We start from the raw sequence: 492,359 nt of genomic DNA on the forward strand, positions 1-492,359 counted from the left end.
GTGACTTGAAAGCTAGCCTGGCTGAAGATCAGCAGCCACGGTCCACATATCTTGCGAGTCTCAATAACCAAGGTTATTTTTAGTTTAAGGTGGGGGTCTTTAGTTTTTGTCCGTTTGTGTTTGCTCAACATTGCGCCTGCCTTCAGCTACCCCCTTACACATTCCGCTCTGTGATTGGCTAAAGGGGCAAACATTGACTTTTCAGCCCAGAAACGTCCCTCCTATGGCAAAACATAACAAAATGGCAAAATACAGGCTGGGGGTGGTGGTGGATGATGACAAAATCACCGCCACACACTAACAGAAACCCAGAGGTGTTGATTGAGAAGGATTTCACGTGTATACATCCAGTATTTATAAAGTAAAGTAAGAAGAAAAAAATAAAATTCAAAAAACTATTTTGTTAACGAAATAAAATAAAAATTAAAATGATTTTTAAAAAAACAAAAAAATGAAACTACATTTTAGGTTTACAAAACGAACTAATAAATATAGCAAAAAATGTCCTTCATTTTAGTCTTTAGTTTTTAACTCATCCACTGCCATTGACGGCTAAAGACGTCAAAAATTCATTTGAACTATTTATTGGTGTAACATATTTTTCCATTTTTGTTAAGAGTATGAAAACCCAGATTTTTGGGGGGATATTTAGAACAGATATAAATTGTGAGTTAACTAGTGAAGTCATGCAATTAATTACAATGACAAATTTTAATAGCCTGACACCCCTAATTTATAATAATATTTTATTTTTTAAATCTTTTTTTTTAAGAAGAAAAGATTATTAAAAATTTGGGGCGTCAGGTGATTAACATTTTTAATTGTAATGAATCGCATGACGACTAGTTAACTCACGATTAATAACAAATTGGATATCTGTTCTAAATGCAATATTTTTTTTCTAGGTTTTCATACTTTTGTTAACAGAAGTGGAATTTGTTTTCATCAATTAGTTAAAATTATTATTTTTACGTCTTTAGGCGTCAATGGCAGTGAACGATTTAATTTAATGCATGAGCCTTTAGGGAAGCGAACCCACGCCGCCTGCACCGAAGGCAATGATGGTCCCACTCTACCACCCAAAGCCCCACTTGCAGGCAAGACGAGAGCCAGCCTGCCATTTGACACAGAAGAAACCAGCCAAACACGCAGGTATGTAACGCCTCCTGCATGGTGAGATCCAGGCCGGCGATAGGGTTCGACACACGGGAGGCGACAAGCGACGGCGGCAGCAACAGACTTCGCTCTCTTGTTACAACAGAGTTGATTGTCTATTAAATTGGAGAGAATCTAAACGTTTTCATTGTAAACACAAAAGTTACACTACAGTACGTAATGCCAGTATGAAGATTATAATAATAATTATTATTATTAACTGTTACAAAAACGGTAAAGAAATGTTACCGAACAAATAAGCGGATTCGGAATCTCACCGCACGCCCGAAGAAGCCAATTTGGAGCGGCGTTTTATGATTATTATTATTATATAAAACCCGACAATATTTACAGTATTTACCTGTAATCCACATATATACATGCCAAAACATAGTTGCTGTAAATTGTACAGTATTTGACTGGAAATTACTGGACTTTGTTTTAACCCATAATGCGCTGTTTTACCCATAATGCATTGCAGTATACAGTTAAATACGGTTAGATTAAAAACAAAATATTGCAGGTTTTTTTTTTTTTACTGAAATTTGTTACAGTGTACGAAATGTAGACATACATCGGTGTTTCTCAAACGGGGGTACATGAAGGCACTTCATGAGATTTTACAATATATTTGAAGATTAACATCCGTGTGTTTGTTTACATGGTGATTGGAGGGCTGTGTTGTTTTTTCAATTAATTGTTTTTATTTCTGGCAAGGCACTTTGAGTTGCATTTGTCATGTATGAGAAGTGCAGTGCAAATAAAGTTTCCGACACTTCCTGCAGGCTGCCGATTGCTTTTGAACGTTGACCTCTTTTTGGAGCACAAAGAGTGACGTGTGCAAACGTGGCGTCTCCACATTTTGGAGGAGTACGGTCATGTGATCATCACCACCCAAAAGGGAGACTCGCGATGCACCTCCACCTCATGATAAAACAAATATTTTGTTTTTACTTGAACACATCTACTATTCCAGATAGGAACAGGATGTGGAGTAAAGTTATGATTATAAACCAGTTTCCAATACAACAAAACCTGCTGATGAAATTTTTTATAGTTTAACTTGCAATTTAGTAACACAAAAATCCCACCTTAAGAAAAAAAAGTATACCACCACATTCTTTAAATAATTTCAAGGGAATATAAAACCAAAAATGTTCCATATTCACCCACATTCATGGAACTCAGCATCCGTCCAAAGTAAAAGTCCTTGCTGACGTCACATCCGTAAACACGAAATTAGCTTTAGCTATGTGGCAACTAGCCGTACTCTCTTTCGTTTCATGTAAACACATCACTTAAGGTAAGCGCGTTTTGGGGTTGAACGGTCAATTGTAACATTGTATTTATCTTGGCTATGGGTTTAACATTGAATCTACTCGCCCGTTTAGTCGGCTAGCTTGTACGGTTAGCTTCAGTATTGAGAGGGAAGTACGATACTATGTGAAAATTATTTTCTAAAGGCTGGCATACAATTAGTGCCTCCCTACCCATCAATTGTGAAATTAAACGGGTAAATCTTACGTTATCTACTTATTTCTGAAAATGTGTCAGTGGGTAAGAAGTTCCGCACTTTCGTAACCATGGAGACAAAGAGCTGAAATGTGGCTGGCCAACCACAAAAAAAATTAAATAAAAAAGACTTGCAATGTGTTTAACTGTACAACAGAACGAATTAACTTACCTCAGGACAACAGCATGTTAGCTTATATAATTACCACTGCGAGTTCGAGTCCTCAAGGATACTCACAACCGTTGGTGCACCTTGAATTTCTTTATTGAACGAAAAATAATAGCATAAATAAACCCATTTAGACACAAGTTCTGCCCAGGGACTCAATGTGGAGACTTATCAACCTGATCTAACAACAATCAACTTCATTCACGTTCATTGGCACGACACAGGTGGCCTCAAGTGGTCAAAAATATCACCTGCACCATGCAATGCTCATTTTTTATTAATATGACGGAATTATTATTTGTTTTAATTTGAAATGAATTTCAGAATTGGCAAGTTAATTCTAGTGCAGCCTGATCTTAAATTAAAATACTTTTTTTTTTCTTTTTAAATGACTCTTGTGCAGATGTCTCAAGCGGCTCGCTCATGTGTCCAAAACTCTTCTGCCGATGCTCCAGCGGACAAGGACGAAAGTATCCCTGAGAGTGAAGCTGTCCACAAAGAGGCTACAGACGTTCAACGTGTTTTAAAGGAGGTGGGCTTCACCAGCGCCACCTTCATTGGTCCCGCCTTCCCTCCAAAGAAGAACATTGACGACTCGCTGAGCGACTTTTACAAAGAGATCCAAGCCATTGACGATCAAGCTGAGAAGGGACGGGACCCGCGTGTCCAACTGAAAACATCATCGATAAGGAGACGTCCAGGAACAACTCTCGCGGGGGACGACTTAAGCGAGCCTTCAGAAAAACGTCCGCCGTGGCCCCACTGGTACAAAAATGAGCCGTATTCCACTCACAGGCCTGACAACGTCAAATCATCTCCCAATCACCCGGATTATTATCCTCCGCCGGCATTCCGCCCGCCTCCGAATCACAGATCGTTCCGCAGATTTTGCCAGCCTTCTTTCCCACATCCGCACCATTTACCTCCGCGCCGCCGCGACCCGTATCCACCTGAATTTCCGCCGTTACCCGGCTTCTCGGCGTCCCCTCATTATAGCCATTACAACAGGTGCAATGACAACGGCGACGCTTACGACGCCGGCTGGTCCTGTGACGCGCCGCGATGTCATTCCGACGAACATGAAGCCGAGCAACAGCGTTGCTACGCGCGCTCGGACAAACCTTCGTTTTTGGTGCTCGTCCTCATGAGAGGCCTGCCAGGCTCGGGCAAAACAACAATGGCAAGGTACGTCTTACATACGCTGAATTTTAACTTCTTAAATATATAATATAATATCTGTGCACGTCACACCACAGCAGAACCACTCAGAATAATCTTTCAATCATCCAGTAATTATTTGGACCGATGCTGAATTTGATCGTAAAAAGTCGACAAATGCTCAAATTTGGACCGATTATTTTTGTGTGTACGCCACATCACAGGATGATCACTCAGAACAATCTTTCAGAGACATCCAATAATTGTGCGTATGCTGATGATTTGATTACAAAAACCTAAAATTCGACCCAATTATCGGAACGCGTGCATCCCACGCTGCATGATAGATAATCGGAACGGGTACAAAAATTGGGCTTGTTGAGTGGAAACCCGCTCAAGGTCATGACCTTGCTCCGAACAGGAATGCGTTGCGACGTAAATGACAACGGCGGCGTACGTCCAAATAAAGTTTCTACAAAATGTATTGAACTGGAAATGATTTGGGGGGAAAATGATGTCATGGTTATGTCAATAAACACCAAAGAAATCATATCGAGCAAACTTGTCATTACAGTCGGGGTTCCTTTTAAAGCTTATAACATTAAAGATGTGAATTACAGGCAAAACATTTGACTGTTTTAAAATACTTTTGTCCTTTAAGCTTTAACTTTATGTTTAGGTTCACAACAGGGGAGAAAAATCTGCCAAAATTGCCCCGCCCCAAAAAAAAGAAGAGTTTTTTTTTTTAGGGTTTGTGTGAATGTTATTATTTTCCCCTCATGTTCTAATAGGTTAATATATATAAAAATTGGGGAAAATATACCTATATTTTAAAGCGCAAATATTGTCCAATTTAATTGGCTGACCGATTAATCGGTTGGGCCCTAATCCGGACATCGTTTAGGATGATTTTTTTAGACATTTAGCTCACTCCCAGCAATTTTCACTGAAGCAACCCCCTTCTCTCCCGGCCGTTTGACTGGATTTTGACAAATTTTGCAAGGCCCACACAATATTGTGTTCTATTCCAATAAAACATGGAACCTACCTAAAGAAAGATTAGTCTCTTCTTTGATCAGGAAAAAAAAAGTATATTTCTATGTTTCTGTTTTGCAGCAATTAGCATAAGGATTTAGCCAAGTTTCATCATTATTCACAAATCTGTTTAGAACTGTGGCGAAATCATCTTGTTTTTAACATGGTCCTAATTGATCTCTTATACTCTGCTGCCACCTGCTGGTCGTTTTTTTTTTTTTTTTTGCAATAACTACCATTGCTTCAACCGTTCTGTGCAAGTTGAGAGGCTAGCATTAAAAAAAAAAACTTTGGGACACTTAAAACATTTAAAATGGAAGGTATTTATATACGTTTTTGGAGCCGATGAATTAATAATCATGTCTATACTGACTTTAATCGTGTGTGTAGCCGACACCGCTAGATAAGCTCTAAGCATATCTATTTCTTAAGAGAACGAAGAGGCGGCTTGGAAATGCGCACATTCGTCGGTTTGTTTACACTGCACTGAAATCCAACCCTCGAGACTTTCATATGTGTCGACTTTTTTTTATCAGGGACTTGCTGGCGATGGGTCGCAGCGGCCTGATCCTGAGCACGGACGACTACTTTGCCCAAAATGGCGGATACCGCTACGAGCCGAGCCTTCTCAGGGACGCGCACGAGTGGAACCATCGAAGAGGTGAGAAATGTTAGTTACCCCGTCCGTTCCGACGGGCCCCCATCGGTTCCTCGCATGCGCGCAACCCAGGGATTTATTTACATGCTGTGAATGGGTGAATCCGGAGGGCAGCCATCTTGCGCAGCCACTCGTACTGTTTTTTAGTGCCTGGTGGAAGTCAATCGTCAACATTTCTTGACAATAATATGTTGTATGTGACTTCACTCGTGTAAACATGACATTCTAATTAATATTACATTTGTGGAACGTGAGTTCTGAAGCCTCAATCTCAGGGGGGGGCGGCCATTTTGCCACTTGCTGCCGATTTTTTTTTTCCCATTAATGCGCTGGCTCGAGGGAAAACACGCGTTCCGTTTGGTTTGGATTTTGAGTGCAATTTAACGCGCCGGTCGTCGGCGCGTTGACTCTGTGGCACTTTAGTGCTCCACTCAAGCAGCCATTTTGGCGCCGGCCTGCCTTTCAGCTAGCGACGCCATGCATGACGGCCGCTCTCCCGTAATCATCGACAACACCAACCTGCAGGCCTGGGAGATGAAGCCTTACGTCCAAATGGTGGGTTGAGAATGACACGGCTTCATTTTTGGGAACGTGACCATCACCTCCTTTTTTTTTTTCTTTTTTTCTTTTTTTTCTCCTTCTTCTCACGCAGGCTTTACAGCGAGGATACCGAGTAGACTTTTGTGAACCAAACACCAGCTGGAAGTATGATCCCTATGAGCTGGAGAAGTAAGTTCAAAATTCTGGTCCGAATTGGCGCAGTAATTGCGATAGAAGGGCGGTCTTTTTTTGTGCCAATTACGTCCTTTCGTTTACGCACGGGATACGTCACCGCGATCACGTGACCAGGATTATGGCGGTCACTACGGTATGTTCTTATTTTGATACTTAATCGGTTTAAAAGAAAATTCAGGGAATAAGATGCCAGAGATATTTGCACTTTTATTCTTTACACACAATGCCTGTCTTGTATCGCTTTAAATATTATTGCACTCCCAAAGACGTATTTATACGTTTTTTTTGTTTTTTGATAGAGCATACATAAGGCTTTGGTGCAGCCTCTGAACTGAAGAGAATGGTTGAAGGAATGGTAGTTGTTACAACAACGGCCAGCAGGTGGCAGCAGAGTTTAAGAGATCAACCGGGGCCATGTTGCAAAAAGCTCTTTCCCCAACTGTTTTAATCAGACTTGTGAATAAGGATAATAAAACTTAGCTGGCCATATTCTAATGTTAACTGCTGCAAAATGGAAACTTTTTTTCCTGATGAAAAAAGAGACCATGTTTTTATAGCCATAGAACACATTATTCTGTGGGCCTTGCAAAATCAGTCAAAATCCAGTAAAACAGCCGGGGGAGCGAAGGGGGTTGCTTCAGGGAAAATGGCTGCCAGTGAATGAGTTCATATCGTGGCAGTTTGAATATCGCGCTATATCACAATATTGCCGTTAGCGTTACTTCCCTGATTCCAATGTTGGGCCACACGTTTTTTAACAAAGTGCTGTTTACAGGAGGAACAAGCACGGCGTGCCTCAGGAGAAGATTGCGCAGATGCTGGATGGCTTTTCTTACCCCATCTCCGTGGACCTGGTGTTGAGTTCTCAGGAGCCGCAACACGTCCACCAGAGGCGGCCAATGGAGCCGAGGAAAGATGGAGCGTCCTTCGAATAGCACATGCAGGATTTTACTGACAAGAACTTTTTAAGGACTCATTTTGGCTTCAAATGAAGTGTTTGTACAGCTTTTGTAATTTTGTTTTTTTAAAAACATTAATAATGTCTTGTATTTTTTCAAGGGAATGTGATTTCAGATATTTTTTCAACAACAAAAAAAATCAATATGTTCTCACTAGCTGGGTTTCCAATTTACTGAAAATGCGCAAAACGGACATGCGACTTGTACCCACGTCCATCCAGTTTTATTTTTGCATTTCTTGAAAATTCTAATAAAAATGGCTAATGGGGCTGGGAATCTTTGACTGTCTCTCGATTCGATTCCGATTTTTGGGGCTGCGATTTGATTCCGAATGATTTTTGATACAAAAAGAATTTGATTGACAACGATTTCTGCTTCAATTTACAGATGTGCAAACAATCGTCATGATCGACTCCAGTCTAATTCGCTAATGCTAATTAGCGCGCTACGCGAGTCACTTTTATCACTCAAAAGAACGGCTATTCGTACAAAAGGCTTCAGGAATGTATACAGAGAAGCGTCTTAACATTACTCACCAGCATATGCTCTTCCTACGCTGCAAAAAAAACTTTTACTGGAATAACTTGATTGTGACTTTTTCCTTCTATTCTCTAACGTGGCTACAACTTAACAGTGTATCTGAACGTGCGGAACCACACTGCCCCTAAGTGGCCTAATCGTGTACAACATGAACAGCGTTCCCAGTAAAGGCACACACAAACAAGGGCAAGACCGTATTTAATAGTTTAAATAAAGTTGATTTTGTGACATTCCAAATCGATTCTGAATCGCACTAAATGAAAATCGCGATTCTTATGAGAATCAAATTTTTTTGGGCACACCCCTAATGGAAACCCAGCTAGTGTTTTTTCATCTGTGGCTATTCTGTTTTATTTAAATATTTGTTCTTTCGAGTCATCCACACTTTTTCTTGAGGTCCATTTTTTTGCTGAGAATGTCGAGCTCAGCAGTCGTCACGAAAGGACTCTTATTGTTTACAAACATCATGAAATGGTCCATATAGGATGATTATTCTTTTTGCCCAGAGAAGCTCGACCAATCGGAGGCTGCCGAGTGTGTCCTTGAAAGATAATGCAGGGCGGCCGTTGGGCTGAAAAGATTTGATGAGCTGCAACGTGACACACGAGAGAGCCTCAACTGCGTCCAACATTCACGCACGTGATGATGATGATGATGGTGATGATGATGATGATGATGATGATGATGATGTGAGTGGGCTCTTTATGGCGGTGACGAAGCACCGACAACTAAATGGAAAAAGTGCTTTGATTTACTGTTTTATTTACTCTTTATTACATTTGATAGGAGTTTTTGAGATCGACATCAGCGATTCGACTTGAATTTCATTTCAAGTCTTGAAAACCAAATCGCTGCCCACATTTTTTATATTGTTATTTACATTACATGTTATACATATAAAAAGGAATGAACTACATGAATTAAATGTGTTCAGCTTTTGCTTTGGCTTTTTGCTTTTTCTGATGACACCCACAACGTTGAGGGAAAATGCATCGATGACGATTGACCCAGAAGTGGAACTTTTACGTCAGACAGCGTGTACGCAACGTTATCCTCTCGTCACAATCAATTGGAGACAGTTTGTCACACGGTGGCATGTTGCTAAGCAGACTTTATTGTGCTCAAACTTCACTTTCCCATAAGGGAAATTATTTTAACCACGTCGAACGCAATGCAAAGAACATCATGGGACTATTTCTGCACATGCAACTGAATCATGACTGTATTACATACACAATAGAAAACACTATTGTCTGTATGGTAGCTGTCATAATTATTATTTTTTTTAAAGATCGCGCGATTTGTCATACTTGGCAGCCGTTCATTATTTACTGGAAAACTTCTATTTCAGGGAGCGCGTGCTCGTTTGCGCGTGCGCGGGTAATGGCCAGCTCCATTGTTTAATAGTGTAGTAGTCACGTGACGCGGACAGCCAATCACACGCGAGCTTTGCCACCGCATCGCGTGTTTTTTTTTGTGTTTTTTTTTACACGAAAGAGCGCTCAACGAAGCCAAGTAAAGTTTTCGTTGTAAGAATCAACAACACTAACATGGGTCTTTCACAATAAAAGCACCGGTTTAGGATTGTTGGAACAATTTGCGATTTTGTTAGAAATGTATTTTTGTATACCGCACTGTCACTTCTTAAAGTACAAATAAAAAGCTCTATAGAAAGAAAATAAGCATTTACAGCAACCGAAGGTGAGCAAGAGATGGATTGATCAATAACAAAATCAAGCTTGAGCCTAATTTCTAAAGTCATCTTAAAATGTACGCAGGGAGCTAATTCGGCGATGGGAGGGTCGATCCCACCACCACCAAACGCCAAACTAACTTTAACTTGAGGTAGGACTTGACTACGGCGGCAGAGTCGTCTCTGTTGTACTTTATTGTCTCAGCCTGCCCGGAAGCTGCTTTTCGTCTTCCAACGGTCGCCTTGACAGGTGTTGGCCGCGTCAACGACAGACGTCGCCGCCGATGGCTCCCCAGCCGTCCGGCGGCTCGTTGACGGCGGCCGCTCAAGCACGGCAGTCACGCACGACGGCGACTCGTTTCTCCCACGCGTGTGGTGACGTGACGTAAGGTAACGTAACGTGGATTCAAGTACGCACGTGTTTAAATGATAAAAAAGAAAATGAAATGTGGCCGCCGTAGGCACAGCAGCAGCAGCAGCAGCAGCAGGTGCGTGGCCGCCGGCTGCCAATTAGCGAGGAGAAGCTCCAAGTTGACGGACGCCTCTCGACGCATTCATGCACGGTGAGGCATTTTCGTCAATCTCCAAACGAACGAACTGCGAGCCGCTGGCCGGTGCAGCGTGGCGATTAAATGACGTGATTTCATTCCAATTCAAACTTAGCCGTTTAAAGAAGAAAAAAAGAAGAGGTGTTAATATGACACAAGTTGGCGAAAATGCGGTGATTTTCTCGTTCAGTCGACTTCTAGACGGGACGCAAGAGTGACTTGAGAATGCTCCTCAGGTTTAATAGTCAAGCGGGGAGTCATGGCTGCAGGTTTTAATTTGACGGGTAAACCTGTTTGTCTGCGGTTGGAGAGGGACGTGCCGGCAACCTTGACTGCAAGCCCAGGTCGCTTCTCTGCTCCGTCGTCATCATCATCATCATCATCATCATCACCATCATCATCATCATCCATAGTCTTGAATGACCACTAATGCTGTTTAGTGACCCCTGGCTGCTCCAAGGGTAGGTTACGCTCCACTCCACAGTGCCCCGCTACAACATAGCTGGGATGCTACCCAGCCATTTACATTTTCAGTCTGAGGCTCTCTCCCTCTTGCTGATTGCATAATGAGTACCTCACTTTGGTGAGGCGGGAGGGGCGGGGGTGGGGGGACGCCGAAGGAGGGGACAGTGTTACATAATAAAGCATGTTTTCCTTCCATTTGGATGGGGATGATGCCAGCAGCTTTGCAAATGAGGCCCTTTGGAGGGCTTTTAAGGTGTCCATCAGCCATCAGGCGTTGTTTGCACGGCGGTTCGAGCGTTCAATGTTGCGGAGGGGCCCCAGGCCTCCCGTGACCTCGTCAGCCGAGTCCCTGGCAAGGAATCACGGCCGTGATCATTCAGACGACGGTGGAGCGCTTTTTGTTGGTTCACAATTGCCTTCCGTGCACAAGAGGATGCCAAGAAGCTATCAATAGACGGCGGCGGGTTCATTATGTTTGTAAACAATAGGTGGCAGGTGGCAGAAGTGGAGTGAAAATAATGAAAATGTCAGTGAGCCAACCCCCCTCAATGATCATGTTAAAAGATCTTAAGTTTTATTAGCGAGCTCGGAGCAGATGAAGAGAAGTCGTGACTTGCACGACAATGTTTAGGACCGAACAAAGCTCCAGAAAGCTTTGATTAAAAAAATAAAAATAAAAATAAATAAAAGACAGTTGCTTGCCTCACTGGTCCATTTGAATTGTTTCCTGTTGTGAGATGACGGCACACGGCGTGTGATGATGTCAAGCTCGGGCTGCTCGATTATGGGAGGAAAAAAAAAAATCACGATTATTTTGGTAATAATTGAAATCACGATTATTCAAACGGTTATTTATTTTTTGGTACAAAACAAGAACATGTTTAAACATTAAAAAAGTATGAAGACCAATTAAAAAAAATAAAAACACTATAATTATGTAAATATTTGTAATATCTATTTATAATAATAATAATAGTTTATTTATTTATTTATGTTGGCAAAAACTTGGAGTGCAGCATGTGCACTGTCCAGTAGGACGATCATTTATTTTTTGGTACAAAACAAGAAAATTATTGAATATAAAAAAATATGAATTTAAAACAAATTCTTTGAAACACTATAATTATGCAAGTTCCTTTTGGATGAAACAAAATGTATTAAAATAATTATTTTAAAATTTAAAATAGGTGCAAATGTATACATTTAAACCTGATTTTGTAATTGAAATTGAAATTCAATTTCTATTAATCTATCTCAAGCTGCAATAAAGTCAAGCACTTGTTTGTCTTGAGAGTAAATGAAAAATACAATTAAAAAAACATGTGTGCCTGTTAATTGAGCTGCTTCAGCTTCACTCCTGAAAGGCATTTGTATTCGCCAAACGTATCGGCAGAAAACGTGACGCCCGTCCGTCTCCTGCAGCGTTTCGGGACGAGTAGTTCAGGGATTCATGTAATAAACCTGCAATTCTACCGGCACGTGTTTCGTATCCCCCGCGGGAAGGCCGTGCGAGGCGAACGTGTCGGCCGAAATGTGAAGGTGACGCTAACGTGTCGCCGAATAGCGAACCCTCGAACAAGGTGGCGGCGGCGGCGACGGCGTAATACTCGCCGGATTTTATGTTGTGACCTTTTTTTTTTTTCCCTCTTTCCCGACAGCAGCTTCTCCGCTGCAGCGCCGCTACCTCCACGTAATGCGGCGAACACGCACTTTACCAGGCTGACATGAAACGTGGCTTGATTGTAAATGTGAAACATGAACGCGTACGCCACAAAGGCAGGGGAGGCGAGATTAGAAATGAAACGGCGTGGAAAAAAAAGAAGCCCTGCTATCTGTCGGGTTCGGGGACTGGGCAAAAAAATATGCGAGTAATTGACGCCCCCCCCCCCCAAAAGGGTTTGTAATTGCATATACAGTAAATGGCAGCAGCTGGTGGCGAAGAACTGCTAAACGAAACTCCTCAACTCACTTAAACATAATTCCTCGCCTCCAACATGTCACCAGATGGCCGGAGCGCAACGGCAGCAAATAATGGAGGATAAGTTCCACGAAATTCTGTCAATAGGTGAATGCCAAACTGCAAATATTAGTGGCAAGGAGCGACAATGGATGCCGGCCGGCTAGCATTAGCATTAGCATTAGTCAGCTTTCCCTCCAATTGTTTTGATTTTTTTTTTAAGCAAATTTAGTGAAAATGCGCAAAACGGACATGCGACTTAATGCCCGTTTCCATCAGTTCTTCTTTTGCGAATATTGAGAGGGTGACTCCGCCCCTGTAGGTGGCGCTATACACCATAGAGATGTGAGCCACCAGTAATTTAAAAGAAGAAGACCAGGAAGTGACTGCGGCGTGTGATGAGTTTGCTTTTGTAATTCTTGATGAACCGTAGCGTTTCTTTGATGGTTTCCATCTAAAATAGCATTAATGTTCGTTTCTTTAATTAATTCCGAAAAGATTTCTGATTCGTGCCCCCCCCCAAACATACCTTACTTTATCGTCCGACATTGCTTTGGGACTACAAACGTACGTGTGGTCAAAACATGCGACTAGTATCTGGTCTTGCCAGCGGTTATTCGCAAAAGCTGTTTCCATAACCCAAATTAGCATTTTTCCTTTTTTCGATACGCTTGAAAAAAAAAAGCGTAACAACCTTTTTGCGAATTTTGGGGCCCTTTTGCGAATTTCTAGCGTTTCCATTCAGTTTTATTCCCGCATTTCTAGAAAATTTGAATAAAAATGGGTAGATGGAAACCCAACTATTGAAGCCCCGACTTTCATCTCCCCAGCCACTTCAACCAGCTCCTCCGGCAGAATCCCAAGGCGCGTTGCCAGGCCCGCCGAGATACATCGTCTCTCCAGCGTGTCCCGTGTCGTCCCCGTTGGGACATGCCCGGAACGCCTCTCCGAACCAGATGCCCGAGCCACCTCAACTGGCTCCTCTCAATGTGGAGGAGCAGCGGCTCAACTATGCTAAGCCAATCAGGGGGGAGGGTTCGCCTCTCCGGTCCAGTGTCTTAAGTTTGCAAACAACTTTCAGGCTCGGACGGCGTCAGAGGCCAAAGGTGGAGTTGGGCTTTGTTGACTGATTGCTTAACAGTTGAATTAACGCTCGTTAGCCGGCTACATACAGTTTGTCACTTATGTTGCATTGCGTTGAAAACGCAAATTGGAAATGCAATTTTAACGCCTTGCGTCACATCGCAGTTGAAATCGCCGCCGATTCATGCACAGCTCGCTCTACTCATCGCCGCAACGCGCGGAATCGCGGTTCATGACTTTTCCGGTTTGTTCCCGTAGACGTGACGGCGCCAGGCGGTCGTTGATGATGGACGAGGCGGCCAGCCAGCTGGAGCGAGAGCACGTGCACGGCGTCTACGACAAGATCGCGCCCTACTTCAACGACAGCCGCTACAAGGCCTGGCCCAAGGTGCGGCAGTTCCTGCTGGACCAGCCGCCCGGCAGCATCGTCGTCGACGTCGGTGGGTGCCGCCGGCTTTTTTTTTTTTTTTTTTTTTGCACTTACACTGCCATCCAGTGGTCAACGTTTGTATGTCAAGACTACACTAGAGTGTCCACTGGAGTGGCTAATGGCCGACTGTGGCAAAAAGATTCATTTATATTGGAAAAAAAAACGTTTTAAGAGCTGCCCACTGCAGTAACCGCCATCTGTGAAAAGGGTTGTTATGAGAATGTAGTTTTGTTGTTGTTGTTGGGGCTTATGAATCGTAATCTTATGAGAGTACACGTGCATTTTTAAGATGAAGTCGTAATAGGATATTAAAGTAAAAGTTTAACAAACGATAACTTAAATAAAAAAAAAAAAAAAATGAAATGGCCATTTTTCACTTCCATTTTTCAGCAAATGAATGACGAGGACAAGTTTCACGAAATTCCGCTGCTTGGTCAATTCACGCCGGAAATCCGGGGACGCAGTTTGACAAGTGCTTTGTTCTGAAATGCCCTTTTTGTGCCCCCCCCCCCCCCGCAGGCTGCGGCAACGGCAAATACCTCGACATTAACGAGGGAGCGTTCAAGCTGGGCTGCGACGTCTGTCGCCCCCTGGTGGACTTTGCCGGCAGCCGAGGTCACGAGGTGCAGATGTGCGACGGCCTCCAGCTGCCTTACCGCGACGGCTGCTTCGATGCCGTGCTCTCCATCGCAGGTGACGCGCGCGCACCAGCGTGACCGTAACAAAAGGCCTGCATTCTGCTTTCAACTCAACTTTATTTATAAAGCGCTTGAAAACGAGCATTGCCGTATACAAAGTGCTGCGCATGGCACAGAAATCGGGCATGCGGTAAAGATAAGTAAAACAAGGAAAGTTAACATATTTTAAGTAAGTAACTTTATATCAATATATTAATAACAAGATGGAGGTAAATGAGTGAGTGAATAAGTAAACGAATACATTAATAAAATAAGCATCAATTTCGTAACACAGCACAAACACACCCACAAGTGTCACGGTGAGCCAAAAGCCGAACAATGCCGATTTTACCGGTTTTAAGACGGGTTTTAAAAGGAGCTGGAGAGAGAGATTGCCTAATATGGAGCGGACGGTGGTTCCAAAAGGGAGGGACCGGCAACTGCAAACGCTCGATCCCCTCTAAGCCTCCGCTTTGTCCTCCGTACTTCCAATTTTGTCTGGTCTGCTGACTCAAAATACCACCGAAATATATAGAATATATATATTTAATATTTAAAAATATATAGAATTATAACTAGACAAAAACACACGAATATGATAAAAAAAAATGCTACAGTGGAAAGTCGAACCTTTAGGCATACTTAAAATATTGCAAAAAAATGGGGAGAAAAATACACCATAATATATTGAAATTTGACCACCTAAAAAAAAAAAATGTCAGCAAAATATATTGCAGAATTACAATACAAAACTTAGACAAAAATCCTGTACAGTAATCAGATATTGGCCAAAGCATACCAAATGAGATAATACACAAATATGATCAAAAAGAAAAGTTTAATACAGTATTAGTAATAGAAAAAAATATTAGACAACAAAAAGAAAAAAATACAATATAAGACAAAAAATACACAAATCCGAGCTAAAGATATTTAATACCAAAACATTGGACAAGAATACACAAATATTAGTTGAAGAAATGGTATACAGTAATCTAATAACAATATTTCAAACAGTACAAAAATGGACAAACCATTATCATACAATTAGAATTTTTTTTTGACAAATACTGTTCACAAAACTTGGCCAAAACATTTTGCTTCACACAGTTTTGTTATTGCGTTAAATGAAATTTCAAAAGGTGCTCGGTATTGGCGAGTACTCAAAAAGTGAGTACTTGTATCGGCCTGAAAAAAGTCCTTTTGAACATCCTCAGTAAATAATAGACCAAAAAGAATATTTAGCAAAAATGCACAAATGTTGAAAAATATAAGAACGTCGACAACACAATTAGGAAAGAAATGAGATGCAAATACGAATGTTGTTCCCAAAAAAATGAAAGGGAAAAAAAATGTGACATTTGCTGACTTTGCCGGCAACAAGTAACGTTTGCGTGCGACGTTTGCGTTGCAGTCATCCATCATCTGTCCACCAAAGAACGTCGTATCCGAGCAATAAGGGAGATGGCGCGCACGCTGCGCGCGGGGGGCCGCGTCATGATCTACGTGTGGGCCATGGAGCAGAAGCGCCGCAGGTTCGACAAGCAGGACATCTTCGTCCCGTGGAACCCCAACCTCCGCTCGCCCGACGCCGACACGCCGCCGCGCCGGCCGGCGACCCAGAGCGCCGGCGACGCCGTCGACCAAGGTGACAAGCACAGGAAGGTCCGAAGCACGTCGTCGGTGGCCGACGCGGCCACGCCCGCGCCCGCGCCCGGCGCTCACAGACTCTGGTTCTTCTCCCGCTCCCTGGACTCGGTCTTCGACTTCGGGAGCCTGTCCGTCTCCCGCTCTTCGTCCCGGGAGCTCGACACTTTATCGCCCGCCAGCGGGCAGGGCGCAGCCTCGGGCCCGCGGGTTCGAGGGCGGGCTTTCATCCAGCACTTTTCCAGCTTCTTCTCCCCGCCGTCCACGGTCGGGTCCGAGGAGGACGTCTTCGGCTCCGGCGCCGATCTGCACGAGGAGCCTGGAGAGGAGCGCGGCGCCGGCGCCGGCGCGGCCCTGGCGCCCGAGTGCGGCGCCCTGGCTCTGCCCGACCTGGTCCCCTTCCAGGGGGAGCACTCGGGCCGGGAGAGCGCGGCGGCCGACGGTTCCTGCCTGAGGTACTATCACGTGTTCAGGGAGGGCGAGCTGGCCGAGCTCATCGGCAATCACGTGGCCCAACTCCGCGTCCGCCACACCTACTTCGACCACGCCAACTGGTGCGTGGTGGCCGAGAAGGTAGAGCCCGGGACAATCTGACCGGCTTTTTTTATTGTATTTTTATTTTTACTTCCTCTTCTAATTTATTTCACCGTTTTGATCGTCTGCCGATGAGTTTTTAGCACCGAGTCTCAGTTTTTACTTTCACTTGATGATTCCGAGCAATCTCAGTTTTTACTTGATGTTTTTAGCAGTTTACAGTCTTACAACACAAAAGCTGTTCGGTGGCTACAACGCACAACTGTTCTTAGTTTTGTTTTGTTTGTTTTTTGCACTTTTTACTTTATTCAACAAAGCAACATGTGGCAAATCCAGGTCCGGAAAGTAAAAACCCTGCCACTTTGGCTTTAGCCCCAGGTGCTAGCTAGTTAGCTAGCTAGCTGCCAGGTTTTACACCCAAACGGTGGCAAGGTTTTTACTTTTAGGTGCTAGCTAGGTCCCTAGCTAGCTCCCGTTGTGCTTGTTTAGCTTTTAGGGAGCTAGCTAGCTAGCTAGCATCAGGGGCTAAAGCCAAACTGGCAGGTTTTTACTTTTAGGTGCTAGCTAGGTCCCTAGCTAGCTCCTGTTGTGCTTGTTTAGCTTTTAGGGAGCTAGCTAGCATCAGGGGCTAAAGCCAAACTGTGGCAGGTTTTTTACTTTCCGGACCTGGATTTGCCACCTCTGCAAAGAAAGCAACACACACATTTGGCAAAACAAAGTAGTACTCTTGTATAAAATGGACAAGTTTTAAGAAAAATCTGTCATAATTGAAATTTTAAAATTGTAGCAGTAGATCTAAAATCTTAAGCTAAATAGGAGTGGCACAAGTCCAAACATTAGGCACACGTAAACGGCTAAAGCAATAATGCACATAAAGACCAAAATATCTGAAAACCTTCGCGATATTTGACAAAGCGCACAAATATGGAGGAAAGAAATTTATTTGGGGGGAGGGGGGGTGATACATTGTAGCACTGAATCTTTTTATTTTATTTTATTTTTATTTATTTTTTAATTGATGATTCCAGTATGTTTGAAGTCTTATAAACAAACGTTACTCCACGGCTGCAACACACGACTGTTTAGATTTGCTTTATTTTTAATTAGACAGATTGAACCAACTTTGTTTTTAAATACAGTATAAAATCAAACAAAAATAGTGGCAAACTTATTTTGTGATGCTAAAAAATTAATAAACGTATGTATGGATGGATGGAATAAATAAAAGTCCCATGGAAAAAAAAAAAAAACAATTATTGGAAAAATATTAAACAGAATTAAGAGTTTCATCACTGATTCTCAATTTTGAATGATTCCAGGAATCTCCGGCCTTAAAAACAAAAAGTTACTCTGTGCCTGCAACACATCACTGTTGATTTTATCATTATTATTATTATTTTGAAAAGTCTTCTTTCAGTGTTTGTCAGATAAATTCACTTTACTTTTTACATACCAATATGCACCATTGCCCCCCCCAAAAAAAACTCAAATTGGGCTTGCTTTGAACGGGGAAATAGTGCCACCTGGTGGACATATTGAAAATGTGAAATTCAGTAGTTCTTTTTTAATAAATTTTTTTTACAAGATAAATCGAAATGATCAGGGATTTATTAATTGCAGTTGCACAAGTCAAAATATTAGGCACACTGGCAGAGTACGCAATAATGCTCAATAGATCAGAAAAAAATATTGAAATAAAATTTAGACTGAATAAACCCACAATCTGGGAAAATATAAAAATGCATAACTTTTGAGATATTTAAAAAAACATTTTTTGTTGTTTGCGTGTAACTTTCAACAGCTCAGCTTTGTGTGTCTGTTTCCAGTCTTAAAGACTGAAGTTCCTCCGTGGCTGCAATGCACGACTGTTCCTTTTTATTAATCATTAAAAAAAAATAATATCTTCATATGGTCGTGTAGGAAATAATGCACGTGTTCGTTCCAGACGTGTTTTTAGTCCACACAGTAAACTCGATTTTTTTTCCCCCCTCCTGTTTTTGGGGGTTTTCTTTTTGTGACATCTCGCGGTTTTTCGGTGTGCTTTCTCGCCAGTCGTCGCATGCGCGAGCAGCTGAAGTCAAAAATGTGTCGCATGCGTCCTACGAGCGGAAAACGGCAATCGGCCGCCTCATACTGTGAATTCATGTTGCACTGTACGCCCATTGTGATTTACATGGAAACTTGAAACCTTGTGCCAAGGAGGTGTTTCGTGTTTGTGTCAATACGGTTGTCGTGTTTTTTTTGTTTTTTTCTCGATTAAAAAGTTTCGTGTTGATCGTAGTGAAGTCTCCGAGCCGTTTTTGACGAGCGTGTCGTCGCATGTTGTCATTCGTTTGACGGAAATGTGGAAATTACCGTTGCAAAATTTTGACGCAAGGATACTTTTTCAGGAAAAAAAAAAGGGGGTCGCCACCAAGTATGCAAGTTGAAAGTACTCTGAGACCAAAGTTCACATTTGAAACCTAAACTCTAGTTAAAGCCATAATTCGAAACCGTAACTCATTTGAAACCCTAACATTGGTTTAAAGCCTACTTTGACTAACTCTAGTTTAAAACCCTAATTGTTAAAGCCGAACTCAAGTTTAATAAACCTAATTTGTAATCCTAACTAAATTAAAACCTACTTTCAAACTCGGACTTAAAACCCATTTGAAACCGCAACCCTAGTTTAAAACCCTGCTTTGAACACAAATGCTATTTTTGAAACCCTACCCTATTTAAAAAACCCTACTTTGAAATCCTAACCCTAGTTTAAAGCCCTAATTCTTTAAGCCTAATTTGAAACCCCGATGCTAGTTTAAAACCCTACTTTGAAGCCCAGCGCTCGTTTTGAAACCCTTACCCTAGTTTAAAAAAAAAAAAAACATACTTTGAAACCCTAACCATAATTTGATACCCCAACTCGTTCAAACCCTACTTTGAAACCCTAACTGTGATTTTCCTGACTATTTCCTCCTTTCAAACCCAAATCAGGTCTTGACACCTTAACACCCCAACTTGAAGGTCACTCGACTCCGGACTGTCAGCAAGGCTCCAATTTAAAATTGCCTTTGGTTATTCTTCAGAACTCGTTTCAAATAACTTGACCTTTGACCCAAACAAACCCAGACTGCCACTCATCTCACGATCTGCTGCTGCGTCACACGACGTTCCAAGACGGGCGCTTGTTAGCAACAGATGTCTATAATTCGTCAGTCAAATGCCGGCAAAGCAAATGTGCACACCCCCCCCCCCCCCCCCCCCCCCCGCACCCCCCGGAAGGAATTCGCGGCTCGGTGGCGAGTTGCCGCACGCCGGCTTCTTGTTGTGATTGTGCTCGATTCGTTTGGTGCGCTCGGTGTGTGCGCGAGCGAGTGTGTTACTTTGTGTTTGTGTGCAGCATTCTTGTTGTACCTCGCACATGCAACTGAAATGCTCTCACACATATTACTGAAACATTCTCTGATTCGCACTCATGCACAACGCTGAAATATTGTCATTATTTTTTTTTTACTCGCGCTCTACAGAAACACTTGCACACGACACTCTCAAATGCTACTTAAATGATCTTACACTTCAATTTAACTCTCTCACACCCCTGAACTTTTTTTGCTCACACTCGACCAAAATACTCACACTACTGAAACACCCTCAACAAACATTCTTCATTCACGCACCACGGCAACACTTTCACCCTACTGATTTTTTTTGCTCACTTGCACGACTAAAATGCTCTGTCACAAGGCTGAAACACTCACGCACTACTGAAATGATCTCTCTCACACACACACACACTACTGAAACACTCTTATAAACACTACTGAAATTAAATATGCACTACATTAAAGACTTCATGCAATTTTTTTCGCTTTAACGCAAACAAAATACTCTCACACATTACTGAAACACTCATGTACTACTGATTCACACTCAACTGCAATACTGAAACATTTTCCTGTCACACACAATGCAACTACTGAAACATTCTTGGCTCACCTACACAACTAAAATCCTCTCATACGCACTACTGAAACACTCTCTCACACACAATACCGACTTTTCACTCACACACTCATGAAACACTCTTAAATGCGATAAGAAAACATAGACACTATAGATTTCTCTCACATTTGTTTTGTGTGTATGCATGTGTACTAATATACTCTCGTTCACACTACTGAAGTCCTTGTGCACATTATACTGAAACACACTAATTTACGGAAATATGTCTGAGAGCATTTCAGTAGTGTGCATGTTTGAACATAATTTCAGTAGTATTTATGAGAGCATTTGTGCAGTGCGTATGAGAGTCTAATTGGACAAATCAGCTTGTTTCAGTTATGTGCGAGATGACTTCATTGTAGTGTGCCAGGTGTTTTCAGTAGTTGTATATGAGAGAACTTTAGCAGTGCACATGAGCCAGAAAAAAAATCAGCAGTGTGTGTGTTTGAGAGTGTTTTAGCAATGCGCATGAGAATGTTATAGTAGTTTGTGTGAGAGTGTGTTTAGGAGTGTGTTTGTGCACGCGTGCGTGTGTGTGTGTGTGTGCGAGAGCTGAGATGAGAAGTCAGACTGCGGTATTGTCGGAATGTGGTGCCGTGCGCCTTCGCTGGTTCGTGTTGCATAACGGCTCCTCTCGCGTACATTTTTGCCGCCTCGCTGCAGCTGCGACGACGCCGGAGGGCGAAGATGAAAGGCCACGACGCGCGCGCCACGCGTCTCAGTGATGAGACGGCGATAGGACGGCGATCCGTGCATTTTGCACCTGGGCCGCCTCGTCGGCATAGTACCACTATGCCGAAGCAAACATGGCGAAGTAGCATTTTGCTGTTGTGCTGCACGCAAATGGAATAGATGCAATTTCATGGAATCGATATTTGGAAACTGCCACACACAGAAAAAGCCCCCACCTCGTCAAATCTCATCGACCCCGTTGACGCTGAATGCTCGACTGGCCCATGTGCTCCAGGTAGCCTGGGTCAAAGGTCACCCTCATTTTACGGGCCTTTTTTGGGAATTCTGTGAATGAGGTGGAAAAAGACTAAATTGAAGAAAATCCAAGTGTTTGATGAGCGACGATCCTGTCACCACGACAAGAATGCAAGGAATCAAACAGAATCCTAATTTGGAACATCATCCTCTCGAGAAATCCCCAAATTTGCTCAAAACCCTTGAAAACACACTTTGAATTAGGGATGTAACGATATCCAAACGTCGCAATGCGATATCACGATACGATAATTAGCACAATGTTGTGGGGAGCATGGCGATATAAAAAAGTAAAAAACTTTTTTTTTTTAGCTCATATGAAAAAAAACCCACAATATTGTGCTTTTGTACATAACAGCAATGCACATAAACATACAATCTCTAATAAGACTTAATATTGAGGCACTTACTTGCTAATGCATTGAGTTCCTCCACATATTGACTTGGTTCACAAGCATATTACGTTCCCCATCATATGACGAATATCGTGGGTTTTAAACATAGAAGGGCCCAAACATGCCATATGAAAATTAAACTGCACCAAAAAAAAAAGAAGCTAGCCACCAGAGGGTGCTAGCACGACACAAATGGAAATCAACTTGACATTTTGATCATCATCGTGACACGACGACAACGAAATTGTGGCCGTTTCAATATCGTGATATCGCGATATCGCCGTTATCGTTACATCCCGACTTTGAAACACAAATTTGAAAAACAAACATGAAGACTTTTAACCCTCATTTAAAATTCCAGTGTTGGCTTTAAACCAAATGTTGCTTGAGTTGAAACCCTGATGTTTTTTTCTTGAGGTTTTGTTCAATCCTAATTTAAAAATAAATAAATAAATAATCCTGTCTTGACCCCCCCCCCCAATCCTTTGAGAAGGACTGATTTAATGCTTTTACTTTCAGTTCTGCTTCAGTGTGAACACGATCGTGTGAGTAAATCACTCGCGCCTTTTCTCTTTTCTCTCTACTTGAAAGCATTCCTGCAGCGTCTGTTTTTCCCGAGAGGGGTGGCGGGTCGGTGTTCATCTTGTCCCTGCGAGGGCCCGCCGCCAACCCGCTTCACCTCGTCCCCTGCTCAGCCGCCAACTATCTCTCCTCCCTCTCCCTCTCTTTCCTTGTTGCTTCCTTTCTCCTCCCCCCTTCCCGTCCGTCTCCCTCACAAATAGACGTCGCCGCTCCCTCCGCGCTCATATTCCGAATGGTTCGGAGTGTTCGGCGAGACACCGGCACCGGGAGGCGGGAGGAGGACGGCGGCGGCGGCGAGCCCGCCTTCGAGTAACACGCGCGGTGGTGGAGGGACGCCGGGGGGCCCGTCTGGCACACGCGTCTCTTTTCTCCTCAACAGGTGAGTCGATTACTCTTCTACTACTTCTACTTCATCAAGTCAAAAAAATGTGCTTTTCAATTCTGTAATATGTTCTGTGCGGTAAACTCAACAGCATTCTGATCAATACTGCGTCTATTGAATTATGACTAAAGCAGTCAAACGATCCAATCTTTTTTTAAATCGATTATCCTATTGATTATGCCATTGAGTAATCGCCCCCCATAAAATGCTCACGCCACGGTGAAGGGAAGCTTTAAGGCGGAGTCACAAGTTGGGTTTCCATCCACCCATTTCTATTCGAATTTTCAAGAAATGCGAACTGAATGGAAACGATAGAAATTCGAAAAAGGGCACAAAATTTGCAAAAAAGTTTTTCCGCTTAGAGGGTGTGGATTATGAAGCGTATCGAAAAAAAGGAAAATGCACATTTTGGCGATGGAAACAGCTTTTGCGAATAACCGCTGGCAAGACCGGATACCTGTTGCATGTTTTGACCGGATATTACGTCATACGTACGTTTGTAGTTCCAAAGCAATGTCGGACGATAAAGTAAGGTATGTTTGGGGGGGGGGGCGACGAATCAGAAATCTTTTGGGAATTAATTAATGAAACTAACATTAATGCTATTTTAGATGGAAACCATCAAAGAAACGCTCTCGGTTCATCAAGAATTACAAAACAAACTCATACGGCGTCATCGCACGGCGCAGTCACTTCCTGGTCTTTTTCTTCCGCTTTTAAATTACTGATGGATCACATCTCTATGGCGTATAGCGCCACCTACAGCGGCGGAGTGCCCTCGCTATTCGTAAAAGCAGAACAGATGGAAACGGGCAGAAGTCGCATGTCCGTTTTGCGCATTTTCAGTAAATTTGCTTAAATAATTGGATGGAAACCCGACTAGAGTTAAAAAGCTTTAATAGTAACATTTGAAACCCCGCAAATTACAGATGATGCTTCATCAATAATAAACAACTGGAGCTCAATAACTTCCTGTCCACCGCGAAAGAAAGATGAAGCTCGGAGTCAGACATTTTTAGTCAACCGGTTTTTAACGTCAACTTATCCGACTTGGTCAACTTTTTCCCCCAGCACGGAAAAAAATATTATGATAATCATTTCTCCATCTCAGGGGGCGGCCATTTTGCCCCTTGCTGTCGAATGAAATTGACGCAGAGCTCTATTTCTATTTCAATTCTATTTAGAGTACATTTACAACTTTTGTTGACTTAAAAATGGCTACATTTGACCCAGATCAGGTAACAGGTGGATTATATATAACCCTTGTTAAGTATTCCTTCCGTTCGCATCCCTCAGCCTTCAATTACGTTTTATTTATTGTCTCCTGTTACGTTTGTTTCTCAGAACGACAATTTGACCCGTTATCCAAAAGCGTCAGGTACAGAAAAAAAAAAAAAAACACGACACCATTACACGGCATTTCAGTCAATATTTGTAATTGATTACACATATATAGTCTTTAAAAAAAAAAAAAAAACTCTTAAATTGATTGATTTGACCTGCAAAATATCCAAGATGTTAAATGCCAATCCAAAAGACGTCTGATCTCTGAACATCATCCGAAAACTTTTCCACTTTGTAAGACAACGGCATCAGATTGGCAGGAATGAAAAATATATATATATAAAAAATAATAATAATAATAAAAATAATAATAATAATAAAAGAGCAATGATGATGACATTTCCGAATGAACAATACTGAGCTCTTAAAAGAAAAAAGAAAAAACAAAAAGAAAAAGATTGGCAGGAATGACTTTTTTGGGTTTTATCCTTGTGCCCGAGGTCCGAAAAGCAAACGTGCGTAAACGTGGAGACGCGTTTGTGTCTCCGGGCTGTTGCCAACTGCAGCATTCTCACGTCTGTCGTAAGAATGTCAGATGAGATCATTTTGTCTTGGGGGGGGGGGTTAATGCGTCGCCTGACCAGCTGGGAGTTCCCCCGGCTCTCGAGGAAACCCAATTTGCGAGTTTCAGATGGAAAGCGGTGGAACCTCGGCCAGTCGCGAACCGCAGTTAAAGATGAATGGCGCGTTGCGGGCGGACCCAAATCACCCACCGCGAAGAAGAGCCGTCGGATTCCTCTGCGGAGTGACGTCACCGCCGTCAAGCGCGTGAAACAGATCCAGACATGACCGGCTCGCCCCCCCCCCCGATGCCAGATGTTCAAACCCGCGGCACACTACTACTGCAGGGATGACCAAAGAAGACACTCGCAATTTGAGTGGATTACAGGCAACTCCGATCTCAGGAATCAAAGAGGGCCCAGAACTCATCCCTGTCTCGCATCTGCTTATCTCCGTTTCAGGTGATCTCAATCACGCTGGAGGATCTTGGATGACGCCGCGGTCTCGTTTGCTGGCAGCTGATTTTAAAATCATGACAGATTGCAGACATTAAATAACAATGGCGTCCCCGCCTGCGGCGCGATTCGGGAGACGTCCATCCGCGCTCCTGGGATCGGAACGATTGGCCTTTTCAACGCAGGGTTCGTCGGCAGAACGCGATGCCGGCGGCTCACGCGACCTCAGAAGGGACCATCGCGTCTCGCGGTTGGAACCAGGACACAACGGACAAAAGGACAAAGCTGCTGGGTTTTTCCTCCATACGGAAACTGTTGAGGAATTTATCCGACTGGGGTGCGATCAAGATCTGAATTTGCTCAGCTCACCGCGTGATCACTCTTGTCCTAACCGGGACCTGAAAGGAGAAGATCTTCTCGCTGACGGTCCATGCCGCCCCCAGTTGGAACCAGTTCCGAAAGGACTAAAGGACAGTTCTGTTGATGTTGGCTTTAATAACACGGAAACTCTTGAGGAATTTGTCCTCCGAGGTCATGAACCGGACTTAAATGTACTCGGCTCAATGCAGGATCACTGCAGGGATGATCTTGGTGGAGGTCCATGCTGCTCCCGATTGGAACCGGTTCCGAAAGGACTAAAGGTCACTTCTGTTTGTGCCGGTCTTCGTAACGAGCAACTTGCAGAGGATTTACGAGGACAAGGAGAAGTACTAAAAGGCCGGAGTTTGCTGAACTCAATGAAGACCGACCATGGTCCACGTCCTGTCGAGGACCTGAAAGGGGGTGACGGTTTTCCTGTGGTGTCATCCTGCGACCAGTTTGAAGCAGGACACAACGTACTAAAGGACATTTTTGCTTGTGATGCTCTTAAGAAAGCAGAGTTTGAGGATTTGCGCTTTCAAGAGCCTGGACGAGAAGATCCGAGCGTACCCCGCGATCGATGTGGTTCACGTCCTGTCCAGGACCACAGAGCAGATCAGTTTTTCCCTGAGGGTTGCTTGGAATTGTTTCCGAAAGGACTCAAAGACATTTCTGTTTGTACCTTTTTGAAAAATGCCCAACCAATTGAGGTTTTGTGCTCACGGGAGCCTGGACAAGAACATATATCTCAAGACCTTACTTTTCTGGACTCACCTCCTGGGCAGTGTGGTCCAGGAGGGGCTGATGTTGGTCCTGAGGATCAGCGCTGCTCATGGTTGGAATCGGTTCCTAAAGGACTAAAGGACACCTCCGTTTGCGTCGGCTTTAACAACACAGATGCCGGAGTGGAGCAAGGACAAATGTCTGTGATTCTTGGAGATGCGCCTCAAGTCCTTGCTTTTCCGAGTCCATGTCCTGTCCAGGACCACAGAATAAGAATGGATCTTCTTCCTGAGCCTCAATGCTGCTCACAGTCGGAGCAAAGACGCAACAAACTAAAGAACGCGTCGGCCTGTGTCCGCCTCAGTCACCTTGAGGAGCATCAAGGTCAAGCGTCCGTCATAAACCGAGAGTTCACGCCTCGGAATTGCTCGGCTGACCGCGAGGACGTCGTCTCGAAGGAGCTCTCGAATAGCCCTCAGACGTCTGAGGATGATCACAACGGCTCCTCACCGACGCCTCATTGCCACGGAACCCGAGGACTGCCCCGCATTGTCAAACACAAGCAGAGTTCCATCGCCTTCTCGGACTACGCGGAAAATCGCGCCTATGGCGACGGCAGCTCGGAAGATGGCGAGGACGACGACTCCGGGCAGACCGACGAGGACGACGAGGACGACGTGTTCCTGGAGCTCCCGCCGAGCACCGAGCTCCTGGCCAATCAGAGGCGCAGGACGGAAAGCGGGAAGAGGCGGAGCTACTGCGTCAGAGGGCCCGCAGGATGCGTCGCGTGCGGTCGTGAAGCGGAGACAGAAAGCGGCAGGAAGGAGGTACGAAGATGTTCTTTTCTAGTTCACCTTTGGACGCCGGTGGCCGTTTATAGGAGGGTCCTCACAGCACACGTTTTTTTTTTTTTAACCCAATGCTGGACTTACAGCGAATGATTAAAAACTGAACGTCGGTAGCAAGTCTTAAGAGTTTTTTTTCACAGTGGGCTCGTGTCCATCGTTGGTGGTAATCGCGGCGCTTTTGGATCCGTCTTTTGCTCGTCTTGGCCTTGCAGGATTGATCGTTTCGTAGATGAAAAAAATGTCGTCACAATTTTTTTTTATTTTCAGAGGAAAATGAAACTAAAACTAAAATAGAAGCCAATTCATTGAGACGATGTTGATAACTAAAATTGACTGACAATTTCGTCAAAACGACTAAAACGAAAACAATCAGAAGAAGGAATGAAATGCGGGCAGAAACTGTTCACTGCACTTTATTTAACTCGTTTGCTCCCAAAAACGTATAAATATGTTCTATTTTAAATGTTTTAAGTGTCCCAAAGACGTATTTATGCATATTTTTTTTAAATGTATTTTTTTTATGCTAGAGCATACAGAAGGCTTTGATGCAACCTCTCAAAATGCAGAGAACGGTTGAAGAAATGTAGTTATTACACAAAACGGCCAGGTGGCAGCTGAGCAAAAGAGATCAACCAGGGCCATGCTGCAAAAAAATATATTCTATATTCTAATGATAATTGCTGCAAAACGGAAACAGATAGAAATATACTTTTTTTTTCCTGATGAAAGAAGAGACTCTAATCTTTCTTTTGGTAGGTTCCATATTTTTATAGCAATAGAACAGAATATTCTGTGGGCCTTGCGAAATCAGTCAAAATCCAGTAAAACAACTGGGAGCGAAGGGGATTGCTTCAGTGAAAATGGCTGCGAGTGAATGAGTGAACCTTAACTGCAATTGGATTAAAACTAAAATACAATCAGATGACTCAATTATGACTCAAACTTTCCTTAGTTTTTGCGTCAAAATTAACACCGGCTTGCAGCAATATCAAACCTGTTCGATAATATCACACGTCTTGCGGTCTGTGCGGGCGATGCGACAAGCAATTGGTGAGCCGTTGCAATAGATGACCAGTTCCATTTGAAGGACGGACATTGCCGTCCCCGTCCAATGTCCGCGTTCTGCGTCATCCTCTCTTCCTTGTTGGTGTTTTCAGCTTTTCGCTGCACAAACTGCCGCATGCGTGAGACTAAAGTCGCAATATTACTTCGTCTTTAAACGTGAGCAGGTGAGAGATGATAGTTTTCCGAAGGGTCTTTTCCAAATCTTCTCAAAAATGTCTTCTTTTTTTTTTTCTTTAAGAAAAAATGTCTTCTGATACGGGACGGCCTCGAGATTGCGGTTTTAGTATAACGCTGCTTTCGGACAATCTGCATTCTTATGTCAACCTGTAGGGTCGGTTGAAATAAGCTTTACCGGCGGTGTGAAGTTTTCCTTTTCCTTTTCCTTTTCTTTGTCTCATACACAAACTTCTTACACCGTAAGAGCTGGAAAATAAAACAAACATGACGGCGTCAATCAGACATATTCACATTTCCTCTTTAACGTCAGCCTAATTCAACTCAAAAGGTAAACACAAACATAAATCTATTGAAAGATAAATTTAATTCTTAAAATTGTGGATTGGTCATGCGCAAAAACTGTTTTTAACTCTTCAACCATTTCTCTCTCTTAATCAATTTGCCGCCCTACGTCATTCTCCCTTTTCTGCATTCCTTCAAAAATAAACTTCCGTCCAAAGAGGAAGTTAGAAAATAAGATTTTCAAATTGACAGGAATTTAGCAAATAAGCCCGTTGTTCTTTACACAACCCATAAAAGAAGGGAACAATAAAATTGAGCACCATCGCAAATGTATTTTCCCCCCCTAGCTGATAAAGTCATACTGCAGTAGCAGACGCTAACATTTGTTTTGTCATCAGAGGTGGCAACTCCAGGTCCAGAAAGTAAAAACGCTGCCACAGTTTGGCTTTAGCCCCTGATGCTAGCTAGCTAGCTCCTGTTGACATTGTTAACATTTTAACTGTTTTACACACGCATTTTGCTGTTAAGCTAGCTAGTGTTAGCTCCACCGCTAAAATGGTCAAAAGTAATCCTACTGATTATTCCATCAAATATAGTACACCCCCCCCCCCCCATAAAATAAAATTATTATTATTTTTATTTTTGTTAGCGGTTGAACATGAGTGGCTATAACTACTAATTATTTATTATCTGCTGTGCATGAGCACGATTATCAATTGGTGGTTAGCATAAGCGCGCTAGCGATTGCCATCACGGTAATCAAACACCATTTAGTTCACACATACATTATTACATCTACTAAAGTTGAATTGAGTTGATATATTAACTTAATATTCTGCGCATGAGCATTTTTAAAACACTCAGAAAATTTGCCTACGCTAAACAGTTAGCAATCGCGATTAGCATGAGCGCGCTAGCTCCTGTTGACATTGTTAACATTTTAACTGTTTTACTTTATATTTTAACCATTTGAATTTAGTTATAGCTGTGTAGATGTAGGTATAATTATGTTAACTCAGTATAGCTCAATGAATAGTATTGTCTATTGTATTCTTATCTGTCTCTCTCGCCTGAGAAAAGAAGGGCAACAAGTTTCTTTTTTTATATTATCTAAAAGGGAGTATAGCTAGTACCGGTCTCAGTCGGTCGAAGAGAGTCCAAGGACAGGCTGATGTATTATTGTTCAAGTCTAATCTGATTTGTATTCATGGGAACTTGATGCTTTTTTTGTGCTGAAGGGAGGGGAGAGGAGACTTTTTGTATTCACCCACTTTTCAATAAATAATGATGTGCGAGGGAAGGACGGACACACAATCTGAACGGAACACGGTTTGAGTGTCTTCATTTTGTGTGATCAGAAGCTTCTGATAAATTATAATACCTTTGCAAAGGGACTTCTTCACCAGAATCTCACCATTCAGTTAATTGAACACGCAAAGAGTAGAATACAAATATTGTCTACTCTAACACTCCCTAGCAGGTAAACGAGCACCATGGGAGCTAGCTAGCTAGCATCAGGGGCTAAAGCCAAACTGTGGCAGGGTTTGTACTTTCTGGACCTGAATTTGCCACCTCTGTTTGTCATTAAGGGGCTAAATAAGTGAGGGTATTGGACCAAGTAAGAGTTAAGCAGCTGACATGATTTTGGAAGCGCAGGATGCGTGGGCGTACGACATACGCAGTACGCCGACTTCACATTTATTGTGTCGGGGCAGAGATCCAGCAGGAATGCAAACATGCCCTGCGTTCGCTCCGTGGGCAACGGCACGTACACGTAGCGTCAAGCTTCACCTTTCCACACCGCCATTATCTCCACCTCTTTCCCGTTTATCGGCCCGTCAAAGCTTTTTCGCACGCTGGGCGGGCGCACGCGGGGCGCTTATCTCCAGCAAAGGCTATCAAATGGCGCGCGCGCGTCACGGCTGAAGATAACGCGCGGATGCCGAGAGACGCTCTTCGTCCGCCGCGACGCTTTTTTTTTTTTCCAATGGAGGAATGTGAGGAATCCGGGCGGTGAGTTGTAAATGTTATCAAAAGGCGCTCTTCTCGTACCTGCGCCGCTATTGACGCGCTCCAAGGGCCTCTGTAACCGTGACTTCAATGGCGGGCAGTTATGCTATTGATTTCACGCAGCTGGAAGCTACTCTTGGATAAATGTAAAAACGGCTAACATGCAGTCAGCCTGCTAATTCATATTCAGTGAGCCGGCCAGGGTGAGGTCAGAGGTCATTTTGGGCTAGCACATAAAGCTTAATGTGTTTACCAAAAAAGGCATTCATATTACTGCATCCACACATTAGAATTTTACTTTGGATACGTTAAACACGAATATTAGAAATATACGTGTAAACGCACCAAAAGCCGAATATGCTCTTATTCGGGTTTTTAACGAACCGAATAAATAATAATTTTGTTCTTTGTACACTCTAAAAAGACAATTGTCAGACCAATTTCAGATTAGAAATTGAATTGTCGACCAATTTAAAACGGCTTCAACTGGTAACACACGATTGAATTAAGTGAATGTATTAAGTTGAATGAACTCATAATTAATCAAACGTAATATATTCACTTTGGATTAACTTAATTCAATCTTGTGTTACCAATTGAAGTCATTTTTTAAAAATTGGTCAACAATTCAATTTGTAATCTTAAATTGGTTCAACAATTCTCTTTTTAGTGTGTTGGAACCACTCGCGAAATGGGCCTCGCTTGAACGCATCGATTTCATTGCTGCGTTTTCACGTTATTTTCGGTTTCTATGGTGAAAATGGCGTTTGTGTAAATACTGCACACACACACACACACATACACATATATATGAGTTTATAAGTACATAAGACATTTACCTTGTTTTCTCAATTGTTTTGCGATGGTCAAATAACATTAAATGTTTGTTGTTGTTGTTGTTGTTTTAAACATGTAGTGCTAGCAAAGTGGGCTCTTGCATACTGGAATCAACATTTGAGGCAAACGCCACACTTGCTATCTTTTTGTTGTCTTGACTGCTTACACATTTAAAACTTTTGTTTTGACCTACCGACAACATTGAAAGCATTGTATTTATTTATTTATTTCTCTCTCTTTTTTTTTTTTTTAGCAAACATTTTAGCACAGCTCGTGTCGCTAGCTAACTTTCCTCAGTCAATGTTATGGGCTGTAAACAAAGAGTGGCAAATGATACAGTTAAACATGCTAAAAATCATCATCTTTCAGTTAACTTGTCATCATCCACTGCTTTGAATCCATTTTATCAGTTGTCACGTACTTGATCCATACCGGGAAAAGGCAAATAGCTGAGTTTATCAGCCAATTACACAACACGTTCTACATTTTTTGGGCACTCCTTGAAATTGAAGAAATATTCTATTCTTGCATTTTTCATTTTATTTTATTTTATTTTATTTTATTTTATTTATTTATTTATTTATTTATTTATTATTATTACTTGGAGGTTAAGAGCCACAGGTACTCATTTGTGACATGCAGTTGTCAACTTAACCACATGGGGGCGCTGTGTGCATACTTTTCCAGAAGCTTCAGCTCTTGGCTTGAGTGCGTCTCAACACATTTCGGAGTGGAATGTCCTTTGCGACAGCTGTCCAGGTAGCCTTCAGCGCAGAGGCGGGCCTGGAGGGCCGGAGTCCTGCAGGTTTTGCATGTTGCCCACCTCTGCTTTCGCGCCATTGGTGGAGCGATTCCATGGCGATCCGCGGGCACTCTCGCTGGGTGGCTCAGTCGGACCTTCTCTCCTGCTCCTCATTTCCATGTGAAAGACGACAGTGTCGCCCCACACAATGCCGACAATTTGCACTGATGAACTTATAGTCGGACAGTCGGCACGATAACGCCGACTTGTGGCGGGTTTGGTTGCCATGGCGCCGGGACGGATGGATGGAGCGGAGCCAAAAGTGATTTATTTGATTGATTGATTTTGGTGTGCGGTGGGCCGGCCGGTGGCTCTGAATCAGACTCGCAAGCCTCCTTTTGGAACGCGTGTGATTATCATTGTGGGAGGTCACGTAGTTGGAATCCGGGGGCTTCATTAGCAGCTTTGCTCACAAGATCCTCAATTCCTGCTGAGCCACACACAACATTTCAATTCTCATCTCTTGACTTGAGGAGATTATTTTCATTTAATTTAATTTCTTTCTTTCTTTCTTTATTTTTTTTTTACAACTGTCTTAACCAGCCGTAAGTAATCAGAAATCACACATTTCAAGAATCTTTTTTCACAACATTTAGTGAAAAGCATCTCTTGCCATTCAACTCCTTAAAACTTAGTTGCACTTGCACAATCCAAAAAGATACAAAACCCCACCAGACAAATACAGAAAAAAAATCCTAATCATACAAGAATACTATTGAAAATATAGTTTAAATGAAGTCATCATTTTACAATATTAAAATCCGAATATGAAGAATAAAATTGCAATATTATGAGCATGTGTTTTCTTTGTTGCTTGTTGCTAGGCAGATTTAATTTGGCCTAAGCATGGTGGCTCATTTTTTGGGATAACATAAATATGTGATACATTAGATTTTACGAATAATTACTGCTCTGTACTAAATATATGGCGAGTTGTCACTCCTCACATGCACTGTATAGCCTACACAGTTTCATGTACTTGCATGTGACAGTGACAAGGGGGGGGGGGGGTCGGGGGGGCTGGAAAATGGAAATATGTCATCACATTTGTTTGACAGACACAAGATCACGCTGTCCAAACATGTCAAACTCGAGACGAGTCATCACCACACTTAACACTGAGAGGAAGCCGACCTTCGGTGACCTCTCAGGCCTGAGGAGGAAACGTGAGAGCGACGGGAGAGGGTGTGGCTTGGAAGGCCTCAACATTGGGACTGAGCGGGGAAAAATGTCCAGTCAGCTGACCTGTTGCGAGTCACCAGTCTTGAAATAAGTACCACCTTGTCAGCGCCTCGTTTTAAGTCACATTAGAATATTCCAAGAAGAAAAATTGGGAGGATTATTATTATTATTATTATTATTATAGCCATTTAGCGATTTATTCCGTGTGAGCTGCGATGATTGGTGGGAGGGGGGGGGGAGGGACCTTGCTTATTAGTAAGTGCACGGGTTCACCTGCGTTAGCACGTTTGCGTGTGTCTGGCCTTGATGATCTGGCGGAGCGAACGTGGGGTAGAAACGTTCTGTTGACTGCGCAAAAAAGGCGCAAAACTTGCAACCTTGGAATACAACAGTGAAGTGTAACCAGTCGATGTCACATCACGCTAATGGGGAGAAAAGAGCGGCACTTAATTATAAGGTAAACAAAGAAATCCTGCCTGTTTTGTTTTTTTCCTATGCTGTGAATTTGGCTCAATAAACGACATACAAGCAAATAGTTGGCGCGCGTCAGCAGTGTTCAACAATAATAATCCTAATTCCACAATGTGTGAAGTCATAATATGACCAAAAAAAAAAAAGGCGTAATTGACATGATTAAAATTTAGGGGGTCATTTTGTACAAACAAGCAAAAAAAAAAAAATGGTGTCACTTTGTAAGACAACACGCAACAATTGGAAGAAAGTTGGGTCAAATTAAGCCAATAGCGGGTTGGTCGAAATTGGGTTACAGTGTTTTTAATCCCAGTGTTTTGTGAGCGCAAATTGCAATAATAAAATAAAGGTGAATCTTTTTTTTTTTTTTTTTTTTTTTTTTTGTATGTGGGTGAGCTTCGGCCTTCTTGATGCCAGATGTTAAATATTCAAACGTCGTAAATGTAGGCTTACTGTATGATCTGCATGCCGGCTCAACACAAGATAACAATTGCAAATCACATGAGAATATATTGGGGGGGGGGGGGGGGACTGCAATCCATTAATTTCAATGGGGAATATTGATTTGCTATACTGTATTGATCTTGGTGACAGATAGGCATGGGATAACTGTGAGCAAATATATCACAGTATTAAAGTTACAGCCCTAAAATTACTTAAAAAAAAAAAATTGTGTAAAAAAAAAAAAAAACGTACCCACTAAACAAAATCAATTTTAGTTTTAAACAAAATATAAAGAAATGTGCATGATGTTAATTTAAAAGAAATAAATGTTAAAAATAGTAAGTCCCATCACTGGTGAGCTCTTTTTAGAACAGACCTGTGAGCTACTCATGGTGTCCTTGGGGCTAACTAGGTCATGCGGTCACTATTTTAAGTTTTTTTTCTATTTGTATTTTTTTATTTTTTTAAGGCTACACACTTTAATCACAGCAAAAAGGCGTCTGTCGTTGGGTTTCCACTAATTTTTCTTTCAAATTTTCACGAAATGCGAAAATACAACTGAACAGAAATGCTAGAAATTCGCAAAAGAGCCCGACTCACTTGGAGGAGATGGATTTTTGAAGCGTAATACAACTGACCAGACTGCCTGCCTGTGACAAGATGGCCGCCCCGTGTGGATGTTGGATTCTGCGCCGTTAAGACATCTGGTCTTTATACATATCAAGTCATTTACGGTAGATACAGACTTGACGGTACATTTTCCCCTGCGGTTGCATACTACATGTATCTCTAATCAGAATGAATACAAAGCTAGCTACCAAGCTAACAGTTATGCTAACAGCAACTACAATGATGGTCAGAGTAGTTTGATCCATTTAAATACTGACGAGTGAGGATTTTCACCTACGGCAGTTGAGCTTGGAACGCCGTCCTCCGCAAGAAACCGAGGTTCACTGTCGCTAAATGATTGATGTCGAGTTGATGATTGGCACCGAGTCTTCGGCGTTTGCTGTTTACGAACTCGTACATGATTCAAAGCAGAGAAGACAAATGGCGGACGTAAAAGCATCAACAAACGAAAGCGGTTGAGTTCATATGAAATTTATTTCCTTGACAATTTCTCGGCCCTTGCAAAGTACATTCTTGTGAAGCATGCGCCGCATTCCTGGTCATGCTGTCAATCGGGCCCAAATCCATTTTCTGCGCTCCTACAGTGTTTAGCAGAGGCGGAAAAAGTACACACACTCACACACGCATTTTGCTGTTAAGCTAGCTAGTGTTAGCTCCACCGCTAAAATGGTCAAAAGTAATCCTACTGATTATTCCATCAAATATAGTACATAGTATATAGTATTTTTTTGTGTGTGTGGGTGAGTATGTGTATGTGCGTGCGTGCGTGTGTGCGTGCGTGCGTGCGTGTATTTGGTAGCTCACCAAAAAACCTATTAGAAAAAATCTCATACCGTTCACCTAAACCGAACACCGCCGTCAGGAGACCCGAGGGGACCAAAGAAAACCAAGGAAACCTACTAATTATTTATTATCTGCTGTGCATGAGCACGATTATCAATTGGTGGTTAGCATGAGCGCGCTAGCGATTGCCATCACGGTAATCAAACACCATTTAGTTCACACATACATGACTCATGTAATCGTGTCTTAAAAGTCACTTCCAGACGATGTTTCTTAGCCCATGAGTAAACGAGTGGAGCTGCCTGATAGCGACAATGACTTTGCCTTTAAAGTCAACTTATCTTTTTTTTTCTCCATAAAAAAATAAAATAAAATAAATATTAAAAAAAAAAAAAAAATAGTCAACTTATCTTTTTTTTTCTCCATAAAAAAATAAAATAAAATAAATGTTTAAAAAAATTATAAAAAATAGTCAACTTATCTTTTTTTTTCTCCATAAAAAAATTAAATAAAAAAAATATAAAAAAACAAACAAAAAAATAGTCAACTTAAAAAAAAATTCTCCATAAAAAAAATAAAAATAAAAAATAAAAAAGTCAATTTATCTTTTTTTTTCTCCATTAAAAAAAAAATAAAAAAAATATTTAAAATAAATAAATAGTCAACTTATCTTTTTTTTTCTCCATAAAAAAATAAAATAAAATAAATGTTTAAAAAAATTATAAAAATAGTCAACTTATCTTTTTTTTTCTCCATAAAAAAATAAAATAAAAAATATATAAAAAAACAAACAAAAAAATAGTCAACTTGAAAAAAAAATTCTCCATAAAAAAATAAAAATAAAAAAAATAAAGTCAATTTATCTTTTTTTTTTCTCCATTAAAAAATAAATAAAAATAAATAAAATAAATTCAACTTATCTGACTTTGTCGACTTTTTCCCAGCCCTAGTATAGACGCAAACTTGTTTTTCCCCGGTGACAGAAGTCAGTCTCCTAGTCACGGAACTCAATATTTTGCAGGTTTTGAGAGATCTGTCAAAAGGCTCTAAGATCCTGTTTTGAAAACAGTTGGCAGCAGCGAGTCAAGTAAGGTTACAAATTTTTCAGGCATCAAGCGTGGGACTGAATTTCACTTGCGAGGCTCCCTCACAAGACTGTTGTCCCCTTCTTCCAAATAATCTGCCATCTTTGCCGCGCGTCCGTCTGACTTTTTGTTTTTCTTGATTTGGGCCCGCACGTCCTCGCCGCAACTCCGCCGCCGAGAACAGGCGGCCATTGTGCTCGTTTTGATGCTCGTTGCTTCGTAGGCCAGCAAGATAGAACTGAGGGCACAAAAGTCTTCTTTCGTGGGCCACAGAAGAGCTGTTGTATTTGCGCCATTGGGCTCTTTAGGGATGGTTCCGAGGGGCCGGCGAATGCCTGGCAGGCATCTGCAGAACCGGCCCCGGCATTCAGTGCTGCCGGCTTTTAAAAAGCCCTGACAGGCCAAGACGTCTTTACTGGGACGTTTGACAAGGTCATCGTCTCTGTCCTCTCAAAGGCGCATCCGCACATACAAGCTCCTTTGTGCGCTTTTTTTGTCGCCTCGAATGCTTTCCCCGCCGCAGACGCTGACCTCAACCTTTTTGTTTTGGTCCAGTGCCGGTCTGTCCTGGTCGAGGCAGACGGACAAACTTCCAGACGGACGGACGCTGAATGTTGCCGCGATGTCGTTTCAGCGCTCCGCGGCGAAGCAAAGCCCGAACGAGCGAGCCGAGCGAGGCGGATGTTCCGGCCAAAGCGGGTCTTGTGTTCCCCGCCGCGCCGCCGTGGGAACCCGAGAGGGAAGCAAGAAAGCGGTGAGCTTTTCTCGCTGGAACCCGCCCCATTGCCGGCGTGCGCCGTTCAATTCTTTTGTAGATGAGCGTTTTTTGTTGTGGGCAATGCTAATGAGCGTTGCAAAGTAGCATCCTGTTAGCATGGAGTCATTTCTCAGTACGACTTGTTTTGTTTCATATGAGCCACTTGTGTCGTGACGGACCGATGGATAGAAAAACAAGGAGACATATTTTAGGCTGGAGGACAATATTACGAGAAAATAATTTGCCACTTTATAAAAAAAAAAAAACGTTTAAACAGTTGATTCTCAGTTCGCTATTCATTGTGTTTTGATGAGGGCGCAAACTACGATTTGAAACCGTTTATTTGAACCGAGATGAAATTTGCTCATTAAAACTTAATCTGGATTTCATCCGGATTGGTAGTAATGTAGACAGAACATGGCAAAATCCCAATCGCGTTTGATGGCCATGTCATTTAAAGTTCAATTTCGCGGGATCTGGAACCCAAGTGAAGATTTTACAAGTAGCAAATGTGGAAGGTTTGCTTCTTCACGTGACGTTTGCGCTCTCAAAACGAGACGGCAGCTGTCACTTGAAACTGCGAAACGGCAACATTGCGGGTTCGAAACAGCTGAGAATGTTTCTTCGAGCAGACGGCCAGATTCCATCTTCTCTGTTTTTTTTGTTGAGCGGGAGCGTACGAAATGCAGTAAAAAAAAATGTTTTTCTTCTTACATAAGCGCTGCGTACGACAGCGGGGAGCGGCAACGCGATACAGATGGACTTTGCTCTCCAGCGAGATGTGCTTTAAGGAGGAATTTGGACATGTCTTTTGGCACCTGCCGACGGAGGCTCCCCTTTGCTCGGAATCGGAAAACAGAATGTGCCTCCGAGCTGCATCGTTGTGCAGCAAATCTCTTTCATTTACTTTTGGAAGATTGATGATCTCGAATGTTTGCTGAAGGAAAACGCGATGTTCTTTATGTCACGTCTTGACAATCCCCACCCAAAAATGTCTGTATTTTTTAAGATAACTTAGTCCTAACTAAATAAAGAGCGCATTATGGTGTTGCCTTGACGAACTAGTTTAATTCATTCCATGATCACGCTTGTTTTTTTATTTTTTATTTTTTATTTTTTATTTTTCTTAAGAGCTCAGTATTGTTCATTCGGAAATGTCATCATCATTGCTCTTTTTTTTTTCTTTTTTTTTTAAATATATATATATATATATATACACATATATATATATATACACATATATATATATATATATATATTTTTTTTTTTTGTGTGCGTGTGTGTGGGTGAGTATGTGTATGTGCGTGCGTGCGTGCGTGCGTGTATTTGTTAGCTCACCAGAAAACCTATTAGATGATGATGATCACGCTTGTAACTCAAAACATTTGTCTCAAATCATCTTTCCCCATTCAAATGAATGGAAACGCCGTTAATTCGTTCCAGCTCCCAATAAAGCGCCAAGAAAAATGTGTTTTTTTTAAAAAGAAAAATAGCGCTTCATGTTAAAACATGTTCAGATTTAAAGATGTTAAGTATGAAACAGTTCAGTGCATCACAATTCCGTTTTTTTAAAAACGTACGGCTCTTTCAGCTGTGCACACCTTGGCCACCAGGGGCACTGTAATACAAACATGCATACAACATTAAAGACAGTTACAAGTTAGCTGCAGAAAGTTTTTTTTGTTTTGCTGAGGATACATTGACCACATTTTAAGTATTATTTTTTATTATTTTCAATTAGCAACAAAGTGTAATTGATGAAATAGAACTGGTCAATAAACATTGCTAAACAAAATGTTATAAAACTAAATGTATTATTCATTATTTATGTTATGACAATTTTACACTAGTATGAGTTCAGTAATGTAATTAATTGCATTGGATAGGGCAGTCATTATTCATCAAAAACATGAAATACAAAATTCCCCCCCAAAATGGGAAAAATTCTCGTAAATTAAAATCAATTCCAGCACGCATTCCAATGGTATGCTATCGTCCTATTTCGTCTTTTTGAATGTTTGTATTAGCGCTCTCTGGTGAGATGATTGAAGCGTACCTAATGTTGTAAACGGGAACATTTCTCTTGTTGCTACCGAATGCGCCATGAAAATGATCCTTATCGTTGTTGACGGACCGTCAACACGCATCGTTTGCGCTCAAAGTGTGACCTTGACGCTTTGGTCAAGACGTAATTACATCCGCCATCAATCAATGTGGCAGCACCGTCTTGCTACTCCAGCAAGTCTCTTTTTTTTTTTTCCAGTTCTCCACACGTTGATCAATGCCAATGGCAAAAAACAATCACCTGTACTTTACAGCCTGTTGCCAAATAGAGACTAGCCTAATAATTGAGAAAAATATATATAATGTAGGGGTGTCAGGCGATTAATTTTTTTAAAATCGTAATTAATCGCATGACTTCAATGGTTAACTCACGATTAATCGCAAATTTTATATCTGTTCTAAATGCACAACAAAATGTACAATAAAATCTTTTTTTTCAAAATTGTTATACTCATGTTAACATAAAAGTAGAATTTTTTTAAATTAATAGAAATATGGCTGCATCTTTTAGTCACTGATACAGTAATTTCATAATAATTCAAAAAAAAAAAAAGATGTACTGTACTGTAAAAAAACGAGTGTGATATTGATTTGTGTTCAGGCCATTTTTCCTGCCACTAGATGGCATAATTGCATTTGTAAGACATTGGTGACAGCTCGGTGTATTTTTACTATGTAATTTTTAACATCAAGTGCACATTTTTAAAATTGTAAAAAAGTACAATAAAATACTCATGTTAACACTCATGTTAACATAAAAGTAGAACATTTTTAAACTAATAAAAATATGGCTGCATCTTTTAGTCACTGATACAGTAATTTCATAATAATTCATAATAAAAAAAAAAAGATGTACTGTACTGTAAAAAAACGAGTGTGATATTGATTTGTGTTCAGGCCATTTTTCCTGCCACTAGATGGCATAATTGCATTTGTAAGACATTGGTGACAGCTCGGTGTATTTTTACTATGTAATTTTTAACATCAAGTGCACATTTTTAAAATTGTAAAATACAACTTGACCCCGGTCTCCACGCATATAATATATACATAATATTCATGTAGCCCGTATCCAAAACCCGTTTCATTCCCAACTCCGAGCATGAATCGCAAGCCAATAACTTAAATCCAGTATCTTTAATGGAAACAAAGAGTGAAAATTGGAACGGCGAGCGCGCCACGCAAAGAGAAGGTCAGTGGGCGGTGGAAAGTGGCCGAGTCACCGCCAGGGGAAAATGTGGAAAGCAGGCGAGTGTAAATCAAAGCAGGCAGGAAAAATGGAGAGGAATGTTAACGTCGTCGTCTTCCAGGCTTCCACCGAGAGGCCCAGCTGACCAAAAATCTGACAAATTGGTTTGCATTTCAGCTGATCTCTCGGAAGCTCCTGATTGATTAGGACCGAAACCGTTGATCGAATGACCACATTGGCTCTTTTTGCTCTTCCAGGTTTTCAACACGATGACAAGTGAAGCAGGAGCAGGTAAGGTGACGACTCTTGAGTGGGAATTTTCAGGAACGCGTTTGTCGCTATGCTAACGCTACCCTCCAAAAATTGCCCATATGTGGTTCTATGGGTAGCATCACATTTCACCCTCCCTGGTTGAAGCCGACAATGGTGACGTCACAAAAACGTCAAATAAGGAAATCACTTCCTGGTGTGTGGGAATCTTTTGCAAGCGTTTGCCGCTTTGCTAGCGCTACATTCGCATAATGTCCATATCTGCTTCTATGGTTAGCGTCACATTTCTCCCTTTTGCTATTCATGTGGCGGCATCACAAAAAGCCACAAAATTCAAAGATGTGGGTCGTTTTACATGATTCGTTTAGTTTACAAAATATTTTCATTTTCATTTTTTATTTTTTTATTAGTTATTAATATTACAAGAAAAGTTTTCTAAAATTACTGGTAAGTAAAAATATGTGATTGACTAAAAGATCATTTTCAAGTTTTTTTCTAATTTTACATAGTCATAATTCTACAAGTAAATTTTTTATTTTATTTCAAAATAATACATTATGCAATCATTTGACAATATTTTGTAATGTATCAAGAAAAATGTGATTTTACAAGAAAAAAAAATACATTTAAAAAAAGTCCCAATAGTTTTTTTAATAAAGGTAACTTTACACTATACAATTTAAAGTTGTTAATCAAACACAATCCTTGATTGAATTGCAAAAATACGTATTTACAATAATACTTTTTTTTTTTTTTACCAAGATTGTGCTTTATTTTTATGCCATTTTACAAGAAAAACGTTGTCTATTTTTACATAAAAAAATGTGTAAACCTTAAGCATTTTTTGTAAATTCCCGTGACTTCGCTGGTCTTTTTTTTTTTTTTTTTTTAAATAGGTTATTACAAATCTGGCCTTGTTGTTTTTCTGCAGCACATCAGCTTTTCACAATACATTACTATTAGATATAATAACAAGAATGTAGTATGTAATGCAGCGATATATTTATTAATATTTACGTATGACTGCTTAGGTTCAGCAACAGGTGGATTTTTGCGGGGAATCGTCACAGCTATAAATGACAACGGTCGGTCACCTCCGTATTGTGCAAGCGTCGCAGCTTCATGGAACGTCTTCAGCCGCCGATGCGTTTGTAAATGCTTTCAGGTGTTGTGCTTTTGACCGCGTGACGCCCCATCGAGTGTTTTTTTATGAATGAGCTTCGCTATAGAATTAACATTGCTTTCCTTTTCCTTCCAAATCAAATTGCATCTCAAAAACCTGCTTTCAGCATTCGCACGCCATTTCTGCAGAAATTGCACATCGTCTGGTTCTATGTGTGATGCTGAGGGCTTGTCGGGTTTGTTACAAGCGGCGGGGGGGGGTGAGGGGGGTGGGGGGTTCCACAGCTGTGGGATTTGATCGGCAATCTCGGGTTGCGCTCTCGCGCATGACGGGACGGCGCAAGTGGACGTAAACATTTGGCCTCACTTTTATGCGAGCACTATGCGAAATATGTGGTGAAAATCTCAAGACCACCGTGAACGCCATCCGTGTGCATGGCTGAGAATTCAGAGCGATATTATTCTTATTTTCAATATTAGTGATATTGTGATCGACGCGTCGTCGTCGATCACCGTCGCTTCGAGTCGTCGTTCGACAGCAATGCGACGCGTGTAGTGTGCATAGGAAGTCTCATTTGAAGGCCTAACATTTTGTCTAAAACCTTAAGCACTGTTTGAACCCCCAACCCACCCAGACTCATTTGAGACCCGAACTTGAAACCCTCACTCTAATTTGAAACCTTACAGAAGGATCTTGCTCCATTTCGGTCCAGTTTGGGTGGCTTTTTGAAAGAGCAACATCGCACCTCCGCCCCCCCCCTTCTTTATTTCTTTTTTTTGTGTGCAAAATAACACCGTCACCTCGTGTGCTTATTTTGTGTGGGTGGAGTCCAACTGATTCAGATTCTGCCGTCGCTTCCCATTGGTCGCCAGATGGGTGACATCATGCGCTAAATTTACGAGCCCCCGGTCACGACTGCCGCTGGCGTGAAGACCGCATGAAAAATTCCACACATGGAAAGATGGAAAATGCGGTTTCCTGAGTGCGGAAAAAGGCCAGCAGGGAGGATAAAAAAAATAATAATCCCAAAAACTAATAATATATATATACAAAAAAAAAAGAAGAAAAAAGGTGGCTTTTCGTATTTGGGGACTTTTTCCTGAGCGTACGCTCGTTTGTCAACGTTGGGCAAGCAGAGCAGCAACTATTTTTGGCTGCCACAAAATATTTTCATTAGAGTTGGAAATGTTGCCTCAATGTCCCCGAAAGAAGTCAGTTAGTCTTAAAGATGACTTTGAAACCCGACTCCGGGCTTGAAAGCTTCATCTTGATTTCAAACCCGACTGCCTCATTCTCCCGTTTGTGCAACTTGTTATTAATTAGTTTCACATTTCCGGGTGATGTGTTTCCACTTCCTGCCAGTCTGTTCAGTCATGTCAATAATACATTTATTATTTTTAATAATCTTTTCTTTTTTAAATCTTTTTTTTTAAGAAGAAAAGATTATAAAAAAATTTGGGGTGTCAGGTGATTAAAAATTTGTATTTTAATTATTTGCATGATTTTATTAGTTAACTCACGATTAAAAAGATTATTGAAAATTAGGGGCGTCAGGTGATTACATTTTTTTATTGTAATTAATTGCATGACTTACTAGTTAACTTATGAATATTAATAATTTTTATATCTGTTCTGAATGTGCAATAAAAAAAAAATTCTCGGTTTTCATACTTTAACCATTAACAAAAGTGGATTTTTTTTTTAAATTAATTAGTCAAAATTATTTTTTTACGTCTATCGGTGCCAATGGCAGTGAATGAGTTGATATTACGTTTGTGAGTTATGCAGCAAAAATCCTGCCGTTTTTATCTATCTTAGGGGGCGGCCATTTTGCCACGTGCTGTCCACTGAAGATGACATCACAGTTGCTCAGGGCTCAGTCGAGGACCAATCGCAGCTCACCAGTTTTCTGAAGCTGTGGTTGGTTGTTACCTGAGCAACTGTGATGTCATCTTCAGTGGACAGCAAGTGGCAAAATGGCCGCCCCCTAAAATAGATAAAAACGGCAGGATTTTGCTGCACAACTCCTAATCCACTAACGCAATATTAACCAGAATGCCGTATTTAGACTAGTGAGGCTGCATAGAACATTTTATTGTCAACATCGCGACGACATTTAACATTTCCCTGAAAAAAAAGTGGACAAATGGATGTTAAAAAAAAAAAAAAAAAAAAAAAAAGTGAGCGATTGGTAAAGAAGTGTAACCCTGTAAGCTCTCAGCGGCTTAACCCAAACCAGGTGGCGGAGGTTGCGAAATGTTTTCCCAGGCAACTTCGTGGGCCGACGCCGCCTGAGCCGATTGGGGACCCGACAGCATTACATGCTTTGTCATTCAGGGGGGCAACGGCCACGTACGCTTGTCATCACGGCTTTCCCTTCTTCCTCGGGCCCCCGTCACACACACACACACACGCGCGCGCACGCACGCACGCACGTTCTCACCTCCACATCACTTTCACACTTTGGTCAACAAACTTGGCGGCTTCCCTCCCTCAGGTTTAAGTCACGAACATGCGCAAAAAGGGAAAACGACAACTAACAAGTCGGAGTTGAACTCTGGGAAAGCAATAAGCGCCAAGAAACCATGACGGAGGTCCTCAAAAAAAACAAGATTAGGGACCACTTTAATGGAGTCAGACCAATCACCCCCCCCCCACCCCCCCACACTGAAATCCATCCCAGCCGCCCGCCGTCCTAACGCCATAATCTAAAACCAGATATGCACCACATGTGTGGCTCCTCTGGAAAAATGAACTCGACTTGGGAATATATGGTCAGGAAATTTATAGCACATGCCTGGGACGAGCCCTCGGGGGGTTGGGGGTGGGGGGGGGGGGGGGGCAATGGGGGGCTCCACGCTCCCTGAGCCCATTTTCCATTAGAGCGCTCTCCCAGACTATTTAACGGGGCCTCGCCTAAGCGTGACCCAAGAATGAAGGAGAAATCACTTTTCCTCACATCTGGGATTTTTCTACTTCCTGTTGGTTTTCGTCAACTCCACTTACTTTGTGTTTTTTTTTTTTTTTTTTTTTTTTTTTTACTTGTCAGCTTGTTTGTCCATCTCAACGTTCTGTTTGTTTCACATTCTGTCACTTTGTCAACGTCATGTTTTATTTTATTTTTTTATTTTTTTATGTTATATTGTCAACTTTCTATTAACTTCCAGGTAGTTTGTTGTAACGTGACGATCGTGTGTGTGTGAACTTCCTGTCACTTTGTATAATCCTGCTAGTTTGTATCAATGCTTTATTGCGCCAACTTCCTCTTTTGTTCTTGTCAATTTCCTGGTAGTTTGTTTGAACTTATTGTTCGTGTTCACTTTCTGGTCGTTAGCGTAAACTTCCTGTGAGTTCATCTCAATTTCCTGGTAGTCTTGGTTTGTTTTATTTTGGTGATCGTGTGCGTTAACGTAGCCTTGTTGTCCCCTTCTTTTTCCTGACGCGTCCGTCATGCGACATGGGGGGGGGCACTTGTGGGAAAAATAATCGGAATTCTAGAGTCGGACGTACACTTTTGGTCCAAAACGAACCAAAGAGGACGTTGGACATGTTTCCTCGGGTCCCAATATGGCCGCACGTTGAGCAAACGCTCGTGCCCGTCCAATTCTCCCTCATCTCCTTCCTGTTTATCATATTGACACTTATTCGTTCGTTTTGATCGTTCGTCCAACACAATCCAAAACATAAGGGCAAACAAATATAACAAAAGATTGTTTGCTAAAAAAAGAAGCCGATGCAAACGAACATGAAATTTGAAGCACGGACTTACACAAAGTTTACGACGGACTAACAATTGGCAGCCATCTTGCGTTGTTAAATAACAGAAAATAACATCGAAAATAACATTGACGTTAAAAATAACGTCAAAACGCCACCGAGAAATCAATGCATTCAAGTTACGTACGCTTAGCAACCTAACAGGAAGTTGGAACACGCAGACAGGAAGCTCACCAAACTTGATGACAAATTCACTTGAAAGCGGACCCATTTAGAAAAATACCAAGTATCTTTTGAAAATGGATTTCAACTTGTGATCATTTCGCTTCGTGCTTGACGTTAGCCAAAAAAGGTCCTGACGCCGACCAAGCCTTCCGACCCGGTAGAAGTCCGAGGATCGGCCAAGAACGGATTCTCGGGACAAGTGTTGGGGTGCGCCGTCATCGATTCTGCCTTTGCTTTTCTGGCTCATTTGCGCTTTTAGCCCCGGGTCAGAACAAATGGCACTTAAAATAGCAACATGCCGGTCAACGCATTCCTAACTTTCACTCACACAGAACACACACACACACACACACACACACACACACACACACACACACACACACACACACACACACACACACACACACACACACACACACAACTAGCCACGAGATTACCTGCATAGGTAAAGACCAGGGTTATTATAATTTGGGAATTTTCACTTTAGTTATGTTTTTATTGTTATGTATTGTTTTAAAGTTCGGGTAGTTGTAATTAGTTTTCAGGGTGGTTCTGTTAGTTATTATTGGTTTTAGTTATTTATAAAATGCTTTGTTTAGTATATGTTTTTTTTTAATGTTTTTTTTTTATGTTTTTTTTTAATGTTTTTTTTAATGTTTTTTTTTAATGTTTTTTTTTAATGTTTTTTTTTAATGTTTTTTTTTAATGTTTTTTTTAAATGTTTTTTTTAAATGTTTAAAAAAAAAGTTTAATGTTTTTTTTAAATGTGTATTACATGTGCGCAATATTTAATAAACATCATGGTCAAATGAAAATAGCAACACATTTTTTACTAAGTGCTGCATTTCGGCTGAGTTAAATGAAAAAAAACAGGCGAGTCGAGCCGTTGGAGCCAAAAGTCAAGCAGGCAAACGTGTCGCCTTGGAGTGATGTCATCTGAAGGTGCTTTCCTATTGGCTGCTGCTTGATGACGTCACTTGCGCGTGACACACTTTCAAACGTCTTTAAAAATCATCCCCAAAGGCTCGTGTATTGAATTAATTACTAAAACGAAGAGCATTTTCGCTATAATTATAGTTAGTTACATTTTTCTAAACATAAAATGTAGTTTGTTAGTTTTCGTTTTTATTTAATTTTCCATCAATCCATCCATCCATTTTCTGTACCGCTTGTCCTCACAAGGGTCGCGGGGGTTGCTGGAGCCTATCCCAGCTGGCTTCGGGCAGTAGGCGGGGTACACCCTGAACTGGTTGCCAGCCAATCGCAGGGCACACAGAGACGAACAACCACACTCACAATCGCACCTATGGACAATTTGGAGTGTCCAATTCACCTGCCATGCATGTTTTTGGAATGTGGGAGGAAACCGGAGTACCCGGAGAAAACCCACGCAGGCACGGGGAGAACATGCAAACTCCACCCAGGAAGGCCGAAGCCCGGACTTGATCTCACAACCTTTGCACTGGGAGGCGGACGTGCTAACCAGTCAGCCACGGTGCCTTATTATTATTATTATTATTATTTAATTTTGTTAAGGAAATTTTTTTGGAATTTTTGTTTTTCCGTTAGTTTTGGTTAACTAAAATAACCTCGCTAAAGCTGCACTGTGGACTTTTTAGACAATCGATAGGGAAAAATGACATTACAGTGATGATGTCTCGAGTCCGTATCGACCGATCGTTGTTGACTACGCGCTGGCGTTCACACATATTCGTGACCACGGCGGCGGCGCGCGTGCGTGTGGGAAAAGCGCAATACGTAAGGGTGAGAGCATGAGCTGCCCCCGCCGCCGTGTGTCAAATTGGGCCCTCCAAGTAACATTAGCTCAGCTTCACGCAGAGAGGGCACGCCGAGTTCAGCGGAATATCGTTCGTCTCGCACGCGGCCCGAGTCTTCAGCTGCTCTCGTCGCGTCAACGCCGCGTTTGCGGAGAAATTAGACGCCTTTTAACAGCAACGCCGGGCCGTGACCGACAAATCCACAAGGCCCGTACGTGTATCTGCCGCCGTGGCGCCAGCTGAGGAATTCCGCAAATAATTCCCATATCAGCCGTTTGCCGTGGTGAACTTTGCTTGCGAGATTGTCCGCCTTGTTTTTGGGCCGCAAACTGTTGTGACAACGGAGCTAAATGATGCTGAAAGTGAAGTGTTTTTAAAATGTTGACCTTCTCTCGTCAACCTGGCACGAACCCGCTCAACTCTCAAAACCCAGATTCCCGGGAAATATGGCCTAATTGTCGTCCTACGTCATAAATAGCGCCGCATAGCGACTTTTCAGGTGACAATAGTACTCGCGCGCTGTACTTGCAACTTGATGCTACGTCACACCGGCTAGCTAGCGACGAGCTTCGGCTGACATTTTCCTGCCACTAGATGGCATAATAGCATTTGTGCTAGATGGCATAATAGCAAGTGCACATTTTGAAAATTGTAAAATACAACTTGACCCCAGTCTCCACTCATATAATATATACATAATATTCATGTAGCCCGTATCCAAAACCCGTTTCATTCCCAACTCCGAGCATAGCTAGCGACGAGCTACCAGTGCGGCTAAACTCGTTGCGGACTCACTCAGTCAGTCCACGGCGGCAAATAAACTGACAAACGTGACGAGGAGTAATCGGCAGAAGGCGGAGAAGCTATGCTAATTGCTAAGATAAGCTAAGACCGACGGGGTCGTGAAAGGCTGCAATTAAATGCTTGTGTCATCAAGTACACTTTTCGTGTTAAACTAGAGCATATCCGGCTTTGGACAAAATAGCAAAGTAATGTATTAATGCTGCATGTTCGGAAGTCGGACTTATCCGAGTTCAAACCAGGAAGTGAGTACGGGAACGCTGCCTTGAACTCGGAAATTCCCCTTGCGAAGTTGGAAACAAAAACGTTTCCCGAATTCACCGACGGACGACAATGTCACGTCACTCTGAATGGTATGACACAATTTACTCGAGTATAAAAATACATTCCTAAATATTTGACATAACTTCCCGTAACACAACGTACGTGACAGTATGCATAAAAATTATACGGTGAACTACTCAACTGTATGAAATAAGATAAAAACAAAAAAATGAAGCAAAATTGCGAGAAGGCAAGTTTGCTGGAGGTCAAAATGAGTTTTAGGACCAAAACAAAAAAAAATAAAAAATATCACTATCCGCCATTTTGGTTGTTTACTTTCACCTCGAACTCTTTCAGGTCGGAACTGTGGAAAAAAACAACTCTGATAAAGCCGACTTCCGACCATCCTCAAATGCAGCGTAAGTGTCCGGAGAGAAAATGATGCAAAATGCTACACACGTAGCTAAACAGGACCAGAAATGAATTCTGTTTAAGGGCATACGTCACTTGGGGGGAGTGGCCCAGAATATTAAAAGTCAATTCATATTTCATATTTATATTATGTTATGTGTTTGTTTTCAGCTGCTACAGTTTGGATTTCTACTTTTAAGATCTGGACTTTAATTTGTATCTGTTGAAAATTGCTCCACTGACATTTTATTTGAAAGAAAATACAATTTCTCCTATTCACAATGTGAGTTGACTTTTGTGCTTCAGTACATTTCAGATTCAGTGACTGTGCTTTGTTCCCCCTTTTATTATTTATTTATTTATTTAACAAGCACACGAGCTGAAACAATGCATTTTCTTTCCAGTATGTTGCAAAGTCCATTTTTTCCACATACGTTCATCCGTCATTGGGATATTTTGTCATCAGACACGTTTCAACTTTCACCTGTGTTAACACATTTCCCACAGTCAGTGAACGCATCACGACTTGAGGCTCTCGCCGCGCGTGTCTTTCCTCACATACGCACGCGCATCTGCTGGGAAGTGTGAAAGTCGTCCCCACAAATATTTCTTTACATTTCCTCCGCGTGATGATAACGTTTCAAATTTGACGTGGACTATTTTTTTCCCACCCCACGGACACGCGCCCCCGGACACGCGCCGCTGGAGAGGAGAAAACATTTGAAAGTTAACCGGGAAGAAAAAAAAAAAAATCGAAGTGGGATTTCTTCTCTTTTTCTGCATCAAGCGACTGGAGGATTTTCCGTGTTGATGATGTCCGAGTGGCGATGACGTCACCGCGGACGTCGGCCACGCTGAAGCTGCGGCGGTCCTTCAGCGAGCAGCTGCGGAGCTCCACGTCCAAAGCTTGGGACTTAATCTGGAGGAATGTCCGCGAGCGGCGGCTGGCAGGTCAGTGGCAAGGAAGCCTCGAGGAAAGCCCGTCTTCATGCGCTCCAATTCGGGAGGCTTGGCACGTCCTAAGGCTTATTCGCGTAACATTTAGGACGTCGCGGTGTGTACTATTAAGGACAGCCATTTTTTTTTTGAGGGGGGTGACGTAGACACACATGATTTGCATATGTCACGTTTGTATACAAAAGGAAAAAAGGACATGGAGACTAGTGGAACAATTTCTTGCCTTTGGCTCACTTGGAGGAAACGTTTGAGTGCAAGTGCGGGCCTGACGTGGCCACGCGGTGGCGCCAATGGGTTATCTTTGCATTGGAACGTTCCAGAAAGTATAAGATATTTTCATCATGTATAAGATTTAAGTGGGTGCCGGGGTTGCCTCACTGTCAAAAGGATTCGGGGTTTGAATATCTAGTCGAGCCTTTATACAGTTTTCACTGGGGGGTAAACGAAAGACTCCATATTGTCTATTTTGTGCGAATATGAGTGGTTATTAGCGTATCATTCAGGACGCAGCTCGGTTGGACTCCAGCTCACTTCTTGCCCCTAATGAGGGAAGTGAGCCACAACAAACGGATGGATTTTGGACGCGTCCACCATCTTGCAGTGTGACGCAATCGCCCGTGAACGCAAGTCTCGCGTCTTGCGTTCGCGTGGGAACTGCAAACGACGAGGAGATGAAGTCATGCTAATGCGGTCCAGATGTTGCACACACCATGATTCTCAAACTTGTTGGGCCCGGGGACCCTTTTACAGGGAGGTATTGGGTTTCGCGTGTATCTGAGAATTAGTTCTCAAACGTTTTGGCCTGGTTAAATAAAAAAAAAAATAAAAAAAGTATCTCTTTCATTAAAAAGTTGGCCATTTTTAGAAGAAAAAAAAAAGTCAGTTATGATAACAAATTGTTAAATTTTACAGAAAAAAAATATGCATAATGAAATATGACAATGCACAAATTCGGCCCAATTAATCGATATGTGTTTAGTCACAACACACAAGATAATTATTCAGCGAGTAAATGCTCAATTTTGGCCAGATTATTGTCGTATGTGGGATAATCGCTCAAAAATAATATTTCAGACACCTTCTGATAGTCTGGCCTTTGCTGGCTTTGGTTAAAAAAAAATTCACCCCAATTATCTGCATGTGTGCAAACCACAGGATAATCATTCAGCATAATGTATTACGCAAATCCAACAATCGAGCTTTTGCTGCGGGACTGAAATGCTCCGATTTGCTAATCATTAAAAAAAACTTAGTCGACTCATCGGTTGAACTGGCTTTTGCGGACTTGAATCATATGAAAGTGGGACAAACGATTCGTCTCAATTTTCATTGTGTGTGTGTACCGTTTTTCGCCAATCCATTGAATTCCCCCCCCCCCCCCCCCCCCCCCCCGAGCTGCCAGCTGTGGCGACGCAGCCGCGAGCGGAAGCACCTGCGGCTGGCACACGTTTGATTGTGCAAAAACCAGGTACCGCTGTCGTATCATTCCTTGAAATGTGTTATGACCTTTGAACCTTACCCATGACAACAAGTTAATTGTTTCCAAAAACGTAGTTCCTGCATATCGTTTGTCATCTGTTACGAGCTGGTGGTGGAATTCCGTAAGACGAGAGCAAAAAAACGCTGTGTTGGAATGCGTCCGTCTAGACGTCTAGCGAGGAAGTAAACACGGGAAGAGTCGAGTCTTTTGGGGGGGGGGGGGGGGGTGGGGGGGGGGTGTTAGTTTACACTCCATGCCAGCCAATGTGCTGCCACTCACTTATTTTTTTTTTCACCATGTGTAGTGGTTTTATGAATGAAGTCAGGTGTTTGCTGCCCCGCCCTATGAAATCACCCAAGTGGGGTGACGCCCGCCGCTGGAAAAAAAAGCACCTCCACCTGAGTGTGCGCGAGCGTGCCCGTTGGCGTGTGAGGGTTAATCCTCGGAGACGTTTATGAAAACCCCTCAAGTGTGCTGCTGAATTGTGCTCTTTGTGCGCTTAAGCTGGAGTGGGTTTGATGGCGGGGATGGCGAGTGGCGGTGTACAGACGGGCTTGTGTGTCTGACGCGGCGGACGGCGTGGCGCCACGCTGCTACTTGCGCAACGACACAGGCGGGGGACTGTGTAGCACAAACGTGGCCCTGGATCCTGAGGGGGGACTGGGTGGGTCCGGATGTGGACTTTAATCCAGGTGTGTGAGGAGGCTGCTGTTGTTCAGTCGTAAAAATGGAGGAATGGCACATGTTCTATTTATGGTCTGAGTGTGCGGTGCCAAGGCTGAACAGGGGTGGCAAATCCAGGTCCAGAAAGTAAAAACCCTGCCAGAGTTTGGCATTTTTGCCTTTAGCCCCAGGTGCTAGTTAGCTAGCTCCCATGGTGCTCGTGTACCATACTGTGGCAGGATTTTTACTTTCTGGACCTGGATTTGCCAGAGTTTGGCTTTAGGCCCTGATTCTAGCTAGCTAGCTAGCTAGCTCCCTAGCAGGTAAACAAGCACCATGGGAGCTAGCTATTCAGGCTAGCAAGCTAGCACCTGAAAGTAAAAACCCTGCCAGAGTTTGGCTTTTTTGCCTTTAGCCCCAGGTGCTAGTTAGCTAGCTCCCATGGTGCGCGTGTACCAAACTGTGGCAGGATATTTACTTTCTGGACCTGGATTTGCCAGAGTTTGGCTTTAGGCCCTGATGCTAGCTAGCTAGCTAGCTCCCTAGCAGGTAAACAAGCACCATGGGAGCTAGCTATTCAGGCTAGCAAGCTAGCACCTGAAAGTAAAAACCCTGCCAGAGTTTAGCTTTTTTGCCTTTAGCCCCAGGTGCTAGTTAGCTAGCTCCCTAGCTAGCTCCCATGGTGCTCATGTACCAAACTGTGGCAGGATTTTTACTTTCTGGACCTGGATTTGCCAGAGTTTGGCTTTAGGCCCTGATGCTAGCTAGCTATTCAGGCTAGCAAGCTAGCACCTGAAAGTAAAAACCCTGCCACAGTTTGGCTTTAGCCCCTGATGCTAGCTAGCTAACTCCTAAGTGTATTTTTTTTATTTTATTTTTTCCCCGTGATTACTGTTTTATTAACCAGTCATTGGTGGTTATTTCATACTTTTGTATTCGCATATAGTGGTTAAAAAAAGTGGGGATTGATGTTGTACAATGTTACCAGTTTGTTCATTATTTTCCAAAGTAAAAACAGATGTTTGCAAATGTCTTATTTTGATTAAACACAGAAGATATCTCATCTGTGAATCAGTGAACAATTACTGTTGATATGATATAATAAATCTGAGGATTTCGACCAATTTAAATAAAAAAAAAATGGCTCCAAACAATTACTCGATTATTAAAATAAGTTTTCGATTCATTTGGTATTCGATTACTTGTCAATTAATGGATTCATTTTGACAGCCCTATTCGCCACCCAGTACATTTTTTTTTTTTATTGCTGCTGTGTCACCGCGGTCTCTTGGGTCACTTCCTGGGCCCCGCCTGACTCCAGCCACACGAGACGAGTTGTTCTCGAGCAGGGTGGATTCTAAATACAAATCAAAAAAAGACCCAAAAAAACCCAACAACAACAACACAAGCGCTATTTTTACAAGTGCTCTCACACCCGACTCCTCCTTACTCACTCGGTCGGCATTCCAGCAGTATTTATATTTCCCTCCCGTGCTGACAGGCCTTCACACAGACCCTGAATTCAGCTCCGCTAGGTGGGCAGGACTCCCACAGCCTCGCCGCCATTGGCCTTCCCTCGGGTCACGTGACCGCTCATAACAACCCCCCCCTCAACCCCCCCCCGCCCTCTGTGCCGTCCCACTCGGCTCACTCTAGGATTTTTGCACCTCTGTGTGAAGAGCACCAGGCACTCTCCTTGGCTTGTTTTAGCCGGAGCTCAGTTTTTTGTTTTGTTCCCCCCCCCCGTGTTGGACATGTTTCGAGAACTCCCGGAGTCCTCGGGCAGCGAGTGTCTGGGCAGCATGACCCCGGAGAGCCGGGACATCTACCTGAGGATGGACCACCACCGTAGGCGCTCCGGCTACAGGCTGGGACGGATCATTGCCAGGCAGCAGCTTCTCAAGAGGATAGCTGGAGGTACGGCGGGGTGGGGGGGTTGGGGGGGGGGTGATAAAAGCCACACTGGAGGGAAAGCTGGGAATTGGCTAGTTGGGCTACTGTTTGACTATTGCCACTTTTTGTTTTTACTACACAAGAGAGTCGTTTGTGCCACAAAAGTCCCGGGTTGTATCGGTTTTCTGTCTTTTGGACAATTAAACATATTTTTTATAGTATTTTCAACTTCGGCCGTTGCTGTTCCACTTATGTCCTGTATGTGTCACTATCTTGCTTCCAAACCGACTGTCAAAACAAAACAAGAGAAATTTAGATGTCCGTGGACCAGGAATGCTTATGCTAAAAAATAAAAAAATTAAAAGCGCTTACAATCGATGGCAATTTGCCAAACCGTGTACTTTGAGTAATGCAACAGTTTGAGTACTTCGAGTACATATGAGTACTTTGGGTTTCAGTAGCGCTTTCAAACTGTTGCAAAGTCTGTGGAGTCGGAATGCTAACGCTAAACTAACGCTAACTTTCTTTATTTAAAGTCATTGCGGTTCTTCTAAAAGGGACAATATGTCGACATTTGAGATTTTTCAATGTTCTTTCATTTAAAAAAAAATAAATCACTATTACCGGTAATTTCACTACTTTGCAAAACATTATGTTCTATCACATCAACGTACATTTCTTTTAAATAATCTAGGGGTGTCAGGCGATTACAATTTTTAATCGTAATTAATCGCATGACTTCAAAAGTTAACACACGCAAGTTTTATATCTGTTCTAAATGTATAATACAATATTTTTTCCAAGTTTTCATACTCTTGTTAATATAAAAGGGGAGAAAAATGCTAAACTTATAGAAATATGGCTGAATTGTTTTAGTCATTGATACAGTAATTTCATAATAATAAAATTTAGTTTAAAAAAAACTACAGTAAAAAAAAAAAACAGTGTGATATTGATTTCTGTTGGAGGTCACTTTTCTGCCACTAGATGGCACAATTGCATTTGCAAGACATTAGTGACAGCTCAGTGCATTTTTATTTCAGATTAAGAGCTATCTAATCTTTAACATGAAGTCACTTGTGAAATTCTGCACATTTTTAAAATTGTAAAATTCAACTTGACCCCAGTCTGCACAAATATATGAATTATTATTGAATTTATTCCGGCTAAATGTTTGACGTGGACGTGTTCCCCCTGTACAGGCTTTCCAAGTAAGCGGTGGTCATTAATAGCACGTTAAAAAGAATTTGTGGCGTCATAGGAACTTTAAATTAACTCAAAATTAACGCACACATTTTGACACCGCTACTATAATCGTACGGCTGCGCGTGACAATCAGCTTGAAGATACCCGAAGGAGAAGAACTTTTTGAAAGTAGTAATTGGTGGTCGTGCCTGTGCTTCGAATGTACATTCTATTAGTTAACCACTAGATGGCACTAAATTCTAAACACTGTCACTTTAAGTTCTTTTCGTGGTGAGCTTTCAAACTTGGCGAATCACAAGGAAGGCATTTCTGGGCCGGCTGGACTCGGGTGCATGCTAATGCTAATGCTAAAAACAATGCTAGCGACGAATCAATGTGCTTCTCTTTGATGATATAACTTTGATTTGAATGACAACGCTGGATATACCAAAGTCATCGCTCTTTCGCTTCAGTTTTGCGGGAGTCAAACCCGCTCAAGAAGGCAAAAGTTTCTGCTGTGCTTGGAGCAGGAAAAGAACGTGGTCATGGATTGGAAAACTTTTCACTCGCTTTCCTTGGCAAAATAAATCAGGAAAATACTGTATTCCGAATTGGAAATTTCCACGTGAATGATGAGATGAGGATAATTGAATGATGACTACGGTGTCATATTCAACAGGCGCATGCAAATTCCTGCATTTGGGGGCAAAAAAAAAACGGCAATTACAGGAAAGTCATGTAAAGCATTTATTTTTGTCCACACAATCGGCACAGTTGCAGCATCAGATCAGTGAGGGGCACAATTGTCACCAGGACTAAAAAAAAATATGAGAACTACGACGGAGTACAAATATATATATTTTTTAGACGGCGGGGGCCATATTCTGAGAAAAAAAAGTCACAAATGTGCGACTTTACAAAGTGGCAAATTTGCGAGTTTATGAAGTGGTAGATTTGCAAGTTTATGAAGTGGCAGATTTGTGAGAAAAAAAACTCAGAAACTTACGAGAAATATACGTAGCGTACTACTCGGATGTTTGTGCCAATACTTTTCGGCCGGGTTTTCAAATAGGGAAATAGTAATTGCTTTAACAGAGATTAACCATATGATGTTAAGCATTCGCTCATTGAAGCGTTTTTGGTACGGCCAGCGACAAAGAGGCCTCACTGAGGATCAAGCATTTAAGTTCATTTGTTAAAATAAATATTTACTTGTATATTTATTTTTTCCAGAATGATTAATTACGCATTCATACATTTTTGTATTTTTTTGGTACAAGTAGCTAAGTTGATGTGTCAAAATCTGCTGCTCTTCGTCATTCACTTGCATTTACCTAAAGTACGCTAGCCTCTGATTGGTTACTGTTAGTCAGCTGATCAGGAAGTGTTGTCGCTCCAGCTGCCGTGTATTTTATAAACAGCGGCTGTGTCGGAATGTGCGCCCTACTCCCGATATGTTGCCCTACTTAGGGGTCACGCCATTTTGTAGTGGCGTCCGAATATCTCGGGAACGAAAATGCAGGGCATTCAAAATGACCCACAATGCACTCAACCGGAGTATGAAAAAAAAACAGGCCGCAAGCGCGGGAATCAAATCCGATGCATTAATATTCATACTACGAAAATAATGAATTTGTAAAAAAATAAATAAATAAATAAACTGCGATTGGCTGGCTACCCCGAAGCCAGCTGGGATAGGCTCCAACCCCCCCCCCCCCCCCGCGACCCTTGTGAGGACAAGCGGTTAAGAAAACGGGTGGATGGATGGATAAATAAAGAAATAATTAAATAAATACAAAAATACGTGGCCCACTGGCCCCGAATACGCCGCCGTCGTAGCAAACTGACAACTTTGAACAATGTCTGGAATTTGTGCCACCCGAGCCAGGAATGCTAATGCTAAAAACAATGCTAACAACAAGGGAATGAGCCTCAAAATGAGGCGCGAAACGAGCTCAATCCTTAATTGCGGCAGCGTTCGAGGGCTTGACAAGGGAGGCAGCGTGGGAAGGAACGAAGACGGAGCTTGTTGTGTTCCGTTCCGCACATCAGCTGATCGTCTCCGGCGAAAGGTCGCTTCCAGTTTTTGCGTGCTGGCTGGCGTGCGCGTGTGTGTGTTTACATGCCGACAAACTTGACCTTCAGCCAACAGCAGGGTGTTGCGGGTGCAGTAAATAATTCCTCTTGACTGACAATAGAGAGGCAGATAAGTCTGCGTTATGTAACCAGGTGGGAAGCCACTTGCGCGTAAACACCGATGAGATAGCGACGGACCCCTGACGGACTTTACGAGGATCCGACGCGGCTTTAATCTGCTTGCGTGATTCTTGGCATTGGCCCGGAGATTTACGGAGGTAAACGAAGCAAAGGTTTGCTTTTACTAATACAAGCCAAAGTTGCCTTTTTTTTGTCGCATCGCCTTCACTCGTGATCAAAAGAAATGTTTGACCGACTATATGGACACAAATATTGGGGCACTTACTCATACTCTTAATTTTTTATTTTTTTTTATATAAACCTTGCAGATTATTTTGTATTATTTGCAAACTGGCCAAACAAATGGCGAGAGGAGTGATTTGTTGTTCTAAAAAAAGTACATTGCGCGCCACCAACTGTCTATTGCAGTTTTTTTTCCTTTGGACTTTGTGGATTATTTCTGGCCGTTTTGCTCATTTCTATTGTGCAAGGTGTGGTGGTTGTCATAAATGACTGGAGAGAGGAGCAATTGCATCATGACACGTTCTGTACAGAGCCGTATCAATAATCATGACACACATTGTGTGCATGTGGTGAGCTATTTTTTGTGATTTATTTCCAGTCGTTCAGTTTATTTCTACTGTGCAAGTTGGCCGTTATGATAAAAAAAAAAAACTGGTGAGAGGAGTCACTGCATTAATTGTTTGATAGTGCGTTGTTTGTGAGTATGTGGTAGGGCTGTGCAATTAATGAAAATTCAATTACAATTTCAATTATTACACTGCACAATTATTAATACTAATTTTTGAGTTGTTTAAATGTATACATTTGCACCTTTTTATTTTTTATTTTAAAATAATTAATTTTATATTTTTTTTCATCCAAAAGGAACTTACATAATTATAGTGTTTCAAATTATATTTTTTTTTATTGGTCTTAATATTTTTTAAATGCTTAAATTTTTTTAAAAATAATCGTGGTTTCAATTATTGCCAAAATAATCATGATTATTATTATTTTCCTTATCAAGCAGCTGTTTCTAGTTATTGCGTTTATTTCCATTGGGCAAGGAATTGTGAAGAGCGTTTGCATTTCGCATGACGCATCAATTGACCGAGTGTGCTTATTTATGACTGTGGATTGTTTCTATGTGTGCTTTTTATTTCGACTGCGCGAGCCGAAGTTGATCACGAATACCCGGCGCGGGGACCAATCGCAGTAACCGTGACACTTAACTGTACTGTGTTTTTCCCCTTGCCATCGGGTTTATTTCTCTTGCGCAAGAAGGCCAGTTATCACGGCCTCAAACTGCTAACGGGACAAACAGACTCACATTTGTCTGACATTTCCACATCCTGTCAGTGGAATGCGTCCCAATACTTTCGTCCACACGGCAGCATTCTTTCCAGTCATGCTCAGCAGCTGCGGTTAGTCAGACGTGTCACGTGTTTCACCGCCGTATTGGACACGCCTTACTTTTTTGACGGGGAAAGGTTGCAATTTGACATGGCCGGGGGGGGGGGCATGTGCCGTCATGTAGACCCCCCCCAATGTGTGCTTTTACTTAAAATTAAAAGTCAGGTAGCCTTTTTCCATCTAAGGTTATTGTTAGATGTCAGTGAGCAAACAAAACAAAACATTTATGTTGATTTCATTTGTGCTGACGATTTCAAGATACAGGCGGACCTGGCGTGCCACCTGGTGCTAGCATCTGTGCTAATGTTAGCATTTAGAGTTACTGTATCCGCAGCGCTTATGTGTCCTCGATGTCCACATGTACGCGCACAGCAATCACATATCGCCTGCCGACGATATCGGTGGACCAGCTTAGGTCCACCTCTTGTGTTTTCCAGTGCTAGCATTTGTGCTAATGCTACTGTACAGAGTTTTGTATGGCGCTTAGGCAGTTGAAAGATTGACTATTCCTTAATGCGGCTTGTCACAACAACCAGACTCGCCTACTTTAGTCAACCTTCTCATATATGCTAGCATCTGTGCTAATTCTATGTGTGCCGTGTTTACATAGCATGATCTAGACAGACAGCCCCCGCATTTCCTAGTAATATCTTTTATCTTAACATATGACCGATTTCAAAATGGCGCAATACATGTTTTTAAGCAGAGGTGGCAAATCCAGGTCCAGAAAGTAAAAAAAAAACTGCCACAGTTTGGCTTTAGCCGCTAGTGCTAGCTAGATAGCTCCATAGCAGGTAACCGAACATCCGGGGAGCTAGCTAGGGAGCTCGCTAGCTAGCACCTGGGGTTAACGCCAAACTGTGGAATTTTTTTTTACTGGATTTGCCACCTCTGTCTTTAAGATAAAATAACCACGCCCCAAATGAAGGAACTCAATGTTCTGCTCTGTTGCTATGTTATTAACACCAAGCATAAGTCTGGCTGCCATTTCTTTATTTTTTGGAGTAAATGATTGCTTTACTGAGTGAGATTATGCCACATAATACGTAGCTAATTTAACTTTTTGCCAAGATTTTCCACCAATGTCTTCTTTTTGTCGTGTTTTTAATCAGTAGGCCTACTCTCAAGTCAAGTATTTAAACAATTGTCACCAATTCCCCCCCAAATAAGGAATCTTGCTATCCGTAATATTAGAATTTCAGCGTTTTGGCCTCATGCCAATCGTACCCTCAGCCCCTTTTGCTCATGCCTCACCTGGCATGATGAAATGCCAGAGATAACGGCGAGTATTTAGAGAGTGACTGCTGATCTGCATAAATAGCGGCGGCGGCGGCGGCGGTGACGACTCCTGCATTCCAGCCTCCTGTTGACACAGCAGGTTGAAAGTGAGTTAGTGGTGAGAAGGGCAGAAACCCCCCCCCCCCCCCAACCCCCAACCCCCCCACACCCCCCTCCCCAAAACAAAAATTCCAGGACAAGTCTAAGGTCTGCATTTCTGTGATCCAAAAAGAAAAACCACATTGTATGTAATCCAACATGCGCTTCTTTCTCCTCATGATGTTTTTCAAGCACCGCGATGTACAAAAGATGCAAATAATGAGAGGGCGGTTTGCTGGCGTGCGAAGGAATGTTTCCATGATTTTCATTTCCTGGAAATCTTCCACTGTCTGTTGTTGCGCACTTGAATAGTCCGAACGGGCCTCTGTATTACTTTGGAGTCTGACTGCCTTTCTAATTGCACAAAAAAAAACACGACTGTTTCAGTGGCTAATTGACCTGAAGGCACACCTGAACATATTGCTACATGAATACATTGCTGACAATGTCCCTCACCGATGAGTCCTTCTTGCGGCCTATTGGATCCCATTAGAATGAAGTGTCTCAATACGATGTTGCATAAGAAGGTTGCAACACTGGGTTTGCCTTCCTTTCTTTAGTCTTTCCTTTGGTCTCTTGAGGTCTCCCTAATTTGTTGGAATTTTTATGCTTCTGGGGTTGGTGAAAGATTCCGGTTGGTAACCCGGTGGGTAGTAGGTGGTGTCGGGTCGGTGCTGGATTTCACTTTTCTCTCTTTTCTTTGATCCTTCCTCGGGTCTCCTGACAACTTCACGACTCTAGCGGGATTCTGAAGTATTCGGTTCAGGTGAAGGGTTTGGGATTTTTAATAGGTTTCGGGTGAATTAATGAGTACAAACTCACATGCACAAAAAAAGAGAGAGAGCGAGCAATGATGATGACACGTTGAATCGGTAAGATTAGCTCTCTCAGATTAAGAAAAAGAAAAAGAAGGTTGCATTGGTCTAACTGCAATAATTCCCCGCATATTTGCAAATGACGTATTCACATATTTTCAAAGTGAAGCTCCGTCACTTCAACATCACGTCCCGGGGGGTCGCGACAGAATGTGTTCCTGTTTGGCCTTGGTGGAGGTCTACTCGCGCTCGACGGGACTCGGTGGCCGTTTAAAGCGCCATTTGGGTCCTTGGGCTGGGAAAGCGCTTAGGATGCTTTTGGTCTGCCTCTCGAACCCTCCTCAATGGTGCGCTGGCATGCCACACAAATACTGTAACACGGAACCCGGCGACGGGGCCGCATTGTTGTCGTTTGCTTGCCTCGCAAGAGCCCGTTTCATCTTTTATTCATGAGCGAGGGCTTTATGCGCTCATCGTTGTCATGCAGATTTTGATTTGCTCCCTTCAGAAGCGTAGTAAATAGTGACTGGGAATCAAATAGATCATCGGGACAATGTGATTAGCTTGTATTCATTCAGCTTACTATCCTTTTTTAAGGCTAATGTTTTTTTCATAGTTGTGGTATATTTACAGTTAAAACTATTAATGTAGTCAATTTTAAAAAAATAATTAGAGAGCCTGGATTATTTGCCATCTCCCTCAAATAGCAGTTTCGATAACAACGCCAAATTGAGGCGTCGTCAACGTGCCCTCGTGACACTTTATTAGGTACACACGTGACCCTATGTGATCACGTGTGTACCTAATAAAGTGCAATGGTGATATGAATACAAGCCTACATAAAAGCGCAGATAGTCTTGATTCATGGTTTTTGGCCACTAGGTGGCAGCCCGAGTTCAAACCTTTCCTGCAGCTTGTGCAGTTTGTTTGGTGACACTTCAACATGTGCAAAAGCCGCCTGGCTAATCATTGACTTGACGAGCACATTTTTGCAAATGTCCAGTCTACACTGTAACAGAAAGGCATGGTCACATATTAACTGGAACACACGGGGTGGGGGGGGGGGGGGTGGGTGCTTCCTCCATTCTGGATTTTGGCAAGATTACGAAATACCGTAGTTACTGACTAGTTATCTTGCTCAACATTGTTTTCCGCATGCAAATGTGTAGTTACTGCACTGAACTACATTTTTTTCAGGTATCTGTACTTTATTTGTTTGTTTTTTCTGATGACTTTTTACTTTTACTTCCTACATTTGAATCAGATACTTTACACAACTTTGTACTCCAAGTCAACATTGTCAAAATAGGCTAGTTACTTTTTTTTTTTTTTAAAGCCTCACAGCACAGATAACATGCTAGAATGCTATTTGTTTTTCACATGCAAAAAAATAAAAATAAAATTTCAATTGAGACTGCGATGAATTGTATTACCCCCCCCCCCAATTTTTTTTAAAAATTGAGACTGTAATATTTCCATTCATTTGATTCATTGAGATGCGAGTGATCATGGGACAATTTCAACTTGTAAGTCAAGGCACTGTGCTGACTCATTGAGCCATTTTAAGCAATGAAAAGTTAATATTTTGTCCAAAATTAATTAAATACATTCATTATTTTTCATGTACAACTAATACCTTTAAAAACAAATGTTTCCACTTGCTGTCGACTGATGATGACATCACCTGTGCTGAGGAAGCAGGTAATGACAAGAAAGATTCGTTTCTAAAGGTATCAATTGTACATTTAAAAAATTATGAAGTTCCCACATTAATTATAGACCAAATATTCACTTTTTACTGCTGAAAATGGCTCAATGAGTCAAGTATCTCTTTAAGAAAACAAAAAAACAAAAAAACAACAAGTATTTCTTTAAGCTTGGATGCCCCCTTGTGGCAGCGATGAACATTTGCACACGTAACAAGAATTCCTGTCGCGACGTTTCCTGTGGCAGCCTTGTGGCCGTTAATTAAGCGAGGGTGCGCTTTTATGTCGGAGGTTCCTGAGAGGGCTTTCTCACGGTGGGGGCTCTTGTTCCGATGTCGTCAACCACCCCCTCAATACCTCCGGCTCCCCTCTTGACTCTTCCCGAAAGAGGGCGGTAACCCCACGCTGTCCCCTCTGGGACTGGGTCCAAATGAGATGGACCTAATGGAGAGGAGATTCTTTCTTTTTTTTTTTGGAGTGTTTTTCCCCCACTTGTGTCTTGCTGTGCTGTTTGCAAGTGTCCAGCACTAAACGCTGAAGCTGTTTCCCACAAATCAGCTTACGCTCGTTCATGTTTTTCCACATGAATTCACAAGACCAAAACATTTATGCATAGTAAATCTGATATTATTTGCTGTAATATAGATTAATTTGGCGTCAATCAATTGGACGCGACCTTCAAAATAACTGCATATTAAATTGCAATTATAATATTGCGGGGAAACTAATACACAATCACATTATTTTTCTAAATTGTTCAGCCCTAACAATATTATACTGTATAAAACTACGAAAGTGTATTGCATTCACACTGAGGTTTTTTGTTTTTCGTGTATTTTATATATATATTTTTTTATTTTCTGTTTTTCAGATTTTTTATTTTTTTATGTTTTACTGATTATTTTTTTTAAATGGAAAAACAGGTGGAAAACATTGAGGAAAATTACACAGTAAAACTTGGGAAAAAATATTTTTAAAAAACAGGGGAAAAAATTATCCTGACCTGAAGAACAAAACACCAGCGCCTGTTTTTCTAAGTATTTTATTTTATTTTATTTATTTTTATACCTCTGAACTCCAAGTGACAACACTTTCCCGCATACCTCCAACGAACCTTCAACTTACTGGCTCAGTTAAGGTGATGCGTGTACCGTAATTAGTAACACACTCAGAATTGTGAATGTTTTATGCTTTATTACTGTATACTATCATTCGAATGAAGCTCGGTTTATCGTTTTATGGGGCATGCAAGTATACAAAAATGTCTTTCGATTGGCATGAGTAAGCTAGTAGCTAGTAAGCTAACAGTTAAGTTTCTACGGAAGCTTGGAAAGGAAAGTGTCTGCCATTAGCAAGTCTGCAACAAGTCACTTGGAGTTCAGAGGTCAAAACAAAAACAAAAATTACTAATAGATTTTTTTCAGTTAAAATAAAAAATGTTTTTCTTGTTTTTGGAATATTTATTTTTTTATGACAGAAAACCCCCCGATAAAACACAAAAAAACAAAACAAAGCTCCCCCCAAAAATTGTCTGAAAAACAGGAGTTTTTTTTCTTTCTCTGAAGTGAATGCAATGCGCTTCCATGCAAAACAAATGGTGGCTAGATGTTTTGAAGTTTTCTGCTGCCATCTAGTGGAGAGAAAAAAATGTTAAAGCAGAATCAGTATTTTTCATAGCCTCTGCTAAGCGCATGGCAGCGTGTGTACTTGACGGACGTGTTATGTCTCGGAAAAGCAAATGACAGCGTTTGTACGGGCTATCAGAGGGAGGGAGGAGAGCGCAGACGCAAGAGCGTGTCATTGCAGTGTTGGACGACAACGCCGGCTCGTCTCCTGTCGTTCTTTACAGTAAATAAGACCTGAAGGGACATCACGGTCGCATTTAAAAACTCCAGGATGTTGTTTGGCACAGACTCTCGCTGGGCTATTTTAAAAGCGCTCGAGCCCACTCGAGAGCTCAAGTCTTGCACGTCTGGCTCATGTGACGCGAGTGCTCCGAAGAGTCAAGGCCGGTGGTGGGAAGTAATAAGTAAAAAAAAAAAATAGTTACTGTCCTTAAATAGATTGACTTCCGATATGAAAAGACACACTTGCACTGTTCCTTTGTCAAAATAGACTTACTGTTTTCAACCACAGAGGTGGCAAATCCAAGTCCAGAAAGTAAAAACCCTGCCACAGTTTGGCTTTAGGCCCAGGTGCTAGCTAGCTAGCCTGAATAGCTAGCTCCCATGGTGCTCGTTTACCTGCTAAGGCTCTAGCTAGCTAGGTAGCTAGCATCAAGGGCTAAAGCCAAACTGTGGCAGGGTTTTTACTTTCAGGTGCTAGCTAGCTAGCTCCCTAGCTAGCTCCCAGGGTGCTCGTTTACTTGCTAGGGAGCTAGCTAGCTAGCATCAGGGGCTAAAGCCAAACTCTGGCAGGGTTTTTACTTTCTGGACCTGGATTTGCCACCTATGACTAACGACAAGACGTAAAATGTCAATAGAGATTGACGTCAACCGAAAGATCATTGAGATCTTGATTGATTGAGATGGTTTGAATTGCTTCTTGCCGGCTCCAAGAATGATAACATAAATGAATGTGCTCCCTCAAATTCATTATCTGATTTAGTATCATTTTGTTAGTTAGTTCGCAGTATTAGCAAAGCTATGGGAACACGTCCTTCGCTAGCATAAAGGCTAAGCTAATGCTTGCTAGCGCTAACGACATCTAATGTAATTTTTCTCTCTTCTGTTCATAAAAAGTTCATAAAAATTTTACTATTTTGTCTTAAGAGATTTTTTTTGTCGTGCCAGTTTATCAAACGGGTGTTGAATGTAATTGACAACACATTTTAGATTTTATATTGAAGTACATTTAGGTGGGGGGAATAACGCAAATAGGTGAATTAGTGACTGGCGAAGTGCAAATCGGGCGGGTGTCACATAAACGTTGTTCCGACATATGTGTGGGTTTAAAATTTGAAATTATGTAAGTAATGTGACGAGCAATTAGCCATTGGGATCAACAGGCACTCAATGTAAATCTGTTGAGGCATTTGGTTGCTAAAACACTTCAGTGCTTCCAAATTCATACTTTGACAGCGTCACTGAATGCACATTTTCAGATAGCAGCTTCACCGGAATGTTGCGTTTGACGCCATTTGCAGTAACTTAGCCCCCCCCCCCCCCCCCCCCCCCCCCCCCCGGAGGCTGAGGAATCTTTACAATGGACAAAAACACAGTGAACCACTGTCCAGCCCGCAGTACGTATTCCACCTACACCGAGTTATTTATTCATCTGTGGACAAAAGACAATAGCGGAAAGCGGCGATAAGGCCGCGAAGGTCAACAGCGGCTCGCTTGACTCCGCGCGGAGCGATCTCGAGCGGTTTGCGAAAAATCCCCACTTGCTGTGTTTATCACAAAAGGGAGCAAATCCTGCACAAAGATTTTCGAGAAGGCCATCAAAGCGCTTTGCGCTGCGTGGGAACGCGGCTGGCTGCAGAGTCGGAAAAAGCCTCCGCGTCATATCGCCGCGTTTGACCCAGCAAGTTGAAGTGGGGGGGGGATTTTTAGTTGGGATGTTGGATGCCACTTTTTTGGGACCGATACTCAAATCTTCAGTACTTGCCCGATACCAAGTGACGATACGTTAGCACTTATGATACATACAATTTCCATATATTTTTTAATGACATGTATATCCCAACGACAGCAAATTTCCTTAAAATTGATTGAAATGAATAGCAATGACATTTTGTCAATTTGCTCATGAAAGTCATTTTGCGTAAAGCACACAACAAAATGAATTTAGTTGAAATCAAAATATGTACTTGTACAAGTTAAACTTCTTTTTAAGGGATACAGTGAAGTGCAAAGAATTCAATTCAATTCAATAGGGCTTCAAGTCATTTAGTAATATCCACCATGTTAAGAATTCCTCAAGCTGTTTGGAAATCCATGCTTTTAATTTCATTCATTAAAAAAACACTCGTTTAGTTTCATTTGTTTAAGGAACACGTCACATTTGGTCCCCTTATTTAGTCTTCACGTACCACTACTTTATTTACAGCCACATAATGTTATTAATGTTATTAAATCCCCCAATATATATACTAAGTGTTCTTCAAGCTGTCTTGTGTGTGATGTTTAAATATCTTATTTTGAAATCTATGCTTTTCATTTGGAAGGCCGCTCCGTAGTTGTGTTTCCTGTTTCACGTCTCCGTTGGTCATTCAGCTCATGCGTTTCTATTTTCGCTTGTGACCGGGGAGATTCTTCTTCTCCAGACTCTTAGCGAGGTAAATAGCGCCAGCTACTGTGCAGGAGGGGCATAACAATTAGTAAGCGTCTGATTGATAAAAATGCTGGCAGGCTGCATTGCAAAAAAAAAACGATATGATATGATAATCATTTGGCGCCTGCGGGGTCCAATCCCACTTGAGCACTTATTGTGTTTTTATCCTCGGTGGTACCAGACTAAGTGATTGGAAGTTCTGATTGTGTTCAGAGGTTGAATTTTCTAGGAAATGGACGCCCGCTTGTTGTCAAGGTTTGGGTTTCAAAGGACAGTTTGGAGGCGGTTTTTCACATTCGGATTTTCAAATTGGCCTTCAAGTCCCAGTTTGAAATCCAGTTGTCCCGATGTGAAATCAGGACCGATGACGTGATTTTCAGCCGACGGGTATCGGCTGAGGATGAAAGGCCGTCCTCTCTGGGTGTCCTTCAGGAGGTGACCGAGACTGTTACCGCAGCTGTGCCGCTCTCGTTTGATTTCAATACGAGAGCCTGCTGGAAGGAAAACAGCGCCGGGGTGACCTTTGACCCGGCATGCTTTGACGACGGTCAACAACGGCGGCTCCCGAGCTCGCGTGCTCCTGTTATTTACCCTCAACAGTCAATAAGATCTTGCTGTGTGTGTGTCATCAAATATGTTAAGCTGCTTAAGCTTCACTCTTTATACCGAAGAGATGAATGGTGCGGATCCTTTGAAGGTGCGATCGCTCTTTTGGCAAAAAGACGTGACAAGGCGCAGGTGATTACGATTGGCAGCAAAATGGCGTTTCGCCCTTTTTGTCTTTTGCACAGCCAGCAAAGTGAGATGTTGCATTCAGCCCCCCCCCCCCCCCTGCGTAGTCGCCGCTCGCTTTTCACAAACGCAATCAGCGGCACGTCGCTGAAAAACGTGAACGCGCACGGCCAAACCCGAGCTTGCCGTAGCAAAACGGGACATGCCTGGGAATACAGTGGATATAAAAAGTCTACACACCCCTGTTCACTAGCCAGCTTTGTAGAATGGGGAAGTAAAAAAATAATAATAATCTGATGATGTGGTTGCACAAGTGTACACACCCTCTCATAACCGGGGATGTGGCTGTGTTCAGAATTAACCAAAACCAGCACACCCAAAATTATATTTTTTTATGTAAATGTTAAAAAATATATACATTTAAAACTATATATATATATATATATATATATATATTAGGGGTGTTTGGAAAAATCGATTCGGCAATATATCGCGATATTACAGCACACAATTCTCAAATCGATTCATTATGTGGCTGAATCGATTTTTAAACATACATTTTTTTATGGGAATATTCCACAAAACGTCTTACTTAGGGTTAGGATTCACACATTAAGCATGGAAGAATGTTCTATTCATGGAACATTAAGCCTTAATATTTTATTTCAGTGCTGTTCAAACAACCTGTTTGTTAAATGCAGTGGCTCAGTTACAAGCCTGAATTTTCAGATAAAGACATTTTCATACAAATCTTACAGTGTACATGTAAAAGTTTACTGATTAGTATTTTCAAAATTTGAGTTAAAAAAAAAATCGCAACAGTCAATTTATAGATTCGTATCGGGATTAATCAAATCGAATCGTGACCTATGAATCGTGATACGAATCGAATCGCCAGGTACTAGGCAATTCACACCCCTAATATATATATATATATAATCACTTTTTTTTAAATCAAGATTTTTACTTTTACAAATCCTGATGTGAGTTGACGAAATTCTCCATCCATCCATTTTCTGTACCGCTTGTCCTCACAAGGGTCGCGGGGGTTGCTGGAGCCTATCCCAGCTGGCTTCGGGCAGTGACGAAATTCTTTTTGCCGAAATTAACACTAGCCTAAATGTGCAAGGAAGAATTGAGAACTGAAGAAATGTCGCCGCGTCGTCCCGGCAACGTGGCCTCGGGCGGATCATTTTAAAACCAGTGCGGGGCTAACGACCGCCAACCCCCAACCCCCCCCCCTGTGGAATCGAATGAGGCATCAGGAAGTCTGCGGGTGATTCAAGGTGGGCTCCGTGTAATTTGCGGCCCGCCGTTGACTGCTCGTCACCTGGCTGGGGACGGACGATTGTGTTGTGTGTGTTTGTCGGCTCGACGAGGACGCATCAGCGTATTTGCTGGCGGAGAAGCTTCCTTTGTTGGAATTTCGCTAAATGAAAGCTGAAGTTATCGGGTTTGCAACACGGGGCAATTGATTCCTTTGAACTGATTTCACAAATAAACGGACTTTTATTTGAGCTTAGTACAGAAGAGCAACAGTTTTAGCTTCTCTGCTGTGACCAATCACAATCATGGAAATAAAGAACAAATACATAAGATTTAGAATTTCAGTTTCTACACATCTCAGTAAGATTTTGATTAGTTTTTTTGTGAAGCGCCACCTCGTCTGGACATGACAAGTGTGCCATTGTCACACGTGTTGGTGTCCCGCTGAGCAGTTAATTAAAAGCCACCCTCGGAAAGACGAATTTCCAACATTCCGACGCAACTATTTGGCTTCCGGGAGACGGAATCGATACAGACGTCATCTGTTCAACGATTAGACAAAAGAAAATGGGAGCTTCTTCTTGGCCGCTACGTGTCAGATGTTTTTTTTTTTTTTTTTACACTGTAGGCTGACTGCTCAGTGTGTCTGTGCGCAATTAGCATCATAAAGACGGAAGACAGGCGTCAGCTTCAGGCCCCCCGAGCGTGACGACACCTCTGCGCTAGCGAATCCTCTTTTTTTTTTTTATGAAAGCCCTCCAGGTGTTTTTGATACAGACACTCACAGGTCTATTTCCAAGCCTCGTCTGAGTGATTCACTCAGACGAGACGTCTCGCTGCAGGAGGGGAGGACATGTTTTCGAAGGGTCCACGTGGTGTAGCCTAGCATGTTTTTTATTATTGTATTTTTATTACTGAATATAAAAAATATTTTTATATTTATTTTATATTCAGTTTTTAATGTAAAAAAGACATCATGATTGTAATTATTTAAAAAAAAAAAGTTTTTTACAATTAATAATTATATTTTTAAATCCAGAGTTTTAGTATTTAAATTCCTGATTAATTTTCTAAAAAATAATTTAAAAAATGTCATGTGAACTTATTTTTAATCATGTTAATAAAAATATACATTTATATATATATATATCAAGATTTTTACTTTTAAAATTATCAATTTTATTTTCAAAATAATTTGTATTTAAATCGATCTTGATTTTGATATTATTGAGAAGTCATTATATTAGCAAAAAACTACCATTTCCATTACAAAAATCATTGTTTTTACTGTAAAATAATAATAATAATAATAATTATTATTATTATTATTATTGAAGCAAAAAACAACTAATCCAGATTTGTATTTATACCAAGAACGACTTTTAACTGTATGTAAAAATGTAATTACTTAATATTAAAATAATCTTATTTACATAATCATTGTATTTAATTTAAAAATAAATCATGGTTTTAATTATTTAAACTATTATTTACTGGATTTTTTAACTTCAGTGTTTAAAAAAAAATACATTTAAAAATAATCACAATCAATAATAATTTTTTTAAATCTTTTTTTTGTAGTATTTAAATTGCTTATTCATTTTATAAAAATGTATTATTATTTTTTAAATGTCATAGCTTATATAAAGTCATGTTAATAAAACAATCTTTTTCCAATAATAAAACTTTTTTATTACTATATATTTTAATCCCCTAATTTAAATCAACATTTTTACTTTTAAAAATCATCAATTGTATTTTCAAATAAATTGTATTGTTTAAATAAATCTTGATTTTGGTATTATTGAGAAATCATTATATAGTATTAGCACCAAAAAAAACCTACAATTTCCATTATTTAAAAAAAAATCGCCATTTTTACTGTCAAATATATTTTTGTATTATTATTATTGTTATTGATAAAGAAAAAAAACAGACTAATCCAGATTTGTATTTTTATGGTGTTTGCAAAGCTTTTTTTTGGGGGGGAGGGGGGGGGGCAGGTATATTTTCCATCCTCGTCTGGGTGATTCACTCAGGCGTCTAAGTGCGGGCGCGGGCGCGTGGATGGAGCCGACGCATTTTCCAAGCGTCGCGCGCAGTTAGCACGTATAAATCCGAGCGTTTTGTTTTAGAGTGCTTTTAAAGCGTGGAGTATTTATTTTGAAACGACGACTAAAGTGCAGCGCCTCCGTCATTCTGTCTGCACTCTGAGCTTTATAAGGCCGACTCCGGCTCCAGCTGTCGTTGTTTTACAAGACTGAAATGGCAGATACGCTCGGGTACGAGGTTTCAGGGCGACATCTGGAAAACGTTCTTACGTTACAGGAAACCGCGGAATGGACGAGGATGTCTTATATAATCGCATACTGTCCACATGTTGAAATCATTAATAGCTGACATCGCCTCGAAGCTATCGACACGCACTTGTGGCATTGTTTGTGAGGAGACATTTTTTGCTTCTGCAAGTTTGATCAAGCCAAATTGATTCTTTCAATTGAACCAAGCAATCGATTGGTTCTTTTTTGCAGGCAGCCGACGACATTTGTTTGGTTGATTGATTCACTAACGTTGGTTTTTCACTCAGTTTGTTTAAGCAGCTGCGTCCAAAATGACTCAAATCCATTTTGCCTCTGTCCAAAATTGCGAGATTATCAACGTTTTCAATCGTGGATGAATTTTCATATCTCGTGCGCCAAATACTTTTCGACCATGAAATCAAAGTGACAGACATTCAATCTGTAGTGCAAGATGTCATGGCCACTTTTGGTTTATGAGCAACATGTTGCTGCTGTTCTTAATTTCTGTATGCACGTATCTTGAAAATTTTCAAATAAAATCTGTCAATAAAATATTATATATATATATATATATAATATTATATATATATATATATATATATATATATATATATATATATATATATATATATATATATATATATATATATATATATATATATAATATTATACTTTTTGGAATGTGCTATTCGGGGTGTCAGGCAATTACATTTTTTTTAAATCATAATTAATCGCATGACTTCAATAGTTACAATTTTATATCTGTTCTAAATGTACAATAAAATAAGCTTTCATATTTTTGTTAACATAAAAGCGGGAAAAAAATAATTATGGCTATGAAATATGGCTGCATCTTTTAGTCATTGATAAGTAATTTCATAATAATTTATAAAAAAGAGATGTACTGTACTGTAAAAAAAATATATATTGATTTGTGTTGAGGTCATTTTTCTGCCACTAGATGGCATAAATGCATTTGTAAGACATTGGTGCCAGCTCGGTGCATTTTTCTTTTCATATTAAGAGCTATCTAATCTTTAACATGAAGTAACTTGTGAAATTTTGCACATTTGAAAAATTATACCCCAGTCTCCACAAATATATACATTATTATTACATTTATTCCTGCTAAATTTTGACATGGACGTGTCTGCTGCGTTGCGACTGGAATTCCCCCAGAACAGGTTTTCCAAGTTAAGGGGAGGTCATTAATCACGCGTTTGAAAAATGGCCGCTTAACTTTAAATGAACTCAAAATGAACGCACTCATTTTTTGACACTCCTCGTTACTACCCTGCTTTTCAACTGCACACTGCGCGTCCTTGTGTTCGAGGCCGCGCGCGATTTGTCACAAGAAAGTCGCGACGCTCTCAGATGACAGCAGATAAATCGCACCCTTTCATCGGTGGCCTCCGTCCAGACACTTTCGGGCAGACGGCGAAGTGTGACTCACAGCTGCTGACGCTTTTGATGTCATACTTTTTTCCCCTTCTCTTAGCCAAGCCAAGATTTGTTTTGGTTTTTTTTTCCCCCCGGAAGAACATCTGCGCTCTGCGAAAAAAAAACAACCCACAATTGGTTCCAATAAACATTCTCAAGAGACAAAGCTTTGATGATGTAATCGCCTTTGAAAAGATCCCGGAGGGGTCCAGGAATTCCGTGGCGATGGCAAAAACCCGGCGTGTGGGTTTGTACAAGAGTTGTCTTGGGCACCGTTGAGTAGGAGGCTCGGGCACATGGAGCAGAAAAGGGGGCGGGGTGGCAGTCGCACCACAGAAAAGGGGGGGGGGGGGTTGAAGGGAAGATTTAGGACCGGCCTTTAGTGGCGGCGGCGGCGGCGGAGGAGGGTTGAGACGGCAAGAGAAAAAAGGGGAAGGAGCCCAGTTGAAAGTCCAAGCTTGCGCCGAGAGCCGGCAGGAATGCGTGGGAATGAAAGATGCTCTGACTTTGGAATCGCGCGCGCCTCGACGGATGCATGAAGCGGCCCGACTAGATGATGAAAATTTCCCGTGAGTACGCGAACTTTTGCGAGCGCTTTACGACGATCCTTTCCTGTTTATGTCCGAGAAGTTCTTTTCCATTTATTGTAATTGGGACTCTAGCGCTGCGCTATGCTAGCATAGGCTAGTGACTAGCTTGTGCTGGTCTTCTTTACACCCCATTCAAAGCATGCAGCAACGTTTGGCATTTTCAACGGTTTCAACTCGGGTGTCAAAAATGAGTGCGTTCATTTTGAGTTCATTTCAAGTTAAACACTCATTTTTTTAAACACCATTAATTACCTCCCCTTACTTGGAAAACCTGTACTGGGGGAATTCCAGTCACAACACAGCAGACACGTTCCCACCTCAAAATGTCGCCGTAATAAATTCAATAATAATGCATATATTTGTCATGTTGTATTTTACAATTTTAAAAATGTGCAGAATTTTACAAGTTAAAGATGGGAGAGCTCCTAACATGAAAAGAAAAATGCATTGAGCTGTCACCAATGTCTTACAAATGCAATTATGCCATCTGCTGGCAGAAAAAATGACCAACACAAATCAATATCACACACGTTTTTTACAGTACAGCACATCTTTTTAATTTTAACTAAATTTTTTGAATTATTATTAAATTACTGTATCAATGACTAAAAGCATTGTTATAACATTGTTTTCCACTTAAAATTTGAAAAAAATATTTTATTGTACACTTTATTGTCAGGAGTTAATTATTGAAGTCCTGCGATTTTAATATGAATCGCCTGACAGCCCTTCTCAGTACTAAAATGTTACCCGTCACCATAAAATTAGAAAATGGTATGTATGGCATTGAATCAGTCACATGACTTGGTCAAGTCAGTTCACGAACCTTTGACTGTCTCACGATTCGATTTGGATTTTTGGGTATGCGATTCGATTCAGAATAAAATTTTGATTCAAAATAATTTGATTGACGATGATTTCTGCTTCAATTTATAGATGTGCAAAGAATCGTCATGAGTCGGACTCGCTAATGCTAATTAGCGCGCTACTCGCGGCACTTTTATCACTCAAAAGAACGGCTATTCATACCAAAACTTCATGAATGTATACAGACAAGCATCTTAACATTTACTCACCGGCATATGATCTTCCTACGCTGCAAAAAAACCCCCACAATTTTTATTGGAATAACTTGATCGCGACTTTTTCCTTCTACTCTCTAATGAGGCTACAACTTAACAGTGTATCAAAAGGCGTGGAACCACACTGCCCCCTAAGTGGCCAAACCGGGTACAACATGAACAGCGCTCCAGATAAAGGCACACACAAACAAGGGCAAGACAGTATAAAGTAATTGAAATAAAATCGATTTTGGGACATTTAAAATCGATTCTGAATTGTACTAAATGAGAATCGCGATTCTAATGAGAATCCTTTTTTTTTTTTTTTTTTTTTTGCACACCCCTAATAATCATGATGTTGCATACAAAAAGAAAAAAAAGACCAAAAAAAAAAAGAGTCACCCTCTCAGACAGTAGCAAACATCTCAGGACATTCTCTGCCATTGCGTCCCGTCCAAACGAGTCTGGCACCTTGTCCTTTGTGGACTTGTAACTCGAGACCGTAAACAGGTTGCGAGCGTAGCGGGTCGAGCAAAACGCGAGCTCTCATTCTTTGGCATCATGCCCGCCTTTTATCCATGGGAGATTTCCTCGGAGAGAGGATGAGAGGACAGAATGTCTCCGTGTCGCGTTACAGAATGCCAAACATGGAGGAATTCCCAGCTCGTGTTACTACTTTGGAGGAGGGGGGGGAGGGGGGGGGGGACACAAAAAGGACGGGACGGGTGGGATATTAAGCACCTGGGAGGGAGAAGAGGCTGAACAGAAGCTCTGGACATGTTGCAGGTGTGAACGCGGCAGATCGTAACAGACGTTGTTGACGGGGTCAACAGTGGATCTTTTTTTTTTTTCAAGTCTTCCAAGGACGGACCTGGACGTGGGGGGGGGGAACTGCTAATATTTATTCAGTTGTTGGTCAGGGCTGGAGAGCAAAGTCACTTTTCATTGATTTGTCCGTCGTCACACGCTTGTGAAGCAACGCAGGTGAGTCCCGGCCGGGGGTTGTTTTGGAGAGGCGGCTCGGGCGGGCGGGGGGGGGCGGGGCTTGGTGGGTATCGGGCAGGGCGATATTCCGCCACGAATGGTCGCGGCTCGAGTTACGGCCGTTGCGTGACAGCGGTGTGAAGCGTCAGAAGCGCGATACGCTGGTGGATGCGGGATTTTGCTTGGTTGCGATCTGAAGCCGCATCGGTCGGTAAGCAAACTGCTTAGAAATGAGCATCAAATTTCACTTCATTGGTCTCAAAATGTGCTTACTGCAACAAAAAAAAAATGAATTTTAGTTTGTCAGTGAAAGCCAGAACAATTCAATGTAGTCCACAAGAAGACAAAAGCTAACCTGTAATTGGACCGGAAATTATTATTTGCGATCTCTTTACTCAATTCCTGCAACTTAACATATTTCACACTGTGTAAGTCAATTCACGAGTCATCTGAGACAAGATTGTCGTTGTCTACAATTTGTTTGAGAAAATGCCTTGGATTAAAGAATTTCTAATTCTCTCTTCATTAAATGAGCTTAAATTTGAACAAGATGGGCAAAAACGAAATATGTGAAGTTCAAGTTTAAGAGTGATTTAATGAATTTTGTGGGTTGAAATATGCTCTTGCAGTGTGTCTATTTGAGGAAATTTGCTCAAAATTCAATGGAAACCAGGTTGCTAAATCAAAATCGATATCCGTTTGAATATATTATTGGCATTTTGTTATCCTTTTTTTGTTTTTCAACATGAAGCCTATTTAATTTAGTCTTGGGACACATTTATTCCCAAGGCTCCCTCTAGTGGTATGCAAAATAATTAAAGTTATAAACTTGACTCATTGTAAAAAAAGTGAATATTTTGTCCAGAATGAATTTGATAACTTCCTTATTTTTCATGTAGAATTAATACCTTAAAAAACGAATTTTTGCACTTGCTGTCTACTGAAGACGAGGAAGCAGCTAACGACCAATCGTGGCTCATTATGCTAACCAAACCCTGAGCACAGGTGAGCCACGATTGGTTGTTCACCTGCTTCCTCAGCACGGGTGATGTCATCTTCAATCGACAGCAAGTGGAAGAATTTGTTTTTTGAAAGGTATTAATTGCACATGAAATTCATTTTGGACCAAATATTCACTTTTTACTGCTGAAAATTGGCTCGATGCGAAATGTTGAAACTGTAATGGAACGGATTTTAATGTTGGTAATGATGGTGGTACTTGGCGAGTCCATTTTTTAAATTTATTTAGTTTTTTTTGAGGTGGCGTAAAAAAAAGAAAAAAAGTTACTCAGATGTTGTTGTTTTTCACGCATCTCTATTTTTATGATGTTTGTAATCCATTCCGCGAATGCGGAGTGTCCCGCAACACCGTTGTGTCAGCCAATGTTTCTCACCAGTGGCCGTCAATAAGCCCGTGTTCGCGTTAATGCGAAGGCGCCGACAGTTTGCTTCGTTGCCCCGTCGACGGCGTGTCAGCTCGATTGTCTTCATATTGTGCTTGTTTTTAATTGACTGTGCGTCGCTCGCGTGTTTTTCAAGCGAGCCGTCCTCGTGAGCGGCGGCGGCGTTCGTGAGACTTGTTTTACGCTAAGCAAAATGACCTTTGACCTCACCGAAAACATTTTGGGCAAGCCTTTGTGTGAAAGTGCGCATCGCTGAATTTGTGAATTTTATTCATTTGAATCCTCCAATATGCACTGAAACAGTCATGACATTTTAAAAGTACCATTTTTGAATATAAATAAGGTTTAAACCTTACACGGTGTGCTGGTAACACGCACCTGTTAATGTTGTATGTGTACACTCACTGGCCCCAGAATAATCAATAGCAAATGCCGAGGGGTCAAACCCAAGGCCCACTAAAGTAAATAGTGTGTCTATACTTTGCTTCTCGCCAAATTGGCAGGAAATCTGTGCTGGAATTGCAATTTCTCTTTTCACTGACTGGAGCCGCGAGGAATTATTTTCACGCAATTCTTTCCTAACATAAATTCAATTATAGCGGTATGCTAAGCTACGCGCTTGCCACTATTTTCTATGGGTTCTGATTTCAATGTCAATTTGTTTTGGAAAAACAGGCCATTGTGGTTTTCACATTTTAAAAAAAAATACATAAATGACATTTATAAGGCCATCCAATAAATCCAGCCCAGATATTAAGGCTCCTTTTTGATCACTTGAGCTCATTTGCGTGCATAACTTGAAAGCATGTAACTCAAAATATCTGGAGTTTTTTTTAGTTCTATTTTTAATCCTAAAAAGCCTGAACCATGAAATATATCAGAGAAATTTATGATTCTTTGTAAATTGAGTATTTATTGGTCCTTTTGAACAAACAAACACTTTTTTTTTTTCCATATATGACTTTTGATTTGTGTCATATTTGTTACATCCGGTCACAATGCTTCAAAGTTGTACATTTATAACTGTCAAAAATATAATAATAAACAGACCTATAAAACATATTAGTTTTTCCAAAAATCAGAAAAAAACATCTCCCACTCTTAATAAGTGTAGGTTTCTATTCTTTCTCGATTGGGGCGATCTTGCAAGGTCGCTGGAGAAAACCATCAGCTCTGTGATACTGCCCTCTAGTGGATTATCTGTGCAATGCATGTCAGATCATATACGGCAGGGTTTTAATGTTATACTCATGAAATAGAGGGCTACAAAATATCTTGTATTTAATATGATACGTTTGGCTTTATAGGGTAAAAAAAAAAAATCTTTTTTTTTTGTTTCATCATGTAAAAGAAAGAATACATTAACTGAATTGCATCACATTGAGAGTTATCTGTGGTCGTCAACACGGAAAATTCAACAAAGGATGATAATAACGATGCCGTGCACTGCAAACGCCGACCACAAAACTGGCCCTATGTTGGTAAAACTTGACTTTTGAATGCAGCTCTTGTGCAGGTACGAGCTCATTCTGGCGAGCAAGTGTATGGTTAGATTGATGGTTCGAATGAGTTAAAGGGGACACATGATGGAAAATGTACTTTTGAACTGCCAGGATCCAAATAATTGCGTCATTTTGCCAGATTGTGACATTACAATATATTTAATAATCCCTTCTGCCGCTGAAAAAGCAAAGCAGAGCTGCAACGTTGGAAGCACATATTAGCGTTAGCTTCTGAGAAACGGCACATCAAATGCTCATCTGTTGCTTCCTGTTCTTCTTCTTCTTCTTCTTTTAAAATGCGGGTGGATCACATCTCTATGGTGCAAACGGCCGAGTCCCATCTCAATATTCGCAAAAGAAGAACAGATGGAAACGGGCAGAAGTCGCATGTCCGTTTTGCGCATTTTCAGTCAATTTGCTGAAATAATTACAAACAATTGGATAGAAATTTGACTACTGTCCGCGACACGCGCCACATACACGGAATCGCACACAATCATTATCATCTTCTTCATCGACCATTTCCTCATTAAGGTGGAGTGACCGTAGAGATATAATGTTTCAAATAGAACATACTTCACAATACAAAATGTTGGCTTATTCAAGACAAAACTGTATCTCAAAACAGAAAAACAGAAAAAAGTGCGCCGTAATGTCGGGCGGTGCAATTAATCGAAATTCAATTACAATTTCAATTATTACACTCCACAATTGCAAAATCAGCAAATCGTAAAAAAAGAAGATTATTAATACTCATTTTGAATTTATACATTTCACCTTTTAAAAAATTTTAAATAACAAATGTAATACATTTTGTTTCATCCAAAAGGAACTTGCATAATTATGTTTCCATTTTTTTTTTTGTCTTAAACATTCTCTTGTTTTGTACCAAAAAAATAAATGATCGTCTTAATCGTGATTTCAATTATTACCAAAAATAATTGCGCTGAATATATTCTTCATAATCGAGCAGCTCGACTGTAATCCGTGATCATTGGGTTGTTTTGCTCTCAGCAAGTCACAGACACAAGACAAGAAAAAGAAAAAAGAAAAAAAAGCGAAATATGGATGAATGTGTCTTCAACGTACTGTTACGCTGTGTTTGCAGAAGTCGAGGCGAAGGAGGCGTGCGACTGGCTGCGGGCCGCCGGATTTCCTCAATACGCTCAGCTCTTTGAAGGTAAATGTGAAAAACTCATCGCGAAGTCAGGAAGGCTGCCGACCGGATTAAAGATAGACTTGAAGATCGTAAACACCAAAAAAAAAAAAAACACCACCAGCAGAGCTTTTTATTTGAGGCGGGTGTGAAACGAACCGCTGTTCACAAGCTTTTTTAGCACAAGCAGGCACAGAAGGTCGTCTCGTGGCTCAGGCCGCAATTCCACGCATTCATCGGCCGCGTGCTTAACGCAGCTCGTTGAAGTCCTCCGCGTGTTCCGCAGCCGACCGGATGAGACAAAACATGGCCAACATCTGCTCGGGTTTCAACATAAATATGAGAAATACGGGGTTCTCTCGCTACATTGCAATTTATCTGCTTTTTAACCCATTCACTTGCAGCCATTCTCGCTGAAGCAACCCCCTTCGCTCCCGGCTGTTTTGCTGGCTTTTGACAGATTTTGCAAGGCCCACAGAATATTGTGCTCTATTGCTATAAAAACATGGAACCGACCAAAAGAAAGATTAGTCTCTTGTTTCATCAGGAACGAAAAATGTATATTTCTACCTGTCTCCGTTTTGCAGCAATTAGCATTAGAATTTAGCTAAGTCTCATCATTATTCATGAATCTATTTAGAACTTGGAGTAAAAGAGCTTTTTTTCAACATGGCCCTGGTTGATCTCACAACTACAATTGCATCATGCATTTTGTTCAGTTTTCCCCCCAAAATTTTTAAACGTATAAGTACTGGATTTTGACTGATTTTGCAAGGCCCACAGAATATTGTGCTCTATTGCTATAAAAACATGGAACCTACCAAAAGAAAGATGAGAGTCTCTCCTTTCATCAGGAAAAAAAAGTATATTTCTATCTGTTTCTGTTTTGCAGCAATTAGCATAAGAATATAGCTAAGTTTCATCATTATTCACAAACCTGTTTAAAACACTAGGAAAAAGAGCTTTTTGCAACATGGCCCTGGTTGATCTCTTATACTCTGCTGCCACCTGCTGGCCCTTTTTTTTATAATAACTACCATTGTTTCAAGGATTCTCTTCAGTTCAGAGTCTGCATCAAAGCCTCCTGTTTGCTCTAGTATTTAAAAAAAATTTTTTTTTTAACTTTCGTTTTTGAGACCATGGTAATGTATAATAAAATAGAACGTATCGAACCCGTTTTGGGGAGCAAATGAGTTAAATGGATTTGTTTTACATTACTATGAGATGTATGAGAAAAGTTCCAGGATTTTGATGAACATGAATATTGTATGAAAAAAATTCCATTTTAACCTGACAGCCGTAGTTTTCCTGCCTGTCTTGGTCATGAGGCGATAGTGGGTCCGGCATACAACTCCAACAGCGCAGTTCACTGTTGCTTGAACCCGACCTCTTGTCTGGAGGCTGAGCCGAGACGGTCCTCGACAGGAAACCGTTGCGCAAATCAGCTCAGAGCGAGATTCTTTGTCGACGCGATCGGGTCTTACAAATCGCGCTGCAGACGAAATCCGTTATTAAGATGCAACGCCGCCGCCGCCGCCGCTTCAAAGCCAAAAAAGTCCCACGAACAGGCCGAGCCTTGTTTCGGTCCGAGCGGTCATCGCTTGCCTGCCGGCCCGCTTTTCATAAAAAAAGTTAATGACTTTACATGAATGCAGCGGAATGTCAGATTCAGAGATTCTGGAAGCGGTCCACCAAGTTATGTAAGGGAACACCCGTACCCGGGGAAACACGTGACCGACCCGCACAAGCAGGCAAACGCTGGCGCTTCTCATTAGCATGAAATACTACACAAGTGTCACAGTTGGCTTCTGGGAATTTGGACTTTTCCTCTTCTGATCTGATTGCTTTCTTCGCCTTCAAGATTCCCAGTTCCCGATTGACATCAGCCCTGTCAAACGAGACCATGACTTCCTGGACAAAGATCTTGTCGAGCCTCTTTGCAGGTAAATGCATCAAATGTGTCAATGTTTAAATGTGCTTGTGCTTGAAAAAACGAATCATTAACAGTCAGATTGGGTACGCTAAGAAAAATGGCGCTATATGAGACGAAATTAACTACACTCGCGAAATGTATACGGAAGAGGATTAGGACCGGTGAAGAGAAGAAAAAAAAGGTTGGCAGGATTGTTTAGTCAGAATTTCTCACTTTAAAGTCAGAATTTTGACTTTAAAGTTGTCATTGACTTTATTCTCAGAATTCTCACTTTATTCAGATTTTAATCTCAGAATTCTGATTTTAAATTCAGATTGTCAGAATTCTGACTTTAAAGTGAGAATTCTACATTTTTCTCAGAATTATCACTTTAAAATTAGAATTTAATCTGACTTTAATCTCAGAATTTGGACTATTCTGAGAATAAAGTCAGAATTCTGAGAATAAAGTCAGAATTCTCATTGACTTTATTCTCAGAATTCTCACTTTAAAATCACAATTGTGAGAATAAAGTCAATGAGAATTCTGACTTTAAAGTGAGAATTCAGAATTTTTCTCAGAATTCTCACTTTATTCTCAGAATTATCACATTAGTCAGAATTCTGACTTTAATCTCAGAATTTTGACTTTAAAGTGAGAATTCTACATTTTTCTCAGAATTATCACTTTAAAATTAGAATTTAATCTGACTTTAATCTCAGAATTCGGACTATTCTGCGAATAAAGTCAGAATTCTCATTGACTTTATTCTCAGAATTCTCACTTTAAAATCACAATTGTGAGAACAAAGCCAGAATCCTGCCAACCTTTTTTTTCTCTTCACCGGCCCTAATCCTCTTCCGTACATTTATTTATACGAGGGCTCATTGTGCTCAACAAACACGAGATGTGCGCTACTAGTCCATTTTAGACCTTTTTTTTTTTTTTAACAACGTCAAAGTGCATTAAGCCATAAAAAGTGTGGCTCAATATCACTCCATTATGTCAGAGGACAGAGCTTCTCTTCCAAGAAGACTAAAAAAAGAAAAAAGAAAAAAGGGCTTGTCGCCACGGTAACCATAGTGACAATGAAGAGAGGAAAAAGCTGGAGGAGTGCGAGGGCGCTTTGCACCGCACGACATTCTGTGACTCCGAACAGCCCTAAAGCAACTCATCTAAATTCCAAAGTGGCCACGGGGCCAAATGGAACACCAGTGGAAAGTGTTCCAACTGCAGTGCGATTCCAGCCTTCCACACCGTTGCTATGGCAACATTTGGAGTGAAGCAATTTCCGACCAGTCTTGCGGTACCAAAATAAATAACGGCGAAGCTGCCTTTTATTTCGGTTGATATTTCATGTATGCCCTGTGGGATGCCCTTTTGAAGAAGTCTCCAGTTTTAGCAGTCTCATTCAAAGCTCTTTGGGCCTTTTGGACTAAGGGGCAATCCTCCCTTTAGCCCCCCCGGGGTTTGGCCATCCACAGGAACAATCATGGGGACTTGTTTGGTTAACTCCCGATAGTTACTGTCAGTGACAAATGCATCAATCATATTGAAAATAAAGATAGTTTGTACAGCTCGTAAGCAGATGTGGCAAATCCAAGTCCAGAAAGTTAAAAACCCTGCCACAGTTTGGCTTTAGCCCCAGATGCTAGCTAGCAAGCTCCCTAGCTAGCTCCCATGGTGCTCGTTTACCTGCTAGGGAGCTAGCTAGCTAGGTAGCATCAGGGGTTAAAGCCAAACTGTGGCAGGGCTTTTACTTTTAGGCGCTAGCTAGCTAGCTAGCTCCCTGGATGCTCATTTACTTGCTAGGGAGCTAGCTAGCTAGCTAGCTAGCACAAGGGGCTAAAGCCAAACTGTGGCAGGGTTTTTACTTTTAGGCGCTCGCTAGCTAGCTCCCTGGATGCTCATTTACTTGCTAGGGTGCTAGCTAGCTAGCTAGCTAGCACAAGGGGCTAAAGCCAAACTGTGGCAGGGTTTTTACTTTTAGGCGCTCGCTAGCTAGCTCCCTGGATGCTCATTTACTTGCTAGGGTGCTAGCTAGCTAGCTAGCTAGCACAAGGGGCTAAAGCCAAACTGGCAGGGTTTTTACTTTTAGGCCGCTAGCTAGCTAGCTAGCTCCCTGGATGCTAATTTACTTGCTAGGGAGCTAGCTAGCTAGCTAGCACAAAGGGCTAAAGCCAAACTGTGGCAGGGTTTTTACTTTCGTCACCTGGATTTGCCACCTCTGCGAGTCGTAAGAATAAGTTCAGTTACCACAGTGCTGTTTTTTCTTTGTTTTTTTTAAATATTTACTGTAATTAGTCTGACCTTTCTCCTGCATTGCATCGCTTTCCGTGCAGAGACGACATTTTGCCAATTGTCAAACTAGATCATTAATTAGTATTGCTGAATAAAGTGCAATCCGAATGAGGATCATCACTGGAGTTCTCATGAAATGACAATTTATGTATTTATGTTGTGTGCTGATATATTTGTTCCCCTTTCAGGCGACTCAACACCTTAAATAAGTGTGCCTCCTTGAAACTTGATGTGAACCTCCCAAAAAAGAAAGTAAGTGTTCAATGGGATTATGCTTTTAATAATTCATAAGGATTTTGTTCTTCAAGGCGGATTTCATGTTTTTCAATCTTTCAATGTGTCAAAATGTCCATTCCTGTGATTAGATATTATTTATAGTCTTATTTAAATGAAGCAAAAAAAAAAAACAACACTTTGAAATACAGTCTATGATATTTTTATTAGCATGCTCTATTTTTGGCAATGTATTTTCAAAGGAGTAATGTTGCATCACTGTTTCCTGATTGTGTAATGTTATTAAGTCGGAGCAGACCTTCCTCCAGCGAGTCCCTGCATGTCACGCTCATTGTCCTTCCTGGTAATAATGATACACTGGCAGTAATCCGATACATGACAGCCTAACCTATTTACGCTGTAAATCGGTTTCTGACTGGCAATACAGAGGCCAAATGTGCTCGTACACAGAACATTTTGTAGAGTAAATTTTACTCTTACAGAGTCTATTTGGTCCCACTCTAAACTGTAAGAGAGTAAAATATTCAGAGTAATTTTACTCAAAGTATTTAAGTTAAATATTTAAATATTCAACTCATTTTTACTGCATACAACAGCGTTTGCCTAATTCATGAAGCAACTATTAGATATTTTTTACTCAGTAATTCTATGTACAATTTGCAAGGACAGATTCTGACTAAATTTTGCTAGTTTATTTATAAAAAAAAAACAATGTCACTCAAGGGTTGAGGAACAAACCCACAACTACAGGTTGGTAGCCTTGCCGCTCCTACTGTGTAAGTATATCACGAACAGGAACCTTCGTACCTCCAAGACCAAAAACTATGTTTATGGTCTCCTTTTGGATATTAGCATACAGTAGAAGTGGCATAGCTCAAGTGGTAGAGTGGCAAGAGTCTCAAGCTGAAGTTCATGAGTTTGTTACTCTTGTGTAATTTTGAAAAACAAAAAACTAATGAAACGTACTCAAAAAAATTATAATTCTAAAATTTACTTAGAATTTCTGAGTGAAAAAAACGTACTAGGTTTTTGTCACGGGATAGGCCAATTCTCTCGTACACAGTAAAACTACTTTGAGTAAAATGTATTTTACTCTCTTCCAACTGTACATTTTACTATGTTTAAAGTGTTACCAAATAGACTCTGTTTAGAGTAAAACTTACTCTACAAAATTTACTGTGTATGAAAGTTAGAAGTGGCAAAACCGGGTCCAGAAAGTAAAAACCCTGCTACGGTTTGGCTTTAGCCCCTGATGCTAACTAGCTAGCTAGCTTCCTAGCCGGTAAACGAGCACCATGGGAGCAAGCTAGCTAACACCTGAAAGTAAAAACCCTGCCACAGTTTAACTTTAACCCCTGATGCTACCTAGCTAGCTAGCTCCCTAGCAGATAAACGAGCACCATGGGAGCAAGCTAGCTAACACCTGAAAGTAAAAACCCTGCCACAGTTTAACTTTAACCCCTGATGCTACCCAGCTAGCTAGCTCCCTAGCAGGTAAACGAGCACCATGGGAGCAAGCTAGCTAACACCTGAAAGTAAAAACCCTGCCACAGTTTAGCTTTAACCCCTGATGCTACCTAGCTAGCTAGCTCCCTAGCAGGTAAACGAGCACCATGGGAGCAAGCTAGCTAACACCTGAAAGTAAAAACCCTGCCACAGTTTAGCTTTAACCCCTGATGCTACCTAGCTAGCTAGCTCCCTAGCAGGTAAACGAGCACCATGGGAGCTAACTAGTGAGTTAGCTAGCTAGCACCTGGGGGTAAAGCCAAACTGTGGCAGGGTTTTTACTTTCTGGACTTGTATTTGCCACCTCTAACCCTCATTAAAGTGCCGTCTCTATTCTTGACGGTCTTCAAATTGCACTGTTCCAACGTTGTGATTTTTCTGATCTATCTTTCACAAGAACGAAGACTCTGATGAGGAAGACCTGTTTGCCATTAGTGACAAATGGACGTTCGAATGGAGCAGCCGACGCTGGTCCAGGCTGCAGGACATTGACGGTCTTCTGGGAAACCAAGGACTAGATCCGTCCGCCGGGGACAACGTGCCTCTCCGAACCACGACCAGCAGCGAAAGTCTTGCAACAGACCTCAGTGAGCCGGAAGTTTCCTCAGTACACAGCGGAAGCAGCGGCGGCGGCGGGCGTCAGGGTCTCAGCACCGAGGACTCTGACGGTTCCAACCGCACCGGCTCGGATTCCGTAGCCATGCCGGACTTGACGTCGCTTGCAATGTCTCATCTCGCAAAAGACATCGGCCATTACGGCTCGCTGCCCCACAAGCGCGGCAAGACGAGCCGCACCCGCGCCAAAGACTTCTTGAGACGCATGGAGACGCTGCGCTCCCGAGGAGCGCTCGCCAGGGCCCGCAAGTCGCTGGTCATCAGTTCGCCGGCGCCGCGGCGGGAATCTCCCGCCCTCGAGACGCTGCCGCGCGCGGAGATCGTGAACGGAGACGGCGGGTCCGACCAGGTTCCGTCCCGGTCTGGCAGCGAAGGGAGCAGCCACTCCGGCGGAAGTGCGGGCAGCACGCCCAGCCCGAACGAGCGCAAGTCGCACCGGGCCGACCACAAGCGCAGCGGCATGTATCTCGAAGACGTCGACGTCTTCTCAGGCGAGCAAGTGGCCGAACAAAATCGCATCAATGAATTCTGCTCCTACGAGGACCTGGTGGTCCACATTCCCAATGACCACAAGCCGGGAACCTTCCCCAAAGCGCTGTCCATTGAAAGCTTATCGCCGACCACCGGGGCCTCGATGGACTGGCGCCCGGCCTCGCCGCTCATTTCGTGCCGACAGGAAGTCGCCAGGCCCGTCGCGCGGCGCTGTTCCCGAGGAAGCCGCGTCAGCGTTTACGACAACGTGCCCGGCTCGCATCTCTACGCCAGCACCGGGGACCTCATCGACCTGGAGAAAGAAGACCTGTTTCCTCACCTGGACGACATCCTGATGCACGTCAGCGGCTTGCAGCAGATCGTCGACCGCTGGTCCAAGAACGTGCTGCCGGGCGGGGGCGGGGTGCCGAGGGTTGGCGACGCGCTCGGCCTTCGGTCTTTAAGTCGGATCACGCTCGACTTTGAGGCGGAGTCCGCGACCGAGAGCCAGACGGCGCCGAGCGCCGGGGACGGGGTGTCTCTTTCGGACGTCGAAGCGGCAAGACTCGGGGAGAGAAGAGACTCGGGTGTGGGGGCTTCCCTCACGAGACCCAATCGGTAAGACTTCTGTTGAAATGATGATTATTATTATTATTATCGGAGGATGTTCTTCCTGACTTTGCTGTGTCTTTTTTGTTGCTCAAGGTTACGATGGCCCAGCTTTCAGATATCCAATCGCCTTAGCCACTCGGTGGCGTCGTTGCAGATAACGAACCAGTCGGCGGGCCAGCTGAGTTTGTTGCAGAAGTTCTCTCTGCTCCGTCTTACTGCCATCATGGAAAAATACTCCTTGTCAAACAAACATGGCTGGACCTGGTCGGCATCTTTTAATCACTTAAACAGTAAAATGTACAAGAAAATGTGATTTTTTTTTTTTTTTACAGCGTTTAAAAAACAGAACCCCTGAATCTGAATGTAACAATGTTGATGGTGGTGGAATGTGGGTGGGGGGGGGGGGGCTAGGTACACGTCGACCACCATTTTCCAGCAAAAAAAAAGTTCCTCGACTGTATTTTTCTCCAAAAAGGGAAGGAAAAAAAAAAGGGAAAAAAAAGTCAAAGTCTTGCCATTTTGACAACGATTCAACAAACATCCGACACAAAATGTCCCGAGACAAACACATAAATAAAGCTGTTAAAAGTGGCATTACTGTAGAGGGAAAAAAATCTTGACCATAATGTGTTCTAAACGTGACATTCTGATTAATATTACATTTGTGGAGTTATGCAACAAAATCCAGCCATTTTTATCCATCTCAGGGGGGGGGGCGGCCATTTTAACACTTGCTGTGGACTTAAGATGACATCGATGTTGCAACGGCCAATCACAGCTCACCAGTTTTCCGAAGCTGAGCTGTGATTGGCTGTTACCCTGAGGACTGAGCAGCTGCGATGTCATTTCCACTCAACAAGTGGCCGCTTTATGATTTTGCTGCTTTAACTCATATTTCACTAACGCAATATGAACCAGAATACCGTATTTAGACGAGTGGGGTTGCGTAGTATGGAGGACCAAAACTGCCAAAATTAAAAAATAAAAGACTAAATAAATAAATAAGTGGGGGGAAACGGAGGTAAAAAATTAAAATATTATTAAATTAATTAAAAATTAATTTAAAAATTAATTTTTAAATTAATTTAAAATTTATTTTTAAAAATTAATTTAAAAATTAATTTAAAAATTAATTAAAAAATTATAATTAAAAAAATAATTAAAAAATTAAATTAAAAATTAAATTAAAAAATTAAAAATGTAAAAAATTAAATAAAAATAATAATATATATATATTGCTTTTTTTTTTTGTATTTAGTTTTTCAATTATATTTTTTATACCCATTTTTATTTTCACTTGTATTAATTTTTTGACTTATTTAGTCATTTATTTATTTTTATTTTGGCCGTTTTGGTCCTCCATAGCGTAGAACATATTCTTGTCCAAGAATGTTTTTGTTTTCGATTGACTTGCCCTTTTAACAATAGGGTTGAAATCTGTAAATGTGTGTATGTGACTTGTCAAATGTGCTTTTTTTGTCCCTCCCCCCTAGGGCCGTACCAAAATTCATGAAGAGAATGAAGGTCCCGGACTACAAGGACAAGAACGTGTTTGGCGTCCCCCTTATAGTTCACGTGCAACGTTCTGGACAGCCGCTGCCCCTCGGCCTGCAGCAGGCCCTGCGCTACCTGAGGAGCCAGTGTCTTGACCAGGTGAGTCAGAGCGCACGCCCTCAGGTGGCATTTGTGATGTAACAAGTGATCGACGTTATCTAATGCACACAATGGGAGTGTATGGTTTCCCCGAACAACAATGGCGGCGGCTCTTCCGACAATACAAAAGATGCGTAGCGACAATGCGGACAATGGAAGTGCGTGACCTCGCTCTCACGTCACGCCGCCGCCCGCCGCCGCCGGCTGCCCCTCGTCTGATATCAGCGACGTGTTTGTTTGTTTCACCGCTAGGTGGGACTCTTTCGTAAATCGGGGGTCAAGTCCAGAATCCAAGCGCTCAGGCAGTTGAACGAAAGCTCCGCGGACAACGTCAAATACGACGACCAGTCGGCTTACGACGTGGCAGACATGGTCAAACAATTCTTCAGGGATCTGCCGGAGCCGCTGCTCACCAGCAAGCTGGGGGAAACCTTCCTCCATATTTACCAATGTAAGGACACGCCCACTTTATTAGGTCACAAAGATGATACAAAGAAATGTTTTGAAACACGCAGATGTACCCAAGGACCAAAGATTGCAGGCAGTCCAGGCCGCCATTATGTTGATGTCGGACGAAAACCGAGAGGTTCTGCAGACGCTGCTTTGTTTCCTGAGCGATGTGACGTCCTCGGTGGAGGAAAACCAGATGACGCCCATGAACATCGCGGTGTGCCTGGCGCCCTCCCTTTTCCACCTCAACATACTCAAGAAAGACAATCTTTCGCCGAGGTAAATGCTAACCAGGCGCCGTCGCCTTCTGTGGCTGCGATTCTAATTTCCTCAATCGATTCAATTTCGATTTTTCCTGATTCGATTGGCTTCAGTTCAATCCGATATGAACTCACTTGCTCCCAAACATGTATAAATACGTTCTATTTTAAAGACGTATTTATAAAAAAAATTTTTTATTCTTAACTGACCAAAATGAAGCAATGGTAGTTATGAGATCAACCAGGGCCATGTTGAAAAAAAGCTAATTTACTCAAAGTTCTAAGTAGATTCATGAATAATGATGAAACTTAGCTATATTCTTATGCTAATTGCTGCAAAACGAAAACAGATAGAAACATACTTTTTCATTCCTGATGAAAGAAGAGACTGTCATCTTTCTTTTGGTAGCTTCCATGTTTTTACAGCAATAGAACACAATATTCTGTGGGCCTTGCAAAATCAGTCCAAATCCAGTAAAATAGCCAGGAGCGAAGGGGGTTGCTTCAGTGAAAATGGCTGCGAATGAATCAGTTAATTATGGAACATCAATTATTTTTTAATATCAAGGACATGATTAAAAACTCCACAAACATTAAATTCCAAATGAAATTTTGCAGTAACGGGTTCAACGATTGAGCTTCATAATGAAAGTAAACACGTGTTACTTAAGTGTCACGACACAAACAATGATATCAGCAAGGATGAGATGAAAATATGTTCAGAATTCTAATTCAATAATTATAAATATCAATTTAAAAGTCTTAAAAGGCAGTAAGTCAGGTCTTTCATAAATGCAAGAAAATAAATCATGTGAACAGTAAATTTTAAGAAAACAGTAAGATACAAAATAAGCCTATAAAATTCAATATTCTTGAATTTGAATTGATGGGGAAAAAAAGTATTAAAATAATCGATTCATGGTTTTATGAATCGATATGTAGAAATAATATTTACATATAAAACAAACTGAAAAGAGAAAGATAATCATTGTTTTTGTATTTTTCTATTGTAAAAACAGTATTTGTTTTTTTCGCAGGCCTCTGAGCCGTTTTTTGGGGGGGAAATCATTATTTTCAGTACAAAACTTTAGGGAAATATTGATGTGCTTCGTTTTAAACTTAGCTTATCACATGCTGATGATCCTGGAAGATTTTTGTTATCATTTTTAAACAAAGATGTCAATTCTTTTCTTGATTGAATTTAAAATATATATATTTTTTACGCTTACATTTTCTCTTTTACAGCAAATGAATATCGACTTGAAATATCGGTTATTGGCCTCCTTGACTACTAATAATCTTGAAAAAAAAAAAAAAAAACTTCTCATTCATTATCTTCACCCGTGACTCCATAAACAGACTTAAACAAGGTGACAGAGTTTTCTGAGCCCGTCTTTGAAAAGGACGAGCGCTCCGTTTGAAGCGCCGCGCTTTATGACATCACGCTGTGTACGCACAAAGCAAGCTTTCTAATTGAGCGCAATGAAGTTGTTGCGCTGAAAGATGAAAAGAGGCGTCCTGCCAAGCGAAGGGGAAGCTTTATAACGTCTTGATGGGCCATCTTGCTTCTTTGGCCTCATGGAATTTCTGTTCCCGCAAACGCTCAGGGCGATGCAGAGGAAGTACGCGAGCGGAAGGCCCGACCAGAAGGACCTGAATGAAAATTTAGCTGCGACGCAAGGTCTCGCTCACATGATCACAGAGTGCAACCGTCTCTTTGAGGTACAACAGCCGCCCGGCGGGTTTTTTTGTCTTGTCTTCGAGCTCGGATGGTTTTTTTACGACCGCTCGCGTTTGCCAATTAGATCCCTCACGAGATGGTCACCCAGTCCCGCAATTCGTACGTGGAGGCCGACCTGCACGCGCCGACGTTCGACGAGCTCTTCAAGCAGCTGGAGGACGACGACGGCGACGGAACACACGAGAACCACGTCGAGGGGAGACTGGGGAACCTGCTCAAAGAGGCCCGCGAAAAATCCAAATACTGGGTGTCCTGCAGCAGCTCCGATAACACGGAGCTCTTCTACAAAAAGGTGCGCGTTCAATACTTGGATGGATGGATGGACGGATGGATGGATGGATGGACGGATGGATGGATGGACGGATGGATGGATGGACGGACGGATGGACGGACAGATGGATGGATGGATGGATGGACGGATGGATGGATGGACGGACGGACGGACAGATGGATGGATGGATGGACGGACGGATGGATGGACGGACGGACAGATGGATGGATGGACAAATGGATAGCGCTGGATGGATGGACGGACGGACAGATGGATGGATGGACATATGGATAGCGCTGGATGGATGGACGGATGGATGGATGGATGGACGGATGGATGGACGGATGGACGGACAGATGGACGGATGGATGGATGGACGGACAGATGGATGGATGGACAAATGGATAGCGCTGGATGGATGGATGGATGGACGGATGGATGGATGGACGGACGGACAGATGGATGGATGGACAAATGGATAGCGCTGGATGGATGGATGGACGGATGGATGGATGGACAAATGGATAGCGCTGGATGGATGGACGGACGGACGGATGGATGGATGGACAAATGGATAGCGCTGGATGGATGGATTGATGGATAAATATCGCTAGAGATAGCACTAGATTAATAGCGCTATTAGCTCGATCGTTAGCTTGTTAGCTCGCTACACAGCTAGCTCGATGATTTATCATATTAGTTACTGTGCGTCACATGAGTTTGTCTCATGTCCAGGTGGGTGACGGGAACCCGCTGAGACGCTGGAGGGTTTCCGTCGAGGTGGAAGCGCCGCCGTCCGTGGTGTTGAACCGCGTGCTGCGAGAGCGCCACCTGTGGGACGTTGACTTGCTGCAGTGGAAAGTGAGCGAGACGCTGGACAAGCAGACGGAGGTGTTTCAGTACGTCCTCAATCGGATGCCGCCTCACCCCAGCCGAGACTTTGTGGTTCTCAGGTACGTTTTGAAACATGACGCAATCATCAGAGATATTTTTTTTGTGTGTGTGTGTGTGGGGGGGGTGGGGGGGGGGGGGGGTGGGGGGGGGGGGGGGCAAATAAAAACTAATTTCTCGCGATAGTTATTAAACAGATTTATAAAAAAAATTAGGGCTGGGTTCGAAATATCGAATAATCGAATCGATTTTCCTTTTCAAAGCCTGACATCGATTCATAAAACCATGAATCATTTGTTTTTATTTCTCCTTTTCCCATAAATTCATAAGAAAATAAAATTTTAAAAGCCAATTAGTTTTTTTGCATCTTGGAATTTACTGTTCACATGGATTTAAAAGAATTTTCTTACGTTTATGAAAGACCTGACTTATTTGGCAATTATTAATGACTAATTGGCAATTATTATTATTATTATTACAATTTATATCAATTATTTGGCTTTCAAATTAGCCTACTAGATTGCGCAACTTCTTACCCCATTCAAAGCAGGTACCTTTTTTTTGGGGTTTGCTACCGAAATGATTGCTAACTTTGTCACAATTGTTTGGTAATGACGTGTATTTGAGCAAATGCAGCATTTCATTCTGACAACGATATTGTCACGCCCCCCCCCCCCCCCCCCCCCCAACACCCCATCCAAGGTCATGGAGGACAAACTTGCCCAAAGGCGCATGTTCCCTGGTTTCTGTATCAATCGAGCACGAGGGTTGTCCTCCCGTCGGAGCGGTACGAGCCATTGTCCTGGAGTCCAATTACCTGCTCGAACCCTGCGGCTCTGGGAAGTCCAGGCTGACTCACATTTGCAGAGTGGATCTGAAGTAAGTCGACGTACATTTTCAACCAGAGCCCGTCAGTAAAATCCAGCAAAGGAAAAGCACGACCAGTTCTGGGTCTTACGTTGGCGACGTAACCCCAAAGTTGTACGCAAGTCTTTAGCGCACTGTCGTCAATCGCTAACCAATAAAAAAAAAAAAGCAGTAGTAAAAGAGTCCGAATTGCAGGAATGACAAGAACCCCTTGGACTCGAATGCGTTAGCGACCTAAAGTGGCGTTTTGTCTTTCAGGGGAAGGACCCCGGAATGGTACAACAAAGCCTTTGGCCACCTTTGCGCCGCAGAAGCCGCTCGCATCCGCAACTCCTTCCAGCCGCTCGCCGCAGAAGGTCCCGAGACCAAAATCTAAAAACTCTTGAGCCTTTTTTCCCGCCGTTGTGAAGTCAAAGAGCAACGTTTAAACCCCCCAAAAACGAAGGCACAGTTGACTATCGTGTTTATATATATATTGTATTTGCGCAATAACAAATGAGAGCATCTTATAGATGTTGAGCGTATGTACTCATTGGGAAATTAATCATCCTGCCAAATTGTCAAATTTAATTGACTTTGATATCAAGAAAACCTCCATCGTTATAATGTTGTGTGTGTGTGTGTGTGTCTTATCTATTCATGTTAATTACTCTTGTAATATTCTGTACAATGTCCAGGACATTTAAGCTCTCATACGCTTCTGCGAAGCGTGTCGTGTACATAATAATAATTTTACGATTTAAAAGCTATAATTATTATTGTATGTGTATACAAATGTGTGAATATAGTGTACATGCAATGTATATATTGGATAATTGTGAAGGGATTGATAGTATGGTCATTTGCTACATAATGAGTCATTCTTAAAATGTAAACTGGTTTTACTTCTGTATAGAAATGAATGTGTTTTTTGTTCAACTTGGACCTCCAATGCTTGTGACTGACTTAAGGTTTGACTTGATCAAACCTGCTTATAGGGTGACAACAAAAGACGTGTGTTTGTTACGAAATAAAACTGTCAGAATAATAGTATTGTTGTGTTCCATACATGCAAACGCATGAGTCAGAGAATATACAAGATGTGCAGTTAGCGGAGTTCCAACTCGAGCACTTGCCTGATTAAGTAGAGAGCGACCTCTAGTGGCGAGTTGTAGATAACACTGCTTTATGGAAGCTGTCTCGAAATTGAAAGGAAAAATCACGAGATCATGTCACAATATTACAGATGAGTGTAACATTTTCAAGATAATATAATGCAAATCTTAGTTATTCAATAAACATATGCTTGAAAAATTCAGTCAGTTAAAAAAAAGATATAGACAAACTCCAACTAATGTCTATATATTGTTTATTTTGCCATCAATATTTTCCCACTTAGTGAAAATGAATATTGGCTCCAAATGTCGGATATCGGCCCTGAAAAAAAAACCCCATACCAGTCAGCTCCTCAGAATTTGACATTTATATTGACAATATTTACACTGAACACACGATGTGACCCCGCGACTCTTGTTAGGAATAAACAGTTTGGAAGACGAACATTGTGTGACAGGTTCCACATCACTGCTGATCACTTCGGATAGACCATGACTGCATTCGGCGCTGTTGACGTCACAAGACACCCCCCCCCCCCTTCCTCTCTTTGAGACAAATCATCTTAATGAGGTCATCAAATGCAGCCTGTCAGTCAGTCACAACAATGGACGGGAATATCACCACGCAATTGGTCACTGGCATTGGTAAGAGAAAAGGCAACATCATTTTACAGCACTTTTCAGTGGATCATCACTCTTGTCACGGTGTTTAAGCAACAAAAAAAAAAAAGGGGGGGGGGGCACTTTTAATGGTTCTGCGGTTAAATAACCTTGAATTCATTAGCCGGGGCACCATTACACTTTTAGCAGTTTAATTAACCTCAACGACCATTTAATATGTTTAAGCCTATTCAGACTTCATTTGAGGCTTAAGGTATGAAGGTATCATTTGTCTAAAATAAAGTCAATCTAATTAGCTTCTGGGGACCTGATATGAGAACAGACAAATGAAACTGACAGGATTATTTTTTTTTTCTCCCCCGCCTGCAAGAACCAAAGTGAAGACTTTTCTAAATCCAATTAAATCTCAGGCTTTAATGATGTGGACACACGTACATCTCACCGCTTTTACGCTACACCGATTTTTGATCAGTTTCGCTGCGTTTTCCTTGCATTTCTGTGTCGCATCACGTTTTATTACGCCCACCTGTGCTTGTCTTCTTTGTGTCAGCCAATCCGTTCCCTCAGCCACGTGTGTCTTGTCCAGGTGTCTCTAGTTGTCCAATGAGTGTGTATTTAGGCCCTGTTCACACCCCCCCCCCCCCCCCACTAAAAAAAATCTCGTTTACATTGTGTGTCCAAAAGAAGAAAGAAGACGCTGACGACGTTTAACAGCTGTAATGTATATGCCGAGTCTGGAGTGGCGCTGTAGTGCAGCCACAGGGAATAGAAGCGAAAAGTGTAGAAGAAGAATCAGCAAAAAAGACGAATTACTGATCTGAATAGGCCAAGACTTTTGAAGCCGCCATATTGCTCCTCCCAAGAAACGTTTCTCAGCATACGAAATTGGAGAACGTTTGAGACAGTACTTAGTAGAAACAGGATGATTTGTGATGTTTTAAATTTGTTAAACATAAACAAGAGGACATTTTACAACTTGCCTTAAATACATGTATAAATGATATGCTTAACTCATTCACTGCCATTGACGGCTATAGACGTCAAAAATTCATTTGAACTATTTCTATTAGTTTAACACTTTTTCCACTTTTGTTAATAAAAAAACCAATAAAAAATAATAATATTTAGAACTGATATAAAATTATTGATTAATCGTGAGTTAATTATTGAAGTCATGTGATTAATTACAATTTTAAAAAAATTAACCGTCTGATGCAATAAAAAAAAAGATTATTAAAAATCAGGCGATTAAAATTTTTAATGGAATTATTCGCATGACTTCACTAGTTAACTTACAATTAATCACAAATTTTATATCTGTTCTAAATGTTCAATAAAACAAATCTAGGTTTTCACACTCTAGTGAACAAAAGTGGAATTTTTTTAAACTAATAGAAATAGTTCAAATAAATTGTTGACGTCTATAGCCGTCAATGGCAGTGAATGAGTTAATGATGTTTACAGGAGGAAACTTGTATATTTTTTCATTAAAGAATTATAACTGTAATTCAACAAAATATGCCTCTGCTAAATCTAATATTGAAGTCTAAGAAACTGAGCCATAAAAGAAAAAGGGGGGCTTCAAAGCAGCACATACCGCCCAAATTTATTTATTTATTTTTTTTACTCGTTCAAAAATTGTGATCACTCGGCCCTATACTAAGAGCCTACGAGCTGTACAGTATATGTCTAATCTTGACATACACATATAGTTTAATCTGCTCGTGAGATGGGAGGAGAAAGATGGCTGCCCTTTCGCTTCAACGGCTTGCACGGGCGTGTACGGGTTTATCGGCTATCCAGTAAATATATACAGATCAGTGAGACGAACACAGGAGACGTGACAATGGCGGGTGATTCAAGTGCAACAACATCACACAAAATATTTGGAGGTTGCACAAAACGACTACGACACGGCAATCCGCCATTGTTGTTGACAGACTGGCGGTCTGCGCGCAGTCACGCAGAATTGGAGCACATGACATCGCGTTTTGAAATCTTTCCACTCTGGAGCCCGGTTACAAACGTGATCAGTTTCGGGCTCTGAAACAGCGCCGCCATGTGGACGAACTGCCCAAAACGGCAAGAAACCCGTGCGAATACATTGAAACGGGCTTTCGTGTTTTTGTTCAGTCTGTGTCTTTCGGTCCATTGTCGTTGTTGCCTCGTCAAGTGTCTTCTTGTTACTTTGCCCTTTGACTCTTTTGTTTGTTTGCAAGTACTTTGTTTAGTGTCTCGCTTTTTAATTAAAAATCCTTTTTGAGCAGCTTGACCTGGCTTAGCACCTTCCCCGTCTTGCTAATTTAGTCGTCCAATATGTTCAATTCCGACTGAGACGTACGCTCGCTACATGCCGGTCTTTTAGTGAGAGCAGCTTCTCCAAGCATTCTCATTTTAGGTTCAACTCCTCTGGAATGCGGAAATGACAGCGGCTATAGAAATGTTTAAATCTTGACTTAAGACTTTTTTGGTACACTCTCACTTTTAGTTCAACTATGCCTAGGATGCAAATTGCCTCTTGCCCTGCCGTACATCCTGTCATCTGGATTTTGGCCTGTTGCTGTGAGGATTCCACATCGACCAACCAGGAAAAAAAAGCACGTCCCTGAAGGCAACCGACGACCTCCGGTGCCTCATCTCATTAAATGGACCCTCATGCTAACTAATCTTCCTTGCCTGGCCGGCGGATTTTAAACGAGGGGATGCCATTTGATCTGTGGGCCCGTGAAGCTCTTTTGAGACTGTTTTGTGATTTAAGGGCTACGCTCAAACTTGACTTGACAAGCCACAGAACACGTGGCACCAGCATCGGCGACATGCAGAAGCAGCCATCGCCTAAGTCAAAATGGCTTCCTAAACACATCCTGATCAAAGGGTAAATGGTGGTATAAGTCAGGCAGCCATTTTGGTGTGATATGAAACTTACTGTATCTGTAGCACATTAACTATGTATTAGGGGTGGGAATCTTTGACTGTCTCACGATTCGATTCCAATTTTTTGTGTCTGCGATTTGATTTAGATTTAGATTTTCAATTCATAATCATTTGCTTGACAATGATTTCCGCTTCAATTTATAGATGTGCAAAGAATCGTCATGAGTCTGACTCCATCCATCCATCCATCCATTTTCTGTACCTCTTGTCCTCACAAGGGTCGCGGGGTTGCTGGAGCCTATCCCAGCTGGCTTCGGGCAGTAGGCGGGGTACACCCTGAATTGGTTGCCAGCCAATCGCAGGGCACACAGAGACGAACAACCATACTCACAATCATACCTATGGACAATTTGGACTCGCTAATGCTAATTAGCACACTACTCGCGCCACTTTTATCACTCAAAAGAACGGCTATTCAAACAAAACGCTTCATGAATGTATACAGAGAAGAATCTTAACATTACTCGCCAGCATGTGCTCTTATTGACATAACTTGATTGTGACTTTTTCCTTCTACTCTCTTAATGTGGCTGCAACATAACGGTGTATAAGAACATGTGGAACCACACTGCCCCTAAGTGGCTAAATTGTGTACAACATGAACAGCAGTCCCAATACAGGCACACACAAACAAGGGCAAGACAGTATAAAATAAATTAAATATAATCGATTTTGGGACCTTTAAAATCAATTCTGAAATGTACTAAATGAGAATGGCGATTCTTATGAGAATCTATTTATTTATTAATTTATTTGCACACCCCTACTATGTATGTACTCAATATGGCCTTTTCAAAATGATAGGAAAAAATAGCTCCTATCATCAGTTTCACCGATCGACACAACATAAATGCGTCCATTAAGAGAGCACACAAAAGTCTCAAGGACCCCAGGCCAAATTTGAAACAGGAAGTCTGACATTTTGGTTTGAGGCAGCCATTTCATGCAAATTCCTGGGCTCCTCCTATGAGAAACTCCTACTGGGAATTAGATTGCGCAAATGAACCCCAAATGGAAGCAAGTATTCAAGACGGTTGGGCAACACTAAATTGAAATATATATATATATATATATATATATATATATATATATATATATTGTTCTATGTCATCTAAAGCAGAAAATGCTTCGAGTCAAAGTTTGATTATTTCCAGGATTTGGAAAGTTGGGAGAAAAATTTGCCTCAACAGCAGTTTTCACTTTTCGACACCAAATTAAGTTTTGATCAACGAAAGCACCCATGCCTGAAATTGAACAGGAAGTCGCCCATTTTGGTTTGGAGCAGCCTTTTTTAGCCACATTGTACAAACCCCTACACGAGAATTCACCCAAATGGAAGCAAGTATTTATTTCAGACAGATTAATTGCAAAAGTGATGAGACGTATTGTGCCGTTAGTGTACATTGGAAAATATAAAGTAATGTATGAAGGCGTTAATCGTGTCACTGATGATGTGTGTCGCCTTGTTGGTTCTGGAATTGGTTCAACTGTTGACATAATTGAAATTATTATTTTTTTCATTCAACTGTTACGTTTTTGTCATGCTCCAATCCAGTTTTGGACATACAACCAAATTTGTTTATTATTTTTTTCTTCTCTGGAAACAAACTGGATTGCAGAAGTGCAGCGATACCTTGTAGAACTGAACAATATACATATTTGCAGAATGAAAGATCCTCCTCGAGCAATTTTGGGCCAGAATCATTTAGTTGATTAGTTGATACAAACATGCAATTTAGAGTGAATGTGCTATATGGGTCATGTTGTGAGAAAATAGCGCTATCCATTAAATATTCCAAGATTGGTGGGCAGCCAATATGTCAATTTGGTTATTTGTCCTCTCATTACACGAGGCGATACATACTACGTCACTTGTTCCGCATGACGTAGTCGCCCCCACCACCCACCGTCTCATTCTCCCACACGCCTCCTTAAACGGCTTCTTCGCGAGTTGCTGCTGTCAATCACAGCCAGACCACGCCCAACCCTCTCCCCATTCGCAACCCAACGGTCCTCCAGGAAACACGCCCTTTGAGCGCCGATTTCAAATTTTAGTTATCTTTTAAACAGCTCATTTAGGCGTCCGCACAAGTTGATCCACGTTCACAAAATAAACAAATAAACGAGAACAAAACAAGCCGGCTTCATTTTTTATCTTCTTCCGGTTCAAGCTGCTGAAGTCACATGACCTTGCGGTCTAAAAATTGCATTGTGCGGTACGCCATTGTCAATAGCTGACGTAAAGTTTTCGCTAACAACAGCTAACCTAGCACAATTTACCACAAAGAAAGGCAAAGCAACAACATTGTGCAGTAACAAATCGTTTGTTTAACCATTTCTTAGCCTGGCCATTTGTAGGACAGGCATTTCAAACGGACACCGGAAGACGGATACAGAGCGGAAGTTCACTTGGCTCCTAACATGGCTTCTTTCCGGCCTTCCTGCTGTGGCGCGGCAACATTTTCACCCCCCCAGTGTTCACAGTTCTGACTTTGACGTGTTTTTTTAATGCCGTGTTAACGCTCTTTTCAAGCACTTCAGAGTGGGACACTGCAACGGAGCTGCCGGCGGGCGGCGCTGAAAGCGACATTCAAGATGAGGGGAATGTGCGCACGCACGCACGCGCACGGTCGAGTGGAAGCGACGTGCGCGCGCACAGCTGAGCGGAATGGAACACAGTGCAGGTTAGACCGGCACCGGCTGGGACGCGACCGGGGTTGTGTTCTTGGGGTTTCTGCGCGCTCTCTCTCTCTCCTCGGTAGTACTCTTCGGACCTCGGCTGCGGCGGTTGGTTGTCTCACAAGCGGCGTCGGACACTCGGAGCTTGGGGCGGACGCCAGCAGCACCACCGCCAGCACCACCAGCACCAGCAGCAGCGAGGAAGAAGCGAGAGACACCGGCGGCGACCATGCCAGGCTCCATGCCCGGCTCCATGCCCATTTCGGACCGACCACCTGCGCCAGGTGACGGCGGACACCGCACGGCCGCCGGCGAGAAGACAGCGATGTCATCATGCGCGGGTTCCGTGCTGCTGCCGCCGGCCGGCATCATCTACCCGACGGTTCCCATCCGAGATATTAAAACCAAATTTGCGGTTCTCAGCGGACTGGTTCAAGCCGGAGAGGTCAGCAACCGGGATATAGTGGAAACTGTGCTTAATTTGGTGAGTAAACTCTCCCCCCCCCCCCCCCCCTGTTAATATCAATCGATATTTTTGCCCACTTACCGACGATAGTCTGTTGAGTTATGGGAAAACAACACACTGACATCTTAATCATTTATACGAAATGCCAAGAAAGAGAGAGTACATATTTGGAGTGAGATAGTTTCCAACTTTAACACAACTTTCTGTTTGCTGGCTAAAGAGGAAGATAAACACAATGTGGTCAAATACCACTTGCCCTTGAAATGAGTTATTGTGACGACCTCAAAAGACATTTTAGCGCAGTGATTACTCCCAACCTTTTATTTAGCCGAGACACTTGTTTTACTACAGTGGCACCTTGATACGTCAAATGTTTTGCTTTGAGTTGTGAGCACTCAGACCTGAGATACGAGTGCTGTATGGTGGTGGGTGACTCAACTCAATAACAAACAGCCGTTTGTCAGACATCATTTGTAAATATATAAAAAAAAAAAACGCAGCTTCATTTTAATTATGACCACTGACCTGAAGGTCAAAGTACACATAAAGCAGACAGCGATTAATGTCATTTCAGTTCATTTAAAGCTGATTTCTCCCGGCAAATCACAAAACAAAAAATGTGACAAAAAGTTTGTGAGCTATACCGAAAAAAAAAAAAAGATTGTCTAAATTTTTTCACAATTTCAAATTATTTATCCCGCAACCCTCGTGAGGATAAGCAGTTCAGATAATGGCTGGATTATTCCATCTCGTGGAAGACTATTTAATTGCTCTGCCTGTCATTATTGCTTGCATAAATAGATCAAACACACAAATTAATTATTTTGTATGAACATGACAAAAATTTCTTGCAGCACATCTGACAATCTCTCACGGTACAATGCCGTAGCCCGGTTGTTTGGGAATCCCTGGCATAGCAAAGGTTCTTTCCAATTTATGTCAACTGTAAAGAGTGGGACATACAAGTGATGTGAAAATTGGCCAATAACTTGCACACTGTTTTGACTTGAGCGCTAGCGACAGCGCTTACTTTCAGCGGTATCGTTTTTGATGGGCTCATTTCATTGATTTATCCCCTACACTGCACAAATTGCTCGGTGGTGCTTAGTGTTGCTGATAAGAAAGTCTCTAATGATTCTGAAATCTCTTGTTGCCATTATTTCATGAGCAAAGCGGGAAAAGAAAAAACACTGCTAGAAGTGAGATCCAGCATTTACAAATCATGCAGCCACAAATGAAGTTAAAACAATTACACTCCTGATTCCTGCTACGAATGGCATGTCGAATATATATATATATATATATATATATATATATATATAAGTGGCATATAAAGGTAATTGCGAGGCATATCAAAGCTTTGGGTGGTCTCACAACAACAGTTGTGTGGGACATTCCAGTCACATACTCGTGTATATGGTTTTGCTCGTGTAATTCCTATTTCAAATTCTATGGGGAAAATGATGTACATTTACTATTTTAGTGACATAAATTGGCAAAAAACAAACAAAACGGAACCTCTGCAATATAGGTGTAATTCCGCCATAGCTACCACATATGAATAAATAGGGCTGTGCAATTAATTAAAATTCAATTACTATTTCAATTATTACACTCCACAATTACAAAATCTGCATAATCGTAAAAAAAAGATTATTAATACAAATTTTTGAGTTATTTAAATTTATATATTTGCATAAAATTTATAATAACTAATTTAGTACATTTTGTTTCATCCACTTGCATAATTATAGTGTTTCAAATAATTTTATTTGTCTTAATTTTTTATAATTTTTTTTACCTTTAAACATTTTTTATTTATTATTATTATTTTTTTAACCAAAAAATAAAAGATTGTCTTACTGCTCTCCAACCTCAAGTTTTTGCCAACATACATAAATAAATAAATACATATTATTATCAATTCTTTTTGGACCAAAAAGGAACTTGCATAATTTTAGTATTTCTATTTTTTTTTTTTTAATTGTTCTTAATATTTGTAAATGCTTAACTCATTCACTTGCAGCTATTTTACACTGAAGCAATCCCGTTTGCTCCCGACTGTTTTACTGGATTTTAACTGATTTTGCAAGGCCCACAGAATATTGTGTTCTATTGTTATAAAAACATGGAACCTACCAAAAGAAAGATAAGAGTCTTTTCTTTTATGAGGAAAAAAAGTATATTTGTATCTGTTTCCGTTTTGCAGAAATTAGCAATAGAATACAGCTAAGTTTCATCAATATTCACATTCCTGGTGAAAACACTGACAAAAAGAGCTTGTTTGCAACATGGCCCTGGTTGATCTCTTTTAATACGCCACCTGCTGGCTGTTTTTTTGTAATAACTACCATTGCTTTAAGCCACCTCTTCATGTCAGAAGCTGCATGAAAGCCTTCTGTATGTTCTAGCATAAAAAAAAACATTAAAAACAAGTATAAATAAGTTTTTGGGACCATGGCAATATTGAAATTAGAATGTTTTTTATACGTTTTTGGGAGCAAATGATTTAATTAGTTATTGATTAATCATGGCACCATTACTACTTATTATTGTAGCATTAACTTGACTAATCGGATCAGATTTTCCAAATTAACTAATTAAATTAGGATATTTCCCGCCTCCAGTTTTTTAATCCATGCATTGATCATAAATGAGTCTCGTTTGGATGTGGTGCATTTACAAGCAGCAAGCCACCATTCTATTTATTTCCTCGTGGATTGTCGAGATGAAAGAATCTGCGAATGTATCCGCGAGGCTCTCATCTGATGTTTGAATTTTCAAGCGTGCTTGCCTTGCTCGACTGAGTGTGTTTCACCAATGTTGTCTCAGCCTCTCATCTTTCCCCTGCGTGTTTGCCTTCCCAAAGTCATTTCGGGAAGCTCTTTACTTTTACCCGACTTGTTTGCCTTGATCCCATTCGCGTCAAGTCATATGCATGCCCGAGATATAACGAGCCTGTAATCCAATTTACATGAGAAAAGGCACGAGTAATCATAAGGTAAGATAAGAAATAGCAATCCCGTGAAATGGCAACGCCACAAGATTTTACTCGGGTCGCTTTTGAAATTGTGACTGTCTTACTCAAACCGATCTGACGGGATCCAATTTGGCGTGTCATGGATGCATTTTTCTGCCTTGGAATATCTGTAATTGTAGTAGGAAAAAAATAAATAAAAAAAATAATAATAAAAAAATAATAATAATAATAAATAAAAGAAAAAACGGTGATATTAAGGCTTCATTTGCCTTTATCTTAAGATCCTGTAATCTATAATAAATAGTTTTGATATTGTTTATAATTAACTTTTTGTTGGGTAAAAAAATAATTGAAGCGGACCTTATAAAAATAATCGCATATATCGCAATATAATCGCAATTGGATTATTTTCCATAATCGTTCCGCCCTGGCTCAGATATTGCTTCACAAAGTGGATAAGTGCACGGAAGTAACGACAAATTTTCCAACAAACAAGTACTTTCACTCTTGTACTGCATTCTGACACTTGTGTATATCGCTCGTTTCCTAAAAGAACATATTTTATCGGTTACATTTGATTGACATATTTATCTCTTATTTTGTTTTATGCATTATTCGTTTTATTTGAGGATGGTTTGTGCTAATCTTTTTTGGGGATCATTTTGCCTTTCTTATGTTTCATTTGGAATATTTTCCTTGTAACTTGCACACAAGCACTTTTTACGTTTGCCATTTTGTTCCCTTGCTGTACCTAATGCGAATCTAACCGCAACCTTAAACTTGTGGTATGAGCTCAACTGTGATTTCTGCTGTTACTGTGACATCCCAAGTCAAAGGTCATCTGCGGGTTCATCTGCAGAACGCGAAGCAACTTACCGTATATCAAGTCACACACTCCCTTTTGCCTCATTTGTTTCCAAACACAATTAAGATGATTAACAATCAATACGACACAATTGATAGGATTCCAAACACAATGTGACAAATCAATTATGCTCTCGTCCCTGAGCCAACCTTTGACGTAGAACTTCTTTTGTGTGCTTTTAATCGGGGTGATTTATGGGCAAATCTGGTGTCCAGAGATAATGCGTAGGTGGATTTATTTTAAAGCGTTTGACGGCATCATCATATTATGACCAGTGACTAATTGGCCATTTGTCCAAATAGATTCCAGGGAAATTAACGAGTCACAATTACAACGGAAGTGAGGTGGTATGATTTATTGCTGAGCAATAATGACCACTTTCTCAAAACGGCCTCACTGTTTACAATTCAAAGCGGTAAAAACGACCTTTTCAAAGAGCTCTAATTAAGGAGTGTAATCTTCCTGCAGGTTCACGCACTTGTAATGAATGTTATTTGACCCGACGGTAATCACCATTTTTTAATTTTTTTTTATAATTCACATTACACCTTGCGCATCCCACACAAATCGTTCATGCCATCTGCGATGTCTGTAGTACGTATGTGAGATGTTTAGCCATTAGCATACGGTTGGTGTTTTTATCACCTCTTGTAAATGATGGCGTATAATGTTAAAACTAGTTTGTTTGCAGTCGATCACAAAGAACATGCTCACCCCGAGCTATCAATAATGTATTCTCATCTACCACAACCCTATGCGTCTTTCTGGGTATATATATTCTCTACGAGAGACGAGATTGTATGAACATTTTGAATCACAATAGTAATGACCAGTGGTGGCAAATCCTGTAAAGTAAAAACCCTACCACAGTTTGGCTTTAGCCCCTGATGCTAGCTAGCTAGCTTGCTAGCACCTGGGGCTAAATGCCACAGTTTGGCTTTAGCCCCCTGATGCTAGCTAGCTAGCAAGCTTGCTAGCACCTGGGGCTAAATGCCACAGTTTGGCTTTAGCCCCTGATGCTAGCTAGCTAGCTAGCAAGCTTGCTAGCACCTGGGGCTAAATGCCACAGTTTGGCTTTAGCCCCCTGATGCTAGCTATCTAGCTAGCAAGCTCCCTAGCAGGTAAATGAGCACCAATGGAGCTAGCTAGCTAGTGTTAGAGTAGGCAATATTAAGTATTGTACTCTTTGCGTGTTCAATTAACTGAATGGTGAGATCCTGGTGAAGAAGTCCCTTTGCAAAAGTAAATAATTATCAGAAGCTTCTGATGACAAAAGGCTGACGACGCTGAAGCCGTGTTCTATCAGGTTCTGTGACCGGCTCTCCGTCACATCCTTATTTATTAAAAAGTGGGCGAATACGAAATGTCTCCACCCATCAGCCCACAGTACATTTGGTTACAACTCAGTGAATACAAGAGAATCTGTTCCCATGGGTATAAATCAGATTAGAGAAAAACAATAATAATAAGCCTGTGACTCCCTTCTTCCGACCGGCAGAGACCGGCCCTCCCATTAAAGATAGCAAATGTACAAACCCGTTGCCCTTTCTCTCATGAAAGTAACACAGATAAGAATACAATTCTATTCATTGAGCCATACTGCTATAACTAAATCCAAAACGGCTAAAATATAAATTGAAACTAAAAAAAACAATGTTAATAACTCATCACTAGCTAGCTAGCACCTGTGGTTAAAGTCAAACTGTGGCAGGGTTTCTACTTTGTGGACCTGGATTTGCCACCTCTGGTAATGACCAACGTCATCGTGGTTATCAGTATAGATAGATAGTTACTGTAGTTAGGTACTGATAGATGCTTGTCTAAAAAATAGGATGTGCACCGTGGTCGACCGAAGGAAGACGGTCACAACTGCTCACGGAGCTGAAGTACTAGTATACTATTGCTGCAAACAAGAACTATAGTGGTGTTTCGTAGAGTATAACAAACATACGCCTGTCATGGGACAAATCTGTACTCATCCTATTTTTGCAGACTAACATTTTTATATTTAGACGGTGTTAGAGTAGACAATATTTGTATTCTACTCTTTGCGTGTTCAATTAACTGAATGGTGAGATTCTGGTGAAGAAGTCCCTTTGCAAAGGTATCATTATCAGAAGCTTCTGATCACACAAATGAAGTCACCCAAGCAGTGTTCTGTTCAAAAGTGTGTCTCCTCCTCCAGCACACAGTACATTTATTGAAAATCAGTGAATACAAGAAAATCCCTCTCTCCTCCCATCAGCAAGTTCCCATAGGTATAAATCAGATTAGAAATAAACAATAATACATCAGCCTGTCCTTGGACTCTCTTCGACCGGCTGAGACCGGTACTAGGCTATACTCCCTTTTAGATAATATAAAAAAGAAACTTGTTGCCCTTCTCTTCTCAGGCGAGAGAGACAGATAAGAATACAATAGACAATACTCTTCATTGAGCTATACTGAGTTAACATAACTATACCCACATCTACACAGCTATAACTAAATTCAAAATGGTTAAAATATAAAGTAAAACAGTAAAAATGTTAACAATGTCAACAACGGCAACATGGGCCTTTTCAGAAACCTCCAATTTGAGGCTCTTCATTTTTACCCTCCAAATGGTCATTTTTTCTCCAAATCATCAGCAAAATGGAAATGCTGCCTCGTAAAATCCCAGAGTGCAGGCACTGATAACAAGCATCCATTTTTTTTTAAAAATCCTTTCTTTCTTTAAGCCAGTTTTAAAAGCAGAGTAAAGGCCGGGGGTCCATTTCCTGTGTGTCAGCGAGGTCTAATTCTCCTCTTCCAGTGCCCGCCCGTCCGTCCTGTGCTTTTTGCCCTGGAGAGATGTTTATGGTGTGTTATAATAGCTTTTGGTGTACTTGGCGGGCAAATGTTTACGACTGGCGCAGCTGGGGATTTGCCGGTCTGCGGTTTACCAATAAACCGTGATTCCATTTCAGGTGGTTAGTAATACCGTTTCAAATTGTTATCATCTTTTATACCCAATTTTGTGTCTCTGAGCGTAACAGTAGCGTTTTGGCTTTTCCCATAAGTTGCTCGCACAACAGCAAACAATGTATTTCTTGTAACTTCCTAAATATTCAATTATTGTAATACTGTTCTAATAATTATATTTTGCATTACTTTGGTTTCTTGTAATTATTTGTACTTGTTTTATTTTTTATATTTATGTAGTTTACTTTTTATATTTGCATTTTATTTTTCCATTGTGTTCTACTTTTTCAATTTTGTTTTGTTCCTTTTTTTTCATTTGTTTATATTAGGGGTGTCAGGCAATTATATATTTTTTAATCATGATTAATCGCATGACTTCAACAGTTAACTCACTAATTATAATTAATCGAGCGTTAAAAAAAACGTAGTGGCGTTAAAGAAACTTTAACTCAAAATTAACGCACACATTTTGACACCTAATATATATAGAGGTGTATATATATATATATATATATATATATATATATATATATATATATATATATATATATATATATATATATATAAAATAAAAAAAAACTGGTAATGTTACCATTTTTTCCTATTTTTTTCCCCTAATATTTGTGTGTAATTATTTTGTATATGTTCAATTAAAAAAATATATTTTCAAGCCTTTGTGAATTTTATTGCTAATACTGTATTTGTTATATTCTTATTCCGTTGCTAGATTGTCTGTTTTTAGATTGTTTTGCTTGTTTTGTGCCAGTCCCAATCCCTGGTGTATTGCTTTAGCAATACCGTCATCGTAGTCGTAACCAAACTGATAACAAAGAAACTGAAGTAAAAAAAAAACATCTTTATTTTAATACAATTGTAAGTATTGCGTGCGTCTTGTTTCGCTCTCAGCCGTCGACTCAGGAGAGCCTCTTGATTGATGACCCACATGAACGCAATTTATCTCGCGGCTCTTATTTCCGGTCTAATTAGCACACGTTGTGTGGGTTTGTTGCAGTGATATTTCTTCCTGGTCCAGACCACATTTCTTCATTTCTTCTCGGGCCAGGTCGGCATCGCTCATCCCCCCCCCCCCCCCAAGTGACAGGGGAGGTTTTAGATCAGCGCCGCATCGTCCCTTCAGAGATTAGGCCGCGCAGCTGCCTGCGAGCGAGGCCACTCGCGCAAACGCTGTCAATATCAGAGGATGAAAAGAACATTCTAATTGAATTGTTTTCCATCCACTTGTGGCAAAATCACAAGTGTGGTTATTTTTTTGAGACACCCCCCCCAGCCAGCACTGGGAATAAGCAGGTCTCTTTTATGCACAGTAAAACAACAGACACCGAGACCCCTATAGATAGTATTCACGTGATGTCACCGAAATACGCCTATCGACCCGGCGACCCACATTGTGTGGCATTCGCAGGTGCGCGGAATGTCGAATGTGAACGAACAATGGAACTGAATGTCCGTAGGGCAAAAAAAAAAACCACATGGATTGCAAGGACAAATCGAAAACAGTCAGTTCTGACCATGTTGTTTAAAGACCTAATATGAGGTCATTTCATAAAGTGCCAAAAAGAGTCAGTCAAAAAGTGAAGTAATTAAACATTGTCCAAAAAATAAAGCGTGAAAAAATCATTTCGAGTTTGTATATTTGACAAAATAATCGTTTTCCCAAAGTTAGAGCCTGGCGACCGACAAACCCGGAAGTGATACGTCACATCGGGGACAACAATGGCAGAGCTCAATACAGAAAGTACACAAAGCCAGTCAAAAAATGGATTTAGAAAGTGATATGGCGAGATCCAAGTCGTCGAAGAGTTGGAGAAAGAGGAGCAGGTTGGAATTTCATATGTTGGACCGGACGACCTGACATTAAGTGGAGACGAGACCAATTGAGATGAGAAGAATTGGTCAATTACATACGCTGCGGTAATTAGCCGCGCTGTAACGTAGCACTGAGATTACCTACCGTATTTTCACGACCTTAAGGCATAAGGCGCGGTTAAACATACATAGCTTATGACATTTTCTTCTACTCTCTAATGTGGCTACAACTTAAATGTATCAGAACGCGCAGAACCACACTGCCCCCAAGTGGCCAAATTGAGTACAACATAAGGCGCACACACAAACAAGGGCAAGACGGTATAAAATAATTGAGATAAAATCGATTTTGAGACATTTAAAATCGATTCGTACTAAATGAGAATCGATTATTTTTTTTGGGGGGGGCACACCCCTAATACAAACATTTGTGGTTGGGCAGCCATGATGTTGGACGTGAGATGTTCTTGGAACTCTTTTTGTCATTGACTGAACTCTTGCCTCATTTACAGTCAGTGACAAGCAAGTTGAATTTGTTACTGGCAGTCAACCAAACTCTCAATTCAATTCATTGTCTTCATCTTTCCACGAGCCCCCCCCCCCCCCCCCCCCCCCCCGGCAAAAGGGAAAAGCCCAGCTCCATTTGTATGGAGATGAGCGGCATCTGTGATCAGGCCACCGCGGCGACATGGCAGCTCCAATGCAGCAAATGCGCAGAGCTGAGAGTAGAAATAAATAAAAGCTGATCAGCTTCCCCCGAAACCTCCCGCGTGTAGCTGTTGGTCAAAGAAGGCAAAATGATTCATCGGCTGCTCTTCAGCACGATTTGAAAGAATCGATACATCAGAGTTTACGCATAGAGTTGAAAAGAACACCAAACCAAAACGTGCACTATGATATTCTTAAGGCGTTGCGGTGCCTCAATCAGGAAGGCTGTTTGCTCGCAAGACCTTTTGCGCAGGCATCTTGTTAACTTGTCCTTGACTGCCCTTGAGCAAGGCAATCCCTCATCATGCTTTCAATATTCAGGACACAACATAAACAAGCTGCAGGGAATAAAACTATCCATACAAGCCAGCCCTGGCGTTTACAGAATGCATTTCAGATGTCATCCGCCTCGATGGACCCTTCAAACTTGACCACGCGCCGTTTGACCTTGAGGTTCGTTTGAATTCACAATTATTTTTACATATAAGAAATTAAATATATTGAAACTTTCACCATTGTAAAGCCTTTAAATCTTATTTTAAGGTTGCATCACCTCATTCTAATTCAAATGTTGCTTTCTTTTTTGGACCTAATTTTTATTTCAGGTCTAATTTGAATTTGTTAAACCATCCGCAGGTATGGTGAGTAACGTGAGGGGTGCAAACATTTTTAGTTTCAATTGTGTGTATTCCTATTTTTATTTATTTGACTGTCCTTTAGCTTTTGGCACCTTTTTTCTTTGTCTTTTATTTTTGTTGTCTTTTATTCTGTTGTCTTTTAGCGCCAGTGTTTCCTCATTGTTCTCTGCGCTGGGCAAGGTGGCTGGCTTTGTCATTTGGTCGTCCCACTCGGCCCATGGGTTGGGGGGGGGGGGGCTCTTCATTGTGTGGGGCCGACCCCAACCCGGGAGCTCTGGGGTGGCGGCGCTCCCGGTGGCCGTGGGCTGTCATCCTTGTCAGTGTGGAAGAGCTCCCCTTTGGGTGTTTTCCTCACATGGTTTCATTGTGCCCCGCCATGCCCTTTTTATTTAACTAGTTCTTCAGGGTTTTGTTTTTATGTCGTACCTCGGATGTTTTATTTTGCACAGCACTTTGAGTTGCATTTTTTATGTATAAAAAGTGCTACATAAACAAAGTTTGATTTGATCTTACGGATGTTAAGAACAATAAGTAAGTAATTGCATTTTTAAATGATAGCCTTTATTCTCAGAGGTGGCAACTCCAGGTTCAGAAAGTGAAAACCCTGCCACCGGTTGGCTTTAGCCCCTGATGCTAGCTATCTAGCTAGTTTGCTAGCTCCCTAGCAAGTAAATGAGCACCAATGGCGCTAGCTAGCTAGCGCCATTGGGGCTAAATGCTTCAGTTTGGCTTTAGCCCCTGATGCTAGCTAGCTAGCTCGCTCCCTAGCAGGTAAATTGGTACCAATAGAGCTAGCTAGCTAGCATCTGGGGTTAAAGTCAAACTGTGGCAGGGTTTCTACTTTCTGGACCTGGATTTGCCACCTCTGTTTACTCTTATCTATATCATATTTAATTTCCAATGAAAAACAGTACAACACCAAGTGAACAAGCCTTCTTGTGCTGCATGACTACGTGACCAGTTTGTTTGAATCGAATAGACATCTTCTACTTGTGTGCGATCAAAGTCTTCTCGCTTTTACGCACAATAGGGTGTTTGAAAAAAAAAGAAAAAAAAAAGCAATGTGTCTTATCTGTCAGGAGGACGCGTGTCGGGGAGAGAGAAACTCACTTTATTGGTGTAGCAGTAGATATCTGCTGTGCGTATTACAGCAAGTGGCGTATTCATAACGGAGCGATTTAATGACGTGCGCGCTGACTGCGGGTTTGTAGATTGCGGCGGACGTGGGTGTTTCCCAGTATCTTTTAATGCACACGTCATTTCCTTTTAAGGAGGTTAGGCGCCCGTCCTGTCGCCCTCCATCTCCGAAGGCTTACAGCTGAGTAATACATTCCCAGGATATTTCTACTTTGTAATGTTTCCATATCCTTCTGGTTGTGAGCCGGATGACACGCTGATTAATACCATGGGATCCGCTTGATGAGCAAATCCATTTTTTTTTTTTATGGCTCATTATCCTTTCTTCCACGTTTTAACTAGAGCTCTTAAGAATCAGCCATTTTGGACATACTCGGGGTGTTCAGTACTCCAGTTCCCCACCGAGATGAAGAAAATGTCATTATTACCACTTGATTGAACAACAATAGTCTCTAAAGATATCAGATTTAACGCAGTCGCGTTAGTGTTGGGCAGTCGCAACGTTGACGATGCTGCTTCTCATCAGCACATTTGATTGCTCATTAATATTGAATTGGATGTAAAATGTTGCGCAGCCTCTTTAAGAATTGGGAATTAGCAGGTGTTCCCTGACTTCAACCCTCGAGCAGCAGACAGAACTCGGTGGAGCGGCCGAAAGCCGTTGTCGTCGTTTCAGTTGACAAAAAAGTCAAACTAGAAGTTGAGACTTAAAGCTCTGTGAATATGATCTGCTCAAAATCATATATTTTGATCATGATAATGATTTGATATGTTTACATGTCTATTCATTGATAATCCATTTAAAAATACATTTTTGTGGGGTTTTACATGGACAACAATTCCCTTTGGCTCTTGCTATTTACATTTCTAATGCCAGAATTTACTTTGGGCAAAAGTCTGCGTAGATTCTCAGTCTTCAGGGTTTACTTAATAATTGTGTATATTCAAAAATAAACCTTGTTGCCATTTTTTTTGATGTGTGTATGTACAGCTGTGATTTTAGTTTTAGTTTTTGGGGATTACATAACTTTTAGTAATATTGTGATATTTCTGATTATCATGATCATTTTGATCCTGATAAACTTCTAAAATGTTCTTGCACTTTCATCTCTGGCAAATAGTGTACAGCACGCTTCGATTTAGCTGTTTTTTTATTGTGTTGAGAATTGGCCATTTCGCTCTGGGAACGCGTCCCGTCGCTTTGTGTGCGTACGGAGGCCAGATTTTATGCGGCTCGATGCTAAATCTGTGTCTCGGGCTAATGCTGTTAGTCGCACTGTTCTGAAAGGAACATCTGGCTTGGAGAGCCTCGCCGTGGCTCCCGAGTCGACAGCGGAGGGAGAATTAGAGGCTGCTGCGTTCTCTTGAAGATGATTCAGCATGGAATTAGTTGGCCTATATGGAACGCGGCTCGGGACGGCGTGGAATTGTCCCCGCCGTAAAAATGCACAGCGTTAGCAGAGATGAAAAGCTGCGGAGATTGTTAAAATCAGGCTTTTTGCCTCCGAGTGATAGTAAACGCTTTGAGCCCTCTTTGGAGAAATCTACAACGCAGATGCAGAATTTATTTGCTCCCTGTTATGCGGCGTTAGAACTGCCCAGGAAACACAGACGATGTCAGACCTCGTTTTCCACCCGTGTTGATGATAGTCTGAGCTTTTCATTTTTATTTCTTGGTACTAGTGAGAAAATATAATTTATTCCTAACTCAAAACTCGTATCAGCAAACCATCTTTCCTAATTGAAGTGAATGTGCAAATTCTGATGTGCGTACTTTGGCCACCAGCTGATTCCATAAGCTTCATTAATATTGGCCGTTTTTCAGAGCGTAACAAATATGCAGAAAAGCTTAACTTTTGTAAATTCTCTGGGAACAGATTTTGTTGCACTGTTTGTGTTGCTTAAATGGGGTATCATGCCACAAGTCAGTCAGCATTTTGCAATTTGTGCTAGCCTTAAGCTAGCAAATGTTCCTAAGCAGGGCCGTGCAGTGACTTTTAGAGGGGCAGGTGCTCAAAGCACAAAAAAAAAAAGGGCACATGATAACGTGCCTGCACTATCCACTAAGGGTTTTACAAAAATCGATTTGGCAATATATCTTTAGCATTCTTTGAATCGATTCAATATGTGGCCGAATCGATTTTTAAACATCACTTTTTGATGGAAATATTCAACAAAAATGTCTTACTTTGGGTTAGGGTTCCTTTATACGAGTGGTTCTTAAACCCTGTTGGAGGTACTGAACCCCAAAAGTCTCATTATTCACATTCACAAAATTGCTCTTCATTGAAAAATAGCTGTTTTGTTAAGATGGGAACCCACAGGTAGTAGATCCAATAAAAACAGCAGAGGCCCCAGAATTGAACCCTGTGGAACACCAAAAGTTCCGTTACACATATCAATTCATATTGCACATATTCTTTCGACCACTCTCTTTTTTTTTACTCAAAAACATCAGCCACAAGTCGACGAGTGAGCGCAACAAATTCCCTGCAGCACAGATAGGCCAAGCAATGTCGCGTAATCACCTGCAGCCAATGATGGCCAAGTGGGGCTTAGGGGTCATTAAGCATGGAAGAATGTTATATTAATGGAACATTAAGCCTTACTATTTTATTTCAGTGCTGTTCAAACATGAAACAGGCTGCAACCCGTTTGTTAAATACAGTGGCTTATATGCCTGAAGTTTCAGATAAATACATTTTCATACAAATCTTACATTGCACATGTACAATTTTCTAAATTTGAGTAAAAAAAACAAACAAACATATTCTGTGTACCTTAAACGCATCAGTAGTTGGAGCAGAAGCTCCATGCCGCGTCCCAACGGAAGAGGAACGTTAGTTTTACCGAAGATTTTTGACGCGGTGGAAGTGGATGGGAAGGATGTTCGTCTTCATGAAACTGAAGAGGGGACATCTTCCCCGCGTCCTCGGAGCCAACTGCGCCCAAATGTCAGACTTCCATCGTCGTTGCGAGGCTGATTACAACTTGTGTCGCTACGTTTCAATTGAAGCTAGGCTAGCACGCAGCATGCTATGCGATCATGTCGACAAGATCTATCGGATAAAAGGCGTTAGTTTTGCTTGAGTTTTCTGCATTCTATGACTTTGGCTTTTGTTTACTGGGAGCGAAACTACGTAAATGCAAACGGGTGCGACCAACTTTACCGACCGCAGGTGTAGTGGCGAGCGACCTGGCAGAATGGGGCGCGTCTCGTAGTGTGACGTCATCCAAGGATAACGTAATAATAATTCGTTTGATGTCAATTATGTTGCTGAATTTTAGTTTTTGAAAGGCAACAAAACTATTTTCACAAACTATTTAAAAAATATATAAAATAGATAAATAAATAAATAAATGCACAAAGGGGCACTTTGGGCATCAGTGTCAAAAGGGCATGTGCCCCGGCACCCATTGTTGCCAACCGTCATTCAGGATTTGCAGTATGACTTTTGTGGTTGACATCTTCTTTTGTTAGTGGCTTAGTGGACCGTACGCTCGTGTTCCTGCACATTGCCATGTGACAGGAAAGACAAGCCAAGTCTCTCTCCAGGCATTACCGATTAGTGTCTGCCGCACATGTGGTTCTTAGCTGTCCAACCGCGCGCGCCCGCTTCTTTTTTTGCCTGTTAAGGGCGCGGCTGGTATTCCGATCACACTCCAGTTGCGCTACTGCTCACTAAACATAATATGCGCTCGGCTATCGTTGGGCTCCATCCAGCCATCCAGTTATTATCTCGTATTTATCTTGTGCGGGGGGACCTGGAGCCCGTCACGGCTTACATAGGCCAACATGGTGGCGTCAGCCCCAACACATTGGCAGACATTTGCAGCTCTCACACATACGGACGGGTCAAATCGTTCACGGTCTCATTCACACCTTCTTTAGGCCAATCCAAACATGAGTGATTTTTTTTTAGGCTGTGTGAGAAAGTATCCACAAAAGCAAAAGGTTCAGCTGGTGCCGTTCTAACGCAGACACATTGTTTCCAAGGAAACTGTTATTTTACTTCGTTTCGCGCCATATGTTTCCACCAGGAAAAATAGCTATGGTTGAACAAATGACACATTAGTGAGGAACAGATGTGACCATCTCAAGATTAAACAGGGAAAAAAATTAAGTCTTTTGAAAATAATTCCCAGACATCATGCACCGAAATCTTAGCAATGTTATGAAATGAAACCGGCCAAACATTTTGGCTAAAGTTTGCGTGAAGAGAGGAAGCTGAGGGCAATGAAGCCGAATACATGGATCGTTTTATTGCAGCAGTAGAAAACCATTTGGTGCTTGATAAACCAAGAGCAGCATTTTCATACCAATTCTTCCAACAAACAGGAAGCTCGTGCAAACACCTCTACTGGAGTGATGTGATCCACTTTTTTGGGTTATTGGTGTAAAGTTTAAGAGGAAAACTTGTGGGACGCTCCGGAGATGTACGTAATCACGTCCGTGTACAGTATGAAGCGGTGGTTCTTTGCTTGGGTTTGAGCGAACCACAGGTGTTTGGTGAGTCAATCTCAGGGGTTTTTGATGGTGGTCAAGACACACCCCCCATTGACCATAATGACCCCTAAGCCCCACTTGGCCATCGTTGGCTGCAGGTGATTACGCGACATTGCTTGGCCTATCTGTGCTGCAGGGAATTTGTTGCGCTCACTCGTCGACTTGTGGCTGATGTTTTTGAGTAAAAAAAAAAGAGAGTGGTCGGACGAATATGTGCAATATGAATTGATATGTGTAACGGAACTTTTGGTGTTCCACAGGGTTCAATTCTGGGGCCTCTGCTGTTTTTATTGGATCTACTACCCGTGGGTTCCCATCTTAACAAAACTGCTATTTTTCAATGAAGAGCAATTTTGTGAATGTGAATAATGAAACTCTTGGGGTTCAGTACCTCCAACAGGGTTTAAGAACCACTCGTATAAAGGCTTGTCTCTCTGTTTCTTCAAGAGGTTTTCTCCTCCACAACACTTTTACAGCGAATTATTTCCAATTTTCATTATCGGAAAAAGGGCCTAGTTAGATATTGTTAAGTTATTAACATTGTTTTTCAGTTTTAATTTATATTTTAGCCGTTTTGGATTTAGTTATAGCTGTGTAGCTCAATGAATAGAATTGTATTCTTATCTGTCTCTTTCGCCTGAGAAGAAAAGGGGCAACAAGTTCTTCCACTGCTATCTTGAAGGGAGTTTAGTCTAGTACCGGTCTCAGCCGGTCGGAAGAGGGGAGGCACAGGCTTTGTATTATTGTTTTTCTCTAATCTGATTTATACCTATGGGAACAGAAGGGGGGGATTTTCTTGTATTCACTGAGTTGTAAACAAATGTACTGTGGGCTGATGGGAGGAGACTTTTCGTATTCACCCACTTTTCAATAAATAATGATGTGCCGGAGAAGAGGACACACAATCTGAACAGACCACTGTTTGAGTGAGTTCAATTGTTGTCATCAAAAGCTTTTGATACCTTTGCAAAGGGACTTCTTCACCAGAATCTCACCATTCAGTTAATTGAACACGCAAAGAGTAGAATACAAATATTGTCTACTCTAACAATATCTAAACAAATTCTGGAACAGATGGTGTTTGTTCTGTGCTTACAGTACGCCATGTCGATGCTGTCCTTTTGAGACTCAAATTAGACCCGCATATGGCAGGCAGAGGCAGCAGCTATTAGCGGACTTGTCAATAGTAAGGAAGTCATCCTTTTGTCAGCTCAAGCGTGTGCGCTCGTGGTCTTGTCTTTTTGCAGCCGCTGGGAGAATCAAATGATGTGGTCAGTTTGAATTTCGGCGGTTGGTCGTCTCGTCTTGTCCGTTGTTGCTCGCTCTCGTCTGATTTATTGCCGTCAAGCAAAGGAGTTGCATGATGGAGATCAAAGTCGAAAACGTTGACCCCCGCCCTTGTGCTTCGCTGATTGACTATTGTACCTTGAGGAGGGGGGGGGGGGGGCTTGTTTGTTTTCTCATAAAATTTAAACGACTCCTTTCACATTTGTTTGAATTTGGTAAATGAAAGCCACATGCTGGAACAATCTCGAATCTCCGCGCCACGCAGTTCTGCCAGCTTCATTATTTTTGGTGTGTCATTCCTAGTTTTATTTTTGGTTTGTTTGCTATTAAGATGCTTTTACCCCAAGCAATGAAGAAATCATTCCTGTCCTATTGTAGCAGCCATACAACCGGTTAGCTGGCTTGTGCCCCCGCAGTGTTGGTTTAGCAGCCTGCAACACCGTCTGGCGTAGGTGTGTGTGTGTGTGTGTGTGTGTGTGTGTGTGTGTGTGTGTGTGTGTGTGTGTGTGTGTGTGTGTGTGTGTGTGTGTGTGTGTTGGCGCGAGCGACACCGATTGCTTTGTTGACGTTTCGCCCGCTCTCAGCGAGCCGCATTCTGCGCGCGATGCTCGGCAGATTGAGGCCGACAGGTTGCGTTGATGCAAGTAATTACACAGTAGACCAAATAAGACAATAAGAGAGCCATCAGTCACCGTAGCGCACTCTTGTGCACACTCACGCACACACACACGCGCCGGGTGGCAGTTTGATGAAACGACCCGGGTCCACTCTGTGCCTCTGATACATTGGATGGCGTACCGCAGCTGTGTGGTTGTCATGTTCGCATCCCAGCCCGGATGGGTCTGAGGTTTCCGATTTGATTTTCAGTTACGGCTTTGCATGCGAGGCCCTGCTTGTCTACTTTTTTTTTTTTTTTTTTCATCTCCTTCAGAGGCTATGGACTTTCAGAGTACCACACAGTAAATTCTATAGAGTAAATTTGACTCTATTTAGAATGGGACCAAATAGACTCGGTTTTAGACTGTTTGAGACATATTTACACTTGGAAGAGAGTAAAAAAAAAAGAAAGAATTGAAAATAAATAAATAAATAAATAAAATTTACTTAAGGGTTGAGGAACAAACTCACGACCTTCAGCTTGGGAGACAGCCGATCTACTGTTATACAATATAATATGCAGAGCCACCACAATTTCTCGGGCCAACACCCGAAAAGGGTTAACGTAGAACACTGCATTATTTTCAGTTTTGGGACGATACGACTTGAGAAAAATGACCACATTTCTTATCAAAGGGTCGGGCTACCTGTAAAATTGTCGGGTTAGCTCAATTTCCCATGTTAGGAGCCCGGCTGGCTAAATCTCAGGCCTGGTAAAGTATGAGCCAAATAATTTTCCCGCTACTTCAATCAAAAATGGCTGATTTCCCGTTCATTCTTGTGCTTGGGTCCGCAGACTTTTCTAAGCGTTCTGTTATGATCGACATCTTTCTGCTTTTGGCTTATCGCTATTGAAAGGTTGCCGCGGTGAATCGTCGTGTTTCATCTGTCCTGAATCTGAATCCTCTTCAAATCTTCCTTCCCGGTGGCTCCATTTCCAGCATTCCTCTACCTACCGATATGTCCTCTCTCTCTCTCTCCCTCCTCTGCACGTCCGACCACCTCAATCGGACTTGTCAAGCTTGCTTTGTCTCCGAACCTTCCCGTCTGCGTTGTCACTCTTGATGAGCTCATTCTTGAGCCCGTCCTTCCTCATTCGTCCCGGAGAGATTCTCTGCAATTTCAACTCTGCCACCTCCAGCTCTGTCTCCTTTCTTCTGGTCATCCAAACCATAAGGAGATAGCTGGACTCGCTGTCGTCCTTTGAACCTTTCCTTTTCAATTGAGCTTGCGCTCTTTTATCACAGATCACCTCTGATGCTTTTCCTCCTCCACATGCAGCGTCTATTTTCTCTATTTCCAGTTTCATGTCTATCAAAAAATGGTGTCTGGAACTAAATAGTACAGTATGTTCTACGCACATACACATACTCACCCACACACACACACACAAAAAATAAATAAATAAATAAATAATAAAAAAAAAAAATATATATATATATATATATATATAAAAAAAAAAAAAAAAAAGAGCAATGATGATGACATTTCCGAATGAACAATACTGAGCTCTTAAAAAAAAAAGAAAAAAAAAAAAGATGGTGTCTGGAACTAAATAGTACAGTATGTTCTCCTTAGGACATACCCAGTTTGTCTTCTTTTGTCACTTGAAAAAGACGCTAAAAGCTGCCAACCGCTGCCAACTGTTAGCTGGTTTGAACGGGTTTGAAGAGCAAGTCTCATCTGGGCAGGGGCCACGGGTGCACGCCGCTGAAATTGAGAAAGCATTGAAACCATGTCTTATTTAATGTTGACATTTCAACATTGAAAAGCCAGCATCTATACAAATGCTAATTCAACAACATGTTTTTCAATTAATTGTAATTAAATGTTGAATTGATCAAAAATAACCATTTTCATCAAAAGTCTGCATTGAATCACTGTATTTTGCTATCTGCCCTGTCTGCTTTTGGGTCCAATTTCCGCATCTCACCTGACCGATGTTGGGTCTGAATCGATTTTGACCGATGCAATTCTTACATTTGATAACTCTAACCTACTCCAAGCAGCATCATTTATTTTTGCTTGCATCTGCCTTCAAGACATAATGTCTGTTTCTGGATAGCAGATATGATTTTTTTTTTCTTCCCATTGCTTTTAATGTCTGCTGAGCACGTGTCGCAAACCTTCCCCAGGCTGGCGGTGTTTCAATCATTCATTTTCTTTTTTTGCCGCCTTCACAGTGGCGAGCTGAGGCTCCAGTAAACAGACAAAAGATTCACAAGCCCTTCTTGTTCTTTTTCATTTCATACACTCTGATGAAGCCAATGAAGCAATTTGGTGGCTACATCGGTGGCTGAACACAACAATTGTTTGGCCACTTTCGCACTGCAGCCTCGCTCGACGTGACAACATTTCTTAATCAAATCATGCATTGGGCTGGCGTCGAAGCGGAATCCTCGCGCATCCAAAATCATCCATTTTTTTTTTTCGATCAACCATTCAAACATCGACAAAGACGGCAAGCAATTTTTGAGATTGGTCAGTCATTTGTAAAAAAAAAAAAAAATCAGACAAACGATCTCTTTTACCATCAGATGATGTGGACGTCTTGTTACACGAGCGCCACGCCTCCGCGACGGCGGCCATTGCCTCAGCGGCGGATTAATGGCGCTGATCCGATGCTAATTAGAATGTGCGCTAACAGCAGCACATTTGAGTATGGCGTGCAATGATGCGCGGAGAACCGAAGCACTGGTCATTTTAGAGCGAGCGATTCCCAGACACCAGTTGAATTTTTAGTCATCTTGCGGAGCTTATGTGTTGTGTGACCCAAATACAAAAATTTGCTGCGGACATTAGCATATGAATGAGGACAATTTGGCACGTTGATGATGTGCTTAAGAGTCGAGAGCTCTCTGCTGTCATTCCACCTTTCCATATTTTGACTCCCTTGCTGATTTTCACCATTTAAACGCCAATGTTTTTTGCACGTAGCGGGCATACCAAACCCACAGTTGGCAATCGAAAGCAGGTTACACACATTTGGACAATTGGGCCTAATTTAAAAAAAATATATAGGACGAGGTACGTTTTGATACCACTTTTTTCTCATTGGAATAATCACACTTTGAATACTCACTGATACCGAGTAACAGTTAAGTGAAGATAAATGTACACTGTAAAAAAATTTTTTTTTTTTTAAATGTTATTTTCCGGTAGCTGGGGCACCAGAAAATACTTTCAAAACATGGCTAATAACTGTTGAAAAACTAGATAATTGGGTTCAAAATTGCAAGAGTTGACTGTTAGGGTAATTCATTTCCTGTAGCGAGGTGTGGTGGAGGTGCGAGGCAAAGTAGATGTCAAGGTCACTGGGTTTAACAACTGTTGCCCCATATCTTTTGTAGCTAATTAGCTGGGAATGAAGAGGGGCTCGTTTTATTGCCTCTGCGTCCACAGATGGAGAGGAGAGCAAGATGTTTGCTTCCGTTGTTAGCATTATGGGATTAGATCGCAAGTCTTTTGCCTGCATTAACAAGGCTGAACGTCAGAGAGCGGCGGCCGCGGCGGCTTGCCGTTCCTGCCAAGGTGACTTGTCTGGATTGGAGCAAATTTATTAACAAGGAAGGAGAGCAGTAATGTAATATTCACCATCCAATACATTCTATTGCCGACAAAAATGGGTCCTTACGGGAGACGTGACACTTTTATCCCCGCGGTTTTCAGTTGTCTTATTTCATGTCTCTGTGGCATGTTTTGCTCAAAATACCCCAATGGTCAATGATTACAGTCCCCCCCCTCCACTGCGGGGTGTGCTGAGGTGATTACAGCTGCAGTACGTGTTGCCATGGCGACCAGGGGCAGCGCTCGAGAGTAGCTACGATTTGGGCTAAAGTTTTCAGACTTGCATACAAAGCGCTACCGAGACGGTAAAATTATCAGACAGTATTTTATGGAGGACTAAAACTGCCTAAATTAAAAATGAATAAATGACTAAATAAATAAATAAAATAAATAAATTAATTAATTAATTTATGAAAATGGATAGAAAAAATATAATTCCAAAATTAATAAACACACACACAAAAACTTTGTAATTTGGCCGGCTTGGTGACGAAGTGCAGCCTCCGCGAGTGAAAATACTATGAGGGAACAAAACTGCCAAAAAAAAAAAAAAAAAAAAGACTAAATAAAAACATAAACAAAAAAAAGTGAAAATAAAAACAACAATATATATATATATATATATATATATATATATATATATATATATATATATATATATATATATATATATATATATATATATATATATATATATATATATGTCAAAATGAATATGTAAATAGAATTAAATATCAATCACTAAATAAATAAATAAAAACGCTCTGCTCTCACATTTATTTATTTCATGATGCAGATGCCCTGTCAGGTTGAAATGCTATTCAAATGAGGGGGCGGTCCTAAGCGTGTCTTGAGTTGGGCTCCACTGTTTTTATTTACTTTGTTTGTATTTTTTTAATCTTGTTTTATTTTATTTTTTACTTGTAATTATTTATTCAGGGATATATATATATATATATATATATATATATATTTTTTTTTTTAATATTTTTTTTTTTTTACTTTTTTTTGTTTATGTATTTATCTCTTTATGTCTTTTTTTTTTTTTTGGGCAGTTTTGTTCCCCCATAGTATTTTCACTCGCGGAGGCTGCACTTCGTCACCAAGCCGGCCAAATTACAAAGTTTTTTTTCTTGCAGCCTGGGAGTTTCTTGTGAGAAAAGAAAATGGCAGATCTTCACTCAGCATAACTCATAAAAAATGTGCTTGGTTCTGGTCGTTTTCTTGCATCAGGAATTGCTGTACCGATGTGCCCTTCGGTCAAAACAGCCTCCATGAAAAAGTAGTTTTATTACTTAAGGAACTAATTTCTTTAGTTCTGTTTCCATGCCAAATGCTTTATAATGAAAACAAAATTGGCAACCTCAGCATGAGGTAAACGCTTGATCCATTTCTCCCGTACAGCATTCATCATGCCAAATTCCACTTTTGTTGCTTATTGAGGAAATTGTAATGCACTTCAACTCTGGGACTTTAATATTCGGGTGCATTTCTCTGCTCTTTCCGCGTGGCCTTTACACTCCACCTTTAATCGATTGTGCAAAGCTTTTTAGCATCACTTTGTTTTCCGCAGTGATTGAAATAATTGCAGCAACTTCCTCAGTTCAGGAAAAATGTTCCGATTGTGGAGATCAAGAAAGAAGTAAGGGCAAAATAAATGCAAGATGTAGTTTCTGTATTATATATATTTTATATTTCACAGCCAGCGCTGTATGTTGTTTCCATGTGCGTTTTTCATATATTGACGGATGGATCCTTACGTTGTAGGTACGAGTTCCTTTGACTCTCAGCCTTTAACAAAGGTCAAATGTCCTGTTTGAAAAAGCCTTACACTGTAGATCAAGGCATGATTCACATTTGAACAACTATTTTAGTCATCTGATTTTTTTTTTTCCACCTCAATCAGACTTCTTGGTTCAACAGTTATGATGATTAAAAATAATAATAATAATAAGCCAGTGTTGTTGAGCCTTTGATGAAATTAATGCCATGGTGCATGTGTGGTGTGAAGGGTTATACAAAATATATTAAAAAAAATATTGTATGAGTGAGGCCAATTCCTGAAAAAGGAGGATATAAGACAAGACACGTCAACAGTTCAGCATTTATTTGCAGTTAATTCTTGTTTCCCCCCCGCTGGACAGCTCTACGGTTTTCTTGTTGGTTACATCTCTAAAGTAGTCGAATTGTAGTCTTCACTTTTTAAAATTAGTTTAAGTTGGATCGGTAATCAACTCCGAAGATAGAACCTTTCGTTTGAACCGGCACATTTTTCACGTCGGCTGAAGTATTGGAGCATGTGACACATTTTTTTTCCCCAGGGAAACTGTATTTCTACTAGTTAGAGATGTAACTAGAGCTGCAGCTATTAAAGGGGATACTTGACTCATTGAGCCATTTTCAGCAGTAAAAAGTAAATGCATTTTATAACTTCATCATTCTTCATGTACAATGAAGATATTTAAAAACAAAAATTTTTTCCACTTGCTGTCGACTGAAGATGACATCACCTGTGCTGAGGAAGTAGGTAACGACCAATCGTGGCTGAGTTTGCTGACCAAACCCAGAAAACAGTTGAGCCATGATTGGTCGTTACCTACTTCCTCAACACAGGTGATGTCATCTTCAGTTGACAGCAAGTGGAAAAAATTGTTTTTTTAAAGGTATTGTACATGAAAAATAATAAAGTTATCAAATTAATTATGGATAAAATATTCACTTTTTACTGCTGGAAATGGCTCAATGAGTCAAGTATCCCTTTAATACATTTTAGATTCGACAGATTATCCTATTAATTAATCAAATTATCGGGTGAGAATTGGTTTCGCGTTATTAAAAAACAATTTCCAAAACATAATGGCATAAAGTTCGGTTTAGGTGAACGGTATGAGATTTTTTCTAATAGGTTTTCTGGTGAGCTAACAAATACACGCATGCACACACGCACACACGCACGCACATACACATACTCACCCACACACACACAAAAAAAAAAAAAATATATATATATATATATTAAAAATAAATAAATAAATAAAAAAAAAGAGCAATGATGATGACATTTCCGAATGAACAATACTGAGGTCTTAAAAAGAAAGAAAAAAAAAATGGCATAAAGTCCATTTGTGGTTATATTCATTATTTTTTACATTCTACGTTGTCAAGGATACGGAGTTCACAACAGAGTTCTGTTCGTACGACGTGGCGGCGAAGTAACACAATTTTGTTACGCAATTTGTAGCACGCTATATTCCTTCACAAAGCTCCGCTAACGCAGTCGTATTCTTGTTCACCGTGCTCCGTTCGCAATCTCCCAAACTTTGTAGGTCGAAAGCGTCGTTCTGTTTCGGAAAAACGCGGCGCGCTGGTTTCCATATCAAGCCGAAACCATGAAACTCACCTTGGCTCGACGATGAACGCAGTATTTACAACGGCAAAGTCTGGTGACTCTCCTGAGTTGTTAATCACGTTTTTATTTTTATTTTTTTCTTCTTGCCTCTGACATCATAACAAATGTGTTGCTTGAGTTGCCGCAAGGTGAACGCACGATAAAGACTCGCTGGAGCTCCCGCTCATCTGCCTCGGCTTTGTTGTGTTCTACAGAGATATCGTGCATTCCAATTTCAACTCCCCGCGGAATCGTAAAAGTCTTCGGCTGTGGCGTTTCCATTTGAGCACATTCATGACAGCAATTAATAGTGTTGCCTTGAGTTATGAGCGCCCCAACTCACAGGTTTTTAGTTGTTGTTGTTGTTGTTGTTGTTGCTTTGTTACAAGTCAACATTTGAGTGTATAAAGGCCATTGCTTGACTGAAGGAGTGCAACAGTCACCGATGAATGGGACGAATTGTTACACTCGCAAGGCCACACCCCTTAAAGGTACACATGCATAACGCAATATCGAGTAATTGGATGGAGAATGGATATTTGACGTCCTTAGCCGTCATTGGCAGTGAATGAGTTAAAAAAAAAAGAAGCAGTTTGTTCATCTTCTCTATACACTGCTATTTTCTTTATTAAATATACGTAATAATAAAAAAATATGGCGGCACGGTGGCTGACTGGTTAGCACGTCCGCCTCGCAGTGCAATGGTTGTGAGATCAAGTCCGGGCTTCGGCCTTCCTGGGTGGAGTTTGCATGTTCTCCCCGTGCCTGCGTGGGTTTTCTCCGGGTACTCCGGTTTCCTCCCACATTCCAAAAACATGCATGGCAGGTGAATTGGACACTCCAAATTGTCCATAGGTGCGATTGTGAGTATGGTTGTTCGTCTCTGTGTGCCCTGCGATTGGCTGGCAACCAGTTCAGGGTGTACCCCGCCTACTGCCCGAAGCCAGCTGGGATAGGCTCCAGCAACCCCCGCGACCCTTGTGAGGACAAGCGGTACAGAAAATGGATGGATGGATGGAATAAAAAAATGTATTTAATTCATTTCAATGGGGAAAACAATATCATGTTTTGCAATGTTCATGAAACAATTCAGATTTAGATGCCTTTTTTTTTTTTTGGTCAGGCAGCCTTTTGGATTTGTGACAAGTCTCCTATTATGAATTTAAAATGTTCAACGGGGAAACTCTTTCTGTGATACTTGAACTCATCCTGCTGGTTTCCCCAAATAAGACATCAGTCCTATTTATTTTCACTCAATTTGGTAACCTCCCCCGACCCGCGGCCTCGCTTGGGAAGCATCTCGAGTCCGAGCAATCGCAGCCCGTCGCCATGGCGACCGGTAACCTTCAGCCATGGCCTAATCTCGATCCTTGGAACCACAATGGAAATAAGCCTATTGCTGTATTGTGTTTTTTTTTTATCCCTTTGGCAGCAGTCGTGCGTTTGTTTGTTTGTAAACATGCTTTGTTTGTTGTCAATAAATATTTCAATCAATCAATTTCAATCAGAAGTGGTTTGCGACGGTTTGGTTTTCAGAGGAAGGCTAACCAGACTTCATTATTTGCAGTGGCCTTTTTGCCTTTTGGAGCATACTGTTGCATTGGCTTTGGGGGTGGATATGTATCTGTATTTGTTTTGGAAGGCTGGCCTTCTGCGAATTGCAAAATCTGCAAAGAATACCCCCCCCCTCCCCAAAGATTTATAATGTGCTGTAATTGCCATAGTTTCCACAAGATGGCTGTAAAGAGCTGTTTGTCTAAATGAAGCTCCTCAACTCACTCGATGACTCCAAAAGCAATACTGTAATACTGTTTGATTCCACGTTTGTTTGTTTTTAATGAACTCATTTGCTCCCAAGATTTTTTTATTTTAAATATTGCCATGGTCCCCAAAATGTATTTATAGATTTTTTTTTAAATGTTTTTTTTTTTTTTTACACTAGAGCATACAGAAGGATTTGATGCAGCCTCTGACCGGAAGAGGACGCTTAAACCAATGGTAGCTATTACAAAAGAAATGGCCAGCAGGTGGCAGTAGAGTATAAGACCAGTGCCATGTTGCAAAAAAAACTATTTTCCCCAGTGTTTTAAAAAGATTTGTGAATAATGATGAAACTTAGCTATATTCTAATACTAATTGCTGCAAAATGGAAACCGATAGAAATATATATTTTTTTTCCTGATGAAAGAAGAGACTCTAATCTTTGTTTTGGTAGGTTCCATGTTTTTATAGCAATAGAACACATTGTTCTGTGGGCCTTGCAGAATCAGTCAAAATCCAGTATAACAGCCGGGAGCGAAGGGGGTTGCTTCAGTGAAAATGGCTGGGAGTGAATGAGTTAACGCTGACACGACACACATTCCAATTGTGCCACAAAAATCTGAATTCCGCGCTGTCAATACAGCCTCGGTATTCTGTCATTCAGACAAGTAAGGCTGCCAATCAAGTGGCTCCGGCGTAACCGCAGGTCCGCCAGCGTGAGCCCAATTAAAGTCCCATTAGGTTCCAGCTGCCCAATCGAAAAAATATCCCCCCCCCGCTGTCTGCGCTCGGTTGCAAATCATTCTGCGCACGGCTCCATCGAGCTTTTGAGCACCTTTGGTAATCCGCTCCCGAGATGCTTAATTGAAATCCAATAAATTAGCCACAGGGCTTCCTCTCTCCTCGCCGCGCGGCCGCTCTTGGGACTGCAGAAATGCGCCTCGCACGGTTCTGCAAAATCTTTCAGCGAGCCACCAAGACTTTCTGGACGTATGTCATCGTGCCGGAAAATCGAGGGCATCCGAAAACGGAAGCGACGTCTGCACCTCTTTGATGTTGATGAGGCACGTTTGAAAGCTGCATGGTTCAGATTCTGATGGGCTTGTGTGTCTTCAAGATTTGGAAGCAAACCAATTTGACATTATGGTAATGACACATTGTTAAAATATGTCAAATGGTTGCTGTTTTTTTTTTAAGCAATAGTGTAAAATAGTTCATTCTGTTTTCATAATTTACTGATTTCATAATAAAGCCGCAGGGTTAGAGTTAACAAATGTGTTAGATAAATGTGTCAAATAGTTTACATTATTCAATGGCAGCCATTTTGACTGAAGCAACCCCCTTTGCTCCCGGCTGTTTTACTGGATTTGGACAGATTTTGAAAGGCCCACAGAATATTGTGTTCTATTGCTATAAAAACATGGAACCTACCAAAAGAAAGATTAGAGGGACTTCTTTTGTCGGAAAAAAAGTATACTTCTAACGTTTCCGTTTTGCAGCAATTAGCATTAGAATATAGCTAAGTTTCATCATTATTCACAAATCTGTTTAAAACTGTGGGGGGAAAGAGAAAGCTCTTTCATGGCCCTGGTTGATCTCTTATACTCTGCCCCCATCTGCTGGCTGTTTTTTGTAATAACTACCATTGCTTCAAGTATTCTCTTCAGTTCAGAAGCATGCATCAAAGCCTTCTGTATGCTCGGGCATAAACAAATGTATAAATACGTCCTTGGGAGCATGGTCATATTTAAAATAGAACATATTTTTACGTTTTTGGGGAGCAAATGAGTTGTTAATAAAATAATGAATCATTCAAAAAATCGAATTTGGTGGATTGGCCTGGTGAATTGATGACATTGTTGATCAACAAGTTGTCACCTCCGATTTGTCAAAGTAGTACTCGACGGTTGGCCCAGAAGTAGTGCAGACGAGCAGTGGACTGATTTGCATGAGATTGTATTCTGGAACTCGATTGGGCAACCGGCCTCAATCCTCGCAGCAGAATCGGCGAGCCAGTAGAAGCGAGCGTGGCTTTCCAGACACAAAAAAGATGAGAAGCCGCCATTTATTCCGGCGGGCTGTCTTGTCTGCATGCGAATACGCGAGCTGGAGTGGAGTGGCCACTTTTTTTTTTCTTCTTTTTTTTTTTTTTTTGCATGCATGCAGAACAGCGGCTTAGCCCCCGCTCTTGTTATTTCCCGCAGCAGTTAACTGGCTGACTCTGTTTGAGGATGGATTTGTCTCAGCTTCCTCTGTCCTATCGCCCCCCCCCCAACGCTTCCTCAATTGCAGCTCAGACATGCACATCGCCGCCACCTCATTAACTTGCCGTGTACGCTTTCTTCATTGTTTGAATGCAAATACAAACGACTTTCTTTATGTGCCTTCGGAATAAAGCGCCCCTCGTAAGCTTTCTTCTTCAAATAACGGTGGAAATAACAAATGATGTTGACGTTTTTTTGAATAATTGTGGAAAGGAACGGCAATTTCCCAAATAAAAAATCAAGCGAACCATCTTTTTTCTTCTATTTATTTCAAACCACTGAAATTAATTTTTTTATGCAGTTCAACTTCATTTTTAAGCTTTACTGCATATTTTTTTTAATGTGGTTAGAGAAGACCTCATTGATCATGGGTAGCCATCCATGTTATGCTAAACGTTTCAGGCAATTTAAAAAATACGGAAAATACACAAATATTAGAATATATTACACAAATGACGATACAATACAAAAATATTCTAAAAGAAATCTGAAATTTTAGAAAAAAAATACAAAAATATTAGACTAATCTAAAGCACAAAATTACACCGTACCAAGAAGTAAACGGATATTTCATGAAAAATACACAAATATTAGACAAGAAAGACGTATTGACTTTTTTTTTATTTTTATATTTGGGTAAGCGTTTCAGAAAATAGATGGATGGATTATCTACAGTAGACCAAATAATATATGTGCCATTGACGCATAAGGATTTTACCAGACCCAGCACAGCTAGTAATTTATTATAAAAAAAAAACCCTCATGAAAATATTTATTTTATTATTATTTGCTGTTATCTACAATTTTACTCTCATATATATCATCTATAATTTAGGGCATACATTTATCATGGAAAGCTTTCTACAATGGTCGCACCACATAATATTTTCAACTTAAATGCAATTTATGTAGCTGACAATTAGCCATCTAAACAAAACAAACCATAGCCGCACCAGTAAAATAAGAATGAAAATTGTTGGACAAAATTAAGATTATTTTTTTTTACAGGTCATACCATATGACGTCCAAATATGACCACTGCATTCCAGTTGCTAAAAGGGTAAAAATTATTATTATTATTATTATTGTTTTTATTTTTTTTAATACATGTTGAGACTGTTAGCTGCTTCAATGGGTTCTTGACTGTCTTGTGGATAACACACACAAGAAAAGTCCCAAATTGGTTCATTCTCTATTGGTCACACCAAAAATAATAATTCATAAAAGAGGATCGGATAAACGTATCCGTCAATTACTCACGTACACATACTAGAAAAACGAAGAAAAAATAGACGTGATAAAACTTCAAAATACACATATTTGACAGACATAAACGATAAAAAGATTAGGAAAAAACACGAATATAAAAAAAAAAAGAAGAAATGGACCAAAAATACACAAGTCTTAGCTGAAAACACAAATTGAGAAAATATTAAATGTTAAACAAATAGAGAGAATATGAAATCAAACAATTACCAAACCATTAGAAATTCTTTAAAAAAAATATTACACAAAAAAATATATAGATTACATATTTAAAAACATATTTGACACAAAAACATTGGACACAAATATTAGAAAATAAATGAATACAAATGAATCTAAAAATCCACAAATATTGCTTAGAATAAAAAATAAATATCTACTTTTTGTTAATAGGTTCGTTAGCATTTAGCACCGAAACTCACCCATGATGTCGTTCTCATCTTCGTTGTCTTTTTCTGTGGTTTACATCTTCATCATCTTCATCTTCTTCTGTTTGCCATTGCGGCAGCTCTCGAACGAATCGGGAAAAACACAATTGCTTCTCCCGGGAACTCTAAATATATTGTAGTACCGATAATTGCGTTTTAAAAGGGTAATACTTACCGTCTGAAAGGTGCACGGTTTATCGGTGAACCCGTTTCATCCTGCCTTGTGCTGTAACGAAATGGAATAGTTGGCGTGTAATGCTCAGCTTGTAGTCTCCTTGAACCCGTGTCCGTCCGCTGACGCTTTTTCATCCCACCTCTGCCATTCACTGTCAATCACCGTAATGTGCTCAGGCCCATTTTCCACCTCCACACTTTGATGCCCACCAATGTGTTGTTGTCAGGGCTCACTTTCTTGCACATGCTTCTTCGGCGAGGTTAATTTCATGCTTGTTGAACTTGGATGAACTGCCGTATTGATTTGTTGTTTTCAAATTTCTTGCCCATTATTTGTGACTAAAAAAGGGACGCGGCTGCCACTTTTCATTAAAGAAGAGGCGATTTCATGTTCACACAACTGTCAAATTGCGATCATGCGTTTGAGAAGGGAAAGCGATGACGACCCACCTCGCTTAAGGGAGATGGAATATACCGAATGCCGTGCTTTAATTAATGTGATTTATTAAATGCCTTACCTCAAATAGGTGACAAGTGTTTCTTCTTATCACCTTTTGAGACATTTTCACCTTCAAATGCAGTAGTTGTAGAAGGGGATAGACCGATTATCGGCTGAGCTGATATTCAGCATTTTGACGAATATCTGCATCGGCCAATTTGAAGAATCGTACGGCCGATAATGGAGCCATTTAAAAAAGGTGTCAACTTCAATGAACTCATTATTTCAATTTTCAGAGATGCGGCAGACCCTGGGAACTCTCTGCACCTTCTGTTTTCAAGTCATATGACATTTTATTTCAGATATTTTGACGTTTTGTAAAACTTTATTTACTGTAAAAACAACAACAGGGTGCTATTTACTAAGTTTTTATTTAAATTTTGAAGACATGCCCCTGGGAAATCCCTGAACTTTTTTTTTTATATTTTTTTTTAACTCCAATATTTTACAAACCCTAAAAGTTCTTTAATAAACATATGCTTAAAAATGTAAGTTTTTAAGAGCTTACATTTTTTCAATTTTTAATGTCAATATTTTCCCTGTGAAAATATCGGCTCCAAATATCGGTTATCGGCATCCTTGACTAATAATAATCGGTATCATATCGGCCCTGAAAAAAAATCCACATCGGTCTATCTCTAGTTGTAGAGCACACGTGGCCTCGCTATAGCTGACACTGACAATTCTGTTTTGTGTGCTTGAACGATGATTTTCGCCTTCTTTTCCACTGCCTGAGTTTGAATGTGCGAATTGTTGGTCAAAAAGATGTTACTTGAGGTCAATTGCTTGGGAGGGAGACTGAATGCTGGCCGTGCAGTGTTTACATTTGAACATTTCCAGGCTTTCCCCCATTGTTTTATTAGCCCACCAGACTTTCCTTGCCCACCCACTATAGCCCCCCCCCCCCCCCCCCAACTGTAATTTGATTCCTTTGAAGGGCATGTTTGCTTTCCTCGATTACACTTGTCAATTGCTCTCAAAAAAACAAAAATGTGCTTTGACCGACGAGGCTCTGCAGCTGCTGGAGCGATTCATTTTCAGCGGTGCTTTGGCTCGAAATCCAACGCCACTGAAAATGATGCAAGTGCGAGGAGGAGAGAAGAATTCTTAGTGTTGAGCCTTCTCGTTTGGCGGGTTGGGTGGCTGCCGCTGGCGAGGCCGGTTTGACGCTCACCTTTCTCTGACGTGCTTCTGGGAGGCTCCCCCGGCCAGCTCTCTGTGGAGACGGCCGTTTCTAGAAAGTAGGTTTTGATAATTGTGTGGAAGGTGTTTTGAAAAACTAGGTCGTCAAATATGTTCGATGTTTGCCCTCAACAATTCGTTCAAAATGAATGCAGTAGGGTTGGGGAATCTTTGACTGTCTCACGATTCGATTCCGATTTTTTGAGTCTGCGATTTGATTCAGAATCGATTTTTGATTCAAAATGATTTGAATTGATGATGATTTCTGCTTCAATTTATATATGTGCAAAGAATCGTCATGAGTCTGACTCGCTAATGCTAATTAGCGCGCTACTCGCGGCACTTTGATCACTCAAAAGAACGGCTATTCATACAAAACGCTTCAGGAATGTATACAGAGAAGCATCTTAACATTACTCGCCGGCATATGCTCTTCCTACGCTGCAAAAAAAAAAAACTTTTATTGGCATAACTTGACTGTGACTTTTTCCTTCTACTCTCTTAATGTGGCTACAGCTTAACAGTGTATTAGAACGAACTGAACCACACTGCCCCTAAGTGGCCAAATCTTGTACAACGTGAACATCACTCCCAATAAAGGCACACACAAACAAGGGTAAGACAGTATAAAGTAATTTAAATAAAATGGATTTTAGGACATTTAAAATCGATTCTTAATCGTACTAAATGAGAATAGCGATTCCTATTTAAATAGATTTTTTTTTTTTATGGTACACCCCTAGAATACAGCATTGAGAATATTTTCAAAAGTTAGTAATCTGGGTCATGGCACCAAGTTTAACCATGCTGCGAATAATGAAATATACTCTAGTAGTATAGTGGCCAAATTGTCATAATTTAGGAAATGTATCGTGTGGAAAAAAAAATCTATACCTGGTAGATTAAGTGATCTGATAACCTGGCAGGTTTGATGCAAGTTAGAAGCTCTCTTTTGACTTAATAATTGAAGTGAAAATTGTATCACATTGTCGCCCAATGAGAATCGGTAAGATAATTTTCAAGGAACCAGATTGATAAGAAGTAATGTTAATGGAACGGGAATGACAAAATTTAAAAATATATCATTGAATGTAAATGTTAGGACAAGCGGTTAACAAAATGGATGGATGGATGTAAATGTCAATCTTTTGCGCACCGATTGTTGACAAATGGTCCCATTGGTAAGCAATCGTTAGAACGCACGCGTCTCTCATCTCGCCCCGGCAGTTGGTGGCCGGCGACTTCGACTTGGAGACCAACTTCATCATTCAAGACGCGGACGGCATCGGCTGCCTGCCGGCGCTGCTGGAGCACTGCGACGTCACCTGCCAGGCGGAGATCTGGAGCATGCTGACCGCCGTGCTACGCAAGAGCGTGCGCAACCTGCAGATGAGCACCGCGGTGGGCCTCATCCGGCGGCTGCTGCTCCGGATGAGCTCGGTGGACGACATGATTGCAGGTGCAAACTGCCGGCGCTTTGCCGATGAGCAACGTACACCTGCACAATTCAGTCAGATATACCGCAGTGCAAAAAAAAAAAAAATGGACACATATATATATACAAATCCAAAATAGTCAAATGCAAATATAGCCAAAAATACAAAACCATTAAAGTATGACATTTTTAGAAATGCAATAACTAATCAAGCAGTAGATGACATTTTGATGAAAGCAGAGATGAAAATACACAATATTTACACGCAAACATTGGACTGAAAAATATTAGAAAATACTCAAATATGAAAAAAGAAAAAATACATAATTTGACAAAATAATACAAACGTATTTTCTCTGAAAAATAGGACCCTTGAAGGAAAATACTATTCTGGACAAAATATGAGACAAAAAAAATATACAGTATGTTTTCCATCGTCAATGAAGGCAAAGTTGTCCTTTTTTTCTCTCCTTTTTTTGAAAACACATATATTAGTCGAGAAATGCTGAAATGTTACATTCAATTGAACAACAAGTACTTAATGGAAAAAATACTGACTGACAAACACAAACATTTTAGATTTAAGAAAATACACTTATGACAAGATAACAATAATTTAAAAAAAAAGATAAAAATACTAACATTTCAGACGAAAATAATTACAGTATATTAGAAAAAAATATAGAAGGAAATACTATAAAAAAAAAATAAGATATCAAATCGCTAAAAAACAACAACACACATTTGAAAACTCACACATGCTCTGTCCTCCACAAGTATTGGCAAGTATTGTAAAACCAGTGAGCTTGTCTGATTAAAAAAAATAAAATAATAATAATAAAAAAAAAAATAGCAAATGCAAGAAAATGAAACCCAAAGATGATCTCTTGTCTGCTTTTCATCTTTTGACATCGCTTTGAGGAAACCTCATGCTTTGCTTGCCCTCGGTCTTGTCTGAACGTGTCGCTTGCTTGCCTTTTGAAGACTTGCTGGTGGACATGCTGGGCGTGCTGGCCAGCTACAGCATCACCGTGCAGGAGGTGAAGCTCCTCTTCGGCATGCTCCAAGGGGAAGGCGGCCTCTGGGTGAGTGAAGCCGAGCCGGCGGCGGCGGAGGCGGTGACGGCGGCGGCGGCGGCCCGTCAGAAGGCCGCAATATCCACCCACGTCTCCTTCCTCTCCGCAGCCCAGACATGCCGTCAAAATGTTGTCCGTCCTCAACCAGATGCCCCAGAGACACGGATCGGACGCATTTTTCAACTTCCCCGGTCGCAGTGCAGCGGTAAGTCGTCGCTCTTCTCTGAATCCTGAATCCAAAATGGTGGCCTTCCTCTCAGTTCTTTAGTTATCAGCAGTAGAAGAAACCGTGAAGCTGCGCAAACTTTCGTGGGGTTTCCATCCAATGGTTTAGAATTTTGTAAGCAAATTTTACGGTTTACGGATGCGCCACACTGAGAGGGGACTCCGCCGCTGTAGGTGGCGCTATACACTATTAAGAGATGTGAGCCACCAGTAATTTAACAGGAAGCGACTACGCCGTGCGACGACGTCGTATGAGTTTGCTTTTGTACTTCTTAAATTAATAACCCATAGCTTTTTGGTTGTTGCTGCTGTTTTCCATCTAAAATGGCGTTAATATTCGTTTCTTTAATTAATTCCCAAAAGATTTCTGTTTCGTTGCCCCCCCCCAAACATACCTTACTTTATCGTCTGCCATTGCTTTGGGACTACAAACGTACGTATTAAAACGTGTGGCGTCTTGTCAGCATTTTTTTCGCTCCACCTGTTTCCATAGCCAAAATGTGCATTTTCCTTTTTTTTTGACATGCTTCAAAATTCACTCCCGCGTAGCGTCAAACTTTTTTTGCGAATTTTGGGCCCTTTTTCGAATTTCCAGCTTTTGCATTCAGTTTTTAAAATGGGTGGATTGGAAACCCAACTCGTGACCGTTTTTGACGTGAGCTTTCATTGGGAAATGAACATTTGTTCATAAGTGGCCCCAAAAAACACACAAACTTCCTCTCTGTCTTTTTTTTTTTTTTTTTTTTAACACCATCTAAGAAAAGTCCCGTAAAAATATATCTCACGACATTTCCTAAATCAAATAAATCCCAGGTATCCATTATGCATCATTTTATCGGTCTGCAGTTGTTTGTTATATGAATAATAAATGAGCCGAGATGCACAAATGACGCCAGTAAGGGTGAGATTTATTTAAAAAAAGGCTGGCTGCTTAATACATATTTAGCAGGAGCTGAATTTATTGTAGTGACTAAGGTGTTATTTATTCCAGAAAATGAGCCGCAGGGTGGAAGATGAATGTTAATATGAGCTAAGCAAACATTTTGCACATTTGCATAGCTGTAAAACATTTTCCGCAGAGATAATAATTGCTTACTTTAAGGAAGTGTGAGTTTGCGCGCGTGCATTTACTTAGCGAAAATGACAATCCTGTGTCCATAACAATCATTTATCATCCCTTTTATGATGCTTCAAGGCTCCCGCGGAGAAGACGACGTTGACGTCTGACCGCGAGCTAAGCTATGCGGCGCTATGCGGTGCTATGCGGCAGTCACAGCCAGGGTTATTATAGTTTGGGAATTTTCATTTTTAGTTACTTTTTATTTCGTTTTGAGTTTATTTTTTAATTTTTTAAGTTAGTTAGTTTTAATTAATTTTCGGGGTGGTTCTGTTAGTTTTTATTCGTTTTAAAAAAAAAATGCTTGATTTTTGTTTAGTTTTAGTTAGTTTCAGAATTAGTAAAAAAAAAAAAAAAGTATATTACTTGTGTGCAATATTTAACTCATTTGCTCCCCAAAAACATATAAATATCTTCTATTTTAAATATTACCAGAGTCCCTAAAGACGTATTTATATGTTTTTTTAATGTTTATTTTTATGCTAGAGCATACAGAAGGCTTTGATGCAGCCTCTGGCCTGAAGAGGACGCTTAAAGCAATGGTAGTTATTACAAAAAACGGCCAGCAGATAGCAGCAGAGTATAAGAGACCAGCCAGGGCCATGTTGCAAAACGCTCTTGCCCCCTGCTGTTTTAATCAGATTTGGGAACAATGATGAAAAACTTAGCTATATTCTAATGCTAATTGCTGCAAAACGGAAACAGATACAAATATGCTTGTTTTCCTGATGAAAGAAGAGACGCTAATCTCTCTTTTGGTAGGCTCCATGTTTTTATAGCAATGGAACACAATATTCTGTGGACCTTGCAAAATCAGTCAAAATCCAGTAAGACAGCCGGGAGCGAAGGGGGTTGCTTCAGTGAAAGTGGCTGCAAGTGAATGAACTTATTTCTTATCCACCGTTGCATTTCAAATGAGTTTAATGAAAAAGCGGGTGAGCCGAGCCATTGGAGCCAAAGGTCAAAGCACGCATAATTGCCCCCGAGGAGTGACATCATCTGAAGGTCCTTTCTATTGGCTGCTACGAGATGATGTCACTTCTGTGTGACACACTTTCCAACATCCTTATTCCGGTTAATATTGAAATGAATCCACTTAACATCTGATTTAAAATCATCCCGATTTTCTTTATAATTATAGTTAGTTTGAGTTTTTTTTAAACATAAAATGCAGTTTTCAGTCAGTTTTCGTTTTTTTCCTTTTTATTTTATTTTGTTCATGAATTTTAGTGCCATTTTTTTCACTCGTTTTCTAAAATAACCTTGCTCGCATTGCCTTTGCGTCAGCGTAATCATGGACTCGTCTGCCGACAGGCCATCGCTTTGCCTCCCATCGCCAAGTGGCCTTACCAGAACGGCTTCACGTTCAACACCTGGTTCAGGATGGATCCCTTGAACAACATCAACGTGGACAAGGACAAGCCCTATCTCTACTGGTGAGCAAACGCGCAAACGTGAGGCGCTCTCACATACGAGTGAGCCCGCTTGACGTTCTTCCACATAGCGGCGGTTCTCTGGATGATTTTTTTGCTTTCCGCTTGCTAGCGTGAACTTGATACAAGTGGTGCCAATGAACTCTTTTTAACTCGCTTTAAAATAAGCAGCGATTTTGCAAATATGGAACAAGTCCTGAAAAAAGCGTATAAATATGTTCTATTTTAAGTGTCCCAAAGAAGTATTTATATGTTTTGATGCAGCCTCTCAACTGCAGAGAACGGTTGAAGAAATGGTACTTATTACACAAACGGCCAGCAGGTGGCAGCAGAGTATAAGAGATCAACCAGGGCCATGTTGCAAAAAAAAAAAAAACTCAATTATTTACAATTTTGAATAGATTTGTGAATAATAATGAAACTTAGCTATATTCTAATGCTAATTGCTGCAAAACGGAAACAGATTGATGAAAGAAGAGACTCTAATTTCCATGTTTTTATATCAATAGAACACAATATTCTGTGGGCCTTGCAAAATCTGACAAAATCCAGTAAAACAGCCGGGAGCGAAGGGGGTTGCGTCAGTATAAAATGGCTGCCAGTGAATGAGTTAATAGAGGAACGGGATAAATGAATAAAAACATGTTTTATTTCCCATCTGTATTTTCCTAAACAGAACATTATTTCTAGAAATCTAGAAATTAATTGAGACTACTTGTTTGGTGCGTAACATGTCAGAAAATCCGTGAAAATATCGATCATTGTTTTCCAAAGTAAAAGCAGATGTTTGCAAATATTTTACTTTGATTCAACACAAGTCTGCTTTCTTGGAGGACTACAGAAATTTGAGGATATTCACAGATGAGAGACATTGTGAGGATTTGGGCGATTTTAAATTGATTTGGTTAGTTGTCAATTGATCATTGCACCTCTACAGTTCATATAACAAAACTCACACGCATATGTTTGTTATTCTTTATGACCAATGACATCTTACTGAGTGACTTACAGTAGTAACAATAATACTATTCTTATTCTTCCACTGTAAAAAAAAACAAAAAAACTGTACTGTCCCCTTACATTGTTTAATTATTTTATTTGATTTCTCAGCTTTTATGAAGTATTATTTTTATTTTTCACATACGTCTTAATTCATTTGACTAAGAAAGATGATTTGAGATGCAAGTGTTTTAAAAGAACCAGGGTGGTCACAGAACAAATTCAACTTGTATCTCAAGGCAGCACTATCTATTCGTACAGCCAATCTTCTCCCAGCTGCACTTTTCAGCCCCCGCCCCCCCCCCCCCGCCCCCCCCCAACACACACATTATGCCAATTGCTTTAGCATCGCATTAGAGCTCGTTCCTGCTGCTCTCAGGAGACCTGCAAACACGGCAGCCTCAGTCACACGCTTCCTGTTTGAAAGCCCCCCTGACCTCACGTCCGAGTAGATTAGGAGAACACGCGGCGCTTCGTCAAGGTCGAAATGGTCTTTCTCTGGAAGTATAAAGCCCGCGCCGTGTTCGGGGGGGGGGGGGGGGAATATTAAAAGGCTTGCAATGTGCATTCTGTCATAGAATATTGGTCCTAGATAGCCATTAACTAGCGTCGACACTGGCCGCTCTCATCGCGGACGTTTCATTGAAAAGATTTTCATCCGAGAGGGCCTCGTTGCGGGTTTCGTGACATAGGAAGAAAAAAAGAAAAAAAATGTGAATGTTGCTTCCCCCGCTCTTATGTATTCAGGTGGCAACAGAGTGTGAGATATGTCAAGCTAATCTTCACAGCTTGGTGGCGGGCCGTGTCAACACCAAGAAAAGCGTGTTGACTTCAAAAAGCCAGCCTGCGGTTTTGCTTTTCACCCCCCATATGAGGCGTTCTCAGCGATACCTGTGCTGTAGGTGCAAGGGTGCGCATCAGCCGCGGCGTAAACAACACTTAAGGTTAAGGAAAAAAAACACACATGCTGAATGCTAATGCTTAGACTTGGCTTTTGATTAAATCGATACATACTCTTAAAAACAGTTGGGTCTAAAGTAACCCAACTGTGCATCAACAGATCTACTTTATGGGTCAGTTTGACCCAACTTTGAGTCCAAAAATAGCTATTTTAGTGTAAAACAACTCATAAATATTAGTCAGATCCTTTACTTTGGTCAAAAAAAATTGGGTCATTTTGTATAAGACAACCCAGAAAGTTGGGTCAAATTGACCCAAGTAGAGGATTGGTCCATTTTTTACCCATACGCTCTAAAAACAGTTGGGTTTAAAGTAACCCAACTGTGCATCAACAGATCCACTTTATGGGTCAATTTGACCCAACTTTGAGTCCAAAAATAGCTATTTTAGTGTAAAACAACTCATAAATATTAGCCAGATCCTTTACTTTGGTCAAAAAAATTGGGTCATTTTGTATAAGACAACCCAGAATGTTGGGTCAAATTGACCCAAGTAGAGGATTGGTCCATTTTTTACCCTTACGCTCTAAAAACAGTTGGGTCAAAAGTAACCCAACTGTGCATCAACAGATCCACTTTATGGGTCAATTTGACCCAACTTTGAGTCCAAAAATAGCTATTTTAGTGTAAAACAACTCATAAATATTAGCCAGATCCTTTACTTTGGTCAAAAAAAATTGGGTCATTTTGTATAAGACAACCCACAATGTTGGGTCAAATTGACCCAAGTAGAGGATTGGTCCATTTTTTACCCATACGCTCTAAAAACAGTTGGGTCAAAAGTAACCCAACTGTGGATCAACAGATCCACTTTATGGGTCAATGTGACCCAACTTTGAGTCCAAAAAATAGCTATTTTAGTGTAAAACAACTCATAAATATTAGTCAGATCCTTTACTTTGGTCAAAAAAAATTGGGTCATTTTGTATAAGACAACCCAGAATGTTGGGTCAAATTGACCCAAGTAGAGGATTGGTCCATTTTTTACCCATACGCTCTAAAAACAGTTGGGTCAAAAGTAACCCAACTGTGGATCAACAGATCTACTTTATGGGTCAGTTTGACCCAACTTTGAGTCCAAAAATAGCTATTTTAGTGTAAAACAACTCATAAATATTAGTCAGATCCTTTACTTTGGTCAAAAAAAATTGGGTCATTTTGTATAAGACAACCCAGAAAGTTGGGTCAAATTGACCCAAGTAGAGGATTGGTCCATTTTTTACCCATACGCTCTAAAAACAGTTGGGTTTAAAGTAACCCAACTGTGCATCAACAGATCCACTTTATGGGTCAATTTGACCCAACTTTGAGTCCAAAAATAGCTATTTTAGTGTAAAACAACTCATAAATATTAGCCAGATCCTTTACTTTGGTCAAAAAAATTGGGTCATTTTGTATAAGACAACCCAGAATGTTGGGTCAAATTGACCCAAGTAGAGGATTGGTCCATTTTTTACCCTTACGCTCTAAAAACAGTTGGGTCAAAAGTAACCCAACTGTGCATCAACAGATCCACTTTATGGGTCAATTTGACCCAACTTTGAGTCCAAAAATAGCTATTTTAGTGTAAAACAACTCATAAATATTAGCCAGATCCTTTACTTTGGTCAAAAAAAATTGGGTCATTTTGTATAAGACAACCCACAATGTTGGGTCAAATTGACCCAAGTAGAGGATTGGTCCATTTTTTACCCATACGCTCTAAAAACAGTTGGGTCAAAAGTAACCCAACTGTGGATCAACAGATCCACTTTATGGGTCAATGTGACCCAACTTTGAGTCCAAAAAATAGCTATTTTAGTGTAAAACAACTCATAAATATTAGTCAGATCCTTTACTTTGGTCAAAAAAAATTGGGTCATTTTGTATAAGACAACCCATAAAGTTGGGTCAAATTGACCCAAGTAGAGGATTGGTCCATTTTATACCCATACGCTCTAAAAACAGTTGGGTCAAAAGTAACCCAATTGTGGATCAAAAAGAGGTTAAATGACCGTCAATATCCACGAAGCTTCTTTCAGTCCTTTATTACGACGGCGTATTAGGGCCATGTATAAATATATATTTTTTAGAGCGTGGTGGCAATGAAAACTCGTAAATTTACCACTTCATAAAGTGGCAAATTTGCAACTTTATAAAGTGGCAAAAATGGACCGATCCACTTTATGGGTCAATTTGACCCAACTTTCTGAGATGTCTTATACAAAATGACCCTATTTTTTTGACCCAAGTAAAGGATCTGACCAATATTTATTTTGGTTGAGTTGTTTTACACTAAAAGACCGAATTCTTGACTCAAAGTTGAGTCAAATCGACCCAAGTCCATTTTTGCCACTTTATAAAGTCGCAAATTTGCCACTTTATGACGTGGTAAATTTACGAGTTTTCATTGACACCACGCTCTAAAAAATATATATTTATACATGGCCCTAATACGCGGTGGTAATAAAAAACTGAAAGAAGCTTCGTGCATATTGACGGTCATTTAACCTCTTTTCGAGGTATTTATCTGTTGCTCTTTTATTTACTCTGCGGATGCGTCTAATTTCTACTGTTTTGCTGCTTCAAAACGTCGTTCTCACGACGCGCGCAAGGCCGCGCACAGCGTCGGCACGGCGCGACCAAAGCAGATGTGCAAGCGATAAACGCCCGTTCCGAAAGAAGCGCCTGTGTCAGTGTTGTTGTGAAGAGAGCGACACCAACGACAAATCCGAAAAAGTGCTGACGGCTTCACGACTGTCCGAACCGCATCGGAAATAAATCGAATAAAAATCTTGACCTTTAGGCCACCTTGTATTTCGACGTTTCGAGTTCTAACCAGCGTGATGTACTTTCTTTCCCGTTGACGGAAACTACGAGAAAAATTGTAAACCGCACAGATTTGCAGCCTTGTTTGAAATATAACATTTGCTCCGCGGAAGAAATACGACAGTTATAAAACATAGACTTGTAATAATCCAACGCACATTTCTCCTTTTTCTCATTTTCGCCACTCTTGACTTATTGCTCGGACTTTTCACAATGGCCTCCTTTTGAAAAAGTAAAAACTTTGCCCAGTAAAGCACTGAAGTAGTAAGTCATTTTCTCTTATGTTTACCTGTGCAGGTATTTAAATGTACTGTAGTAGTAAAAAGGTTACTACAAGTTAAGACCACTTATTTCCATGCACAGTACGGTGGTATGTACGTATATTTGTTATGTGATATTTTTATTTTTTTTGTATGTTATTCAATTGCAATTTGTTCTACAGATGTTATTAAGTACAAAATATGATTGTTTTTTTTTTCTCTCTTCATGCCAACGTGTAATGAATGAGTTTGTATGCTAAAGAGCGATTCATGCAGATGTGCGTTTGCCGCCCTGTCCAGTGTCCTCAATATTAGTTATCATAACAAGAAGATGCGGGTCAAAAGGTTTATAGTACCAGGGGTGCTCAAGTTGGGTCCTCGAGAGCCCCCCTATCCAGCCTGTTTTCCATGTTTCCCTCCTGCAGCACAGCTGAATCTAATCGCTCAGCTAATCGGCAAGCTTTGCAGAAGCCTGATAACGATCCTAATCGTGAATCAGGTGTGTTAGTGGAGAGAAACACGGAAAACAGGAGGCTGGATAGGGGCTCTCGAGGACCCAACTTGAGCACCCCTGCTTTATACAGTCATGACCCTAACATTTATGCAGCCTGTCTATGATGGTGTGTCACTTGGTTATCATTAAGCTCTAGTGGGCTTTTTTTTTTTTTTTTGTAGTTAGCTTGTCATTATTACAATAAAGTTCAACTGTGAATGGAAATGAAACAGCTTGAAGGCAAGTGTGATTGAAAGAAAGAAAAAACAAAAGCAATAAAACGACGGGATAAATGGCTGGAATGCTGAGTTCTGCATGGACCACTATCAAAAAATGAGCTTGCTTTCAAGCAAGCCGTCCTTTTCAGTTCGTTTCGCTCCTTTTCAACATTTCTCAAAATAGTCTGTTGAGGTGCCGTTGACTGCATCGTTGCCCTTTTTGTGCATTCCAGCTTCCGCACCAGCAAAGGCGTGGGCTACTCCGCACATTTTGTGGGCAACTGTCTGATCGTCACGTCCCTCAAATCCAAAGGGAAAGGTTTCCAGCACTGCGTCAAATACGATTTCCAGCCCAGGAAGGTGAGCGCAATTTCCGCTCTTGCAAATGACGCCGATAATGCGTCACTTTTCGAAGTGTTATGTTCCTTATGTGACGCTTTGCTACAAATGGCATCTGTTATTCCTAAAGAACTAAACACACACTTGTGGCTGGTAAAGGGACATCTTTCTCTTTCTTCAGTGCTAATTTAATACCATCTTTGCAGCTAATTGACGTGTTTTCTTCTTGACTACAGTCGCAGACGGCTGTTTTTGCCTTCTTTTTCTTTTCGTTTTTTTTTTAACCAATATATATTTATTTTGGATAATCTATTATTTACAGTGTATCCGTTGCAGATCTCAGAACGAGGCAATCCCTTTTGGCTGTTTTTTTCTCTCTCTTTTTTTTGTTGTTGTGGGGTTCAAGTCTGGGGCTCTCTAGTGATGGGAAAATGAAGCTTCATGAAGCACTTGTGATATTTTTTGACTCCTCTAGATGGCACTCCTGATTGAAAGATGCAGTGGAAATGTAATCAATTTCCTTTGCACTCGCCTTCATATTTAAACCAAGAGCACCATCTAGGGGAGTCGAAAAATATCACAAGTGCTTCATGAAGCTTCGTTTTCCCATCACTAGGGCTCTCCACAAAGAAATGTGTTTGAGAAGTGACACATCAAAATGTTGGATTTCAATTTTACTCCATATTTTCATTTAGAAATTGGCAACACTATCTCAGACTTGGTGCATATCACCACCGTCGTAGTTTGAAAGAATTCTCTACAACTTCTCAATAGGGTTGCGGTCAGGGTTTGATATTGTTAAAGGGGACACAAAAAGAAAGGGTAAGAGACATCAATGGCAACTTAAGCAAGGGGGGGGGGGGGAACAGAAAACAAAGTGAGAAAACATGATTTTCAATCATAACAGAAGTCAAAACATATAAAAACTATTCAATGTTGTTCAAATGATGAAATCTGCGCCCGCGCTCTCGTTCTCCCTCAGTGGTACATGATCAGCATCGTCCACGTCTACAGCCGCTGGAGGAACAGCGAGATCCGTTGCTACGTCAACGGCCAACTGGTTTCTTATGGAGACATGGCCTGGCACGTCAACACAAATGATGCAAGTGCAATCTTGTTCTTTCCTTATAATATATTCTGGAAATAGCCTCATTTTTTTTGTGTGTGTGTGTTTTTTTTTTTTTTTTTTTTTTAAATCTGAAGAAACCCGTCTTCCATTTGGGTCCCGTGCTTTGAATATTCATATGCTAAACAGATGTGTTAGCGCAAAGTGGCTGAGGGATGCTGGCGCGCGCCGGCGGAGTGGGTGGCCCGGCGGGCACGATTTGCACTCGCCGCTCCATTTGCATGTTTCAATGACGAACAAACAGCTTCGCGTTGACACTCTCGGGCGCGGCAGGTCGCTTAAAGGGCCAGCGTGCTTTATGGGCTGCTCCTTCACATCAACTGCTGCCCTCACTAATGTGTGAAGAAAGAAAGAGTAATACTGATTTTTTTTTTTCTTTCTTTATTATGTTGCTTGGAAATGTGTGTTTCACAGATGTAGCAAATTAGCAGCGAGTCGATCTGTCTGCCTGTCTGTCTCTTCTTCTCTCTGTCTGTATGTCTGTCTGTCCCTGTCTCTGTCTCTGTCTTTCTCTCTCTCTGTCTGTCTTTCTGTTTGTCTGTCTGTCTCTCTCTCACTCTTTCTTTCTCTGTCTTTCTCTTTCTCTCTCTCTCTCTCTCTCTCTCTCTCTCTCTCTCTGTCTGTCTCTTTCTCTCTGTCTGTCTGTCTTTCTGTTTGTCTGTCTGTCTGTCTCTCTCTCTCTCACTCTTTCTTTCTCTGTCTTTCTCTTTCTCTGCCTCTCTCTGTCTCTCCTTCTCTCTGTCTGTATGTCTGTCTGTCCCTGTCTCTCTCTCTGTCTGTCACTCTCTCTGTCTGTCTGTCTGTCTCTCTCTCACTCTTTCTTTCTCTGTCTTTCTCTTTCTCTGCCTCTCTGCCTGTCTGTCTCTCCTTCTCTCTGTCTGTATGTCTGTCTGTCCCTGTCTCTCTCTTTCTCTGCCTCTCCGTCTCTCTATCTCTCCTTCTCTCTGTCTGTATGTCTGTCTGTCCCTGTCTCTCTCTCTGTCTGTCTCTTTTTCTGTCTCTGTCTGTCTGTCTCTCTCTCTCTCTCTCTCACTGTCTCTTTCTCTCTCTTTCCCTCTCCTTCGCTCTCTGTCTTTCTGTCTCTGTCTGTGTCTCTCTCTGCCTTCTCTCTCTCTCTCTCTCTCTCTCTCTCTCTCTCTCATCCCGTCTCAGATGTGATTGTGAGATTTTATCACATAAATCTGACATCCCAGAAAGTCTTTCTTTGTTCGAGAACTTTTTTTATAATTATAAAAATTGTCCTATATTTTTTTTCACTTGACAAAGTATAAAAATATATATTTTGTCTCACGTACAAAGTTGGCTTAGTCATCAGACTAGTAGCGGAACTCGTAAAATCTTTGCATCTTGGTGATGCAGTGAATATACAGTCGATGCATTTTACTTTCTTCACGGTGGTTTGTAATTCAGGCTGACTTTTTCAGACTCGGGTCTCAAAAAGTAGCTCTGCCCGCCGTTGTCATGGTGACAAAAGCTGCATTGACCCCACAGTAGATGGGTGCGCATCAGACAGTATCACACCCCCTCACAGCAGACTTCTCCAAACACCTGACTTTTTAAGACATCAGACAGTTTAAACATCCCTCATTTGCATAACACCGCCCCCTCAAAACAGGCAAATTATTGTAAAACAAGAAATAAAGTGTACTGTAGTTCTCGATCCTATTTCGATGGAAGCTTGCGACCGACACTGTCAAGAGACCTGGGAAGTGTCTTCAATTGCGACAAGAACCGCCTCAAGTAAAAAATAACTTTGAAATAAGGGAGAGGTCGTAATGGCAGCTGCTTTCATTGCGAATGAAATCACAGCGATATTCCCCACTTCCCAAACGTCTACAGCGAGTCCTAATTTGTCCAAATGGATTCTCATCCATTCGGGAATGGAGCTCAACGGCGAAACACTACGTTGATGATTTGCTAAGGTCAAAGTGTCGGCGGCCCTTTTGTCAGAATATGAGGGAAGAAAAAAAAAATAATAATAATAATTTTTTTTTTTTTTTTAATAAATAAATAAATAAAAGAATACGAGGGAAGAAATCGGAGGTGCTCAGGAGGGAAACGCATTCGAAAAGCGCGACTCCGTCATTGTTCAAAGTCCAAGTCCCGAACTTTGAAAGCACGTCTCCTTCCTGCGCTCGCTCTCCAGAGTTACGAGAAGTGCTTCCTGGGCTCCTCGGAGACGGCGGACGCTAACAGAGTCTTCTGCGGCCAGCTGGGAGCCGTCTACGTCTTCGGCGAGGCGCTGAATCCGGCGCAGGTCTTCGCCATCCATCAGCTCGGTCCGGGCTATAAGGTACGATGACCTTGAGGGCGGCTGAATTAGACCGCATTTTCTTTTTACTCGTTTGAGAGAGAGGAAAAAAAGAGGGAAAGATATAGTTGTTGTGCTGTAATGTGTGGCATTGCTTCCATCATGGCTTGGGTAAACAAGAAATGACCTTCTGGGAAAAACAACATCATACACAAATAACATCATGAGACGGAGACCCTGGGGGGAGAATTTTTATTACTCAGCTGGGGATGCAAAATGACCGTTTGCTTTGCATATTTTTGGGGATAATGTGTTCCTTCTTACAAGACAAAAATAGTCATTTGTCCTTTATTGCATTTTTGCTTCATGCTGGTTTTGCTTTTCAGATAGATCAACGTATTTAACATATTTGGAACATACAACATTCAATAAAAACCTGTCAAAAGCGGATTTTCATCTTTTGCGAAGACCTCTGAGACCCCCCGCGGTTGGGGGTGCGAGTGGTGGAACTGCTGGCCGCAAACTACCCCATTAATTCATTCACTGGCAGCCATTTTCACCGAAGCAACCCCCTTCGCCCCCGGTTGTTTTACTGGATTTTGACTGATTTTGCAAGGCCTACAGAATATTGTGTTCTATTGCTAAAAAAACATGAAACCTACCAAAAGAAAGATGAGAGTCTCTTCTTTCATCAGGAAAAAAGCATATTCGTATCTCTTTTCCGTTTTGCAGCAACTAGCATTGAGGCCGGAATGTGATGCAATTTATCATCTTGGATTCCTTCCGACTCCACCGATGATCTGAATGTTGTGGGTTGTTTTAGCCCCCCAATGACACCTTCTATTCAAGAGCTGCACAAGTGCAGCACTCAACAGGTATCAGAGCCCGTAAGGTGAATTGAAGGAGGACGGTCAAGTGGTTCAGCAGACGAGAGGCCTTTAATTGAGTACGTCAAGTACCTTCTTTTTTTTTTTTTTTTTTTTGTTGTTGTTGATCTCTTATACTCTACTGCCACCTGCTGGCTGCTTTTGTCATAACTACCATTGCTTTAAGCCACCTCTTCATTTCAGAGGCTGCATCAAAGCTTTCTGTATGTTCTAGCATAAAAAACAAGCAAGCAAATAAATACGTTTTTGGGAGCACGATAATATTTAAATTAGAATGTATTTATACGTTTTTGGGAGCAAATTAGTTAATAATGTACCGATTCATGTTTATGAATATAATCTCCCAAAAGGAATATGATTTGCTCAGTCCAAGCAGGCCTATATTGTATTGTAATATTCGCTTTTCTAACAGTGTTGATTGGTGTAGTTACAGTTCCATTTTGCTAAGTTGACCTTAAAAAATGCATCTAGAAATCTTAGAAATGTTCCCAAGCTTTCCGATAGGGATCGAGTTCTTCCTGAGAAAATGGCTAGTGATAGACCGATATGTTTTTTTCGAGGCCAATGCCGATACCGATTATTAGTAGTCTAGGAGATCGAAGTTCATTTGTAGTAAAAGAAAAAACAGTAGGGTCAAAATAAAAAAATAAAAAACTTTTTCTTCACATTTTTAAAATATAAAGAATTGACAACTTTGTTTAAAAATTCTAACAAAAATTGCACCGAGCTTCCAGGGTCATCAGCATGTGTTAAGCTTAATTAAAAACTAAGCTAGTAAATAGTTCCTGTAAATAAAGTTTTTCCAAATTTCAACATTATTTATTTTTCTTTTTTTTTTCATAAAAGATGTAGGGAGTTCTCAGTGTCAGCATACTTTTTTTATAAAGTGAAAATTTAAATAAATACACAAATGAAAAGTTTCCTGTATCTCACCGAGCCAAATGCAAATGTGGCTAACTTGGGCTTTTCGTCAGGGTTCATAAAAGCTTTTAAAAGATCTTCGCAGACAGTAAAAAAATGGTCTGAATCAGTTTGAAAGTAAGTAAAAACTGTGAACATCTTACAAATCCCTAAACTCGCTACGTTCGCAAGCATCTCTGTAAGATTCCAGCTTTATCGACCTTCAGCCGATATTTGTCAAAATGCTAAATATCGGCACCGATAATCGGTCTATGCCTAAAATGAACGTCCACTCGCAACAGGCACAAAATGGCGACGGTTGATTTTTTATTTTTTTATTGGCGATGGTGTTTTTTTTTCTTTTTTCTTTCCAAGTAGTCCAAGCTATGCCCCATTGAAATGAATCTCCTCCCATCACATCAACACAGTTCCTCGGCCCGTCTTCTTCTTCTTCTGCATAACGCAACAGTTTCTCCTGTCCACCGACGTCTCTGTGACTTGAAAGCTTCTCAGTCACACGGAGATCATATCAAGGGACGTCGCATTGACACCGACAGCAGCTCGCTGTCGTCTATCATCGGAGCTATTTTTAGCAGCGTAAGGCTTCGCAAGACGGCTCTGAAAATGGGGGCCTGCGGACAAAATGTGTATAGATTGCGCACACAGGACCAAGAATATTAACGGACATTCTGATTGGATTCAAAGAAAACCAAAAAAATCATCAAATGATCTCATGCTTACGTCCGATTGTACGTTTTCTCTTTCAAGGTTGGAACGGGTGATTTTGAAGTTGGGAGACGTTTGTTATTGCGCATTACATTGGCTCGTCAAAACAATTAAGAAGCATTACATTCCAGATCGTCTGGCGACACACTCGAGGGCTATTTCCGTCTTTGTTTTATGTCACCGCCGCCCACCGCAGACTCACTGATCGTTGAGTGGATGGCTGATCGTCTCTACGTGTGCGATGGATCCTGTCGAAAAAGATGATCACTTGGTCAGAAAAGAAATGGAAAAAAAACTGGAACTCATACAAACAGATGTGGAAGGCGATCTCTTATAAACGGGCACGTCTTGGATTGCGTGTGCCAAACGGGCAACATTTCCTCACAGCTCATTTTGCATGTTCAGAGAAATGAATGTAGCACACGCAAATTGGATCTCTCAAATTGGAGATGTCTGATTTTGCATCTTTAAATGCGGCGTCTGCGTAGCTGGCAAAATGAGAAGGGACTGAAAGAATTGATGGGTTCTGCGCGTGCAAACATTTCTGAAATCCCAGAACAAAAAAGGATCTCGACACATCGTCTATTCAGGAATGCCATTTTGGAGCTTTATTTTTACGACATCAGGTCAAGATTCTGTTGGGGTTCTTCTCCAATAAATTATCATGATTGGTTAATAGTACAGTTGTAAGGGTACATATTCCAAATTTGGGGGTAAGAAACATTTGGATTTCTCACATGGAACTTTGCGGACTCTATGTCACTCTGTTGTGGTAAAGAACAGACCGGTCGAGCTGTGAAGGACCAAAACTGCCCAAATTACAAATAAATGACTTGACTAAATAAATAAATAAATGAATAAAAGTGAAAATAAAAATCTATATACACAATATAAATCTAAAATTTATGAGTGAATAAAAATAAACCCCCCAAAATATACATCCGTAAATAAATAAATAAATAAAAGTAAAAAACAAACAAAAAAAACCGAGATTTCAAAATAATTTAATAAATATAAAAAATAAATGTTGAAATAAATACAAAAATTAATATATAGAAATATAATAATAATATATAGAAAAAAATGCTCTGCTCTCACATTTTAGTTAATCCTCCAGATGCTCTGTCAGGTCAAAATGTTCTTCAAATAAATGAGGGGGCGGCCCTAAGCATGTCTTGGTTTTTTATATATATATATATATATATATAAAACCCAAGACATGCTTAGGACCATCTCACACGTAGAGACCTCGACAATCCATGATGGCCTCTGGCAACAGGACACAAAGTGGCCCAACCCACTCTCGCTCCGGAGTCGTATTTATTTATTTATTTATTTATTTATTTACTTTACGACTCTATGGCCACTGGACTGACTGCTCCAATGCCTGTGGGTGTTTTTCAGCTTCAGCTTATGAGATCATTATTTTCACAGAGGGACGGCGTGTCGGCGCAGGCTGCCGGAGCTCGTCGCTCGTGTCCTCGTGTCGTCCCTGCGAGCCGAGATGTTTGAAAGGATGAGAGAGACTCCGCGATGCGCCGCGTGCCGCCTTCTATTCCATCTTGATCACAGCAGATGAGCACAATGCTTCTTTTTTTTTATGCTCTTTTATCAGCGGACTGGAAGACAAGGTTGAACGCGGTTCAACACTCCAGCTTGTGCTCCGTTCAGTTTTTGCGGTGGTTTCAGCAGCTGGGAAACGATTGTACTGATGAACTCAATTAGTTCCTAATGGGCATTTTTGTTGCGGATCAGCCGTTTTTATGTTCATGGGCTGTTTAGCTTGTCAAGTGTGTTATCAGAAAAATAGACTCAAATGAGATTTGTTTCTGCTACAAAAAAAAAAAAAAAAAAAAAAAGATTTATTTGTCAAATAGGATAGCAAATACAAATTTTATTAACCATAGCAGACAGACAGAAAGGTGAGCAGACAAACATGACTGGACAGGATGTGAGTAAACTGGTCGCCATGACTGGAAGGGATACGAGTAGACTGGTCGCCATGACTGTATAGGACGTGATTAGACTGGTCGCCTTTGACTGGACAGGATGTGATTGGACTTGGCTGGGGCTATGGCTTCTTGGCTGTGACGATGACGACTTGGTTAGCTGCGATGATGACTTGGCTGTGGCAGTGACGAAGGCTACTTGGCGGTGACAATGGCCACTTAGCTTTGACGAGGACGACTTGGTTAGCTGTGACGACGACTTGGTTAGCTGTGACTACTTGGTTAGCTGTGATGATGACTTGGCTGTGGCAGTGACGAAGGCTACTTGGCGGTGACAATGGCCACTTAGCTTTGACGAGGACGACTTGGTTAGCTGTGGCGACGACTTGGTTAGCTGTGACGACTTGGTTAGCTGTGATGATGACTTGGCTGTGGCAGTGACGAAGGCTACTTGGCGGTGACAATGGCTACTTAGCTTTGACGAGGACGACTTGGTCAGCCGCGACGACGATGACTTGATTAGCGGTGACGACTTGGTTAGCTGTGACGATGACTTGGCTGTGGCAGTGACAAAGACGTCTTGGCTGTGACGAAGACTTGATGGACTAACTTCCGCACATAATATAGGCAACGCACCCACACCGACTGGACAAACACAACAGACTAAGGCCCCGTCCGGACGGAAGCAAAGCCGGCTCGGTTCCTCAAACAAATCTCGTCCACACGGAAGCATTTCAAGACTCGCGTGTGTCCAAAAGACGACGCTGAGGACGTTTAACGGTTGTCATGTAGATGCCAAGTCTGGAGTGGCGCTGTAGCGCAGCCACAGAAAGTACGGAAAGCGTAGAAGAAGAATCAGCGAAGAAGACAAACACTTTTTTTTCTAACTTTATTGCAATATACAGAACAAACATAGCTTTGCATGTATCGAAACGACATGAAAAAGACGAACACAGGAGAAGTGACAATAGCGGGAGGTTCAAGTACAACACGGCGTGTTGAACGTGGGAATAAAGAAGCACAATATTTTGCGCAAATTGGCGCATACGTCATCAATCTGCTGACCATTATGTCATCACTGGAGGCGTATCCTGCATAAGGTGTCCAAACGGAAGAGTAACAGGCGCGTTTTGAAATCTTTCCACTCTGGAGCCCGCTTTCAAAAGTGATCGGTTTCAAGCTCCGTAACTGCGCCATTGTGTGGACGAACGGCTTAAACGGTAAGAAACTCGTGAGGAGACGTTGAAACTGGCTTTCGAGTGGACGGGGCCTGAATTCACCAACACTAATGAGACACACCTGGGGAAGAGAAGACACACACACACACAGCTGGATGTGGTTAGACATAACGAGACAAGGGAAGAAACCGGCAACACAAGACAAAAAACACCAACCGCAGACCAAAACAACAAGAACATCCATAACAAACAAAAAGCCAAACCCCACAGAACCGAAACAGGACAATTAAATATGGTTCATGAGTCCAACCTATGAATGTACACTTAACACATGCATATTTTCAGTTTTGGCATTTGCAAATTCTCCCATTTAAAAAGTTTTATTTTTTTTAACCTATCCTTTGTATTTGCTGTTTATTGTGTTTAGGCCGAAGTATGGCTCCCCTAAAGTAATAAAAGTACAGCGGTGCCTCAAGATAAAAAATTTAATTTGGTCTATTAACAAGCTTGGCTGCCATTTTGTTTATCATACCTCCTTTTGATGTCAGAGTACCCTCGGGCTCGCATTGTGAACGTCACGTGACCAGGCCCCACCTCACTGCCCGAGAGCTCTATGACATCGTTTAGGGAATTTGCCCAAATAGCAAATATCCTAGACAGATGGTCATTCAATTTGGTATGGCGTCAAAAGTTTAATGACCATTTTGATTATTTGCCATTAAAAAGTAGGTGCGAGTGCCCCTTCATCATTGCTTGCAGCTATATTAGAAAATAAATGCCCGTATTTTGTTTGCTTGCCAAAGTATTAAAGATTTCAAACATGTGCCGGAAATTGTATCCTATTTTTCCAATTTGTCAAAGGGTTGATGAGTCGCTACACACGAGGATGTCTGTTGGGTAAATTCTGTCACATACAAGCGTGCATTTCCAATGAAATCACGCCCCCATGAACGCGAGCATGTAATGAAAAGCGCAGATCCCAAAACCCTCATCTGTCTCTCTCCCCATATTTTAATTTCACCCTTGTTTGCTTTTCGTTTCTCCCCCCAGAGCACGTTCAAGTTCAAGTCGGAGAGCGACATCCACCTCGCCGAGCATCACAAGCAAGTCTTGTATGACGGCAAGCTGGCCGGCGCCATCGCCCTGGCGTACAACGCCAAGGCCACCGATGCGCAGCTCTGTCTGGAGTCTTCGCCCAAGGAGAACAACTCCATCTTTGTGCACTCGCCGCATGCGCTTATGCTTCAGGTCGGTCGCAAATGTCTGCGGGGCCTTTTCATAACGTTTGGAAACGATTGACGCCAGGGGACTTCCTCTTTTTTTTTGCTTTCTTTACGACTCCCGGGCTGAACAATTTTGCCAAATAATCCAACTGCCCTTTTACCCCCTCAATATTACCTTTGTGATTTAATATACGATGATTTTTTTCAAGCTCCTCCCTTTTATCATTGTTTTCCTAGCAAACAAAAGGGATTCGGGCCAGTGAAGAGAAAAAAAAAGGTTGGCAGGATTCTGACTTTATTTTCACAATTCTGACTTTAAAGTGAGAACTCTGAGATTTTGAAGTCAGAATTCTGACAATAAAGTCAGAATTCTCACTTCAAAGTCAGAATTCTGACAGATTTGTGAGAATAAAGTTAGAATCCTGCCAAACCGTTTTTTTTTCTAATTCTCTTTCGTACAATTGCAATAAATTAATATGTACGCAATAAACAATATCAGATACACACACGATTTAAATAAATACTACGTTTGTGTGTCAACCAATAAAACACATCATTTGGATGATGTCAACACTTCTGGTTCATGATTGGATCCGAGCTAACCAATCACAATCGCAAGTTGATTTGCATGATGTTCATGTTAATAATGTTGTGTATATAAGCTTGGTAAATTTACAACATGTTGCAGCCATGTTATCCTGGCGTCCACGATAACAAATAAAAAAAAACGAGATAACCCTCCAAAACATTTCCATGTTGTTCTTATGTGGGGAAAAAGTCAAAAACAGCACAAAAATAAATACATTTGGCCCAACTGAAAAAATGCGGGACTGGAGGGGATGAATAAAAATAGATAGCACGATTTTTGGAGAAATTGCATGTGAAGGCTGAGAGGCTGAATGAAAAATTGTGGAATGGTTGGATGACATGAAATTATATACAATGAGCTGAACGTGTTGAAGTTAGAATGGCTTGGACCCGTTGTGGAAACTGGAGGTGAATATGTAGAAATCCTGAATTACGGATAAGATTGAACAGTTTATAGTTGCAACGGCTTGAATCTATCGAAAATGTAGAAATTTGAGGAGAATAGCCCAAAAACTTTTTGGCAATTTTTAAAACAAATTGCAGTAGTAGGGATAAGGTGAGCAGTTTAAAGTTGAAACACAAATCAGTCAAAAAAATGTAGAAATTTAAAAGTGAACTCATTCACTCCCAGCTATTCACTGAAGCAACCCCCTTCGCCTCCTGGCTGTTTTACTGGCTTTTGACTGATTTTGCAAGGCCCACAGAATATTGTGTTCTATTGCTATAAAAACATGGAAGTTTCTATCTGTTTCCGTTTTGCTGCAATTAACATGAGAATTTAGCTAAATTTCCTCATTATTCACAAATCTGTTTCAAACCGTGGGAAAGAGAGTTTTTTTGCAACACGGCCCTGGTTGATATCTTATACTTTGCTTCCACCTGCTGGCCGTTTTTTGTAATAACTACCAATTCTTCTCTTCAGTTCAGAGGCTGCATCAAAGCCTTTTGTACGCTCTAGTCTAAAACAACTTAAAAAAAACGTATACATATGTCTTTGGGACACTTAGAACATTTACAATTATACTACAATGGTAGATAATTCATCCATCATCATTCAAGCCGTTCAACCAATTTTCTTCATCGCTCTGCCTTGGTCAAATGTCAGAAGTTGATTTATTTAATGGTGCCAATCGGAGCTCGGAAATCCGGCGTCGTGGTGAAAAGTACAAACGATTGTGTGATGTATCTTCGCAGGACGTAAAAGCCACAGTGACTCACTCCATCCACCGGGCCATCCACTCCATCGGAGGCATCCAGGTTCTCTTCCCGCTGTTCGCTCAGCTGGACTACCATCAGTTGAATGAAAGCCAAGTGGAGACAACCGTATGGTGAGAACGCGCTGCGTCCACAAGTGAAAATACCATCAAAGCTTTATGGGGGGGGGGGGGGGGTGCATTAGAGTTGCTTGAAGGCTCTGCAACGCCACACAATGTTGCTCGCAGTTATTATTAACCCTCCTGTTTTGTTGCGGGTCAGATTGACCCAATGTAACATTTTAAATTTTTAATCATTGTACGCCGTAATTTCCTTGAAGCGGGTTAAATAAATCTCTGTGCATGTGCATACAAGCGTACCAATGATTTTGTTTTTAGCGAAACGTTACAAAAGTAGTCACATTTAGATATGTAGCGGGTCAGATTGACCCGTCACAAAATATTTTCTGAAGTAGTAAGTGCAGTGACTGAACAAACAGCTGTTATTTTTTCATTTAGATCCCCCCCCCCCCCCCCCCATCGCCTCCATAACCGACGGGTCAAATTGACGCTGGGCATCAGTTCTCACAAACTAACAAAAGAGGAGGGTTTTATAACAGTGGCTAAATCTTTTTTTTTATTTTATTTTTATTTTTTATATATATTTTTTATTTTTTTATTTTTATTTTTTAATTATTATTATTATTATTATATATATATATATTTTTATTATTTTTTTTTTTTTTGTGGCTAGATCTAGCGACAAGGTTGCTAAGTTGACAGCAATGTTGCAATGCTAGCGCCGCCCCGGGAATCGATCCTTCGAATTTGCTTGAGGCCGAACTGTCCTCCGCAAACCGGCGGATTTCAATGCTAACTGTGGTGAGTTATTCCTTCATATGACTCAAGAATGTCAGACACCTGGGAATACCTGGCTAATTGTTTGTAGCTGAAAGCATCGTAGCTAGCTGCTTGCCGACACGGATTACTTAGATTATAACTGTATAACTTCAAACATCAAATTGGTCTTTTGCCCTTTGGATGTTCTGCTCTCGGTCAACTTTGCACGCGTTTTTATTTATGATGGTTGGCTAATGCGGCTAGCCGAGCTACCATCGTCCTTGTGAGCTGGCCGCTCCAAATCTCTCCCACTGAGCTCTGGATGGCGTCGGAGCTCTGATGTGATTCCACGCTGGGCCGACGCCAACAGTTTGACCAGAAAGCCACAGCGGTGGCCTGCTCGCTATGGCGGCGCAGGCCCTGCGCCGCCAAAACTCTCGGCCTCTGAAGTCGTCTCTTATCTTTGCCCTCTGTCCTCCCAGCGCTGACATTTGGAGAGTCTTTCCATTGCACACTGCTGTAGATGCAGCTGTAGAAAAAAAAAAAAATAAATGTAGTAAATAAATGCTCTAAATGATAATAAATGCTCTAAATGATAATATATGGAATTTGCTAGTGTTGTTGTCAGTCATTTATTGATGGAAGATTAGAGCCAGTAAAGAGGAAAAATAAGGTTGACATGATTCTCACTTTATTCTCAGAATTCTGACTTTAAAGTGAGAACTCTGACTTTATTCTAAGAAGTCTCACTTTAAAGTCAGAATTCTGACTTTAAAGTCAGATAAAAGTGAGAATTCTCACTTTAATCTCAAAATTCCGACTTCCGAGATTAAAGTGAGAATTCAAACGTTTTTTTTCTCTCTCTTCACTGGCCCTAATACTCTTCCGTAATTTATAAACTCAAACAAAAATGTAAATTTTCATCAAACATGTGTTGTGCCTTTAAGTAGCAAAATCAGAGAAACTTGAGTTGCATGAAATGTCATTGGTGATCAGGCAAACACAGAAAAGAAATAACATAAAATAACTACTAATAATTGGTATAAGCAATGGCCCTGAAAAAAACAAAACAAACATATTTCTAGTTTACTGTGTTTGTGTATTCACACCTAAATGTTATCAGAGAAACTTTGCATAATCCTGCGCTCAAACAAAGCCCCCCCCCCCCCCCCCCCCATGAAGTCAAATATATATTTTTTTCAAACCGTGTCAACGCCCATAGTACACGAGCGCCGTGGCGCAAACTCCGGCGCTGTGACTTTGTATGCGTGTAGCGCATCTCTGGGCCGGGCCTGCGCCGGCGCGATTGTGTCCTTGTTATTGTTGTGCTTGAGTGGAGGCCACGGGAGGATGCCAGGCAAAGCCGATTACGGAGCGCCGCTCGCCACCGCTGTCACTCAGCCAAAGAGCCTTCAATGCAACAACGGAGAAGGGCCCCCCCTTAGCGGACCTTTCGTGCCTCCTCGCATGCGTTGTACTCGCATATTAAGCCCTTAAGATGACCTTCTCCAGAGCGCTCACATTTGACCAACGTAAGCCTCTTTCCAGGAACGGCATTCGTTTTCTTGATAGAGTCTTTCATGACGGGTTTAGTTTCTCCAAAGGAGTTGAGAGCGTACTGTAAGTGCCATACATACAGCGATGTATCATTTCCACTTGCATCCAACCCTTGTCATATGCCTAAAGCTAACGGTGAATGTGCTGTTCATTTTGTACTATACAGTCAATTTTGTAGAGTATATTTTGCTCTAAAAAGAGTCTATATGGTCCCACCATAAATAGAGTAAAGTCAATTTTACTCAGTACAAGAGAATTGGCCTATCTCATGACAAAAAACTAGTAAGGTTTATTTATTTATTTTTAATTCAGAAATTAAATTTTAGAAGGAAATTTTGTGAGTACCATCATCTTAGGCAATGGCCACTCTACCACCTGAGCTATGCCACGCCTACTGTTTGCTACTATTCAAAAGGAGACCAAAAACATTCTCTCGTGCACACAAAATACTTTGAGTAAAATTTACTCTGAATATTTTACTCTCTTCCATGTGTACATTTTACTCTTTAGAGTGGGACCAAATACTATTTTTTTTTTTTGAGTAAAATGTACTCTACAAAATTTGTGTAAAAAGAGAACAGGAAATTGATGTTGCATTTTTAAAATGGCTTTTGCAAACAATTGACACTTTTTTTTAAGACAACTGATAAAAAAGAAAACAGTGTTGTTGCACTTTCCGAAAAAAAACAACAACCTAACATTTGATTTTGCACTTTGCACAAGTAGATGTCACACAAGACAATTGGTGTTTTGTGAAAACTAAAACATGATATGTGGCACTTTCTGAAAGGAGACAAACTACTGAGGTTGCCTTTTCCTAAAGAGTAAACAAACAATTGATGTTGCAGTTTAATACAAATCAATCAGAAATCTTGATGAAAAAAAAAAAAGGAAAACAATTAGTGTTGCACTTTCCTAAAAAGAAATCAAGCTGTTGCTTTTGCACTTTCATTCTTAAATAAAAAAAATAATAATCATAATGTTAAATTTTTAACATTGTGATTGTGCAGTGTACACTTTTCTTACTAGAAAGCAAACAATTGATTTAGCAATTTCCTAAAAATCAATCAGCAATGTTGATGTTGCACTCTCTACAATGTAAGACGATGTATTTAGCACTTTCCAAAAAAGAAAACATGTTTTTGATGTTTGTGCTTTCAACAACAGAAAGCAAGCAATGTTGAATTTTCTTAAAAAAGAAAACACACTCACAATTTTGCACATTTCTAGATAGAAAACAAACCACGGATTTTGCACCTTCTAAGGAAAACAATAAGTGCAGCCCTTTCCTAAAAAGAAAACAAACTGTTGCTTTTGCACTTTCATCTTCAAATAAAAACAACAACAACATAATGTTAAATGTCCTTCAACAGAAGACCGGCGATTTGAATGTGCTGCGTGCACTTTCCTAACTAGAAAGCAAACAAGTGACCGTTGCACTACTACTAAAAAAGAAAACAAGCATTTTGATGCCTGATGTAATTGTGACGTCTCCTGGCTTTTGTCAGTGCTACCCTGCTGGCCTTTCTGGTGGAGTTGCTGAAGAGCTCCGTTGCCATGCAAGAGCAGATGCTGGGCGGCAAGGGCTTTTTGGTCATTGGCTACCTGCTCGAAAAGGTAACACAAACGTTTTTTTCACGCCGTTGTGTCTGCAGGCTCCCCCAGAATGCTTTCCTGAAAAATCACACCGCTTTGTCACTCCGCGCCTCGCCAGCTGACAACACGCAGGCACCAAGGAAGTGCCCCCGCAACCCCCCCCCCCCCCTTCCTGGCTTGCGACCCACTGGCTGCTTTCACACCCTGGCGTATGACTCCATCTGTTCAAGATATGATTAAACCGCCACCTTTTGCTTCTCCCGTATCCTCATTTATCTCTTTTCCCGCCTTTGCCGGATCCCCAGCAGTGCAGAGAACAGGTGTCAGCAGAGCGCACGTGAACATTCCGCTGCAAAGTCAAACGTTTTGGAGCAGTTACGGTATTTTGCAACGCCTTACTACGACGTGTTTCCGGCCGTTGCACAGATCCAAAATGACGCACACTTGCAAGGAACTCGAGTTCGAATTCTAGTTTTCTTTCTTCAAAACAAAAAAATAGTTTCCGTGAGTCCTTAAAAAGTATTAAACATCATTCAATTGATTTTGTCTAATCAAGGCCTTCGATGGCATTACAAAACATTAAATATGATTGTGCAATGCGTTATTTAACATACAACGTTGCGCAAAGGAGTCACTGAAATAAAAAAATAAAAAAAAGATTTGTAGAGACTCGTCACTAGTTGTAACCAATGAACAAAACGGCCTGGAGTCCACAACAAGTCGCTTCATGTTCCAAATACCGATTGCTCTAAATTTGGAAAAAAAAAAATACTGTTTCCTGTCAACAACGTCCAACATGAAACACTAATGCCACCGAGTAGCAAAAAAAATACCTCAACACAAATCTATGACTCAGTGTTTCACTGTTTTTATCTGTTTAGTTTATCTTTTTAAGTAACTTTATGAATTAATTACTATATCAATAAACTAAAAGATGCACCCACATTTGTATTTGGTAACCATATTTGTCCACTTTCATGTTAATTAACAACATTATGAAGAGTCCGGTTGTCTTGTCTATAGTCGGGTTTCCATCCAATTGTTTTGAATTTTTTAAGCAAATTTACTAAAAATGCGCAAAACAGAAATGCCCACTTCTGCCCGTTTCTATCTGTTCTTCTTTTTCGAATATTAAGAGGGGACTCCGCCGATGACACCATAGAGATGTTATCCACCCGTAATTTAAAAGAAGACCAGCTAGCGACTGCACCGTCGTATGAGTTTGCTTTTGTAATTCTTAAAAAAAAACTTCACGTTTCTTTGCTTCTTTCCATCTAAAATAACATGAATATTTGCTTCTTTATTTAATTCCAAAAAGATTTTTCTTTCGTCGTCTCCCTAAACATACCTTACTTTATCATCCGAAATTGCTTCGGGATTACAAACGTACGTGTGACGTAATATGCCAGCGGTTATTTGCAAAAATTTGCTTTTTCCTTTTTTTTTTTTGATACGCTTCAAAATCCACCCCTTCTAAGCGTAAAAACTTTCTGGCAAATTTTGGGCTATTTTTCGAATTTCTAGCGTTTCCATTCAGTTTTCGCATTTCTTGGAAAATTTGAATAAAAATAGGTGGATGGAAACCGCACTAATGTCACTTGCTGGCTTTCTTCACTTGTCCCCGCCCATCAGTCGTCCCGCGCGCACATCAGCAGGTCGGTGCTGGAGCAGTTCCTTTCCTTCGCCAAGTATCTGGACGGGCTGCCGTACGGCGCGCCGCTACTGAAGCAGCTCTGCGACCACATCCTGTTCAACGCCGCCATCTGGATCCACACCCCTGCCAAGGTGAGCCCGCGCGGGCTAACTCGCGTAGGTCCAAAAGGAGTTATCACGCAAGCCCTGTTGAAAACACGGCTTGTCTCCAGTAAGCAGCTGCTGCTGCTGCTGCAACCCGCCATGAATAAATATAAGGGGAAATAAATACGAAATTGTCTGGAGGCTGTCCTGCGACAGTCCTCCAAAGTAGAGCAGCAGCAGCAGACGGAGCAAGAGGCAGAAAAATGAGACAAACATTGAGGTAATGAAGTGGGTTAGAGCACTTTGAGCGCCATTGGTACCCAGAGTGGCGTCGTCGCCTTCCCTCAGGACGCGCCATGCCGTCGTCTCCTGCGGTGGCCGGAGGCGCAGGCTCGTGTCAAATGATGGCAGCAAGTCACCAGAAAAATGGTTTTGGGGAGTTTCTCTTGCCACGGAAGGAATAACTAAAGGAGTTGTATTTTGGAATGTTTGCTTTTTAAAGGCTTGTAAGTTAAACGTCTGCCTATTCGGGGTTCGCTATCCATGAATTCACAGATTTGTATTTTTTTTTTAACCATCCATCCATATTTGTATTTGCCAAAAATTCCACTAGCTCCCTAGCTAGCTCCTATGGTGCTCGTTTACCTGCAAGGGAGCATAGGTGGCAAATCCAGGTCCAGGAAGTTAAAAACCCTGCCACAGCGAGCTAGCACCTGAGGCTAAAGCCAAACTGTGGCAGGGTTTTTACTTTCTGGACCCGGATTTGCCACCTCTGCTCTATGTCCATCTTTTAATTTCTTGTGTGTTTGCGTCCGCCGCAGATCCAGCTGTCCCTGTACACGTACTTGTCGTCCGAATTCATCGGCACGGCGACCATCTACAGCACCATCCGGCGAGGCGGCACAGTGCTCCAGCTCATGAACACGCTCAAGTACTACTACTGGGCCGTCAACCCGGCAGACAGCAGTGGTATCGGCCCAAAGGGTCTCGGTGAGAACACACCTACTTACTCATCCACCTACCTGCCTACACACCTCCATCTAGCCACCTAGTATGCTAAGCCGACTAGCATCTATCCATTCACTCATCCAATGAATCAGCTAGTATGCTAAGGTAACTTCCATCATCCATCCATCCATGAATCCATCCATACATCCATCCTTCAATCTAACCAGCTAACACGCTAAGCCAACTCTCATCCATCCATCCAATCAGCTAGCATGCTAAGCTAAATAGCATACATCCTTCCAGCTAGCATGCTAAGCCAACTAGCATCCAGCCATCCATTTAATCAGCTAGCATGCTAAGCTAATGAGCATCCATACTTCCATCTAATCAGCTATCATGCCAAGCCAAGTAGCATCCATACATCCAATAAGCCAGCATGCTAAGCTAAATAGCATCCATCCTTCCATCTAACCAGCTATAAAGCCAAGCCAACTAGCAGCCATCCATCCATCCATCACCCATCTAGCATGCTAAGCCAACTAGCATCCAGCCATCCATTTAATCAGCTAGCATGCTAAGCTAATGAGCATCCATACTTCCATCTAATCAGCTATCATGCCAAGCCAAGTAGCATCCATACATCCAATAAGCCAGCATGCTAAGCTAAATAGCATCCATCCTTCCATCTAACCAGCTATAAAGCCAAGCCAACTTGCAGCCATCCATCCATCCATCACATATCTAGCATGCTAAGTCAACTACCATCCATCCACCCACTCACCCATCCAATACACCAGCTACCATGCTAAGCTCACAAGCGTCCATCTATCCATCTAACAAGGTAGTATGCTAAGCTAATGAGCATCCATACTTCCATCTAATCAGCTATCATGCCAAGCCAAGTAGCATCCATACATCCAATAAGCCGGCATGCTAAGCTAAATAGCATCCATCCTTCCATCTAACCAGCTATAAAGCCAAGCCAACTAGCAGCCATCCATCCATCCATCACCCATCTAGCATGCTAAGCCATCTACCATCCACCCACTCACCCATCCAATACACCAGCTACCATGCTAAGCTCACAAGCGTCCATCTATCCATCTAACAAGGTAGTATGCTAAGCTAATAAGCATCCATCCACCATACCAAATTAACACACTTCATAGACACTATTATTGTATGCCTATTTGGACTGTTTGCGAACCAAAACAGCAGTGACAAAGACAGTCCTCAAAACGTCTCCAATTTGGGACCACCGTGTATATGACCTGAAGGATGACTTTAAAGCAGCTTGTCGTTTTGGAGTTAGTTCAACAGCGGCAGTGAAGGGATTGAAGTCGGTCACAAAGCCAATCAACAGTGTGTTGAAAGTGTCCTTGAAATGTCATGTTCATTCTTCATTCTCATTCTCCTTTTTTATTAGCGCCCTATCGCACATGAACTACCCCCCCCCCCCCCAAATCCCACAGCTTGTTGTGATGTAATCTCCTCCCTGGCGGTGAAAACGTTCATCCTGATAGCATAACACTTGTCATGCCGTCAAGAGGTGATTTCTTTTCATTGTTAGCGCCACGCTTCACGGCTAATTTGTCAGAATAAATTAGCGTCTGATATCCCGGGATCAAGATGGATTCCCACAGGCCGTGCAGCAGATGAGTCGAGGCCTATATTCCTTAAATTAATTCCCTGCTAATAATGGCGGTGACCTTTTTAGCTTCGGGTTAGCCGGGTTCAGCTAACTGCGCATTCACAGCTTCACAAATGATGTCTTTATTCTTTTGTCATGCTGTACAAAAGGAAACGTGCACGATTGAAGCTCATAAAATTCAACAAGCTTTTTAGGACCTCAGGTGCAATTTAGCGTGTGCAGCTCACGTTTTATTGCCCATTCTGAAGTACTGCAGTAAAATGCAAAATGGAAAAAATATTTCCTGATGAAAGAAGACACTCTAATCTTTCTTTTGGTGTAGGTTCCATGTTTTTATAGCAACAGAACACAATATTCTGTGGGCCTTGCAACATCAGTCAAAATCCAGTCAAACAGCCGGGAGCAAAGGCGGTTACTTGTTTTCCATTGATTTTTGTTTTTGTTTTTTTGGTCTCCCTGCGGGATTGTAGTAAGTGTGTCATATTTGTCAAAAGGACAACGTCCCTGCACCGTGTCTCCAGCCTCAGAGTGTACCAAACATGTCAAAGTAATTAAACCCACCAGAGTGTGTAAAAACTGTCACATCTAGGCTAAAAATTTAAATATTTTATCATATTTAACAGCTTAATTAGTATATTTTTGGAAAGTGTTACATCAACTTTTTCTTTTTTTTAAAGAAATGAACGACACAACAACATTAACATATTTAATATTACTTACCATCTAAAGTCTTCTTTCTTCTTCTTTAGGTTAGTGCAGCATAAATAGTTTGTCTTTTTGCAACGTGGCCCTGGTTGATCTCTTTTGCTCTGCTGTCACCTGCTGGCCGTTTTTTGTCATTATCATTGCTTTCAGGTCAGTTCAGAGGCTGCATCAAAGCCTTCTTTCTGTATGCTCTAGCGTAAAAAAAACCCCATACAAATCGCATAAGTATGTTTTTGGGACTAAATATAATTTTTTTATATGTTTTAGGGAGCAAATTAGTTAATAATATACAACACTTTGACTTTTCTTTTTAGGAAAAAGCAGACATTTTTTATTTTTTTTAGGGAAAGTCAGAATTCAGAAAAGCAACAGTTTTGATTTATTATATATATATATAGTTTTGATTTATTATATATATATATAGTTTTATTTTAGTTTTAGTTTAGTTTTATTTTAGTTTTAGTTTAGTTTTATTTTAGTTTTATTTTAGTTTTATTTTAGTTTTATTTCATTCATTTATTTATTCATTTATTTATTCATTTATTTATTCATTTATTTATTCATTTATTTATTTATCTATATTTAATAATATACAACAGCAGAAATGTTTTCTTTTTGGACGAGTGCGATGTTAATAGTTTCTTTCCAGGAAATGAACGATGCATACAAGGGCAACACTGGCAGTTGTTTAATATACATTACAATGTGATAAATCTCTTCTTTTTAGGAAAGTGTGACGGCGTAGTTTGTCTTGTTTTTTAGGAAGCAAACAATGCATGAGTCTGCACCTTGTCATTATGCAGCGGTCTCGATCAGTACGAGCAGATGGAAGGCATATGGATCCCGCGCAAAGACTTATTGCACTTGATTGGTTTTCCTCCCAGCGCGCTCCCCAATTACGCCTCCGCGACGCAGACTGCGTTTCAAACAAAAGATGGAAAAGACGACGTTTGGGGCGCGGAGACGAATCTCAGAATGGATGTCTTTCTTCCTGCGCGGGGTCATTTTTGCGCGCGGGGTCCTGGCGCCATTAATCCTCAGCTTGATTTGGCGGCTCCGTCAATGTCGACTGAGAAATGACCAAACAAAAAAGGCGCTTATAAAGAGAAAGCGGCGCAGGTAATGAAGTGTTCAATTATGGGGACACGCGGAGGACGTTGAAGCAGCCTCCCCGCCCGCCTCAGGTTTTTAATAGTGAGGGCTTTCAAATTAAAGCCGTAGATCATGCGTTTATGTGCAAAAGTCACTGCGGCCTCGCCGAGAGACGCTTCGGCCTCTTTTAGTTCCTTTGAGCCACGGCGTAGTCTATCTCAATCAATGGCCCACTTCCTTTGTCTCGCACCCCTTGCTCGGTAATGAGCAATGAAAAGCTGTTTTGCTCGTCACGACACCTCGCTCGCTCGCTCGCTCGCTCGCTCTGTGTCTCCGCGCACCACTTTGCTGCCTCCGAGGGCTAATGTCGCTTGAAGGCTCGCACTTTAAATTATGCTCAAACTGATGGATTACCCACGCGGAAGGTGCACACGACTGATTGTGGTGGTTTTTCAAACGTGCCCCTGCTTGACACCTCCAATATTTACACCTCCAAAGTCCCAAGGAGGACACGTCATGAAGAGAAATAACAGCATTATTATTATTATTATTATTATTATTTGACATGAAGCACTGTAAGTCCCATACTGTGTGTGCAAGTGGCAAGTAGAACAAATAGAGCAAGTCGAGTCGCCGGCAAATTTCAAGCAAGTCAAGTCCAGAGGTGGCAAATCCAGAGTCCGGAAAGTAAAAACCCTGCCAGGTGCTAGCTAGCTTAGCACCCATGGTGCTCGTTTACCTGCGAGGGAGATAGCTAGTGTTAGAGTAGACAATATTAAGTATTGTACTCTTTGCGTGTTCAATTAACTGAATGGTGAGATCCTGGTGAAGAAGTCCCTTTGCAAAGGTAAATAATTATCAGAAGCTTCTGATGACAAAAGGCTGACGACACTGAAGCCGTGTTCCATCAGGTTGTGTGTCGTCCACTCCGGCACATCATCATTTATTGAAAAGTGGGTGAAAAGTCTCCACCCATCAGCCCACAATACACTTGTTTACAACTCAGTAAAAACAAGAGAATTCCTCTCTCCTCCCTTCTGCAAGTTCCCATAGCTATAAATCAGATTAGAGAAAAACAATCATACATCAGCCTGTGACTCCCTTTCCGACAGAGACAGGTACCAGACACATACACTCCCTTATTTTCTCAGGAGTGTGAGACAGATACAATAGACAATCCCATTCATTGAGCTCCACAGCTATAACTAAATCCAAAATGGCTAAAATATAAATTGAAACTGAAAAACAATGTTAATAACTTAACACTAGCTACCTAGCTAGCATCAGCAGCTAAAGCCAAACTGTGGCAGGCTTTTTACTTTCTGGACCTGGATTTGCCAGCGCTGGTCAAGTCGTAAAATCTTGCTCATTCACAACATATTTTATAACATCAAAACGTACATTAGTTAAAAAATAAAGAGTAAAGAGTAAAGTTTGATTGTAAACACTTAAATGATTAAGAAGAACGCATGTTTGTATGAGTGTGACATCGTTTACTGTGATGATACTGAATGTGAGAGTTTGGTATCGTAGTAGTCAGATTTAAAAACACCTTATGTTGTTTTGTTGCCAATTTGCTTCCCAAATCTATTCATGTGTGTAAATGAATGAATGAAAGTCATTCACTTTGTAGGTTGTCACTTTTTGGAAGTTGAGCCAAGTTGATCTGCATTAGTTTGTTGGATCCCTGCCACATCAAATATGGCGGACGGGCACTCACGAGAAAGTGGAGTTTATGTATGCTAAAAAAAGATCAGGTTTTTTTTATGTTAATGTTTCAAGATTACACTCTCTACAATGTCAATTAAATGCATACCTGACATCAAGTTTAGTTTACATTTAACCAGCTATGGACAAATCCGAGTTTACGGCAAAATTTAAAATGGCGTTCTTAAAACTCTGCGAAATGGCCGCTCTCCGCTCGTTGAAAAGCATTGATCTTTGGATTGTTGCAATTTGATTTGTTAAGGATTATTTTGGTTTCAAAATGTGATCGTGATGAAATGTCATTTTGAGCTAAGCTATCAAGCTAACCTAGCTAGCTTAGCTTCACACTTCACACTAGCTTAGCTTAGCTGCGTCTGACAGATGGAAGTAAACTGTCGAAGGTGTTTCTCTTATTTTTCGAGTTTCAAACCTTGCATGGTGCTTTTTTCTTTCATCAAAATGAAACAATAGACATACAGTATGGGTGACGTTTAATTGTGATGTTTTTTTGTTTTTTTTTGTGTGTGTGTGGCTGTATGAACACTGGTGACAAAAGAACAAATTCATTGTGGTGCTTCCACTGTACAATTTTTGCAAGCGCCGTCAAAGGCCCCAAAAACTCCGCCGGAGTCTTGATTTCCGTTCATGCCGTGACAGGTTAACCATCCGTCACGAACCCAAGGAGATGACTTCATTAATCACACGGGCATAAATCATTTTTCGATAAACCCGGCCTGCCCTTGGGCGACGCGAGGTATCATCTGCCATGAGGAGAAACAAGAGCCGCGCCCGGTTGTCGGACATAATTGCTTGTGAATAACTCCCAACGCATTGGCGGCCGCTAATAACGCTCTTATCGGCTCTTCCTTGTCAGGCTCTCGTCTCGTCTCGGCGCGCGGACTTTCTTTTTCCCCTCCTCTCTATTAATCACCGTCAAGATACTTAACCGTTAGCCTTGACCTCGGGGAGCTTCGTCATTGATTACTGTTTGTTGGAGCTGCGTGACTCTTGGCTTTGTCGCTGTATGAATGGCCAAGGTGGAGTTGTGCATGAGGCACTCGATCGCCCGATGGCGTTTTTCCAAACTCTAGTCCAGCAGCCGCTTGCGGCTCCCGACGCACGATAATGAACATTATGTTTTTACGTTTCAAATGAGATTAAAACACGCTTAACGTTATAAATCATTCTTTTTAAGTTGAATACAAATTTGTTGACTTTTTTTTTTTTTTATTGTGAAAATAATTTTGTTTCAAGTAGGCGTGTCAAAATTTGTGTGTTGATTTTGAGTTAATGTAAAGTTCCTTTAACACCACAAAATTTAGCAGTAATACATGTAATAATAATGCATACATTTTGGGAGACTGCGGTCAAGTTGTATTTTGCAATTTTAAAAATGTGCAGTTTCTTCATGTTAAAGATTAGATCGCTCTTAATATGAAAAGAAAAATGCAATGTCTTACAAATGCAACTATGCCATCTAGTGGCAGAAAAATACATATCAATATCACACTTTTTTTTTTTTTGCACTACAGTACATCTTTTGAATTTTAACTCATTTTTATGTATTATGAATTTTCTGTCAATGACCAAAAGATGCAGCCATATTTCTATTAGTTTAACACCCCCCCCCACTTTTATGTTAACAAGAGGATGAAAACTTAGGATTTTTTTTTTGTACATTTAGAACAGATATAAAATTTGCGATTAATTACCATTAAAAATTTTGATCGCTTGACACCCCTACTTTCAAGCTATTATGCTTTATTTAAAAATTATATTTTACTTCTTCATTGTTACAAGAAAAAACTCAAATTAAACCAATATGGCAATATAAACTAATTGAAACTACAAATTCAACTCCACTTCAATATTACAAGACATCAAATTGTGTGTGTGTATCTTTGTATGTAGTCAACACCATGTTGGGCCGGCCGAGCAGCTTCCCAGTAATGGAATTAATTTGACTTTGTGGAGGTGAAAGATGACGGCAGAAGTGGATCACGCAAAGTTTTGCTGGTTTCTTAATGAGCGCACTCGAGTGGCATTTAGTCAAGCGCACGCCTCCAAAATGACCAAACGCCTCATGCGAATGCTTTCACATTTTCATTAGCATTCATGTCTTAATTCACTACCAAATTGGTGAAAATGCCGAAATGGTGCTTGAATAATTAATATGGAAATATTTTTCTCTGCTTGAAGCAACTAACAATGCACAGCAGGCGGATGGTGCCGCCGTCCCAATTTGGCCACCCGAGTAGTTTAATGACACGTTGGCCCGCTGTGATGGGCAGGTGCGAGCGACCTTGGCTTTTTACCACCTGGCTGCCAAAAAGCTGCCTGCGATGCAACGCTGGCATTTTCATACACTCTCCGTCCAGCCAATCGCAGGGCACATGGAGACAAATCGCATTGATATTGACACCTATAAAAAGTCTTCACCTTTGGAAATTCCTTTTAGCGTACTGCTTGCAAACAAATGATATACTAGCGCTGTGTAATTAATCAGAGTTCAATTACAATTTCAATTATTACACGCCACAATTACAAAATTTGGCATCATTGAAAAACAAAAATAAAAGATTATTAATACTAATTTTGAGATGTTTAAATTTATATATTTGCACCTTTTTTTATTTTAAAATGACTAATTTAATAGTCTTGTTTGGCCCAAAAGGAAGTTGCACAATTATAGTGTGTCAAAGAAATTGATTTGTCTTAATATTTTTTACGTTTAAATTTGTGTCATTTTCGGTTGTGGATACAGAGACAACACTAATCCAATATTATATATATATATATTATATATATATAAATACTTAAAAATGTAATGAATTGATGGTGTTTAACCACTTTAAAATGTATAAAGCCTATCCTGAAATTTTACCAACTAACATGCAAATCAAAAAAAAAGAAAAAAAAAGGGGGGGATAGTGAGTATAAATAATTTTTTTCCCCAAACCTATAAGTACAGAACAAAACAAAAAGAACGATGAATTTCAACTCAAGGTGTCAGTCTGTGGAACAATCTGGATTATAACACTAAATCATCTGTCTATTTGTATTTTAAAAAAATGTATAAAAGCACAATTACTAGAAAAAATATATTTAGAGGTCATGCTGTTGAATTATTTTGTTTAGATTGAAAACGTCTTGACTGTTTATTTTTTATTTTGTGTAGATTAGAGGCAGATATCACAAGTTTTACTTCTTTCTGTCCCCTTTCATTTATTTTCTCTTTTAAAGAATGAAATACATTTGTAAAAAAAAATTGTCATTACTGTATGTTTAAGTCCAATATTGCATGATATAGTGCTATTTTCCCAATTAAAAAAACACATGAAATACATGTTTGTGTTTCTTTTGGGGGTCCAGTTAAAGGATAAATGCATTTCATAGATACAAAGTGTTTGGAATTACAAGTGTAGCCATATTACGAATTAAAGTTGTATATCAAGGCACCGCTGTATTCAGTTTGGGCAGATGGTTACAAATAATTGCTAGCAAGGAAACCAAAGGCCTTTTTACTATAATTATCTTTTTAATCAATTTTGTTGAACAGACGACCATTTATCATAATTTTTTTAACTCATTTTTATAATCTTTCAGTTCATGCCCCCCCCCCCCCCCTCAATTCTAGCTTTCCTTCTCTATAATAACTTTAATAACTAATTTTCAATTTTAATTAGGCTTCCTTAGGGTTGCCGTTGCTCGATGACTTATTTTAAATTTAAAGTTTAGGGATGTTGTATATGTTGGAAGGTTGATTCATGGGAATTATTTATGTATTTATTTATTATCACCAAAGGAGACGCATTTTCCTGTTCAAGGCAAGTGAGGAAAATAAATAAAATATGTGTAGGCCTTTCTTCCAAATGCCAGGCATCAGTAGCTCATTATTGGCCACTTCAAACGCTGGCTTCACATCATTAAAATAAGAAAGAACAACGGCAACGTAAACAAGCGGACGGCCGCGCGTTATGTGGATGTTCCAACGTTTCACCTCTCGCTTTCTTTTGTCTCTTTTTTTCGCTCCTGCTGCAGATGGTCCAAGGCCGACCCAGAAAGAAATCATCTCTCTGCGGGCTTTCATGCTTCTCTTTCTCAAACAACTCATCTTGAAGGTATCTCACGAGCCGCACGCCGTCTTATCCTTTAACGGCGTCTGCTGGACTCTTTTCTTTATCTTACTGCCAAAGCGCTCGCTTCCGAATAGAAGCACAGTTTGTCCCGACATGTAAATATTGTTTTGAAATCTTTACAGCAGCCACATTAAACAGGGATGTGATTTTTCCGCTAATTCGCGGAATTCCGCTTTTTTTTATCTCCAAAAATAAAATGTTACAATTTTTTAAGTGGTAAAAAATCCGATTTCGTCTCTCGACAGCGTTCCATTTTAGTGTTTCCGTAACTGAAATGAAACGGATCTTGCGATTGGCTGAAGTCTCCGTGTTGACCAATAAATAAATAAATAAATAAAAAATAGACGTTTTTGCCGGGTGTTTAAAGAAAGACGTCCGTGATCGAACGCAAAGATGCTCCGCGAGTTAAGGAAATTGACAAGATCGTAAAAAAACAAGTTTCGATGGGACCGGTTAGAGAAGGATATATCTGCAAATGTTGGAAAGAAGACTGTGACGAATTTGTTCAGTGACTTTATTCGGAAGATCGATCGTGCCGGGAAAGCGCTTTGCATTTGGTGCCGTGATACCGTTGACGATGGTGCGAGAGGTTTCAAAGCTCTTGAAAGTCACGCAAAGAGCAAAAAACACGTGAAAGAACTCCAGTCAAGAACAACAAATGATTCCATCGCTGGAAGTTTCGGTGCCCAAACGAAAACTCCAAAACTTTACGGCCTCCATCCCTTATTGACATCACAATCGGAAGCGGTAATCGAGAGACGGGAACCTGCAGCAGTTGCTGACAGAGTCGTGAATTTTGAGGTCGGTGGTAAACGTTTCAAATGAATCGAAATCAAATTTTCGAAAATATTATAACGTAATAAAAATGGCCATAAATATTTAACATGGTTAATCATTGACACAAACTCAAATGAATGCTGCATGTTTGCACTTTTCAGCTTTCAATATGTTGACTGTCTTGATGTATGCAGTTAGAGATGATCTTAGTCAATCATGATTGTGTTTTTACCAGAGCTTGCTGCAAGAGGTATTTTATGTTTTTGTTATGCATTATGTATTAAATTAAGAATGATTTATTGCATGGTAAATATATATGATGATATTCTCAGTGATAGTTTTTAAAAGCAAAGGCAGTCCAATGTTTTTGAATGTGACTGATTTTGAGTTGACTGAAACTGCAATTTTATATGGGATAGTTCATTATACATTGAAAATTGATGCTGTTGTTTTGTCTATTTTTTGTCATGTGAGTGCATTGAAAGTACTTAAAAACACGGAAAACCCATGAGCTCTGGACCGAGCTGAGTGCCCGCGGCCCTCAGACCCCCCCGGCTAAATTTTCAGATAATTTCACTTTGGTCAAATCACATCCCTGATTAAAGCTTGATTATGTAGTCTTGAAGCTGCTAGCAAAGATTTGAACATATAGCCTCACTTTAGCGCCACACCAGAGGTGGCCAATCCAGGTTCAGAAAGTAAAAACACTGCCAAAGTTTGGCTTTTGCCCCAGGTGCTAGCTAGCTAGCTAGCTAGCTCCCTAGCTAGCTCCCTAGCTAGCTCCCTGGGTGCTCCTGTTTAGAAGCTAACTAGCTAGCACAAGGGGCTAAAGGCAAACCGTGGCAGGGTTTTTACTTTCTGGACCTGGTCCACACCCTGACATCTCTAGGAGGAAAGAAAGACCTCCAACTCATGACAAAGTATTGCCAAAAAACGAAATGTTACCGGTAGGGCTGGGCGATATGGCCCAAAAATTCATTGATTTGACCAACCAACTAACTCAACCAATTAATACCAGCAAATTGGGGAACCGTATAATACATGAGTACGGAGAAGGAAAAAAAACAGTTTTGAAGGGTGATTTGAAAATGTCACCGTATCGATCTTGCTTCTCTATTACTCTCCGTGTCGATGTTGAATTCGCATCTGCCGTTTGTGAATTTCAGGACCGCGGTGTGAAGGAGGACGAGCTCCAGAGCATCCTCAACTATTTGTTAACAATGCATGAGGTACGTGGCGGCATGCGTCTTCACTTGTTGTGACGCTTTGAGCTTCCAACATGTTGTCTGGCAGTTACGTTAAGCGGACCGTGATGAAAATATGATTTTGTTTTTGCGAGAAAAGCTTCCACTCTCCTGGCAAGACTTTTAACAAGATTATTGATTGGAGTGTGGGAATGTTTGCCCGTCTATCCCAAAAGTTGTTTTTTTAACACGTCAGACTTCTGCTTAAAGTGTGAGAAAGTGTTGATCGGCCAAATACTATGGAGGACCAAAACTACCAAAAATAAACATTAATAAATGACTAAATCAATATATAAAAAAATTGAATTCAAAATTTAAATACCCCAAAATTTTTTTTTAATGAAAATAAAAAAATGAATGTTGAAATAAATAGAAAAATTAATTGAATTAAATATCAATCAATCAATAAAAAGACGACAAGAAGTCGTGGTGACAGTGGACGAGATAGTCGTCCATTTCTGGAGCTCTCCATGCAAGCCGGCGAGACTTCCTTGTTCGCAGAGCCGCTCACTCAACCATTGAAAGGCAGTTTGCAAGGGGCGGAGTCCAACCCAGGACACGCTTAGGGACCGCCCCCCTCACTTGAATAACATTTCGTCTTGACAGAGTGTCTGCAACATGAAATAAATAAATGTGACAGCAGAGTGTTTTTATTTATTGATTGATATTTAATTTTATTTATATATTTATTTTTGTATTTATTTCAACATTTATTTATATTTTTTGAATCTTTTTTTTTTCTTTCTTTCTTTATGAATATATACATTTTTGGGTGTTTTTATTTCCATTTATATAAAAAAAAATTATATCTGTTTTTACTTCTATTCATTTATTGATCTATTTAGTCATTTATTTATTATTAATTTTGGCAGTTTTGCTCCTCCGTAAAATACCCAATTCCAATCTTATACAATTACGTGTCTGTTTTATGTTAGCTTAGCAATTAGCACGACTTCTCCGTCTTCCCTCGTAATAACGACTCCAAAACATGTTTAAGCCGCACTCGCTAAAGCAAAAAAATGCAAAAATCTGCTCGTCTCCGTTTTGCTATTCAATACGTTTGTGTTGTGATCTGCGACGTTTATTTTGAGCCTCGACTTTTGCTGCTCCTCCTTGTGCACTTTTATCTGCAGGATGAGAACCTCCACGACGTGTTGCAGCTGGTGGTGGCCCTCATGTCCGAGCACCCCGCCTCCATGATCCCCGCTTTTGACCAGAGAAACGGAATACGGTGAGTCTCAAGGCCAGCATGTCGCGCTCGCTGCTCCACCTGTTCACAGTCAAGCGACAAAACGTGTTAACCAAACGATCACACGGAATTCACAATTCCGCATGTGCGTTGCTCTTATTAGGATATTTTGCCGTCTTTTCACGGCGGGAAGTGAACGCTTGTGCCGGTTTCTGTCTTTTTGCGTGTCTTGGCAGGGTGATCTACAAACTCCTGGCGTCCAAGAGTGAGAGCGTTCAAGTGCAGTCGCTCAAAGTGCTCGCCTACTTCCTCAAACATTTGGGACACACGTAAGTGATGATAACACAGTCAACACAGCGTGTTTATGTTGTAGCGTTCACAGATTTGTTTATTCCCGGATTTTGCTTTTTATTAGTTAGGGGGAGTGCTGTCGATGTTGTATACGATTTGGCCACTTAGGGGCAGTGTGGTTCCGCACGTTCAGTTATGTTGTAGCCACATTCGAGAGTAGAAGGAAAAAGTCACGATCAAGTTATGGCAATAAAAATTTTTTTTTTTGCAGCAGCATAGGAAGCGCATATTCCAGTGAGTAATGTTAAGATGCTTTTCTGTATACATTCCTGAAGCGCTTTGTTTGAATAGCCGTTCTTTTGAGTGATAAAAGTGCTTGTGTGCTAATTAGCATTAGCGAGTCAGACTCATGACGATTCTTTGCACGTCTATAAATTGAAGCAGAAATCTTTGTCAATCAAATGATTTTGAATCGAAAATCGATTCTGAATCGAATTGCAGGCCTAAAAATTGGAATCGAATCGAATGGGGAGACAGATTCGCACCCCTCGTTATCAGCCAATAACTCATCGACTGCATTTGTTCTCTTTGTGTTCACGCCAAAGCGGTGAAAGTGTCGATTTGGTTGCTTCGGGAATCTTGGTGTTAAGTGATTTGAGCCACTTCATGTATTGCTTTTAGCACCATCTTGTGGCATTTGTAGGTCATTTTAGACATTTCGGGCAGATTCTAGCCAGTATGTACTGTCAATTGTAGCCTTTTACAAAGTCATATAGATGTAAGATATAAGAACATGCACCAATTACAATTATCTTTTTTTTTTTTTTATATTATTTTTTTTTTTTTTCCAGGGTATCATTTTTTTCATTAGCATTAGCATTTTCTGAAGAATGTTTTGGGTTTGTTAAAAACAAATAATAATAAACGATCCCAAAATTAAAAAAGAAAAACCGGGAGCCACTCAAAGTGTGGTCACGGGCTTCCAGGAGTTTGCTCTTATCATGTGCGGAAGGTTCCATTCCCAATTGTCTTGTTACAAAAGAACATGACATGGTTGTCTTTTACAATTTTACCATTGCAAGCCCCCTTCCAAAAAAAAGCTTGACGACTTGCTGCTGAGGGACAGCAATTGGTTTCGACCTTTTTTTTTTTTTTTTTGCATCGCTTCAAGATGAAAGACAAACTCCTCTTTTGTCAAGAAAGAATTTCCCCTTTGCAGAAATCTCCCGACGGTAACGTGACTGCGATCCTTGCAGAGGTGACGATGCGCGTCGCCGCATCCTGGGCGGAATGCGCAGCGGAGTCGAGCCCATCTGGGCTTTTTCACGTGCGACGGCGGCACTTCTGCCTCTCGCGCCGAGGCCGTTTGTCACCGCCGAAGCCGTTTGCCTCCTCTGCGCCTCTGTTACATCTCGATTTCACCGCAGGGGACACGGCTTGGCTTTTGCGATCCGCCGCCCCTCCCCACCCGTCGGATTTATGACGGCAGGCGGTTGCTGACACGACTCCCGGTGGGCTCTTAACAAGATGCTTTGCCGCAAAAAGCCCCGCTGAGTGTTCTGCACCTGTTTGGAGCAGTGGCGGGGCTCCGCACTTGCTACCTGGGAACTTCAGGCAGGAGCTTACCATGCACATTTTTTCGATCCTGTGCTTTTGTTTGGAGCCGTTCAAAATCTTTTTTTTTTTTTTTTCTTAATGGACATAAATCTTCAATAAAATATTGTATGTTGTTAAAATTGGAACCATAAATACAAAGGTATCTAATTCAAACATAAATATAAACACTTGTCATTATCATCATAATAATAATAATAATAATTAGGGGTGTCAAAATGAGTGCATTCATTTTGAGTTCATTTAAATTTCCTTTAATGCCACAAATTTTTTGCGCAATTAATGACCGCCCCTTACTTGGAAAGCCTGAACTGGAAGAATTCCAGTCGCAATGCAGCGTTCTCGTTCACCTAAAAATTTTGCAGTAATATATTTAAAATTAATGCATTTGTGGAGACTGGGGTCAAGTTGTATTTTACAATTTAAAAAATATGCAGAATTTCACAAGTTATTTCATGTTAAAGATTAGATTAATATGAAAAGAAAAATGCACTGAGCTGTCACTGTCTTACAAATGCAATAATGCCATCTAGTGGCTGAAAAATGTCCTAAACACAAATCAATCGTTTATTCACAGTAGCCTACATACAATTTTATGAGTTATTATCAAATTACTTCATCAATGACTAAAAGATGCAGCAATATGTCTATTAGTTAGAATTTTTCCCCACATTTATGTTAACAAGAGTATGAAAACTTTGGGAAAAATATTTTATTGTACATTTAGAACAGATATAAAATTTGCAATAAATCGCTATTTAAACCATGCGAGTAATTACGATTAAAAAATGTAATCGCCTGACACCACTAATGATAATAAAAATAATAATAATAATAACGAATACAATTTCAACAGATTTATTTGTAAATCAAATTGTAAATATTTTACTAAACATTCCATTATTTCATTTAATTAGATTAATTACTTTTTCTGTTTATTCCCATGTAAAGGTTGCAAAAATTTTTTAATTTACAATTTACATGAAATGCAGATTATTAATGTAAAACCTAAAAATGTACTTATTAATGTGCCGTGTTGTGGGTGGTAGTGGAACTTGCCTTGTTTTGACCAACCAATAAGAGGACAGGAAAATGCGGAGGTTATTGTGGGCCAGCTGTTTGACCCTCTGAGGTCAAGTTTAAATGCGATCCATCCATCCATCCATTTTCTGTACCGCTTGTCCTCACAAGGGTCGCGGGGGTTGCTGGAGCCTATCCCAGCTGGCTTCGGGCAGTAGGCGGGGTACACCCTGAACTGGTTGCCAGCCAATCGCAGGGCACACAGAGACAAACAACCGTACTCACAATCGCACCTATGGACAATTTGGAGTGTCCAATTCACCTGCCATGCATGTTTTTGGAATGTGGGAGGAAATCGGAGTACCCGGAGAAAACCCACGCAGGCACGGGGAGAACATGCAAACTCCACCCAGGAAGGCCGAAGCCCGGACTTGATCTCACAACCTTTGCACCGGGAGGCGGACGTGCTAACCAGTCAGCCACCGTGCCGAGTTTAAATGCGATTGGTAAAAAAGAAACAAAAGTCTCCTTGCTATCATAATCGTTTAACGTCCATCGACCAGAATGACTGATTTTGAAGACCTCGGTCAGATGAGATCGACGTGGCAACAACAACACGGAGGCTGGAGGGAAAAAAAAACATACGGAATGAAGACTTATCTATATATCAAAAGTGATCATTTCATTGCGAATGTTGTTTTCGTGCTTCAGAGGCCACTTGCGACTCACCACGGCTTTTTTTTTTCTGTTCAGGAGGAAAGTGGAGATCATGCACACCCAAAGCCTCTTCACCCTCCTGGGCGAGAAGCTCCTGCTGCACGGCGGCGCCATGAGCGTCACCACCTACAACGCGCTGTACGAGGTGAGAGCCGCGCCGCCGCGCCGCCGTGCCGCCGCGCCGCCGTGGCATCAGCACGCCGCCGGCCGTGGCTAGCGCCCTCGTCTTCTTCTCCCGCACCAGATTCTGACGGAGCAGGTGTGCACGCAGGTGGTCCGCAAGCCGCACGCCGAGCCCGACTCCACCATCAAGATTCAGAACCCGAGTAAGTCTCGTGCTCAGCGTGCGGGTGGGAAAAATATGCAGAGTTCGTTACATGAGTCAAGGTCTCTCTATTCTTTATGATTATTTTCTCATGAAATCATTCATAAACAAATTGATTGTAAATAAAATAAAATAAATAGTAACACTTAAACAGTTGTACATACTGTATACAACCTATTCATATAAAGTTTTATTTCATAATTGGTTGACAAATTCACGGAAGCGTATTTATTGCTTTCACTTGAGAAAAAAAAAGACTCATATTTTTGGAGCTTTGTTTTTTTGTGCATTTTGTTTAATTTTCTGCTTTACTGCTTTGTTTTTCAAGTCTGCAACAAGTCACAAGTTCAGAGGTTAAAAAAAATAAAAATTACTCCGAAAAACAGAAGCTGGTAATTTTTTTTCTATTTTTTTGAATAATTTGTATCCAATGTTTTTTTTTATATTTATAATAATAATATTTTTTTCCTCCTCTTTCTCTGAATACCCCCCCCCCCCCCCACACACACACACACACACTTTTCCGAAAACAATTTTTAGGACAGAAAAAATATATTTAGTAAAACACAACAACAAAAATCTGAAAGACAGAAAAAATAAAAATATTAAATATTAAAAAAAAAAAAAAGCTCCCCGAAAAGATTCATCAGAAAAACAGCTGGGGTTTTATTTCAAGTGAATGCAATACACTTCTGTACAAATTACGAATAATAATGAAATCTAATTATTGAAACAAACCACATATATGTATTCCTTTTTATTCATTTATAATAATAATAATCAGTAAAGTCAATCATTGTAGTAGTATTACTCGGAGTAATTGTAATAACAGATACAATATAATTGTTTCATATTGTTGCTGTTGGGCAGAAATCTACGTCCAAATGTGCTTATTTTCATATTTAGGTGTGGAAGAGGAGAAGAAGAGGGTCTTTGCCGATTTGACCGTGAAATTCAGATTTGGCAGTGACGCAATCACTGCGGATTTGAGCTCAGCACAATTGTTCAGTTGAACATAAACATTGTATTTGATGATTCGAAATGACGATGAGTTGAAAGTTAGACAAAGAACACATTTTTGGACGTTCCTTGCCTGTATTGTCCTAAACCGGGATTTCTGCGGGACCCGAAGGAGCCGTCAACATGCTCTAAACCGGCTAGCAATAACGGGAACTGCGGAGGAAATGAGTTCAGCCTGAAAGTTTTCCCAGCCTTGATTGAACACTTTGCGGCGAGGAGGAAAAAACGTGTGCGTTTTTTGTTTCCTCGCTGCGACACTCCCAATTGTTTCCGATTGTTGGAGGTCTGAACTCCTTCCTCTGTTTGTGTGTTTGTCGACTCGCTCTACCAGTGATCCTCAAAGTGATAGCGACCCTATTAAAGAACTCGGCCCCCGGCGCCGAGCTGATGGAAATTCGCCGCCTCTTCCTCTCCGACATGATCAAACTGTTCAGCAGCAGCCGAGAGAACAGACGGTAAGCGGGAGCGCACGCGCACGTGCACGCGCACGTCAATTATCTTCCTGATCATCGCGTCAAGGGAGAAGCAAGGGAAGCTTTGGGCTCAGATTGATTCCTAATCATCCTGCGGCACGTCGCTTTTCTTAAGCGGACGTGCCGAGTCTTCCGTGCTGTTTGTTTCTCGCTTGCGATGGATTTGCAATATTCTTGCTTTTAAGGGCACACGGTATGGACAAATATATTTATGGATGTGAGTCGATACCAACAGTTCACCTATCATGGTGCCACTACATGGCAGAGTTGTTAGTGGAGCTGCCTTGAGATACAAGTATGTCGTCTGTAACTCAAAACATTGACATCTGAACTCTTTGACCGCCAAAAACGTTTAATGACGTATGCTGAAATCCTAATGAATGCCGCCAATAACGTCAATTGACGTCAACTACGTCTTGTGCGGCACTGCCTTGTCATTGGGGTTGTAAAATCAGCACTAACTATGGCCAGCAGATGGCAGCATTGTATCTCTTTTCAATGGGCTCCCGGTGTATGGAATTACAATGAAACATGACCAACCTGATGAAATAGAATGTTTTCAAGGATGAGCAAAGCCTTTGTCACATTAAATCTAATTCACAGAGCGTCACTAAACAAAAAATATTAGTGTCAAAGTATTTTCACAAAAAGCTCGTTTTCTTTTCAATTTTCTCTCAATGTCACTCAAATTACCTATTTTCATATGGTAATTACTAAAGAACGGAATAAGGTAGAAACATTTATTTTTTCTAATGACAGAATGGAACGCGATTTTCCTTTCTTTTTTTTTTTACCCACCATGCATATGTAGTCAAAACACACAAAGAAAGATGAGCTAAAATACTCTAAATCGGCTGGCATTGTCGGGGTTATTTTTTGGTAGTCAAAGAGTTAAATAAGCTTTCCCTAATGAAATGAATGGAAATGGCATTCATCTTTTCCAGCCTCCCAATAATTACCCAACAAAACAGGAAAAAATAATTTTTGTCTGAATTCTCGAATTCAATGGACAGTGTGCTGCTCCTTCATGTGTGTGCCTTGGCCACTTGGGGGCAGTATAATACAAACGTACGTCAAATGATTCCATATGTACATTATGTGCTGTGCATGGGGATGGTCTCGGCTCCTCAGCAAACCACTGTAATATGAATTGATCTCCGCAGAGGATAAATAATACATGCCTGTAAGTATTGTCACATCCTCCTCTGTGTCGTTTGTGTTTGAATATTCGGCATGTCATTGTTTATACCAATTTTTCTAACACATTTATGGCATTTCACGTTATGCGTTAGCTCGAAGCTACGACATTTTCAAAGAATGTTATTGTATTAGGGTTTACATTTTTACATCATGCTGTTGCTGGAGTCTGGTACGGACATTAAATGAGTAGTTAATTATTATTACAGTTAGAATAGAGATGAATGAGCTCAGACTGTTAATTAACGGAAAAAAAGCTTGTTTTCCTCCACGCTCTGCCCACTCTTCTTTGTACTCTTGACAGCTTCATTAATTTTTTTTCCAACTCTTCCCTACTCTTTGGAAACCTGAAATCACCGGTGAAAAAACAGCAATTAAAAAAATAATAATTGTGAATCATTTTAACCAGTATTTTGCTGTCAAGTGACACAATTGGGAAAATGTGTCATGAATGATACGAGTGGTCCAAATGTCCACTTTTGTTCTATTGTTGACCTTTTGATGTTTACATCCCCGTATTGCAGATGTCTGCTCCAGTGCTCGGTGTGGCAGGACTGGATGTTCTCTCTGGGCTACATCAACCCCAAAAGCCCGGACGAGGAGAAGATGACCGAGATGGTGTACAACATCTTCCGTATCCTGCTCTACCACGCCATCAAGCACGAGTGGGGGGGCTGGCGCGTGTGGGTGGACACGCTGTCCATCGCGCACTCCAAGGTGGTTCACAAAAAAAAACAAAAAAAAAAATTCTGGCTTTCTGTGAGATGCATCCATTTACAGGACACATGAGACGCGCTTGTGCAGTATTTCGAGCAGGAAAAGAGGCCAAAAACTGCGTCAGTGTCAATTACTGGTATACAGTGGCGCCTTGACTCGCGAGCGCCCTGACTTACGAGTTTTCCGCTTGACAGGCTCCTATTTGGTCAATTTTGCTTTGAGTCGCGAGCCCAAATTTTATTTACGAACAACGGCTGCTTGAGTGAAGTGGAACAAGTGGCAGCTGGCATTAATAATAATACAAGCCAAAGTCCAAATCATTCACTGCCATTGACGGCTATTGACGTCAAAAATTCATTTGAACTATTTCTATTAGTTGAACATTTTTCCACTTTTCTTAACAAGAGTATGGAAACCTAGAAGAAAAAAAAATATTGTACATCTCGAACAGATATAAAATTTATGAATAATCGGGAGTTAACTATTCAAGTCATGCGATTAATTACAATTAAAAAATGTAATCGTCTGATGCGATAAAAAAAGAAAGAAAAGATTATTAAAAATTAGGAGCAACAGGCGATAACATTTTTTAATCGTAATTAATTGCATGACTTCACGAGTTAACTTACGATTAATCCACACTTTTTTTTATATCTGTTCTAAAATTACAATTACAAATTTGTATGTTTTCATACTCTTGTTAACAAAAGGGTAAAAAAAATGTAAAACTAATAGAAATAGTTCAAATGAATATTTGACGTTTATAACCGTCAATGGCAGTGAATGAGTGAAGGGAGCTGGGACGATTTAGTGTGTGAATTCATTTCAATAGGGAACGTTCACACTGTGCATAAACTGCCTCGCAGGTGACGTATGAGGCACATAAGGAGTACCTGGCCAAGATGTACGAGGAATACCAGCGGCAGGAAGAAGAAAACATCAAGAAAGGAAAGAAAGGCTCAGTCAGCACCATCTCGGGTCTGTCGGCTCCGGCCGCCGGCATGACGGGCTCGGTGCCGATCGGAGAAATGGACGGGAGCCCTCGCTCGCCGGGGAGCGACGGCGCCGACGCGCGGAACCCGCTGGCCGACGGGCGGAACCGGGAGGAGGGCGCGGCCGTGGATGGCGTTGGAGCGGAAGTCCAGCACCTCCTGGTGGACATCAAGGCGGAGAAGGTGGAGGCCACGGAGGTGAAGATGGACGACATGGACTCACTGATGGAGGTGGACTGTCTGCTGGACGACGTTTACGGCGCCGTGTTGCTGCCGAAGAGCGGCGCCGCGGGCCGGCGGATCTCGGCTCCTCTCATCTCGCTGCACGACGACAAGGACGGCGTTCCTCAGGGCAGCGATTTCTTGTTCCGCAAGGTGGAGGACGCCTTGTTGCCCGACGTGAATCCAACTCATCATTCGGAACCTCCACCCGCCGAAGATCGCCGCCTTCTGGCCGCCTCCGACTTTGCATCCTTACCCTCCATCTTGGAAAAGGAGGAGTTTGAACTCCAAGACATCAACTCGATTGCAGAGGCTGGCCCGGGAAGCGTTGCGGCGCCCTCTAAAGGCGAATGGAGGAGGAGCGACAAGTCCTCAGACGAGGAGAGAGCGAAGGACGGCAAGGAGATGAAGATTCAGACCACGACGACCACGCAGGTCAGATCGGATTACTGCGTATATGCTAAGGATCGTGCTAATGATGCTGCTCAAAGGTCACGTTGCGTTCTTAAAAGGCATGGATGAGCCAAGTCCTCGGTTAGAATAGTTTTGCAATTTTCATTATACTGTAGTTCATTTTTATTTCGTTTTGAGTATTGTTTTCTACATTAGTTCGTTTTCAGAGCAGGTTAGTTTTTGTTAGTTTTAGTTTTTTCAAAAATACTTCATTTTAGTTTATTTTTCATTGTTATAGTATTTTTATTTATTTATTGTGTAATTTCCCCAAAAAACATCACAAAGTACTTTGGTATAAAAAAAAAATGTATTATTTAAAAAATAGGTTTAAAACAACCTTCCACAAATTAAATATTTTTCATATTATTAACAAAAGTGATATTTATATTGTTCGTTTTAAAACAACCTTGGCGCTCGTTCGTCCATTCGTAGACGTCGGGAGATCAACCCAAGCCAAGATTCAAAGTAAATCAGTACCTCGGTGCTGCGAGGCAGACGTGCTAACCACCCCCCACCGTACTGCCTTCCTTCCTGGAAAAGCAGACGGGTTGATGATGAAATGCATTTTTTAACGTCCATGTTCAATTGGCTGCTGCTGATGCGTCTTAACGGGCTTTTGGTGGCGTCTTGCTGACTCGTTCAATTCATGTTTATCGGTCGCGCTCTGGTGTTATTGTTGTCATTTTTTATCGAGCCGCCGGTGAAGGAGGTCATCTGAGGACTCGTTGCGCTTTCACTAATCTAGATAGATAAGATAGATCTAGCTGGTGCTATCCATCCATCTATATCAGAGGCGGGCCTAGAGGACCCGGAGTCCTGCAGGTTTTGCATGTTCCCCTTCTCCAACACAGCTGATATATGATCAGCTCATCAGCAAGCTGTGCATAAGCCCGATAACGATCCCGTTGATTGGAATCCGCTTGTGTCGGAAGTGAGAAACCTCCAAAACCTGCAGGACCGAAATTGCCCACCTCTGATCTATAGATCCATCCATTTTATCGAATCGAATCTAAACCAGCTAGCATGTAAACTAGCATCCATTTCATTGAATTGAATCTCATCTATACCAACTAGCATGCTAATTAGCCAAACCAGCTAGCATGTAAACTAGCATCCATTCATCCATTTTATTGAATTTAATCTAATCTATACCAACTAGCATGCTAATTAGCCAAACCAGCTAGCATGTAAACTAGCATCCATTCATCCATTTTATTGAATTGAATCTAATCTATACCAACTAGCATGCTAATTAGCCAAACCAGCTAGCATGTAAACTAGCATCCATTCATCCATTTTATTGAATTGAATCTAATCTATACCAACTAGCATGCTAATTAGCCAAACCAGCTAGCATGTAAACTAGCATCCATTCATCCATTTTATTGAATTGAATCTAATCTATACCAACTAGCATGCTAATTAGCCAAACCAGCTAGCATGTAAACTAGCATCCATTCATCCATTTTATTGAATTGAATCTAATCTATACCAACTAGCATGCTAATTAGCCAAACCAGCTAGCATGTAAACTAGCATCCATCCATCCAAATCCGCTAGCATGCTAACTAGTATCCATCCATCCATGTGAACTAATGAATAAGTCTGTATAATTATGGCCAAAATCTTAATCACAATTTTTTTTAATCAATTTTGTAACCATTCATCACAATTATTTATCATGTTAGGGAAAACATCTGTATTTTTACTGCTCTACTTTTCACCCCCAAAAAACACGTTACAAACATCTCTTTTGTTTCAGAACCTAAACGGCCACCTTAGCGCTCCGGCAGACGGCGCCGACTTCCGGGCCAGCGGCGTCCAGACGGACGAGGACGACGAGGACCAGCAGCGGCAGCAGCAGCAGCGGCGTCAGTTCAGTCCGGGCCCTCGCACCACCATGTTCCGCATCCCGGAGTTCAAGTGGTCGGCCCTGCACCAGAGGCTACTGGCTGACCTGCTCTTCGCTCTGGAGAGCGACGTGCATGTCTGGAGGAGGCACGCACGCACGCACGCACGCACGCACATGCATAACGCGGGCTCACTGTTCACGGGTTAAACGTATCCCTACTCTTTTTCAGCCACTCCACCAAGTCGGTCATGGATTTTGTCAATAGCAGCGAGAACATCATTTTTGTCCACAACACCATCCACCTGATCTCGCAGATGGTGGACAACATCATCATCGCCTGCGGCGGGATCCTGCCTCTGCTCTCGGCCGCGACCTCGCCGTCTGTGAGTGCTCGCTGTGCGGCTCTAGTGACCTCTAGTGGCTGTGCGGATGCTGCACACTTAATTATTGCGGTCAAATCACATGTTCCGGCCCAGTGCTTGGGAAATCAGCAAGACATGACATGACATTTAGTTTACTTTTAATTACCACTGGGGTTAAAAAACATTTTTTTTAATAAAAGCCAAAATGACTTTGTTAAATGCCATTTTTCCTTTTTCTTTTTTTTACTTACTAAAATGGGTTTGACCTGCAGTACAACAGGAGGGTTAAAGTAGTCTTGGAAAGCGAAATGATGTTAATCCAAGAGTGAGGAGGATTCATTTGAAGTATTTATATTCAATGTCGTTTAGTCAAATATATTTTTTAAGTTGTATAGTGATCGCTGTCAACATTAATTCCACAGACACGCCCACACTTGTGTGTGTGTGTGTGTGTTTTATTGTTGGTTATCCAAATGGGAGTACGGTATCGCTTCGATATACGATATCAGCAGGAATGATGCATGCTTTTATTAATTTACTAAATTAAATGTTAGAAGAGACGTGATCGAGTGATGCTATTCGAACAAACAACAATTGTCACATTTCAACGAAAAAAAAATAAGAGTCTGCTGATTTGAGGGATTTTGGGTGTAGACTGATATAACCCCATACTGTTTTTTTTTTGGGCTGATATCGGACAGATATCTAATATCGGATGGGGACACCCCTATTGATTGATGTCCTCCTTAAAGATTTATAGTTGCCTAAATAATATGCTACAGATAGAGCCTGCAACAGTTTAATGCAATTTCAACCTCATCTCACAAAATAACACCTAAAAATGCAGATTAAGAATTTGGTTTGAAAAAAAAAAAACTAAAGGCTCTCTGAATCTTCTACTTACAAGTTAAATTGAGCTCCTCCCCAACATACGAAGATCTCTCAAATGTTTTACTTAAACCAGTAGTCATCAAAGGAGTCCGATATTTTATTCCTAAAATGTACGTTCAATTCACGATATACTCGTAAGCCACGCTGACGTTATTCACGCAACACGAATGCCGATATGAAAGGACGCAATTCCGTTGATCCGTGTGGAGGTGGAGAGCATCGAGGTGACCCAGGGCATGTCCTCGGAGGCGGCCATCACCTTCCTGTCCCGCCTGATGGTGATGGTGGACGTGCTGGTCTTCTCCAGCTCGCTCAACTTCAGCGAGATCGAGGCGGAGAAGAACATGTCGTCCGGCGGCCTCATGCGTCAGTGCCTGAGACTCGGTAAGGTCGCCCTCGACCGTCAGGGTCATTTTACGCCAATTACAGAACACGCTTTTTATTAAATTTTTTTACTCCTTTTTTTTATGTTTTACTAGCGGTTATGTGCGCTTGCTTGATATCACAACAAATTGAAAACACTGACAAGGAGCAATGTTAGGGCGTTCGGAAATGGCCAATCGGAGCTGGCGTTGGAGACCATTATTCAAGGCCACGCCCCTTAAAGGCACAACACACATTCATTTACTCCTGAGTATGACTGGAAAAATGTATTTTAAATGTGAATAAATTGAGTTGCTTGCTTGCTCGCGCCACAAATTGAACTAAGAAGTCAAGTTTATCAGTAAACGTTTCCCTGTGGCGAGCGCTTCATTTTTTCATTTCAATTGAATTTGTCAGTGAAATCGTTCATATGGAGGACCAAAATGACCAAAATAAAAAATCAATAAATAACTTAATAAATAAATAAATGAATAAAAGTGAAAATAAAAAAATATAATGAAAAAATTAAATAATGGTAATAAATATTCTTTATATATATTTGTATATTTGTATTTAATTTTTGAATTATATTTTTTCCATCTGTTTTTATTTTCACTTTTATTTATTTATTTATTTTATTATTTTGTAGTCATTTATTTATTTTAAATTTGGGCAGTTTTGGTCCTCCATAATTTCACTCCCACTTTCTCCCACTGGAGGTCATCGTAGTGCTCTGATTGCTTGCTTGCATGTTATCGGCATTTCATTTTAATCTAGCTGTGTGTGTGTGTGCGTGTGTGTGCGTGCGTGCGTGTGTGTGTGTGCGTAGTGTGCTGCATGGCTGTTAGGAGTTGTCTGGAGTGCAGGCAGCGGCACGGCGGTTGCGGGAACGCGCTGTCCACTCCCAACAACAAGTGCCAGGACATTCCGCCAAATGCTGTGACTCCTGGCAAGGTACGACAGAATTTATTTATTAAAAAAATAAATTAAAAAAAGCGTGTGACCAGTCGCTCTTTATTTCCTCGCTCATTCACCGATTTAGTACTTCTTTAATAACGATTCAATTCAAATGTATTGCATCTAAATAAAAAAAGAAGTGTACCAAAATACTTAGGCGGGGATTTTTTTCACTTACCACTAGAGGGAGTCTGCACATCACCGGTGGACGTAGATGCAGCATAATTAAGAGACGAGAGGAAGAAGTAGACAAGGTTCCCTACTAATTCCACAAATAAAAGAGAAAATTGTTTGATTCAAATTCATGTTTATATTGTGTAACGTGTGTTCATTGTGATGCTGCTTCTGTTGTGTTAAAGTAGCAGTTTGAAAGTTTTTTGTCTCGGCCATCGCGTTTTGCGTTGCATATTAGCAATAAGGTAACTGTTAGTCAAAATTATATGTTTTTGTTAAACGTGGTGTTTAAATATATGATGTTTAATATTTGTTTGTTGTATGTGTTGTTGGTCCTTGTGTATTAATAATGTAACAGTATATTTTTCCATAAGATTTATTTCAATTTCCATTAGCTGGTCCATGCCGTCTTACATTACAGTAAATGTTAGCATTCGGCTATCGGACCAACGCATATTACATCGTTTGGTCGAGTGTTTTGAAATTAGAATATACAATGTCTCTTATTTTATGTGTCAGTTTGACTGTAACAGTTTCACAGCTGGCAAATCCAGGTCCAGAGTGTGAAAAACCCTGCTACAGTTTGTAGCTAGCTAGCTCGCTCCCTAGCAGGTAAATGAGCACCATGGGAGCTAGCTAGCGAGCTAGCTAACTAGCACCTGAGGCTAAAGCAAAGCCGGAGCAGGATTTTTACTTTCTGGACCTGTGAACGGTTTACAGCTTGTTAAGAAAGTGTGTTTTAATAAGTTGAAATGTGTTTTAAGTGTGCAAGAGTTGTAAAAGTCCACATTCCAACAAACTAATTGAAGGTGTCCCCGTTCAGCTGTCTCCCATCAAGGACCCCGATCGCCTCCTGCAGGATGTCGACATCAACCGCCTGCGTGCCGTGCTCTTCCGTGATGTGGTAAGTCTATACATAAACATATTTTTTTCACACATCTATTTTTTATTTTTTTTCACAATTTCTTATAATACTCAATTTTTCCATTGGATATCCTTACTTCCCCTTTTCCATTTAAATGAATGAAGGGTACTTTCATTCACAGTTTTCCATCTAAATTTCAACTTGCTTCAAAAATTCATGCTTCTCGAGTTTAAGTGTTCTTTTTATCCATTTATCTACAATTAATACCTTGTAATTTTCACATAATTTATTTTTCAATTTAATTCATAAGAATTCAGCTTAGCATTCCCACACAATTTCTGCAGAAAGTCTAGTTATGAAAATAAAGTTCTAAATACAACAAAAAAGTCGGGAGATATAAACTTTGAAAAACATAAAATAACACACTTTCGTATTTAGTTTTTATTTTTGACGTTTAAAATGTGTTTATTTTTTGGGCATTTTTTTTCATTGTAAAATATTTTAATATATGCAATTGTTTATATTATTATTATTATTATTATTTGTGTGTTGTCTTTTATTTTAACTTGGCACAAACATTGAAGTGCAAAAGCTTGGGTCATATTTTCACTTTTGAAGGCGGCACTTCATTCACACGTCATCTGTGCATTCGGCGCATGCAGCGGACACGTCGACAAACGCAAACATCGGCAACTTCGATGAACTTTTGAGTTCTCGTCGCTTATCAGAAGCCAGCGCGTTTAGCGAACACTCGTCTGTGCAACTGACAACGCAGCTCTGCTTACCTTTCAGTTTTGACCTGCGTTTTGTTTCAGATGAAGAAACGCTGTGATCTTTGTCAAATTAGACGCCATGAAATGTCCCGATTGATCCAAATTCACAACAGCATTTTCAGAAATGGGAAGTTCGCTAAAAATGTACCGAGTTGTTGGGCAAGCGGGCACAACAGAGACTCGACTATTTTGTTGTATTGTCAAAAAGTCCATTTTCCATAACGCACTTCCTTCAAGAGCATCTTCTGGTTCTCCTCGGCAGGACGACAGCAAGCAAGCTCAGTTCCTGGCCTTGGCCGTGGTCTACTTCATCTCGGTTCTTATGGTGTCCAAGTATCGAGACATCCTGGAACCCCAGCGCGAGGCGGGCAGGGCGAGCGCCACGTCGGGTCACCGTCCGGACGGCAAATTGTCCGCCAGCGCGGGTGAGTCCTGAACTCTCCAACGTTATCGTGTTGCTTATTGCCTAAACCTTCGGTTTACTTCTGTCGCCATTCTGCTTCCCACGAGAGTAATCTTAATTTTATTATTGCAACATTTTGGGATTTACAAATGTATATAATATATATGTATATGTATATATATGTATATATATGTATATGTATATATATGTATGTATATGTATATATATATATATATATGTATATATATATATATATATATTTATTTATATATATATATATATATATGTATATATGTATATATATGTGTATATATATATTTATTTATTTATATATATATATATATATTTATTTATATATATATATATATATATATTTATTTATATATATATATATATATTTATTTATATATGTATTTATATATTTATTTATATATATATTTATATATATATTTATATTTATATATATATATATATTTATATTTATATATATTTATATATATATATTTATATATATATATATATATTTATATATATATATATATATATTTATATATATATTTATATATATATATTTATATATTTATATATTTATATATATTTATATATAAAAATGATTTTGTTTGTTGTTTCATTTCTTCTTATTCTTGCTTTCCACAGTCAAATAAAATCTGAAACTGTCATTCACATCTCTCCCACAAGGTAGCGCACATTCATGTTGCTTCAACATGAGAAAATCCAGATGTCAGGTGATGTCTATTGTAGCGCTCTCAGGCTTGATTGATTTCCCCTTGACGGATTGATAAAAAAACTGATGAGCGTGCACGAGTCGACATGTCAAGTGACAGCAAGGCAGCCGCTCGATTCCTAGCTCGCGTTTTGGTGCGAGCGAAAGCGCATCCCGGCCGGTTATTTTCCCGCCACCGTCTGTCCGCGGCCATTAGCCGAGCAATCCGCCAGAGCAGAATGGGATCAAAGAGGTTGCTGCAAGACAGAAAACGGGGGGGATTCGCCCCACCGGCAGGGACAAACCATTGTCTGGCACTCCCAGCAGACCACTCGAAGGCTGCGGCGGCCATGCTGACCTCATTAGTGGGGGGGGTCAGCTGATATTTGTTGCATATCATCAAGAGATAAACCGATTATTATTATTATTTTCAGGGCCGATGACCGATGTTTGGAGCCGATACTCATTTTTCACTAAAAGGGAAAATATTGGCATCAAATATTAAAAAACTCTCGCTCATATTTATTATGAATTTTTTAAGCATATGTTTATTAAACAATGTTTACGGTTCCTAAAATATTGGAGTTTAAAAAGTTCAGGGATCTTCCAGTAGCATGTCTTCAAAAATGTGATCAAAACTTAAATAGCTCAAACAAATACCTGTTGTTTGCTACAATAAATAAAGTTTTACAATTTCAAAATATCTGAATTATAATTTTTTTAATTAAGTTTTAATTTTAAACAAAAACAAAAGGTGCAGATAATTAATTCTATGATATTTTAAATAATTAGTTACCAGATTTTTTTCCCCCCATAACACTTTTTTACTATTTTTGACCGTTTGATTTAAAATGGCCGGCGCCGATATTTGTCAAAATGCTGAATATCTGCGCCGATAATCGGCCAATCCCTCTCATCATCAAGACCTCGAAATAAATTGAATTAAAAATTGATTACTCCAATATATGTATATATGTATATTTGTATATTTATGAGTGTGTGTGATGTCGATATGTTCTATATTTGATCTAATGTTGTGGACACTGAGTTTTAATGTCATCTCTATGTTCGTCTCAAATATTTATGGTTTGTAATCATGTTGGACGAGAATTAGAGCCAGTGAAGGGAAAAAAACACGTTTGGCAGGATTCTCGTTCTATTCTCAGAATTCTCACAATCTTTTGTTATTAGTGTCTCCTGCAGAAACGGCACCGACGTTTTCGGACCACCCAGGGCTCCCTTCACCCTCAGAGGAGCGTTCGCTTCCCCGGAGCCGGCCGAGCGCCGAAGCCGAGCGGGTCGTCGGCGCCGTCGACGGCCGCGAGCCCGGGCGGGACCGCGTCGCCGGCGAGCTCGTCTCCGAGCCTCCGCCGCCGCCGGCCGCCTCCTCCTCCGGCCTCAATGTCAAGGAGATCCTCAAGAGTCTTGTGGCCCCGCCCGTGGAGGGCGCGGAGGCGGGGCTAGAGCCGGTATCTTGCCCGGACCTCGCTGCCAAGGCCCAGACGGCGCTGCCCATGCAGTTTCACTCCTTTGACAGGTACCAGGGGCAGAAAAGGCACCAGAATAGTGTACAGACTCGGGGGGGGGGGGCAGATTCATCGCAAATTTGATGGCTATCATCGTGTTGTCCGACAAGCAAAAGAGTACATTTGACTCTTATTTCGAATTTGGAGCGGCTCTCGCGGCTGAGATTAGACGGTTGAGCCGTGCGCGGATGAAGACCCCATAATGCAAGAATAGCTGTAAAAACGGCTCATTTAAGTACAATTTATACTTTAATTATAGAATATAGAATATTTTTAGAATCCATCAATCTTTTTTTTTTCTTCTTTTTTTTTTTTCTTTTCCTGAGAGCTCAGTTCATTCGGTAATTTTACCGATTTGACATGTCATCATCATTGCTCTTTTTTTATTTATTTATTATTCTTATTTTTTTATACATTTTTATTTTGTATGTGCATGTGAGTGTGTATGTATTAGTTCACCTAAAACCTATTAAAAAATCCCAATCTATCGATTATTCTATCGATTAATCGCATTCATCTTCATTTTGCATTAAAGTGTATTGTATCGGTCATTGTTTTCCAAAATAAATTGTTTGATTAAACACAGAAGATAATCCGTTTTCATTCATCAATGACTACTGAAATCAGTGAACAATTACTCTTGATATGCAAAAACGTATAAATACGTTCTATTTTGAATATTACCATGCTCCAAAAAACGTTAGTTTTTTTTGCATATTTTTTTTATGCAAGAGCATACAGAAGCCTCTGAACTGAACTGAACGCTTAAAGCAATGGTAGTTATTACAAAAAATAGCCAGCAGGTGGCAGCAGAGTATAAGAGATCAACCAGGGCCGTGTTGCAAAAAGCTCTTTTCCCCACTGTTTTGAACAGATTTGTGAATAATGACGAACTTAGCTATATTCTAATGCTAATTGCTGCAAAATGGAAAACAGATAGAAAAATGCTTTTTTGTTCCTGATGAAAGAAGAGACTCTAATCTTTCTTTAGGTAAGTTCCATGTTTTTATAGCAATAGAACACAATATTTTGTGGGCCTTGCAAAATCAGTGCAAATCCAGTAAAACAGCCAGGGGCGAAGGGGGTTGCTTCAGTCAAAATGGCTGCCAGTGAATGGGTTAAAAGCTCTACTTTGCAGCCAAATAAAATGCAAGCAATTTTTGTGGCGTTTTGTTGTCGGCGCAACAACGTGAGTCTTGAGACCGCCGAGGTGAATAAATAGGGTTGTGGGTGCGAACGTGGCGGGCGGGGGGGGGGGGGGGGTCTCCAGGGTGTTGATGACAGATTAAACAGAAGCGGCCCTCGCGCCCACGCCGCGTCCGACCCCGTCCACCTCAACCCTCACGCCGCTAATACGACGTGGCAGCCCCAAATGAGTTTCTACAGCCAAGAGTATCGTTTTTGAAACGCTTTTACACACACTGGCCGTCCGTCTCGCCGTATGACTTTGTCTGACGCCACCCCCCCCCACACACACACACACACACACACACACCCGGCCGGCCCCTTTGGCTGCGTCTTAATTGTTTGCCACCTGTCAGCCAAATGAGCTGCCAGCTACGGACAGGCGCTCGAGACGGACACTGATTAAACGTGACCAGATCAAAAAGCAAAACGGGGGGCGTGGGGGGGGGGGGGGTCGGGAGAAGCCAAGAACACCTGCCTTCACCAGACACCTTTCAAAAGGCAGTGAAAATCTTACTTTCCCAACCTTTGTGGCGCCAAGGCACACATTTTACATTGCAATAATCTCACGACACACAGCCAAATAAATCTTAAATTTAATTCTAAATTAGTGAGTATATAGGCCTGTTAACTCACTTAATTCACTGGCAAGAAAGATTAGAGTCTCTTCTTTCGTCAGGATTTTTTTTTTAGATTTCTATCAGTTTCTGTTTTGCAGCAATTAGCATTAGAATAGAACTAAGTTTTTCATCATTATTCACAAATCTGTTTAGAACTGTGGGAAAATGAGCTTTTTGCAACGTGGCCCTGGTGGATCTCTTTTTCTCTGCTGCCACCTGCTGGCCGTTTTTGTAATAACTGCCATTGCTTTAAGCGCCCTCTTCGGGTCAGAGGCTGCATCAAAGCCTTCTGTATGCACTAGCATAAAAAAATAAATAAAATAAAAAACGTATAAATACGTCTTTGGGATCAAATGAGTTGATGGACGTAAAGCTGATCTGTTGGATCAATAACAGTTGGATTGGACCTTTTTGTCATTTCGCGGAGCAGCATTATTTCAGTCGGAACATCGGGCAGCACAGGTCAGAGGTGAAGAACGATATGCGGGATACTGTTTACAAAAAGGGTTATCATATGACTTAGCATTATATCGTATGATATCGATATGTTTTGTATCATAACTGTATCGTTCACCATCACTCAAGTCAGTCACGCTGACGTTTTTGACTTCCAAATTGTTCTGAATGAAAAACATTTTCCCAATTATTTTCTGGAATTACGACAGTAACCCGCCTGTACACCCCCTCGTCGGTGTGTACACTGTAAAAAAACAACAACAGTAAACGAGTAATAAAATAACTTGAAAATAGCTAGTAAAGTTTTTTCACTCAGAAATGCAAACTTTTACAAGGAAAGTTTTGAGTACATTTAAAAAAATGGACACACCAGCAATGCAGCAATCAGCAAGAGTGGCACGGCTCAGGTGGTAGCATGTCTGTCTCCCCAAAACGCTTACATAGCTTTTTTTTTTTTTTTTTTTTTTTATAAATAAACCAGTCAAATGTACTCAAAACTCTCCTTGTAAAATTTGTTTAGAATTTCTGAGTGAAAAAACTTTACTTGTTTTTTTTCCCCCCAATTTTTCTTATAGTGTAATAAAATGATTCTCGTCGTCCCCGAGGGTTGTGCTTGTCCTGACATATTTACAGCGATGGCGGCCAAATGATATTTGCTTTCAATTGCAGCTACCTTCCTTTTGTATCGCTAAATAAAACACACCGGGATTGCGTTCAATGCGCTCCGCTCGTGCGCGGCCCTCATTAATATTCCTTCCCACATTAATCCCCGCTTTATTCAGCGCAACTCAATTAAGACAATCCTATTAATAAAATATGCTCCAGATCATTCATGCATGATTCATGAGCTCATGAATTATTCATGCGGAATGTTAGCAAGCCCGGTCGGTGCGAGCGGGCGGCGTTCCTCCAGCGGTTCCCTCGTCTGCGGGAGATGTTCCGATACCTGTCAATGAGGAAAGCGCAACAAAAGGTCCGCCGGATAAATGACGCTTGTCATCAGTTAGCTTCAGAGCGCCGGCAAGAAGAAGAAGAAGAAAAAAAATCTCTGGAGATGCGAATGCATATTTCAGCGAGCTTTCAAGCTCCTTTTCTTACTCGCTGCTCGCAGTTTTTGATGTGCGGCGCCCAGAAGAAGAAAAACTAAATGAGTGCAATTTTTTGTTTTTCTCCTCAGACGGGTTGTCGGGCAGAGCTCCAAAAGTCTTTTAGCAAAATACAAGACAACGATGAATAAATTAAAACTGGAGGCCTCGTGAACCCCAGCAGACACAAATCTGCACAATGATCGTCAAACTTGATGCACTCGAGTAGACCCCAAATCTTTTGATCTATTTTATCCCCTTATTCGTGGTGAATTCTCCAAATGATTAACAACGTTATATTCTAAAATGCAAAGATTAATTGATTAATCAACAGCTAATCAATGATCAAATTAATCAATGTGTTTTTTTTAATAATCGATTAATCGTTCAGATATCTTGTTTAGTTTAGAATTGTCCAAATGCTGGGAATTTCTGCTTCTCAACAGAAAATATTGTCCGATTTCTACCGATGAATCGATAAAATGATCAACAGATGAATCGATTATTAAAACAACCGTTGATGACACATTGCACAAAAAAAACTCCCACTGGGTTTTCATTTGCGAAAATTCCCTCGTAAGAGATCGTCAAAACGCCGACGTTTTTCAAAATGGCCTCTCTAATCCAAAATGGCCGCTCTCATGCTTCCTGTTCAATTTTGAGACTTTTTCATGCAACCTGTTATCATCGATACGTCCACCCAATTTGGTGTTGATTGGTTAAACTCGAGCAGGGATCAATTTTTTTTTAAAGTTATTTTTTATTGAAAAGGTAAACAAGCACAATGAGCGCTAGCTAGCTAGCTAGCTAGCTAGCATCGGTGGCTGAAGCCAAACTGTGGCAGTTTTTTTTCTTCAACTTTCAGGACCTGGATTTGCCACCTCTGCTCACGATTGTCATATTGTTTGTACCCGCAGGAGTGTGATGGTGCCCGTGAAAAAGCCCCAACTGGGGGGGGGAGGCCTCGCCATCACCACGGCGGGGGGCAGCCCCGGCACCGGCCTGGTCGCCCCCAACATCTTTGCAGCTGCCTCGAGCACCCCCAAAAGCATGATCAACACCATGGGTACGTCCGGTCCACTAACACTCCTTTTAGCTTTTACATGAACACTTTTCGAACTGCCAAAGCGAGTTCAATCCAGATTTGATCCAGTTTGGTTTAGGTGCGAGTCCACGCGCCGTAACACATCCATTTTCAAACATCCAATCCACTTTTATGTGCTTGCTGGGTCGGAAGATGTGCGTGATCAATCCCAGTTGAATCCAGATCTGATTCGGTTCAATGTGAGAGTCCGCACGCGCCTCACTTTCTATTTGATTTGAATCACGTTTGCCGTGTGCCGGCTGGTTCAGAAGCTGTAATGTCAAATCGAACTGAAACCCGATCTGATCCAGTGCCATTCAGGTAGCGATCCAGGGACCAATAATAAGAAATCAAAAGGTTTTAAACTTTTGTTCTGATCCAATTTGAGACTCTCATACGGGGACAGAAATTTAAATATCAAAATCCCAATTAAATTTCAAAACGGATACGTTCACATACGTAAAAAAAAAAAAGAAAAGAAGAAAAGTCCTCATATACGACCTGCACAGTAAGAAATAAATACAAATTTTGTATCAATTATTTTGGGGTCAAATTTTGAAAGAACATGCAAGTTCAGATGCTATCATGTGAAACCAGACTTAAATTTGAGTGATAATTCACACCTAAAAAAAAAAAAAACCCTCATTCCATTTCAATCCGGTTGTTAACGTGAATGCAGGGTTAACAGGGGTCACATTGATCCATGAACGAGTTTGGTTTGAAAAAAAAAAAAAAAAAAGCAACAAATGCAAATTCATTCCACTTGCGTTCCTGAACACCACCAGATGGCGCCGTTGACTTTCCCATGGCCGTCTTGCACCCAGCATTGACAATACAAGCCTTTGTTTGAACCTGCAGAATTCCCCCTCATTCAAGCCGGTCGGACAAACGGACTTGAGATCCCTCCTTCTGTTTGTCGTGTTTGCTAGCGATATTTCTCCCGAGCGCTAATGAATTTATCGGCTCACTGTGACCCGAGGCGCCATTAATCATTCAAAAGTGCTTCTTTCTATCTCGTCGTTTTGAAAATATGTGAAATCAACCCATGACCAAAGCGCTTGGGTTTCATGCCCAGAATTGACTTAACTCTGTCAGTTATATAAAAAATAAAAATAAATAAAAATAAAATTAAAAAACTTTACTGGGTCAATTTGATCCACAACTCAAAACAGGAGGTTATAAAAATAAATAAAATAACATAAATAAATAAATAAAACTTAACTTAGCTGGGTCAATTTGACCCACAACTTACAACAGGAAGTTACAAAAATAAACAAACAATCAAACCAAATTTTAATAAATAACCTAATTGGGTCAATTTGACCCACAACTTAAAACTTAAAATAAATAAATAGATAGATCAATCAAAATGCATGTATACCGTTATATTCTGAAGTGATGTCAAGGAATGTTCTGTTTATTGTAATGTTTGATTAATAAATAATAAATAAATACAGCCCCCCCCCCCCAATCCCCCCCCCCCCTTTCCTGAGTGAGCCTGGCGCAAGAATGAGGCCAATGCATGCACGAAAAAGCCAGAGGCGTCGAGGCGGACCCCGTGAGCTCGCATCCTTTGGGGGGCTTTCCCCGCTTCTCACAAACACAACACGCCCGATTGTCAGCATGCCAAAGATCCGACGCCGCTTCAGCTCACGGCCGGCTCGCTTGGCCAGCCTTCACGTTCCAGCTCAGGTGTTGAGTTTGGAAACGTTTTTGTTGCATTCAGGAGCCGCCGCCGCCGCAACGTCCTCATCCTCCGGCCTGGTCAACGGCGCCACCAGCAAGAACCTCCCGGCTGTGCAGACGGTGGCGCCCATGCCCGAAGACACGTTGGAGAACATGAGGTGCGAGCGTACTCCTCAAGTCGCGGCTCCGTCAACGCACCAATAATATTATTTCTTTATTTATTTCATTTTTTATTGTATTCATTTTAATATTATTAGTATTTTTATTATTATCATTATTATTTTATTTAATATTATATTTATTTTATTATTATTTATATATTTATATATTTTCATTATTTAATTAATTAATTAAATATTATATTTTATTATTATTATTATTATTATTATTATTTATTTTACATGAGGTGCAAGCAAGTCGCGGCTCAGTCAACGCACCAATAATATTATTTCTTTATTTATTTCATTTTTTATTGTATTCATTTTAATATTATTATTATTTTTATTATTATTATTATTTTATTTAATATTATTATTTATATATTTATATATTTTCATTATTTAATTAATTAATTAAATATTATATTTTATTATTATTTATTTTACATGAGGTGCAAGCAAGTCGCGGCTCAGTCAACGCAGCAATAATAATAATAATATTATTATTATTTTTATTTTTTATTTTTATTTTTTACGAGGCACACAGTGGCCCCTAACCTGACATTTTAGGGGTGCAAGTAAAAAATGTAAAAGTAAATATGCATTCCACTCATTTAGTTCAATTAGTTGCAGGCAAATGAGCTCAAGTGTGCAGCACAAGTTTGTCATAAAAATAAATAAATTAAAACATCAAATCAAGAATACTCATTTAAATTAGTTAGCAAATTTACTGGTCACACAGACACAAATAAATGAAAAATGGACTTTTGTTAAGAGCAAAATTCCACCATTCGGGGTCAGAATCATATGAATATCTTTTACAATCATTTGTACGATAATAGTGTGAGATGATTTATGAATGTCATATTTATTTGGCATTTTGACCGATATCGGCATCTGCCTTTTTACACATCTGAAGGCCGATAAAGTTTGTATCTCACTGAGCAGTGAATGCTTGCGAACGTAGCGAATTGTTTTGTTTTTTTATCAGGATTTGTAAGATGTTCGCAGACGGTGAACTTGAAACTTTTCATTGATGGATTTATTTCACTTTCCACTTAATAAAAGATGATGCTTGACACTGGGAACTTCCTACACTTTATAAAAAAAAAATATTAAATGGATCAAATTAAGAAATTATGTTGACATTTTGGAAAACTTTATTGACAGTAGAAAACGTTAGAGAACTATTTACTAGCTTTTAATTTAGCTTAACATGTGCTAGTGAGCTTGGGGAGATTTTTTTGTTAATTTTTAAACAAAACTAAAAACAAATTATATGTTTAAAATTAAAAGATTTTTTTAAATTTTGAGGCTAATATTTTCTCTCTTACTGCAACTGAATATCGGCTTAAAATGTCGGTTATTGGCCTCCTTGACTACTAATAATCGGTATCGGCCCTGGGAAAAAAAACATATCGGTCTATCACTAATATATTTATCTCATATTGTAATGTGTTAACATGTAAAAAAGCAAATACAAATGAAATAAATTGCCCCTTTTTTTTTTGCTGATTTTCGAAGAGCTAATATTGGTCCTTTGAAGCCGATTAATCGGTCAGGCGCCAATTTACCCAACATGTTTGTATTTTGTGCATGGATTATTTGAAGTCTGTCTTCTAATTTTGGGATGAGCCTCATATGAGTTTGAGCATTTCCCGTGCAGCATTTTCACTCGCCTGCTGGTGTGTGTGCGTGCGTGCGTGCGTGCGTGCGTGCGTGCGTGCGTGCGTGCGTGCCCTCGCCTCATCTCCCCTCAGCTCTAATAGTTTGTGACAATCCCGCCCGAGAGCCCCGTCTGGGCTCTCTTTCCGCTCACGTGTTCCTCTTGGACAAATCGGGGATCGGTTGCCATGGCAACCGTAACCTGACGTAACCCTGCACTCCTTTGTGGCTCAGTTTTACAGAAACAAAACAAAACAGTCTCTCATATCGTCGTGAAAATAGTATGAAACGTCAGATTGTTTCTTTTAGAAAAATAGGTAAAAAAAAGTTTTTTTCTTTTGTCTATATGTAAATAACCAATTATTCAAATCAAATCAATGTTTATTTAGTGTAATTTCTAATTACATTTTGACACAATAATCATTTATTGTTTTTGTTTGCTACATTTTTAATGCATGTGTGATGGAAAGAAAATGCGTTTTAATTTGAATCATGTAAAATGCTGGATGATAAAGAACGATTTATTATTATTATTATTATTATATGTATTTGTGAACATCAAGTTTGTTGCTCCACGTTGTGACGACGTTGCGCTCTTTGCAGTATTACATCCAAACTGGAGCGCGCGTTGGAGAAGGTGGCGCCGTTGCTCAGGGAGATCTTTGTGGACTTTGCACCCTTCCTGTCTCGCACCCTGCTTGGCAGTCACGGGCAGGAGCTGCTCATTGAAGGTACCGCCACACTTTTTTTTTTTTTTTAACTCACCTCAACTCTTCATCAAAAATAGCCAACGAATCAAAATTGAAACGCTTATTTCTTTTTTAGCCACGCTGAACTTTTTCAAGGTTTTGTCCCGTTTCATGCAAATGAGCCACTGCGCGTGCGCGCTCCGACTCAAAAGATAGTTGCGAGCGAAAAGTGCCTTTAAATGCGGCCTGAATGTGAATATTTGATTTTCCTTTTGAACACAAAGCTTAAGCAATATTAGCTCGAGTGCAGCAAATGAACGTGCGCTAAAAATAAGCGCTGCCAGAGAGAAAAGGACGCCACTTGACCCACTTGCCTTCATCTATTTTGTCTATAATGTTAATTTGAAGAAGAAAAAAAAAAGAAACCAGTCCTTTAACTTTCATGCACGACCTCACGACAGCCAGTATGAAGTCATTCCATTTTTCACTTTTCAGCAGGACGGATTGCTGAGTTTGAACATCGGATTCATGCTCTTGCTTTTGCTGCTCGGGACCAAACATTGGAAGCAGGCCTCTGGACGATAGTTTTCACACTGGATCCGGGTTCAAATTTCCCACCCTTATATATATATATATATATATATATATTATTTTTTATTTATTTATATATATTTATATATTTATATATATATATATATATATATATATTTATATATATATATATATATATATATATATATATATATATATATATTTATATATATATATATATATATTTATATATATATATATATATATATTTATATATTTATATATATATATATATTTATATATATTTATATATATATATTAGGGGTGTGAATTGCCTAGTACCTGGCGATTCGATTCATATCACGATTCCTAGGTCACGATTTGATTCAATACCGATTAATCCCGATACGAATCAAAAAATTGATAATTGCCATTTTCTTTTTTTTTACTCAAATTTAGAAAATACTAATCAGTAAACATGTACACTGTAATATTTGTATGAAAATGTCTTTATTTATCTGAAAATTCAGGCTTTGTAACTGAGCCACTGCATTCAACAAACAATCTGTTTCATGTTTGAACAGCACTGAAATCAAATATTAAGGCTTAATGTTCCGTTAATAGAACATTCTTCCATGCTTAAAGTGTGAATCCTAACCCGAAGTAAGACGTTTTGTTGAATATTCCCATAAAAAAAAAATGGATGTTTATCGAATCGATTTGAGAATTGCGCGCTGTAATATCGCGATATATTTTTTTATGACACCCCTAATATATATATATATATATATATATATATATGTGTAATCTTTGCAGTATTTATCAAGATCCTTCCCTTGCAGTCTGGAGCCGACAGTTCAAATAGTGTGCGGCGGCGTAAAGGCGCTCCATTTAGCCGTAATTACCATCCATCCATCACTGCTAACATTATCCGGGGTCGAGCCCCCTTGTGCCCCCTGGTGCCCTTTTTTGCCTCGCCCTGGCCTCTCGCTCCCCCCCCCCCCACACGCCCCCCACCCCCAACCCGCAGACATGCGGTCTCTGCCGCAATTATGGCGAGTTGCAGCCCTGAACTGCAGCCGAGCGGGAGGAGCCGCTGTTGTGACGGCCGCCGCCGCCGCCCAACCCGCCTTCCGCCACGTTGACCCCCCGCAACGCCACGTTCACCCCCCGGCTGCTGTTCGCAGGAAAAAGGACTGGCAGGCCCCCGTTTAGAGAGAAGACATTTGGTTTGTCTACCGGCGCGAGGCCGGGGTCAGCCGGCCACCTGACTCGCGCGTCACACGGCGCTGACTTATGGCGCGGCGTGTCACCGCTGTAACAAGAGGTCGACGGCGGCGGCGCCCCCGTTTACAAGCGAAGGGTCACTTCCTCTCTCAGTCTTTACAATATGCTCCCTTGAAGGGGCCGCCTCGGCCAGGCGGGAAAAAAAAAAAGGGACGGGTGAAGTAAGGGTGGCAAAATGAGGATTTGTCCGCTGCAAGATGGTGGCGGCGAACTTCACTTCATATTGCCATGAAAGACAAATTTCTCTTTTCTACCAACTGGCGCTATGAAAAGAAGAAGCGACGGCGGTGTTCGGTTTAGGTGAACGGTATGAGATTTTTTCTAATAGGTTTTTTGGTGAGCTAACAAATACACGCACGCACGCACGCACGCACGCACGCACAAAAAAATAAAAATAAAAAATAAATAAATAAAGAGCAATGATGATGACATTTCCGAATGAACAATACTGAGCTCTTTATAGAAAGAAAAAAAAGAAAAAAAAAAGAAGAAGCGAGGGTAGAAAAACATGAGCTAGGTGCCGTGTAGTTGAACATTTTTAGAATTGATTATGCTATCAATTATTCCACCCAGAGGTGGCAAATCCAGGTCCAGAAAGTAAAAACCCTGCCACAGTTTGGCTTTAGCCTTTGACGCTAGCTAGCTTGCTAGCACCCGACGAGCAAGTAAACGAGCACCAAGGGAGCTAGCTAGCTTACTCTTTGGACCTGGATTTGGACCTTTGCCTTGGCGTGAATTCCCTCCAGTAGGATTTGGCCGTACCAGCTCTGCCTGCTTCCAAACAAAATGGCTGACTGAGCATTACGATTTTTTTTTTCTTCTTTCCACGGGTGAGCTACTTTTGGGTGACGGGGATGTCTAACACACGCACACAAAATTCCATTATGAATTTGATCAGTATTGCTAATTGATAGGATTGCAATAATTGTCTTAAGCCAGTTTGCATACAAGACGACAGCGACGTTCCCGACAGAACGTCGTCAGCAACCGAATGAAGCAAACAAAAACATTGAGTTACATTTTCCAAACTGACAGGAAGTTGCTGCGCTGACGCCGCCATCATTAAGCCATCACGGCGCATCCTCGTGCAGTCGCTCCGGTACCGACAACCTGTCATGCCGCAGACGACGACTTCTTCATGTCCCGGTGGCCTCTAATGAGCGCGAGAGTTTTTCGTTTTTTTTTAATAATGATACTTTTTGGCTAATGACTGCACTTGAATGCATCTCCACAGACGAGCACAGAGAGAAGCATGCGTCGTTTCTGCAAATGAGCTTTTCGCACCTGCTCGTCCTTTCATTAATGTTGTCTGCTCAAATGCGAAACACACACAAAGTAGATGTGTGTGTGTTTCCGTGATATAAATTCACAGGTTACCCTAATACACGATATCCATTTTTACAGCAACAACTATTCTAACTTGACTTTTCTCAATGACGCTACTCCACTTCTTGACCACGTGAAAAATAACCAGAGGTGGCAAATCCAGGTCCAGAAAGTAAAAACCCTGCCACAGTTTAGATTTAGCCCCTTGTGCTAGCTAGCTAGCTAGCTAGCTCCCTAGCTGCTAAAGGAGCACCTAGCGAGCTAGCTAGCTAGTTAGCTAGTTATGCTAGCTAGCTCTCTAGCTGCTAAAGGAGTACCTAGCGAGCTAGCTTGCTAGTTAGCTAGTTGTGCTAGCTAGCTCTCTAGCTGCTAAAGGAGCACCTAGCGAGCTAGCTAGTTAGCAATAGGGGCTAAAGCCAAACTGTTTGCAGGGTTTTTACTTCCTGGACCTGGATTTGCCACCTTTGAAAATAACAATGGAGGAGGAAGGAAATTCACATTTTCAAGCTGCATAATTGAACAGTCACTGTTTTAAGTTTGTGTCAGCTAAAGCAGTGGTGCCCAACCACCACCGGGCCGCACAGTTGAAAGAATAAAAAAAAAAATATATATATATATAATATATGTATCATTCATAAGCATTACCATATTAAAGTGTTGTTGTTACCCTTTTCATGGTGTTTGCGCTGCTAGTACAGGTACATAAAAGTACATCGTGGATTTGCGTTTGTTGTTGTAGCCTTTTATTAATCAGCCGCCGAACAGCCATTTTCATTTTTTTATTTTTTATTAGGTGAATTCACATTTTCAAACTATACTTCTTTAATTTAACCCACGAATTCTGAATTGTTCTGGACTATGAAGGTTTTGTGTAAAATGAGCAAACTAATTGTGATTTATTTAATGGCCTCTCCAGGTCTGGTGTGCATGAAGTCGAGCACGTCGGTGGTGGAGCTCGTTATGCTGCTTTGCTCTCAAGTAAGTTTGCATTCCACTTGCCCGGAGGTTCTTTTGACCCGAGGTACGGGCTTCCAAGTCGAAAGTATTTTGCCGGAAGGGGGGGGTGACGTGACATGAGAAAACACGGTGAGAGAGCGACGACAAATGTTGGGATGTCAGATTTTCATCACAATCACGAGGAGGAGGAGGAATTTGTTTTTTTGTTGAGCTGCTCTCCACTTTTGAAAAATGATCACATTTTGTGCACCCAACAGTGGAAAACTTTTGTCTGGTGTTCAACTTTTTTTCTCTACAATACATTTATTGTCAGTTATACACGATTGATGTGGTATTTTGTGGGCTGCCCCCCCCCCCCCCCCCCCACAAAGGATACAATACTACACTCAGTTGGGTCAAAAACCGAGGTGGCAAATCCAGGTCCAGGAAGTAAAAACCCTGCCACAGTTTGGCTTTAGCCTCGGGTGATAGTTAGCTAGCTCCCTAGCTAGCTCTAATGGTGCTCGTTTACCTGCTAGGGAGCTGGGCGCTTGGCTTTAGCCCCTAGTGCTAGCTAGCTAGCTAGCTAGCTAGCCAGCCATGATGCTCGCCTGCTTGGGAGCTAGTTAGATAGCACCTGGGGCTAAGGCCAAACTGTGGTTTTGAGTTTTTACTTTCTGGACCTGGATTTGCCACCTCTGGTAAAAAAATAACCAAGTATGCATCAAAAATGGACCGATCTACTTTCTACAACTTTCTGGGTTGTTTTATTAAAAAAAAAGTTGGGTCAAATTGACAAAGTGGATCGATCCATTTTTGATCCATAATTGGGTTACTTTTGACCCAACTTTTTTTTACAGTGTACAAAAAGTATTTCTATTTCGTAGCTCTACAACCTGGTCAACAATTTGACCAGCAACCTGTAGATTGAACCACAATGGAAAAGTCCATCACCGCTGCTTCCCAAAAGCTTATCGTGGTTTTGTTTATGTCAAAAGTTCCCGCCGCTGACGACCAGCAAACGGCAGCAGCGACTTTCTCGCCTCCTCAGCCCCCCCCACCCCCGCCCGTCGGTGACTGATTACCTCGGCGCTGACCCCGCGAGGATCTTGTTAAGCCCTTGTCTTAAGCAAGGCCGGAGCCCCGATGTAGCAGTTCGAAGGGAGATATTTAACATACCTTCTGTCAGCCCATCAGTCTTGCGTGGGGGGGGGGGCCATGAGGAAGCCATTAGGCGCTGCCTCGTTCGTGGATGCAGACGCGAGAAGTTGGACGGTCGCGGCCGCGAATGTCCTCTTTCCGGCCTCGCTTCTTACGGGAGCTGTCATTCAGGTTCCCGGCCCATCCCCCAACCCAAAAACAAACACAACTTGCAAATGGGACAGCTGGCGTTGAGTTATTGAAAGATCCCTGACGGGCTCCCCTTTTTTCTGCGGGAGATTTGGATTTATTGCACGTAAGAGCATGAGCGTGCCGGGGCCAGAACCCCCCCCCCCCCCAATATTTTTTTTTTTCTCCCTGGACCCTCAGATAGCATTACGGCCGCTCAAGAGGTTTTTGCCATGAGGGGCTCTGGGGATGAAACTCGGGTGGAGATATCGATCAAACCAAAAGGTGAAGCGCCGCGCGTCCTTTTTCACGGCCTTTCACGCTGATGGATGGACGAGCACTAATTTCGCTATTAGCAACCAGCCAACGTTACAAAAACAAAAACAGTAGGACGTTTCTCCAAGCAGGCTTCATCAGTTCATGCAACTACAATCACTCTTAAGTCAAATGTTAGCTAGCAACACAAGGCAAATTTTTTTTTCCAAGGAACGGCTCGTAACTTGAGAAACTCAAGCACGAGGGATGGGAATATTTTCACTGTCTCACGATTCGATTTGATTCCAATTTTTGGCTCTGCAATTCGATTCAAAAAAGATTTTTGATTCAAAATGATTTGATTCAAAATGATTTCTACTTCAATTTATAGATGTGCGAAGAATTGTCATGATCTACTCCAGTCTGACTCGCTAATGCTAATTAGCGCGCTACTCGCGGCACTTTTATCACTCAAAAGAATGACTATTCATACAAAACGCTTCATGAATGTATACAGAGAAGAATTAACATTACCCACCGGCATATGATCTTCCTACACTGCAAAAAAAACAAAAAAAAAATTATTGGCATAACTTGATTGTGACTTTTTCCTTCTACTGTCTAATGTGGCTTCAACTTAACAGTGTATGAGAACGCGCGGAGCCACACTGCCCCTAAGTGGCCAAATCGGGTACAACATGAAAAGCGTTCCCAGTAAAGGCACACACACAAACAAAAGTAAGACAGTATCAAATCATTTTAATAAAATTGATTTTGGGACATTCAAAATCGATTCTGTATCGTACTAAATGAAAATCGTAATTCTTATCAGAATCGATTTTTTGGCACACCCCTATCAAGCACCATTCTTTAAAACATTTTGGTGGGAGGGTCAATTTACTTGTGGTTTTTGCTATTTCTTACAGAGCTTGGTCCCAAATCCCTGCAGATTGTGGGGGGGGGTCCCTGTACAATCCACTAGTAACTGACCCCCGCCCCCCGCCTTAAAAGTTTTGTAATTGCATATCGATGCCACAAGATGGCGGCTAAAATGCAAGCTATGCCTTAAATGAAACTCCTCAACTCACTTCACCATGAGAAGGCACAGAAACATTGCACAGAAGCCCTCACCCCACCCCCGCCATAATGCGTTGGGACAGGGAGGAGAGTGCTTCGCTGACCCTTGAACTCCCACTGTTTTGCGGCCTGTCACTTTTCTGCATAAATTAGCGCTAATGGAACACCTCTTCTTCTTCATGCATACTCATGGCGGCAATCACGGCGCGACGGGCCGCAAACGCCGAAGCTTTCTCTTCTTTCCCGGTCTGAGCGGGAAAGGTCAAGCAGCTCTGTTTCTTGTAACAGTTTGAGTGTACGCGAGGGAAGGGAGGGGATGGGAGGGAGACGGTGGCGGCGGCGGGTGCGAAGGAGTGGAGCCAGTGGAGATTTAGGGACGGAATGCCTCCAGATGTGGAGAGTTTCGGCGAGCAGATAAAAGCAAAGGCTCCATGCGCACTGACAGGTCGGATCCGAGCGCTCACAAATACTCGCCGCCTGCTGAATCTCAGCGAAGATGAAAGCAGAAGAAAAAAAAACATTATGGGAGTTATGGGACTTGAGGGTCCGTAACTGTGTTCTGTCATTGATGGGAAAATGCTGAAAAATGATCCTGCTGGTTGAAATTCTCACAATCCCACAATGGAGCTAGCTAGCTAGCTAGCACCTTGGGGCTAAATGCCACAGTTTGGCTTTAGCCCCTGATGCTAGCTAGCTAGCTAGCTAGCTAGCTCCCTAGCAGGTAAACAAGCACCAGTGGAGCTCGCTCGCTAGCACCTTGGGGCTAAATGCCACAGTTTGGCTTTAGCACCTGATGCTAGCTAGCTAGCTAGCTCCCTAGCAGGTAAACAAGCACCAGTGGAGCGAGCTAGCTAGCACCTTGGGGCTAAATGCCACAGTTTGGCTTTAGCCCCTGATGCTAGCTAGCTAGCTAGCTCCCTAGCAGGTAAACAAGCACCAGTGGAGCGAGCTCGCTAGCACCTTGGGGCTAAATGCCACAGTTTGGCTTTAGCCCCTGATGCTAGCTAGCTAGCTAGCTCCCTAGCAGGTAAACAAGCACCATTGGAGCTAGCTAGCTAGCTAGCACCTACCTACCTATCTATCTATCTATCTATCTATCTATCTATCTATCTATCTATCTATCTATCTATCTATCTATCTATCTATCTATCTATCTATCTATCTATCTATCTATCTATCTCATCTATCTCTTCATTTTACTGTGTCTTCTATACAAAATATGCCAATGGGGAAAAAAGATCATAGAAAATTAATTGCCATTAATTGCATGTAATTTAAAGGAAAATACACTATCAGGACATATCGGTCTTTCTCGAAAATGATCTGTCATTGTTTTGTTTTTTTTAATGCATGAAAAGTACTACTGGTATCATTATCGGTGAGTATTCAAGAGTTGAGTACTTGAACTGGTATCTGTCTGGAGAAAAAAAGTGGAATCAAGCATCCCTCATCGTTACACATTTGGTCAGTGGTAGCCACGGACTTTTCTGTACCCTGGTGCCGATTGTTTACAAACACGATTCAATCCTGTCAATCAAAAGAAAACTTGTCAGATTGAGCCGTCGCCGACTGTAGGTGTCGCGCGCGCTTCCGTTTCCGTGTTTATTTTCATCACGTGAGCGCTTGAGCGGGCCGCGCACAATTCCCTGTCCAAATCCACGGCAGCTTAGTCCAAAGGCTGACACTGTATCACAGCAAAGAGGGGAAGAGATGGGGGGGGGGGCGAGGGGGGGGGGGGGTTGTGTAAGGGTTGGGGGGTTACTGGCAACATTTGGAGACCAGACGCTCAGCAGTTTGCTCGCAGCGTCTCCTTTCCTTTACCGACACGTGTGCAGGTCACTGGCGTGTGTAACGTCATGTTACCGTCAGGTAAGATGAGCGCGAGCTCACCGGCACGCTTGGACGACGCTGTGCGCAATCACGCGCACGTTGACATCAAACGCATTCAATAAGCTCAATTATTTGATCAGAATTTTTTTCCTGTAACGGCTACGTTTCCCCTTGGTGGTTTTTACGGTAGAGAAGCCTGCCTTTCCCACAGCGATGGGGCGCGCCCGTCTAATCATTTCCAGAGACGGCCAATGGCAAAATCAGGGGCAGGCAAGGTGGGGGCGGGGGGCCGCTCGCTCGCTCGCTCGCTCGCTACTCTGTCACTGCGCAGGCCGGAGGAAATGGCCGCATTTAAAGCGGGAGGATACGGTTTCATCCCGCAATTATGTCTCTGCATTGTTTACAGATCTTTTCACCGAGCGGGATGGCGCGATCACACATGTGCTTTGCAGCTTCTCACCGCCGCCGTTGTCTTGTCGTGAATTGAACGCTCTTTCTTTTCTTACAGAATGAAGCAATCCTACGATGGTGTATTAGGGCCACATATAATTGTTTTTTTTCAGAGGGGGGGGTAATATTCCGAGAAAAAAGCTTGCAAAGTTGCCACTTAATAAAGTCACATTTTTGCAAGTTTTTTTCTTGACAATTTGCCACTTCATTAATTGGCAAATTTGTAAGAAAAAAACTTTAAAATGTTCCACTTTATAATATCGTAGGTTTGCAACTTTATAAAGTGGCAAATTTGCAAGAAAAAATTTGCTAATTTACCACTTTATAAAGTCAGAAATTTGCGACTTTATTAAGTGGAAAATTTGTGACAAAAAATCTTGCAAATTTGCGATATTTTTTGTGTGCAAATTTGCCACTTTATTAAAGCCAATTTTGCGACTTTATTAGGTGGAAAATTTGTGACTTTATGAAGTGGAAAATTTGCAAGAAAAAAAGCGCAAATCTGCAACTTAATAATGTGGGAAATTTGTCCTTTTTTTCTCGCAAATTTGCCACTTTTTAAATTCTCAAATTTTGGACTTTATAAAGTGGCAAATTTGCACGTTTTTTTTTCTCTGAATATTGCCCCCACCCTCTAAAAAATATATTTACATGTGGCCCTAGTATGACGTCATACATTCCTCTGTGCAATTCTAACGGAATAGACTTGTAACATTTGCGCCCGACTGTTGTTTTCTTGCTAGGAGTGGCAGAACTCCATACAGAAGAACGCCGGTTTGGCCTTTATTGAGCTCATCAACGAGGGAAGGTATGCAATCAATGCAGCACAAAGAGGATGCCAAGCAAAGTCATCTCATCTGTTCATTTTCATTCTCAAGCGCAAGCGGGAACATCCGAATGAAGTCATTAATTGCAGCTGCGATTAGTGTTGGCTTTTTCCATTTCTTGGAATGCTCATCAAACTTTGACGTCTTACAGAATATCGGCCACGTTAGATTGCATAGGCCATGGTGTCAAACTCAAGGCCCGGGGGCCAGATCCGGCTCTCCACATCATTTTATGTGGCCCCCCACATAAGCAAATTGTGTGTCAGCTTCCATGATTGTTGCTAAAATCTGTACCAAAATTTCTAATTATCACATGTGATCGATAATAACATTGAGATTTTGTTATACTTTTTACACTTGAACAATAACTGAACAATTCTCCTTCATTTCTGATTTCAGAACTAGTAATTTATCAATTTTACGCTTAAATTCAATAATACAACATGTATGTGGTTTCACTGTCAAAATTGCCCTTTGAGCGCAACTAAAAAGTGGCTATTACAAAAATGTGTTTAACACCCGGGTTTGCCAAAGAAAAAAGAAAAGCCTCATCCATCTGTTGAGGGTCTCTGCTTCCGATTGGGGCTCATTGTGGCAAATTCCCAAGTAGAAGTTCATCCAGCACTGGAAACGGCTGCTTGAAATCAAAAGGGCCGACTTACTATATAATTTCTGCCTCCATGCGTGCTTAAGACTTTTTTTTTTTGCCATGTTATGATAGACAGCAGACACGTCGACACAATTTCATGTTGATCGCCGGGAAAACTGCTGTCACGGGCTGATTGTTTTTAGCTTTCCAATTGGCGCCGCATTTGGAATGCCAATAGGAAGTCTTCCAGATTGTTGAGTTCCCCAAAAGCTGATTCACTCAAAATAAAAATGTTAACTGCCAGCAGCAATCGTCAACAGCACCCCCATGTTTGTCCAAACAATCTATTTTTGTCTCAAACTCAAAACTAATGTTGCCGACATGCGGACCCTTTTGTCAGAGCGGGTCACATTTCATCAGAACCGATGTCAAATGTACACAAAATGGGAGTGTTTAAATATGATGAAGAATATTCCCCAGAATGCAGCCACACTCTGGTCATGACCGCCTCGTCGTGGCGCTGTCCTTCTCCCCCTTGCTTTTTACGGGCGTGGACCAGACTCGAGCAAGGGGGGGTCGGGGTGGGGTGGTGGTGTTCCGTTAAGCAGATCAGGAGCGGCTCAGCCACCTCACCCATCTGCTGACCCATCTGGCCCCGGCCCTCCCGCTCCGATGCCCCACTTGGCCCAGGATCCTCCCTGTGCCCCCCCCCCGTCCCGGTTGGCACCGGGACAAAGAGTCCGTGGTGGTGTCACACTGGCATGCGCTGTCCATGGTTCTGAGTTATTGTTAGCTGGTAATTGAACAGTCAGTATGCACAATTGTTACCAATTCCGAAGTGTCTTGACTTTGAAAAATTCTCTTGAGAAGCCAACAGCGCTAAGTCGGTTTCAGAGCAGAACGACAAAATGCCTGAATGACTGAAGTCTCTTATTTCTGTGTGGTGAAGCCAACGTCTTCCTGGCACGACGGCGTATTAGGGCCACGTATAAAAATTGCGGGGGCAATATTCGGAGAAAAAACTCACAAATTTGCCACTTAAAAAAGTGGCAAATTTGCAAGAAAAAATTCATAAATTTGCGACTTTATATAGTGGAAAGTTTGCGAGTTTAAAAAGTGTCAAATTTTCAAGAAAAAAATCTTAAATTTGAGACTTTATATACTGGACAATTTGCGAGTTTAAAAAAGGCAGATTTGCGAGTTTATAAAGTAGCAAACTTGCGACTTTCAAGTGGCAGATTTGCGATCTTATTTGCAAGAAAAAGCTTGTAAATTTGCGTCTTTATAAAGTGGAAAATTTTCGAGTTTAAAAAGTGGCAGATTTGCCAGAAAAAAATCTTAAATTTGAGACTTTATATACTGGACAATTTGCGAGTTTATAAAGTAGCAAACTTACGACTTTCAAGTGGCAGATTTGCGATCTTATTTGCAAGAAAAAGCTTGTAAATTTGCGTCTTTATAAAGTGGAAAATTTTCGAGTTTAAAAAGTGGCAGATTTGCCAGAAAAAAATCTTAAATTTGAGACTTTATATACTGGACAATTTGCGAGTTTATAAAGTAGCAAACTTGCGACTTTCAAGTGGCAGATTTGCGATCTTATTTGCAAGAAAAAGCTTGTCAATTTGCGTCTTTATAAAGTGGAAAATTTTCGAGTTGAAAAAGTGGCAGATTTGCCAGAAAAAAATCTTAAATTTGAGACTTTATATACTGGACAATTTGTGAGTTTAAAAAAGGCAGATTTGTGAGTTTATAAAGTAGCAAACTTGCGACTTTCAAGTGGCAGATTTGCGATCTTATTTGCAAGAAAAAGCTTGTAAATTTGCGTCTTTATAAAGTGGAAAATTTTCGAGTTTAAAAAGTGGCAGATTTGCCAGAAAAAAATCTTAAATTTGAGACTTTATATACTGGACAATTTGCGAGTTTAAAAAAGGCAGATTTGCGAGTTTATAAAGTAGCAAACTTGCGACTTTGAAGTGGCAGATTTGCGATCTTATTTGCAAGAAAAAGCTTGTCAATTTGCGTCTTTATAAAGTGGAAAAATTTCGAGTTTAAAAAGTGGCAAATTTGTGAGTTTATAAAGCGGCAAATTTGCCAGAAAAAAACTTGTAAATGTGCGACTTTATTAAGTGGAAAATTTGCGGAAAACTCAGAAACTTTTGAGAAATACACGTATCGTACTAATTGGATGTTTGTGCCAATACTTTTTGGTCGGGTTTTTAAATAAGGAGATAGTAATTGCTTTAGCAGAGATTAACCATATGATGGTAAGCATTTGAGTTCATTTGTTAAAATGTATATTTACTTGTACATTTGTTTCCAGAATTATTTACACATTCATAAAAAAAATTTTTTTTGTACAAGTATCTAAGTTGATACGTACGTCTCCATCCTGCCTTTTCATTTCCTAAACAGTGTCCCATTAACCACCAACGAATCCTCACATTAGACTATAGCTTTGCTTCGTGTATTTCTCGTAAGTTTCAGCATTTTTTTTCTCGCAAAGTTGCCACTTTATAAAGTCACAAATTTACGAGTTTTTTTTCTCGCAAGTTTTTTACTTGGAAAATTGCCCCCCCCCCCCCCCCCTAAAAAAAAAGAAGAAGATATATTTATACGTGGTCCTAATACGCCGTCGTAGCACTGCATCAAATGCTTGAAACAAAGCCAGGCTAACGACGTCATCGCAATTAGCTTGGGTGCGTTTTCAATTAAGGCAGTGGGATTAAAATGGGGCCTTCTTTCAATTCGCAAAACTCTTCTTCCAAGTCTTGAAGTGGAAAGACGCGTTTCCGCTTGATCCACGTTTGTCTGTTCTCTGCCGAAGGTTGCTGTGTCACGCCATGAAGGACCACATCGTCCGGGTGGCCAACGAGGCCGAGTTCATCCTGAACAGACAGCGAGCGGAGGACGTCCACAAGCACGCCGAGTTCGAGGTACAAACTTTTGCTCTTGAAAGTTGTCAAAAGAAAGTACTGATAGGTTTTCTGGTGAGCTAACAAATACACGCACACACGCACGCACATACACATACTCACCCACACACACACACACACACAAAAATAAATAAATAAATAAAAAATAAAAGAGCAATGATGATGACATTTCCAAATGAACAATACTGAGCTCTTAGAAAGAAAAAAAAAGGAAAAAAAGAAAGAAAAAAAAAGAAAGTACTGAAAACATGACACAGACATGCACTTAAAAAGACACCGAAGTTCTTGAGGTCTCCCTGATTTTTTTTTTTTTTTTTTTTTGGGATTTGTTGGTATTTAGATGTTTCTTGGGTTGGGGAAGAATTCTGGTGGGTGGCCCGGTGGGTGGTGTCTGGTCGGTGCTGGATTTCACCTTCCTTGGTTTTCTTTGGTCCTTCCTCGGGTCTCCTGACGGCGGTGTTCGGTTTAGGTGAACGGTATGGGATTTTTTCTAATAGGTTTTTTTGGTGAGCTAACAAATACACGCACGCACGCACGCACATGCACATACAAAAAAAAAATATATATATATATATGCGGCACGGTGGCTGACTGGTTAGCACGTCCGCCTCCCAGTGCAAAGGTTGTGAGATCAAGTCCGTTCTCCCCGTGCCTGCGTGGGTTTTCTCCGGGTACTCCGGTTTCCTCCTACATTCCAAAAACATGCATGGCAGGTGAATTGGACACTCCAAATTGTCCATAGGTGCGATTGTGAGTATGGTTGTTCGTCTCTGTGTGCCCTGCGATTGGCTGGCAACCAGTACAGGGTGTACCCCGCCTACTGCCCGAAGCCAGCTGGGATAGGCTCCAGCAACCCCCGCGACAAGCGGTACAGAAAATGGATGGATGGATGGATATATATATATATATATATATATATATATATATATATATATATATATATATATATATATAAAATAATAATAAAAAATAATAATAATAAAAAAATATAAAAAAAAGAGCAATGATGATGACATTTCCGAATGAACAATACTAAGCTCTGTAGAAAGAAAAAAAAATAAAAAATAAAAAATAAAAAGAAAAACACCGAAGTAAATACATGTTGTCATGCTAACAACGTAACGGCCTACCTCCAATTTTTTTAGTAGGTAGGTACAAGGTGTACTCTTAAGTTGGTAGGTGGAGTACGTAGGTAGGATAGATAGCAAATTTGTTGCTAGGTAAGGCTTTGTTGAGATAGAAGCCTATAATAAGTTTCACTGTGTGTTAACTCTATGGGGAGTTTGTGTGTGTGTGTGTACGTGTCCTACAAGCAAGAACAGGCAGACCCAGCGAGGCCCACAGTGTGTGTCACCTCTGTTAGCAGCGTGGACGTGCGGTTAGTGATGACTTTCTTATCTGCCAACAGCAGCCGTCTTCAAACAGCTGCTTGATTTACAGTCGCCCGGGATCCTTGACCCGCTAGATAAACTCAGGGAGACGTCTGGAAGCGCAATGTCACAAGAAGACGGGGAAGGTTTCAGGGAGGGGGGGGGGGGGGGGCGAGCGTACCTGGCCCCCCCATCCCTTCTGCCTGCCGACGCCAGACAGCCAACACTTTATTATCCCCCGCCACAGCTCTTCAAAGATTGAAGATGCGGATAAGAGGCGTTTACAATTAAGGCGGCGACAGCGGCGGCGGCGCGCGCGCTGGAAAATGATATTTGTCACCACGTGTCACGTGACGGCGCGCAGATCCAGTTACCTTCTTGATGAGGAATACGCTCAAGTATAATATCTGACAGATTTTAAAATTGACGCAGGAAATTCAATTAGCTCTCGGCTTCTGTTAGCAAATTAGATTTTGAATATTAGCCGGCGTCCTCCCGGGAGGCCTTTTGGAAGACAATCTCATTCAAGCAGCAAAGATATGGAGTCTGTCTACATTACGTTTACACACACCCACTCTCTGCACTTGACATGAAATCATTCATGGATGGATGGATGGATAGTATTCAAATAAGTAATAGCTCAAACTAATAACAGCAGCTGTCTGTGCTTCTCACATAATTTTTTTTTTTACAGTAACTCCAATCAGGTTTATACTAAAGTAAATCCTAGATGGTTACGTGTATATTTTTATTTTATTGCATTGTATTTATTTCTGATAATATTTTGTATTGTTTTTCTGTATTTTGAAAAATCTTTTTAAATGTTTTTTTAAAATGTTTTTTTTTTTATTAATTGTATTTTGTGTGATAGATCTTTTTTATTTCTTTAACTGTGTGTTTGGTCTTTTTTATTTAAATTTTATTTTTTTTATTTAATGTATTCAATATTTCATCGTATATTATTGTATTCATTTGTAATAATATTTTGCATTGTATTTCTGTATTTTAAAAAAATATTTTCAAATTTTTTGTTTTTTATGAATTGCATTTTGTTTGATAGATCTTTTTTATATTTTTTTATTTATTTTGTCAAATGTTTGCAGGTTTGTTAGTTTTTTACCTTTTTAATTTTTAATTTTATTGACTCGTCATCAACATTTTTGGGCCTTTTATTGAGATTTATTTTTGATTATTTGTCAATTATTTTTTTTAACTCATTATATTTATTGATTTGAGTTGCACCTTATTAACCTTTTATTCTTGCTTTTTTTTTTTCAAATTTATTTATTTTTCAGTTCAATATCTTTTGAGACATCTTTATTCTTCTCAATTAGTTTGCGTTGCATCTTATTCACATTTGATTGTTTTTTTGACACCAAATCAGGTTCCGTGGCCGATGACGTGATACCGAACTCTTTCAATATTGCAACACACATCATGTGACGCGCAATATATGCAACATTTGCAAGTCCGCCTTGTTATTTCGCCTCACGCAAAATGGCCAATTTCCTCTTCAAAAGAAGCCAATAATAGAGTTGGCGCCGTGATATGTTGCTCTGCTCGGTCCGTGACAGCCGACGGTCCTGGCGGCTCCATTAAACTATTTTCCCCTTTCTGGTCGTAATGGCCCCCCCCCCCGTCCGCCTCGCAGGGAGCCCCCCTCCGACGGTCTGCTGATTTACGGGCCTCCTCCGAGGGAGCCCCGATATATCTCTCCGCTGTCTGTTAATATCTCAGCGCGCTCAAGTGTGTTGACTCAAGCCGGAGCATCAAGTCAGTGTGACAAATGCGCCATTAAGAGGACGCGGACGAGGATCTCGCAATCTTCCTCGAGTGTTATTACCGCCGCCGCTGCAATGGATGTTCGGATCATTTACTCAAGACAAACACAAACATGTGCACATGTGTTCCAAATGTTTAGGCTGCCCCGTCACGAGAATTTTGTGAACATTTTAAAATGACGCAAGCCCGGAAAAACTTCTCGCACAATTCCGTATGAATTTGTAACCAAATTTCACCAAATTTGTCCGTCCTCATCAAACAGTCCAACTGCGGCCAGTACGCCGCCGACAGACGAGAGGAAGAGAAGATGTGCGACCACCTGATCGGCGCCGCCAGGCATCGGGACCACGTGACGGCCAGTCAGCTGCGGCAGAAGATCGTCAACATCCTTACCAACAAACACGGCGCCTGGGGGACGCAGGGACAGAGGTGAGCACGGCCCGGGACGACGTTGCGCAATGCCAAAATGTTTGGAAGCAACGGCAAAACTTGCGCCACCAAACTGAAATCTTCATTCAAGACATTTCCTTAATCGCTGGCTCATCGGAGCGAAGACCACAATTACGTATATGACGTCGTGTTGAAAAGGTCGAAAGGTCGCCAAAACCCCCCCCCGTGAGTGAGAAGTATCCTCAAAACTCCCGTTTGATGGGATGAGGCTGCCGGTAAATGTCATTTTCCCACAATCCTCCAGGGTCGGCAAACACAATTACAGCGCGGGGCGGACTTCTTACCCCCCCCGGGGGACGCTTGATTGGCCGCTCATCCGACAGTTTGGCGGGTGGAGCTGGGGTGGGTGGGGGGTTTCTTCTGTCCAGGCATCCATTGACCCGCTCAGCAACGCACACCAGCACCTGGTGGTTGTTTAGGACATGCCCCCCCCCCCCCCCAACAACCCCTTCCCGCCACCCATGTGTCCTGTTAAAATAAGTGCTCATTCCACTTCTCTGCCTCCGGGCAGCAAAGGGGAAAGATCAAGAAGAAGCACTCGTTTTGGACAAACTGAGCGCACATGTGATGTTTGTTTCACGAAACCTCTGCCAAGGTTTCGTCATCAAAACAAATGCATGCATGCATTTAACTGCATCATCATATTTGCACAAAATCAAATGATGGGAACAAATTGCTGCACTGTTCACCGATTGATTACTTTCGTGAAGTGTGAAAACCCCGCAGTATTCATTTTTCTTGGTTTTGGTCCTTTACACTGTACACCATTCTAATCTTTTTTTTTTCTTTTTCTTTTTTTTTTCTCTTTCTGCTTTTTCTTTCTACACCATTATAATCTTAATAATTAATTACAGCACATATCATCCTCATTTGCGCTCTATTTTGTGTGTGTGTGTGTTTTTCCGTGGGTTTTAGATGGCAACTCGTTTTGGTGAAGCACCGATTTAGTATGATGGCGAGTAACGCGATTATGCGATCCCGTCCGAGCACGTTTTTTTTACAATTCATAATCGTGTCATCAGAAAGATGAATTTGAACAAGTTGTGCTTGTTAAGACTGCAAACGCTTCCATGAAATGCGCTCGAACCTCGAGTAAGAGCGGTCAGGACAGAATTCTTATTTTTTTTTTTTTACTGGATTCTGGGCTCACGTTCAAATATTTATGGATCGTTCTCTCGTTCTCGCTCCCTCTCTTGACGCAAAAGCATTGATACAAAAGCGTTGTAAATGATGCCGCAAAAAAAAAAAAAAAAAAGAAGCAGCAAATTCAAATTTAATGGTAACCTGCTGTTGAAGAAAAATGACGCAATATGCTGGCGAGCGCTCGGGGCGACGTCGCATGCACGGCAGCTCAGTCTTATTCAATGCTACATTAACTTTCCCATTTATGCCGCTCTTGTAAAAAATAAAGCCCTCCGGCATGTTGAAGTGAATGTGGAGGAAGGGTGGGGGGGGGGTTGTGGTGGTGTGTGGGGGGGGGGGTGCAGAAAGCTTAGCTGTAAATGTTTATTTTCAGCCTAATGCACTGAAATCTCAAGTTCTGCCCCCAGGATATTTATCATAGCCGTGACAGGAATTATAAACACGCTTATTTGAAGGTGGTGTGTTTTTTTTTTATTTCACTTTTTCCCATCTGGATTAATAATGTGACTCTTTCATTATTTTTGGTGTAAATATCTCTGCTTAAGGTTTGACTTCAACATGTTTGTGCCAAACCGTAGTCCGTCTGCTGCTTGAAATGATTGAAAATGTTCAATAATCTTCAGCCAGCCTCGCTGTCAAGTCATGTGAGGCAGTGATGATGTAAATTAGTCTCATGGAAGAGTGCACATAAAATACAAATGGTGTTGCTTTGAGAAAGTGTTCCGCGATTCAAAACACAACGAATGCGAAACACAAAATATCCAACAAAATTATTACAAATGTATTAAAACTAGTGGGGTCAAAATTAGCCGTTAATTTTCACTTAATTTAATTCAAGTTTCTTTAACTCATTCACTGCCATTGACGGTTATAGACGTCAAATATTCATATGAACTATTTCTATTACCATTTTTCCCACTTTTGTTAACAAGAGTATGAAAACCTATAATTTTTTTATTGTACATTTATAACAGATATAACATTTTGGGATTAATCATGAGTTAACTCGTGAAGTCATGCAATTAATTGCGATTTAAAAAAATTATTGCGTGACGCTCCTAATTTTTTGTAATTTTTCTTCTTTTTTTAAATCGCGTCAGGCGATTAAATGTTTTAATTGTAATTAATCGCATGACTTAAATCGTTAACTGATGATTAATCATACATTTTATATCTGTTCTAAATGTACAATAAAAAACATTTCTAGGTTTTCATACTCTTGTTAACAAAAGTGGGAAAAAATGGTAAAGTAATTTAAATAGTTCAAATAAATTTTTGACGTCAATGGCAGTGAATGAGTTAATATAACATTTTTTTATTTTTTTTAACGCTTGATTAATGAGCGCCCCTTACTTGGAAAGCCTGTACTGGGGGAATTCCAGTCGCAACGCAGCAGATACTTCTATGTCAAAATTTAACGGTAATAAATTCTAACTCAATTTTATGCATTATTATGCAATTACTGTATCAATGACTAAAAGATGCAGCCATATTTCTATTAGTTTAACCTTTTTTCCCCCACTTTTATGTTAACAACAGTATGAAAACTTTTTAAATTGTACATTTAGAACAGATTTAGCGATTAATCGTGTGTTAACTGTTGAAGTCGTGCGATTAATTACGATTACAAATTTTAATCGCCTGGCACCCCGAATTAAAACAGACAATAATTACATAATTCAAATAGATTGTCAATACCAAAACAATCCAGCGCTCAATTTTGAACTCCAATTTTTTCCCCCCCAGAGTATATTTTGTACTTTGAGTCCACGAAGAGAAGCATCTGCATGTTTTTTTGCTCTGCCGCGACGTCAAACAATGCTCAGGAAGCAAAGCGGCGGTTTTGCCGTGCCGTGCGATCACATGACCCGAGTGAAGACTAAGCAGATGTGAGTCCTCGGGGGGCTGCCGCGTTAGATGGCGCTGCATGGCTCCTCCGTGATGAATGTCCCCCTCCTTGCATGGAGTGGGCATAGGAAAATCAATAGCCCTCAAATTGAAACAGTATAGGCTTGTATTGATCCGGCGCGCTAAATCAAAACGAGGAGCCCTTTTATACGTCTCGGCACGACAGCTCCCTGCCCGGTAATGACACACTATCAATTTTGGCTTTGCACTGATAAATCAACTTGAAAATTGGATGTCAGAAGCGTTTTTTTTTTTTTTTTTCCTCAAGAGAGGGGGAGGAGGGGAATGATTTCCTTGCCCGCTGCTGGTCGCCTCTGCTGTTGACCTCTGAACTGCCGCCGCTGGATTATAAAGTTCAAGCTAGTGCAAAGTGAAAGTAGATGTCAAGGTGGACGAATCCGGGCAGGACAGACTTTCTGCTATGTTTCTTTTTTAATACCTTACCTTAATACTGACACTTCATGGAATCGTTTTGCTTTGTTCAAATTTTGTTTCCTTGCTCCCAAAAACCTATAAATACGTTCTATTTGAAATACTACCATGGTCCCTAAAACGTATTTATACATTTTTTACGTTTCTTTATGCTCGAGCATACAGAAGTTTTTGAAGCAGTATCTGAACTGAAGAAAAAGCTTAAAGCGCAATGGTAGTTATTACAAAAAACAACCAGCAGGTAGCTGCAGAGTATAAGAGATCATCCAGGAGATATTACAAAAAAAAGACTTTCTAATGCTAATTGCGGCAAAACGGAAACCGATAAATACACAAGACTCCAATCTTTCTTTTGTTTGTTAGGTTCCATGTTTTTATAGCAATAGAACACAATATTCTGTGGGCATTGCAAAATCAGTCAAAATCCAGTATAACAGCCCGGAGTGAAGGGGATTGCGTCAGTGAAAATGTCTGGGACTGAATGAGTTGATATGATACGGAAAAATTCAATAATAGGTTGAACGTGCTAAGTTTCTTGTTTTAAACGTGATATAGATCACATTTTAAAATGAAAATGACTACGTTAAAAGGTGAAACTTATCATGTTATAATTGAGCTAATAATACTAAAAAAGATTTTTGTATGTGCGCGTGTGACAGCTGACAAAGGATCCTCCACCGATTGTTGACCGCAGCAGACCTTAACCTTAGCTGACTGCTCTATTGATTGTCAACATTTCTTCTGTATAATTACTTTTTTTTTTTTTTTCCTGTAGCAGAAAGCAAAATGGACGCCGTCTATTGATCTGCGTTCAGGCAGCCAAACATTGGCTTCCCTCTCCTCGCGTCCACTTTCATCGCTCACGCGCGACGAATGGGAACAATAACTCTTGTTTTTATTTATTATTATTATTATCACGCACCAGGAGCCGACCGACCACTGTTTGGTTCTCACTTTAAAAAGGACATCAATTCTAATACACAAGAACAAGGTCGGCGGGGAGGGGCTGTTGGGGGGCAGGGTTCACTGATAGGAGCCCGTGCGCGAAATGGGTGACACATTTTGCGCACGCGTAATGTACAATATGCTCGTTTTGGTATGCGCTCTTTAGCCACCCGGGGCTGTATAACATAAACACGGAGATGGACACTGCGTCTCATTTTGGAGCAGTCATAATTAGCTGTTCTGTGCGAACGAAAACGGAAATATATTTGTGAGTATTGTGCCATGTTGTAGCGCCACCGTTTGTGTTCAAATAGCCAACACAGCGACACTGATGCTATCCGTTAGCCCATCTTTGTGTTATTTGTTAGCATTAGGCTAATCAAATTGATGGCTAAGCTGCTGTTGTTGTTGTTGGGAATAAACATGTCAATTTCTTTGTGTTATTTAATGAGTTTGATGATTATGTTGACTAAACAAACCGCGCGTTGAAGTGTGGCGACGTTGTGGAACGGCGATAAGATGAAAGCGTGCCTGTTAGCATTAAGCTAACCAAATTTTAGGCAAAGCTGTGATGTTGTTGGAAATATACGTCAATTTCTTTGTCTTATTTAATGAGTTAGATTATTATGTTGACTAAACGAACGGCTCGTTGTGCGGCGACGTTATGGGGGCAGTGACAAAATGAGAGTGTGCTTGTTAGCATTAAGCTAACCAAATTTTTGGCAAAGCTGTGATGTTGTTGGAAATACACGTCAATTTCTTTGTGTTATTTAATGAGTTTGATGATTATGTTGACTAAACGAACGGCTCGTTGTGCGGCGACGTTATGGGGCAGTGACAAAATGAGAGCGTGCTTGTTAGCATTAAGCTAAGCAAATTTTAGGCAAAGCTGTGATGTTGTTGGAAATATACGTCAATTTCTTTGTGTTATTTAATGAGTTAGATTATTATGTTGACTAAACAAACCGCGCGTTGAAGTGTGGCGACGTTGTGGAACGGCGATAAGATGAAAGCGTGCCTGTTAGCATTAAGCTAACCAAATTTTAGGCAAAGCTGTGATGTTGTTGGAAATACACGTCAATTTATTTGTGTTATTTAATGAGTTAGATTATTATGTTGACTAAACAAACCGCGCGTTGAAGTGTGGCGACGTTGTGGAATGGTGATAAGATGAAAGCGTGCCTGTTAGCATTAAGCTAACCAAATTTTAGGCAACGCTGTGATGTTGTTGGAAATATACGTCAATTTCTTTGTGTTATTTAATGAGTTAGATTATTATGTTGACTAAACGAACGGCTCGTTGTGCGGCGACGTTATGGGGCAGTGACAAAATGAGAGCGTGCTTGTTAGCATTAAGCTAACCAAATTTTAGGCAAAGCTGTGATGTTGTTGGAAATATATGTCAATTTCTTTGTTATTTAATGAGTTTGATTATTATGTTGACTAAACGAACGGCTCGTTGTGCGGCGACGTTATGGGGCAGTGACAAAATGAGAGCGTGCTTGTTAGCATTAAGCTAAGCAAATTGGATGCAAAGCTATGTTGTTGTTGGGAATAAACATGTCAATTTCTTTGTGTTATTTAATGAGTTAGATTGTTATGTTGACTAAACAAGCCGCGCGTTGAAGTGTGGCGACGTTGTGCAACGGCGATAAGATGAAAGCGTGCTTGTTAGCATTAAGCTAACCAAATTTTAGGCAAAGCTCTGATGTTGTTGGAAATATACGTCAATTTCTTTGTGTTTTTTAATGAGTTAATTATTATGTTGACTAAACGAACGGCTCGTTGTGCGGCGACGTTATGGGGCAGTGACAAAATGAGAGCGTGCTTGTTAGCATTAAGCTAACCAAATTTTAGGCAAAGCTGTGATGTTGTTGGAAATACACGTCAATTTCTTTGTGTTATTTAATGAGTTTGATTATTATGTTGACTAAACAAACCGCGCGTTGAAGTGTGGCGACGTTGTGCAACGGCGATAAGATGAAAGCGTGCCTGTTAGCATTAAGCTAACCAAATTTTAGACAAAGCTCTGATGTTGGAAATATACGTCAATTTCTTTGTGTTTTTTAATGAGTTAATTATTATGTTGACTAAACGAACGGCTCGTTGTGCGGCGACGTTATGGGGCAGTGACAAAATGAGAGCGTGCTTGTTAGCATTAAGCTAAGCAAATTGGAGGCAAAGCTATGTTGTTGATGGGAATAAACATGTCAATTTCTTTGTGTTATTTAATGAGTTTGATGATTATGTTGACTAAACAAACCGCGCGTTGAAGTGTGGCGACGTTGTGGAACGGCGATAAGATGAAAGCGTGCCTGTTAGCATTAAGCTAACCAAATTTTACGCTGACTAAACAAACCGCACGTTGAAGTGTGGCGACGTCATGGAACGGTGATAAGATGAAAGCGTGCCTGTTTTTGCGTGCCTTGTGTTTACAAAGTCGGGCCGCAGTTTCCTCTTCTTTCTTGGCGATCAACATGTGACGTGTGATCAAACCTGAAGGCTTTTTAAAGAGGAAATTACTGACTATCTTTTTTCCTGACTTTACTGGCCACTTTGAAAGCGGCCCATTAAGCATGTGCTTGCCAGCCACCACTTTGCTGTTTTGTTTTATTTTTCATCTGGCAGCAGCTGTTTGTTTGCCATGACAGACAAGGTTACGTACTTTTTTTTTTTTTTTAAAGTTAGCTCGCAGACGAATGACTTTCATCATGCGCTGACGTGAACTAACGGTTACTTGAGATGTTTTGCTCTGAACGCAGGCCAGAATTTTTTTGAGTGTCTTTTTTTTCCTTTTTTCTTACTTCCTGACAACTGATAGTAAAAGGAAACAAGGCAGTCGCGTCATTAGTTTCAGGTCATGAACCAAGAAAAAAAAGAAAGAAAGAAAGACTCACATTTAAAGCAGTAAGGTAGTGTCTCACACTATTCTAATTTGAACATTTCCCAACATGTATTTGGAAGATATGAAGTGTGTTTTGTCCAAAATGTATGTTCGATGCTCATAAGCAAAAGAAAAACATAGCTACAGTGATGCATGCTGGTGCTAAAAAGTACATTTGTATCTGTTTCCGTAAATTCCATCATTATTCACAAATCACTGGGGGAAAGGAGCTTTTTTTGCAACATGGCCCTGGTTGATCTCGTATACTCTGCTGCCACCTGTTGACCGTTTTTTTGTGATAAATACAATTGCTTTACACGACCTCTTCCTGTCAGAAGCTGTATCAAAGTCTCCGTATGCTCTAGCATAAATAAAAAAAAACTGTCTTTGGGAGCATGGTAATAAATAAAATAGAACATATTTTTACGTTTTTGGGAGCAAATGAGTTAAATGGTATTTAACAGGTTTTTGAATGTGATCTGTTCGTTCTGAACATTCCCAGTTCAAAGGGGGGTGTGCACACTTGTGCAAACACCTGACATTTGAACTGGGGTGTGTAGACTTTTTATATCCAGCACACGGGTGAAACAGGCATACTAAACTAATTACCCCTCCCTCAATTAGCAATTAAAAACCTTGATATGCTTTAATTAATACAAATAATCCATCCCAAAAAAAATTTGCTTTATTTTTACACTCATGTCAGTTGACAAAGTTTTAGATTTTTAAAGGAAAGGTTGGGGTAGTTTGGTCTGTAATTTCATTTGGGGGGGAATTTTTTTTTTTTATGGCATGCTTGACCTTAAAGGGTCCACTGTCTTTTTTTTTTTTTTTTTTTTTTTTTTTTTATGTATCTTTTGGTCATTGTCACATTTACATGCCAGTTAAATGGAGTGAGTCAGAATGTGGAAGGTCATCTGGAAGAAGAGACTTCTTGTCTTCTGTGTTACATACAATGTGTGCGTTAAAGGCACGAAACCCGTGTGTGTGTGCGTGTGAGAGAGAGACCAGCCGTGCCCCCCCCCCCTTGAATAGAATTGTCACTGATTACTGGTATTTATAATAATTACCGCCTCTCTCATGTCGCCAATTGACGCCTTTAAAAGGAGCATAATGGCGTTTTATTGAATCAGCATGTCTGCGTCCTCCCTGCTGGCCGCCTCACACAAATCCTCCCGCCAGTCCAAATAGAATAAAAGGGGACCCTTTATCTGTGAGTTCGCCCCCGTGTGTGTGCGCGCGCGTGTGTGTGTATGTGCGCGCGTGTGTGTGTCTTCGTTAGCCAAAGAGGCTGAAAACACACCAAATCGATGACTGCGACTTGACAACAAACTAATGTCATCCCTTCCAATATCTCCAATTCGGGCACGGTTTATGTTTGACTCCGTTTTGGAAGACTTTTGACAAAATATGCGGGAAGTTGCGTCCTGTCCCAGAATGGACAGCATGGCAAAAATCAGCCCCTCCAGCACAGGATTTGATAGACACGTTTATCAGAACTGGACTGCTGAAAAGTCTTGAAGGACCCAGGAATCAAATTGAACATCGAACCAGCCATTTTGTTTTGAAGCAGCCATTTTAGGTGAATTCAGACACCACAAAAAAAAGTTCTTTGCATGAACACGATATTCTGATTCGTGGAACGCGACATAGTCTAAATCAGTCCACAGCTTTCGCGTTTTCTGGGTTTGGTCACGTGGTGTTCGCAATGTAAGCCTGACGTCACAAAAAATTCTCCCAAAATGATTTTAAAATATTGACAAACATTAAAAAAAAAAAAAACTGTGTGCATGAACGAGATTGTGTTTGCTGTAATGGTTTATTTTTTCGGATCCAATCAATGATGTCATTGATCAAAATATCTGCCGATCCGCTCCAGCAATCAGTTCTGTGGAAAGTCTCGTAGTGGTTTCGGGATCCTCAATGGAGGTGGCAAATCCAAGTCCAGAAAAAAAAAATTCCCTGCCACAGTTAGCTTTAGCCCCAAATGCTAGCTAGCTAGCTAGCTAGCTTCCTAGCTAGCTCCCTGGGTGCTTGTTTATCTGCTCGGGAGCTAGCTAGCTAACGCGAGGTGCTAACGCCAAACTGTGGCAGGGCTTTTACTTTCTGGACCTGGATTTGCCATCGCTGATCCTCAACACGCAATTCCAAAACCTGCACAGTAGCGCCCCCTGGCAGTTGGAAAAATTAGCACCAGCTGATCAACGTGAATTTGGGCGGATGTACGTCATAACAGGATGAATGGAAAACATCTTCAGGACCCAAAGCTGAAATTGCGCAGGAAGTCGGCCATTTTGGTTTGAAGCTGCCATTTTGGTCATATTTCGGACGTTGTCATTTGATGAACTCCTGCCGGTGCACTTGCCATGCATGTATTTTGTAATATTTATTAGATTACTGTGTCATGAGCCCTTGTCACCCGTCGTTGCCACAATCCCTTTTAGTTTTTGTCAATTTTCGGATTCCACCGTTTTTCATTTGATTTTGAAACATGCGTCTGCAGTTTTATGAGCAAAATCGTTCACAAATGCTGCGGTCTGGGATGAAGCGCAGTTAAAACAACAACAACAACCTCGAGTGTCTATTGGAAAAGAGGAGAGTAATAGTCAGACAATGTAGTCCCCTTCCTGCATTTATCCCGCCACACTTAGCCAAAGCTGAAAGCCTTCATAAATAACGGCGCTCCCGTTTTCCCGAAGGTTATCAGTGCGGCAAAATTAGCTTTTAAAATGCAGTTTGAAATCCATTTAGGTGATTGATTGGCGACCGATCTAATAAATTCTGCCGGTATCCGGGCGGGGCCTCGTCACGGCCATTTTTTATTGTTGTCACGAAGCCAGATGCGTTGGACGTGTAAAATGAAGGAACGTCCGCGGCTTAATAAACGCGCTTCTTTAGCTTTTGTGTTAACACAACATGTTGTTTAGGCTCCGTGTGCATTCCAGGAGCAATTTTGTGATGTGGACTCATCGTTTAACGCTCTTAACATTATTGCAGCAGTGAGGCCGATTGCTTTGTTTTTGCCGTAGACTGAAAAATGTGTGCTCTGATCCACATTTCAGGTTTTTATTTTCCAGGTTATCACCATCGGGTGCCTTCAAAATTTCCCACTTTGAGATTTTCAGTATAACTTATTACGCTAGTTAGGGTGTTAGAAATTCATATAGGTCAAGGAAGCGCTCATTAAAAAAAAAAAAATAATAATAATAATGACCTGCAAGCAGATTCATTACATACAAAGCAAAATGTAGGATGGTGAGTTTACTTCTAGGGTAGACAACGACAGGGTGGACATTGAGGACATTCAATCAGCGCAGTCAACCTTCACCGAGCAACATGATTCAGTTGGCAAGCTGACTGTGGACTGTTGAGCAAATATATTTCAAATTTCGTTCGTTCTTCGGATCAGCCACAAAAAAAGAAGATGAATAGTACTTTGTCTTCATTTATTTTGTAAAGCGATTTTTCCATTAAATAAAAAATAAAAAATGTCTAATATAATCATTAAGGATTTAGGAACACAACTTTTAAGTGCAATATGAGGCAGAAACATTCTTATTTTTACATGGATCAAGTGTAAAATAAGACGGTATTAATGGCTCAAAGTTGTGTTCCCATCATCTAAACAGCTAAGTTTGACATTTTGAGTCGAATGTTTTTCTTTTTTTAATGGGCAAAAAGTGTTTTATAAAATAAATGAAGACAAAGTTCTATTCATCAAATTTTTTTTTTTAATGTGAAAAGAACTCAACGAGCAATTTAAGACACAGTTACAAAGTAGCCTTGGTCCAGAATATTGAAAAAGAATGGTACCAGCAAACGTACTTAGCAGCCGGCAGCCAGACACTCGTGCACATTGGTCATGCTAACAGCTAGCCGCTAGCCACTTACGGCGGAGAGACTTCTGTCGTACAATGTCGGCGTAATTAATTAGTGGTTTCTTAGCGTCCTAAATTAGCGATCAAACGTGAGTCAGGGATAGCGTTGCGTTGCGTTGATGTCGGTCGCAACGACAATGTCAATCGAAGAAACGTCTCAAAGGGAAGTTTAGCTAGCCATCACGCTACGTCGTGGGCAAACTTCAAAGTAAAAGTGTCCTCAGGCTATTTGCATTGCCGTCAATGTCTTACTGTGTTTGGTCAACTTTATTTTGAAGGTAAGCCTAGCTAGCGTGTTACGTTGCGTACGTTTCAGGACAATACACGCTTTGAAAGGACGTTAAAACAAAGCAAGCCTTGTTGGTATATTTGATCATATGAAGAATGTATTGTCTGATTAGCCCTCTTTTATGTTTTTTTTTTATTTTTCCTTAAGAGCTCAGTATTGTTCATTCGGAAATGTCATCATCATTGCTCTTTTTTTTTTTTTTTTTTTTTTTTTTTATATATATATATATATATTTATTTCTTTTTGTGTGTGTGTGGGTGAGTATGTGTATGTGCGTGCGTGCGTGCGTGTATTTGTTAGCTCACCAGAAAACCTATTAGAAAAAATCTCATACCGTTCACTTAAACCGAACACCAGAAGACCCGAGGAAGGACCAAAGAAAACCAAGGAAGGTGAAATCCAGCACCGACCAGACACCCCCCACCAGAACTCCTCCCCAGCCCAAGAAACATCCAGACCCCAACAAATCCAATGCACGGTTCTGTTATGTTGCGCGCCGTTGGGTGGCGCTGCGCTACAACTTTGCCGTTCAAATGGGGGTCACGTGTTCCGGTGGTGACGAAAGCGCCAACAGCCGTCTTAGTTAAAACTGCGAAATATGCTCAAAAATACAAATAATACTACTTAACGTTCGTTTGAGTTCAGATTATGGTTATGTTTAGTGTTATTGTTACGTTAAGGCTTAGTAAAAAAAAAAAAAAAAAAAAAAAAACTCTTAGCCCATAACGACAGGGTGGACACAATTTCAGGGACACGTGCAAAATATTCAATATGATGAAAAAATACACTCCATGATGACAATGGCTCGTTTGATCAAATAACTTGACTTGATCGACCGCGTGATGCGATGATTGATTTGCAAAAAAGTCTTAAGTCATTATAAATAACTTGATGAACTCTTTTCTTAAAAGCGACATAAAAAAAAAAAGTGAAGCAACCACCTGCACTCGAGCTGATAAAAGTGCCTTCAACGCGCTTGGGTGGATCTTCAAAGTGGAGGTTTTATCCCCCCCAACCCACTCACTGCCTGTTTTCGCACCCGAACTAAACGGCCATAATCTCCGGCCTGGAAACGTGCGGATTTCCATTTTTGGCGCGGTGTAATCCGCCGTTTACAATATCATTTACGGGGCTTTCTTCTTTTTTCCCGCCCCCACTGACAACTCTCCCGCGCTCTTCCTCCTCCTTTTAAACGCTGTGATTGACAGAGGACGAGCTCCAGGCATTCGCTTTGCATACACGACAGCGGCGGCGTGCAAACCCTCCACGCACGCCGTTGCTGTCTTCTGATTGATATTTAACTGAAAGTGAGCTCTTGTTGCTGTCAAACCTCAGCTAAGTCTCTTGAGCCGCTTGATTTCTGACACTTGCGCTATTCACATAAAAAAGACTGATTGTGTGTGCGTGTGTGTACGCGACGTTGTCATGTGATCCGTGTAACACTTTAATCTGTTTCGACTCCTTCAGTACGCCGGCACGAGCCGCGCGTCGACGTCGGCGGCCGCCTGCCAAGGTCTCGCTGGAGTGCGGCGAGCGGTTTCTACGTATGTCGGAGGTCATTTTATCGTTGGAATATTCATGTCATGAATCAGCCTTGAAAGGAGGGGTGGCCAAAGCGTGGCCCGCGGGCCTCTTGTGCCTTTATTATCAAGCTTTTCTCGTCAAGAGTCATAGTTGTTGTGTTGATTTTCACCCCCGGGAATTCTTTCTTTAAAACGTGTTCTTGTTTTTTTTTTTAGAAGTTTAAAAAATATATTGTGACTTGAGCCTAATAGCGAATTTCAGAACGTTTACGGTGAGCAAAGAACACACACAAATGAACAAACGCAAAGACTAGCATTTGAGGATAGCAAAACTGAATTAGCAAATAACAACAACAAAAAATACGTGAATATTAGTGGGTTTTTGCAGAGGATAAAGAATATAGGCATTTTATATGGTCTGTGTATTTGTATTGCTATATCGTTTTTGTTCAAATAGCTGTTGCTTAACTCATTCAAACCACAAAAAAAAAGTATGAATACGTTTTTTTAATACTTTGTCCTGCACTCCCAAAAACGTATTTGTGTGTGTTTTTTTATGCTAGAGCATACAGAAGGCTTTGATACAGCTTCTGACATGAAGAGGTTGCTTAAAGGAATGGTAGTTATTACAAAAAATGGCCAACAGGTGGCAGCAGAGTATAAGAGATCAACCAGGGCCATGTTGCAACAAGCTGTTTTTGACAGTGTTTTCAACAGGAATGTCAATAATGATCAAACTTAGCTATATTCTAATGCTAATTGCTGCAAAACGGAAGCAGATAGAAATATCCTTTTTTTTTTTTTCCTGATGAAAGAAGAGAATCTAATCTTTCTTTTGGTAGGTTCCATGTTTTATAGGAATAGAACACAATAGTCTGTGGACCTTGCGAAATCTGTCAAAATCCAGTAAAACAGCCGGGAGCGAATGGGGTTGCTTCAGTGAAAATGTCTGCGAGTGAAGTTAAAGTGCTATAAATACAAAAGAGCAATGCTAGTTTTGTTAGCCAGTCTATGGCGTTTTGCATTGTGTGTTATCATTGAGCTAAAAGACTTTAGTAGGGCAAATGTTTAATTTTGTTTTATGTGTAGTGCTACACTAAAGTTCAACTGGAAGAATGCTCCCATTGGTCGCTCTTAACTCAAATATTTGCTCCCAACTCAAAACAAAAGTCAACCGCGTGACAACTTGCGAATCGAAAAACCCATAATTCTCGTCTGTCGTAAGTCGAGATATCATTTTCACAACAAAATTCCCCGACCGCCGACTGTGCAATTACCCGCTTGTCACGTATGCGCAATCGCGTGAATAAACGAACCTCTTTCCCGCTCGAGGCTAAATGAAGGCAACGCATTGTCCCGCATTACCTCCATCAGGGCCATAAAGAAAAACAAAACCATCTCCAGCCGGAGCGCGAGAACAAGCAGCACTTAGTCAACCGATTGCCGTCGCCGGTGCTTAATGGCCGGCATTAGGGGCCTGCAATAAAGCCATCCCGGCCGGCCGCTTCCACGCTAATGTCGGAATAATCATTTACAAAAAGATGGTTAGCGCACGCTGGAATTATTTTGCCCACACCCGCTCGCTTTTAACAGCCCTAATTCGCCGTTATTAATAATGAATAAAAATGCCATTTTCAGTGGGCTCGCTTCAGGGCTCTGGGAATCATTACGATGAATATTTCAGCACATTATTTTAATCTCTGGCTCACATATACGGACGGGGAGGGAGGGGCGGGTGGGGGGGCGGGGGTCTTGCTTTTATAGGCTAATGCGTCAAGCGCCACGAGATCCACCCCCCCCAACCCCCCCGGTCATTAGAGCCCACGCCGTCTGTGGGAGATGCCGACCTTTCATTTACAAGATTTGTAAAAAATAAATAAAAATAAATCTTGTTTAATAAAAAATAAAAAAATAAAAACGAGGCGAGCGGCCATTTTGACGCTGGATTTGTTCGTGTGATTTATAGACGCTAAATTCTGGTCCCTGCTGTTCTCACGCCGTAACTATTAGCTACCAATACTTCATGGCCAAGCTGCTAACGCCATTTTTCACCTCATGGTATCTACATTTCTTAATAACTATTATTTAAACTTACCATTTCTTTAAATTATTGTCTTTTTATTTTTTTATTTTTTTATTTTTTTACTTTTTTTGGTCATGTTTCTTTTCTCTCTTTCTTCCATAACAACTATATGTTGAAAGTAGCAGCAGAAATATATTGTGTTTGTGTGTATATGTGTGAGTGTGTAGGATATGTAAATATGTTACGTTTCTAACAAGTACCGTGTGTGTTGAGTTTTTGGGTCATGTCTGTGATGTCTGTTTTTTGTGCGTGTTGTGACTGAATGATATTGTTTTGTTTACATCGACCTTGTTTAGCTTGTCTGTCAGATTGTGTTCTTTGTGTTGTTGTTTTCTTTGGTTTGGTTTCTCTGGTTTTTTTTGGTTGTGTTTGTGACGTTTGTTTTTTGTGTTGTGATGAATTGTACGGTATTTCTCTTTGGTAAAGAAAAAAAAAAGAGAAAATTAGTTCAAATAGGAACGTACAAAAGTTTATACTAAGTAGGCGTCTTCTTCATGTTTGTGATTTTCATTGGAGCTGGGAAGTATTTGAAAGATGGCGTTGTAGGTTATATTTTCCTCAATATTTTGTACTTTCTTTTCTTCCTCTGTCCTTTTTTTACGGCAAAATAAAAAAAAAATCTACATTTCTTGTTAGTTAATGATATAATTTCAGAGGGTTAGTTTGAGGTAGTATTAGACAAGAATATTTTTTAAATTATATTTTCAAATCTATTCTGTAATTTTCACCTTCTCTCTATATTTTTTCATAAAATATTTTTGTCTTATGTTTTTTTATTTTTGGGTATTGCAATTTAAATTATTATGTTTATTCTTTATTTTTAAAAACGTTTTTATATGTATCTTTTTTCATGATTTTTTCCCACTAATATACATATTTATTTTTGTACATTTTTTTCTTAATATCTGTTTATTTTTTGTTGTATTTCGTATCATGTTAGTTTTTTTCTGTGTCATTTAATAATTTTCTAAAATTCTTTGTTCCCTGATATTATTGTATGTATCATGTAATTTTCATCTTCAGTTAATATATATTAAAAATCTATTGTTTTCTCATTTTCACCTCATCTGTATATTTTTTCACAAAATCTTTCTTAGTTTTTTTTGTTTTGAAAAATCTTTTTGGGGTATCTTATTTTGTGATCTTAAATTTTTTATTTTTATATTTATTCATTTAAAAAAAAAATTTATATGTATCTTTTTCCCCCCTCTCCACTAATATACATATTTATTTTTGTAATTTTTTTCTTAATATCTGTTTATTTTTTGTTGTATTTCGTATAATGTGTTAGTTTTTTTCTGTGTCATTTAATAATTTTCTAAAATTCTTTGTTCCCTGATATTATTGTCTGTATCATGTAATTTTCATCTTCAGTTAATATATATTAAAAATCTATTGTTTTCTCATTTTCACCTCATCTGTATATTTTTTCACAAAATCTTTCTTAGTTTTTTTTTGTTTTGAAAAATCTTTTTGGGGTATCTTATTTTGTGATCTTAAAATTTTTATTTTTATATTTATTCATTTAAAAAAAAATGTTTTTATATGTAACTTTTTCCCCCTCTCCACTAATATACATATTTATTTTTGTAATTTTTTTCTTAATATCTGTTTATTTTTTGTTGTATTTCGTATAATGTGTTAATTTTTTTCTGTGTCATTTAATAATTTTCTAAAATTCTTTGTTCCCTGATATTATTGTATGTATCATGTAATTTTCATCTTCAGTTAATATATATAAAAAATCTATTGTTTTCTCATTTTCACCTCATCTGTATATTTTTTCACAAAATCTTTCTTAGTTTTTTTTGTTTTGAAAAATCGTTTTGGGGTATCTTATTTTGTGATCTTAAAATTTTTATTTTTATATTTATTCATTTAAAAAAAAATTTTTTATATGTATCTTTTTCCCCCCTCTCCACTAATATACATATTTATTTTTGTATATTTTTTCTTAATATCTGTTTATTTTTTGTTGTATTTCGTATAATGTGTTAGTTTTTTTCTGTGTCATTTAATAATTTTCTAAAATTCTTTGTTCCCTGATATTATTGTATGTATCATGTAATTTTCATCTTCAGTTAATATATATTAAAAATCTATCGTTTTCTCATTTTCACCTCATCTGTATATTTTTTCATAAATTCTTTGTCTTATTTTTTTTTTTGTTTTGAAAAATCTTTTTGGGGTATCTTATTTTGTGATCTTAAAATTGTTATTTTTATATTTATTCATTAAAAAAAAAATTTTATATGTAACTTTTTCCCCCCTCTCCACTAATATACATATTTAGTTTTGTATATATCTTTTTTTTTACTTAAGATCTGTTGATTTTTTGTTGCACAATTTGTTCGTTTTTTTTCTGTTTGTGTCATTTCATAATATTCACAAATTCTTTTTTCCCCCCCCAATATTTTTGTACGCATCACGTAACCTTCATCTTAACCTTCAGCGGCAGTTTGTTAAGCCAACGCGTTTTCCCTCCTTGCTCGTCAGGCCGCCTCGCGACTTGTGGCGTCTGGACTACTGGGAGGACGACCTGCGGCGGAGACGGCGGTTCGTCAGGAACCCGCTGGGCTCCGCGCACTCGGACGTGCCGTGCAAAACTCTGCAGGAGTACGGTGAGCTCGCACGCGCGCGCGTTTTCTCGCCATACTGTACGCGTGTCGTCCGCACGGTGCAAAGCGTATTTGCATATTTGCAAGTCCTGACAATCGAACATGACACATGAGTTTCATTTGATATTTTTATCCCCATCAAAAGTTGTAGTTAGAAACAAAATGAGACGGCTCCTTGTGTTTGCCCCCCCCCCCCCCCCCCCACAGTTTTACCACCCTTGGGTCAACTTTACTTGTACTTAACGCAACACTGACTTTTACGCAAAAAAGCGCTGCTATTAAACAGCCCTTCTGGCCTCGTGATTAAATAGCAAATGCAGAACGAGCGTATTGATTCACAAGCTAATAACCTTAAACCCCCTCCACCCGCTTTCCACTTGCAAATATCCAGTCTTGATTATTATTATTTTTTCTTTCCGGTCCACTTTCAGCAGCATGTTCATGTTGCAGAACAATAACAGTCCCTTATCATTTTTTACACGCTGCTTTTTTGCAATTGTGTGCGTCCCCAAATAGACATTTCTCCAGATGAAAATGACTTTCTCGTATCTCATGGGACGTCCTTTCAAAATAAATGTTAATACAATGAATGCTACCATCAACAGGACATTACAGAAATTGTAGTTATTATCACTTTTAAAAAAATTGTCAATTCACAAAAAAATTATAGTAAAATTACTGTTATTTACTGTTAATTTCTCTTTTTTTTTTTCATTTGAATGGAATCGAGTTGAATTTGACATTCCAAAAAACAGATAAATATTTGTGAAATTATGATACATTTGTGAACGTATTTAAACAATCAATATATGTATTTCTAATGGAGTTTTTTGGGGGTAAAAGAACAGTTACGGTGATTTTATTTGATTTTACATTTGACATGTAAAAATCTGAGTTTATCTTTGTAGATGAAATGATATTTTTAAAATACAGATAAAATGTAAAATAAAAAGTACAATTCTGTTATATTGTAGTGCTATTTTCCTACACGCCATATTGCTAACCCTCCACCTCATGTCAAATCTGAGTCTGGTTTAGCCCCGCCCCCCCCTTTGACCACAATGTTCTAGACTAGCGCTGATCTCGTGAGGACTGTTGGACAAGTTCAGGAAGTCATGTGGTCGATTTGGGTCCCAGCACCAACAACACATGGCAGCTGCCGCCTCAACTGCAGGTGGTCCATACAAGCAATCATTGTGCCGTCTGCTCTTCATTTTGTGTGTGTGTGTGTGTGCGTGCGTTGGTGTGCGTGTGTGTGTGCGCTGTTTTGACGGGTGGGGGGGGGAGTCGGTTGATCCGAGTGATTGGCTAATTTTGCGGGCTCTCTGTGATGTGCTGACGTCTGTCGGGCAAAGAAAGCTCTAATGTCATCCGCCAAGGATAATTTTGCTTGCCAGTAAATTCACGTGATTGCCGACTAAGCAACTATTAAATCCAGAGCCGTGACCTCTGCCAAGGCTTTAACAATTGTCACCTGCAACTCAGTCTGCGTTTAATCTACGCTCTTAGTTGTTAGCAGGAGGTAAAGCTTCGTCCAGATTGAAATTTGCAAGACCTGTCGCCATGACGACACTTCTGAGCGTGGAAAGACGCCGCTTGCAAACCTCCCACGTTATTCGACCAAAGTGGAGAGATTGCGAAAAATTCGGGAAATTGCTTGAATGATGATCACCGTAGTTTGAATGTGTGAGTTGTCAGTTAAATCGCAGCCATTTCCCCTGAAGTAACCCCCTTCGCTCCCGGCTGGATTTTGACTGATTTTGCAAGGTCCACAGAATATTCTGTTGCACATGGAACCCTACCAAAAGAAAGATTCGAAACGCTTCTTTCAACATGGCCCTGGTTGATCTCTTTTGCTCTGCTGCCACCTGCTGGCCATATTTTGTAATAACCGCCATTGCCTTAAGCGACCTCTGCAGGTCAGAGGCTGCATCAAAGCCTTTTTTTTCCTGTATGCTCTCGCATTAAAAACAACAACATAAAACAACGTATAAATATGTGGCAATATTTAAAATCTAACGTTTTTATACGTTTCGGGGAACAAATGCGTTAAAAAGAGGATTTGACGTGAGATTACTTGCTTGGAAGAGAGGCCGGAAATAATTTTCGTTTCAGGTGAAAAATAGATGAAGCCATTTTGGAGTAATAATAATAATGCATTATATTTAGAGGACACCGTATGTTGAGAGAGAATTTAATCAAATCAAAAAAAAAGATTTTTTTTTTTTAATTAATTAAAAAAAAAAAGTTTTTTTTTTTTTTTATTAATTAAAAAAACAAACAGATGGCGATGTAGAAGTACAGAATGGCATGCGTTTCCGTGATCGTTGAGGGACCGGCTCACCAATGGACTTTTCCGTGGCTTGGATTAATAGCACAGTGCATTTTTTGCGCTGCTGTGGATAGCGTGCTTTCGAGCTGATGTTTGTTAGCAAGCCAGCCATTAAATTGTTTTCCCACAAACCCGATGAGGGAAATTTGCTTCACAGTGTGTGTCCCTTTAGAAGTGGCTACTCTGCCATCGGGCCGTCTTGTCATCTTCTCTGTACGACAACAGTATTTATGACATCCCCTCGATTGATCCTTCTCACAAGTTCAGCTCGTGTCATTTTGATTTTTTTTTTTATTATGATTTTTTACGAGAAATTGTGTAATAGCCTATTACACAATTTCTCAACTTGACAAAAAATGTTTTAGCTATTAAAGCATTTTGTCAATGTTTCAGTTCAGGTCAGCAGTAGTCAATCACGTGTCTATCACACACAAATTTAGTTAGTTTTTATTAGTTTTAGTTATTTAAAAAAAAAATGCTTAGTTTTAGTTAGTTTTTGCCAAAATTAAAAATAAATAAATAAATAAAGTGAAAATAAAAACTAATATTATACATATATATATATATATATATATATGATTTAAATATAATTTTTTCTATTTCAATTTTTGAATTATATTTTTTAGGGCGTCATTTGGAGCCTTGTGTTGCCTGACGATGCAAATCGAGTCGGACATCGCGCGTACAGGATCGGATTTACGAGAAATTGTGTAATAGCCTATTACACAATTTCTCAACTTGATAAAAAATGTTTTAGCTATTAAACCATTTTGTCAATGTTTCAGTTCAGGTCAGCAGTAGTCAATCCCGTGTCTATCACGCACAAATTAAATTAGTTTTTATTAGTTTTAGTTATTTAAAAAAAAAATGCTTAGTTTTAGTTAGTTTTTGCCAAAATTAAAAATAAATAAATAAATGACTGAAAGTGAAAATAAAAACTAATATTATACATATATATATATATAATTTAAATATAATTTTTTCTATTCCAATTTTTGAATTATATTTTTTAGGGCGTCATTTGGAGCCTTGTGTTTGTTGTCTGACGATGCAAATCGAGTCGGACATCGCGCGTACAGGATCGGATTTACGAGAAATTGTGTAATAGCCTATTACACAATTTTACAACAACTTGACAAAAAATGTTTTAGCTATTAAAGCATTTTGTCAATGTTTCAGTTCAGGTCAGCAGTAGTCAATCACGTGTCTGTCACACACAAATTTAGTTAGTTTTTTATTAGTTTTAGTTATTTAAAAAAAAAATGCTTAGTTTTAGTTAGTTTTTGCCAAAATTAAAAATAAATAAATAAATAAAGTGAAAATAAAAACTAATATTATACATATATATATATATATATATATATAATTTAAATATAATTTTTTGTATTTCAATTTTTGAATTATATTTTTTAGGGCGTCATTTGGAGCCTTGTGTTGTCTGACGATGCAAATCGAGTCGGACATCGCGCGTACAGGATCGGATTTACGAGAAATTGTGTAATAGCCTATTACACAATTTCTCAACTTGACAAAAAATGTTTTAGCTATTAAAGCATTTTGTCAATGTTTCAGTTCAGGTCAGCAGTAGTCAATCACGTGTCTATCACACACAAATTTAGTTAGTTTTTTATTAGTTTTAGTTATTTAAAAAAAAAAGCTTAGTTTTAGTTAGTTTTTGCCAAAATTAAAAATAAATAAATAAATAAAGTGAAAATAAAAACTAATATTATACATATATATATATATATATAATTTAAATATAATTTTTTCTATTTCAATTTTTGAATTATATTTTTTAGGGCGTCATTTGGAGCCTTGTGTTGTCTGACGATGCAAATCGAGTCGGACATCGCGCGTACAGGATCGGATTTACGAGAAATTGTGTAATAGCCTATTACACAATTTCTCAACTTGACAAAAAAATGTTTTAGCTATTAAACCATTTTGTCAATGTTTCAGTTCAGGTCGGCAGTAGTCAATCACGTGTCTTATCACACACAAATTTAGTTTGTTTTTATTAGTTTTAGTTATTTAAAAAAAAAAATGCTTAGTTTTAGTTAGTTTTTGCCAAAATTAAAAATAAATAAATAAATAAAGTGAAAATAAAAACTAATATTATACACATATATATATAATTTAAATATAATTTTTTATATTTCAATTTTTGAATTATAGTTTTTATATCCATTTTTATTTGCCTTTTTAGTCAATTATTTATTGATTGATTTGTACTTTTGGCAGTTTTGGTTCTCCATGGATTCCAGGGGTGGTACTTTGACGAACTTCTACATGGGAATTAGCCTTAGCAATCCAAAACCGGCATCCTCGACAGTTCTCTCTTAATTCTCTCATCTTCAGTTGACGTCAGTAACGCACATTGTTTGTAGCGCTGCAGGGGTTTTTTTTGCGCTAAAAGGTCGCAGAGTTTTTTTTTTTTTTGGAGGTGAGCGTGCCATCTCCCCCCCCACACGCACCCCCTCCGTCACATCCAGACTTGACGGGCTCGCTGCGGAAACATTTCAGTGGGCCGCAGCTGGCACGGGCAGCAAAAGAACAAAGCGGGCGCGTTTGAGGCCCCCGAGAACGGTTATTAAAGCGCTCCAATCTGGGACTAATGGAGAAACGTCCAAAAAAGAATGCCGACTTTTTCCTGCTTTTGACAGCAGGATATGACAAGATGCGCTTCAGCCGCCATCTTTGGCCGTTTGAAGAAGAAGGGCAGACGCGCGGCGCTCGCAGCACGCGTCACTCTTCTCCCGCTGCTCGCTTGAAGGAATGAAAGTGATGTGGACAGATTGTTTTTCTTTTTGTTTCCCTTCACAAAGAACACTCGCTCGTCTGAGTGGCCTGTGTCTGTTTTGACGCAGTCTCACCGTCTCGTCTTTTGTTTTCTCCTCAACATTAAGAGCTTATTTGTTGTGTGCACTCAAAGGAGTTATTTTGAGATTTGTGTAGTTTTTGTGCCAACTTTCAAGCTGCCAGCGAGCAACTTTGCCAGACGTGCGTATCAGTCTTGCTGTTTTTAGGGCGTCATTTGGAGCCTTGTGTCGTCTGACGACGCAAATCGAGTCGGACGTCGCGCGCGTACAGGATCGGATTTCCCACATGACGTGTCCGCAACGTTCCATGTCAGTCAGTCCACCCGAGGTTCAGGGATCATTTTTTCTAACTTCCGATACTCAGTGAGTTTTTATTGATTTATGTATTTTCGTTTTTTGAAAGTAGGTATGGTTTGACAGTTTAAAAGGCAACTTTTCAATTACCACTGCGACGTCCCAGGGGTTGTTAGCATGTCTTAAAAAGTCACCAGTTTTGGAGATTGGAATGATTTTTGCATTTCTCACTTTTTTTTGGGGGGGGGGGGGGTGCCAGCAGGTAGTAATTAGCCCCATGGACAACATAAGTAGCCCACAGGTCTGTTCTAAAAAAAAATGCTCACCAGTGATTGGACACTGTATTTTACTGACGTAATGTATTTTAGGGGTGTCAGGTGATTATTATTTTTTAATTTTAATTTTAATTTTTTATTTTTTATTTTTTATTTTTTATTTTTATAGAGCTCAGTATTGTTCTTTCGGTAATTTTACCGATTTGACATGTCATCATCATTGCTCTCTTTTTTTTTCTTTCTTTTTTTAAATAAGAATTAATCGCATAACTTCAATAGTTAACTCACGATTAATCGCAAATTTGATATCTGTTCTAAATGTACAATAACATATATTCACACTCTTGTTAATATAAAAGTGGATTTTTTTTAACTAATAGAAATATGGCTGCATCTTTTTCGTCATTGATACAGTAATTTCAAAATAATTCATAAAACTGAGTTAAAATTTAAAAAGATGTGTGTTGGTCATTTTTTTCTGCCACTAGATGGCATAATTGCATTTGTAAGACGTTGTGCATTTTTCTTTTCGTATTCAGAGCTATCTAATCTTTAACATGAAGTAACTTGTGAAATTTTGCACATTTTTCAAATTGTAAAATACAACTTGACCCCAGTCTCCACAAATCTATGCTTTATTATTACATTTATTACCGCAAAATTTTGATGTGGACGTGTTTGTTGCGTTGCGACTGGAATTTCCCCAGAACAGGCTTTCCATGTATCAATCCTTTAAAAAAAAAAAAAAACATTGTTAAAGGAACTTTTAATTAACTCAAAATGAACGCACTCATTTTGACACCCCTAATTTATTTCTTTAAATCTAACATGGCACATACTTTTTCTGTACCAAATATTCTATATTTTGTTTAAAAATTAAAATTGTGTATTTAATGAAGGGGAAAAAAAATGATGTTTGGTTGTCAGACTTAAATCTTTTCCCATGCTTAGTTGAAAGAGCATTATGATAAAACTAGTAATAATAATAAAAAAAAACTCCAAGAGGGCCATCAACGCAGTAGCGTAACCTTTGTCATCACTTTTCTGTGCAGTGCGCGCGCACGCACGCACGCGTTTTTGGCGGCCACTCTGTCTCGTTGTCTATTAGCCGCGTTGGCAGCTTCGCCAGCACATTTGCTGCTGTCGCCGCCGTCAGCCTGAAATAAGCTGCCCCTTGTTGCAGCCGCTTTTCGGGAGTATATTGTCGGCTGATTGGAAGCGGGCAAGCGTGAAATGGAAGTCACGTTAATATTGATCCAAGTGTTTAACGGGGTGTTTTACCTCCGGGTGTCCTTGCCGTCGGCAATCAGGTGAGAATCTTCTTCTCGCCTGCCGCTGATTGCTACAGACGGACTCATTGTTCTCGAGGCCAAGTCCTCACCTTCGGTGATGCCAAGCTTAAGCAGGCTCAATTTGGACTGAAGGTGAACACGTCCCGCTCCGACGTATCGCGGGGCGTGTGCTTATGAATGTCTGTATGCAAATGAAGGACCGCCCATCCGTCAAGTGGGAAATCACAACCAGAGAAAACGTCATGGGATTCCAATCAAGGCTTTTGCATCTTTTTTTTTTGTTTTGTTTTACTGTTCTCGCGTTGTTTTCTATAACGCTGAAAAGTGCTTTCCAGTGAGTGAGTTTACCGTAAAAACTCATCAAACTGATTGAGTCAAAATGAGAACGTTTATCTAATGCCGCTCATTTTATTAACGCGTGATTAATGATCGCCCTTTACTTGGAAAGCCTGTACTGGGAGAATTCCAGTCGCAACGCAACCGAAATTTTTTGCAGTAATAAAAATGATATATTTGCGGAGACTGGGGTCAAGTTGTATTTACATTTTTAAATATGTGCGGAATTTCACAAGTTACTTCATGTTCAAGATTAGATCGCTCTTAATATGAAAAGAAAAAATGCACTGAGCTGTCACCGTTTTACAAATGCAATTATGCCATCTAGTGGCAGAAAAAATGACAACACAAATCAATATCACACTCGTTTTTTTTTTTTTACAGTTCAGTACATCTTTTGAATTTTAACTACATTTTATGAACTATTATGAAATGTATGTAATTTGGAGTAATTGTTTTGATGATGCTAGCAAAAAAAAACAACAACTTGATATCCATACATGCAGAGTTTGAACGTTGGATGACTTTTGACAGAATAAGGAGACCAGAACATATGACTCCAGTCCTAAAGGCTTTATTTACTCTGGCTTCCAGTCAGCTGTAGAACTGATTTTAAAATGATGCTACTGATTTATAAATCATTGAATGGTTTGGGTTCTGAATAATATAAGAAATGTTAATATCTACTGAAACTCAAAACAGAATTTGCTGCTCCCACTGGTCGCTGAATCAGTGTAGGCTGCTGTTTGTGGATCTCACTCTGCTTCATCTATCCTTCCTTCTTTTCTTTAGTCTTTCCTCTGGTCTCTTGAGGTCTGCCTAATCTGTTGGAATTTAAATGTTTTTGGTGTTGGTGAAAGATTCTAGTTTTGTAACTCTGTGGGTGGTAGGTGGTGTCTGGTTGGTGCTGGATTTCACTTTGTTTCATATTTATTTTTCTTTGATCCTTCCTCTGGTCTCCTGACAACGTCACAACTCTGGCAGGACTCTGGAGTATCCGGTCAAAGTGAAGGGTTTGGGATTTTTAACAGGCTTCAGGTGAATTAAAGAGCACAAATTCGCATCGCACGTACACAACAAAAAAAGAAATGCTAATAAAATATAAACCCAGTAGAGCTCTGAGGTCTGCAACCTCTGGTCAATTAGAGTTCGACGCAAACATGGTGAAGCAGCACTTAGCTGTAATGCTGCATGTAAATGGGGGGGGAAAAAGTTATCAACAGAAGTGAAGTCAGCCCAATAAATAAATGATTTTAAATCCAGCCAAAGCCACGTTGAGCATAAGAATATGGCTTTGATGCCATCTGGTGGCATCTTGTTGACAATCAGCTATGTTGAACTAATGGGAGGAACTTAGGATACTTGACTCATTAGTAAAAAGTGAATATTTTGTCCAGAATGACTTTAAAAAATTTTTTTTTACATTTGCTGTCGACTGAAGATGACATCACCTGTGCTGAGGAAGTAGGTAACGACCAATCATGGTTCACCTGTTTTCTGGCCTCAGTCGTTACCTACTTCCTCAGCACAGGTGATGTCATCTTCAGTCGACAGCAAATGTAAAAAAAAATTGTTTTTAAAGGTATTAATCGTACAAGTTATCAAATTTATTCTGGATCAAATATGAACTTTTTACTGCTGAAAATGGCTCAATGTGTCAAGTATCCCTTTAATTTAATCGGGCCATAGACAAAAAAACAGCTTTTCTGCCGTCTATACGTCGGCAGTTAAAACCTTTTTTTTTTTTAGCGTGGCCGTCAATTCCTAGCGGATTTGGCTTGCTCTCGCGCGGCAGGCCTCAGATAGCTGCGGGTTCGAACGGATGGTCGCGCGTGAGCAATATCCGCCGCTTGCGTTGAACCCGGGCTGAGGACTGTTTGCAACCCCCGGCGAACACGACACGACGCATCCCAGGATATTGAATGACGATTTCCCCGAGAGGGAAGCGCGCTGTGTTGTTTTGAATCCCTTGGCAGGCTTCAAAAGAGGTTTTTGAGGCGGAAGCTCGGCAACCTTTGCGGACCTCTCGTCGGCTCCGTGCGGAATTCCGCGACGGGTGCGTGGGAAGGGAAGCCATGCAAAAGCCGCCGAGCAATGCATTTGATATTTAAGTCCGTCTATAAGATGTCAGAATGCTTTGCGCAAATCAGCGCAGTTATTTACGGACATCTGACAGCACGAGACATAAAACAGAATCATTCCTTGCGCAAGCTCCCGAAACTTAAAGCGCCTTTTTGAGTTCCCTTTGAGGTCACCGTGCTCGCTGTGTGCGTGTGCGTGTGTGCGCGTGTGCGCGTACTGTGCACAACTACATGCGGTAATGTGTGTCACGTTTCCCGACGTATCGCTTGCATGCCCGGCGGCGCAGGAAATGAAAGAATATAAACTTGAGAGAAGTATATTTTTAAAGCCTTTTAAGTCTGCTCTGTTCAGAACCCCTTCAACACTCTGTTGCTTAAATCAGTGGCCTCTGTGGGAGAGGAAATGTCAACGCTATTATGCACACTTCTGATGGTAATATGTGTGAACAGCAAGATCGAATCATCTACAACTTTAAAAAAAAAAAAAGAAAAAAAATCCAGTTTGGCTTACTTTTAAATACTACACTTCAAATCAAATCAGTGAATATTTAAGTGAATTCAACATAAAAGCCAGTCTGGCTCAGGTCTGCAGACTCGGGTCAATTAGGGTTCATGTGTGCACTTCAAAGCAAACATGGTGAAGCAGCGTTTCGCTGTTATGCTGCACACCCATGGCAGAAGCTGCCAATAGAAGCCACTCCCCAGTTTCAATACTTTTAAATCCAGGTAAAAAAAAAAAAAAAGCTGTTGCAATTCAAAGCATTTTTTTTTTTAAATAATGTTTTCCAAAATAGTGTTTTTTTGGGCTCGACCGATATGCATTTTTTTAGGCCGACGTAGATACCGATTTTTGGCAGGGAAAAAAAAACACAATTGCCAATTATTTAAAAAAATATATTTAATGCATAAAATTAATTTAATGCATCCAAGGTGAGTACAGAAGAACGTTGCGATTGAATTCTATTTATTTAAATAATTATTTTTTTTCACACACTGGGAAGTATCTCTGCTTTTGCTCCGTGTTATCTCACCTGTGGTTTTGTGTTTCCACAGCATTTGTGTGTGAATAGTCATTATTTGAAGGAAAAACACTCCCGAAGTCAATGCTAACTTCCTGTTAGCATTTGAATGGGATTCTCCTTTCGCTTTTAGCATTAGCGCTAGAGCAGAGCAATGTTTTTAAATCGAAACAAATTGTGTATTTAAATATACGTTGCGTGTAAGTCTTATTGTCATGTGTTTAGTTTGACAGTTAACTCCAACTGGGATGTCATTAAACAGCTTAAAGGACGCTTTAGGGACAGCACAATAACCAGAATAGCATACGCTACACACTTGCTAGTTGCTAATGCTACGCAAACGAAATGGTGCGTTCAGGGCACTTTCGCAGTGTCGCAAACTTCGGTTTTCTTCGATGATAACGCTAGAATAGCATACGCTACACACTTGCTAGTTGCTAATGCTACGCAAACGAAATGGTGCGTTCAGGGCACTTTCACAGTGTCGGAAACTTCGGTTTTCTTCGATGATAACGCTAGAATAGCATACGCTACACACTTGCTAGTTGCTAATGCTACGCAAACGAAATGGTGCGTTCAGGGCACTTTCACAGTGTCGGAAACTTCGGTTTTCTTCGATGATAACGCTAGAATAGCATACGCTACACACTTGCTAGTTGCTAATGCTACGCAAACGAAATGGTGCGTTCAGGGCACTTTCACAGTGTCGTAAACTTCGGTTTTCTTCGATGATAACGCTAGAATAGCATACGCTACACACTTGCTAGTTGCTAATGCTACGCAAACGAAATGGTGCGTTCAGGGCACTTTCACAGTGTCGGAAACTTCGGTTTTCTTCGATGATAACGCTAGAATAGCATACGCTACACACTTGCTAGTTGCTAATGCTACGCAAACGAAATGGTGCATTCAGGGTACTTTCACAGTGTCGGAAACTTCGGTTTTCTTCGATGATAACGCCAGAATAGCATACGCTACACACTTGCTAGTTGCTAATGCTACGCAAACGAAATGGTGCGTTCAGGGTACTTTCACAGTGTCGGAAACTTCGGTTTTCTTCGATGATAACGCTAGAATAGCATACGCTACACACTTGCTAGTTGCTAATGCTACGCAAACGAAATGGTGCGTTCAGGGCACTTTCACAGTGTCGGAAACTTCGGTTTTCTTCGATGATAACGCTAGAATAGCATACGCTACACACTTGCTAGTTGCTAATGCTACGCAAACGAAATGGTGCGTTCAGGGCACTTTCACAGTGTCGGAAACTTCGGTTTTCTTCGATGATAACGCCAGAATAGCATACGCTACACACTTGCTAGTTGCTAATGCTACGCAAACGAAATGGTGCGTTCAGGGCACTTTCACAGTGTCGGAAACTTCGGTTTTCTTCGATGATAACGCTAAGGGAAATGAATTGGCCGATTGTTTTGCCCGTTGTTTGAAGGCTTTAGAATTAATTGGCCCTCGTGTTCTTGCACTTTGTTGTTTTAGTCATTTTATAGTCAGCTGTTGAAAATACGGACTTCCTATTCCAAATTAAAATGATGTTAAAAACAATTGATGACATCTGCTCATTAGTGCGGTTCATTTGTAAAAATGAGTCCGCTTTTGACTTTTTGACAAACGCGCGCGGCAGTTTTGAATTCCTTTCCCTTCGTTGATGATTCCGAAGCACACGCTTGGTTTTCCACGAGAAGTCCAAAATTGCGTTGACGGCGGCGGACGCGTGTGATTTTTGCGCGCTTGTCAGAATTAGCCGTGTTTATTTCGTCTCGTCGGGCTTCTGGCTCCGATGTGCCAATCCAAACATCAGCACGTCTGCTGATCTTTTACAAAACCACACTTTGATCTCCAGCCGACATTGGATTGTTTTCATTTTGTTTCTGTTGCCCTGAAACGCTTAAAGCGCTTCCCGCCATCTGCCGAGAAGCGCTCCAGATACGAGGCAGAGCAGGAAGTGGACTCAAACGTGACCCCTGCGAGACAAAAAGGTGCCTGCGAGGCGAGCGATCGGACGCTTTTCTGCATTTTCGCAAACCCGCCGTCAAAGTCGGCGACGGGCTGATCGGTTCATGATCTCTGACAAAAACGGGCGCGGGGCACAAACATGCGGAGGATCGGAAAGAATCGGAGCATCCGTCCGACTTTGTGATCGATGTCCCTCAAGGTCGGATTCTCTGATGTTTTCCAAAAGAATACCCTGCGTAATGAATTGTCTTGCGGTGTGAGCTAAAATAAGCAACAATAATTGGGACGGATTTGAGTATTTGTCCTCCATTCTTATCGAGCAACAATCATTTGGTCGTATTTCGGTTCTGTGGGTTTTTGGTTGTTGAGGGTGTTCTTGTTGTTTTGGTCTGTGGTTGGTGTTTTTTGTCTTGTGTTGCCGGTTTCTTCCCTTGTCCCGTTATGTCGAACCACGTCCACCCGTGTGTGTGTCTTCCCTTCCCCAGGTGTGTCTCATTAGTGTTGGTGCGTTCAGGCCCCGTCCGGACGGAAGCAAAGCCGGCTCGGTTCCTCAAAACAAATCTCGTCCACACGGAAGCATTTCAAGACTTGCGTGTGTCCAAAAGACGACGCTGAGGACGTTTTAACGGCTGTCATGTCGATGCCAAGTCTGGGGTGGCGCTGTAGCGCAGCCACAGAAAGTACGGAAAGCGTAGAAGAAGAATCAGCCAAGAAGACAAACACTTTTTTTTTTTCTAACTTTATTGCAATTATCAGAGCAAACGTGGCTTTTGCATGTATCGAGACAACATGAAAAAGACGAACACAGGAGAAGTGACAATGGCGGGAGATTCAAGTACAACACGGCTTGTTGAACGTGGGAATAAAGAAGCACAATATTTTTGCTGCAAAAGCGTAAGCAAGCTAAACGACGGCGACGCGGCTATCCGCCATTGTTGTTGACAGACTGACGGTTCGCGTGACTTGAGAATTGGATAAACGGTGAGAAACTTGCGAGGATACATTGAAGCTGGCTTTGGTGTGGGCGGGGCCTCAGTCTGTTGTGTTTGTTCACTCGCTGTGGGTGCATTACCGATGTTATGGGTCGAAGGTCGCGCATCAAGTCATCGCCACAGCCAAATCATAGCCACTCCGCATCAAGTCAAGACAACGTCACATCACGTTCGTTCCAGTCATGGCGACCAGTCTGCTCATGTCCCGTCCAGTCATGGCGACCAGTCTACTCACGTCCCGCCTAGTCATGGCGACCAGTCTACTCACGTCCCGCCCAGTCATGGCGACCAGTCCAGTCATGCCACTTCCACTCATGGCCACCAGTCCACTCATGTCCCGCCCAGTCATGGCGACCAGTCTGCTCACGTCCCGTCCAGTCATGGCGACCAGTCTACTCACGTCCCGCCCAGTCATGGCGACCAGTCCAGTCATGCCACTTCCACTCATGGCCACCAGTCCAGTCATGTCCTGCCCAGTCATGGCGACCAGTCATGGCGACCAGTCACGCCACGTCCAGTCATGGTTGTCTGCTCACCTTTTTTCCCTGTGCTTAATAAAAGTCGCAGGCATTGCACTTGATTCCTGTTTCCGTGCATTTGGGTTCGCCATCCCTCATCCACTCACATTCCATCAGATCAGATTCGAGCGTCCAATCAAACCCGGCAATGACCCGATTACGTCTTTGAAAGATGCACCCATGCTGATAATCTCGCTCAATTTGAAGATATTCTTCCTTCCGATTCAAATTAGAAAGCGGCCGGATTTTCCGATGTTTCTGAAAGATTCTCTTTTCTGATTTTCCTTTTGGTGTGGCTTTTTTTTTTTTCTACCGCTGAAATCTGCTCGGAAAACCGCAAATGGTAGATGCCAAACCTGTTCAATATTTACCATGTGAAATCCTTACGTGCGTAGTCGTCCACTGCAAATTAGGCCAAGCTGCCAAATGTAACAATAGCCAATCAGGAAGCTCGTTAACGCCGTTGCTGGGCAGAATAGAGGAGAAACTGGTTGTTGAATGTTTATAAGAGTTTGTGACAACAAACGTCATTTCCTGCTAAGCGAACACGTGTCGCGTTTATCTGGCAACCCTGAAGTTGTGGGTTCGATCCTCGGCCTTGGTGACCATGTGGAAGTATCCTTGAGCAAGATACACCCCCCCCCACCCTTATTGTGTGGGGTCACTCAAAAAAAAAAAAATAATAATAATATTTAAGATGTTCATAGTTGCTGTGTGCAGAGTGTGTCTTATTTCCCTTTTTTTTTTATTATTATTATTTTTTATTTATTTTATTTTATTTTATTTTTTTTAAGAGTGCGTCTTATTTCCAACATTTGATCCAACGCAGAGCCGCCTGCCGCCCGTCAGGGGGGAGGGGCTCTTCGGCGCCGACGAATGCGCCGCAAAAATGAAGCCCTCCTTTTTGTTTTGCGCGGCTGCGCGCGCGAAGACGTCGAGCCGCAGGCGGATGATGAAGACCCGCCGCAACCTAATTGCGCTGTCTGTTCAGCCTCGCCGCTTGTCACGTCTACCAAAAGCGGCGAACCGCGTCGCTAATCGACGGCGAGCCCGTTGGTCTTTCAAGATGCAAACGTTGCGTTTCATCGCTGACCTTGTCGGGGAATGAAAGCGAACGTACCTGTGATCTTCAAACGGATTCAGGCGGGGGAATATGTGCCCGCCTTCATATGCTGCGGCATGTGGCGTGCTCGCTCGCTGTCGATTGGTCTCCAAGGAAAAGTCGGAAACGTTCATTTTGTGGACTCCTATCGTATAAAGTTAATGGGGGATGAACTGTGGATCAATCATCGGTAGTGATTATCGGAAATTTATTTTTATTGTAATAATTTCATTTGTATTACTTATTAATAAGTAATAATAATACATATAATGTATAATATATAACAATGTAATAAAAAAATATATATTATAATTTATATTATAATATTTTGCATTTGAAAAAAATCGGTAGCGACTTTTTCAAAATCTGACGATTTTTTTATTTAGGAAATTTATTTACTTCTTTAAGTTTCCATTGAACTTGAGCTTCTTTTTTTTAAGTTGAAAATGATGTATATTGTCTAAGATTGATAAAGAAAAAAAATCTATCTTTTGAAAAGTTAGAACAATTGTTCAATAATAATTCATGTTTTAAGACATTACAACAAAGTCAAGATTGGCATTTGTATTTGAAAAAGATTTGACTGCAATATTTTACCCCCCCCCCCTTTTTTTTCCCCACTGAAAATGAATATCGGCCTCCTTGACTACTAATAATCGGCATCGGTATCGGCCCTAAAAAAAAAGACATATCGGTCGATCTCTAATCAACAGTTTCCCTGATGCATTCATTAAATATTGTTTGCACAAGAATTTGGGGGGGAAATTTTGCAGAAATAACATTAAATAACGGAACATGTAACTAAACTATTTCCATGCGACTCCCGTAAATAAAAATAAATACCATAAACATTGTGCTGTGTTTGTAAAAAAAAAAAAAAAAAAAAGTCCAACTCCAAAGTTGTCAAAATGTGCCAAATAAGTCATCACCGTGAACGTCCCTTGATTTCTTCTCGACAGCGACAGAAAAGGACGAGCCGGTCGAGCTGAAGACTTTGGTCTTCCAAAGCGTTCCGAGCCAGAGCCCCGAAACGGACCTGGTTCTGGAGGGAGACGAGGACCCGGCCGGCCTGCTGCAGGAGAAGGAGGCGGACAACCTGGCCGGTAAATTGATTTTCTAAACTTAACTTTGTCGTCACGCGTCATCGCTTTGGCTTCCGTTTGTCATTTGGGATGCGCGGAGTCGTCGCATTCGTATTTTGGTGGCGCGGCGCAGCCACAAAATGGAGGAGCAAATTACAAACATAATGCGGCTCAGCCTCGGGTTCGCAGGCTCTTCAGATGAAATAAAAGCAACAGTAAATGCCACTGGGGATTATTCATTTATTTATTTATATTTATATCACAGTATTTAAAGTGCTGCTGCTTTTGTTTGCAGTGTTCCTTCCCTAAATAGAAGACAAACTATTAAATGTCCGTATTGGGCATTGTCATGACTCGTTAGTCTTCCGTCGGCGCCAGATGGGCCCGGTCCGTCGCACATCGGCGGCGGAGGCTCGGCCTCAAAGAACGTCCTTTCTGCAGCGCCACCTTTAGCATTTTTTGTTGTTGTTTTTGTGAGGCTGGAGCGGATTAATGGCATTCACATTCATTTCAATGGGGAAAGATGTTTTGGGAGACAAATGTTGTCATGGCACAAATTGGACTCGTGTCTCAAGGCACCACTGTTTTTGTTACAGAAGACAAACTACTGATGTTGCTTTTTCTTAAAAAGAAACAACGTGTTAAGTTCAATTAAAACATCAAGTAAATTGTTTCCTTAAGTTTTCTACTGTAAATGAAATTCTCCAAAATTTCTACATCATTTCTGAATTTTAATTTTGTTGTTGTCAATTTTTAAAAATAAAAACTGTAGGGAGTTCATTTTTTATGAAGTGAAAAATTCAATAAATCCATAAATGAAAAGTGCATACAAATGTAGTTAATTTGTAAAAAGTTTCAAAAGATCTTTGCAGATAATGAAAAATTGTCTGAATATGTGAATTCTTCTGAAAATTGTCAAAACTGAACCTCTCACAAATCCTGACGAAAACCCTCAATTTGTTACGTTCTCTCGCATCCGCCGCTCGGTGAGATGCCAACTTTATTGGCCTTCAGATTCTGAAAAAGGCCAACGCCGATATTTGTCAAAATGCCAAATATCGGCATCGATAATAATAATCGATAATTGGTCGAACCGTATTTTGAATTGCTACACTATTCAAATCTATTATCCTATAATATGCCAAGTACCGCCATTGTGATCAACATTAAATACAGCAGCAGATTTAAGTGTTGAGCAAAAATGAGACCGAGATTATATTCCTAAAAATGTCTGTAATATTATTCATATAAACCATTGCAACCGTTTGAACATTAATACTACGTTTAAATATGTTGACATTAAAAATGCATGTAAATAGTGAGCCTCTTCTTGCATACGTAACAGACGCACGTCCCAATACTTTTGTCCACGCCGAGCTTTCTCTTTACTTTTCTTTTTCTTTTTTTTTTGTCAAATGACACAAAATGCGGGAATGAGCTCGCCGCGCACATCATCACAATCGTCTTGGCAAAGCCGTCGCTCTGCTCCAAAGCGCGCCAATGCCGAGTGCCAGTACGATCTCATCGGCGCTCTCCCACTGAGGGGGGGGGGGGGGGGGGTGACCGAGAGGCCAGACTCTTTCCCGCCAACCTCCACAATGAAAAAAAAACAAAACAAAAAAACTGATTACTGTTTGCAAAATGACACACGCCCGTTGAAAGATGCTGTCGCCGAGCCACGACGCCAGAGAGGCGTCGACGACGGGAAACAGTAACGCATCCACGGAGGCTTTTGTCTTCTTCTTCTTCTTCTTCTTCTTCTGGATCGTCAATTCCTACTTACCATGTGCACATGCCCCCTAGTGGCTTTTTATAGCACTGGAATGAGATCGTAGTCAATGAAGTTTGAGTCTTGAAGGAAAGCAGCGACATCACCGAGTTGGCTGTTGATCATCTCCGCCCCCCCCCCCAAAAAAAAATTTTTTATACCATGTTTACACACATATATATATATTAGGGGTGTCATGTAATTTTGAATTAATTTAAAGTTCCCTTAATGCCATTAATTATTTTAACGCACGATTAATGACCACCCGTTACTTGGAAAGGCTGCAATTCCAGTCGCAAACGCAGCGGACACGCCCACGTCAAAATTGAGCAGAAATACATTTCATAATAATTTCTGATTTGTGGAGACTGGGGGTTAAGTTCTGTTTTACAATTTAAAAAAAAAATTGCACAAGTGACTTAACCTTAAAGATGAGATAGCTGTTAATATGAAAAAGAAAAATGCACTGATCTGTCAGCGTCTTACAAATGCAGTTATGCCATCTAGTGGCAGAAAAATGATAAAACAAATCAATATCACTCCTTTTTTTTTACAGTACATCTTTTAAATTTTAATTCCATTTTATGAATTATTATGAATGACTAAAAGATGCAGCCATATTTTTATGAGTTGAATATGTTTTTTCCACATTTATGCTAAGAGTATGAAAACTCACTGTACATTTTCTTGTAAGTTTAGAACAGATATAACATTTGCGATGAATTACGATTAAAATTTCTTATGGCCTGACACCCCTAATATATCAAAACAATTAGATGCAGTTTTTAGTTGTTGTTTTTTTTTTTTTAGCATGTAGCATTTTGCTCTTTGGCTAATCATTACACAAGCGGGGGTAACATTGTTTGTGTGCATCAGACTGCTGAAGCCGTTGGGAGCTGCCCCAGCGTCCACTGGCAGTTTCTCTCCCTCCCACTTGTTACAATAAGTACGATTATATATCGGCGATGCATTTATGAGCTCGCCGAGTTCATGCAAGCACGAGGGAGGCCATAATGAGACATCTGGGACGCCATCCTTGTCCGCAGCGGCGCTCATCCTCGCCAGCCTTGAGGGGTGTGAGGAGCTCGAGACAGCTGTGATTATGGACCAACACCCCCCCCCCCCCCTCTCTACTCGACCCCCTCCCCTCCCCTCCCCTCCCCTCCCCCGCACAGCAAGTGCTGCTGGCATGAGATGTTGAGGACACTCAGCAACTCAACACACTCAATGTGGAGGGTTAAGGTCAAGCCTGCCTGCATCCGCACTCAGAATAATATACTAATTATATGCAGGCATGTTCATGGACGCCCCAAATGAGTCACGTTAGGGTCCATGTCAGACAAAAGACTGAAAGTGTGTGTGTGTGCGCGCGCGTGTGCGTACATGTATAGAGCATTGTGGTATCATTTGAGCTTCTTCTTTCGCTCGCTCAATCATTTGAATTCTGGAGCATGTATTGTAAATTCAATAAATATTTGGTATTTTTGTCAATAATAATCACCGTCGTGCTATTGTTTTTAAACATTTGTAAATCTTTAAAATGGACATGTAGTTTTTAGCTGCGACGTCAAATCGTTTTTCAAGAAATATAGTTTCAGCAAAGCTAACATGTTTATAGATAATGATATGTATTTTATTAGCTTTTGGTGAGCGTGGTTTTACGGTCCACGTTTTATCCAGGATATAGTTTTTATTTTATTTATTTTTTTAGCATGGTTTGCATGCCACAGACACTTTATTAGGTACATCTGCGCCACAAAAAAAAAATCGATACAAAAGCTCAATTTCACATATTTAATCAGGTTTTTATACACAAAAATGTGTCTGTTGGGTCAACACGTGCACCTTGTAAATTAACAATATTCTTAATCCTGTATGTCAAATAGTTTTATCATTATTTAAACCTGCAACATCAGATCTGGTTTTAAAATATTTTGTTCAAGAAAATATTCGACTGATGCTTTAGTTTATGATGCAGGGAAGAGCACACACGTGCATATTGTTCAATAAATTCATGTGGCGGAGTTTTGTTCTTCACGCCTTCTGTACCTAATCAAGTGGCCAATATGTGGGCATATGCAAATTGATTGCTTTTTTTATTTTCATTTTTAATAAGAACGCTTTATTATCTCGTGGATGCATTGTGGGTAATTAATTATCCGCCACCCTGCCTTTACACAAAAATGAGTCTTTTTCACCAAAAATGTTTCCAACTGTAGAAGAAGAAAAAAAAAACCGAGTTGCTTGAAGCTAAATGTGGCGGCCTTCATTTTATTATTGCCTGCATGTAAACATGGCAAGGCCATCGCCTTAATTGTGAAACGATCTCCGAGGGGGGAGATTAAAATGTTCGTAATCCTCTTCTCCCTGCAATGTGATGCCGCACCCCCCCCCCCCCCAAGACACACACCTATCTGCGCATGCGCGTCTCGCAACGTCGCCATACGAAAAGCATTTATTACACCCAATAACAACAATCCGCTCCTCATCTGGTTGCCATCAATGGGATGATTCCGGGTGACGTCACAAACACCGTCGAAACAGGGGGCGGTTTCAAAAGGTTGCGCTCGTCGTGTGAATCTTTCTAATTGGCCCGCGGACGCGGATGAAGACGGATGTTGCGTTCAAGTGGCTCCTCTTGAATGGAAGAGATCGATAAAGATCCGCCGTTCTCCAGTTTGCCTCTCCTGACACTGCGCGCGCGCGCGTGCGTGCGTGCGTGGGCCCAGCAGGGTGAACAATAAACATGTGACAACAGCAAGCAACCTGCTGCCTGTGCACGTTTTTGTTTTTTTTGTTTTTTTATTGCCGATCATGTTCCTAATATTTCGCTCAACAATGTTTCACTCTTGTTTTTGTGCTCGTTCGCATTATTGATGGCTGACATTTTGCATCATGCATTTTATTTTTTTAATGATGCAATCACAATTCAAGTGCAATTGTGGTTGCTGTGAATTAACGACGATATTGCGAAATAGAAATTTGCATGTGATTTTACATTTATAATCCAAACCCTAAAAATTCAAACGACGCCATTGTGTGTCGATCGTGGCACTTTTTTTTAAAATAAATTATTCCACATTTTTCTTCCTTTACGTTTTGACGTTCTAATTTGGTGACTGAAACAAAACAAAACCTTTATTCAATTTTTTTAATTTAATAACCCAAGCCCTGATTTTTTTTTCCTTCAATGCATACATTTCGTTTCTTTCTGTACGTTTGTTGTCCTTTGCGACGACGCGTATTGATTTAAACGTTTGCAATCAAACGACATTTATTTTTGTTTCTATATGAATAACACAGAATATGCTCTTGTAGTTTGTCAAGACTGATTTTAAAAATAATAATTTCATTACATGTTTGATTGTTTTTTTTTTCTAATGAGGCGACTGCATATTTTGTGATGATCGAGATTTTGCAATAAACTAATTTTTTTTGCAGCCCAAACCTTGAGAAAAAAAAAAGATTTATTTTCACTGTACGTTTTGCTTTTATTTAATTTTTTCTAATGTGGTGACCCAACTTTCTGCAAAAAAAAAAACGACATTTTGATTTTAGATTGACAATCCGTGAAAATTAAACAAAAACGAAAGGGTTGTGAGTGCTCTTAACAAATCATAATACGTTTTGTTTTTCGTATTTTTTTTTTTTAAATGTGTTCTAATGTGACGACTAACGCAACGGCGAAAGAAAACAAAGCAACTACATTATAATCTGCCGTGACATTATTATTATTATTATTATTATTATTTTTTTAATCAAATGCCGAACTTGCACGAGCTGTTTTGTTCGTGGTAAGGTTTTTTTCTGAGCGTCCCTCTGAATGGGTTGCACGCAGGCCCGGTGGCGCTGAGCAGCCCGGCCCAGCTGGTGGCGCCAGGCCTGGTGGCCCGCGGGACCCTCACCATCACCAGCAGCGAGATCTACTTCGAGGTGGACGAGGACGACCCCGCCTTTAAGAGGCTCAGCCCCAAGGTCAGATGCAGGAAAATGCACGTGTATGCAGCACCCCCCCCCCCCCCACACCCAAAAAAAAAAAAACCCCAACAACAACAGAACCTTTTCAACGCCTTTTGACGCCATGTTGTTACGCAACAAATCACATCTCCAGTTTCAACTCGATGAGCTGATCCAAATTGAGATTTGCACTTTTGAACAAAAAGCATGACGTCGAGCAAATACATTATAGAACAATTGCTTTTATTAGCTCTTTAAATTAAGTAGGTGGCAATTTAAAAACAAACAGATCACAGATGTTAGAATCCAGTGTATAGTTCAAGTGCATTTCTTTTCCTCAATTTTACCGTCATATATATTTACTATTATTTCATTTAAAAAAAAATCATGGCAGAGCAAGTTTTTTTTTTAAAGGAGAAAAGAACAGCCAATAAAAAATAAAAGGATATTTAAATTAAAAATTCAAGTAAGTCGATGGAATGTTTCTTTAAACAGAAGCTTTACACACAAATGTAAACTTTGCAAAAATAATAATAAAGTACACTCAAAAAAACAGTTTGGTCAAAAATAACAGATCAAAATGTCTTCCCTTTTCGGACCAGCATCTTGAAATATTATGGATTTTGTTTTGTTGACGTTAATGATTCATATTTTTGAAATGAACTTCAAACTCATAAATGGACCGATTTACTTTATGGGTCAATTGGACCCAACTTTCTGGGTTGTTTTATACAAAAGGACCCCATTTTCGTTTCTTGACTCAAAGTTGGCCCAAATCGACCCAATAGGTTCGGTCCATTTTTTGACTCATATTTTTGTAAGGGGTAGGACTGGATAAAAAAATTTTTTAAACTTCTTTTACTCCCTTTTAAACATGCAAGCTGTTCCTGCTTCGATTTTCTTTTCTTTTTTTTTGACCCAACTGTTTTTAGAGCGATAGGCAGAGGACAAAGCGTAGAGAGCAAAAGTATAAATTATTATTTTTTTCTAGCAGAGAAAAAAAAGACACCAACATTCACAATGTGACTGGAAGCACAACATTTACAGTATCAAATGTAAAGTCTGGTCAAAGGTTTGTTCTGAAAGTATTTAGCGTTTTATTTTTGTGTGCGTGAAGCGCAAAAGTCCGGTTTTTTTTGTTGCGCGCGTTTCGTTTTTTTTTTTCTCCACTTATTTATTTCCCCCCCCCACTACGCATTACCTCATGAGCGAGCTTCTCTCTCAGAGCTTCTCGAGACTTTTGGGGTTGGTGAGGATCTCCCTGGCCAGCCGCCACGTCTGCTTGGCGGCGTTCTCCAGCGCCGAGTGCGGCTTTCCCTGGAAGAGGTCGAGGTTGGGCAGGAAGTAGTGCGGGCAGCGGCGGCACTGCAGGCACGAGATGAGCTGCAATAGAATCCCGTTGAGGCGGTCGCCCAGGCAGTTCTCGTCCCAGTCGGCCTCGCGCGGGTGCTTCTCGCACTCGTACGACACCAGCGACTTCATGTGGTAGTTGTTGAGCGGCGTGCCCGGAAGCTCCAAGTGGCGGTCGCGCAGCGTCTTCAGCACCGACAGGCACTTCTTGCGGCAGCCGCCCAGCTGCAGCCGGTTCTCGGCCTCGGCGAACTGCAGCACCCACGCGTCGCTCTCGGCCGAGCTCTGCTTGCCGTTGAGCGAGTAGCACTCCTTGGACAGCAGGTTGAAGCCCTCGGCCTTGACCTCGGCCACGCGGTTGGGCCCCGGCCACGGGATGTGCGGCAGCGGCCAGTGCGCGGCGCTGCGCGGCCAGATGCCGGTGCACTTGAAGGCGGGCGTGATCTGCACCACGTAGCGCTCGCGGATGCGCAGGCGCACCTCGCTGGTGTCCGCCACCATCTTGACCACGTCGCGGTAGCTGCACTTGTCCACCGCCTGCGCCACCAGCGTCTGGAAGCGCGAGCGGATCTTACGCGCCGACAGGTAGCCCGAGGCGGTGATGAACTCCACCCACAGCGACATGCTGCGCTTGCGGCCGTCGCTCAGCTTGAGCACCGCGCAGCCGGGCAGCGAGCCGTCGTCCACGAAGTTGAACACGCCCATCTGGTTGAGGTAGAGCACCACCTCGAACTCGCTGGGCGAGATGACCTCCAGGCCCTCGAAGCGGTTGTCCATCTCGCTCAGCGAGCTGATGAAGCGCGGCTCCTGCACCTCCACCTCCTTCAGCACGTCCGACACCACCTTGCACACCTCGCGGATGCTCTTGGACACGGCCGCCTTGCGCGACTGGCACTTCTCGTTGTAGTACTTGTTGAGGTGGTACACCAGCTTGGCCTGCGCGGCGATCATGTTGGGGCAGAGATCCGGGTTGTACACCGGAGTCTCGCAGTACGCCGACGGATCCAACGCGGCGGTTTGCACGGGAGCCAATTTTAGAGGAGAAAAGGGGACTCTTTACCGAGAAAAACCCGATCGGAACCGGGAGAGGGAGGGGGGGGAGGGAGGGAGGGAGGGGGGGTGGCGGAGTGGAGCAGATCGGAGCTCCCGGGACACCCGCGAGACGCGCTCACTCCTCCTTCAGTCACTTGACATGACTGAAGTCAAATTGCTGCGATTGCGAGTGAACAAGAGAGAGAGGAGGACGAAAAATAGATTTAAAAACAAAACAAAAAAAACACCCCAAAAAAGTCCCCCGCCGTCGAAAGTGTGCTTGCGTGCGCGCAGACCGGAATGAGAAACCGCCGCCGCTGTGTTTGCTCTCTTCTGGCGGCGCGCGCGCGCACGCGCACCCCCGGACTTGATCACATGGGCGGGGCCTAGGGCTCGCCCGACCAATGGCCGCCTCGCTGCGTCACAGCGGCTCCGCTATAGTCGAGAAGGCTTCGTCGTCAGGCCACAAAAGTGCAAGTCGACGCCTGAGGACATTCACACGTCGCACATGCAAGCTAAAAAGGGGGGAATAAGAATCATAATATTTTTGGGTTGGTTACAGTTTTATGATTTTTCCCGTCTGGATTGCGTTGATTTTTTTTTTTTTCTAAAGTACCTTATCGAATTTTAGAAATGGCAGCTGCTCGTTGTCATGTTGGGAAATCAATTTCAATTCGTTTGCCGTTATTTGATTCACATTTTTCTTCACTCAACTGGATCCAACTGGACCGTTCGTTTGATGTCATTTTCAAATGTGTCATTTGACACGTATAATTAATTATTCAAAAACTATTTTCCAGTCGTGCATGTCTTCAATTCTGATGATTAGGGGAACCTTAAGCAATTGTCTAATTTATTTTTCCATTTTTATTATTTGCTGACCAGTTTACGAATAATGTGCATGCTATAATCACAATAGGAATGCGTTTAGGCCACTACTAACTTTTCTATTTTCATCGATTAATCTGTTTGTATCAATTAATCAATGAATCCGATTTTTTTTTTAACTTAATTGAATCCGATTTTTTTTTTTAACTTTCCATCACTATATTCAAAAATAGGACATTACAAATGGGAAATGCAGAAAATGTATACGAACATAAATTCACTTACTGGTTTGGTGCATAACATAAAATAAGCAAAAATGTTGATCATTGCTTTCCAAAGTAAAAGTGATGATTGAATTGTTTAAAATTTTGAATTAAGATAATAAATCTGCTTTGATGGGGGACTAAGAAATGCATGAATTTTTACAATTGAGAGGCTATAATTTTAAACATTTGGGCAATTTCATAATAATCTCCAAACAATTTCTCCAAACTATTAATAGATTATCAAAAATAATTATTGATTAATTATCAATTAGTGGTTGATTAATCGATCATTTGTAACACCTAACTTACCCTTATATGATAATTATTGTAAACATTTGGACCAATTAAAGTACATTACATAATCAGAATGTTGCTTTGGAGATAAGTGAATTATGAACTCCTAATAATTGTTGTAGTTCTGACGTACACACGTGTCCATTTTCTAGTCAAGCTCTTTTTTATGTGTGTGCCTGCATGTTTTTTTTTGGGGGGGGGGGGGGGATTCTTGAATTTTGCACTAAATCCTTTTAAGTCTCGCATACACTGACTGCCTCCATTTCTTAAAATAAATAAAAGGAAGAACAAAGACATGAGAAAGAAGCGTTAGATGGATGGATGCGACTTTTCGGGTCTACGCCATGCATGCGCCCCCCCTAGTGGCCGTAAATGGAATAGGCCATGAAAGGTATTTCCAGATCCGATTGTCCGCTTCCGATCGTTGGGCCTTAACCGAGACGCGGTCGCATGCCGCAGGTCGCCTTTGATCTCTTTGAAGTCCGATTAAAGCGATAAATATTTCGAGCGAGACAAGTAAAAGCTGTCCCGTTTTAAGACGTTTGTTCTTTCCCGCTGAGAAATGGCAATGCTATTTATTTACTGTCATTCACAAGACAAAAAGAAAAAGAATACTAAGCATGTCATTAGGCCACAATGTTTGTCATCGTTCACACAAGAATCCCAGACAACATTCTTACATATGACTGTAAACTGGCCTCCCTTATTGACATATTTTCCGTCGCCCCTCCCCCCCCCCCTCCCTCCCTCTCTCGCTCCCGCTGCGGCCCAGCCCGCCACGTTTTATCAGAACCAGACCGCGTCCGCCATTGCCGCCGAACAACGCCGCAACGTCAGGATGCAGGAACCTCCCGAGCGCTCTGCTGGTTTCTCGGCCGGGCTCCTCCGCGAGCTTCTTGGCCCGTCCGTGCGTGATACCGGCGCGAGGATTTGGCCCAGATTAGCGCCTCCTAATCTGAAGCATGTGCCGTCTTGTAAATGCGTCACAGAGAGAGAGAGAGAGAGGGGGGGGGGGGGGGGCCTTCCCGGCGCTGGTTTTGGACACTTGAGTGCAACGCTCTTGACAGCATTGTTGCTCGTTGAGGCCCGCCACTTCCAGCACAGGCCCCGTTTTTTGACCCGTGCGTCCTTATTGTATAAATCAACATGGCGTCTCCTGCTGTCTGCCGGCAATTTTTACCAGAGCATGTGACCCCGTTTTCAAGGCCTCTTTTGTTTCCACGGCGTGGACGGGGGGGGGACACTTGTATGCTTCTCGTCCTCCATTTTTCTTTGGCCTTTTCTTCTTTATGAAGACTGATTGTCCTGTTAACGTGGCAGGCGACTGCGGGGTCAATCCTACTTGACTGGAAATTCCCTCTCTGACCGCAGCACTCGTGCTTCTGCAGCGGCCCGAGGTGATGTGGATGCATCTGTTGTCCGGACATGTACGTTGAAATCATCAAAATTCATTTGGATCCCTACAACTACGCATAACGGCGGTGTCGGGCAGACTCCTCGCACCCTCAAAATGATCACTTTTCGGGTGACCCCCAAAAACGGCGCGATTGTTTAACCATTGGCGTTGCATTGTCAAAGAGAGCAAGATATTTACAATACTTTGGATTGGTCATGAACTCATTTGCTCCCCAAAACGTATAAAAACGTTATATTCCAAATATGTGCATGGTCCCAAAAACGCATTTATATGTTTTTTTAAATGTTTTTTTTTTTAAATGCAAGCGCATACTGAAGGCTTTGATGCAGCCTCTGAACTGAACTGAACGCTTAACGCAATGGTAGTTATTACAAAAAAACGGCCAGCAGGTGGCAGCAGAGTATAAGAGATCAACCAGGGCCATGTTGCAAGAACCTCTTTTCCCCACTGTTTTAAACAGATTTGTGAATAATGATGAAACTTAGCTCTATTCTAATGCTAATTGCTGCAAAATAGAAACCGATAGAAATATACTTTTTTTTCCTGATGAAAGAAGAGACTCTAATCTTTCTTTTGGTAGGTTCCATGTTTGTATAGCAAAATATCACAAAATTCTGTGGGCCTTGCAAAATAAGTCAAAATCCAATAAAACAACCGGGAGCGAAGGGGGTTGCTTCAGTGAAAATGGCTGTGAGTGAATGAGTTTATTTGTAAAAAAATAAATAAATAACACGAGTGGACTAACCAGTAGTATAGATTTGTGAAAAAGATACGAAATGTATCAAATTGTGACGGACAGGAAGTTTGAGCCGGACGCTCGCGATATGCAAATTGTGTGTGTATGTGCTCGGTCAGTGTGATGTTTGGGAAAGTGCGGAAAAATGTCCTGAGCATCACCACCAGTCTTTTGGTGGGCACAGAAAAGTCTCAAGAATTCATGCCTGAAAACATCCAGGAAGTCCGATATCAACCATTTTAGGGGCTCTTTGGCAACGTTTGATGATTTTCCAAAAGAAATACTAAGATTGTAAGAATGAAGCCGCTTTTTCTTAGCAGCATGACATTTTTTTATCTTGAGTAAACCTCCATAAAAGTCTCAAGAAGTCAGCCATTTTTTATTTTCTTAGCATTGCACAACTGTCTGGCATATGTGCTTCTGATTGGCCTCCAAAAAAATAACGGCCAATTTAAGCAGATATAGCAGAAGATTCTTTTTATTTTTTTTAAACATGTTTTTCCTATAGTGCTTTTCCACATAAAAATATAAATGAATAATAAACACATTTCAATCGCTGTACTTTATGTTGTCAGCAACCTCATATAACGGCGGCCAATTGTGATTGGCATGTTATTCATTTTAATAATCCAATTACTGAAAGAACAATTAGCCATGAAAGTTGTCTTCTTTCTCAGTGCTGCAAAATTAAGTCATTAGCACACAAATCTGAAGTTTGTACGGAAAAAAAGCACATGCTAGCAATTACTGTCGCTCTCCCAAGCTAATGCGCAGATAAGATTAAGAGGATTTAATAAACAATGTATTTCTGTATAAATCAGATTAAAAATGTCAGATGCGACGTTCCCACTGTGAGCAATAATCTGGCGGGTGTTTATGATATTGATGGTCACATGATGAGATGGGTGGTTGTTTTTTTTGGGTTTTTTTTAGTTAACGGAGCATTATTATTGTTTTTATTATTATTATTATTATTATTCCCCGACAATATGGTGTCTCTGTAGGAGGCGGACTCATTTTGCCGGACCCCCCTTTGGCTTTTTGTCCATTCATTTGTTTTCTCCACCGCTGGGCTTCTTGTGAACGTCGCCTGGAGGGCTCGCAACCTTCCCCGCCGGATCAAGCCAATCACGTCAAGCGCACACTGGCACAAACTTTTAACTAGCGCACGTCACACGTGCAATTTTCTGTGTGTGTGTGTGTGTGTGTGTGTATCTCTCTCTCTACACACAACAAAGGTGGCCAAAGTGTAAATTAAGAAACGTAATTGATTGTCTGGGCTTCATTCGGCCCTTTACACCCCCCCCTGCCCCCCCCTGCCCCCCGCCCCCCCCCCCTGCAATATGCTACGCTTGTCAGCCTTTGTGATAAATTACATGCGTGCATTTGCATGAATTTAGCAGCACTGTGGCTCGCACATGAATGTTTGGCAAATTAAGAGTTGGGGAAATGCACAATTTGCCTTTTGAAAAAATGAACGTTTCATCATTTGGTTGCCAAATGAATCATTGTTTTTTTTTTTTTTTTTTAACATTCTCACAAACTGGTAAAGTGAATGCTCGCATTCTGTTAAATTGTTGAAAAAATTGAGCGTCCAAAGCCAGTTTTACTTTGCAACTTCAAGTTTGGTAGTCGTGTCGATCTTGGGTTGACCTGCAAAAAAAAAAAAAAACTGAACAAGCCATTGCAAAAACACACAGGAAGTCCGCCATTTTGTTTGGACAGGACAGTTTTAGGGTCAATTTGTGTTGTTGACTCATCATAAAAGTACAATAAAAAAAAAAAAGTCAGCCCCCGAAACCGGTTTAACTCACCAGTCGGAATTTTGATAGGCACGTCTGTCATGAGTAGACCAAACAAAGTAAGCCATGTAAAAAAAAAAAAACATACTGGAAATCAGCCATTTTGTTTTGAAGGGACCATTTCAGGGGCAATTTGGCAAGTTTCTAGACTTTCCATAAAAGTACTAAATTAAAACAAATCCAGACCCCAAAGCTAATTTCACTTAGCAATTAGAATTTTGCGAGGCGTTTTCATCACGAGTAGACCAACAAAAACGTCTCAAGAAGCCGTATCGGAAAACAAACAGGAAGTCAGACATTTTGCTTTGACATTTGGCAAAGTTTACTTGCAATAAAAATGGTCAACTTTGAAAATTGGGCTGCAGAGGTCAGTTTCATTTAGTAACTTGAATTTTGGTCATCTTATCTTGAGTCATCCTGTAAAAAAGAACATTTGCCATTTTTGTTTTGAAACAGACATTTTACGTCTGTTTCCAGGAGCGATTTTGTCCAATTTCTACCAAACTGAACCCAACACAGACGGCTGAAGCTAAATTGTCGATGTGTTGTCGTGGTCGGGTGAAGCTTTTGAAAATTCTGCCCCCCGAAGCCACGTTCACTTCGCAATATGAAATGTATCATGATTGACATACCTGTCTACTTTGGGTGGGAATCTTTGACTGTCTCACGATTCGATTCAGATTTTTGGGTCTCACGATTCGATTCAGATTTTTGGGTCTCACGATTCGATTCGATTCAGATTTTTTGGGTCTGCGATTCGGTTTTGAAAATGTTTTGATTCCAAATGATTTAATTGACAACGATTTCTGCTTCAATTTATAGATGTGCAAAGAATCGTCATGAACTATTCCGGTCTGACTCGCTAATGCTAATGCTAATGCGGCACTCAAAAGAACGACTGTTCATACAAATCGCTTCAGAGAATGCATGTTAACATTACTCACCGGCAGACGCTCTTCATATGCTGCAAAAAAATAATAATATTTTTTTAATCTACTTTCTAATGTGGCTACAACTTAACAGTGTATGAGAACGAGCGGAACCACACTGCCCCTAAGTGGCCAAATCATGTACAACATGAACAGCGCTCCCAATAAAGGCACACACAAACAAAAGTAAGACAGTATAAAATAATTCTGGTTTTGATTTTGGGACATTTAAAATCTTAATAAATGTCTACCAAACCCCCCCCCAAAAAAAGTCATGTCCGTAATCACACAGGAAGTCAGCCATTTTGTTTTAAAAGGATGCCGTCAGCCATTTTGTCCACACCCTTGTGATTCACTGCCAGTTATTTTCAAAACTACCGACACCTCCTCCAGATTTTGGAATTGTGCGCTGAGCTGAGCAGATTTTCATTTCCTCGTGGTTTTTGTGGTCAAAACAAGCAGCATATTAATCTTGGTGTCGCGCGAGGTTGTCGGCCATCTCCACGTGGGCGGCGTAATCATCTGCCCACTGACCCCGAGACGCTCGTCTGCGCTTCCCTCGGAAGCCCTCGCCTCCGCGCGTTCCCCAAATCCACCTTGCCTTGAAGATGAAGCGCGGGAAACAAAAGAGGACGGAGCCAAAGCGCCGCGCCGCCGACGCGGTGATCGAATGGCGCCGGGCCTGTGATCCAAATTAGGCGAAGGTGCCTAAATAAGGGATGAAGGGTTCATAATTGCCAGTCGTGGAGATGCGAGGTGGCGGGTGCCAACTGTCAGAGGCGGGCTAATGATGACAAATGTCTCGCTATGCAGATCGCTGCTGCTGCCGCCGCTGTGAAGAGAAATGCAGCGGGGCCTAATGAGAGGAAGCTTGTGTGCTTATTTAATGACCTGCACGGAAACAAACGACACTCACTCAAGCTTGATGTTGTTAAGGGCCAACATAAAGGAGCCGGAGCCGGAGCCGGCGCCGGCCGCTTCTCCTTCAAGCATTTTGCGCTTTAAATAACATCCTCAAAATCATGTCAAATGATTACGTGAACGTTCAGTTACATTGAACGTGTTTTTGTCTTAGCCGGTCAGTGAATAAAGATAACAATAAAATAAAATAAAAAATAATAAGGAAAGAAAGTACGACGGCGTATTAGCGCCACGTAGAAATATATATTTTTTTAAAGGGGTGCGGGCAATATTCAGAGAAAAAAACTCGCAAATTTGCCAATTTATAGTCGCAAATTTGCCAATTTATAGTCGCAAATTTGTTAAAAAAATAAACTAATAAATTTGTGAGTTTGTAAAGTTTATCGTTTTTTTCTTGCAAATTTTTCACTTTATAAACTCGCAAATTTACAAAAAAAATTCTCGCAAATTTTGCCACTTTATAAAGTCGCAAGTATACCACTTTCTAAACTCACAAATGTACACGTTTTTATTATCGCAAATTTGCGACTTTGTAAAGTGGCAAATTTTCTATTTTTTTTCTTTAACTTTAACATGTAAAACGAACCTCTAAATCATGCTGATGAGGCTTGTCGGAGGACGAGTAGGACATTCATAGTTATCATGGCAGTCGGGGTGACTTTCTTTTGTGGTCCATGTGCGGTGTTTTGCAAACTTTCACCATATTTACATCCGTAAAAATTACTCGCATACACATAAAATTGACACGTAACCGCTTTTTACTTCCGAGTGTCCTAATTGCATTTTTTTTCAGTTTGTTTTGTTTTGTTTTGCTAACCCAAATTTGCATTCTGGGCAATTATTGGTTTGATGGATTGGAATTATTCTGTTGAATTAACAGCAACAACAGAACAAAATGTGTCCTGGCTGGTCCACCAATGCCAGCGTTAGGAATGTAACAATAACGGCAATATCGTGATTAAAGAATTAAAGAATATTAAAGATGCCACACAATATCGTCGTCGTCATGTCGCGATAATAAAAGAAGCACATCTGTTATATATATTAATAAAAAAACGATGTTTGTGCTTTGTGCTGTTCTGGCACCCTCTGGTGGTTAGTTTATGAGTGCAGTTAAATTTTAATTAGGAATGTTTTGGCCACTGCTGTGGTTATCGCTCCTATAAACCAGTCATATCAGCCAATATTTTTCAACATCTTTTTAGGGATTCCATACATAGTTTGACCTTAGAACACACCTCCAAAACGTAACATTAGCACTGATGCTAAAGCTAACACTAAACAACGACTGTCCTGGCTGCTCCGTCAATATCCGACCAATAAAGGTGATCCGTGGATTTCCATCCTCATGCAACCTTTCCACTGCTGATATGATTCCAATTTTGCACCCTTGAGTATTGGCAGATACTGATATGGTTTCGATACAATATCAGCGAGAAAAAAACTCTGAAACTTTATAAAGTTTATAAACACTTTATAAACTTGCAAATTTACGAGTTTTTTTACTCTCACAAATTTGCCACTTTAAGTGGCCCAAAAATGTTTTGCTTTTTTTTGGGCACATTTTATTCTCGCAAATTTGCCTCTTTATAAACTCACAAATTTATGAGTTTTCCCCCCCGCAAATTTGCCACTTTATAAAGGGGCCCAAAAAATGCTGGCTTTTTTTTGGCACATTTTATTCTCGCAAATTTGCCACTTTATAAACTCACAAATTGATGAGTTTTTTTCTCGCAAATTTGCCACTTCATAAAGTGCCAATTGTTTTTTTTGCCACATTTTGTGGCAGTTTTTTTCCCGCAAAATCTGCCACTTTCTAAATTGGCAAATTTGCGAGTTTTTTTCTCGGAATAACGCCCCCACCCTCTAAAAAATATATATGTATACGTGGCCCAAATACGCCATCGTAGCTTTCTACTCTCTTTCCTTATTATTTTTTCTTTTCTTTTTGTGTTATCTTTATAACACTGACTGGCTCGGATAAATCACATGGTTCTCGAGTGAGCCAAATTTGTTTCCTGAGCTTTTTAAAGTGCCAGCGAACACTAAATCCTTCTGGGTCAGCAGTGTCCCCGTTTAGCGTTTTGGCTGCTTGCTTATATTGTATGTTATGTTATGAAGCAGTGTTTTTGGAGGTCGGCAGTAAATCGGACTTTTCCGCCGGCGCTGTGACGTCGGCCTCATGCTAATAAAAGAGCAAAGCAGGAGTGTCCGCGGCCCGGACCAGATTTGCCCAATTTGTTGCATGAATAGCTCTTGAAAGGCTCGGCGGCCCTCACAAAGGGGCCCTCGTCTTTGTTTGCTCTCGGCCCATCTGTGTCATCTGCTGGTCCGTGCAAGGGGGCGGAGTCTCGGGGGCGCTCCCCAGCGGCGCCGCCAGTTGTTTTATGGACTCGGCGGAGTTCATAAGCCGGCCCCTACGCCCATTGTGCGGCGGGGCCAGCTGACGCGGGTGAATGGACGGCAGCATATTGACACATCATTTCCATTAATGAATCGGACGAGCCGGCCTTGTTTCCACCGCTGATTTATGTCTGCCGGGCTATCGTTGTGTGTGTGTGTGTGGGGGGGGGGGGGGGGGTGCTCCTCACCCACCACGACACGTAATGCCGACACCACACAAGACTTTCTTTTTTTATTATTACATAAAAGTGATGTTAAAAGCCCCTTTCCTGTACATAAATCACATGTGGATTCACTTATCTTTACAGGAGACTTTTCTTACACTTTTATGACTCACTTTCCACTAATGCATGTGCCGTATCTTCAAATTTGTAGATTTTTTTTATTTTTATGTTCAGTCAAACACAAACAATACTTTTTTGCAGACTAGTGTTACTTTGGCTTACATTTTGAATTCATTCCATGACCTTACTTTTTACTCTTATCTCAAATCGTGTTTCCCCATTGAAATGAATGGAAATGCTGTTAATCCGTTCCAGCTCCAGAAGAAACAACCACCAAAACTATGTAATTTGTTTAATTATTATAGGAAAATAGCACTATGGTATTGTACTTTGTAAAAACATGTATATATAATTTAAAGAAATATATAATATGTGCATGGTGATTTCTTTTTATGCTTCTTGTTGATATGTGTGCCTTGGCCACCAGTGGGCAGTATTATGTATTCCGTAAGCCACAGTCATGTTATATGTTGTTCAGAGAGGATACATAATATACTCTATGGATTGTGGAGGACAAAATTTCAAAACCGATTGTAATTTTAAAAAATTCTATGACTCACTGTCCACTGAATAGCTTGCACCTACAAATTATACAAATTGTATTTTTTATTAGGGATGTCAGGCCATCAAAATTTTGAATCATAATTAATTGCATTTTTTCAATAGTTAACTCACGATTAATCGCAAATTTTATATCTGTTCTAAATGTACAATAAAATGTACAATAATATATATATATACTAATAATTTTGCACGATCTCCTACTAAATTCCCTGAGTTTGTCACCATGTTTTCCTTGCCGGTTCCTCTTCGTGACCCACTTTGCGAGCCCCCCCCAGTCCCTGCTGTGCCTCCATTTCCACGCCGGTGTCAGACGAAGGGGAGGTCCACCCCTCCAGAGGATGCGAGACAAAGATGGCAGCCAGAGACATTTTGTCGACTTTGATTGGTTCTGGCTGGCGCTGAGCTGCGCTTAATATTAGCCCGCGTGGTCGTCAAATGGAGCCCGCCTCATTTCCATCCGCCACGCTGGCGCAGACAAACGGGGCAGGATGCCAATTGCTTATTTGAAACGCTCATTAAGCGCTCTCAGACCGCGTTAGATGCGCCTCCAGCGGGACTTAGTTGACTTCACACATTTACATTTCGGACCCGATCAGGTCATCTATTGGAGGAGAATAAATTGCACAAATGCGCAAGTGATGGATGTTAAGTAGACTTTTGACAACCGTTTTGGATTTGAGATCAGCACTGGGAGGAACGGCTAAACACAGAAAGGAAGAATCAAACTTTCATTCGGCGCATTCAGGGTACTAATGTGTGTGCGTGTGTTTTCAGGGCCGATACTGATTATTAGTGGTCAAGGAGAACGATAACCAATATTTCAAGCCAATATTCATTTGCAGTCAAAGAGAAAATATTATCGTCAACATTTAAAAAATGAACTGTGTTGAAATGACATTTTCAACACTTTGAAGGTTTGTTCACTATTGAATATTTTTAGAATCGATTAATCTGTCGATTTTTCAATCGATTAATCGACTAATCGGATACATTTGAATTTTGCTTTCAAGTGTATTACAAAAGTTTTTTTTTTTACTTGATTCCTGTGTATTAACCAGTGATTTATAGTTATTTCATACTTCATATTTTTGATTTAAAAAAAAAGGGGGGGGGGGGAGATTGATGTTGTACTTTATTACCGGTTTGGCCATTGTTTTCCAAAGTAAAAAATGATGTTTGTAAATGTTTTATTTTGATTAAACACAAATGATAATCACACTTTTTTCATGAAAGATTACAGAAATCTGTGAACAATTACTGTTGTTATGCTAAAATCAGATTACTCGATTATTAAAATAGTTGTTGATTAATTTGATAATCGACTACTTGTCGAAAAATTCCAGTGATTCTGCAGCATGGAAAAGCCTTCCAGAAAAACAAAAATAAAATAAAAATGTCTTGTTTTGATTAAACACAAAAGATAATCAGCCTTCTTTCATGAAAGACTCTAGAAATCAGTTAGCAATTACTATTGATATGCTGAAATCAGAGGATTTATTTGTACAGTTAAAATAAAAAAAATATTAATCTATTATTAAAATAGTTGTCGATTAATTTGATAATCGATTGCTTGTCGATTAATCGACACATTTTGACAGCTCTAGTTCAAATGCAATGCTGATTTTTTAATTTTGTTTGCTCGGGAAAAAAAAATATATATATATATATAACACGATTAGGAGTATTAATTTCATTAAAAACAACAACCACAATATTAAATCTGTGCATGTGCATGTGTTTTTTCTTCTTCCAAGGAGGCGGCTTGGCGTTGGGGGTGGGCGGGAGGGAGCATGTCGGCTGTTGACACCGTCTAACGAAGGGGGTGGATTAAGCGTTTACCGAGGCAGTGACATGATAGGTCAAAAAAACCAAAACCTGGAGAGGCAACACTCGGCTGCGTAATGAATGACGGACCGCGAAAGGAGACGGCGCCACTCGCCGCCGCGCCGAGCGTCGGCGGTGACGGCTGCCGCGCTCGCTCGGCGCTCGCCTTGATCACGTTTCAGCGCAGCCCGTCTCATCTCGGGGCTGCCGGCGGGAAAGCCGCTTTCCGCGCGTACTTCTCGCCCTCATTTGCACATTTAAGACTTTTTGTGTTGTTGTTGTTTGCGTACGTGCAGTCTTGCTAGCGAGCTAACCTCTCTCCATCAGTCCTCCTAGAAAACACACACACACGCACACACACGCACGCACACACGATTCCTCCTGTGTTTGCCTCCAGGCAGTGAACTAATTTCAGCTTCCATAATTGCGCTGTGTTGTACACCTGTCTGCTATTAATTCTCCCCCACGTCGCTCATTCTCTCCCTTAATGAGATATTATTGTAATTATTTTCATGATAGTTTTCTCTTTTTTAAGGCGTCGCACGAGGGGGTAATGAAGCTTGATTGATGTTATTGTTAAAGGCAGCTGTACTTCTCTATCAGATCATCTTTTACTCCACAGAAACAATAAAAAAAGTTTCACGTGCTGACGTAGATGATAATGTGACTGGAACGTTGTAAGTTGTAACGTGCATGTCAGGCCAACTACACAATTACAAGGTGTAAAAAAAAAAAAAAGAAAGAAAATATGTCAAAACATGAGGAATATACTGTCATGTCATTTAAGCAAAATGATCTGCCCCAGTATCGCTACACCACTACCACTCCTACGGTAGTGTCGCATATTTGTGATGTCATAATGCGCGCGACCTCGTGTTCACAAAAGATGCCTCATGGCGACGTGGCAGTCAGTCGCTAGTGTGGGCTTTCTTTGCGGTGTCTCCCCAAAATGTTAACCCTCGCAGGTTTTTGTTGCATTTTTTAAAACATGACTAAGACATGACTTGAGTCAATTTTACTCAAAGTTTGTTTACTGTGTACAGGAAAAGTGGCCTATCCCATGACAAAAACCTAGTAAATTTCAGAAGGGATTTTTTTGAGTACATTTTATTAATTTATTTAAAAAAAAAACTCTTTTTTTTAAGTTACACAAGTGTTGAGGAACAAACTCGCGACCTGCAGCCTGAGAGACTCTACCGCCTGAGCTACACCACTCCTGTTTGCTGATATCCAAAAGAAGACCCAAAACTAGCTAGCTAGCTAACTAGCATCAGGGGCTAAAGCCAAATTGTGGCAGGGTTTTTACTTTCAGGTGATAGCTAGCTAGCTCCCTAGCTAGCTCCCATGGTGATTGTTTACCTGCTAGGGCGCTACCTAGCTTGCTAGCTAACTAGCATCAGGGGCTAAAGCCAAATTGTGGCAGGGTTTTTACTTTCAGGTGATAGCTAGCTAGCTCCCTAGCTAGCTCCCATGGTGATTGTTTACCTGCTAGGGCGCTACCTAGCTTGCTAGCTAACTAGCATCAGGGGCTAAAGCCAAATTGTGGCAGGGTTTTTACTTTCAGGTGATAGCTAGCTAGCTCCCTAGCTAGCTCCCATGGTGATTGTTTACCTGCTAGGGCGCTACCTAGCTTGCTAGCTAACTAGCATCAGGGGCTAAAGCCAAACTGTGGCAGGGATTTTACTTTCTGGACCCGGATTTACCACCTGTGCTACTGCAAACATTTTTTGTTTTCCACTTCACTCATGTCTGAAGCGGGCCCTTCTCCACTGAGTCAAGGCTTTCAAATTGAGGGACTTGGACCTGCAACCTTTTGTGGCAGTTGGTGTTGAGTTGAAGGATCGCGGCTGCCGCTGCTCAATAGCAGGCCGCTTGTATCCACTGGAAGACGCTAAAAGGCAACACAATGGCTTTCACTTGGCTTTGTTTCAGCCTGTCACCAGCAAGCACTCGGAGAAAGCGTAAAAGGGGAGAAAGGTGGGGAAAAAAAAGGTTTGGCTTACGAAAAGTGAAAAGTTTCCCGTCAGCGGCTGTTTGAATGTTATTGTTGGGGAAGCAAACTACTGGAAGGAATTCTGCTAAAGAAAAGCACAGCCCAGTGAACAATGCTCAAATGTTGCTTCAGCGCCGCTCACAATCCAATTAAGAGTTGAACCAGGGTCAGGCATGGGGGACGTCACGCTGCAGGTTTTTTCTTTCTTTCTTTTTTTTAAAAGATTGAGGTGCTTTGGGAAGCCGGACTTGAAGGGTCCCACATTGAAGCATTTTGTGGAAGCACAAATGATCTTTTCTGTTGCTCCAAAATGGCGAGGTCAGGAGATAATCTGACACTGATTTTTGTTTTTGTTTCTTCATATTGCTTTCTCAGGTGGTACCAATTTGTGGATCTCCAACCCTTTTATACAAAACGGGTTCACGGTTTTCTTAAAATTCTACAGAAGATCATTTGGGGTTGGCAGGATTCTTTAAAAGATTGACTTTATTCTCAGAATTCTGACTTTCTGACTTTCCCCCACAATTCATAGCTCTACGTCATAAAGTCAGAATTCTATCTTAAAAATTAGAATTCTGAGATTAAAGTGAGAATTCTGACTTAAATCTCGAAATTCTGATTTAATTCTGACTTTTGAGAATTCTGACTTAAATCTCGGAATTCTAATTGAATTCAGATTTTTGAGAATTCTGATTTTATTCTCAGAATTCTGACTTTCTGACTTCCTCCCACAATTCATAGCTCTACGTCATAAAGTCAGAATTCTCACTTTTTTTTATTTAAGTGAGAATTCTGAGATTAAAGTGAGAATTCTCACTTTAATCTCTGAACTCTGATTTGATTCAGATTTTTGAGAATTCTTACTTTAATCTCAGAATTTTGATTTAATTCAAATTTTTGAGAATTCTGACATTAAAGTGAGAATTCTGGCTTTATTCTCAGAATTCTGACTTTCTGACTTCCTCCCACAATTCATAGCGCTACGTCATAAAATCAGAATTCTCCCTTTTTCTTAATTAAAGTGAGAATTCTTAGATTAAAATGAGAATCCTGCCGCAACCCTTTTTTTTCCCCTCTTCACTGGCCCTAATCGTCTTCTGTAAAATTCTACCATTCCTTGCTTGATAATTACCGATAAAATATTTTAAAATGTTGCTCGTTTTGGACGCCTTTGGTGCATTCACTGGAAAAAAGTGCAACCTGGACCGAAGATGCCGAGATGCCATTTGGGCTTTCAAGGCTGATCTGTAATCTGCCGACGAGCGGGCGACGTGTCCCGAGAAGGATCCGAGGCTGGATGGAGTCCGGCCTTTGTTGGTTTGTTCGCATGCCGGCTCGGCTTTGGAGTGTGTGTGTGACAGCCGTTTAACTCCACACGACCCGCTTCTCAAGTGCCCACTCGAGAAACGTGTTAGGAGCCATAATTACGATTCATGCACTGCCTGCGTGTCTTTGAAGAGCCTCGGAGAGAGGGCGACTCGAGGTGCGCGGAGAACACGCCCACCCTCAGCCCACGGCAACACTCGCTCTGCATGCCTGAAGGCTGCTCGCTATATATATATATATATATATATTTATATATATATATATATATTTATATATATATATATTTATATATATATATATATATATTTATATATAAATATATGTATATATATATATATGTATATATATATATTTATATATGTATATATATATTTTTATATATATATATATATTTTTTTTATATATATATATATATATATATATATATATATTTTTTTTTTATATATATATATATATATATTTATATATATATATATATTTTTTATTATATATATATATATATATATTTATATATATATATATTTATATATATATATATATTTAAATATATATATATATATATATATATATATAAATATATATATATATATATATATATATATATATATATATAAATATATATATATATATATATATATTTAAATATATATATATATATAAATATATATATATATATATATATATATATATATATATATATATGTTTGAGATCAAATGATTAAAATGAAGCAAACCATGCCAAGCTTTAGAATTTGAAGAAAAAGAGACGCACAACTTCGACCACCATCTGTTACTATAAAACTCACAACGAGGGGTCATCGACGTGAACGTCACATTTTAGCCAACCGATAGCTCGTCAAACGTGAACTAAGGATTCATATCGGTTATGCTTTTAATTGGAGAATAATGAATCGTTGCTCCAACTTGACTTGTTTGATTCAGATTCAGCAACCAATTCGAAATGAGGTGGACAAAAAAGTTTTGCGGACCCAGAACGGACATTGAACAGATAGTCGGCCATGTTGGCTTGAAAGCCCCAATCAGATTTTGATATCCTGGACAAAATGAATAACATTGTAAAGGCTTTTTTTTTTTTAACCTTCCGCATCTGATGGGGTCGGCGCATGGCCTGAAATTTGTATGCTCAGTAGGTGCAAGTAGTGACGGAAAAATGAAGCTTCATGACGCACTTGTGATATTGTTTTTCTCCTCTAGATGGTCATCTTGGCTTCAATATAAAGGTTAGTGCAATGGAATTTGATTAGATTTCCACTGCATCGTTAAACAGGAGTACCGTCTAGAAGAGTAAAAAAAATCAAATAAAAAAGCTTCATGAAGTGCTTCATGAAGCTTCATTTGTCCATCGCTCGGGGCATGGGCCTTGTTCATTGCTGCTTAACTCATTCACTCCCAGCCATTTTCACTGATGCAACCCCCTTTGCTCCTGACTGTTTTACTGGATTTTGACAGATTTTGCAAGGCCCACAGAATATTGAGCTCTATTGCTATAAAAACATGAAACCTACAAAAAGAAAGATTAGAGTCTCTTCTTTCATCAGGAATTTTTTTTTCCGTTTGGCAGCAATTAGCATGAGAATATAGCTAAGTTTCATCATTATTCACAAATTTGTTTAGAACTGTGAGTAAATGAGCTTGTTTGCAACATGGCCCTGGTTGAGCTCTTATACTCTGCTGCCACCTGTTGGCCATTTTTTGTAATAACTACCATGCTCTTCAGGCATCAAAGTCTTCTATATGCTCTACCATAAAAAATAAATGTATAAATATGTCTTTGGGTCACTTAAAACATTTAAAATAGAACGTATTTATACGTTTTTTGGGATCAAGTGAGTTAAACGCTTCAATTCAAACTGTATTTAGCTTGGAATTTTTAAAAAGGCCTTACACTAAAAACAAAAAAAGATATATTATTAACATGATTAATAATATACCTCCACTTCTGTTTTGGACCCCAAAACATCCTATCTGAAAAAACTTCCTTTTTTTCCTTTTTTTTTTTTGAAAACTGAATGCTGTGTTTAAAGCATACCCACAAAATACAAACCAGCCATTCAATCGACTTTAGCCATGAATGATTAAAAGTCATCCAATATTGCAATTGTGGGTTTTGCGATCGCACGAGTTGACAAAGGTCCGAAGTTTGCTCTTTTTTCGAATGCCGCGTCAAAGTGGCACGATGCGCTTTTCACATGACGGCCTCTTCTGCTCTTAAGTGCACAAACACGTTGTGAAAGGAAGTTGGGTGACTGACGCGCATGCACGTCGCGACTTTCAAAGGCAGGCGGAAGAAAGACGGGAGCGCGCAGCCTAATAGGTGCTTTAGTCATTTCTGAGTTTTCATAGCTTAATCCGTTGTGAAAAGCCGAGGAGAAGAAAGGCTGCGAGTGGCCCTCAGTATTAATTTGATGTGACTTCTGTACAATAAGGCTCGCCGATCCCACCAGCTTTACCTTCTTTCATCACGCACAGCCCCTTGGAACTTTTTTGCCTAAATGTTTCATGAAACGGCGGCTGTAAGCCTCTTTGGTATTCTGCCTCTTTGAGACCATTATTACACATACAAATAGTCAAGCCGCCTCCCCCGTTGTGGCAAATTGATTTAGCACAATTGAATTCAAGCGCACATATTCCCGAGGCTCATTTCCCGGCCTCTCATTGGGACGTCTTTTCTTTTTCTTTTTTAAACAAATGTAAATCATCATTTTTGAAGGTCAATTCTCATTTCAATCCGAGCGCCTGTTTTGGATTTCAGGACTATATCAGATTTTTTTCTGGACTTTCTATTTTCATTTACAGTGATGCCTTGAGATATGAGGGACCCAACTGACAAGTTGCTTGAGAGTCAAATTGTGCCTTTAATTCATTTCATTCACTTCATTCACGTCAAAGATCCATTTTTGTGCAACATAACGAACGATGTTCAATACCACTTTTTTTTAACCGATACCAGCATGAGTCATCTACTTTTGATACCACAATTTTCCCAAAGAAATGATGACAGATCATTTTAACTCATTCACTCGCAGCCATTTTGTTCACTAAAGCAACCCCCTTCGCTCCCGGCTGTTTTACTGGATTTTGACCGATTTTGCAAGGCCCACAGCATATTGTGTTCTAATGCTATAAAAACTTTGGACCTACCAAAAGAAAGATTAGAGTCTGTTCTTCAGGAAAAAAAAGTATATTTCTATCTGGTTCCGCTTTGCAGCAATTAGCATTAGAATACAGCTAAGTTTCATCATTATTCACCAATCTATTCAGAACAGTGGGGAAATTAGCTTTTTTTTTCAACATGGCCCTGGTTGATCTCTTTGGTTTGGTTTATGGTTTTATTGACCATATAAACATAAGGAAAACACATTACAAGTTTAAAATATAAGTTGAAGTAAAAAGAAAAAGAAAAACAACAACAGGAAGAAAAAAATAGTTTATATGTTCAAAATATGTTCTCTTATACTCTGCTGGCCTTCTGGCCGTTTTTGTAATAATTACCATTGCTTCAAGCGTTCTCTTTAGTTTAGAGGCTGTATAAAAGCCTTCTGTATGTTCTAGCATTTAAAAAAAAATTATAATAATAAAAAACATAAATACGTTTTTGGGACCATGGTAATATTTAAAATAGAACATATTTATACGTTTTTGGGAGCAAATGAGTTTAAGACCTATTTATCCCATACAACATTTTTCCTTAAAATTGCAAAATTGCTTTCTTCTCATTTCTAATTTGTAATTCAAATTGCCACAAGAGAACAGTTGACATTGCTATCGCCTGCCGTCGCTAGCACTGATACCTTGAAATAAGGCCAGGTATCAGCCTGATACCGATACCTGGTATTGGTACTCGCCCATCCCTAGTTTAAATCCCTTAAATTAATTTCATTGTGTATGCACACCTGTGGTATTTGTTTTTCCGTATTTTGGCTAAAAAGGAGCCTTGAAGTTGCTTACGTCATGTAAGCGTCATTGTTTTTGTTTTTGTTTTCTAGTCCGCTCAGTCCTAGTGGCTTGTTTGTGTACGACAAAGTATGGAGGGACAAGGAGATCCGAACTGGGCGCCATGTCGCTGACCCGAGAGAGAACATCTTGCGCCAATATGCTCTAATCCGACGTAATTAGTCAAATCACAGCACGCCAAAGCAGCTTGTCAAGGGGGGGAGGGGACGGGAGTTGTCGGCTTTGGCAGGCGCGAGCGACGGCCCCGATCCCCGCCGGATCCCCGCCGGACCAGCGGCGAGCTCTCAAAAGTCTTTGCCAAAGCCATCACTCTTCGGAGTATGCTTCGCTCGCTTCCTTTTCAAAAGGGCCGTGTTTATGGAGAGGCCGCATCTGCACGGGCATTTGCAAGAGCACGTTCGAGTGCAAGTGAGCGAGTTTTTGGAGGCGGGGCCCGTAAAATGCCTTCCATTAAAATACACGCTGAATACATTTTCAAAATTGGTGAATTTTCAGCCATGTTCAGGTGAAAAGATGGTGAAAATTGATTCTTGATTTTTTTGCTTATTTTCAAAGTATGTCACATGTTAAAACACGTGGGAACTGTTGAAAACACTTAAAAAAAAAAAAGGTCATACTGAGCCATTTTCAGCAATAAAAAGTTAGTAGTTTGTCCAGAATGAATTTAATAACTACATAATTTTTTGTATACAATTAATACCTTTAAAAACTATTTTTTTTACACTTGCTGTCGACTGAAGATGACATCACTCGTGCTGAGGAAGTAGGTAACGACCAATCATGGCTCACCTGTGTTCTGGGTTTGGTTAGCAAAATGAGCCATGATTGGTCGTTACCTACTTCCTCAGCACGGATGATGTCATCTTCAGTCGACAGCAAGTGTAAAAAATGACAAATGATGAAGTTATCAAATTCATTTTGGACAAAATAAAAAAAAATTTTACTGCTGAAAATGGCTCAATTAATCAAGTATCCCTTTAAGCGTAAAGGGCCACATATAATCTCTGAATATTACACCTAAGTGTTCCAAGTTTTTTATTTGAGGGCTGCATATAGAAAAATGGAAGGATGCAAGGGCCGCTTTGAAATTCTTTGACTTTTTGAGTAATTATCTATTGTTTATATTTGCGAGTTGTTTTGAAAAAAAAATTCCGGCGTTGATAAGGCAAATATTGTAGGATTTTTCAGATTTTGTATCCCACGAGACGATATCCACCCCTGCATAGAACAGCGACCAAATCCCATCTGCACATTCAGAACCAAAACTGTCACTTGAGGTTCATTAATGTTCATACATTTTTGCTTTTAAAATGTAATAATTATCTGTATTTGCCACAGTGTTTTGAAAAAAAAAAAGTTTTCCTATATAAACCAATCAATAAGTAATAAAGATACCTATTTTTTTGGTATTTGCCCTTTTTTGGGGGGTCAAACTTGTCATTTTTTGCATATGGCTGAAAAATGGATGGCGAGCCACAAATGGCCCCCGGGCCATACTTTGGACACCACTAATTAAAACGGTCTAGTTTGAACTCACAATAATTACATTTGTTTTCTCTCTCTCTCTTATTGTTTTAAGGGCTAACTATTAAGGGTGGGAACCTTTGACTGTCTCAGGATTCAATTTGATTACGATTTTTGGGTCTGCGATTCAATTCAGAATCGATTTTCGCCTCCAAACGATTTCTGATTCAAAATGATTTGATTGACAATGATTTCCGCTTCAAAGAATCTTCATGATCGACTCCAGTCGGACTCGCTAATGCTAATGCTAATTAGCGCGCTACTCGCGGCACTTTTATCACTCAAAAGAACGGCTATTCATACAAAACGCTTCAGGAAGGTAAACAGAGAAGCATTTTAACATCACTGACCGGCATCTGCTCTTCCTACGCTGCAAAAAAAAAAACTTTTATTGGAATAACTTGATCGTGACTTTTTCCTTCCACTCTCTAATGTGGCTACAACTTAACAGTGTATCACAACATGTGGAACCACACTGCCCCTAATGGCCCATTTGTGTACAACATGAACCGTGCTCCCAATAAAGGCACGCACAAACAAGGGCAAGACGGAATAAAAAATATTTAACTAAAATCGATTTTGGGACTTTTAAAATTGATTCTGAATTGTAATAAATGAGAATGGCGATTCTTATGCGAATCCATTTTTTGGCACCCCCCTACTCACTAGCAGCCGGCAAACAAACCTCAGCCGGGACATTTCCTTGCTCGGCGGCGGGATTAGCGCGAGTAAAAAGACTTTAACGCTATCATTACATGAGGATAACGCACAAATGATCAGGCGCGATCCAGTGCCGGATTACCGAACCCTGAGCCCGGCGTGGCCCCGCTCGGCCCCCCCGAGGCGCGACGGCGCCTGACAAAAGGCGCTCATTTGCATGCATAAGCCCCCCCCCCCTCATATGCAGAAGAGCCGATAAGAAACCTGTTCCACCTTTTTTTTTTTTTTTTTTCGTCAGACAGATAAATCGAGCTAATTCCGTGGAAAATGATGCTCCCGATGGAGGTGTCACCCGGCATAATCCTCAAAGGGCGTCCACCCCATTGGGGGCTTTTTGTTGGTGCGTGATGTACCGCAAGGTGACAAGGGAGAATTATATGAAATCTGCAACATATTACCAAGCGATTGCCGGCGAATAAGGTTGAGGGTAAAAGGAAGGCAAAAAAAGGTGAGGCAGACAAGATTAATGGAGGGCCGCTCATTGCTCATCAGCGCCGCCCGTCCTACTGCTTGCCGTCCTCCATCCTTGTCTTGTTCTTTCTCCATCTCCTTTCCTTTCCCTCCCACACCACCGTTAAAAAAAAAAAAAAAAAAAAAAAAAAAGCGAGAGAAGCGGGATCAAAAGCAATCAGCTTGGCACTCGCTGTGGCAGCCTGGTGGCATCCCGGCCAGGAAAGATTTCCGTCATCTTAAGGCTGACAAGCCTCTGGAAAAAGTCCCATTAAGAAAAGATAGGCCAGAAGCTTCTTATACTAAAAAAGTCCCAAGCTGTTTATCTCCTTGATGGGCTCGCTAACGTGCCTTCTTCTCGGGCACGACTTGCTTGTGGACGTCTCCCCTCTTGAGTTTGTTAACAAACTACAGCACGCTTAAGTAGGTTTACATTTGCAGGGACGGGGCTAAATTGCTGTAAACGTGCGTGTTCAAGCACTTCTTAATCATAATTAGGAAACACTGCACTGGGGGAAAAAAAAAAAAAAACATAAACAAGCTGGGTTCTTTTAAAAGCCATCACGCGCAGTAATAACGAGGAAATTGTGTATGCGCTGCTCTGTGCCTGAAATGACGGCAAACGGAAGTCAAGCGATGCTAGGAAATCGTGTTCATTTTATTTTTAAATTGTATCCGCCCAGTTTTAGTCCAGTTTCAATCATTCTTGTTAGTTTTTAACGCAGTCAGTCAACCTCATCCCTGTTTTTATTGAGTTCATTTTTAGTCAACTATAAATCTAGCATTTTCGTCTTTATTTTAGTCCGATAAAACATCATTTTATTTGTCTGGTTTTAGTCAACAAAAACTGTCAACGTCTAATTTTCATCAGGACAATCATTTAATATTTTTGGCCAGCAGATTATGTTGAACATTTCAGATCTAAAACGATCAAATTTTCTCTCATTTTTTTGATGGAAAACAACTTTACACACAATTACGGTACGGCATATCAACAAGTGGCTACTATAGCTCGATGCTACAAGCTAGCCAGCATTAGTTAGCGGTCGGATTAACATTATTGTTGGAACGTTACAGCCATTGGATTAATGTTACTTTATTTTTTAAGTTCTAATTTACTTTTTTTTTCTTTCTTTTTTTTACCTTTCACCGTGAATCCACCTCCCGTCTGTCTCACGTGTTTGTGCATGTCGCACTCGCTATCGCATCATTTTCATCTCGTTTTTGTTTATGAACTAAAAAAAAAAATGCCCATCGATTTTAGTCCGGTTTTTACGAAGTGAAGTGCATTTTCGTCTCCTTTGGACAGAACGTTTACTGATAAAGGCTACTTTTTGTCACTATCCTGCGAGCGGTGAGGTCTCGGAGAAAGTGGGCGTGTCTTTATTCCGCAGAAGCGCTGCAGAGGGGGTGGGGCCGCACCTGATGACGTCATAGAGTGAGCACACGCTCGTTTTCTCGGGTTGGGAGGGGCTGGTGCTTGGAGAGCGTAATTTTAATTCATTTAATTAATTAATTTTACAGTTGTATGTCAAACATGTTCCTTTAGTTTCATGTGGTGATTGTGTGTGTGTGTGTGTTTTTTTTTTTTTGTAACGTTCCAGATGTCACTATTGAGTGACTTTTTTTTTTTTTTTTTTTTTTTTTTTTACATCCCCCTAAAGGTCATTCATTTGATGGAATCATAAACAATTCGACCAGAGCCATAAAACTACAAATCTGAAAAAAAAAGAAAAAAAGAAAAAAGAAGTGTCTCCTCCCACCTCGCCGACGCGCTCGCTAATGGGCACGAAATAGCGTCGCTGACATAAACGCTATTGACAAACCGGGCTGGACGTGCGGGCCGGTGCGGTGTCAGTATATTTAATGCATATTCATCCCGCTTTATCCCACCGGCGCCCGCCAGAGCAGCCACGCCGTGTCATCCCGCCACACTCCAGCTCTCTCCCAAATGTAGACTGACACTGATTATGCAAATCTCCATCTTGCACCCCCAACCCCCCCCCCCCCCCCCACCCCCCCGCACCAATACCTGCTTTTGGAGTCTGCTACTTTACTCAACTCGTGATACGGGCCTCAACCCGAATGGAAGGGACTGGAGTGTATTTATAAACGCCGCCTATATGAGTGCGGGGGGGAATGATATTGTGAAATGCACTTCAGAACGGTTGTCAGTGCGGGAAAAATCAGATGGCAACACGCTTTGATGCGCTAATTCTTTGCAGCGTGGAAAAATGGATTAATTATGCGAAAGTGTGGAGATTCCTGTCGACTTTGCTTTATTTCACCTTAAATGCACGATCGGGCGTTACTTTAATGTCACCTGAGGAAAAGTATTCCCAAAGTTAGATCAAACTTTAAGCAACATTCTTTTTGCTTTTTATTCACCATTTATTCATCATGCAGCCTCCTTATGTTTATATTTTTATTTCAATAACAATTTGAATTTGTGTGATTTGATTAACTTGGTAAATATCGCGATTAAATGTGTAACTTCGAGCGGCAGGCGACCTTCGGTTGAAGTCATAACATTCCATTTGCTCGATGGGCAATAAGGACTTTTCATTTGTAAAATAACGGTCGCGAAGTCACCGAGTCGCTCCGGGTCACGCCCACTTCCATTCAACAATCGTTTCCTTCCGCCGTCCGTCGTAGGGCAGTCACGTGATCACCTGACGTCCACAGTGGCAGAAAAAGGACCTCAACACAAATCAATATCACACTCGTTCAATTTGAACTCAGTTTTATGAATTATTATGAAATGACTAAAAGATGCAGCCATATTTCTATTAAAAATGTTTCCACTTTTATGTTAACAAGAGTATGAAAACTATTTTATTGTGCATTTAGAACAAATAAAAAGTTGTGATTATTCGTTAGTTAACTATTGAAGTAATGCAATTAATTAAGATTTTAAAAAAAAATGGAATCGCCAGACACCCCTCGTCGTAATATTACGAATGTCGATGTTTATTTTTAACAGATTGTTAAAAGGCGACTTTGTCCCATCGGGAATCGTCACAGAAAATCACTCGCATGAACATTTTTAAAGAAGCTTAACTTATTTCCTCCACCCAATACTTAACAAACAATATTTATGTGCTGTGTGTACAGTATTTGTATTTTCTCTTATTGTCTCGCTATCTTAAAAACAGCAAATCGAGTATTTTGCCACATCACTCAAAGAAACGGCGGCATCCGTCAGCCAATCGGATGACGGTGACGTCATGGCCCCCCCCCCCAGCCTGCATTCTCGAACCAGGTCGGAAGAGATTCTCGGGAACGCTTCCACGCAGCCCCCGAAAACGGCGTCATCGAAAAAGCTTTTTCCGGGTAGAACCGGTCCGGCGGAAAAGGAACTATGAAACGTGGGGGGTAAGCTCGCCCTCATTCTTGCACCTTGGGACGAGGCCTTCCTTCAGGACGGAAGCCTATTAGACAAATCCGCAGAGTGAGAGAGCGCGTCACACTGCTCCGCTCGCTCCTTTAAATATATCCGTCACGCCCAATTGTTATTATTTCCCCAACCAGGAGAAGATATTCCGACAATTGCACGCGGATCGCGGCTCGCCTCCCCAGATTTATGAGTCGCATCCATCACGGCGTCTCGGCCGATGTGTCGTCGGAGCCGCCGGGCAGTCACATGTGATTAGGGTTCTGCCCTCCTCCGTGCGATAGACGGGCCGTGTTTGAAAGTCTGTTACGGGTTTAAACGCCGGCGTCACCTGCGCCGCCGCCGCCGCCTCCTCGCACCGTCTGTCGCGGCGCTTCCGCTTTGCGTGGCTGCGATGTTGCCCTCTGTCAAGTCGCAAAGGCCAACGGGGGGGGGGGGGGGGGGGGGGGGGGGCAAATTGCATTATGGGCGATGGAGAGAGAAAGGCTTGTGTGTGTCCCCCCCGCATGCACGCCGACTTCCTAACAAAAGGCGGCAGCGGCGGCGGCGGCGGAACCAACCGGCAGGACACACATTTTATTGACAATGCTATGTTCGTCTAAACACGGATTTCCGATGAACATTTTGTTTGTGGAATATGAATTAAGCGGCAACATCCATCTCAGGGGGGTGGCCATTTTGTCACTTGCCGTCGCCTGAAAATGACATCACAGCGCCAAAGGGCTCAGCTTTCGAACGCCAAAGCCAGAAAACAGGTGTGCCGTGATTGGTTGTTACCTGAGAATTGCCATTTATGCTATAGCCCATTAAAACAATTCAACAAAAAAAAAATTCAAAGTAACACATCAACTTCTAAGTCCCCCCCCCCAAAAAAAACAGGAATGAGTGAGTGAACTTTCTTTCGGCCTCTGCATGACGTGCAGATGATCTAAATGATGCAACGTCCAGTGGGCCATGTGACTTGTAGCATATTCCAAATTGTGTGGGAAAATTTTAAACAGTATTGTTTTTGTTTTCTTTAGAGAACACAAACAATGTATGGTTGGGAAGAAACCGGAGGCACGGGGAGAACATGCAAACTCCACCCGGGAGAAGGCCGAAGCCCGGACTCGATCTCACGTCCTCTGCACTGGGAGGCGGGCGGACGTGCTAACCAGTCTGCCACAGTGCTGCCAAAATAAAATGAAAATGTTTGCAAAAAACTAAAACTAAAACTAACAAAAAACAACTGTAATGTCCGTTGTTTTCATAGTTGTAATCAATATCATACACAAGCTTTCAGGGTTCATTTTAAAAGTATTCATTTGGGTATTGTCTCCCAAGCTGAAGGCGGTGAGTTTGTTTCTCAACCCTTGAGTGACTTTTATTTTTATTTTTTATTTTTTTTTATTTTACTTTCTTCTTAGTGTAAATCTTAGTTTAGTCTAAAACTGAGTCTATTTGGTCCCGATCTAAATAGAGTCAAATTTACACTACGCTACATATATTTGCATTTAAAAATAATAATAACAGCTCATAAAAGAAACCTGCCCTAAAATGATTTAAAACTAACTGAAATTAAAAAAGAAAAGAGAAGAAAGACTCTAACTCTAATGAAAAATACAGGGCTATGTCTACCCTGTTTGGTGTGTATGCTGCATATATAAAAGAAAATCGAAATTCGGGAAGCAGGGACAGGCAATGAATGCTATTTTTCTACACTCTAAAAAAAGTTAGGTCAAAAGTAACCCAATTTTGGATCAAAAATGGACCGATCCACTTGATGGGTCAATTTGACTCAACTTTCTGGGTTGTTTTATACAAAGTGAGCCATTTTTGACCCAAGTAGAGGATCGGCCCATTTTTGACCCATAGTTGGGTTATTTTTGACCCAACTGTGTTTGGAGTGTCGTGTTTAAGGTAGTTTATATTGTGTTTTTTTTAAATATGCAATCAGATTACATCCGCACAGAAGAAGGAAGGTTGAACAATCTTTTGAGAATTTGAGTTGATTTCTTTGATTACACACTACTTAGTGACTCCATATATATATATAAAAAAAAAACTAAAACTAAAACTAAAAACATTTAACAAAAATGAAGCATTTAAAAATAATAATAAAAGCTCATAAAAATACCTGCCCTAAAATGAATTAAAACTAATTGAAATAAATAATTATAATAATAATAAAAACTAACTAATGAAAAATCCAGGACTATGTGTAACCCTGTTTGGGATAATTGCATAAAAAAAGACAATTTCTACAGGATTTAAAATCTAAATTCGGGAAGCAGGGACAGGCAATGAATGCTATTTTTTTCTAGAGTTTAAGGTATTTTATATTGTGTTTTTTTTAAATATGCAATCAGATAAAGCAGGATACTTTGCTTAATAAGGAAACGTATTTTCCTTCATTCGGTGGAATATTCTAAAGGTGCGTTCGAGGTCTGCCACGTCGCTTCCGCTTTTTTTTGCGCGGCTGTGATGTTGTTGCCCACCGTCGAGTCCTAAAAGGAGAATCGGAGGACGTTCAATTGCATTATGTGCACGAGCCCAGCCGGCGCATGCGCGGTGCGTTCCTAATGAGGGAGGGAGGGAGGGAGGCAGGCAGGCCTGTGTGGAAACAAAAGGCTTGGGCGGCAGAGCCCCTTCCCATCATCAAGCAACCTGCCCACGCCCCCCCCTCCCCCTCCCTCCCCCCCCCCCTCCCTCCCCCCTCCCTCCCGCAGCCCTGAGCGTGACAGACCAAGAGCAGAGCGCCGGTCCCTTCCTGGTGGCGTGATTAGATTGGGGCCGAAGCCTCCAGCTGGCAGGCCTGTCTGTGACTGGAGGCGGCCGAACCCGGCGCTCGTCAGCCGCTGACACGTCTGACAGGCAGGGGACAGCTTCGGCAGACAGGTTCATTAAATGGCATTTTTTACAGCTGGGCCTCCCAAAAAAAAAACACGCACACGCGCGCGCGCACCGACGTCGGGCTTTTGTCAACGCCCCGAGTTGACATGGGGAGGGGCCCCGTGCGTTTGCTTTAGCCCCCCCCCCCCCCCCCCCCAAAGCTTTGTTGTTATGACAAATCTTCTGATTGAGGCTGTTTGAAATCAGCTTTTTTTTTTCTTTTTTCTTTTTTCACTCCCTCCCTCCTTTTCGTCTTTAGCCTCCCTTTTGTTGATCGCTCGCCCTTTGGCCGGCGCTTTTTCTTCACGCCACGGAAATGTTCACTTGGACACGAAAATGCCCCCAAAAGAAAGCACATGTAAATGTATTAAAGTTGCTTTTTTTTATTTTTTTGGTGTTAATCAGGAATGATTGATAAAACGCTGGCTTCAAATATGTTTTTTTTTACGAGCAATCAGAGCAAAAATCTCCAGGCCAAATTTGTCCCATATTTTTATTTTTTTTTTCTGTCCCATATTGACTGCAAAAGGGTTGCTTGAATCAAACATGTCAGACTTCCTGTGTCCTTTCAAGACTTTTTTTTGTGGCTACACTTGATAGACACGCCTACCAAAATGTCGTGTTTTTAGGAGAAACTCTTTTCAATGGTTGAATTTTCTAAAAATAATCCACCAATAAAATGATTGATTAATCAGGCCACCAATTTTTTTTAACCAATTTAGTGTCACATATGTGTCGAGAATACGTAGTTCAAATTGGAAAAAAAGTCTCTCAAAGGCATTCGTGTTTTAAGGCCAACACTGACTGTAAAAATGCGGCCTTCGGACCAAAATGGTGAACAGGTTCCTGCATGTGAGTTTTTGGAGGCATGTCTTCTTGAGACTTTTTTTTGTGGAGCGACTCAGTCAAATCTCAAATCTCTTTGGCTTCAGTGTCTGAATTATCAAAAAAATTATCCATCAGTGGAATTTATTAATCAAGCTATTTTGCCAACATTTTCTCAGCAAATTTTTTTTTTAATAAAATGTTACAAAAATTAAAAATAAAAAAAACTGCAATTTAGTGTTACCTGTTTCTGGTTTAGATGTAATAACAATCAGACAAAATCTCATGGATGTCTTTTTTTAAGGTAACACGGAAATGACCAAAATGGACGCTTCAATCCAAAATGTCAGAATGTCTGTGTCTGTTTGGATATTTTTTGTGGGTCTGCTCATGATAGTCATGTCTACCAAGTGTCATGAAGTGCAACTGGTTCCAAAAGCTCTGACCTTGTTGAGTGTTTGATGGTGTTGTCGGGCTGTAGTTGTTTTTTAAGAAGCCAGGAAATGCTCAAATTGACTCCAAACTGTCTCCTTCAAAACAAAATGGCTGACTTCCTGTTGGCTTTCGGACATTGCTTCTTGAGACTTTTTGCGTGCGTTTCCTGAAGTTAGACACACATCACATATTTCATGTTGCTCGTTTGTCTCACTGAGGGGCTCGAACCGTTTTCGAACCCAGAACCTCAGAGCTGTTAGGCAGACGTGCTAACCACCTGCACTGTCCTACGTGCCTATCCGCTAACTGAAAATGTATTTCACTTGGAAATACACAGTTTATGCTTCATAATGGTGGGACATGTTGTCAGGCTCGGAGACACTCAAGGAGTGTCTTGCAACTGCAACGCCCAAATAAGGTCATGGAAATGCCACATCACACCTGCCAAGCTGTTAAAACCTTCCCATGATGCCTTTGGACTTTGTGCACAGCAGATTTGATTTGCACAACATCTGGATGCAGCAGAGGAAGCTACGGAGGAGGGTTAAAAGCGACCCTCACCTGCCGTCCTCTCGTACCAATCGACCCCCACACCCCCCCCCCCTCCTCCTCTGGGGCCATGCTGTCTCTATGACAACTGTTTGAGTTGGAGGGGGGGGGGGGGGGGGCGGGTAGTGGTGCTTTACCAGAGGTGTCAAACGAGGGGGGGGCATTACCCCGGAGGAGAGCATCAGTTGAAGGATGCCGCGCCGCACATCCGCTATCTCCATCTAATCCAATTTTAATTGAGCTCCAGAGAGCCGAGCGGCGGCGGCGGGGTCGGCCGGCCGGCTATTCCGTGGAGAAATTAAGGCGGCGGACACGCGCTCCCTGCTGCACGCTTGCAGCGCTCTGCGTTTTAAATGAGCATTAGCGTCACAGCTGACCTAGCGGAACGGCTAGCGCTTGCGCTTTGCATATACGGTACTTATATATTGTGCTAGAGCTAGCAAAATTCATCCATTCATCGACAAGTAATTGATTATCAAATTCATCGACAACTATTTTAATAACCCAGTAATCGGTTGGAGCCATTTTTTTTTCATTTGAAATTGTCCAAATTGTCAGATTTCAGCATATCAACAGTAATTGTTCACGGATTTATGTAGTCATTCATGAACAAAGACAGATTATCTTCTGTGTTTAATCAAAATAAGATATTTGCAAACATCTGTTTTTACTTTGGCTGAACCAGTAACATAGTAAAATATCAATCCCCCTTCTTTTTTTTTATCACTATATGAATACAGAGTACGAAATAAACACCAATCATTGGTTAATAAACAGTAATCAGGGAAAATGTATTTAACAATACACTTTAATGCAAAATTCAAATTAATCTGATCAGTCGATTAATCGATTGAATCAAAAGTCGAACTCTGAAAAGTAAAAATAGATTAGGCCCGTAACAATAAGAAAAATAAAAAAAATTTGAATCGGAAACTTGGTTTTGATTTGACAAACTGAATTAACATTTAACTCATTCGAACCCAAAAACGTGTAATACCGTTTTTTAATACTTTGTCCTTCACTCCCGAAAAGGCATTTATACGTTTTTTTTATGCAAGAGCATAACGTGAAGAGGTGCCTTAAAGCAATGGTAGTTATTACAAAAAAGCGTCCAGCAGGTGGCAGCAGAGTATAAGAGATCAGCCAGGGCCATGTTGAAACAAGCTCATCTTGCCAGTGTTTTTCTTTTTTTTCCTTCAGGTTACATCGATCATCGATCATTTGCAACATTGACATCCGCAAGAAGGGCAGACGGGTCGAAGCCACGACTTATTAGTAACCCGTCCCCATCGATTCTTACTATACGCATCAGTCATATTCATCGATTATGAAAAATTCTAATGCTAATTGTTGCAAAACGGAAACAGATACAAATATTTTTGTCCTGATGAAAGAAGAGACTCTAATCTTTCTTTTGGTAGCTTCCATGTTTTTATAGCAGTAGAACGCAATAATATTCTGTGGGGCTTGCAAAATCGGTCAAAATCCAGGAAAAACAGCCGGGAGCGAAGGGGGTTGCTTCAGTGAAAATGGCTGCGAGTGAATGAGTTAAAAATTGGTGCAACCTGGAGTCATATCGCACCCCATGTATCGAGAGATTCATCAAATCATCTTTTATGAAATATGTACGGCAGATATAAATTGGTTTGACGTTGCTGGTGATTTGTTGTTTTTTGAGGATAAGCGCTTCAGAGGATGGATGGATGGATGGATGGACGGATGGATGGACGGACGGATGGACGGACGGATGGATGGATGGATTTAATGAACTTGGATAGTTTGGGTTTTGGCGCGCTTTTGCATATTGTTTCATATTAATGCACATGACAAAAGCTACCGTTCTACCGTATCGATTCATAATCCTACTGAATCGAACCAAATCGTACCCCTTGCATGCATCACAAATCATATCCAATCGTCTCTGGTGGAAAGATGCACAACTCCATTTTTTTTTTTTTTTGTGTAAAGAATACTGTATACAGTCAACTACTCGTTTTGGTAACATTGCGCAACGGGGAAAAAAACGGTCATGTTGTCATCCATGAAATTTTGAAAATAAAAAGTTACAAGCTTATGTTAGCAAAGTAAAAAATAAACATGTTGAAAACGTAGGAATGTATCCAAAAAATCAATACTCAAACTCCAAAAATGTCAACGTGATGCCAAACCTTGAGATTTTTCAAATGCTCAATAAAGGTTGAAAAAAAACCCCCGCTGTTGTGTTTTTACACACCTGGCCGTTCCCGTTAGCGTTCTATTCTATCGTTCTTCTCGCACGTTGCCTCTCAAGACGACCCGGAGAGCTGATGAGGTCGCCGCGGGACAAAATTGTTCGAGGGGGGAAGCGAGATGGAAAAAGCGGGGGGTGCTGGAAGGGGGGGGGGGCATTCTCACCTGTCAGAACAATTGTCTTACTTTTGTGCGCGTGCGGCCCTGCAGCGCCCGTCCTTTTGTCTGCCCGCTCAGCCTTCCACACAATGCTTTTATTGATTTCTTTTTCTTTCTTTCTTTCTTTTTTTTTAATATATCACACACCACATGGGGTCCGCTTCTGAATGGTTTTGGTTTACGAGACTACGATTGGGTCGTGGGACAATAATTCATCCGGGGAACGGGGACGTTTTCTTTTTTTTTTTTGAATGATGATAGCATCGGGAAAAGGTGAAGGGTTGGGTTTTAATTCGGGGGGGATTTCCTTCATTTTGGAAGATCGGCGATCGGCCGATCCCTTCAAAAATAAACGGATCTTTTCCACCGATCTCATCTCCGTGCTCGGAGGTCTGAAAAAGTCCGCCGCTGTCCTGTTCTGCTGAGATGACGAATAGGATTTTCATTTCTGTTGGAGAGAACACGTTGCTTGTAATGAAAAAAAAAAAAATCAAGATCAGCAAAAAATCGGGATCGACGGGTCAGACTTTTTAAAGGATCGGCCAGAAAATTGTGATCGGTGCACCCCCGAGTTGTAATATTCTGAGGGTTGTCGTTATGTGGTTTGGATTAGGAGGGTTAGGGGTTTCGATGGGGAGGGGGTTCGAATTGTTGTGATTAGGATTAGCAAGGGGTTTCGATTAGGAGGTTAAGATTAGTGTAAACGTTTTTTTGTGTTTTTTTTCTTTCTGATTGGTAAAATGTTGGTAGGTTATGGTTAGGTTTTGTTGCAATTAGGTTTAGGGTGCAGAAGGTTCGGTTTAGGGGTTTAGCATTAGGATTGCTTTGCGTGTGGGATTAGGACATTCGTTGTAGGATAAAGAGGTTTGCATTTAGGATCAATATTTGTAGGATTAAAATGCCGAGGGTCGAGGGTTAGAATTAGGATTGGTGGCGTCAAGGTTAGGATCATTTTGGATGGTTTGCTTTTGGATTATTTTGGATTAAAATTGACTTTTTTTTTGGTTAGAATTACTGTAGCGTTGAGGGTGTAGGGTTAGAATTAGGATTGGTAGAAATGTACAATTAGGAGATTAGCATTTGTGAGGGTTAAAATTGCTTTGAGTTAGGTTGTTAGTTGGTCAGGATTAAATGGCAAAAACGGATTTGCTAGGTTTAGGATGAATAACAATTGGTTGACACGAAGACAAAAATGCACCAAAAACGTTTTTATTTTTAAACAATTGTGAAAAATGCATTTGTTGTAGTGCCATTGCTTGAGACGAGTAATTCTTTTAAATAAGGTTTACCAAATATGTGTGGTCCAACGTCTTGCAATTGAAATTGGATTTAGGAAGATTTTCACAATTTTCCAGTAATATATGCGCCGTAAACTTTGGTCTAATAGCAAATTTTTTACGGTTAATTCACAATCAATCAAAAGATTTAAGAAGAACGTTTTCTATTGTGGAACCCGACGAATGAAAACGATAGACTTGAGTTTGTTTGAGTTGAGTTTTTGTTTTCCTTTATCCGTAATTGCAAAAATTCACCATAAAGCTTTTCGTGTAAAGCAGCTTGAGTTCCATCCTCCTTGAACAGTTCTGCCCGTCGACAGTATATATATATATATATATATATAAAAATAATAATAATAATAAAAAAACATTAAAAAAAATAATAATAATAAAAAAATAATAACAATAAAAAAAAAATAAAAAAAAAATAATAATAATAATAAAGAGCAATGATGATGACATTTCCGAATGAACAATACTGAGCTCTTTAAAGAAAAAAAGAAAAAGAAAAAAAAAGAGAGTGGAACTCGTTGCATGATGGAAAAATCCCCCCCCCCCCGTAATCTGGGCCAATTGAGGGATGATTCAGGACCAGGTTTCAGACAACTCACAAATCTTTTATTACGTGTGCGCTTCATTCATATTAACATCCATGTTGTTGGAATTTGGGCTGGGCTTAATTGGCACTTATTATTTTTATTAAAGTCCTTTTTTTTTTTTTTCAAGTTTTTTTTAAGTCATACTGAAATGCTAAGCGCTCTAAAATGTGTTCCGGCGCAGGTGTTGGCGTACACAGAAGGTCTGCACGGGAAATGGATGTTCAGCGAGATCCGCGCCGTCTTCTCCAGGCGCCACCTGCTGCACAACACGGCCATGGAGGTCTTCATGGCCAATAGAAGTACGGCGCGGTCGCGGCCATTTTGGGTTTAGGAGTCAATTGCTCTACAACGCCGATTCATGCGTATCGGTTGAGGCACTTTTGCAGAAAGCAGCAAAGGGATGTGAAATGTTGCTGCATGCTTGGAATGAGGAAAAGTAGCCACAAAAGTGGTCGACGGATTGAAAAATCGAAAGCTTGTCTCAACTAAATTCATAACTTAAAAGTCTTGCATTAGTTTGTGAGTTATGATTTCAGTACTTTGAGAAAACCGTACAAAGGTGGCAAATGTTGCTGCATGCTTGGAATGAGGAAAAGTAGCCACAAAGTGGTCGACGGATTGAAAAATCGAAAGCTTGTCTCAACTAAATTCATAACTTAAAAGTCTTGCATTAGTTTGTGAGTTATGATTTCAGTACTTTGAGAAAACCCGTACAAAGTGGCAAATGTTGCTGCATGCTTGGAATGAGGAAAAATAGCCACAAAAGTGGTCGACGGATTGAAAAACCGAAAGCTTGTCTCAACTAAATTCATAACTTAAAAGTCTTGCATTAGTTTGTGAGTTATGATTTCAGTACTTTGAGAAAACCGTACAAAGGTGGCAAATGTTGCTGCATGCTTTGAATTACAGAGACAAGATCTTATTATTTTGTGAATGTTGTTTGTTTTTTTTTCCCTCAATGTTTTTATTAAGACATTTTGTATTGGTAGAAACATCTTTGTGTGTGACTTTGAAATAATAACATAATGACAATTCCACAAATGCTGAACGATGAATGCCGGGCGTGGAAAGTGGTACAGTCGGAAGGTGGGATTCAAACCCGCGACCTCCTGGTTACTGGACAATGCCGTAGCAGAGCGTTGTGTTGCATGGAAAGTGAAAATGAACGTGGAAAAGTTGATATTTAACGCTAAATTGTGCAAATACTGTAAGTAATGTGTAATTAGACAATATATACCCGGGACGGCGTGAACGTTTGAAGCAAGTTGAAATGTGAACGCTGTCAATTGAATGTGCTATGTGGGAGTTTTTGCGCTGTAAAAAACGAAATAATCGCTTTGAATGCAGCTTAGGAAAAAAACATATCGCATAGAATTCCCGAAAAGGGTCAAACGTTTTTCTCCGTGTGTCCGTTGGCAGCGTCCGTCCTGTTTAACTTCCCCGACCAGGCGACGGTGAAGAAAGCAGTCCAAAGTCTTCCTCGCGTGGGGGTGGGGACCAGCTACGGACTCCCTCAAGACAGGTGGGCTCCGCAAAACACACGCCAAGTCCCGACGCTTGTGTTATTTGCCGCATTAGTGTTCTGTTGTGCACTTTCACTCTTGCGCGCTGACCCTTGTCGGGGGGTGACCTCGTTGCACACGCAGACAGCCTGCTGACCACAACGTGTTGACTCACCCACAACGTGGATGACATTACAGGCGGCAAAAAGACATTCTGTAACTTGGGTCGAAGGACATGATCTTACGTTGGATTTCCTCAAGCCAAGATATCCCGGCATCCCTAATAGGGGCGGGACTCTTTGAATGTCTCACGATTCGATTCGATTCCGATTTTAGGCCTGCCATTCGATTCGGAATCAATTTTCGATGCAAAACAATTTTTGATTCGAAGTGATTTGATTGACAATGATTTTTGCTTCAGTCCGTAGACGTGCCAAGGAATTGTAATGATCTGCTCCAGTCTGACTCGCTAATGCTAATTAGCGCGCTACTCACTTTTATCACTCAAAAGAACGGCTCCACGCTGGAAAAAAAAAAAAACCTTTTATTGGAAAAACTTGATCGGGACTTTTCTCTTCTACTTTTTAATATGGCTACAACTTAACAGCGTAATAGACCGCGTGGAACCACACTGCCCCTCAGTGGCCAAAGCGGGTACAACATGAACAGCGCTCCAAATAAAGGCACACACAGACAAAGGCAAGACAGTATAAAATAATTTTGGGACATTTAAAATCGATTCTGAATTGCACTAATTGAGAATCGATTTTTTTGGCCACACCCCTAATCCCTAAGGTGTTTTGCTGTGCTTGTTGTTCTGCAGCGTTTTCAGCCAAGCATGCCCTCGTGGACTTCACTTGGCAGCAGAAAAGGGCCTTTCCCAAAATGTTCCCACAAAGCCCGCAATTGTCCAAAATGTCTCGCGAAAATGACAAATTCACACTCGAGGGCTGTAATCCAAACCTCGATTGATTCATTAATCGACGGCGCGGTGACTCATCGGACTTTTGTGCACTTAGCGCACGTTGAGCCCCGCGCCAGCCATGACACAAGGCTCGGCGTTTTTGGTCGCGTCCCAACTTCCCCCCCGCAGCGAAGCCCCCCGCGCGCTCTCCGCTTTTTAAAAGACGTCTTGCTTTGCAGGCGGATTTCGCTGGCCGGCCCTCGGCAGCTCTTCAAGTCGTCCAACATGACGCAGCGCTGGCAGAGGCGCGAGATCTCCAACTTTGAGTACCTCATGTTCCTCAACACCATCGCAGGTGAGACCGCTTGGGGATGTGCCCGTTGCGACCGACAGTCAAGACTTTCTTCTATTCAATGACCAAGTGAAGGTTTTAAGAAAATGATACGCAGTTCAAAAGAAAATAAATCGAATCTAAATCAGGGCACGATACCTCCGAAGAACAACTTTGCAGTATCACCGGTCAGGTTTCCATCCAATTGGTTCAAAATTTTTAAGCAAATTTACTGAAAATGCGCAAAACGGACATGGGACTTCTGCCCGTTTCCATCGGTTCTTCTTTTTTCGAACATTGAGAGGCGAATCCGCCGCGGTAGGAAAAATAGAAAAAAGAACAAAAAATATTGCAGAAAAAAAAAATCTGTATGGTGGGGGATGTGGGAATTTGCAAATCTGTGGGTGCTGAGGTGCGAGTATGCAGGGTTCCAATGTCGTTTGAAGTTGTAATATCACCATTCACCACTAAATGGCAGACATGCAAAATGGTGGGCCCCCTCCAGCATTTAAGTTTCCCGTCCTTGGTCTGTATCGGGTGATACGGAAGACGATTAGGGCCAGAAAAAAAGTTTGGCAGGATTTTCACTTTATTCCCAGAATTCTCACTTTAAAGAGAAATTCTGACTTTAAAGTGAGAATTCGGACTTTATTCTCAGAATTCTCACTTTAAAGAGAAGTTCTGACTTTAAAGTGAGAATTCGGACTTTATTCCCAGAATTCTCACTTTAAAGAGAAATTCTGACTTTGAAGTGAGAATTCGGACTTTATTCCCAGAATTCTCACTTTAAAGAGAAATTCTGACTTTGAAGTGAGAATTCGGACTTTATTCCCAGAATTCTCACTTTAAAGAGAAATTCTGACTTTGAAGTGAGAATTCGGACTTTATTCCCAGAATTCTCACTTTAAAGAGAAATTCTGACTTTGAAGTGAGAATTCGGACTTTATTCCCAGAATTCTCACTTTAAAGAGAAATTCTGACTTTGAAGTGAGAATTCGGACTTTATTCCCAGAATTCTCACTTTAAAGAGAAATTCTGACTTTGAAGTGAGAATTCGGACTTTATTCTCAGAATTCTCACTTTAAAGAGAAATTCTGACTTTGAAGTGAGAATTCGGACTTTATTCTCAGAATTCTCACTTTAAAGAGAAATTCTGACTTTGAAGTGAGAATTCGGACTTTATTCTCAGAATTCTCACTTTAAAGAGAAATTCTGACTTCAAAGTGAGAATTCGGACTTTATTCTCAGAATTCTCACTTTAAAGAGAAATTCTGACTTTAAAGTGAGAATTCGGACTTTATTCCCAGAATTCTCACTTTAAAGAGAAATTCTGACTTTAAAGTGAGAATTCGGATTTTATTCCCAGAATTCTCACTTTAAAGACAAATTCTGACTTTAAAGTGAGAATTCGGACTTTATTCCCAGAATTCTCACTTTAAAGACAAATTCTGACTTCAAAGTGAGAATTCGGACTTTATTCTCAGAATTCTCACTTTAAAGAGAAATTCTGACTTTAAAGTGAGAATTTGGACTTTATTCCCAGAATTCTCACTTTAATGAGAAATTCTGACTTTAAAGTGAGAATTCGGACTTTATTCCCAGAATTCTCACTTTAAAGAGAAATTCTGACTTTAAAGTGAGAATTCGGACTTTATTCCCAGAATTCTCACTTTAAAGAGAAATTCTGACTTTAAAGTGAGAATTCGGACTTTATTCTCAGAATTCTCACTTTAAAGAGAAATTCTGACTTTAAAGCGAGAATTCGGACTTTATTCCCAGAATTCTCAATTTAAAGAGAAATTCTGACTTTGAAGCGAGAATTCGGACTTTATTCCCAGAATTCTCACTTTAAAGAGAAATTCTGACTTTGAAGCGAGAATTCGGACTTTATTCCCAGAATTCTCACTTTAAAGAGAAATTCTGACTTTGAAGCGAGAATTCGGACTTTATTCCCAGAATTCTCACTTTAAAGAGAAATTCTGACTCTGAAGCGAGAATTCGGACTTTATTCTCAGAATTCTCACTTTAAAGAGAAATTCTGACTCTAAAGCGAGAATTCGGACTTTATTCTCAGAATTCTCACTTTAAAGAGAAATTCTGACTCTAAAGCGAGAATTCGGACTTTATTCTCAGAATTCTCACTTTAAAGTCGCAATTCTAAGAATAAAGTGAGAATTCTGCCAAACTTTTTTGTTCCCTCTTCACTGGCCCTAATCGTCTTCTTTGAGGCGAGGATTGCTTTCACAGGAAAAAAATAAATAATGCAAATGTGTGAATTTGCGGATATTAGTCCAGAATTCATCCTTTCTTTCTGCGTGGTACCGGCATGTTGTGTAACCATAACTGCAGTGGTGGTTGTGCATGCACATGTGTGTTGTTTACTGCATAGTCGTCAGTCAACGACATTGATCCGGACTCATTTTCTACCTTGCACGGAAGAGATTTATCGCAACGGAAAGCGTTACGTTTAAAGCAATTATCTTCATCTTCGACACGGTGACTGCAAGTCCTTCGCCGCCGCCATCAATAAACACGGGCGACGTCGCCGAACGAACGAGTGCCTGGCGGTGGCCCCCGTTCCGTCGCCTCGTCCTTAAGCGGTCCTCGCGGAACGCCGTCGAGCGCCGTTTGAAGCGCACGCTCGGCTGGATAATTAGGCTCGCCGTAGAGCGCGCACGTGCGGATTGGAGAAGGCTCGGCGGTCTCCGCTCTGATCTCAAGTGAAGCTAACAGGGTGAGGCGAGCCAGGCCGCGCCGCGCCGCGCCGCGACGCTCGTCGACTCTGCGAGGTGTCATGCCGGCGTCTCGCTGCCGTTTTCATGCATATTTATATTTAGCATCCGCGCTCGGCTCCTCCGATGCATTATTGTCAGCTAATTAGACGGGAAAGGCAGGACGGAGGGAGAAAACCACGCAGGAAATTAAATGAAAAAAGAAGACGAAAAAAAAAAACCCCGGTAATGACCCGGGCTGACAGGCACGTCAGGAGGCGGCGGCGGAGGAAAGCAGACAGTTGGGCTGTGGGGTGAACAAGTGTCGGGAAGAGGTGCGAAGGGGACGCGGTCTTCTAATTAACCACAATTCCGCTATTATTAACATCCTGACACTCCGACGCCCGGAAGACGCGCCGACGAGCGCTGATGATGCTTTTGTGCCACCTTTTTAAAAAAATCCAAACCTTTTCCGCCTGATTGATTTGCATAATTTAATCGCCATGTGACACAATTGCAAAAGTGTACGACAGTCTATCGAAAATTCGTTTTAATTGCTTGTGTACAAATAATTGGGTCTTGTGAGTTCCTGCCCACCCATCAAGTGTAAAATTAAAGATGCAAAGAAGTCGTCATCGTGCCGTTGGTTTAAAGAATTTTCCCCCAAAACCTGCGTATGACAGCAGAAACAGAAGCAGCGTCATTTTTTATTCAAAAGCTAAGCAGAGCTGCAATATTGGAAGCACATGAATGTTACGCTTCTGAAAATACTTGATTATTTGGTGAAGCCGTCACTGATACACTGTTTTTTGTAAAACTTTATTTTTTTAAAAAGTGATTGCGATTTGCTGGGAAAGATGATGTCCATTGAATTACAGCATAAAATCACAGCATGACAATTGAAGGAAACCCAAAAACCCAAACGTGTTGAAAAAGTCAAAAAACTGTTAACCATAGGCCGATAAAGGCTACTTTTGTCGCCATCCTGCAAGAATGGAGGCCTCAGAGAAAGTGGCCGTGCGTTCAGCGCGCAGAGGCTAATGACGTCAAACCATGCCAACGGCTCGTTTTTCTCAGGTTGGGAGGGGCTCGTGCTTGGGGAGCAGAATGGCCGAGAATTACTCATAGAGCGGCGAATGGAGGAAAACACCACTTTTGGTCATGTTTTTGGTGAGGGATTCGCATTTTAACGTGGCTGAAAGCGCTCAAGAAGTTGATTTTTCACGTTGCTGTCCCTTTAAGTTCAGTGAAAGTGAAATAAAAAAAATTTTTGCAAAAGCCGGCTCATTTGTTTACATTCTATTTAAGTGAGTTTTTGGGGCAAAAACTGTTGAATTCTTTACATTCTCGTTTGCTCTCACACGAAAAAAAAAGTTGGTGGTTAGCTTGCAAAGTGTGGCCTCTCTGAGGCGTGCTTCGAAATGCACGCTGTTCAGCTGCATTTTATGATATAGCGACCTCTAGTGGTCAACTATTACCCACTATATCTTGAAGGGAAATTGAGATTTGCTTATTCATGTTTTATCAGACGTGGCAAAGCTCGGTCCAGAAAGTAAAAACGCTGCCACCGTTTGACTTTAGCCCCAGGTGCTAGCTAGCTCCCTAGCAGGTAAACGAGCACCATGGGAGCTAGCTAGGGAGCTAGCTAGCTAGCACCTGAAAGTAAAAACCCTGCCACCGTTTGGCTTTAGCCCCTGGTGCTAGCTAGCTCCCTAGCAGGTAAACGAGCACCATGGGAGCTAGCTAGGGAGCTAGCTAGCTAGCACCTGAAAGTAAAAACCCTGCCACCGTTTGGCTTTAGCCCCTGGTGCTAGCTAGCTCCCTAGCAGGTAAACGAGCACCATGGGAGCTAGCTAGGGAGCTAGCTAGCTAGCACCTGAAAGTAAAAACCCTGCCACCGTTTGGCTTTAGCCCCTGGTGCTAGCTAGCTCCCTAGCAGGTAAACGAGCACCATGGGAGCTAGCTAGGGAGCTAGCTAGCTAGCACCTGAAAGTAAAAACCCTGCCACCGTTTGGCTTTAGCCCCTGGTGCTAGCTAGCTCCCTAGCAGGTAAACGAGCACCATGGGAGCTAGCTAGGGAGCTAGCTAGCTAGCACCTGAAAGTAAAAACCCTGCCACCGTTTGGCTTTAGCCCCTGGTGCTAGCTAGCTCCCTAGCAGGTAAACGAGCACCATGGGAGCTAGCTAGGGAGCTAGCTAGCTAGCACCTGGGGCTAAAGCCAAACGGTGGCAGGGTTTTTACTTTCTGGACCTGGATTTGCCACCTCTGATATTGATATATGATTACTTGATATCTAAGTGTGCGTACATTTCCGAAAGCGACGAGTCTTGTTGCCGTGTATTCCTTCAAGACGTTTTAAAAATTGGCATCACAAACAAGATGAAGTGAAGCAAGACTTCTTTGCTGTCTCAGTACAACAATCCCAACTGGAAACCGGAAAAGTGTGCATTGTTTGTAGTTGCGGTCATAATTGGCCTCCGTCATCAATCCGGCAAAGTGTCCAAACAGTCGTGCGGATCACAGCTCACTCTTGACCCCGCAGATGTTCGGCGTCTCGACCAAAACGAGTGAAAACGCGTTCCCGGCATCTTCCCACGGATTTCTCCCGACACGTTTCGCCATCTGAAAGCTGTTCTGCGGCTGCCAGAACAGGACGCGTAGACTCATATCTGGCAAGCCAGCGGATCAAACTCGCAGGCGTGCCGAGCCGAGGTCGACCCGGGCCGACGCTCGGCTTCTCCGCTCGGAGGTGCGGAGAAGCGCCAAATATTCTCATGTGGCGGCGCGGAAGCGCATCTCGTTAAGGGCGCCGAGATCTGCGAGCGTTCACACCCTCGGCCGCCTTTCATCACTCGCGCCGCCGTCTCTCTTGTGTCCAGGCAGGACCTACAACGATCTGAACCAGTACCCGCTCTTTCCCTGGGTACTGGCCAGCTACGACTCACCGGAACTGGACCTGACCCTGCCCGCCAACTTCAGAGACCTCTCCAAGGTACGACATGCGACGGCCATGAAAAGCCAAAATTGTTCTCCGCGTTGGATCGCTGTGATATCCGTAAAGTTTTTCTCAGTTGGGGCGAGAAGGACTTCTCGCCAGGCGATCATTTTGCAAGCCTGCTCCAAAGTTGATTGGCGAGCCCTCGGCGTGCGAAGGTTATGAAAAAATGGGGTCAGTTTGTGTAAAACAACCCGAAAAATGGGGTCAGATTGACCCAAATAGTGGATTTTTGATCCAGATAGGATAATAGTAACAATAATGCGCCCCTGGGTCATTTTGACCCGGGTCGTGTTTAGTCATACAAACGTGTCAGAAATGTGCGTAATCCAAACTCAATACTTCATTTTAACCTTCATTTCTTTGGAACAGCAAAAATATTTCTGGGTCAAAATGACCCGGAGGTATATTTCATTATCCAAAAGTGTCCAAAACTTTTTCTTCTTTTTTTTCCAAAAACAGTACTTAATTTCAACCACCCGTTTCTCTGGATTAGCAACAACTTTCAATTTGACCCGAGGTTATGTGTAATTATCCAAAAGTATCCGATTTTGCACTCTTGTGATTCCTTTTTTTTCCCATAACCATAACAAGAGTGTTAAATGTTTGTTGTTGTTTTGTAATGAGTACATAAACCGAATGACTCGAAATAATCCCGAGAATGAGGAAATAGTCGAAGGCAGTTATTCCTGCTAACAGCCTCCACGCAAGATAGAAATTAATTCTTAATGACAAATTATCCACAGAGAATCTTCAGAGATTGCAGAATCTTGAAGTGATGGAACTCCATTTTGAAAGGATACCCCGTTATTGTGTTGTTGTTTTATTTTGACTGAATTGTGCGATTTTTAGACCAGAGCCATGAACGCCCTCTGACCCTGAGAGTGAAAATCTTGTGTTTTCCGTTTTTCTTTCCTTTATTTTTTTTTTATTATTATTTTTTTCTTTTTTTTAAGAGCACAGTATTGTTCATTCGGAAATGTCATCATCATTGCTCTTTATTTTTATTTTATTTTTATTTATTATTATTTATTTTTTTTGTGGGTGAGTATGTGTATGTGCGTGCGTGCGTGTGTGCGTGCGTGCGTCTATTTGTTAGCTCACCAAAAAAACCTATTAGAAAAAATCTCATACCGTTCACCTAAACCGAACACCGCCGTCAGGAGACCCGAGGAAGGACCAAAGAAAACCAAGGAAGGTGAAATCCAGCACCGACCAGACACCCCCCACCAGAACTCCTCCCCAGCCCAAGAAACATCCAGACCCCGACAAATCCAAAAAACATAAAATCAGGGAGGTCCGTTTTTCTTTCTAATGTGACTGAAGAGGGGCAAAGACAGCGGATTATTCTAGCACAAACTTTGGCCTGCTTTACTTGTTTCTCTCTCGCTCTCGCTCTCTCTCTCTCGCTCTCTCGCTCTCTCGCTCTCGCTCTCTCGCTCTCTCGCTCTCTCTCTCTCTGCTCACTGACCTGAAAACAGTCACATTCCTGACTCTCATCTCTTTACTGACTCACTTTGTCACGTTGATCCTAAGCAGTTTTGTTTTTTTTTTTTGACAATGGTTGGCTCAAATGAAATTCTGGTTGATGGGCACACGAAATAGCACAAGACCATGTCGTGAAAATGTTAGGGACAGTAAAAAGCAAAAATCGGTTTCATGCTTAGCATGTCAAATGTTGACAAAGGATTAAAAAGCACTTACAGTATTTCTGTAAATACAAAATGAGAACACTCGCAAGGAGCATGCGGGTGACACCGAACACTTTGTCACCCGACTGTTTAGGCCACGCCCCCTATACAACACACTTACAAATGTACCGCAGTGAGTGAATGACATCAGCTTAATTCGACTTTATAAAACGATTGAATTTCTTGACATTCTTACTGCATTACGTCGTCACGTTATGAGAAACTCTGATGGGGATTTTTTTTGGGATGGATTATTGTAACAGCATTTCAATTCACGTCAATGGCACCACTTGAATTAATTGAACTCGCAGGCATTTTTCAATATATTTGCATCTGTTTCCGTTTTGCAGCAATTAGCATTAGAACATATTATTCACAAATCTGTTTAAAACTGTGCGTAAAACAGCTTGTTGCTACATGGCCTTGGTTGATCTCTTATACTCTGCTGCCACCTGTTGACCTCTTTTTTTTTGGGTAATAACTACCAATGCTTTAAGCGACCTCTTCAGGTCAGAAGCTGAAAGGTTTTTGGGATCATGGCAATATTTAAAATAGAGCAAATGAGTTCATGTGATTATGCGTAGCCAACGTGTTGCTTCCACCATTTTTATGTCCTGCCGTATGTGTGTGTGTGTGTGTGTGTGTGTGTGCGCGCACGTCCGTCCCTCAATCCCTCAGCCTGCGCGCATCCTGCCACCTGCCCGCAGGCCGACAGTTATGTATTGTAATGTATTCGGGCGACATCCTCCCGTGCTGTTTACAGGGCCGAGCCGCCTTCATTAGCATGAGTTCACAGGCTCGCAACACTTGACAGTTGTCCTTGGAGCCCCGCCGCTCTCCGACCCCCCCCCCCCCCCCGCAAGTTCGCCAACGCTCGCTCCATAATGGATGACATGCCGCAGGGCCCGCACGAGACCCCCGCAACATTAGCTACACCCGAGAACCAAATGTCACTTTTGGGGAAACGCAATAACAAATAAAAGTCTTAAGTTTGTTTTTTTACGTCGTTTGGATAAGCGGGCCTAACAGTCGACGCCGAAGGAGGACGGCGAGGCCGCGTCAGGTAACACCTGCGTGCGCGTGTTCCTTTCCCACGCGGCAGAAGCACATTAACGTCTCATTTGTCACGCTCTCGCCTTGACGGACAGCATTGTTTTAACGTCTGCGTTTAACCGCCGCGCACCGCCAGAGATTCCGACAATTTACCTGCCGCTTGGCGACTCAGCCGGCTGTGAACGGCAACCGCCCGCGGGCCCGAGTGCCGCATATTTGGATGTCAGGTCGTCATCGAGCCTCGCACCTTGGATTGTAATGATTATTTCCTGATGACATGACGTGCGACTGACAGATGAAGTGAAAGCTGACGTTCCTCATTGCTGTTCATTCATGTGGGATGGGAGGTTTTTTTTTTTTTTTTTTGTTTTTTTGTTTTTTTTTTATTTTTTTGTTTTTAGTTTTTTGTTTTGTTTTTTGTTTTGTTTTTTGTTTTTAATTTTTTTTTTAGTTTTTTTTTTTTAGTTTTTTTTTTAGTTTTTTGTTTTTAGTTTTTTTTTTTGTTTTTTGTTTTTAGTTTTTTTTTTAGTTTTTTTTTTTTTTTTTACCTGCAGTCTGCTATGTTTGCCTTGTGAGAGTGCACTCTTGCAAATATGTGTTTTATATATCTGTGTGTATATATATATATATATATACATACAGTAGTATAGTTAACATGTGAACAAGCGTTGTGATGGCCGGCTTGACGAGGTTCACTTCTGTTAACGATTCACCGCGAGACGGCGGCTGAACGCAAAATTACTGTATGTCGTCACGCGGAAGCGGGCCGTGGTGCAAAGAAAAGAAAAGAACAATAAAAAATAGTGGACGCCAGATGGCTGTGTGCTAAGCTAGCTAGCTAGCTCATCACAGAGTCCCATAAGGCGAGTCAGAGGTAGACAATTCATATTTTTGAACGGGCCGTGCAACTCAAATGTGTTGAAAAGGATTTCAATGTCTTTTTACAAAAGCTTAAATTGTTGTGTTTTAATTAAAAAGCTTCCATAGCTGTGTTATATGTTGTTGTAATCAGGACATAAAAAACTGAAACCCTGAACAAAAATTCATTTATATTCAAATGACATACCGACACATATTAATGATGAACCTAATGAAAGCCGGTTGGTGGGTCAGTAAAAAAAAATAAAAAATAAAAAAGAGCACCAAACAAAAAACCCTCATTTGAGAACTGCACCAACATTTTTATGTGCACCCCCCCCCCCCCCTTCCTGTTTATGTTACCCTCCTAAGGCCTAAGCTGTTTTCTACATGCAAGGTGCTGTCCACGTGTATGTGGCTTAGACACAAATCCATACTTGGAAACTTCTCCTTTGCAAGACAAACCCGAAATGCAGGCAAACCATGTGATTTCTCCCAGCCAATCAGAGAAGAGAACGCGTGTAATGCCATGTAAAGCAGGACAACTTGTCAGCTTGTGAACAACCCCCCCCCCCCCCTTACTCCCATTTCCTCTTCCCCTAATGGATCTTTTCTTCGCCCTCTCTCGCGCGTCACTCGTTTGCTCGTATGTGGAGCACATCTGCTTTGTTTTGAGCGGCCGCCACTCTGATTGCATGCGAGCGCTTGCTGCCGCGCCTTCCGACGAGGCCGGCGCAAACGACTCTGACGTGCCCCGACGTCGCAACGCGCTGCGGCGTAATTCCTTGTGAAATCTCGAGTGCGACGTGCGCCTGCGTGGGGACACATTGCGGACGCTCGTCCTCACCGAAGTTTGATCATATATGCCTCGTTTGAATTTCAGCAGGTCATGCTTGCGAGATCACATTGGTATCGGGTTTTTTTTATCACTATGTTATGTGATGTTAGGGAAAAAGGAACGTATTTGCTATTCAGGATAAACTCATTTGCTAACCAAAAATGTGTAAAAACGTTCCATTTTAACTCTTTCACTGCCATTGACGGCTATAGACGTCAAAAATTCATTTAAACTATTTCTAGTAGTTTAACATTTTTTTTCCACTTTTGTTAACAAGAGTATGGAAACCTAGAACAAAAATATTGTTCATTTAGAACAGATATAAAATTTGTGATTCATCGTGAGTTAACGAGTGACGTCATGCGATTCAATTTAATCGGTTAAATTTTTTAATCGTAATTAATCGCATGACTTCACTAGTTTACTTTTGATTAATTACAAATGTTATATCTGTTCTAAATCTACAATTTAAAAAATCTAGTTTTTCATACTCTTGTTAACAAAAGTGGAAAAAAATGTTAAACTAATAGACATAGTTTAAATGATTTTTTGACGTCTATAACCGTCAATGGCAGTGAATGAGTTACGTATTGCCATGGTCCCAAAAACGTATTTTGACGTTTAAAAAATTATAATTATGCTAGAGCATAAAGAAGCCTTTGATGCAGCCTCTGACCTGAAGAGGACGCTTAAAGCAATGGTAGTTATTACAAAAAACGGCCAGCAGATGGCAGCAGAGTATAAGAGATCCACCAGGGCCATGTTGCAAAAAGCTTTTTCCAACACTGTTTTGAACAGGCTTGTGAATAATGATGAGACGTAGCTATATTCTAATTCTAATTGCTGCAAAACAGAAACAGATAGAAATATGTCTTCTTCTTTTTTCCTGATGAAAGAAGAGACGCTTCAGTGCAAATGACTGCGAGTGAATGAGTTAAAAAAAATGTCCTTATTGCTACCAAATGTTAACCACAAAATCCAGACGCAAAGCGTGGATGACAAACTTTATTGACTTTTTTTTTCTTTTTTTTTTCTTTTCTTTTTTCTTCTCTTAATAAAGAGCTCAGTATTGTTCATTCGGAAATGTCATCATCATCATTGCTCTTTATTTTTATTATTTTTTATATATATATATATAAACTTTATTGACTTGACATAAAAGAGCTCCCACCAAAATGTTTCTGGAATCCTTTCAAAATTATTTCCCCAACGACGGTTTTAGCTGGCAAGATGGAATTTTTTTAAGCATGTCTATTGCAAGTTAGACCCACAAAAGAGTCTGGAGAAGCTACGCCCAAAAATGCACAGGAAGTCTGCCTGCTTGGTTTGAAGCCGCCATCATAAAAGTAATGTTGGCCATTTTGAGAGGTCCCTTCAAAGATGTTGCCAAATTTGAACGACTTATAAACAAGATGGACAGCTGACGCGAAATGGCGAAACCTTCCGTTTTGCATATGTTTGCAGCAGAAACACAAAACTCGACAAGCTCAATTCACAAGATCCATATTTGACCAAAATCTTGTGTGCCATGAGGGTTTCTACCACAGGCGCTACTCCTCCACGTTGAGAGGAACCAGTTGAGGTGGCTGGGGCATCTGGTTCGGATGCCTCCTGGGCGCCTCCCTGGGGAGGTGTTCCGGGCATGTCCTACCGGCAGGAGGCCCCGGGGACGACCCAGGACACGCTGGAGAGACTACGTCTCACGGCTGGCCTGGGAACGCCTTCGGATCCCATCGGAGGAGCTGGCTGAAGTGGCTGGGGAGAGGGAAGTCTGGGCTTCCCTGCTAAAGCTGCTGCCCCCGCGACCCGACCCCAGATAAGCGGAATTGAAGACGGAACGGAACGGAGCGCCCCCTACAGGCATCAATGTGTAGTTGCAATAATTCCACTCCCGGCTCTCGCTTTCCTTCCAAACGCTGCATAATGCGATCCGAGTCATGCGAGGGGCCCGTCGCTCAGCTTTAATTGAATTTGACATTTCGGCGGAGACTAAAGATGACTGTTTATTGACTTTTTCCCCTGCACAATGTGTATGAGCCTCTCACGCCATCACTCCGCCCGGACCAACACTGCGCCATTGTGACGTGCCAAGCGAGGTTTCCTCGGCAATCACGGCGTGTAACTTTGGGCTTCATTTCAAAGCCAGCGACGTTTTCACATGCTTCCATTTAAGGCGTCCTTTTTTTCCTGGTGCAAAAGTCAGCCAGAAAGCCGCGGCAGAAAGTTGAGTCGTCACGAGATTGCTGTTGCCTTTGGAGGGACAAAAATGATTCCATTGGTGGACATTTTACACAATGTTTTTTCTTTTTCTTTTCCTTTTTTAAATAAATCTACAATTGTAAAGTTTGGTTTACTTTGAGGACACTTTTCGATACAGCACATGTTTTTGTCGGGTTAGCTTTCTTAGTTTTTCCTGGCTCAAATTGAAGTTTGTATCATCCTGACTATGAGGGGTAATCATGACGGAAATGAAAAAATTTATATGAATACAAAGTTGCCATTAACTTAAGGAAAAATAATATATTGAGATATACTGTATAGGTATTTATTAAAAAATCATCTGTCATTTATGGCTTGGAAATTTTAGCCGTGATTCCTCGAGAGTTGCGTAATGGTCGGGAAAAAAGTGGTATCGAACATCCCTAATCCTGTCCATGGGCCATGACGTGCATGCATTCTGTATTCTCGCTTTCATTTTTTTTACAGGCAACATATAATAATTCCATGTTTCAATAATAAGAATAATAGTTCTAATAAGAATATGACTATTATCATGTTAAAGCATTCATTCATTATCAGTGACTTGGGCTGGAGGCGGCCGCCTCTGAATTTTTGTACACAGGAAAAACCCTGTTCTAGAATTAGCCACAGATTGGTTAGCTGCTCCAAACATTGATCACAAATGTCATCTTGAATCCAGATTTCATCATCTTGTGATACTTATTTGATGATATTTATTAGATAGTTTTTTATATATATATAATTTTCCTTTTTATTTTATTTTGTTAACGAAATAATTTTTTGAATTTTAGGTTTTCGTTTCCTAAAATAACCTTGCTTGCCACTCACGATCAATTGCGCATTTTTTTTTAAACGCGCTAATATGCAGGGTAATTTATTTATTTAAATTTTAGCCAAGTCTGTGAATTAATAACCAATGATATCGTCTGGTTCGTCTGGTTTGGCCCAGTGAGCGTAACGCACTCCACTTTTTACACGATTCCTCCCTCAATGCAAGCAAAATGTTTCCAGAACTCAAATCAGTTGTCAGCTTTAATGTGTTTTGTTTGAACGTTTGCGGTTCGCCGCGTTGCGTGTCGAAGTGCCGACCGCAGCCGTCGTCAAGCGTCTGTCAGGTGAACATTCCCCAAATATGACAGCAAGCCCCGACAAAAAAGAACATCTGCGGCCTCGCTCGCTTTCCTGGACAGCAAAATCAAAGTGTTTCCCCTCACGCCGGTCCTGCCATCAAATAGAGCGCGTTTCTTTTTTATTATTATTATTATTATTTATTTATTTTTTTTAAGATAAATAGAGCGCGTTTCTTTTCTTTTTTTGTATTTGTGCTTACGTTAATGCTGCTTTTTGGAAAATAAATCGGATCATTTTAATGGTTTTTGTTTTGCGGTTTCAGTCAAGAGAGCAATGGCACCAAAATGGCCGTCAGGAGTATAGTAGGGTGTCAAAACAGGATTCGGGTTTGAAGTTGCAGATTTGGGATTGGAGCTACGGATTCGGGTTTCAAACAAGAGGCAGGATTTTAAGTTAGGTTTACAATCGGTGTTTCAGTGTGGAGGACTCGGGTTCCCTACTCCCTGCTATAGCGCCCACTATTGCCGAGTTTATTTTTATTTTTTGGTCTTAAGTATCAGTGGCTGGCATCAACAATTTCCTTGAGTATCAGATACCTTAAAATAAGGCTGGTATCGGTCCGATACTGTTACAGAAGCTTTCAAGTCCATGTTAAAAAAAATTCAAATGAGGGTTTTGAGCATTTGTAGAGTTTCAAACACAGGTTTGACCCATGTGTTTTGGTGTCAATGACTGTCAGGGTTTTAAATAGGGACAAAGGTAAGGTTAGGGTTCGAAGAGACGGAAAACTCAACTTTATTTATAAAGCACTTAAAACAATACAAAGTGATGGAAGTGGAATAAAAATCAGTCATGCAGTCAAGACAACATGACGCAAAGTAGATTCATTGATAAATATCATAAATAGGTAACTAAATCTAATTAATATTAGGTAAGTGAATAAGTAAATAAAATGCAAAAAAAAAAAAAAAAGATACAAGAGTTATAACAATTTCAATTGTACCTGCTTCCCAACTTTCTGAATCTTTTTCGGTTTTCTTTTTCTTTTTCTTTTTCTTTTTTTACTACGATGTGTGAGACGCCTCGCGCCCGCTCGGAGACGAGACGAGTCACATGCGGCTCTATTATCACCTCGTAAATCCACGCGGATCTCAATAAACCGCATGGCCAGATGTAACCCGCGACCCAAACGGCTTCATTTACTCACGTGGCAACTCGCAGGCAAGAAAGCTGCCATTGATTAGCCCACCGCGAGCGCCCCCCCCCCCCCCCGCACCCCCAACCACCACCACCAATCCACCGTCATCCTTCACTGTGACTGACTGGGTCATGCCGAGTGTATTAATATTGACCGCCGGCGTGCCTCTCGGGCTTTGTTATTGGCAGGCTTGATTGAAAAGGCAGAGAAAGCAATTTATCGGCCGCTAAGCGTATGCTTAATGGGAGCCATTTTGAAGAAGGCGCCGCCGATGGGAACGCGCACGGCCAAAGGGCAAAAAGCCGCCGTTTTACGTCTTCGATGCGACGACAATAAAACATGACAAATGTCAACCACCGGCTTCTTTGGTTTCAACTGTTACAGGTTTGACTTCATCTTGTTTGGCATCGAAAATGTGTATTTGGAGGATGTTTCTTATAATATAATGAAGGCAAATCATCATCTTGGTCGGTTGGAAAGAAAACTGTTTTTTGGATCAAAAATATGAGAGCTATTGATTTTCCGTGTCGGTGAGTAGAACTAAATACATTGGGAAATTAGAGGGTTGGGGTTTCAAGTTCGGGTTTGAAAGTAGGATTTCAAGGCTTGAAGACAAATTTTAGGTTTCAAAGTAAGCTTTGAAGCTCGAGTTATGGTTTCAAACCTTGTTTCTAAGCCCAAATTTGGATTTCAAATGAGCATTTAAAGCCAAGGTTAGGGTTTCAAATTACGGTTAATTAAGGGTTTGAGGCATGTTTAAAGGTTGCAACGAGAGTTTTAAAACAGTGTTAGGGTTTCAAGCCTTGGTTTATGAGAAAGTTGGAGTTTTAAATGAGGGCCGAAATCCAGGGTTGGGATTTCAAGATGGGAGTTAACATTTCAAACTAGGGTTTCAAGCGCAGGTTAGAGTTTGAAATTTGTGTTTATTGCAATGGTTGCAATGGGTTGCATTTGTTGAGCTCGCAGGTTCAATAATTCATAATAATAATAATAATAACTAAATACATTGGGAAATTAGAAGTTTAGGGTTTCAAGTTCGGGTTTGAGAGTAGGATTTGAAGGCTTCAAGCTAAAGTTTAGGTTAGCTTTGAAGCTCGAGTTATGGTTTCAAACCTTGTTTCTAAGCCCAAATTTGGATTTCAAATGAGCATTTAAAGCCAAGGTTAGGGTTTCAAATTACGATTTCAAGATAGGCTTAGGGTTTCTAATTAAGGGTTTGAGGCATGTTTAAAGGTTGCAACTAGAGTTTTAAAACAGTGTTAGGGTTTCAAGCCTTGGTTTATGAGAAAGTTGGAGTTTTAAATGAGGGCCGAAATCCAGGGTTGGGATTTCATGATGGGAGTTAACATTTCAAACTAGGGTTTCAAGCGCAGGTTAGAGTTTGAAATTTGTGTTTATTGCAATGGTTGCAATGGGTTGCATTTGTTGAGCTCGCAGGTTCAATAATTCATAATAATAATAATAATAATAATAACTAAATACATTGTGAAATTAGAGGGTTAGGGTTTCAAGTTCGGGTTTGAGAGTAGGATTTCAAGGCTTGAAGCCAAAGTTTAGGTTAGCTTTTTTTGGTTTTTAAGCCCAAATTTGGATTTCAAATGAGCATTTAAAGCCAGGGTTAGGGTTTCAAATTTGTGTTTCAAGCCCAGGTTTGAGTGTTAAATCATCAGAGGCATTTCCAGTGTTGGTCTTCTGCAGAGCGACCGATTAACCTGAGGCGATGTGACGGGTGTCAACGGGCCACTCGGGGTTAATCCACTGTGGTTTGGTATGATGTTCAACAGGGTCCAATTTTGGGGCCCCTGCTGTTTTCATTTGCCCTCTGGTTCTGCTTTTTCGTGTCGTCTCAGGTCTTCATCGTTACTTTTGTTGTGTTTTGTTCCGTCCGCCGCAGCCCGTCGGGGCTCTCAACCCCAAGCGCGCCGCCTTCTTCGCCGAGCGCTTCGAGTCGTGGGCCGACGACCAGACGCCGCCGTGCCACTACCGACACTACTGCTCCACTGCCGCCTCCGCGCTGCACTGGCTCGTTAGAATGGTGAGTTAGCCGTGCGAAGGACGGGGGGACATTTCTGGTATTCCTCACATTGTCTTTGTGTTTGTCAGATCTTTTTATTAGTAATTTATGCCTGCTTTGTCTTGTGTTGTTATCACTAGTTGGGTTTCCATCTACTCATTTTTATTAGAATTTTCAAGAAATATGAAAATAAAACTGAATGGAAACGCTAGAAATTCGAAAAAGGGCCCAAAATTAGCAAAAAAAGGTTTTGCGCTTAGCGGGGGTGGATTTTGAAGTGTATCGAAAAAAGGAAAATGCGAATTTTTCCGATGGAAACATAAATACACGTCGCACGTTTTGACCGGATATTACGTCACACGTACGTTTTGTAGTCCCAAAGCAATGTCGGACGATAAAGTAAGGTATGTTTGGGGGGGGACGACGAATCAGAAATCTTTTCGGAATTAATTAAAGAAGCTAATATTAATGCTATTTTAGAGGGAAAACAGCAAAGAAACGCTACGGTTGATCAAGAATTACAAAAGCAAACTCACACGACGTCATCGCACGGCGCAGTCGCTTCCTGGTCTTCTTCTTCTTTTAAATTACTGGTGGATCACATCTCTTACTGGTGTATAGCGCCACCTTCAGCGGCGGAGTCCCCTCTCAATATTCGCAAAAGAAGAACCGATGGAAACGGGCAGAAGTCACATGTCCGTTTTGTGCATTTTTGGTAAATTTGCTTCACAAATTTGATACAATTGGATGGAAACCTAACTGGAACCGTTAATACTCTTGTGGATGATGATAGTATCAAAAGTGGATTTTAAAAGTCTACACACCCCTGTTCAAATGCTTGTTTTTTTTCCATGTAAAAAAAATCTAATAAAATGAGACCAAGAAAAATAATTTCAAACAATTTTTGACCTACCTACACTATATATCTATTTATCTACCTAGCTATGAGTTCCATATTTAATTTTGTAATTGTCAGATTTATTCCTATTAATTCCCATCAATTCCAGTTAATTCTCATGAAAAGTTTACAACTTTGAAAATTTTGCAACCCCCAAAAAAAAGAGTGACGGTAAAAAAATAAATAATTTAAACTGCGTGCACGCACGCCCCTCTCGACAGCCTCTCTCCCCGTTCCGCAGTTAGCGTTAGCGCGTCGTCACTTGTCAGGCCCGATGACGCCGTTACGTCTACATTGACGGCTCTCCCCCCCAAAAAAACACATTTCACAGGCCAGTAAAGCGGCGAATGTGCGCTAAATAAAGAGTGGCTGGGTAATGATTTGCAGAGGCTGGGGGGGGGGGGAGTCGGGGGTGGGGGGGGTGACAGGTTTGTGCGTTTCAGGCTTGCAGGCTTGTCCATCACGCCTCCTCAGGTCCTCGTTTACTGGAGGACGAGGGGGAGGAAGTTGTTTGTGGAAGTCGGAGAGCCGAAAACCCCCATCATTAGTGGGAAGGGGCTGCTGATGAACTGAGGAGCCGCCCTTGACAGCGCCTAGATTGGCCTCTACGGGTTTGCTCCCTTGCTTCCTGTTGCCCGCCGACGCCATGTCAGAGAAAAAAAACCCCAACAACCTCATTTGAGCCAATTACCATTAATGCTCGTGCTCGGGCCAGAAAAAAAAACATGTTAATTTCCCCCCTCGGAAAACAACTGATCTGTATGCCGAGGTTTCAAACAGAAGTTGTGAGGTTTCAAATGAGGGCTTCAAATTAGAGTTTGGAGTCAAGTGAAGTTTCAAACAAAGGCCACAGTTTCAAGTTCGCGTTTGAAACACATTTTAAGTACATTTTAAGGGTTTTAATTGGGGGTTTAAAGCAAGGATAAGTTAAGGAAAACGAATAAAATCACTACAAACAAAATTGGAAGAATTCTTTTTTTTCATAAAGTAACACCAAGGAACTTTTCAACCTTCATGAAATATTTTCATATCTCTTAAAACTAGCTGAATGGTACCTTTGCCATGGCCTGAGGGGGTCTTTATCATTTTTACTGGCACAAAGCAACTTTGAGGAGGACGGTAGGAACACTGGCGCACAAAAAAAACACAAATGTGCTGACTGCTTTATGGCATACGTCGCTTCCTTCTTTACCAATTCGTTACAAAGACGGAAGTCAATGTGAATGTCCACGCACGAATACTGCGTTCATGGCAGAAGCCGCAAAACAACGGAAAGGTTTCGTCTGAGGAGACAAAAAAGAAAAAAAGAGTAAGCTAAAGTAAGCCACCCGCATAAAAGGACGGTCAAAGATCAACAATAGCGCCACCTAGGCATGCAGTACCCTCCATTCATTGAGATGGAAAAGTGGAACTCATGGTATCAATGGAAAAACGATCTAACCCCACAATTCCAACCCTTGGGTGGGTCCCATTTTTAAAGTCCTGTGTGTGACCCGGATGAGCGTTGAACCCGCAACCTCCCAGTCTCAGGGCGGACACTCTACCATTATGGCCAGTGAGCTGGTAAACATGTATATCCCGTTGGCGTAATTGCCATGGATATATTTGCAACGTACAGTCAGAGGTGGGATTCGAACCCGCGACCTCTTTGTTACTGGACAATGCCGTGTCAGAGAGCTGGTCATGATGAAAAGTTGTATGTGTGGAAGTGGGCGTGGCAAGTGGGCAAAAGTTCAATGTTAGTTCCGTTGGAAATGAATGGAGAAAAGTGCGAGTGGTGTAAATAATGTGCAATCAGACGGTAAATACCCTGGAAGGCGTGAATTTTTCAAGCAAGTTGAAACTCGCGTAATTGGTGTCAATCGGAAGTTTTACGTGGGAGTTGTTTCTCGGCAAAAAAGGGAGGAGAATAAAAATCACGATAAAAATATGTTCCAGCATTCCCACAATTATAGTCAAAATTTTTATTTATTTTTTTTCTTGAAAAAAAAAAGAATCACAATAAAAATAAATAATAAAAAATCACAATAAAAATATGTTCCAGCATTCCCACAATTATAGTCAATTTTTTTTTTCTTGAAAAAAAAATAAATAAATTATAGTCAAAATTTACATTTTACCCCCAAAAATGACAACTAATTAAAATGTAAAAAAAACAACAACAAAAACACAAAATAGGGAATAAAAAGAAACCTACTATAGATATATATATATATATATATATATAAATAAAATTAAAATTAAAATCCAAAACTAATATAACCCTGGTTTGAAGCAAATTTTGAGGATTAAAATGACACTCGGAGTTTCAAATTACATTTTGAATTTACGTTACTTCCACTCTTTCAAATGAGGGTTCGGAGCCAAGGTGAGGGTTCCAAACCAGGATGAGCGGTCATGTCGTCGTGGTCAGGGTTTCAAATGAATTCAGTTCATTCAAATCAAATATGGTCTCAAGCCCAGAAGGGTTTCAGTTGACCGTCTTAAGCCACTGTTCAGGTTTCAAGCAGAGGATAAGATTTGGAAACAAAAGTTAGAGGGCGGAGCCAATTTTGGGCTTCACAATAAGGTTTCGAGCCCGGGTTAGGGTTTGAATTTAGGAATGGTTTCGATTGAAGTCCAAGCCTCGGGGGTGGGCTTGATTCACACACAAATGCGCAATGTTGTAGTGTCGGTTTTGTGTGTTTCCTCAGGAGCCGTTCACAAGCTTGTTTCTCTGCGCCAACAATAACAAATTTGACCAACCGGACCGCATCTTTTCCTCCATCGCCCGATCGTGGAGGAACTGCCAGCGAGACACCTCCGACATCAAGGTCAGTCCACTCGGAACAAAAATACATAAATAAAGCGTCATGGTGGATGTGGCCATTTTGAAAAAGAGAAGTTTTTTTTGTTAACAATAGGAGTTCCCCCTTCCAAGCTTCATTCATCGTTTACAGAGTTTTGAGTTCTGTTTCACATGCGGCTCTCACCTTGGGGTTTCCAGCCCGGTTTAGGGTTTCAAATGAGGGATTCAAGAAAGGTTGAGGCCAGGGTGGGAAGTTGAGGTTTTAAACAGGGTTTCGATTTGTCAAATTATTATTATTTTTTTCAAATTAGGATTTGAAGAACAGGTTATGGTATTCAGGTTTGGAAACAATGTTAGAGTTTCAAATGACGGTTTTCAAGCCTAGCGTTGGTGTTTCATTGCGGGAATTCGATCCACAACAAATTACAAATTAGTTTGAAGCAAAGATTGTTAGTATTTCAAATTAAGGTTTCAACTAACCATGTGTTTGGGAATCGGGCTTCAAATGAGGGATTGGAAACAAGGTCAGGATTTTGAAAGCAACATTTTTAAACCATGGTTAAGAGTTGAATGTTCAAATTAATGTCAGGTCAATGGTTAGGATTAGGGGTTTCAACCACAGGTTCGAAGAAGAGGTTATGGTTTCAAATTAGTGTTTGCAAACAATATTAAGGCTTTAAAATTAGGGTTTCGAGCCACAGTCCGAGTTTCACGATAGGGTTTTAATAAGGGATTCGAAACAAGGGTTCGAAGCCATGGTTAGGGTTTGTAGTTTGGGCTTCAAAGCAAAGTTTAGGATTTAAAATGAATGCCCACTCACGGTTAGATTTCCAAACATGGGTTATGGTTTTAAATGAGGGATTCAAGATGCGGGTGATGGCTTCAAGCCTGGGTTCGGGATTCAATGAAAAACATGGGAATTGTAAACAAGGTCAGGGTTTTCAACAAGGGGTCAAAGTCCGTGGCTAGGGTTTAAAATTCAGGTTTTATGGCAGAGTTTGGGCTCATGTTGAAATTCTGCTTTCAAGGCAGGATGAACAGATGTCAATAGTTGGGTTTCCATCCAACCATTTTTATTAAAATTTTCGAGAAATGCGAAAATAAAACGGAATGGAAACGCTAGAAATTTGAAAAAGGGCCCAAAATTAGCAAAAAATAAGTTTTTTGGAATTTGGATAATCAATGTCAGAAGATAAAGTAAGGTATGTTTGGGGAGACGACGAAACTGAAATCATTTTGGAATTAATTAAAGAAGTGAATATTAACGCAATTTTAGATGGAAAACAGCAAAGAAACGGCTTATCAAGAATTACAAAAGCAAACTCCTACGACGTCATCGCACGGCGCAATCGCTTCCAGGTCTTTTTCTTCTTCTTTGAAATTACTGGTGGATCACATTTCTATGGTATATAGCGCCACCTACAGCGGCGGAGTCCCGTCTCAATATTCACAAAAGAACAACAGATGGAAACGGGCAGAAGGTAAATTCGCTTACAAAATTCAATACAATTTGGATGGAAACCAGACTACTGTGATTTCGAGCAGTCCACAATCCGAAATCTCTTCCCAAGTAATGAACATGCTCGCATTCGAAAGTGCAGGCGTACCTAATCTTGTGGCCAGCGAGCGCATATCTGGCTGCACACTGCAGCAGCTAAAATATTCTATTAATTATAAATGCCGTGTTCAAACACAGAAACCTTCACACGGAAATCCCCCCCCACCACCACCACCCCCCCATCCAACACCAGAAGAAAAAAAAATCCACATTTTCATCCGTTGTAACGAAAACAACAAAAAATGTATATTTTATCGAAGGCACTTAAAACAAAGAGCCAAAGCCCTTGTGAAGAAAAAAGAAAGACAAGAAAGAGCGAAGGGAAAAGCGCTGAACCCTGCTGATTTGCCTCCATTTTGCCTGAGCGCGTAGCACGCACGCACGCAGCAGGAATAGGCGCTGACCTCAAAGTGTCATCCCTTTTCCAGCGCAGCCTGGTAGCGGGCGGGCGGGCGGGCGCGCTCGCTCGCCGCCGGCAATTAATAAAGCATTAATGACAAGAGCCGTTTGAAACGCACTCTTTCTTTCCCCGTGTCGGGACAGCGGTTTTCCTCGCTCGCTGCCAGCCCGGCACTCGCACGGCACTCTTGTTAACAAATAGCGCACTGCACATCACAACTGTACTTTAGCGCGCGCGTGTACCGCATTGTTGCCATTCAACGTCTGCTCAGCCTTTTTTTTTCGCCTTTCCGTCGCCATCTTAAACGTCTTGTGGTGGGCGGAATAATATTGAAGTCATTAATACCGTGTACATCGTAATAAATATAATAATAATATAATAATATAAAATAAATATATTATATAATAATCATTAAATCATTTAATACAATAAAAATAAATAAAAACTTACAACTAATAAATAATAAAACATTTCAATAAAAAATAAATAAATAAAATACAATTTTATTTAAAAATCATAATAATAAAATATAGGCGGCACGGTGGCTAACTGGTTAGCACGTCCGCCTCCCGGTGCAAAGGTTGTGAGATCAAGTCCGGGCTTCGGCCTTCCTGGGTGGAGTTTGCATGTTCTCCCCGTGCCTGCGTGGGTTTTCTCCGGGTACTCCGCTTTCCTCCCACATTCCAAAAACATGCATGGCAGGTGAATTGGACACTCCAAATTGTCCATAGGTGCGATTGTGAGTGTGGTTGTTCGTCTCTGTGTGCCCTGCGATTGGCTGGCAACCAGTTCAGGGTGTACCCCGCCTACTGCCCGAAGCCAGCTGGGATAGGCTCCAGCAACCCCCGCGACCCTTGTGAGGACAAGCGGTACAGAAAATGGATGGATGGATGGATAATAATAAAATATAATATAAATGAATAAATAAACCAGAGTTCGTGTTTTAAACAAGTGTTGTATTTGGAGCTAAGGTTCGGGTTCCAAATCAGGGAAAGGGTTTCAAATGAAAGTTTGGAGCCAAGGGTAGGGTTTCAAATTAGGGTTTGAAATCAACGCAGATGTGTCTTTCTGGACTGCGAAAAACCCAACAACACACTGGTTTGCCGGTCCGCAAAAGTTATGGACTTCTATGAACCGGTCCGTGGTAGGAAAAAGGTGTGGGGGGGGGGGGCACTGCACCACATGATCTCAATGATCTCGTTCCTAATATTGTGTTAAATGTATTTTGTAGCCCGAGTACGGCAAAATCTTCCAAACTGTCAGTACGATGCACTTGCCGGAGCGCCACTGCAACATTCAGCATATCTGTGTTTAATCTGGATCTGATCCAGATTTGACAGCAGTGTGAACAGCACAGTGTTAACACCATCTGAGGACATTTGTTGAGCCAGTGGAACTAAAAGGAGCACAACCAAAATGGCTTCCAAGGGAAGAAAACAAATTGAAAAAAAATGTTGTTAAGTCAATCTTTTTGTTTTGTTTAGTTTGGTGTTGGATCGCATGCGACGCGTCTTAATGAAGCGCCCGCTCAAACAGAAGTTGAGACTTAAGACTTGAGCCGAGAGTCAGGCGGTGGGTAGAAGGTCATCCGGGGGCCCAGGAGACGGAGGCGGGTGGCTATTAGGCTGCCTGATTAAAAAGTTTTTCCCGGGGTCTCGCCTTCATTAACCTCCAGCGGTCGTGACCACCGCGAGAGCCGGCCGACTTGTCCTGACCGTCGTCACGTGACCTCTCAAGTCAGATGGAAACAACACCTCAACAACCCCCTTGATGAACAGACTCGCTTTAAATTTGTTTGACTCATTCACTCCCAGCCATTTTGACTGAAGCAACCCCTTTCGCTCCCGGCTGTTTACTTGATTTTGACTGATTTTGCAAGGCCCACAGAATATTGTGTTCTATTGCTATAAAAACATGGAACCTAACAAAATATAGATTGGAGTCTCTTCTTTTATCAGGGAAAAAAAGTATATCTCTATCTGTCTTGCAGCAATTAGCATTAGAATATAGCTAAGTTTCATCATTATTCACTAATCTGTTTAAAACAGAGCTTTTTGCAACATGGCCCTGGTTGATCTCTTATACTCTGCTGCCACCTACTGGCCGTTTTTTTTGTAATAACTACCATTGCTTCAACCGTTCTGTGCAGTTGAGAGGCTAAAATAGAACATATTTCTACGTTTTTGGGAGCAAATGAGTTAAATAAGACTTTAAGCCTTGGTTGAGGTTTCTAATTATGTTTTTTTTAAGCCTGGGTTAGGTTTTCAAGTTATGCTTTCAAATCTCGGTTAGGGTTTTAAATTCAGGTTTGAAAGCAAAGGTAAGGTTTTGAAATGTGGGTTTCAAACCTGGGTTAGCGTTACAAATATATATTTTTTATACAAGGTTATGTTTTCAAACGAAGGTTTCAAGCCACCTGGGCTGGGGTTTTAAACCAGGATTACGGTTTCTAATTCGGGTTTCAAGGCTTTATCTGATCTGAATTCTCTGAGTGGACAGTTTGACTCAATTGGATGAGTTTCGTGTGGAAGAACGAGCCCCCCCAAAACACGTCAGCTCCTTGGAAGTTATTTCCCGCATTTACACTCCTTGTCGCCGTTAGCTGTTCCTATACTTTTGTCACACGCACACCCAGAACATTCCCAGTGTGCAGACGCTTCATTGGGTCGACGTTTGGCTCACCCACTCACGGTTGCGCTAAACCGCAGACGGGAAATACCGGGCACTCCTTTTCTTAAAGGGACGGTAGCTGATTTTCTAAGCTTGTCAATCACACAATGTCATTATTTGGATGTGTGCGATTCCAGCAGCTGTTGACTCGCTTCCACTTCAATTTAACACGCTAACACTTCAGTGTGTCATAATAAGTGTGAAGAGAAAAAAAAAAAAACGGCACCTTTCACTTTTCGCACCTTGTTGTTTGGCGTGTTTCTGTTACCTTTCACCTTGTTGTTGTTTCTTTGTTTTGTTTTTTTAAATAGCAGACCAGCAGTCGGAATTGACGAATAGTATAAGCCACAATTTGAACATTAACACTGCACATGGAAAATGTGAAAATGCTTTATTAGTATAACATTTCTCAAACTATATATATATATAATGGCAATATTTTGGGGGCTTTTTTTTTTCCAAATAACAAAAAATAATTTGCATAGTGTGTTTTGCATGAGTCCAGTGTGACGAGACGTGTGGTGGTCCGACCCGCAGGAGCTGATCCCGGAGTTCTTCTACCTGCCGGAGATGTTGGTCAACGCCAACGGTTACCGTCTGGGAATGCGGGAGGACCACACTATGGTGGGCGACGTGGACTTGCCGGCCTGGGCCAAGACCCCCGAAGACTTTGTGAGGATCAACAGAATGGTGAGGAGCATATTGATTGCCTGATATTTATTTTTTTTCTTTATTATACAATCACTATTTTTTTATTTTTTGGGGGTCGGAAATTCGTCATATTTTGTAGTTAATCTGGTAAAGAAGGCTATTTTGAAAATGTGTTTCGTATAATACAATTACTATATATTTTTGTATTTTTATTAAAAAAATTATTATTTTCCAAATTAAAGTTCATATCATTTTCTCTCTTTTTTTTTTATCTAGTGTATTTTTTTCCGCTAAATTTACCATAATTGATTTTTCTACAATTGTGCCTTAAATATGTCTGTGGACTTCATGTCAACTGTAATAATCATGATCATTTTCATAACGTGTTCAAAGAATTGATTTCTACAGTGCGGGTTTGATGCCCACAGTTGTCATATGCATGAGTGAACGACAATGACATGTTTTTCACGCACGAGTCCGCAAAGTAGTGTTAAATTTTATCGGCCATTTTTAAATTTAGTCCCAAGTTTTAGTCCCGTTTCAATTACATTTGTTAGTTTTATAATAGTTAGTCAACCTCATCCCGTTTTTATTTAGTCCATTTTTAGTCGAGTATAAATCGAGCATTTTCGTCTTTATTTTCGTCCCAACAAAAACTGTCAATGTTTTAGTCTAGTTATATATATATATATATTTTAAAAAAAACATTGACAGTTTTTTTTTTGTCAGCAGATAATGTTGGACAAAATTTCATATAAAATGTTCTCTCATCTTTGTGATGAAAAACAACTTGATACACGATTACAGTTGATCAAAAAGTGGCTACTACCTGCTCCATGCTACGAGCTAGTAAGTTAGCTAGTAAGTTAGCCAGTATTAGTTAGCGGTTTGTTGTTGGAAAGTTATAGTCGATGGATTAATGTCACGTTCTAACTATAATTTTGTGACATTGTGTCACAGAGACAAGATTTTACAAAATCATTTCATTTCCGTCTCGTTTTTGTTCATGAGCTAAAATATCCATAGATTTTAGTCCAGTTTTTATGAGTTGGCAAAAATGTATACTGATTTAGTGCCAGTTTTTTTCGTCTCGTCTAGTTTTTAGTCTGGTGAAAAATGTGCGTTGACGAAATTATTTTTGTTTCGTTTTGGGTGATGAAAGGAAGCTCAGAATCGTTCTGTCGGCGCTGCGATGAAATTCAACAAAATTGCCTGGGAGCGGCTGCGCCACTATTTAGACGTGGTCCGACTTTCTGCCACCAAATTGTCTACGGCCAGCAGGGCGCAAAACCGTCCGGCAAATTGGCAAGCACCAAAATCATGACTGGGCCAGCAATTCCGAAAGCGCCTTTAACCAAAATAGGAGCTTAAAAGTCACGACGCTAATGAGTAAACGGGATGGATGGATTTTCTGTCCTTTTGCCCGCCTTTTTGGAGTTTTTGGGCGGAACACGTCCAGAACACGTTTGACCTTTTCAGCCTGAGTGACACCGCCGGGCCGCTCTTCCGGAGGTGACCTTTCTGTAGTCAGCCGGTCCACGGGCGGCGCAGACCGCCGAGCGCTCGAATTCCACAACATGCGCCGATGAACGCGTCGCCATCTTCTCTGCGCCGCCAAATTTTTGTCTTCTTTTGTTCTCGTCTGCAGCAATCTCGCCTCCTTTATTATTTCGTTTGGCGCCGCGCCCCCCCCTCCTTTCCCCACCCTTTCTCTTTCCCTCCCTCGCTTCCTCCCACTTTCCATCTTTGCATGTGCCACTTCCAATTGCGATGACATGCCCCGTGGCAAACTGTGCCTGCGTGAGCGAGCGCGCGTGTGCGTGTGCGTGAGCGTAGCCTTTGTTGCTAATGGCTGTTTTTTCCTCACTCTGCGCAGCGCTTCCGCCAACGCTCGCATTGTGCGGCGTACAGTCGCATTTATCAGCCCGCCGGCCCCGCCGCCTTATCTGCGCTCTCGCGCAACGCACAATAAAATACGCGGCGGTGGCGGAGGACGCCCTCGCAAGGTCGTTCGTCAGGCTCATTTTACGCCAAATTGGATCCCGGTTAGCATGGCGGCCGTTTGTCTCCCGGAATGATGAGGTGCTATTTTTAAGCGGGCGCGCGCGAGCTGATGACAGCACAACACATCACGTTGCTAATATTGCTGCTGTTTTTCTGTTCAATCTGTCATTTGACACTCGCCGGTTATAACATGATGTGCACGTTACACTTATTACAATGAGATTAGATGCAGCGATATATTTATAGAATATAGAATCAGTATTATATTAGGGATATATCCTAAAAAAATGCTTAATATGATGTCCATGTTTCCTTTTTTTTTTTATGGTCATTTGCAACATATATTTTTAGAAACATTTTTTCAGTAACAGAAATCTTGAATACAGTTTTCATAATAGAACACAAATAATCCAGTCTTTTATTTATTACATTAGTTTTGGACTTCTGTGAGGACGTTTTTTTTAAAAGTCAGTTATATTTCCTTAATTTCTCAGCAAATAATGCATAAATATTGTGCATAATTCAGATTTCAGTTGATCTCTACATCTTCGTCAGGACATTTGAAAATACATGTGACGTATATATATATATTGTATATATTATGTATTTATATTTTCTCAGCGACAAAATGTGAAAATCTTAAAATTGTGCATCATATCTGTGCTTTTTATTTTTTTACCTCTTTGTTAGGCCAAAATATATCATCATTTCTTAGCGAATAATACATGAATCTTAAGACCCATAAATGATTGCAGCGGACGCGACATATTTGCATTTGTAAACCAATAAAAACACATCATTTGGATGATGTCAGCAGTTCTGGTTCATGATTGGATCGTCGCTGACCAATCACAATCCAAAGTTGATTTGCATGACGTTCATGTTAAAAATGTTACTTATTAGCTGCGTAAGTCAACAACACGTTACAGCCGTTACCTTTTTTTGCCATGTAAAAAAAAGTTTAAAAAAAATACAAATAAAAAATTGCCCAGCAAAAAAAAAAAAAAATGCAGGACTGAAGGTGTTAATAACAACATAATGTTTGTTGTGACTGGATTTCGGTCCTTGATGTTGTTACTCTTATTTTTTCATATAGGCCTTTATTCTGTCATATAGAATCGAGCATGGTGCGAGCTGGAGTTAATGAGTGACCCGTTGTCAGGACGTACTTTCACTTGAGGACCCAAAAGCAAACAGGGCACCGAAGTGGAAAAGTAAAAGTTGTTCTACACAAAAGAAATGTCTTGTTCTCCGTTGACTTTGACATTTCCAAATTGTGCTCTTCACGTGTCAATTAGAATTGGGTTGGCCTTGGTGGAGGTCTGAACGTACTCTTCTGGAATCTAATTCTTTCCCACAGCTGTTGCATTGACTCTCGTTAGACCGGGCGGGGTACCTAATGTTTTGTCCCATACATTTTGCTGCTTCTGCAAGGTCCCGCGAGGTCGTCTGCGCGACCGAGTGCTGCCGAATACGAACGGACAACGTGTGTCATCTCTTCCTGTGTGTGTGCGTGCGTGCGTGCGTGCGTGCGTGCGTGCGTGCGTGCGTGCGTGTGCGCCTCTCATCTCTAATTGGCCCCTGTGCTCGTCGGGCAGGCGCTGGAGAGCGAGTTTGTGTCGTGTCAGCTGCATCAGTGGATTGACCTCGTTTTCGGCTACAAGCAGCGCGGGCCCGAGGCGGTGCGCGCCCTCAACGTCTTTCATCACCTGACCTACGAGGGCAGCGTCAGCCTGGACGCCATCGCGGACCCTTTGACCAGAGAGGTTGGTGAAACGCGTGCGCACGCTCACGTGGATATAAAAGCAAGGTTATTATAGTCGACCGAAACGAAAGAAATAAGTTGAATTAGAATTGGAGGGAAAAAAAAGGTTTTTGTTTACAAAATAAGGAAGGAAATGAAATAAAACCAAAAAAATGCTTTTGACGCCGTTGATGTGAATTGTCGTCAACGGCAACCCGGATGAGGAGCAGCAATGACGGCAATTGTCGTCAAGCACATTTTTCAATCGGAATAGGCGGAGAAAAGTCTTACGCAACTCTGGTTTGATCGTTAAAGTGGGAAAGTAAAAAAAAAGAAAACTGAAAAATAAGCTATGACCAGCAGATGGCGGGCTTGAGTCTCTTTTGGATGAAATCTTTTGGGGTGGGTATCGTTTAAAATTGCCTCAATGCATTTGATTTTGATTCACAAGAGTTCAGTTCGATTCAATTTCAATTTTTCCCGATTCGATTCACTTCCGTTCAATCTGATATTGATTCATTATGGAACATCAATTCTTCTTAAATATCAAAGACATGATAAAAAAAAAAAACTCCACAATCATTAAATTCCAAATTACATTTTGCAGAAGCAGTAACGATTTATTTATTAATGAAAATAAGGTGCTATAAGTGTTACACAAACATGGGTGCAATAAGTCAGGTCTTTCATAAATGTAAGAAAATACTTTGAAATTCATGAAGACAGTCAATTTCAAGAAAAAAAATGACTTTAAAATTGTATTGTCTTGTTAATATATTGGGGGGAAAAGAGATATTAAAATAATCGATTCCCGGTTTTATGAATCAATATCACTCTTGAAAAGGAAAATTTATTTGATATCGATTATTAGATTTATTTAAACCCAGCACTAGAAATGTACACACTTGAAGTTTACTCTATTACACAATTCTTAGTGAGCTTCTTTTTTTTTGCACTCGACAAATACTCCGTATATAAACAATATTAAAATAATAAAAACTCAATTAAAACCAAGTTTTAAAAATCCCAAACAATTGTGATGCTGAACGAACCCGGCAAAAATCGCGGTTGGCAAGTTGCCCTGTTCATTTTGGTTCTTGGGCTCCATCTAGAGGTTCACAAAAGAACTGTGCAGAATGTTGCCTTAAAAGATTCTTCTTCTTTTTTTTTTATTCAGTCCACTGCAACCTTTAAATGTGCTTGAGTTGTACTGAACTTCAACGTAATTGACATTTAATCTTTGTGAATGATGAACTGCAAATACGCGGGAGATTACAAGATCGGTCTCCACGGCGACCGAGCCCCCCCCCCCGCTTGCGTTACTCACGGCCGACAGAACTTCCTGTCGGCGCGCGTCCCGGCACGCGGGTCGTCTCGGAAAAGCAAAACAGTGACTCATCGTCAGTCGCTTCCCGTTTGATGACGGGCCTCCCGCTTGCAACCCGATCGATGAGCACGTGAGCGATCCTCTGAGGTCGGGGCGTCGATAGCCGAGCAGGCGCGTCTCATTGTTCTCACCGCATTAATTGAATATCTATGAGCTGCGGCGCGCCCGCTTGCGAATCGCTTGATTGCGGCGGCAGCTGCCGTTGCAATGTGGCTCTTTTCCGGGACGACGGGCTTTTTTTTTTCCTTGTGATGTCCGCCATCTGCTGTCTGCACAACAAGTCATTTATAGACTGTCACTTCCAGCGGCGCCTTTATTTGTCAAGCGACCGTTATGCAAATGGCGCGGGCCAACGTTTGCCTCATCCAAGTGCCTTTTTTTTTTTTTTTTTAGGAGGGGGGGGTCTTAACAAAACGTGTTCATTCCAAGGCCTAGCAGACAAATAGCTATGCATAAAAGTCATGGAGGTACGTACGAGCGACCCGCCTTCGGAGGGCCCCCGCCGGCCGGCCGGCCTCGCGCCGGTGTTCGGGCGGGCGGCTCCTCCGGCTCGCGGGTCGCCTTACAGCGCCCCGGCGACCGCGAGCGCCGGCCTTTGGCGGCCCGGCGCGCCCGATCGGAAGCGAGGCCGAGACACCCCCAAAGAAAAAAGAAAAAAAATTAAAAAATGGAAGAAAAAAAAAAGAAAAAATAAGAAAAAATAATGGAAAAAAAAAGTCATGGAGGTGAACGAAAATAAAAGATGTATCGCGATATTGGCCCGTGCGCAAAGACGTGCCATCGGTTTCACATGGAATTTGAAGCTTTTATCTGAATTGGAGCAATCGGACGCTAACTAAAATGCGCAACGTTATCCAATAGCGGAACATTATCGAGAGGTAATTGCAATGAATTAACTGAAGAATATGTTGAGTTGCAACGTGGCATTCTTTCGTTCGATTAGACTTTACGGGTTGCTCCAAAAAAGCCTCACGAGATGAAGCACAAAAAACAAAAAAAAGGCCAAATGATTGTTTGTATCTGGAAAAAAATCCTGAATGAGGTCGCTCGTATCTCAAGGCAAAGATTGAGTACGTTTTAGGGAATACCCGGCATTTATTTCATTCCTTTATGTTTATGCTGCTAAAAGCTCAAGAAAGTAGTTGGCCTTGCTTATACGGTGCGTGCGTGCGTGCGTGCGTGCGTGCGTGCGCGCGCATGCCTTCGCCGTCATTCTTGCCGGCGTGTTGCCAGCGTCAGGTGTCGTGACGCATGGCGATCGCATGCTGCTTAGCGGGTCAAGCAGAGGGCGCGTCCTCTTTCTGTCTGACACGCTCGATGTTGTTGTGGTTTTGTGACGCCGTTGAATGCGAGGACACAAGGAGCGCTTCCCAAACTCGAGATGGGACATTTTTCATATCATGTCATGTCATGTCATGAGCGGCAAGACATATTATTACTTTCACTCATTCGCTGCCAATGACGGCAATAGACGTCAAAAATTCATTTGAACTATTTCTCTTAGTTTAAAAAAAATTCCCACTTTTGTTAACAAGAGTATGAAAACCTAGATTTGTTTTTATTGTAGATGAAAAACATTAGTTAGTTTTGTAAACATAAAATGTAGTTTCAGTTAGTTTTCGTAAAAAAAAGAAAAAAAAGAAGCATTTTTGTTTTTATTTTATTTTGTTAACAAAATAGTTTTTGGAATTTTATTTTTTCCGTTAGTTTTAGTTCATTAACTCATTCACTGCCATTGACGGCTATAGACAACTTCTTATTCGTTTAACATATTTTTCCATTTTTGTTAACAAGAGTATGAAAACCTCGTTTTTTTTGTACATTTAGAACAGATATAAAATTTGTGATTAATTGTGAGTTAACTAGTAAAGTCATGCGATTCATTACGATTACAAATTTTAATTGCCTGACGCCCCTCATTTTTAATAACATTTTCCTAGATTATTAAGAATTAAAAAAAATATATTTAAAAAGAAAAGATTGTTAAAAATTGAGGGGCATCAGGCAATAAAAATGTGTCATCGTAATTAAACGCATGACTTCACTAGTTAACTCACAAATTAATCACAAATTTTATATCTGTTCTAAATGTACAAAAAAAACGAGGTTTTTATACTCTTGTTAACAAAAATGGAAAAATATGTTAAACGAATAAGAAGTCGTCTATAGCCGTCAATGGCAGTGTATGAGTTAATGAACTAAAACGAACGAAAAAAATTAAATTCAAAAAACAATTTTGTTAACAAAATAAAATAAAAACAAAAATGCTTTTTTTTTTTTTTTTTTTACGAAAACTAACTGAAACTACATTTTATGTTTACAAAACTAACTAATGTTTTTCGTTTTAGTCTTTGGTAATTAATTGAATGCACGTGCGTGTGCATGTGAGTGTGTACTCATTAGTTCACCTAAAACCTATTAAAAATCCCATAACGTTCACCTAAACCGAATACTTCAGAATCCAGCTCGAGTCGTGAGGTTGTCAGGAGACCCGAGGAAGGATCAAAGAAAAGAAAGGAAAGTGAAATCCAGCACCGACCTTTTTTCAGCATTCCCACGCAATTTCTACTGTGTTATTGCCGGACTTTGGCCCAAACCCCAAAACACAAACAGTTCAAGTCTTTTCAAGCTCTTCAACATCGAAAATCTGTGAATCTTTTCAATTCAGGTACCACATTATTTACACGCTGTCACGTTTGCCTTTCGCTGCATGTGAAATTCCAGTACTCGACATCAATTCAAGCGCAAGTAGCACGAAATAAAACATTTTGAAAAACACAACGCGAGCACAACTGCCGCAAAACTTTTCAGTGCAGCGCGACAGAGTGGACAGCAGCCGGGTGCCAAATTGGAAGTGACTGCAGGGGGAGAGGAAGTTGTTTTGGGGCTGGGGGGGGGGGGGGCTTTGGGGGGTTCGCAGGTGGCCTGTCCTCAGCCACAATCACGTCCAAACGTCCCGTGTCGCGTGCGTGGCCCTGGCATGTGCTGCCCATTGGCTGCGTGTGATTTTAAGCCGTGTGTACAGCCCCCATGCAAAAAAAGGACGGCTCGGACCCCCGCCGTCACCGAGGGGCAGGCGCCGCGAACGTCCATCAACGTCAATGACAGACACGCAAACGCTTGATTTGTGTTGGTGTTTTCGTCCATGTTGGGCGGAGTCCACAAAAGTGGACGCAAATCACATCGGGGTTTTAATCGGTTTGGATTTTTCATCATGTATTTGATTTTTTGTTTTGGGAATTTATTTCTTTTTAGAGCAACTTTTTTCATCTTTATTTTGGGAAAATGAGTTTCCATTAGCTTTGGTATTAGTTTTTAATATTATTAGTTGAGTGCAAAAAAAATAAAAAAAAATTTTTTTGTAAAAGCTTGTGTATGTACTGCCATGCTTATAAATACGTTTAATATTGAATCATCTTTTAGGGATTTTTGTTTCAGTTTGCTATAATAACTTGAACCACACTGGCGACTTTGTAGGAATAATCGAAATACGGCGAAACTCGAGTGATTGCCGCAAATTGTGAAAAAAAAAGAGTCATTCACACATCCCCATTTTTTTTTTCATAGTTACCTGTAACAATAGTTTAAAAATATATACATAAAAAATGATGACCCCAAAATATTTTATATAAATATAAACTGTTTTACAACATAACCCTTAAAAATTAAAAATAATAAATATGTCACCCAAATTGGCGCCGGAGAAATATGGCTTTCGTCTGATCATAAAATCACCAAATATTTGAGTTTTTCTACAAATAATAGAGGAATTGGAGAAAAAATAGGCAGATTTACAAATGCCGAACTATGAATATTGGTGCGTATACTTCTCACTTGGTGTTTATGTTCTTTTTAAATTTGCATTTATTTATTTATTTTTGTCATTTTGCCGAAGCCAAGAGACCAAAATAGGCAGAGATTCCACGAATCTCTTTAAAAATGACTGTGAAAAGGTTCTGCAGAAAATAACATAAAATTTAACCTTCACTTTAGGGATCTTAAAAAAACGTTAGCATAGCGTCATAGCTTATCAGCGTTTTGTTTTTGTACTCAATGTATTGGAACAGTTGTTTTTTTGTTATATTTATCATTTCCAATATTGACTTATTTCCAATATTGACATCTCATGTCTTCATGTCGGTTACACATTATGCTAATTACTGAAGCAAAATAAAAACCCGAGTTGTTGTAAGAAGACAAAAACAAGTATTGTTGTCGTTCCTGTTTTAGCTCAAAGTCAGATATGAAGCGAGCGCTTTTCTTTTTGGACTTGTTTACTTTCCTGTCGGTCATCCTCGATGGCGGCCTTTCACGACGACCATCGCGGGTGCGCGCGTGCACGAGCCTCGCGATGTAACTTTGCCTGCCGCTTGATATTTTAGTGCGCGTCAACATCTTCTCCGTTTCCGTGCGCGCGCGTCCTCTCCTTTGTCTCGGGCACAATAGCACGAAAGAGCGCAGCCCGGCCGCGACGTCACTCCGGGTTAGCGTTTGCGCAAGGGGGGGGGGTGTTGGGGGGGGGGGGGGGGGCTGCAAATGGGAATGGTTAAGCCATGCATGTTAATAGGAAAAGGCCTGTCTCTTCCAGGCTAACACTTGGATGACTCTGCAGGGTGAGGCGGGTGAGGATGGTGAAGTGGGGCGGGGAGGCGTCTCGGGAGCGCACCCCACTCTCCTGCCCCCCCCCACCCCCCTCCCTCCCCCGCCTCCCCAGCCGCACCGTGAGGCAGAGCTGAGTTGGGATTTGCTTGCATTGTCAAGTAGCGCATTGACCCATCACTTTGACAAAGATCCAGTGTGACAGCGGCCCTCTCTCGCTTTTCTTCTTCTTCTATCTCTCCATCTCTCCTCTCGCTCGCTCGCTCTCTCGCTCTCTCGCTTCCCCACCCGCAGGCCACAGAGGCGCAGATCCGGAGCTTTGGACAGACGCCATCTCACTTGCTCATCGAGCCTCATCCGCCACGCAGTTCCGCCATGCACCTGGTGAGAGCAGAGAGCATGCTGGGAGGAAGAAAAAAAAAAAACAACACCAAAAACTTTATTCATTCATAAATAGCGGACATCACTTCACGTAACACAACGTACGTGACGGGAGGCCGTGAAATGATACGATGAACTGCTGAAGTGTGTGGGATGCTTATGAAATAAGATAAAAACAATAAATTGCGAGAATTTAAGTTTGCTGTTTGGAGGACCAAAATAAAAAACAATTTATCGCTCTCCGCCATTTTGGTTGTTTACTTTCGCCTCGGACGCTTCCAGGTCGGAACTGGGAAAAAACAACTCGGTATATCCGATTTCCGACCATCCTCGAATGCAGCATTATCCTCGTGCCGGCTAAATGCGATTCATTTGTGGTCTGGATGTCTCCTATTATATATATATATATTAGGGGTGTCAGAAAAAATCGATTCTGCAATATTTCGCGATATTACAGCGTGCAATTCTCAAATCGATTCGATAAACATAAATTTTTTATGGGAATATTCAACAAAACGTCTTACTTAGGGTTGGGATTCACTCTTTAAGCATAGAAGAATGTTATATTAATGGAACATTAAACCTTACTATTTTATTTCAGTGCTGTTCAAACATGAAACAGACTGCAACCTGAAATTTTAGATAAATGCATTTTCAATACGAATCTTACAAGTTTACTGATTAGTATTTTCTAAATTTGAGTGTTAAAAAAAATTGCAATAATCAATTTATAGATTTGTATCGGGATTAATCGGCATCGAATCGAATCGTGACCTAGGAATCGCGATACAAATCGAATCGCCGGGTACTAGGCAATTCACACCCCTAATATATATATATATATATATATATATAAATGAAACATTACAAAAAGTTGCCAGATTTGTTGTTTTTCTTTTTTGAAATTGCTAGATGGGTAAATTTATATTAAATTTTCTAGTTAATTTACGTAGTAAAATATTGATATTAAGTGAGTGAAATGAGCAACGCCGAGGAGCCCTCGCTTCGTCAAAACGCCCTAGCGACGCCCCCGGTCGTCATGGCAACGCTGCCATCTGTTTGAATCGGTTAGCGAACGAGTAGCACGACGTCCGCTCACGTCTTCCTCCGTTGACAGAGTCCTCTGATGTTCAAGGACCAACTGCAGCAGGACGTGATCATGGTGCTGAAGTTCCCGTCCAACTCGCCGGTGACGCACGTGGCCGCCAACACGCTGCCGCACCTGGCCGTGCCGGCCGTGGTGACCGTCACCTGCAGCCGCCTCTTCGCCGTCAACCGCTGGCACAACACGGTCGGTGAGTGGCGGGCGCGAGCGTAAAAACGTCACCCGGGCCGGCGCCTCCCGACCAGGTGAAGAGTGTTTCCACATGTTGCCTCGAGCCGGCGTGTGAACGGCGCCGCTCCCCCCCTCCCCCTTCCTGAGAACGGAGCCGCCACCCCCGGGTCAGGGGGCCAAAGCAACGCTTGCTTGGAAATGAGGCGGCGGCTCCGGCGCACATTCTCCTCACACTTCGCAGCTGTCAGAGTGGAAAAGACGCTGCGAGTCCAGCGGCCCTAATGAGGGCAGCTGCAGACCACAGGCGGCCATTTTGGGCAGGGAGGAAATGCGGTTTGGCTGCGACGACAACACACGCAACATTTATTTGATTCCTGCCTGGAATTAATGTCTTCATTCGTTTTGATGCTCAGATCCCTTCGCAAAAAGAAGGATATTGAAGTAAGCTCAAAATGAGGAGATTATATATCCAGTTTGCTTTTCTTGTACTTATTGGAAGTATACTGCACCAAGTAAATGTTAAGTGTACTTGTAAGTATACTAAAACATATACTAAAAGTTGACATACTGTCGTATATACTTGGAAGGCACTTACTAAGTAAGGAACCAAAATGATAGGTTACAGATCATGTGGCTGGATAGTGTTAGCTAGCTAGCTAGCTGGCACCTTTAAAGCAAGAGTGCCATCTAGAGAAGTCAAAAAATATCGCAGGTGTTTCAGAAAGCTTCATTTGTCTGTCTGTCTTTCTAGTTAGATGTTTAGCTAGCTAGCTAGCTGGCACCTTTAAAGCAAGAGTGCCACCTAGAGAAGTCAAAAAATATTGCAGGTGTTTCAGAAAGCTTCATTTGTCTGTCTGTCTGTCTAGTTAGCTGTTTAGCTAGCTATCTAGCTGGCACCTTTAAAGCAAGAGTGCCATCTAGAGAAGTCAAAAAATATCGCAGGTGTTTCAGAAAGCTTCATTTGCATGTCTGTCTGTCTAGTTAGCTGTTTAGCTAGCTAGCTAGCTGGCACCTTTAAAGCAAGAATGCCATCTAGAGAAGTCAAAAAATATTGCAGGTGCTTCATAAAGCTTAATTTGTCTGTCTGTCTGTCTAGTTAGCTGTTTAGCTAGCTAGCTAGCTGGCACCTTTAAAGCAAGAGTGCCACCTAGAGAAGTCGAAAAATATCGCAGGTGTTTCAGAAAGCTTCATTTGTCTGTCTGTCTGTCTAGTTAGCTGTTTAGCTAGCTATCTAGCTGGCACCTTTAAAGCAAGAGTGCCATCTAGAGAAGTCAAAAAATATCGCAGGTGTTTCAGAAAGCTTCATTTGCATGTCTGTCTGTCTAGTTAGCTGTTTAGCTAGCTAGCTAGCTGGCACCTTTAAAGCAAGAATGCCATCTAGAGAAGTCAAAAAATATTGCAGGTGCTTCATAAAGCTTAATTTGTCTGTCTGTCTGTCTAGTTAGCTGTTTAGCTAGCTAGCTAGCTGGCACCTTTAAAGCAAGAGTGCCACCTAGAGAAGTCGAAAAATATCGCAGGTGTTTCAGAAAGCTTCATTTGTCTGTCTGTCTGTCTAGTTAGCTGTTTAGCTAGCTAGCTAGCTGGCACCTTTAAAGCAAGAGTGCCATCTAGAGAAGTCAAAAAATATCGCAGGTGTTTCAGAAAGCTTCATTTGTCTGTCTGTCTGTCTGTCTAGTTAGCTGTTTAGCTAGCTAGCTAGCTGGCACCTTTAAAGCAAGAGTGCCACCTAGAGAAGTCGAAAAATATCGCAGGTGTTTCAGAAAGCTTCATTTGTCTGTCTGTCTGTCTAGTTAGCTGTTTAGCTAGCTAGCTAGCTGGCACCTTTAAAGCAAGAGTGCCATCTAGAGAAGTCAAAAAATATCGCAGGTGTTTCAGAAAGCTTCATTTGTCTGTCTGTCTGTCTGTCTAGTTAGCTGTTTAGCTAGCTAGCTAGCTGGCACCTTTAAACCAAGAGTACCACCTAGAGAAGTCAAAAAATATTGCAGGTGCTTCAGAAAGCTTCATTTGTCTGTCTGTCTGTCTAGTTAGCTGTTTAGCTAGCTAGCTAGCTGGCACCTTTAAAGCAAGAGTGCCATCTAGAGAAGTCAAAAAATATCGCAGGTGCTTCATAAAGCTTCATTTGCATGTCTGTCTGTCTCGTTAGCTGTTTAGCAAGCGAGCTAGCACATTTAAACCAAGAGTGCCATCTAGAGGAGTCAAACAATATCACAAGTGCTTCATGAAGCTTCATTTGTCTATCACTACTGATTAGTATTCAAATTTGAGTTTAAAAAAAATCGCAATAAGCGACTTATAGATTCAAATCGTGATTAATCGGTATTGAATTGAATCGTGACCTATGAATCGTGATACGACTCGACTCGCCAGGTACTTGGCAATTCACACCCCTACACTGAAGTATAGTAACCAGTTGTTTGCACTTGTTAACTAGTTCCCCCACTCAAACTTGACCAAGCGCGTGCGCGCGCGCGTGTGTTTTTTTTTCCCAGGCCTCCGAGGCGCACCAGGATACTCGCTGGAGCAGGCTCATCATCTCCCGATCGAGATGGACCCTCTGATCGGTGAGCTCTTCTTCTTCTTATTCCGGCGGCTTCTCGGACGTCCGCGCCGCTCGTAACGTCTCCTGTTGACACGTGTCCCGCGCGCGTCCTCCTTTGCCGCCGCCGCAGCCAACGCCGCTGCCGGCAACAAGCGTCAGATGACAGACTTAGTGGACCAGAGCATCCAGATCAGCACGCAGTGCTTCGTGGTGACAGCTGACAACCGCTACATCCTGGTGTGCGGCTTCTGGGACAAGAGCTTCCGCGTGTACTCCTCGGAGACAGGTGGGCCGGGGCGCAAAAGGTGGGCGCGCTCGCTCGCTCGTGCGTGCGTGCGTGCGTGTGCATGGATGTCGCCGTCGATACTTGCGTGCGTTGCTCTCTGCTCAACAGCCCAGTTGGAATACAGTCAACCAAATAAGACATTTGCCACACTCTAAAAACTGTTGGCTTAAAAGTAAGCCAATTATGGATCAGAAATGGACCGATCCACTTTATGGTTCAATTGGACACAATTTTATGGGTTGTTTTATGCAAAATGACCCAAACTTGGGTTAAATTAACCCAACTTTATTGGTCGTTCTATACAAAATGACTTTTTTTATTTTTTATTAATTCCAGTAGAAGATCTGACCCAACTTTCTGGGTTGTTTTATATAAAATTAAAAAAAATTGTGCAAAACAATGCAGAAATTAGAGGATCCAAAACTAACCTTTTGGGTTGTTTTATAGAAAATTATCCAAACTTGGGGGAAAAATTACCGAAATAGATAGATAGCACCTGAAAGTAAATACCGTGCCACAGTTTGGCTTTAGCCCCTGATGCTAGCTAGTGTTAGAGTAGACAATATTAAGTATTGTACTCTTTGCGTGTTCAATTAACTGAATGGTGAGATCCTGGTGAAGAAGTCCCTTTGCAAAGGTAAATAATTATCACAGAAGCTTCTGATCACACAATTGAAGTCACCCAAGCAGTGTTCTGTTCAAAAGTGTGCTCTTTCTCCAGCCCACAGTACATTTATTTGCAACTCCGTGAAAACAAGAGAATTCCTCTCTCCTCCCTTCTGCAAGTTCCCATAGCTATAAATCAGATTAGAGAAAAACAATCATACATCAGCCTGTCTCTTCCGACAGAGACAGATACCAGACACACACACTCCTTTATTTTCTCAGGAGTGTGAGACAGATACAATAGACAATCCCATTCATTGAGCTCCACAGCTATAACTAAATCCAAAACGGCTAAAATATAAATTGAAACTGAAAAACAATGTTAATAACTTAACATTCCCTCATTTTAGCTCTTGAGAGTTCAACACATTAAAACATTTTTTTTCGATGTAGGGGTTTAAACTAGGGTTAGGGTTTCAAAGTAGGGGTTTAAACTAGGGTTAGGGTTTCAAAGTAGGGGTTTAAACTAGGGTTAGGGTTTCAAAGTAGGGGTTTAAACTAGGGTTAGGGTTTCAAAGTAGGGGTTTAAACTAGGGTTAGGGTTTCAAAGTAGGGGTTTAAACTAGGGTTAGGGTTTCAAAGTAGGGGTTTAAACTAGGGTTAGGGTTTCAAAGTAGGGGTTTAAACTAGGGTTAGGGTTAGGGTTTCAAAGTAGGGGTTTAAACTAGAGTTAGGGTTTCAAGCTAGGGTAAGGGTTTTAAAGTAGGGGTTTAAACTAGGGTTAGGGTTTCAAAGTAGGGGTTTAAACTAGGGTTAGGGTTTCAAAGTAGAGGTTTAAACTAGGGTTAGGGTTTCAAAGTAGGGGTTTAAACTAGGGTTAGGGTTTCAAAGTAGGGGTTTAAACTAGGGTTAGGGTTTCAAAGTAGGGGTTTAAACTAGGGTTAGGGTTTCAAAGTAGGGGTTTAAACTAGGGTTAGGGTTTCAAAGTAGGGGTTTAAACTAGGGTTAGGGTTTCAAAGTAGGGGTTTAAACTAGGGTTAGGGTTTCAAAGTAGGGGTTTAAACTAGGGTTAGGGTTTCAAAATAGGGGTTTAAACTAGGGTTAGGGTTTCAAAGTAGGGGTTTAAACTAGGGTTAGGGTTTCAAAGTAGGGGTTTAAACTAGGGTTAGGGTTTCAAAGTAGGGGTTTAAACTAGGGTTAGGGTTTCAAAGTAGGGGTTTAAACTAGGGTTAGGGTTTCAAAGTAGGGGTTTAAACTAGGGTTAGGGTTTCAAAAGTAGGGGTTTAAACTAGGGTTAGGGTTTCAAAGTAGGGGTTTGAACTAGGGGTTAGGGTTTCAAAGTAGGGGTTTAAACTAGGGTTAGGGTTTCAAAGTAGGGGTTTAAACTAGGGTTGGGGATTCAAAATAGGAGTTTAAACTAGGGTTAGGGTTTCAAAGTAGGGGTTTAAACTAGGGTTAGGGTTTCAAAGTAGGGGTTTAAACTAGGGTTAGGGTTTCAAAGTAGGGGTTTAAACTAGGGTTAGGGTTTCAAAGTAGGGGTTTAAACTAGGGTTAGGGTTTCAAAGTAGGGGTTTAAACTAGGGTTAGGGTTTCGAAGTAGGGGTTTAAACTAGGGTTAGGGTTTCAAAATAGGGGTTTAAACTAGGGTTAGGGTTTCAAAGTAGGGGTTTAAACTAGGGTTAGGGTTTCAAAGTAGGGGTTTAAACTAGGGTTAGGGTTTCAAAGTAGGGGTTTAAACTAGGGTTAGGGTTTCAAAGTAGGGGTTTAAACTAGGGTTAGGGTTTCAAAGTAGGGGTTTAAACTAGGATTAGGGTTTCAAAGTAGGGGTTTCAACTAGGGTTAAGGTTTCAAAGTAGGGGTTTAAACTAGGGTTAGGGTTTCAAAAGTAGGGGTATAAACTAGGGTTAGGAATTCAAAGTAGGGGTTTAAACTAGGGTTAAGGTTTCAAAGTAGGGGTTTAAACTAAGGTTAGGGTTTCAAAGTAGGGGTTTAAACTAGGGTTAGGGTTAGGGTTTCAAAGTAGGGGTTTAAACTAGGGTTAGGGTTTCAAAGTAGGGGTTTAAACTAGGGTTAGGGTTAGGGTTAGGTTTAGGGTTAGGGTTAGGGTTAGGGTTTCAAAAGTAGGGGTTTAAACTAGGGTTAGGGTTTCAAAGTAGGGGTTTAAACTAGGGTTAGGGTTTCAAAGTAGGGGTTTGGGTTAGGGTTAGGGTTACGGTTAGGGTTAGGGTTAGGGTTTCAAAAGTAGTGGTTTAAACTAGGGTTAGGGTTTCAAAGTAGGGGTTTAAAATAGGGTTGGGGTTTCAAAATAGGGGTTTAAACTAGGGATAGGGTTTCAAAGTAGGGGTTTAAACTAGGGTTAGGGTTTCAAAGTAGGGGTTTAAACTAGGGTTAGGGTTTCAAAGTAGGGGTTTAAACTAGGGTTAGGGTTTCAAAGTAGGGGTTTAAACTAGGGTTAGGGTTTCAAAGTAGGGGTTTGGGTTAGGGTTAGGGTTACGGTTAGGGTTAGGGTTAGGGTTTCAAAAGTAGTGGTTTAAACTAGGGTTAGGGTTTCAAAGTAGGGGTTTAAAATAGGGTTGGGGTTTCAAAATAGGGGTTTAAACTAGGGATAGGGTTTCAAAGTAGGGGTTTAAACTAGGGTTAGGGTTTCAAAGTAGGGGTTTAAACTAGGGTTAGGGTTTCAAAGTAGGGGTTTAAACTAGGGTTAGGGTTTCAAAGTAGGGGTTTAAACTAGGGTTAGGGTTTCAAAGTAGGGGTTTAAACTAGGGTTAGGGTTTCAAAGTAGGGGTTTAAACTAGGGTTGGGGTTTCAAAATAGGGGTTTAAACTAGGATTAGGGTTTCAAAGTAGGGGTTTAAACTAGGGTTAGGGTTTCAAAGTAGGGGTTTAAACTAGGGTTGGGGTTTCAAAATAGGGGTTTAAACTAGGGATAGGGTTTCAAAGTAGGGGTTTAAACTATGGTTAGGGTTTCAAAGTAGGGGTTTCAACTAGGGTTAGGGTTTCAAAGTAGGGGTTTAAACTAGGGTTAGGGTTTCAAAGTAGGGGTTTAAACTAGGGTTAGGGTTTCAAAGTAGGGGTTTAAACTAGGGTTGGGGTTTCAAAGTAGGGGTTTAAACTAGGGTTGGGGTTTCAAAATAGGGGTTTAAACTAGGATTAGGGTTTCAAAGTAGGGGTTTAAACTAGGGTTAGGGTTTTAAAGTAGGGGTTTAAACTAGGGTTAGGGTTTCAAAGTAGGGGTTTAAACTAGGGTTAGGGTTTCAAAGTAGGGGTTTAAACTAGGATTAGGGTTTCAAGCTAGGGTTAGGGTTTCAAAGTAGGGATTTAAACTAGGGTTAGGGTTTCAAAGTAGGGGTTTAAACTAGGGTTAGGGTTTCAAAGTATGGGTTTAAACTATGGTTAGGGTTTCAAAGTAGGGGTTTAAACTAGGGTTAGGGTTTCAAAGTAGGAGTTTAAACTAGGGTTAGGGTTTCAAAGTAGGGGTTTAAACTATGGTTAGGGTTTCAAAGTAGGGGTTTCAACTAGGGTTAGGGTTTCAAAGTAGGGGTTTAAACTAGGGTTGGGGTTTCAAAGTAGGGGTTTAAACTAGGGTTAGGGTTTCAAAGTAGGGGTTTAAACTAGGATTAGGAATTCAAGCTAGGGTTAGGGTTTCAAAGTAGGGGTTTAAACTAGGGTTGGGGTTTCAAAGTAGGGGTTTAAACTAGGGTTGGGGTTTCAAAATAGGGGTTTAAACTAGGGTTGGGGTTTCAAAATAGGGGTTTAAACTAGGATTAGGGTTTCAAAGTAGGGGTTTAAACTAGGGTTAGGGTTTTAAAGTAGGGGTTTAAACTAGAGTTAGGGTTTCAAAGTAGGGGTTTAAACTAGGGTTAGGGTTTCAAAGTAGGGGTTTAAACTAGGGTTGGGGTTTCAAAATAGGGGTTTAAACTAGGATTAGGGTTTCAAAGTAGGGGTTTAAACTAGGGTTAGGGTTTCAAAGTAGGGGTTTAAAATAGGGTTAGGGTTTCAAAGTAGGGGTTTAAACTAGGGTTAGGGTTTCAAAGTAGGGGTTTAAACTAGGGTTAGGGTTTCAAAGTATGGGTTTAAACTATAGTTAGGGTTTCAAAGTAGGGGTTTAAACTAGGGTTAGGGTTTCAAAGTAGGGGTTTAAACTAGGGTTGGGGTTTCAAAATAGGGGTTTAAACTAGGGTTAGGGTTTCAAAGTAGGGGTTTAAAATAGGGTTAGGGTTTCAAAGTAGGGGTTTAAACTAGGGTTAGGGTTTCAAAGTAGGGGTTTAAACTAGGGTTAGGGTTTCAAAGTAGGGGTTTAAACTAGGGTTAGGGTTTCAAAGTAGGGGTTTAAACTAGGGTTAGGGTTTCAAAGTATGGGTTTAAACTAGGGTTAGGGTTTCAAAGTAGGGGTTTAAACTAGGGATAGGGTTTCAAAGTAGGGGTTTAAACTAGGATTAGGGTTTCAAGCTAGGGTTAGGGTTTCAAAGTAGGGGTTTAAACTAGGGTTAGGGTTTCAAAGTAGGGGTTTAAACTAGGGTTAGGGTTTCAAAGTAGGGGTTTAAACTAGGGTTGGGGTTTCAAAATAGGGGTTTAAACTAGGATTAGGGTTTCAAAGTAGGGGTTTAAACTAGGGTTAGGGTTTTAAAGTAGGGGTTTAAACTAGGGTTAGGGTTTCAAAGTAGGGGTTTAAACTAGGGTTAGGGTTTCAAAGTAGGGGTTTAAACTAGGGTTAGGGTTTCAAAGTAGGGGTTTAAACTAGGGTTAGGGTTTCAAAGTATGGGTTTAAACTAGGGTTAGGGTTTCAAAGTAGGGGTTTAAACTAGGATTAGGGTTTCAAGCTAGGGTTAGGGTTTCAAAGTAGGGGTTTAAACTAGGGTTAGGGTTTCAAAGTAGGGGTTTAAACTAGGGTTAGGGTTTCAAAGTAGGGGTTTAAACTAGGGATAGGGTTTCAAAGTAGGGGTTTAAACTAGGGTTAGGGTTTCAAAGTAGGGGTTTAAACTAGGGTTAGGGTTTCAAAGTAGGGGTTTAAACTAGGGTTAGGGTTTCAAAGTAGGGGTTTAAACTAGGGTTAGGGTTTCAAAGTATGGGTTTAAACTAGGGTTAGGGTTTCAAAGTAGGGGTTTAAACTAGGGATAGGGTTTCAAAGTAGGGGTTTAAACTAGGGTTAGGGTTTCAAAGTAGGGGTTTAAACTAGGGTTAGGGTTTCAAAGTAGGGGTTTAAACTAGGGTTAGGGTTTCAAAGTAGGGGTTTAAACTAGGGTTAGGGTTTCAAGCTAGGGTTAGGGTTTCAAAGTAGGGGTTTAAACTATGGTTAGGGTTTCAAAGTAGGGGTTTCAACTAGGGTTAGGGTTTCAAAGTAGGGGTTTAAACTAGGGTTAGGGTTTTAAAGTAGGGGTTTAAACTAGGATTAGGGTTTCAAAGTAGGGGTTTAAACTAGGGTTAGGGTTTTAAAGTAGGGGTTTAAACTAGGGTTAGGGTTTCAAAGTAGGGGTTTAAACTAGGGTTAGGGTTTCAAAGTAGGGGTTTAAACTAGGGTTGGGGTTTCAAAATAGGGGTTTAAACTAGGATTAGGGTTTCAAAGTAGGGGTTTAAACTAGGGTTAGGGTTTTAAAGTAGGGGTTTAAACTAGGGTTAGGGTTTCAAAGTAGGGGTTTAAAATAGGGTTAGGGTTTCAAAGTAGGGGTTTAAACTAGAGTTAGGGTTTCAAAGTAGGGGTTTAAACTAGGGTTAGGGTTTCAAAGTAGGGGTTTAAACTAGGGTTAGGGTTTCAAAGTATGGGTTTAAACTAGGGTTAGGGTTTCAAAGTAGGGGTTTAAACTAGGGTTAGGGTTTCAAAGTAGGGGTTTAAACTAGGGTTACGGTTTCAAAGTAGGGGTTTAAACTAGGGATAGGGTTTCAAAGTAGGGGTTTAAACTAGGATTAGGGTTTCAAGCTAGGGTTAGGGTTTCAAAGTAGGGGTTTAAACTAGGGTTAGGGTTTCAAAGTAGGGGTTTAAACTAGGGTTAGGGTTTCAAAGTAGGGATTTAAACTAGGGTTAGGGTTTCAAAGTAGGGGTTTAAACTAGGGTTAGGGTTTCAAAGTAGGGGTTTAAACTAGGGTTAGGGTTTCAAAGTAGGGGTTTAAACTAGGATTAGGAATTCAAGCTAGGGTTAGGGTTTCAAAGTAGGGGTTTAAACTAGGGTTAGGGTTTCAAAGTAGGGGTTTAAACTAGGGTTAGGGTTTCAAAGTAGGGGTTTAAACTAGGGTTGGGGTTTCAAAATAGGGGTTTAAACTAGGATTAGGGTTTCAAAGTAGGGGTTTAAACTAGGGTTAGGGTTTTAAAGTAGGGGTTTAAACTAGGGTTAGGGTTTCAAAGTAGGGGTTTAAACTAGGGTTAGGGTTTCAAAGTAGGGGTTTAAACTAGGGTTAGGGTTTCAAAGTAGGGGTTTAAACTAGGGTTAGGGTTTCAAAGTATGGGTTTAAACTAGGGTTAGGGTTTCAAAGTAGGGGTTTAAACTAGGGATAGGGTTTCAAAGTAGGGGTTTAAACTAGGATTAGGGTTTCAAGCTAGGGTTAGGGTTTCAAAGTAGGGGTTTAAACTAGGGTTAGGGTTTCAAAGTAGGGGTTTAAACTAGGGTTAGGGTTTCAAAGTAGGGGTTTAAACTAGGGATAGGGTTTCAAAGTAGGGGTTTAAACTAGGGTTAGGGTTTCAAAGTAGGGGTTTAAACTAGGGTTAGGGTTTCAAAGTAGGGGTTTAAACTAGGGTTAGGGTTTCAAAGTAGGGGTTTAAACTAGGGTTAGGGTTTCAAAGTATGGGTTTAAACTAGGGTTAGGGTTTCAAAGTAGGGGTTTAAACTAGGGATAGGGTTTCAAAGTAGGGGTTTAAACTAGGGTTAGGGTTTCAAAGTAGGGGTTTAAACTAGGGTTAGGGTTTCAAAGTAGGGGTTTAAACTAGGGTTAGGGTTTCAAAGTAGGGGTTTAAACTAGGGTTAGGGTTTCAAGCTAGGGTTAGGGTTTCAAAGTAGGGGTTTAAACTATGGTTAGGGTTTCAAAGTAGGGGTTTCAACTAGGGTTAGGGTTTCAAAGTAGGGGTTTAAACTAGGGTTAGGGTTTTAAAGTAGGGGTTTAAACTAGGATTAGGGTTTCAAAGTAGGGGTTTAAACTAGGGTTAGGGTTTTAAAGTAGGGGTTTAAACTAGGGTTAGGGTTTCAAAGTAGGGGTTTAAACTAGGGTTAGTGTTTCAAAGTAGGGGTTTAAACTAGGGTTGGGGTTTCAAAATAGGGGTTTAAACTAGGATTAGGGTTTCAAAGTAGGGGTTTAAACTAGGGTTAGGGTTTTAAAGTAGGGGTTTAAACTAGGGTTAGGGTTTCAAAGAAGGGGTTTAAAATAGGGTTAGGGTTTCAAAGTAGGGGTTTAAACTAGAGTTAGGGTTTCAAAGTAGGGGTTTAAACTAGGGTTAGGGTTTCAAAGTAGGGGTTTAAACTAGGGTTAGGGTTTCAAAGTATGGGTTTAAACTAGGGTTAGGGTTTCAAAGTAGGGGTTTAAACTAGGGTTAGGGTTTCAAAGTAGGGGTTTAAACTAGGGTTAGGGTTTCAAAGTAGGGGTTTAAACTAGGGATAGGGTTTCAAAGTAGGGGTTTAAACTAGGATTAGGGTTTCAAGCTAGGGTTAGGGTTTCAAAGTAGGGGTTTAAACTAGGGTTAGGGTTTCAAAGTAGGGGTTTAAACTAGGGTTAGGGTTTCAAAGTAGGGATTTAAACTAGGGTTAGGGTTTCAAAGTAGGGGTTTAAACTAGGGTTAGGGTTTCAAAGTAGGGGTTTAAACTAGGGTTAGGGTTTTAAAGTAGGGGTTTAAACTAGGATTAGGGTTTCAAGCTAGGGTTAGGGTTTCAAAGTAGGGGTTTAAACTAGGGTTAGGGTTTCAAAGTAGGGGTTTAAACTAGGGTTAGGGTTTCAAAGTAGGGGTTTAAACTTGGGTTAGGGTTTCAAAGTAGGGGTTTAAACTAGGGTTAGGGTTTCAAAGTAGGGGTTTAAACTATGGTTAGGGTTAGGGTTAGGGTTAGGGTTAGGGTTAGGGTTAGGGTTTCAAAAGTAGGGGTTTAAACTTGGGTTAGGGTTTCAAAGTAGGGTTTCAAGCTAGGGTAAGGGTTTTAAAGTAGGGGTTTAAACTAGGGTTAGGGTTTCAAAGTAGGGGTTTAAACTAGGGTTAGGGTTTCAAAGTAGGGGTTTAAACTAGGGTTAGGGTTTCAAAGTAGGGGTTTAAACTAGGGTTAGGGTTTCAAAGTATGGGTTTAAACTAGGGTTAGGGTTTCAAAGTAGGGGTTTAAACTAGGGATAGGGTTTCAAAGTAGGGGTTTAAACTAGGGTTAGGGTTTCAAAGTAGGGGTTTAAACTAGGGTTAGGGTTTCAAAGTAGGGGTTTAAACTAGGGTTAGGGTTTCAAAGTAGGGGTTTAAACTAGGGTTAGGGTTTCAAGCTAGGGTTAGGGTTTCAAAGTAGGGGTTTAAACTATGGTTAGGGTTTCAAAGTAGGGGTTTCAACTAGGGTTAGGGTTTCAAAGTAGGGGTTTAAACTAGGGTTAGGGTTTTAAAGTAGGGGTTTAAACTAGGATTAGGGTTTCAAAGTAGGGGTTTAAACTAGGGTTAGGGTTTTAAAGTAGGGGTTTAAACTAGGGTTAGGGTTTCAAAGTAGGGGTTTAAACTAGGGTTAGTGTTTCAAAGTAGGGGTTTAAACTAGGGTTGGGGTTTCAAAATAGGGGTTTAAACTAGGATTAGGGTTTCAAAGTAGGGGTTTAAACTAGGGTTAGGGTTTTAAAGTAGGGGTTTAAACTAGGGTTAGGGTTTCAAAGAAGGGGTTTAAAATAGGGTTAGGGTTTCAAAGTAGGGGTTTAAACTAGAGTTAGGGTTTCAAAGTAGGGGTTTAAACTAGGGTTAGGGTTTCAAAGTAGGGGTTTAAACTAGGGTTAGGGTTTCAAAGTATGGGTTTAAACTAGGGTTAGGGTTTCAAAGTAGGGGTTTAAACTAGGGTTAGGGTTTCAAAGTAGGGGTTTAAACTAGGGTTAGGGTTTCAAAGTAGGGGTTTAAACTAGGGATAGGGTTTCAAAGTAGGGGTTTAAACTAGGATTAGGGTTTCAAGCTAGGGTTAGGGTTTCAAAGTAGGGGTTTAAACTAGGGTTAGGGTTTCAAAGTAGGGGTTTAAACTAGGGTTAGGGTTTCAAAGTAGGGATTTAAACTAGGGTTAGGGTTTCAAAGTAGGGGTTTAAACTAGGGTTAGGGTTTCAAAGTAGGGGTTTAAACTAGGGTTAGGGTTTCAAAGTAGGGGTTTAAACTAGGATTAGGGTTTCAAGCTAGGGTTAGGGTTTCAAAGTAGGGGTTTAAACTAGGGTTAGGGTTTCAAAGTAGGGGTTTAAACTAGGGTTAGGGTTTCAAAGTAGGGGTTTAAACTTGGGTTAGGGTTTCAAAGTAGGGGTTTAAACTAGGGTTAGGGTTTCAAAGTAGGGGTTTAAACTATGGTTAGGGTTAGGGTTAGGGTTAGGGTTAGGGTTTCAAAAGTAGGGGTTTAAACTTGGGTTAGGGTTTCAAAGTAGGGTTTCAAGCTAGGGTAAGGGTTTTAAAGTAGGGGTTTAAACTAGGGTTAGGGTTTCAAAGTAGGGGTTTAAACTAGGGTTAGAGTTTCAAAGTAGGGGTTTAAACTAGGGTTAGGGTTTCAAAGTAGGGGTTTAAACTAGGGTTAAGGTTTCAAAGTAGGGGTTTAAACTAGGGTTAGGGTTTCAAAGTAGGGGTTTAAACTAGGGTTTGGGTTTCAAAGTAGGGTTTTGAACTAGTGTTTAGGGTTTCAAAGTAGGGGTTTAAACTAGGGTTAGGGTTTCAAAGTAGGGGTTTAAACTAGGGTTAGGGTTTCAAAGTAGGGGTTTAAACTAGGGTTAGGGTTTCAAAGTAGGGGTTTAAACTAGGGTTAGGGTTTCAAAGTAGGGGTTTAAACTAGGGATAGGGTTTCAAAGTAGGGGTTTAAACTAGGATTAGGGTTTCAAGCTAGGGTTAGGGTTTCAAAGTAGGGGTTTAAACTAGGGTTAGGGTTTCAAAGTAGGGGTTTAAACTAGGGTTAGGGTTTCAAAGTAGGGGTTTAAACTATGGTTAGGGTTTCAAAGTATGGGTTTAAACTATGGTTAGGGTTTCAAAGTAGGGGTTTAAACTAGGGTTAGGGTTTCAAAGTAGGGGTTTAAACTAGGGTTGGGGTTTCAAAATAGGGGTTTAAACTAGGGTTAGGGTTTCAAAGTAGGGGTTTAAAATAGGGTTAGGGTTTCAAAGTAGGGGTTTAAACTAGGGTTAGGGTTTCAAAGTAGGGGTTTAAACTAGGGTTAGGGTTTCAAAGTAGGGGTTTAAACTAGGGTTAGGGTTTCAAAGTAGGGGTTTAAACTAGGGTTAGGGTTTCAAAGTATGGGTTTAAACTAGGGTTAGGGTTTCAAAGTAGGGGTTTAAACTAGGGATAGGGTTTCAAAGTAGGGGTTTAAACTAGGATTAGGGTTTCAAGCTAGGGTTAGGGTTTCAAAGTAGGGGTTTAAACTAGGGTTAGGGTTTCAAAGTAGGGGTTTAAACTAGGGTTAGGGTTTCAAAGTAGGGGTTTAAACTAGGGTTGGGGTTTCAAAATAGGGGTTTAAACTAGGATTAGGGTTTCAAAGTAGGGGTTTAAACTAGGGTTAGGGTTTTAAAGTAGGGGTTTAAACTAGGGTTAGGGTTTCAAAGTAGGGGTTTAAACTAGGGTTAGGGTTTCAAAGTAGGGGTTTAAACTAGGGTTAGGGTTTCAAAGTAGGGGTTTAAACTAGGGTTAGGGTTTCAAAGTATGGGTTTAAACTAGGGTTAGGGTTTCAAAGTAGGGGTTTAAACTAGGATTAGGGTTTCAAGCTAGGGTTAGGGTTTCAAAGTAGGGGTTTAAACTAGGGTTAGGGTTTCAAAGTAGGGGTTTAAACTAGGGTTAGGGTTTCAAAGTAGGGGTTTAAACTAGGGATAGGGTTTCAAAGTAGGGGTTTAAACTAGGGTTAGGGTTTCAAAGTAGGGGTTTAAACTAGGGTTAGGGTTTCAAAGTAGGGGTTTAAACTAGGGTTAGGGTTTCAAAGTAGGGGTTTAAACTAGGGTTAGGGTTTCAAAGTATGGGTTTAAACTAGGGTTAGGGTTTCAAAGTAGGGGTTTAAACTAGGGATAGGGTTTCAAAGTAGGGGTTTAAACTAGGGTTTAGGATTTCAAAGTAGGGGTTTAAACTAGGGTTAGGGTTTCAAAGTAGGGGTTTAAACTAGGGTTAGGGTTTCAAAGTAGGGGTTTAAACTAGGGTTAGGGTTTCAAGCTAGGGTTAGGGTTTCAAAGTAGGGGTTTAAACTATGGTTAGGGTTTCAAAGTAGGGGTTTCAACTAGGGTTAGGGTTTCAAATTAGGGGTTTAAACTAGGGTTAGGGTTTTAAAGTAGGGGTTTAAACTAGGATTAGGGTTTCAAAGTAGGGGTTTAAACTAGGGTTAGGGTTTTAAAGTAGGGGTTTAAACTAGGGTTAGGGTTTCAAAGTAGGGGTTTAAACTAGGGTTGGGGTTTCAAAATAGGGGTTTAAACTAGGATTAGGGTTTCAAAGTAGGGGTTTAAACTAGGGTTAGGGTTTCAAAGTAGGGGTTTAAAATAGGGTTAGGGTTTCAAAGTAGGGGTTTAAACTAGAGTTAGGGTTTCAAAGTAGGGGTTTAAACTAGGGTTAGGGTTTCAAAGTAGGGGTTTAAACTAGGGTTAGGGTTTCAAAGTATGGGTTTAAACTAGGGTTAGGGTTTCAAAGTAGGGGTTTAAACTAGGGTTAGGGTTTCAAAGTAGGGGTTTAAACTAGGGTTACGGTTTCAAAGTAGGGGTTTAAACTAGGGATAGGGTTTCAAAGTAGGGGTTTAAACTAGGATTAGGGTTTCAAGCTAGGGTTAGGGTTTCAAAGTAGGGGTTTAAACTAGGGTTAGGGTTTCAAAGTAGGGGTTTAAACTAGGGTTAGGGTTTCAAAGTAGGGATTTAAACTAGGGTTAGGGTTTCAAAGTAGGGGTTTAAACTAGGGTTAGGGTTTCAAAGTAGGGGTTTAAACTAGGGTTAGGGTTTCAAAGTAGGGGTTTAAACTAGGATTAGGAATTCAAGCTAGGGTTAGGGTTTCAAAGTAGGGGTTTAAACTAGGGTTAGGGTTTCAAAGTAGGGGTTTAAACTAGGGTTAGGGTTTCAAAGTAGGGGTTTAAACTAGGGTTGGGGTTTCAAAATAGGGGTTTAAACTAGGATTAGGGTTTCAAAGTAGGGGTTTAAACTAGGGTTAGGGTTTTAAAGTAGGGGTTTAAACTAGGGTTAGGGTTTCAAAGTAGGGGTTTAAACTAGGGTTAGGGTTTCAAAGTAGGGGTTTAAACTAGGGTTAGGGTTTCAAAGTAGGGGTTTAAACTAGGGTTAGGGTTTCAAAGTATGGGTTTAAACTAGGGTTAGGGTTTCAAAGTAGGGGTTTAAACTAGGGATAGGGTTTCAAAGTAGGGGTTTAAACTAGGATTAGGGTTTCAAGCTAGGGTTAGGGTTTCAAAGTAGGGGTTTAAACTAGGGTTAGGGTTTCAAAGTAGGGGTTTAAACTAGGGTTAGGGTTTCAAAGTAGGGGTTTAAACTAGGGATAGGGTTTCAAAGTAGGGGTTTAAACTAGGGTTAGGGTTTCAAAGTAGGGGTTTAAACTAGGGTTAGGGTTTCAAAGTAGGGGTTTAAACTAGGGTTAGGGTTTCAAAGTAGGGGTTTAAACTAGGGTTAGGGTTTCAAAGTATGGGTTTAAACTAGGGTTAGGGTTTCAAAGTAGGGGTTTAAACTAGGGATAGGGTTTCAAAGTAGGGGTTTAAACTAGGGTTAGGGTTTCAAAGTAGGGGTTTAAACTAGGGTTAGGGTTTCAAAGTAGGGGTTTAATCTAGGGTTAGGGTTTTAAAGTAGGGGTTTAAACTAGGATTAGGGTTTCAAAGTAGGGGTTTAAACTAGGGTTAGGGTTTTAAAGTAGGGGTTTAAACTAGGGTTAGGGTTTCAAAGTAGGGGTTTAAACTAGGGTTAGGGTTTCAAAGTAGGGGTTTAAACTAGGGTTGGGGTTTCAAAATAGGGGTTTAAACTAGGATTAGGGTTTCAAAGTAGGGGTTTAAACTAGGGTTAGGGTTTTAAAGTAGGGGTTTAAACTAGGGTTAGGGTTTCAAAGTAGGGGTTTAAAATAGGGTTAGGGTTTCAAAGTAGGGGTTTAAACTAGAGTTAGGGTTTCAAAGTAGGGGTTTAAACTAGGGTTAGGGTTTCAAAGTAGGGGTTTAAACTAGGGTTAGGGTTTCAAAGTATGGGTTTAAACTAGGGTTAGGGTTTCAAAGTAGGGGTTTAAACTAGGGTTAGGGTTTCAAAGTAGGGGTTTAAACTAGGGTTACGGTTTCAAAGTAGGGGTTTAAACTAGGGATAGGGTTTCAAAGTAGGGGTTTAAACTAGGATTAGGGTTTCAAGCTAGGGTTAGGGTTTCAAAGTAGGGGTTTAAACTAGGGTTAGGGTTTCAAAGTAGGGGTTTAAACTAGGGTTAGGGTTTCAAAGTAGGGATTTAAACTAGGGTTAGGGTTTCAAAGTAGGGGTTTAAACTAGGGTTAGGGTTTCAAAGTAGGGGTTTAAACTAGGGTTAGGGTTTCAAAGTAGGGGTTTAAACTAGGATTAGGAATTCAAGCTAGGGTTAGGGTTTCAAAGTAGGGGTTTAAACTAGGGTTAGGGTTTCAAAGTAGGGGTTTAAACTAGGGTTAGGGTTTCAAAGTAGGGGTTTAAACTAGGGTTGGGGTTTCAAAATAGGGGTTTAAACTAGGATTAGGGTTTCAAAGTAGGGGTTTAAACTAGGGTTAGGGTTTTAAAGTAGGGGTTTAAACTAGGGTTAGGGTTTCAAAGTAGGGGTTTAAACTAGGGTTAGGGTTTCAAAGTAGGGGTTTAAACTAGGGTTAGGGTTTCAAAGTAGGGGTTTAAACTAGGGTTAGGGTTTCAAAGTATGGGTTTAAACTAGGGTTAGGGTTTCAAAGTAGGGGTTTAAACTAGGGATAGGGTTTCAAAGTAGGGGTTTAAACTAGGATTAGGGTTTCAAGCTAGGGTTAGGGTTTCAAAGTAGGGGTTTAAACTAGGGTTAGTGTTTCAAAGTAGGGGTTTAAACTAGGGTTAGGGTTTCAAAGTAGGGGTTTAAACTAGGGATAGGGTTTCAAAGTAGGGGTTTAAACTAGGGTTAGGGTTTCAAAGTAGGGGTTTAAACTAGGGTTAGGGTTTCAAAGTAGGGGTTTAAACTAGGGTTAGGGTTTCAAAGTAGGGGTTTAAACTAGGGTTAGGGTTTCAAAGTATGGGTTTAAACTAGGGTTAGGGTTTCAAAGTAGGGGTTTAAACTAGGGATAGGGTTTCAAAGTAGGGGTTTAAACTAGGGTTAGGGTTTCAAAGTAGGGGTTTAAACTAGGGTTAGGGTTTCAAAGTAGGGGTTTAAACTAGGGTTAGGGTTTCAAAGTAGGGGTTTAAACTAGGGTTAGGGTTTCAAGCTAGGGTTAGGGTTTCAAAGTAGGGGTTTAAACTATGGTTAGGGTTTCAAAGTAGGGGTTTCAACTAGGGTAAGGGTTTCAAAGTAGGGGTTTAAACTAGGGTTAGGGTTTTAAAGTAGGGGTTTAAACTAGGATTAGGGTTTCAAAGTAGGGGTTTAAACTAGGGTTAGGGTTTTAAAGTAGGGGTTTAAACTAGGGTTAGGGTTTCAAAGTAGGGGTTTAAACTAGGGTTAGTGTTTCAAAGTAGGGGTTTAAACTAGGGTTGGGGTTTCAAAATAGGGGTTTAAACTAGGATTAGGGTTTCAAAGTAGGGGTTTAAACTAGGGTTAGGGTTTTAAAGTAGGGGTTTAAACTAGGGTTAGGGTTTCAAAGAAGGGGTTTAAAATAGGGTTAGGGTTTCAAAGTAGGGGTTTAAACTAGAGTTAGGGTTTCAAAGTAGGGGTTTAAACTAGGGTTAGGGTTTCAAAGTAGGGGTTTAAACTAGGGTTAGGGTTTCAAAGTATGGGTTTAAACTAGGGTTAGGGTTTCAAAGTAGGGGTTTAAACTAGGGTTAGGGTTTCAAAGTAGGGGTTTAAACTAGGGTTAGGGTTTCAAAGTAGGGGTTTAAACTAGGGATAGGGTTTCAAAGTAGGGGTTTAAACTAGGATTAGGGTTTCAAGCTAGGGTTAGGGTTTCAAAGTAGGGGTTTAAACTAGGGTTAGGGTTTCAAAGTAGGGATTTAAACTAGGGTTAGGGTTTCAAAGTAGGGGTTTAAACTAGGGTTAGGGTTTCAAAGTAGGGATTTAAACTAGGGTTAGGGTTTCAAAGTAGGGGTTTAAACTAGGGTTAGGGTTTCAAAGTAGGGGTTTAAACTAGGGTTAGGGTTTCAAAGTAGGGGTTTAAACTAGGATTAGGGTTTCAAGCTAGGGTTAGGGTTTCAAAGTAGGGGTTTAAACTAGGGTTAGGGTTTCAAAGTAGGGGTTTAAACTAGGGTTAGGGTTTCAAAGTAGGGGTTTAAACTTGGGTTAGGGTTTCAAAGTAGGGGTTTAAACTAGGGTTAGGGTTTCAAAGTAGGGGTTTAAACTATGGTTAGGGTTAGGGTTAGGGTTAGGGTTAGGGTTAGGGTTTCAAAAGTAGGGGTTTAAACTTGGGTTAGGGTTTCAAAGTAGGGTTTCAAGCTAGGGTAAGGGTTTTAAAGTAGGGGTTTAAACTAGGGTTAGGGTTTCAAAGTAGGGGTTTAAACTAGGGTTAGGGTTTCAAAGTAGGAGTTTAAACTAGGGTTAGGGTTTCAAAGTAGGGGTTTAAACTAGGGTTAGGGTTTCAAAGTAGGGGTTTAAACTAGGGTTAGGGTTTCAAAGTAGGGGTTTAAACTAGGGTTAGGGTTTCAAAGTAGGGGTTTAAACTAGGGTTAGGGTTTCAAAGTATGGGTTTAAACTATGGTTAGGGTTTCAAAGTAGGGGTTTAAACTAGGGTTAGGGTTTCAAAGTAGGGGTTTAAACTAGGGTTAGGGTTTCAAAGTAGGAGTTTGAACTAGGAATAGGGTTTTTGTTAGAGTAGACAATCTTAAGTATTGTACTCTTTGCGTGTTCAATTAACTGAATGGTGAGATTCTGGTGAAGAAGTCCCTTTGCAAAGGTAAATAATTATCAGAAGCTTCTGATGACAAAAGGCTGACGACACTGAAGCCGTGTTCTGGTCAGATTGTTGTACTCGGCTCCCCGTCACATCATCATTTATTCAAAAGTGGGTGAATAGTCTCCACCCATCAGCCCACAGCACACTTGGTTACAACTCAGTGAATACAAGAGAATCTGTTCCCATGGGTATAAATCAGATTAGAGAAAAACAATAATAATAAGCCTGTGACTCCCTTCCGACCGGCAGAGACCGGCCCTCCCATTAGAGATAGCAAAATGTACAAACCCGTTGCCCTTTCTCTCATGAAAGTAACACAGATAAGAATACAATTCTATTCATTGAGCCATACTGCTATAACTAAATCCAAAACGGCTAAAATATAAATAAAATAAAAAAAACAATGTTTATAACTCATCATTCCCTCATTTGAGCTCTTGAGAGCTCAACACATTAAAACATTTTTTTTTTCAATGGTTGTGTGGTAAAAATAATTATCCTTAAAACATCCCTTTAGCAGAAGAGGAGGTAGTTTAGCAATCATATGACATTAAAAACAATTTGATACATTTAAAAGATTTTTAGTGGAATAAGCATAACAAATGTGAGGCTTAACATAAAATGTTGTTCCTTAAAAAGTGTCGCAATGTATCGGCAGACGAATATGTGTTCTTTGAAGCCATCTTTGTTGAATGAAAAAAGTGACGCTGGGGTAGACTACCCAAATTCTTCGATTTGTCACCGGGATTATTCTGCCCGAAAATGTGACTCTTCGTGGAATGATTGCCCAAGAAAAGGCACTTGACTTGATCCGTTGAATGATGTCAAAACGATGTCGAATGATGTCGAAACGGCCGCTCCAGAACCGAACACTGGGTCAGCTGACGTGGCTCCCAGGTCGGAGGTGATAAGATTGATGATCATCAGTTGATGAGATAGCCGAGCCTGGCACGTCTCCGGAAGCCTTGTAGACCAGATGTGGAATTTCTCCATCCTTCTTTCTGTGCAGAGAACTGCACAAAATTTCCTCACCAACCCCCTGGGGCCGTTCTCCTGAGTGCAGAAACTTTTCATTTTTAGTTTCTCATAAACTCACATAAATTTTATTTGGAGGAAAAAACCCTGATAGTTTTGTTAGTTGGGATTAGTAAATGTTATTTGGTTAAGATCCGTAGGTCCTGTGCTGTTGGAACAGGAAAAGATCTATTTTTGTGACATTAAAATAGAGCCCAGCCTTTGATTGAGTTGAATGACATTCGCTCATTCATTAAAATAAGACAGAGCTCCCTAGCAGCCATAAGAGCACCATGGGAGCTAATTAGGGAACTAGCTAGGGAGATAGCTAGGTAGCTAGCATCAGGGGCTAAAGCCAAACTGTGGAAGGGTTTTTACTTTCTGGACCCGGATTTGCCGCCTCTGTAATCAAGCCTTTTTTCTTTCTTTTTTTTTGCACAATCTGACGTGCAAAAGACACAAAAAAGACAAGACATAATATGAAAAACTAAATGGAATGTAATAAACAAAAACAGACCATGACAGTGTCGTTTTTGATGTCTTGTTAATTTTATATGTCAGTTATTTCAGGCGATATCTTTATTTATCCATCATGCTGACTGATGGGGGTTTTTTTGGGAGGGGGGGGGGGGGGTTCCATTGCCCTTCTTAGTGGTCCTTGAGCGTCGCTGCCCGCGCCACATTAACGAACCTCGCTCCCGATTTGTGTCCCGAGCAGGAAAGCTGACCCAGATCGTGTTCGGCCACTGGGACGTGGTGACGTGCCTGGCCCGCTCCGAGTCGTACATCGGGGGCGACTGCTACATCGTGTCGGGCTCCAGAGACGCCACTCTTCTTCTGTGGTACTGGAGCGGCCGGCATCACATCATCGGCGACAACCCCGTCAACAGTAAGCGGCTTTTTGTTTTCACGCGCAAGTCCGCATTTGATGACGTCGACGCAAGCCGGGACGGCTAATTAAGAATTTCGGCTCGGCTGAGTCCAATTAGCCGGCGAGGAGGGAATTCCCCTGGCGCTCGCCACGCTTAACGCTAATCTCGTGCGAATGTCTTCTTCAACAGTGGAACGTGCACGTGCGCCAAAATCAAGTCATCTTGAAGCCATTTACGTTTTTTTAAATTCATATTCAAGTGTTCTGGATGTCTTTTTTTGTGCTTCAGCATTGACAATTTTGCCAAAGCCTGGTCTGATGTAATTATATAGTTTTGTCGCCATCCGGTGGCATCTTAGTGTAAAGCAAGCATGTTGAATTGAGGGGAGAGCTTTCCTTTTGCTTTGTTGTCAAACAGCACCAAAAAAAGAAGTGGTTTGCTGCCATCTGGTGGCACCTTTACGCAATTACAAGCCTTTTCTGGCAGATTTTCCCTAACTTGAATGAAACAAAAGTGTCCGATAATTAAAATAGTGATCGCAATTCACAAACCCCCCCATCACCAAGCGGGCCACTTGCGCTCGTCCCGAGGGTGAAGGCGGCGGCGGGGAAATTGAATCTTTTGTCGGGCAGGTGAGCGGCTCCATCCCCTGCGGGGCCTCATGTGACACTTGTCCTCGCCCCCGCCCGACATCATCCTCAGAGCAGCTGCTGGCACTGACAGCAGCGGCTCGGGGTCCCGCCTAGTCTCTGTGGGACCACATCCATCACAGTCCAGCGGACTGGGAGGTGGGCAGGTGGGCTTTGGGGATGCTGCGGGATTGTCACTCGGACATGGAGATGAAGGGATTAGCCGGGAAATAATAGCATTAGCTCGTGTTTATTGGCCCCGCGGTTTTAGATCGTTTTCGAGACCGCGCTAATGTACTATTTATACAATTTAAAACTTTCAAATTGAATGAATTGATGGAGTTTAACCACTTTAAAATTTGGTGTAAAGCCTATCATTAAAATCTTACCAATTACCATGTAAATCAAATTAAAAAAAATATTTAAAAAAAGTGAGTACAAATAAAAAGGAGCAGATATTTTTTCCAAACCTAAATACACAAAAAAACAAAAACAAAAAAACAATGAATTTCAACTGAGGGTGTCAGAAACAATCTGGATTATAAAACCAAATCATCTCCGTCCATTTGCTTTAAAAAAATTTTTTTTATAAAAGCACAATTTGTGGAAAAAAATATATTTCATACAAGTTCAGTCTGTTTAATGATTTGGCTTAATTGTTACTCAGAAAGCGTCTTGGCTGTTTGCTGTCATTTATTTTGTGTTGACCTTTTTTCATTATTATTTTTGTGTGTGTTGATAAGCGACAGATATTATACGTTTGTCTTTCATTTCTTCTTCTTTTAAAGAATGGAATAATTTTGGGGGAATTGAATTGAATATTTGTGTCACTTTACATGCGCAGTAGGAATCCGTTGTTATTATTACATTTTAGATTTTTTTCCCCGTTTTCATTTAATTTGAACTTACTTATTTGGTAATAGTTTTGAAATCAATCAGATTCAATAAAAAAAAGAGTCATTCTTTAAAAGAAAAAGACATGAAAAGGGAAAGAAAGAAGAAAAACTAATACCTGTTTCTAATCAACACACACAAAAATAAAAGAAATAAAGGTCAACACATTTTATTATAAATTTACTTGTTTATTTCTAACAACAGTATCCTATCACCTCAAATGATTTTTTTCCTTAAATATTTACTTTGTTTGATTTTTTTTCATCTTTGCAATGTACATACTTTTGTTATAGTTTCTGTTTATTTTTTGTATTTTCCCCGTTTCAAGTCCAATCAAACTGTTTAAAGTGCTTTTCATGCATAAAATGCAACACACGATGCACATTGCCATCATGACACTTACTTTTTTTAAACCTCTACCCTACTTATTTTTTACGGTAAGCGTTTAATTCATTTTTCAATAAAAAAAAAAAAAAGTAAATCAATTTTGAAGTCAAATGTCTCTACTTTTTGTTTCATTTTCGTTTGATGGCGTTTTCTTTTTCTAACGTCAAACGTACTCAGCTCAATGACTCTTGGGGAAAGGCTGCACAGTACTACTGACGGCCACTTGGGGGCGCACTTTCTCCTTATCTGCTGTGACGTATGAGACCGACAAGTTCATGGGGTCTTTCTTGTAAATGATATTAATTTCAGCGCTCTGCGTGTGTGTGCTGTTGTCGCAGGCGACTACCCGGCGCCGCGAGCCATCCTGACGGGTCACGAGCAGGAAGTGGCGTGCGTGGCGGTCTGTGCCGAGCTGGGGCTGGTCATCAGCGGGGCCAAAGGTCAGCCAGCCAAAATGCCATCCATTCATCATCCAATAAGAAAGAAATAAAAAGTTAAATAATGTCAAGCTTTTGTCAAGTAATGATGAACGAAGAGGATTTTGGCGTGTTAATCCACAAATGTGTCATCGTCATCAGTAGCGTGCGTGCGTGCGTGTGTTGGCAGACGGCCCGTGCCTGGTGCACACCATCACGGGGGACCTGCTGCGGGCGCTGGAGGGTCCCGAGAGCTGGCGGCGGCCGCGGCTGATCTCGGTGTCCAGCGAGGGCCACTGCATCGTCTACTACGAGCGCGGACGCTTCTGCAACTTCAGCATCAACGGCAAGCTGCTGGCCCACATGGAGATCCGCGACAGCACCCGGGTCAGTCGCTCCGCTCCGCTTCGGCACCGCAAAACACGCTTGGCCTTCTCCAAATGACACATACGGAAAGCTGCTTGATTATTTTTTTTATGTTGTTGTTGTTATTCAATAACGATTCTTGAATGATTAAAAAAAAAAAAAAATGATGATTTTTTTCTTCTGTTTTTTTCTTTTCTTTTTTTTCTTACTATTGTCTCACTACTTTTTACTGAATAATTTTACAATTTTTTTTGTGGTTTTGTTGGAAAGTGATTTGTGATTTTAATGACTCATTTTACATCCGCCAAGTCACTGCTAATGAAAATTAGCTTGACGTAGCTAACTTGGGCACATTAAATTATTGATCCTGTGCATTGTCCCTTTTAAAAAATAAATTCAAATTTATTTTACAATTAATTTTTCCATTTTGTTTTATATTATTATTTTCATCTGCTATTTTAATTATTACTTTACATGTACTATTGTGTTCACGTTTATTTGTTTATTTATTTTCATTTCCTTTTTGTTTATGTAACGTATTTTTTAAATTTAGAAATGTTTTTGGAGTTTTTTTTTTATGAGAATCAGAACATTTGCAGTAAAACGTATTCAGAAAAACAAAAAATTAAATAAAAAATTATACAAAAAACAAAACTCGGCAAAAAATTTGTCTTGAATTTTTTTTATTTTTTTTTCAACTACTTTATATTTACCATTGCCATCATTTGTTTTCATGTATTTATTTTGCATTTTCTTTTGTCTTTGGTCCCCCCCCCCTTTAATTTTGTGTCGATTTGTTCATATACTTTTGCAAATTTGTTTCAATTTTTTTTGTCACTTTTTTATGTAGCTTTTCCTTTTATTTTTAAATTTGCTGTACTTGTTCATCAATATTTTTCATGTAGTTGTTCCAGTCACACTAAATTATTGTTACCTTTTTGTATCTTTTTGTCTGTCCATTTTTCTTTTTATTCTCTTACCAGATCATTTTTTTTATCAAGCCTTTTGTAAATTGTTTACAAACGCAGACGATTTGTTTATTAATAAGAACAACAAGAGAAGCAAGATAAATCAAACAAATCAATCTTGGTATGAAAGTATGTTGTTTATTGCAACATACTTGCGCAATAATAATAAATCTAAATTTGTTGCATATTGAAAAGAGAGCACGATGATGATTCTTTTTTTTTCTTTTTCCGGGCGAAGGCGATGGTGCTGAGCAGCGACGGGCACAACGTGGCCACGGGCGGCGACAACGGCGTCGTGCAAGTGTGGCGGGCGTGCAGCCTCAAGCCGCTCTACGTGTACCCGGCCTGCGACGCCGCCATCAGGGCCATGGACCTGTCACATGACCAAAGGTCAGCCGGAAGCCGCCATACGCGTTTGTTGTCGTCCCGGCGGGACGTCGTAGAAATGCGTCGTTAGTATTCGTCGTCGTTTTAAATATAAATAAATACGTGAAAAATAGGAGTTTGTGAAGTTGTAAAGCTTATTTATTGATCATACTATTTGATTGGTACTTTTTGTTAAAAATAACCGTTAGTGTAACTATATTTTAAATTTTAAATGTACTCAAATGTTAGTGCTCATTTTCAAGTGATATAATCGTTTTTATTTTAAATACATAATTCTAGTTTAGCAAAGTAAATTATTAATGCTGTATTTACAGTAGCAGTGAAAGTAAAAGTGTTGAAATATTAACAGGATTCATGAAATGACTTTTATCTTTAGTGTTCATTTTTCGTCTATTTCTAATTAGGGTATAAATATGAATAATGTGTTACTGTCATCACCGAGGAGAGAGAAAAAAAAAGTTTTGGCAGGATTCTCACCTTTAAAGTCCGAATTTTGAGAATAAAGTGAGGACCTTGCCAAACTCTTTTTTTTTTTGTTCTCTCTATATTTACAGTTGCCTTAATAATGCGATTGCCTGAGGACGAAGCCGGATGGTGCCCGTTTGTGTCACGCTTGTCAGTTTGGCTTTTGAGTTGGCGAACGAGCGCCCTTGAGCAAGTCAGCTTCACAGCAGCTTCTTTGTCCGTTTGAAACTCTCCATTTTCCCTTTCGCTACAATAAATGACCACACACACACACGCTCGTCAGTCAAGTCAAAGCGCCGGTGCCCGTGTGTCGGTAGGAATCCCACGAGGTCGCGCTTGGAGGCTCCCAGCGAGACGTGACGTCAAAGTGTGTGATAATGATGCATGTGCGGTTCGTGTTTGTTTTGCTTGCGCGCCGATTGCTAAACCTTTAGCGTAGGCTTATTTTCTTAATGTTCTATAGTGCATGTGTACAGAAGACAATACGTTGAGATGCCTGTCGTCCGCTTAAAGTTTGATATATTCGTTTTGAAGCAAGCGTGTCATTTGTTAAGCCACCAGTAGGGGGCGTACGAGCGTTCGCCAAGGGGATTTCTGCCCCATCTTGTTCATTGTGCTGCAATTTAGCTTGAGGCCGTCTGACATGCAGCAGCGGCGGCGCAAGTGCGGCCTGTGAAAGCAGCCACTTTTGGATGTCACTCGAAGTCGCCGCAAAAAGAAAGCAAGCAGCTGATTTACGGCCCTCGTTGACCTCCTCTCTCGTCCGCCTTTCACTCAACGGTCGCCATGACGACATTCAACCAACATGGCGTTTTTGTCTGGGACTTTATTCCTGGAAATAAAATGTATTCCAGGCCAGTGGCGTGGCAACGTTCCCCACAAGCCCCAAGCAGGAAGGGATTGGTTGCCCCGGTGGCCATTCGTAATGCGTCATTTTTTAATTGTAACATTAAAAAAAAAAAAATCTTAAATGTTAAATTACAAGTAAAAAAAATTTTTTAACAAATAATTGTAAAATAAATGTCATTTAAAATTTTACAATTTTAATTGAACTTTTTTTTATGGTAGTTAGAAAAAACATCATACTCTTTAAAAAAAGAAAAGAAAAAAAAGACACCTAACAATACATGGTCATCTTTTTAAAAATGCCTTACTATAATGGTAGTTTAAAAAAACTAAACAAAAAAACACCTTACTATAAATGGTTTAAAAAAATCCCTTATATAGTAAGGCATTTATTTTTGGTCATCATGGTTGTTTTTTAAATAAAAAAAAACCGACACGTCTTACTACACATGTTCGTTTTAAAAAAAAGTATGGGTTTTTTTTGTAATAAAAGCTTCACTGCTTCATTCATGATCTTTTATATAGACATATATATTTGCACATATTTTAGTTAATTGATTTATTGTATTATTCATAAATTATTTTTGTTTTTTTTTGTGCCCCATAGGACTCTGATCACCGGGATGGCATCAGGAAGCATCGTAGCGTTCAACATCGACTTCAACCGCTGGCATTACGAGCACCAGCACAGGTACTGAGTGACAATCGAGGGCTCCGATACACTGGACCAAAAACTGTGATTGCGTCAGAGAAAAAAAACTGATGTTGCGCCAAAGTCGACCTGAGTTCGAGTAACCAAACCAGGACGTGTAAATATGCAACAAATGTTCCCGGGACTCGCTCGTAAACCTGAACCGAAGCGGATTACGTTCCATGTTCTTACAAGGCCGTGTCAGGCTATGACGGCGGCATGGTGGACTTAGTAAGCAGCAAATGTGCTAAAGCAGGAATGTTTTGTTTTTTTAAGTTATTTTTTTAAGATGCTTTTTTTTTGGGGTGGGGGGGGGGGCATGCTACTTTGTCGACATCACACTTTCAAGTGGAGCCCATTTGATCTTCTGATTAAGAAGTGTAATGATCCTCATCTAAACTAGCGGACATTTTAATTTCACGCATTTGCAAGTTGACAAAATGCAGATGACGTTCCAATTGGGACACTTTTGGATGATGCACTTTTTGTGTATTTGCTGTTAAGTTTTGTCTTTTTTTTTTCTCTTTTTTTTTAAGAATTTCAATAGATCATTTTACAGAATAATAATTTCAGTTACTTGTTAATAAATGTCAACATTGTAAATAAGTTTATTTCAGTACAGTGGTTCAATTCCAAAAGTGAAACTTAAGACTTAATTTCAATATGAAAAATAATTTGAATTGTTTTTAATGTTGTATAATTCTATAGATAATGATTTATTTATTTATTTTTTAAGTATCGTGGAGTGAATGTGTCTCATGTAGGATTTCCCCTTAGGAAATGAACGACCGAAATAAAATAAATTGAATCAACAGTATGTGAATTGATTAAGCTGCACCTGCATATAATAAAATTAGCATATTTGAAATCACACAATAATGAATTCAACATTATTTTGCTCCCTGAACTTCAAACACTTTTTTTTTTTTTAAAGCGACACTTTTGGGATTTTCACTCATTCTGTTTGTCTTTAGCATTTTTCATACATTTGTCCATTATGTGTGGGAAAAATATAAAAAATGTATGCTGTAGCATGTTGTGCACTAGGAAGCAATATGAAACTGAAAGGAACTGCGCAGTCATAACATGAAACGTGTCTAATAACAAATATCCAGTATGCAAATAGATTCATCGTTTTCGTTTGACAATATTTTTGTTTATGTGTGTATACTTTACACATTGTTTTATATGTATGCCATGTTGCTTATTTGTAGTTATTTCTATTAGTTGCATTTTTAATAGTAAAAAAAAAAAGTCTGATTTTTGTCTTCTGTTCATGCAAAATGTTAGTTTCTTTTTTTACATGTGCTTTTACTGCCACCTTGTGTCTGAACTTGTTACAACAAGTGTTCGCTTTTCCCACATGAGTTTGATCATTTTTAATATCTGTAAAACAAGAATAAAGAGATTTTTGAAAAAAAAATGTCTCTTTTGCCGACTTTTCTCAAATGTCTAGAAAAGCAGTACGCCTTCTATGTATTTCTTTTTCATTAAGATACCTCGATTATAGACTGACTGACAATTTACTCAAACAGTTTTTGTTGAAAGTTGTGGCTCACTTCCACAACACAAAAAGTTTGCAGTTAGAGTGCATGATTGACACGCAAGGCCTGCGTGTCAATCATAGCGAGCTCACGGTCGTTCACCCACTCGACGTCCTCCTTTTCCTCAGGTGGGCTTGCGGGTACGGGCGCCAGGGTTGGGGCGTGTACACTTCCCAAAGTGCGGGGCGTGCCGGCTCTCCGAGGAGGGTTGAAGGTCTTCTTGACGGAGGGTGAGGCGGTCAGGCCCAGGGGGAGAAACAATGGCGGAGGAGACGGCACGCGGGAGAGAAGATAGTCGGCACCTCGCCGCCGCCTCACGCTTCTCGGATCTTTCTCCGACGAAGAAGCGCTGGCCGGAGACTGAAGGTTCCTGCTCGGTGGCGTGAAGCAGCCCAGGCTTCTGATTGGCTGCTGACATGTGGCCTGCGGAAGGAAACGTGATTCAGATAGAAACCACGCAAGTGTACGTAAAAGAGAGCTTACATTTGTCCCCATGTGCTGCGTGGGCGGAGTTTTGGGAGGCGGCGCGGGAGAGCAGACGGAGCTCCACACGTCACACTTGAGCACCTGGGAAAGTTTGTCCTCAGCACACGCAAAGAAGTTCTCTTGTTCCTAAAATACACACGCACACACAAAACGCTAACTAGTATGTATCAAGGGCATTTCCACATTTGACCATTTACTCTTCTAACCTAACCTACTTGTCCCTCTAACCTAGCTACATACATATTAAGGACGGACCCACCTACTTATCAACTACACACTTTATTTAGTCTACCTACCACCCATTTAATAGTTATTTTGTAACCTACCCATCTAATGTACATAGCTAACAAATTTAACCAACCCATCTACCCAGCATCTAATCTTATCCGCCTACTTCCATATCATATTAAGACTCGTCTTCTTTTTTGCTCGTTTTCTTTCAACATCAAGGAATATTTTTTTCCCCTTATGTCATCTTTTCTTTTACAAATGAATGAAATCAATGATGATCAAATCAAATATCCTACCTTCCAACTCTGCCACCTTCATAAACCTCTCATTTAGCAACCTACCCAGCCGTCTACAAAACCTGCCCATCATACCCGTCTAATCTAACCGATGAAACGGGCGAAGTAGCGAAATGCTCGCCATAAAATGCCCCAAAACGCGCGCAGACGTTGACGGCCATCACTTCGTACCCGTAGAAGGTTCCTGAGGCGTGCGAGGGCCTTTTGAAGATGCTCTTCTTTGGGGTTGCCGGAGAAGACGGCGAGGTCTCCCGCGTACACGACGGGGGTGGGCCGGGTGGACTGGCCCCTCAGCTGCAGGTTGCTCAGGGCCAGGAGCGCGCCGGCTTTCACGACGTCCGCCAGGCCGGCCTGAAGCAGGCTGCTGAAACAGCGGACCTTCACAAAATTCACCTCGCCGTCCGCCAGGTAGAAGGCAGGCGAAGGGCCTGAGCAGATGAGTGACAACGCGAGGTCCGGGATCCAAAGTCTGCTGGGACGAGTCAGGAAAGAAAATAACACAGACCTTGCGCGTCAACCACACTGACGACGCATCCAGTCAGATCAACTTCTCCGCACGGGGAATCGAATTGCAGGTTTTGAAGAGCCGCAAAGTCGGTAGACACCCGAGGTCGAAAGAACGCTGACAGCCATTCCGGAGAAGTCTGAATGAAAATACAAAAAAGAAAAAAGAGCTCATTTAGGGCTGTGAATCCAAATTCAATTATTGCACTCCACAATTACAAAATCAACATAATCGTAAAAATAAGAATAATAATTTATACATTTGCACTTTTTAATATTTTAAAATAACAAATTTAACCAATTTTGTTTCATCCAAAAGGAATTTGCATAATTATGGCGTTTCAAATAATCTTGTTTGTCTTAATATTATTTGTTTAAACATTTTCTTGTTTTGTACCCAAAAAATAAAAGATCGTCCCAGGCTGCACTCCAACTTCAAGTTGCTGTCAACATAAATAAATAAATATATATTATTATAAATTCTGTTTGGTCCAAAACGAACTTCAATAATTATAGTGCTTCTTTTTTTTTTTTTTTGTCTTAATATTTTCAAATGCTTAAACATTTTCTTGTAGTGTACCAAAAAGTAAATAATCATTTGAATCATTGTGGTTTCAATTATTGCCAAAATAATCGTGATTGTTATTTTTTCTATAATTGAGATTATTAGTTGCGTGCACGCTGAAAAGCTACCAACTACCAACCTAATCCCTCGTTAAGCAGCCAAATCCAGTAAACAATGCTGTTCACACCTGGAGGTCCTGAAATTTAGTTTTCTTGGTGGCGGTGAGCTGAAGTGCGGCAACACCGCCACGCTTCTTCCTGTCCGACGTGGCCAGGTTGTAGACTTTGTAGCGACAACCTTCCTTTAATAAGGCCTGCGTGTCCGAGGACGGACGCCAAACGTTCAACTGGTAAACTGCGAACCAACAGAAACGAGGCGACATGAGCGGATGTCAAATTAGGCCGCTGAAAATGCGAGAAAATGGCGTCTCACCGTCGCCAGCGGGATTCAGCGAGTCGGCGACGCAGAGTCTCCAGACGGGGGTGACGTCTCTCTGAGGGCAGCCGGCTCGGTCGTCGTCCGCACCTTTTTCGCTAGCGCGGCGGCAGCGATCCTGCATTTCCGCCTGCTTCTTGTCCATGAGCGAGCGGCTGTAAGCCTGCAGCGTCTTTAGCTGCCGCTCGCTCAGATGGGCCTGAAAGCAGGAAGTCAACAATCCGCCTCGAAATCGATCTCTCATTGGACACGCTTGCTGGTGCATCGAGCTGCCTACCCATCGAGCGTACATCCAGTGCCCACCAATTGAACCCACCAAACCATCTAACATTTTTTTTTATACCTAACCAACCTATATAAGCTTCCTAACTAAGAATCTAACCGATGTACCCTCCTAACAGCAGTTAGCTAAACTAACCTGCCAATAAACCTGCTTTTATAAAGTCAAGCTTTCTATAACCATTAATCCCATCGGTCACTGGTATGAGCTCTTTTTTTTTTTTTTTTAAGGAGTCTCAGTGCACAATATGAATGGCTGCTTGCACATAATTAATATTAACATTTATTATAACTTAACATCTATATAAACTTATCGTGGTGCATGTTTCGTAATGCACTAAATTATCAGTATTTTGTTTAAAAACAAAAATAGTTTTCAGTGGGTAAAATGCTGTTTTTATGTACCCAAATCGATTTTTTTTAAATTATATATATATTTGGGGGCGGGGGGGGGGGCATTGTAATACTATGATACTGCAAAATTTTTGCTCACTTGTCATACCGCAAGAATGTATCGGCCCTCATCAAACCTGCATACCCAGCTGACCTCCCCATCTCACCTTCCTTCCTACAAAGCCGTCTAATTCACAAACCCATTTAAGCAATCGATGTAACCTCCCCATAGAAAACTAACCTACCTCCCCCAACTAAACTACGTACCCAGCATCTCACCTTCCTTCATATCCTACCCAACAACTGCTACTTTAAAGTTTACTCAAATAGTCTCAGTAGTGAACCTACCGTTTAACCGACCTTCAAATCTAATCTCCTCACCTAACCTAGTACACACCAGACCAACTTGTTCGAACCTAACCTATGCATCCAACCTACCTTCCCATCTCACCTTCCTTCCTACCTGACCATCGAACCCGCCCACTTAACCTCCCCAATGTGCCAGTAACCTTAGTAGACAAGCTCCCCGCTTAAAAGCTACCTCCCAACCCATTTTGCCATCCTACCCACAGACAGTACCTAAAATGCACGTAAAAAGATTATTTCTGTTTTGTTACCTCAAATCCAGCGAGGTCATCTCCCACAGCCTCGTAGAGTTCCTGGCCATCCTGCAGACCTGCAACATCCCGATGACTCACAGTCCGTCTTCTGAGTTGACGTTTGCTGTCTGCAAATGACCACAATTCAATTTCCTCCTGATGAGCTTTGTTTGGCAAAAGTCATCTTTTGTGTTATTCCCTATTCAGGTAGGAATGGAACCCCGAAGGATGTCTGCAAAACCAAAAGTTACAAAGTGGCCAGCGCCACCTTGCCCAGGAGAAATAAGCAGAATGGACGGATGCAAGTCGTACCCTTGGCCTCCTGTTCAAACTCTTCTTGGATCTTGGCATAGAGCACCTCCATGGCCTTCTGCCTGTGGCTGTTGTAGCGAGCCGCTTCCTTCTCTTCGGCGCGGGCCGAGCGGAACGCCACGCCTCCGTCCGACTTCCTCTCCATCCACTGAATATGCATACGCGTGGACAACGTGTCAATTAATCAATCAATAAACAGTGATCCCCTGGTGTGTCGTGAACGATCACCAGGTGTGCCGTGGGAAATTAATTTCCCTTGATTCATTCAAAATGCTTATTTTGCTCGACGGGCAGAATAATTCAATTCAATGCTCTTTCACTAAATAACAAAAAGTACGAGAGATAGACCGATATTTTTTTCCTTCTTTCAGGCCCGACAACAATACCGATTATTTAATAACCAATATTTGGAGCTCATACTCATTTTTACTAAAAGGGAAAATACGGGCGTCAAATATTTAAAAAAAATACAAACTCCAGCTCTTTTTTTAAGCATATGTTTATTGAACAACGTTTCAGGTTCGTAAAATATTGGAGTTAACCAAAAATCTTAGTCAATAGACAAATCAAACAAAAGGTTCAGTGATCTTGCAGTAGCACGTCTCAAAAGTAAAATCAAATCTTAAGTAGCTCCCTATTATTTGCTACAGTAAATATATTTTCTTATATTTCAAATTATTATCTTAGTTTAAATTTCAAACAAAAACAGACCGTTTTGGGCGGAAAGTCAATGCTTACCCCTCCAGCCAATCACAGAGAGGGGGCGGGGGGTGAAGGGGCGCTGAAGGCAGACGCAATGTTGACGAGAATAGTGGGGGGGTTGAGCCATGGGAGGAGTTCGTTTTGAGTAGTTTGTTTACAAACATAAGCGGTCAAAACTTAAAACCCCACCTTTAATTCTCTGTTGTTTTTCCCTGAAAACGTTTTATTTTTTTTATGGATCTATTATCGACTGTATAATTCTTCAAAACGGCAGATGCCGATATTCGTCAAAATGCTGGATATCGGCGCCGATAATCTACATACAGTAATGAACATATTTGTGAGTAAATTGTGACAAGATCATCATTTGAGTAATAACATACAAATTTGGTGACATTTGTTAGGTGACGTGGAGATTTAGTATGGTTGAATACAGGTTGCCATAGACGAGTACCTGAACAGGGTAACTCCTCAGCACCACAATGTCCGTGCAGCCGACAGGCCCTCCATTACTGTACAGCGATGACACAGGAAGCAGGAACGGCCAAGGATCTCTGTAAAATCCCAGCTTGGTGTCCCATCGCGCAGGTCTGCTGCTGTTGGCGAAAATCTTAAAAAAAGAACAAAAAAAAAAAACACACAACATGAGATCTTTTCCCGTTGAGTGTCATTGACAGCCACAAAGCTGTTTTTTTCCTTGAACGATACAAAAACTTACATACATAAGAGTACCTTCAACATGAGCGATTGAGGCGCCTCCAGTGGCGCGCATGCATCCTGCGAGCCCGCCAGCTGAGCGCCATTGATGATGAGCTTCCCGCCGGCGGCCAGCCGACCCTTACGAAGGAGGCCGCTCAGCGGCTCATCCAGCTGGGCCTTCAGCGAGTACCAGCCGTCGGTTAGCCGCACCACCGCGCACGGGTTCCCCGCCTGGCCTCGCGACAGCACCCCGCAGATGCACAGAACCAGAGTTTTGGCAGCCGTGTCGTCCTTTTCCGTGATCTTCCTCAGAGCGGGTCTGCGGCTGTGGTCCACCTCCACATCGTATCTGACACACATACAATGACACTTGGGAGTCAGTGTGAGGGCAGGATTATGTAAATGAGGGGTAACTGTTTTGGCAAAATCTGGCAAAATGCAGGCCTTGCTTGCTCACAGACACACTTTAAAGCAAAAGATGTACTTGGTTGCTTGATTTCAAACTTAACGGATGGGCATGCATTAACAGAGACCCAATTGTGTGTATTGACCTTTTGCACGTGACGTCACAGCCCTCATTGGACGCCCCCTCCGGGACGCTGGACGGCGTCCCGGAGCCACTTGCCTGTATTGTAATTGTGGAATCTCGTACAGCGTAAAGTCCTTTATCTAATGGATTGTCTTATAAAATAGTCATATTTTGCTGTGCGGTCGGTTGTACAGACAGACAAAGGAGCAAACCAAATGTTGCTTTTTATCGCATACCTACTAATGAAGACAAAAGACGTCGATGGATAGCAGCAATCAACAGAAAGGACTGGCAGCCCACAAAGTATTCACGGATTTGCAGAGATCATTTTTTTGTGAGGTTAGCAGATAAATGTTGTAATTAGTAGAAAATTTTTCAAAATTTTTACTAGTAAATGTACACTCTAACAAAGATTGTGACGGGTGTTGAATTGCGTGTTTCAAATCACATTAACGAGCCCGATAGCGTAGTTTTAAAATGCACCTTCTTCAAAACTATTAAGTGCATTTGACTGTTTAATAATGGGATGAACAGACTATGTAAAAATAAGTCAGTTAGCATGATAAACAAGTTTTACCTTTGCATTACGAAGTATATTGCCCCCCCCCCCCCGGTGTGAGCGTAGCATCTTGTCTACATAACGATATAGGTCGTGCGCTGTGAATTCCGGCAAAGTCGGCGATTTGATTAACTTGGTAAAAACAGCAGGCAACAGAAGGTAAGGGGCTGTTTTCAAACTAGCGATCTGCAACTTAAGTAAATATGGCGCTCTATGAGTCCCGACGAAATGTGTAACTTCGACTGACAGGCGAACTTCGGTTGAAGTCATAGATTCCGTGGCTCGATGGGCAATAAAAACTTTTAATTTGTAAAATAACAGTCGCTAAGTCACCAAGTCGCTCCGGGTCACGCCCACTTCCATTCAACAATCATTTCCTTCCGCCGTCCGTCATAGGGCAGTCACGTGATCACGTGACGTCGGCGCAAATGGTCAATACAAAGAATGAAAAAGGCGCACTTTTGATCATTTCTAGAAGGGATCCAAATGAAGGCCCTGTCCTTCTCACCTGTACTTGAGCTGTAGTAGAACTCTCTCAGGTGTGAGGCAGAGGCCTCCCATAGTTTCCGGGAAGGACCTCTCCATGGAGGCCAGCTTCCACACAACCCACCTGTAGTGGTTGTACACCCACTCGTCACTAAGCAATTTGGGATCCACGCCAGGCGTGTCGCACAAGGCTCTGGACGGGAAAGATCACATCCAAGTCATCAAGTCAAAAATTTGTCAAAATCCAGTAAAACCTCCGGGAGCGAAGGGGGTTGCTTCAGTGAAGATGGAGTGAATGAGTTAGAAACTGCTTGATAATTTTGCAGACCTCAGTTTGACAATCACTGACCTATAGAACTGCTCTTTGCCGGCCGTCCCATCCCTGCAGGGAATCAGTCGTCCGCCATCGGCAAGTTGAACTCCGCCCTCGTCTGCAAAGGCTTCCTTTTTGAAGAACAGCTCAAGTTGAAAGCGGAAAGCCTCCGCTGTCTCGCCGGTGATCGTGCACACGTGTCGATGCACTCCATATTCATACAGCTTTAAAACAAAAGGCAACAAAACAAACGTAACACAAAAGCTGTAAGCAGGAACGTATAATCCGTTGAAACCGATCATAAGATTGATTCCATGCGCTTCCCATATTAGCAAAAAAGCTTTGCAAATCTAGTGTCATCCATCTGTCAGGCTCTGCTCCTGATTGGTGCTTTTAGTTAGCTTCAAACCAAAATGGATGACTTCCTTTTTCTTTTCTTTTTTAGGCACGGCTTTTTGAGACTTTTTTTTTATGGGTCTAGTCATGATAGTGATTGATATGAAATTTCATGTGACCAAGTGAAACAAGGGTCATCATTTTACAAGATTTGATCAATCACCTGTTTCTGGGTGTACTTGGCAGGAAGCCTGCAAGCCACCGCATCCTTTAGAGGAATCCTCGTCGCTCCCGAGGTTTTAGCTTGAAACAAGCTGCCTGGCAAAGGTCGTATAATCTGGCGCGTCTTCTTCCTGATCCTCATCTCTTGCATGTCTCGTGCCAGCTCGACGTTGTCAAGAGTCGTCCCTGCCGACGCAGCGAAAACAACGAGTCACCTGGTTTCAAGAATTGAAAGGATCCAAAAATGTTTACCTTCAATCCAACGTTTGTCAACAGGTGGGCTCGGACTGGAGATGCGATTGGTCATACATTGGTCTGTGCTGTTTGTTTGAGGGTCCTCACTGTTTTGTGTCGTTTGTTTAGCGTTGCTGTTGAAGTGTTTTGTGGAGCTCTGCTTGGCCACTGTTTGTCTTTTGAATGGAGGAACAAAAGCCGGAGCTATTTTTGTGTTGCTCCCCCTCGGTTGCACATCAGTTTTCTTGAAAAATGGAGGAAGAAAAGTCAAGCCCACGGCCGAGGGCTGCTGGTTCGTGCTTGGCGATGCGACGGCCTCAACGTAGCCCATGCCGTCCCTGTTTAGGGAATAAGCGGGTATGATGTGTGTGTGATGAGATGATGGTACGTGGGACGGACAAACAGGTAGGCAGCTCACCTGTGCGGCCTGGTGACGTTTGGGCCAAGTGAGACGTACTTGAATGCCGGTCTGTCCTTTATTAGACCTTAGAAATAAAATGGGCAATAAAAATAACAATTATTTAAAAAAGTTCATGGAGTGAGCTTCAAATGATTTGCCGTCAAATGGCGTGGTCCCAAAACAATCACCATCATTTCAAACTCACCTTAGAATAAATAGCTCAAAGATGATCTGATTTCAAAACTTTGGCTAAGAATGCAGGCTAAATGGATCAAATACAAAAATCAGCAGCAAAATCCAACATCTTAATTCATATTCTACAAACACAATATTAATCGGAATGTTGCGTTTAGACTGGCGGGGGTGCATAGAACATGTAAAGAATGTAATAATTTTTTAATAATTTAATAAATGTAAATTCAAACATAGTTTGTAATGCGCCATTATTTAACCATAGGAAGAAGTATTAAAAATTCAAACAATTGTCCCGAAACGGATGACACTGGACCTCATACGTTATGCTGTGTGAGTCTAAATATGCAAATATCAGATATACAAAATGTGGTTACCACTGGGAGAACATGTTTGCGGGCAGAACTTTGATTCTCCTGATCCGTCGCGAGATCTGTCAAATTCTTCCAACAGTCTTCTTTTAGGAGCGGGCAAGTCTAAAATATTTGAGATAATCGTTACACAACAATTAGTTTATGCTTCAAAGTGAAGATGAAGATCTGATCGTTACCAGCCAATTCAGTGCCTTCAGATGATCTTTTTCCATAAGTTTGCTCCTCTTTGGGCCTGCGAGAGTCTTTCTTTGGCGGCATGTTTTCCAGCGTCATGGAAGGTCCGGCGAGAGACTCGTCCTCAAGTAAAGCTTTGGTGCAGTCCAGCGCTTCCCGGGCCAGAAACAACTGCTGCGTTTCAGTGCAGTCAGTCAGGTCCAACGACTGCAAGTTTACAATTGCAGCCTCTTCAGGCGACCGATTGATCTCTCCGCCTGATAACACATCTGGCATTTCCTGTCCGCGGAGGTCGCCCTTTTCACGAGCCGTTTCTTCTGCAGCTGCTGGCTTTTTTCCTCTTTGACTTTGAGCAAACATTGAAGGCACATTAAAGGTTGTATTCTGCGCGCCTGTTTGGACATCCTCATTGAGGCCAATGTCATCAAATAGCGCTTTGGCTTTCTGGAGGGCCACAGTGGAAACGGACACAGGCTTCCCACTGGCTGCATTGAATCCACAATTACTTGTTGTGCTCGATTTGACACTTTTACCATCATCTTGTTCCTCAATCTGGGGATTATTTGCATTTTTTTGAGTCGCAAACGACAGGAGGCTCGCGCCTGTGTCCATAACGCTTTCATCCAGCAGGGATTTTGCTCTTGCCATCGCATTGTCAGACACAAGAACTTTTTTGCCACTGGCTGTGCTAAATCCACAACTGCTGGATGTCGATGCGTGTTGCACATCTGTTGTGCGCTCACGACTCTCATTGAAGGAGTTTGACTTCTTGAGAGCTGCGGACAGAACAGAACCTCTTTTTCCACCGGCCGTCTGGAACCCAACGTTATGCAGAATGTCCTGTTTGTCATTTTGTAAGCTAGTGTCGCGTTGGAACTTCTGGTTTTCGCTCTCAACGTCACTGAGGAGAGATTTGGCTCTTGCCATCGCTTCATCGGAAACAGACACGCGCTTGCCACTGGCAGTAGAGAATCCGCTGCCACTTGGGGAAGAAGAACAAATATCCGAAGATGAAACTGCTCGGGTCTCCAGGCTGGTATGATGCCTTTCGTTTTTAACGTCTACAAATGGTGCAGCAGTCGTGTTCCTAAATTTGACCTTGGGCATTATTTCTCCCATATTTGTCCCATCCTTACTGTCCATCTCGTCTCTGTAGTAATCATCTGTTTCTTGTGTTATTTTGTTGGCTAAAAATGTCTTTTTTTGTCTCACACCTTCGGTTGAAAAACAACCATCCAACTTCTCTTTGCTTGTAGTATTTCCTTGTTTCGCATCATCCAGCTCCACAGCTGGATTGTCTGAAGTAGAGCGCAGATGATCAAAGAGAGGGTTGTCTGAAAATGACCCACGTTTGACGTTGGCTGATAAGAACTCACTTTTTCTTGATAGCAGACAAGCGGAATGTTCCTGGACCGAATCACAATCATCAAGCAAGAACTTTGCATTCTTAAGAGCTGCGGAAGAAACAGCAACTCGTTTGCCTGCAGCTGTCTGGAAGCCGCCCGGTTGACGCTTGACTAACGAGAAGCTTCCGTGTCGCGTTTTTGCGCTCACCTCATCCTTGTGGTCTTCTTGAAAAAGCTGTTTGGCTTTTGCCATGGCTGCCGCAGACACGGATACCTTGTTGCCCCTGGCCGTCGAGAATCCAACACCACTCAGAGAAGAAGAAGCAACATCCAAAGATGGATTTCCACGGTTTTCCCGATTGTTAAGATGCTGAAGGTTTTTATTTTGTACGGGATAGTTTTCACCACTCGTCTCCATGCTTATAGTCTTCAGAGCGGAGAGAGAGAGACTCTCTTTTCCCGACATTCCGTCATTACTGTCTATCGTGCCTCTGAAGTAACCATCTGCTTCTAGCGTTGCCATGTTGGGTAAAATTGTGTTTTTCTGTGTCGTATCTGCAATGAGAAAACAACCATCCGACTTCTCTTTGCTTGCAGGACTTCCTTGCTGTGTCTCATCCAGTTTCACGGCTGAACTCTCTGAGGTGGAGCAGAGATTGTCAAAGAAAGAGTTGTCTGAAAATGGCCGAGGCTTTTTGCTAGAAGGTAGCAACTTACTTCTTCTGGCCGGTGGATGTTCCTCATCGGAATCACAATCAAGCAAGGATTTTGCATTCTTAAGCGCAGCAGAAGAAACAACGACCCGTTTGCCTCCGGCTGTCAGGAATCCGCCCGGCTGATGGTTCATGGGTTCGACTCCCGAGAAGCTTCCTTTTCTATGGGACTCGTCCTTACGCTCTTCTTGCAAAAGATGTTTGGCTTTTGCCATTGCCGCATTGGACACTGAAACTTTCTTCCCACTGGCTGTACAGAATCCGCTACCACTTGGGGACAAAGATGGATTTTCATGACTTTCCAGGTTCTTATGATGCCGTAAGTTTTCATTTTCCACAAAAGGTGCCGCACTCATGTTTGGGCCATGCATCCTGTGCATGTTTGTAGTAGAAGTGGAGGCGAGGTCACTCTTGTTTGAAAATGACACTGGCTCCTCCATAGCTGGCAAAAAGTCATTTTCCCTTCGTGGCGCATAACTGGCTCCATGTTCCTCAACTGAATCACAATCTTTGAGCAAGAAGTTTGCCTTTGAAAGAGCAGCAGAGCAAGCAGCGACTTTTTGGCCTCTAGCCGTCAGGTCAACACGGTCCACACCTAAGAAGCTTCCATGTTTCATTTTTGAGCTCAGGTCATCTTCTCGCAAAAGATCTTTGGCTTTTTTCAAGGCTACCGCAGACACGCATAACTTCTTCCCGTTGGCAGTAGAGAATCCAGAGACATTCAATGAAGATGAACCAACATCCAAAGACGGATTTGCCTGGTTTTCCACATTGTTATTATTTTGTACATTTTCATTTTCGACACGGTAGTTTTGGCCATCCATCTTCTCCACATTGGTAGCAATTCCTCTTTTCGCATCATACGCCTTCACACCAGAAACCGATGGACTCTCTGAAGTGGAGTCGAGATTGCCAAAGAGAGAGTTGTCTGAAAATGAGCCAGGCTTCTCGCTAGCAGTCAGGAGCTCACTTTTTCTGGCTGGGCGTTCCTTGACTTCAGAGCAATCATCAAGCAACAATTTTGCTTTCTGGAGAGCAGCGGAAGAAACGGAAACTCGTTTGCCTGCAGCCGTCTGGAACCCGCCCGGCTGATGGTCAACACATTTGCGTAATGAGGAGCTTCCAGGTTTCATTTCTGCACTTTGTTTATCCCCGTGGTCTTCTTGCAAACGACGTTTGGCCGCACTGCTGCCCGAATAGCTATCGATGGAGGAGACGAGATTCAGGGAGGCCAAAGATGATGATGAGGATGCATTCGTGAAAGGCTCAGTCCCCACAAGGTCTTGTCCGTTTTCACGAGCGCCGTCTTTGAAGACAGCATTTGCCTTTGGCATCGCTCTGGGCGAAATGAAAAATGTTTTCCCACTGGCCATCTGAAAGCCATCTTGGTGTGCGCGTGCAATCATGTTGCCAGGATTTCTTGGAGTTCTTTGATTGGGTTGGACAGATGAAGAGAAGTCTCGAAGCGTCTCCTCTGTGTTGTAGCTGTCAATGAAATGATCCGCTTTCCGAGAGGTGCTTTCATGGATTGCGTGTCTACCATTTTGAACACTCTGCTTGTGTGCTGGAGCGGCCTCTTCTAAATCTTTACATAAATGTTTGGTTTTCTTCAGACATTTTTGGGAAACTCTTACAGGACTTTCTTCCGCCGTTTGAACTCTTCCGGTGATCATTTCTTCTGTTTCGATTATATGCGCTCGCAGGAGTTGCTTTGCAACACCGGGCTCTTCAAGGTTAGTTTCATCACAAGAGGCAGAGGTCGTTGTCTCATTTGCCTCTGCACAAAAGCTGTCGTCAAAATCGATCCCGGACAGCAAGTCGTGGTCCAGGTCTTTGTCCGCTTTCAGCAATGGGGCGGAATCCTCTTTAGTCTTTAGGGTTCTGAACTGCGTGAATTCAAACTGGCTGCCTGCTTCTTCCAGGAGGGTGCACAACGCCTTCACGTCAGCTTTCTGGGAGGCGGTCAGCTGGCAGTTGGCCTGCTCGCCGTTTTGGATCCAGGGGGCAGAAGCGGACGTTGCGAGAATATGCTCCCTCGCGTCCCGGTTACATTTGAAGGGTTGCTCACCCTCAGAGTCGCCTGCGTTCATGTTTCTGGGACTTTCTGGAGCATTTTCAACTTGTTTCAAGGACCGAGAGACTTGAAGTGACTCATCTGTGTCAATATTATTTTCATCACTATCTTTCCACAGACACTTTTTAGAAACACTTCCTGGATGGCTTGCAGCCGAATCCAATGTGGGAATTTCCTTATCACGGACACTTTTGATTGGCTGCTGACCATCGGTGTCGTCAAAATGTTGCTTGGCTTTCTGCAGGTTGGCTGCCGATATTTGTATACTCTCGTCAGAAGCGGTCTTGAATCCTGACCCGTGCGCCAAGGGAAGAGAAACTGCTACAATCTCTTGTGTCCTTTCACAATCTTCGGACTGAACTGAAACTAGAGGGCGGCTTAAGTCTCTTAAACTCCTTTGTGGGTGCGCTGCTGTATCCTCGGCGTCATCGCATGTTCCAATTGAAATCTCCTCATCCAAACACACATCGTTTTGTTTTGTACTTGTAAACTCCACAGTCCAATTGTGACTCGGTTCAAGTTTCTCTACGCAGGACACAGCCACTTGCGAGACGTCGGCACCAGCTTCACGATGAACCTCTACTTGCCTTTTGGCCTTCTGTCGAGCAACTTTCAACGCAGCCAAACATGCCACCGGGGAGAAGCTGCGAGGAGGAGGAGGAGGAGCCATTTTAGGTGGTGCATCCAAGTAGGGCATTTGACTGAAATCTTGTGCAAATGCTCGGCAAAGCTGCGACATGTCCAAATCCTGCGAGTTCACTCGAAGCAAGGGAGGCGGCTTTTCTTTAACGACATCTTCCTGTTGGTGAAGCTTCTCCTGTTCATCGCTGATGTTGCAAACGTCTGCGCCATCATCAGCTTTTGGCATCAGCGTAACAGGCAGCTTATGACCTGAAATCAAATACAAAGTTGGTTGCTGTCCAACGAAAAGCAATAATCTCCTAATTGTAATTGGCTCTGCAACATGAATTCAAGAATGTTTTGAAAATTCAGGGAAAAAAAAGCCATCATCATTAAATACAAAAAAATTAATAAAAAATAAAAAATAGGTTTAGGTGGTAGGGGTGTGCCCAAAAAACAAAAAAAAGATTCTCATTTAGTACGATTCAGACTCGATTTTAAATGGCCCAAAATCGATTTTATTTAAATTATTTTATACCGTCTTGCCCTTGTTTGAGTGTGCGCCTTTATTGGGAGCGCTGTTCAAGATGTACACGATTTGGCCACTTAGGGGCAGTGTGGTTCCGCGCGTTCTTGTACACTGTTAAATTGTAGTTACATAGTCACGACCAAGTTATGCCCAGCGTAGGAAGAGCATAAGGCAGTGAGTAATGTTAAGATGCTTATCTGTATACATCCCTGAAAAGTTTTGTATGAAAAGCTGTTCTTTTGAGTGATAAAAGTGTTAGCATTGTTAAATTAGCATTAGCGAGTCAGACTGGAGTAGATCATGACGATTCTTTGCACTATAAATTGAAGCAGAAATCAGTCAATCAAATCATTTTGAATAGAAAATCGATTCTGAATCGAAGACCCAAAAATCGGAATTGAATCATGAGACATTAAAAGATTCCCACCCCTATTAGGTTGGCAATTTCCTTCAAATTTGAACTTGCTTGATTGCTACCAAATTTTAGCAACGTTTACAGTATGTAAGAGACATTTGATGACCGTAAAACATGAAACGTTTCAATTTAGGAGCATAGAGTTTGATAGGCACACACTATGTTTGTCAGTACACAAAACAAAGTACGAAGTAAGCCATTTTGGATTGAGGTGGCCATTTTAGGGTCATTCTAGGGTCCTTCAAAGACAAACTTGCTAACAACTGTGTACGGAAAAATTAGGCAAAAATATATACTTAATTCCACATCAACGATTGTATACATAACAAAAGGTGTTACCTTCCGTGCAGTTGTTCTTCAACGAGTGCTTCTGCTTATCAATGGTGTAAATAAATGTGGTCTTTTTCCTGGAAAATCCAGCAGAGTTCAAAGACGGCCTGACTGGATAGCCAGAGTGACATTGACTCTTTACTTTGGTTGCACATTTATCTTCCACCAGTGTTGTAACAGTGGTGGCTGGAATGTCTGATAAACTCAAAGGTGACCACTGCGAAAGTCGGTTGTCTTCAGTTTCCACTGGAGGATTTGTGTGTTGCTCTTGATCAGACTCTCCTTGTTCAGAGGACACGGGCTTAGACTCAACTGAGACATCCGGGGGGCTGCTGTTGTGTACTTCTTGCCTCCGTTTTGTTCTTTCGCTTTCCACCTTCCTCAGTAGCGAAGTGCTGCTGTTGAAAAACATGGGCGGGCTGCTTTCGGCGCAATCGGGAACACTGGCCACCGGGCTGCGAATGGCCCGGTCCTCGCTGGCGTCAGCGAGCTGCTGTCTCCAGATGCCACTGCTGTGCTCCGGGGATCTCTGCGGGGACTTTTGGGATGTTGGATGAGGGACAGCCGATGGGGGATCAGCATCTGTTGATGGGATCACTATTAAATTGCAGTACTTAAGACAAGTAATTACTGTGATTATGACTTGAAAATTGTACAAAGTTAGATACAAGTCTATTTATTGGAGAAGTAATTACAGTTTTACACCATTTGTCCTGCTTACACTAAATAAAATCAGTATTATGTAGGGATAGACCGATTATCAGCTGGGTCGATTATCGGCGCCGATGTTTAGCATTTTGACAAATATCGGCATCGGCCATTTTTCAGAATCATACGACCGATAATGAAGCCATTTTTTATTTATTTTTACTTCAGGGAACTAATTATTTAAATTTTCAGAGATGCTGCTGACGCTGGGAACTCTCAGCACCTTCTGTTTTTGTAAGTAACAAAGTAAGTAAATAGTAAGCAAGTACAGTTTTGGTAACTAAGCAAAAGTTGAATACTTGATATTTTGAAATTTTGGAAAACTTTCCTTACTGTAGAAAACAATAGGGAGATATTTACTTAAGCGATCCCTGAACTTTTTGTTAGACTTTTAAAACAAAGATGTCTATTGATTAAGATTTCTTTCTAAACTCCAATATTTTATGAAACCAATAAGTTGCTCAATAAACATGTGCTTACAAAAATTTAAAATTTGTTGAGTTGGCGTTTCTAGTTTTTCAAATTTTGATGCCAATATTTTCCCTTTTAGTGAAAATAAATATCGGCTCCGAATATCGGTTATTGGCGTCCTTGACTATTAATAATCGGTATCGTGTCGGTCCTGACAAAACCGTATCGGTCTGTCTCTAGTATTATGTTTTGCTGTCCTCAAAGTGAACCGAACCAAGAATTTAAAGCAAAAGTACATACTGAAATGTGATTTTTTTTTTTTTTTTCCCAAACCCCGTTCATGTCGATTACCTTGAAGTTAAAGTACAGCTATCTCTTCTCTTTTGTGCATGTAATTTGGTACATAAATATATTTTTTCTGCCCAAAAGTCCTAAGAAATAATAAAAAAAAAAGAGTGCTGAAAAGGTAACACCACACATCACACAAAAAATGAGCGAGTGTAGTGAAAAGCTAAACAATTGCGAAATGAAAAAAAAAAAACATTTTAGCAAAAGCTGTGTTTGTTTGTTTTTTTACATTGTATTTTTGCAGAATGCCATTTGTCCTCATGATATACACATTACAATATTTTTTAGGTGGTGGTTTATGGTGGATTAGTAATACCTTCAGGAACCACAAGCGGGTCATTGCTTCGTGGTGACACCACTCCCATTTTGGAGTTGTTGGACAGAGAAGGGAAGAGCTTCCGAACCAGCTGAGAAGAGCAGAGACCAAAAAAATGATTAGAATAATAATAAACAAATATCCTCATGTTAGTAAGACGGGAAACAAGAACTCACCACAGCAGTCTTGTCCATAGAAAATGTCACCGGACTGCCACTTTCCTCCGTTTCAGCTGCAGGTCGACAAAACCAACACAGTGGCTGCAAAGCTTGCAGTGCAAAATAAGAAAACAAAATGGTGGCTTACATAAAATGAGGGTGGAAGGCAGAGCTGGCGGCGTATTGAGTGAGCTGGTCCACGATATATCGGGGTTAATGTTGGCGCCCAGGCTTTCGGCGATGTGTTGGGCATAACTGGCCTGCGTCATTTCAGACACAAAATAGGTTTAGGTTTACTCCAATGTCGATTGTGTAACATTTAAGAAGGAATAAATGAACTTACTGGGGACACTTGTGGGGTGTCAAGCAGATCTGACAACAAGAAAAATCTTTTTAAAATCATTTAAAAGGAGATTTTGTTCTAAAAGCAAATATATGAAAAATATATGGAAAAACAAAAATGTTCTTATGACAAAATACACAAAAAAAGAGTCAATTATAATAAAATACAACTAAAATCTGTGGGGTAAGGTAAAAAAAAAATTCAATATTAAATACAATAATATATTGGTAGAAAAATCTATATATTAAGAAACAAACAAAAAAAGAAAAAAGAAACACAAACAACTTGACAACAAAAACAGAAATAAAAGTGCATTTGGATCAAACATTGTTAAAAAAAAAGAAGCAAATAAATAGTAACAAAATAAAATTCAAAACTTTTGTGGCATGTGAAGAATAAAATTAAAAAAGGTGCATTTGGATTACACAGGAAACACAATCAATCCTACATAAACAAAGAAAAACATTGTGAGGCGTATAAAACAAATCTGTTCTCAAGAATACAAATAAAAAAAATAGTCCAGCAAATTTCAATAAGAAAGAAAACAAATAAATAATTCAACTTACTAAACCAGTTGGGAGTGCGTGGGTGTGCGTCTCCATAATTTGAAGGCGGGACCCTGGAAGATGACATCATGACGTTTGTTAAACAGATTTCGTTCGAATAACGAAGCAGAAGCATCAATTCACTTACGTGTCTTTGGAAAGGCCAAACAAACACGGACTCCTGCCGCCCCACGGCAGCATTTCACGCTCTAAAAGAGGGAAGAGGGGCTCATTTTTAACACTTTAAAATAATGTTTGAATGCATACATTTTCTTGATCAGAGCAGTTTGTTAATCCTGATTTGAAATATAAGCCTTTGTTTGAAAGCCTAATTTGACCCTAACCCACGACATTGAAAACTCCGTTTTGAAATTCTAAATCTCTTTTGAAATCTTAATTTGAATGTCTAACACTTTCCCACTCGTGTGAAACCGGATTTTCTGAAACATGAACGCAAAACCCTACTACTAGCTAGATAGCATAAATCCAATCGGAGGCATCAGGCAAAAGGAGAAAAATTACACCGTCAAATTTTAAATTGGGGTTTCAAAATAAGATTAGGGTTTAAAATGAGGTTTAGGATTTCAAACTGTGGTTTCAAGCCAAGGTTAGGGTGTCGTATTAGTGTTTGAAAGTATCGTTTCAACCTTTTTCGAAACTATTTCTATTTTTGATATCATAATAAAAACCCAAATCCTCGTTAAAAATTAAGCAAATCCCAGAAGAAAAAACTAAAACAGCAAAACTTGAGCCATTTCCCTTTTCTTTTTATTATTGCCTGCGTTTCAAAACGGAAATCATTCCTTACCTTGTTGGTCCTCACAGTCCGGGGACGGAACATAGCTGCGTCTGAACACTTGAGGCGTTGAAGGCGTTTGACTTTCGGCCACATTAGCCGCAGCCGTTTTCCGCAAAGGTGTTTTGAAGTTTGCCTCCTGGTTGGGACAAATTTCCTCTTGATCGTCTGAATCTGAGAGGTTTCCTTCCTTCGAGGACGCTCGTGTGGTCAACACCTGGAACCAGTCGGGCTCCACCTGTCCCAACTCTGTCGTGAAGAGAAAACTGTAGTTTGAAAAAGACAAAAGCGTGTTTGAAACTCTCATCTGAAGTACCGACCCTGAATGAAATCCCTAACCCAGGTTTGAAACCGTCATTTTAAGAACCAACCAACCTTGAAACCCTAATTTTGATGCCTACCGCTTATTTCAAACCTCATTCCTGACTCAAAAACACAACTTTAAATCACGAATCTTAGTTTCAAACCCTAACTTGAAGCCGTGTCCTTAGTTTGAAAGCTTACCTGAACTTTAAACCCCGTTTTTTAATCACGGAATCCAAGCTGGCTTGAAATGCTTATGTGTCCCTGAGGATAAGCGGTTTTGATCATGGATGGATGTACTTTTAAATTCAATGTAATGTTTGAGAGACAAATTTTGATGCTAAAAATTACTTATACATTTGAATTAATTAATAACAGCTACAATTAACTTAAATTATTGGGCTCTGTCATAATGGAAATGCCATTTTATGAGACTTTGTATTAATGTTAATGTGAATTTTTGTTATGTAGCCTGATGGCCGTCCCCTCTGTAAATGGTCCTTTCAATCCCTGAGAAAGTTCCATGTGACCATTTAAGATCTGTGTTTACGTACCCCTGAAGTCATTTATTGTGTCACTAGGGATGTAACGATAACCGCAGTATTGTGATATCGTGATATTAAAATGTCAACAATATCGTCGTATCGCGGGGTTCATATCGTGATAATATCGTATTGTGACATTTGGATATCGTTATATCCCTATGTGTTACCTTTCCAAAGTTCTTCTGTCAAATAGTGATACATGTTTCCTGAAGGTAAGAAATCCACTCCTCCAGACTTAAAGGCTCTTTAATATTTGCCACACCTGTGGAGGGACATTAGTCACAAAATGAAGCACAGTTGAAACTAAACACACGTAAACGGATGATCTTTCCGTCATTTCCGAGCCTAAAAGCTTGTTTACGTGGTATAAGAAAAAGATGAAGTGTAAGACGAAGGAGCATAATTTATTGGCAGTGGATATTTTGCCGAGACTTTCCTGCTAGCGCAATTTTGCTAGCCCAAATGTAAACATAACCGTCAGAACAAAGTGGCCGGTCACGGCAAAAATGTCCACTTCGTAATTTAATACATGGTAAACGAACTGAATTCGTCTCTACTTACCATAACGGCGTAAGGTAAACTTTCAGAGCGACACAATATTTCACATACAGTAAAGCGTCAACGTTTCAGGCCAAAAACACGCTGAACCTGCCAGAAATGTGTCGAAGCTTCGAGCTAATGTTAAAGTTATCAACTACTCACCGAACAAACCTCGCGCCCCTTGCCGGTTGCCGGAACACCACAAGGCTCGCCTTCAAAATAAGACTTCGGTCGTGCCGATTCACTGATCTGTATACAATTACTGGCTAGCCGATTGGCCAAGACCTTTGAAGCCATGAGGCCGCCATATTACTCCTCCCAAGTTTACAGTATCGAAATTGGACAACATTTGAGACAGTACTTTGTAGAAACAGCATGATTTAAGATGTTTTAAATTGATTAAACACAAACAAGAGGACTTCAGACATTTTACAACTAAATACATGTATGAATGATATACTTAATGGTGTTTACAGGAGGAAACTTTTTATCAAAAAAATATAACTAATTCAACAAAATATGCCTCTGCCAGATCTAATACTGGGGTCTAAGGAACTGAGCGATAAAAGCAAAAAAGGGGTCTTCAAAGCAGCACATACCGCCCACTTGTTAAAAAAAAAAAGTGACCAGGCTGGCACCCCACCACCCCCCACCCCGTATAATAGACTGCTCACGAGATGGGAGGAGTAAGATGGCCGCCATGTGGCTTCAACGGCGTGTATGGGCTATCGGCTATCCGGCAATACACAGATCAATGTGCCGATTGCCGAATCGAACTTGTGTCGGCCTGGATGCAGAGACAACTGAAAACAAATAATGTTATGTATTTTACTAAAATAGAATCAGCTTCTGATCAATTTGAAGCCAAACATCATCATGTTATACAGTATAACTTGATTTGTTTGTGTTCAAAATGAGCAGAAGTTGATTTTTTTATAATGTCATAGTATAAGCCACTTATATGCAGTTCTACAGTGTAGAAGTACATTTTTTCACGATTCCCACATTTCTGATGGAGTGTTCCCAAAACAATCATCCTTTTAATGAGCAATATTTGACATAAGTACATTTGATTTTTTTTTATTTTTGTTTGACATAAGTGTACATGACACCAATTTCATTACATGGCAAAGGCAAAGACTATTCAACATCCAACTATTACTACAACTTTAAAAATATGTATCTCCTCCACTATATATATATATGCAAATCACATCGCAAGTTGCTAAAAATAGACTCAGATAAAGACTCCAATAGCACTATATACAGTTATTCATTGAAAATAGGTTTGTTCATAAACAGACTGGTATTTGCAAGTGTGTGTAGCAGGCTCGAAAAAATAGTTCTTCCTTTAATATAAATAATGTGTCATTTGCTAAAAAGCTGCTCCACATACAAAGTACAGTAAGTGTTTTTTTTTTTTTTTTTAGTAATACATAACTCACATATAGCATAACAGTAGTTCTATATTTCGTCCCTCCCGACCGCCAGGTGGCGGTGCTGAAACAGCACGGAATTCTGCAGCATTTCAAAAGTAGTTGGACTACAGTGGGTTCCAATCGGCGTCCGTTCCCATCTAAACGGCCGCCAGATGAATCCCCCACGAACACGCACGCACGCACACACGCACACATTACTAAGTAATACGTCCTCCCTTTACATTTTCCTCTCCAATACATTCTTTACTGCACAGTAAAATTCTTCCACAAACGTGAAAGAAAATTGCACAACTTCCCTTTAAGATGAATTGCAAAGCTTTGGTATGTTATTTCTCTATTTCGTGTGCGTCTGACAAAGCACGTCTATTATGCACGCTGTGATTTTTCATCATTATCGTTTCTTTGTAAAATATTTTGCAAACCACTTTCCCTCAAAATGTATTTCATGTTGGTGTTGTAGAACTCTGAGGGATTGATTCTAAAAACGCTTTCATGCGACAAATTGTGTGTGTGAACACTTTCCGGACGCACTTGCTTGTGAATGCCGACTCAAGAACAGACGGCGAGCGCGGCGGTCACAGACTGGATCCCGACACTTTGGCATCGGGCAGGAAGGCGGCGACGGCCCGGTAGCCCCGCGCCCGGCCCATCATGTTGCGCAACTCCCCGTTGAGCTCGGTCAGCTCGGCCGAGACGTCGCTCAGGTCCCGCTTGCAGCCCACCACAGCCAACGTGCCCGTCCGGCCCAGCGTCTGGTGGCGGAAGTAAATGCTGAGAAGCGTCTGGATCTCGTCCTCCGAGGGGCCGCCGAAGATGTCGTTGGGCCACGTTGTCCTGGAATCCAAAAAGATAACGAGTTGAAGGTTAAGTCGTAGTCGTTGACTGAAGGCGTTCACAAGTACAAAGTAAAACACACTACAGTGAAATGGGTACAACAACAAAAATAGATCAAACTTAAATATTGTGGAATATTCAGAGTTAGGGTTTCAAATAAAGGTTAGGGATTAAATGAAGCTTTCACAAATAGGCTCTGAAGTTCGTCTTAGGGTTTAAAATTTGGATTCAAAGAATGGAATAATTGGAATATGTACAATTTAATAAAAATAGGATTAGGGTCTCAAATTAGGGTTTTAAATTGAGGTTTTAAAACAGGATTAGGGCTTTAAAAGGGTAGGATTTCAAATGAAGGCTTCCAGGGGGATTTAATTAGGGTTTCACGATGGATAAGGGTTTTAAAGGGATACTTCACTCATTTAGCCATTTTCAGAAGTAAAAAGTTAAAATTGTGTCTAGAATGAATTTGATAACTTCATTATTTTTCATGTACCTTTCAAAACACGTTTTGCCACTTGCTGTCAACTGTAGACAACATCATACGTGCTCAGGAAACGGGTAACAACCAATCATGGCTCAGTTTGCTAAAGTCACATGACCATACCCAGAAAATAGGAAAGCGTGATTGGTATTAATTGTACATGAAAAATCATGAATTTATCAAAGTAATTATAGATAAAATATATACTTGCTTATTATTTATTTATTTTTTAGTTTAATTAAAAAATGTTTTTATTTATTTATCTTATTTATTTGGCTAAATGAGTCTAGTATTCCTTTAAATAAGGGTTTGAAGATAAGGTTATGGTTTCAAAGTAGGGTTTCAAGCCAGGATTGGAGTTTCAAAGTCGCGTTTGCATGCCCTTGCGTGGGTTTTCTGCAAATCCCCCGGCTTCCTTCCACGTTTCAAAAACGTGCACGTCAGCGTCACTTAAGATTCAAAACTGCCTTTTAATGCAGGCAGTCGTATTTAATTGCCAAGTCAGGGCCAGAGAAGCTCAGCGTAACGTCGCCCCACTGTGACATCACAAGCTATCAAAATTCTAAACGGCTTCAAAAGATTTGCTTGTGTCATTTAAATGTAAAAAAATAAAAATAAATAATAATAATAATAATAATAATAATAATAATAATAATAATAATAATAATAATAATAATAATAAATTAAAAAAATAAAGAGCAATGATGATGACATTTCCGAATGAACAATACTGAGCTCTTTAAAAGAGAAGAAAAAAGAAAAGAAAAAGAGAAGAAAAAAAAAATAATAATAAATGAAAAAAAAAAAAAAGAATCCATATTCCCCGTTATGTTCCGATTTGGTCCTTCTCACCTGCATTCGCGGATGTAGCGGATGGCCGAGATGAAGCCGTTGCTCTTGAGAACTTCCAGGATGGCCTGCACGGCCGCCTCGGACGAGCTGAAGGCGGACGGCTCGGCTCGCCTTATTTTGTCATCTTCCGCCAACGCCGCTCTCAGGCGGCTCCTCAAGTCGCTCAGCTCTCGGGACATGTCGCTTAGCTACGGGTTGAGGCGGGCGCATCAAGTCAAGTCAAGTCAAGGCGGTTGCAAAATGTCAATTCAACTCCAACTGTTCAATTCTTTAGATTCTTTTCAATTGTTATTTCGGTACGCTTTAAGAACAATACTGTAGAGTTCTTTTGTCTTCACTGCCATTGACGGCGATAGACGTCAAAAATTTATTGGAACTATTTCTACTAGTTAACTTTTTTTTTTTTTACTTTTGTTAACAAAAGTATGAAAACCTAGATTTTTTTAATTGTATATTTAGAACAGATATAACATTTGTGATTAATCGTGAGTTAACTAGTGAAGTCATGCGATTAAAAAAATGTATTGCCTGACCAATTTTTAATCATCTTTTCTTTTCTTCTTTTAAAAAAAAGAAAAAGAAAAGATTATTAGAAATTAGGGGCGTCAGGTGATTACAATTTTAATTTGTAATTAATCGCATGACTTCACTGGTTAACTCACGATAATCACACATTTTATATTTGTTCGAAATGTACAATAAAAGCAATTCTAGATTTCCATACTCTTGTTAACAAAAGTGGGAAAAAATGTTAAACTAATAGAAATAGTTAAAATAATTTTTGACGTCTGTCGCCGTCAATGGCAGTGAATGAGTTAAAAAAAAAACAGGCTATAAAATTGCATTATTTGGAACAAATTAATGGCATTTCCATTCATTCAATAGGGAAACAAAAATATTATACAGTACTTGTGTTTTTTGAGTGACAGAATGAATGAAATTTGTAAGTCAAGGCACCGTTGTTTTTCTTTTAAATTTTTTGGTGTACTTACTTTGGGAAGAGATCTTATTGCGTGGACCTGCTCAACCATTTTACAGTAGGACTGAAACAACAGCAACAGCTGAAAGTGGAGTTTGTAGAGTCGTTGACACAGCTCCAGTTGCTAAAAACAAACATAAAAAAAATAAAAATAAAACTTGATTTTGGGTCCTCATTTTCATGCATTTTTATTCTGAGCTTTTCTAAAACTCACTCGTTTTGCAACTACAAAAAAAGCTAATTTAGACATTAAATTAATGATGACAACAGAGCCCGGTCCAACTTACAGCCAGAGATTCCATTTGCTACAAAAGCGAGCATGTTATAGGACAGAAAACATAAATGAGCAAGAAAAGAGAATCAAAGGAGGGCCGTGCAAGTCACTTTCCATTTTTTACAAGGAGGATTTTGGTCACATGCGCATGCAGTGATTTCCAACCACTGAGCCACGATCCAATTTCACGTGATTGGTCCAAAAACACTTGATCGACATTTGAAATGTGCTAGCAACGTGTAGTGACAATGATTTGGTGTTAGAATAAAAAATTGAGTTGGGTTGTATTCAGACTTTTGGTGACATTTTTGTTTCGCGGCAGTTCTAATGTCAAATATGCCACTTTGGCGCAATAAAAGTTGGGAATCACTGCCGCTATGAGGGATTAAAAAAAATGGATTTGAAATATTGGCCACGCTTAATTTCCCTGCTACAAAATGTGCAGAAAGAACATTAAAGAAGACATATTGTGCATTTCTTTTCAAATTTAAAAACAGTTCCCAAGGCTGTCATTACCATGGCAACTAACAACTAAAAGCAGTTTCCAGCCAATTCGACATGTTGAATCGGCGCCGGGCGCCGGGGGGGCATTTGATCACTGTGATTGGCTGTTAGCTAGCGAATCAGCGCACGGGGCAAGAAGAGCAAGTGACAACGCGGATAAACAGTACTCAACTCAACTTTTATGATTTTTCAGGACAGCACACGTGAATATTAAAGTTTCCCATATAGAGGATATGATCATATTTCAGCAAGAAGGTTTCGGCAAGAAGATTTTTGCAAAGTCCTTGTATTTTAGAGGTCGCTAATTGGACACAGCACGGGGCGACAGTTCGGCCGACTTCAAAAAAAGGTGGCTTCAAAGCTGTGATCGATGTGGTAAATAGACATCGTTTACATTGGAATGTTTATTTTTTTTCTTTGTTGTTACCTTTTCCTCCTGCTCCACGGCTTGTCGTGTGGTCGCTGCGCTGCCAGGACTCGGGCAAAAGGTGGCCTTACAGCTGCTCAGCCACTTTGAATGACAAAAGGGGAAGGATTACAACTCAACCTGACATCAAGACACATGAATATACGGAACCCTGGTTTACACTGGTTTGGCAATACGGACGACCTTGTAGAATACGAACCACACATTTTCTTGATAGACGAGTATTGTATGTCGACACTACGGAAGAGGATTAGGGCCAGTGAAGAGGGGGAAAAAAATGGTTGGCAGGATTAATTTAATCTCAGAATTCTGACTTTAAAGTCAGAATTCTCACTTACTGACGTCCCCCCCCCACAATTCATAGCTTTACGTCACAAAGTTAGAATTCTCACTTGTTCGGTTTAGGTGAACGGTATGAGATTTTTTCTAATAGGTTTTCTGGTGAGCTAACAAATACACGCACGCACGCACGCACATACACATACACATACTCACCCACACACACACAAAAAAAACCCAAAAAAACCAAAAAAAAGAGCAATGTGATGACATTTCCGAATGAACAATACTGAGCTCTTAAAAGGAAGAAAGAAAAAAAAAAAAAAAAAAAAAGAATTCTCACTTTGTTTAAAGTGGGAATTCTGAGAATTAAGTCAGAATCCTGCCAACCTTTTTTTCCCCTCTTCATTGGCCCTAATCCTCTTTCGAATACAGTATGTTCCGGTAAAAAAATATTAAAAAAGTTGCGTCACAGCCGTCCTTACCGTGACAGTTGCCTCCTTTTTACTATTGTAAGTATCCAGATACTCTTGCAGTTCCAACACACTGAATTTCATTTTCTCCAGGAGGCCGTACGACATGATCTGTGAACACAAAGTGTTGCGGGCCAGCTAACCTTCAAAGCGACCACACTGTTTAAAATTAGGAATGTAACGATAATGGTAATATTGTGATATGGCAATATTAAAACAGCCACAATATCGCCGTCGTCGTGTCACAATATCAAATGCATCGCATCTGTTAAAAATGGCAAGTGAGATTTCCATGTGTGCAGTTCTAGCGCCCTCTGGTGGATGGTCAATCCACACTAATAATCAGATGTAATCGTAATATGCTTGTGAATTGAGTCAATGTGTGGAGGAACTTGAGTTCGAGAATGCGTGCGTGCATTAGCGCACTCTCAAAACAGTTGGGTCAAAAAGAACCCAACTATGGGTCAAAAATGGACCGATCTTCTACTTGGGTCGATATGACCCAACTTGGGTCTTTTAGTGTAACACAACTGATAAATATTGGTCAGATCCTTAACTTGGGTCAAATAAAATGGGTCATTTTGCATAAAACAACCCAGAAAGTTGAATCAAATTGACCCATAAAGTGGATCGGTCCATTTTTGACCCATAATTGGGTTACTTTTGACCCAACTGTTTTTAGAGTGCAAGTGCCTCAATATTAAGTGTTATGAGAGATTGTATCTTGTTTATGTACAAAAGCACTATTATAATAATGTGCTTTTATTTTTAATTTTTTTTTACAATATCATGACCATTTTTTTTTTCTCGCCATCCTCCCCACAATATCGTGATAATTATCATATTGAGAGGTTTATATTGTGATAATATGGTGTTGCGACGTTTGGATATCGTTACATCCCTACTTTAAAATGGAAATGTTTCCTCACTGTGTCTGCGTCAATAAACAACAGGGGGCACTGTGCGCACGTGGTCAGCATTTGGGACGACCTCAGGAACTTTGCTCCTAATCCTCTCAGGCGGCCGTTGAGGGAAGTCACAGCGTCGCAGGTCAGTGAGCTAAATTTGCTCTGGATACTCTGCCGTGCAAAAACACACATCAAGTCACAGTTTGTCCACTCTGTCCAACAATAAAGCAAAGTAATTATGATATTACGCGAACACTTTCAGCACTCCATTTGCCGCCATTCAAATGACGGCTTTGTTCGGTAGCAAGTTTTTTTTTTTTTTTTTCAAACTTGATTTTCACGCATGCGCAAACGTAATGCGCACTTTGCTTATTTGACAGATCAGTATTTTTATGAAGATATCCTGAGCCTCCCCCAAAAAGGTTGTGCATCATGATTGATTGATTGATTGATTTGGGCGGCGTGTGGTGTGTGTGACTTGGTCACCGGGGGGCAGCATCATACAGTCATGCGAGACACAAATGAAGAAGAGCTTCACAACTACTGCGGTTGACTCCGAAAGCTGCAGCAATTCATTCATTGTCCCAACTGGGTCGCGGGGCGCGCCAGGGCCCCTTTCCTGTTGTTTATCGGCAAGAGGCGGAGTACAGTTATTCCAGTTGTTTTTCACAGAGGATAAAGAATATATGACTGTCAGTATTATTATATTGTCTGTTTACATGTGTTGATGCATTCGAATAGCCATTACTTCGAGTGTTACAACACTGCCACACCAATAGCGTTTTGCATAGTGTGTAGATTTAATGTGTTAGCTCGTCGTCTATGGCATTTTGCATTGTTTGTTTCCTAAGGCAATGCTATGCGGTTGTTCTAAATACACAACTTGCAAGTTCGACATTAAACTCAAACTGAGAGTGGCATTGAGCAGCTTTCATGGAGGGAAAATGCTCACATTTGGGCTGTTTTTCATTATTTTTTTGTGTCTTAAAATGTTACAAACGGTTCTAAAATGCCGCATTGCTTTAGTCCCTCCCATACACTGTGCTGTCGTCTTTGGTCAGTGAAGGCAACATTTGTTTAATGAAGCTCGGAAGATGACTAATTGGCTCTTTGTTAATCAAGCGGACCTCTTGCGACACAAAAGCTTTCTTTTCCAAGAGTCGCTCAAGCCGAGGAGCGATCCCGTCGCCGCTTCACTTTGCCGAGGTCCGCTCATACCGGCGTACCTGGAAGAGGCAGGAGAAGACGTGGAAGGTGTAGACGGTGCAGGAGCCGTCCGAGTCAGACGCCAGCTGGTTCAGGTGCGCTTGCCAGGCCTCCTCGGCGTTGTCGCACGCCGCCGGCTGGAACGCCGCCAGGATGGCGGAGAAGAAAGGCGAAGGTGGCGGCGAGGAGCCCGACTCCAACGTGCCGCCGTCGTCGTCTCGCTCCTCCTCTGCCAGGCTGATGGGGAGAAGAGTTTGGGTCGTCGTGTTTAGCCAGCACGGACGACAAAAAGTAGCGACGCAAGCTGTGCTCTAACTAGCTACTTAACTCATTCAAACCCCCCAAAAAAACGAGTATAAGAGATCAGCCAGGGCAATGTTGCAACAAGCTCTTTCTCCCACCGTTTTAAACAGATTTGTGAATAATGATGAAACTTAGCTATATTCTAATGCTAATTGCTGCAAAACCTAAACAGATACAAATAAACTTTTCCCCTGATGTTTTTATAGCAATAGAACACAATAGCCTGTGGGCCTTGCAAAATCAGTCAAAAGCCAGAAAAAACAGCCGGGAGCGAAGGGGGTTGCTTCAGTGAAAATGGCTGCGAGTCAATGAGTTAAAATCTGGCAAAAGTAAAAGTACTGATTTAATTACTTTATTTATGTTTGGAAAACTTAACACGGTATTGTGCTTTATAAAAAAACATACAATAATACAATTGAATAAAATCTAAATTATCATCATGATAATTCAATTGGCATTGTGCTGATCCATCTGTTGTGCAGGATTTGGCCACCAGATGGCAGCATAATACTTGCAAACCACACTACGTGAAGAAAGTAAGTTTGTCTTTTGTAGCGCCAGCTGACGTGGCTTCACGTTAACGTTGACATTTTTTATTACTGCAACATCAATTCTCGTTTCAACAGCCCATCAATGGCATTTTGTAATTCTCTTTGTTTTGTTTTTATACCTCAACTGAGAGTGGCAATAAAGAGCTTGAAGGAAGCAACTGCCCTCTTCAAATCAAGGAATCACTCACGTCTTGAAAAACTCAAGTTAGGTTACGCGATGCACCACGGGATCTAATTTTCAACTGTAGAAATAAGTAAAAAAAATCTTTAGAACAAGTCAAGAGAAGTAATAGTCGCCGAAAATCTGCTTTTGTACAGTAAGGCAAGTATTTGTCCTTCATTACTTCCCGTCAACGAGGAAGAGGAGGAGGGCCGAAGGGCGTACCTGGGCAAGCAGCCGTGCAGGTCCAGCTCTTTGTAGAACGCGTGCGCAACATCCAAAGTATCGCCGCAGTGAAACTCGGGAGGGAGGGAGCTGATGGAGAGCGCCACGTCGTCCTCGTTCGTGTCTTCATCTGCTTGCAAAAGCTGTTTGAAAGCAGGAGATGTGCTTTTTTTAGGCACGTATGCACACGCGCGGCGGCAATGCAGTAGGCGGCAAAAGGTTAATACAGTGAACCCCTGCCAATTCGCAAACTCAACCGCGCGCACAATGTTTCTGTACAACGTAACACTTTCCCTAAGATGGCGCCCCAAACGCACCCCTTCACCTTTCTCCCTTATAAGGCGTCATGTTAGCGCAAAAGCAGGAGTAGCTATCGTTGGCCCCTTAGCTGAGAAGTCAGCCGTCTTTGACAACAAAACGGCGGCGCGATGAAGATTCCAGAAAATGTGCTGACGGGCTTCTCGTGGGGTTGATATGTTGGAGACAGGGATGTGATTTGACCAAAGTGAAATTATCTGAAAATTTAGCCGGGGGTCTGAGGGCCGCGGGCACTCAGCTCGGTCCAGAGCTCATGGGTTTTCCGTGTTTTTAAGTACTTTCAATGCACTCAGATGACAAAGAAATAGACAAAACAACAGCATAAATTTTCAATGTATATTGAACTATCCCATATAAAATTGCAGTTTTAGTCAACTCAAAATCAGTCACATTCAAAAACATTGGACTGCCTTTGCTTTTAAAAACTATCACTGAGAATATCATCATATATATTTACCATGCAATAAATCATTCTTAATTTAATACATAATGCATAACAAAAACATAAAATACCTCATGCAGCAAGCTCTGGTAAAAACACAATCATGCATTCGTGGAATGCATGATTGACTAAGATCATCTCTAACTGCATACATCAAGACAGTCAACATATTGAAAGCTGAAAAGTGCAAACATGCAGCATTCATTTGAGTTTGTGTCAATGATTAACCATGTTAAATATTTATGGCCATTTTTATTACGTTATAATATTTTCGAAAATTTGATTTCGATTCATTTGAAACGTTTACCACCGACCTCAAAATTCACGACTCTGTCAGCAACTGGTGCAGGTTGTTGGGGTGGTTCACGTCTCTCGATTACCGCTTCCGATTGTGACGTCAATAAGGGATGGAGGCCGTAAAGTTTTGGAGTTTTCGTTTGGGCACCGAAACTTCCAGCGATGGAATCATTTGTTGTTCTTGACTGGAGTTCTTTCACATGTTTTTTGCTCTTTGCGTGACTTTCAAGAGCTTTGAAACCTCTCGCACCATCGTCAACGGTATCACGGCAGCAAATGCAAAGCGCTTTCCCGGCACGATCGATCTTCCGAATAAAGTCACTGAACAAATTCGTCACAGTCTTCTTTCCGACATTTGCAGATATATCCTTCTCCAACCGGTCCCATCGAAACTTGTTTTTTACGATCTTGTCAATTTCCTTAACTCGCGGAGCATCTTTGCGTTCGATCACGGACATCTTTCTTTAAACACCCGGCAAAAACGTCTGAGAAATGAACAACGGCATACTCCTATGCCTTTATAACAAGCGCGTTTATTGGTCAACACGGAGACTTCAGCCAATCGCAAGATCCGTTTCATTTCAGTTACGGAAACACTCAAATGGAACGCTGTCGAGAGACGAAATCGGATTTTTTACCACTTCAAAAATTGTAACATTTTATTTTTGGAGATAAAAAAAGCGGAATTCCGCGAATTAGCGGAAAAATCACATCCCTGTGGAGAAATCTGGCGGGAAACTTATCATGATAATGCAGAGAAACATCCGGAATGCTAATAATGGCCGACTGCTCAACGTTAGATTGGCCAAAGAAAGATGAAGAATTGTTTGTAATACAAAGTAGAATGATCAGAATTCAATCACCGTTTGGAAAGATGTGAGGCCATCACCGTTTTTTTGTAAACTTGCCAATGGCAAGTGCGTAGCAATATTGAAAGCTGGCAAGATGTTCCTACATTGGAACTCCGCATTGACACCCCCAAGCAAGGGTTCACTGTACACGCACAACAATAACATACACAGCTGTTAGATGATTATTCAGTGGTAGTGAACAGTTACACTAACCTTGCCAAGGACACTCCTTGAGGTTTTTTTGTCTTTCTTTAGAACAATTTGTCGAGCCATTTCAACTCAATTTTGGAGCCTTAAGCACCCAGCACACGTTTTCATTTAAGGGGGCAGGCAATGTGTAAACCTTGCGTCGGTCTCGCGTGCCCAAACAAGAGTTTTTTTAGTTGCTGCTTGCTTAGCCCCGCCCCACATCGAAGCAATAGGTTTACACATTTGCCTTTTATAGCAGATGGACACACAGAGAATTTTTCGAAGATCCCAGAATAATTTTTACTGTTAAATAAATAAAGCGTTATGATAAAGCCGGCTTTGCAAGTCTATTGCCTTTCTAGCATGCAAAAAAAAAAAAAAAAAAAAAAAAGGAGTGTCATATGAGGAAAAAAGTTAGAGAGAAGAAGAACCCAAAATGTAGAAAACAAGCAAAGTACAGAGAGAGTAGCAACTAGTGATGGCAAAATGAAGCTTCATGAAGCATTTGCGATATTTTTTGACTCCTCTAGATGGTGCTCTTGGTTTAAAGATAAAGGCAAGTGCAATGAAAATGGATTACATTTGCATTGCATCTTTGAATCATGAGTGCCATCTAGAGGAGTCAAAAAATATCGCAAATGCTTCATGAAGCTTCATTTTGCCATCACTAGTAGCAACTATTTGGCGAAATTGGTAAAAAACTCTCGAATAGAAGAGCGGCAGGAGTTGTTAGTCCCCAGAATCTCAGACACCCTGAAGCCCTTATTATTCACCCGCTGCTGCTTCGAGTCGTCCAGCAGTCGGACCTCGAAACTGGGATTTTTGCTGCCGGGAGGCGTCGAGTCGGCCGACGCGTTGTTACAAAAGGAGGGAGAATCCAAGTTATGGATCTCCGAGCTTGGGGAGGGGCTGACGGCCTGTCGAGAGAGACGAGTTGGAGATCAGCTCAAGACATTTGATGAGAGAGCGCCACATTCCTCGAATGCGTGGAAGCAGCTTGGATAGGGCTGACCAATCAGGAGAGGATTTGAGGTGGCAGCTGAGGCAACACATGGTTGTGCCAACGTGCACATTCAAACATCAGCATAGAAAAAACAATGTTCCTCATCGATATGATTTTATATATTTGATTTCATTTTTTTTTCAGCATGACATGGCAAGTATTTGACCAAGGCAGGGCCAATTTCAGAAAACAGTGAAAATGCCCATCTACGGCATTTCAAATTGTATGTTAGCATTAAGCTAGCAGGCAAAATGACATGGTTTGGTTGAACATTTTTGTGTTTAAATATAAATTATTGTTTTAACCCTATAAAGAAGCCGAACGTATCATAATAAATGCAAGGCATTTTGAGCCCTCTATTTCATGAGTATAATTTTTTTCCCATTAAAACCCTGACGTATATGATCTGACACATGCATTGCACGGATAATCCATTAGAGGGCAGTATCACCCAGCTGATGGCTTCGCCCCAATTGAGATACTTATTAATAGTGGAACATTTTCTTTCTGATTGTTGGAAATATTAATATTAAATGAGATGTGTTGTGATGATATGTCTGTTTATAATTATATTTTTGACAGTTATAAAAGTAAAAATTTAAAGCATTGTGACTGGGAAAAAAAGTCATGTTAATGTCACCTTTAACTGGGAGTGTCAAAATAAAGTCGAGTGGCCCCTGTAAAATTCCAAAGAGAAAATTTGGTGAACCTACGAGCTGCGAGCGGCAGAGGATCTGGCTGACGGAGAGGAAATCCTCCTCTTCGGAGGACTCGTATTTGACCAAGGCAGGGCCAATGTCAGAAAACAGTGAAAATGCCCATCTACGGCATTTCAAATTGTACGTTAGCATTAAGCTAGCAGGCAAAATGACATGGTTTGGCTGAACATTTTTGTGTTTAAATATAAATGATTGAATTCTCTTTTGTTTTATGTGTCAGTTTTAACCCGATAAAGAAGCCGAACGTATCATATTAAATGCAAGACATTTTGAGCCCTCTATTTCATGAGTATAATTTTTTTCCCATTAAAACCCTGACGTATATGATCTGAAACATGCAATGCACGGATAATCCATTAGAGGGCAGTATCACCCAGCTGATGGCTTCGCCCCAATTGAGATACTTATTAATAGTGGAACATTTTCTTTCTGATTGTTGGAAATATTCATATTATATGAGATGTGTTGTGATGATATGTCTGTTTATTATTATATTTTTGACAGTTATAAAAGTAAAAATTTAAAGCATTGTGACTGGGGAAAAAAAGTAATGTTAATGTCACCTTTAACTGGGAGTGTCAAAATAAAGTCGAGTGGCGCCTGTAAAATTCCAAAGAGAAAATTTGGTGAACCTACGAGCTGCGAGCGGCAGAGGATCTGGCTGACGGAGAGGAAATCCTCCTCTTCGGAGGACTCGTCAGAGCCGTCTTGGCGGGACGTGCCGCTGGAAAGGTGACTCTCCTCCGGCGCGTGCAGGTCGCTCTGGTCCAGGCTGTCCACAGAGTGTCGACGCACGCCCCAGTTGAAGTTGTCCACCGTCTCCCCCTGCGACAAACAAAACACTCGGTCATATACACGACGCTCACCAATGCTACATTAGCCTAACCTCAATGTGCTGTGATCAATAAGAGATAAAAAAAAAAAAAAAAAAAAAAGTCAGCAAATGTGCTTTTGACAGTGTTTGAAGGGGTGAAAGCACAGTCGAGGAGCCTTATTTTGAAGGTATAGCGCATACACAGAAAGAATAACCATGAGAATAATTTGTGTTTATAAAAAAACAAATAATGATGACAAAAATCATCGCAAGTTCAATTGAACTTCGATTGTGGCTTCCATCCTTAATTTAATCAAACACTATCGTAGAAAAATGGGGGGGGGAAAGTACCTTTTGAATTTGTATTTGTTTTACATTGTCACGACACGTGATTTAAGAACTACTATTTAAGTGTTCCTGCATAATATGCCAGTTATAAACAACAACAACAACAACAACATGCATACTTGAGCAAACGTTATCGAACTGCACACAAAAAGTGCAAACGCGGAGGCATGCAACATACAGCAAAAACAATAGAGAAACTTACCTGCAAGTCCTGGATAGCACACAAAAAACAGAAAAATACAACGTTACTAAATGATGTATCAATTTACTATAGCATAATCAACTTTAGAATGTCATTTCTTTAGGCATCGCATGTGAATGCTGACGAGCTGACGCTGAACTGAAATTGCTGCGGAATGAATTAAACCGCTGAGACGTGAAGTTGGAACGTGAAATATAAGGAACTTTGTTTTGTTTGTTCAACGTCTCATTTATGTCTTTGAAGTGTTTTTCCATGTGGAAACTAGGAATTTTTGGAAAAAGGAAAATAGTTCCCTTAATGTCCATAATTTTGGGAGTATTTGAATGAATGGTTTGACTCGTCTGAAAAATGTGTCGAACGTCAATAAATAGTGAGGGGAAAAAAAATGCTTTGAAGGTCCAAATGTGGCATGTGCAGTACGTCGGCGCTGGAAAGGAGATCAAGTTAATGGCGAACTGACCTCTCCGTCTTCAAGCTCCACATCCAGGAAGTCAAAGTCCCGGAAGACTCGGAACTGCTGCTCCGAGGTGGTGTCGTCCACCGCGTCGGCCTCTCGGGTTCCATCTTCGGATGACACCAGGCTCGGCTGGTGCTCCATGAGATCCAGCTCGCCGCAGCTGGAGAAAATCACCTGTGAAAAAAAAAAAAAATGTAAACACTGTTGTCCTTTCATGCCGACGAGATGATTGGTCGCGTTGTGTCGTAGCTTTACCGAAGGGTTTTTTGTCAGGCCCACTTCCTGCCCACACAACGACAAAACGTGCACAAGTTTCTCTCTGGTTCTTTTCTACAGAGAAAAGGAACACAATCGATGTTTGAAACAAGAGAAACTTTCAACACGGTTGATCACATCTGACAAAGATAAAGGCTACAGTAAATAAATAAACTTCTCGTTATATTGCTAACAACAGCGCAAACTGGATTAGATCTGGATTAACATCAATTTGACATTGCATCATCTGACCCTACATACAGTACAGTACATTACTACCAAAATCTGATCATTCTGTAATAAATTTGGTTTCAGATAATAAAAATCCAGTAACTTCATATTACTCATCTTAATCAGATTTGAATTAAACATTGCATCTTCAGGCCTCACCTACATAGAGCAAATTTTTAGCTACTGCAGATTTTTTTTTTTAAACTGTTGGCACACTGTAAATGAGAATTTAGAGTTGTCCTAAATATAGCATGGCCCTCCACTGTTTCCTGTAGGCGGTGGTAATGATGGCAGCCTGGAAGAGTTTACAATGAAAAAAATGCTCGAGGGAAAAATCTGCACTAAAATTGGTGTTTTTTTTCCCCTCAGTCCTTCCCTAACACCTTTTCATGACCATTGAGGGAAATCAGTTCAAACAAAAAAAATGACATCACGGCGTATCTTTGCAGAAGTAAGAAAAAAAATCTCCTTGGCAGAGGTAACTAAACATGAACTTGGAAAAGGAAAACTTTACGTGAGGATTTTTCAACCCTTGAAAACATGACAGCATTGATGAAGTGAACTAAGTACCAACTAACTACTTTAATTTTGTATAATTAGCTTACTTAACTAAAAAAGGTTCCTTCATTGATTTACCAACCTTTACTTACAGTAACTAGCGACTTGCCTTCTTTCCTTCCTTTGCTTATTTATCTTCCTTTACTGGCACCTGCCTGTAAAACACACCGTTTTTTTCCAAAGTGGACCGAAATGTGCGCATCACCTGGGAAGATTGAGGCCTCTTCCAGCTGACCGGCACCAGGACGTTGTTGGACGCGGACCCCAGAGAGCTGGAGGAGGAGGAGGAGGTACTTCGTGTCACCGCCGCGCTTCTAATCTTACCGGCTCGGCTCGGGGAGGCGCGCGGGTCGTCGTAGCGCCGACCAATCACGGGCGTCTGACACATATTGGAGCCATGTAAGTACAGGAGAACAAAAGTCGGCGGCTCGGCACATTGGGAAAGAAATATAAAAAGACTGTTGTTGCGGTTTGAGCTGTTTTAGTCGTCTGTCCAGGCATGTCAGTGTTGTTACACAAACACATGCGCTGTTGGCAAGAAAAATCACTGATTCGCTTACAAAAGACTGGCAGCAACGATGTGACATCACTTCCTGCCATTCATGCGCTACACAAATAGCTCTTGTGTTCGGGTTCCCCCCCCGCCCGCGTACACGTCACTTCCTCTTCCAGCCTCTAAACTCATCTGAAGAGGTTTGGTTGAGGGCAACGTGAGGAAAAGGCGGGGCTCCAATGTTTCCCTTTTTTTTTTGTCAAGGATTTTGGCCAAGATTTCACACAAGCCACGCCCACCACGCCCTGGAATAACTAACAGCTGTTCAGAGGGACAGGTTTTATGGAAAGACAGACGTCTCCCATGAATGTGTCGTGTCGTTCACCTCGGATATGTCAAAGTGGAAATCCAGCGTTTTCCCAGGCAAGGCCTTGGACGGGCGCTCCCACACTCGGCTGATGTCCTCGTAGGAGAAGTCGCTGGAGGGCTGCGCCAAGCTGGCCGAGCGACTCACCACCAACTTGAGGATGTTGAGCGCTTCCCTCCAGTGGGCCGTCTGCAGTCGGCGCACGAACATAACATCATCGGTGGCGTGTTGGTGCGCGGTTTAATGCAGTCTATTTTTAGAGGCGTCCTGGCGAAGGGCCACAGAGAGAAACTAAAGCCAGACCAGAGCTCTCGACGGGGGGATTGTTTATAGTTCGGGTGTGTCGATAAATTTACTGCACCGACGCGAGACGACCTTTTTGATTCTTTTTTTCACTCATCTGTAAAAAAAAAAGCTAGCTACTCCGCACTTGAGTGACGAAACAATCATTTGCGGCTTGAACTGAACCTCGCTTGAGCACGCGACGCCAAGCCAGGAAAACGCGATGATCTGATGGCTCGGAAAGATGATGCCGAGTGATTATTCTGTGGCGTGGTGTACACACCGTAATACACAAAACAGTGATTGGGCCTAAATTGAGCATTTGTCACCCCTTTGGATCAAAGTCAGCGAGGCTTGATTACGGGATAGTGTTTATTTTGTCAACAAATTTTTTTTTGTCAACACACGATTTTCATCGGACTAAAATTAGACTAAAACCCTCATTTATCAACAATAACAATAAATCAGTATGCATTTTCATCACCTAATGAAGATGAGACAAAAATGTACTTCACTTAATAAAAACTGGACTAAAATCTATGGACATTTTAGTTCATGAACAAAAAATGAGAAGAAAATGATATGATTTTGTAAAATCTTGTCTCTGCTATGTCACTGTGACACTGTCATGTGACACACAGTGACACACCCCCTTTTCAAACCTGCAGCGAGTGAAATGTTAAAAAAAAAAGAAGTAAATTACAGTTTATGACGTAACATTAATCCAACGGCTATAACGTTAATCTGACTGCTAGCTAATGCTGGCTAACTTACTAGCTTGTAGCCATAGTAGCCACTTGTTGATATACTGTAATTGTATGTCAAGTCGTTTTTCATCAAAAATCTGAGAAAATTTTATGTGAAATAGTTTTACATCTGAAATGTTTAACATAACCTTGCTGACAAAAAAAAATAAAAATAAATGCAGGGGTAAAATGATTGTCCCGACTAAAACGTTGACAGTTTCTGTTGACTAAAATAAAGACTAAAATGCTAGCTTTATAGTTGACTAAAATGGACTAAATAAAAATGGGAGGAGGTTGACTAACTGTGATAAAAACTATCATCCATCCATCCATCCATTTTCTGTACCGCTTGTCCTCACAAGGGTCGCGGGGTTGCTGGAGCCTATCCCAGCTGGCTTCGGGCAGTAGGCGGGGTACACCCTGAACGGGTTGCCAGCCAATCGCAGGGCACACAGAGACGAACAACCACACTCACAATCGCACCTATGGACAATTTGGAGTGTCCAATTCACCTGCCATGCATGTTTTTGGAATGTGGGAGGAAATCGGAGTACCCGGAGAAAACCCACGCAGGCACGGGGAGAACATGCAAACTCCACCCAGGAAGGCCGAAGCCCGGACTCGATCTCACAACCTTTGCACTGGGAGGCGGACGTGCTAACCAGTCAGCCACCGTGCCGCCAAAAACTATCATGCGGGATTGAAACTGGACTAAAACTGAGACTGAATTTAAAAACGGCGGATACAATTAAATAATTAATTACGGGACGTATCTGAAAGATTGTTCTATGGTCTGAGTTTGGTGATGAATAAGCTCCTCCATTCCCCGAATAGCTTCAAAAGTAGTTGCTGTGACTACAATCACCAGAAGCGGTAAAGGCCTCACCTGGGCAAATTTCTCTATGGTCCCGAGCACTTCCACGTTGAAAGGTTTGGCTTCAATCCCACTCAGGTCCATGTGACTCAGCAGACTGTAGATGATTTGTAAAACCGTCTGCTGCATGCTGGGGAGGCCTTTCTCCAACAGCTGCGACACAAAAGACGTAACCATTTAAAAGGACGACGAAGCGACTTGAGCTAAACTTAATAACAACTGATTTGGCGAACCTCCGCCATGTACGTGACCAGGCTGAGCGTGATGTCCGGGAAGGCCTCGTGGAGGTACCGGCACACCACGTTGACCCAGGAGAAGCAGTTGCGGGTGTAGGAGTGCGTCTTGTAAAGGGTCATGACGTGGGCCAGGTTGGACAGCTTGTCGTTCCTCTCGTCAAGGCACAACTACAGACGGACGAGAAGTAAAGTTAGGAAGTGCAAAAATATCGCCATTCGTGCTTCTCGAACATTTATCACCTCGTAAAATACTTTCCTCTCCATGTACCGCCAACACGAAAACACAGGAGTGCAGTGTTCATGAAAAACAAGGGAGGGATTTTGTTCTTCAAACGTATATTTAAAAGCAACGTTAACATCATAATAATGATTAAATGTAGAGTAATTAATGTCAAGTAATTTAGACGTATCAAAGTGCCTTTCATTGGAACGATATATCTCTGAAGAAAAAAAAGCTACATTCACCGTATTGACAAGTTCATTCGCACAAGAGGAATCATACCGTCTCAAACTGAGCCGTAACATCCATCCATCCATTTTCTGTACCGCTTGTCCTCACAAGGGTCGCGGGGGTTGCTGGAGCCTATCCCAGCTGGCTTCGGGCAGTAGGCGGGGTACACCCTGAACTGGTTGCCAGCCAATCACAGGGCACACAGAGACGAACAACCATACTCACAATCGCACCTATGGACAATTTGCAGTGTCCAATTCACCTGCCATGCATGTTTTTGGAATGTGGGAGGAAAGCGGAGTACCCGGAGAAAACCCACGCAAGCACGGGGAGAACATGCAAACTCCACCCAGGAAGGTCGAAGCCCGGACTTGATCTCACAACCTTTGCACTGGGAGGCGGACGTGCTAACCAGTCAGCCACCGTGCCGCCGAGCCGTAACATATCGGATGGAATTTTAATCTTTCCACTTTAAAATGGAAGAGTTTGTGAATTTAATCTGCATTTAAAAACATGTAGGCCTACTGTAAGTGAGAAATAAAAAAATAAAAAAATACTGTAACACTTTGTGTTACAGCACAGTTTGAACATTTGCCCAGCTTTAAAAAAAAAAAAAAAAAAGGAAAAAAAGGAAAATAAAGTACAGTAATTTCTGGACTATAAGGCACACCTGACTATAAGCCGCGCTAGCTAAATTTGGGGACTTTGTCACACATATAAGCCGCACCCGACTGTAAGCCGCAGGTGTCTTAATGCTACCGCACCGGGTTTCCGCTACTTTCTTTTCCATAACGAGGGCGCAAATTGTCTCGCTCTCGTTCTGTCTCTCATACTGTATTTGGTGCTCACTTGGTTTGTTTTGTTTTGCCTGACGCTCTTGCACTTCCTTTATAGTGCGCCCCCTTGTGATCTGATGAATAAACCACACCTTTGCATTAACCGCAGGGGCCAATGCAAGTGAAAAAAAAGTAGTGGCTTATAGTCCAGAAATTACTGTACTTAAATTATGCATGTGGACTGAAAGAGGGGCACAAACCTGTGCTATCCTTTCAGCGACATCCTGACAGAAGTGGGTGGGGCCATCAAAATTCTGCACAAGATGTGGCAGCAGGCAGAGGACGTTCAAGGGGAAACCTGATGTGGAAAACAAACAAACCCTTACAGTGGACTTTTTGAAACGCGAAACTGCCAAAATTAAAAATAAATAAATGACGATATAAATCAATTCATATATGAATAAAAGTGAAAATAAAAATGGATATAAAAAATTATTATTAAAAAATTAAATCACTTTTATTCATTATTTGTTTTATTTTGTAATTTTTTTTATTTAGGCAGTTTTAGTCCATATTTGGAGTATGTTTATTGCAACGGGTCTGCAATAGGTGAAAATCTGCGATATTGTCTGGAGCGTGACGGACCCACGAAACTTACCGATCGCTCGTGAGGTGTCCACCACGGACACCCGCGAAACGGGCGTGAGCTGGCAGAAGAGTTTGAGCGTGAGGTCGACGGTGGCGGCGGACGTGAAGCCCTTGAGTAGAAGCTGCTGCAGCCCCGCAAAGCTGCTCCACTTGAGCTGGCCCTGCAGCTTCTCCAGCCTGTCGCGGTTCTCCTGCTTGTCCAGCGACAGGTGGCCCAGCAGCTTGTCCAGCAGCCTCAGAGACATCTGGTACTCAAACTCAAAGTCGGACTCCATCAGCGACACGGCCACCCAGAAGACGGTGGCCAGCAGGCTGCTGGGGTGGTTGACGTTGGCCGGGTCCGACACGTTGTCCTTGGAGGACGACGGGCTGCGATTTTTGCCCGCCGGGAGCTGCTGCTCGCACACTCGGATGCGGTCCAGGGTGGCGCTGCGAGGCGGGTCCGACCACCTGTCGGCCTCGCCGAACTTCTTAGGCACGGAGGAACTCCTCTGATGCCGGCTGCGCTCTTCTCCGCGGAGGTTGAGCTGGCCGGTGCTCTTTCTGTTGGACTTCAGCTTCAGCGTGGTGAGGAGATCCGGAGACGACGCTCTGAAATCAAATGTTGTGTTACTATCCCAAAATATACCGCCCTCATAAAAGTAAGGGATATTTTACTTGGCTTGCATTAAAATGTCAGGATGAGTCTGAAATGTACGACAGTGAACGCCTAAAAAATTTGACAAATTCCTCTTGTGGATTGTTTTTGACCTATTCTCCTTTATTTGCGGAAATTAATGTTTGTGCTTAGCCCCATTTTGTGGCATTTACAGTCAAGAACTGCTATTCATACTCATTCACTCCCAGCCATTTTCACTGACGAAACCCCCTTCGCTCCCGGCTGTTTTACTGGATTTTGACTGATTTTGCAAGGCCCACTGCTATAAAAACATGGAACTTACCAAAAGAAAGATTAGAGTCTAAGTATATTTGTATCTGTTTCCGTTTTGCAGCAATTAGCATTAGACTATGACTAAGTTTCATCATTATTCACATGTTCAAAACAGTGGGGAAAGGAGCTTTTTGCTACATGGCCCTGGTTGATCTCTTATACTCTGCTGCCACCTGCTGGCCGTTTTTGTAAAAAGTACTATTGCTTCAAGCATTCTCTTCAGTTCAGAAGAGGCTGCATCAAGGCATTTATTCTGTATGCTCTAGCATAAAAAAAAACATTAAAAAACATATAAATACGTTTTTGGGACCATGGTAATATTTAAAATAGAACATTTTTATACCTTTTTGGGAGCAAATGAGATAAGGATTGGGACTAAGCCCTTTATATCGTTCTGTGACTCTTCCAGTACTCTCTCAATCTCTGTTGCCACATGCATACCGTGCCGCATGTTTTGGCTTACTCGCGAGATTCCACCTGATAGCCTCGTATCTCTAACTTCCTGTGAGTGTTCTACCTTCCTGGAACACGTCAGAAGGGAACAAACCTGGTCAGGACGGCCATGGGGTCATTATTCTTAAGGCACTCAGCCAAGTTGTCTACCACAGCTTCCAGCGTGAGTAGAACTTCCATCACATAGCCCTGCAAGAGGACAAGTGAGCCATTCATGTGTTTGTGGCATATTAGTGATTCAGTATTCACAAATTAATCCACTGTATTATCAAATTTACTAAAACTTACAAACTTTCGGGTTTTACAATATGTTAGCAGTAGGCTAGCGAATAATAAAAAAGGTTGGCAGGATTTACATTTTTATCTTAAAATTCTGGCTTTAAAGTCAGAATTGTGAGATAAAAGTGCGAAATCTTTTTTTTTTTTTCTTCTTCTTTTTTTAACCACACTGGCCCCTAATCCTCCTCCGTACATTTTGTTGTTGAACAAAAATAGCGGTTTTGTTGGGGCTGCCATCCTCATTGTTTGGAATTATCGTATCATTATGGCAACATTATACGTTAGCATATACCAAGCTAACGTTAGTTCCATAAAATTATACATTACAATTTGTGCGAACATTATGATGTTTGATCATTTAATGATCTCTTATTTTTTTACTTTTTTTTGTGCGCACACTAACCTGCACCTCCTCTCCGTGTTCCCCGACGACCTCTACCAGCCTGGAGAGCAAATCGGAGACGGCGTGCGCGCAGACGGGCTGGCGCAACGCTCGGAACACTTGGAAGGAGCGTCCGGCGTAGTGACGCGAAGAACTGCACAGCGCCGTGTGCAGGGCCACATCGCTCAGCTGCTGCTCCAAGTGGTCATCTACAAGGTGGGTGAGAAATACATCCAACGGTACTAAATCACATTTGCTGTCGATGCAAGGGCAGTTCCGGATTTGGAAGGCTTACCGGGCTCTTTGAACACGGACGCCACGTGGCGCAAGAAGTTTGTTAGCTGGACTGTACTTTTTGAAACATGATTCTTGGGTGAGATGTCTTCGTGGCACCACAGGGGTCCGCATGCTCTGCAAAATAATACGAAACATGTTTTCGTAATTTGGGGTATATACTTACAGGGCATATTTACGCATTCAACTACCAAAGGAAAATGATTGCATTTGTTTGACGGGGTTGGATTACTGTATGAACCTACGGTCTCCACCACTAGATGGTGCTCAATCTACATGCTAATGAGCTCCAGGGAGTGGTTTTTTTTTTTTTGAATGAAAATACAGAACATTGTATGGAAGCGTATTGAATTTACATGAAAAAAACTGACTATTTTTTGGGGGGAGCTCAGTTTTTGTGTGTCATTTATTTAATTTTCTGGGGGGGGGGTGTTCTGTCATTAAAAAAAAAATCCCCAAAACAGGGAAACTAATTATTTAGAAAAAAAAAAACTAGTGCTGTTTTTCGGAATATCCATCCATCCATCCATTTTCTGTACCGCTTGTCCTCACAAGGGTCGCAGGGGTTGCTGGAGCCTATCCCAGCTGGCTTCGGGCAGTAGGCGGGGTACACCCTGAACTGGTTGCCAGCCAATCGCAGGGCACACAGAGACGAACAACCATACTCACAATCGCACCTATGGACAATTTGGAGTGTCCAATTCACCTGCCATGCATGTTTTTGGAATGTGGGAGGAAACCGGAGTACCCGGAGAAAAGCCACGCAAGCACGGGGAGAACATGCAAACTCCCCCCAGGAAGGCCGAAGCCCGGACTTGATCTCACAACCATTGCACTGAGAGGCGGACGTGCTAACCAGTTAGCCACCGTGCCGCCTTTTTTGGAATATATAAAAAAAAAACTATAAAAAAATCAGAAAAACTGAAGAAAAAAACCCACAAAAACAAAGCTCCCCTCCCCCAAAAATAGTCAGAAAAACAGGAGCGTTTTTTTTTTTCTCCAAGTGAATGCAATACACTTCCGTACCATTGTAAGCTCCACTTTTCCACGCACACTTAAATGGTTCTCAGTGGATACCTGGTGGTCAAAAACTCAATGAGCTTGCTGGTCTTCTCGTGGGCGTTGGCTTGGGCCGCCAGCTCGTCCGAGATCTCGGGCAGGTTGCCGGTGCTCCCCCCCAGGCTCAGACTGGACGACGTGGAGGAGGAACTCAGGCCGGAGTCCAGCACGGGAGACGCCTGACACTCCCTCAGAAAATCAAAAGCTCCTGGGGCACAACACAGGAAATGGGAGCGCTGATAGGATCTGTCAAACTATACAAACAGTACATGCACGCTTTATAAGGGCTGGGAAGGAACGGGAAACCGGGTAATGATGTAATTACGTGTTATCGCGGTGTGTCGTTGTATCAAGCGTCTACATTTAGTAATGTGCACACTCTGGAAACTCCGGAATGTCTCGAGCAGTGGTTCTTAACCTGAGATTCAATTTGAACTCTGTTACTGCACTTGGGTGTAAATAAAGAGGAGCAAAGTCAACTGCGGGAGAGATCTAAATAAAGATTCAGAGAAGCAAGATATGGCATTTTTTAAGTTTTCATCTCCAAACATAATTTACATTGCGTATGGTGCCGGCCTAAAATGGCGTTGACAGCTGTGTATATTCTATATCTCAAGAATGATAGCTTAGAGCATTAAACATTTATATCACAAAAAAACTGGGGGTGTCAGGCGATTAAATTTTTTAATCGCAATTAATCGCATGACTTCAATAGTTAGCTCACGATTAATCACAAATTGTATATATTATTTTAAATGTACAATAAAATGTACAGTAAAAAGTTGTCATACTCTTGTTAACATAAAAATGGTAAAGAAATGTTAAACTAATAGAAATATGTCTGCATCTTTTAGCCATCGATACAGTCATTCCATAATTCATAAAATTGAGTTAAAATTAAAGAGATGTACTGTACTGTCAAAAATGACATGTGATATTGATTTGTGTTAAGGTAATTATCTGCCACTAGATGGCATAATTGCATTTGTAAGACAGTGACAGCTCAGTGCATTTTTCTTTTCATCTAATCATTAACATGAAGTAACTCGTGAAATTCGGAATATTTTTTAAATTGTCTTGACCGCAGTCTCTACGAATATATGCATTATTATTACATTTTTTACTGCAAAATTTTGACGTGGACGTGTCTGCTGTGTTGCGACTGGAATTCCCCGAGTACGGGTTTCCAAGTAAGGGGTGGTCATTACTCGCGCGTTAGAAAAATTAGTGGCGCCAAAGGAACTTTAAATTAACTCAAAATTAACAGACTAATTTTGTCACCCCGACAAAAAAACAAATAACTTTGAAGTTACGGCTCCTAAACGTTTGCTCTTCTGCGAGTCTGTAAAACAACAACTTTATATTTGGATTTACTATATTTATGAGGGTCGCAATCAATGAATTTGAATTTGTAAAGGAAAAGACATTGTTGGACGGACATCTTGGATTTTGGGACCGCCATCTTGAAATTTTGAGTGGCCGGCAGTATTTCTCTGCATTTGAATATATATATATATAATCCGCTGCTATAAATACAGAGTGTGAATACTTTTGCCACCACGAACGAGTGAGTTGATCGCGCATTTTTGCCGCGAAGCCAAAAGCAAGCACATTGGAGCTTTGACAGATGGCTCCACTTGGGGCCAAGCGGGTAAAAATAGCCACGTGGAATGCTTTAATCAAGACTTTTGAAGTCCACAGTGCTCCATATTGCTTTTGGAACAAGCACCAAATATGCTCTCCTCAGATAACAGACTTATCTACAAGCATCCTGACTAGGAATGCAAGCCATTGCCCTTCTTGACGTTCGTACCGACGCCGACTTCAGCTTTTGTTTTTTTCCCTCCCCCCCCCCCCCCCCCCTTTTTACCTGATGTTATGATGTCGGGTTGAAAGGCGGGCTGGCAAGTGAGAGTCTTGGCTCCGTTGAGCTGACGTGTCTGCAGCAGCACCGAAGCGATGGCCCGGAAGTTGTGGCGGCGGGACAGCGCGATGAGCAGGTGGAGCAGGAGACGCTTGCTGTGCTCAAACACTTCGGGACGGTGGTGGTCCATGCCTGAAGGTATTGCGCAAAAATCACAACTTGACATCACATGTAGCTTGGATGGCTCCGCCGGTAAATAGCTAGCAGTGAAAAAAATTGTAGGCTACTATGTTGTGTAAAAACAGAATAACAGAGTAATGGAAAGAAGGTTTTATAAAGTGGAATTACTGTAAATACTGTAGTATTCGTGTGTTGGGCGTGGCCAAGTGAGTGACATCGGAAGCTGGTAAGGGGGTGGGCCGGGTACCAATGATCAAACATCACGATACGATAATTATCATGATATTGTCGTCAATATAAAAAAAAGCTGTAAAAAAAAAACTAATTAACTAGAAAACTAGACGACTTTGAATTGACCTACACATGACTGTAATTTGATTTCCGTATGGGTTATCTGTCTTTCTTCTTCTGCATAATTGCTGTGTGGCGACTGGCGAGAGGGATTTGTTTATGGTTTAAAGTTTTCCAAAGGAAAAAAAAACCTAAAAAAATAATGCAAATAACAGATGCTAATTAAATTTACAAAACAAAACAAAAATAAATACATAAATAAATATCTATTGATTTGTTTTTGTTTATTTATTTTATTTTGTTTATACAAATAAAATCAAGCAAATAACAGATGCTAATTAAATTTCAAAACAAAATAAAAATAAACAAATATATATATACTATTTATTAGCATCTGTTATTTGCTTTGTTTTTTTTGTCCCCCCCCAATGTTTTATTCATGGTTTAAAGTTTTCTAAAGCAAAAAACAAAACAAATATGGCAAATAGCAGACGCTAATTAAAAAAAGAAAAGAAATCGATATTATTTATATATTTATTTGTTTAGTTTTTTAAATAAATATATAGATAAATATCTATTTATTTTGTTTATTTAATTGTTAATTAATTTAATTGTTAATTGCAAATAACATATGCTAATTCAATTTAAAAAACAAAAACAAAAGTAAATAGATATTTATTTATATACTTTTTTTTTTTTTTTAATTAGCATCTGTTATTTGCTTCTTTTTTTTTTGTTCTTTGCTTTGGAAAACTTTAAACCATAAATTAAACATTGGGGGGAACAAACAGGGGAAAAAAATCAAAAGACAAATAGCAAATTTGTGTACACTGATGCACAACTATTTGGGGCTCACTGAACAACAACTTCCTCCCCCAACTATCCCCAAAACATGCATTTTAGGTTCATTGACAACTCAAAAATTTTCCATTGATGGAATGTCAGTAATAAATGCTTGTTTGCCTATACGTGCCCTGTGATTGGTTGGCGACCAGTCCAGGGTGTTTCCCTTCCACTTGCCTCAAGTCAGCTGGGATAGGCTCCATCTTACCCACAAAACCCAACGAGGATAAGCAGTACAGAAAATGGATGGTCTCCCTGAACTGACCTCAATTCGACACTCACAGAAAAAAGCACAGTACAACTTACGCGCAACTTAAAATACTATTTCACATGAGTTATTTTAATCACATGGTCAGGGTTTTGACAAGATGAGAAATTACAGTATACACGTACCCAAAAATAAGGCGTGCAGCAGCACTGGGAGGTGCAAGGCCCAGTCCTCCCTCACGCTGTGGTCCACCACCATCTCCGTCATGAATATGACTGCTATGTTACACCTGGGAGGAAAAAAGAAAAGGGCTTAAAACGGCTTTCTTTGTCACTTCACTCAAGGCACGGTTGCACGTGAAAGTCACTCCTTTCTCCTTTGCTTGTGTTGAATTATTAACATTGTTTTTCAGTTTCAATTTATATTTTAGCCGTTTTGGATTTAGTTATAGCTGTGTAGCTCAATGAATAGTATTGTCTATTGTATTCTTATCTGTCTCTCTCGCCTGAGAAGAGAAGGGCAACACGTTTCTTTTACTTATTATCTAAAAGGGAGTATAGCCTAGTACCGGTCTCAGTCGGTCAAAGAGACAGGCTGATTTATTATTGTTTAAGTCTAATCTGATTTGTATTCCTGGGAACTTCTGCCTTTTTGTGAACGGGAGGGGAGAGGAGACTTTTCGTATTCACCCACTTTTCAATAAATAATGATGTGCAGGAGAAGGAGGGACACACAATCTGAACGGAACACGGTTTGAGTGTCTTCATTTTGTGTGATCAGAAGCTTCTGATATAACAATACCTTTGCAAAGGGACTTCTTCACCAGAATCTCACCATTCAGTTAATTGAACACAAAAAGAGTACAATACATAATATTGTCTACTCTAACACTTGCAATACAAAGGGCGGGGATTGTATTATTAGCATTGTATCTTTTTAATCGAACCACCGACAGCAATGTTTGAAATCACTCAAGTGGAATACGGACCTGTGCAACGGTCCTCTCGGGGTGAGGTTCTCAGGCAGGAAGTCGACCAGAGGGGCCCAGCAGCCGCCGTTGAGAGGCATGGGTAGAGGCTGGGGATGGTTGCTTTCAACGACGGCCATCAGCCAGTCGACATAAGGGGGCAGGAGTTCACCTGTGGATGGATGCCAGTTAGTTTAGCTTATTAGCTAGCTAGATGCTAGTTAGCTGTTGGATAAATAGATGCTAATCGAATGCTCATTTTTAGATGCTTATTTGCCTCGGACACGCTGGAGAGATTATGTCTCTCAGCTGGCATGGGAACGCCTTGGGATCCTGTCGGAGAGGAGCTGGTTGAAGTGGCTGGGGAGAGGGAAGTCTGGGCTTCCCCGCTAAAGCTGCTGCTGCCCCCGCGACCCGACCCCGGATAAGCGGTAGATGATGGATGGATGGATCATACATCGAAAGGAATGACACAATTTCTGCTGTTTTGCCAGCTCAAGTCTGATTTAAATCATTTTCTTGAACTTTGCTTTTAAATATTTGTTTAAACTCAACGGGTGACTTGCATCTTTTCAGATCAGTACCAAAATTAATCCACAAAATGACACCTCTTGCAAAAACACACCTTTGCTTAACATTTGTTCTTGTTTTGATTTTTTTGTAAACACTGACTACTGTGGCAAGTAGATTATTGTAACTCAACTAAGTCATAAAATGTCATTGAATAAATAGTGAATGTGTTGGTTCTGCATATTTTAATTGATTAATAATTCTTATAGCTCTTTTTTGCAGTTTAAAAACCGGGTCGGTATTTGTTTTAAATGCGTTTCACCAGATTTCCACACAAAAAGTCAGATATGGTAATAATAATAAACAGTATCATGTGTATAATGATTTCTTATTCAGGGCATCCTTTTATTTAGAGACTATCCCTATGATTTTTGACATTTTCCTTGTGTGACTTCCAACACAATTTGTCGCCAATAACTACTCAAAGAAACACATTTTCATACACTCTTTCTATTTCAACTGAGTTTACCATAATTTTGGCTTGACGAGTGATTTGTCTAGTGCCAAAAACTATTAACTTTGTTTTGTTTAAGTTTAATGACAATTTATTTAAGTCAAACCAGTTTTTTTCATGTGTTCAATTCATTCTTCACGGTAGTCAGAAGCTGCTTCAGGTTCTCTCCTGAACAGTCAGGAGTTGTGTCATCAGCAAATTAGACACTTTTGAATATTTTTGAGACACAACAGATATCATTTATATAGAATATAAATAGTTTGGGGCCTCGCACAGACCCTTGGGGAACTCCATGAGTAATCTTCAAGTGTTTTGATTGTATATTGTTTAACTCTAAGTACTGATATCTATTGTCCAAATCACTTTTCATCCAGGACACTGCATGCACCGTGTTTATGCATTATCGATGACACCACGCCCCGTCACCATTTTTTTATCCTCCCGGCCTGCTCTCGCCAGACGGCGATGGAATCAATGACGATGGCGCGAAATACGCTTACACTTGTCTTCATCGTACGATCCTCCCGAGCTGTTGCTGTAGCGAGATTCCAGACGGTGGTGAGCTCGCTTCACATGGCTGAGCCTGAGGATGGAAAAATAATCATTGGGGCTTATTTCCCAACGTTTGTTTTTCTCCGCTAATCAAACCAGCAGGGGTGGAAATTGTCTGACTGCGGTGTGGAGTACACAAATACCGATAACCAGGTCAAATTCAAAGTTCCAGTTATAGGATGTTTCTATAAGATTATCCTTAATGATTATCTGGTGGTGGGCGGTACATACATACATACTGATAATCAGAACAAATTTGACCATTTGTTCCAATTCTAATCAAAGCCAACAGAAATCTTATTATCAAGTATTTCCAAAAATTTAGCCTGAAAGATTATCCTGTGGTGTGGTGTTTATACATAATGAGAATTGGGCCAAATTGTATGGAGGACCAAAACTGCTCAAATTAAAAATAAATAAATGACTAAATGTTAAAATAAAAATGGATATAAAAATTATAATTCAAAAATTAAATCCCCAAAAGCACATATAAATGGAAATATATATGTGACCCGCTCCAACAAAAGCATCCGCATGGTGGCGAGGTGTTTAACGAGTTAAGACACGAAAATGTATAGTTTGCACGAAAACATTTCGACCTGACAGAGCGTCTGCAGCATGAAATAAATAAATGTGAGAGCAGAGTGTTTGTATTTATTGATTGATATTTAATTATATTTATATATTTATTTGTGTATTTATTTCAACATCTATTTTTATATTTTTTTATCTAGTTTTTTTTTTGGGGGGGGGGGTATTTTGCTTTTATTTATGAATATATTTATATATTTTGTTTTTTATTTTCATTTATATTTCTGTCTTTTGGATTAAAATTTTTAATTACATTTTTTGTATCCGTTTTTATTTTCACTTTTATTTATTTTATTTTGGCAGTTTTGGTCCTCCATGAAATTGGAGCATTTGTCCCCACATTTGTGAATGATTTCACCTGTCCTCGTTGTCCTTTGTCTTGTATTCATCAGCATCCGGGAAGCTCTCCTGTCCTGCCGCCGCAGTCACGGTGCGAGATGCGTTTCCTGGGGAAAGGTTCCAAACGTGAAGGTGTTTACTTCCGATCAAACGGGTTTACTTTTGTCAGCTGTGCCCCCCGGAATTACCTGACGCCATGTTGACGACGGCCTTGCCGGTGGCGGTGAAGCGATAAAATGGCGGGTTGTCGCAGTGCTGCACCACAGGGTTGACCGGGTCCGTCTGCTGCAACTCCGAGATCAACTCCTCCATGGTTTGCATGGTGTTGTTTCGACACAGATAGATCACCACCTTCTTGATCTGAGCACACGGGGAGAAGACGATCATAGGCTGACGTATATCTACGAGGAGGTGCGGTGAGGGCTGATGTGCCATAAAGTCCCGTGAAAAACACGCACCCCCAAAATCAGCAGTTTTTCTGATTTGCTGGTATCCTTTATTTATATTATATCAATATGAACGAATGAAGATACCAAAACACACAAATAAAGTCAAATTACTTACTAAGTATTTTTTAAATAGGGATAGGCCGATTATCGGCGCCGATATTCAGCATTTTGACTAATATTGGTATCGGCCATTTTGAATAATCATATGTCTGATTCTGCTAACAATGAAAAAAAAAAGTTGCTTCTGTCTTTCTTTGCAGTGGCAAATTGTCACCCTAGAAACTTGTAGAATCGGTCTTACGAATGGCAGGAGGGCGGAGTCACTGCTGACGCCGCAGAGGCTGATGAGAAACTGCAGCGCCGTTCGCAGGTTGTGGCTCCACTTTTCGTTGCACACCAAAGCATTCCAGGCATTTTCCATTTCAGATCCTGGCAAGTCATCTCCATACTGGCCAAATGAAATACAAAAACAAAATTGTCCCAAATAGCACAGCCAGGGAGTTTATGTTTCGCGTTTGGTGGATTCTCGTTTAAGTGCAATGTCCTTTGGAATAATATCCAAGACGGTAGTAACATTGGCCCACTCACTTTTCTTTTCTTTCTTGTCTTTTTAATCATCTTCTTTATCTACCTACCTTTACCTGAACATAATTTTACTTATAGCGCTTACTAAAAACAACAGTTGAGAGAAAGTGCTGGACATAAATTAAAATCAAACCATTAGATATCGAAAAATTAAACATAAAACAGTGAAATCGAGGGCCACTAAGACCAAATACCATCACAAGTTTTCTTTTCATTGAAATTTAGAAATTTCATGGCCATTTAGGCTTCTATTTCTTGAAGACATAATACTGTAAAAGTGGTTTCAAGGAGAAAGTGTCTTTCTTTTAACTCATTCACTGCCAGCCATTTTCACTGAAGCAACCCCCTTCACTCGGCTGTTTTACTGGATTTTGACTGATGTTGCAAGGTCCACAGAATATTGTGTTCTATTGCTATAAAAACATGGACCCTACCAAAAGAAAGATTAGATTATTTTCTTTATTCAGGGAAAAAAGTACATTTCTATCTGTTTCCGTTTTGCAGCAATTAGCATTAAAATATAGCTAAGTTTCATCGTTATTCACAAATCTGTTTAAAACACTGGGGAAAATTGCTTTTTTGCAACATTACCCTGGTTGATCTTTTTTTGCTCTGCTGCCATCTGCTGGCCCTTTTTGTAATAACTACAATTTCTTCAACCCTCAAGTTGAGAGGCTGCATCAAAGGCCTTCTGTTTGCTCTAGCATAAACATAAACATAAAAAAAGCATATAAATATGTCTTTGGGACACTTAAAACATTTAAAATAAAACGTATTTATACGTTTTTGGGAGCAAATGAGTTAAGTGGCACATGAATTTGACTGTCAACATCAGCTAGGAATGGAAACACTAAACTTTATCAGGATGGAATCCAGGAGCAGCAAATATAAGGAGAAAAAAAGAGGCTCTAACACTGAACTCTGTGGAACCCCATATCTGTATCTTCTTTTAACCAATTTGCCCTTATGGCCACTTAAGTCTAATTTCCTTCACCTGCCTACCTACCTATACCTATCTAGTTACTACATGTAAAAAAAAAAAAATACAAATAAACAAATTAAATACAGTCTCTGTATATCGCAGATTGTCCGTTTGGGTCTGGAATATATCACCTGCGATAATCGGGGAGTCTTTGCTCTCTTCGCTTGTTATGACAGTCACGAGATTCATTTACCTTGGCGGTCATGTACATGAGGTTGTTGAGCACCATGGAAGTGGCTTGCAGAGAGCCCCAGCCGCTTCCCCTCAGATGCTGCTGGGCGGAGGCGGAGGCGGAGGCGGAGGCGCGCCCCCGTGTAGAGGAGTCGTCGTCGTCGGAGGAGGAGGAGGACAGCGTGAAGGCTGGGAGCAGCGGGCCGCTATCTACGAGCTCGATGTTGCTGAGCCAGGGTTGGAGATAGGTCAGCATGATCTGTCTCCCGTTGGGGTGGGTGCTGGGGAACCTCTGGCTAACCTCTGGAGCAAACACATAAATACATCCTCAGGGAACATCGCACTCCGATTAGAGCAAGCAGCATGCAGCGCGGGGGGGGGGGGGGGTGGGGGGGGGGCTAAATGTTGTGCCCACCAAGGGCCGCATTTGATTCGATGGGACGAAAACAAGAAGCTGAAATGTGGTTGTAAAACATGATGCAACAATAAAATAACCATTTTGTGCTTATTTTATGGTACTTTTTATAATTAACTTCACATGGATAAGAATAATAATTGTTAAATTTAGACTGTACATGTATAGTTGATTTAAAAAAATAATTACGGTAAGTTTCATTAACAAATGATTTGGTAAGTACATAGTACGTGCATATGAATAATGGGGGGGAAAAGAACAGGAATATATGTTTACTGATCAATAAATGAAGTAATTTATTCATTTATCAATTAACTAATTATTCAAACATATTTTTTTTAAATGCATCTATAGTAAATGTGAAATAATTTTACTAATATTATGAATTTACAATGTATCCGTTAAAAAAATATTTAATGAGATCATTGAATACAAATAAAATATTAAAATATATAAGTTTTAAATAACCAATTTAAACAAGCAATGGCTAAACTAAAGCATCAAATAAAATATTGTGTTTTAACCGTGAAATAATAAATACATTTGCATTTTTGTAATTACGTAAATGCTAAATGTATATGAATGTGAAATGATCTTAGATATTTTATACTAATTTCGAATAAATAAATAAATTATAATGCAACAAGACAATAAATGAGAATAAATATATTTTAAGTAACCGTTAGAAAATGTGGTAATGAGATAATTAAATACAAATAAAATGTATACATTTTAAATAACCAATTTAAACAAGCAACGGCTAAATTAAAACATCAAATAAAAGAAATCAATAAATTAGCATTTTAAAATTAATTAATTTCAATTGATTAACTATTTGTAATGACATAAATGCTAAATATATGTGAATGTGAAATTATCTTAGATATTTTATATTCATTTCCAATAAATAAATAACAAATTATAATGCAACAACACAATAAAAGAATACATACATTTTAAGTCGCCGATTTTATGGGAACATTTTTCATGAATTCAACAAGTATTACATTACTCTTGAAAATGTTAGAGTAGCTTGCCGGGTCAGATCCAAGAAGTGAGTGAACTGTATGTTTCTTGTTGTTGTTTTTAACTGTATGTTGCTTGCAGGCCATACTTTGCCCAGCCCTGTTTTTTTTCTCCAAGTACTCGAGTGCTTAATTATGTGTAGCACACAAACACACATCCAAAGAGACTTTCTATACCCACCTGAAAAAAGAGGGAGCGTGAGTTCAGGGTACATCCTGGCCAACTGGCTGGAGAGCTGAGGGAGGGAGACGCTGTAGAGAGGCGGCAACGGCGCGTGAGTGCCGAAAAGCACGCCGTTGGGCTTCTGCCCCGCCATCGTCTTGGAGTACACGAACAGCCTGGCCTCCAGAATCTGCTCCAAAACAAAACGAAAAGCGTCACGCAGGGCCCTCAACGGACGAGTCGTGTGTCTTCATCGCACCTGCATCAGTTGCATAGAAATCTCATAAATCTCTCTGCTGGCGTCGGGCGCTTTAAAGAGGACCAGATTGAGCAGCGTCACAACGTCGCTCGGGTAGTTTCTGCAAGGTAAGCACGACGAAATTCATGTCATTGAAAAGCAGACAGCTTTTTATCAACATATCTTCCAGGGGGGGCGGAGCTAATGGGCAAGCAGCTGCAACCAAGTGGAGTGTTGAGAATAAAAGTGAGCGGGTCGTATTTTCACTCACGGATGCAGCACTTCATCGCCATTGCCGCTAAATGACACTTGTCAATTAAGGTGAAAAAAGGCTTGTTCAGTTAGTCACTGATAACGAGCAAGACACAAGACGGTTTCTTTGTACCTGCTGCCGCACACCGTGGCAATGGCTTTGAAGCAACCCGATGCCAGCTGGTAGGAACCCGTGTAGCAGCGATCCACGGCCCAGTTGAACAGGTTGACCTGCTCGGCGTTGAGCTCCAAGAGCAGGATGACCACTTCGCACCCCAGCTGGTGGACCTGAGGCGAGAGCGTGGGGTCAACTTTAAATCGGGGGGGGGGGGGGTTGGGGGGGGGCTGGCAAACATTTGGGTGCGGGGATCCCATTACATGACTGGCTTTGGGTGAGAGGGATGAACTGCTCGCCAGACAATCGCAGCCCAATCACAAATGTCATTTCAATGACATAACTACCCTGTGTGTACGCATTAACTCATTTGCTCCCAAAAACGTAAAAAACGACCATAACCATGGTCCGAAAAATGTATTTATATATATATTTTTTTTTATGCTAGAGCATACCTGTAGGCTTTAATGAAGCCTCTGACTTAAAGAGGACGCTTAAAGCGATGACAGTTATTACAAAAAACGGCCAGCAGGTGGCAGCAGAGTATAAGAGATCAAGGGCCATGTTGCAAAAAAGCTCTTTTCCCCACTGTCTTAAACAGATTTGTGAATAATGATGAAACTTAGCTATATTCTAATGCTAATTGCTGCAAAACACTGGAAACAGATAGAAATATACTTTTTTTTCCGGATGAAAGAAGAGATTCAAATCTTTCTTTTCCATGTTTTTAATAGCAATAGAACACAATATTCTGTGGGCCTTGCAAAATCAGTCAAAATCTAGTAAAACAGCCGGGAGTGAAGGGGGTTGCTTCAGTGAAAACGGTTGCGCGTGAATGAGTTAAACACTACTCGTCACTTTTTTTGTTGTATTAGTTAGCAATTAGTTAGCAACATCCATCTGCGTGCAGAAGCGAAATACTGGAAGAGCAAAAGTGAGCGAGGAAACAATTAATTCTGGTTTCTTGAGTGTGACTGTATTGCAACTTATTTTGCAGACCCTCAAGCTACGGCAGAAGAAGAAAGCCAGGCTTAACTTTGCTGCTGTGCCGTGTTTGGAGACAAAACCTTTTGTCTCAAATGAAGCCCGCCCCCCCCCCCCCCCCCTCTGAAAGTAAACACTGCGTACCCGCTGGTCTTGGCAGGCCAGAATGTTGTCCAGCCACTTGTAGAGGTAGCCGTCTGGAGAGAGGCCCACGTTGTCGAAGGCCGGGCCGCAGCACAGCACGGCAGACATGGCCTGCAAGAACGCAGACGAATAGTCGTACCCGTTCATCCATTTTCTGCGGCGCTTCAATCAAAGCTGACTTTCGTTACTCCAAATCTATTTGTTGAGCCGTTATTTCACGTTTGGGGACAAAACAAGGACCAATTATCTCGGTTTCTTTGTCGCGAAATGCTGGAAAGCCAATTTTTACAACTGCAACGCTTAAAATATTTTGTTCAATTGCCCAACTTTGGAGGTCATCCAACTTTGATTTTTCAATTGAATTGGGAATGACATTTTTGTAACAGTATGCAGCAGTTTTAACACATGACGCTTCAATATAGGAAAATCATTTCAAATGTGTTGTACATTGAAGTTAAATAGAATTATACATGAAGTCACTGTGTACATACAAACTCAAAACTTGACACAGGATCAAATTTGTTTCTCAATATGCTTCCGCAGCTGACAGAGTCAAATAAAACGATAGAGAGTAAAAGTCTGAATTGTAACAGATTTGTTTTCCTTCATGCTCGAACCATTAGAAAATATTTGAATAATTACACGTTCATCTATTTGAGCTCTATTTAAATAATATTAGTTGAACAGTCACAAACTGTTTGGCCTATGTTTAACTTTTTATTTTATCGTTTTTTTTTACTTGCCGTAAATTTAGTACCAGTAAATATTTACGCGCCATTAGTTTGCCCTGCTTTTAGGCTGTCATAAACCAAGGCAGCAAAGTGTAGAGTTGACGTAAAGATAAAAAAAGAAAACAATTAGGACGCGGAGCAACAGCTTTTGCACCGTGTTTTCTTTGCACAACGCCTTTATAATTTTGATATATAAAAGGACTCGAGTAGAATTCAAGTGAAAGCATTTTTTTTTGTTCAACCACAACGTAGCAGCCTATGTGCAAGCGATGGAGGTTTCCTCCATTTTTATTTTTATTTTTTACCTTCAAGGCACAATACTGGTAGCGTGTGATCTGGTGATTCCTGTCACTGTAACGGTCCAAGGGGGTGAACATGATGCTAAATGGCCCCGCCCACTGACTGAAGAGGATGAAGAGATGATGTCGGAGGCTCTGCTGCGGAAACAGGAAGCGCCTGTGGTGCACTGAGGAGGGGAAACAATCGTCTCATTTCATTACCAGCATCTGAACATTTTTAATTTTCAGCCTGTCAGTATAGTAAAATATCATCCTTGTGTCTTGAAGAACCTCAATATGTGGACCTCTTTCAATCAATATAACGTTTTATATCGTTTTGAGTTTTTTAAATTTAGTTAGTTTTAATTCGTTTTCAGAGTGGTTCTGTTAGTTTTTAATAGATTTAGTTATTTAATACATGCTTAGTTTTAGTTTAGTTTCAATTAGTTTTCGTTTATATATATATATATATATATATATATATATATACAATTTTTTATGTGTATTACTTGTGCGCAGAGGTGGCAAATCCAGGTCCCGAAAGTAAAAACCCTGACACAGTTTGGCTTTAGCCATTGATGCTAGCTAGCTAGCTAGCTCCTGTTAAGTTATTAACATTGTTTTTCAGTTTCAATTTATATTTTAGCCGTTTTGGATTTAGTTATAGCAGTATGGCTCAATGAATAGAATTGTATTATCTGTCTCACTCTCAGAAGAAGGGCAACGGGTTTATTCCATTTGCTATCTTGAAGGGAGTTTTTGTCTGGGGCCGGTCTCTGCCGGTCGGAAGGGAGGCACAGGCTGATTATTATTGTTTTTCTCTAATCTGATTTATACCCATGGGAACAGAGTTGTAAACAAATGTACTGTGGGCTGATGGGAGGAGACTTTTCGTATTCACCCACTTTTCAATAAATAATGATGTGCCGGAGTAGACGACACAATCTGATGGAACACGGCTTCAGTGTCATCGGTTTTTGTCATCAGAAGCTTCTGATAATTATAATACCTTTGCAAAGGGACTTCTTCACCAGGATCTCACCATTCAGTTAATTGAACACGCAAAGAGTACAAAACTTAATATTGTCTACTCTAACACTCCCTAGCAGGTAAACGAGCACCATGGGAGCTAGCCAGGGAACTAGCAAGCTAGCACCTGGGGTTAAAGCCAAAACTGTGACAGGGTTTTTACTTTCTGGACTTGGATTTGCCACCTCAGCTTGTGTGCAATATTTAATAAACACCAGGGTCAAATGAGAAAAGAAACTAACTTCTTACCTAGTGTGTGTGCATTTCGTTGTCGCCTCGAAGCAACTTGGCTGCTGCTAGATGACGTCACTTCTGTGTGACACTTTCAAACGTCCTTGTTCCGGGTTAAATAAATATACTTAAAATCACATTTAAAATCATCCCCAAAGGCTCATGCATTAAACTAATTACCAAAAACTAAAAAATAATTATAGTTAGTTTTAGTTAGTTTTGCAAACATAAAATGTAGTTTCAGTTAGTTTTCGTTTTTTAAAAAGCATTTTTTTTTATTGTATTTCGTTAACAAAATTGTTTTTTGAATTTTAGTTTTCGTTTTTTCGTTAGTTTTTTTTTTTTTTTTTTTTTTAATAATCTTGAAGCAGACTAATAAGTGTGGAAAAGGAAATGCTGGAGACTACCTGGCACACACTGGATGAGGTTGGCCACCATGGCACTGAAGTGAGCACGAATGTCCTTGAGGACCTCCGCGTCTTTGTCATTCTCGGCTTCCAGGAGCATCCGCGTCAGGTCCACGTACTCCAGGAAGAGAGCGCCCAGAGCGAGGGTGTCTCGCTCCACAGCCCCGTTTGTACTGCGGGGAAGTAGTTTTAGTAAGTCGAAGAAAAAAAAAAAAAGGGCTTTGCTTTGTTTTTTGTGACTGCATGCCGTGCGGAGTATCAAAACCTGTCGCTGATGACGCCCGCGTCTGCCAGAAGCTCAAAGATGCGCAACAGCTGAAGTCGCAGAAGGTCCCGGCGCTCGCGCCGCTTCTTGTTCTATAGAAATTATAGAGTGATGCTTTCAAATGATCTCATTGATCTCTCTCGTCGTCTTGCTCTGCTGGAAATCAAATCAACCAACCTCGGGTCTTCTTTCCAGTGCTTCTTTCATTAGCGGATGCAGTTCCTCCACAAGTTCCCTGAGGACGGACAGACAGACAACATCAGTCATCGTGTCAATCAAACTGCTACGACAGAAAATACTCCAACACAAAAAAAAAATGTGTTAACACATCATTGATTACTAACAAAGCATCACCATAATCCTCTGCTTCGCCCACATGAATGCAGGGCAATATTTTCATTTGAATGACGTCGCTCACCGCCTCCCCTGTTGGGTGTAATAAAGGGGTCCCCAAAAAAGTCTGTGAAATACCTGAAGACGAGAGAGTTGGTGCGCCCAAAGCCCAGAACTAATGCCTCTGTCAGCTCCACGCTCTCCGCCCTCATGAGAGGAACCAACTGCTTGAGGAGCCAAGCCACGGACGGGCAGCCTGGGACCGCCTGAGGTATTAAACAAGCGCTGATGTGATTGAACATATGATTACAGAAATCTGACATCCCAACATGAGGCTTCAATCGGAACAAAATGGTGTATTGTTAAGGAATGCACATTCAGTGAGCCTCCCCATTTATTGATTTATTATAGATGATCTGAAAGCAGACAAGGGCGGCACGGTGGCTGACTGATTAGCACGACCGCCTCCCAGTGCAAAGGTTGTGAGATCGATTCCGGGCTTCGGCCTTCCTGGGTGGAGTTTGCATGTTCTCCCCGTGCTTGCGTGGGTTTTCTCCGGGTACTCCGGTTTCCTCCCACATTCCAAAAACATGCATGGCAGGTGAATTGGACACTCCAAATTGTCCATAGGTGCGATTGTGAGTATGGTTGTTGGTCTCTGTGTGCCCTGCGATTGGCTGGCAACCAGTTCAGGGTGTACCCCGCCTACTGCCCGAAGCCAGCTGGGATAGGCTCCAGCAACCCCCGCGACCCTTGTGAGGACAAGCGGTACAGAAAATGGATGGATGGATGGATGAAAGCAGACAATGTGCATGCCTGGTGACAGGGTGGACATATGTGGCTAATATTAGCATTTAATAAGCACATGGTGGACCTTTACTTAATTTGATTCAGTTATCAAGCTGACTGCACTGTTTGATAAATATATTTAGAATTTCTGAAATAGTTTTATTTATCAATAGATTTTTCGCTACGACTGAGTGGACATGTTACGCTTGTCAACATCCAGTTACGTACATAAGATAAAAAAAAATTACAAAACACAAGTGTCAAAATATTCACTAAAATTGCAAGTTTGCACACCCCAGTCCTGCCCCCCCCCCCCAAAAAAAACTTGCTTAAATTGATACAAAAATTCCATAGGGGTGAAACAAAATTTGCATCTCTCGCCTTATTGTCGCTGCCCGCAGTGGCGTCGGGCGTGGTCGTGGCGATCTCGGGTGTCGACGCTCTCAGGTGACCCGCGCTCATGACACTGGGCTTGGCCACCCCGAAGCAAAGGATCAAGTAGTTCCGCCACACGGTCACGTAGTTGTCCGCACTGCCTGAGGTGCTGCTGGTCTTCTTTGCGTTTGCCAGGTTACTGGGAAGTCAGAGTTATTTGATAACACTTAAGTTTGATATCAAGATAGCAGCACTCCAATAAAAACAATCAGGGAAATATTTGTCCAGATGATGAAGACCATTCGAGACACATATAGTCATACAGTCCACAGTTTTTTGTTTTGTTTCGTGTTGTTAATAAAGACAAGACAGCAATGCATTGTATAAAAACTTCATAAAATACAATATAGAGAAATAAACTGGTTTTATAACGTTAAATATGGCCAGCAGCAAACGGTTACGGGAAAATAATTTCATGTCAAAAGATACCACACTATTGAAATACAATTGAAAATTTGAAAAAAAAATCTAAATAATAGATTGTGAAAAAGTTGAAATGCTAATATTAGATCACATTTTTTAAATGTATAATTGCAAAATATTCATTTAATACTACAATATTAAAATACAATTGAAAATTGAAAAAAAAAATCTGATTAGATGTTTTTTAAAATGTGAAAAAATTGAAACGCTATAATTAGATTCAATTTTTTTAATTTATAATTGTAAAATATTCTTTTCATATTACATTATAAAAATACAAATGAAAATAATAAAACAATCTGAATATTAGATATGTGGGAAAGTAAGTTGAAATGCTAATATTAGATCACATTTTTTAAATTTATAATTGCAAAATATTCATTTAATACTACAATATTAAAATACAATTGAAAATTTAAAAAAAAATCAGATTAGATGTTTTTTAAAATGTGAAAAAATTGAAACGCTAAAATTTGATTCCATTTTTTAAATTTATAATTGTAAAATATTATTTTCATATTACATTATAAAAATACAAATGAAAATAATAAAAAAATCGGAATATTAGATTCTGTGGAAAAGTAAGTTGAAATGCTAATATTAGATCAAATTTTTTAAATGTATAAAAGGTGAAGTTCAATGTTTTCACTCAGAAATATACACTAGATAAATACAGAATGTATGCACATAAATTCCTTCTCAATCTACACTTCTGGGCTTCTGTTAATGTCGTTTTGAACTATTATCCCTATCGGTGATCGCCGGTGCAGTCTCGGATTAGTAACGTGACCATTTGCGAGATACCTCGTCACTCATTCTCGCAGGTACCGCAGTTGAGACACCGTCTGCTGCTGTACAGGAAGCTACTGGTGCTTGGTTGAGTGCGCTCAGAGGAAGGAGGGGCGTGAGCGTTGAGCTCGTATGGGTTGAACCATGGGAGGGGTCCGTTTTGAATTGTTTGCTTACAAACAGAAATAGTCAAAACTCCGGACTTCACATTTAAAATTCAATTGGAAAAAAAAAATCTCAATATTAGATGTAATATTAGATTATAATTTGTTTTTATATTTGTAAAAATATTATTTTAATATTACAATATTAAAATACAATTGAAAAAAGAAATCTGATTATTGTTTTTTTTTTTTTAAGTGTGAAAAAGTAAGTTCCGTTCCGTTCCGTCTTCAATTCCGCTTATCCGGGGTCGGGTCGCGGGGGCAGCAGCTTTAGCAGTGAAGCCCAGACTTCCCTCTCCCTAGCCACTTCAGCCAGCTCCTCCGACGGGATCCCAAGGCGTTCCCAGGCCAGCCGTGAGACGTAGTCTCTCCAGCGTGTCCTGGGTCGTCCCCGGGGCCTCCTGCCGGTAGGACATGCCCGGAACACCTCCCCAGGGAGGCGCCCAGGAGGCATCCGAACCAGATGCCCCAGCCACCTCAACTGGTTCCTCTCAACGTGGAGGAGTAGCGGCTCAAAAAGTAAGTTGAAATGCTAATATTAGATTAAAAAAATAAAAACATTTATAATTGTAGAATATTCTTCTTTTTTTATTAGTTTTTTGTTTATAGTGATTATTTTGATGCGTTTGTATGTGTACGTTGGTACAGTCTATTCCGTTTGTCCACGCCTGGACCCCGAGTGTGTAAGCGAAGGCGATGAACGAACTCTCACTTGGGGTCGACCAGCGGCATGAGCATCTGCATCCGAGCGAAGGCGGAGGGCCACGCGTAGCCCAGGGCGGTGGGGCAATGCTTGGGCAGGTGGTCCTGTCGCAGCAGGCTGTACATGCACAGCACCCACGGGTCCTTCACCGACTGCGCCAAGATCCACACGTGCGACGGGCTGCGGATGTCGTAGCGGCTGTTGACCAGCCGGCCGTTCCACTCGGCGAGCCACTGGAGGTCCACGTGGGGGCCGGCGGACGCGTTGGCCTGGAAAAGACAGGACATGTTTTAGTGTAGAGCTTCTCATCCGCCATCATGGCTCAAGCGTTGAATTGAATTTAATGTGAAATCATGGACAAGCAAAGACAATGACACGATGAAAAAACTAGTACGATTAAAAGAAGAAGAGTTACTTTTACAACGGGGGCATTGATTGTTTAATTTTTTTAATTATAAATATCCCACGAACTTTGATCCCCAAAATCAGTTGTAAATGTCTACAAGCATTCACGGCAAATCAGAGACATTCACGGCAAATAACGCTCTCTGTTTAATTTTTTAAACTAAAAATATCCCACGAACTTTGATCCCCAAAATCAGTTGTAAATGTCTACAAGCATTCACGGCAAATCAGAGACATTCACGGCAAATAACGCTCTCTGTTTAATTTTTGAAACTAAAAATATCCCACGAACTTTGATCCCCAAAATCAGTTGTAAATGTCTACAAGCATTCACGGCAAATCAGAGACATTCACGGCAAATAACGCTCTCTGTTTAATTTTTTAAACTAAAAATATCCCACGAACTTTGATCCCCAAAATCAGTTGTAAATGTCTACAAGCATTCACGGCAAATCAGAGACATTCACGGCAAATAACGCTCTCTGTTTAATTTTTTAAACTAAAAATATCCCACGAACTTTGATCCCCAAAATCAGTTGTAAATGTCTACAAGCATTCACGGCAAATCAGAGACATTCACGGCAAATAACGCTCTCTGTTTAATTTTTTAAACTAAAAATATCCCACGAACTTTGATCCCCAAAATCAGTTGTAAATGTCTACAAGCATTCACGGCAAATCAGAGACATTCACGGCAAATAACGCTCTCTGTTTAATTTTTTAAACTAAAAATATCCCACGAACTTTGATCCCCAAAATCAGTTGTAAATGTCTACAAGCATTCACGGCAAATCAGAGACATTCACGGCAAATAACGCTCTCTGTTTAATTTTTTAAACTAAAAATATCCCACGAACTTTGATCCCCAAAATCAGTTGTAAATGTCTACAAGCATTCACGGCAAATCAGGGACATTCACGGCAAATAACGCTCGCGGGAGAGTTGCCGGTTACGGCAAAAATGACCACTGCCTAAACAATCGCAAATGAACGCTACTTACGGTAAAACGTTATGCCACTTTTGCACATATTAAAATAGTTGTCAAATGTGTAAAAGACAAGTCTGTCTGGCTCAAATTGGCCCGGTTGTACCGCACTGCTTCTGCTCGCTATGGCCGAGTCGTTTCCATTCACAACATTAGCACATGGCTAACGGAGCCGAAATCACAGCCCCTTTGAGAGAGAGAATGGTATGGCCTAGGCGTGGCCTGGGTCTGCTATTTACATAAAAGTGACACGCCCCTAAAACGGGCTGTTTTGAACAGAGCGTTTTTGGCTGATTTAGGGACAGCAGAAATATTGGATCCAATGTCAGTTTTGACGAATGCATGTCACAGACATGTCTTTTACACATTTGAGAACTATTTTAGTTTGTGGAAAAGTTGAATATATTTTTTTTTAATATCAAAATTGAGACCAATATTCATGTGAAAGTTTTGCATTTCTCGGTACATTTCTGCACTTCACTTAAACGAGAGGTGACGTTTTCCCATTCTAGCTCTCGGTGGCATATTTGAGGATCTGATGGGAGATTTGAAAGCCTCGCACAACTCACGGCGTCAGAGACGGCGGCCACGTTGACGAAGCTGTCGGCAATCACAGGGCTGAGCCGGTCCATGACCTCGATCACCGCCTTATCGTCATCCTGCAGCGGGACAACGCGAGGCTCAAAACCCAACAACAAAAGTGCCTTCCGTCGTCGTCGTCTTGCCGCGAGCGGATTTTTACCTCCGACTGCCCGAGCGCGCCGAAGAGGCTGCGGATTTCCTTGAGGGTGGCGACGGCGAGTCTTCGAGTGCTGAGCTGGCAGGAGCAGAGCAGCACAAGGGCCAGACCCTCCACGGCGTGCAGCGCGGCGGCGTGGGGGCCTCGCTCGGCCGCCGTCTTCGCGTTGGAGCTCGTCTGCAGCAGCTTGCAGAGGACAAAAAACAGGGATTCGGAGATTGCCACGTTTCGAGCAAAGTCCCAAGGACAGTGGCAAAAAAAAAGTCAAGTCAAGTCAAGTCCCTACGAGTGTTCATTTTGTCAAAGAAAACTAGACAAAAATAATTTCGTCAACGCACATTTTTCACCGGGGCTAAAATTAGACGAGACGAAAACCCTCATTAATAAACAATAACTGAGTCTAAATCAGGATGCATTTTCGTCGACTAATGAAGGCGAGATGAAAATGTGCTTCATTTAATAAAAACGGAACTAAAATCTCGGGACTTTATAGTTGATGAACCAAAAACGAGACAAAAATTCTATGATTTTGTAAATGATTGTCGCTGCTAATCTGATACTGTGGCACTGTCATGTGACACGAACCCCTTTCAAATCCGCAGCTAAGCGAGTGCAACATGCACAAACACGTGGGACAGACACGCGTGTGCAGATTCGCGGTGAAAGGTAAGAGTAAATTATAGTTAGAAAAGTGACATTAATCCAATGGAATATAACATTCCAACAACAATGTTAATCCGACCGCTAATTAATGCTGGCTAATTTACTAGCTCGTAGCATAGAGCTATAGTAGCCACTTGTTGATATGCCGTACTGTAATTGTGTGTCAAGTTGTTTTTCATCAAAAAGATGAAGAAAATATGATGTGAAATAGTTTTACATAATCTTCTTACAAAAAAATGACGGGTGTTAAATGACTGTCCTTACTAAAACTAGACTAAAACGTTGACAGTTTACTAGACGGTGAAAAGTATGTTTTCTTGGACTAAAATAAAGACTAAAATGCTAGATTTATAGTCGACTAAAAATGGACTAAATAAAAACGGGATGGGGTTGACTAACTATGAAAAAAACGAACAAGTTTGACTAAAACTGAGACTAAATTTTAAAAATGACGAATAAAAATTAACAATAGTCAACTACAAGCTACTTGGGTTAAGCAAGTCATACAATCTTAAACCGACATTAAATACTGTAAGATCAAAAACCAGGTGACTACTTAAATGTATCGGGGGCTTCATCTATCCTTCCTTCCTTCCTTTAGTCTTTCCTTTGGTCTCTTGAGGTCTCCCTAATTTTTGGGGGAATTTAGATGTTTCTGGGGTTGGTGAAAGATTCTAGTTGGTAACCCGGTGGGTAGTCGGTGATGTCTGGTCGGTGCTGATTTCACCTTTCTTTGATCTTTCCTCGGGTCTCCTGACAACTTCACGACTCCGGGTGGATTCTGAAGTATTCGGTTTAGGTGAACGGTATGGGATTTTTTAATAGGTTTTAAGTGAATTAATGAGCACACACTCACACGCACATAAAAGAAAAAGAAAAAGAGAGAGCAATGATGATGACATGTCGAATCGGTAAGATTACCGAATGAACAATACTGGGCTCTCTCAAAAAAGAAGAAATAAATAAATGTATCGGGGGCTTCATCTATCCTTCCTTCCTTTCCTCAGTCTTTCCTTTGGTCTCTTGAGGTCTCCCAAATTTTGGGGTAATTTAGATGTTTCTGGGGTTGGTGAAAGATTCTGGTTGGTAACCCGGTGGTTAGTAGGTGATGTCTGGTCGGTGCTGGATTTCACCTTTCTTTGATCTTTCCTCGGGTCTCCTGACAACTTCACGACTCCGGGTGGATTCTGAAGTGTTCGGTTTAGGTGAACGGTTTGGGATTTTTTTAATAGGTTTTAAGTGAATTAATGAGCACACACTCACACGCACATAAAAGAAAAAGAAAAAGAGAGAGCAATGATGATGACATGTCGAATCGGTAAGATTACCGAATGAACAATACTGGGCTCTCTCAAAAAAGAAGAAATAAATAAATGTATCGGGGGCTTCATCTATCCTTCCTTCCTTTCCTCAGTCTTTCCTTTGGTCTCTTGAGGTCTCCCAAATTTTGGGGTAATTTAGATGTTTCTGGGGTTGGTGAAAGATTCTGGTTGGTAACCCGGTGGTTAGTAGGTGATGTCTGGTCGGTGCTGGATTTCACCTTTCTTTGATCTTTCCTCGGGTCTCCTGACAACTTCACGACTCCGGGTGGATTCTGAAGTGTTCGGTTTAGGTGAACGGTTTGGGATTTTTTTAATAGGTTTTAAGTGAATTAATGAGCACACACTCACACGCACATAAAAGAAAAAGAAAAAGAGAGAGCAATGATGATGACATGTCGAATCGGTAAGATTACCGAATGAACAATACTGGGCTCTCTCAAAAAAGAAGAAATAAATAAATGTATCTGGGGCTTCATCTATCCTTCCTTCCTTTCTTTAGTCTTTCCTTTGGTCTCTTGAGGTCTCCCTAATTTTGAGGGAATTTAGATGTTTCTGGGGTTGGTGAAAGATTCTGGTTGGTAACCTGGTGGGTAGTCGGTGATGTCTGGTCGGTGCTGGATTTCATCTTTCTTTGATCTTTCCTCGGGTCTCCTGACAACTTTACTACTCTAAGTGGATTCTGAAGTATTCGGTTTAGGTGAACGGTATGGGATTTTTAATAGGTTTTAAGTGAATTAATGAGCACACACTCACACGCACATAAAAGAAAAAGAGAGAGCAATGATGATGACATGTCGAATCGGTAAGATTATCGAATGAACAATACTGAGCTCTCTCAAAAAAGAAGAAATAAATAAATGTATCGGGGGCTTCATCTATCCTTCCTTCCTTTCCTCAGTCTTTCCTTTGGTCTCTTGAGGTCTCCCAAATTTTGGGGGAATTTAGATGTTTCTGAAGTTGGTGAAAGATTCTGGTTGGTAACCCGGTGGGCAGTAGGTGATGTCTGGTCGGTGCTGGATTTCACCTTTCTTTGATCTTTCCTCGGGTCTCCTGACAACTTCACGACTCCAGGTGGATTCTGAAGTATTCGGTTTAGGTGAACGGTTTGGGATTTTTAATAGGTTTTAAGTGAATTAATGAGCACACACTCACACGCACATAAAAGAAAAAGAAAAAGAGAGAGCAATGATGATGACATGTCGAATCGGTAAGATTACCGAATGAACAATACTGGGCTCTCTCAAAAAAGAAGAAATAAATAAATGTATCGGGGACTTCAGCACCTCGGCAGTGTGTATCTTAGCCATGCCGTAGCTGTTCTCCGCCGCCGCCGCCGCCGTCAATTTCCACTGGGTGAGCAGCTGGAGCAGTAGCTTGAGCGACGAGTCCAACAGCGCCGGGTGGCTGTCGTGGACCTCACGCAGCACAAAGCCAGCAAAGCCGAACAGCACGTCGTCCCTCCAGTCGGAGAAGTCCACTAGCAGACTTTGCAAAGAGTTCTGAGCGATGAGTCGGAGCTCGTCGTCCATGTGGATCGTCAGCCTAGCGGACAAAGAAAACTCTTGCTTAGAAGGGAGAGAAAAGTTACATAGTAGACTTTTTTTGCTCATCTGATTCGTCAGCGGCCCACTTCCTGGTCAATGTCATTGGGATTCTGGAGGGGACTGTAGATCTGAACGAGATCGGCTCCAAACTTCAATTGATTCTGTATTAAAAAGCTTATGCTAAAAATGCGGACCGGTCAAGCAACAAATCAAAGAATTAACAAATGACTGAACCAACCAATAAATGAAGGAAACAACGAACCCACTTGGAATTAGTGCAGCTCAATCTTTATCAAAAGTTAGAGTGTTAACTAATTAATTAATCACAAAAAAAATGATCGCATTAATCATGTATTAACACAGATTAATCGCAGATGATCCTTTCGCTGACAGCGGATGGTTACGTTAAAGGTAGCACGTGTTGCGTTTGAGCAAAAAATATAACTACGTGCATTAAAGTAAAGCATTTGATAAATGTGACATTCTGAATATTTGTTCATGTCAAACTGTTGGGCTCGTTTTTTCCCATTTTAAATCATGCGAGTAATTAATAGGATAAACATTTTTGAAGACGTCCTCATAACATTAAATGAGCCATAAGAATTTATAATCGATTAAAATATGCAGAACCAACACATGCATTATTTATTAAATGAAATACAATGACATTTTATGACTTGGTTGAGTTTAAAACAGCACAAATAATGTATAAAGTATACAACAATCTACTCGGCAACAGTCGTCAGAAGCTTTTTGAAATGGGTACAAGTGTTGACAAAAATATCTAAACAAGAACAAATATTAAGCAAAGGTGTGTTTTTGCAAGAGGTGTCATTTTGTGGATTAATTTCGGTACTGACCTGAAAAGATGCAAGTCACCTTGCTGAGTTTAAACAAACGTTTAAAAGCAAAGTTCAAGAAAATGATTTAAATCAGACTTGAGCTGGCAAAACAGCAGAAATTGTGTCATTCCTTTCGATGTATGAGTGTAATGAAAAATTGTATATGTAAATATGAGGATGAATTATTATGGTGTATAACTATGAATTACATTACTGGCAAATGTACGTGCATGTCAAAGTGCAGTTGTACATACGCACAAGTTTATACATTTTCTTTCATTGAAATGCATTAACCATTCCTCCTCCTCTCCCCCTCTCCTTGCGTCCCTGCCGCTGCCCCCTGCCCTTCTTGTCGTCCCCTTCCCTCCTCCCTTCCCCTTCCCCGGTACGCCTTCCTTCCCCTCCCCTGGGCCGGGGGCTCCATCCATGGCCCGGGTCTCGATGCTATGGGGGCCGGCGGGGGTGGCTGGGGTTTGGTGTCGTGCCCGCCCCGCTCCGGTGGGCGTCCTGACACCTCGGGCGGGACCCAGTATCCGGGGGGCGAGCCCTATCGCCCCGCCGGACGGGTCCCATATGCCCGCCGGGGTCCTGGTGGGGTGGGTGGGGGCTTGGTGGGCCGGTGCGCCTCCTGCCCCCGCCCGGTTGGGGGGGGCCCCGCTGGTCACACCTCTTAACTCACTACACTAGGTTTGCACAATACACTTTTATAGACATATAGGGCACATAACACACTTTGGGGGGTGGGGTAGGGTGGAAACACCGTCTTCACCCTACAACTCCCCTCCAATTTTAATACACCACACAACTTGTGGGTGGGGGGGGGGGGGCTTGGGGGCTTGTGGGGGTGCCATCGGTTGGGGGCCGCAGTATAGAGCAGTGCTGCGGTCCCCTGTCCGTGTCGCCACCCGCCCCCCCCCCCCCCGCCCTATCTATTTTTTTTTAATGCACCACATACACTCAGCAACATGCTTGGGTGGCGGGTGGATCGGAGCGTGGGAATATCATTTCCATCGGCTCCGGTTCACCTGCTCCTAATTTTAATGCACCACACACACACACTTGTATATACACTGGGTGGGGTCACATTCACGGTTTAGGGGTAGAGTTCGCCAGTCCGCGAGCTGGCGGACTCAGTAACAGGGGTTAATTTTCACAAAGAACGCTGGGGTGACGACCGGGGCCTTCCCCCGCTGGGCCTGGGGTTCGGGGGTGTCGGCCGCCCTCCGGTGCCCCCATCTCCCCCTTCTGCCCCCGGTGTTCCGTCCTTCCACACGGCGGGGGGTGGGGTGGGCGCGGCTGCCCTCTCCGCTCCGCTGTCCGGCCCCTCTTCGGCGCCGGTGCCTGGGTGCGGGTGGTCCCCGGGGGCTGGGGGTCGGGGGTTGGGGGGCTGCCGGTTGGTTGGGGTGGGGTCGGGGGGGGGGCGGCTTTGTTGGGGGGGGGCGGTGGTGGGGGTTGCGGGGTGGGGGGGTGCTGGGGGTGGGGGGTGTCTGGGGGATTGGGGGCATGGGGGCGGCTGGGGCTGGGTTGGGGTGGGTGGCGGGGGGTGGATGGGGGGCGGGGGGTGGTGGGGGGGGCGGGGGTTGGGGGCCGGTGGGGTGCCTGGTGGGCCTGCAGTGCCCCGTCCTGCTGCGTTGGGCCGGGGGCGCGGGCCGTGTTGGGGCGGGGGGCGCTCCTGCTCCTGGGTTTGCTCTCCGGCCGGTGGCCCTGGTGGGGCCCGGGGGTCGTCCTTTGGCGCTGCCGCGGCCTGGGGGGCCCTGAGGTGTTGCGCTTGCTCTGTTCCGGCGGGGGTCGACGGCCCCCCTCTTTGGTGGAGATTTTCATGCATGCCAGATCCACCACACCAGCATCTACCGAAACTCAGACACAATCTGTTTCCTCCTCAGGTTATTGAATCGGTGGAGGCTGGTGTCTCGGATCTCACGCGGCTTCGTCTGTCCTTCCTTCCTTTTCTCGGTCTCTCCGTTGGTCTCTTGAGGCCTCCCTGACTTTGTTTTTTGGATTTGTTGGGGTCTGGATGTTTCTTGGGCTGGGGAGGAGTTCTGGTGGGGGGTGTCTGGTCGGTGCTGGATTTCACCTTCCTTGGTTTTCTTCGGTCCCCTCGGGTCTCCTGGTGTTCGATTTAGGTGAACGGTATAAGATTTTTTTTTTCTAATAGGTTTTCTGGTGAGCTAACAAACACACGCACGCACGCATGCACACACAAAAAAAGAAAAAAAAAAAAAAAAAAAAAAAAAAAAAAAAAAATGAAATGCATTAACCTGTTATTGTATCTGTTGAAATAAAACATAAGGGGCAGCACGAGACAAGTTTTCAACTTCTTCCTTTTTAAACATATAAACTGTAAAATTACTGACGAATTTTCTTCCTATTCTTGTTTTTTTTCCCACTTCAACTTATATTTTATACTTGTAATGTGTTTATGTTCATATGTTTAATAAACCAATCAATCAAAAAAATAAATGTCGAAAGAATTAACACATAACTGGTGCTCTTTAATTTTGGCGGGTCAAAAATATTGATTAAAAAAAAGCGATTTTAATTCAGATTATTCTAAAATGTGATTAATCTGATTTTAAAAAAATGTAATCGTTTGACAGCTCTACTTTGAACTTAATTGTTCCTCATCTCACCGGGAGAGCAGTTCTACGAGCTCGCTCTTTGACATCCCGTCGGGCATCACGCGAGGAATGGCCGCCACGCACGTTCGGAACAAGTCGATCTTGGGCTTCCTTTCACCCCTGCAACACATCGCCTTCATTATCCAGGTAAGGGTCATGAATCCATGCATCGTTTGTGCTTTGGATTTTCAATTGGCAATCCAAAATAGAAAAAGTGACTTATTATCATTCTTATTCGTTTCAATCGAACACAAAAAAACGAAAAGCCGACTGATTTTTCATATGGAAAGTTTAGGTTCAGATCCAAAATATTTAATATAAAAAGGAGCCACAGAACAGAATTTAATGAAGGTATAGCAAGCATTTGCAAGAACAAAGTCCTGTTGATAGTTTTTCATTGCCTGATTGAAAATGAAAAAGAACAAACGATACGCAGATGACGATATTTTGACACGTGTCATCTTGCGCATACGTGATCATGTCCTCTGGCTCTTTGTTCAACATCTGCGCGTTGGTCATCAGCATGCAGCGTCCCACGTCCTTGTCCAGGTGTCTCAGGATGTTGTCAATGGCCTTGCGCACATGGTAGTAATACTGGGACATTCCTGAAGAAGAGGAAATGCAGCGGCACCGATTAACGGACCAACTCAAGTCGGTCCATCACCATAAACGAAAGATCGCCATTGGAATGAATGGAAATGTCAATAAAAAAATTCTGATGCCTGGAAAACACAGCACAATATTATACTGTATAAAATATACAGCAATGACTACATTAAAAAAAAGTTTCCATGATTACTAGTGATAGACCGATGTTTTTTTTACAAGGCCGATACGATACCGATAATTTGTAGTCAAAGAGACCGATAACCGATATTTCAAGCCGATAAAAGAGTATAATTAGCATCAAAATGTTACATTTGAATAATTTTTATTTTTATTTAAAACATATAAAGAATTGACAGCTTTGCTTAAAAATTCTAACAAAAATTGCAGGAAGCTTCCAGAGTCATCAGCATGTGTTAAGGTAAATTAAAAACTAAGCAAGTAAATAGTTCTCTAAAGTTTTCTACTGTAAATAAAGTTTTCCAAAATGTCTGCATAATTTATTTTCTTTCTTTTTTTAATAAAAAGTGTAGGGAGTTACTAGTGTCAGCATCATTTTTATAAAGTGGAAATTTAAAGTAATCCATAAATGAAAAGTTCCCTGTACCTCACTGAGCATGCGAATGGAGCTAATGTGGGTTTTTTTTTGTCAGGGTTCGTAAAAGGTTTCAAAAGATCTTTGCAGACAGTAAAAAATGGTCTGAATATGTTCAAAATGTTTTTGCGAAAAGTAAAAACTGTCAGTGAACATCTTACGAATCCTGATTAAAAACCTACATTTTGTTACGTTTGCAAACATTCACCGCTCAGTGAGATACCAGCTTTATCGACCTTCAGATTCATGAAAAGGCCGATGCCGATATTTGGCATTTTGACAAATATCGGCCCAGCCGATAATCGGCCTATCACAGTTGTGACTCTCTCACCGATGACTTTGGCCTCCTCGTCCGTTAACGTTTTACTGAGGTACGTCTTCTTGACTCGCAGCGTGTTTCCCGAGGGTAAAGTGCAGCCGGTGTTGGGCATCGGAGGCTCGCCGTCCTTCTGCTGAAGTTTGTCAGCCACCACCAGGAAGGCTCTCAGGCCGATATTCATTCTCTGCACACAGTTTGTTTACACTCAAGTTTGGTTTTATGCAGTTTTTCCATTTGGTCTTATTTTCTCGTGTGAGCGTACCTCCGGATTAAGACTAAAGGCTTTTGCAGGTTTCCCCACGCACAGGAGATCAAAAATAATTTCTTTCATGGCAAAATCAAGTCTTTCCTGTGAGGAAAGAAGAGGAAAGAAAGATATGGTGAACAGGATTAACGTGAAACGCTTTTTGTTAACCCACCTGCGCAATAAACTGGATGATTTTGACAAAGATGTTGAGAGGCATGTCTCTCGGGACCACGCTGCGAGATCCTTTGGGGAAAAGTGTCGTTACAATGGTGCTGAGGCGACTGTGGACAAAAGATTGTTTTCAATTAGCTGATAATGTAAATTAGAATGACAATAGCAGTCATTCTGGACAAAATTGATTTCAATCAAAATAACATTTATTTAAAGGGTTTAATTTATTCAAAAATAAATCACCTGCAAAATGTTCAGACAACAATAATCTATCCTAAAGGGGGTAACTGTGCTAGTAAAAAAAAAAAAAAAGTTAGCCTGTTATCTTTCGTAAAGACAACAATTGAGCTAGCTAACAACCATTCACATAAAGAAAACTTAACATTCTTAGCATTGTACCGTGTTATTATGGTACAATGCTAAAAATGCTACGTTTTTAGCATTGTACCGTGTTATTACGCTACAATGCTAAAAATGCTACGTTTTTAGCATTGTACCGTGTTATTACGCTACAATGCTAAAAATGCTACGTTTTTAGCATTGTACCGTGTTATTACGCTACAATGCTAAAAATGCTACATTTTTAGCATTGTACCGTGTTATTACGCTACAATGCTAAAAATGCTAAGTTTTTTTTTTTATGTGAATGGTTGTGAGCTAGCTCAATAGTTGTCTTTACAAAAATAACAGGCTAACTTTTTTTTAATAGGAGCACAGTGGCCCCTCAGGATAGATTATTGTCTGAACATTTTATTATATATATTTTTTGGAATAAATTAAGCCTTTAAAGAAATGTTTGTTGGGATTATTATTTTTGATTCAAATCGATATTGTCCAGAATGACAGAAAAAATAAAATTGAGATGTCATTTTTGGGCCACATCACCCACCCCTACGACCTAGGTGTGTATTTTCTCCATTTTGTATTGTGAGTAATTTGTTTTGCAGTGCGTCATACACCGCATCGATCGTCTCAACGTTCAAGTGGGCGGAGTTTACACATGAGAGGACAAAGTGTGAGGACGCCCACCCTTGCGTTGCAGTATTGCTCTCGCACTTGATCCTGATCATGTAGACCCACAGCAGGCGATACAGAGACTCCAGCGCCACGCGAGCCATCTTGGGGTCTCGGCTCTGCAACGCAAACACGGGTAAAGCCAGAGTGGAGAATCCCGCCATGGCATTCTGCCAAACTCTCTGATCTGGATGACATCACATTACCTTGAGATTGGAGAGGCAGTTGTTGAGGAAGACGTGCCATCTGTTGAGGAAGAACTGCTTCTGGCTGACGCACAGCAGGCAAGTCACTAGCGGGTAAAAAGCCTGCGTCGTCGGGGGGGCAGACGGATCGGGCAAATGTAACAAATTATCGGCACACGACTGGTGGAAAAAGTCCATCACAAAAGACCCGGGAAAAAGTCGCAAATTTAAAACTGTGCTCCAATCCATGTTAGCTAAATAACACTCTGTTGACACACTGTAAAAATAATAATAATAATAAACTGTAGAATAACAGAATTATTTTATTTTTATTTTTTTCTGTATTTTAAATATATCATTTTCATTTACAAAAATAAATTCTGATTTTACATGTCAAATGTAAAATAACATGAAATCACCGTAACTGTAAAAACACACAATATTTTTCTTCTTTTACAAAAAAAAAAACCTCCGTTAGAAATACCAGGGTTTTTCCTGTGCACAAACTTCAGAGGCGGCCACCTCCACCTTATTTGCTCACCACCTACAGCCTAAGTAACTGATAATGAACGAATGCTTTAACATGATAATAATCATATTCTTATTGGAACTATTATTCTTATTCTTGAAACATGGAATTATTATATGTTGCCTGTAAAATAAAATGAAAGCGAGAATACAGAATACATGCACGTCATGGCGCATGGTCAGGATTAGGGATGTTCGATACCACTTTTTTCCTGACCGATACGCAACTCTTGAGTAATCACAGCTACTGTTACCAAATACCGATACCACTAGTAAATAAAATTCCCCACCCATAAATGACAGATGATTTTAAAGAAAGACCTATACAGTATATCCCAATATATTATTTGATATATATAATAAGTTAATGGCAACTTTGTATTGATATCATTTTTAAATTCTTGTCCTTGTTTGTAAAACAGGGACTCACCACTGTGAGTACCGATATGTTAAAATAAGACTTGTATTGGCACTGATACCGACACCTGGTATCGGTATTCACCCATCATAGTCAGAATGGTACCACATCTGCCTCAATTTGAGCCAGGAAAAACCCTGAATACATATATTGATTATTAAAATACGTTCACAAATGTATCATAATTTCACAAATATTTGTCAGTTATTTAATGGAATAAAATGTAAAATTTAAAACCCTAAAAAAAATGAACAAAACAATGACATTTACTGAGAAATTAATAGTAAATAAACGGAATTTTACCATAATTTATTTGTGAATTGACCATTTTAAGTGAAAATAACTACAATTTCTGTAATGTCCTATAGATGGTAGCATTCATTGTATTAGTATTTATTTTGAAAGGACTTCTAATGCGATATACAATGTAAAAAAAAAACACGGTAATTTTCCGGAAGCTGGGGCGTCAGAAAAATACTGTGAAATAACAGAAAATTTGTTTCTTGCAAAATACTGTGAAAAAATACTGTTTTCTGTTTTTTCACAATATTCTTCTGGCGGACCAGCTTCCGGAAAATTCGTTTTTTTAATTTTTGTATTTATTTTACAGTGCAGCACAGAGTGTGCAACAAACCTTAATATTACCTCCATCATTGCTGGGGAATTTGCCTAAATCAGCCCCAATCAGGAGCAGGTATGCTGAAAATTAAGACAGAATTCTGACTTTAAAGTCAGAATCCTCCCAAACTTTTGTTTTCTTTTCACTGGCTCTAATCCTGCAGCTGTTGACTAACCAGCGAATGCTTCTTCCTGGCCGACAGGTCGAGGGTTGTATCGTACAAGCTGTCCACAAAGTTCCTCAGGCAGGGAACGTTCACCTCGTTCTTCACCGCCTGCGACAAAGACAGTCTCACATTACGACTCGTCAACCCCGGCAGAGAAACTCGAAACTTCAATCAACTTGACACTTTCTGTACTTTAAGGGGGGGAAAAATAGCTTACTGACGCAACAGGAACCAAAATTTCAACAAAGAGCCCTGCCAAGGCGTGCTTAACGTCCTTGTCCTTAACCTCCAGGAAGTATTGGGCGCATTCCTGCAAAAAAAACACATTTACGCAAGAGGTAAACACATTTGACCATTTTATTAAGATTACATCAGAGCCAAAATTCCAAACAGTATAGAATCTTTTTTTTATTTGTTTTTATTGACACTGTTTATGTTATCGTAGCTACAAACAAAAGGTGATAATAAATATTCATTTTTAGCCTTTTAGTGGACACAAATGCTTTTTTTTTTTAGAGGTCACTGAAAAAAGTCTGGTGACACGTGTCCATGCAGTTGGCATGTTCTTGACATTAGTCAGGTTTCTATCCAATTTTTTAGCCATTTTACTGAAAGTGCGCAAAACGGACATGTGACTTATGCCCGTTTTCATCTGTTCTTCTTTTGCGAATATTGAGTGGGGACTCCGACGCTGTAGGTGGCGCTATACACCATAAAGAAGTGATCCACCAGTAAAAAAAAAAAAGAAGAAGAAGAAGACCAGGAAGCGACTGCGCCGTGCGATGACGTCGTATGAATTTGCTTTTGTAATTCTTGATGAACCGTAGACTTTCTTTGCATCTAAAATTGCGTTAATATTCGCTTCTTTAATTAATTCCCAAAAGATTTCTGTTTGGTCCCCCCCCCCCCCAAACATACCTTACTTTATCGTCCGCCATTGCTTTTGGGACTCCATTGTAAAATTCTGAATTGAAATAATGGCTAAATAAATCACACATAATGAAACTGTTGTTAGTCTGCAATGCAAATGCCAATCACCATAAAAACGTTTTAACATTTGTGTATGAAGAATTATTTATGAACAACACATTCACATAAATAAAAACGATTATGTAAAATGTACATGAAATGTACATTTTAAATAAAACTATGATTTCCCTATAGTGCAAGCAGCATAAAAAAAATGTCTTACTTTACATTTAGCTTGATTCAGGTAAGAGCAAATGCCCTTTATTATTTTTCTGCAGGTGTAGATGTTAATATTTCATTATTGGGACTGTACCAAACAATTACTGTAACTGCCACATCTCAGCAAGCTCCATTGTTTGTTTTTGATAAAACGCTGTGATTGTTGTTTTTTCGTTTCTTCATTGTCCCCCTACTTTATGAACACACTTCGATCTGTTTCTTATTATAACCTTACTCTGACCGCAAAGCCCCCAAAACAAAGACCATGTAGCAATTTCCACTTTTGAAGCATATTTCAATTCAGCTATCATTAAGTACATGCTACAAGTTGGGAGTCTTCAAGAAGATTTTATTAAAATTCTGAACGAGAGTTACAAATTCCGACATATTCTGTGTACCTTAAACGCATCAGTAGTTGGAGCAGAAGCTCCATGCCGCGTCCCAACGGAAGAGGAACGTTAGTTTTACCGAAGATTTTTGACGCGGTGAAAGTGGATGGGAAGGATGTTCGTCTTCATGAAACTGAAGAGGGGACATCTTCCCCGCGTCCTCGGAGCCAACTGCGCCCAAATGTCAGACTTCCATCGTCGTTGCGAGGCTGATTACAACTTGTGCCGCTACGTTTCAATTGAAGCTAGGCTAGCACGCAGCATGCTAGGCTAGCACGCAGCATGCTATGCGATCATGTCGACAAGATCTATCGGATAAAAGGCGTTAGTTTTGCTTGAGTTTTCTGCATTCTATGACTTTGGCTTTTGTTCACTGGGAGTGAAACTACGTAAATGCAAACGGGTGCGACCAACTTTACCGACCGCAGGTGTAGTGGCGAGCGACCTGGCAGAATGGGGCGCGTCTCGTAGTGTGACGTCATCCAAGGATAACGTAATAATAATTCGTTTGATGTGAATTATGTTGCTGAATTTTAGTTTTGAAAGGCAACAAAACTATTTTTTAAACATAAAATAAATAAATGAATGAATGGACAAAGGGGCACTTTTGGGCATCAATGCCAAAAGGGAATGTGCCAGAGCAACCGTAGCCCCCACAGCCCCCCCCCCCCTCTGCACGTGCCTGATGTGTAATATCCGGTCAAAACGTGCGACCCTTATCCCGTCTTGTCAGTGTTTATTTGCATAGCCAAAATTCGCATTTTCCTTTTTTCAATATGCTTCAAAACCCGCCGCCTACCAAGCGTCAAAACTTCGTGGTGAATTTTGGGCCCTTTTTTGAATTTCTAGCGTTTCCATTCAGTTTTCGCATTTCTTGACAATTGAAATAAAAACGGGTGGATGGAAACCCAACTCGTGTGCAAGTGCGACACATCCCCGAACACTTCGATTACCTGCATGAACTGGAATGACGCTTCGAAATCCTCAACAGGATACATCTTAATTCGGAAGAACTTGACCCCCATGATGAGGCTGATGGTACTCTGGACCACGTATGCGCTCTGCTCTCGCTGCCTCAGCTCCTTCAGCTCTGACATGAACTTCTTCTTCACAGCGGGAAACCTAAAGTCAAACAACACAACATCCTCCACATGAGCGCCGTCAACCTGCAATACAAATCGGCAACTTCCTGTGTGTCTTAAAAAGCATGGCACCAATCCAGAGACGCTATTTCGAGGCACATGCCTAAAAATATCACCCCCCCCCCCCCCGCCCCCTCCTCCTCCTCCTCCTCCGAGTTCTAGACGGCGAGTCTGCCATGTGAAGACGAGCTCCCGGGTGAGCGCCTGATCCTTCTCCAATTGAACCAGAGATGGGATTCTTCTCGCCGACTATTTATAGTTGCTAATTCATCACGAGGGCTCAATATGAGCACCGGCGCTCCCGGTGGCCCGACCGTGCGCTTGTGAGAAAATTCCGCATCTTGTCTTTTGTGAGAGTAAACTGTTTATCCTGACGCACAAACATGGTGCGAGAATTTAACGTTTGATTCCCGCCCGCCTGCTTAGGGGGGTCGGTGAAACGTTCTGAAGCGCCTCAAGCCTTGCCTGGCTCTATTTTAAGACCTTTGTTCGGTGCTGTGGTGATCTGAAAACACGTCAATTTCCAGTCCTAGTTTGGTGCGAGGGGGGTAAAAATGTCCAAAAATGAGCGGTCCCGACGCACGTTCCAGTCTCCTGAACTGGAGGCACGAAGAACTTGACAAAAGAGGACATGTACTCACTTGGACTGAGCCAGTACTCCAATGACCTCGGCATACAGGTCTGCCACAGTGTGCATGTTGCCAGTGTTCGGACCGCGATATCTGGCAAAAGGGAAGAGCGCAAAAATAGGATTAAGGAAAAGCGGTCAAGAAAATGTTTATGGAAAAGTCACAGTCTTTTTACCCTTCTTTATATCTAAAGTGCTTAAAGGCTAAACTGATGACCTCGTTGACCAGGCTGTCGAGTACGGGGTGCAGCGGCATCTGGGGAGGCATCAGAAGACGCGCAATAGAAAACAATGGAAGGGAGGGGGCAGGGGGGGGGGGGTATAAAAGTCAGTTATGGTATATAATTTGTGTTGTTCCGATACCGAGGCCCCGATACTGCATAAAAACAGTGGCATCGGCAAGTACTAACAAGTAACATGCCGATACTATTATTTCCGACGCTAATGTAGGACTTTGGATGCAGCATCTTGTGTTTTACTTGTGCACAAAATGCACTGCATGCCAAGCTAGGATATCCTATTGGCCCTTAAATGCTCTGAAACAATGGCCGGGCAGCTTTTTCATGTAAAAAAAAAAAACTCGGGTATCGGAACAGTATCGGTATCGGCCGATACTGCAAAACCGGGTATCGGAATCGGTATCGGAACAACACTATGTATAATAACATCTATCTAAGCAGTATTATTTTTGTAAAAGCAGACTTGAGCTAGCTAGCTAGCAAGTGAACGATTGTAGATCATGCTTAAAAAAATATAAATAAAATGAGCACTGTTGCCTTGATTTTTGTCATGTGGTGCGTCCCCTAATGATGTCCAGTGTCACATTACTGCTTAGGGCTGGGTATCGATTCAAATTTCCTCAATCGATTCAATTTCGATTTTTTCTTCTTTTCTTTTTTTTTGTATTCGATTCACAAGAGTTCAATCCGATATTGATTAATTATGGAACATCAATTCTTCTTAAATAACAAGGACATGATTTAAAAAAAAAATAAAAAAACTCCACAAACTTTAAATTCCGAATGACTGGTTAAATTATTTATTTATTAATGAAAATAACACGCATTATAATCAGTTAAGTGTTACACAAACATTGACATCAGCTGGTTGGGTGAGATGAAAATATTTACATAATTGAATAAAAGGAAATATAAATTAACAATATTCTGAATTGTCAGTCGGGTCTTTCATAAATGTAAGAAAATACTTAAAAAAAAATTTTTTTTATTGTTATATTTGATGGTTTTTAACTGTTTTATTCACTGTAATTTATTTTAACCCTCATTTGTAGCACTTTGAGATTTATTTAAATTGTAAAGGGAATTACAAATGAAACGTATGATGATGATGATGATTATTATTATGTGAACAGTAAATTTCAAGAAAACAGTAAGATACAAAAAATGTGGCCTTTAAAATTCTATTTTCTTGTTCATTTATGGGGGAAAAAAGAGATATTAAAATAATCGATTCCTAACTTTATGAATAGATATGTTTTAAAGCCAGCCCTTTTACTGTTCATCAGTTGGCTCAATGTCGCAACAAATCGGCCCTTGAGATAAGGTTGATATCGCTTCCGCTTGTACAGCCGCGAAGTCACGCTAACGTTGACAACGTTTTGACTGTTGGCCAACGTACGATCACATTTGCAAATCACCTGCTTCAGCACTTCTATGAGCGCGAGGGAGAAGATGAAGTCGATGGCCAAATCCCTCCTTTCAAGTAAATAATCCCTCCGCTGCTCATCACTGCAACAGACACAAAAGCAGCGACAACAAGCTAACGGCGTGTAGCGCATCGCTCGATCGTGAATCGATCTCACTTTTTGCACTTGGTGTTGTTGGCTCTCGGTCGGTACTCGTGCGCTTCCTCCTCCGGCCCGTTTTGCCGCCTGTACCAGTCAAACAGCGTGCGCAGGATGGAGGGCAGGCAGTACTCGGCCAGGGAGCTCATGGTGCTTATCAACTGCAACGGGAAGACGCGCACACGCGCAGAAGCGAGATTGCGATCAGCGAGCGCCTTCCCGACTCGAATTGACGACGGCGGCGACATTCGTGAATGAGGAGGTGTTTGTTTTCGTGACAAGTGAAGGGCGAGCTTGTCACGGAGACAAGATGCCCGTAAGACGCCCCGCGCGTCAGCTTTAGGAGGGAGGCGCGTTGGAAAGGAAGGAACGGGCGGGTTCGAAAGCACACAGGAAGGGAGGGAGGGAGGCACAAACGAGGCCTTCATCGAGCGCGAGGCCCGGAGAAGAATCTGGCCTCTGTGCCGCAAGCCGCTTGAGCGCAAACACAGCCGTGAAAGGAGGCTCTCTGCGCGAAGCGCACGGACGCACCTCGGACCAGCGCCAGGGCTCAAGGTAAACACGCCTTGCCCCGTAGCTGGCTCACAAAAAGCTTTTGTTGGGATGCGAGCCAATGAGCCTTTTCAGGTATCGTCCCAAATGGAGTCACAGCTTTTAAAAAGGAACATACGAACCCTTACAGAAATATCCCCCAAAAAAGATAAGACAGGAAAACATTTCTAATGTTAATAGTTTAAAGCACAAATGATAAACGCATGCTCCGCTAATATTTTTATGTGGCCCACAAAATCTAATCATGTGCTACCTCACACAAAAATAATCTGTGACAACATCGTAAATGGTCTTCACTTTTAATAACTTTGGGATACTGCAAGCATTTTTTTTTTTAAACCACTTTTTAAAATGAAGAGTTGATACTCTTTTCCTTGAATCCAAATTCAACATTAGGTCTCATATGTTAGCTAGCTCCCTCGATAGCTGAGCTCCCATGGTGCTCGTTTACCTGCAGGGGAGCTATCTAGCTAGCACCTGGACATGGATTTGCCACAGTTTGGCTTTAGGCCCCCTTGCTAGCTAGCTAGCTATCTAGCTAGCTCCCTATCAGGTAAACGGGCACCATGGAAACTATCTAGGGAGCTAGCTAGCATCAGGGACTAAAAGCCAAACGGTGGCAGGGTTTTTACTTTCAGGTGCTAGCTAGCTAGGGAGCTAGCTCCCATGGTGCTCGTGTACCTGCTAGGGAGCTAGCTAGATAGCTTATGATGAGTTATTAACATTGTTTTTTAGTTTTAAATTATATTTTAGCCGTTTATAATTATGTTAACTCAGTATGGCTGTATGAATAGACCTATATTCTTATCTGTGTTACTTTCATGAGAAAGAGCAACGGGTCTGTCTATTCATTCGTAATCTAAAGGGAGGTTCCGGGGATTCTGCTGTGTCGGAAGGGAGTCAGGCTTATTATTATTGTATTTTTTCTAATCTGATTTATACCCATGGGAACGGATTCTCTTGTATTCAGTTGTAACCAGGTGTGTTGTGGGCTGACCTTTTTCTGAACCCTTTTTGTGAATAAATAACGATGTGGGCTAGAAAGAAAGATCACATTTGAACAGAGACATCGCTTGGATGGTTTGTCTTATGTGGACCAGAAGCTTCTGGTAATTAAAACCTTTGCAAAGGAACTTCTTCAACAGAATCTCACCATTCAGTCAATTGAACACGCAAAGAGTACAATACTTAATATTGTCTACTCTAACACTTGCTAGCATCAGGGCCTAAAGCCAAACTGTGGCAGGGTTTTTACTTTCAGGTGCTAGCTAGCTAGGGAGCTAGCTCCCATGGTGCTCGTTTACCTGCAGGGGAGCTATCTAGCTAGCACCTGGACATGGATTTGCCACAGTTCGGCTTTAGGCCCCGTTGCTAGCTAGCTAGCTATCTAGCTAGCTCCCTATCAGGTAAACGGGCACCATGGAAACTATCTAGGGAGCTAGCTAGCATCAGGGGCTAAAAGCCAAACTGTGGCAGGGTTTTTACTTTCAGGTGCTAGCTAGCTAGGGAGCTAGCTCCCATGGTGCTCGTGTACCTGCTAGGGAGCTAATGTTAAGTTATTAACATTGTTTTTCAGTTTCAATTTATATTTTAGCTGTTTTGGATTTAGTTAACTCAGTATGGCTCAATGAATAGAATTGTATTCTTATCTGTGTTACTTTCATGAGAGGAGAAGGGGCAACGGGTTTTTACATTTGCTATCTTAAAGGGAGTTTTGTCTGGGACCGGTCTCTGCCGGTCGGAAGGGAGGCACAGGCTGATTATTATTGTTTTTCTCTAATCTGATTTATACCCATGGGAACAGAAGGGGGGATTTTCTCGTATTCACTGAGTTGTAAACAAATGTACTTTGGGCTGATGGGAGGAGACTTTTCGTATTCACCCACTTTTCAATAAATAATGATGTGCCGGAGTAGAGAGACACACAATCTGACCAGAACACGATTTGAGTGTCGTCAGTTTTTGTCATCAGAAGCTTCTGTTTTAATGATACCTTTGCAAAGGGACCTCTTCACCAGAATCTCACCATTCAGTTAATTGAACACGCAAAGAGTACAATACAAATATTGTCAACTCTAACACTAACTAGCATCAGGGGCTAAAGCCAAATTGTGGCAGGGTTTTTACTTTCTGGACCCGGATTTGCCACCACTTGGTTGTTGAATTTCCCACCATGGTTAGGCATGCACTCGCAACCCTACTATTTGTACACAAGCCAATAAAAAGACAATTCATTATGTCAATTTTAAAGGAATTGATGCAATGACGACAAAGAAGAATTCAAGCAGTATTGAAGCAAAAGCTTACTTGGTCAAACTGAGGATCTTCACCCCTCTGAAGAGACTTTGTCAAGGGCTTTTCCTGAGGGAAAGAAAAAAAAAACACCAAAAAGTTGTTATCCTCTCAAACTGGAGCTTCACCCGTCCCACATTTTTGAAGTCATTCCGACGAACGACAGCGCCATCAATCAGTGTGGCACCGGCATGAAGGATGGCGCCGTTATCAAAGATGCGACATTAATGGCGCCTCGCATTATCAAAGTCCTCCATCATGCGATGCAATGACAGCTTTCATGAGGGATTAAGGCCGTTTAATACATTTTACACCGCTTTATTAATACACGGAGGCTGGATTGACAGTTGAGTGTCCGTAGGACAAAGACCAAACATTTTCATTTCATCGATTTGTCAACAAGCAATATAATTAATGCACAACAGTGTAGCAACTAAAAGAAAAAAACAATCAAAGCAAGTGGCAAAAATGTGAAAAAAAAAAAAAGGAATCAAAAGAGTCACTGAATTAAAGGTAGGGCTGCTCGATTATGGATAACATATTAATCAAGATGATTCTGGTAATAAGTGAAATCTCGATTAGGACGATCACGATTACGATCATACATAAAAATTAGTAAGACAAATACAATTCTTTGAAACACTTTTATTATCCAATTTCCTTTTGGGTGAAACAAAATGTATTCAATTATTTATTTTTAAATTAAGAAAAGGTGCAAATGTAAAAATTTCAGCAACTCAAAATTTGTTATAATAATGGATTATGCTGATTTTGTAATTGTGGAGTGTAATAATTGAAATTGTAATACAATTTCAATTAATTGCACAGCTCTAATTAAAGGTTCAAACTGTGCCTAATGTTGATGAGACTTTTTTTTAAATTTAATATATATAATATTTTTTTGTAATCCATCCATCCATCCATGTTTGTGTTTTTAATCTAATTTAATATTTTGGTCAAATCATTTTAAATTTTTCTTATTCAATCTGTTTTTCTTTGGACCGTTTGCCAAATTGGATTTTTCATCAAATACATTTATGTTTATCCTAATATTTGTGAATTTGTAAAGTAACCTTTTTGACATTATAAACTATATAGAATTTTCTCCCAACATTTTTGCATTTATTTTTATTAACTCATTCACTCGCAGCTATTTTCACTGAAGCAACCCCCTTCGCTCCCGGCTGTTTTACTGTTTATTTTTTGTTTTTTTTACTGATTCTGCCAAAGGCCCACAGAATATTGTGTTCTATGGCTATAAAAACATGGAACCTACCAAAAGAAAGATTATAATATTTTCTTTCATCAGGAAAAAAAAGTATATTTCTATCTATTTCCATTTTACAGCAATTAGCATTAGAATATAACTAAGTTTCATCATTATTCAGTTTGGAACTGGGGGGAAAATATCTTATTTGCAACATGGCCCTGGTTGAGCTCTTATACTCTGTTGCCACCTGTGGGCCTTCTTTTTTTTCTACCATTGCTTTAAGCGACCTCTTCATGTCAGAAGCTGCATCAAAGCCTTCTGTATGCTCTAGCTTAAAATGACATTTAAAAAAAAAACATAAATACGTTTTTGGGAGCAAATGAGTTAATTATTGAAAGTATTTCAAATGTATTTAAGTATAACCCCAACAGGAAGGAGGAAATATTTCAGCCGCCGACTCACCAGCGGCTCCGCCATGATGACGCAGATCTTGCGCTCCGACACGGCGGCGAAGGCGGCAAAGAGGCTCTTCAGGACGTATTCGCCCGGCTTGCTCTCGGGGTCCACGTTGATCGGCATGGCGACCGGCGGGCCCTTCTCCCCTTGAGGACTGCAGACCGGAGGGAGGGGCGTCGTGGTGAGGGGCTTGTTGTTGTAGCCGTTGCCCACGGGCGAGGCTGCGGGAAAACGACACGCCGCCAAGGAGAATACGATTTTAGGACGCCGTCACATGATGCGCAGTTTCAACATTTTCATTCAGCGATTCTTTCACATACCACAAGAGGGAGCCTGCACGCAACCGTCACACTTTCGGAATGACTGATTGTAAGCAACAGAGCGTCGCAATTTGGTGTCCGTCTATTAAAAAGTGTTTCACAAACTATCGCACCGGGGCACGTTTTTCTTTGGAAAAATCTCATGGGACGCCACAAAAAAAAAAAATGTCACAAGATTTTAATTATTCGGTGGATCCGCAGATAATTGGACCCATCTCGTGGAAGACAATTTGGTATTTAATCACTATTTACTTGCTTTCTGTTTGGGACTCATTTAGGGAAATGATCAAGTATTTATTTGAGTTTGATGTATGAGCTCTGAAAACAGCTTCTTGTAACCACAATGGCAAATCGCCTGTTGAATTTTAGGGATGGATCTTTTAGACTCTTTCGTGCATCCTGTCCACCGAACATCAAGTTCATAACTGAAACTCTTGTTTTGGGGAGGGGGGTCGTGCTTGCAAAACTGCTGAAAAAGACCCCCTAAAAATATGATGAACCTGTTGGGTAATATCAATAAAACAGTGACAACAAGCGGGCTAACAAATAATGAGAGTTCAGAGTGTTTGCCCCAAAACGTGGACATTGAAAATTCCCAGCGTGGCGAAAACATTCCTGACGCACGCTGACCAAAGGGCAGCAACTTTTGCTTTCCTTTCGGCGACGCCGCGCGCGGAAATGAAAGCCTCATGGGCAGCAGCTGCTGTTTTCATTTCATGTCAGTGACCTGCGAGAGCAGCCAAAGATCTCACGCATGTGACCGGCCGTATCGCGTTACCACGACGACCGACGCAAAATAGAAATGAAGTAACAACAACAATCATGTCAGAACTGTGCTGTAATATAAATGGATAATGTGTGTTCCCTAACCTTCAATATATATATATAAAAATAAATATATATATATATAAATATATATAAATAAATATATATATATAAATAAATATATATATATATATATAATTAAGTATTTAGATTAAATAATGAATAGTAAAATGTGGGAGTCCACATTTTTAAGTTCTCAGAAAAAGAAACTAAAGATAGATGAAAAATTTGGAACAAGATTGAACAAAAAAGGCAAAAAAAGAAAATGTTCTAAAAGTTACCACAAAATGTCTAATATAAAAAAAAAAGAAATCACCCAAATGACCATAAAATGTCCATAAAATTGCCACACACAAAAAAAGTCAGAAAAAAATGGTCATAAAATTGATAGCAAAAAAAAGCAGGAAAATAAATAAACAAATAATAATAATAAAAAAATCACCATGGAATGTCCAAAAAAAGCAAGATCTGTTTTGTCTGCTTTAAAAAAATATACGGGTACAGTCTAAACACGTAACATAGGCATAATTTTTTTTTTTTTTTAAAGGAGCGGAGCCTAATGTAGCTTAATGTCAGAAAACCGATCAATCGTCACCAAAATTGAATCGTTTCAACCTATGCCCAGTTTAACCTCTGAAAATGTATTCCTCATTAAATGACACTACAAGCTTCTCAGCTTTCTCAGAAATGTTGTTGATGACCGATCACAATGTTCTGACATTAAGCTTTTTATTTTTATTTTATATGAACTGTTTTAGACAAAAGCTGAACTTATCTTACGCTAATTCTGACTGTCCACGACCATCTGTGCTAACGCTGCGGTGAAGTCGTACATGTTTGTTGAGCGGGCGCACGCGCATTCCTCTTTCTTCCCATCAAAAGTGCCCAACTTTGAAATGTCCCCAGAACCTTGCGGCCGTGTTTTTGCAGGCCTTCCCCGGGAACACGCGTGCCACGGCGCGTTTCCAAGGAATGAGCGGCACGCGCGACCTCTCGGCACTCACCCAGGCCCTTGATGAAGCCGATGACGCTGGCCTTACTCCAGCACGCCGCCGTTGCGTCCATGGCGGGGGGGAGGTCGGACGGCGCGTTCCCACAAACGCTCCCCTACGGAAACCCGCCGCCGCCGACGTCCATTTTTCCCGCGCGTCAGCTGGCCGCGTCCTCCCGGGGAATCGTTTCCATGGCGGGCGTGTGGAAACGAGCGCACAAAACGCGTCTGTCGCTCTCCTTCCCCCCTCGAGGTCTGTGTTTGGCTTCCCCCTCTCGCTCGCCTTGTGAGCAGCGTGCGCCGCCTTCCAGGAGTGAAGGTCAAGCGGGAATTTTTAGCCGGGCAAAGCCTGACGATGCTGCAAGGGGGCATCGCCGCGTGACTATAATTAGAACCCGCAGAGGACGGACGGGGCTTGCGCTGTACTGACATGACAGTCGCGCCGTCAGACATCAAGATGGAAGGCGCCATTGTGCGCGCGAAGCCCTTTTGTGTCTCTCAGGCGTGTGACTGGCGAACGAGGGGACAGGACATCGGCGACGCCGCGCTGAAAACAAGCCCAGCGTGGTACAGCGCCCTGAGGACCGAACAATCGAGCAAACACGTGCAAATCTAACTCGGGTTGCAATAGAGGTAAAGACCGGAAGAGTCACAGAAAGGTCTACGTCGGTTGATTAAGGTATTCAGATATTTGATTAAGAAACCTGGGAAATGGCAGGTACAGGATTTATGTAGCCTAGTAAAGTTTTACAAGGAGAGTTTTGAGTACACTTGAGCAGTTTATTGAAGAAAAGAAACGACTCAAGTCATGAAACCAATTCATGACCTTCAGCTTGGGAGGCGGCCACTCTAGCACCCGAGCCGTGCCACTTTTGCAGTTAGCATAACTGGCGTGTCCAAAATCTCTGGAGGTACAAAGATTCCGCCTGACACCATCGACTGACACGCAGCAGGAAGCGGCATGGCTCAGGTGGTAGAGTGGGCGTCTCCCAACCTGAAGGTTGGGTTCGTTCCTTTAGGTAGCTTTAAAAAATATATATATATATTATTAAACTGGTCAAATGGTAAAATTCTTACTTCGAATTTCTGAGTGAAAAAAAACGTGAAATTGTTTAATTAGCTTCCAATGAGCTTTTCGAACTGTTGAGTTGATTTTGTTGATTGTTGCGCAATTCGACAGGCAACGAAGTTGTTCTGTGAAAATGCTGCCACGGAACCGTACATCGTTTTTCCTGCCAATTTCTCATCCATTGAATGAAATGCTATATATCGCTGATGTGGTCGTCATCATTTTGTATATATGATAAGACATTTCACCGGTTTGGGCTATTTTGATGTCGCTGAATCTGAATACGACCTTTGGTGTTTCCAAATTTCTTGAAAAAAAAAGTGCGAAGAAAACGTCAAGTTATGACATTAGTATTTTTCCCGCTGCACTTATGTTGAGGCTGTATCTTTCATTTTTGATGCGATATCATAAAAGTCAGCATAAGTTACCGCAAAGAGCCTTCCGTATGCAAATCAGGTGAAAATCGAGCAAAAATTCAGGAAATTAGGCAATATTAGTAGTAAACAAAATGCAGAAACGTCAAAGCACAAACATTACTCTTAATATCAATCATTGTACATTTGGTAAATCGTCTAAGCGCATGAATTGTCCAAATATTGAGCTCTCCAAAATTAGAAACAGATGTCATCAAAATGTACATCATTAGAACTCATAAAAAAATGAAGAAAAGATGTCGGCCAGTTTAATGCAAAACGTGTTCCTCAACAAAACGGTGTCAACATTTTATAGACACGTAGGTATATATATATTTTTTTATTGTTGCTTAGAGTTACATGACGTTAATAGCTATTTTTTTCCTCATCTTTTCTTCATTTATTCATCGAAAAGAAAAAGTATTAAATGAATACAAATAAACAAAAACGCAAATTTCCATTGGGAAAAAAAATCCCATTTGAAATGCAAGCAGTTTTCAAGGAATGTACGCTCGTGTTGTCGGATGCATTTTAGTGCCATGCACAACGTTGTTTACACGGCGACCCAAACATCCGCCTCCACTCTTTGTGAAGAATGTCAACCAAAACGAGACGCTTTTTTTCTCCACCTATTTTGAAACGTTTTTTTTAGGCAACCCAAATAAATGGATTTTGTCGCATTTAAAAGTGAACATTTGGCGTGAGAGAGGAGACGGCGCCGACGCTTTCCTGTTCAATGGCTGCTCAAATGGAGTTTGATTCCGACACAACTAAAAGCAGCATGTTCAGGGTCAACACAGAACTGCAAGGGGAGTTATTTGCATTATCGTCGCACGCACACACACACGCCCACACACACACACCCACACACACACACCCACACACACACACACACACACACGCATGACTGCAAATAATCACACACGGTTCCTTCAGTGGAACGCAAGAGGCTAATAAAAACTTACTGAAATGGAAAAAGGATCAAATTAAGAAAGAGTGCATTCAATGTTGATTTTATGACATCATTTTTACAACAAACGAAATAGTGACTAACTCTGAGACACACACGATGTAAAAATAATTTTGTTTTTTAAACTGTAATATAACAGAATTGTACTCATTTTATTTTTTGTTTTGTTTTCCATGTATTTAAAAAAAATATCATTTAATTTACAAAATAAATTGTGATTTGACATCAAATGTAACACAACATGGAATTGTTCTGTTCTGTAACAGAAAAAAAAAAACTCCATTACAACTACATATATTGATTGTTAAAATAAGTAAACAAATGTATCGTAATTTCACAAATATTGATCTGTTATTTAATGGAATAAAATGTTACATTCAACTTTAAAACCCTAAACAAAAATGGGGAAAAAATATATATATTTACTGAGAAATGACCAGTACAAATTTGCAATAATTTCTATGTGAATTGACAATTTTTTTTGCGTGAATCATACGCAAAGCAAACAATTGGACGTGGAAAAATGCTATATCAATGAATTACCCGAACAGTAAACGGTTGCAATTTGAAACCCAATGTCCAGTTTTTCAACAATTATTGGCCATATTTTGAAAAATGTATCATATTATTTTTTGAATCAAATACTACTAAATATTACATAAAACTTTTTTTTTTTTAATTAGTTAAAAATTGTACTTTAATTATGAAAAAAACTGTTTTTACGAGTGATTTTCTTTTATTTCACAGTATTTTTCTGGCGCTAGCTGCTGGAAAATTACCTTTTTTTTTTAATACCATTTTTCTTTTTCTTTTTTAGATTAGATTCTGCATATTTGCCATTTGCAAATTCACCAATTTGCAGATATTTTTGGGGGAAACTACCCGCTTATTCACTTTTTTTTATATATACTTATTTTCTCCCAAAAATGCAAAAATACCTTCTATTTTAAATGTTTTGAGTGTCCCAAAGACGTATTTATACGTTTTAATATATATATATATATTTTTTTATGCTAAAGCATACAGAAGGCTTTGATGCAGCCTCTCAACTCTCAAGAACGGTTGAAAAAATGGTAGTTACTTCACAAACAACCAGCAGGTGGCAGCAGAGCAAAGGAGATGAACTAGGGCCATGTTGAAAAAAAACCTCAATTACTCACAATTCTAAATAGATTTGTGAATAATGATGAAACTTAGCTATATTCTAATGCTAATTGCTGCAAAACGGAAACAGATACAAATGTACTTTTTCTGTTTAAAAAAGCACCCTCCTGTTTACATTCCAACGCAACATTATGGACTTTGCAGTCCGTCTGCTCGCCAACGACTTTCCCTTTCAAGACGGTCTTAAAAGACACGAGACAAACCGGAGCGGATCTCGTCCCCGCGTATGGAAGAAGCCAACTCGGCTGCGGGTGAAGCTCCGCTAATCCTATTAGCGCGTCCTCGCGGCGCTTAGCATCGGCGCTTGAGAACTTAAATACAGCCAAGCGGCAACAGGAGCGCGTATTGCGACGAGATGCTTAATCGTTGCACTCTCGCATCAACGTTATATGAGAGCGAGCGGATTTACATCGTAAGCGTTTCATGCCTATTTCCGTCATGTTTACATTCGCAGGAAAACCACCGCATAGACGCGACTGAAGCGCGCACAAATGGAAAACAATGAAACACTCGTAAAAAACTGTAATGCTCTCAAATGATCTCACACACAATACTACTACTACTAATAATAATAATAATTATAATAACACATTTCATCTCTAACTCATTTTACATTTCAAATCTCAAAGTAAAACATTTAAGGGTTGAATATAGGGCGGTGCAATTAATCGAAATTCCATTACAATTTCAATTATTACACTCCGCAATTACAAAATCAGCAAAAGCGATTATTAATTTTAAAAAAAATTGAGTTGTAAAAATGTATAAATTTGCACCTTTTTAAAAAAAAATTATAAAAAATTGTATTTAAAAAAATTCATCCAAAAGCATAATTATAGTGTTTCAAACAATTGTATTTGTCTTAATATTATTATTATATATTTTTTTACATTAAAACATGTTCTTGTTTTGTACCCAAAAATAAATTATCCTCCTCATCGTGTTACGTTTTTGCCAACATAAAAAAAATACATATATATTATTATAAATTCTGCTTGGTCCAAAAGGAACTTACATAATTATAGTGTTTCTATTTTTTTTTGTAATTGGTCTTAAAATTTTTAAATGCTTGATCGTTTTTCTTATTTTTGTACCAAAAAATAAATAATCGTTTGACTAATCGTGATTTCAATTATTGCCAAAATTATGGTAGCATGAAAACTAATTCTCGTCAAATATCGCTTTAAAAATGTTCACCCACGCAATTGAAACACTCTTACATGCACGCGACTGAAATTCCCACACGACTGAAAGAGCACTTTCCATCCATTTGAAATTCACGCCGTCCGTTACGCCACTTGGCAGCTGTCGACAATCATTTTTGCGTATTAACGATGGACGCACCTGCAACGCTTCCGTCACAACTTGACAAACGGCCGAGCAGCGACGAGCCGCTGAATTGTTTCACGGAAGCAGCGAGTCGCGAATGGCGTGATTGTGACAACTTCTGGAGGAGGATGCGTTGCCGTGGCGATGCTGTTGCTAGGCGACGCGCAACTACAAGTTCCACTTCCACCCCCCCAAAAAACAGCTGAGTTAAGAAGAAAAATGACACAAGCTTAGCGCAATTTTCGGGGAAACCACACAAATCAAAAAAAGGATCGAGATTTCCGCAGGCAACACACATGCTCGAGCCGTTTTGACCATTTATTTACTTGCGTGATATAATGCCCTTTGCATGTGGGAAAGGGGAGTAAAAAAGTACAATAAAATGTTTTCATTAAATTAAATCAAGCATGCCGATGCCAGACAGACACAGTAGCTGCTGTCATCCACAGCTCACGCCCAGACACTCACACACACACATGCACTCACAACAGGCTCCGCCTCTTAAAGGCACATATCTAAGTGATAGAACGCATGCAGTATTTTCGATACACTCGAGGCTTGTAATTGTTTCATTGTTTGAAATGTGACGTGTAAAGTCAAGAAGAAGAAAACAAGTTTGAAGGTGTTTTGATGAAGGCAGCCGATACCACTTGTGGTTGGTTTGCAATTTTAAGGAAAAGTACCGAATTGCGATGTTTCTTTAAACCGGACTAAATGCAAATTTTGGAGCAATTGCGCGGGAACGCTGAATGCTAAATGCTAAGATTTGAATGCTTATGAAGTAAATTGAGCGATTAATTATGAAATGACGACCTGCTGGTTACTGGCCAATGCACTTCACCAACTGTGCCACCGAGCAGTATCGGACACCTGGTATTGGTGGCGTGGAAATTGATACTTAGAAAAAGTTCAATGTCGGTCCCGTTGAAAAGTTGATATTTAACGTTAAATCGCGCCAATACTGTAAGTAATTTGCAATCAGACGATATATATACACACCCGGGGCCGAGAGGTGCGAATTTTTGAAGCAAATTGAAATTTGAATAGTGTAAGTTGGAAATATTATATAAAAAGTGTGGAGAATAAAAATCACACTAACATACTGTATGTGGGAATGCTTCATATCTCTCATTGTTTTTTGAGGGGGAATTGTATGTATCAAAAGTAGTAGCGACTCGCGTACTAGTATCGGTCTGAAAAAAAAGTGGTATCGAAGAGTTCAAATCAGGCAATTTCCTGCTGTTTCAACGGAAACGAGACCACAAGCTGCTACTCACAGCCGCTCCAGGATTTGAGCAGAGATTTGATGCTGATCTCAAAGAAGCCCGAGTCCTGCTGGCTGGCCATGATGGCCGACGGCTGATCTGGGGCCAGCGTCAGCGCCGTCACCGCCGCCGTCACCCCTTTCCCGCAGCCTCAGAGGCGTCAAACCGGCAACGGTGGAACCTCTGCCGTCCTCTCTGGCGCGCGCTCTTCCTTCCTTCGCGCTCCCGCGCTCGCCTCCGCTCAGCGTGTGGCCGTGTGCAGCGGGAGGCGGGCGGTGGGCGGGGCTTAAGAGTCGCCTTTAAATAAGCGCGTGCGGAGGCCGCCGGTGCGGGGAGCAATCCTCTTAGCCGGCGCGCAGTTAATAATGACTACTGTTTGTCCGCGTGCACTGCCTCATGCTGATGATGATGATGATGATGATGATGATGATGATGATGATGAGTGCGTTACAGCGGCGCATCTCTCATCTGCCAGATGGAGAAGAACTCTAAGCATAAGTAGGACGTGACGTGATGTGGGACGGAGGATTGAAGAGCGCATTCAAGTGATCAGCAGGATTATCGGCGCTGAGGTGACCTCTGACGCTTGCCCTTTGAACCCCTTCACGTCCTGACGCCGCTTGTCAAACGCACTTCCGGTCGTCGGGTCGATGTTTTGTGCAAATTTGACTTACGAGTGAGCTTCGGACGAGATGGCAGCGGAGAACTTTGGAATTTTCCTTTTGAGGTCCTTTTTAGATGAATTCATTTTTAATTCAGTGTGGTTCTTTGATTACTTTTATTATTATTTTTATTTAAAACCCTCGTAAGGAAAGTGTCCAATTTTTGCTTTTTATTATTATTCATATCAAATATAAAGCATATGGAAAAAAATCACTGAGTGAGCTGAAATGGAACCCAATGGTCCAAAACATGTTGAAGTTCCAAATGGCACCGTCCAAAATTTCTAAATTATTTTTGCCATTATTAAATGTGGGAAACACATTTTTATAGTACACATGAGTAAAAATGTCCAAATTTTGGCCCATTGACTCTCACTGTAAATCATAATTGTTCATGTTTTTTTGATGCACTGTACACCCGATGTGTTATCGTGCATTTCCCGCGATGACCCGATTTATCCCTGCACTGGGGTATCAACTAAATGTCGATTTTTTAAATTTATTTTTTTACTTTCAATTCATAAAAACTCTAATACACCAGATGGCGCTAGAGAACTAATTATCATTTTTGGTTGAGCTGACTTATGTGCTTTCTATTCCTTTTGGCTCATTTTACTTATGTGCCGTAAAAATAAAAAATAAAAAGTAGGAAGGTTTTTAAAAATGCTTACTTTTAGTTTAGTTTTAGTTGTAGTTTCAGTATTAGTTTTATTTTTTATTTTTTAAAGTGTAATGTAAAAAGGATTTTTGTTGTTACTTTATTTTATGAACCAAATAGTTTTTTGAATTTTTGTTTTCGTTCACTAAAATAACCTTGCTCACGAGTGAGCTTTGGACTTTCTGCCACTAGATGGCAGTGGAGAACTACGCAACATCCTCATCAGCCTTCGTCAGTTTGCGTCGTTGGCTCGCAGTCAAAGTACTGCAAGCTAATTGCTGTTTTTTTGTACTCATATTTTCTGTTTTTGCGCAGGCAATTAGCCAAATTTATTGCAGTACAATTCTGTAGAGTGCAATTTATTTATTTATTTTTAACAGAAAATTTACAAAAAAGGTTGGCGTTTTTCAGGGATTGGAACGGATTAATGGAATTTCAATTCATTTCAATGGATAACGTTGATTTGATATTCTTTTGATTCCGAGTTTTGCTCAGAAGCCGAATTTGTGAAATATTGGCGTTCCGGGAGAAAATAAACGATGAAGCGGTTGGATTTGAATCGCATCATGTTTCCTACAAAGGAAGAACACAATTGACCAAGCGTGTCGCAATTCACGTTCAGCATTCAATTTGCGAATCCAATAAAGCTAGCGCGTGTGCAAAAACGACGCCTGACAAAACAAATCCAACGGGACAACCCACAACATAAAGTGTGTGCGGTGAAATCCTTGCAGCGACCACTTATGTCATCCATGAGACTTCAATAATACTCAAAACGGTCTAATAGGTTTTCTGGTGAGCTAACAAATACACGCACGCACGCACGCACGTACATACACATACTCACCCACACACACACACACAAAAAAAATAAAAATAAAATAAAATAAAAAATAAATAAAAGAGCAATGATGATGACATTTCCGAATGAACAATACTGAGCTCTTTAAAGAAAAAATAAATAAATAAAGAAAAAAGAAAAAATAAAAATAAAAATTAATAATACTCAAAACGGAAGCCACACTTCTTGTTTCCTCATTTGCAGTCCGTACATAAACAATGACATGTTATGACTATAAACAGGTTGCTTGATTAAGAAGGGGGGGGGGGGGGGGGGGGGTGACAACATTTGAAACACGTGAAGTTCAAATGTTTGTAATGTAAATCAGACGAATGGCCTTAAGGAAGGGCTGCTTTTTCCTGCTTATGCAATTTTGTGTTGAATAAGGCAACATGGAACGAAAGGTGCCGTTAAAAAGTGCACTTGGGCAAAAATAATGCAAAAACAAAATGAAATAAAATGATGGTCCCCAAAGAGCATATTTTCCCAGCATTCGCCGCCAGTTTTGATTGTTTCCTTGCAAAGGTCAACTGCGCGGGGAAGGCTCACTTATTGAAAGACATCGACTGCAATTAACACACGGCACTCTCAGCAATCACAAAGAGGATGAAAACGGTTCGTTAGCCGAAAGAGAGATCAGCGCAAACGCTGACGTCATCTCATCAACAAGCACTTGCGCGACTTTTACGCCATCCCGAGAAATGTGTTTCGTTCCATCGGAATCGAAGAAACGTCACAAGTGAGACGAAGGACGAAATAAAGATGGCCGTCGAAACGGACCATGTTTTGACATCTGGCTGGACAAGGCAGGCGTACCTAATGTTGTGTCCGCTGAGGGCCATCCAGAGAAATGCAAACATGCCCCCCCCCCCCCCCCCCCCCGGGAAGAGCAGAAGAAAAATGACTGGGCCACCCCCTACACCCCCCCCCCCCCCCAGGGGCCCCTTTACATCTTGGGACCTTGGCTCGTCAAATACCGGACGGGTCATTCCACAATCGGAGGACATTTTCGCCAAGCGCACGCGTGACCACGTTTTTACGAAAACGTTTTTTTTAATTCAACATGTGGAAGAGAAAGAAAAGCGAGTGACGTGACTCGGCGGAAATGACGAGCGACTTTCTCTCACCATGAGCGGACCCGCGCAAGGATATTTCTTTATTGTCTTGCCTTTATAAATAAAGTTGAGTTGAGTCCTCACCACGGTCACAGGTGAGCTGGAGCCAATCCCAGCAGGTAAGAGGCGGGCGACAACCTGAACATTTGTTGATCATTATTTTATTTTATGATAAAGCTAGCAGTGACCAGTTAGCATAGCAGCTAACACAGATAGCATTAGCGTTCATTTGTAAACTCTGAAATCAATCAAATGAGCACTTTGGCACCTTGAGATACAAGTGCACCAGATTTGTTTTTTGTTTTTTTGAGAGATATGAGCCATTTTTTGGGGGGTTCGACTTTCAAACTAACTTGAGATACGAGCGACGCACGCTGGCAGGTGACAACGCAACGAGCAGCGAGAACAAGAGCTTTATATTGCCGCTCTCCTCTTTAAATATGTAAAAAAAAAAAAAAAAAAAAAACATGTATTACGTTATAAGGATTTATTAGCCGTTTTTCCTGAAAACGTCAACAAAACCAAAAAGTGATTTCACTTTTAGAAAAATGTTGCCTCCAATTGTGGAATGACCCCCAGACGACCGAACGAATGTGGACTGGACCTACTTTCAAGGATGGTGGGCCTCTTCTTGTGCCGCATCTTTTTAAACTTCCCTCGAAAGTCCCGCGGCGGGAAAACATCCAAGCTGGCAACACGACCCGGGACGTCCGGGACAGCCTCATCCGTCCCCGTCGGCACCGGCGGCACCGGCACCGGCACCGGCACCGGCACCGGCTCGGCCTCGGAGCTCATGTTGGCAGGCGGCGAGCCCCGGCTCACTTCCATCATTCTTCCATGTGAGAAGGAGATCTTCCCTTATTCTTCTTCTTCTTCTTCTCCTTCCCTTCTTCTTCTTCTTCTTCTTCTTCTCTTCCCGCACTTGAAGTTGTGGTCTCTCTTTCTGCTTCCCTCCCCTCTCGCGCTGCCCGCTCATGTGTGCTAACCTCGCGCCACTTGTCAGGACAGTTGAGCTCGTTACAGTCACAAGAAGAAAAAAGAAAAAAAAAAAAGAGGTTTTAAATGACTTGGACGGCCCCTCCCCTTTTCTGGGCCAAAAGGCGAGAAAAGAAAGTCATGACTTAAAAAAAAAAGAAAAAAGAGGGCGGGACAGAGAAGGAGAGAAACACATCCCCGCCTAGTGCGTGCGCGCGCGTGCGTGCGTGCGCGCGTGCCCAGCAGGCATTCCTGAATACATATCCTGTATTTGTCTTGCGCTATTTGACTGGTGGAATCGTGCACACCCCCCGCCGAAGACGCGTTTTAATAGCCAACAAGATGCCAAACACAAGACACCAAAATAAAGATGGCAGATGGCCTACGTCATAACAAAATGGATATCATTTCAACGAAAATATAAATATAATAAATAAAATGACTACGCAAGCAAACCAAGTGAACCAAACCCCCCCCCCCCCCAAGTATTATAATATATACATTAATATCAATATGATTGTATTAATTATTTATACTAGATGTACAAATGATGAGTTTAAGCACTTTTGAGTGCGCTACGCAAGTTAAAAATAAATAAATAAATCAAAGGAAAGAAAAAGAACGACTACAAATAAAAGTCGAGAAAATTGATGTGTGGATAAAAATAAGGAAAATTGAAGGCGGGGTTGAATAAAAAAAACGTATGAATGAAATGGGCCAAAACTGAAGTAGAAATCAAAAAGTCAAAAAGCAAGTGGATGACGTTTGGAGCGTCAACTCAAAATAAAGAAATTAAAGAAGAAGTCAAACGCTTTCGCTTTTGGTCAACTCGGTGGAGGCCGCTCAACACCTTCTGCCGGCATCGACCCACTTTCTCCCTCTTCTGACCTACGTCACCATTCGGCAATACAAACGGCCACTCTTCTGTGCGCGCGTGCGTGTGCGTGCGCGTGTCCCAATGTGCGCGTGAAGGCGTATTTCTGTTTTCACAGTGACAACATGGAACAAGTGCTCCTTCTCTCCAAATGTGTTTTGGCTTCTTGTGAAGGAATTGTCACACGGGAATGAAGTCACGCATTCGTCTTGTCACGTGACGCAATTCCCGCAATTCATCACGTACACAAAAACTTTCCGCCAATCAACATTTTGGGCTTTCGTGGTTCTTTCGTTGTTACTGAGTTTGTGAAAGCGTATTTAAACGGGGAAAAAAATGCACAAAATATCAAATAACCCGTACTGTCTTTTCCATTGAAACTCATTTGCTCCCAAAAACGTATAAATATGGTTTATTTTAAAAATAACCATCCCCCAAAGACGCATTTATACGTTTAATTTTTTTTTTTGGGATAAAGCATTTCATGCAGCCTCTGAACTGAAGAAGTCACTTTAAGCAATGGTGGTTATTACAACAACGGCCAGCAGGTGGCAGCAGATTATAAGAAATCAACCAGGGCCATGTTGCAAAAAAAAAAGAAGCTCTTTCCCCCACTGTTTTCAACAGATTTGTGAATAATGATGAAACTTAGCGATATTCTCATGCTAATTGCTGTAAAACTGAAATGGATAGAAATATACTCTAATCTTTGCTTTGGTAGGTTTCGTGTTTTTATAGCAATAGAACAGAATATTCTGTGGGCCTTGCAAAATCAGTCAAAATAAAGTAAACCAGCTGGGAGCGAAGGGGGTTGCTTCGGGGGGTGGCTGGGAGTGAATGAGTAAAGACGAGTTTACATTCAAATGAAAAGTAAATTTTTTGGGGTATGATTTTGTTGGAATGTTTTTCCTTTGGCTAAATTGTATGCTGGAATGTTGAAAATAGCAGTTATTATTCTGTACAGTTTCTCAATTCTATATTTATCTCTCTGAAGTACGGCCTGAAAGTTTGATGATCTCAATTTGTAATGCCTCCGGACATGCTATTTAATGCTTTTTTAATGCCATCTCGGGTTTTCATTTGAGCAAAATCCATTTCATAACCTTTAATGCTTTTTTTCTTCTAATGACCCGCGGAAACCCTCGTTAAGTTCTCACTCACTCACATTTTTTTTTTACATTTGAACGTTACATAACATGAGCACGGATTTACAAGCATGTCACTCAAATAAGAGTAAAACTAAAATGACATTCTTATTCAAATAAAATATTAACTATTTGACATGACATATAGAATATCGATGGTCAAACTTTTTATCAGGTCAATTACATCAGAAATCAAACTGGATGTTGGCTTTAAGAACTCATCAATTTAACCATAAAATATCTTAAAACGGATTTAGCTGAAGTGTTGTGCATTTATTCATATTTTTCTTCACAGGACAGAAGCTACCTTATGTGAAAAAAGAAATGTGCAGAAAATTGACAGTAACAGTGCCCCCTCTAGTGGTCAATGCATGTATGGCAACAATGCCAAAAGTAGGTTGGATTTATTTATTTTTTTAATCATGAAGGATTATTTCTTGTGTTTTTTTCTTCCCAAAGTTAAGTTAAGCATTGACTCCAAACATTTGCAGCTTCTTCGATTTTGCTATCAATGGGCACATATGAGTCAAATTAACATATTTCTTCTTCTTCTTCTTCTTCTGTGAGGAGTGGGAGGGATAGAGAGAGGGAGAAGTGCGGAAGTTTGAGCGATTTTTGGTGCTTTTTCTAGTACTTTTTTCATCTTTTTTTGATAGTATGTGTAATAGTTTTTTTCTTTATCTTGTAGTTATTTTTTGTAAAACTTAGTGGTTAGTGTTGGTGGGGGGTTTTCGGTGGTGGACCGGCGTCGCCGGTAGGCAACATGCCGGTGGCGGAAACGCCCGCTGCCGAGTTTGAGCGTCTCACTCGCCGGCACGCAGTTAAGCTGTTGCCGGCAGTGGGCTGCTCGGTGGAGGAGGCAGGAATGGCCGTGGGGAAGGTGGTGGGATACAATAGTATTAAATCTGCGTCCCGAATGAATGGAGCGATCGTTATCTTCCTTGATGACACTAACAAGGTGGGACAGGTGGTTGAGAGCGGTGTTGTGATTGGCGACACCTTCACTCCCGTTCTCCCCCTCGTGAGCCCTGCAAGAAAGGTAACAATCTCGAATGCTCCGCCGTTTATTAAAAACGAGGTGCTCGCTAAAGAACTGTCGAGATTTGGTCAACTCGTTTCACCGATAAAAATGGTGTCTTTGGGCTGCAAGTCACCGCAGCTTAAGCATGTTGTGTGTCACCGGCGACAGGTGCACATGGTGCTTAAAGACACGACGGGCGAGCTGAACCTGACATGCACTTTTAAAGTTGATAATTTTCCGTATATGGTGTTTGTTTCTACTGAACACATGAAGTGTTTTGGGTGCGGTGCGGAGGGGCACCTAGTTCGCTCCTGTCCGGAGCGGAGGGCGTCCGCTCCTGCCTCGGGCGGGAGCGCCCCCCCACCCGGGGATGCGGCGGTGGCCGAAGGGGCGCCGCAGCCCACGGAGCCGGTGGATTCGGCGGCGCCGGAAGCTCCGGTGTTGGCCGGTCCGTCGGCTCCGGTGTTGGCCGGTCCGTCGGCTCCGGTGTTGGCCGGTCCGTCGGCTCCGGTCGCCCCGGTGACGGCGGGGTTGGCGGATTCGGTTGATACGGTGCCGGTGGTGGGCGGGGCCGCGGAGGGGTCGACAGGAGCCGGCGGTGGGCCGCCACTGCCACAAACCGATAACGTATTACAGGAATCGATAAAAGAAAAAAGGGGAGCAAACGCCGTCATTCTACGACCGTGTGAAAATGTTTTTGTGAATGAAAACATGGCTGATGTGGGCGATGAGGCAATGTCTGATGATGACACACTGAAAGTGTCGCAAAAGAGAAAACTTAATGTTCTTGTGAAAGGTATTGTTAAAAATAGAAAAACGACTGAAAGTGAATGTGATTTTACACAGGATGACAACGATGTACCCTACTCTGTCGAAATGATTAAGAGGTTTCTTGAAGATACAAAAGGGGTACGGCAAACCGCCGTATCCGAGCATTTTCCCGATCTCAAGCTTTTTATTAAGTCCGCAAAGCCTCTTTCACGAAGGCTTGGGGAAGTGCTCACCGACCAAGAAATTTATCGGCTCAGAAAGAGCATAGCGAAAGCCAAAGATGAATTGCACATTGATGAAATTGGAGATTAATCTCCTTTTATTGTTTTTTTTGTCATTGCTGTGTTGTCCTAATGGGTCGCTATTTATTTTCCCATTAATGTGTGATTTTAATATGGGAACTCTGAACGTGAATGGTGCCCGGGCTGATTTCAAAAGAGCTGCTCTTTTTAAGATGATGGAATTGAATGGACTGAATGTGTTGTTTCTTCAAGAAACGCACAGCACTGACAACAATGTCTGTGAATGGAAAATAGATTTTAAGGGGGAGGTAATTCTGAGCCATGGTTCCAGTGCCAGTGGTGGAGTTGGTATTTTATTAGCTCAGAATTTTTTGCCGGCTTCTTTTAGTGTAGAAGAAATTATTCCAGGTTTTTTACTAAAAGTTATAGCTTTCTATGAAAATGTTAAGTTAGTATTTTTAAACGCCTATGCTCCAACCAGAGGGGTGGAGAGGATCACGTTTTTGGATAAGTTAGGTGATGCTCTTAAAGCGTGTCGTGGTGATTTCGTGTTTTTAGGCGGTGATTTTAATTGCACTGAAAATCCCGCTCTGGACAGGAATCATCCTGAGCCACACCCTGGGTCGTCTCACAGACTCAGACAGCTCATTAAAGACCACGAGCTGTCTGACCTATGGAGAGTTTTTCATCATGACACACGACAGTACACATGGAGCCATAGCTATGAGAATTATTTATCCCTCGCCAGACTTGATCGCTTTTACTGTTTTAGTCACCTTTTAAATATTTTTAAAAGGTGCTCGATTCGGCCTGTTGGTTTTAGCGATCATTTTCTTGTGTCTTGTTCCGTTTTTATTCAGAACATTCGCTTACGTAGCGCCTATTGGCATTTTAACACAGCTCTTTTGAATAATCAGGCTTTTAAAACAGCTTTTAAGTTTTTTTGGTTATCCCACAGAGAGAGCAGACCCAATTTTCCCACCATCCAGCAATGGTGGGATTACGGAAAAATTCAGACCAGACAACTGTGCCAGAATTTCACTCGCTTTGCCACGGGTGAGTTAACCCGGACTGTAAGGGGTCTGGAGAGACAGGTAGAGGAGTTACAGTCTTTAGCTGCATCTACTGGAAATAGAGGGCTTTTAGACTCCCTCAAGTCCAAACAGTCGGCGCTGGCCAGCCTGCTCGGGGTGTCTGCACAGGGGGCGCTGGTCAGGTCGCGTTTTATGAACATCTCGCAGATGGATGCCCCCTCTCAGTTTTTCTTTGGGCTTGAGAAGAAAAATGGACAAAGGAAGATCATTCATTGCTTACGCACGGGTAGCCGTTCTGAAGTCTCAGATTCTTCTGGGATTAGGAAATATGCTGCCGGTTTCTACAGAGACCTTTATAGGAATGAGTGGTCAAGTAATTCAGAGACACACAGTACATTTTTAAGCGGTCTCCCTCAGGTGAGCCAGGAGCAAACCCCCCAGTTGGCGGCACCGGTGAAGCTCGAGGAGCTGGAAGCTGCCCTGGGGAGCCTGCAGTGTGGCAAGGCTCCTGGCATTGACGGCCTTTCGGTGGATTTTTACAAGTCCTTCTGGCCGATTGTCGGACCAGACTTGCTTGCCGTGATGAATGACAGCATCAAAAATGGGAAACTCCCGTTGAGCTGCAGGAGGGCCATCATCACCCTGCTACCAAAGAAGGGAGACCTGCAGGACATTAAGAACTGGAGGCCTGTGTCCTTGCTGTGCTCTGATTACAAGATCTTGTCCAAAGCGCTGGCCCTTAGGCTGCGAGGGGTGATGTCGTCCATCATCCACCCTGATCAGACCTATTGCGTGCCGGGCAGGCTCATTAGCGACAATGTCAATCTAATTCGGGACTATTTGGAACTCTGCAATTCCTTGGCTATTGGGACTGGTCTCATTTCCATAGACCAGGAAAAGGCTTTTGACAGGGTTGAACACCAGTACCTGTGGCAAACCATGGGTGCCTTTGGTTTCAGCCCTGACTTTATAGCCATGATCCGGGTGTTTTATTGTGAAATTGAGAGCGTTCTTAAAATAAATGGTGGTCTGAGTGCCCCTTTCGACGTCCGAAGAGGGGTGAGGCAGGGCTGCTCTCTCTCTGGGATGCTTTATTCTCTGTCCATAGAGCCTCTGCTCCACAAGTTAAGGGAAACTTTAAACGGTGTGTACATCCCCCAGTGTTGTATGTCTTTCAAACTGTCTGCCTATGCCGACGATGTAGTGGTTTTAACTAAGTCGCAAGAGGACATTGATACGTTAAGAAAAGTTGTGAAAGAGTTTGGTTTTATTTCATCTTCGCGAGTGAACTGGGGGAAGAGCGAGGCTCTCATGGTGGGAGAGGGGCTGAAGGACAAGCTCAAATTGCCGGGCGAACTGGAATGGAAAAGTGGGGGTTTTAAATATCTGGGCATTTTTTTGGGGGATGAGACCTACAAAAAGAAAAACTGGGAAAATGTGTTGGAGACGGTAAGGGGAAGGTTAAAACGGTGGAAGTGGTTGCTGCCAAAAATGTCTTATAGGGGCAGAACCCTCATCGTCAACAACTTAGTTTCGTCTTCCTTATGGCACAAACTAATGGTCTTGGACCCTCCAGCCTCTCTCCTGGAAGAGTTGCAGCGCATTTTAATTGATTTCTTTTGGGGGGGCAGGAGGCACTGGGTTCCACAGAGCGTCCTTTTCCTCCCTAAAGAAGAGGGGGGGCAGGGCTTGGTGCATTTGGCCAGCAGGGGCGCTGCTTTTAGACTCCAGTTTATACAAAGGCTCCTGACTGGCCCCAAGGATGTTCTGTGGAGACCATTAGCCCGATGCATCCTGCAGCGTTTGGGTTTATATGGGCTGGATTTTAGTTTGTTTTTAATGGACTTGTCTCGCATGAGCACAGTTTCTCTGCCTTGTTTTTATCAGAGTGCTTTCAAAGTCTGGAACTTCCTGAAAAAACAGCGGGCGGAGCAGGCTGACTCACTGTACTGGCTCATGCAAGAACCTGTCCTGCAGGGAACCCTGCTGGACTACCCTAGCTGGGGGGGAGCGACTCTGTCCAAAACCCTTCAAGCTGCAGGGGTCGCAACGCTTGGCAGAGTGGTGGAGCTGACCGGTCCCAGTCTCGAAGACCCCGCTCCGCTGGCCTCCATTCTGGGGCTACATTCCTTGAGGGTCGTCAACCAGCTGCTGAACCACTGGAAAAGAAGACTGGCTGGACATGAGCGCTCTCTCCTCAGTCTGTATGGCAGTGGTTCCCTAACTCCAAACCCGGAGGACGGCTTCCCCCACATCGGCCTGCTCCCAGAATTGGGTGACTGTGGCGGTCCCCTGCTGGAGAACATTCCAGCAGTTCCGTTGGGAACCGCGTCCGGAAAACACTTTTACCGAACAATGGTCAAGACCTTACACAAAAACAAACTTAACGGACGCTTGGACACTCCATGGAGGAGAGTTATAGATGATAAACTGAAGCCAGCTTGGGGCACCTTATACAAGGCCCCAGTGGTCAAGAAACACGGCGATGTTCAGTGGCGGATCCTCCACGGCATCGTGGCCGTGAACTCCTATATATCCGCGATAAATCCAGCTGTTGCGGACACCTGCCCCTTCTGTGGACACAGGGAAACAGTATTTCACTGTTTCTATCAGTGCGAGCGTTTGCAATCTGTTTTTGATTTAGTTGATAGGGTTTTTAATCAATGTAAAGTAGTTTTTCACAAGCACTCTTTTATTTATGGTTTTAACCATAAGGGTCAGATCAAGAAGGAAAGCCGGGTTTTAAACTTTGTTTTGAGCCAGGCTAAGATGGGTGTGTGGTTGTCACGAAAAAGGAAAGTTGAAGATGGGGCAGAAGTTGATCCCACGGTTCTGTGTAAAAAGTTGATAAAGTCCAGACTCTTTATTGATTTTAGTTTTTACAAGAGAGCAGGAGATTTGGATAGGTTTTGTGACATGTGGACTGTTAACGGGGCACTGTGCGACGTGAATGAACAGGCGCTATGTTTTAGTGATGTTTTGATGTAAAAGCTTTTGTATTTTTTTATCTATTTATTTAATTGCTCTTGCCGAGCTGTATGTTAGGAAAATAATGTAAATAAGAGCGGCAAATAAATGTATTTTTTCAAAATCAAAAAAATCAAAATCTTCTTCTTCTTTTACAAACCACTGACAACATCACAGTCTCACACCTGAGAGTTAATTTTTCCATTTGAAAAGCGATACGCGTGCTTTTTGTACTTTCTATTCAAAGCAAGCTCCTCAATATATTAGCAGTTCATCCCACATCTCCAAATTCCCAGCGGGGGTGGGTTGGGGGGGGGGGACTCCAGAGTGAGACCAGCAGGTTATTCGGGGGGAAGTCAAACCGACGCCGTTTCCATGGCGAGACGCTTTTGGATTTGCACATGATGAATAATTGATAGACATCAGGCCTCCTCATGTTAGTTTGACTCCTGAGTGTGTGGACTACACAACAAGTGCACAAATGTGTGTGCGTGCGTGCGCGCGCGGGGGGGAGATGTTCGTCAGCGCAAAAATATTGCAACAGAGGCGCTCAACTCATGTCACTTGAAAACACCACCGACATCAACAGGGGCCGAAAATGCCCAAGCATGCATTCTTTATCCTCTGTGAAGAACGACTAATATTCCGGCAGCTTTAGTTCGCACTACGGAAAAGACGAACAAGGAAGTAACAGTTGACCTTGGCAAGGAGGAAGGAAAGCGATACAGTTTGTTGTTATCACTGTTGCCACGGTAACCAACGACGGCGTTTGAGTCAAACTCGTTGAGAATAGCATACGATGTAAAAGAATAATAATGCAAATATAGAGAGAATAAAACAAGTCAGCAAACAAACAAATAATGCAATAATAGCACATTTTCACAATAGGGACTTTTTGGTAAGAGAGCAATAGCAATATTCAAGAATATAAAAAGTCGGACATATCATTATAAATATCACTCATTATTATTATTATTATATTATTATTATTATTTTTATTTCTAATAATCCAGGAGTAGCGATGTTATTTGTGACTTCCAGGCTGTTAATTGTGCTTGCAAAAAAATAAATGGCAATCATTTGAAAAATAGCATTGCACTCGTTCACATGCTGTACTTTGAGACTATTCTCAGGAAATATCAAATCGTCACAATATTCTTACTAATTTTGTATATTTGAAAATATTCCTGGGCAACGCCGTGATATCAAATTGCCGCCACAATAAAGTGCACTTGACCTTTTTGCCCGACGACAAAACGGGAGGCAAGCAAGCAACATGACACAAAGAAGAAGAAAAAGATAAAGAAGAAGAAGTTAAAGAAGAAGAAAATAAAGAAGAAGATAAAGAAGAAGAAAAATAAAGAAGAAGAAAAATAAAAAAGAAGAAAATAAAGAAGAAGATAAAGAAGAAGAAAATAAAGAAGAAAATTAAAAAAAAGAAAATAAAGAAGAAGAAAATAAAGAAGAAGAAAATAAAGAAGAAGAAAATGAAGAAGAAGAAAATGAAGAAAAAGAAAATGAAGAAAAAGAAAATGAAGAAAAAAAAAATTACCTCCAGATGCAGCCAGTGTTGACATCCGAATGCGTTTTCAGGCTTGGCGAGCCCCCAGCAAGGAAGGTCGTCTTTCTGCTCCACTTTGGGTCTCCATTGGTCCCGTTTGTGGCGTTCTGGTTCCGCCCACTGGCTCGCTCGCCAGCCCATCGTATCGGGTTCTCCTGAATAATGGACAAAATGTGGAGGAGGTGCTGCTGCTGCTGCTGCCTCGAGCGAACGACTCAAGCGATCGTACCGCAGGCCACGAGTTTCCCCCCAAAAAACAAGAAAATGACAAATAAAATATTAAAAAGCAACGTCAGTAATGCTTACATTAAAATTTAATGCACATCAAAGTCGAACAACAACTCTGCAAATGAAATATATGACATCGTTATTTTGGATGAATTGTATTTTTTTTCCCTTTATTTAAAAACATGACATCATGTCAATTGTCATAAATGAAGATTCAGTTTCAAAAAATGCAAACAAATGTTGATTACTGTTTTCCAAAGTAAAAGGAAACATTTGCAAATGTCTTATTTTGAAAAAAAACAAAGATACATGTCACGTCGTGGCTCTCTTTTCCAGATATGTCAAATGATACATTTTGTTCCCCATCATTTATTTTTCATGTGTTTATTTTGCACAGACTTCTGTTAAGCTATTATTATATTTTCCTAATTATTATTACAAGTGCGAAGCATAACAATTGCAAACTAGCGATCAGACCGCTTTCAATCGGAAGAATATTTACTGTTGAGAGGCTGAAATTCCGAAGATTTAAGCGTAACAAGGTCTCTAAATGATTCATTGTTTATCAAAAATATGAATAGATTTTTTTTGTTTTCACAATCGATGAGTTGTAGATTAATTGTTGCGCATCGAATTACAAATAAAGCTTCACTGTACTTAATCAGAGCAACAACAACAAAAAAGACCATGAATTATGCAATACAAAGATGATGTCAGCTGTCTGAAATTCATCACACTCTTTTGAATCTTTTTCTTTTTTTTTTAATAATCATTACATGACATTTTACGGCAACAGCACACACGACTGCATCTTCTTTCTTTTTTTTCTCATACACTTCTGAAATGCTTTGACACAACCACAACTGAGACATAAAAAAATGTGCCAGAGGCCACCCACCAAAAGCAAAAATATATTAATTAAGCCAGCAGATGGCGCCACAGGACCAACACCTCGAAAAGTGAATCATCTTGGATTTAAAAAAGATCAAATTGACAGGAAGATTTTAAGATTGCAAGAAAGAAAAGGACGATGATTAGTTTTTCTTGTTGTTGTTTTTTTAAATAAATAAAAACAAGTGTGGAGAGGCTTTTTAATTATTATTTTTTTTAAATAAAATACTGTTTCTGGTGACTCCTCTCAACAAGCCAACACGAGTTTTGGCAATGAGAGCGAACACCGAGCTGATTTAAGACGATGGCGTGCCCACGAGCTCCATCCGGGTTTCTGCCAAATTGCTCCGTCAACTGCGCGCGCGCGCACACACGCACGCGCACACGCACACGCACGTGACAGCAGCGATGACGAGTGACGGGGCAGCAGGTGCGCCCCCACATGCGAGCCCCAAGAGGAAGAAATCTTGCAACTAAATTATGCAATAAGACTCCCGTCTTTTCTCTTCCTATCAACACCAGGATGGAACAACTTGTAATTATGTAATTCGGATGATTCTGTCGTTCCTTTAAAGTTGCTTAATGACGCCCCAGTTGGAGCAAACCGTAAAACTAAACACACGACGATATGAATTACATCCACTGTGTATTTAAATACAAAACTATGCTTTTGTTTTTAAAACATAGGGTAGCCTAGCGGCTAACAGGAAGTTAGCATCGACGTCGTGATGTGACACTAGTCTCTCTCTCTCTCTCTCTCTCTCTCTCTCTCTCTCTCTCTCTCTCTCTCTCTCTCTCTCTCTCTCTCTCTCTCTCTCTCTCTCTCTCTCTCTCTCTCGTATGAAAAGCTTTGAGCGGTTGTTAATGTCGTCAAAATGGATAACAGCAGACAAGGTGAGCACAACTTGAGAACGACGTCGTTCGCCGCCTTTCAAATGACACCGCGCCGCACCTCTTGATTTAGCGACGGAGTGTGCCTGTAATTTGCATGCCTCGGGGGAGGTGTAAAGATGTCACCTTGTGCCTGCGAGGGAGGGGGGAGGAAGGGGGGGGGGCACCAACAACAACATGGCAGGAGGCTTCAATCATCCTGACGATTTTCGGAGCACACTCCAAAGCTGACTTTGGGACCTTCAACACGCCCGCACATTTGGGGAATCGGCTCAAATAATGACCCTGAAAGACAACAAGAAGAGAAGAGCATTTAGAAAGAAAGTTGCGGTAAAAAAAAAAAAGAAGAAAAAAAAAGACAGCATTGAGATTGTGCTAAGTGGAGCGTTAAAAATGAAATCTTACTTCAGTTCAGCCCTGGCCTCATTTGGGGCGGCTTTTATGCAAAACAAGTGGCCTTGGGGTGACGCTGGAGGAGCTCGGCGGCCGTGATCGTGATCTGCGAAGGAGAAAAAGATCGCTTGGGTGCAAGCGTCTCAAGATTATTAACAAGTAAAACGGGTTGGGAGCCGCCGTGGAGTCCATCGAAAGCAGAACGACACTCAAGTCGTGCTTCATGTCGGCGAAAAAAAAATAGGATTGGAAAACGAGACCTCAAGTGAAGCCAGCATTGGGAGAGTTTTTGCTTTTTCTTTAGCCGACGACGACCACACTTGATGGAAGCTGCTCGGGGAACCTGAGAATTTGGTGCATTTTCAACAGGAATTGTGTGGGAATGCTGAATGCTCGTGAAATAAATTGAAAGATGAATGACTACAATGTAATGCGAGCGAAATTTTGTTGGTGGCCGACACTTGCTCTAACGTGTCCAAAATGCATATTTATTTTTGAAAAGTGTCATTTCATCATTTCAGTGAAACATTTCAATGCATTTCTTGATATGGTCGTCCGTTGGTTAGCATGTTAGCATCTTCACCACGTAGCATCATGGCCATTATTGTTCCGTTCCGTTCCGTCTTCAATTCCGCTTATCCGGGGTCGGGTCGCGGGCGGCAGCAGCTTTAGCAGGGAAGCCCAGACTTCCCTCTCCCCAGCCACTTCAGCCAGCTCCTCCGATGGGATCCCAAGGCGTTCCCAGGCCAGCCGTGAGACGTAGTCTCTCCAGCGTGTCCTGGGTCGTCCCCGGGGCCTCCTGCCGGTAGGACATGCCCGGAACACCTCCCCAGGGAGGCGCCCAGGAGGCATCCGAACCAGATGCCCCAGCCACCTCAACTGGTTCCTCTCAACGTGGCTCTCCCGCTCGAACCTACCCTCACTCGTGAACAAGACCCCAAGATACTTGAACTCCTCCACTTGGGGCAGGCCATTATTGTGAAGCACATTATGTCCTTCTCAGAAACCTGAACCAGTACTCGTGTTAACTGGTGATCCGATCGCTGAATACGAAGTTCACATTCCTCTCCGGCCGTTCGGTCCCCGATGGCGCACGCATCGTCCGCGAGTGCAGCGACGCGTGCCGATAATCAGCAAAGGATGCGTTTCAAAGCGCCGTCCGTCCCGCCGAAGATGTGCGCAGCAGCCCTCCGTTCTTCATGCCCTCCGTTCGTCGTCCCCCGCCTTTACGAATCTCGCTCAGGAGGGAAAGAACAAAAATCGGAAAATAAATAAATAAATAAATGCTTGTTTATCTTGACTGGATCGGCAGCGCAGCTCGGAGCAAATGAAGCGCACGCGGCGGCAAAGATGACAAGATGACAACACGAGATGGTGGAGGGGAAATCTGATAACATCATCTGAATTGAAGACGGCACAAACGCAATCATGGTGGACGGGAACACGGACGTTTAAAAAGGGACGAAGAAACATGGGTCCGAAAGGCAAACTTGAGCGTCATTTCAATCCCTAAACAAACCCAAATTTGTTTTGAAATTCAACATCTAAATCTGTACTTTGAAACCCCAACACGTCTTCAATCCCCACTTTGAACCCCTAACCTTTCTTTTCAGACATGAACCCAGAAACAAATGACAAAACCCGAGCTTGGCTTTGAACCCGCAAACTTACTTAAAACCCTCATTTGGCTAGACTTAAAGCCCAATTTTGAAAACCTTTACCCACACTTGAAATCTTAATTAGTAACACGAACCCCGGCTCGAACCGTAAATGGAAATTTTAACCCAAACTCATCTTTTGATATCTTAACCCAGAAACGTACTGAAAACCCTAACCGAACCCTGATCCTCCGTCTTCAATATAAAATGTGTATTCCTGCGACCTAACAAAGAGCAATTAAAAAAAAATACTATTAATTAAAATGGTGGTAAAACGAACGTAGAGCGTAAATGTTATTCACTTTTCAATTCATGTAAATCATCCCTGTTCCAATGCTTTTGCCCGCCGACTCAAAAGTGGGCGGGGTCAAAACATAATATGTTCTCTATCCTTGATTAACATACGTCGAAGTAAAAATAATGAAATCAATGCTGAGATTCGGAAAATTCTGTCTCATATGAATGCAGCATTTCAACCTGAAATTGTCTTCAAAATACAAGAAAAACAAAGCAATTGAATTCGCGGACGTCCGGGTTTCGCACCTCAGCGCCGTTCACGGCGTTCCAACACTCGCGCCCCCGCTCGTCAGGGCGTCTCGGCGATCCCGAATGCTTCGAACAACGAAGACAGAAAGCAAACACTCGCAAGTTCATGGCTGGAAACTCGGAAGTCCCGCCTCCTCCGTGGCGCGTTGCCCGTCATTTTGGGAGGGGACTGTATGCGTGATAATGCTTGGCGAGATTGTCTTTCCAACAAATGCAACATATAAACTCGACATGATGGCTATTGATAGAGTATACAATTTATTATTGTACTCTTTGCGTGTTCAATGAACTGAATGGTGAGATTCTGGTGAAGAAGTCCCTTTGCAAAGGTATTATAATTATTCAGAAGCCTCTGATCACACAAAATGAAGACACTCAAGCCGTGCTCCGTTCAGATTGTGTGTCCCTCCTCCTCTCGCACGCAGTTATTTATTAAAACTCAGTGAATACGAAAAGTTTCCTCTCCCCTCCCATAAGCAAATTCCCATGAGTACAAATCAGATTAGACTTGAACAATTCGTAAATCAGCCTGTCCTTGGACTCTCTTCGACCGGACACAGACTGCTACAAACTATACCCCCCCCTTAGAAAAGAAACCTGTCACCCTTCTCTTTCCCAGGCAAACAAACAAAGGACTAGAGATTGACTTAACATATGAATTAACTGTTGTCTTATATTTACATCTTTATGACTAATATCCAAAACGGTTAAAATATAAATTGAAACTGAAAAACAATGTTAATAATCCAACACTTAATAGTCACGACTCACGAAGGTGCCATTAACGCGAGAAGCAGAAAAGCCAAAATTGCTGTAAATTGCTGCCTGCCGCCATTTTGCAGCGGTGACGGGACAGCTCCGCGCGCGCGTGACGTCACGTCGCCGATGAAACCTTCTTCGCGTTTCCGCTTGAAAGAGTCCAATCCATGCGACGCCGCCTGTTAATAAAGATCCGTGTCGGTGAGGCCGGCGTACCGCAATCGAATGTGATGGAAAAAGCATCAGGAACAGACGTCGCGTCGGCAGAAATCATTTGCGATCCTGCTTCGTTATTTTATTGATTGACTGCTGCCAAGCCTCCGCGTCGGTCGCTAATTGGCAACGCGTGTTTGCGCGCGCGAGCGTCTTTATGCGAAGGTCAGTCCAATTTGTTGCCGTGCAGATTTGAAATGACGAATTGCCGTGATATCCGCAAAGCCATTAAGGGAAAGGAGAAGTATTGACCTTTTTTTTGTGTTTACATCCGTTCGGCTCGCCGCACTTCAGCCAACAGTCATAAATCTCACACGCGCAGTTACACTTTTTTCCTGTCCTGGACTTTTCGATTGTATTTGATTTCTTTTTAACACGAGTCCAATCGCAATCAACAATGTCAACAAAATACATTACAAACTCAACCATCAGGAAAAATGATGTGAAAGGCGATCGATATTTTGCCGGCCGTCGCTTTCACCAGGAGGGGAAAAAAAACAAGTTTGATTCTTCCTTTTTCCCGTTGAATAATTAGCAGTTTGCACAACTTGCAGCCTCGCCTCGGAACCCGAAGCCTGGCTTGATGCCATACTTAATTTATTATTTGAAAGCCATACTCCATCTTGAAAGCCTTAACCGGCCTCAAATCCTAAAGCTTGACATTCAAACCCCGGCTCGGTTACCCCGTTTCTGAAACCCGACTGTTTGCCGGAACCCTTTCTTTGCCGAACCCTGGCTTTCCATCCCTGACCCTGCCGTGACCCTTTCTGTATTGAATGTAAAATACTTTAGAAGAAGAGAAAAGCCTTCATTTGAGCAAAGCAGCGTCTGCCGGTCTTATCAGATGAATTAATGATAGCAGCCCAGAAAAGATAAAAAAAGAAAAAAGAAAACTAAAACTTGACTGTGTCTTGTGTGGATCCGACATTTTGGATGACTGGATTTATTCCCGTCAAGATTTTGCATGACTTGATCCAACCTGAATTTGTATGTTTCTGAAATGTTTTTTTTTTTCTTTCTATCTTGCAAGCATGTAAGCAAGACAAAAGAAGTGTAAAGTAATAAACACGCTTGAGCTTCTCGCGACTCGTGTTTTATTTCTGCAGTAATCAAAAAGAAATAATTTGCGCCTCGTTAAAATCCACCTCTTAAGCCCTCCCTGCTGCAATTTGCTTTACACGTTTGCGCTCGGGCTGCTTTTTTTTTCTCTCCAGCTGAGTGGGCACTAATGAACCCGCAAAGTTTTATTATTATGCCTGGAGAGACGCCACGTCTTTTGTTTCTCTCTTTTTCGCAGCACACGACAAGCCGACCGCCGCCTGCGAGCTGGAGTTGCTGCGCCATCGTCAACTGCGAGATTGACGGCTTTCGTCCCCCAGCTGTGCTTGTGGACAAACAAAAGAAGTCATAACTTTGACATTTTTAAACGATATGATTAAAAAGGGTGTCAATATAGGACATGTTGCAATCGTCAGCCGGTTAAAGCTGCCGAATGCAGAAAATGTCATTTTCAATCGCTATACTGCCACCTGTGGCCGAAAATGAAATTGCACCGTCAGAGCGGGAAATTCAAACCTGAATCCAGTCTGAAAACTATCGGCCAAAGGCTTGCAGGAGAAGGTGTTCATCGACTAATTAGAAAATGTTTGAGTCATAAATGGTCAAAAAAAAAAAAAAAAGGCTATTGGAAAGATATTTTGGGGCAAACCTTGAATTGGACTTGAATGTGTTACTGTTGACAACACAAGTAACTTCATTGAATTCTGCAACGTTCGCTAAACGTTCTCTAAACGTCCGCCAGAATTTTGTTCCCGTTTCAGCACCGGTTTGCGGCCTTGAACGAACCCTTAGCCGTGTTTTAAATCATATGAATTTGGAATCATAGTTTGCGGTATGTTTGCAGCTCACGTTTTTTTTTAATTGTTTTTATTTGTATAAAAAATATACATAAATAACCTAGTGAAATAGAATAGAAATAATAAACCTTTTTATTTATTATTATTTATTTATTATTTATTTTTAACATTATCGGAACAACACTATTCAAAACAATTCAGCTCGCCCAAATCCAATCTTCAACTCAATCTTGCTGACCAAACTTTGGATAAAAACTTGAGTGGTAAACTCAATTGGACATTCTGGTTTGATGTGATTCTCAAAATAGGCTCGTTAGTCTTTTTTTTTGGGACGCATTTGGTCAATTCAAGCCCTAAATTGAAATTTCGTAGGCGTATATCTCGAGTAGACCCACAAGCCCGTCAGCCATTTTGGTTTGAAGCAATTGCTTTCTCCGATTCACCTGTTCATTATTCAGTCCTGTTTATACTCAACAGGCCATTAACACAAGTGATTCCATTTCGAAGTTATTGGCAAATGCGGTGGCCTCTTTTAGTCCAACTGACTCAAATCGGCTCATTTTGCAAGTCGACTGCACACAATCAAAATGACGTGCGCGTTAAAATATTGCACAGAAAGCAAAAGGGGATTCAAAAGTACGAGTATCCACTCCTTGAATACTCTCTGATGTTGAGTAATGAAACCGCTGGCACTTTTAATATGCAATTTCATTCATCATAATAACAACATTAGGGGTTTCAAAATTGGTGTGTTAATTTTGAATTCATTTAATGTTCCTTTAACGCCACTCATTTGTGTAACGCACGATTACTTGGGAGAATTCCAGTCGCAACGCAGCAGACACATCCGCGTCAAAATGTCATAATAATAATGCATATATTTGTGGAGACTGGGGTCAAGTTGTATTTTAAAATTTGAAAAATATGCAAAATTTCACAAGTTACTTCATGTTAAAGATGAGATGAGTTCTTAATATGAAAAAAAAATGCACTGAGTTGTCACCAATGTCTGACAAATGCAATTATGCCATCTAGTGGCAGAGAAGTGACCACAACACAAATCAATATCACACTCTTTTTTTACAGTGCAGTACATCTTTTTAATTTTAACTCAATTTTATGAATTATGGAATGACTATCAATGACTAAAAGATGCAGCCATATTTCTATTAGTGTAATTTTTTTTTCCACTTTTATGTAAACAAGAGTATGAAAACTTAGGGAAAAAAATATTTTATTTTACATTTAGAACAGATATAAAATTTGTGATTAATCGTGAGTTAACTATTGAAGTCATGTGATTAAGTACGATAAAAAAAAAAAAAAGAATCGCCCGACACCCTTTTTACAAAACATTCTGACGCAGATGATGATTGACTGAGTACGAGTACCCGATACCTTAAAATAAGGCCGGTAACGCCCAATAGCGATACCTATGCTTGTCTATCCTTATTGAAAAGGACAATGTTAAAAAATGTACACATTTATTTCAAAATAGATTTTACAGCATGAGTGGTATCTTGTGAATCGACAGAGATCGTCATCCGTAATATTTCTCGCTGGCGTCGGGACAAAACCTCGTAAGTCACAATTTAGGCACATTTCCGATTCTTTGGAAAACCGATGTGATTTGTGGTTGATGCACTTTACATCAAACATTGTTGACGCTCCAAACACAATTGTGTCGTTTTCTGCGACCGTGACAGTAAATCATGAAAAAAAAAAAAAATATATATATATATATATATATATATATATATATATATATATATATATATATATATATATATATATATATATATAAAAATAAAAAATAAAAGAGCAATGATGATGACATTTCCGAATGAACAATACTGAGCTCTTAAAAAAAAAAGAAAGAAAAAAAGAAAAAAGTAAATCGGGAAATCTGAAATCGACACTTTTGGTCCGAGTGTCATTTGTACCAATTATTGACCAATTGAAAGTGTTAAAAATGTCTTGCGGTCTTTGGCGATGCAAAGTTAATGGTTGGGCAAACGTGCCCGTTTTCGGGGTCTCCTGAAAAGTGACAATTTTGGAGATACAAGGTTTTAACCGAAGGCCGGCGATGTATAGAAATAATCATACATAACATGCAAGCTCAAGCGTCGCGGCTCTACTCGAACAACATGTGCAACACACTCACGACATCCGTTGAGGTTTTCATTTCACAGCTCCGTCTTGGTGCTTTTATTGTTATGGAGTCCAGCGGAGGTTTTATGGCGACCGTCCCCCAGCCATTTGTTAAAAACGACCACGGGGTCGATGTTCCAGTGTTTGTGGAAAGAAATGGGCACCTGGTGAGCAAGCAAGTCCGCCGAGTAGTCCTCCGGCCGAGCCTGAAATCGGGAGCAAACGTGCGCACGTTATAATAAATCGCAGAATCCAGAATGCTGCCGCAGAGAAAGTGCACGGAAGCATTTTCAAGATTGCTGATTGGAATCATCTGCTGGAGGAATGCGAAAAAAATGACACAGTTGCAATAAATAAATAAACATAATTGGAAGTTTCATAAAAAATAAATAATAATCAAATTGATTTATTAAAATTAACATTTAATAAATATTATACATCTTAAAGTTTTTGCATACTATCCAATATAAAATGTTTTCATTCATACAAATTGTTATGATTTGTGCAAAAAAAATTACATGCAACGTGCAATAAAAAAAAAATCATTTTAATTTTATGCAACCATTATGTACAAGTTAAATTAAATCCATCCATCCATCCATTTTCTGTACCGCTTGTCCTCACAAGGGTCGCAGGGGTTGCTGGAGCCTATCCCAGCTGGCTTCGTGCAGTAGGCGGGGTACACCCTGAACTGGTTGCCAGCCAATCGCAGGGCACACAGAGACCAACAACCATACTCACAATCGCACCTATGGACAATTTGGAGTGTCCGATTCACCTGCCATGCATGTTTTTGGAATGTGGGAGGAAATCGGAGTACCCGGAGAAAAGCCACGCAAGCAAGGGGAGAACATGCAAACTCCACCCAGGAAGGCCGAAGCCCGGACTTGATCTCACAACCTTTGCACTGGGAGGCGGACGTGCTAACCAGTCAGCCACCGTGCCGCCCCAAGTTAAATTAAATTAAGGCAAATTAAAAAATGTAAAAAAATATTAAACAATTCAATTAAAACAAGAATGAAACTTTTCCATAGTGCTGGTAAATGTATTTTGTATGCGGTACAGTCATAAATAGATTTGTATTAACCGCAGTATATTGATGAGAATTCATTCAGCACATTTGCCACTTTTCAGTTGACGTCAAAATCCCCGTCTGGCGGGCGGACGGTCACCTGATGGAAAAGCGGACTGTGGGTGGCGGGAATGCCGAGCGCGTTGAGGCACATTCCCAGCACCATGTCGTCCGGAGCGTCGTCACTGTAACATTTGCAGCCGCTTTGCAGGAGTCGCTCCACTGCCTCCCGACTGAACACCATTCTGCACGCACGCACGCACACGCACGCACGCACACGCATTTAGGTTCAAATAGGTGTAGCACGCAGGCTTCAACATATTTATTAGTCACTCCAGGTATAGAAATATATTACGGGTGTCAAAATTAGTGCGTTCATTTTGAGTTAATTTAAAGTTCCTTTAACGGCACAATTATTTTTTTTAACGCTCGATTACTGGAGGAATTCCAGTCGCAACGCAGCAAACACGTCCACATCAACATTTAGCAGTAACAAAATGTCATAATAATGCATATATTTGTGGAGACTGGGGTCAAGTTGTATTTTACAATTAATAAAATGTGCAGAATTTCACAAGTTACTTCATATTAAAGATTAGATAAATGCACTGAGCTGTCACCAATGACTTAAAAATGCAATTATGCCATCTAGTGGCAGAGAAGTGACTACAACACAAATCAATATTACCCTCATTTTTTTTTTACAGTACAGTATATCTTTTTAATTTAAACAAAATTTTATAAATATACTGTATCAGTGACTAAAATATGCAGCCATCTTTCTATTAATTTAAAAAATTTTCCTCTTATTTTAACAAGAGTATGAAACTTAGAAAAAATTATTTTATTGTACATTTAGAACAGATACAAAATTTGCGATTAATCGTGAGTTAACTATTGAAGTCGTGATCAATTACGATTAAAATGTTAATTGCCTGACATCCCTATATATATATATATAATAGAGATTAATGTAATACAAATAAATAAACATTTGTCATCTGTGTGAATCCATGATTTGAATTTTTGAAAAACCCAACATGAAGCCGTTTATTTCCTACGGGGACAAATTGTCCCGTCTTAAATTCAATGTAAAAATTCCCCCCGACAGCATGCAGCGTCTTCTGCTGCATGTTTACGATTAGCGGCGTAGCTGGAGTGTGATGGTAACTACGCACTCGCTCACATCTTAATCTGCGCTGGAAAGCAAAAAAGCTTTGCCCGCAAAACGGAAAAATTCCCGCTGGCTAAGCGTCGCTTTTGAGGCCAACGGAAGCGGTTTATCTTGAAAAGGCAGATACGGGGATTTGGGGCGATCCGTCCGCCGGGCGTTTACGTCTGTCTGGCGCCAAAAGCTCACCCGCCGCCTCCCGTGATGTAGCTGTAGCCTCCCTGGCTGAGGCCGTAGCCGTAGCGCTCGCCCAGATACACGGCGTCCGACGGCCGGTAGCAGCTGAGCAAGGATCGCAATCGGGGGAGGCTGAAAAGCACGCGCACACACACACAGGTTGGTTTTACTATCTTTGTGGGGCCATCTCATTGACATCATGTGTTTCCTCTCGAACCAAAACCATCAAAAATGATTGCCTAGCCCCATTCCTTAGCCTAACCCAATTCAAACCTAAACTCTAAAACCAAGTCTGAACATGTGGGGGGGGGGGGGGGCACCAAAATGTTCCCACAATTTCAAGTCTGTCCCCACAATGGTAGTTAAACCTGGAAAAGCACGTGTGTATGGGCCCCACAATGTAACAAAGACACGCACGCACACACACAGGTTGGTTTTACTATCTTTGTGGGGCCATCTCATTGACATCATGTGTTTCCTCGCCCTTTCCTCGAACCAAAACCATCAAAAATGATTGCCTACCCCCATTCCTTAGCCTAACCCAATTCAAACCTAAACTCTAAAACCAAGTCTGAACATGTGGGGGGGGGGGGGGGGGGCACCAAAATTTTCCCACAATTTCAAGTCTGTCCCCACAATGGTAGTTAAACCTGGAAAAGCACGTGTGTATGGGCCCCACAATGTAACAAAGACACGCACGCACACACACAGGTTGGTTTTACTATCTTTGTGGGGCCATCTCATTGACATCATGTGTTTCCTCGCCCTTTCCTCGAACCAAAACCATCAAAAATGATTGCCTAGCCCCATTCCTTAGCCTAACCCAATTAAAACCTAAACTCTAAAACCAAGTCTGAACATGAGGGGGGGGGGGGGGGGGGGCACCAAAATGTTCCCACAATTTCAAGTCTGTCCCCACAATGGTAGTTAAACCTGGAAAAACACGTGTGTATGGGCCCCACAATGTCACAAAGACACACACGCACACACACGCAGGTGTTGGAATAAGTGCAGTCCCTCAGGCTGAATTGCGCGTGACCATCGTTCCACATGAAGAAGCAACTTGAGGAAAATAAAAGTGAAGCCAGGTGGACTTTTTAAGAGCTTTCGTTTGCTTCTCTCGATATGTTGCGCATGAAGTTTAACATCTGCCAAAGTGTATTGAATCCGATGATGATGATGATGACGGGTTTTTCGCGGGCCATCGGCGCACAAACCTGATCAGCGTGTCGTCGTCCACGATGACGAGCCACTCCGTGTCGGGAACGTCGCCGCTGACAAATCTTTTGAGGATGGCGAACGTTTTCCCGCAGTGGCCTGCAAACACAAACGGCGTCGCGTCGATTGTTTTTCTCGACCTTTTTCAAATGTTTTTTTTTTTTGTCAAGTACCCCCCCCCTAACCTCATTTCTAATTGAAGAAAAATTCTAATAAAAATTATTATACTTTGGAACTCTATTTGTATTTAGGTGGTCTCTTCAACTATTTGAAAATAAAAAGAGATGATAAATAAATAAATAAATAAATACGTTTATTATAAATAAAGATTATTAGAAAAAAAAACTCATACCGTTCACCTAAATCTCCTGGTGTTCGGTTTAGGTGAACGGTATGAGTTTTTTTTTTCTAATAGGTTTTCTGGTGAGCTAACAAATACACGCACGCACGCACGCACGCACGCACATACACACCCACACAAAAAAAAATAAAAATAAAAAAAAGAATAAAAAAATAAAAGAGCAATGATGATGACATTTCCGAATGAACAATACTGAGCTCTTAAAAAAATAATAATAAAAAAAATAAAATAAATAAAGATTATTATCAACAAAAAGTGTCATCTTTTGGGAAGCTGTGTTCTCAAAAAGAAATAATAAACTACATTTTCAATCACGTTTTCAAGTGATTGACGGCATTCTAGGTGGCATATGACAAGTTGGGTCAAACCATTCTGCTATGGGGAAGATGCCGTTTTTTTTTAGTATACTGAAATTGAATAGCCTACTGAATATAAAATTAATTTCATGAAACTGTTTAAAATCATAAGTACCCCCCCTGGAGTACCTTCACGAACCTCCATTTAAGAACCACTGCACTAAAGAATGAGCCCGCTATAGAAATAAATATCTATTTAGGCGCATATTAAGTTATATCGTCCCGTTAATGCGGTCACTCGTCATTGCATTAGGAACGGAGAGAGAAATATCCACGAGAAACAAACACGATGGCCTCTAAATGGTGCGAAGTGCGACAATACCACGGATGGATGGATGAGGAGTCTCGTTAGCCAAATGAGAACAAGTTTAGGTGGGAAGCAGTTTAGTAACCGGCGAGGACCAAGTAGGGACCACATGACAACGACGGAGGGCCAAGCGAGTTCCAATTTTAGGTAAGAACCAAAAGAGAAGACAAAAGGAGAACCTGGATGAGACCACGTATGATCCAGTTTAACATCCAGTGAAACCAATTCAAGGACCAAGTCGAACCCAAGTGGGAATCCGTCTCGATGTGAAAATGGTCTTTTACGATCACGTGAACAGTTTAGAACCAAGCGAGGACCGAGCTGTGTGTCGGACCTCCGGATTTCCACTGCAACATGAAGATTGCTGGTCGGGACTGGCTCGTGTAATCAAACGTGAACTGGTTGAAGTTTGACAGGTGCAGCACGCGCAGCAGGAAAATGTTTTCGTCGAACATGGCGGTCGGCGGCAGAGCACAAAAGGCGGATTTGTGAAGTACAAGCACGCCGCCGCCGCCGTCGTCATCGTCGTCCAGGCACGGACGGGAAAAAAGCCCCCCAGGCAAGCAACGCACCAAATACAAGCGGAAAGGGGCCGTAATGGATTATTTATGCGGCACCCAAGGTGGTTTCTGTGTGTTACCTGCTACGTGATACAGCGAGAACTGGTTCAAGACCAAGTGAGGACCAAGTGAGGATCAAGCGAGAACCTGTTGCAGACCAATAAATAGCCAGTTGAAGTACGGACAAAGTAAGAAGCGGCTTAGAGCCAAGTGAAAATGCATTTTGGACTAAGTGTGAATCGGTTTAGGAACCAAATGATAACCTGGTTAGGAATAAGTAAAGGCCAAGCAAGAACCAGTTTAAGCATTTTCCCTGAAGCAACCCCCTTCGCTCCCGGCTGTTTTACTGGATTTTGACGGATTTTGCTATAAAAACATGAAACCTACCAAAAGAAAGATTAGAATCTTTTCTTTTATCAGGAAAAAAAATTATATTTGTATCTGTTTCCATTTTGCAGCAATTAAGCATTAGATTAAAGCTAAGTTTCATCATTATTCACAAATCTGTTGAAAACAGTGGGGAAAAGAGCTTTTTGCAACATGGCTCTGGCTGGTCTCTTATACTCTGCTGCCAAATGCTGGCCGTTGCTTTAAGCGACCTCTTCAGGTCAGAGGCTGCATCAAAGCCTTCTGTATGCTCTAGCATTAAAAAAAACACATTAAAAAAATGTAAAAATACGTTTTTGGGACCATGGCAATTTTTTTAATCGAACGTTTTCATTCATTTTTGGGAACAAATTTAGTTAAACAGGTCAAGACCAAGTAAGAATCAGATGAGTGCTAAGTTAAGAACACATTTAGTAATCGACAGTTTTAGTAAGGACAGTGAGAACCAGTAAAGGGCCAAGCAAGGACCAATTTAGAATCAGTCTAGGAAAAGGTAAGAACCAGTTCAGTACCAAGTGGCAACCGATGTAGGGCCAAGTGAGGACAAGTTTAGGCCCAAAGGAGAATCAGATTGGGAACAGAAAATGTACAAGTGAGAAACAGTTGAGTAGCAACTTGGGCAGACAAAGTTGACGACACGGAAAGGACAAAGTAAAAAAAGATTTTAAGACTGAGAATCAGTTTACCAACAAGTCAAGTGGGAACCAGTAAAAAGCCGAGCAAGGACCAAGTGAACAGGAACAGGGAACGACCAAGTGAGACCTGGGTTTAGGACAATGAAAGGAATTAGGGCCAAGTGAGAACCAGTTCAGAACCATTAAACCACAACGTGAGAACCAGTGTCGGACCAAGTCAAACCATTTCGGACCAAGCAAGGACCAGTTAAGAACCTGTGTAGGACCACACTACTACTCAGCATCGGACCAAATCGCAACTCGGAGTCCTTGCACGCCACCCTCGTCGTCATTAGGGTTGAGCGGAAAATCCCCGGTGGCAAGTGTCTCACACACACACAGAGAAAAAAAAAAAAAAACGCCTGACTGGATTATTTATGTGGCAGCCAAGGTGTTGTTTTGTGTGTTAGCCGGCATCTGAATACAGAATAAGAACGGACACCTTGAACCACTGACAGGAATAAAATCAAAATCTTGCGCGTTTGTATTTTTAGGGGGATCCGCTCAAAGCTGCCGAGCCGGTTTTCTCGTGGCTTTGAGCGACGTTCGGGGCCGGCGGGAAGACGAGCAGTCGCTCCCGTGTTCAGGCGGCTGCCGGTGGCTGTCATTAAAATGCCAGCGCCGCACAAAAGGCGACCTGGGATGCTTGATTTCACCAGAAAGTGACAACAGCAGCAACATTCTCCACAGACCGCCACGCGCTAACACTTTGCACTTGATTTTAGATGTCCAATGTAATGATTTAACTTTAATTTGATAAACCAAGACGCCAGTTTGTGCTTCAATACATTTTATGTGTAAATTATTTTGAGAAAATCCATAATAAGACTTGTGTTTGATTTTCTCTGATGTTTTGCTTCCACGGTGCTGAATTATGCATCCAAGCGCTTCCCACCTGTCCATCAATTCCACTCGGTTCACATCTCTTGACCTCTGCTCGACATGGACGCACTTTCACGTGCAGGCGGGCGGCGCATGAATGCATGCCGACCAACGAGTGAAAAAAGAAACGGCGAAATGAATAAAAAGCGACAGCCGAGCGGTGACGCGTTGATGGTTGGTGACTGCCGGGCGTCATTAGCATAACGCTGCGGGTTGTTGCGGGGAAAAGCAGCAGACAGGAGGAAATG

The 492,359-nt window shown here is 41.1% G+C and overlaps 8 protein-coding genes and 3 long non-coding RNA genes across 27 annotated transcripts in view; 7 read left to right on the top strand and 4 right to left on the bottom strand.

Annotated features, from left to right (window-relative positions):
• Positions 1-2,373: 2,373 nt before the first annotated feature.
• n4bp2l2 (NEDD4 binding protein 2-like 2) lies at positions 2,374-8,860 on the top strand. 2 transcript variants are annotated; one of them, XM_086081426.1, is made up of 6 exons: positions 2,374-2,458; positions 3,240-4,021; positions 5,566-5,690; positions 6,154-6,242; positions 6,340-6,416; positions 7,198-8,860. In XM_086081426.1, exons 2-6 carry the CDS (start codon positions 3,240-3,242, stop codon positions 7,355-7,357), a joined length of 1,233 nt encoding a protein of 410 aa, XP_085937552.1. In that variant the 5' UTR covers positions 2,374-2,458; the 3' UTR covers positions 7,358-8,860. The 2 variants fall into 2 exon arrangements, with proteins under 2 accessions (XP_085937552.1, XP_085937553.1); XM_086081427.1 differs by having other exon boundaries at positions 3,240-3,601.
• Positions 8,861-9,836: 976 nt separating this feature from the next.
• Positions 9,837-19,235, top strand: trmt9b (tRNA methyltransferase 9B). Of its 3 annotated transcripts, XM_086081428.1 has the most exons (5): positions 9,837-10,004; positions 10,076-10,177; positions 13,926-14,107; positions 14,617-14,790; positions 16,189-19,235. In XM_086081428.1, the coding sequence occupies exons 3-5, from the start codon at positions 13,951-13,953 to the stop codon at positions 17,013-17,015; spliced, it is 1,158 nt and encodes a 385-aa protein (XP_085937554.1). In that variant the 5' UTR covers positions 9,837-10,004; positions 10,076-10,177; positions 13,926-13,950; the 3' UTR covers positions 17,016-19,235. The 3 variants fall into 3 exon arrangements, with proteins under 3 accessions (XP_085937554.1, XP_085937555.1, XP_085937556.1); XM_086081429.1 differs by lacking the exon at positions 10,076-10,177; XM_086081430.1 differs by lacking the exons at positions 9,837-10,004; positions 10,076-10,177 and adding an exon at positions 10,289-10,506.
• A 3,896-nt stretch (positions 19,236-23,131) lies between these two features.
• On the top strand, positions 23,132-95,090 carry stard13b (StAR related lipid transfer domain containing 13b). 9 transcript variants are annotated; one of them, XM_086080387.1, is made up of 16 exons: positions 23,132-23,279; positions 25,589-27,492; positions 41,549-41,582; positions 80,230-80,301; positions 82,139-82,220; positions 84,679-84,742; positions 86,628-87,934; positions 88,022-88,225; positions 89,422-89,581; positions 89,834-90,032; positions 90,097-90,310; positions 91,899-92,013; positions 92,097-92,324; positions 93,039-93,256; positions 93,897-94,073; positions 94,320-95,090. In XM_086080387.1, the coding sequence occupies exons 2-16, from the start codon at positions 25,687-25,689 to the stop codon at positions 94,435-94,437; spliced, it is 4,998 nt and encodes a 1,665-aa protein (XP_085936513.1). In that variant the 5' UTR covers positions 23,132-23,279; positions 25,589-25,686; the 3' UTR covers positions 94,438-95,090. The 9 variants fall into 9 exon arrangements, with proteins under 9 accessions (XP_085936513.1, XP_085936514.1, XP_085936515.1 ...); XM_086080388.1 differs by having other exon boundaries at positions 23,133-23,279; positions 88,022-88,192; XM_086080389.1 differs by lacking the exons at positions 23,132-23,279; positions 25,589-27,492 and adding an exon at positions 37,889-38,035.
• Positions 95,091-101,482: 6,392 nt separating this feature from the next.
• On the top strand, positions 101,483-365,204 carry nbeab (neurobeachin b). The gene is made up of 56 exons (XM_086080779.1): positions 101,483-101,873; positions 135,161-135,392; positions 136,353-136,453; positions 136,554-136,649; positions 139,101-139,222; positions 145,190-145,316; positions 146,278-146,397; positions 148,568-148,714; positions 155,363-155,560; positions 157,318-157,451; positions 161,222-161,330; positions 162,942-163,094; positions 163,868-164,036; positions 173,191-173,270; positions 175,232-175,294; positions 176,443-176,540; positions 176,735-176,827; positions 180,177-180,285; positions 180,385-180,466; positions 181,817-181,940; positions 183,680-183,872; positions 184,739-185,521; positions 187,302-187,537; positions 187,621-187,774; positions 188,854-189,028; positions 189,837-189,961; positions 190,962-191,042; positions 192,039-192,201; positions 194,095-194,440; positions 198,693-198,841; positions 200,586-200,703; positions 202,972-203,099; positions 207,118-207,179; positions 212,822-212,886; positions 216,319-216,427; positions 219,842-220,008; positions 237,611-237,735; positions 253,723-253,866; positions 259,452-259,588; positions 296,728-296,845; positions 297,966-298,068; positions 299,192-299,307; positions 304,874-304,986; positions 315,834-315,974; positions 319,545-319,664; positions 324,805-324,957; positions 328,521-328,688; positions 334,947-335,036; positions 336,151-336,328; positions 338,799-338,870; positions 338,979-339,134; positions 357,585-357,755; positions 359,987-360,088; positions 360,255-360,451; positions 361,637-361,788; positions 363,704-365,204. The coding sequence occupies exons 1-56, from the start codon at positions 101,619-101,621 to the stop codon at positions 363,792-363,794; spliced, it is 8,313 nt and encodes a 2,770-aa protein (XP_085936905.1). The 5' UTR covers positions 101,483-101,618; the 3' UTR covers positions 363,795-365,204.
• Positions 259,793-262,300, bottom strand: mab21l1 (mab-21-like 1). Its single transcript, XM_086080780.1, has one exon. The coding sequence runs from the start codon at positions 261,869-261,871 to the stop codon at positions 260,792-260,794; it is 1,080 nt and encodes a 359-aa protein (XP_085936906.1). The 5' UTR covers positions 261,872-262,300; the 3' UTR covers positions 259,793-260,791.
• On the bottom strand, positions 364,292-385,839 carry brca2 (BRCA2 DNA repair associated). Of its 3 annotated transcripts, none has more exons than XM_086080777.1 (28): positions 385,714-385,839; positions 385,320-385,414; positions 384,317-384,553; positions 383,657-383,717; positions 383,530-383,582; positions 382,964-382,992; positions 382,769-382,880; positions 382,639-382,694; positions 382,463-382,553; positions 380,689-381,261; positions 376,715-379,675; positions 374,654-376,636; positions 374,481-374,579; positions 373,930-373,996; positions 373,530-373,849; positions 373,279-373,463; positions 372,756-372,943; positions 372,429-372,599; positions 370,866-371,181; positions 370,588-370,743; positions 369,432-369,579; positions 369,138-369,247; positions 367,846-368,047; positions 367,601-367,767; positions 366,850-366,988; positions 366,516-366,772; positions 365,815-365,943; positions 364,292-365,754 (listed from the first exon to the last, which is right to left on the bottom strand). In XM_086080777.1, the coding sequence occupies exons 2-28, from the start codon at positions 385,351-385,353 to the stop codon at positions 365,371-365,373; spliced, it is 9,228 nt and encodes a 3,075-aa protein (XP_085936903.1). In that variant the 5' UTR covers positions 385,354-385,414; positions 385,714-385,839; the 3' UTR covers positions 364,292-365,370. The 3 variants fall into 3 exon arrangements, with proteins under 3 accessions (XP_085936903.1, XP_085936904.1, XP_085936902.1); XM_086080778.1 differs by having other exon boundaries at positions 374,654-375,949; positions 376,028-379,675; XM_086080776.1 differs by having other exon boundaries at positions 374,654-379,675.
• A 917-nt stretch (positions 385,840-386,756) lies between these two features.
• On the bottom strand, positions 386,757-465,827 carry frya (furry homolog a (Drosophila)). 3 transcript variants are annotated; one of them, XM_086079790.1, is made up of 62 exons: positions 465,379-465,827; positions 453,155-453,369; positions 451,498-451,551; positions 448,657-448,799; positions 448,492-448,582; positions 447,011-447,090; positions 446,848-446,928; positions 446,018-446,186; positions 443,705-443,797; positions 443,497-443,595; positions 441,778-441,879; positions 441,587-441,690; positions 440,559-440,667; positions 440,402-440,488; positions 440,152-440,323; positions 439,092-439,224; positions 438,632-438,739; positions 434,899-435,157; positions 431,634-431,816; positions 431,461-431,550; positions 429,511-429,770; positions 427,369-427,561; positions 426,337-426,464; positions 426,043-426,100; positions 425,866-425,957; positions 425,601-425,773; positions 423,961-424,121; positions 422,925-423,035; positions 421,815-421,969; positions 421,451-421,550; positions 421,210-421,381; positions 419,611-419,891; positions 418,152-418,298; positions 417,590-417,761; positions 417,421-417,508; positions 416,420-416,502; positions 414,917-415,067; positions 414,114-414,217; positions 412,413-412,598; positions 410,561-410,750; positions 409,485-409,600; positions 409,211-409,398; positions 408,623-408,717; positions 407,155-407,735; positions 406,757-406,854; positions 405,267-405,437; positions 405,046-405,186; positions 403,150-403,320; positions 402,477-402,650; positions 401,483-401,557; positions 401,231-401,401; positions 400,043-400,231; positions 398,458-398,601; positions 395,588-395,730; positions 394,369-394,585; positions 393,164-393,313; positions 392,247-392,345; positions 391,483-391,566; positions 390,565-390,582; positions 390,291-390,401; positions 389,299-389,486; positions 386,757-387,965 (listed from the first exon to the last, which is right to left on the bottom strand). In XM_086079790.1, the coding sequence occupies exons 1-62, from the start codon at positions 465,599-465,601 to the stop codon at positions 387,707-387,709; spliced, it is 9,183 nt and encodes a 3,060-aa protein (XP_085935916.1). In that variant the 5' UTR covers positions 465,602-465,827; the 3' UTR covers positions 386,757-387,706. The 3 variants fall into 3 exon arrangements, with proteins under 3 accessions (XP_085935916.1, XP_085935914.1, XP_085935915.1); XM_086079788.1 differs by lacking the exon at positions 465,379-465,827 and adding an exon at positions 461,507-461,695; XM_086079789.1 differs by lacking the exons at positions 446,018-446,186; positions 446,848-446,928; positions 447,011-447,090; ... (3 more) ...; positions 453,155-453,369; positions 465,379-465,827 and adding an exon at positions 445,144-445,527 and having other exon boundaries at positions 401,231-401,557.
• LOC147171673 (uncharacterized) lies at positions 412,433-415,646 on the top strand. Its single transcript, XR_015095492.1, has 2 exons — positions 412,433-412,604; positions 415,161-415,646. It is a non-coding gene; the product is annotated as an uncharacterized LOC147171673 (long non-coding RNA).
• LOC147171674 (uncharacterized) lies at positions 445,105-447,608 on the top strand. Its single transcript, XR_015095494.1, has 2 exons — positions 445,105-446,102; positions 446,179-447,608. It is a non-coding gene; the product is annotated as an uncharacterized LOC147171674 (long non-coding RNA).
• LOC147171675 (uncharacterized) lies at positions 448,750-453,572 on the top strand. Its single transcript, XR_015095493.1, has 2 exons — positions 448,750-449,193; positions 453,110-453,572. It is a non-coding gene; the product is annotated as an uncharacterized LOC147171675 (long non-coding RNA).
• Positions 465,828-484,633: 18,806 nt separating the features above from the next.
• b3glcta (beta 3-glucosyltransferase a) overlaps positions 484,634-492,359 on the bottom strand; it is a 48,793-nt gene continuing 41,067 nt past the window's right edge. For both annotated transcript variants that reach the window (XM_086079970.1, XM_086079969.1), the window contains 4 exons: positions 488,584-488,683; positions 487,379-487,498; positions 486,119-486,263; positions 484,634-485,152 (listed from right to left, as the gene is read on the bottom strand). In XM_086079970.1, coding sequence (XP_085936096.1) covers positions 484,982-485,152; positions 486,119-486,263; positions 487,379-487,498; positions 488,584-488,683 — 536 coding nt within the window. In that variant the 3' untranslated portion in view covers positions 484,634-484,981. The remainder of the gene's footprint in view (positions 485,153-486,118; positions 486,264-487,378; positions 487,499-488,583; positions 488,684-492,359) is intronic.

This window comes from Leptonotus elevatus, chromosome 7 (assembly GCF_054856555.1).
Source record: "Leptonotus elevatus isolate MCC_2025b chromosome 7, RoL_Lele_1.0, whole genome shotgun sequence".
In the NCBI taxonomy this organism is placed as follows: domain Eukaryota; kingdom Metazoa; phylum Chordata; class Actinopteri; order Syngnathiformes; family Syngnathidae; genus Leptonotus; species Leptonotus elevatus.

Bases quoted from the DNA above. Each gene is read 5' to 3' on its own strand.
- brca2 (XM_086080776.1), bottom strand. From the start codon at position 385,353: ATGTATCACTATTTGACAGAAGAACTTTGGAAAG. The intron at 371,182-372,428 runs GTGAGAAGGACA...TATGTGTGTCAG, and splicing joins CTACTACAGCTCAAGTACAG to ATACGATGTGGAGGTGGACC. The intron at 366,989-367,600 runs GTGTGAACAGCA...ATTTTCATTCAG, and splicing joins CTAAATTTCAGGACCTCCAG to ACTTCTCCGGAATGGCTGTC.
- stard13b (XM_086080387.1), top strand. From the start codon at position 25,687: ATGGCGTCCCCGCCTGCGGCGCGATTCGGGAGACGTCCATCCGCGCTC. The intron at 92,014-92,096 runs GTACAACAGCCG...TTTGCCAATTAG, and splicing joins AGTGCAACCGTCTCTTTGAG to ATCCCTCACGAGATGGTCAC. The intron at 94,074-94,319 runs GTAAGTCGACGT...TTTGTCTTTCAG, and splicing joins ATTTGCAGAGTGGATCTGAA to GGGAAGGACCCCGGAATGGT.
- trmt9b (XM_086081428.1), top strand. From the start codon at position 13,951: ATGATGGACGAGGCGGCCAGCCAGCTGGAGCGAGAGCACGTGCACGGC. The intron at 14,108-14,616 runs GTGGGTGCCGCC...CCCCCCCCGCAG, and splicing joins CAGCATCGTCGTCGACGTCG to GCTGCGGCAACGGCAAATAC. The intron at 14,791-16,188 runs GTGACGCGCGCG...TTTGCGTTGCAG, and splicing joins TGCCGTGCTCTCCATCGCAG to TCATCCATCATCTGTCCACC.
- nbeab (XM_086080779.1), top strand. From the start codon at position 101,619: ATGCCAGGCTCCATGCCCGGCTCCATGCCCATTTCGGACCGACCACCT. The intron at 296,846-297,965 runs GTACGGCGCGGT...GTCCGTTGGCAG, and splicing joins GGTCTTCATGGCCAATAGAA to CGTCCGTCCTGTTTAACTTC. The intron at 328,689-334,946 runs GTTGGTGAAACG...CCCCACCCGCAG, and splicing joins CGGACCCTTTGACCAGAGAG to GCCACAGAGGCGCAGATCCG.
- n4bp2l2 (XM_086081426.1), top strand. From the start codon at position 3,240: ATGTCTCAAGCGGCTCGCTCATGTGTCCAAAACTCTTCTGCCGATGCT. The intron at 6,243-6,339 runs GTGGGTTGAGAA...CTTCTCACGCAG, and splicing joins TGAAGCCTTACGTCCAAATG to GCTTTACAGCGAGGATACCG. The intron at 6,417-7,197 runs GTAAGTTCAAAA...TGCTGTTTACAG, and splicing joins GATCCCTATGAGCTGGAGAA to GAGGAACAAGCACGGCGTGC.
- mab21l1 (XM_086080780.1), bottom strand. From the start codon at position 261,871: ATGATCGCCGCGCAGGCCAAGCTGGTGTACCACCTCAACAAGTACTAC.
- frya (XM_086079790.1), bottom strand. From the start codon at position 465,601: ATGATGGAAGTGAGCCGGGGCTCGCCGCCTGCCAACATGAGCTCCGAG. The intron at 435,158-438,631 runs GTGAGATGAGGA...TTTGTCCGCTAG, and splicing joins CTCGTAGAACTGCTCTCCCG to GCTGACGATCCACATGGACG. The intron at 408,718-409,210 runs GTTAGTGTGCGC...GTCCTCTTGCAG, and splicing joins AACACGGAGAGGAGGTGCAG to GGCTATGTGATGGAAGTTCT.